This window comes from Anabrus simplex, chromosome 8 (assembly GCF_040414725.1).
Source record: "Anabrus simplex isolate iqAnaSimp1 chromosome 8, ASM4041472v1, whole genome shotgun sequence".
Taxonomy (NCBI): Eukaryota; Metazoa; Arthropoda; class Insecta; order Orthoptera; family Tettigoniidae; genus Anabrus; species Anabrus simplex.
In genome coordinates this window covers 227,537,932-228,047,776 of record NC_090272.1, presented here as the reverse complement: position 1 = coordinate 228,047,776, position 509,845 = coordinate 227,537,932, and the positions used below count along the sequence as shown (strand labels likewise).

The window sequence follows — 509,845 nt, the reverse complement described above, 5'->3', positions numbered from 1 at the left end:
AAATGGGAAACCACGGAAAACCGTCTTCAGGGCTGCCGGCAGTGGGATTCGAAACCACTATCACCCGGGTGCGAGCTCGCAGCTGCGCGGCCCTAACTCCACGGCTAGCTCAGCCGGTACAATTAAATAGAAGTACGGCATGATCATGCAATTAAAAGTTATTTAGTATTTTAATACACACTAAGGAACTAACAGACACTGAAGAGGCTGCCAGACTGACGAATGCGTGCGTCATACGGGTGAATTATAACTCAGTGTCCACGACCTTGGCAAAAACATTATACCCCTACTACCCTTCCCCACAGCATATGCAAAGTCTCCACTACTTGCCGTAGCGCTATACAAATCGGTTAGCCGCGACGAACGGCATTTGGTGCTTATTTCCGCCAAACATTATGTTAATAAAATTAAAGAAAATAAAGGAAAGAATTAGCAGTTAAGACACAAAGGCTTGTACAGATAACGTTTCTTTTAAAATTAATTGGCTGGGAGCTTGCATCCGGGAGATCGTGGGTTCGAATCCCACTGTGGGCAGCCCTGAAGATGGTTTTCCGTGGTTTCCCATTTTCACACCATGCAAATGCTGGTGCTGTACCTTAATTAAGGCCACGGCCGCTTCCTTCCAACTCCTAGGCCTTTCCTATCCCATCGTCGCCATAAGTCCTATCTGTGTCGGTGCGACGTAAAGCAATTAGCAAAAAAAAAAAAAAATTCCTAGTTCCAGGTGGCTAAAGTGAATATGTAATGTTTACTCCACAAAGTGGCGAGGGGCGGGGGCGACGTTCCCTTCTCGCCCCACCCCCTAATCGCCGCAACTGTTTGGTAACACGCCAAAGATGCAGAAAAGGAAATTTAATAACGTGTTAATTTGTACACGTGTAGACATTCCACGCGATAAAAGAGTTGCTTGTATGAAACAAACGCGGTACTGTTCGGTGAAATACTCGTGTAGACGGCATATGTCTGTTTGGAGCTTCGGTTGCATTCCGACCTGGCAGTCCAGTTAAAAGTAATGTATGTGTATTCATCGCTGCTGAACACACTAGCCATTGCCGATATGCAGACAGTAAATATAGTGCGGCTGTACCATACACCAGCCTAGAAGTATGCGGTCGAAAACGATGTTTATTAATGCAAGGGGTTCATTCGACCGGGAACACTGAGTAACATGCTGCGAGTGTGACTCTGTTTCTTATCTCTTCATATTCTGACGTAACCTGTCCGCGGGCAGTAGTTCCCCTGTTAAAATGTGGGACATTTATAGGTAGGAAGTACGGCGTCCGGGAACCACCTGGTATATGTACATTTCTGAATTCGTTTCCTAAGCCAGCCTGGTGGTCACGGTCGTTAAGGCGTGAGGTCTGTCAGGTCTGACACTGAAATTAGCCGGTTCGACTTCCGTTCATTTGAAAATATTTTGACAATTGATAGGGAATGTGCCACCTGGCCGATAGTTCTACAGATTATTGATGATTCATTGATTTGATAAGTGCATTCCCTCGTTTCTCTTTCAACTTAAATCATAACAGTGGCGCCGACTTTGTGGGGGCAGGGCATTTTTTGCCTCCCCCCAAAATGATCTTAGGGGGACAGAGTGCTATTTCCCCCCCCCCCAAAAAAAAACCTCCTCCTAGATGTTAAGACCCCTCAAAACATAGACTTTCGTAGTCTTCGGAGGCTGCTGAGGCGTTAAATCTGGAGAACGTGGTAGACGGTTGTATATCATGAAATGAAACCAGAAAGCGGGCATTCCTTCAGAAAACTATATTTGCTAATGGAGACTGTTCAGGCGCTTCATCTGGTGGTAGAGCTTTTCACATTCCATATCATGAAATGCATAATATACAGTAAGATAATACATTTATTAAGAAAATATATTTATGAAGCAAGTTCTAATTCTAACGTTTTCACGTGTGATTATTTTTATAGCTTCGTACATAAAACATTCCTTCCAAATTATGAATCAAGTTGAATTTTTCTGCTCGCTTGTGAATAGTATTAAACCTCCGTAACTAAGGCTCGTTCAAAAATGTGTCTCAGAACAAGCTCTATTATTGTTCTACTTTTTGTTTGTTTGCAATAATTGTTCCTCATTTCACATGTCTGTGCTCATGTTAATCATGCCCCCTCCTCCCTCTTCCCCAATAATTACCCACAGTCGCCGCGCCTGAATCACGATATAGAATTTTCTGTTTACTTCACACAATTCTATAAACAGCAAATCGGTCCCTAATTCCAGTCCAAGCACTATGGCGGCTACGCGTGTCCGATAGCTTCAACGAGGACACTGGTGTCAACTCTGGTAGCACGATGGCAACTCCAACTTCAAATCAAGCAGTAGGACATGTCAATAGATTATCTTAATGTAGCCACATGAAATAACATGAAAATTTCACCTCGCTGATTGAGAGGCATTTTACCCAAAATGAACCAAACATGTGATATTTCTACCTCACCTAGAGTAGAATAATTTAAACTTGACAAGACAACAACTGCTCGGTGACCGTGAGGAATTACTGCCAGGCAGCGTCAGAAGTCTCCTCTAAGTACGATCACTTTTCTAGCCGAAAAATTATTATTGTCGTTCATTATACAGGGTCTTCCATTCAGACCGTCCAAGAGGAGCTTTTACTCTCTGTTACGTAAGCTCCAGTATTGGAGGCGCGCGCATAGTTCTTGACCTTGCAATCAGTGTGCGCGTGTTCGACCTGGCAAGTATCAGTAGCCAGTCTGAATCTGAGCTGTTAACATGGTGAGACAGTTATCATTGCAACACCGTATTTTCGTATGTAAAAGTTATTCTAAGCACGGGTCGGATCAACGAGGACGGGACGCATTTCTTCAGCAATTTCCTGGTGAAGTTCCACCTCCACGATCATGGATGCACGTAATTGTGAAACTACTAGCTCGGTGCTCAATAAAGAAACATGACCGCACACGGACAGTTTTAACAGAGGAAAAGCTAGATGGCATTTGTGCGAATCTTGAATGGTCATCGAATAAATCTCTCACAAAATCAGCATAAATAGAGGTTTCTTCTGCAAACAGAGCTACAGTACAAAGCTGTTGCGCATCAAAGCACACAGGTTTACACGGGCCCATTGTTTAAAACTTGCTGATCCAGCCACAAGAGTGAGATACTGCGAGTTGTATCTTGCATTATTGAATGATCGTTTATTCGACCTACAGCTAATGTTCTTTTCGGACGAGTCCTGGTTTCATCTTAATGGTCGTGTGAACAGTCATAACTCTCGCTATTGGAGTGCAGCAAATCCTAATAGTGTCTATGAAATCCCTCATTATGATAGGAAGATTGGTGTTTGGAGTGCTGTTAGTGCAAGACGAATAATTGGGCCTATTTTTCGAGACGACAGTAAATGCAGAAAGGTACCAAGATGGCATTTTGACGCCGTTATCAGAAGAAGAAATATGCCGTGGGTGGTTTCAAGAAGATTCAGCTCCTGCTCATACAGCAGAAGATTACCTTTCTACCATCGAAGTGTTCGCAGACAGAGCGATCAGTGCTGATCTACTTCCCCCTCGTTCTCCACATCTAAGAGTGTGTGATTTTTTACTTGTGGGGTAAACTGAAAGAAAAAGTATATCGTACAAATCCTCAATGGTTTTGACACCTCCTCTAATTCTCTGTATGTATAGAGGTATTGTCCGTTGAATTAATTCCAGAGCTCCAGTAAAAAGGAAAATACATTTTACAGCACAAAATTTGTTTCTCTGGTCACAATATTGTGAAACAAATTAACATGATCTACCAACAAATAATCACCAGATTCTAATTCACTCATTAAATCTGTAATTTTAGTACGAATGAATATACACATTGTAATCACCTCGCAAATCAAAAATATAATGTAAGTTAAGTAAATACTTAATTTCGACAACACCTACCACACGGCATGTATTTCATGTCAAAACTTGCGGACGTGATCCCGGCACAGTCCTGTTTTTTTAGTTTTTTTTAAATTTTTGAGATCTTCAGAATGTTTTTTAAATATCTTCCTGTCTGAGGGGCGCCCGCATTCTTTACACAATTATTTCAGTAATACATCTCAAAATGTCACAAATAATTGTAAACATAGCGAGTCATTTATTATAAAGATCCTGTGAAATGAATACCCTTTCTAATTCTAAATCTCTAGTATTTAGACATTTATGTGTTCAGCACTGTTCAATCATCTGCATTTACAGCTGTCGCCCAAGTGGTTCAGTCCCTATCAATTGCTTCCCTAGTCTTTTCTTAAACGTTTTCAAAGAACGCGGACATTTATCGAACATTTCCCTTGATAAATTATTCCAATCCTTAACTCGTCGTTCTATAAACGAATATTTGCCCCAATTTCTCCTCTTGAATTCCAACTTTATCTTCATATTAAGATCTTTCCTACTTTTAAAAGCCCAATTGAAGCTTATTCCTCAACTAATGTAATTCCACACCACCTCTCCACTCAAAGCTCAAAACATACCACTTAGTCAAGCAGCTCCTCTCCTTACTCCCAAGTCTTCCTAGTCCAAAGTTTGCAACATTATCGTAACGTAACTCTTTTGTCTGATATCACCCAGAACAAATCATGCTGCTTTCCTTTGGATCTTTCCCAGTTCTCATATCAAGTATTTCTGGTGAGGGTATCCTACAGTGGAACCATACTCTAACTAGGGTATTACCAGAGACTTATACGTCCTCTCCTTTACATCCTTACTACAACTCCTAAATACCCTCTGGTTAGTGAACGACGTCATGTCCGGTGTATGATGGAGTATGACGATATTGCCTTGCTTGATACCAACCAAGACAGACTTGAGCATTGGTTGGAAGAATGGCGGAAACCACTGAAAGAGAGAGGATTGAAAATCAGTAGAACTAAGACCGAATACCTAAGACTTCAAGGGATAACGTTGCAAACAGCAATGGCCAAGAAAAATGGAGGATTGGATGTTGAGGTTTCCTATAGAAACCACTGTGGAAGGAGAAATTGGAGGAAAACGATAACAAATCGCAATTAAGTCAAGTTGCTTATCGAAACTACTTATGACGCACAATATATTTCTATGTCGTAAAGTAACATATAAATCTTAATTATTGGATTTTATTGCTTAAGAAGATTACTGACTGAAATAATTGTTAATAAGTGAATAATGTCCTCTACTGTTATCAGATGTTTCCATCTGCAGCGCATGCGTATCAGCACAGCATACCGGTGCATGATTGCCTTTTTGTTAATTTAAATGCTCCACCTGCAGTGCTCACATCGGCTTTCTTACTTGCAACGGAAGTTCACCAACCGCATCAACGACACAGCACTAGAGCTGGGAACAGTAGGAGCGGAGCGGAGCAGAGCAGTTGTTTTCGCTCGTCCTCCGGAGACCTCCGGTAGCCCTCCGATTGAATTCACTGACGGAAAATTCAAATGCTTTAATGTGGGCAATGTTGTAACTGTGATCTTAGGAGGAATTACAATTTAGATTTCAGTACTAATTCCACGGATGCATGTGTTCCCCTACGTTTGTCATTCAAATGCTGTAGTCGTTTCAAGATCGCCGCATTATTTGTTACGCTATGAATAACAGATTTTGATATACTGACATTCAGTTCGCAATAGGTACAGGTGGATAGAATTCTGTAGACTGAATAATGGCATATATTATACCACCGCAAATGCATTTACAATATTATTAATTGTAAAAAATGTTTCATTACATGTTAACATGTATTATATATGATATTATTACAATAATTATACTCGTAGCTCATTTATTACTGAAGAGTACGTCCAGCTCCATGGCTAAATGGTCAGCGTGCTGGCCTTTGGTCATAGGAGTCCCGGGTTCGATTCCCGGCAGGGTCGGGAATTTTAACCTTAATTGGTTAATTTCGCTGGCACTGGAGCCGGGTGTATGTGTCGTCTTCATCATCATTTCATCCTCATCACGACGCGCAGGTTGCCTACGAGAGTCAAATCAAAAGACCTGCATCTGGCGAGCCGAACATGTCCTCGGACACTCCCGGCACTAAAAGCTATACGCCATTTCATTTTTTACTGAAGAGTACGAACTGATTGGAATTGGTTATATGCTGTTCCGGGCTGAGTAGTTCAGACGATAGAGCGCTGGCCTTCTGAGCTCAAGTTTGCGGTTTCAGTTCCGACTTTGCTCGGCGGTACTTGAAGGTGCTCACATACGAGAGTCTCATGTCGGCGGGTGTACCGGCACATTAAAGAACTCCAGTGGGACAAAATGTTGACACTTAACGTCGCAGAAAACCACAGAATTGGTAATGGGAGTACAACAACAACAACAATAATAAGAAGAAGAAGAAGAAGAAGAAGAAGAAGAAGAAGAAGAAGAAGAAGAAGAAGCAGAAGAAGACACTCTCTATCACTTTACCCTCCAGGGTTGGATGTTCCCTCGGGCTCAGAGAGGGATCCTACCTATACCGCCTCAAAGACAGTGTTCTGGAGCGTGAGACTCTGGGTCGGGGATACTTTTTTTTTTTTTACGTCGCACCGGCACAGACATGTCTTATGGCGACGATGAAATAGGAAAGGCCTGGGAGTGGGAAGGAAGCGGCCGTGGCCTTAATTAAGGTACAACCCCAACATGTGCCTCGTGTGAAAATGGGAAACTACGGAAAACCATCTTCAGGGCTGCCGACAGTGGGATTCGAACCCACTATCTCCTGGATGCAACGACTGGAGCAGTGACCCGTTGCGAGTCCAGTGACAACCGGTACAAGCACAAATGGAGCTGAGGAACATAGCATAGTAGGCTTACGTAGTCAGCGGACGCACGGTTTGCTCTGTACTTCGATTATGTCATGATCACTCCTGTCTTATCTGATTCGCTAATGGCACACTGGTGGTAGGTTGAAAGTATCGAAAAAAAATATTTTGAAACGTTTAAGCCCCGATCATATTAACATTACTCGAAGGCGTTGAAGTTTAAATTGAGCACCAGGAAACGAAATAAGTAGATGTCTTTCGATACATTATGGTAGGGCGGCAGGGCAAATAGTGCAAACTCACATAACTTTATCACTCTTCTCCGCGGGTGGTATTGAAGTGTATGACAAGATTTATCTTCAAAGCATCAGGCGCGGAAGACCTCCGATTATCCCTTAACACATTCAATCAATCAATCAATCAATCAATCAATCAATCAATCAATCAATCAATCAATCAATCAATCAATCAATACTAATCTGCATTTAGGGCAGTCGCCCAGGTGGCAGATTCCCTATCTGTTGTTTTCCTAACCTTTTCTTAAATGTTTCCAAAGAAATTGGAAATTTATTGAACATCTACCTTGGTAAGTTATTTCAATCTCTAACTCCCCTTCCTTTAAATGAATATTTGCCCCAATTTGTCCTCTTGAATTCCAACTTTATCTTCATATTGTGATCTTTCCTACTTTTAAAGACGCCACTCAAATTTATTCGTCTACTAATGTCATTCCACGCCGTCTCTCCGCTGACAGCTCGGAACATACCACTTAGTCGAGCAGCTCGTCTTCTTTTCCCAAGTCTTTCCAGCCCAAACTTTGCAACATTTTTGAACCGTTACTCTTTTGTCGGAAATCACCCAGAACTAATCGAGCTGCTTTTCTTTGGATTTTTTCCAGTTCTTGAATCAGGTAATCCTGGTGAGGTTCCCATACACTGAAACCATACTCTAGTTGGGGTCTTACCAGAGACTTATATGCCCTCTCCTTTACATCCTTACTACAACCCCTGAACACCCTCATAACCATGTGCAGAGATCTGTATCCTTTATTTACAATCCCATTTATGTGATTACTCCAATGAAGATCTTTCCTTATATTAACACCTTGATACTTACAATGATCCCCAAAAGAAACTTTCACCCCATCAACGCAGTAATTAAAACTGAGAGGACTTTTCCTATTTGTGAAACTCACAACCTGACTTTTAACCCCGTTTATCCACATACCATTGCCTGCTGTCCATCTCACAATATTATCGAGGACACGTTGCAGTTGTTCACAATATTGTAATTTATTTATTACTCTATAGAGAATAACATCATCTGCAAAAAGCCTTACCTCCGATTCCACTCCTTTACTCATATCATTTATAGGTCCAATGATGCTGCCTTGAGGAATTCCCCTCTTAATTATTACAGGGTCAGATAAAGCTTCGCCTACTGTAATTCTCTGAGATCTATTTTCCAGAAATATAGCAACCCATTCAGTCACCCTTTTGTCTAGTCCAATTGCACTCATTTTTGCCAGTAGTCTCCCATGATCCACCCTATCAAATGCTTTAGACAGGTCAATCGCAATACAGTCCATTTGACCTCCTGAATCCAAAATATCTGCTTATCTTGCTGGAATCCTACAAGTTGAGCTTCAGTGGAATAACCTTTCCTAAAACCGAACTGCCTTCTATCGAACCAGTTATTAATTTCACAAACATGTCTAATATAATCAGAAAGAATGCTTTCCCAAAGCTTACATGCAACGCATGTCAAACTTACTGGCCTGTAATTTTCAGCTTTATGTCTGTCACCCTTTCCTTTATACACAGGGGCTGCTATAGCAATTCGCCATTCATTTGGTATAGCTCCTTCAGGCAAACAATAATCAAATAAGTACTTCAGATATGGTACTATATCCCAACCCATTGTCTTCAGTATATCCCAAGAAATCTTATCAATTCCAGCCGCTTTTCTAGTTTTCAACTTTGGTATCTTTTTGTAAATGTCATTGTTATCATATGTAAATTTTAATACTTCTTTAGCATTAGTCACCTCTTCTGTCCGGACATTATCCTTGTAACCAACAATCTTTGCATACTGCTGACTGAATACTTCTGCCTTTTGAAGATCCTCACATACACACTCCTTGTTCATTAATTATTCGTGGAATGTCCTTCTTGGAACCTGTTTCTGCCTTAAAATACCTATACATACCTTCCGTTTATCACTAAAGTTTGTATGACCACCAATTATGCTTGCCATCATGTTATTCTTAGCTGCCTTCTTTGCTAGATTAAATTTCCTAGTAAGTTCCTTCAATTTCTCCTTACTTCCACAGCCATTTCTTATAAGAGAAGCTCCTTTCTACGTCACAAGACGTTATTGGTGCATATTTAAGTAATATTACATCAGTGTTGTCGAGTATGCACTCATCTTGAAATGTACTGGTACCTTCTCCTCTAAGAACATCATTTATCTTGCCACACACAGCTAAAACCGTCACTTCGATTAAGGACGTTTTGAAGTTTCCGTTTTACACTGACGCCAACTATTCCATATGATTGTTGTGCTGAAAGTTCACCATTTCTCACAATTTCGATACTTACATAAATTTCTAAGCTAGCAGCTTCTAAACGAGTAATTGATTCATTCTTAATCTGCTTACCCTCCAGGGTTGGTTTTTCCCTCGGACTCAGAGAGGGATCACACCTCTACTGCTTCAAGGGCAGTGTCCTGGAGCTTCATACTCTGGGTTGGGGAATAAAACTGGGGAGGAAGACCAGTACCAGCCCAGGTGGCCTCACCTGCTATGCTGAACAGGGGCCTTGCGGGGGGGAGGGGGGGGGGATGGGACGATTGGAAGGGATAGACAAGGAAGAGGAAACGAAGCGGGCGTGGCCTTATGTGTGGTACCATCCCGGCATTTGCCTGGAGGTGAAGTGGGAAACCACAGAAAACCATTTAGAGAATGGCTGAGGAGGGAATCGAACCCCCCTCTACTCAGTAGACCTCACGAGGCTGAGTGGACCCCGTTCCGGCCCTCATACCACTTTTCAAATTTCGTGGCAGAGCCGGGAATCGAACCCGGACCTCTGGGGGTGGCAGCTAATCACACTAACCACTACACCACAGAGGCGGACACGAGTAATTGCGCTCGATATAATTCCAAAGTTCGACTTAATATATGCCAGACTTTCTGACAAACTGCTGGTAAACAATTCCTGCGCAATCTTGATAGAAGAGGCAGAGCATTCCACCTGTATTAACTACAGATGGGATACGGAAAAGCAGTTTTGTGAATACTAGTTCTCATTCGGGAAGTTGGCGATGATTTTTCACAGGTAGGCTACATCTGTCGCCAAACCGCCGAAATATGACGTTTCTGCGAAAATATCTCAAACTTATGACAAAAAATAGCCAAAATATAAAATAAAAATCACTTAATTGTGACGATAATCACCTGATTTGCACCAAAATCCAATGGGGCAAGAAAATAGAGACAAAGAAAAAATATGACTCTTCTTAAACATCCGAGCTTGAATAATCACTTTGGTGTAGATTCGAAGTGAAGGTAAACAAATAATTCAAAGAAGTGCTGCTAAGGAGAATCATACCAGGACCCATGAAGGGTACTGCCGCACTCTTAAGTTCGTTCCATTTGCTTTAAAGAAGGTAGGCTATGGTCTTGTCCAGAGATGAAGTTGACCTTATCCAGCGCCGGAGTAGTAGTAGCGTGTGACGTTACGATATATAGGAAAGGAGCTGGTGTGGGGAGATGAGTCTAGCGACTGCTGTGGTGAAGTGTGGAGAAAGCTATATCGTCAGCGGTGAGTAACTAACTACAAGCTTGTTTATTAAGTTTACGTAAATTGTCGCTGTAGATACACGTGATAATGAGGTGCTCTAATTACTGGGCACTTCACTGATAAGGGCGTTATGTTATGTACACAATTAGGTCGAGTTTTGAGCTGGGGAGAAATAGCCATTATACAGTCAAGAAAATATGAAAATCTTGCACCATCAGCCAAGTTCATCCCTTGAGACCACCATTAAAGATGGTAGATTTTTAATGTACCCGTGTTTTGTTTTCCAAGACATGCTCAGTCTTGCATTTGACGGAATTAATCACTGTGTCAATCGATCCAGCTCCTGTCCATAATATTTCCTTACGATAGGGGTTGCCAGATTATGCCCGACTCATTGGCAGAATGATCAGCGTTGAAGCCTTCGGTTCAGAGGGTCCTGCGTTCGATTCAAGGCCGGGCCGAGGATTTTAATCGTGTGTGATTAATTCTTGTGGCTCGGGGACTGGGTGTTTGTGTTTCTTCCAATACTTTCCTCTTCATATTCACACAACATACTGCACTACCGATCACCATAGGAACACGCAATAGTGAGTATATCCTTCCATATGAGGTTGGCGTCAGGAAGAGCATCCGGCCGTAAGACAGGGCTAAATCCACATGTGCGACACAGTTCGCACCCGCGACCCCACAAGTGTGGGAAAAGCGGAAGGAGAAGAAGGGGTTACCAGATTCTCAACCTAAAATCTGGGCACACAAATTAGTTCCACAGTACTGTACCGTTCCCGTCTTAAAATAGTCTACGGCGCCGCCGGAGAGCTGCGTGTTCGGTTCACAAAAATAAGATCAGGGCTCAAATAAATCAAAAATATCAGGATAAATATACCATAGGTATGTGAACGGGAAACAGTAACATAATTCCGTAAATAAAATCCAAAAATAGAGGGTAAGATAAATTTATTGTCTAAGTACGTTATTGAAAATTCGCAAAATAAACAAATTAATAAGTAAAACAATTAAAAATGGCTCAAACAACCGCCAGAATTACCAATATGTGCCGTGCACATTGTTAACAAATTATGAATACATGACATGAAAAGACGGGCAATATCCCGTATTAATATAATATGTTTACAAAATAAATATGGGGCAGAATACACATTTCGCTTCGAGTCGACGCAGTTAAATTTATCTTAATAAATCGTGACGGATATCATTCAATTAACGTTCATAGGACATACCGCGATAGAATGGAATTATACCACATCCGATCCATATTAAAGTTATATTTACAACATTTATAAACAATTCACTGTTCCAGGGGTCCCTAACTTAAGTCTACACTGATTTTACAAACAGACCATTCTGTTACAAGTTGGACGGCTAGAAAGCCGACTCCCAGCAAAGTGAGCTTCGGGCTCATATGTAAGAAACAAGTCTTTAACAACGATGACAATGACATAAACATCAATAACATGACACAAATCAATATAAATGACACACTTTAAAGAAACCTTTAAATATTGTACCCGGATGAGATGGACCATAGGTATCATGATTTGATATTATAAAATAAATTCAGGAATATGAGAAACTGAAATACACACTGTCAGTCTTGTGTGGACTGAAAGATTTCAACATTGTCAGGCGTGCTCGCGACAATCTGTCACCAAGATTTAAGCCTGTAATAATGGGTGATGTATTTTCATGTCGAGAGTTAAGAGGATTAAATCGAGCACTCATAACAACAGTGCTGATTGCTACAAGGAAGTGAGGGAGTGTTTATTTCTGAACAAGGCTGCAGCCCATGCGTCACCAATACGGAGAAAATATCGCAATAAAGTTTCGCGTGCCTCCAGGCATATTGTTGTCAAGTTGTCAAGGGCAGATATTTAAACTAACCGCTGCAGTTTCAGCCAATGTTAACATTTCTAAAGGGCTCACAGATGCACCAACATGACAGAATTCAATATGAACTCCAGTTATCTTCCCAGATAATAATAATTAAAACATTCCAACCACCGAATTGAACAGATGGGATTTTTTATATCATCCCCATGTTAATTAATTGTAAGTTTGATGAATTAAAATATTGAATTCTAGGAATAGACTCACGCTGTATCGCTACTGGTCAGAAAGATTACACTAGCATGGACGCCGACTAAGCGCGCGAAAATTGGAAGACAGAAATCGAGTAATATCTTCGTGATCTCCGAACGATATGAGATCAGAATACGACACGTGAATGTTTACCGCCAGTTTATCAAGTGGGATAAATTAAGAGATCCAAATCAACGTGCAAGTGCCGATTTAGGATAACCAACCCCCTCCCTCTGGAGTGACCGCGAATGACCTATGCGGGAAACCATATCGTCCATAAATACTAGGGAGTGGAACCTCACAAGGACAGTTGTTTGAAATAGTTGGATACTCTGACACGTTGACACTGCAAGTCAGTACCTCGGGACGTATTCTAACTCAGTTAGAGCTGAAAGTACGTGAGTCGTTATGAACGTGAAGACGAACAGTGAGATTATTCATTGTACCGAGTGTTAATAATCAGTATAACTGTATGTTGAAGTTAATACATTTATGAAGGTTTCATGTGATTAAAAATAAATGATTAACAGAAAGCCGATAGTACTTTATGAAGGCAGTGTGCGGAGCCTGAATTAATAAGTTCAAGATAGACGGTGAAACAATTATCCGGAGCAGGGAACTGTAGGAGTGCGGCGAGCAGGCCAGGAAGTGCCGGTTGACCATTGCGGATCACGCCGGGTCGAATAAAACGACACATCGTCGTAAAGTGTCACGGCTCGTGGTTCGGGCGCAAGTAAAGAAAATAATCGTGAAAGTGTAATGGGTCTTTAGGGACCTATTAGTGTTTTGTTGTATAAATCATTGTAAATTCATAATTAAGGTGTTGTGATAGTACATATATCACACCCTCACACTACATGTAGATGTGAGAGATATTATTGTCAGTATTCGATTTATTATTATTATTATTATTATTATTATTATCGTCAGTATTTCATTTGTATATTTTGTCATTAATATTTGTAAGCTGTGAGGTCTTCACATATGTAGGTATGAGTAATTTGTTTTGTACATACGAGTGGGAAAACATTGCTATATTGGACTCTGGTAATTTGCATGACTCATGCGGGCATCCCAGTGTTTGATGAGATGAGCTTGTTGTTGTACTAGGAAAGTTCTATGACTCATGTGAAACACCCCAGCGTTTGTTTATGTCTTGGGACCAAGAATGAGTTCACGGCGTAGTCTTGACAAGAGGATCACTGATGATTGGCTGGCAAGGACCAATCCAGACGTATCATGTGAGAGGGAGGGGAATGCTGAGGTCTTTATATAGTTTGACATCACAGCGGAAAATCACAACTGACACACTGTACGAGAAGGAAGTAGTGCGCACAGACTGTACGGGAAGGAAGTAGTGTTAACACATGGGAGTGAAACTGGATATACGGTATTCGAGTGACACGGCTACAATGGACAGGACTTCAAACGTTCGTGGAACGTAGTCTTTTATGTTTGTGAAAAGTGGCTGATCGACAAATTGTGGAGTGCTTACGCATTAGGTATTGTAGCATTTGTGGCGGCCTGGCATTATATGTTGGTGAAAGCTATCTCAGACTTTCCATAATTTATGTTCAGGATCGACAAGCGTGTGTTGCTCAAATGTATATATCTTTACAACAAGTGTTTAAGTCTGTGAACACAGTATTACGAGGTACAGTATATGTGTGATGTTATAACTGCCGATTATGCGAATCGGCAAGTCGTGTTGATACAGAGACAGTGAAGGGTTCTTATATACATATGTGTACATTGTTCAACGAACTAACTACAAATGGTGGCTTAGTTCTCGCTTTCGTTTTCCCACTGTTTTCATTGTTGTTGTTGTAAATATGGAGTCTTCCAGCAATCTTTCGTTTGTGTATTATAAGTGTATTTTGGTGTGTTGATGAGGTGCTCATGCACGGATTTTATTAAGAATATAGTTAGATATTTTAGAATCACTGGAGTTGTTGATGAACCTAGGTGCAATTCTTACCTATTTAGTCGTTTTCAGAAGGTTAGGTAAGGCCTGAGGCAGATGTACCAGTACGCAGCTTTTATATACACGCCCTGGGATATAAAGAATTATCATGCTCTATCTAAATTCGAGGGATCCATTCTGGTGAACTCTGGCGCCGATACTACGGACATTACGGTTAACTATTTTTATTAATTTAATTTATTACAAGTACCGTATTTTATGAAATTTTTGAGTAATGTTATTTATTTATATATTTTATTCGTGATTATTATTTATCAGTATTCACAAATTGTTTCAGTGTTAATAATGGGTAATCGCCCAGGAGTGTTTTTTTGTTATGTTAATATTATAAAGTGCGGCAAGATGCATGATTAAACAAAATGGGGTCATGAGGCTTCTCAACCGCCACGAGACAATGGAATTCTACACAGGAATGAGTACACAAAATTAATATATTTGGGGATGTTATGGCGATAAGACGGGCATAACTGTAAATTAATCATGGTTTCTTAACGTAATGCATGGATCGCTTCCCGAATCCATGATTTTATTTAAGATAGACGGATGAACTAATTTACATTAATTTAATTATGGGTTAAACTAATTAATTGATTACTTGTTTGTTGTATTTAATGTAAATATGGGTTATATCTTTCAGTTAATGCATGCTGTTTGTGAATACTTTGGTTGAAGTTCATTTCAAGTGTCAGGTTTTTCTTTTATGCTAAGCCAGTTTATTTGATTTCACAATCACTGCGGTGATTATTTGTACCTTAGTTAGGCATATTTGTTACCAGACATCCAGATATATGAAAGTGCCAGGGTGTGTAATTATGTGTTTGCGTACGGAAAGTCGTGAGAAATATTAATAATAATGCTGTGTGAGTATGCAAGTTAAAGTGAGAGCCTCTGTGCTCTACGTCTCAGAGTGCATCTTGATGAATCGAAAGAGCCCACTCTGGACCTTAAAGGGAGGAAGGTCTTGAGGAGGATACTAGGACCCATAAGAGAGGAGAATGGCACCTGCAGGATGCGGCACAGCAACGAGCTCTACGAACATCGGGAAGACGTAGTTACGTATATGAGGAAAAGGCGACTGACGTTCTACGGGCACATGACGCACCTGAAACCCTGCAGGCTCGCCAACAGAATCCTCACAATGACACGTAGGGGAAAGGCTTCCAAAACCCAGTGGATCACCTCAGTAAAATATCAGACTTAGAGGAACTAGAGATCCTGTTAGAGACCACAGAGAATTGAGCTCAGTATCGACAGGCCATCCTATAGGGAGTCTTTCCACTATCCCTCACAAACAAAAAGAGTACAGGGACCGCCTAACCTCAGTCGACGAATGGAAGGAAGGGAACACACAGCCAGAAAATGGAAGCGTACTGGGTCAAGAGAAAGCAGAAGACCGTAGCTAAGAGTTAAGACGACCCTCATGGTCGCTAGTAGGCCAAAACGAAACGAATAATAATAATAATAATAATAATAATAATAATAATAATAATAATAATAATAATAATAACAATAATAATAATAGGACCAAGACACGCGGAAGAAGGGTACCGCTTCCAATCCCGGAAATCCACAGAAACATTATCCAATATTGCGGTAGACCTCCGGAAAAGGACGCTAAAATGTTATGGACATGATAAGAGGCTTCCAGAAACTAGACTAACCCACCAAATTCTTGAAAGAGTTAAACTGAAGATTTTCCTTGGACACAACAAACAAGAGCGCACAAATTCAACCTGAAGAAGTTTTGAATCGAAATATATATAGAAATAAAATTGACACGTGGGAAGTTACTCCACAGAATAAAGTACCAAAAAGAGCAGGTACCAAGTGGACGGAAGAAAGGGCGAGGATCTTTAGTGAATAAACAAAAGCATCCTGGATCCTCCGGAAACGAAATCATAAATAAAACATCGTGTGTTCCGAAAGGGGCCATTCACGCATAATAATAATAATAATAATAATAATAATAATAATAATAATAATAATAATAATAATAATAATAATAATAATAATAATAATTTCGTGTGGCTATTTCTAGCCGGGTGCAGCCCTTGTAAGGCAGACCCTCCGATGAGGGTGGGCGGCATCTGCCATGTGTAGGTAACTGCGTGTTATTGTTGTGGAGGATTGTGTTATGTGTGGTGTGTGAGTTGCAGGGATGCTGCGAACAGCACAAACACCCAGCCCCCGGGCCATTGGAATTAACCAATGAAGGTTAAAATCCCCGACCCTGCCGGGAATCGAACTCGGGGCCCTCTGAACCGAAGGCCAGTACGCTGACCATTCAGCCAACGAGTCAGAAATAATAATAATAATAATAATAATAATAATAATAATAATAATAATAATAATAATAATAATCCGGCTGAATGGTCAGTGAACTGGATTTCGGTTCAGAGGGTCCCGGGTTCAATTCCGAGGCGGACCGGAGATTTAAACTATGTATGGTAAATTCATACGGCTAGGGGATTGGGTGTTTGTTTGTCCCATCACATTCCTCTTCATATTCGGACAGCACACCCCACTATAAATTACCGCAGGAACTCGCAACAGCGAGTAGATCCCTACATATAGTGTTGATGTCAGGAGCGGCATCGGGCCATAAAACTAGAGCAAATCCATAAAAAGTGCCGAGCACGTGTAACTGGTGAAAGGCCAGCAAGAAGAAGAAAAAGCAGAAGAATGAAGAACGTAACTCCACCATTTGACTGAGGCTATCCTGACTAGGTCACGGGACTTCCAGCATTGTCTGGAATCTGAGCCATTGGAACATAACATTTTAATTTTTTTTAAATACCACATGTATTTCCCAGGGTTTGAACCGCAGCCGTCATGATTGGAAAATCAACAACAGTGTCATTCAGCTATAAGAAGATGTACAATATTATAGAGAAGGATCCACCTTTCAATACTCCGTAGTAAAAAGTAGTTACAACCTGTTTATTGGGACCGGTTTCAACACATTTCAAGTGTAATCATCAGCCAATTAGCGAAGATCTTAAAACAACTAATATATTGAACACAGGCAAAATATTAACATTGTATCATATTGTAGCAATTCAGTTAATGTTCAAAACACAATAATCACAGTCAAGAGAGTAAACAGAACATCACTATCTTGCGCCGAAAACAAATATATTTGAAGTTCATAAGCAGATCAAGTATGCACTTATGTAAAGTCGTTGCTAGGCAGGTCTTGTAGGCATTTGTTTCTCTGGCCGAAGAGTAAAAGGTGACGTGAATGGAGTCTTAGGAAAACAGTGTAGGATTTAATTTCGTCAAAATCAAAGTGGATATATAGGTTTTAAAATAATTTAAAACGTTAAAAAAGAATAAAGCCAAATAAAAATATATTAAAAAATGGATAGAAATAATGAAAGAAATACGAGGTTCAACTCGAAACAACTTGCCGTAGTAATTGATAAAGAAATGATAAATAGAGAAAGGGGGGGAACGTTTATTAGAGGGTGGTGATGGTGGTTATTGTTATTAGAGGAAATAAAATTGGGCAACAATCCTTTATATAACACTAATTCGAGGAAAAAAGAGGAAGAGAACCGACACTTCGAAAAATGAAGATATCGGTTAAAGGAAGACAAGGGCCACGAAGGGCGTGAAAATGAAAGACTCCCTAGCCCTCGCAAACCTAATAGCATCGGGGTCGGAAAAGAACAAGAGTTGACCAAGGGAGGTCGGACAGGATAGATGAAAGTGAGGAGCCTGGCACAAGTAAGTGGAAGCAATGCCAGGACTCAGCTAAGGGCCCCGTGGTCGCCAACCCACGCTCAGAGCTGAGTCCTGGCATTGCTCCCACTTACTTGTGCCAGGCTCCTCACTTTCATCTATCCTGTCCGACCTCCCTTGGTCAACTCTTGTTCTTTTCCGACCCCGATGCTATTAGGTTTGCGAGGGCTAGGGAGTCTTTCATTTTCACGCCCTTCGTGGCCCTTGTCTTCCTTTAACCGATATCTTCATTTTTCGAAGTGTCGGTTCTCTTCCTCTTTTTTCCTCGAATTAGTGTTATATAAAGGATTGTTGCCCAATTTTATTTCCTCTAATAACAATAACCACCATCACCACCCTCTAATAAACGTTCCCCCCCTTTCTCTATTTATCATTTCTTTATCAATTACTACGGCAAGTTGTTTCGAGTTGAACCTCGTATTTCTTTCATTATTTCTTCCCATTTTTTAATATATTTTTATTTGGCTTTATTCTTTTTTAACGTTTTAAATTATTTTAAAACCTATATATCCACTTTGATTTTGACGAAATTAAATCCTACACTGTTTTCCTAAGACTCCATTCACGTCACCTTTTACTCTTCGGCCAGAGAAACAAATGCCTACAAGACCTGCCTAGCAACGACTTTACATAAGTGCATACTTGATCTGCTTATGAACTTCAAATATATTTGTTTTCGGCGCAAGATAGTGATGTTCTGTTTACTCTCTTGACTGTGATTATTGTGTTTTGAACATTAACTGAATTGCTACAATATGATACAATGTTAATATTTTGCCTGTGTTCAATATATTAGTTGTTTTAAGATCTTCGCTAATTGGCTGATGATGACACTTGAAATGTGTTGAAACCGGTCCCAATAAACAGGTTGTAACTACTTTTTACTACGGAGTATTGAAAGGTGGATCCTTCCCTATAATATTGTACATCTTCTTATTTCTCTATTCAATACGGAACAATCATGAAGTTTTTAACTTTAAATCATTCAGCTATCACATCCCTGTACAGTGACGTAACAATTACCAGGTGAAGTTGGCTTCATTACCTTGTCAAATGAACTCTGCTGAACATGTGCATTCCTCATAACACGGTGGGAAATACAAATTATCTGTGAACAATCTTAGAGAGAAACCATCCGTGTTTTACGACGCAATAGAATTGCCAAGTACCATAACCTTGAATTGTGGCATGTACAACGTATTGATTGGACAATTAAGGAGTAGTCCGCCTCTGTGGTGTAGTGGTTAGTGTGATTAGCTGCCACCCTCCGGAGGCCCGGGTTCGATTCCCGGCTCTGCCACAAAATTTGAAAAGTGGTACGAGGGCTGGAACGGAGTCCACTCAGCCTCGGGAGGTCAACTGAGAAGAGGTGGGTTCGATTCCCACCTGAGCCATCCTGGAAGTGGTTTTCCTTGGTTTCCCACTTCTCCTCCAAGAAAATGCCGGGATGGTGCCTAACTTAAGGCCACGGCCGCTTCCTTCCCTCTTCCTTGTCTATCCCATCCCCCGCAAGGCCCCTGTTCAGCATAGCAGGTGAGGCCGCCTGGGCGAGCTACTGGTCATCCTCCCCAGTTGTATCCCACGACCCAATGCCTGAAGCTCCAGGACACTGCCCTTGGCGGTAGAGGTGGGAAGCCTCACTCAGTCCGAGGGAAAAACCGACCCTGGAGTGTAAGCAGATTAAGAAAGAAAGAATTAAGGAGTAGTTAAAAGGGTAGGAAATGTCAAGAAAGTGTTTCACTGACGGTCAGAGGATGAATTAACAACCAAATATCAAACTGAACTGTGCTGATACAGCGATTGATTACGAAATAACTGCTCTAATTCGCAGTCTTACATTTTATAATGTAGGTGCAATCGAAGCTCATGAAAAAGTTATTGAATGAATGAATGAATACTGATCTGCATTTAGGGCAGTCATCCAGGTGGCAGATTCCCTATCTGTTGCTTTCCCAGCCTTTTCCTAAATGATTTCAAAGAAATTGGAAATCCATTGAATGTCTCCCTTGGTAAGTTATTCCAATCCCTAACTCCCCTTCCTATAAATGAATATTAGCCCCAGTTTGTCCTCTTGAATTCCAACTTTATCTTCATATTGTGATCTTTCCTACTTTTATAAACGCCATTCAAACTTATTCATCTACTAATGTCATTCCACGCCATCTCTCCGCTGAGAGCTCGAAACATACCACTTAGTCGAGCAGATCTTCTTCTTTCTCTCAATTCTTCCCAACCCAAACTTTGCAACATTTTTGTAACGCTACTTTTTTGTGGGAAATCACCCAGAACAAATCGAGCTGCTTTTCTTTGGATTTTTTCCAGTTCTTGAATCAGGTAATCCTGGTGATGGTCCCATACACTGGAACCATACTCTAGTTGGGGTCTTACCAGAGACTTATATGCCCTCTCCTTTATATCCTTATTACAACCCCTAATCACCCTCATAACCATGTGCAGAGATCTGTACCCTTATTTTACAATCCCATTTATGTGATTACCCCAATGAAGATCTTTCCGTATATTAACACCCAGATACCTACAATGATCCCCAAAAGGAACTTTCACCCCATCAACGCAGTAATTAAAACTAAGAGGACTTTTCCTATTTGTGAAACTCACAACATGACTTTCAACCCCGTTTATCAACATACCATTGCCTGCTGTCCACCTCACAACATTTTCGAGGTCATGTTGCAGTTGCTCACAATCTTGTAACTTATTTATCACTCTATAGAGAATAACATCATCCGCAAAAAGCCTTACCTCCGATTCCACTCCTTTACATATATCATTTATATATATTAAGAAAACATAGAGGTCCGATAATACTGCCTTGAGGAATTCCCCTCTTAATTATTACAGGCTCAGATAAAGCTTCGCCTTCTCTAATTCTCTGAGATCTATTTTCTAGAAATATAGCAACCCATTCGGTCACTCTTTTGTCTAGTCCAATTGCACTCATTTTTGCCAGTAGTCTCCCATGATCCACCCTATCAATTGCTTTAGACAGGTCAATCGCGATACAGTCCATTTGACCTCCAGAATCCAAGATATCTGCTATATCTTGCTGGAATCCTACAAGTTGACCTTCAGTGGAATAACCTTTCCTAAAACCGAACTACCTTCTATCGAACCAGTTATTAATTTCGTTTGATGGAAGGCAGTTTGGGTTTAGGAAAGGTTATTCCACTGAAGCTCAGCTTGTAGGATTTCAGCAAGATATAGCAGATATCTTGGATTCTGGAGGCCAAATGGACTGTATTGCGATTCACCTATCTAAGGCATTTGATAGGGTAGATCATGGTAGACTACTGCCAAAAATGAATGCTATTGGACTAGAAAAAAGAGTGACTGAATGGGTGGCTATATTTCTAGAAAATAGAACTCAGAGAATTAGAGTAGGCAAGCTTTATCTGACGCTGTAATAATTAAGAGGGGAATTCCTCAAGGCACTATTATTGGACATTTATGTTTTCTTATATATATCAATGATATGTGTAAAGAAGTGGAATCAGAGATAAGGCTGTTGCAGATGATGTTATTCTGTACAGAATAATAAATAAGTTACAAGGTTGTGAGCGGCTGCAGGGTGATCTCAATAGTGTTGTGAGATGGACGGTGGGCAATGGTATGATGATAAACAGGGTTAAAAGTCAGGTTGTGAGTTTCACAAATAGGAAAAGTCCTCTCAGTTTTAATTACTGCGTTGATGGGGTGAAAGTTCCTTTTTTTTTTTTTTGCTACCTGCTTTACGTCGCACCGACACAGATAGGTCTTATGGCGACGATGGGATAGGAAAGGGCTAGGAATGGGAAGGAAGCAGCCATGGCCTTAATTAAGGTACAGCCCCAGCATTTGCCTGATGTGAAAATGGGAAACCACGGAAAACCATCTTCAGGGCTGCCGACAGTGGGGTTCGAACCCTCTATCTCCCCAATACTGGATACTGGCCACACTTAAGCAACTGCAGCTATCGAGCTCGGTGAAAGTTCCTTTTGGGGATCATTGTAAGTACCTAGGTGTTAATATAAGAAAAGACCTTCATTGGGGTAATCACATAAATATGATTGTGAATAAAGGGTACAGATCTCTGCACATGGTTATGAAGGTATTTAGGGGTTGTAGTAAGTATGTAAAGGAGAGGGCATATAAGTCTCTGATAAGACCCCAACTAGAGTATGGTTCCTGTGTATGGGACCCTCACCAGGATTACTTGATTCAAGAACTGGGAAAAATCCAAAGAAAAGCAGCTCGATTTGTTCTGGGTGATTTCTGACAAAAGAATAGCGTTACAAAAATGTTGCAAAATTTGGGCTGGGAAGACTTGGGAGAAAGGAGGCGAGCTGCTCGATTAAGTGGTATGTTCCGAGCTGTCAGTGGAGAAATGGCGTGGGAGGACATCAGTAGACGAATAAGTTTGAGTGGTGTCTTTAAAAGTAGAAAGATCACAAATGAAGATAAAGTTGGATTTCAAGAGGACAAATTGGGGCAAATATTCGTTTATAGGAAGGGGAGTTAGGGATTGGAATAACTTACCAAGGGAGATGTTCAATAAATTTCCAATTTCTTTGCGATCATTTAAGAAAAGGCTAGGAAAACAACAGACAGGGAATCTACCACCTTGGCCACTGCCCTAAATGCAGATTAGTATTGATTGATTGATTGATCCTTTGCTGGTAGAAACATGTTGTGAACACGCTCCATCGAACATGTGAGACATGGTTTCAACAATTTAAACGTGGTGATTTCAGTGTGAAAGTCTGTGCACTTGGTGGCGAAGTGACAAGGTACGGTAACACGAGCTCCGACCATTATCCCTTTTTCTTCGATTTCGTAACTAACTGAGCCCAAGTACTTTTATTTTGTACTTTTCCCATCATGCATTATAGACTATCATCAACACAGTATCTTTGAAGCGTGTTACAATGCGTTTTGAACTGAAGTCGATCGGGAACACTTTGTGCTTCAAGTAAAACTCAGTACTTTTTTGACATTTCCTAACATAAAAGCTATTAATTCTTAGAATGCCATGTATTATATGAATGGTTTCCTTACCACTGCACTCGTGTTACAAATGGGAGAATGTCGTAATGGTATCTTGGCCAGTTAGGTGATTCAAGCCGCCACCTTTCCTTGACTGCAATATATAGATTGTGTGTAGAGCATGGAACTAGACAATGAATAACCTCCAAAACACTGTATATTACGAATGTCAACAAGAAATTGCGTCCGCTGGTCATGTCTAGTGATGACCTTTGCTTGTAAAGAACCCGCCATGAACATTAAAACATGAATTCAAGTGAACTTGTTTATTTTTTTAATTGCCTTAATCATAATCGCAAACTAGCTGTGTTTAATAACACTTTTCCGTAATACAAGCGATAATTACTGTAAGTTACACAACTGAACTTCTTATACGGAATAACAGTAGCGGCGATTAGGGGGACGGTCCCCCTTCCCCCACACATACTTTGTGGAAAAATGAAAGGTTTATTCTATTTTAGCCACCTGAAACTAAGAACTATATAACAAAGCCATTTGTACAAACCCTGTTGTCTTTGCAGCTAATTCCTTCGTGTGATTTCTAGAATTATTAAGCAAACTACTTAGCGGAAATATGCACAAAATGTTATTCGTCGTGAACTGTACAGCGGCCCTGCGGTGTAGGGGTAGCGTGTCTGCCTCTTACCCGGAGGCCCAGGGTTCAATTCCCAGTCAGGTCAGGGATTTTTACCTGGATCTGTGGGCTGGTTCGACGTCCACTCAGCCTACATGATTATAATTCAGGAGGTATCTGACGGTGAGATGGCGGCCCTGGTCTAGCAAGCCAAGAATAATGGCCTAGAGGATTCGTCGTGCTGACCACATGATGCCTCGTTATCTGAAGGCGTTGGAACTGAGCAGCGGTCACTTGGTAGGCCATTGCCCTTCGGGGCCGTAGCGCCATGGGGTTTGGTTCATAGTAAGTAACGGAGACCCGCAGTGCAATGTGTATAGCTGGGACGGTGAAGGTATACGCAAACGGCAGCTTCTGATCTAAAAACTTGGCCCGCCCTAGTAATAATGAGGGTTGTCACTCAGTTTCTTTCCTGTGGACATAAGGGACACGTGTTGTTTAAAAGGCTAGTGAGTGCTGTCAAAAGCATGGTTGTCATATTTTGCGTCCATTATTTAAACATGTTAGCATTTAAAACCAGATCATGAAGCACAGCACAAACCAATATCGCAGAATATTTTGTTTCGTGCATAACTCTGCAGTGGTCGCAGATGTTAGAAGGAAAGAAAGAATGAAAGAAAGAGAAAAACAGAAGGAATTGGCAAATAAACTCGACAAAGAACTGTCAAATAGCCATAAAACTTCACCATGAGCTATTTTATATACAAACTAGCAAGATACCCGTGCTTCGCTACGGTATTATACTGAAATTTATAATTGAATGCTTATTGTTTTAGATATATAATCCGCCGAAATTCGCGGTCTGACTCGTTTTCTGCGAGAACCCACCAAAATTCCTGATCTGACTCGTTTTCTATTAGATAACGGCATGTTTCCTCCCATTTTTCAATCTTCTTTTCCAGCAATCGATTTCATTCTTCCCGGGCTAGTCTCAGGTATTCCTCCCGGTCAGTTGGGTCCGTAAATCTTTGCCATCTTTTCCTATAATCATTTTTAATATGGATAAAATCCTTCAGGAGATCCGGCGTGGTGTCATATTGGGTGCCTGGAAGGCACTGAACCCGCGGCCGGACTGCATTCTTAGTCATTACCCGTCCAGGAGCCGTTTCCAGCGCAGTCCGCACATTTGACGACGGTCCGGAACATTATTATTATTATTATTATTATTATTATTATTATTATTATTATTATTATTATTATTATTATTATCATCATCATCATTATTATTATTATTATTATTATTATTATCATCATCATCATCATCATCATCATTATTATTATTATTATTATTATTATTATTATTATTATTATTATTATGTGTTGCTGGAATGGATGATGACAGGAAAACCGGAGTATCCGGAGAAAAAACTGTCCCGCCTCCGTTTTGTCCAGCACGAATGTCACATGGAGTGAACGGGATTTGAACCACGGAACCCAGCTGTGAGAGGCCGGCGCGCTGCCGAGGATCCTTATAAGTACATTAAGAACAGTAAAATCAATTGGTCTCACCTCCTTCTACACCCCACCACCGTTAAGTTTATTTACCGGCACCCCCCCCCCCCCAAAAAAAAAAATTAAAAGAAGGCTTGTTTCTTATGTTTAAAGAAGATTTCAAACACCAATGTTCACGTCTATTACCTTCAGTTTTGAGATATAATTATCCCCATAAAAATAATTTACTTTTTTCACTTCATTTCACACTACTCCCCTCCCCCCTAAGTGAATTTTCCCGCAAAAAATACTTGTTTCTTTAATAGTAAAGGATCTTCTAAATACCAATTATCACAACTATAACTTCTTCAGTTTTTGATTTATGTGTCCTCATGAAAGGAATTCAACTCCTTTACACTCCCGCCCTCCAAGATGGTTTCCCCCCAAAACGCGTTTTTCTTTGTTTTTAAAGGAGATCCAAATACGAATTTTCACGTCTGTAACAACTTCAGTTTTTATTAGATGTATGTATTCTCATTCAATTAATTTAATTAATTTTTCAATTCTTTCACCCCCCCCCCTTCATTGGATTTTCCGAGAATACGTGTTTCTTTATTTTTAAAGCAGATTGCAAATATCAAATTTCACGTCTGTAACATCTTCATTTTTGAGATATCAGTAGCCTAATTAAAAGAATTCAACACCATTTTCAGTCACTTTTACCCCTCCCCCCCCTCCACCCAAGTGGTATTTCCGAAAGCTAAAAATACACGTTTCTTTATGTTTAATAGAGATAAAAAAATACCATTTTTCACTTCTGTAACATGTTAAGTGTTTTGAGATAAACTGTAAAAATTCTCATTTTAAAATTTCACCCCTTTTGAGTTCCCCTTAAGTGGAGTTTCCAAACACAAATCACCTATGTTTCTTTAGATTTACAGGAGATACAAACACCCACTTTTTACGTCTGTAATATTTTACGTTTCCAAGATATTCTGTAGATATAGTCTTTCAAAAATTCACCCAATTTGTCACTCTTGTTTAACCGCCATTAATTGGATTTTCCAAAACTAAAAAATACGTGTTTCTTTATTTTTAAAGGAGATCCCATATACAAATTTTCAGTTCTGTAACATCTTTCGTTTCTGAGATATATGTATCCTCATTCAAGGCACTGAACCCATTTTTCACCCTTTTACACCCCTCCTATTGGGATGTACAGGAAACAAAAATACGTTTTCCTTTATTTTTAGAGGAGATTCTCACTACCAATTTTTACATCTGTAAATTTTAAAGTTTTAAGATGTATACACACTCATTTTAAAAAATTTACCCTCCCCCTTTTTACCCCCCAATATTTGGATTTTCCAAAAACGAAAAAATACGTGTGTTTATTTATTTTTAAAGGAGATTCTATATACCAATTTTCACATATATAACCTTTAAAAATTTTGAGATAGATACACTCATTTTAAAATATTACTCTCACACCCCCCCCCCCTAATTGGATTTTCCAGAAACAAAAAAATACGTGTTTCTTTATTTTTAACGGAGATCCCAAACCTCAATTTTCAGGTCTGTAATATCTTCAGTTTCTGATATATAAGTAACCTCATTAAAGGCATTCAACCACTTTTTAGCCCCTTTTCACTCCCCCTATTGCGATTTTCCGAAAACAAAAAAATACATGTTCCTTTATTTTTAATGAAGGTTCTAAATACCAATTTTTACATCTGCAAACTTTAAAAGTTTGGAGATATAGATTCCTTCATTTTAAAAATTCACCCCCTTTTCACCCTCCCATTAATTGGATTTTCCAAAAACAAAAAATTACATGTTTCTTTATTTTTAAAAGAGATCAAAAGTACCAATTTTCAGGTCTGTAATATCTTCAGTTTCTGAGATATAGGTACCGGTATCCTGATTAAAGGCATTCAACCCATTTTTCCCCATTTTCACCCTTTTTCACCCCTCCTATTGGGATTTTCTGAAAACAAAAAAATACGTGTTTCCTTATTTTTAAAGAAGATTCTAAATACCAATTTTTACATCTGTAAACTTTTAAAGTTTTGAGATATAGAGCAACTCATTTTAAAATTTCACCCCCGTTTTCACCCCCTTAGCGAAGGCATATCGAAAAATCCTCTCTTAGCGAGCACCTACGTCTTAATATGAATATATCCCCAAAATTTCATCTCTTTATGTCCAGTAGTTTTGGCTCGGCGATGATGAATCAGTCAGTCAGTCAGTCAGTCAGTCAGGACAAGTTATTTTATATATATAGATTGGTCTCCCTAAATACTATGCTTGAATTCATATCAATGTAAACTATTAATATAGTACTTTTATGCAGCTAATATCAGCGACTCGCTTTCAGGAAAGGAAAAGAACAAGTAAAATAACAAACTAAGGACTGGGATAATAATAATAATAATAATAATAATAATAATAATAATAATAATAATAATAATAATAATAATAATAATAATAATAATAATAATAATAATAACCCTTATTTATGTTGTTCTTCCTAAGGTACTCGCATGCGTTACATACCAGCCGTTGATTTTGCTTACTTAAAGTTGTAGTCTTCTTTCTTTTCTTTGCAGAACTACTACTTGGTTGAGTATCACTCGTGGGCACCGAACCAGTGCTACTCGGTCGTGTATAACTGCTACTGGCGCTCAGTTGAGGATCCTTTTTGTGCACTGGCAGATTTGATTCAGGATCTTCTGGCGCGTTAATTTCCAGGTTTGATTTCCATGGCCTTCGCATTATTGCATGAAGCTAGTAAAAAGCAATGCATTTCACAAATTAATGTAGCAAATATTACAAGACTTTCAAACAGCGAACAAAGCACGTGCAAATTGTCTGAGCTGAAAAAAAAAATCTGACGTCTATTTAATATGACGTGCATTGCTACAGAGCTATAATGATTTCTGTTGGGGAGTGAGAACTTCCGTTTTGGCCGAGAGATCAAACGTTTGCCGAACTGTTTGAATGCCGGTGGGTATGCGTTGCCCGTTTCAGCTATAGCATGTTCTGCGACGAAGGGCAGCAGAGGTATTATTTTGCCAAGGTGACCCCCGTTTGTCGTGCGCATTCGTCAGTCTGGCAGTCTTATTCAGTCAATGCGTTTGTTCAGTTCTCTCTAGCGTCTGTTACTGTGTAGTCAATTACTAAATATTTTAATTGTATATTCTCGCCATACCTCTATTTAATTGTAAAACATGCATAATTATTGTTCCTTTGGTAAAAGTTTTATTTTATAGAACCAGTCTTAGTACTAAAGTACTTGAGTTGGTAGATTCTCAACCTTTTCTGCTTTATCGAAATTCACTCAGAGATCATAAAAAACTTAACCATTTTATACCTAATTATTTCAATTTTGATGTCTAACCCCCTCTCCCCCAATGCTATATCCCTCACCTGGGTACTATTTGTTGTATACATTTTTGTGCCCCTCCAGTTCTAATCCCCAATCACCGCTACTGCGGAATAACATGCGCCGAACAAGTGAAACTTTGGATCTGGGATTTTACCTTGATTGGTTAATTCCTCTGGCTCGGGGACTGGGTATTTGTTCGTCTTAAGTATGAGATTTTATCCTAGGTATGCCTCATCCTCACAAATACTCAAGTCGCCCATGGATGTCAACTCCAAATACCTGTAGCATGCCTCTCCGCCATTAATTTTGTTCCACTAAGTTTGCAGAAGAAAGAGAAGTAGTCGGTAAAAAGGAATGAAAATTACTGACTTAGAGTTGTACAATCCAAATTCAGTTATTCGTAAACGGTAGTCTGTTTAACCCTAACAGGAAAATGAAAATCCACAGTCTGTTTCCAGTCATTCGACCGGGTCAGGAGTGCAATGAATGAAGCCCCTATCTAGAGGCGCGGATAGGAATTGTGCCGGCTGCCGAAGCCTGTCGCACTCCTCTGAGGCAACGATTAATGAATTACAGATGAAATGAAGTGAAATTGGAGAGTGTTGCTGGAATGACAGATGACAGAAAAAACCGGAGTACCCAGAGAAAAACCTGTCCCACCCCCGCTTTGTCCTGCACAAATCTCACATGGAGTGACCAGGATTTGAACCACGGAGCCGCCTGAGCCATGGAGGCTCCAAATCTAATAGGACCAGTTGATTATATACGAGGGCTGTTACTAAAGTAGTGGCGATATTGATAGAACGCAATATTTAATGAACTAACAAGTACAGTACATTTCTTCAATGTAGTCACCGGCAAAGTCTATTACCTTTTGCCAAATGTCGGGAAGCCGTTGGGGACCGTTGGCAAGACGTTCTCTGTTGATGACAGCGACGGAGTACAGATGCCACGTCAGGATATCGGCGGCCTCGGAGGGGTTCCTTCAACTTCGGAAACTGTAGAAGTCACAAGGATACATGTCTGGCGAGTACGGAGGATGTTTCAAGACCTCCCGATGCCATTGTTGCAATCTGATCTTGAGGAATGGACGGCGAACCTGTGCGGTGTAAATCCATCGTGCAACCGTCCTATAAGGTACTGCATTCTCACCACAGGCTTCATGTAACCCTCGATAACATTCTCATTCATTTCTGCCACGGGACACCTCGGTTTTAGTCCACAAACGTTGATCACATTTTGAAAACATGCTTCAACGCCACCCAGCAACAGCACTCCCAACTGGAGCCGGTCAAATGCACATTACACATCGACAACAGCGCCACCTCATCGGTCTCATGCCCGATGTCCTGCGAGTGTCTGGACCACATTGCCACTACTTTATACAGCGCTCGTATCATCAGTATCCGTCCTGGTGAAAAAGACTGACTAATGGTGCATCACCAATGCCTAGATAAATAAGATCAGCTGGCCACATTTTGTCGATTGAATAAATATGAAACGTGTTTTAAAATCTTATTGTTGTTGACCTATCCAAGGCTTTTGATAGGGCAGGACAGTGGAGACTATCGACAAAAATGAGAGCAATTTGAGAGTGACTGAATGGGTGGCTACATTTCAAGAAAATAGAACTCAGTGAAGTAAGAGTAGGCTATAAGTAGGTGTTATCTGATTACAAGATATTAGAATCATTCCGTATTGACGGTTTTCACTTTACAATGGCGAAAAATGAAAGTATCCTCCTATTCAATACATCATATATTCCGTCATTAGACGGAGTAAACAAGTTCAGACATGTTTCGGCTCGTTTGAGCCATCTTCAGTGAAAAAATTAGGGGGGTTGGAATAATTATTTACATAATATGAGTTGAAAAAATGCTAAAAAACATAATGAAAGCGTAAATGAAAAAACAAACAAAAGAGAGCTTAGACGGAAACAAAATAGCACAAATATACAATATTTACATCAATATGCAGAGCAAAACAACTTATTGCGATAAAATTCAGTGAAACAGGTGTTAATTTGAAATAATAATTGATACTAAAAACTGCGTTAACCTAAGAAACAAGGGAATGAGAAAACAAATGATGCAGATGGAAATGAATAATAGTAGCACATGGTGGGGTTGTGGACCTCATAGTTTACAAATTATTAGTTTATAAAAACGACAAAACAGTTTGAAATCGCTGTCAAAATCTTAGTGGAAACCCATCACATCAAAATGGTCAGGAGGAGAGCGGGAGCAAACATTTTGAGAGAAACCAAGCCTGAATTAACCTGCAGGCGAAAAGCCTGTGATAAGGAGAAAAAACACCTTAAATTTAAGGCTTCAGAAATAGCAGCATTCTTAATATCTTCTCAATCTAGCGGTCTCGTTCGCGTTACTTTGAGAAAGCCAGGCCACTAGAGAGGACAACCACCTACTGCACACCATTAGAACTTCATTGACGGTTTCCACTAGATTACTGCAATTTACTATGCATCTGTCTTCTACCTAACACAGCTTCTCATATTTTTATATGCGGCCCTTCCGACCCCTCTATAATAAGGCAAAACACCAGCCAACATTATGAAACAATAATGAAGAAAGGGACCGCTAGATTGAGAAGATATTAAGAATGCTGCTATTTCTGAAGCCTTAAATTTAAGGTGTTTTTTCTCCTTATCACAGGCTTTTCGCCTGCAGGTTAATTCAGGCTTGGTTTCTCTCAAAATGTTTGCTCCCGCTCTCCTCCTGACCATTTTGATGTGATGGGTTTTCACTAGGATTTTGACAGCGATTTCAAACTGTTTTGTCGTTTTTATAAACTAATAATTTGTAAACTATGAGGTCCACAACCCCACCATGTGCTACTATTATTCATTTCCATCTGCACATTTGTTTTCTCATTCCCTTGTTTCTTAGGTTAACGCAGTTTTTAGTATCAATTATTATTTCAAATTAACACCTGTTTCACTGAATTTTATTGCAATAAGTTGTTTTGCTCTGCATATTGATGTAAATATTGTATATTTGTGCTATTTTGTTTCCGTCTAGGCTCTCTTTTGTTTGTTTTTTCATTTACGCTTTCATTATTTTTTTAGCATTTTTTCAACTCATATTATGTAAATAATTATTCCAACCCCCCCTAATTTTTTCACTGAAGATGGCTCAAACGAGCCGAAACATGTCTGAACTTGTTTACTCCGTCTAATGACGGAATATATGATGTATTGAATAGGAGGATACTTTCATTTTTCGCCATTGTAAAGGTGTTATCTGATACGGTAATAATTAAAAGGGGAGTTCCTCAAGGCACTATTATTGGACCTATGTTTTCTTACATATATGATACGAATTAGGAACTGGAATCAAAGATAAGACTTTCTGCTGTGATGTTATACTGTATAGAGGACAGGACTGTGAGCGACAGCAAAGAGACCTCGACCATGTTGTGAGATACACAGCAGACAGTTATGTGATGGAAAACCGGGTGAAAAGTCAGGTTGTGAGTTTTACCAAGAGGAAGAGTTCTGTCAATTTTAATTACTGCGTTGATAGTGTTGAAAGTACCTCATGGGGATCACTACAAGTATCTAGGTAATATTACGAGAATAAAGCATAAGGAAAGAACTTCATCGGGCTAATAACTTAAACGGGATTGTAAATCAAAGTTACAGATCTCTTCATATGGTTATGAGGATGTTTAAGGATTGTAAACATTGCATCCGGTGGTGTTTGAAGGTGCTCAAATACGTCAGCCTCGTATTGGTAGATTTATTGGCACCGTAAAATGGGGTGAATGGGAACAGTTTTATAGTATTTTCTGTCGCTGTTTTCTTCATTTAGATAATTTAATACATTTGTGCATGTGGCAGTGTTGACAAGGTCAGATAGCTAGTTATGGTACATGAAATAAACAGTTTGGTACAAAGAGTTATGTGATATTGACTGAAAAATTAGTGTTCCCATTCACCCCAAATATAGGAACAGATAGTTAAGTGTCCCGTCTAAACCTATTTACCCCATACTGGGAACACTGAAAACCTTTAAAAAATGTTATTTAAGGTCTGAAAAATGTATAAACATTAAAAAATAATACAATAAGGTAATTGTCATCCTAAAAACATGTTACAAAATGTTACCATTTATGGATATTTACATAGAATTTCATGAGCCCTTTCTCAAAAGCTTATTGTGGTTTACCACAACAACAACAACACTTGACTTATCAGTCTCACAGACATCTTCATGTTCAGGCCACAAAATTTTGTCCGTTATCAACTTTAGTTGGCACATACTTCAGAAACTTTACTGTGAAGCATTCATTGTCAACACTGATGACTGTTTTAATTAAATAGGATTGCTTTGAAGAAATTGGGTGATTTGATTATGATGTGGATGGAGAAGAAAAATCCACCATAATCCAGTCACCTTCTTCAATTCGTGCTTTCTTCACATACACACCTCTCATTATTTCTTCATCCGGATATGGTTCACAGTTGCAGTCCTGCCTTAGGTGCGATTTAAAGTTCTGATTCTGGCATTCATTGGTTGGGATGGGCAACTTTCTTTTACTGGCATGTTTATCAGCAGGAACTTCTTTTTCCTTTGTGATCTCCTTCTGCTGCTGCTAATCATCTGACAGATGTCCTTCTTGGCTATCATTTTCCAAGTCGACAGCTTACACGCTATGAACAGGAGGAATGTTTTGCTTTCTCTTTCTAATTCTTACTGTCCCAGGACTGAACCTCACAGCATTGAGTACAGAAAAAACGCAGTCGTCAGTGATACCAATGCTTCCTTCAACATCGTCCACTGTTTCTTCTGCTGATGAATGGGACAAGTTTTCATTTCACGCCTGCAGTCCTTTAGTCCACACAATGAAGGCGGCGCTGATGGCTTATCAGACTAATTCTCGCATAAAACATGCGGCTACACATGTTGCATCCGATGAAAGAATATGGTTTCTGTTCTGTTCTGACACATTCGCTGAGAAAAAACATTTCGGTGACGGTTAAGGAAACTGAGAGCAAAGTCATAACCTGGCATATTGTTTCTGAACCTCTTCACAGTGACCCCCCTTCTATCAAGGTAAGCCTTAACAATACATCGGAAGTCGTATGCATCAAATAGATAACCAGAGGAAGAACACGTCACCAGCTGATAAACCAAATGCTTTTCAGTATCAACACCAATACCACCTTTTGGCTTCATTTCTATTCTTTCTTCACCTTTATTACATTTCATATGTCTGTATAACACTGTTGTGGGAATGTCATATTTCTCTAAACATTTTCTGTATGATAATCCTCTTTTAATATCCTCTAATACAGCAGAAATTGTTTCTGGCTGGTTTTTCCTGTGGATTTTGCCCCTCTGATCTTGCATGTATTGCCTTGGCATTTTTCTTGTTCAACTGGAATACAGATAAAATAAGGGATAGAATTACCAAACAGCATTTTTATGAAGACTGTATTCACATTTAACCTTCATTTTACATATCATCTATGTGTTCCCATTCACCCCATTTTTCAATGATTTTGTTAACTAATTCTGCATAGGCTAGTGTTTACGTAGAAAAGTGTGGTTATACCTCATGGTAAAATTATATTTAACTGTATCACAAAATGGCATAGTTACTTATTCTAGACATTAAAAGCACTTACCTCCATGTGGTTTTCTAATCCGGAAGAAGATTTTATCGTCTTTAATAGCTATAAAAAATACAAGGGCTCTTATTGTGCACTAATTGTTGCTACAAGTTATTGTTATCCTTTCAGAGCACATTGAAATGGCGGGAAATAAGGATAGGAAAAATATGGGTGAACAAAGTTCCACTGAACTGCTTTACATACAATCCAAACCTTCCATAAAATAAATTCCCTACTATGTGTTCACTTTCACCCCCACGTTCCTATTCACCCCATTTTACGGCACGCAAAAGAACTCCTCCTCGACATAATTCCGGCACCTCGGCGTCTCAGAAAATCTTCAAAAGTAGTTATTGGGATGTAAAAACAATAAAATTACTATAAATGTCATTCGATAACATTACCCATTTGCATAGAACTATTAATGAAATAAAAATGAATTAAATATAGCGAAATGCAATTGTACATATGTTTTAAATAGATATAAGTTAGGCTAAAGCATAAAATCAAAGCAAATTATATTAATGAATAATTCTTCTTCTTCTTTTCTTCATGGGGCCTCTAAATATTAGTTCCTAATTAGGGTCGACCTCTAAGATCTTTTGCTGCCATGTTTTGCCTTCATTCCCATCTACAGTAGATTTACCTGCTCCCTTCACAAAGCTGCAGGTTGTTCTTATTGGGTCTTCTTCAATGTTTTCTTTCTCCTCACCTGGTAGTACTAGAGTGGAGAGTCTGATTCTACCCAGCGCCTCACATTCGAAAAGTATGTGGTCAGCTGATTCCTCTGCTTCATTGCATTTCCTACGTATATTGTCTCTTATTACTCCAATTCTATGTAGCTGTTTTTTAAGATGGCAGTGTCCTGTCAACAGTCCTACTACCCATCTTATATTTTCTCTGTTGAGTTTCGACAGTTCTTTAGTACCTATGCTTCTTGTTTGGTCCTTTTATCAGTTCCTTTGCAAGCCTGCATCCTGGAGTATTTTTCCAATTTTTCATTTGATTAATCAATGATAATAATAATATTAAAAGAAAGGACCGATATACAAAATTAACTTGTCACGTTTATGAATCAGTGGCACTGTTCAAGAAAATCATAGAACATAGCTGATCAATTTGTTCTGTCATTTGTGTTCTCTTGTCATTTGTAATTAAACTATATTTACTGAAATATCTACAATCTCAGTACATTGCAGAGCTGCTTAGGCACAAACTCTGAATATTTGAGCTTAACAACCAACAGCACGAACCCCGCTAGGTTACTTAAGTTTATAGAAAAATAAAAACATAAATAAAGTCTTACTTGAAAGAAAATAGTTTCACATTTATACTTTATGATAAACTTCGCATTTTGTCATGTTATCAAAACCCATTAACACATATTTTACAGGTCATGAAAAATGAAAATACGAAAGTACAAACGTTATATTCGTAGCCCCAAGAACCAAACTTCTAATATTATCAATGTTTGTCTGTGTCTCCAAATTCTCCATACCAAACATAATTCCTGGGTTTGACTACACGAGGCCAGTCACAAGCGTAGAGTTCGGAATCAGTAGTGGGGGAACACCAGTTGTCAGTCAATTCAGACATGTTTGATTTCACTGGCCTGGCCAGCTGCTGACATACTGCCTTGTCCAGTGGCTGACTGGGACCTACTTGCACGCCCGCCTTGGCAGATGAAGTACAACAGTTACAGGTACTGTAAAATATTTTCCCTCTGGATATACCTCTACCCCCTCCCTTCCCCAAAGGTCCATGTGAAACCTTGTATAAATTGATAAACATTACTGATTGTGACAATCACAACACCAATACTGCCATTTCCCGCCTTTTGACAATAACAAACACAAACATCTGTCTTATTGCTGTGAATTCTCGTGCCGCTTATTTTTGAACATCACGGCTTGTCTACAACAATTAGTCTCACTTCCAAGTATACGTTATGTATCAGAAGTTACAAGCTCTTCTTGTTCTAACCAGGAGGCCCGGTTGTGGTTGGAGGAGAAGAATTATTGAGCACGATGATTCCTTTCTCGTAATGCAAGTTCTTTGTGATCAATACACAACAGCTGTGGAGGCCAGAAATCGTTTACAGGAAGTACGGGCCACGAACATCAGCGAAAGCACAGTAAAGAGGAGGTTGTATGAAGAAGATTTAAAGTTCAAGAGGCCCGCTACAGGATCTCTGCTTTCACCGTGCCCCCCCACCACCGAGTGCAATTCGCCAACGCCCATCGAAACTGGACTGTGAAGCTCAGTGCTGTTCACAGATCAATCCAGATTCTGTTTGAGGGCACCGCGTGGAGTGGAGAAGATCCGGGGAACGTTATTCACCCTGTACTTTCTCTCCAAGGACACCGTTCATGGAGGCTCTCCGATGGTCTGGGCTGAGATTACCACTGATCCATGCACGGAGTTTGTGTCCATTGAGAATGGAATTTTGACAGCCCATCGAAACATCGAGGAGATTTTAGTGGATCACGTGGTGCCTTTTGCACTTGTCATCGGCGAGAACTTCATCCTGATACAAGACAATGCTCGCCCACATGTTGCCGTTTGTGCACGTGAGTACCTGGATGAAGTTGGAATTGAACGTATGGTGTGGTTTGCTCGTAATCCCGACTTAAACCCGATAGAGCATGTCTGGGATATGCTTGGGAGACGTGCTAGTAATCGATCGACTGACACACTGGCTCAACTTCGGGCTGCGCTCAAGGAAGAATGGGAGCTTATACAACAAGAAAACATTCAAGATTTCATCCTGAGCATACCTTATTGAATCGAAGCTGTAACTGCTGCCAGAGGTGGTAATACCAGTTACTGAGGCAATGAAAATGTGTTGAAAACATATGGACAAATGGACTGCATACGAAACTGTAAAGTGCTCCAGGCTTCGACATTTCCAAATTCGTGTAGATGCATTATTGTGATCGTCACGATCAACAATCTTTATCAATTACTGCGCTGAAACTTCTGAAATGGGCTAATTAACTTCTGATGTTTGTTTGTTTGTTTGTCCAGCCCTTGTCCCGTTTCGCTACGGTGTCGGCTATGAGGTGAGACGAATCTGTCGTGGCGGGTTTTTATGACCCTGTGCCCTTCCTGACGTCAACTTCATCAGAGGAGTTAATGAGATGAAATGAATGACGTGATATATGATAGTAGAAAGGGAGAGAAAGGGCGCCGGCACATAGCCTAGTCCTGACGAATGGCATCAAGGTTCTGCTCAAAGCTTAACATTCCCATCCGACAGACGAAACACCATCAACAGTGTCATGTGCCCTCACTCCATACGAGTACTGCGGAGAGATTTGGAATTTAATCTAGTCTTCTGGCACGCAAGAAATTGTATATCACCACCTCACCTATCCTGCCGACCAACATTCTGATGGTATTTTTTTTTTTCGATCAAGGGACTCAAACAGCTAACTACAGTGTCAGACCGTTTAGACTTCGGCGCCTTAAACGATCACGGCCGCTAGGCGGGCTAAATTAGCTTGATACATTGCCATATTGTTATGTAATGTAATTGGACTAACATTAAATTTTGCCTGAGATACGTAGTGTTTCGCCTTTTTTGCCAGTGAGTGTATGACCTCCGACTTCAGTAGTGGAACTGGGTAATCATTCTGGCCTTCAAGGTAGTGGGTTCGATACTGGCTTAGGTCGGTGTCATCTGAAGGTGTTTAAGTACGATAACTCCGGGGCAGGTTAAAGAAAAACTCCTGCGGAACAAAATTCCGACAGCCCGGTGTCTCTTAAATATGTAGCAATTGAAGGGACTATGTAAGTGTGGTGGTGGTGATTATTGTTTTAAGAGGAAGTACAACTAGGCAACCATCCTCTAGCTTTCTAAACAAAGGAGCTACTAAATACTGTGTAGAGTTCATAAATACGTTCTTGGTGTTGAATTTTACTTGTCCAGCCTTCGGTTTAAAGGGTCGTGGTTTAGATCGTGGCCCTTAATTGAGGGTGAAACATGTCCCATGTAACTAAGAATTTAATTATGTAACAACTATACGTGAAAATATAAGTATTGAATAGGTGGAATAAATTAAAACACCTTTATCATTGTTGAACTAAGTGGTATGTTTCGAGCTCTCAGCGGAGAGATGGCGTGGAATGACATTAGTAGACGAATAAGTTTGAGTGGAGTTTATAAAAGTAGGAATGATCACAATATGAAGATAAAGTTGGAATTCAAGAGGACAAACTGGGGCAAATATTAATTTATAGGAAGGGGAGTTAGGGATTGGAATAACTTACCAAGGGAGACGTTCAATAAATTTCCAATTTCTTTGAAATCATTTAGGAAAAGGCTAGGAAAGCAACAGATAGGGAATCTGCCACCTGGGTGACTGCCCTAAATGCAGATCAATATTGATTGATTGATTGGTTGATTTATTGATTGATTGATTGATTGATTGATTGATTGATTGATTGATTGATTGATCGACCTACCTTCCTCCATGAGTTCTCTTATGTGCCAGTAAATCTACCGACACGAGACTTTAAATACCACCAGACTGAATCAAGATCAAAGCTGCCAAGTTGGGCTCAGAAGGCCAGCGCTCTACCATCTGAGCTATACAGCCTGACCAGATGTCTTTCCTAACCCCATCGTTATGTAAAGGGATGTATTGAACTATAACATGCTTCTATGTTAAGCCAGTTCAGTGATGTAGGTGTAGCGTGCCTGTCTCTTGTCCGGATGTCCCAGGTTTGTATCCCGGGCAGTCCAAGGATTTAAATTCTGGTCTTGGAACTAGAACAGGGTTCCCTTAGCCTTGTAAGATCAGCTGAGGAGGTCTGTGATATGAGAGGCAGGCAATCTGGTCAATATGGCCTTGTATATTGTCACACTGACCACATGGCACTCCAATACCTGCAGGCAGCAGTTGTCTTGACAGGTCAAGGCCCTCAACAGACTTTATGTGTTTCAGTGGAGGTCGGTAGAGTGATGTGGTGAGTAAAACAAAAAACACTCAGTCCTAGAGCCTGAGGTGTTAACCAGAAGAGACTAAAATCTTCAGTCTAGCCACGATCTAAACCACGACCCTTTGAACCGAAGGCTGGACAAGTAAAATTCAACACCAAGAACGTATTTATGAACTCTACACAGTATTTAGTAGCTCCTTTGTTTAGAAAGCTAGAGGATGGTTGCCTAGTTGTACTTCCTCTTAAAACAATAATCACCACCACCACACTTACAAAGTCCCTTCAAATGCTACATATTTAAGAGACACCGGGCTGTCGGAATTTTGTTCCGCAGGAGTTTTTCTTTAACCTGCCCCGGAGTTATCGTACTTAAACACCTTCAGATGACACCGACCTAAGCCAGTATCGAACCCACTACCTTGAAGGCCAGAATGATTACCCAGTTCCACTACTGAAGTCGGAGGTCATACACTCACTGGCAAAAAAGGCGAAACACTACGTATCTCAGGCAAAATTTAATGTTAGTCCAATTACATTACATAACAATATGGCAATGTATCAAGCTAATTTATTTATATATATATATATATATATATATATATATATATATACAGTTATAACACCAGACTTAGAGCCAACAGACGGGCAGCAACCAACTCAACAGTAGTTAACAAATAACAACTTCCACTTACATAAAACTTATTTCTACATCTGTTGACATTTTCTGGCAAGGATTCAGCCATTTTATTACCTACCGGTGCTAACGGCCTCTTACAATTTTTCAATAGACGCTTCTGCCTTACTTACTACGAATTTCATCAGCGGCTTTGAAAAGATTGTATTCATGACAATCAAGTTTATGCTTATGTACACGCCCTCATGTCGTTGGCTTTTTATTACTACCACTTTGATTTTCCAATATTTTATACGAACTGTTTTAATTAGAATTTTAATAGAAGTTTTAGTCTCCGACAAGATTATCGTTTAATCATAGACAGTTTTCCATTAGCATCTTTTTATTTTATCATTTTTCACAATTTTATTGTTCCTACTTTTAATAACAGACTAAACTTTTAACTTCCACTTTTTATTTTAGTTGTATTTTTGATGATTGTATTTAACTTCCACTTTTAATTTAGTTGTATTTTTGATTATTGTATTTAGGCTGAAGATGCCCTTAATTGAGGGTGAAACATGTCCCATGTAACTAAGAATTTAATTATGTAACAACTATACGTGAAAATATAAGTATTGAATAGGTGGAATAAATTAAAACACCTTTATCATTGTTGAACTGTTAAATTTTCAATACGGACCTAAAATGAGGTTTATAACATGTAACATACCACTTAGTCGAGCAGCTTTTCTTCTTTCTCTCAATTCTTCCCAACCCAAACTTTGCAACATCTTTGTAATGCTACTCTTTTGTGGAAAATCACCCAGAACAAATTGAGCTGCTTTTCTTTTGGATTTTTTCCAGTTCTTGAATCGGGTAATCCTGGTAAGGGTCCCATACACTGGAACCATACTCTAGTTGGGGACTTACCAGAGACTTATATGCACTCTCCTTTATATCCTTATTACAACCCCTAAACACCCTCATAACCATGTGCAGAGATCTGTACCCTTTATTTACAATCCCATTTATGTGATTACCCCAATGAAGATCTTTCCTTATATTAACACATAGATACCTACAATGATCCCCAAAAGCAACTTTCACCCTATCAATGCAGTAATTAAAACTGAGAGGACTTTTCCTATTTGTGAAACTCACAACCTGACTTTTAACCCCGTTTATCAACATACCGTTTGCCACCTGTCCATCTCACAACATTTTCGAGGTCATGTTGCAGTTGTTCACAATCTTGTAACTTATTTATCACTCTATAGAGAATAACATCATCCGCAAAAAGCCTTACCTCCGAATCCACTCCTTTACTCATATCATTTATATATATAAGGAAACATAAAGGTCCAACAATACTGCCTTGCGGAATTCCCCTCTTAATTATTACAGGTTCCGATAAAGCTTCACCTACTCTAATTCTCTGAGATCTATTTTCTAGAAATATAGCAACCCATTCAGTCACTCTTTTGTCTAGTCCAATTGCACTCATTTTTGCCAGTAGTCTCCCATGATCCACCCTATCAAATGCTTTAGACAGGTCAATCGCGATACAGTCCATTTGACCTTCTGAATCCAAGATATCTGCTATATCTTGCTGGAATCCTACAAGTTGAGCTTCAGTGGAATAACCTTTCCTAAAATCAAATTGCCTTCTATCGAACCAGTTATTAATTTCACAAACATGTCTAATATAATCAGAAAGAATGCCTTCCCAAAGCTTACATACAATGCATGTCAAACTTACTGGCCTGTAATTGTCAGCTTTATGTGTATCACCCTTTCCTTTATACACAGGGGCTACATTATTATTAGATTATTAGATTATTGAAGACTACTGACAAAAATGAGGGCTATTGGACTAGACAGAGGAGTGGTCAGCGTCTTGTCGGTGATTGAATGGAGGGATTGAATAGACCGCTGAGAATTGGAGTAGGTGAAGCATAATATGATTCTGTAATTTCTAAGAGGAAGGTTCTGCAAGGCACTATTATTGGACCTTTGTTTTTTATATATATATATGTACAAAAGCAAAGTCATCTCCATACAGGCCACGAAGGCCCTTGGAGAGGTGGAAGGTAAAGGCTTCCACTATCCGTAACCTCGGCACTCGAAAGGGTAGTGTGGTTAGCTCTACGCCCGGCCGCCTTTGCCCCCAGGAATTAAACTGGTACTCATTTTTGGTGCAGGCTGAGTGAACCTCCGGGCCATGTGCACTTCAGGAAGTGGAAATCTCCTTTCTTAAATTTTTTCGACTTCCTGCCGGGGACTCGAACCCATGTCCTTCCAGGCGAACCGAGCACGCCTTTACTGCCTCGGCCAGGCAGCCCCTTATATATATGTACACTGTATATAAATGAGATTAATAAAGAACTGGAATCATATATAAGGCTTTTTGCAGATGATGTTTTACTGTTTTATTCATAATATGAATATGAAGTTGAAATTAAGAGAGAAAATAAGGGCAAATATATTCATTTATAGGAAGATGAGTTACGGTTTGGAATAATTTATTGAGGGAGATGTTTTATAAACTTCCAAATTCTTTGAAAATAAGAAAAGGATAGGTCAACAACCAGTAGGGAATTTGCCACTTGGACGACTGCCCTTAATGCAAATGAATGGTGACTGATTGAAGGACAAAATTCTGGCATCTAGGCATCTGCAAAACTATAAAAATAGATATTGAGACATAAAACCAATACCGTACTGTAATTATTAGGAAGAACATCCAGCTATAAAACTGGGCATATGTGATGGCCCATCAGAGTTTGGATTATTGACAGAAAAAGAAGAAGATTGCTAAAACTGCTGAAGAGAAGCATAGCAAGTGCCTGAGTTTCACAAAGCCGGTATAATACACCATTGCATTCCCACTGGTACGGTCTTGGCATATCCAACTGTATAATATCTACTTTAGTACTGATTTCATTTTTGGTCTGATTTCTGAAAGCTGATTAGCATAATGTCTTAGCTGCTAGTTATACATCCAATTGCTGAATTCTGGTGTATTCTGGGGTGGAATTTCCTCCTGAAAAATCGTGTCTTTTGGCCTTAACCCTTTGAGTGCCAGCTGATCTTTCAAATTTCCTTAAATAAATTGCCAAGCTATTTTATCTATATTTTTTTGGTGTATGATTTATCTGCCTGTTCTTTACCCATTTTGAATTTGAAGGTTCATTTTTATAAACTGGTGATCCTTTTTAGTAATACAAGTATGCACCATGTATTTTATCTTCATATTCCTCCTCAGTTTGCTTATCCGTGGATGTCGCTGTTTGTTCACTTTTGTCGTGGACCGTGCTTCAGATAAGTTAATCTTCATTTATCTGATTCCGTAGTTCACAAAACGCTGGGCTGAATGACTCAGACAGTTTAGGCGCTGGTCTTCTGCAGGTTCGATCCTGACTCAGTCCGGTGGTATTTGTAGGTGCTCAACTACATCAGCCACGTGTTGGTAGATTTACTGGCATGTAAAAGAACTCCTGCAGGACTAGGGACTACATTCTGGCACCTTGGAGTCTCTGAAAACCGAAAAGTAGTTAGTGGGACGTGATGACACTTTTGCATGATTGTAGCCATTTGCTGTCCAGTTTAATGTAAAACCTGTACCATAGGGACACTATGTACTTTACACTGGCCGGGATTCAAGACTGCGGTACACCCACAATATTGGGATATGAAGGCCAATGCTTCATTATCATACCCCTTGGTTTAATGTTATGTATCTAGCTATCAGTCTGAAGGTTGTCATTTGTTGCACGGATTTCTTTCTCATCATCTTGAACAAGCCCATACTTTATTTCTAAACCTTTAGATCTAGAAAAACTATTTTATTCAGCTAAATATCTGTTTGGACTGCTTTCATTTTGATATGTATGATATTCTTTGCATTTAAGTCCTGTTTTGCCATACAATATTCCCTAGTACAGTGAACTCCTACTTATTTGGGCTAGTGAAGGAGAGAACATGTACAAAAAAACAAAGAACACTGGTAATCCAATTGGGCCGATGACCTTAGATGTTAGGCCCCTTTAAACAACAAACATCAACAAAAATAATGCTGCCTCTGTGGATCCGTGGTAGAGTGTCGGCCTCCGGATCCCAAGATAGCGGTTTCAAACCCGGCAGAGGTAGTCGGATTTTTGAAGGGCGGAAAAAAGTCCAATCGACACTCCATGTCGTACGATGTCGGCATGTAAAAGATCTCTGGTGATACATTTGGTATTTACCCGACAAAATTAATTAAATCTCAGCCATAGACGCCCAAGAGAGATCCGGTTTACTCTAGGTCCGCTAGATGGCAGACAGAGTAAACCGGAACGTCGAAATTGACGAGCAGACAGCCAGATGGCGTCAAATTGAAATGTCTGCAAACGGTAGCTGAGGCCATACGATTATTATTATTATTATTAACAAAAATAATCCAATCGAATGAAAAATATATTGGTAACATAGTACCGTAGGTTAAATTGCATGAACTCTTGAATGCTGCAAATTGTCACCCAGTCACCTGTATGATAAGTTCACAGATCCCATGGCACACCTGATTTTCTTTGCAACATTAATGATAACGCCTTCCGTTCTTTTTGGCTGAACCGCTGTAGAAGTGTACAATATTTTAAACTCTTACATTTTGAATGTCCACCAATATTATCACTGTTCTGCACAGAATCATTCAGTTTGTTTTCCTTAAAATCATAGACAGTTTGTACTTCTGTTCATAATATACTGCCAACTGAGTAGCTGACTCTCCCTTCCTTTCTTTTATAATTTCTAACGTTCATTAAGTCTAGTTCAGAACTGGGAAAAAATATTATACACTAGTTAATTGTTTTTAACATTACACAAATCTCTTGCACATAAATAATCTAGAGTTTACTATAGGTACCATATTTGAATTCCATCTCTTGTTTCACTGGTTTTCTTTTCCTATTTTTGTTACAAATATCATCAAGTACGATCACTGATTGCTGAAACCATGTGGAAGAAAAATTATTTTGTGTTTGAGGAGAAAATCTATGAGATATCAGAAGACTGCATCATTCAAAGGATCAATGATTGCCTTCCAGGACAACAAAGGATGGCTAATCTATCCAATGGTGAGAATAGAAACCCACGTGGAACAACCACCTGAAGTCCGTGATGAGAAGCGCCGCAAATACAGTGCTAAGGAGAAGTACCAGTCGGGAAATATTTCAGTCACTGGTCTCATGGTCGGAGCTAGAGGGACAATTCCTAATCTTTTAATCCAGTTCTGCCAACAGATTGATCTGGGCAGAGAACTAATCAAAGAGGACTTGATCACCTCATTGAAAGGTTCCATTGCCACACTACGGGAGCAGTTATACAGCTCAGTTGCTTATTTTTCGCCGAATTGAAAAGAGCTAATTTATTATATTAATCAACGTTTTATCGTTATTAATAATAATAGACCAGGCGGGTTGGCCATGCGGTTAGGGCCGTGCAGCTGTGGGCTTGCATCCGAGATTGGGTACGAACCCTACTGTCGGCAGCCCTGAAGATGGTTTTCCATGGTTTCCCATTTTCACACCAGGCAAATGCTGGGGCTGTACCTTTATTAAGGCCATAGCCACTTTCTTCCCACTCCTAGGCCTTTCCTATCCCATCATCGCCATAATACCTGTCTGTATCGGTGTGACGTAAAGCAAATTGTAAATAATAATAATAATAATAAGCTAGTAGCTTCCTTAAAGATATCTGATTTTCCTCGAAATTAATTCAATTCAGTATTTAGCTGTAGTTTGTGGATTTGAACATAAACCAATGGTGAACTTGGCCAGCGAGAACAGTTTAAATTACATTTAAAATTTACCTTCTTAATTCAATGACTTTTAATGCTTTATTATGTTACTTCCTATGCTATTGTGTTTGTAGTATGATAATATAAATTATTATTTAACCCTCCCATTTTTAATTCTTCATTTGCCGATTTATGCTTTTGGTCCATGAGGGCAACAGCTTCAGTAGTTACTGACATTTAATTAAACATCATGTAATTCTGGTAATTTTTTCTGTTACAGTTTGGTTACAGAAGACATGGTCATGGGGTTTGGAGGAACCCTGGCTATGGTGCTGATAGCCCTTGCTAGCTGTGAAGCAAAGGGCAAAGGCAAAACAGTTCCATATGTGTACTGCAGCTATGATCCCGATGACACAGACTGTATTTACAATTATTCAGCGGAAGACATTTATCGAAAGAGGAACATCAGTCTTTCTGAATATAAAGGGAAGGTAAGTGAAACTGTAATGTACACTGAAGAAAATGGAAATTGCAACACCCAGAAGGAGTTGTGCTACATTGCTGCAATTGAACATGCAGGACGGGTGTTCAGTTGTGATTCGATTATTACACTTTCAGGTCCCTCTGACCGCAAGTTTGGACAACAATCAATACAGGATGTGCCCACCATGAGCTGCAATACATTGATGGATTCATCGAGGCATGGAGTCAATAAGGCCCTGGATCGATTCCTGAGGAATTGTGGTCCATGCTTGTTGCACTGCACGGGTCAGTTGTTCCAGAGTTGTGGGTGGCTGAGGACGGTTGGCCAGTTGTCGACCCATCATGTCCCACACATGCTCAATAAGACTGAGGTCCAGGGATCTGGCGGGCCACTGTAAGGTTGTGATGTCGTGGAGAGCTTCTCTGGAGATGCGTGCAGTTTGAAACCGGGCATTGTCCTGCTGAAATATCCCATTAGCAATGTTCGCCACCATAGGGACAAGCAATGGATTGAGTACCCTATCAACGTACTGTTGAGCAGTCATAGTGCCCTCAACAAGCACTAATTTTGATTTCACATTAAAGCCAATAGCTCCCCAGACCATAATGCTTGGTGTTGGCCCTGTGTGCCTCTCGACAATAAGATTTGGGCGGCCCCTCTCCCCGGTACTTTGGCGCAGACGATTCCGGCTATCACTGCGGGCAAGACAAAAGCGCGATTCATCACTAAAGACAACCCTATGCCATTCGTCAACCCACGTTGATCTTTCTCGACACCAGCCAGCCTTACGCGTCGCTGTTGTGGGGTCAATGGAACACCTTCTGCAGGGACACGGGCTTGTAAGCCAGCTGCACGCAGGCAATTACCAACTATTTGTTGCGTAACGTGGGGTGGTACAGCTGCTCGAATTTGTGCTGCTGTTGCATGGGGTTCCATCCGGGCCATCCGAATGATGCGGCGATCCTCTCTCACAGTTGTTTGTCGCGCTGGGCCTGTGCCAGGTCTACGAGTGTGGGTACCTTCATTTGACCACTGCTGCCACGTTGTATACCGTAGACGCTTGTCGGCCAACACGTGCAGCGACAGTTCTTAGCGATAATCCAGCCTCACACAGCCCAATTATCCAAGCCCTCTCAAACGGTGACAGTTGTTGATAGCGTGCTCTTCTCTGTCATCGAGGCATGTTTGACGGGGAACACTTCACTGCACAGACTGCAAGCCAACTACGCTACACCAGAGTTCGTATGCTGGAGTTGATTCCTCCACGACCAATCACGTGGGGAGACCTGTAGCAACAATCCAATGGGTCTGAAACTTTGATCGTTTACATATCTACATGGCATCGTTCCATATCTTGAAAATAAACACAAATGACCAATGCCTTCATGGTGTTGCAATTCCCATTTTCTTAAGTGTAACATAAAATACACCACAATTTTGGTACCAGTTGATCACTGCAACAACAGATAATTCTACTAGGTAAATGATTCTCTTCTTATGTTAGTTTTAGCTAACACACAATTACATTTTCAAAATCCAGCTTCATAGGAAGTTTATTTTCTACTGATAGAATATCCAAATGATTCAAGTGTTCCTGAGTTGTAAATAAAACACCAGATGTCACAGAATCTTGGCAAAGATTACAGCTGCTCTTTTCCAGCAAGGCCTGGAAGTGTAGGGAGAAGTTCCATTGATCGCCACAGGAGGGAGCAACAGACAAATCGACGTAAATGCCAGTGACTGCAGAAAGGCTAGCTCTGTGATCCTGGATCCAGCTATCAGATCTGAAGCCAGGTCCAGCCAGCCTGAGGAGATAGATCATGAAAAGAGAGCCATCTATGAGGCAACAATAGAGAATTTCAAACATTCCTACAGAATTTCTAGTGTTAAAGTTGGTGGACTGTTAACTGGCACCAGAGGAACAATGACAACATTCCTAATGGCATCCTCCTAGATGTATCAATTTGTAATTATTCGTAATCACCTTTACAACCCACTTTAACAAGCACTGTTCACTGTTATAATTTAATACTGTTGAATGGTAGGCCTATATTTTGTCATGTTCGGCAACCCATAAATTGGGAAGTAGAAACTGATTCTTGATCCCAAAATAGAGTAAGATCGTTCAGCAGAGCAAGCTGGCCTACTGAAGTATGTCCTGAGTGCAATGTTGATTTGGATAAGGTTACAAAGCATTGAAAGCTTGGAATGTTTTCCACAGCTAATCAGATCGACCTGCCCAAATCTATCTGCGGTGAAATACACTACACACAGTACACTGTGGCTTCTAATATGAGCTAGAATGATGATGGCGATTGTTTCAGGAGGAAGTACAACTGGATAACCATCCTTTATTATTAGAAGAGTGGGCACAGGATTTAATATTAACAGTCTCACATTTCTTAACAGTATTAATCATTTTATAAAATAAAAAGTAACAATAACATTTTTGAAAATTGTGATCTGATAGAATGTGTTGATGTTCTGTCAAGAATGAACCATGTCATTCTAACACATTGTTTTCTTTATCAGGCATTTCCTAAAGATTTCTGTATCAAATGCTTAATAATATGTTTAAAAAAAATAATTTGCTTTACATTGCATTGATACAGATAGGTGGGGGATAGGAAAGGGCAAGGAGTGGGAAGGAAGTGGGCCCAGTAATAATAATAATAATAATAATAATAATAATAATAATAATAATAATAATAATAATAATAATAATAATAATAATAATAATAATAATACATTTTTTTTGCGAGGGATTGTGGAAAATCTTACATAAGACACTCGTCAAGGGTCTGCACTCCACAAGTGTGTGGGATTCTTACCCACTAAAAACCACACGCCCATTTTCTCATGATGTTTGTTTCTACCCCGGAACCGCTCTCGCATTACTTCAGGGTAGTGTCGTGCTTTTAGTCATTCAGACTTCTTCTTCCTTCATTCATCCTTCACTAATGTTCAAAAGCATCCAGATTCCTCTTCTTCTGGCGCAGGATACTTTCCACATATTCTGTCACCCTATCCCAAGATTCCTGATTTCTCAGCATCACAAGTACTATATTATCTGGTGTCAGTACTTCGAGTTCAGCTTCCACAATACTTATTTATGGAAGTATCCATGCCCTGTTAAAAGTTGAGTAATATAGTAATTTACCTCACCATGAGTCCGTTCAATCCAATAATTGAAACATGGTATTATTCGCTTTGTCCATTTCGCCCAAGGATCACTTTCTCATCTCTGTTTCCAGCGCTCCATTCAGCGGCTACGGGCTAACTTCTTTGCGCGTTTCTGTCCGAGTTTTCCTTGAGTACGCCAGATTTCCTGTCGTTCAAAAGCAAGTAAGTCAATAGGTGCTACTCCAGCTATGGTGAGGTTTGCAGGTTTGGATACCTTACGATATGCACACGCTGCTCTTCGTTGTACCCCAGCCATCATTCTCCTATACTTTCCTATCTTCAGGGATTCAGCCCATACCTCGGAGTCATACAGAAGTACTGATTGGACTTTTGACATCAGAAGTCATTACTTGTTGGATCTCGGGCCTTTGATATTGCCCATCAGTTGACTAAGTTCGCTTCCCTTTCTGTCACCCGCTGGATGTGATGCCAGAATGTGAGTTTGGTATCAAGTGTAATGCCTAAATATTCCACACTCTTAGTTGTTTCAATGGCTATCTCTCCAACTTGAAATGACACAATGGTCTCAATTCTTTTTCTTGTCAAAAGAACAATTTCCGTTTTATGATCAGCAAGTGTTAGTCTGTGGTTATTCATCCATCCCTTTACTTGTCGCATCATTTGATTCAGTTTAAGTTGCACTAATTCCAGATCACGGGTCACTATCAGGACAGCCACACTGTCAGCATAACCTATAAGTGTTGTATCTTCAGGCATCACTAGTCGCAGTAAGCCATCATAAGTAATATCATCCCTGCTCTGGCAAACTAACGAATCTGAAAATTGTCAAAAGGTTAGGAGAGCTGAAAGAAGTTGTGATTACTCATGTCAAATCAATTTTTATATTTAATTATTGGTTTTATGTGTTAGGCATACATAATGAGCTGCAGATGTGAGACTTTGTCAGAGGGTAGACAATATATAAATAACAAAATCTAGACCAGAACTTCAGAACTACAGATTCCTTAGTTTGTCAGTTTCGCTAGTTTGCCAGAGCAGGGACGATATTACAAAGGTCTGGACCGACAATGGATCCTTGTGCTGCACCAGCTGTAGTCCGTTTAGTCTTTTGTCCACCCTCTGTATTATACAGCAGTAAGTGATCCTTCAAATAGTCTTTCAATATTTTCATGAGATACTCTAGAACCTTGAATGTTTCTTGATGTGCTTCCAACACGTCCATCCATTTTGCTGAGTTAAAAGCATTCTTCACATCCAAGGTCACAAGAAGCGCCACTTTACAGGAATAATGATTGCCCATTTATGCTCTTTTGGCAGTGTTCACTACTTCTAATACTGCATCAACTGTCGAATGTCCTCTCCGAAAGCCATGCTGACGAGGTGACAGGTCCCCAGTTTGTTGAACTGCTGAAAGTATTCTGGGCTGTAGGAGTTTCTCTAAACCTTTTCCTGCAGTATCAAGCATACAAAGAGGTCTATACCCCACAGACCTCCCTTTGCTGATCAAAACTAACTGTGCCTTTTTCCATCGATTGCTAAAAATACCTGCCATGAGGCAATTGTATATTTCCAGCAGCAACTGTGGACAGAATTCTGTCGTTATCCTCAGTACTTTGGCTGGTATACCATCTGGCCCTGGGGCTTTCTTATTTCTGAGAGAACTAATGGCTCTTTGTAGTTCATCTGTGGTGAAAAGCGGTATCTTCTAATTCTGCAAAAGTTTGAGGACGCTACGCAAAACACAGATATGACCTATAGGGCGGGGAAATGCCTTCAACAATCGTCTGCACGATTTGATCTTCAGGGAAATGAAGAGCGAATACCCTGGTGTAAAACTCAATATCTTGGATGAAATCTGCCAGATTTTCATCCAGTCGCTGTAGTCTGAAATAGTACTTTTGGATTAAGGAAGACATGGCTCGAGCCAGAATAAAGTTAGTCTGCAGATGGGCGTGGAAGTCTTTTATGGAAGATTGTTCAGCTATTGCTTTGACAATTTTGCCCGAGGAGACACCTATGGAGTAAGGGTAAATAATTTGAAGAATTTGAGAGTGAGAGAGGGAAAACACTAGTGCGTGATCTTGAAATTCAACTAAAAACCTTAAAAATGAAATGACCTCGTTAGTAGAATTTACAGAAAACTTAGCAATTCCCCTAAGCAACATAGCCAAAGGATGAGGCAAACTACTGAACCAAGGTGACATAATAGGTAACAGCTTAGAGGGTTGAGAAGCTTCAGACACAGCATTGTAAAAAAAGTAAGGTGGAATTGATGTACGGTGATCAGACTCATTTTTTATAATGAAAAAATATAACCTTTGTTAGAGTTTGTTGAGTTGCCAAAGATTTTCTACCATCTACATCTTTGGAAGAATCTTCCTCGCTTACTATGTTAATCACAGGGGCTTGGTCAGTTTTGGGAGCAGCTGCCCCAGACAACAATTGATTGACTCTACTAGACATTTTTGAAAGATGATCAACAAGATTACTCGCTTCCTTAGCATGATCTTCTTTTAACTTGAGAGAGAATAGGTCCCTAACTCTATTGAAAAGTGGAACAATCTTGTCTGTATTCTTTTAAGCTGATTGCCAGATGGATCGCTTACTTCAAAAAAACTAACTACAGATGCTAGTTCAGTGGTATTGTCAGTGATAGTGGATAGAGCCTCATCAATTCCTTTCTCCCCCAAAGTTGGGATACAGGTTAGTAATTCTAATGATTCTTTAAGCTTGGTGGTATCTGTCACAACCATGCCTCCAGATTGAACATTCCTAATAAGTAATTCATAAATTAATTCCTCCTTGCGCAGGTAGCCGGGATAGAGGACTTCGCGAGGGCCAGACATGATGAAAGAAAATTTACAATTTAGAAAATTTACAATTTAGAAAATTTCCAGCGACCGAGAAAATTCTTAGAGTTTGGTGCAGATTCTATGTTTAGCCGTCAAAAGGGCTTAATTGAGACCCATTCAACCACGCTATGCTACCACTTGTTCCGGGATTTCCGTGGAACGCAAAGGTATAAAGAAGGTGCCGGGGTGAATGGGTCTAACTACAGTGTCAAGAATTGAATTAAAACTTTAACAAAGGTTATATTTTTTTCATTATAAAAAAACAAACTTAACAAATTTCCACAAGGGAAAAATAACAATCAGGTACAATGCCAAACTAGAAATCAGATTAGGAAAATCCAACATTCAAAACCTTAACACTCTGGGCTTTAAGCCCCTAGTTTTGCAATATTACAAATGGAAGAAGAATTATTTGGTTAAGGGCAGAAAGCCCCTAATTAATGGAGCACTTGTTCCCAAAATCGAATATCCAGTCTTCCAGAGGCACTCTTTACAATTACAAAATTTTGGTAAAGAGCTCACAGGCTCTCAGTCTCTCAAGCCTACTCAAGGCAACATCAACTCCCAGTCTCTGGCCTTTAAAGGCAATACTTACAATTTGAAACAGGGGTATCTCATACCTGACCTATAGGGCCTTTGCGGAAAAGGACAGGTTAATTAACTGGCCCAAAACACAAAATGAATCGAGGCATATACTTGCACTCGTAGATATGAACACCAAAAAACCTAAGGGGCTCTAGGCCAATGAAACAAGGGCTATTCCCAAGCTACTGAGGTGACTTGTATAGAAATTACATTACAGTAGGAAAACAGAAAACGTAGTCACTTCAAACCCAGATGAAGTGGAGCTCGAGAGGGTAATTCACTCTCTATCCCCGGTTCACAGTTAAAGACTTTGTGAAGGTTTTACATTCGCCGGAAGAAAGTTATATTTTAGAAAAGCTTGTTACATAACTAAAGAGTCAGACCTTTCCCTCAGGTTAAACTGCGGAGGTGGTAAGAAAGAAGTTATGTGGCCATTACCTTGTAGATGTTCTGCTGACCGATGAAAGAGGCCGCCCGCCTCCTGCTTTTACACACACACTCAGTAAGATGACGATCAGCTGGCCAAGAAACATGAAAATCCGCAGTTTATAAACCCTCAGCGAAGGTTCGAGATTATTCAAGATGAAACCAGCCACACCCTCTCATTTTAATTGGTCCATTTCAAAGTTACACTCAGAGTCGAACAAGAAACCTGTGATAGGTTGAAAATTAATTACAGAAATTTGGGATTACCTAGATTCAAAACTGGCGGAAATAAAAAGGAAATATTGCCAACCCGAAAATAAATAAACATCATTCAGTTACAAAAACCTACAAATACAAAACTTCTTTAAATTATAACTTCTTACAACTCGCACCAGGGTGCGTGATCACAGGTTTTTTGTAGTGTCATCTATGGCAGAAAGTCTAAACTTCTTGATGAATGGCAAACAAAACCAGGAGAAATTCAGTCAGTTTAAGAAACTTCACAATAACAAAATTAAATCATATTTGTGTGGTGACATCTTCTGAGTAAAGTTCTAAGTTGGTGTAGTTTCAGTTTCACTGTTTTACCAATAGAGGAGTTCATTTAGGTGCTGAATTTAAATGCGTGGCAATGGGGTGTACCTCCTGATATAATGATGATGATGATGATGATAATAATAATAATAATAATAATAATAATAATAATAATAATAATAATAATAATAATAATAATAATAATAATAATAATAATTGTACCGTGAATTATCACTGGCGAAACCTAAAGAAGGTGCGGCCTCCATAGGGTCTGGACTTCCCGAGAATATAGCACAACCCAGAGGGCAAGAACACAGATAGCCGAGGAAATCAGATTAACAAATTTATTTAACAAATAGGTAAACACCAAGAAAAGTCAAAAAAGATTAAAGTATTTAAACACGAACATCACCCAGGCTCCTCCAACACGTGTTCAATTGTAATTTACAGGGATCCAGCCCCTGTTCACAGTTCATCACCCAAAAACAGTGTAAAAGGCAATTCTGGATAAAACTTATTGATAAACCGCCACCTCAGGTGGCTCAAGGAGGAGCGCAATTTTCCCTTAACATGACATACCACGATACCATATACATATATATACTTTCAACCACTAAGGGCACATGCGCCCAATAAATTAAATCGCAGTAAGACTGCAATAAACGGTCCCAAGAGGTTCACACATACTTTACAATTTAGAAGTAACTGTGCCTTTATAACAACTTGAAACAACTCTAGCGCCTATTCAGTGGTTGTAATCAAATAATGTCCTCCCGTAGTCTTGTACTTGTTAACCAAATTCAGGGGGCTTACCTCCCATACCCCTTAGCGGTCCGGGGTTCGAAGGCGGTGCGTGAGATGCTCAAGTCCGAGAGCGAGGCAAGAATGACACTTGCTCCCAGCCAGGCTGCACGGGCTGACCAAGAGTAGCAGTGATGCGAGACCACGTGACGCGAAGCGACACGGTGAGTCTGCGTAAAGATCTCGGCGCAACCGCAGGGGTACGGGAGGGAAGGCAGAGGGGAGGCAGCACAGGCCGGGCCGTTCCCAGGGCGGAAATAGTTCCTTTACCCTGGGAGCATCTTTTAGGAATAATTTATTATTATTATTATTTGCCCAAAGGGACAACAACGGGCGAAAAAACCACAATAATGTACCACAATTGAAAAGCATTAAAAAACAGGCACAATAAATAGTATAAGAGGGGAGAGGATATCAAATACATGGCTCAATAATAATAATAATAATAATAGTAATGTCATGACTGCTGCAATTACAAAAACTAATGCATTAATGACAGGTGCATAGCAGGTTTTTAATTTTTAAATAGTTTCATATAAAGTAGGAGATTCTGATATGACATCCCTGTTATGAAATGTTTTTATAACATTGTTATAAATTTCATGTATGTCATCTTTTTTATATTTGGTAACTAAATGGTTTATAATGATTTGATCCTTGTAATAGATAACAGACTATTTTTCTTCTCTTTGTAGGTAGTTCTTATCATAAATGTAGCGACTTACTGACGTTATACCCACCATTACCGTGGAGCGAATGCACTACAATCCAGAATGGGGAAAGATTTTGTAATTTTGGGCTTCCCTTGCAATCAGTTTGCACTGGTAAGTAACCTCAGCAAAAGTCATTTATATTACTATTACTACCACTACAAACATAATTATATAATTCTTTATTACAGAAACATGACCCTCGATGTGCTTGCGATAAACACAGTATAGCTAAACAAATGCTCACAAACAAGGGAACAATCAATTAGCTCATTTCAAAATCTATCTTAAAGTTTTGCTAAAATTATCTACATTCTACAGGAAGGATCACTTACCAAAAATTAGCAATGAGTTTTAATTGGAAGGTTCTGAAGTTAAACCCAGAATATGTTGTATGAAAGCATAGAGTTAGCAGCAGCTGAATATCCCCAAACAGTTTCAGATATTTGAGCAAGTGGTGGAGACCGCATTTGACTGCAGCATGTGTTCATGAGTTCTGTCATTACTCAGAGCTGTTGAAACGTAACTCCCATACAATTATACTACTATGTTTCTGAGGATCCAGTTTAGATTTCAGAATCTTCCAGTAAAATCATACAGTTAATTTTTGGTAAGTTAGCTTCCTATATAGGTTGTAGGTAATTTTAGCAAAATTTCAAGGTAGGTTTCAATACAAGCTCCTTGTGAGAATAAAGATGCTTTCTCACCGGCAGGACTGACACTCTTATTGCTACCTCAACAATTGTTGATTGGAAGCTCTCTTTTAACTGAAATTCTCCTATACATCAGTGTTAGTAGAGTTCCTCTTTGACCCATAACATTGTAACAGATTTCACATAATATTTTCTCATGATGTATGAAGATACCTCAAAATGGGAACAAACAGAAGCAGGCATAATTCAGGGCAGTGTCCTGGCACTACTCCTCTCCTCCATGTATCTAAATGACTTACCAGAAAATCTAAAAAACTGTAAATACCAATTATATGCAGATGAGATACGATTATACATACACGCAGAACCAAACGACATTCAGCTGGCCATAAATAATGTGAACAAAGACCTAAACAGAATTCGAGACTGGACTGTTAACAATTCCCTTAAAGTTAACCCCAAAAAATCACAAACTATCATAGTAGGATCCAAAAATAACAACTATAAATTGGAGAGAAAAAACATTCCTCTGATCATTTTCCAGGGAACAGAAATTGGTCTGAAAGATTACGTGAAGAATATTGGCCTAATCATTGACAAAAATCCATTGAACATGCAACAAAAATCTGCCAGCGAACTTTCTACACACTACACTTGTTTAAAAGGCTAAGAGAACCTCTCCCACTTAAAACAAATTATTTTTCGTGTCAGTAACCATTGAATAGAATGGTACCTGGGGTAATGAGGGCCTCAATTTTCTCAAAAACGTTGGCCAACGGATTGCTCGGATCTCTAGCGATACACGATCAGCTACTTTTCTTATTCAGCGCATCAGCAGAGCTCTAATGTGTTGTCACATCCATTTTCGGGACACTACTACCTGGCGAAGTTTTTCTTCTTTAATGCATGATTTTGTATTTGATGGATATTCAGGATATATTAGGTTACTACTTTAATAATTCTTTGCACAACGAGGGCATAAAAGAAATATAATATCATTCTGTATTTTGTTTTGATTGCAGCAAGAACCAGGGGACAATGCCAATGAGATACTCAATGGTGTCAAGTATGTTAGACCTGGGCAAGGTTTTGAACCAAACTTCCAGATGTTTGCCAAGATAGATGTGAATGGTGAGAACGAGATCCCACTTTATACATACCTCAAGGTAAGAGCAACTTCTAAAGCTTTCATAATCCTTATTCCATATTCCACACCTTTAGGCATAGAGTACCCTTAGAAACTTCAGGACATTCTTGAAGAAAAGTGAATGGTAGGGAAGAGGAGCTCTATTGGGGAGCAAGGTTGATTTTCTACAAGCTGAAATGGTAGAGAATCACTGTTAGATTTGTGACTGGAAGAAGAAGCAGGGGCGTAATGTTAGGGCCTACATGTCAGGCGGGCCCAAGCCTTTAAAGGGCCCCGCAGACTCCTCGAAAGAACATAAATGTAATGTACTGTATATCTAGTCTAGTGTCACTGCGCACAGAAATGGTGAGTACATCAGATCACAATGAAATAGTTTGTTTTTACAGTTTGTATGTAGAGGAATTGACATTCGGTTACATCTAGAATTAGTTAACTTCACTATGTTGTGTGTAACGCACAGCTGTACGCAATACTGGCCTTTGCTGTCTCTCATAATATCAAGACATGTTCTTCACAAAAGAGCTGCACCAAATTATTTAAAAAATAATTACAGCAATGAAAATTGATAACAAAATATAATATTTTAGTTAGAAAATGATATTTTCTTGATGTGTAATGTACCCAAGATCGTATTATGTACAAAATTTGCTTATCATTTAACTTTTTTCACACATTTATTTGAGAAAAATTTATAATTCCCACAATAACTTGATGTATGCATGTATTTTCGGTCCTCAGCCCTAAGGCTAGTTGGATCCTCGACAGCTCCGCCATCAGCTGTCATAGATGGCCTAGGCATCACTGAAGAGGCGTACTAGGGAAATGAGGAGTGACATAGTTTCTCGTTGCTTTCCTCACTGAGCCAGAAGTTGCTATTACATATCAGTCTGCCAAGCCCACTGAAATGCATGCATCAACTGAGCCTATGAGCAACATTTTCACACCAATCATAGCTACAAAGTAACAAGCAGTCAACTCGGTTTCAAACAAGCTCTATTTGCACAAAGGTGCTACATGAACTTCTATTATTAATTCTTCAAGAAAAGTGTCATAAGTGTTACAATTACTTTTTATGTTTTTTTTTGTGTTGACTTCTTGCCATTTTTGTATCGGCTGATGATGATATGGATATATGTCGAACCCGTCCCATAACATATTAAACATGTTGGTACATTCATTTGTGCAACAATATTATTGTAATGAATAGATGGAACATCTTTCTCCCTTTTTATCTTTGTAATTATTAGTTCAATGCGGATCAGTGATGAAGTTTTAATTTTAAATGATGATGCTTACCAGGCAAAATCTAAGGCTTATCATTACATGAGCCTAAAAATTAAGACTGCAAAAATAGGCAAAGATATTAACCTTCTTAAACAATGTATCGCACACAAATTAACTCCTAATTTCCTTAAAACTTGTAACAGAAAACACATTTCTGCTGACCATTCTAGAACCCAAGCCCAAGTTAACAAGATTTGGTTAAATAACAAAATTAAGTTCCTTTATAAGAAAAAACCTTTTCTAAACAGTCGACTCTATGAGTCTCACCTTGAAGCAGCTCAACGACTCTCAAGCGCTCAATGGAACATATTTCAAACCCAAGTTGACAACAGATTGTTCAACATACCATCTAAAAAACAGAGTACCCTAGATAGAAAGCTCAACACACTCAAAAAAACTCAGTGCTAAGCAGAAATGTTACTAAAGTAACCCAAAAAAGGAACAATCCTGACAACATAATAAAGAAGTTCCATCCACCTGTAGTCAACTTATCAAAAACAACTCTAGATGATGATGATAACTCAAACCTCTCTTATGGCCCTACACATAACTGACCCAACACAAATAAAGTTAATACATTTTTAAAATTTAGTTACAGAATCTGAAATAGCCATCAGTAAGATGAAGTAAGATTAGATGTAAAGAAAAAATTAAATAAGATTCACACCACTATTACAAATACAAAACCTACTAATAGAGACACTTTCCCTGAAAGAGAACTTATTTTCAAGCTTAATTTTTTTTTTTTTGCTAGGGGCTTTACGTCGCACCGACACAGATAGGTCTTATGGCGACGATGGGATAGGAAAGGCCTAGGAGTTGGAAGGAAGCGGCCGTGGCCTTAATTAAGGTACAGCCCCAGCATTTGCCTGGTGTGAAAATGGGAAACCACGGAAAACCATCTTCAGGGCTGCCGATAGTGGGATTCGAACCTACTATCTCCCGGATGCAAGCTCACAGCCGCGCGCCTCTACGCGCATGGCCAACTCGCCCGGTTTTTCAAGCTTAAAAAGAAAATTGAGAATAATAATCTCATCATTACAAAAGCTGTTGTTATGGATGAAATTGAATACATTAAAAAAACTAAAAACTTTTTCAGCAATAATTCTTTCTTGATAATTAAAAAAGACCCAACTCAATAGATTCAGCGTCTTCTTAAGCAAACATTAAAGAACACCTCTTTCCTATTTACAGATTATGAGAAAACAAAGTATTGAACATGAATCCGGGTCTGCCAACTGCAAAAGCTTTTCCTAAGATCCACACGGTTGATGTCCCCATTTGCCTGATCATTAATTACAGACCCAGCCCACTATACAAATTAGCTCAATTCATTCCGAAATTTCTAAAGAATAATTATAAGTTTTTATCAAAAAAGTCTATTAAAAGTACTATTGAGCTAATTGAAAAACTGAACAACTTTGAAATTCAGCCACACCATTCTTTACATTCTTTTGATATTGTCAATATGTACCCTAGCATTAATACCAAAAAATTATTTCCCATTATTGAAAGAAACCTGAATACATACAGTCACCTGAGTAAATTTGAAATTCTTGATTTCATGACTGTCTTAAAATTGGTAGTCAATAACAATTTTTTCACATTTTACAATATAATATACCAACAAGATGGCTTGGCAATGGGATCACCATCATCGGGGATCTTGGCAGAGATATACTTAGATTTTCTGGAACACACTTTTATTGATAACAACGATAATTTCAAGAATATGCTTTTTTGGGCAAGATATGTGGTAATTATTAATGCATCCTCTACTCTTAATAATCTCAACAAGATTGATCCTTGTATTAAATTTACACTTGAAACTGAATCCAAGAGTTCAATCAATTTTCTAGATATAACAATTAGCGGATTACCTTATTCTTTATCTTATACGATTTACAGGAAATCCACACAAACAGCTACTACAATAAGACAAGGTTCCTCACACCCACAATCACATAAATGTGCCACTTACAACAGTATGGTTATAACACCAATATAAATGGTCCGTTATTGGACATTATAAATTTTCCAACTAATTCATAGTTGCCGGTGTTTCGACCCCGTGTGCTAGGCTGGGCTCATCAGTTGGTACCTAGCACACCTACCAAGACGCATGGCTAGTGCATACCATGGAGGCCACTGCATAGGTTATTTGAAGCTACCAGCAGTGCCAATGCACTAAGAGAGACTTTGTCTCACTACCAAAAATTGATGCCTGCTTGGCCATCAGATGATATAGATGCTGATTCCCATAGGGAAACTGAAATATTTGTCCCGAATGAGTAAATTTATAACACCAATATAAATGGTCTGTTATTGGACATTATAAATTTTCCAGCTAACTCATTCATAGTTGCCAGCGTTTCGCCCCCGTGTGCTAGGCTGGGCTCATCAGTTGGTACCTAGCACACCTACCAAGACGCATGGCTAGTGCATTCCGTGGAGGCCACTGCATAGGCTATTTGAAGCTACCAGCAGTGCCAATGCACTAAGAGAGACTTTGTCTCACTACCAAAAATTGATGCCTGCTTGGCCATCAGATGAAATGCCCTTCGCTTGTCGATTTTATATTACTTTCTTTACCACACAAAAATGTATAAATACTTCTTCGGTATCTTGACCGTCCTTTTTATACAATTACTTCTGCTCAAAAACTATCTCCACATGGAGTCAAGACCACAGCCACATCGGCTAAAATCTGTTGGTTGGACTTAGTCTACTTCTTGTCGATCGATTTTAGAACAGTTCAACCTCTGTCTCCAGCCTCAATGATACAAATGCAGGGGTTTCAACATGGCGTCCCTTTTTATTTATAGACAGTACCCCCTCTCTCCAGGCATATTCCCTTTGCCGCCAAGAACATTTGCGTAACTTTTTCGACTTAAATGAGCTGTATTTAAAAGAGTTTTGATGTAACCGCATACTTGCTACGTTGCTAGCGGTAGTATTCCTGAACCTTTAAAATTTATTCTTATTAAATTAACTGGTTAAATGACCTCATTTGATAGGCACTATTTTTGTCGACTTAGCGTGGGTAAGCTATACACGCACGTCCATCTGAAATAATTCCTAGAAATGGCTTAGCAGTCTCAAATCCATCTTACTAAAGACCAATTGTCTTATAGATAAATACAGGACCCTCATTATATTGCGTTCACCACTAATTCTTTCACTTAATTATATTTATTCAACATAAACTTCCTTCTGTATCCTTCCACTGCCGACACGTGCGGATGATGTCACGTATCATCGCGTGGGAATGAAGGTAGGCACCTCCTTGCCACGTGTCACTCCCGTGATATCAAGAAATGTTCAAGCTCCTCATCCCAATTGACACGGGGCCTCATGTAATGACTTTCATACTTAAAATTCTTAGGGCACAAAGGTCATGGGTTCAATACCACTATCCACCTTTTGAAGGACTAAAACAAAATCATATCATTTGTTACCTAGCAACAAATTTATTCCTATAACAACAACAATTGTGAATTATACTGCATCCTTTTTTTAACCTCAAGATCTACAGCAAGATTGCTCAAGAACCAAAGATATCTACAAAATTATTTTCACTTAAAAGTGCCATGAACTTCAATTATTAATTCTTCAAAAAAGTGTCATAAGTGTTACAACTACCTTTTATGTTTTTTTGTTTTTTGTGTGTGTGTTGATTTCTGCCAGTTTGTATCGGCTGATGATGACATGCATCTATGTCAAAACCAGCCCATAACATATTAAACATGTTGCTACATTAATTTGTGCAACAATATTGTTGTATTGAATATCTGGAATATCTTTCTTTTTTTTAGCAATGTACTGAGACATAAAGCAAATAACATTAGAATATATATTGTTAGTTCTACTAGCTGTAATTACGTTTGATACTTATTCATAGGTTTTGCCATTTATTACAGGGGGCCCGAATTGTTATTTTGACAGGTGGGCTTGTGCCACATTCGTTACGCTGCTGAGCAGAAGTCTTGAAGAAATGTTTAAATAAGTGATGTCTAAATTTTTTTACATACATACATCATCATAGACAATTATGCCTTTCAGCGTTCAGTCTGCAAGCCTCTGTGAATTAGTAAATGTTGCCACAATCCTCTATTTGCAGTATTAGAGTATGAAGAATTAAATATATTAGGTATCCTAAATTTATTCGAACTAACTGACTTTAATAATTTCTGCATTAATTCAAGTAACATACTTTTACTGTCCGTGGTTTCATTAAGATTCTGTTGCTTATTGTATGTCTGATCTAAATAGATATATAAACTTCCTAATTCGTTCAACATTCTCCCTTTTTCTATGTTTCTAATTATCGCTAGGCCTTTCTCTGTGGATTCAAATCTGTGACCAGTCTCCCTCATATGCAAACTCATCGCTGAGTATTTCCTACGTTTTTCCGCATTAACATGCTCCATGTATCTTGTCATAAAATTTCTCCCAGTCTGTCCAACATATGAAAAATTACACTGAGTACATTTGAGTCTGTATACTCCTGATCCCAAATAACGATTTTTATCATAATTAACTTTTTTATGATTAAAGAATATGGACTGGTTAGTATTAGTAGTTCTAAAAGCTATATTAAAATTATGTTTCTTGAATACGTTAGTAATCTGGTGTATAGCTGGATTATTAAAAGTGAATGTAGCATACTCAGTTTTTTTTTTTTTCTGGTACGTATCAGATTTGTGGATAAATTGTTCTTAATTTTATTGATTAATTTGTTGATCATTTCTATTTTAAAACCATTTTGTTTAGCGAGGTACCTAATATAATTTAATTCTTTCTTCAAATTTTTGGGAGATAGAGGGATTCTAAGTGCTCTATAAATCAGACTGTGAAAAGATGCTTGTTTATGTGAATTCAGGTGTAAAGAAATATTGTTTACAGTTGTAGATGATTGTATCGGTTTTCTAAATATTTGGAAATCAAAAGTGTTAACCTTACGCATAACTGTTACATCTAGAAAATTCAATGAGTTATCGACTTCGTCCTCTTTCCTGAATTTCAAATTAGGTTCGATTGCATTTAACTTATTTAAGATTTCTTGACTATTAGTGACATCTTTGTTTATGATTACAAACGTATCATCTACATATCTCAACCATAAATAAATTCCTTTAATTTTTGCTATTATTTCATTGTGTTCGATTGAATCCATAAATATGTCGGCAAGGATGCCCGATATTGGGTCACCCATTGCTAATCCATTCTGTTTATAAATATTATTGTTAAATGAGAAGTAATTATTGTCTAACACGAAATTTAACAATCTAGTGAATTCTTCTACTTCCATTTTACTAAGATTACTGTGTTTACAAATATTATCATGAATGATATTAACAGTTTTATCTGTCGGAATATTCGGGAACATATTCACTACGTCATACGAACAGATCATCTGGTTTGGACGCATGCCAAATTTAAACAAAATGTCACACAAGTCAAAGGAATTTCTTAATGGTTGTTTATTATTAAAAGTGTAATGTCTTCAAAAAATTATGAATGTATTTGGAGACCTTATACGTGGGAGAATTTCGGCAATTGATAATCGGACAAATCAGAATATCATTTTTATGTATTTTGGGCAAAGCTCTAGTTTCTGGGAGCCTAGGATTCATATTGATAAGTTTTAATTGTTCTTGTTCGGTAAAGAGAGATATGGATCTTTTAAGTAAGGCCTTTAAGTTGCATTGAATTTTAGCTAGCGGATCTTTAGTCACTAATGTGTATTTGTTATTATCAAAAAATCTTCAATTTTCTTGATATATGTATCTTTATCTATCAAAACGATCGCACCCCCCTTGTCAGCCTTGGTTACTATAATATTGTTATCTTCAATTTTCAATTTCATGTTTTTTATTGTTTTCTGTTGTTTACGATCAAAACTGGTATAAATCTCTTTAGCTAATCTGGGTAATCTCTTCTTTAACTCCAATCTTACTTCGTCTTGTACATCGCGTGGGAGTTTTGATATGTTCGCCTCCGCTTCTGCAACTGTGTTAATGATGTCCATTTCTCTATCTTTATTACGCCAATTGTATTTTGGACCCCTTTTAAATAGTTCATTCTCTCCTTCCGTAAATTGTGCCTTGGTCAAGTTAACTACCGTGGGAGTAACAGTGTCCGATGGACCACCAGCTGTGCCGAAAGGAAGAGGGACTTGTAAATAGACAGAAGTTAGTAAGTGTGGACATTCATAGCTGAATAGACTTGTGTGTGTGTGTGTGTGTGTGCACATTTATTGAGTCATCTATATATATAAAATAAGAGTTTTGTCTGTACATTGCTCAGAATTTAAAAAGGATGGTATTTCTATATCAGTCGTGCCCACAGTAACAAGGAAATGCACTTTTTGCTTTTCTGTAATTTCTGTCTATCTATCTGTCTGTCTATATGTATGTATGTATGTATGTATGTATGTATGTATGTATGTATGTATGTATGTATGTATGTATGTATGTATGTACATGCATCACGAGAATATGGCTGAAGAGAATTTAATGAAAATCTGTATGCAAAGTTGGGGAAAAAGTCGCTGTAATTTAGGCTATAAATAATTGTACTCGTGCTGAGAAAAATGGTAGTTTAGGGGAAGGACTAAAATTTAATTCTCAAATATTTATGTTATTAGTGGTCGTATCGATAAATACTACATAACTAAAGTTATATAGTATTAAATTTACGATCATTTATGTCTTATACATTGTTACAGTACCAGTTATGACCACAGAGATATTCATGAATTTGGATTTTTGTTATTAAGTTCATATCAGTGCCGAGTCTTGAAAAAATAGGTAAACAGATTTTAATAGAAATCGGTATGTAAAGTCGGAGAATAAGGAACTACAGTCTAGGCTATAAATAATTTTATAAGATGCCCTAATATCGCAGAGTGGAAAGAAAATTAAATGTGAAGGGCTACAATATAGAAAGCTCATGAAATTGATCACCAATATCATTACACTGACCACTGTTTGTTGTGATATGCTTTGTGTCTTCTGTTGCCACTCATCTTCGATAGATAGGATTACTGCTGCATACGGTGACCAGTGCTTAGTAGGATGTGTTTCAGTCTCCAGGTTTATCAGTGATCTGAAGGTGTAAGATCAGCATTTACGTGTGGAACTTTCAAATAAGTGATAAGTAAAACCACCTTGCTACAAACAGCCAGTTCAAAGTGTGTCACAAGTAATTAACAACATAATATTTTTTGTAAAGAGCCATGCCAGTGAAAGAAAAGGTAAAAACAACAAACAGCCCAGTGAAGTGTGCCCTACAGGAAGCTCTGAGAGACAAGGAAACACTCGCCACACTAGACAACATCATACAAGACCAGGAAGCCAGGGCCGTCATAGAGCAGCTTAAAGAGATGATACACTTTAATACCAAAGTAATCGAGGAGACGAGGGAAGCGCTCGAGGCTAGAGATAAGAAGATATCAGACCTCAGGGAACAGCTTGAAACTAAGACCGATGCTCTCTAGAGCAATATCAGTGGTGGCAATCAATGCGTGTGTTTGGGGTGTGGGAATTGAGTGGCGAGGACACGGACAAAATTGTCATCGAGCTAGCTGACAATATTGGAGTACATTTAACGCACGTGGATAAAGACAGAAGTCACAGGGTAGACAAGATGAACATAGATAAGCCCCGTCCGATAATAGCAAAGTTCGTGTCATACCGCAAACGGAGTGAACTGTTCAAATCTAAAAAAGAAACTGAAAGGAATGGGCAAAACAATCGGAGAAGACCTTATGTCAATCAGGAGGAAACTGTTGCAAGAAGGGATCACTAGATTTTCTGTGTCCAATTGTTGGACAATAGATGGTACAATTATTGTGAAACACAATGGTGTGAAATGGTGTGTCAAGCCGAGCAGAATTGTACAGGATTACATAAACCGTCAGACCAAAACTAACATAGCATTACACATTTTACAGTTTTAACTTAGATACTAGACTTTAGAGTATTACTATAATTACTACAGTATTCCAACTATTACTTTCAGATTATATGTTCTTTAGATTTACATATAATAACTAGGCAAGATATCGTACAGGTTGGCAATTCAAAGTGAGAGTGCTGCACATGCTTCTGTTTTCGGCAAGGTTACTGGTGGTCAGCTGAGTGGAATCTTCGCTCCCATACCTACCCAGCCCCCTAACACTAATCCCCTTACAAATGCTTTTAACAACTTCCCAAATTCCTTACAGGTAGTACATGCTAACGTTCATAGTCTAATTCCTCACTTCCACGAACTCTGTAACATAATTGCTGATGTTAACCCTCACATCGTCATCAACGGGGAAACCTGGATGAAACCTTGGTTGTCATATTCTCTCGTCCACCTCAGAAATTATATTTAGATCCAAAATGATTGCACAGGTAAAGCCGGCGATATATTAGGAACGACCTAAAATATAAAATAATCTAAAAACAATTAGTGAATACTGCGCAAAGCCTGAGTTCATGTTCATAGAAATTGAGGCTCTAGGTGAAAAGTGCTTACTGAGTGTAGTGTATCGCCCACCAATGATTGGATACATCACCGACCTTGAGGACATCCTCCTAGACCACTTACCAAGGTATGAGCATGTTTTATGACTAGGTGACCTCAATACTGACATTCTAAACGACAAAATGACTGACACTAAACAACTAATCAAAATATTTAAATCTTGTAACATGACGATTTTGCCACTTAATGCAACACATCACACAGCCACGTCACATACATTACTGGACTTAATTGTGACAAATAACCCTGACAGGGTACTGACCCACAGGCAAATGTCTGCTTGCGGACTATCCAATCATGACTTAATTTATTTAGCTTATTCACTTAAATGCCCCAAGTACAGACCTAAATTAATTACATTCCGAGACCTAAAAGGTATAAATAACAAAACCCTATTAGAAGATGCTGCAAGCATACCTTGGCATTATGTCCATATTTTAGATAATATAGATGATAAAGTGGAGTTCTTAAACAAACAACTGCTAGCTCTTCTCAATAAACACGTGCCAAAATGCACTGCTTGCGTAACATGCCCCGCGGCTCCATGGATGACTCAAGGAAATACGAGACTTAATGACAGAGAGAGACAAAGCTTTCAGAAAATCTAAAAATAGCCAAGTACCAAACAATTTTGACCTGTTCAAGACCCTTTGTAACAGGACCACACAGGCTGTAAGGAATGCTAAAATAAGACACTCACAGAACATTTTGCTAACCCGGAATATGACAGCAATCTGGAAAACCATTTAAAAATGGGCATAGGTGGAAATAAAATACATACTGCTGACGTTAAACTACCACTGTATGATTTAAACCAATACTTTACTACAAGACCCGTCAACATTGACAAGACAACAAAAGAACAGATAATTAATAAAATTCTACACAATGACAATACTAACAATGGAGGAGAACAGTTATATTTTTCACTAGTTACTCCTGCAGAAGTGAGACAAATTGCACGATCAATAAAGACAACTGCGACAGGATGTGACGAGATTGTTCCACAGTTACTCTTAAAACTCTAGACATAATCCTACCAACTCTAACCCACATCATTAATAACTCACTGATAACGGGCCCTTTGGAAATGTGCAATTGTTCACCCACTCCCAAAGACCAACAATCCCATGGAACCCAAAGATTTTTGATCCATTTGCATTTTACCATTTCAGTCCAAAATTTTGGAGAAAATAGTTCACAGACAAATAACTGGATAATTAAATAACAATATACTTCTTGAGAAATACCAGTCTGGTTTTAGAAGCAATCATAGCACAACTACTGCACTACTTAAAGTTACAAACGACATAGGAGTAGCTATGGATAAGGGAGAAGTTACTGTTTTAACTCTTTTAGACCTTAGTAAGTAAGACCTTCGACTGCGTTGACACAGACATACTAATGGCAAAATTATGTGCTCTTAATTTCTCACAAAGCACACTATCCTGGATGTATTCCTATCTCTCTGATCGGCGGCAGTGTGTATCAGCAGGTGAAAATTTCTCTTCATGACAATCTGTAGAGACTGGAATACAACTGGGGTCAGTGCTAGCACCACTCCTATTTTCAATCTTCATTTCAGGACTAACACAAGTAATTAAACATTGTCAGTATCATGTGCACGCAGATGACTTACAAATATATATATACATGCACATCGTCGTGACTTACCGACTGCAATAAATCATATGAATGACGACCTACAAAGAATTTGTAAGTAGACCGATGACCATGCACTAAAAATCAATGCCCAAAAATTGCAGTGTATTCTTTTAGCTACCCAAAAAACCCATGCCTCACAGACGTGCATACCCACTCACTAAGAGGCACTCAGTTACAATTCAAAGACACAGTTAAAAACTTATGGATGATACTGGATAGAAACCTTAGTTGGAACGATTATGTAATAGGTGTATGTCAGCGAGTGTTTACTTCCTTACATTCCCTTAAGAAACTCAGTGATTTACTCCTCCAAAATGTAAGAAAACTGCTTATCCAAAGTATGATGATGCCAATATTCGACTACTGTGAGGTTAGTATACAGTAACCTGAATGCCTCACTTTATATCAAGCTTCAGAAGGCACATAACGCATGTGTTCAATTTATTTCAGATACATACAATTTACACAGTTTATTCCACCTACTCAATACTGTACAATAATTGCAATGTCTATAAATACATTACAATATGTTATCAAGGTACTAGTTTCGATCCCATGTGAGTCATCATGAGCCTAACTAAGATACACTTATGGATTTGCCAAAGTCCTAAGACGAAATTATGTTGTGGAAATAAAATTTAAAAGAATGAACTGTGTATGCGATGCGAATATGTACATATAACTTGGTGGAGTGATGAAATGTTATAGATAACATAATGTAAAATAATGTAATTTAAAAAGATCCTATGCAAAAGGTCCAAAGACTCCTCAAACAAGCCTTAAAAATATCTCCTTTCTGCTTACCGAACAAGAGAAAAGTCAACTTATAAGTATGAACCCAGGTCTTCCTACTGCCAGAGCTCTCCCGAAGATACATAAGGCCGGTGTTCCCATTCGACCAATCATTAATTATAGACCGAGACCATTGTACAAAACATCGCAATTTATCCAAAGGTTCTTAAGGAATAACTACCAATTCTTATCTAAGAAGTCCATTAAAAACACATATGTAGTATGAATTAATAGATAAACTAAATAAGTTCAGCATGCAACCCGATTATTCTCTCCATTCTTTTGACATTATAAACATGTACCCCAGCATCCAAATTTTCAAGTTATTTCCCATCATTGAAAAGAACCTGAACAAAAATAGTCATTTGAGTAAATTAGAGATTCAAGGCTTTATTACGTTACTTAAATTGGTCGTAAACAACAACTTTTTCACGTTCAATGGCATCATCTACCAACAGAACGGTCTGGCAATGGGTTCACCGGCTTCAGGTATTCTTGCAGAAATTTACCTTGATTTCCTTGAGAACACTAAAATTAACAACATATTCGATAATATCCTCTTCTGGGCTAGGTATGTTGATGATGTTCTAGTAATTATAAATGAAAAATCAACAGACGATCCTACCACCCTTCAAGGGCTAAATAGCATCGACTCCCATATCAATTTTACTCTGGAATCAGAAATAGATCAAAAGATCAACTTTCTAGATCTAACCATCATACGACATCCAGATTCTTTAACCTATAAAATTTATAGAAAAACCACCCAATCCGCAGTTATTATTCGTCGAGATTCAACCCCCCCCCCACCACCATCTCACAAAAGAGCAACATATAACAGCCTAGTTTACCGAGCATTCAACATACCCATGACCAAGAAAGATCTTTCCATTGAATTGAATACTATTCGCGGTATAGCAAAATTCAATGGCTTCGGTAGCGACTTTATTGCAAGTATTATCAATAAACATAAATTTCGTCCCAAAACAACACTGAAAGAATTACCTAAATACAAATCCTTTTCCACTTTTACTTTCAATAACGAAATTCATAAGATCACTAATATTCTCAAGAAAAAAGGCATAAAAATAGCATTCAAAACCAATAATAATAATAATAACAGTACACACATCCTGCATAACAGGTCACACATCAACAAGATCAACAGGTATGCAAAATCAGGTGTTTACAGGCTCAAGTGTAACTCCTGCACTAATATTTCTTATGTAGGGCAAACTGGAAGAAGTTTTAACATAAGATATTTGGAACACATCAACACAATCAAATATAATAAATTTTCAGCTATTGTCCAACATATGGCCGATTACAATCATAAATTCATGAATATTGAACTAGACATGGACATTCTTGAAATAGCTAATAAGGGCCTTCTGCTTAATAAAACTGAGAATCTTTATATATATTTGGATCAGTACTTTAATGCTAACTATAACCTTAATGAAATTACGGAAAAGTCTAATATTCTATTTGATTTATTCCTTACCTATTTCAGAAAAAACAATTTAGCGGATCAAAAAGCTTTCTTTAAGTTAATTAAAGGTCCTCCGCTGATACAATCACCATCATTTCCCCACCCGTCGGCCCCGCCTTAAACCACTTCCCACTTCCCCGCCCCTCCCTTCGCACGTCACCCGCTCCACTCATTTGCTCCTTCCTTCAGCAGCTTTCTTCCCCTCCTATTCCATGCCATTTTCATTCCCTTAGTTGCACACTGCTGGTCAGGTCATTCACATTGCACTCATTGTTTTCTTTCTTCATTTTTCACCATTCCCTTCCTAAAAATATCTTGCATTAATTCCAACATTTTCATCATCAGGTTCTATTGGTTCCAACTTGGATTGGAAATTTTCGTCACACCACAGCAAGAATCCATTATATTATAAGAATGTCCTATTGTTTTATCTACATTTAATTTCCGTATCAGAAATATTGGACCTCAAACAAGACAGACACCCTCTGCGCCAATGTTCAACTTTCAATTCTCTACCTGAGGAAGCACTTGAAATTTAGAACTCAATAGAAGTATCTGGACTTTGAATTCAACCAGCATATCACACTTTTAAAGTGCAATTTTAGAGTATTTACTAACAAGAGCATATTTTAATCATCATTACTAGAGGTCTCATCAAATTTCCTTTTAGGCCTATTTCTTTTTCTTTGTTGCAGCATTGGTGTATCATCTTCTGGTATTTCTGGAGCATTAGGGCTCACTGAAAGATATTCTACCAGTATTCCTCTTCCTGGTGGAACATTTAACTTTTTCCTTTTCAACTTCTTCAAAGGCTCAGTTTCTCTTTTCCTGGATTCTTCCAAATACGTTTGAAATGTAAGGGCCCATTCACTGCTAGAATTATCAGCAGATGTAGATGTCGATAGCCCTTAATCAACAGATTGTGTCATTTTGTGGGGAAGCCTTTTCAGCACTTGGTTTCTGTCAACAGGGGCAATTCCTGATGCTTTAAATCCACTCTGGATGTCTTTGGATATTGCATCAGTTCCCATTTCCTCTGTCGTTTGCTTCAAGAGACGTGTAAATTGGCCTTTGGGAACAGTTCCTTGGTTCTTGTTTTTCCACTGTGTTAGCACTTGACGCCATTTGATTTTTAATGGTCGGAAAAAAAGCGACATCCAAAGGTTGAGTGAGTTCAGTGCTGTTGGGGGGCAGAAGAACAAACTTAATGTTGTTGCTCTTACACTCATTTATAATCCAAGGTGATATGTGACTTGCCAGGTTATCACCAATCATCACTTTGGCATCATTTTTGTCAAATCTTCAAAAATATGGCAAGGCAATTGTTCTGAACCAATCTTCAAATATTTTGACAGTAAACCATCCACTTTTTGATCGATTGTACACTGTTCCCATAAGACCTCCCTCTTGTTGTACAGGTGCTCAACCTTATACATAATATAGGGAGGCAGTAAAGTGCCATCAGCGGCAGCAGTAAACATGACGGAGGTACTTGATTTGGTTGAATCAATAATTCTCTCAGGATGACGGCTACCTCTTCTAACAACAATTCTGTGTTTTCCAGGGTCATCTGTCATGTTAGTTTCATAGTTGATTATTTGTTTGGGCGGTACACCATCTAACGTCACACTCATTTCATCAAAGTACTGATTAATAATGATATCATCTACACTGGCTCGGCTCCTCTTTATATTTTGGCACATTTTGTTTGAGAGTTCCTTTTTGTATCTTCCTAGGAAAGACCGCACAAAATCCACACCAGGTAAATTGTCTTTAAACCTTTTCTCACTTTTACCCAACCTATCAAGGTATGATTTGACAGTAAGTCGAATATCATACACTGTTAGTGGAAATCCCCAGTCACCGGCCAAGATCAAACATTGCACCAGCTCTTCTTGGTCTTCCACTGAAAGTACATATGGCCTCCCAACTTTTCCCATTAATTTCCTATTCAATGTGGACTTTGATACCCCAAATTCTTCAGCTGCTTTACGGAGAGATATCCCTTTCTTCACAGCATCAACTGCTTTTTCTAGCTAGTTGGCAGAATAGTCCTTATATGTACGTGCGCCACACACTCGTTTATAATCACGTACCATATTTGAAGCTGAAAGAAGAAGAAACAAATATTAAACATTCTGACACTTACATAATGTGAAGTTTAAATAATGTGAAGCTTAGATAATGCGCAGTTTAGATCGTATGCTTCTGTCCCAAGTTACCCCAACTTCTACACTGTTGGGAAATTTCGTTCGCTACTAAATTACAATTGGCAATATGATCTCGTCACTGTTACAGGTTGTTTAGAACAGTATGAGGTTATGCATGAAGGCGCGAAAACTTATTCAGCCTTAATAGATTCTTGTGTGGAGACAAAGTTATTTCATACAGATATTTTTAGATAAATATGTAAAAAATTAAAACATGTATTGCAAACTTACCTTCAAGTCGCAGAAGATATGAATTTTCTCACAGTAACAGTCACTTATGGTACACACATCCGTGTACTGATAAGAAAGCGAACTAAAACAGTGTTGCCAATAAGGAGAACTAAAATATGAGATGCTGTAATGTCCCAAGTTACCCCGACGTCCCAAGTAGCCCCATGTTATGGTACTAAATAACAGACAAGATTAAATTTAAAATAAGGAATATTTAGTTAATAAATTAAATTTGAAAATTGAAAATAGTATAAGAACAGTTAAATATATATATATATTCTTTTTAAAAATCAAAACGCAATTAAAGCTGATATCAACATAGGCTTCCCCAAAAAATCAAAGTTGGAAAACTCACAACTGATACCATTACATAAAATTGTCAATTACGTCACCTTAATGTACAGAAAGATTAAATAAAAAAAAAAATAAAAAAAATTGGTTGCAACCAGAATTTTTGGAACGATAAACACTAGGTAATTACTACATGGAAATTCATTTTAAAATATAAAATAATCAGAGGATAATCAGTATGCCGGCCCGCGACTATAAATACTGCTTAAAATTGAAATTTGCCACACTACCAATGAATAATAAGTCACACGCAAAGGCACACACAAGAACACACGTACAAGAAATCAGTGGCTCCAACTGCGAATAAAATTTACATAAATAAACCAAACAAGATTAAGTTATAACAAAACAAAGGTGGAAAACAATCCCAATTAAATGTAAAATATCAAAGGAAAAATACTATAAACGTTCCCACTTAATAACAGAACACGGTAGCACACAACAGGAGTAACCATTTACCGACACCAAGCCACCATCCCATAATAGTCATCAAAGCCCCAAAATTAATAACGTGTCCATCAGATAAGATAAGAAGGTGATGACACATTACGTAATAATAACAAAGGCAAGGAACCCCCAAACAATGAGTAGAATGTGACAAGAAAACGTAAAGAGAATGGCATAAATTAAGTTAAATATCGACCAGCAAATTTCAATTTTTCACAGACTTGACGTTATTAATTATTATTATTATTATTTATGCAAGAGGTGATAGTTAGAAATTACATTTTCTTTTGTTAAACAGTTCGCCTACAGCTTAGATAATTTAGAATGAAGGGGGCTTTGGATTACGCTAGGATACGAACATGAGGTGCCATTAATTAAAGACCGAACAATGCAAATAACGATCACATCCAAATAATTAGCCAGCCAACGCAATAGCAACAGTTAGAAGGAAAATACAAACGACGAAGAAAAATTAGGGAGGAAAATCAACACCAAAATAAAATAACATAATAATAATAATAATAATAATAATAATAATAATAATAATAATAATAATAATAATAGACATCTCAAAGAATGAGTAGGCAAACAAGGTACGAACCACAACACAGTAAGTTTAAACAACTCAAACAAAATACAACCTCATAGACGCATAATTAGCGATTCCAAATTCCCACATAATTTAGTTACATACTTTCACGAATTGAATCCATAACCGATACAATAAATTTTGTCACCGGACGTTTACAGTTTTTAATTAACGAACCAAAGTTTTGAAGGATTTGCTCCTTGGCAGTACGAGATCACTTGAATAATATAGACTTTCCAGTACTTACTTGAGTAGGGTTATCCAATACTAAGACTTACGACACATTTAGAACTTCCCATGTCGGTAACAGGTCACAAACACAAGGTTTTCTTCTTACACTAGTACAATAAATATGGGTTGGAGCACACTGATAAATATTCAAAAGATCAAGGGCCAAGCCCTAACATCCTCACACTTATCCTGGCGAGTAATTAGCCATTACTAGCACTCTCCAACTGCACCAAGATGTCTTTTTACGAGCGCAGCTAAAACCAGTCATGTTGAATGCTCCAACACAACAGACAGATTACTCCTCTCTCACACTGAGCAGGCGGAAGAAGGAAACTCCCAGCATTCAAAGTCCCCACTGCGCAAGCCCGCAGAAATCGAACAATAATTGAGCGAATCAGATTAATCCAGCAAATACATAACAATAGGAGATATAGTTTTGAATTAAATGTGCATGGTAAATTCCACAACTAGACGACAGTTCCAAACAATGAGCGATAATGTTAGATGACGTCTCAATTCACAAGTAGACATGCCAAATAAATAAAATAAATAAATAAATAAATAAATAAATAAATAAATAAATAAATAAATAAATAAATAAATAAATAAATAAATAAATAAATAAACAAACAAACACTCGTAGATGTTTTCATGTTATAATTCCGTTATGCCAGATAAATATTAGTTGCCATTTTCACATCGCAAACATGATCACATGAACACTGGTCAAAACACTGCTAAAATTGTCATTTAAAAGTGTGGGAGGAAATCAAACTAAGATAATTAACATTTTGTTTCTCCTCTTTGCAGTCTCGATGTTCATCAACTAACACCGACTTCGCAGACAAGTATAGTCTCCAATATAACAAATTCCTGGTGAATGATGTTCGCTGGAATTGGGAGAAGATTTTGATTTCTAGGAGTGGAAAACCTATAAGGCGATATGATTCCAGTACAGACCCATTGAAAATAAGATCTGATATTGCAGACCAGCTGAAAATACATGATTAACAGATTTGAGGTTAAAAGTTTGCAATATACAGTACCATACAACTCTCGGTCGCACACACAAAACAAATTAATTCTGGAATTCGATATAGTATTTTTGTGTATTATATGAGAAGTGAAAATTATTTCTCCAAGATAATAATATGGATTCTTCTCAACCAGATAAAATTATCTTATTAGTTTTATATAGCAAGGGGTCTCCAAAGTATTCATACAGAGTAAAAAGCAACCTGTAGTCAAATTTAAATGTGACACACAAAGAAATGTAAATAGACAAATTTGGTTGTCTTATACCTTTAATTATAACTTACGTGAAAGCCTTTTAGTATGGTCAAATTGAATTATTTTTGTCCCAGAACATGGAGAGAATATTGCTTTAGAAGGGCTTATAGAAATTTTATGGAATGGTTTGACGACTGGCAATTTTATTTTTCCAAGAATAAGTTAATAGATCATTCTCATTTTTACTCGTACAGATTTCCAAATTTGAAATTCCTTTAATTTCAGTCAAATATTCAGAGTTAGTGGACTATGAAGTTTATTCTTTAATTTTTGCAATTTTCTGCAAAGATCTTTTCAGATTTCCTGATGGATGTTTGAACTCTTTAATCTTCACCCTGTGATCTTACTTTCATTATAAATTTTAAGTATCATTAGCTTAACAAAACGGCCTGTATTAGCTACCATGGAGAAATCGCTGACCCAACAGTTACTTCAAGATATCAGGCATTGAACCAGAGGATGTTTACAAACAAAAGATGATGATATTGGCTAGAGGGGAATAATTATCACTTTTTTTGTTTTCTGAAGAACATCCCATGAATTAGAAAACATGTTCAAGTGACAGCAAAAACTGTTATTCTAACCAGAGGCTGTCCAGTAGACAAAGCATTCCAAATGTGTGTTTCTTATGATCAAGGAAGAGAGAGATGCATTCTAGAAGAGAAAGGTCAGTTGTTCTGCATTTCAGATATAACTGCTATGCAAAAGATTCTCACAACAGCAATTGAATCCTTTACATCCACTGTTCTGAACAGCTTAAAAAACCGTTACTGTGCTCTAGTTGCTACCATAAGACTCACTACTTCTGTGGAACTGTGGATTCAAAGGAGTCACTTTTCTTTATAAATATCTGCTGGGTGGATTATTCAGAAACTTTAGTTCTAAAAATATTATGACTGCAATTATGAAATATTCTGTAGCCAAACTCAAAAATCCTTTATATGAACTGCATGGCAAAAATTAACTAGGAAATTCTAGGATTATTTTGTAAAACAAATCTTAGTTATTCTGTTAACACTTTGGGTCAGTAATAATATGATTTCTCTATACACCTTAATGATTAAAGCTGAACATAAATAAAATACAACTTATATAACCCACATACAAAATAAATAAATAAATAAATACATTGAACAGGAAATATCGAGTGAAATACAATTAGATCCAGAATAATTTGGGAGTCCAAATGATAAACCATTCAGTATTTAATAATAATAATAATAATAATAATAATAATAATAATAATAATAATAATAATAATAATAATAATAATAATAATCGTATGGCCTCAGCTACCATGTGGAGTCATTTTAATTTGATGCCATCTGGCTGTCTGCTTATCAATTTCGATGTTTACTCTAGGCCTACTAGATGGCAGAGAGTAAACCGAAACTCTCTTGGGTGTTTGTGGCTGAGATTTCATTAATTTTGTCGGGTAAACACCAAATGTGTCACCAGAGATCCTTTACATGCCAACATCATACGACATGGAGTGTCGAATGGACATTTTTCTGCCCTTCAAAAGTCCGACTACCTCTGCCGGGTTTGAACCCACTATCTTGGGATCTGGAGGCTGACACTCCATCACTGATCCACAGAGGCAGCTTATTTAAGAATACAATATATATACAATCAAAATTAATCTAAATAATCAGTTAATGCTAGGTAGTGTTGGCTTAGTTAAACAGAATATTTGGATTCCCCATGAAAAAATGTGACCTTGGAGAATAGTTTTCTTCATTGTTTGTATGTCTTTTAAAATTAAAAAGTATACCATTACATCACAGTTACCTTTGATATATAAATATGAGAGGAGATAAATGTTTCTTTTAACAATCCAATACCTTTAGAGTGAAACCTCATGAAGTTTAGCACTACCATATGTTTACTTGTTCTAATGTAATTTGTCATACTATTGTAAATGTTGGTCTCCATTCAAACACTGAATTTTGTGTATAAGACACTTAATTGGCAATTACTCTGTGTATAAGCTCAATTTCATTTAATGTATAAAAGCATAGTGAATACTTTATTTGGCATTAACATCAGATGCAATAGCCTTCATCAGCATTATACACTCTCGTGTATCAATACCCTTGTTGCATTCTGGAGGGAAACAGTTGCATATGATTATCTGTCCCCCACACCTGAGATGTCTGTTGTAAATTCTTGTACATTATCTCCTCTCTTAAGCTGTTCATAAGTTATATTTATGGAATTGTATATAATATCACTATGTAGATCGATATTATCAGTGAAGGAAATAATATTGTAAATATCTTTGTTACTTCTGTGAAAATACCTGTGCTGTGGGTAGTGTTGTGTTTGAATGTGAATGACTAACTACTACTCGCATTGTTAAATGTTACTACCAGTAGCAGCCATGAGCGAGGATTAAAGTGATTTTGAGAACACAGAGCTTCAAACCAATAAACGTGGATGTCTTCACTTTATGATGGACTGGCTAAAAACCACGGCTGTGGGGAGCTAATCCGGATGACAGGATTTCACAACTTGGGCTCTTGTGCATTCAGCCTGACGAGTGGAGTCTAAAGAAGAGAGACGTTTATGGGCTCTGAAGCTACGAGGCTGCATGGATAATACAACAAAGGTATTCAGCTTATGATAGCTTCATAGCTTTTGGTTCATAAATTATTTTAGTCTAATAAAATGTTGATTAGTTCTACGAAGGGCATTCAATATATATAATGCAACACTTTTTTCTAAAAGCAGGTTGGTTTTATTGAGGATTCAAATGCACCATGTTATTCCCCAATCCTTTTGCTACAATACCATATCCTATTTTTTAACATAATCTTCATTCAATGCAACGGCCTTACACCACTGTAATGTGAGGGCCTGCATGGCACCACTTGACTGGTCGATGTCGGAGCCAACGTTGCACTGCGTCGATAACTTCCCCATCATCCATCCAGTGCTTCCCGCAGTGTGCATTCTTCGTTGGGCCAAACTGATGGAAATCAGAAGGCGCGAGGGTGGATGAGGAAGAACACGCTTCGCCCAATGACTCACCGTGCTTTTGTCCACTGCCCGGTCTCTGTAGACATTCTATGGATATCTGTGATGCCCTGGTTTTCTGCCAAAAGAAACTCTCTCACTGCTCTCTGGTAGGTACGTACCTTCATTACAGATGCCATTTTGAAGGCTAGTTATAGCGCTCCCTCCTATCGGAAATTAATGAAACTGTACGAGACGAAGTGGGATTATTTAAAGATGTCCCAAACAAAATTCCAATTTTTAAAAACTGAAATTGGTCGAGAAAAAAAAGTGCGTTGAATTATATATTGAACACCCCCTGTAATTTGTAGATTATATTGAAGGGACCTGATTTCAAGAAAAGTGAAGACTTTTTAACAAATTTTGGATTAATGCTTTCATTAAAAAGGTTTTGATTGATGCTGTTGTGTCCAGTTCTTTGACTTAATGGTCATAATCATAGCCTTCAGTTCAGAGGGGTCTGAGTTTGATTCCTGGCTGGGTTAGGGAATTTAGATGCGTATGATTGAATCTACTGGCTTGGGAAACTGGATGGCGTTTTTCTCCATACATATCTCTTTATATACACGTAAGACACGAGACAACCAGCCACCACAGATACACTCAATATTAAATACATTACTCTGCACTGGATTTTCATTAGGAAGGGCATCCATTCTTAACCCTGGGCTTCAGCAACTCCAGAAATACCTGAAATAAACTGAGAAAATTATAGTAGTGAAATTAATAAGCTATTTGCACCTTGGCACTTGGTCTCAGAATAATTAAAAGGAGATACCTAATGCTTTATTTAGTAGACAGTAGACTAGCTGTAAGCCTATGACAGGGAATAAGTGCTTCCAGTATAAATGCCTTCCTACCTCTCTTTCATTTGACATAATGGTTATGTGACAAACTTTCTTGGATAGGAATCATAGTGAATTAGTGCCTACATTACAGTAGTTTGAAGTAGGCTTTATCACTTAAGTTGTGAAAGCCTGAAGCATATTGTACTAACCGTAGTGGATCAATGTTTTCCTGTATCATTTCTTTGTACGCTATATGCTTGATGAATGCCTTTTCACTTCCACCAAGCAAACCATCTTTATTTAATTCATTAGCCTTTGAGAGTGACCACAGGGCAGTGATAGCAAAGTTGAAAGTAGGCAAGGTCATAAAACTACAAGAAAAAAAACAAAGAAAAATTATGGTCTAGAGATTGAAGGAAAAGGAGGTTCAGCAAGAATTTAAGGAAAAACTGATACAAAGGAGAGATATTAGTCATGTTTAACAGGAATGGAATCATTTTAAGAGTGCATTTGTAATGTGTACAGAGAAAACATGTGGCAAGAAAACCAGGAAAGGTAAGAGAGAAAGAGACAACATGGTGGAATAATAAAGTGAAAGATAGAGTAAAGGGAAAGAAGAAAACTTGGAAGGAATGGAAAACACAAAAGTCTGAAGAGAGTAAATCAAGATACACAGAAAAAAAAGAAGGAAAAAAAAAGTTTGGGAAAAATGTAATAGCCGAAGGAAAGTGGAAATGCAGGGTATTAATTGTGAGAAAAAATTATTATTTGAAATTATAAGAAACTGTAGGAATGAAACAGTGAACACAGGGTTTAAGGAGTAATACTGACAAAACCAGAAGAGATAATGAACAGATAGAAATAATATTTCAGTGAACTGCTAAATGTGAGAAATCAGAGATGAGGGGAAGGTATCCAGGCAACAGGAATAGAAGTAACAAAGAAGAAATTGGACATTAGAGAAATAGAAGTGGAATGGACAGTTAAAACGATCAAGATGGGAAAAGCTGTGAGAACAGATGCAGAGGCCACAGAAATGATCACGGTTGCTCGATCAGCGGGACTCCAACGGACTACTGAAGTGTGTATGGAGAAAGAGAGGAAAAGGTGCCCGCGGATTGAGAAAAGGGAGTTACAATACCAATATTCAAGAAAGGAGATAAGATGTGTGCAGTAACTAAAGAGGAATCGCCATCACCTCCCATGTTGCCAAGATAATGGAAAGAAGAGTTAGAGAAAAGTTGGAAAGTCAGTTACAAGAGGAACAATTTGATTCAGAAGTGGAAGGACAGCAGTGGAACCCATTTTCATTCTGAGGCAGATCATGAACTGGGGTTATGGGAAAGATATAGCAATGATGTAATAACTTTTATAGACTTAGAAAGCATATATAACGGCATACCCACTAACTTTTAGATATCAAAAATAGGAAGAATTTTAATTTTTGGATTTTACTGCATATATTGCATCATGACCTTGATGAAAAAAGGCCTACAGTTACAAGGCGAACTGACCATTAAATTTAAAATCTTGAACTAGCAAAACATAAAAATGGTTACAAGAAAATGTAACAAAAACGGAACAAAATGCATAATAGTTTCCTTCATTAGGCTAACATGAAAGGAAATTCAATTTTATAGGTATCTCTCAACACTTGGAGATAACGTTCGTTATGTTTTGTGGCCATAATGTGAAGAGAAAACTGTCACCGACACAGCCCTCTAAATACATTCAACTCATTAAATTATGAACTAAGAATGATTGCTTTACGTCGCACCGACACAGATAGGTCTTATGGCGATGATGGGAGAGGAAAGGCCTAGGAATGCAAAGGAAGCAGCCTTGGCCTTAATTAAGGTTCACCCCAGCATTTACCTTGTGTGAAAATGGGAAACCATGGAAAACCATCTTCAGGGCTGCCGACAGTGGGATTCGAGCCCACTATCTCCTGGATGCAAGCTCACAGCCACATGTGGATTTGGCCCTGTTTTATGACCTGATGGCCTTCCTAATGCCAACCCTAGATGGAGGGAAGATTGATGATGAAACATCTAACAGTTCTCCGTCAGCTAGTGTTTATTTACAGCGGTGTCCAATGACTTGCACATGGCTAACACAACTCGAATAGATTTGGTGATGAACTACGGGATCATTTACAATTGAATTATTAAAGATTAGCAGTATTAGAACTAACAGTTCTGTGTATATTAATACATGAAAGAGTCTTGATGATGAGCATGCTCAAGATGTTAGAACCTAGTTATTTTCAAATTTACTCGTAATTTCATCCCAGTTTTTAATGTCAATTTGTATATATTTGTTTCATTTGTTTTATGTCAATTGTGTGTATGTACATTTGTTTAGTTATTAGATGTTTTACATTAAGGCTGAAGATGGCCAGCCCTGGCCGAAACTAGTCCCTAATTAATGTAATTTAGATTATTGCATATTATAGTATTGAAAGGTGGACTATTATTATTATTATTATTTATTATTATTATTATTTATTTTACGCCCACATTGGAGCACTGACATCAATCTATATACAGTCAAGTCTTATGAATATTGATTACAAATTTGGTTGATGTTTCTTCTTTTGTTCCCAGAAATGTTTCATTCTTTCTGACCTGGCTGCCCGTTCTTGGTCAGTTATGTTGTACTGTTTGAGTGTATAGGTCTTCAGTTTAAGTCTCACGTCGTTATTTCTCAGGATCCTCTTCTCTTCTCTGTTTTCAATTTGTTGAATTGTCAAGCCTAATTCATTTAAATTTTCTTGGACTTCTTTGAACCAGTGATTTTTAGTTTTACTTTTCCAAAAGTAGTTGAATAAATGTTTGATTATCCTAGTCTCTGGTAGTCATGATATGTGACAGAAAAAAGCAACTCTTCTTTTCCGCATTGTATCTATTATAGACTCAGTCTCCTGGTATACAACTTCATTAGGTAGTAATCGCCATTGTCCATCTACTTGGTGTTTTTGGTTTAGAATTGTTCTAATGATTTGTCTATCTATTTTCTGTAATTTATCTGTAGTTGATTTTGTATTCAAATTGAATAAGGTTTCACTTGCACAGGTTGCTTCAGGCTTAATAACGGAGTTGTAGTGTTTAAATTTTGCGTTTATCGAGAGATATTTTGTTCTTGTAGGTTGGCCAAGTAATGTGTTGTGCTTGTTTTAATTTGGTAATTCTATTTTCAACTGATATTTTCTCTTTTAAGTTCCAAGGTGGACTACAACTACATTAATTTAATAATTATATTGTAAACATGAGATCATGATACCTCAGACATGAGTTATGCGACTGAGAAGAAGATTATAACATAACAAACAAGAGAATGCATAACTGAAAGGAATAACAAAATTCACATTGTATTTAATTACAGATAATATTTTGTCTGTTTTTGAGGAGTTTCTACACTGCATTTTTCACTTAATTTCTTTTTTTCAGATAAACAGTTATGTTTATATTAACACTAAAGGAAATATATGGTACTATGAAGGCACTCAATTCTAAAAAGATGTTCTGCATGTGTTATGACAGATTAACCGAAGATATGATCCTTTAAAACAGCTCTGACTCGAGAGGGGGTTATGAGATTATGGCTACTGGAATTGAGACTCTCGAGCAAGAAGAATTCCATTTCTTTTTTTGCTATTTTGCTTTACGTCGCACCAACACAGATAGGTCTTATGGTGACGATGGGACGGGAAAGGCCTAGGAATGGGAAGGAAGCGGCTGTGGCCTTAATTAAGGTACAGCCCCAGCGTTTGCCTGGTGTGAAAATGGGAAACCACGAAAAATCATCTTCAGGGCTGCCGACAGTGGGGTTCGAACCCACTATCTCCCGGATGCGAGCTCACAGCTGCACGTGCGTAACCGCATGGCCAACTCGCCCGGTAGAAGAATTCCCATCCTTATCTAGGTCCATTATGTACTACCTCCTAAGTACACTTCATTCATGTGTTTGTCTCACTAGCTTAGTCATAAACTGAATAAGTATAATAAACCAATTTCCAATATCTTATTGGGCTTACTATTGTTACGCAAAGGATCTTTCGATTACCACACTTATTTTTGAGGTTGCTGGAGCGACCCTAGCTCATGGTGAATTTAATCTTCCTCAGTGTAATGATTAATTGAATTTATCTTTTTATTTTCAGCTACTGGTGTAGCACTGTGCCTGCACTCTTGCAGCCGTACCACAGCAGATCATCTCTCACATGAAGAATGCTGTTGGAGATTATGTAAACTGTGGCTTTATATAACTACTGGGAACCCAATAAAAGTATTAAATTTTATGAACATGTGTTCTTCCTTAATCCATAAAGGTCCTCTTTGAACACTTAATACTGTAGTCTGCTGAGGAAGTGTGGAAGAGAAAATATGAGAAAAAAACATAGCACATAGCATGAAATAGACTTGCTAAAATCAAATTCAGCATTTTGTTGTGTTGCCCTGGCTTCCTCCACAGCAGGAGAATTTACACCGATGAGCAGCTAAGAGACAACTGCCGTTTTGGTGGTGTGGCTGGCCTGGCGAATGTAATATTTTAGTGTGGTACATGACTGCAATGTTGTCAGACCTCGTACTGGCCGTGCAACAGGCGAGCACAGGATGGGTAAAACACAAGATCTTGGCGTGTCTCATTACGGTCAGATTGTCTGTTTACAAGTTTACAGAGTTTACAGATTGTCTGTGCCATACGTAAGGGCTATTACATTTCCAAAGTCATGTAGGTGATGGGGTGTCCAGGGGCCACCATGTCCAGAGTGTAATGTGAGAGTGTGCATTCGGGCAAAACCACCATCGTCAGGATTGGCATTCAGAACGCATTGTTGACAGGGGTCTCCCTGACTCATCACAGTGCAAGAGATTACTCGGGCTTTACAGTCTTCGAGGAGGTTCACCAGTCTCTATATTACAGGCAGCACCCGTTGAATTGACATGATAGCCTTCAAGGACCACCGAAAGGACTTTATAATAGATCCAACAATCAGATTTGAGACATTTGAAACACACCCTAATGAGATACATGGAAAAAAAAAAGAACATATGAACCAACCATCCCATTCTATCAGCAAGAATACCAACTAGATGATATCAAAGTCATAGGATTAATGGTTGGCGCTAGAGGAACCATTCCTCTCTTTTTTGTGCAGTTCTCCAAATCATTTAAGCTCAATCAGGCATTAATACAAGAAATTGCAGTGACTGCCTTGAAATATTCTGTCCAAATCCTGAAGAACCATATCTCCCAAACTTTTTAATGCAACAACATGCAGTATGTCAAATGTACTAACCAACTGACCATTACTTTTAATACCCATATTGTCTTTTTGTAGGCATCTCCGAAAAGTCTAAGAGTAGTTAGCGGGACATAAAGCCAATAACATTATTATTATAGTCATGTCTTTTAATATACTTTGTCCTCAGGGGCAATCTCCAGCTGGTAAATAAATAAATAAATAAATAAATAAATAAATAAATAAATAAATAAACAAACAAACAAACAATGCTAGATAACAACGAAGAAGGAACAGCCACACCATCCAGTACCACTGCCTCACAACGAGGTACAGAAGTTACTATCTCATTGTACCACTGCTCACTACACATCACAGGGCACAAAGAATGACACCGATACAGGAACACAATCACTGAACTCTCACAGCATAGAGAAAGATCTGGACAAATGAGCCATGGTACCAGTTGGCACGCGCTGATGGCTCGGCACTAATGCGTCACCAAGCAAGGATTCTCGTCAGCAGGGTACAGTTCAGGCTGGAGATGGCTGTTATCTTTGTATGAGGACTGTTCACATGGGATGAAATGGGACCCCTGATACATCTGACAATGTCCCTCACTGAAGCATGATACAGGAACCTGCCGTCAGATCATGTCCACCTCCAGCACACTGTAGGAGACCTGTACATACAGGAAAATAATGCACCAGCCAGTCGCTCCTGAACTGTGGTCGACAGGATCAATGAACACTCCATGCCATGAGGATGCTTGCCTGGCCCCTAAAATCACCTGACCTCAGTCTATTAAGCACGTCTAGAATGCTGTCAAGAGAGATGGGTGTGCTGTTGATTCTGCTCCGAACAATCTCTGGGATTACACGAGGCTGCGCAGTGGAACATTATGAATTCCCAGGCTTCTGGTATCTTGTGGAGTACCTTGTGAAATTTATCACATGTATGTGCCTGTCACAGTGCATTGCAAAGGGAATACCAACCTCACAAATCTCAAGAGAAACAGTGATAGAAGGAAAGAGTTTAAAATCTTCTTTGCAACATAAAGGAAAGATTTAATCACTTTGCAGATCAACAACAGCCCAAAGAAACTGAACACCATGCTTGAGCAACTCTGTGAAGAGTCAGCGAGTGGGTCTGAACATGAACCTAAAGAAAATGAAGATCCTAAGTCTGGGCGTTGTTTGAATAGAAGTGGACAACCAAGCCCTTGGAAGTAGTCGACCACTATTTTTTTTCTTGGTCACATCATCAGACTTGTTAAAAATGAACCAGACAGTGGAGATGAGGCAAATCGACCTGACAGGGGTGGTTTTCGAGAAGCTTGGGTTCCTTCTCAAGAACCCAACCATGCTGGAACCAAAAAAACCAAACCCAATGGCGCAACCAACCCTGGAGAGCCATGGCCTACAAAGTGATCGCTGCTCACCCCAAAGGCCTGCAGATTATGAGGTGTCGCGTTGTCAGCACAACAAATCCTCTTGGCGTTATTCTTGGCTCTCTAGACCGGGGCCGCCATTTCACTGTTGGAATGCTCCTCTATTGTAATCACATTGGCTGAGTGGACCCTGTACCAGCCTTCAGATCCAGATAAAAATCCCTGACCTGTCTGGGAATTGAGCCCGGGGCCTCCGGGTAAGAGGCAGGCATGCTACCTCAACACCGCAGGGCTGATCAACCTCAAATGGAAAACATATCAGTTGTGTGTGTTGCCGGTCGCCACATGTGGTCTTCAGACAGCAACACTAGCATAGTGCACTGCAGTGATCTCCACCATAAGGGAAAGGGGTCAGAGGTTTGTGGATAACAGAATAACTTCCACATATGCATCCAACCACAGTGTTACAACTTATAAAACGTGCATGGTAAATGCAGAGTCCTAGCTAAGGTACACTGTTTTCAATTCTTAGAGCCTTATCCTTTCCACCTAGGAACTAGTTTGTATTAGCGGTATATATATTACAAAGGTAATAAATAAGCAACAAGTTTGTGGAATGGTCCTATTATCTAGGTGGTGAAGATAGCATTTAGTCCTTATTTCCTGTGCAAGTCTGCCTGGGTTTTCATTGTTGACATATTGGTAACATGTAAAGCAATATCGACCTTACAGACTATCCTTGTTAAATTTCTTATAATCTTCCTGAATTATAAGGGGCTGGTGGACCATCTGGTATATAGATACAGGACAGCAGCAACTTGATGTATTGATGTACTCACAAAGATGCGCACAAAATGATGTCAATTGTGTACACTATTTATTTACAAATTGTATTTACGTCTTCCACATGCACGCACTAATGAACTAATCATCTTGATAAACAAAACACTACTACGAAGAATAAGGAGAGACTACAACAGTTGCATGTCAACTACCAACCCAACAAAACCAATTCACATACTTGACTATAAACACTTGGCTAACACGACTTCCACACAAGTCTTATCAAAAGAACTCCGCTGCTCTACCATCAAGACTGCCCCTTTATATATGTTACCTGGCCAGGCTTCTAGTAGAATATGACACAACATATTTTCTTGTAAATTCGAGAGTATCCAATAGCCTAGTTACAATGTAAAGAATTTTCTATAACTATCTAGTGCCAAAGATATGTTATTCTGGATATTACAGTGTGTTGTACAATGTTACATTGGATTATACAACCATATATACAGGTAATAGTAAGTTATATACTATTAATTACATGTTCTTACGTTAAATAAACTCATATCTATATATATAAAATAAGAGTTTTGTCTGTACATTGCTCAGAATTTAAAAAGGATGGTATTTCTGTATCAGTTGTGCCCACAGTAACAAGAAAATGCCCTTTTTACTTTTCCGTAATTTCTGTCTGTCCGTCTGTCTGTATGTACGTACACGCATCATGAGAAAATGGCGGAAGAGAATTTAATGATAATTGGTATACGGAGTCGGGTAATAAGTCGCTACAATCTAGGCCATAAATAATTTTATTCACGCTAACTGAAATGGTAGTTTAGGGGCAGCCCTAAAATTTAATTCTCAAAATTTTTTGTTATTAGTGGTCGTATTTTAATGAAAATCGGTATACAAAGTCGGGGAATAAGTCGCTATAATCTAGGCTATAAATAATTTTACTCACGCTGAGTGAAATGGTAGTTCAGGGGAAGGCCTAAAATGTAATTCTCAAACAATTGTTATAAATGGTCGTATCTTAACGAAAATCGGTAGGGGAAGTTGAGGAATAAGTCGCTACAATCGAGGCCATAAATAATTGTATTCACGCTGAGTAAAATGGTAGTTTAGGGGAAGGCCTACAATGGAATTCTCAAATATTTGTCATTAGTGGTCTAATCTTAATGAAAATCAGTGTGCAAAGTCGGGGAATGAGTCACTGTAATCTAGGCCATAAATAATTTTATTCACGCTGAACGAAATGGTAGTTTAGGGGTAGGCCTAAAATTTAATTCCCAAATAATTATGTTATTAGTGGTCGTATCGACAAATACCACATAAGTTATATAGTATTATATTTCCGATCATTTATGTCTTATACATTGTTACTATACCGGCTGTGATCAGAGATATTCATGAATTTGGATTTTTGTTACTAAGTCCTTATCAGCGCCGAGTCATGAGAAATGGGTAGACAGGATTTAATGAAAATCGGTATGTAAAGTCGGAAAATAAGGAACTACAGTCTATGCCATAAATAATTTTATAATACGCCCTAAGATCACAGAGTCGAAAGAAAACTAAATGTGAAGGCCTACAATATAGAGCTCATAAACATGATCAACAATAACATTACATTGACCATTGTTTGTTGTGATGTGCTTTGTCTTCTGTTGCCACTCATCTCCGACAGATAGTATTACTGCTGCGTACTGAGTACTTTTTTAAAATTTACCTTACGTCGCACTGGCACAGTTAGGTCTTATGGCGATGACAAGATAGGAAAGGGCTATGAGCGTGAAGGAAGCGGCCTTGGCCTTAATCAAGGTATATCCCCAGCATTTGCCTGGTGTGAAAACGCGAATACACGGAATAACATCTTCAAGGCTGCCGACAGTGGGATTCGAATCCACCACCTCCCGGATGCAAGCTCACAGCTGCGCGCCCCTAACCACACGGCCAACTCGCCCAGTTGTACGAGTGTAACAGCCTGCCTAAATATTGGCGGGAAGTAGATGAGGAGTTAGGTAACTTTCTTCTTTAGCATGCCATTCCTCTGTTTCATAAATTTTCCGATACTACCGGTACGTAACACACTGGTTCATCATAGCATATGAGCTATTCAATCCCTACTGTCAGGCACTGATTGGAATGAGAAGTGTGCATATTTAATGGAATAATGGCAGAGAAGTGTCCACGGCTGTCTGCTGCCTGGTCATTCCAGCTTTGGAACTTTGGACTGTTAGATCGGCACCGTAGTACTGTTCGTTAAAAGTGAGAAAATGTGCAGTTTTCCATTTTTATGAATATTTCATATGATAACATTGCTTTAAATCGCTACATTACTATTGACGTTTTTGTAATGACGTATGCTGACTTTAGTTAGGGAATCCACAAAGTCAGTCTTTCTGAGAATCCCGTAGCGAAGCACGGGTACATCAGCTAGTTAATGTATATACAGCAGATGTTTCATGACATAACCTCACAAATAATACGATGATTATACCAAATACGGTTCGTACACAACTACGTAAAATATTAATAATACTAATCGATGTAAACACTTCATAGCCATACCTCACAAGTCATAATAATAACAATAATAATTGTAAATCAAGCTCGATATTTGCATTATCTACCCATGGGTTAGAGAATATTGTTTCCAAGTTATATTAGTCTATTACATTGCGCCACTGTGTAAGCACACATGGAAGGATTACACACAAAAGAAAAACAAGCATCCAAACTTTTTAACTGCAGTGGAGGATAGTATAACAATACTAGTGGTCATTGTTGACAAATAGATGCTGTTTGAGGCAAAGGGAGGGGGGAAGATAGACAAGACAAGAAAATGAAAAAAAAGAAAAGGAGCAGTTATCTTTTGTTAAGACCGGGTGATTCCCGAGATCTGAGCACCAACTTCAGAATCTTTCAGAGCAAGAGGTTGGAAAGATAGTGGTAAATGTTTGAGGACTTGAACCGTGAAACAATTATCGAATGTGGTTTGAAGGTATCACTATGAATGGGGACATGAAGATCCATGTTATGGAAATGCAGTGCTACTTATTCATTTGGCTAGTTTTAGTAGCTAACACAATGTAGAAAGCTGGGCTGAGTTTGCATTGAAGCTGGTAGATGAACGGGGAAGAGAAGACAATGTCCACATCTTCATACAACAGACGGGTGGTCTGCAGACCTCGACAAGCTCTTTTCTGCTTCCCAACTTCATCAGGAGGGTTTGCATCAACAAGCATTGAGTGTTCCTAGTCTCTTACAACTATACATCTTTTCATCTCTTCCGTGTCCTTTTCCACCTTTCTTCCTATCCTACATTTCCTTTATCAAGACTGAAGATCTGTCAGGTTGTTTCCATGGCTTGCTTAACACATTGACGACGGGCGCTTTACGTAAGCTACTACCCCATGCAGACCGGATAGTTCAAGCCTCCAGAAAAGAAATTACACTGCTGCACTCAAACTCCTGTAACTCGAAATGTATTCAAGATATCGACCTCAAACTAGGTCGCTTCGTAGTCTGTATGTTGTGATACTTTTCAAAGCAATACTGTTTGTGGCTCCATTCAATAGTCTTTCTAAGCACAGAGTAGCATGAATGCTGTATTTGTGCCATTCGTATACTCATTGTTTTCAAGTATTCAAGGATTTCTCTTTAAGGCTACTCCCTGATTAGTGTTAGCCGTTAATCATTAGAAATATCCAATTCACTGTCACTCAGTACCTATTATAATTGGTCTGTACATAATTAATCACAATTATCGGTAGCCATCGGCAAATGAATATGCCGCGCCATGTTGACATCTGCACGGGTGCTCCAAGAAATAGCTCTACATATCTGGTATTATTTTGTTAAATTCATGAAATTGAAATTTGATCAATAATTTAAAAAATACAAGGTCCATATAAGCGAGAATTCTTGTAGCCCGTAACCTACCGTTGGCTGAGAAATGACGAGAATTTCCAGGGCACATCAGATAATGAATCTGCATATAAATGTTGAAATACTCTAAGGCACGATGCCACGGGCAATCTTATACAATGATTCTCGGCACGTAAGAACACCTGCGTGTATACAAAGTTTCTTTCTTTGCTAGTGGTTTTACGTTGCGCCAACACAGATAGGTCTTATGGCGACGATGGGGTAGGAAAGGCCTACGAGTTGGAAGCGGCCGTGGCCTTAATTAAGGTACAGCCCCAGCATTTGCCTGGTGTGAAAATGGGAAACCACAGAAAAACATCTTCAGGGCTGCCGACAGTGGAATTTGAACCCACTATCTCCCGGATGCAAGCTCACAGCCACGCACTTCTAACCGCATGGCCAACTGGTCTGATATATATTTATATGAAGTTTCCATGGCTACAACGATCATATAATAAAAAAATACATCGACACTAAAATCTATGACCCCTGTACTCCATGATGTGATTAAATGTAGTTAAAATTATAGCCAACAGATAGCACAACAAGCTACAAACGACACCCGTGTATAAAAACGGAGATCTCCAGACGTTTGATTGAGTATCTGAAAGCACGACCTCCGATCAGGTCGTGCCGAGCAGTCTGACGTTTGGTTGAGTCTCTGAAAACACGACCTTCGATTGGTTCGTGCCGTGCAGTATGTCACCAGGTTGAATATATGAATGCATGAATTCTGAGTTTCAGTCCTTCCTCCTTCTATTAAAATTATCCGGATGTTTGTGTATCTTGATTGCTTCCCTGTAGAGACGGGCGTGAAAGTGGGATGTTGTGGCCAGTATGTCAGTATCCTCGTAACGGATCTCTCGCTTTCTGTCAAGCAGTGCATGCTCCGCTACTGCTGATTTGTCGTATTGCCCTAAGCGACTGTTCCTTTTGTGTTCTGTCAGGCGAGTATTGACACTTCTGCCAGTCGTGCCAATATAAACCGCTGCACAAGGCCTGATACACCCCTTTATATAAGGTACGGCCGAAGCTAACTAAGATCAGGGACATCACAGTCAACCAACCAGAGGATCCATTGCTCGGCACGATCCAATCGGAGGTTGTGCACTCCGAGATCCAATCAGACGACAGACTGCTCGGCGCGACCCAATCAGAATTCATGCCCTCATATATTCAATTATTTACATTTAAAAGATACTTCAAATATAATATACACACAATTGGTTCAACTCATTTGCAATTATTGTCACTTGGTGTAAAATTACGGCGTGCGTTTCTTTCTGAACTCAGGTAGGGTATATCAGGTAAATTGGACACACAGGTTTGAAGTAACGAGAGGGGAAAATTCTCTTCCCATTATGAGCTGACGATATGACCTGAAGTGAAATAAATATGAACTAATAAAAGAACAATTCATGTAAGTACATAATAATGACATTCTGGCCAAAAAAAGGAAAGTCTTACCTTTTATAGGCTACCTTTCTAGAGTTCGCTACCAGCACTGCAGGAAGAATTGCTGCTACTGCTATTACTTCTCACATCTCTCCATAAGCAGCCATCTTTACTTCTGTCTAACGAATTAGAGATTCCTGTTTTCTTGAAGCTCTTTCCAATCACCTTAGAAGAAATCATGTCCCAAGAGCGCAATATCCACTCACAAACGAGTTCCACAGGTGGTTTCCGAATCTTGCCTATTGCAGTAGGTTTGTGCACACTTTCTGCCATTCAGCACTAATAGTTTCTGATCATTGTCCTTGAATGACTTATTTATTGAAATGTCCAAGGGTTTAAGTACCAATGTCAGTCCACCAGGAATCACTGCCAAATCGGTTTTCATGGTTTCCAATAATTTCTTAGTGTATTCTGTTAGGTGGCCATGAAAACTGTCCAATACGAGAAGAGCCAGACATCAAAGGAGGGACCCTGCTCAGTTTCCCCAAATTGTTCATATACCATCTTGTACGAGTAGCATGTTCATCCACCCTTTTTTTTCTTGGATATGAATGTGGATCCCTCACGAAAATTTTACCGGAAATTTTACTTTCAGCATTGTTTTTTGTTTTAGAGCAACGTAAGTTGCAAGCTTTCTGCCATCAGCTGTTACAACAAGCATTACAGTACAGGGCTGTTTTTCGCTTCCCGTAGTACGTTCGATAACACTCAATGTCCCTTTCTTATCGATTGTTCGACTTTGTTTTTTTTTTTTTTTTGCTAGTCGCTTTACGTCGCACTGACACAGATACGTCTTATGGTGACGATGGGACAGGAAAGGGCTAGGAGTGGGAAGGAAGCGGCCGTGGCCTTAATTAAGGTACAGCCCCAGCATTTGCCTGGTGTGAAAATGGGAAACCACAGAAAACCATTTTCAGGGCTGCCACAGTGGAGTTCGAACCTACTATCTCCCGAATACTGGATACTGGCTGCACTTAAGCGACTGTAGCTATCGAGCTCGGTGTTCGACTTTGTGGCATGTCGAAATATATTGACATCTGATCTGCATTTCCTATTTGGGAGACCAAATATTCCTTCACTTTATGCTTCTCAATCACAAAGCAGTGAAAATCAATTACTTTTTAGTTGAAATCATTTGGCATTCCTTGGCATAATGTTGTTCTTTGTCGAAGAGAGAGTCCATTTCTCTTCACAAAATTAATCATCCAGCCTCAGCTAACCTTAAAATCCGAGAAATTGATTCCATGTGCTGCAGTTATTTCTTGTCCTATAAAATACAGCACTTTGTGGCAAAAGGCATATCCATCATTGAAGAATGAAATAACATACTTAAGTAGATCCTCCTCTAGCTGTGGAAACTTGCCACTTTTTGGTCTGCGAAATCTTTGGGAGACCTGTTGGACATTTGAAGTGCACTTTTCTGTTTCCGCCAGTAGCCACATTGCATTCAGACACTGAATACTTGCAGCCTGCTGTCCTATTCTCGTATGTTTTGGCGTAACTGATCACTGCGAGTTTATGCGATGGAGTATTACTTGAATACTTGGTCAATGTGGATTGACAAACAATTTTTTTAATTACATGTACCACATCTGAAACACTTGTAAAATATGTTTGTATAAGACTAGAACAGAGTGTAACTAGTCACTTCTGTGTTGATTCACTCACTGAACTAGTGCAGCGGCACTTCCTACTGGCAGACAACAGCACGTTGTGTAGTATTTGGAATGCCCAGTTTTGCAATAGGAAGGCTGCTAATTGACATCTTTACTTCAAAACACATCCAGAACTACATGAAGGATGATTGAAGAAGTGGAAATATTCTTTTTCTCCACCTTGGACCCAAAAATATTAGGATGCGTAAATTATACAAGGGTGTTAATTATACACAAAAATAGTTAATTAGCAAGGTAAAAAAAAAAAAAAAACAACCAGGTTAAAATCTGAAAATCTGGGCCCTAATGTTAACTCACACGACTGCTCCACATACTGAACTACTCCACATACAGCATTTACCTGGTGTGAAAATGGGAAATCACGGAAAACCATCTTCAGGGCTGCCGACACTGGGGTTTGAATCCACTATCTCCCGAATACTTGATACTGGCCGCACTTAAGCGACTGCAGCTATCGAGCTCGGTAATTGAAAGATTACAGAGAAACTGAACCTGTTTCGCCTCCACTTTGTCCAGCACACATCTCAGATGGAGTGACCAGGATTTGAACCATGGAACCCAGGAGTGAGAGGCCGCTTGAGACACGGTGGCTTCCTGAAGTGTACTTGCATATGGATGTGAAAGTTGGACATTGGGAAAATACAAAAGGCTTAAGTTGGAAGCAACAGCGATGTGGATGTAAAGAACAAGCTGGACACAAAGGAAGAGTAGCGACCAAATTCTCAAGGAAGTTGATGAAAAAAGACATCTGATCCACGAGATTGAAACATGGAAGGCAATGTTGTTGGAAAGAACGGAACAGGACGACCACGAGACACTTATTTTAAAAATGTTGTTACCAGAATAACCTGCAGTTCTCATATAGAGCTAAAAAAAGAACTGCTGAAGACAGAACTCGATGGTTGCAGCAACAACCTTTAAAACTTGAAATGAATGAATTCTTGGATGATCCAGGTAGAAAAATTATGTGAATTATTTTCTTCTCCCCAAGCTGTTTTCAAATTGAGAGATAGAAAATCAGGCAAGTAAATATAGAAATTAAACACACGACACATCAGCGTTACTCATCAACGCAAGGATATAGGAGGTCATATCTTCATCTCTGAAGATTAGGAGAATATACAGTACACCTGAAGTCACACTTTTAATTTTATTTCTGAGATGTTATACACAATCTTGTTCATTTCCACTTTCTGAGCATTAATTATACTTCCCTTTTCTGATGTAGAGCAAACTCCACAGCTTAGCACAGAGAACAAACTCAATATCTGACAACAGACAGGACCAGTGACCACTGTTTTTTAATCTATAATGCCTAATGCTCCATATCCACACCGAGTGTGCCAACATTCAATAGCTCAAACTTTCACTGTCATTCAAGACTAAGGTCTATGAACCACCATCAGTAAAAACACTTGGAGTCTTATGTACATCAAACCTCATAACAAAATATACAATATAAAACAGTTCGCTTTCCTCAGGATTCATTTCTTGGATTTTGTCTTCCGCAGCGAATGGCCTTCTCCAGTGAATGCTTTAAACTCCTCTTGTGGTTCCTTGTTCTGGAACACAAGCATAAGACACCCCATTACCAACAATTTTGTAAGCAGAGCAAATAATTTGTGTAATGTTGCAGCTCTGATGGTTCTTAAAGAACATGCATAATACCAGGTTAAATCTATATTGTTTTATTATGTAAGTTTACCAAATTCTCTTTTGTGTTCACTCAATCATTCACTCACACAGTAGCGTAACCAGGATCAGCCATTTGGGGGGGGGGGGGGGGGGGGGGGGTTAGTAATGAAATGATGATAGAACGCAGTGCAAGACTTGTCATTGTAACGACTCTAATACAAGTGAATTATGTTGATAATCAGACTGCAGAACACTAAAAGATCTCATATTAAAATACAGATCAAGAACAATAAGGTCAAGGTCAACAGTTGTACAATATGTTCAGTTCACGATCTAAAATTCAACTTTCGAGGCTTCCTACAAACTAGATTCAACAGATCTGTCGGTCCTACGATTATGTCTCTGAATGTTTATTGTCAGTTTCTATTTATTTTCTTTCCGTAAAATTTCCAAGGGCGGGGGTTCCAAGCCCCAGTATCCCCCCCCCGGCTACGCTCCTGCACTCATATATGTTCATCCTTTTTACTCAGTTATTCATACATTAGTTTACTATGGTTGCAGAATATCAGATCTGATCAGCTTGTTTTTTGATGTGACCTAACTTTATCTGTTAAGACCAGTCACAAGTTATGTAGCCCCTTCTCAGAAGTACAAATTCAAAACAGCATGTATTCAGTTAAAAAGATACCTTTTTATGCATTGTAACTAATACTAAATACCAATTAATATCTACAAATAACAACATATTTGAAGATATTAATTACATTGTGCTAGCAACAAGATTATGTATGGTTTCAAGACATCTACCAGGCTATTACAGGGCCAGCCTCCAGAAACTTTACAAATGTAGAACTGTTAAACTGGAGCAATGGTTTGTCTTCATTAGTTTCAACTATGAAAATGCAGATTCACATACATACGATGGCCATCCGATAAATAAGTTTCACTACTTTATAAAAAATGCAAGCGGGTTATTTACACTTGTAAAATATTTTATCAACATTCTACAACTCGTTCACTACTTATCCGCATAGTAATCATTTCTGTCTAAACACTCTTGGTATCTTGGCAGCAGTTTTTTGATACCTTCGTCATACCAGGCTGGGTGCCGTCTTCATAGCGAGCGGTTCACCACCGCTCCTACCTCTTCATCAGTCACAAACCGCTTGCCTCCAAGGTGGAACTTCTGTTTTGGAAAGAGATGAAATCACTCAGGGCAAGATCTGGAAAATAAGGTGGATGGGGTAAAAGATCCCATTTGAGGTTCCACAGGAAATCTTGGGTCCTTTCAGCTGAATGGGGGCATGCATTGTCATGAAAGAGCAACACTTTCCGAGACAGAAGCCCAGGCCGTTTTTGTTTAATTGCAGCTCTGAGCTTCGTAGGGACCGTGCAGTACCTCTCAGCTGTGACCGTAGTGCGTCGGTGCAGGTAGTCAAACAGTATAACGCCATTACAGTCCCAAAATACAGTAACCATAACTTTGCTCGCAGAGGCTGAAGTCTTGACTTTTTTGGTGCACATTCACCAGGTTTCTTCCATACCATGCTTTGTTGTTTTGTTTCTGGGCTTGAATGATGCGCCCCGCTCTTATCTCCAGTGACAATGCAGGAAAACAGATCTCCCTCTCTTTGAAGAATCTGCAGGAAAACTCGGGCCGCCTCAATCCGCTGTTGCTGGTGAGCATCAGTAAGCAAACGTGGAACTCATCTTGCACAGACCGTTCAATATTGCAAGACATCTGACAAAATCGTCGCAATACAGGAGTGTCCAATTTCTATACCAGGAGGCAGCAGATTCATTATCTCATCCATGCTGACGCATCGATCTTCGTCCACTACATTCTGAACTGTAACATTGACTGCATTGCCTGTAGCAGTAACAGGTCTGCCACCTATTTGGATGTTCATGAATCCTTCACCATAAACACACACTAAATGGTGATGAATATTGATAGCCATTTCACTTTTTGCCGTGAAATAAACAAATAACAGAACGGAGTTCACAAGCGGACTCGCTTCCAAGGGGTAGGTCCATGGCAACTGGTGCTGTACTGACGAACGTGGAGCAAACATGTGCTGTTGAAGGTCAAGAGCAACCACCATATCCCAATGAAAGTTCCTACAGTACCAACTTAATTTTTAAACATGTGGTTTGTAGAGAAACAATAGGGAAACTTATTTATTGGATGGCCTTCATATGCTGATCCAAAGCAAGATTGCAGCATCCAGCATTTTCTAATATTGTTATATTTCACACAAGAAATACATTTCCAAAATTCCTTTTCTGATGATCAGGTTTTTAAGAACAGATCACTGAAGACTTACCGTATTTCACGGCATAATCGTCGCACTTTTTATACCAAAATTTTCGAAAAAAATTGTAGGGTGCGACCATTATACGATGAATATTTAATACCAGTATTTGTATTACTCAAAAAATGTATTTATAACTAAATTGTATTTGATACAAATTTAAGATGCACATAATACTCGCGTTTATACATCAAAATAATTAAAATAGTCTAAAACAAAATTCATAATTTTTCGCAACAATTCGGCGAACGTTTTTCCAACCTGAAAATAAAAATTAACGTATTAAGTTAATTTGTCATTAATTTGAGTATTAAAGTTAAAATATTACACTTGCAAAAAATTATCGCTTTGTTGTGAAATGCGGACTTACCGGTACGCAATTTATTCCAAATCTTCGGTGTCGCTATCGCAGGTTTCGTTATCTGATGCACCGTCCTCGCCTCTGTTAATACCAGTATCAGATTCTTCGTCTCCCTGCCACACTGCGTCATCTTCGGAACCGTCTAGTGCATTCGAAATCCCAGTCCTTTTGAAGCTCTTGGAGACTAGTTCAGGTGGTATAAGATCCCACGAGCATAACAAGTCCAAGGGTGGACGCCTGATATTTCCGGCGGGCGTCAATTGCTGATCGCCGCTCATCATCCACTCGTTGTAAAATCGACGTAAACGGTCTTTAAAGGGTTTATTAACACATACGTCTAGTGGCTGCAACGCAGATGTTAGGCCACCAGGAATGACTATCTGTCGTGTCTTATTTGTAGCGAGAATTTGCTTCACTTCGTTCACGAGGTGACCTCGGAAACTATCTAAAACAAGCAGAGCTGGTTGTTTTAGTAGTGCATCAGGTCTTCTATTCCACACAGTTTCAACCCAATCCAGCATGAGTTCTACGTCCATCCAACCCTTTGGTTGCACTCGTACATGAATTCCACGGGGAAACTGTATATTCTTAGGCATCGTTTTCCTCTTGAAAATGATGTAAGGCGGCAACTTTCTCCCGTCAGCTGTAATGGCTAGCATTGCCGTGCATCGCAACTTCTCACTACCGCTGGTTTTCATTAATACACTCCGTGATCCTTTTAGCGCAATAGTGCTGTTGCGAGGCATATCAAAAAAGATTGAAGTCTGATCGGCATTACCGATTTGAGAAAGAAAGTACGAAGTTTCCTTGCGCAAACGTATGACAAATCGGTGAAAATTTACAATCTTGTCCGTGTAATCAGCAGGCAACTTTTGGCTTAGTGTTGTTCTCCTTCGCACTGACAGATTGTGTCGTCGCATGAACCCCTTAATCCACCCACGAGTCGCCTAAAACTGAGTTACCGGTATGTTGTGTTTGCGCGCTACCTCCTGTCCCTTAATTTGTAACATTTCATATGATACACTGCAGCCATTGTTACGTATTTCACTGACGTACCTAAACACTTCTTCGTCAATTATAGGAAACTTCCCTGTTTTAGGACCTCTAAACGCGCGTCTAGAAGGGTTTGTGCTTTTTAGCTTGTTTTTTACTTTCCGCCAGTCACGCACCAACTTGTCACTCACAGAAAATTTTCTTTCTGCAGCTCTGTTCCCGTGCTGTTCAGCGAAGGCAATTACGCTTAGCTTGAAGCCCGCAGAATAGTTTCTATATTTATCCATAATCGCTTATAAATGCTTCACACGTTAATGTTTTGCGATATAAATGACTTTCCGTAATTGTTCACTATTAAAACAAATTATTTCTGCAAACACCCAAAACACAAATTAAAAACTTAAATTCTCACGCACACATGTCTACAGTAATCACGTAAATCTGAAACAAATAAATGCATCTGTGATCTGTCCATTCCAGAGCAGCCAATACTGTTAGGCAGCAAGGAAGCATGCAACAATTTATCAGTTTAGCTCGTTGGTTGCGACACACTACTGCGCTTGCGCAAACCTCGCAAACCGGAGCTCTAGCTAGCGCGGTGTAGATCTACTGTATAGTTGACTGTATTCCGAGACGTCAGTAACAAACATTCATTTTTTTCAATTTCTTTTAAACATACGGTAATTAGGTTAATATTTCTTCCCAGTTATTGATGATTTTACATTACATTACTACGAGTTTATAAAATAAAACTTTAATAGCATTGGATAATAATTATCTTGACTGCTTGGATAAAAGTTTTCATCCCATGCCCGGACACTTATGACGTAGTAGTAAGATAAGAGTCTAGCGATGACAACCGAGACATCGTAAATAATTCGGCTGAATAATTCCGTGGAAATCTGCGTTATCGTCTTGGATTTCACTTCGTGCGCAATAACACAGGAGCCGGCCCCATGGTGTAGGGATAGCGTGCTTGCCTCTTACACGGAGGCCTCGGGTTCAATTCACGGCCGGGTCAGGGAATTTTACCTGTATCTGAGGGCTGGTTCGAGGTCCATTCAACCTACCTAGCCGGTATTTCCTGGCGACGTTGCCGATAAGCGATATCTTACAGCCTTACGTATTTCAAATGGGAACTCATAATATGTAGGTGGTTAATAAATAGTACACTGTCTCGCGACCACGTTGTCAAACTGCCGATAGTCTACCGGTAAGCCATGCGTCGTACATACAGTATACCGGTATTATTTATTTATACGTTGTGCAACATGTCGCAAATGTGACTGTGTTGCCAAATTGCCCATAAACCATACACGTATTTAAATTGCGCATTCATGTGCAACTTACGTTGCAGTTCCATTTACCTTTTAACCAGATTAGTGAACAAAATTTGGACGTGCGACGATTATGTAATTAAAGGTTTAAAGTCCGATTTTTGTATTGAAAATAAAGGATGCGACGATTACGCGGTGGCGACGATTATGCCGTGAAATACGGTATTATCTTGAATGAGTGTAAGGTGCTACCTTCAAGACAGGAGCAGTCTTATTAGGACACAGCAAACGGAGGAACGAAGCTGAAACAACCAGGAACACACAGCATATTTACGACACAAGTGACTGCTACAGCTGCAACAACCTGTGTCTGTCTCTCCCAAAGACAAAACCCGTGTTTGATCCTGTGGTGCTCTGCCAACTATAATTTGTGTGATGCAGTAACTCAGTTTAATATCGATGTGACTAGCAAAGGCTTGTTGGAATATAGGTCAATTATTTCAAAAAGAAGAGGATTTATCAGAGCTGATGGATTGGCACAGTCAGTGCTTTGGAATTAACCACGAATGCAATAACATTGAATACACTATACAGAAGCGCAGTATTGTATATACACAAATAATCCCTGCATATTTTTGTCAAAATATGGTGGCAGAAATTTGTAGTGCAGGTACTATTTACACCTGACTTATAGAAATCTGGAAGTTGGTATTTTCCCGCCCATTCAGTCGGCGAATTTGTTCCCGTCAAAACCACAAGAAATATGCTGCGTACATGTCATGTCATTTACATGGCATTAGTTGAGGTAATATCACATGTTTAAAATGGCCACTGTGAGTTCTCGTTATAGGTCGTTCACAGCTAAAGAAAAGCTCCACATTAACTGCACAGTGAGAAGAAAGTATGATGTGGACGAGAGTTCCATATGCGATTGGAGGAAGAATAACGCTCATCTTGAACGAACAGGCGGTAACTGCCACACACTTCGTGGACAAAAAGCAAAGTTTCCAGAAATTGAAAACAGGACATGCAAATATGCAAGAAAAAAATACAGTTTGGACATGCGGTCTTCAGTGAAACGTGTCGGATGAAAACTATAACAAAAGCAAGAGAATTAAAAATTATGGGTTGTGAGGCTTACATGTGTTTCTGAACGAAATAACAGGAAAACTAGCACTGCACAATGACTCCCAGCCAATTAAGAAAAAAATATTGTGAATGTATTTATGGTTTAAAATAACAAGTCTCCTAGAGCGAGTATGGCACATAGTGAGAACCCTGTGGTAGGGACAGTATCTTACATGCCACTCGAAAATTTCTATATTAAACTGTGGAATATGCTTTGTTTACAACAAGAATCGTTTCACTGTTTCATCCGTTATTACAAATTATTTAGTGTAAGAGGCGCTCCGAACTTCGGAGCATGGGTTGGCAACCACGGAGCCAATAGCTGAGTTCTGGTATTGCTTCCATTTACTTATGCCAGGCTCCTCACTTTCATCTATCCTATCCACCCTCTCTTGGTCAACTCTTGTTCTATTTTGAGTCTTTCATTTTCACGCCCTTCGTAACCATTGTCTTTCTTTGGCCGATACCTTCATTTTTCTAAGTGTCGGATCCCTTCCATTTTTTCTCCCTGATTAGTGTTGTATAGAGGATGGTTGCATAGTTGTGATGGTTGCATAGTTGTACTTCCTCATAAACAATAATCATCACCACCACCACATGTATTAATATTTAACAAAGCTATATATACAGTGCCAGCCCTGTGGTGTAGGGGTAGCGTGCCTGTCTCTTACCCGGAGGCCCCGGGTTCGATTTCCGGCGAGGTCAGGGATTTTTACCTGGACCGGAGGGCTGGTTCGAAGTCCACTCAGCCTGCGTGATTAGAATTGAGGAGCTATCTGACGGTGAGATAGCGACCCTGGTCTAGGAAGCCAAGAATAACGGCCGAGAGGTTTCGTCGTGCTGACCACACGACACCTTGTAATCTGCAGGCCTTCGGGCTGAGCAGCGGTCGCTTGGTAGGCCAAGGCCCTTCAAGGGCTGTAGTGCCGTGGGGTTTGTTTGTTGTTATATATACAGTAAATACAACAAAAGAAAAAAAGAAACCTTTTTACCACTATTTTCCTTCCTAAAATTAGGGTGGGGGGATTATTTGAATATATATAGCATTTAGAAACATATGGTAAACTTCAAACCTCTATGAGGTAAACCATTTAGTCTCTAGATTAAATTTGCTTAAAACAGAATTACTTTACTCCTACACAGCTAAGGGCTCCTCCCTAGCGGCACCTGTTTTCCACAAAGCGCAAAATTGCAAAATTTTTGCAAAATTCTACGAATTAGGCTCAAAAACGCAAACCTATTTATGTTTAAGCAAAATCACGAAATAATTTGGAATTGTATCATTTGAAGTTAACGACTGAGATTTGAGGCAAGTTGTGGCAATAAAATCCGACAATCGATGCCACAATCAACTTTATACCCGTTCGATATATATTGAAAACTAAGGTATAGTATATCGATTATCGCTAAATTAGCTTCCTGTGAAGCGAAAAATTTATTGTATTCATAATTACCTGATGGAGTGACGGTATCCTCTTGCGTGTTGAAAATCGCTGCTGATCGGTGCGTTTAATTTCCTGTTTTTTGCTCAGTTTACTAAAATGGTTGTGACAGTTTTTGATCGAGAAAAAGAATTTGCATCGGAAAGATTTTACGTGTTTGACAAAACTAGAAAGATACTGATATGCAAATACTGTAATGAGTGAAAGCAGTGGTAGAGAAAGGGTACGTGCCTGAAACACATTAATAACAGAATTTCACATAAGAAGAACAAGGAAAAGGCACTAACGACGACAGGCATCAGAAGACAAGCTAGTCTCACAGACACTAGTTCAGCGGCAAAACGAGCGAAATACGATAAAGACACATTCATTTTATCTACAACTCAAGTTTTTATGGAGGCAAATATTCCATTGGAAAAAGTTGATCATCCAAAGAGGAAGAAATCTGAGGTTATGTTTTTCTAATAACTTTGTGCATTTATGCTAGTTTTCTCGTTTAATGACATTTAAGCCTAGATAATTGATGCTGGATCCCTCATTTACATAAAATTATAAATCATTTAATGCATTCAAGTGATGTTAAAGAGCCCTCTAATATTAGGCCTACTGATTTTTTTAAGGTGCTGGAGACTTGCCCACAGCTGGAAGACTGCGGGAAGGTTCTGTATTACAAGTAACAACTCTCATTATTGTTCCGTATTGAAGATAACGTTAGGCATAGATATCAAGGATAATTTAATAAAAAACCACCTATTCAATACTTTCCACGTTTAACCCCTCAGCGCCGACCTCTATACGTGGTATAGACCCCCTTTTCTTCCATAGCCGCCGACCTCTATACGTGGTATAGACCCATACATGGTTTCGCATTTACGGCTATAGCGCGAAGAGTTTTGGTGTTATGGATATGCAAATTGTTTTGTTTCCAAGAAGACATTTTCGGGTTTATCAGTGTTCTAAATAAGTATTGAAAATCGTTAAAGTGTAGCTGCTTTTGCAAGGATAAGTATTTGTCAATTATGTCTGAGCACCAATCCCTGCTTTTTTAATAGTCCGTTTGCTTCATTCTTTCTCACAGAATAAAATAAAGAAATTATGATCTGAGAAGTTTGTCTTTTCGTGTGATGTTCTTTGCTCTAATTTTGTATTAAGAGTGCGGTTTATTTATTATATTTGTCTTTATTTCTCAGCTTGTAGTCTTTTCGTAACTCTCTACGAGTACTCTGTATAGGCATCAGTTAGTGCTGCTTTCTGTCATACGACACGAGAAGCAGTTGTGCATGGTATATATCTCGTTTGAAAGACGATGTATCGACCTTTTAATCTGAAATATGTATCGAGTTGTTTTGATTCGTCATAAATATTATTCCCCTCATTCAGTTTCGTCCTGCCGCTTTCGGTCCCGCTGCAGCTTCATCAGCTTGTGTGACGCACCGCGCTCAATGGCTAGCTCCTGCTGAGTGTAGCGTGCTTGAAATATTGTATAATTCAAATGAAAGTTTAGTCGGAAGTAGTAGTGGCAGTATTAGCAGTAGTGATAATGAAATAGATGATGTAGCAGTGGTAAATGATGAGAGTGACGATGAGGAGGAACCAGTACTTGGAAATTTCGTGTAGGAGGCTATAGATACGCATACAGGTCAAAGGGAAGCTTTCAACAGTGAATTATGATTCCTAGATTCTCCAATAATATTTAGACAAGTCACAGGGACAAACATTGAGCAGTTATCTTATCAGTTTCAGCTGATGGAAGGTTTGTTTACGTAGTACAAAATACGCTTCTCGGGCGGGAAACGAAATATTCAAGGCCGGCGCGCATCAGATAATACAGTTCCAAGGTTGCAGGAAAGACGTTTTATCAGGAAATTAGCACCCAAGAGTGAGAAATCCAAACCTCAGAGACGTTGTATCACGTGTTCAAAACACGGTGAAAAGAAGACATCGGTGTACTGCTGCCAGGAGTGTGCCTTGGGTCTCTGTCTCGAAGAGTGCTTCGAACTCTATCACACGGAACTAAATTACTAAGAAATGTGAAACAATTATGTAATTATCTTTATGTACATAGTTCTACCATAAGGAATTCCAAATTTCGTGAATATCGGGCCACTCTTATACTAGTAGTAACGCTTTAAGTGAATCAATGTATTTCAGTCGCGCGTAGTTGAAATCTCATCCGGCCGCGGGATAGGAAGCTCTTTAAACGGTTGCGACGCTGAGGGGTTAATGTGGTTATTATCTACATGATTTTATGTAGACTTATTTGGTCAGGTACATGTTTCACCCATTATTTTGGGCATCTTCAGCCTGCAAACAACCTTTAGGTCAAGGTTTGGGACCTTTTTAACCAATATAAACATACCAATATATACAATATATACATTATATACAATATATACAAACATAAGTTAATACAGTTAAGTATTTTGGTCCTAATCTATCTAATATGAAAAATGTCCAAAACTAAAATGGATCTTCTTTTCGGTAAAGAGGATTGCATATCGGGGTTTATGTGACCCCTATATCATATTAAGTTTTTGACGTACCGTGTCTGGTGACAGGATGTGTCGTCAACAATAAGTGGAGATTTGAACTGATTGTTGCTTGTAGGTTGGTCAAGATTGAAAATATAAATTTAAATTAAATGTGTTTTAAGTTGGCAGTTCTATTCTGGTTAACTTAAAATGTTCAAAAATAAAAATAAAATGAAACGGATCTTCTTTTTTTAAAATCATGTCTTGAGAAAGGGTGATATTAAAACCCTTGAGAAAGTCTTGAGAAAGGGTGATATTAAAACCCTTTCTCAAGACTTATGATTTTAAAAAAAGAAGATCCGTTTCATTTTATACTTATTTTTGAACATTTTAAGTTAACCAGAATAGAACTGCCAACTTAAAACACATTTAATTTAAATTTATATTTTCAATCTTGACCAACCTACAATCAGTTCAAATCTCCACTTATTGTTGACGACACATCCTGTCACCAGACACGGTACGTCAAGAACTTACTATGATATAGGGGTCACATAAACCCCGATATGCAATCCTCTTTACCGAAAAGAAGATCCATTTTAGTTTTGGACATTTTTCATATTAGATAGATTAGGACCAAAAAACTTAACTGTATTAACTTATGTTTGTATATATTGTATATAATGTATATATTGTATATATTGGTATGTTTATATTGGTTAAAAAGGTCCCAAACCTTGACCTAAAGGTTGTTTACAGGCTGAAGATGCTCAAAATAATGGGTGAAACATGTACCTGACCAAATAAGTCTACATAAAATCATGTAGATAATAACCACATTAAACGTGGAAAGTATTGAATAGGTGGTTTTTTATTAAATTATCCTTGATATCTATGCCTAAGGTTCTGTATCTCGAATCATCAAAGAGGAGGAGGAAAGATTAAAAGAAGCTGTGAAAAATGAGAGTTTCAATTCCGTGTGATGAAACGACTAGTAAAAAAAAGGGGAACACAGGCAATTATGAATGTAATTCATAAAATTGAAATTCAGTACCAGAATGTAGTTTCTATAACTTCAGATTCAGTACGTTACATAGGCAAGCGCATAAACGCAGTTACGATTTTAGTTTCAGAAGAGTTAGTACACACGCAATGCTGGGCTGATAAACTGAATTTTGTGGGCAGTGTGCGGGCTGTGGAACTTAGTGCTTTGAACCAATGTGTTGTACAGGCAAAACACATCTTCCTTAATACACGGGAGAGGAAGCATGTATACACTCAATTCTTGAAACAGAAATATTAAAAAGAACCCACCAATGCTAAACTCTTCCCTATTCCTGTTAACACCAGGTGGAACTCATGGTTTAAAAGTGTTGAGTACCTTGGAGAATATAATCGTGATCAGTCAGTAATGTTGATAGTGAGAGGGCATTCTCAATGTATTGTAATGTAATGTCTGACAGGAGAACAGCTCTGACTCCCAGTAATATGGAACTCATGGTACCTCTGTCTTTTTCAGACTGATGTGTAAATTATATATTAGGCTAGGCCCTACTTGTTACAGTGACAGCTGATATATCTTTTTCAAATTTCCGTGCTTTGATATAATGTGTAATACTGTATGTGTTCTAAGCAGAAGCATAACTCATGTATTTATGTACTTATGCAAAAATACAACGTTGTTATACTGCAAATGAATGTAACTAAGTTACTGTTGAAAAGTGGAAATAAAATTTAGCTAAATTATTGACGAAATAAAATAAAAATACCTAAAAATATATCAAAATAACTGTTAAAAATGACAAAATTAGGCAAACATTTTCAAGACAAACAGGTGCCTCTACTCATCCCAAATCTTTAGCACACATTTAGTGGGGTAACGAGTTCTCATGTTATGCCACTTTCCAGCCCTCAGCAACAGTTCGTTCGCGAACTAGGCTTACCTCCTTCGATGGTGGTCGGGAGTTCCTCAAAAAACGCAATGTTCCGATTTTGTAGTTATAGTCAGGAATACCCCGTTGGTAAGTCATTTTCTGCAAAGGCACTGGGGCAGTAGAAGTGTCCTTCCTCTTCTTACCGTCCAACCTGTAAAAAAAAGTGGCATGTAATTGTTCTGCTCACTCACAATACAGCATGTATTCAAACATCTGTAATAAACATTGGGGGAGTAGGGGGAGGGGGCGGGTGATTCCTGGGGATCAAAACAAGAAAAAATGCCCTATAAACATAGGCCTTACAATGCATAGGCATTGCCCATGTCTTGACGATTTTGACATATGTTGTCTATTTTGTTCATCAACAAGGCCACATTTGAAAGAGATGCATAACTCACACATGTGAGCGGTTGAAAATCCCCAAGGTAGAGTTGTCACCACTCATCAACGGCACTTTAGATGCAATGTGTGGTGTGGTATTATACATGATCAAATGATTGGCCCATACATGCCACCCCAATGACTGACTGGACCAGGGTACCTGACCCTTTTGAGGAACATGCTGCCCGTACAACTGGAACATGTGTCCCTAGCAGTTCCTTGCACCATGTGGTTAATGCACGATGGGGCTCCAGTGCACTTCAATTTGTATGTGCACTGGTTTTTGGGCATGGGCAAGACCTTCCCACAACAGTAGGTTGGGCTGATATAGATGTTGATTCCCATAAGGAACCTGAAATATTAGTCCCAAATGAGTAAATTTAATACCAATATAGTTGGTCTGTTATTGGATATTAAAAATTTTCCAGCTAACTCATTCCTGCTTGCCAGCATTTTGCACCTTGAAAACGAGACAAAGTCTCTCATAGTGCACTGGCACTGCCAGTGACCCCAAGTAGCCTATGCAGTGGCCTCCACGGTATGCACTAGCCATGTGTCTGGGTAGGTGTGCTATTTACCAACTCAAGAGACCAACTTAGCACACTGGGGCAAAACGCTGATAACCAGGAACTAGTTAGCTGGAAAATTTACAATGTTCAATAACGGACCAACGACATTTGTATTAGTAGGCTGGGCGTCGAGGTCCACTGGACTTTTATCAGTGGGGACACATGAAAAGTGTGGTGTACACTACTTCAGTTAATGACAGCAATGACTTGGAACAGTGTATCAATAATGCCTGTTCAGCTGTTTGACAGGACCCAAGTATCTTCGAGCGGCTGCTCATGGTGGACAGTTTGAGCATCTGCTGTCGTATGCACACATTGCTTACATCACAAAATACGCAGTTACCGCTTACTTTGTTCTGTTATATGACTTTTACCAAGATCTGTTCACAAGTTATTTATAATCCTATGTGTATAATTCATCATCATCATCATCATCATCATCATCAGTTTTCCACTCCAGTTGCCCGGGTGTGGTTTACGAGCACTCTCCACTTCTGTCTGTCCATGTACCACTCTTCTCTCAAGACGACATCCCAGCTGATTCCTCTTGTTCCTATGTCCTCTTTCACTTGGTCCAGCCACCTCTTCCTAGGTCTTCCTACCGGTCGTTTTCCGGCCACGACTGTGTGTAGCCATTGTTTTGCTGTCTTCCATCGTCCATTCGTTTGACATGGCCAAACCATTTCAAACGGGCCCTTGTCACTTTTTCATTCAGGGATGGGTACACACCAGCTTGCTCCCTTATTCTTTCATTCCTTGCCCTGTCCCTTTTTGTCTTCTGTACCATAGTTCGTAGGAACTTCATTTCTGCGGCTTGTAGTTTGCTGTCCACATTAACAATAACACCAAAATTATTCAAAATTAAAACAAACAAAAAACAAACCATTTTCAAAGATCTCTAGCAATAAGCCTTGTCTGAAACTGTGGCGCTAGTTGGTATAGATTGGTATACTCAGAGAGCATGGCATGATATCTGGAAAAAAAAAAAAAAAAATTGCAAGTTCCAAAAGGCTTGAGTCAACTATGGATGGTATGTTCAATCGGAGTTGCAATATTTACCATCTCACTTCCTATTCCAAGACTTATTCCAAATATTTATGCAAAATTACCTATTTCCTTCCCCTTTAAAGGCTACGAAACCTTGTGGCTCAGGTATCAGGTCTGTGGGATCAACGTTCATGGCTTCTTCGGCCTTGGGTGTTCGCTCTGGCTCTTTGTAGCCAACAGGAGGTGCAAACTCCACCTAGACACACAACAAGAATATAAGTCAGGTGGTTGTGGTGGTGATTTTTGTTTTAAGAGGAAGTACAACTCGGGAATCATCCTCTCTGAACAAATTAAATGGAATTGAAATTTTAAAAAATAATTACTTATTCAATGAAGGAATTTTGAAACAAAGTACACAATAAAACAAAAAAGTACTGAATTAAACTCAAAAATCTGTAACAAATCAAAAGAGAATGTGCGTTCCCCAAGTAACAGAACACTTGCAATTTACATACCCTTGATTAATCCACTGTCGCATATAAAGCGGATAACGAGATCAGCAGTAGTCGCGTCGTAGGCTAATATGCGTTCAAGTGTTTCCTGCAGGCTGAGGCTTCGTCTTAGGCCAGAGAGAAAGTCGCACTATGCGAGGATGTGGACCACGGTGAAGTCGGCACCACAAGAACATACTGGGGGGTCTTCCCTCTTTAGTAGATATGGGGACGATGGGACAGGAAAGACCTAGGAAATGGGAAGGAAGCGGCCAAGGCCTGAATTAAGGTACAGCCCCAGCATTTGCCTGGCGTGAAAATGGGAAACCACCAAGCATCTTCAGAGCTGCCGACAGAGGGGTTCGAACCCACTATCTCCCGGATGCGAGCTCACAGCTGCGCACCCCTAACCGTACGGCCAACTTGCCTGGTTTACTAGATAAGAATGCATAGATCGTCCGTGACCTGTCCTCAGCATACACAATAATATGGCCTCTCTCCGTGAAGGCTGGAAAGAGGACCACAACACGGAGAATTTAAGTCATAGGACGTTCCACCATTTGTTGCATGGCTCGCCATATCTCCAGGCCACATTTTAATAAGTCACTTCTAAATTAGGCAACAGTGATGGGACACACAATCCAACGGCTCAGTCCTTGCAGCAGCAGTATTGAGACTCATAACCTAGCTCTCAATCACTATGTCACATATACAGACAGTTCTGTACAAAATGAAACAGAATAAGGTTTCCTTTTTATAATTTTCCCAATGGTGGTGCTACAAATGACTTTTTGCCAAATGCAAGACTTCACAAGTTTATTTGTCAAATCGCTTGCAAAACTTGAGAAGCCTTGAGAAGTCTTCATCAGTCTTAAAAGTTAATTGGCACATGTTTTAATTGGTCAAGTCTTCGAAAGCATCGACAAATGGAATCTGAGTATTAATGGTGCAAGCTAGGCCACTGCAGGGATAGCTGGGAATAAAAACAAAAAAGATTGCTTTGTCTTCATGACCGAGGGGTGTCATGTATATATTAATTGCTTAGTATGAAGCATGTTCCTGCCTATATTCCATAGAATACCACAATACAATGAAGAAAATGGCAGTGTATGAGGATACTGCAAAAGAAATACCTATCTCAAGGAAGTGGACAGCTTTTATGTTTATTATCATACGGTAACCAATAAGTAAACACTATCAGCAATGTTCAATTTATGGTGATCTTCACAAATGATTCTTCTTTTCATTTATGACAAGAATCTTACAGTTCTAAGCCAAACTCAATACTTTCAAAGTTCTAACTTGAGTGAAAAGAATTGTTGTGTTAAGTGTCGTTCTAATCGTGACTTCAAGATTTTCAAATCGTGATTATTTGAAGTTTCATTCTCCAGATACTTTTAGGGGCATCGTAAGTCCCATATTAAGAGTGTTTATATGTGCACTGTTTTAATGATATGTATATTTACGATTGCCTGTTCTCATATTTGACTGAAGATGATGCTCACCAGTATCGAAAGTAGTTCAAAGTAAATGTTATAACTTATTTAGTATTGAAAAGGTGGATTTTTAATTTTACTTATCTATTATTCTCAGTTCAATATGGACTTAAAAATGAAATTCTTAAATTGAAATGAAACTGGTCAAGATGTCCCTCTCGAGCATGTTTCCCTGCTTATTACGTCATTATTTCAAAGTCCCAGTCCATGTCCTATTAAATACATGTTAAAGAAACCTGGATAGCACATTTACGTCACTCTTTAGTACATTTGTAATATTCCCACCATAAGAAATTTAAATTAGTGTTCCTGGCCACGTTGCACGCATGATGCACCAGCGACGACTGGCCTGGGTGAGGATTTGGTAGAGAACTTAATTTCACAGCCCTAGCATGTTGGCCTACAGCTGCAGGGAGCGTCAGTCTCAAGCCAGTCTTTGATGTGGGGGTGTGTTTGTCTGGATTACACAATAGTAGCTCATGTGACGTGTTGGTGCTTCATTTTATGATCGTAAGTGCATTGTGTAACAATGTACGTATATTAGGCATACTGTATGTACGTATACAGCTGATGTGTAGGTGCTTAATTTATGTCGTATTAAATACACACGAAAGAAACCTGGATAGCACATTTATGACGCTCTTTAGTACGTTCGTAATATTCCTACTATAAGAAATTTAAATTAGCGTTCCTGGCCACATTGCGCGCATGATGCACCAGCGACGACTGGCCTGGGTGAGGATTTGGTAGAGAACTTAATTTCATGGTGCTAGCGTGTCGGCCTACAGCTGCAGTGAGCGTCAGTCACGAATGAAGAGGTGTTTTATGACACAAATAAAAAGACGGAGGGATCATCTAATAGGTCATATACTTAGACATTATAGCTTATTGAAGAAAATAATATACCGAGCTCGATAGCTGCAGTCGCTTCAGTGCGGCCAGTATCCGGTAAGTAAACTCTTTCAAGATTAAAATTATTGTGTCCACCTTTTCAATACAAATATATATTTTTAGTGGTTAAATTCTACATGAATGTAACACACCAGTTAGGGACATGTTTTGCCCTAGTTATGGGCATCTTCAGCCTATATTAATCCTAAATACAATTGTCTTATGCTATTTACACAGTTTACAATATGTACAGTATGTACAATAAGTGCATTAACCTTGCCAGAATTTATGAACAATGAATTACATTTTTTACAATGACCAGACCTCCAATTGCAGATTGGATTGATCACAACTTGAACTGGGGCTTCTCAATAGTATTGACTAGAATTTATCACTGCGTGAGTTGGGGTTTCTTCAGCTGTTATAGTCGCCTGAGTCATAAGAATTTTTACAACACCGGAATCTTGGATAAAATCGTTAATATTCAATTTATAGTCCACATGTAGTTGGAAATGAAATCCATTCAAACGAAGACAACATTTGGACCAAAAATAAATGAAATTTATATAATTGTAAATTTAAGTGGGCTTTCTTTTGTAATTAAAGCAACGTACCCTGGCCTTCTCAATGTGGCACTTTATTTCTTGGGAATGGTCCCAGAGCTCGTTGATGATGTTGCCTAGGTACATGATTTTCTCGACCGTCTGTATCGGAGCTCCGTTGACCGACTGACCGGGATCTACGTCAGGGCCCTTGCTCACAATCATGTATTTGGTCTTCTTTAAGTTCAAGTTTTGACCAAGGTTTTTGCATGTCTCCGCCGCTTTTGACAAGATCTGCTGCAGGTTCTCCGTGCTGTTGGCCGTAAGGACAGTGTTGTCAATATATCTGATGTTGTTAATTGTCAGACCATTCACTTTGATGCCACAGACTACATCATATAGAGCCTCTCTGAACCATATCTCTGAGTACAGGTTGAACAGTAGCAGGGCAGAACACAGCGTTGCCCCATACCTCGTTAGATTAGGACTTCATTCGTGAGTCAATGTTCCACTCAGACACAGATCTTTTGTTCCCAATATAGGATTTTAATTATGTGCCTATCTTTGTCATCTCATACAACATTTATTTTCAAAATTCCAACATGTGTTTTCATCAACATAGTTGATGACCCTAAGATGCACTCCACGATAGGACTGAGCACGATTGAGTAATTTGATCTTTAACAATTGTGACTTCCAGCACAGTTGCCAATATGGTTTGTTCCTAATTCTGAGATAATACCTAGTCATGGTGTAAGTTCTGTCCCTCATACAAAAAAGGCTAGAAATGACAACTACAAGTGTGCATTGATTATTACAAACTATTTGCAGTTTACCATGTACGAACTACTCATCAAAATGTCCACTCCTTGCTTGACACACTTCTTCAAATGATCTGGCCACTCATCTATTACCACATGCACTACTGAGACTGCTGCCTTCACCAAATTTGTTTTTAAGGACTCAACACTTCAATGACTATCTGAGATGTTCCCCTGTAAAATATTCTACATGTGATTGTCCAGTGGATTAAGGTAGGGGTTTTCTGAGAACCCAATGACATTAGCAATGAACTCGAGCACACTGTGCTCCAACCCATGTTGTGTCAACATCATCCTGTTGGAGAATCCAGGTAGTATTTAAGAGTTTTACAATCTATTCTTGTATGTCCGCTTGGTAGTTGCTGGCAAAGGTTTTCACCCCACTTTTGGAGAAATGCTGTAATGTGATACTCTCATTGAACCCCCTCCCCCCCATGGTGCAACAGCCCAAAAGGGCCATGGCCTACCAAGCGATTACGAGGTGTCATGTGGTCAGCACGACAGATCCTCTCGGCCATTATTCTGGGCTTTCTAGACCGGGGTTGTTATCTCACCGTCAGATAGCTCCCCAATTGTAATCACGTAGGCTGAGTGGACCTCGAACCAGCCCTCAGATGCAGGTAAAAATTCCTGACCTGGCGGGGAATCGAACCTGGGGCCTCCGGGTAAGACGCAGGCATGCTGCCCCTACACTGCGGGGCCAGCAGCTCTTATTGACACTCCCCACGAAACTATCACTAACACCGGATGGTTACCTCTTTCCACTTTTGGAAAGTTGACAGTGGCTTCCCAAAAGCTGGGAGCATTCATTTGATTATTCTGGCAACTCAGTTTCTCTTCCACGGTGAAAGTTTCCACGTCCATTTGTGTGTTTCTGCCATGGCCTCTTGTAATTCTTACCTGATGTAAAGCTATTACCAGTTGCTTTCCCGTGCTTTTTTGGTATGTTGCGAAAGCTGATATTCTTTAATGACGCATGGTGCTGTTCAATGCGGATGTTTAATTTCCTATGCCCTAATTCTTTGTTTGCGGAGCAGATTTCTTTAAACTCTCCAACACAGTTTATGTGGCATTTGGTATCATTCTCTCACACAGCTAAGTATTTCTAATCCTATCATCAAAAGAGGAAGTATTGCTGTATTGTTAAAAGGCTCATTTTAAAAATTTACAATGCTTTTGCTAAGTCAATTGTCTCCAGCGAATTCTCGCTTTACTTGTGTTATGTGATCACAGCGATAAGGTTCTTTCATTCCCCAATCCATGCTGACCGTGCGCTGACTGGCTATCAACTTCTTTTTTCTTCATGACTTTGGACTACAATGCTGCTTTGTGTATGCATGGAATGCGAACATATTTTAGACCTTTGTAAACTAGGGACCGAATTTATTGCACTACTGGGTATGTTATTTCAAATCCCAAGAGACCAACTAAATCACAGACCTAAATATTAACACTTTTCCACTCTGAAGATGTCTCTTGAAACACTACACCAACTTAACAAGGCACACATCACACCTACAATAAGGTATCTTACTTTTAGCATCACTTACATTCATATCACATTCGATGATACTGACAGCTGAACCTGGTTTAGTCTCGAGGACACACAGCTCGTAGATGCGGGCATTGTACTTGATTGCTATGACATCGCCTGTGGTGAGGCATGCAAAACTACGTAGACCGTTCTCCAAGACCGCCTTGGGATTGGTAATATCGAGGAAGTCCTCAGACTGCGGTTGGAAGCGTGAGAAGGTGGCCACAGGCAGCGAAACACTCTCTATCTGTAAGAGGTCTCCTTCTTCCAGCAGCAGATTATGCATCATCTGTAAGAACATGATTTGAGGTGAAGATTTCATAAAAGAAGAGTAACTGTTAAGATACAAGTACCTTATTAGAGAAAGAATCAAAGCCATGAGGAGTGTTAAAACTCCTTGAAACAGACTTTAAACTTTACCAGAGAAAGGATATTAAAGTTATTTGGATAAGTCTTTTGCCTCCCATAAAACCAACCCCTCATCCATGTCGTGGGAGGTGGGCAACAACATGAAGTATGGGATGGCCTGAAGGGAAATGCAGACTCTTGGGTGCCCTGGTACCGGTATGGTAACTGTGAAGGCTATACAGGAACCCTGAAAGGTGATGACTAATGGGGCTCTGTTGAAAATGTAAACAGAATTTTGGGTGAAGGAGGAACCCTTTGGTACAGCAAAATTGGCAGATGATGCAACCTTTCATTTTGGGGTTAATAAAGAGGAAACCATTGCCTTGTGGCAAAAAGAGATCTTCGAAGACTAAGGCAGAAAACCACTACAGAAAACAACTGCCTGGAAGGCTATAGTTGGCAGCCCTACCATTAGGCTAGGGCACTGTGGGGACAAATCCCCTATACTCCTGAATTTTATGAAGAGTAGACAGCTGGACAAATCATTTTTTTGACAGCCTGTGGCATGAAAATGATAATAGACTTCTGAAATGTTAGAACCTTGAGATAAAGTAGTAGGTTGAAGCAAGTAACAAGAGAGATGACAAACTACAAGTTGGACATTCTTGGGTTTAGCGAGATAAAAATGAAATGGTGTATGGCTTTTAGTGCCGGGAGTGTCCGACGACATGTTCGGCTCGCCAGGTGCAAGTCTTTTGATTTGACGCTCGTAAGTGACCTGCACGTCGTGATGAGGATGAAATGATGATGAAGACGACACATACACCCACCCCGCCGTGCCAGAGAAATTAACCAATGATGGTTAAAATTCCCGACCCTGTCAGAAATTGAACCCAGGATTCCTGTGACCAAGGGCCAGCACGCTAACCATTAAGCCATGGAACCGGACTTTAGCGAGATAAGATGGCCAGACTTTGAAGAGCTGCAAATGCAAGAGGGGATACTTTTCAATACTCAGGTTCTCCTGCACGGGACAGAGATCATAGCGGTGGAAGTGGGCTGGAATTGGGCTCTTGTTGACGAAAGATGCAAAAAGAAGCCTCACTGATTGTGATTGGCGACCTGTTTCAGAGAGATTAACGAGAGCACGTTTTAAGACCAAAATTCGTAATATCACAGTATATAACTCCAGTGTTACGCTACTCTGGAGAATTCATATACTGAATAGAAAGGGCTTTTCTACCTCTCGATGAACAAAGGTGTGAGGAAAGACAGCAGAAAATACATCCTGATTGTTAAGGGTGATGCAAATGCAAAGGTATGGCCAAAAAATGAAGGTATGGAGCAGATCATGGGATTTCATGGTACTGGTCAAAGGAATGAAAATGGGAATATGTTCTCTAACCTCTGTGTCAGTCACATAGAGTGACTGGTGGTACACTGTTTCCTCATACGAACTGTTGCCAGGTAACATACGTGTCACTAGATCACATTACAAAAACAAAAAAAAACTGATCATATATCAATGAGCTGGAAGTTTCAAAGGTCATTATTGGACATAAGGAACAAGAGGGGCATCAGTAATGACAATCACCTAGTTGTTGAAGAATTTTGATTAAACATCATGACTCCAGCAGAAGAATTAAACAACAGAACAAACTTCTGTAATCGACGTGCAGAATCTGAAAACATTGTCAAAGCAAGAAAGATTTATGTTCACAACTGTAAAACTTGGATGATGCTACTTAGGCTAAATGGTCTCACTACACCTCTTAACATATTGACTGTCTATACAATTGTGATCCTTCTTTTTACCTAACTTTTTATTGTTAAAATGGACTCGTGAAATAGTCAAATGGGAAATGTAGTTGTAGATAGTGAGCTGACGGGGAGGACAGGCTGCATTTCATCAGAACCCTACCAGTCCTTCTCGTTGAAGACAGCTGTTGTTCACTTCAACAAGAAGGAATTACAAAACGGCCTCTTTGTCATAAAAAGCACAAAAGAAATGAAAACCAAGCACTAATTTTCCTTTCCTTACCTTAATGTCATAAAAGTTGCTGAAAACTATTTCCATTTTTGTTTATGCAGACCTGACATCTTTGAAGGAATTTCTGTGAAGTGTCGTAATCTGTCTTCTGTTATTTCACTTAATATTCTCCTAATTTTAGAATTTTAAGCCCTCTCAGCACTGAGGTGGGTGAGATACCACACTCCGGTACTAAACAATTTATGAGGGCTAACATGAAGTGTGGCTCACATACCGTATAATCCCGAATACCACCCACACTTTTTCTCCCGAAAATATTGTTTCTAAAAATTGGGTGCGGGTCTTATTGAAGCCCATCATTATGCGGCATGGTACTTCACACACATTTTAGGGAATGTTACATTTTTTATTGTATTTTAGTTTTAAGGGTTGGCACTGGATTCAACCACATCTTCCAACAGCGTTGGTTTGAAAATAACAAGTGTACATGTGTGTACCGTATTGTTCTCTCTTATGTATTTCATGTGATAATGGATATTTGTTCTATAATATAAATGTATGTAAAACTTTCCTAAAAGTCGGCTGTAGTTTATACGCTCAGTAAAATTATTTCTAAGTATGGAACAATCCTAAAATCAAACATCGGCGTACTCATGGTCGCCGTGCCTTGGCAGCCGAAGTTCTCAGCGCGCACTCCCTGTAATCCCAAATACACTTTCACTTTTCTTTTACTGTAAGCGCTCGGTGGCAGTCAGTCTACAGTCTCATGTTCTTAGAGTGCCACATGTAAAATATGAATTCAACATAGCATTTGCGGTCTTTTACTATAAGTGAAAAGCTGAAAGTTATAAGGGAAGCTGAAATTATCGGAAATCGTGCCGCCAGTAGGAAATACAATATAGACAGATCTTGTATTTGAGATTGGTGAAAGAAGAAAGATTTTCTTTTAAACAGTAGTGGTGATCGTAGAGATTTCCACGGGAGAGTGCACAGTTTCCTGAAATTGAAAGGATTCTGTACAAACACGTAACAGAAAGGCGAGAATCGGGAGGTGGCGTGTCTACCAAAACGTGCCATTAAAAGCATTAGAAATTGCAAAAGAACTTTGTACGCCAGAGTTTAAAGCAAGCCAAGTGTGGACCAGAAATTTCTATAAGAAGAATGGACTGAGCATTAGAAGACGTACCACAATGTAACAGCATTTTCCTACTGCCTATGAAGAAAAACTATTTTCCTTCCAGCGCCATATAATTCGGTTTAAAATTAAGAAACAATGTTAGGTTTATGGTCCACCCAATCAATACACATCATTTTACAAGTGATAACTATTTAATTTAATTTATTTAAGATTTTGATTAGTATGTGGTTAAGTGGAAGAGAGGGCCTCGAGCTGTAATTTCGCCACTGAAAATAAATAAATAAATAAATAAATAAATAAATAAACAAACAAACAAACAAACAAACAAATATTAAATAAATAAATAAGTAAATAAATAAATAATGTTGAATAATTCAGTTGCAAAAGAAACACTCATACCTGCTTTCCCAAATTGGAAATGCAGATCAGATGCCCGTCTACTTTGAAATGTCATTGGACAGTACTGTGAGTGTCAAGGGGTCAAAATGTGTTACCATCAGAAGGGTGGTAATGAAAAACAGAGGTGTACAGTAATGTTACGTATATTTGTTGATGGAACTAAACTTTCACCGTACGCTGTCTTGAAAAGAAAGACGCTTCCGAATGAACATCTACCTGCTGGTGTTATCGTAAGAACTCAGGACTCCGGTTGGATGGACAGTCTGCTAGTGGAAGACTGGCTGAAATGTGTTTGGCAACGTCACCTTGGTGCAATGCTTGGATGGAAATTCAAACACCATCCTAAAACCATGCTAACAAAAGAAAAAACCAAGGCCACTGCATTTTCCACTTTTACTTTCACTCAAGATGCTTATAAAATAACCAACGTTCTTAAAAACACAACATGGACAGCTACCACACTCGCACAACAGAAGATGTAAAGAAGCAAACCAAGGACGTAAAAACCGATCTAACAATCATTCCGGGCAGATTGATGTCTATGTTACAGTCGTTGGATGTCTGTGTAAACCGTCCGTTCAAAGCAGCCCTGAAACAGCTGTATACCGAGTGGGTGGCAGCTGACAATAATTCACGGACGCCAACTGGGCGTATTAAGAGCCTGGAAGTTCAACTGCTTTGTTCGTGGGTAAAGATGGAGTGGGACTGTATCTCTGGTGACCTCGTCCGGAAAAGTTTCCAGAAGTGCAGTATTTCTAATGCTATGGATGGCTGTGAAGATGACGTTGTGTGGGAAAGTGAAGAGCATAGTGATAAGCGAAAGCTCCGAAGTTGGTACTTGTGATGATGAATGAAGTGTTGACTATCGTTCTGTAATTGATAACTTTCTGTATGCGCATCTTAAATAATTTATTGGGTATTATTTCAAGGACACTTAAAAACTCTCTGAAACTATTTTAAATTCATGAAATATACATAGTGGAATGACATTCTTGTTCCGTAGCAAATACTGTAAAAAAATTTGAGTGATTTTTTTTTAAAATTGTCCTCTAAAATATAGAGTGGGGGTCTTATTCAGGGGTGGGTGGTACTTGGTTTTATATGGTATCTTCAAGTTTTTCATCAGTTAAAACCTGCTTTTTATAATGCCTTTTTGTGTTTAAGACGGATCCAGAAGTGTGCCACTTTTCAAACAAAGAATTGACATATGGTTTTGATTTAAAGATAAAAAATTCATAATGTTCCGCATTGAACTGAATCACAATTAAATTGAAACAAGAAATAAAGTGGTTCAACCTATTCAATACAAGGAAAATAAGAAATGTAAACTTTACATTCTTATTTGATTAAAAGCGGGACCAGTTTCGTGCCTTCAACACCCCTATGTCTAAAAAAAAGATTTAAATAACGAATTGAACACAATTCGTACTATCACTAAATTTAATGGCTTTAACAACTCTTTCATAAACCGTATCATCAACAAATTCAAACACCATCCTAAAACCACGTTAACAAAAGAAAAACCAAGGCCACTGCATTTTCCACTTTTACTTTCACTCAAGATGCTTATAAAATAACCAACATTCTTAAAAAACACAACATGAAAATTTCTTTTAGAACCAATATCAGAAATCTTGATACACAACTCTAACTCATTAAATAAATCTAATACTTTTTCTAAATCTGGAGTATACAGATTCAAATGAAACAACTGCAGTGCCTCATACATTGGACAGACTGGACGCAACTTTAATATCAGATATTCCGAACATATCAACGCCATTAAATATAACAAATTTTCTGTAATAGGACAACACATACAAGACTCTAAACATAATTTCACCAATATTGAAGCCCCCTTTTAAACACTACTGAAAATTGTTTTATTCACCTTGACCAATATTTCAACCCTAATTTCAATTTAAACGACATTTCTGGAAAACCCAATACAGTAGAACCTCGATAATTCAAAATCGGTTAATTCAAAATCTCGCCTAATTCAAAGCAGCTCTCGTTCCCGGAAACATGAGGCATGGTTTTGCATGTTATTTAAATCGTTTAATTCGAAATACACATAATTCATAATTCGAAGAACAATGTCAGTCCAGTTACCGAAATTCAGACATTTAATTCGAAACTGCCTTTACATTTTGAAAAAAATATAGTATTTTACAGAGTAATTTAAATTAAAAATTTCTCCGCGTCATGAAAGAACACGTCTTCCGGAACGTGAAGGGGTAACTTTGCGCACTTTCACCTACTTGGGCGTGTCTACAGTGTGCTTCATATCTGCTATGTTCGAGCGGAATCGTAATTATTTTGTATTTGGAGTTTTTAGGAACGCCATAATTCACAATATCACGTAACAAGCAGTGTGCGGAGAGGTAGAATCCGCAAACTCTGGCGATGCAGACAGGTGGCGAAAAAGCGTGGCTTATAGCCTATAATCTATTCGTACACACCAATATTATCAATGCCAATGAAACTACATTGTTCGTTTGTTTTATTTTTTTAAATGCTGAAGCCAAATGGACTTATGGTTCTAAAGGAGAGAATTGCCAGCCGGCAAATGTACTTTGTTGCTATGCAGTGCACAGTGCACACGGAAGCGAGAGACTTCCTTTCCCTGTCATAGGAAAGTTCTAAAAGCCACGATGTTGAAGGGCGTCGGGCACTTTCCATGCCAGTACAAGGCATCTAAAAATGCAGACAGTACAGTAGGCCTAATCCAAAAAATAAAGCATTTGCACAGGGGAGCCAGCATAAGTTTTCCTCGTCTTTGAATCGTGTTTTCTTCCTTTCGTTGCGTGAGATTATGTTTGTCATTGTTTTATACAAGAGCATTATCTGAATAATGTAAATGCACCTTGTTGGATAAATTTCTGACATAGTGTTTGCCATGGCATTTGAAAAGTTTAAACTGAGAATCAAGGTGATTGCATACATTAATGGGTCTTAGAAATGCCATGGCGGGAAATCGTACAAGGGTAGTCACTTTACTGTTGTTGTAATGTGGACGGAAGCTGTATTTGAGGGAAGCGAGAGACTTTCTCCCCTCATCATAGGAAAGTTCAATAAGCTGCGATGTTTTAAGGACATCGGATACATTCCGTGCAAACACAAGGCATCGAAAATGCATACAGTACAGTAATCCAATTAATAAAGCACTTGCACAGGGGAGCCAGTATAGATTTCTCCTCGTCTTTGAATTATGTTTTCTTTCTTTTGATTTGATTGCGTGAGGTTATGTTTGCTGGCGAGTTATCCAAGTGCATTATTTGAATACTGTAAATGCACCTTGTTGTATACATTTGGAAATAGTTTTTTCCATTATATTTGAGAGCTTTAAACTGTGAATCAAGGTTAAATGCATGCAGTAACGGGTCTTAGAATATATTGTTAGGCCACAAGGGTTGGCATTTCCGAAGAACGTGTTGGCGGGTTAATTTGAAATCACGTAATTCGAAGTCCGACTTTTGCGTCCCAACGACTTCGAATTAACAAGGTTTTACTGTATTCTATTCTATTCTTCTTCTCAAAAATGCTAAATTTCTAAACCTGAATTCAATTTTCGATGCCTTACACAGTTCCTACCCATGTTTTCTACCTCCAGTAACCCATCCACCTAACCTACCCTAAACTATTCCTCCTTTATCTCCCTTTCCTATCTTTTAACTTCCAGTTCTATTAATCTTCTACTAATCCTCCTCATTTATTACCATATCCTGTCTTTTCTTTTCATCTTTCCTCTAGGAAAAAAAATCAAATTGAACTGAATACTATAATATCACCTCCAGTTCAGATCATTACAACATTAAAAATTAAATTCATACCTTAAGCTACCTCAAATACGACCCAAACTCTTATCTTCAGGAAATAACACGCTATGCACATGCGTTTTTCATTTGGTTCCAATATTGCGCTTTTTAACATTTTTCTCCTCAAAACTGTTTTTTTATGTCAACTGTTCTGCATCTCTAAAGAATCTATCATACAAGATCCGATAACATTAATATATACTCCAATTATATTAAATAGTATTATACGTTTTTGCGGCTAGAAGCATTTGCAGGCTTGATCATTGAACTATTCACCGAGTTTCATTAGCATTTAGAAGCACAGTGCCGGACATTATGTTGTGCTGCTCTTCAAGAACTTGCATCTTACTTAATTTAAGTGACTTGTCTTCGACTTCTATATAATTTTAGAACTTCAAATCTATTAAATTGTATTATAACTTCACGCCTAGCAGTATTTGCAGCCTTGTTCACTGAACTATTCACCAATTCTCATAAACATTTTGAAGCACAGTGCCGGACATTACGTATGTTATGCTGCTCGTCAAGAACTTGCATCTTGCTTCATTTAAATGATTGATCTTCAACTTCTTCTGGATTTTAGGATCTTACATCACGCAGTGCTAATCCCTATAGTGCTATAATGCTTCTTGAACTGCTTTTAGTGAAAGACTTATCCTTTACTTCTTGTTTTCCTATGTATTGTTTTATATTTTTATTTAATCGGCTGATGATGACCCAGAATAGTAGTCAAAACCAGTCCCGCTTTTAATCAAAAAAGAATGTAAAGTTTATATTTTTTATTTTCCTTGTATTAAATAGGCTGAACCACTTTATTTCTTGTTTCAATTTAAATATGGTTTTGATGGTAGAGAACTTCCCAGCAATCGTTTGAAATACTTTTGCACACACCCACCATTCAATTTCGTTTTTAAAACATTTTTCAAGAATAAACACTCGTTGCTCAATGGTGTTCTTAACCATGGTTGACAATTGTTTCTGTGCACTTTGTAATCACAATAACTGAGTGCTTCAAGTAAATCTAGTGTGTCGTTAGCACAAGTAAAGAGTTCAACTAATGACCAAGCCTTACAGTATAGAGTATGGTCCAAAGGATCCGCCGTCTCCCACCAGGTAGCTCCTTGCTCATCCTTTGAGTGGGGGAATACAGCTTTACCTTCCTGTCAGATCACTATTCGAGCCTCGCTTAAGTCTGCTGTAAAGTCTTGTTGAGTGGACACTGTATTAACTGATCAACATTAGTCTGTGATGGTCATCCTGGTGAGAGCTAGCTGCACTGATGTGTTATCTAAACAGGTCCCTGTGTAGGGAAGTTTTACCTAATCTTCCTTAGTCTGAAACATGTGCAATCCAAAGGTGGGACTAATGATGACTCCTTAACATTATGACCCATTTTTCAATGTTTACAGGCATGTCAGCATTTCTAGTGTAGACCAAAAGTTAACTCTTCAGAAGCAATGGAGGGTACTTCCTAAGCAAAAATAACATTAAAATATTTAATGATACACAGCCTCAAACTGTCTGCACTATCAACATGTAGGCAAGTTATTTTGAAAATCGTAAACAGCCTAAATATTTTGTATTGGTTTACTTTTAATTAAGGTCTGGCATTTCCATACGGGATGTCCTGTATTTGAAGATGACAATCCTGTTCTGAGGTGGTGAATATCATGAGAAATACAATTCTATAAGTGACAACCAGTTTTGTTTTGATGAGTTAGGAAAAAGAAATGTCCACATACAAATGAAATCAACAATAGATGTAGCACTGAAGGATGGGAAAGAGTTAGGATTGGGAAGGTAGCGGCTGTGGCTTTAATTAAGGTACAGCACCAGCATTTGCCTGGTGTGAATATGGAAAACCCTTTTCAAGGCTGTCGACGATGAGATCCACACCCACAGCTGGGAGACCCTACCCACACAGCTAACTCACTTGGTGATCTAAAATACAATATAAACACAAGCAGAATCTTACAAGTAATACTCTACTTGAAGACAAATTGAGTAACAGTGTGCACAGTATGAATGACACAAGCATGGGAAGAGTCACATATGGAAAGCAATGAGTGTGTTGTACTTACCCAGTAAGGCAAGTAGACCTTGCCTTCATCAGCAACAAATTCTAGCACACCGCAATGGGTGATCCGGTTTGTCTTCTTGTTGGTGAGTTTGAACAACATTGGGTATACAATGTTGAGACGAGTCAGCTGATCCAGAGCTGATGGTGGCATGATGACTGTAACAAATAACAAGAGCCTACTGTAAAAAATGACAGAATCAGTTTCAGACAAATAAGAGTGAAACAGAACTTCTTAGGCATGAGAACACTGTGCAAGCAAATGACACACAGACAGATGTATCATTTATGTATTTTTGAACCCATAACTTTGGACATAATATTCAGGAATATACTTTATATCTGTTGGAAAAATAACGTACCCAAACTATATCATGCATGAACAGCTGAACAAATAAGAAATTTACCACCAGGAACTTTGCCATTTTCAAATGTACCTTCAGTTGATTAAATTATGTAAAATGTCCTGAGGTGATGTAGCACTTTTCAGGCACGCCCCTGATGGAGGTGAGCTGAATGTACCTATTGAATCACAAACAAGCCCTCCTGCCAATCTTAAATTTCTGGTTAGTATCAGCATTCGAATATGGGCCCTGAAGATGGCAGTTAATAGCACTGTTACGTACAGATGTATGATTGCAATAAAAAGGATGAATTGTTTATGAAGATATATATAATATGATGAAATATCCTGTCAATAACACTGGGAAATACCACAGACATCCCACTGCCAGTCCCAAGCCCGGAAAAAGGAGGAGGATAGACGTCACACCCTGCAACAAGTCGGCCAAAATTTTAACACTACATTTTGGATCTGTACTGTCACAATGAACAAGTAGCAGCTAGGGTGTCCTTCGTAGGCGAATCGCCCTGACATTGCCTGATTGGGGTGTGAAATGGACAAGGGCCACCTGTCCAAGACCAAGGCAGGCAAAAGAAATGACCTTTCTTCATATGACTTGATTTGACACTTGTTTGTTCCTTTCCAATACTTAAATTATTTGTGACTAACGTGAAGAAGCCTGAGTTGGCCAAATCACTGAAGAGACAACGGATTGATGTCTGATATTAAAGACAGGAAGTGGAAAAATGTGACAGCCTGGGACATCGGATAAGGTTACAAACTATTACATCATGGAACACCATGCAACTGAAATGGTGAGACAGTTGCCATTTGTGAGCAGCTGTGAGACAGTACTACCAAAGTAAACTGCATCTTTGATTGTCCAAAGAGTACCTAGATTGTCACCAAGCCAACAAGAGTGCATACTGTTTCACACTACGCACCACAGTGAGGATGCCTAGTGGAAGAACATGATGTATTTTTGTCCTAGATAAAGATGCGTATCCACTCCATAGACAAGAGCAAGAGAGCTGTTGTTCACTTGTGGTGACCTCAACTGCCGTGTCGGCAAGTCACGCGATGATTTCCATCAACAGGGATGACATGGAATTGGCACACCAATGAACCTGGAGAATGGCTCTAGCCAAGAAACATCCATCACATCTTGGCAATGGTGACCCTGACACCTAAACTGTTTATTGGCGATGTGAAAAAAGCACGCACCTAGGGAAAGACTCCATGTTATCCCTTCAGAAATAAGCTCTTGGTCCTAGATTTACATCTTCAACTTCATCCACATAAAAAGGGAAGCGAAAAGAGAATACAGGTGTTAAAAAGACTAGGAAGGAGGAAAGGAGCACAATGGGTCATACAGTACAAATAAAGTGATGGTCATAAATGAGCTTCTCAGAGGCTGGGAAGAAACTTGTACAAAAGTGATGAAGACGTCCAGCTCTGTAAAGATGGCATTGTATGATGATATGGAGATTGTCCTTATCCTTTTGTGTTTACATGTTTGCCCTTGTATCTTCTCTCTGTTGTCTCTCTTTCCACACAAACATGGCATTTTTATTCTAATGTATGTTTCTAACAGCATTCCTACATTTTTCATATAGGATGGTCAAAAACAACGTGACATGGGTATATGAGCACTAGAGGGTTGATCATACTGATAAATAATTTTTAAAAAATAATTTGGTATCTCATACCATTGTCTTATTCTCAGCTGCTGAAGCTAGCAAATCAGATCAGTTCGCAGGTGAATTAAAATGGACTTTGCAAGGTGGTGCTGCTAAGTCTTGCACATGGCTTACCACCGGACTGAGTGCACCAATCGAAGAAAGCTTACTTTGCAATGAGTGTCCTAGTCTACTGTGTGCGTGCCACTTGGCTGCTTAATGAACATTTCTGTAAATGACCGATAGCCTAGCAGTTACCGATGCCGAGAAATCAACACGAAACACAAACACACCGTGAGTTTCAGCCAGTGTCACTGCAGCGTCCTTGCTATGGTGCGATCTTGTCAGCTCGGAAGTCCATGTTTAAAACCCATCCCTGCAAATTTTTTCTTTGATTGGTGCTCTCAAGCCGGTCTTAAACCATGAGCAGATTTAGCAACACCGCCTTGCAAAGCCCATTTGAATTCGCTTGCGAAACAATCTGATTGGCAGGTGATAAAATGACAACGGCGCAAGATATCGAATTAGTTTTTCAAATTATTTCTCAGTATGGCCAACCCACTAATATTCATATACCTAGTTCACGTTATTTCCAAGCACCCTGTATATGGCCTTATTCAGCACTTGTTTTTTCCTTTGATCTGTAAACCATAAAACCAATAATATTATTTTAAATTCCTTTGTTTTACTTAATTTTTTATTTGGGGAGTATAGAATGAGGAGAAATCAGTTAACATAAGCGAAGGGAAAGTAAAAAAAAAAATACGCTCTTACAGGTGGTGTACAGTATAACAACGAATGTGAGCCATCTTTGCCATGCCTGTGATTGATCTTATCCTTTGTGTCCATCTCCATTCTCCATTCCAGCTTCCTCACATTCACATACGCTAGTTTATTTTCTTTCCAGGAAGTATATTTACTGCGAAGTACCACAACAAGAATGCTGATTTTTAACAAATTGTAGATTCTATAAGATGTTGAAGACTTACTCTTTCCTCCACGCTCCACATCGTGACGTTCATTCCCTGGTAACATGGACACCGAATAACATTTGAACTGCGTGTTGAACTGCCGCGGAATTTCAGGAAACATGTTAAACCCAAACTGAAACAAAATAATAATCGTTTAATGTCTTAATCCAAACACATTCAAATTTCATAAGACTTGTTTAGTGTCTCTTAAGTAAAAGAGTAATTTGAAGGACATTAAACACAAAACATTATTACATTTGTGTAATAATTTTTTTTCAAAAATATTGTTCAAGATGTCAAATAATGCAATCCTCTTATCTATAACTAGCAATAACTGCAGTTTCACCCACACTTTAGTAAGAACACAGGTGGTAACAACAGTGAAGAGTCCAATAACATCTGAGCCTCTATATCAGTTCCTGTAGCTGAGGAACATTACTTGTACTTCTTAGTACTATATCATTTGCTTTACGTCACACTGACAGACGGATCTTATGGCGATAATGGGATAGGAAAGCGTTAGGAGTGGGAAGGAAGCAACTGTGGCTTTAACTGAAGTACAACCCTAGCATTTGCCTTGTGTGAAAATGGAAAACAACAGAAAACCATCTTCAGGGCTGCCGACAGTGGGGTTTTGAACCTACTATCTCCTGAAGGCAAGCGGACAGCTACATGACTCAAACTGTACAGCCACTAGCCCGGTGTTTTTACTTCTAACAGATTAGATAGCGTATTCTCTTCTTTAAATGTCCCAGATGTACATTTTCTTTGGCTTCCTTTATATTTTCTTTCACTATTCCCTCACCTTTTCACTTTAATGAAGTTTCTCTCACAGAGCAAAATTATCTGGCCAATTGTTAAAGTTACAAAGAAAATGTATATGGACATTTTTGCACAAAATTTCATTTTAAATGTTGGTTGTCATCTACTTTTTTGATATGACTTACAGGTGTTCTTTAACAGACGAGATGTCCACAAGACAGAATCATTATTCCTAAAAAACTGCTAGAGTAGGATATCTAGTGCAAAGACCTAGTCCAAGGTAAAGACTTTTTTTGTGATATCTGAAGCTCATTATTATTATATAAGATTATAGAACAGAGACTGGGAGAAATAATGGAAGATCAATTTGAAGAGGAACAACATGGATTTAGAAATAGAGGAAATAGAAATAGGAACAGAGAATCCACAGACCTAATTTTTTCACTCAGGCAGGCTATGGAAAAAGTTTGGGGAAAAGGGAAAGACTTAATATTTCTTTTTTTTTTTTTTTTTGATTTGGAAAATTCATATGACAGGGTGGAGAGAGGAAAAATATGGGAATGCTCAGAAAAACATAACATCCCCGAAGCACTAATTAAAAAAGTTCAAATATTGTATGATGGTTGTAAAAGTAGTGTGCAAGTACGAGATGGAAGACTCAGTGGTTTAAAACAAGAAGAGGTGTCCAACAAGGGAGTTCTCTTTCCGCATTGCTCTTCATTTCACTCATGGATACTATTTAAAAAGGAACTCAAAGAAATAGATAAGAAAGATCTTAATGTGTTTGTTTTTGCTGATGATGTATTTGGGGAGAAACTGTGGGAGATGTTCAGAGGAGAACTGGATCTTTGGAAAACCAAGTTTAAAGAATATAAATTAACTGTGAGCAAGAACAAAACCGTGGTAATGAAAGTTAGCAGGACAAATACACCTTGTAACCTCATCCTCGAGGGAGAGAAGAATGAATGTGTGAATACGTTTAAATACCTGGGGAGTACAATATCAAATGACGGAAGTGCCAAGAACAAAGTGTTGAACAGAGTGCAAAACAGATCCAACTTCTTCCAGCAAGTACGGAACATAGTATGTGACAAGGGAGTTCCTCAGACGGCTAAACAGATCCTGTTTAAGAGTTATCTCCTGCCCATCATAACGTATAATCTGGAAAGTTACGTCATACATAAAAGAGAAGCAAGTCAACTGCAAGCTGTTGAAATGAAGTTCCTTAGATCAGCTGCACAGAAAACAAGGATGGACAGAATTAGAAATGATCAGATACAAAGAGACTTGAAGGTCAGCCTGACCATGGAAGAAAGGCTGAAGTAGCTAGGACACGTTAAGCAGATGCAGGGGACTCACACACCAAGGAAGTATCTTGAAAAGCTGGTTCTGGGACGAAGACCAATTGGACGCCCTAGAAAAAAGTGGTTATATCTGATAAGAGAAGGCCTAGAGAAGAGAGGAGGAAACATAGGATGCCCTAGAGAGAAAAGAAGCAACCAGGACCGTAATAAATGGAGGCACATTGTTCTTAAACATCCAACGCGGCTCGCTGGAAGGAATTCGTGATGATGATCAATTAATCACTACTGATCTGCATTTAGGGCAGTCGCCCAGGTGGCAGATTCCCTATCTGTTGTTTTCCTAGCCTTTTCTTAAATGATCGCTAAGAAATTGGAAAATTATTGAACATTTCCCTTGGTAAGTTATTCCAATCCCTAACTCCCCTTCCTATAAACGAATATTTGCCCGAATTTGTCCTCTTGAATTCCAACTTTATCTTCATATTGTGATCTTTCCTACTTTTAAAGACACCACTCAAACTTATTCGTCTACTGATGTCCTCCCACGCCATCTCTCCACTGACACCTCGGAACACATCACTTAAAAAAACCTCAGATGTAAGGCTTCTCAGCAGCTCGTCTCCTTTCTCCCAAGTCTTCCCAGCCCAAACTTTGCAACATTTTTGTAACGCTACTCTTTTGTCGGAAATCACCCAGAACAAATCGAGCTGCCTTTCTTTGGATATTTTCCAGTTCCTGAATCAAGTAATCGTGGTGAGTGTTCCATACACTGCAACTACACTCTAGTTTGGGTCTTACCAGAGACTTATATGCCCTCTCCTTTACATCCTTACTTCAACCCCTAAATACCCTCATAACCATGTGCAGAGATCTGTACCCTTTATTAACAATCATATTTATGTGATTACCCCAATGAAGGTCTTTTCTTATATTAACATCTAGGTACTTACAATGATCCCCAAAAGGAAATTTCACCCCATCAACACAGTAATTAAAACTGAGAGGACTTTTACTATTTGTGAAACTTACAACCTGACTTTTAACCCCGTTTATGATCATACCATTGCCCACCGTCCATCTCACAACATTATCGAGGTCACCCTGCAGCCGCTCACAATCTTGTAACTTATTTATTACTCTGTACAAAATAACATCATCTGCAAACAGCCTTATCTCTGATTCCACTTTTTTACACATATCATTGAAGCTCATCTCCTCAGTTTCAATTCAGTCAATTTATAACTGATAGGTTCTTCAGTCTGTCAAAACTAATTTTGAATATATAAACCAACTGAAATAGAAACAACTTACATAACTTTTTCAGGTATAGTTCTGTTACCATGCGTTTTCTTTTTCAAACAGTTCATAAATTTATTTATTCAAAATTAGTTTCAGCAGGCTGAAGAATCTAACAGTTATAAACCAAGGTAAAGAAAGACAGAAGACGGTAAAGAAGGAACATTATCACAACAAAATTGAAGGCAATTCTCCATGTGAAACACATGGCAAGTCTGCAGTAAAATTTTGTAATACTCTAGGGTGAGGAAATAATTGAGCGCAGTGTTCTTCAGCAGAAAGCCTAGGGTTTAAGAGCTTTCAAGCTAATTTTTATAGAGCTTTACTTTTGCAGTAATAAATCTTCCAGGCTGGTTCTGATTATAGCCCAGAAAATAATGTTTAGCAAAAAAAAAAAAAAAAAAAAACCAGTTAATCACTTAACACATGTTTACGCCAATTAAAAAGAAAGGAACGAGCTGTCTTGTGTTCAAATAATTATTCCTGTAACTTTCTAATATGACAGCACCATGTGAGATCAAGGTCTCTAGGTGCTCCAAACAGATTAAATGTGCTGATGTGTTCGAAGCATCAGCTTGAAGTTGATTAATCTGTCACTTTCAAGAAGAAATGAATAAAATAATTTTCTAAAGGATCTGAGAAAATTTACAGTAGGCCAACTGCATAAGTAGCCAAAAATGACTAACATAGTGTTATTAGGCATTTTGGTGTATATTACTTTGTATTTACAGTTGTATAATTATTTTCGCGAGAGTTTAATACTCATGTAAATATGGTATGTCTACGCCTCCGCCAAAGAAAGAGTTGCGATTTGCTGAGCGTGTAGTATCGACCTCCGCCCCGTCGACGTCTTGTGGTTCGAACTACAGTACTACGCATCGCATACGACAACAGTGCGAAAATCTGAACTTCTGAATAAACAACTAAACCTGGATTGTGTTCACTTAGTTTATTGAACACATTCACAATGCACAGCCTATGGTCACTTCTGACTGGTTTTCCTCTCTTGTGCTTCACTACACGCGATGGTCCTACCTCTTGCTCCATTTCTCTCACGATAAATAATGACTCACTGACTGCTGGAAGATGCAACACCTTATCTCCACGCTGTACAGCTTGGGACTTTCCTGCACGACGAGAAGACTTCCTGTATTACACCACGCTTGTGCCTTCATTTCTTGTTATTTAATAACTATTGTATAAACAAGTATATATAAATATATATACATACACACCAGTATATATGATGGCCATATTTTAATTTGATAACGGGCTCTTCCGAACACTCTAAATGAAATTAATGCGACGTACTACTTTTCTTCGAACTCGCATACAGTCGAGTGAGTGCGACGGTTGCTTCTCCAATGAACTATGTCTACGTCCACGTGCAAAGGCAAGATGCTCCGCCTATTTGTTTACATCAGGATTAATCTCTTGTGAAAAGATCATCTTCTTTCATATCATTGTGTTTTCTCTGAAGAGCCTGTTGGAATTCTCTTCTGCTTCCAGGTTTTTAAGGTCATTCCTGTCCTTTACAAATTAATGCCTCTCCTCCGTTGTGTTTAGAACAGTTCTTGCTGCTGGTCACTGCCAGTGTTGAACTTATTCAGTGCTGAAAAATCTTTCATGATATGAGGAGTGTTTGAGAGAATGAATTAGCATTAGCAACTTCAAAATTTGGGCTCCTCCATGTCCACTTCCAAGTGGGATGTTTCTTGAACTAGGTGTTCATGATGGGCATCTTCACACACTCCGCAAACCAGACCAGTCATCCACCTCTTTCATTCCTGACCTCAATACCTTACCTTCCCACAAGAGTATCCTCTTATTTTGTATGTACCAACCTCAGCATTACAATCACCCAATACCAATTTGAAGTGACAGTCAGCTGCCTCATTGAGGTCTTTGTATAAGGATTCAATCTCATCATCCGAGTGGCTTGAAGTACAGTAGAAGTCCGATAGTCCGGCACGATCGGGACCAGCCCGGTGCCGGATTACCGAAAATACCAGACTATCGGGCGGTACCTCTTACTACGATATAGGTTAAGGCGTACAGTGAAAACAGCTCTAACACCGCGTTTTGCAGTAAAATGTTGATCAGCAGCATCATTAGTTTAATAACACACTCCTCTTTTCAATCGTGTTGTTTCTTATTGTCATTCCATAATAATGCCGAAGTTCATCGATATTTTTATCTGTAAGTCTTCCTTTACCATTTAGAGACTTTCCATCTACAAATTCTCTTTTCCTTCTGTCCGCTTCAATTTTTGAAGGCATGTTCCCATCCGTTTTTGAACGTGGCCCATACATTCAATTTTTTAATCTGTTTTTTTTAATCATATGGTTGGCTTTCCAGTACTCAGTATAGCACACAACCTTATAGACTGAATATTTCCAGAGATAGAGATATTTAAGTAAGTCAATGCATAATAACTGGACTGTATCAGATACATTTGTACTATTTAGTTTGAAATAATAACAAATACACTTCCAATGGTTTCGACAAATAATGCATCAAATTGTTCAGGAGAGATCATTATTAAGAGATAATAACATTAAAAATCCTGGAATGGTGCCAGACCATCGGGCGTTCCGGACTATTGGATGCCGGACTAATGGAATTCTACTGTAGGTGCATTAAATTGAATAATGTGGATTTTGTACCTTTTTGACAGACTTAGAATTAAACGAGCTATTTTACTGAAGTTCCTTTAAGTAATTACACTTTGTCAATGATGCTTTTGTTAATCAAAAACCCAACTCCATTAAGTTTGCCATCTGGCTCTCTAAAGTAATAAAACAAGTTACGAGACTTCCATTGCAAGCAGTTTTCACCTTGTGACAAGCTTCGCTTAAACCAACGATAGATACCCCAATTGATATTTTTTAAATTCCTCCTCGATTTCTTCAAGTTCCGGGAATTGAACCTGGGACCCCTGTGACCAAAGGCCAGCACGCTAACCCTTTAGCCATAGAGCTGGATATGAAGATATAATAAGAAACAGCATTGAGAACAGAGCGAGTTTAAGGTCAGTTAAATGAATGCCAACTATAGCAGTGTTCTCCCTAGGACCTTTTTAATGGGTACACCACCCTGCCATTTTTACAGACTGCCCAGCTAACATAACCTAGACATAATGCTAGTTACATAATATTAATACAAATTTGAGTCGTTAGGTACTCCAAATTAAAATGTAAAAACTGTAGAATTGTTTAATTAATAATATTCATTATTGTCGGCAAAACTGTATCAATTACAGTGGAGTTTAAATGTTTAGCTTGACTATTGCGTAGTGCTGTGCGCGAGCAGTGTATGGATTAGCGTATAATCGCAAACGAGCACTCGATTCCGCATGATGTTACAAACCCTCTGTTTGCTTCCATGTCTTTAAGGTCACTCCTGTCCTTCACTAATTTATGCCTCTCCTCCCTGTGTTTAGAACAGTTCTTGCTCTTACCAGATGCTGGTCACTGCCAGTATTGTCTGATTCATTGGCTGAAAGGTCAGCGTACTGGCCTTCGGTTCAGAGGGCCCCGCGTTCGATTCTTGGCCGGGTCGGGTATTTTAACCTTCATTGGTTAATTCCAATGACTAGGGGGCTGGGTGTTTGTGCTGTCCCCAACATCCCTGCAACTCACACACCACAGATAACACTATTCTCCACCACAATAACACGCAGTTACCTACACATGGCAGATGCCGCCCACCTTCATTGCAGCGTCTGCCTTACAAGGACTGCACCCGGCTAGAAATAGCTACACGAAATTATTATACTGCCAGTGTTGAACTTATTCAGATCATCTTCTTTGATATCATTCAGTTTTCTCTGAAGAACTTGTTGAAATTTCCCTCTGTTTGCTGCCATTTCTTTAACAGCTCTCCACAGCAACCAAGTGATAAGCCCCAGAGTTACATGATTATGAATGGTATGAGCAGTAGAACACTCGTTCAAAATACTCTTATGTCTTGTTCGGGATAACACTAAAAATAGTTCAATTTTGTAGTTAATGTTTACCTGTCTGATATTATTGTTAATGCCCTGAAGGGGATAAATTGAGATTTTATCATATTCATTTCTAAGTAGAATTCCCTACCCGGCTGATGAAAATTTCTGGGGATATCACTGTATAGGCAGGGAACAAATATTAACAGATGGAGAAAATGGTAGAATAACTGACAAAGATGATCTGCTTGAATTTATTAGAAACATCAATAATTGCTCCCTCGAGACAAGACTTTCACATGCGCGGAATGACTGTTGCTTGTTTCCTTCTTGCAGCCTTCTTGGGAAGGATGTTGTCATGCGGTGCACAATGCTGCCAACCTCTCTACTTATGAACTAATAGGGGGTGCTTGAGGAACTAATAGGCAGTGGTGGTGATTATTGTTACACCATTGGTCTGGACTGATTCTTGGCGGGCAGACGATTAGGACAGGACCTGGACAAGACCAGTGATATAAGGGACAAGCAAAGGAGGTGTGGAGGTGATAGCCCCCCAGTTACAGTCACGAAGAGGCCTTACACCTCTACTTTCCTATGGAAACACCATTGGTCTGGACTGGTTCTTGCCGTGTGGACGGTTAGGATAGGACCGGGACAAGACCAGTGATATAGGGACAAGCAAAGGGGGTCTGGAGGCGTAAGGCCCCAGGTTAGAGTTGCGAAGCAGCCTTAGGACTACTTTCCTGTAGGAACACCATTGGTTGTTTAACACGTTACATTTACTAGCGCTTTTATTGTGCCGGGGCTGGTAAAGGAATGCGACTGTCATAATTGATGGGAATGAGATCACGTGCCACTTTACGTTGGCCAATAGGAATGCAGGTAGCTACTTCAGCAATGAAAATAACATGTAATGCTCTTCATTATGTTATAAAAGTAAATGTACTCCTGGGAGCAGGATGGTGGGTTCCTAGACATCGCAATGAACATATCTCTCCTCTGAGACGCATTCCACGTAAGATTTCATTAGTTTCCATTTATTTATAATGTTAGAAAAATCTTCTCTTGAAGGGTCAATTTTTATTTTAGAAACTTCTAGAGTAAAACTGAAGAAAATCTTGTAATACTAAACCCTGATACAACTTTAACATCCCAGATGTGATACCTTCTGAAGTCCAAAAGGCTATACATAATATAAGAAAGAAAACAGTCGCTGGAAGCGATGGGCTATCAGCTGATATTCTGAATTTTTTTTTTTTTTTGCAAGTTGCTTTACGTTGCACCAACACAGATAGGTCTTATGGCGACGATAGGACAGGAAAGGGCTAGGAATGGGAAGGAAGTATCTGTGGCCTTAATTAATAAGGTACAGCCCCAGCATTTGCTTGGTGTGAAAATGGGAAACCACGGAAAATCATCTTCAGGGCTGCCGACAGTGGGGTTCGAACCCACTAACTCCTGAATACTGGATACTGGTCGCACTTAAGCGACTCCAGCTATCGGCTCAGTGATATTCTGAAACTTGCGGGTGAAGGAACTACTTGGTTCAAGTCTTCAGTTCTTTTCTGCAATGAGCATCGATCCCTAAATCTTGGAACAAAGCAAAGATCATCCTGTTACATAAAAAGGAAGAATCCACGATATTAAGAATTACCATCCTATTAGCCTATTGGCTGTTCTGTACAAAGTCTTTACCAGGGTCATAACAAATAGAATCAGCTGAATGTTCGACTCGGGCTCAACCTATTTTATAAGTAGGATTCTGCAGCAGTTTTAACACCACTGACCTAATACTTAATCTGCAAGAAATAATTAGTCATACGAATGAATACCAGATGCCCCTCTGTTTAGCATTTGTTTACTTTGAAAAGGCATTCGATTCTATCAGTCACACATCTGTCCTACAGGCATTAGCTGAACATGGAGTAGAATCAGCCTACATGAAAGTGCATAAGAATATATACGAAACATCTTCAGCCTTTGTCCGTGTCGGAGATAAAACCAAAGATTTTTCCATTGTGTGAGGTGTAAAACAAGGTGATCCTATCTCACCAAAGCTCTTCTCTGCAGTTTCAGAACTGGCAACGTCTAAAATTCAATGGAAAGATCGAGGAATCAGAATTAATGGAAAAGGGCCGACTCTCTTGAAGTTTGCAGACGACACTGTATTGCTGGCTAATGATAAAGACGAACTCCAATCACAAGTAAGAGACCTTGTCCTAGTCTGTCAACAAGTAGGCCTAAAAATGAATCTGTCCAAGACAAAAACCATGGAAAACAAATGGGTTGCTACAATAAATGTGATCATAGAAAGTAACATTCTTGAACATATCAGTGAAAACATTTTCCTTGGTCAATTGATTAATATGACAGGAGACGTAAGACCCGAAATCTTCTGAAGAATTAAAATTAGGATGGCAGGCCTTTGGGAGATATTCCACCATCTTCACGTCCAAAATGGCAGTAAATCTGAAGAAACATGAGGCATGGAAAGGTCTATGTTCAGATTTATAAGAAAGGACCAGTGGCATATATTGAGGGCTACCAAGGCTATCAGGTTATGAGAATGATGGAAATCTAAAGCACATTATAATGTAAGCACCTGACACAATGTTCCATTTACAAAAATTGAAAGCAACGAGGAAAAAACGTTGCAGGTATTTCTGAGAACAAGGCATCGGAGACTGATCTTGCAGCCCAGCCTCAGCGTCTCTCTCTCCTTGACCCACCTCGCGTGGCTTGCTGCTGTATATACAATAAGTGTGGGGACTGGGCGATAGGTGTGCTAGGCTTCGCTCCATCAGATCAGCACTGCTAACGAACAACTATGCGTTCCTCAGTGTATGTACTTCCTCGCCTCATACTCATAGATAACAGAGTGCTGGTATTTTGCTCCCATTTACTTTTACATCCTTGTAGGAAATACACTGCAGGGCTGCTGTTATAGGAGTAATAGAGTTTTCTTTTTATAGGTAGATATGCTAATATGAAATGCAATCTTTCAAGTTTAGTGTTCACTTTTGTTGGTTGGAATCAAGCCCATGATCATGAGTCGGACACCACCACTGATCTCTCGAGGAAGCTAAGAAACCAGTGAACAATGGGTACGACCGCTGGTAATGCTGTAAAATTCAAAATTTTAATTTAAAAGTAATAATAGTGCATGGCATCTGTATAGGCTTGGTGGTGTCCTAATGAAGATGAAATGAAATGTGAAGACACCATAAATACCCAGTCCCCAAGCCAGAGAAATTAAGAGTATGAGGGATTAATTCTGATAATTGAACTGGGCCATCGGACCAAAAGCAAACATTCTATCCTTTAGCCACGAAGCTGGACTTTAATTTGTTAAACCTTAGGCTACTATGTCCACTGATCAGGTGTTGAATAATGACAGTAGCAGAAGCCAGGGCAGTAGCTTATGAAGCGGCCTTGACAACACAGCAGGCTTCTCCGTTGGCTATTGGCTGCAGCTCAAAACGCTGAAGGCTTGACATTCACTAAACCAACGATCGAAAAGGGGTAACCTAAGTCTAGTGGTAGCCCACATCTTGATCCCAGCATACACCACTAGAAAGGACAGAAAGAGGGCTGATGAAATATGAGCAGTCACAAAGGTTATTGACATCGTCAATATTGACAATCTTGACATAGCAGTGGACAGGGCATGTAACCCGAAGAAAGGACAATAGATGGACCAAGATTGCTCTTGGAGCCCAAGAGACAGACAGAGACTAAGAGGAAGCCCACCAGATCGTTGGGATATGGGCATCTTGAAGATCGCTAGAGTAAACTGGAATAACACTGCTTAAGATCGCAGTGAGTGGAAAAGGCTACTAAACACTTATCTGAGCTGCAGACTTCAAGAGACCACATCATTCACTGACAGAACTGGCTAATGTGACTTCCTCTAAATGTTGGAAGGTTTGGTGTGTACAATACTGTGCCATTTAGCTCCTTGTAGTTAGTGCAAGATTATACAACCCTCCGTACAGGCCTACAAAAGTATAATTTTTATGGTGAATAATTTGTTTTGTTTAGACTGAGATCTTGAGATCATAAATGTTACACAGTCAGTTTGAATTAATCTAAAATGAGGCGGGATGACAAGTGGAATGAACAGAAGGAAAGAACGTTGTACAGGTATAAATATATAATAGGAAGACCTGCAGCCCCTCTACACCTATTTCAAGAAACACAAAATTGACGTCAGGGTAAATGAAAAACGGCGCATTTCTGCTCTAAAATTAGCAGACGCATAAAATAACACGAAAAAAATATTTTAGAATGTTTTAATGATGAATGAGCCAATGTTACAGTCATTCAGTGTAATATTAATCATTCCAACACAAAAGACTGTATGCATCATAACCTATATCAACATGACTCCAGATTTAAATCTTATTTCTTTATATTACCATCTTGAGGCACAGTAATTCTCTTCTTCCAAAATGACCAAAATACAGCAAATCAACAAACAAATTTAATTCGTTATTTCGAAAGTAACTTCACGATGAAACGGTGAAATATTATAATGACAACTTCCCATGAACAAATACAAAATGACAAATAGTTCGGATCAAGGAGAATAAATTCACAGGTTAGTAACAGAGAATTTTAATTATAAAATATTGGTTGAACTGTTGAGTTACCAGGGTTGCCATAATGTAGATATACAGAGAAGGCTTCTTGACAAGATAAAAATACGGAAGATAATTTTTTAAGCTAAACAGCGCTGAACGTCAGACTTGAACTACCGTGGGCATTACTGTAGATGGAGGAAGGGAACGATGAAATGAAACTATTTACATGACGAAAACACCAAATGACAAATAGTTCGGTTACTATTGAATGGCAGGGGTTGGCATAATACAGATCTTCAGAGAAGACTTCCTGATCCTGGCAAGATAAAAATACGGAATATAATTTGTAATTTTTAAACTATTTGCAATTTAATACACAGCGCTAAACGTCAGACTCCAACTACCGTGGACCTTACTGTAGACGAAAGAAGAATTTATAATAATAATGAAATATCTCATACCGGCATCTAAAATATTTGTTTAACTTTTTGCATATCTATGCGCTTCATATGTATATATATTTTAAATGTATTTGGTTATACAATGATCTATATTATACTACATAAATACTGGCTGGACGGATTCATACAGCGCTCCTTGCTGAGAAAAGTTCCAACACGCAACCAACACGTCGTCTGCCATGTTTTCTTAGGGCACACGTCAGCTGGTAGTTGTCAACAAATTTATATTCCTTTATGCCTAATTTTGTCCCCTATGGTTTAAAGTCTTTTCCATGGTTCGGTGGTTAGTAGGGCCAGTGGCTGGGTAAACCGCTATTAGCGAAGCCCATTAAATTATTTAGAAGAACTTGTCAACAAAGATGCCTAATACGTGTTCTGCAATTAATTGCAAGAATAGAGCGAATTCAGCGTTAGATATATCATTTTATAGGTGAGTATTTGTTGCTTACTCCAGAAAGAATTAACTTCTATTATATATCTGTTTAAAATGGTAACTGTATAAATTAATGCAGCCTGTACCCATGTCCTAACCGTAACTCATCGTACATATATTTCCAGGTTTCCTTTACGGGATAAAGAATTAACAAAAAAGTGGGTTTTTAATATGAAGAGGAAGGACTGGTATCCAACTAAAAGTAGCTGTCTGTGTTCGGTGCACTTTGAAAACAAGTTTGTGTATTATACAAATGATCAAAGGCGCCTGTTGAATAGTGCGGTACCCACTCTTTTTTCATTTCCTCAACATTTACAAAAGGAAGTGACCAAGAGGGCACCACCCAAGAAACGTCACCTCTCGGAGACTGACCCTGCTGAAATTCCTGATCCAGCTGTTCAGCCAGGTAAGTTCAGGGGTGTAGCCAAGGTGCGGGGGTTAACCCTCCCTCCCCTTGCAATTTTTACAAAATAAAATAAAATAAACAGAGACTGACATTAAACAAGTGAGAGTTGACTGAGTGGGTTGGCTCTTTTGAACCTTCACAGAGAAAAAATTGTAAAACCAATATATCTCTTGAATCTATTTTCTAAGAAGCCTTGAAAGTTGAATTGTAGATTGTAATAGGAACATACCATTTTCCGTAAAACTATTCACTTTGATCATTGTCTTGCTTTGTAGGTATTTTAATGTAAGATTTTGTAGAGTACGATACTGCAATCTGAATATCAACATAACTCATTTCTATCAGTGTTCTTATAATGGCACTCATGCATACATGCATAACGCACACACAAGCACCTTCATTATGTTCTATCATCATTTTTTAACTAGCTGCCTCTGCGGATCAGTGGTAGGGTGTCGGCTTCCGGATCCCAAGATAGCGGGTTCATACCTGGCAGAGGTAGTCGGATTTTGAAGGGCGGAAAAAAGGCCATTCAACACTCCATGTTGTACGATGTTAATATGTAAAAGATCTCTGGTGACACATTTGGTGTTTACCCTACAAAATTCATTAAATCTCAGCCATAAACGCCCAAGAGAGATTTGGTTTACTCTGTCTCCCATCTAGTAGGCCTAGAGTAAAACGAACATTGAAATTGATGAGCAGACAGCCAGATGGCATCGAGTTAAAATGCCTGCACATGGTAGCCGAGGCCATAGATTATTATTATTATTATTATTATTATTATTATTATTATTATTATTATTATTTAACTATAACCCTCCACCCCATTGATTGATCCTGGCTACACTACTGGGTAAGTTGCATTTCATAATATCAATAATAATAATAATAATAATAATAATAATAATAATAATAATAATAATAATAATAATCTTATTGCAGCTGAATAGCCATGCAACAAGATATGTTTAAAAATTATTAAGGTTCTTTACTTCATTCATTCAAAGACTTTGTATGATTTTTGCACGTCGGGATGATATCTTTCACATTTTCTTTGGCATAATTTGCACAGACATCTTTTGTTTGGTTGATGGAAGTATGGATTTTCACAGAATTTATGGTGGAATCTGTGTACAGCTATATAGTTGTGTGATGGTGCTTCGTGATTTCTGGTTGGGACCCATTTAATTTCTGTGTATCATGGCATCCGATGCGTAGAATTCTTCAAACATTTTGACTCTTTTCTCCTCCCTCTGTCGGATGTGTTCTGCCGTCTGTGGTGTAGATGGTAGTAACATTTTATTTTTTATGCTCGACGATGCTGAAATGTAAATATTATATGCCAGAAAACTGAATCTTAATGAGGCTCATTTTAGTTCAAGTTTCATTATGATACAGGTTCTCCACCAATCAGAGTTCAGATTTTCATTATGATACAACTGTTTGACCAATTAGGTAAGGATAGCATCGCACCTGCGCTCAACACACTAGCTTCGCACTTGTTTCCGAAATCAAACATATTAACATCAATGCACCTTCTACTTCCAATATTCCACAACCACACGGCACATTTCCGCAAACTGTACCAACTGTACAGTAAACAATTAATATTTGAAATAAAGCTAGGTTATAATAACCTTCTATCGAAGCTTTGAAAACATATTATGTTGTCATGGTCTCTGATCCACTCACGGAAAATAACCCGAGTGCATGCGCTCTGCGCTCTGTTCAGTAAACTCAACTGTCAAGCGACATCTTGACAGGAATTTATGAATATTTAAAAAATAGAGTTATAATTATCATTGAGCATAAACAGTCATATGGTATGTAACTCGCCTATAATGATAATTAAGACACTCGTATGGAAATTATAAAACGAGCGAAGCCATTATAGGCTTGTTGCATAACATACTATTATGTGCCATTAGAAACCTACTACGAAATCGAAGTTTCTTCGTTGAGTTCCAGGAAAAAAGAAGCAGGTGGAGGAAACAGAAAAACGGACTATCTCAGGTAAGCGTGTTGGCACCAATGCTTTTCAATATTTACACAAATGATCAGCCTCTTCCTGCCGGGACGAATAGTTTCATCTATGCTGATGATTGTGTCATCACTTCTCAGGGAGATAACTTCGAGGCGATTGAACAAACATTGTCCAAAGTTCTAGACACTCTTGCTGGCTATTACAAGAAGAATCAACTAACACCAAACCCAACTAAGACGCAAACCTGTGTTTTCCATTTAAACAACAGAGAAGCTTCCCGAACTCTGAAGGTCACTTGGCAAGGCATAGCATTACAACACAATCTTACCCCAAAGTACCTCGGAGTCACTCTGGATTGTGCCTTAACCTACAGAGAACATTGTTTCAACATCAAGCAGAAAGTGGCTGCTACAAACAATATTGTGCGGAAGCTAACTGGAACATCTTGGGGAGCACAACCAGACACAGTGAGGACATCTGCCCTTTCGCTCTGCTATTCCGCAGCTGAATACGCATGCCCGGTGTGGTATAAATCTTGCCATGCCAAAGCAGTTGATGTAGCGCTCAACGAAACCTGCCGCATTATTAGTGGATGTTTGAGACCTACACCTTTGGAAAAAGTGTATTGCCTTGCAGGGATAGCACCTCCCGATATCCGCTGTGAAGTGGCAGCCAAGAAAGAAAAGAGAAAGGTGTTGACATCGGAAGCTCACCTTTTGTTTGGATACGAGCCAACACGCCAGAGGCTTAAGTCTAGGAAAAGGTTCTTGAGGGTAACCGAAACACTTGCAGGAACAGCGTAGCAAGCAAGAATTCAAGAATGGCGCGTCAGGAGTCAACATACGAGGATCAGTCAATGGATGACCCCAAAAGAGAAACTCCCTCCTGGCCATGTCACAGATTGGGTGAATTGGAGAGCACTGAATAGACTGCGCTCTGGTGTTACATGGTGCAGGGCAAACCAGAAGAAATGGGGTTTCGAAGTGGACAGTACCTTGTGTGTATGTGGAGAAGAGCAGACCACAGCCCATTTGCTGCAATGCAGTTCATGCCCATTCAGCTGCACAACAGAAGACCTGGTTAAAGCGAAGCCAAATGCACTTGATGTTGCAAGATTTTGGACTCACATAGTGTAACGTGGCTCTTCATCATTGAAGTATTTATGTTGTTTTATGTTTTTTCCTTATATTTAATTTTAAACTTATGTATGCTTCTGACACGATATAAATAAATGTCCTCTATAAAGAAGGTGCCCTTTGCTAGCTCGTTGGCTAATCGTGAAGGTGGTGACTTTGATATGCCCAAGGTTAGCTTTAGATATCTTGCTTTGACTGAGTCTGTTGTTGCGAGTTCTGACATTTTAAGGTGTTCCTATATTAGCCCAATGCCGTATGTAACTATTGGCATTATTTTTGCCCTGAATACTGAAGTTCCATTGCAGTTGTTAGTGAGAGATTTTGTAGTTGCATTATACTATATATTCCTTGTATAGTAGCAGCTGTTCTCTCGTGAAGGATAGTCCGGTCATCTGTAAGGTGATTCCTAGGTACCAAATGTATTTTCTCTTTCTAATTCTTCTCCATGTAGGGTTATCACGCTTTTCACTGCCATTCGTCCTCCCTTTCTGCAGATCATCAAGACAGTTTTGTCTCTGTTGATTTTGAAGTTGTTATATTTGCCCAGTCCTCTAGCCGTTCGACTGCTCTTTGTAGATCTTCTCTCTTATTTGATCCTAGGACCATGTCATCAGCGTATAATATTAGCGTAACATCCAATCCTTCTGTTATGTTGATTACATCAACTGTTGTAATGTTGAATAGCGGTGGCCTCGTTGGGTCACCCTGTAGTACTCCATTTGTTTGTATTATTGGGCTTGACATGCATATTCTATTGTTTATTACTAGGATTTTCTTGATGATTTTTGTTCTATTCCATTTTCTTGTTCTTGTCTGGTTATTTTCCTTAGCTTTTGCAGTATCTTCTCTCTTTTCACTGAGTCGAAAGGTTTAGATGGCCATGCATGTCCCTCTTTTTCATACTTAAGGCATTTTCAGTTTGTTCCATTAGGTATTTTGCTGATTGTAGTGTCCCTTTTCCTTTCCTGAATTCGTATTGCTCCTCGGGGATGTATTGATCTGTTTCTTCTATCAGTCTTTGATTTATTGAAAATGAAAATCCACAGCCTGTTTCGAGTCATTCGATCGGGTCAGGAATTAAATGAATGAAGCCCCATCTAGCGGCGTGGATAGGAATTGTGCCGGCTACCAAAGCCTGTCACACTCCTCCGGGGCATGATTAATGATTGACAGATGAAATGAAATGATATTGGAGAATGTTGCTGGAATGAAAGATGACAGGGAAAACTGAAGTACCCGGAGAAAAACCTGTCCCGCCTCCGCCTTGTCCAGTACAAATCTCGCATGGAGTGATTGGGATTTGAACCACGGACCCAGCGGTGAGAGGCTGGTGTGCTGCCGCCTGAGCCACGGAGGTTTTTCCTTGATTTATTATGGTAGCAGATATCCAGTGCTGGTTCGTGACATTTTACTCTGGCAGGGCTGTGCGCCATCTCTTCTCCCTCCCCGATTGGTCCAGTTTTCACTGACCAGCACCACTATACTTTCAACTAACTACACTGTGGTATTTATGCACACACATTAACAGGCTAACAGCTAGTGCAATCTCGACTTCTATGCCACTGCACTGTTTCACTAATCACAAGTGGCAATAATGACATTCATGAAAACAAATAAACAGTGCACTCCCAAATTTCTCTCTCCTTGCTCAAATTTCAAAGCATGAAAATGTATTTAACAATTTGACCACCCTACAAATAGAGCCGCCACGTTAGGGTTACATTTTGAATTTTTTATTTTACCTTTTTTTAGAACTGAATTGTTTAAATAGTCAGTATAATGGGATTCATTTCTTTTTTTAAATGTTTTGGAATTAATCTCTAACAACAATTAATATAAGACGTGCGGGGAAAAGGCTAGGTACATTGTAAAGTGGTTGGCAATATTCCTGAGGGCTCTGCCGTTCAGCGCTTACACCCTCCTGCACTCTTCCTTCCCCTAACGAGCCGATTTTGTCCTTCCAGGTTCCTCCAGCACCTACACACTTGTCAAGTCTTGGGACACCTACTGAGGGCTCTGCCGGATAGACCATGCACCCGCCTGCACTCTTCTTTCCCCTGACGAGCCAACATTGTCCTTCCAGGCTCCTCCAGCACCCACACACTTGTTAAGTCTTGGGACATCTACTGAGGGCTCTGCCGGACAGACCATGCACCCGCCTGCACTCTTCTTTCCCCTGACGAGCCAACATTGTCCTTCCAGGGTCCTCTCGCACCCCGCACACTTGCTAAATCTAGGGACCTACTGAGGGCTATGCCGGACAGACCATGCACCCGCCTGCATTCTTCTTTCCCCTGACGAGCCAACATTGTCCTTCCAGGCTCCTCCAGCACCTCACACACTTTGCTAAATCTAGGGACCTACTGAGGGCTATGCCGGACAGACCATACACCCGCCTACACTCTTCCTTCCCCTGACAAGCCTGTATAGTCCTTCCAGGCTCCTCCCGCACCCCGCACACTTGCTAAATCTAGGGACCTACTGAGGGCTATGCCGGACAGACCATACACCCGCCTACACTCTTCCTTCCCCTGACAAGCCTGTATAGTCCTTCCAGGCTCCTCCCGCACCCCGCACACTTGCTAAATCTAGGAACCTACTGAGGGCTATGCCGGACAGACCATACACCCGTCTACACTCTTCCTTCCCCTGACAAGCCAACATTGTCCTTCCAGGCTCCTCTCGCACCTCACATACTTGCTAAATCTAGGGACCTACTGAGGGCTATGCCGGACAGACCATGCACCCGCCTGCACTCTTCTTTCCCCTGACGAGCCAACATTGTCCTTCCAGTCTCCTCCAGCACCCACACACTTGTTAAGTCTTGGGACACCTACTGAGGGCTCTGCCGGACAGACCATGCACCCGCCTGCACTCTTCCTTCCCCTGACGAGCCAACATTGTCCTTCCAGGCTCCTCTCGCACCTCACATACTTGCTAAATCTAGGAACCTACTGAGGGCTGTGCCGGACAGGCCATACACCCGACAGCACTCTTCTTTCCCCTGACGAGCCAACATTGTCCTTCCAGGCTCCTCTCGCACCTCACATACTTGCTAAATCTAGGGACCTACTGAGGGCTATGCCGGACAGACCATACACCCGCCTACACTCTTCTTTCCCCTGACGAGCCAACATTGTCCTTCCAGGCTCCTCTCGCACCTCACATACTTGCTAAATCTAGGGACCTACTGAGGGCTATGCCGGACAGACCATACACCCGCCTACACTCTTCCTTTCCCTGACAAGCCTGTATAGTCCTTCCAGGCTCCTCTCACACCCTGCACACTTGCTAAATCTAGGGACCTACTAAGGGCTATGCCGGACAGACCATACACCCGCCTGCACTCTTCTTTCCCCTGACGAGCCAACATTGTCCTTCCAGGCTCCTCTCGCACCTCACATACTTGCTAAATCTAGGGACCTACTGAGGGCTATGCCGGATAGACCATGCACCCGCCTGCACTCTTCTTTCCCCTGACGAGCCAACATTGTCCTTCCAGGCTCCTCCAGCACCCACACACTTGTTAAGTCTTGGGACACCTACTGAGGGCTCTGCCGGACAGACCATGCACCCGCCTGCACTCTTCCTTCCCCTGACGAGCCAACATTGTCCTTCCAGGCTCCTCTCGCACCTCACATACTTGCTAAATCTAGGAACCTACTGAGGGCTGTGCCGGACAGGCCATACACCCGACAGCACTCTTCTTTCCCCTGACGAGCCAACATTGTCCTTCCAGGCTCCTCTCGCACCTCACATACTTGCTAAATCTAGGGACCTACTGAGGGCTATGCCGGACAGACCATACACCCGCCTACACTCTTCTTTCCCCTGACGAGCCAACATTGTCCTTCCAGGCTCCTCTCGCACCTCACATACTTGCTAAATCTAGGAACCTACTGAGGGCTATGCCGGACAGACCATACACCCGCCTACACTCTTCCTTCCCCTGACAAGCCTGTATAGTCCTTCCAGGCTCCTCTCACACCCTGCACACTTGCTAAATCTAGGGACCTACTAAGGGCTATGCCGGACAGACCATACACCCGCCTGCACTCTTCTTTCCCCTGACGAGCCAACATTGTCCTTCCAGGCTCCTCTCGCACCTCACATACTTGCTAAATCTAGGGACCTACTGAGGGCTATGCCGGATAGACCATGCACCCGCCTGCACTCTTCTTTCCCCTGACGAGCCAACATTGTCCTTCCAGGCTCCTCCAGCACCCACACACTTGTTAAGTCTTGGGACACCTACTGAGGGCTATGCCGGACAGACCATACACCCGCCTGCACTCTTCCTTCCCCTGACGAGCCAACATTGTCCTTCCAGGCTCCTCTCGCACCTCACACACTTGCTAAATCTAGGGACCTACTGAGGGCTATGCCGGACAGACCATGCACCCGCCTGCACTCTTCCTTCCCCTGACGAGCCAACATTGTCCTTCCAGGCTCCTCTCGCACCTCACATACTTGCTAAATCTAGGGACCTACTGAGGGCTATGCCGGACAGACCATGCACCCGCGTGCACTCTTCCTTCCCCTGACGAGCCAACATTGTCCTTCCAGGCTCCTCTCGCACCTCACACACTTGCTAAATCTAGGGACCTACTGAGGGCTATGCCGGACAGACCATACACCCGCCTGCACTCTTCCTTCCCCTGACGAGCCAACATTGTCCTTCCAGGCTCCTCTCGCACCCCACACACTTGCTAAATCTAGGGACCTACTGAGTGCTATGCCAGACAGACCATACACCCGCCTGCACTCTTCCTTCCCCTGACAAGCCAACATTGACCTTCCAGGTTCCTCCCGCATCCCGCACACTTCGTAAGTCTAGAGACCTACTGAGGGCTATGCCGGACAGACCATACATCCGCCTGCACTCTTCCTTCCCCTGAGAAGCCTATATCATCCTTCCAGGCTCCTCCAGCACTCCACACACTTGGTAAGTCCTTTGACCTGCTGAGGGCTCTACTGCCAGAGCCTGACCACCTCAAGGCTAAAGAGAAAAAAATGTGATTGCTGGACAGCACCACTGTTTGAAAGCCTTTGCTATTCCCTTGAATATAGAAAAGCAAAATGTTTACACTCAAAATAAAAATAACATTGTATAACTGAATATCACACCACGTAAGTTTGACTTCGCTACATTAGTCCATTTCTTTATGTAATCAATTACAGAGTGAAATAATGTTAAATATTTTTGAAAAGGCAATGAGGCAGTGCCCAAAAGCGCCTCATGCACGAACCGCCACTGAAATATCCTGTATAATTTGCTCTCTGGTGTTATTCCCCTGTATGAGTTGGGGTCTGCCATATTTGCTTTGCCTTTATATAATACTTTCAATGTCGATGTCTTCTAGCTTTCTGGTATGTACCCCTTTTCAAGACATTTTATTGAATAGTTTCAACACTAGTGTTTCTGTTGTTTCCTTTATGTGTTTTTGAAAATGCAATCTGGTTCCATTGCTTTCTTCTTCAATGCATTTCAGAGACTAACAAGGTAAACTATGATCAAACAGCATTTGTAATACAATCCGGATATGATAGGTGTAAGGTCTTGATCACCACATGTGTCAGTGATAAGAACACTTCAGTTAAATAGGGAACCTATTGTTATCATCTAAGAAGTTAGATTATGGTAGCTTGTCAGTGTAAGAGAATATGTAGAAGAAATTAAAGCAGCAGCCAAGTTTTCAGATTAAAAACCATGGAATACCATGATAATTATTCATCATAATTCAGAGACAATCTTCAGTTTATTCTTAATACTTATGACAGCTCCTGGACGAAACAATCTTTACATTGGTCTGTTTTTAGACAAACTTTGCTTTACAGGAGTGAAAGGTGGTTGGACTCAGGATATCTTATTTATAAGTTAGAAGTACCAGACATGAAAGAACCGAGAATGATTGCTGGTACAAAAAAATGGCGTATGGCTTTTAGTGCCGGGAGTGTCCAAGGACAAGTTCGGCTCGCCAGATGCAGGTCTTTTGATTTGACACCCGTAGGTGACCTGCGATTGCTGGTTCAAATATGTGGGAACAATGGCAGGAGGTTCCTTGGAATAAGGATATAAGGACTAAGTTAGGAATTAACTCAATGGATGAAGCTGTACGCATAAATAGGCTCCGGTGGTGGGGTCATGCTAGGCGAATGGAGGAGGGTAGGTTACCTAGAAGAATAATAGACTCTGTTATGTAGGATAAGAGAAGTAGAGGGAGACCAAACTGATGATGGTTAGATTCAGTTTCTAACAATTTAAAGATAAGGGGTTTAGAACTAAATGAGGCCACAGCACTAGTTTCAAATAGAGGATTGTGGCGATGTTCAGTAAATTCACAGAGGCTTGCAGACTGAACGCTGGAAGGCATATCGGTCTATAATGATGATTTATGTATGTACCGGTATGTTATGACAATAAGGCTATATCGTGTTGAAGTTGGTACGTAAGTGAAATGTAAATAAATTAGGGTGACAGTTAATTTATTGTTCTAGATCTGAGTGGAGGTAACATTGCCCATGACCACTGCTACAGTCTTCCTAGTCCAAAAAAGAGATTTGAAGATTGGCATATGACAGGATTATGGAAGAAAATTTCTTACTAAAGAAAGAAAAAAAAGTGAATCTTGTGAAACAAACTGTTGTGCAGGAGGAAAAAATATGGTTCTAGTTATGAAAAGGTGATAGCCAGATGGTTCAACACGTGACCTTTTATTGAGGAACAAATTCTCAGACACACTGAAAGAACTTCGAAACCTTCAGGCTAAAAGGGACTGTTCATCAGTATCCTGACTATGTAAAGAAGTTTTCACTCACCATGTATTTTTATTCACTACGAGCCTATTGGTAAGTTTTTCATTTCTCATATTTCTTCTTCATTATGTTGCTTCACTGGAAATATGATTACATTATTACCAGAATGTTGTTCCATATTAAATTTCTAAAATTAAATGTTCCAGGTATGTGAGGAAATTTGCAATGCTTCCACATCCAAGGACTTTACATCACTGGGCTACTGCAGTAGATGCATGTGGTAAGGTTCACAAATTCTGTCATACAGCTCACAGACACAAATCAAGTTTGGATTGTGGTATAATTTTGTCTTGCACATTTTACAGTATGATAGAAGCTGTGCACAGCCAAAGAGGTCACAAAGTGACACAAGTCCAGCTTCATGTCCGTCCATGCCCTGCTCATTATGGACTCGTTTGAGTAGAACTCTATCCAAATTCTTTTAAAATAATATTTTAACTGCACAGTGGAGAATGAGGAAAACATATCAGGCAAAAGTTCACCAAACTGATATTCTTATAAACTTTTATAAAACTTTTTCTATTTCATGGAATTCAGAGTAATTCTCCTTAAATAGTCTGTAGATCTCCGTCCATCTTAACCAGTCTAAAGTTCATGTGTCTGTTTAAGAATGGAAATATTTTGTTTGAAATCAAATGAATATTTCAGATATGGTACTATATCTCAATCCATTGCCTTTAGTATATCCCCAGAAATCTTATCAGTCCTAGCTGCTTTTGTAGCTTTCAACCTTTGTATGTTTTCCAAAAACCTTTATTTTCATAAGTAAATTTCAGTACTTTGCCATTCTTAGTCACTACCTCAACTTGGACATTTTCCTTATATCCAGCTATCTTTACATACTGCTGACTGGTCACTTGAATCTGTAAGTCCTCACATATACAGTCGCCTTGTTTATTAACTATTGCTGGAATGTCTCTCCTGTAACCTGTTTCTGCCCTAAAGTACCTTTACATATCCTTCCATTTTTCACTAAAATTCATATGAATGTCGATTATGGTTGCCATCATGTTATTCTTAGCTGACTTTTTTGGTAAGTTCAGTTTCCAAGTATGTAAGTTTGTTCAGTTTCTCCTTGATCAGCACAATCAAAATAATTTGATATATCACACACCAATGCATCTGAAGAGTCAACCCTCTGTGCCTGCGGAGAAGAACAAACCATGGCCCACCTACTTAATTGCCTCCTGCCCTCTCATTTGCACCATGCAAGATTTGGTGAAGGTCACACCAAATGTCAGATCTCGCCAAATTCTGGTCCGATATGATATAATTGTTATTTGAATGCACCTCTAGTACGTTTTCACCAGTTAGGCCTGTCTCTCATTCTTAATTAATAATTTATATGATGTATTGCTTCTGATATGAATAAATACATCTGTGATTTGATTTGATTTGTTTATTTATCATCAACAGAGTTATTAATTCTCCAATTACAGATGATATAATACATTCAAATAATACCAGTATTAACAGCACTTACTACTACTACTACTACTACTAATTATATCCAAGCAATGTTATAATATACACATATTTACAAAAAAACATAAGGAAGAAAAAAAGACATGAAAACATAAAAGTGTTTATACATTTGAAATGACCGAAGGAAGGAAGTATAACTTTCAGTTACCAAATGCGCAGAACAAGTTACAAGGAACACTCTGTCTATGAAGCGTCTTAATGTCTTTATTTCTCTATTAATTTATAATATAGTATGTCTTTGCCATTCCTTACCACCTTTAATGGCACTTACCTGTTTTTGCACTCCTCAGCAATTGCTTTAAACCCATCCCATATGCTGTCTGCACTTGTACTTACCATTTTCCACTGACCATGTTATTCTTAATAAACTTCCTCATGCATTTCTTATGAACTATATGGTATTGCCTAATAGTCCTACTTTTACAACCTTCCTTTCTATTGCATTTATATTTAACTACAACAAAGACATTCGTGATCACTTATGCCATCTATCACTTCAGTTTCTCTGTAAAGCTTGTCTGGTTAATATCACCGCCATATCTAGAATATTTTCCCCTCCAGTTGGTTCCACCACTTTCGGATTCAGCTGCACTTTCCAAATTAATGAAAATATTGTGACAATAGACAAAAGAAAGAGTGAGGCAGATGTATCGTGGGAGTGTCAGTTGTGTGAAAGTAGGAGGAGAGAGAACAGACTAGTTTGAGCAAAAAAGTGGATTAAGACAAGGAAGTGCTCTGTCACTTTTGCTCTTCATTGTAGTAATGGACGAGCTAATGACAAAAGTGGCAAGGAAAATTGGGGAAGGAAAAATGAAAGTGATGATGTTTGCAGATGACTTGTTAGTCTGGTGAGAAAAGGAAGAGGATATCCAGATAGAGTTAGATGGATGGGAAGAGGAGGTGAAACAATATGGAATGAAATTTAATGCCCAAAAGAGCGAGATAGTGATCACAACTAGGAATGAGAGACGTACAAGAGGGATAATGCTCGGAGGGGAACGGCTTAGGAAGGTAGAGAGTTCCAAGTAGCTGGGAAGTATTATAGAGGAAAGTGGGAGAAATGATAAGGAAATAGTCGAGCATGGAAGACAAGCAGGAGCATTCCTGAAAAGTGTCAGAAGCCTGGTTTAGAGCAAAGATGTCTCTCAGAGAAGCAAAAGAGTGATATACAGGACGTACTATGTACCTGTTCTTGTGTGTGCAGCTGAAACTTGGTTAATGAGGCAAAGAGCTGTGACTAGGATACTGCCACATGAAATGAAATCTCTGAGAAGCTGGATAGGAGTGACAAGAATGGATAAGATGAGAAACGAGAAGGTTAGAGATATAGTAAAAGAAGAGCCACTACAGAGCAGGATAGAGGCATCTAGACTTCGATGGTATGGACACATGAAGAGAATGACAGAGGAAAGGATACCGAGGAGGACGCACAAAATGGAGATAACAGGAAAACGACCGAGAGACAGGTGGATAAAAGGAGTGGAAGAGTGTGAACAGAGAAGAAGAGATGGAGAGGCTTATGTACCAAGCAGACCTGGCCAACATCTGGAAACTGCATATGATGATGATGATTGTGAATATATTGCTTATATTATACATTCTGTGTAGCAGAGTGACCTTTGGTATGCATCATGTTATGGTTTCTCCATTGAGAATGTACTGCTTGATTTATAGTATTTAATTTGATCCTCCTTGCATCCTTGTAAGTAAAGATTGAATCACCTCAAGTTTTCCCCACTTATTCCATATTTTTACAATTTCCCAATTAGAACTTGAGGATCAGCACAACACACCAGTGCAACTTTCAGCTGTGCTGAATCTACAGGTAGCAAACTTCATTTGAAAGTTTGATCAGTGCACTCATCATCATCATCCTAAACCATCTCCAGTTTCCCGGGTGTGGTATATGAGCCTCCTCCATCTCATCCTGTCCTTGTACCATTCTTCCTCCACCAACTTGTCCCAATCATGACCTCTCAGCAGTACATCGCTCTTAACTAAATCTATCCATTTCCTTCGTGGCCTTCCCACGGGTCGTCTTCCTTCTACCTTTCTGTCAAATTCCTTCCTTGCAGTTCTGTTTACTGGCATCCTCTTCATGTGACCAAACCACTTCAGTCTTGATATCTGAATCTTATTGAGGAGAGAATCATCTATTCCTACTTCTTCTCTAATTTTCTCATTCCTAATCTTGTCTTTCCTGGTTTTCTGGATCATAGTGCGTAGGAATTTCATTTCAGCTGCCTGAAGTTTGGAATTATCTCTATTGGTCAGTGTTGTGGTTTCGAGACTGTATGTAAGAATTGGTGTATAATAGGACTTGTACAATGTCATTTTTGTTTTCATGGGTATTTGCTCATCCCACAGCAGGTGTCTTACCTGGTGGTAAAATTGTGTTGCCTTATTGATTCGATTGTTCACCTCATGTTTTGCTAGGTTGTCATTTGATATAACGCTACCCAAGTATTTGAAAACTGGAACACTGTCCAGTTGAGCTTCATTTAACCTGACTATTGGTTCTGCTCCTTCCCCATACACTTTCATCACCACTGTCTTGGTCTTGCTGATGTTTAAACCATATTTCTTAAACTCCTCATTCCAGCTTTGTATTCTCTCTCCCAATTCCTCTTCTGAGTCACTCCAGATCGCAACATCATCTGCAAATGTGAAGGCTTTGATATCTCCATGTTCTTTCCTTTTAATAGATTTCATTACTACATCCATTACAATAATAAATAGAAGTGGTGACAATGAGCTGCCCTGCTACACTCCTCTCTTTGTATCAAACCAGTCCGACAAACCACATCCTACTTGAATACAGCTTCTGTTCCCACTATACATTTTCACTTTGTCTATGAGGCTGTCTCGCACTTGAAGTTCTTTCATGCATTGCCAAATTCTTTCCCTTGGTACACTATCGTATGCTTTCTCAATGTCCAAAAATATTAGAAATAAAGGCTTGTTCTTCTCCCAGTATTTTTCCATTAGCATCCTAATTGCAAATATAAGGTCTGTAGTTGACCTTTCTGGTCTGAAACCATACTGCTCTTCTTCCAAAATTGGTTCAACAATATCTCTGATTCTGGTCTCTATTATTTTTTCCAATATTTTCAGGACATGAGACAGTAGTGTGATACCACGGTAATTAGTACATTTTCGTCGGCTTCCTTTCTTGAACAGAGGTACAATGATGCCCATCTTCCAGTCCTCAGGAATAGTATTTTCCTCCCATATCTTGTTGAGCAGTCTATAGAGCCATTGGATTCCTGGAACTCCCGCTGCTTTCAGCATATCTGCACTTAGTTCATCTACGCCCACTGCCTTTCCTTTCTTCATGCTCTTGAGCGCATTTTCAACCTCAAGCCATGTAATTGGTGGTTCAGTTGTGGTTCCTCGACTTGGCTCTCCTCTATCCGTTGTTATGTTTTCTGTATCTCCATTCAGCAGCTTTTCGAAATAGATCTTGAGTTCTTGTTTAATTTCTCCCTCTTCTTGTGCCAGAGTTCCATCATCACGTTCTATTGCTTTTATGGTCTCTTGATCCCTTCGCTTGTTTTTCACTACTCTGTATAGCAATTTCATATTTCCTCTACTGTCCTCTTCCAGTTTGTCTGCAAACTCATTCCATTTCTTCTCTTTTTCTTCCCTTACAATGTTCTTTACAGCAAGTTTCTTGTTCCTGTATACTCCTTGGAGTCTTTGTATTTCTTGTTCATTTCGTTCTTGTCCCTGTTTTTGTTTTTCCTTGTCCAGTGCCTTCTTTATTTGGTTTCTTTCTTTCACCGCTGTTTTCACTCTATCATTCCACCATGGTGTCTCCTTTTTTCTTTTGATAGAACTTGTAACTCCACATAGGTTTTTGGCTTCTCCCACAAAGGTGTCTTTGAAGGCCTTCCATTCTTCATTAACGCTGGTTACTTCACACTTCGGCAAACTCTGTTGAATCCTTAGTTTGTATTCTTCCTTTATTTGGACTTCTTGCAACTTCCAGGTTTTTAACCCTTGGTTTTTTCGTAGTAAGTTTCTGCACTGTTAGTTGAATATTTCTTCCTGAAACCATGTTGATTATTTGTTAGCAAATGATTGCTTTCTTAATATCTGGTTAAGCAGTAACCCACAGTTTATTTAAAAACATAATTGAAAAGTTATTTCATATGGATACGGTAATGGACTGTGATTGCCTAATTCACATGTCCCTCTCTTACGACTAGGCCCTAATCATTGCACATTTCAGTCTTCCTGGAAAACACATACTCTGAATGATTGATTTATCAGTTGAGCCAATGATTCACAGACTTTTTTATTAACTTTTTAAGTGATAAATGCAGGTACTCCATCCCATCCACTACATTTTTTAATTTTTAAGTCTCCTATAGTAGTAGCCTATGTATTTCTTAAGCTGTAACAGGTTCTTAATTTACTGGCAGTCCCTGCTCCTTGACTCCCGAGCAATGTAAGTTCTGTGCTTTAGTCGTATACACCTGCTCTTTATTTTCTGCTGTGGCTTCAGACTTCATGATTGGTGTAGGAGGGGCCAAAATCTGTAGTAGTGGGAACAGAATTCAAATTTTTCACCCTGTGACGCTTCATCTCTTCTCTTACAAGATCCTTGCTTCATCTGGATAAAGTGCTCTACGAAGAAAGACCTAGTTTTTATTTGTGGTAAAATTCAGTGAATGTGTGGTTGTGAGTAAATAGTTTTACACCTCGTGCTCTGACCATCCCTGCTTTCATTTTTATGTTTTGGGGTGAAATTCATATTAACAAGTGTTTTCATTCTGTGGAAGTAGCATTTCACAACTCTCGGCATGTTCTGAGCAAGGCTGTTTTAACAAATGTTTGTATTTTACAGTAAAATTCAGAGATTGAAATGCATCTGTGTATTAGCTGCCAATTATGTAATTTAATGTGTAGTGATGCTATGTTTTGTTGCAGGTACTCCACATGTTCTAATTTTGAACATCACTGTTAATTTTGTTTCCTTTTGTGTTTTGTCGGAAAATGCAGTGAAAGTGTTTTTATTTTGTGTTTTGTACGTGCTGTGTTTTTATTTTTTGGTTCGTATAATGACACTGGGTTGCTAAGTAGCATTTCTTACAGCATTACATGGTGTCTGTGCATGGCTATTTTTGTACTTAGAAGTAAAATTCCATGAACGAAATGCTTCCTTTCGTTAGCTGCTGAATTTGTGGCAAAACGTTTTGCAGAATATACAAATGAAAACGACACATTTCTAAAATTCATCCTGGAATGAAATATAATCCATTATAAACTGTATTATGGTTGTTTTAAGTGTGCAATTTGCTGCCAAGATTTTATGACCATGACAGTTTCAAGGACCATGTGTGTGAGACCTATGGTAATACAATCAAGACAGAAACTCACAAATTTCTGTTGGAATTTTCCTTTGTGATACAGAGACAGGGCAAATTTGTATGCGATAATTCTTTTGCTGTAACATTTTATTGCCATCGATTTGGGAAGTATAGGACAAATGTTTTGCCAGAAAGTAGACAAAGAGAATTAAAAATACAGGGTACATCAAAAACAGGTGCAGGACAAACTTCCAGTATCTCTGGAAATCTTGAGAGCCATTAGTGCGACGTAAATCTTCTATTATGTGTGGGTTACTTTTATATATCTTATCTCTTAAACTACATCACAAATGAAATTTGCAGTGCGTTATTCAGGACTGTGGGCTTGTTCCCCGAAAACGTTATACACTGCAGTCATCAGGTTGTAGCCTCATCTTGTTGAAAGTACCCATCCAAGAGTACTCTTCTCTTTAGTCAGTTGTGGAAAAAAAGGAAATTGAGGATCAACTCAATATAACGGTCAGAGTCTCTTGAAAATGAACGGCCCTATTAATGACACACCGTACACCGATATTGGTGAAGTGAAGTGTCGTGAATTAATCATAGTTTTCCCTGGACCAATACTGGTTATATTGTGCATTAAACCACTCGTTCAAATGAAACCACGCCACATCAGAAAACATTATCAATGCTGGATTTAAATCACCACTGGCAACTGACTAAGGGACCAATTGTAGTTGTGCATTCTCGTGCAGGATCTCTCTGGCTTCATTTTTGCACTTCTGATACTCAAACTAAAGAGACTCCATTGAGAAAGTCTACTTTCTTGGCTAACAGGAGGAGATGGGTAATGGTGGGAATTAGACCATCCTCTGTCCCCTGGGAGAGGGTATATAATTGCCAATGCTTGTTACTATCAAGAGCATAGGGTGGTGGCTAATGCAAGGATGGGATTCAGATATAGACATTGAGAGCAGCATTAACACTGCGAGAAGAGCGTTCCTTTACCTCCGGTTTGAAACTTGTTGGAGAGGTGTGAAGTGTTGATTTACCTGTGCTGCTTTACAGTCTAGAAGGGTGAACCGACTCAAGGGTAGGTGTACCGCAAAATGTTGGAGATCCTTTGCCATGTGCATTCTCCACGCTCTCAAAACTCAAGAAATATGGCAATGTAGAAAGGACGCATGCGAATGGGCAGGGAAGATCGTCCTGGGTGCGAAACTTCTGAGAGTAGTTTGACGTCTGTGAGGTAATCGCTGTCAGAATACATTTGTTATACTGTGACGTTCAAAGGAACCACTTCTTTGATACATGGCCTCTGGCAAGGGATTAACTTCCTCGTAAACCACTCCTCCACATCATCTTTATAATGCAAATGGTTTTTATTTGTGACAGCATAAATTTATATTTGTTACTTATTAAGAAGTGTGTGTGTGCTTTTCGTTTTGTTTTTTCATGTGAAGCAGCAAATGCAGGCTAACAGGCAGTGAATTCATCCTGTTGCACCAATTACCTTGAAGTCCAACTACATAAAGAAATCAATAATCATAATTGTTACCAGGGTCTTGTGCATCACAGATAGAGGTGAAAGAAGGTGTGGCTTGAATGGGTCTAATTACGATATCAAAAATTAATTTAAAACTTTAAAATAAAGGTTATGTTTCTTTTCAGAAAATCAAACTTAACAACAGCGTATCAGGTACAATGACAAATGACAATTTTGATATAAAAATAGAAAACCCCAGAATAGGGAATTGTAACAGTTTTAGGCTTCAAGCTCCAAACTTACCAGTTTACAATGACGCCGATGTAGCGTTCCATTGGACACAAATTTCCAGAGCACTTTGCTCCAACCGTTACAAATTTACGGCCTTCCAAAGGCACCACTCAATATTACAGTAATATTAGAATCTCAAAAAAAAAAAAAGCTTACATGCTCTCCAACTTCAACCAAGGAGGCTGTGGTTCCTATTTCTTACAGCCTACTCAAGACAACATTACACCAAAAATCTTACTATTTCTAGCCTCTCTAGGCACAACCTACAATTCACAATTTTTGTACACAGGAGTATCTAGTACCCATACTACTGGGCCTTCGTGAAAAAGAAGAACAGGTTAATTTACTGGCCCAAACTCAAAATAGATTGAGGCATACACTATCGCTCCTTGAAAACTCGGTTTTAAAACCCTACTTGGGCTTGTGGCCCAATGATGCAGAGGCTAATCTCACACTACTGAGCTGACTAGAAGAACAAGTTACTTGGTAATTTGCATTAGAAAAATGATTACAAAATCGTAGTCACCTCAGGATAAATTGAAGGGGAACTCAAGAGGGTGACGCACTTTCTATCCCTGATTTTCAGTTTAAGACTTTATGAAGTTTTACATTAGCAAGAAGTAATTTACATTTTAGAAATCACACGGTTACATAGTTAAAGCTTAGAACCTTCCCCTTGGATAGGTTGGCGGAGATAGCTACAGAGATAGAAAACTGGTGGCCATTACCTGGGCTGATGTACTGCCTGCCGAAGAATGAGGCACGCTGCCTCCTGTCTTAACACACACTCTCTCAGAAATTCGGCGATCTAAAAGACAAGGTAGCTTGAAAAAGCCGCAGCTTATATACCCGAAGGGATGATTCAAGAAGGCTTTGGACTAAATCCGGACACACCCTCTCATTTTTATTGGATAGTTTAAAAGTAACAAGAAGCCTATTATTGGCTGAAAAATAATTACACAAGATTTCTCATTGGCCAGAGTCAAAGCTGGCAAGATAAGGAGGAAGTGTTACAAACCTTGAAATATCAAAATAAATGAAAGTTAATTTAGTTGAGAAAACATAAGAACACAAGACTTCTTTAAATCACTAGTTCTTCCACCATGCACCAGAGTGCATGACCACAGTTTTTGTAAGGGCATCTATGAAGAAAATTTCAAACTTCTTGCTGTACACCAAAACAAAATAAATAAATCCAGTCAGTTTAGGAAAAACTCTGTTATTTATGAGTGACATCTTTCGATTAATGTCCCAACTTCATGCACTAGCTGTTTCAAGATTTGTGTGAGAAATAGTGTTCCTTAATGTGTTCTTTTGAATGTGCAGAGTTGAGGTGTACCTCTCGGTACAATAATAATTATCTTCTTTCAGCTTTCTTGTTTTCCCTGATAGGGACCAATAAATTGTTATGAACCCTTGTTGAAAATTTAATTCCTCAAAATACAGGATGTCTCTAACCTTTTGGGTCAAATTGAAACAGGTAATAATGGGTCCAGATATTGAGATAGGGAACTAATGGTCAGAAATGCATATTTATTGTGTTATGGACATACACTGCACAACAACAACAACAACAACAACGTAGCTCATAGTAATTGTTCAAAGACAACTGCCAGTCTCAGTTCATGTATTGCAATGGCCCAGGCCGTTCTGCCACACTCTCGCAAAGATCCCGGGTGTCTGTTGTACACTGGAACAGGCAGCAGGTGATAAACAGTGTACAACCCTGACCACCAAACAGATGCACTGTACACAGCTTAGCTCATAGAACGTATGTCATGTGACGACTGCACGCATCGCACCAGCGCGTTAACCTGTGTCGCGTGCACACCACTATACATGGTGTTAGTTGTCCATTGCATCAGACATCTTGCGATGTGTCCATGGTGAGGTGTGTTACTGTGTACAGTGCATGCCGCGTAGTCAAAGATGGAATGTTACTCGTTACGAGAGTTGGCATACGGTGCGGCAGGATGTAGTACCCGTAACGCAGCACGAATGTACAGAGAACGCTTTCCCAACAGGCGTCATCCTAGTTGGAAGAAGTTTATATCAATGGATACCAACTTACGAGAGACAAGGTCGTTCAAGCCACAGAAACCCGGTCAAGGTTCCCATCAAAGACACGTCCGAACTTCAGACCTTGAGGAGATCATGTTGGATCGTGTGGCCGACCATCTAGCAATAAACACTCGTCAACTTGCCTGTGAAACGCACACTTCGAAGGATACAGTGTTGAGAGTACAGGTATTACACCCCTATCATAAAGAACGTGTGCAGGCACTGAGAACAACGGATATTGAACCCCGCGTTCTCTTCTGTCAATGGATTATCCACCGCAGTGCTGTAGGGACGAAGTTTGTACAGTTCGTATTGTTCACAGATGAGACCTCATTCACCCATGATGGTGTTTTCAACAGCCGTAACAGCGATGTCTGGAGTGAGGACAATCCCCGTGCCACCCACATCGGTGGCCGTCAGCAACGATTCTCTGTCAACGTATAGGCATGCATTGTCCAAGATCACCTAATAGGACCTTATTTGCTGCCACAGTTCCTGGAGCCTGTACTCCTTGTTATCTGCGAAAGGATGTGGTTTCAACAAGACAGTGCACCAACCCACTTTGATGTTAATGTCCGCAAGCACCTGAACAACCCGTACCCTCATCATGGGACCCCCCTTGTGGGTTGGGGCGGTAGAATAACACCCACAGTATCCCGTGCCTGTCATAATAGGCGACTAAAAGGGGCCCCAAAGGCTCTGAACTTTGGAGCATGGGTTGGCGACCATGGGGATCTTAGCTGAGTCCTGGCATTCCTTCCACTTACTTGTGCCAGGCTCCTCACTTGCATCTATCCTATCCGACCTCGCTTTGTCAATTCTTGTTCTTTTCCAACCCCGATGGTATTAGAACACTCGAGGCCTAGGGAGTCTTTCATTTTCACACCCTTCGTGGCTCTTGTCTTTCTTTGGCCGAAACCTTCATTTTTCGAAATTCTCTGGTTCCTTTCATACTTTTTCCTCTTTTAGTGTTATATAAAGGATGGTTGCCTAGTTGTACTTCCTCTTAAAACAATTATATTATTTCGTGTAGCTATTTCTAGCTGAGTGCAGCCCTTGTAAGGCAGACCCTCCGATGAGGGTGGGCGGCATCTGCCATGTGTAGGTAACCGTTATTGTGGTGGAGGATAGTGTTATGTGTGGAGTGTGAGTTGCAAGGATGTTGGGGACAGAACAAACACCCAGCCCCCAGGCCACTGGAATTAACCAATGAAAGTTAAAATCCCCGATCCGGCCGGGAATCAAACCTGGGACCCTCTGAACCGAAGGCCAGTACGCTGACCATTCAGCCAACGAGTCAGACTCTTAAAACAATAATCACCACTCACAGCATCCCCTGGCTGTCGTAAGAGGCGACTAAAAGGAGCCCCAAGGGCTCTGAACTTTGGAGCGTGGGTTGGTGACCACGGGGCCCTTAGCTGAGTCCTGGCATTGCTTCCACTTGTGCCAGGCTCCTCACTTTCATCTATTCTATCCGACGTCCCTTGGTCAACTCTTGTTCTTTTCCAACCCCGACGGTATTAGAATACCCGAGGCCTGGGGAATCTTTCATTTTCACACCCTTCATGGCCCTTGCCTTCCTTTGGCCGATACCTTCATTTTTCGAAATGTCTGATCCCTTCCATTTTTTCTCTCTGATTAGTGTTATATTGAGGATGGTTGCCTAGTTGTACTTCCTCTTAAACAATAATCACCAACACCACCACCCAGAAGGTTTCAGACACGCTGTATATGTGACTAGTTGAATTTGTATTGCTTCGGTGGTAATTGTCAGAATGATCTTCTTACATTTTCTATTGGAACTCCCACCTGTGATGACCCGTTCTTCATGGGTTTTAACCCCTTCATTCCTGAATTTCTTCTCTTTATTGATCTTTCATTGCACCTAAGGATTGTATCAGCTCTTCATACATTAAGGTTTACATTTAAAACTTTGCATATGGTTAGTATTGCCAGAGCATGGGAAATAATTTTGCCGTATTAATGTACATTTCCTTTCAGATGCTGGTGATTTGCCAATCGTCTCACTCGACAAGTGAAGATCTGCTGCTGGGTGAAAACGATGTTTTGGTATTTAGCAACTCGATTGATTACAGGCGCGAAACTATTTCAATCTGTACACTGATACATTTGTAACTTTCCTGTGTACACTTCAGTTTTGAATAAATGTGTGGGTAATCAAAAAATATAAACAGTGTACTTTGTTTTGTGTTTAACTTTTTCCTGTTCTATTACCATTAGTGTCATGGAGAGGGATTGAACCAGGAAGTGTGGGGGGCGGGGGGGTAAACATCAAAACTGAAAAGAACAAAAAGCTACAAAATGGTAAGATTTTTGATGCTCTGTGAGCTAATTTCGACAAAGAGGTAAATCTAATGATTTTGTAAGAAAATATTTTCCACCTAATTGATACCTTTGTATTTTGCCTTTGGCAGTTTATAATATCGTTAAAAATAACAGTACATGTTTCGATCGCTTTGCGATTATCATCAGCTGTATACATAAAAGCTTAGATAAAAAAGCATCAAAAGTAAGCCCATAATAAAATCCTTGTTGACTTTAAAACTATTGTTAGTAAAGGATGTATGGGTTGGAGGGGGGGGTGTTTGCGGCAGGAAGTGTGCAGGTGTTACAAGGAAAATAATTTAAAATAACTTAAAAACTTCTATCTTATTGAGATAAAATGTCTTTAGTATCTATCTAAGTCCTGAAGGCGTAATTAAAATCACTTATTGTGTTACCTAAGCTTTTGTGTATACAGCTGATGATGATCGCAAAGCAATCGAAACATGTACTGTTATTTTTAATGATGTACATTGCCAAAGGCAAAATAAAAAGGTATCGATTAGGTGGAAAATACATATTTTCTTACAAAACCATTAGATTATATCATCGATATGACTGAAGTGGATAGTTTGTAAAAGAGGTAAAGGTTGACAGTTTACCGACTTAAGTGCGGTAATAATAGTTATTTGAGATTTTAATTTGATAATATACCATAAAAATTTCACCAAAGGAACAATACTACACATGTATAACAGTACGGCATAATTATACAATTAAAAATAATTTAGTATTTGACTACACGCTAAGAAACTAACAGACACTAAAGAGAATGCCAAACTGACGTATACGCGCGGCAAGCGGGTAAATCATACCTGTGTCCGTGACCTTGGCAAAATATATACTCTGCTACCCTTCCTCACAGCACGTGAAAAGTCTCCACTACTACTTGTTGTGGCGTAATACAAATTGGTTAGCCGCAATGAACGACATTTTGTGCGAATTTCTGCTAATAATTTTGTTAACAATTAAAGAAAATAAAGGAAAGAATTACCTGTAGTTGATAAGATAACAGGGCTTGTACAAATTGCTAAAATGGAATAAAAATGTAATGTAAGATACAGGTTTGCTTCAGAATTGCTGCAATCTCGTTTTAAAATATCACTTCTCCAACGATGCCTGTCAAACATATCAGTTATTTCTTGTTCTTCAGCAGTTCAGTCGCATGATTGCCCATTCTGTTCTGCATACAGTCGGTCTGAGGTAGGTAGTAATTTATCAAGCAAGTTGGCCGTGCGGTTAATGTCGCGCAGCTGAGAGCGATAGTGGGCTCGAACCCCACTGTCGGCAGTCCTGAGGCTGGTTTTCTATGGTTTCCCATTTTTACACCAGGCAAATGTTGGGGCTAAACCTTAACTAAGGCCACGACTATTCTTCCCACTCGTAGCCCTTTCCTATCCCATCATCACCATGAGCAACACATTAAACACATTAAAATACACTTTTGAGAATCTTCCTCGTCACTCAAACTTAGATAAAAGTGAAGGACAAAAACAAAACTTTTTACAGTGTAAAAAGTGGACATTTAAATGGTGTTCCCAATCAGTCAGTCAGTCAATACTGATCTGCATTTAGGGCAGTCGCCCAGGTGGCAGATTCCCTATCTGTTGTTTCCTAGCCTTTTCTTAAATGATTTCAAAGAAATTGGAAATTTATTGAACATCACCCTTAGTAAGTTATTCCAATCCCTAACTCCCCTTCCTATAAATGAATATTTTCCCCAGTTTGTTATCTTGAATTCCAACTTTATCTTCATATTGTGATCTTTCCTACTTTTAAAAACGCCACTCAAAGTTATTCGTCTACTAATGTCATTCCATGCCATCTCTCCGCTGACAGCTCAGAACATACCACTTATGATATAGATATTGATTCCCGCAGGGAACCTGAAATATTTGTCCTGAATGAGTAAATTTACAATACCAATATAAATGGACCACTTATATTGGTATTATTAACATACCACTTAGTCAAGCAGCTCGTCTTCTTTCTCCCAAGTCTTCCCAGCCCAAACTTTGCAACACTTCTGTAACTCTACTCTTTTTCTGAAATCGGCCAGAACAAATCGAGCTGCTTTTCTTTTGGATTTTTTCCAGTACTCTAGTTGGGGTCTTACCAGAGACTTATATACCCTCTCCTTTACATCCTTACTACAACTCCTAAACACCCTCATAACCATGTGCAGAGATCTGTAGACTACGCTTGATTTAAATCATATTTATGTGATTACCCCAATGAAGATCTTTCCTTATATTAACACCTACATACGTACAATGATTCCCAAAAGGAACTTTCACCCCATCAACGCAGTAATTAAAACAGAGAGGAATTTTCCTATTTGTGAAACTCACAACCTGACTTTCAACCCCATTTATCATCATACCATTGCCTACTGTACATCTCACAACATTATTGAGGTCACGTTGCAGTTGCTCACAATCTTGTAACTTATTTATTACTCTATACAGAATAACATCATCCACAAAATGCCTTAGTAAGAGACTGAAACTGTTATTACTGTAAAAATGAGATAGAATAAAATTCTACATAAATTTTTAAAAGTGTTGATTAGGTGGAAAGTGTCCTAATTTAAAATTAAAGCTACTGAAACTGGGAAATCTGCATGGAAGTATGAAAATCATAATTTTTTTTACAACTTGTTTTACGTCGCACCGACACAGGTCTTATGGCGACGATGGGACAGGAAAGGGCTAGGAGTGGGAAGGAAGCGGCCATGGCCTTAATTAAGGTACAGCCCCAGCATTTGCTTGGTGTGAAAATGGGAAACCACGGAAAACCATCTTAAGGGCTGCCGACAGTGGGGTTCGAACCCACTATCTCCCGAATACTGGATACTGGCCGCACTTAAATGACTGCAGCTATCGAGCTCGGTGAAAATCATAAATTATGAGCCCAATTAGTACTCTGTTCTCTGGCTTGTTGTGTTCGGGCCATGGCCTGACGTGCTCTTTTCAAGTCACCACTAATTTGCATGTAGGTCTGTCGCCCAGGTGGCAGATTACCTATCAGCTGTTTACCTCGCCTTTTCTTAAATTATTTCTAAGAACTTGGAAATTCATCGATTATTTCCCTTGATAAATTATTCCGATCCCAAATTCCTTTTCATATAAATGAGCATTTCTCCAATTTGTCCTCTTGAATTCCAATGTAAGGTTCATATTATGATCTTCCTTATGTTTAAAAGCTAAACTCAAGCTTGTTTGTCTGCCAATGTAATTCTAAATCATCTCATCTCTTGACTTTCAGCTTGGAACACTTGTCTCTTTACTCCCAAGTCAGTTCAGTCCAGAGTTTGCAACGTATTTATAACGGGTTCAATTCCCTGCCAGGTCAGGGATTTTTACCTGGATCTGAGGGCTGTTCGAGGTCCATTCAGCCTACGTGATTAGAGTTGAGGAGCTGTCTGACGGTGAGATAGCGGCCCCGGTCTAGAAAGCCAAGATAACGGCCGTGCTGACCACACGACACCTCGTAATCTGCAGGCCTTCGGGTTGAGCAGTGGTCGCTTGGTAGGCCAAGGCCCTTCAGAGCTGTAGTGCCATGGGGTTAGGTTAGTAAGGATGTAAAGGAGAGGGTGTATAATTCTCTGGTAAGACCCCCAATTAGGCCCCTTTCACACGATCCACTGCTTTCCACGTGCTCCACGCCACTCTGTTTTTCCTTGCTTCCGCTACCTTCTAGTCCCCACCACATCTTTTGCACCCCAGTTTGACTTTGGACCATGGAAGTGAACATTATCCTTGGGATTTATATTCTTATGAAAAGAAGATGGAGGAGAAAGAAGAGTACTAGAGTTCATTGGGTACAGTTCGGCAAAACTGGGAATCACTTCTTGTGAAAGTTCAGTCCACATTGGAAGTTTTAAAAATTTTTATTTGAGTAGTCTGTCATTTGAACATCCTACAGACAAGGATAATTTTGAATTTCAGTTATTAATTTTTCAGCATCTATGAATGGAACCGACATTTTGAGACAAAAACTTAACTTGTGGCGCACATAATGTTGCTCATGTGAACGAACTAATCTGATTTAGTGAGCTACCTGTCGCTAAGATTGGAAGAGACTTCAAGCCGATTAACAGCGGCGAGCTGTTGATGAGAGCGGAGGAAGGTGACGCCACCTGAAGTGTCTCGTATCAATGCTCCAGGCCCCTTTCTACGTCTCTAGTGGAGTGGAATGGAGTGGTGTGGCGTGAAAAGCAGTGGATTATGTGAAAGGGGGCTTAGAGTATGGTTCCAGTGTATGGGCCCATCACCAGGATTACTGCAAACGATCCACAGGAAGGCACTATGATTTGTTCTGGGTGATTTCTAAAAAATGTTCAGCTCACAGAGCTGCATTTAGGAATGTCAGTGAGCAGTGGTACAAACTACTACATGTAATACAGCCTTCAGAAAAGAATTAAATGTGAGGTTAAGAACTGTCATTATTGTCAATATACAGGGTGTATCCATGTTGATGTTACAAACTTTCAGGGATGATGGAGGATGGCAAATGGAGTGATTTGAGTTAAGGAACCGTATTCTGGAAGCGTTTGAGTCAAGAGTTATAAATAATTAATTGTTTTAATAATTTTTTCTTTCTTTCTTTCTTTTCTTTGCTAGTTGCTTTACGTCACACCGACACAGATAGGTCTTACGGCGACGATGGGACAGGAGAGGGCTAGGAGTGGGGAGGAAGCGACTGTGGCCTTAATTAAGGTACAGCCCCAGCATTAGCCTGGTGTGAAAATGAGAAACCACGGAAAACCATCTTCAGGACTGCCGATAGTGGGGTTCGAACCCACTATCTCCCGAATACTGGATACTGGCCACACTTAAGCGACTGCAGCTATCGAGCTCGGTAAATAATTTTTTTTCTTCCACATGCCTAAATGCAACAGTGTACTACCCACTTTCCTGGAACACATCCCACTTGCCCTTCGTCAACGTATGTGGTTCCAACATGATGGATACCCACCTCACACTGGACTGAGGGTTCGTGAATACTTGAATCAGATATTCCCTGCAAAGTAGATAGGAAGAGATGGCCTGCTCGCTTATCTGATCTCACCCCACTTGATTTCTTGTGTACGAGACACCTGTCGAGACTGAAGAGGATTTCTTGGCAAGAACTCTCGCTGCCTACGATGCCGTGCAGGCGACACCGGGGATATTCGAACGGGTACGACAGAACTTTGTGCGACGATGTCATACCTGCATGGACGCAGGAGGACGCCATTTCGAACATTTGTTGTCAATGGAGCAGCTTGTGAAACTTGCGCAGGTAAACGGACTTAGAATGTTGTTTAACTTTTGACTCGACTGTTTCAAGAATACGGTTCCTTATCTCAAATTGATCCATTTGCCATCCTCCATCAACCTGAAAGTTTGTAACATTATTACAGATACGCCCTGTAGATACCACGTATTGAAATTAAGGGATTCCAGGAATGTTTAGATTTCAGCAAGAATGGGATAGGAAGGAAGCTGCTGTGGTCTTGATTAAGATACAGCCAGGGGCGAAGCGTGTGGGGAGAGAGCGTGTACCCTTAACATTTTGTGTACAAAATGTTGTATATTTAATTCAATTATTTTTTAGAACATTAATTATTTCCGCATACATGACATTATTGTATTCCCCACTTTACTTATTTTTGTCTCACTTCGCCAATACTCGGGCTTGCGTTACACGAAGTACGTAATCAAACATAGACGCTGTCCATTCTGTGTATGTTCCCTTTGATTTTCAAAGCTTTCAGATAGAGCAGCACTAACGCTATCTGTAGGTGCTGAGTGTGGAACTATGACTTTCCGATAGCAAGATGTCTCCGCCCAGACTTACCAGCGTCTCTTCTTGCTTTCATTGGCTAGTATTTGGATCTCAGTTATAGAGGTGCTCTTATTGGCTACCGTCAGGCATACTTTTAATGTAATTAATTTGAATTTACTTTATTATAAGACACGTCTGAAAATAAAATATTACCGGGCGAGTTGGCCGTGCGGTTAGGGTCACACAGCTGTGAGCTTCCATTCGGAAAATAATGGGTTCGAACCCTACTGTCAGCAGCCCTGAAGATGGTTTTCTGTGCTTTCCCATTTTCATACCAGGCAAATGCTGGCGTTATACCTTAATTGAAGCCATGGATATTTCCTTCCCACTCCTAGCCCTTTCCTCTCCCATAAGACCTATCTGTGTTTGTGTGATGTAAAATAAATTGTAATTAAAAAAAAAAAGAAATGAAATAGTGCTTCTCTAAGTGTTTATCCTCCTTGCGTGGCCGAACTAGAGACAAAAGAATGATGCTAGCCACAATTCGTTTACACTATGGCTTCCGCATTGCACGATGTTTCATGTTCTTTGTAAAATTACGGTATTGAAAGAGGATTGTCATGATAATAATTTATTTAGTGAGAGTTCAAGTGAGCCTAGTGGTGATGAAAATATCAGTCATGATAAAGGCGACAGTGGTATCGTTGATAGTGTTTTACTGGCAACAGTTGGGGGTGACAGGACTTCACATTGCTGTAAATTGCCCCAAATTTGTGTATTCTCTTCATACCCCCAATAAACTACAATTTACTGGGCAAGCAGGTTTGAAAATATATATTCTTGACTTCTTCAAATAATTTTTTTCAAATGACTTTGATGGTTCTTAAGAAAATACATTTTCTATCTATTCCTGGTTTATGAGCATGAACTTTTAGAACACTGTGGACAAAGCAAGGCAATCTGACTTCTTCTTCCTGAAAAGTTTCTGCTTATGAAGGTTGTTCACAGAGCCTCTTCCAATCTTCTTTTTTTCCTCCACAGTCTATCATTTATCACTGTCTCCCATTGTAGTCCTCCACCTGATCCCTCCATGTTGTTTATGATCTTCCAAATGGTCTTCCTCCAGATTCTGTCCATTCCAGAGCTCTTCTTGGTAATAATTTTTGTCCCATTCTTTTGATGTGGCTGAACCATTTCAGCCTCTTTCTCCCCATACTTTCTTTTAAGAGGTTGATCTGTAGCGTGTTTCGTATTGTTTAATTTCTCATCTTGTCCCCCCTCATTTTACCCAAGATCCCTCACAGAAAGCACATCCCTGCTGCTTGTAATCTATGCAGATCTTTTTTTTTTTTGTGTCCAAATCCAGCATTGTGATCCATAGGTCAATATTGGCAAATAATATGATTTCTGCTTTGGGAGGTAATTTCCAATTTCTAATTATGTCTGGTACACAGCAATAAAATTTTGAGCAATTTCCTATCCTCTCCAAAATTTCTTCCTTGATGTTTCCTTTCCCAGTTAGCTTACTTCCTAGCTATTTAAAACCATCTACTTCTTTAAGAACTTTTCCATTACACCTCACATCCTTCATTTTTCTGTTTTCTCTACTGATTTTCATTACTTCACATTTCGTTAAACTAAGTTCTATGCCTGCTTCTTCAATTGCTCTCTGCCAGGTATGTAGTTGTTCTTCCAGTTTTTGATCATTTTCTTCCCATACCATCATATCATCTGCAAATGCTATGACTTTCATATTATTTGCTGTTGACCTTTGGTGAACATTCCTCACAATGTTGTCCATCACTATATTAAAGAGCACTGGTGAAAGTACACTTCCTTGTCGAAATCCTCTGTCTGTTCTAAAACATTCTGAATTATTGCCATCTGTTACAACACAAAGCAGACATTTGTTATAAATGTTTCTAATTCTGAATTGCATTTCTCTTGACTATTCCATTCTATACAGACCTTTCCCTATCTCTTCTCTTCTAACCGTGTCATAAGCTTTTGTACATCTATGAATGCAACTGCGATGTCTTTCCCGAATTCCCATTTCTTTTCTAGTACTTGTCTAGCTGTAAATAAGGCATCAATAGTCGATATTCCAGGTCTAAATCCTTGTTGTTCTTCTCTTAATTGTAAATCTATCTTGTTCTTGATTTTTTGTAAAAGTATCTTTTCATAAACCTTCATGCAATGACACAGTAATGCTATTCCTCCATAGTTCTCACAAAGTGCCTTATTACCTTTTTTTAAAAATGGGTATAATAATTTCCCTTGTCCAATCATCAGGAATGAGGAAAGCAACAGGAAACTACCTCACTCCTCATTTTCCTAGTACACCTCTTCAGTGATGCCTAGGCCATCTATGACAGCTGATGGCAGAGCTGTTGAGGATCCCACCAGTGGCATCGCTGACAGATTGAACATACAGAGATACAATCATCAGGAATCTCTCTGTCAGTCCATACCATCTTCATTCTTCTATACAGCCACTGCATTCCAATAGGTCCTGCAGCTTTAATCATTTCCACTGTAATGCTATCTATTCCAGGAGCTTTGTCTATTTTCATTTCTAATACAGCTTTTACTATATCCGGTATTTGTAGACTTTCTCTTCCTATTTCATCTGATCGTTTATATGCTCCTTCCACTGTAGTGGTGTCTGACTAAGACAGTGAAAGAGTTAAACAGACCCCTTGGTGTTATTCGACAGGAGTAGGCTATGTGCCAACACTGGATTTCACCCTCCCCTCACCTCATTATCATAATAATCTCATGCCAGATGTGCAGGTCGCTAATGGGAGTCAAATAGAGAGACCTGAACCAGGCAAGCTGAACATGTCTTAGGACATTCTCGGCACTTGAAATCATCTACTAAATGAAACCACAGAATTATGCTGTAGTGAATACATCCTTCCACATAGGGTCAGCATCAAAGAGGGCATTCGGCTGTAAAACTGGGTTTAATCAGCATTAATGCCAACCCCAGATAATTGGGAAAAAGGCCAGGGGAGAAGAAGAAACATGTTAATGACAGTGTGGGTATAGTTCTTGCATTTTTCTCAGTCATGACCAGCATGCTTTTGAAGTCCACACTGGACTCCATGTGGCGTCTGTCACTGACATGACAATCATACTGTTGGCCAAGAGGCAAGCTGATCCCGGTAATAGTCCAGAACAATTTATCTTTGGAACTAGAGAGTTACAGAAAATTCCATTCATTATAAATAGGTTAGTGGAGACTCTTGAAATTACAAGAAAACATGTTGTATCATATTCTTTTAGAAGCCTGGCTAGGCAATGTATATAAAGAGGCAGTCTTGGGAGTTGGAGTTAGTGAGAGTTATTTTAACAAGAGTTGTGAGTGCAAGTCGTTAATCGAGTACGTGAATACATGTTGTGATTGGTAGTCTGTTGACATGCTATTGTGGCAGTCTTCTTCTTCTACTTCTTTGTAGTAGTGTTTTGTTTCAAGATGGCAGATTATTAACCCTCAAATGGTCTATGTAAACGACTGTTACGGTCACACGATTTTCAGGATTTTTGTATACTTTCCCTCAAAATTCTTAAAAATAGGTTTTAAAAGGAAATCACGCAATGTAATACATTTTATTAAATCATAATATCATAGGCTATTGAAATAAATATATTTTTGTTTTGTACCTTTCATTATAGTCCGCCTCTGTGGTGTAGTGGTTAGCATGATTAGCTGCCACCCCCGGAGGTCCGGGTTCGATTCCCGGATCTGCCACGAAAATTTGAAAAGTGGTACGAGGGCTGGAACGGGGTCAACTCAGCCTCGGGAGGTCAACTGAGTAGAGGTGGGTTCGATTCCCACCTCAGCCATCCTCGAAGTGGTTTTCCGTGGTTTCCCATTTCTCCTCCAGGCGAATGCCGGGATGGTACCTGAGTTAAGGCCACGGCCGCTTCCTTCCCTCTTCCTTGTCTATCCCTTCCAATCTTCCCATCCCTCCACAAGGCCCCTGTTCAGCATAGCAGGTGAGGCCGCCTGGGCGAGGTACTGGTCATTCTCCCCAGTTGTATCCCCGACCAAGAGTCTGAAGCTCCAGGACACTGCCCTTGAGGCGGTAGAGGTGGGATCCCTCGCTGAGTCCGAGGGAAAAACCAAACCTGGAGCGTAAACAGATGATGATGATGACCTTTCATTATATCTTTACAGCCATCCTGAGTTTCCAAAAAAGTGTTCCAAAATAATATTATAAAAATGTTTGCGCCCATACCAGACACTAAAATACTCGACTTAACCAAAGTCAAATCACAATGTTGTTCACAATTTTATGCACTTCAAAAAAATATAAACACTTTTGATGTTATATACACAAATAAAGATATGTATACGTATATACACAAGCACTAGAACGCCCCCGCAAAGTCACTCAGAGGAGCTACCAGAATTAGACTGCGCCCTCCTTTTTCTTCCTCTCCTTTCAGGCCTCCTAAAGTGCTGTAAATTGTGGTAACACCCCCTGTGAACTGCATAGTTACAACCAGGGCACAAATACTGGGTCCTTCCCCTTTTTTGTTGGTCCACAGATTACGCATAAACGTTCCAGCTTTCCAGGAAGTCTGTCATTGTCACTGTCATTATCACTCATATCACTCGCGTCACTCATTATTTCATCCAACATTGTCCGAATGGGACTTGAACCTAAATTACTTGGGACTTGAAACTAAATTACTCGCCATTTCCGCAAATAACTGATAAAAACAGAACGACACTGTGACGCGGCAAGGCGCCATATTGTACTGCGCAGTTAAGGTAGCGAGCGGCTGAATTTTGAGACTGTGCAGTTCATTTAAACGGCAGTCTACAGCCTAGCAACTAGAGTAAAAAGAGAGACTGGAATCTGCTGTTTAAAATGATACTGCATAGAGCACATTTGTGCGTTACTACGCATAACGAGAGCGTGTCTAACGAACGGCTGCAAAACAGTCGATGTATCGTCGTTGACCACAACAACGTGTACAAAAAGGGCGATGCATCGTCATTTAACCATTTGAGGGTTAATGCATGTGTGTAATATGTAGTGTACACAACTGTGTGTGTCTTGTGGTAACAACAAGCCTTGAGGGGGTGCTCATATAAGGGAACTGAAACAGTCATCTATTTAGTGATATTTATTGATTTATATACATTTATGTAACAAAAATAATATCTTACACACATACACACAGCACTCACACACATAAATTCCTTATTTTTGTAATATGGAACTTTGCGTACCATGATATGTCTCACAACCAAAAGGCACGTAACAAGTGTCACCGGGAAACAAAAATATTCCACTGCATAGTCCTACACCATTGGGTGTAATTTACGTCAACTGAAGTCGTTTCTTTCTCCAAGTGATGTAGCAAGTGGGAATCACAATAACAACGTTGAGCAATGGCGTGGCCCCAACACTTCACTAACAAACTGTGGTATCGTGAGGTTCAACGCCGCTGTCCATGAAGTCCTTCATGATCTGCGTTGCTTTGACAGGGAATAGCCTGCAACGAATAGAAACATATTATCTGAACTGTGAAGTAAGATGCAACCATATATAGAACAATTAATTAGTAAATGGATAGAAAACAATCAAGAGTATTCATGAAAGATGGAGTTTTGAGTAGGATATTGGCTCGCACTCCTACATATTAAAAGGTTTACTAAAAACAGCTTTACAAGTAGTATATGAGCTTTTGGGTTTATGCCGTATCAAGGAAACATAGTGAAACTCTTTACGTTTCACAGAGAACTTCACTTCGTGTTTTCATAAAAAAATCTCAACTGTTCACGAGGAAGTCTTCTACAATAATGAGGGTTTGAATTTAACAAGATTTTACCGTTGGAGAATTGTAGCGGTATGCCTGTTCGTCACCAGTTGGCTCGCTGTATGCTGGCACAGCGCTTCAAGTGGCAGCTGACGACAACATTAAGCTATAATATGACATAACACATACCACAAGCTTGGAATGAACCAACTGGTGACGGCGAACGTACTAATTTGGAAAACACTGAAATGAAATAACAATAAATCCTTAACGACTGGCAACAACGTAGATAACCAGTGTGTCTGTTGAAATTGTTATTAGGAATTTTACATATTTCTACAGCTTGCTGTATAATCCTAGACCCGTAATGTTTAGTGTATGTAAGAGCTGGAGCATCTTGGAACACAACATCACGACCCGTCGATATGGCGTGCTTGGCTACTGCTGACTTGTCTGGCTGGTTGAGATGGATATTTCTTCACTGTTCCTTGATGCGAGTCCCAATGGAATGGCATATTTGGCCAATGTGTACCTTGCCGCAAGTACTCCACGGTGTACAAAATTCACTGCACTTCCATTTATAATTCTTTTTTCTACTGGCTTTACGTCGCACCAACACAGATAGGTCTTATGGCGACGATGGGACAGGAAAGGGTTAGGACTGGGAAGGAAGCGAACGTGGCCTTAATTAAGGTACAGCCCCAGCATTCACCTGGTGTGAAAATGGGAAATCACGGAAAACCATCTTTAGGGCTGCCGACAGTGGGGTTCGAACCCACTATCTCCCGAATACTGGATACTGGCCGCACTTAAGCGACTGCAGCTATCAACCTCAGTTTACTTCCATTAATGGAACACATTTTATGAAAAGCAGCATAGAATGTGGGTAAACCTTTATGTCAGTCAGTTAGCCAACGGGCTTTATTTATATAAGATATAGCCAGGCAATGTGCACGCTAAATAGTCCAGACTTTCATTTGGAAATTTATTGCGGCCAAACGCTACGTCGTATCGAAGTACGGATTGCGCCATCAGGCGACTGTTTTAGGCATTTTCTCGTATCTCGCCTATAGGCTAGGGATACCAGATCCATAATAGACTATATCTTAACTGACTTCAAATTCAGGAAATCTGTTAAGAATGTATGAGTTTTCCAGGGATTTTTTGATTATTATTATTATTACTATTATTATTGAATATTCAAAGCAGTCTGGAACCCCATTTTACGTAGTATACTAGGGTTATAGTTAACATACATATTCAGTTTTACAATGAAAATTAATTTATGTATCTAATCGACGGAAAATGATGTGGATGAAGTTAATAAAATATTTGTAACAGCACGGCTTCTTAAACAAATGATACAGGGGTTTTGATAATGCAATGTTGCAATAATTCAAATGAGAGTTCAAGTCATGCCTTCTTCTTTCAAATGCAGCACATTCAAACAGTAGGTGCTCCACTGTTTGTGAGGATCCCCAAACACACACAGACCACTATCTGGTCTGTAGTGAACTAAGTATCTCTAGGCCTAGGGTAGAGAAAGTGAAATCTGTCTGCAAAAGAATAAGGGTAGAAAATCTCCAGGATGAGGAAATTAGAAAGAAGTACATGATTTTTCTCTCTTAACCTTGTGTCAGCAAACATAAGATTCTTTTATACTCAAACAACGATCAGATGTTTCACATGGATTTCACATCACCACTTTGTTGTCAAATGGCACACTAAGACCATATAAATCTGAGTTGCTGTAACACTTTATTTTTAAATGCTCGTTTTACTAACTTTCGTTCCTTACTAGGCTGAGGATGTCCCCAAGAAGAAAGAAATATGTACCTATAACTTTGCTTTAAGAATAAAAACTTCTGTAAGTATTGTAAAGGTGGAACTTTTTATGTTAATATCTTAAAAAACAGTCCGTTCGTTCTGTTGGACCGTGCGCAAGCTTTTTAATTTGAAGCTATCTGGCTGCTTGGTTGTCAGTTGTGACGTTCCGTTTTACTCTAGGCCTACTAGATGGCAGAGTAAACCAAATCTCTCTTGGGCATCTATGGCTCAGTTTCAGTTAATTTTGTCAGGTGAACACCAGCTGTGTTACCAAAGATCTTTTACATGCTGACATCTCACAACATGGAGTATCCAACAACCTCTGCATGGGATCTGGTGGCTGACACTCTACCACCAATCTACAGAAGGAGCTATGAAAGAAGAATTATCATCTCCATGGAATTACATCAAGAGATTATGAAGAAACTTCACGGCGGTCATTTTGGAATCAACTGTACTTGTCTGAGATTTTAAAAAAAATCTGTTTTCTGGTCAGGAATCCTGAAAGAACTTACAACAACAGTTGAAAACCTGTGTCAAATATTAAAATCAAATCACAGACAAGATTATATGTTCAACAACCGAACCTACCCTTGGTGGAGGATTGAAGTAGGAATTTCAAAATCCATGACCGCTAACTTTCCAATCTTACTACTTTCCCGCCCTTGCGTTGCCGAAAACTAGGGATGGGAATTTCTGTCGCTCGAGAGTCTTGAGACAAATAGCCAAAATCTCAAGAATCTCGTAAAGAATTTTGAGAGAAAGTGAATAGTGCTACACTCTCTTGAGCATGTTTGTGAATTACAATGAAATGTTAGTGTCAGAACCTCTTGCTCAAAGAGCGGCATTTAGGTTATTTTAAACGACTTTTTGGTTGATCTACCATGGAACATTATTATAAGATGTAAATTTAATTTTTATTCCGTATTGAAGTGCAATATATCAAGTAAATGATATTACATGAGTCTTGGGACTAGTTTCAGCCGCTTAGAAGCCCCTGTGTATAAAGGAAAGGGTGTTAGACAAAAAGCTGAAAATTGCAGGCCAGTCAGTTTGTCATGCGTTGCTTGTAAGCTTTGGGAAGGCATTCTATCTGATTAAATTAATAACTGGTTCGATAGAAGTCAATTCACTTTTAGGAAAGGTTATTCCACTGAAGCTCAACTTGTAGGATTCCAGCAAGATATAGCAGATATTTTGGATTCTGGAGGTCGAATGGACTGTATCGTGGTTGACCTGTCTAAAGCATTTGATAGGGTGGATCATGGGAGACTACTTTTGAAAAATGGATTAACAAATCCTTTCCTCCATTCCACTGGAAAAACGCCTTGGTTTAATGATAAGTTGAACAGATAAAAAGAGTGCTTCACATAAAATAAATGAGCAGTACTTGAGCATGTACATTGAAACACCATCAGGTCCGACAGTTTTCTTTAATTCCAGAGATATCAGTTTATTGTAAATTTCTGCCTTACTAATGTTTATAACTGATAGATTGACAGAGAAAGGATAATCATATGACATACTACTACTATTGTGATAAGAAGAATAAACAGATGAAAAATGGTTAGCAAAAAGATTGACAATATTTTCTCCAGTATCTGCTGTAACTTCATTAAGATGCATTGTTGAAGGAATATTATTGCATGACATTTTAGAACTTAGATATTGCCAGAATTTCTGTGGATTGGAAGTAATACTTTGTTCACAGTTGGAGACATACATTGTATAGCAAGATTTAGATTCAGACTTGCATTCATTTCTTAATTTCGAGAAATGCTGATAATCACTATATTTTGTATCGCTTGTGTGCTTTCTTCTTTTCAATAATCAGTGACTTCAATTTATGATTAAACCACTTTTGTCTGTTATACATATTATGTTTTAGTTATCACATGATCTGTTTAATTTTATTTGGCTGAAGATGGCCACTAAGTGGCTGAAACTAGTCCCAAGACATATGTAATATCATTTACTTGATATATTGTATTGAAAAGTGTACCTTCTTATCAATTTATTCTTATACCATGGAACGGGTGGAATGTTTGCTTTGACCATATATTTAAGTAAATCTGAACACAAATGCTTATTTACAGAGAGGAATGACATAGAATAAAACTTACTTCAGATGGTCTTAAAAAATAAATACAATAAAAATTGAATCAAACAGTTATTTAATTCCTAACTCTCGTAGAGGAATAGGCGGGCTATCAGCTAAAGAAATTAGTTCTTCGCAGTAGTGGCGACTGGGAATTAGAAGTGGGGAGGGGGAATTCTTTTTACAGACAACAAAATGTGCCCGGGTTTGTTAATGATTAAAGGAAATAAATGAACAAATTACCTGATAAAATGACAGGGCTTGTACAAATTGCTTTTTTTAAAATAATTCCTAGTTTCAGGTGGCTAAAATGGAATAAAAATGTAATGTTCTCTCCATAAAGTGTCGCCACTAGTTCTTCGGCAGTGGAATGGCGAAACATTATTTTTAAGGACGTGTGAGGTATTTATTATGAAGTATGTCCAGTACATATGTAATGGGAATTGCTTAGTATGTATATCTGGTGCTGAAGTCACTGAATCAAATATTCACTCCACACTTGCTCGAACAGACTCCCACTATCCGCTATTTATTGAAAGTAATACAATTTACAGACTTATACACATCTAAACAGTGGGTTGAATCGTACAATTATGTTGCCTTGAAGAATCAGGCCACGTGATCTTGCTCTTGCTGAATTTTCAGGTATTATGTAAGTGACTACTAGCCCTCCTGGTGGCCATGATCGTTAAGGCTTTGAAGTCTAAATGGTCTGACACCGTGGTTATCTGGTTCGAGACCCGTTGATAAAAAAAAATTCACCATCAGAATACTGGCCGACAGGATAGGAGAGGTGGTGGTATACAATTTCTAATCACTAGATTGCGTGCCAAAAGCCTGGATTAAATTCCAAACCTTTTCCCAGTGCTCATATGGAGTGAGGGCATATGATGCTATTCATGGTGATTCATTCGTCGGATGGGGGCATTAAGCCTTGAGCAGACCCCTTGGTGCTATTCGACAGGAGTAGGCTATGTGCCGGCAGCAGGTTTCACCATCTCCCTTCCTACCATCATATATCACATCATTCATTTCATCTCATTTACTCCTCTAATGAGGTTGATGTCAGGAAGGGCATCCTGTCAAAAAACCCGCCACGACCGATTTGTCTCACCTCATAGCCAACCCCGCAGAGAAACGGGACAAGGGTTGGACAAAGATATAGGTGACTACTGGAGTCAAGTCTTTGTTGTCTTCCATAAACTTATTAGATTGTTAATAACATAATTCTAAATACATGATATAATAAAAGTGTCATAAACTTTTCTGGAGGTCTTCTATCCTCTTGTAAAATCCACACCATGGATTGATCAGAGAAATGATTTCCCTGTCGCTCACATCAGATGGGAAATTATTCTAAGCTGTCTTGGTAAAAAATGCCTTCCTATTTTAATGTATTCAATAGACCTGTGTAGATTGTCTGCATACCTGATGAAGTAGTTGAGATTAAGTAGACCACTTGGAATAGACATCTCAGGGTAATCTCTCCTCATGGCCTTGATGATCTCGCTGGCAGCCTTCTTGGGGGGAACGATACCCAAGAGACTTGGAAACCTGAAACACATTAGAATTATCAGTACGTGTAAGCCTATGCTTCTTTATTTTTATGACTATTATTCAGTTTGTAAATGTATTATTTATTATTATTATAATTGTGAATTGACCACTTAGGATCACACTACAATTCATTTGATTCTTTGTCTGAAGTTTCCTCTTCCTCCAGTTCTCCTTCATATGGGTGCTACACTGTTTCTTCTGTTCATCTGTCCAGGCTATTCCCGTCTTTGCAGGTCTTTCAACTTGAAACCTTTCCAAATTTTGAATCGTGGTCCAAAATGTTCAACATCTGTCTGGCATCTGAACTTCATAGATGTTGGACTTCTCTAGATCTTTACGAACTTCCTTAATCCATGCCGTAGTTGTCTCCATATCCTACAGGTAGTCGAATAACTTTTTGGTTAATCTGGTTTTATCCATTCTGTACAGATGTTTGAGAAGTGATAACCTTCTCTTTTTCACAGTTTCTGAAATTTTCTCCACATTTTTGTAGATCTCATTGTTGTTTTGAATTTTCCAGGTGGTTCCAGTCTGGATTGGGCCCAAGATTTTCCTTAATATTCCTCTTTCTAGCATCTGCAGCTTCTCCAACTTGTAATTCATTGAGAGGCATTCGCTGGCATACATGCATTCAGTTTTTACTACAGTGTTGTAATGCCTTATTTTGGCATTTCTTCTTCTTCTTTATCTGTTTACCCTCCAGGGTTGGTTTTTCCTTCAGACTCAGCGAGGGATCCCACCTCTACAGCCTCAAGGGCAGTGTCGTGGAGCTTCAGATTCTGGGTTGGGAGATAAAACTGGGGAGGATGACCAGTACCTCTCCCAGGTGGCCTCACCTGCTATGCTCAACAGGGGCTTTGCGGGGAATGGGAAGATTGGAAGGGATAGACAAGGAAGATGGAAGGAAGTGGTCGTGGCCTTAAGTTAGGTACCATCCTGGCATTTGCCTGGAGGGGAAGTGGAAAACCACAGAAAACCACTTCCAGGGTGGCTGAGGTAGGAATCGAACCCGCCACTACCCAGTTAACCTCCAGGGGCTGAGTGGACCCAGTTCCAGCCCTCGTACCACTTTTCAAATTTTGTGGCAGAGGCGAGAATCGAACCCGGGCCTCTGGTTGTGGCAACTAATCACACTAACCACTACACCACAGAGGCGGACATTTTGGCATTCCATAAGATGCATTTCTTGTTGTAGATGTTTTTAGTTAGTCTATAACCTCTCTCTATGTTTGAGATACGATTATCTTGTATGGTTTCACCAAGGTATTTCAACTTTCTAACCCTCTGAATTCATCCAGTCTCTGTTTCAAGGAATTGTGGTCCATGTTTGTCATTCATCATAAACTTGAACTTCTCTTTCGAGATCCTAAGTCCTGTCCTGCTAGCCATCTTTTCTAGGAAGTTGATCTGTATGGCTGCTTCCTCTAGGTTTTCTGAAAGTTTCGCAAAATCATCAGCGAAAGCCAAGCAGTTGACTTTCATGCCTCCCGATTTTCTTTCTAAGCAGATTGGGGTATCACTTGATTTTCAAGTTCAGAATTCCAAATTCTCCCAATCTTCTCCAGGACACAGTTAAATAGTAGTGGTGATTTATTTATTTATTTATTTATTTATTTATTTATTTATTTATTTATTTATTTATTTATTTATGTCATGAACACAGCAACTTATTACGCTCCCTTTCCTGTTCGTCTCTCTCTACCTATCTTATTTTTCTACAAGTCCAAGGATGGTCACTTATCAAGATGTACAAGAATTTAATTTTCTTCTCCTTTCTCTTTAAAAATCAAATCATAATCACTAGGGTTCAGAAGTTTATGACTTAAAGAAGTATGCTCTAGAATTTAGCTAAATATGACCTAAAAGAAGGTAAAATTTGACATAAACATTTTAGAAGTTTAGGGATGAGCCTCCATGGCTCAGGCGGCAGCACACCAGCTTCTCACCGCTGGGTTCCGTGGTTCAAATCCCGGTCACTCCATGTGAGATTTATGCTGGACAAAGCAGAGATGGAACAGTTTTTTCTCCAGGTACTCCAGTTTTCCCTGTCATCTTTCATTCCAGCAATACTCTCCAATATCATTTCATTTCATCTGTCAGTCATTAATCATTGCCCCAGAGGAGTGCTACATGCTTTGGCAGCCGGCACAATTTGTATCGTCTCGCCACTAGATGGGGGCTTCACCGTATTACTAACATTGAACATGTGAAAAAGTGATAAGTGATAATCCAGCAGACACATTTAATCCTGCAAAATGACAGAGCTACATTCAGTATTATAGCCCTAAGGCGCAGCTCTCTCTCTGTTTTCTAAAAAATAACCAAAAATAAAGTATTAGCATTCTTTTTGGTGTCTGTCGGCGTACGTTCGTACAGCATCTCTTTCTCGGAATCAGTTTTCTAAACCTACTACCTTCCACTTTCAGGAAAATAAAAGAAAATACATCTACTACAGTATTTTGAAATGCTGTGTCTGAAAATCATCGCAGATAGCATGTAGCGTGTTAAAAACAACACCTCATTTTAAAGAAAAATTCCCAAAATAAAACCAAATATGACCTTAAATCACTAAAATGATCAAAAAATGATTAAAGCAATAAAAATGGCTCAAATATGCAACATAAAAATGTTTTAAATGGAGTTAGGGATCTGTCATTATCAGTTATTTCTCAGATTTTGGGTAAAATGGTCTCACGAATGAAATATCACTTCGCCTTAACTTCTGAACCTTAATAATCACCTTCTTTTTCCAGGGACCATCTAGACCTGCTTTAATATCAACAATACCCCTATAGTTTATGGAGTAACAAAACAAAGTATCGACATCCTTAGAGACACGGTAATTAGTAAGTTTTTAATCCTTTTGTGAACAAGAAGTCTCAATTACTGAGAGATCAGGAATTCCAAAAATGGTGTCAGCTTCCTCAAAAGGGAAAAGGTGTTATCTTATTTAAAGAAAACCTTTCAGCGAACAGTTGGATAATATACCGTGATGACCTGTCTTGCACTGACTTGCGTTTTGCTCTAAAGATGACCGCTAATGTCGCAGCTGTTTGAGCCATGCCAGGCAGGTCCCAGGACAATAACTGTTGTTGACATTGCCACAATGAGATAGAAATGCTTTCTCATGTCCTGGGACGCTGTCCTTATGGCGAAACCCTGCGACTTATTAAACACCATGCCATACGAAGCTCCATTGCTCAGTCTTTGTGAGATGCTGGTTACACAGTTCACGAAGAGGTCCATGGATTATCGGAGAACGGCAGTACCCACAGGAATGTGATATGATAGCCTTCAAAAATAACACCAATGGATATATTATTGATCACATGGTTCAGTTCAAATTGCACGCTAATCAGCCCAGTGAAATACGCGAGGAAAAGAAAAGCATCCAGAAACCAACTATCCCCTTCTACCAACGTGAATACGGACTGGATAACATTGAGGTTATAGGCCTCATGATCAGTGCGAGAGGAACAATTCCTATGTTCTTTGAATTCTGATCAAGGTTCAATCTATCAGAGTCGTGAACAAAAAATGGTCATCAAATCCTTGAAAGGGTCATTATTGCTATTGAGAAATCATTTATACAGTCATAAATGTACTGTATATAGTATACTTTGTCCTCATGGGCAATCTCATTATGGGAGAAGTGTTTATACTTTCTGAACACGAATCAACATTCTACTTTACCTTCCCATTCCACACCCTCCCCTATGCCCACTCCTGCTTTCCCAGCCAACACACTCCCCGCCTCGCTATCAGCTCCTCCATCACACCTGCAACACACTCAGTTTGGCACAGCCGACCCACTACAGCAAGACGTAGATAAACCAACTTAACACGTTCCTTGTGGTTTGGGTCACCATGTGTCCTGAAGCACGTTACTCATATCTGTCAGTGCAAACTTCCCAAAATTGCGGAGTAAGTAACTACGTCCTAGTTACAAATTTCATATTGAAGTACAAGATCAAGGCATACTGCTAGTTTCGATTGGCTGACCGGTGACCCAAAGGAATTTTTTTGCATCTTCCATTCATATCGCTTCGGTTCACCCTGTGTTCGGATTGTTATCTAACCTATATTTATTACGCGAGAATCGCTTGCACTGTTACGATGAATGAAGCCTACAATGTTGCTGTCTTCAGATGGCAGATTGTTGTTTAATATGAGGAGTACAACCCATGTGACATCTCGTGTAACCTATTCTTTTCTACATTGCTCTCAGGGAAGCGAAGTAATTATTGATATATTTATTAAGTTCACATCCTTTTTTTTTTTTTTTTTTTTTTAGGCAGGAGCCTTCACATTCAGACACACTGATGGCGCGGAAAAGAAAGAGGTTTAGGATGGCACTGGATCCTTGACAAATTGCTCATTATTTGGAATAAAGTTATGACAGTGACTTCTCTTCAGTATCTGTTGATGATCCTACATACAGCCTTGTCTTTTGTGATATTATTTTGTTACTAAGCATAATATGAAAAATAATAAACATAGGCCGGGGCCATTTCTGGGTCACGCATTTGTTGAATTGGAAAACTGTCGCAGAGGAAAATACAACGGAATGACTCCTCAACAATAAGGCACACACCAAGTGCTCCAGCATTGTTTTGGACTTCATAGTAGGGACTAACCAAAGTCAAATTCTTCAGGTCACAGGTGACCCGAACCGATAATAACTAAAGGCAGCATCTGATCACTGGTGGGCCGATACGACGTAAAATAAGTCATCAAAATTCACTGCGGCATGGAACGTGTTAAGCCAGCGAGGATGTAAGTTGATTTTCTGTTATTTTCTGTCCCATGTTTTCTTACCCCCCCCCCATTTTTTGACTCTCACAGCTTACAGCTTTTTCTTGTTCTTTCAATACCTTAACAAGAAGCTGGCTTGAGCATGATTTCACACCACATCCCACACAGCACATGTGAAGATTTTCTCCAAATTCAAAAAATGGTATCATAATGTCTAAATCAACATGACCTGTTTTAAGACGAGCCCAAATTTATGTCTTATTTTACAGACACTGATAGACTTTTAAACAACAAGGACTCGATATTTTATACTTTATATAATTTTACCCATTTCTTGTTATGTGATACCTTTATCTTTTAACCTGTAGCTGATGATGTTCACGATACAAGGACGAAACATGTGATATTTGTATTGTAAGGTGGGACTTCTGTGAACTCTTTTACAAGCAAAACCAAGTATGTAATAGGGGCTTTGGGAGTTGTACAAAAGAAATATCTCTGAGGTTTTAGAAACAGTACCTGGTTTTTGGCTTGTGACAGAGGCCTGTGTCAACGATGAATGGCAAGATGGTGGTGAATTTCACCTTGATGTCACGAGCATCTTCTCTCAGTTCTTCACTCAAGGCCTCCATCATACCTCGCACGGCGAACTTGGAGGCGCAGTAAGGAACTAGGTTAGTGATGCCCATGATGCCTGCCATGGACGAGATACCTACGACGTGTCCGTGGTTCTTGGCGATCATTTTGGGTAGAAATGCCTCCAGGATCTGCAACGTCACCATGTCATTAAAACATGTACAGTGTAGGTAACATTACTGAGAACCAGCGGTAATTTCTAACATAAGACTTCTCTCGTAGTGAATCAGAGGTAAGCAATTGAATCCTGTCGTCAAAGAAAGTTGTATATTACATTTGGCAACTTACAGGAATTAAAAATAAACCCAGGTAGTTTTTTATATAATGGAAGTGCAGGTTTAATTCTTTCTGTAATGAAAACTTACTCTTTCTCCTTCTTAGTTTTACCGAGCTCCATAGCTGCATTTAAAGATAAAAATTTTATAATGTTCCCTATGTCTAAAAAACATTTAAATAACAAATTGAACACCATCCATAATGTCGCTAAATTTAATGGCTTCAACAACTCTTTCATAAACGGTATCATCAACAAATTCAAACACCGTCCTAAAACTATGTTATCAAAAGAGAAAACCAAACCCACTGCATTTTCAACTTTCACTTTCACTCAAGATGCTTATAGAATAACCACTGTTCTTAAAAAACACAACATGAAAATTTCTTTTAGAACCAATAACAGAAATCTTGATATATTACACAACTCTAAATCACTAAATAAATCTAATGCTTTTCTAAATCTGGAGTATACAGATTCAAATGTAACAACTGCAGCTCCTCGTACATCGGACAAACTGGCCGCAACTTCAACATCAGATACTCCGAACATATCAACGCTATTAAATACAACAGATTCTCTGCTATAGGACAACACATACAAGACTCCAAACATAATTTCACCAACATTGAAAAAGACATAAAAATACTTAAAATCATTAACAAAGGCCCCCTCCTAAACACTACTGAAAATTGTTTTATTCACCATGACCAATACTTCAACCCTAATTTCAATTTAATTGACATTTCTGAAAAACTCAAAATCCTATTTGACTTCCTAATTCTTCTTCTCAAAAATTCTAAATTTCTAAACCCAAATTCAATTTTCCATGCCTTACAAAGTTTCTACCCACGTTTTCTACCTCCAATAACCCACCCTCCTAACCCACCCTAAACTACCCCTCCTTTATTTCCCCATCTTATCCTTTCCTATCATCTTTTAACTTCAAATCCTTTTAATCTTCTCTTATCTACTAATCCTCTTCCTTTACTAACTTATCCTATCTTTTCTTTTCACCTCTCCTCAAAAAAAAAAAAAAAGAAACAAACAAACAAACAAACCTACTTTCCGAATTGAACTATATACTAATATACTATATTGCCACCTGCATTTTGGGTCTTCACATTAAAATTTAAACTCATGCCTTGCGCTGTCTTTGACTACTTCAATTACGACCTGAATTTTTATCTTCAAGAAATAGTGCACTGTGCACATACGTTTTTCATTTGTTTCCGGTATTGCGCTTTTTACCATTTTTCTCTTCACAATTGTTTCATACGTCAACTGTTCTAAAAAATCTACAAGATCCTAGTTACATATTTCAGTTATACTGAATTGTATTATATGTATATATATATATATGTACATTTTCGCGACCGAAGCAAATACTGGATCATTAAGCTATTCATCGAGTTCTGTCGGCGTTTGAAAGCACAGTGCCTGACGTTGAATATGTCGCGCTGATCTTCGGGAGCTGGCAATTTACTTCAATTGAGCTACTCGTCTTCGGCTTCTGCACGATTTTGGATCTTCGTATTTGTTGCGTGTGCTATGCTGCTGTTCAGAACATTGCGCCTTGGTTCTTTTAAGTGGCTTACCTTCTACTTCTTCTGAATTTTACAGTGCGTATCCCCGTTTTTATGTGGACTTGATCTTTAATTTCTTTCTTACCTATGCATTGTTTTTTGCATTTTATTCGGCTGATGATGACCCGGATTGGGGTCAAAACCGGTACCTCTTCCACTTATAATTAAATAGGACTGTAACTCTACATTTCATATTATTTGTATTGAATAGGTTGAAATACCTTATTTATTATTTCAATTTAACTCGATAGCTGCAGTCGCTTAAGTGCGGCCAGTATCCAGTATGATAGAAATTCTTATATTCTTATATTCTTAATCTTATAACCCGCAACAGTATCCAGTAATCGGGAGATAGTGGGTTCAAGCCCCACTGTCGGCAGCCCTGAAGATGGTTTTCTGTGGTTTCCCATTTTCACACCAGGCAAATGCTGGGGCTGTACCTTAATTACGGCCACGGCCGCTTCCTTCCAATTCCTAGGCCTTTCCTTTCCCATCGTCGCCATGAGACCTATCTGTGTCAATGCGACGTAAAGCAAACAGCCTTCTTAGTTAAATACCTGTAAAAGGTATTATAGAAAGATCACAGTGAGTAAACAGCGAACTGCCTAGAAGAAAGTTGTATACTGCCAGATAGTTAGAATGTTGTATATCTCATCATGAGTTCTGTAGTACTTTTGTGTTTTAAAGACATGACAACTTGAAATATAAATTGTTTTGTAAAAGCTAGGGTGTTAAGAAAGGAGCATGCATAATCTTGTAACTCACATGGCCTCAAAATACAGACATAACACTCCTTTTAAAAACAACCTTTGGGATTGCACACTCGGGCCTAAAGGGAAACAAATATTTCAGTAATAAACTAGTTTGTTAAATAGTAAATGTATTATCTGACATATTGTTATGAAAAGAACGTTATGTCAATGCAGTCGTTAAACAACTGGCTACGTGATAAACAACGTTCTTCCCTTACCTGTGTTGGACTTTGTTTTCTTCCACTACACACCCTGATGTTGATGTATAGCATCTTCCGCTATCCCTCAATCATTTGCGTACATTGTCCTTCCAGTTCAGTTATAATCTTTCTCTCCCTGCTCTTATTGAGTATTAACATTGATCCAGGTGACACGCTCAGATTACTGACATTAGCCATGTTTGTTGATGTACAACATTCTTGCAGGGAAGCCAATTTTAAAGCAAGAATTTCTCTCATTTCTTTGAATATAGAGTAACCTTCTGGTGTCAAGATATTCCTTAGATCAGGGATGGCAAACCTATACTGACTAGTGTGTCAATTAGGGTCTTGTTTAACAGTTTTACTTGTCTAGTGTGCTATTGGTAATTTTCCTTTAAAATCATCATGAAACCCCTCATATGACTTCACTTAGGTATTAGATTGCATTACATGTAAATTAGACTTAATGTGTCATTATTTTATTTTGCAAACATCACTGAATATTGCATTTTCAAAAATGGTAAAATTTAAGAATAAGCTGTACTTTTGTTTTAACATAATAAAATTTATCAAAATTGTGGTGATAGGATTAATTGTGACATACTTCTTTATTAAGGTGTAATGTTAAAATATGCTATGTTGGTAGATTTTTGATCTACTTATTACATGTTAAAAAAATTCAAATATGAAGGTAATCCCAAAAGTAATGTCTTCTATTTTTTTATAAATACGTAGACCTGTTTATTTCTATAATGGTTTACATCGTTTTACAGCTTGAACATTTAGCTATTTTTTTACATAATCATCATTTCGGTCGATGCATTTTTGTAGACGCTGTGACAGTTTTTGTATGCCCATATCATACCAGCTCGCCACCATGCTGATCAGGAAGTTGTGAACCTCATCTTTCATCTCGTCGTTGGTGCTGAATCGCTTTCCAGCCAAATGTGTTTGCTTGAATTTCCCCGGCTTTGGCAAAGAGGGATGCCGCCACTGGTGTGATTGTTGCTTGGTCTCAGGTGTAAAGTGGAATGCCCAGGTTTCTTCACCCATATCAATTGAGTCCAAAAAGTCCAAAACATTGTCCTGTTCGGCTGCGAAGCGTTGAAAAATGAGCGGGAAGAATCAACTCGTTGCTGCATGTGGTCTTCAGTCAGCATGTGTGGCACCCATCTTGCGCCCACCTTCCGGTATTTCAACTTTTCCGTTAAAATTCTGTGAGCGGTGCTTCGGTAAACCTCAGGAGCAAAAGTGCAGAGATAATCCAGGGTGATCCGTCGATCTTCACGCACGGTTTGCTCAACCTTCACTACTGTCTTGACAGAAATTAACGGTCTCCTGCTTCTTTGTTCGTCGGGAATTTCATTCCAACCGGCTGCAAACTCTCTACACCACTTACGAACATTTTTGACATCCATGCACGACTCACCATACACTTCTGTCAATTGGCGATGGATTTCAATTGATTCAGTACCTGTTGCATTATAAAACCGAATAACTGCGCACGCCTCACACTTGGCGGTAACATCCAGTGGGAGCTCCATTCTCAACGGCTGCCAAGCCAAGACTGAGTGCCTCAGAGCGGCGAGCGCGGGAAACACTCTTCACAATATTGTGACCAACAGCCACACGAACAGAGTTCTTATTTTTGGGATTACCCTCGTATGTTAGCCTGATGTGCCACAGACATCGTGTTCGCCATCACTGCCTTAGATGATACACAACATTATTCCATGAAAATCTCAACTTGTGCAAATACTGACATACAATGTTCCTTGAGAGCAGGCTTCAATTACTTTCACGTGGAAGGAAGCTTGCCATGAGAAAGATATATGAATGAGCTCAGAGGAATGGTGTAATTTTTCCTTCTTGTAGAAGAACTAATGGAGGGGAAGTGAGCTCAGGTCAGTGCTGTGTCCTTTCATGCTAGGAAAGTAAAACTTACTGAGAAGAAGTGGAAGATATGTGTGGACTGTTGAGAATACTCTGGTGATACCTTTGGCACTTACCCAATAAAATTAACTAAAACTCAAGCACAGGTGCAATGTTCAGAGGTTCAGTGAACCCCTTACAAATAGGTAAGTCTTAGTAAAATGATTTTTCAAGAGCCTATTCTTTAATTATCTCTGTATATTTGTGCATGTGGCGATAATTTTGACATCAACACTTGGCTGCTCTTTGGAATCAGGAAAAAGGTTCAGTTTCTGAAGTGATGACTCGGGGCTGTGAGATGTAAACAGGGTGTCCCTGGCGAGGGGCTATGAGGAGCAAGGAAAACATGGCGCAGGTATCCTGGCTAGATGACCAGCAATAGACCTTGAGCAGCCCGAAAATTAGCCAAAGACTGTTCCAGTACCAAAATTATGGTCCGTTATTGGACATTATGAATTTTCCAGCTAACTCATTCTTGGTTGCCAGCGTTTCACCTGAGAATGCAAATTTGGGCTCATCAGTTGTAACTACCACACCTACCAAGACGCATGGCTAATGCATACCATGGAGACCACTGCGTAGGCTACTTAGAACCACTGACAGTGCCAATGCACTATGAGAGACTTTGTCTCTTTTTCAAAAATTGATGCTTGCTTAGCCATCAGATGCTACAGAAGTTTAGTAATTTTTGTAGGGGTGTGAGTGTTTTGTTCTAAGCGTAAACATTTGTTATCTATATTATTAAACTTGGAGTTTATTGTGTTGAGTTTATTTGGGTTGCTTTCCATGTATTTAATTTTTTTTATTATGAGCTTTATTTTAGCATGTGTTTCTTAATGTTTTCTGTGTGCGAGGGAGCTGTCTGTTTGGTGTCTATGATTCGTACACATGGTAATGATTTTTTTCAAAACATTTAGAATTTTACAACATTAAATTTATATTTATGATTACACTTTTAATCCCATTATGTTTTTTTATAGATTATTGATGGGTGATTCCATTTTTGATGTACTTTATAACTCTTGTATTTGTTTTGGATGAGTTCTCTCCTGAGATTATGGTAATTTGAGATATTATTTTTGTTGTGATATTCTGCTCATGGGCTTATTTTATTAAGTTTTTGAATTTGTGCTTTAATGGTTATGGCTAGAGAATCGGTTTATTGTGTTAAATTTTATGATCAACTGTTCCAGGCTGTATTTTAGTTTTATTACTTGTATTGTACTTTTAGAAGAATGAGAATGTTTTCTTTTTATTTGTGTTTTGCAAGTAGTTTGATCCTTACTTTATTTTTAATTTTGGGCTGGACCTACAAACCTGAGCGTCTACAAGTGGGAGTATATTTGCTGTTTCATACTTTGTTGGCTTCGTTACCTTTGTTAGTGGGATTTTAAAATATTTATAGTGTATATGTATTATCTGTAACATCTGATGGCTTAGCAAGCATTAATTTTGCTCCCTGTTAGGTGGCCTGTAGTTGTCTTTTAATTAATTTTGTTGGGTAAGCGCCAAAGGTATCACCAGAGGGGAAACAGGGAAACAGTAAGCATCAATTTTTAAGAGACAAAGTTTCTCATAGTGCATTGTCACTGCCAGAGGCTCTAAGTAGCCTACGCAGTGGCCTCCACGGCATGCACTAGCCATGTGTCTTGGTAGGTGTGCTAGTTACCAACTGATGAGCCCAAATTGGCACACTGGGCTGGAACGGTGGAAAAAGGAATGAGATAGCTGGAAAATTTATAATGTCTAATAACGGACCAATAATATTGATATTATAAATTTACTTATCCAGGACAAATATTTCAGGTTCCTATCGGAATTGATTTCTGCAGCACTGTCTCAAAGCACACCATTAAAATTTGCCATATGTGGTAGGTTTTGAAGGGATTTAATTTTCACGATTTTGCGGTTCTGATGTAATTAACCGCAATGTTTGAGTAACTACTGTTTGTATATCATTGATAGGCATATGTAGCCTAAGTTTATGTAAATAATGAAACTTTTAATTAGTAATACGCATTTTATGAAGCGTAAACAGCAAAATACATCTAGACATAATAGTAGTAGTCTGCCTAACACATTCTTGAAGCAATTGTGTGCAAGGTCTTCAAAATCAGACAAAACTGGATCAGATTAGGTTAATTACACTTCGTATTCTCTTTTGCCGGCCCCCGTGGTGTAGAGGTAGCGTGCCTGCCTCTTACCCAGAGGCCCCGGGTTCGATTCCTGGCCAGGTCAGGGATTTTTACCTGGACCTGAGGGCTGGTTCGAGGTCCACTCAGGCTACGTGATTAGAATTGAGGAGCTATCTGACGGTGAGATAGCGGCCCCGGTCTAGAAAGCCAAGAATAACGGCCGAGAGGATTCGTCGTGCTCACCACATGACACCTCGTAATCTGCAGGCCTCGGGCTGAGCAGCGGTCGCTTGATAGGCCAAGGCTCTTCAAGGGCTGTAGTGCCATGGGGTTTGGTTTGGTTTTGGTATTCTCTTTTCCTTTCATTCCTCACTGTTTCTCTTCAAGCTGCAGCTGTGTGCATTGTTAATCAGTGATGCCACTATTTTACATCCTTGTGAACATCAAGTAACAATAAATGTGAACATGTTCTTTTCCAAAGCAGCGAACCAGCAGACGTTTTATCGACGTGCCACCACTGCTCTGCTATGTGACAAAATAAAATGGCCTGCCAGCTGTCCTGGATGCAAAACTTGAGGTTTTCTCCAACATGCAATTTCACTGTACACGAACATGTTGACACACATTGCTCTATCCTCGTTCATGCACCGATTTGGTATCGCTCATGGGAGTTTCGAGATGTGGGTTTACAGACACATTCTCAAAACTTCTTAATAATAATGTTATTGCTTTTATGTTCCGCTAACTACTTTCACAGTTTTTGGAGATGCCGAAGTGCCGGAATTTAGTCCCTCAGGAGTTCTTTTACGTGCCAGTATATCTACCTACATGGGCTGGCATATTTGAGCACTTACAAATACCACCAGACTGAGCTAGGATCGAACCTGCCAAGTTGGAGTCAGAAAGCGAGCTCCTCAACCATCTGAGCCATTCAGCCCGGCCTGAAGTTCTTGGACCGAACACCGAACTAGGCGTCCTGAGCGGATCAGGCAGGCTTATCTCCGGTGCTTCGGACATATAGAACAGGCACTATGGAGAAGCTTCTGGTGGAGGGAAAGTGTAACGGTAAGAGATCACGAGGAAGACATCCAATCAGATGTGTGGACAAGGTGCAGCCTCTGGTGGGGAAACGCTTATAGTGACAAATCACCAGACCTGGAGAAAGAAAATCTGGACAGGAAAATCATCAATGCTGCCGTGCCCTGTCAAGGGTAGGGTATGAGGGGAGGATGTGTGGTTAAAAGTGATTTGATGGAATTTGAGGATGAAACATCCTGGTCTGCTTACAGGTATGTTACACTGTTCATCATCATCATCATCATCATCATCATCATCATCCCCCTCCAGTCACCAAGGTGTGCTTAACAAGCCTCCTCCACTCCTTTCTGTCCTTCCACTTTTCCTGCCCATTACTTCCACCACATCCAATCCAGCTTCTCTAATGTCCTACTAAATCTGATCCACCCACCTTTTTCTCAGTCTTCCAACTGGTCTCTTTCCTTTAACTTCTCTTTCCAATTCCCTTCTTACTACCCATTTCTTTACCATTCTTTCTACATGTCCGAACCATCACAGTCTTGCTTTCTGTATGTTCTGTACTAACGGTTCTGTATTTAGCTCTTCTCTGATTTTAATATTTTCAATTCTATCTCTTCTTGTCTTTTTAGCCAATTTTCTTAAAAATGTCATATCTACTACTTGGATCTTACTATCTTGCCTCTTATTAGTTACCAGCATTTCTAGTCCATACGTTACAATTGGTATGAAATACTGTTTATTATAATGTTAATTTTGTTCTCTTGGGTACTTTGTCATCCCATAAAAGCTCTCTGACTTGATGATAAAATGTTGTACCTTTACTTAGTCTGTTATTAATTTCTGGGTTGATTTCATTACTTCCATTAATAAAGCTACCCAGATATATAAACTGTTCTACATTCTCTAACCGTTCTCCGTCTATGTTCACTTGACTTTTCTTTTTCTCTTTTCCACAGTGCATGGCTACAGTTTTCTTTTTACTTTTTTTTTTTGCTAGGGGCTTTACGTCGCACCGACACAGATAGGTCTTATGGCGACGATGGGATAGGAAAGGCCTAGGTATTGGAAGGAAGCGGCCGTGGCCTTAATTAAGGTACAGCCCCAGCATTTGCCTGGTGTGAAAATGGGAAACCACGGAAAACCATCTTCAGGGCTGCCGATAGTGGGATTCGAACCTACTATCTCCGGGATGCAAGCTCACAGCCGCGCACCTATACGCGCACGGCCAACTCGCCCGGTTTTCTTTTTACTAATTACCATTCCAAACTCCTTCAGATTTTCATTCCAAATGTCCAGTCTCCTTTGTACTTCCTTTTCTTTCTTTCCCCAAATCATTACATTGTTCCAAGTGTTATATTTCATGTTTTGACAGACTAAAAAATTGTTAGGTACGAGGGGTGATCCAAAAGTAAGGTTACAAAGCGTGCAGTGAAACATGAACAACTGATAGTACATACATTAAGTTATTGTTTTGATGTAGTCTTCATATCAGTTTAGGTATTTATTGCTCAATGGGATGAGTTTGAATATTCCCACCTGGGAAAGATCCTGTCCTTGTGTGTTCAGCCATGTTGTCCCAATTCTACCATCATAGGCCGTAACATAATCCTCCTGTTGTTCTGAATCAGCTCTTCCATGTGATCTGTGTTCAAATCTGTTGATACTGTGCTGGGTTGGCCACTGCGATCCTTGTCGGTGACCTTTTCTCTAATATAATACCAATATAAATGGTCCGTTATTGGACCTTTTCTCTACCAGCCACAAACTTTCAACACCATTCTGCGACATGCTGATGAGACATTACAGTCTCTCCATAAACCTCTATCAGCTGCTGGTGAATTTCAGCCGTGGTTACATCTTTCGCCCACAGAAATTGAGTAACTGAGCGTATTTCTTTGCAAGACCAGTTTTCCAAATGAGTCGCCATTTTTGTTTACCTACGACTAGCGCTGTAGGTGGTGTGTGGCTTAAACTCTGCATAGTTGCCAACCGCATGTATTAGAAGTACGGCACACTAGTAATTTCTCTATAAGAGAGGAATATCGGCCTTATAACCTTAGTTTTTCATTATCCTACGTATATTCACTGAGTCAAGACTGAAAACGAATGAGTTCCTTCTTAACAAATGCTAATCGTGTTGTATAAACACCACAGATGATGATTAAGGATAACTTTTCCTCACATCAGTGCTCGAGAACTAAACCACAATCTACATTCACTATCAGTGTATTGGTTGTCTACTGCAAGATAACAGTTTCCTTACCCAGAAGTGGGCCAACACGTTGACTTCGAAGGTCTTGCGTATTTCTTGTGGGTTGTGTGCTGTCAGTGGGTGGCAAGGCATGATACCTGCATTGTTGACCACCACGGTGACATCTCCTACATCCCGAGTTACTTGCTGGGCCACCTGCAGGACCTCGTCTCTGTTAGTCACATCACACCTGAAACACACAGTTCAACCTCATGTTGCATTCTAGACAAAGACTAATTGGGTTCCTCACTGATATTCTTAAAGAAAGTTATATGATGTATGGCTGTCAATAAACAGGACTGGTATCATAAATATGATTTATTACAAGAATCTTGTAGCTTCACGTAATCACCTCAAAATACTCCTCTTCTCTGTCAATACACTGCTGTGTACAGATCTTCCACTGTTCATAACAAATGCTGAAAGTCATTAACTATCAATCCTTGCAGTACCTTCACTGTTTCCTGCTTTTAACTCTTTGATGGACTGAAAACGAGTTCTCTTCAACATACTTTTCACTTGAGGAAGAGAAAAACATCATACGGGGACAGATCTGATGAATATGGCACATGTTCAATAACTGGTGTGTGATTAGCAGCCAATAACATCTTCACAGAAAGGGCATTATGAGCTGGTGCGTTGTCCTCAAGTAGGGATCAGCTTCAAATACACTTTTCTCTCACCGAGCAAGTTGGCCATGTGGTTAGGGGTGCACAGCTGTGAGCTTGCATTAGTGAGATAGTGGGTTTGAACGCCACTGTTGGCAGCCCTGAAGATGGTTTCCTGTGGTTTCCCATTACCAGTGAAATGCCAGGGCTATGCATTAATGAAGGTCAAAGTCGCTTCCTTCCCACTCCTAGCCCTTTCCTACCCCATCATCGCCATAAGACCTATCTATGTCGGTGCGAAACATAAAGCAACTTGTAAAAAGAAAAGAAAAAACATTTTTCTCTTTTTCAGATTTCTCAACCAAAATTTCTCTTACAGTCTCTTGATCAATGTTCACCATATCTCTTATCATCCTGATACTCAGTTAGTTTGCACGCACAATGTCACTAATTTTCTGAATATTTTCATTAGTTTTCAATGTACCCTGGATACTTGTCATCTTCCATCTCCTCCTGATCCTAACTAAAGTGTCTGTAACAGACTTCTACATGAATATATATTTTTTTAAATTCATAATACGGTATCACCTGTTTATATTCACTGACAGGTTTACATAATCTAGCTGATGATTGATTGATTGATTTATTGATTTATTTATTTATTTATTTATTTATTTTTATTTATTTATTTATTTTGTATGGCAACAGTACAAATATGTACAGATTAGTAATAGATTTAAATATTTTTCTCGTATTGGAGTATCCTCTGATTGCTGGGATATCCATAAAGTGAAGCTTTAGGTCCAGCAGCCAATGTAGTTGCTATCTTGGCACCACCCAGAGGTCACGTGTGGGGCAATTTAAAGTTCTATGGACGTGTAGCAATGGCAACCCTGATAGGGCACGAGATAGAGATTGCCTGTTCAACAAATGGCTTCCATTAGTTGGGCAGAACGAAATATTAGTGGAGCGCAAATCTATGTAGTGGTTCCCAGGGTATCAATCGAGAAAATTCAATATGGTAACAGTTAGGCCAAAAAATAACACTCTTAGCAGATTAATCAGTGGACCCATTATATAGTATCCAATATGGAGAACTTAGGGCAATATACACCTTAAAAGCAACAAAAGAAAAGATCTAGATTATGGAGATAACATTTGAAAACATTAACACCATATAAAGGAAAAACACAGATATTCTCTGGAAACCACAAACACAAATGATATCACAAGTAAAAATGTTAAAATGCATTCTTCTCCACTTCACATTATCTTCATGGCCTACTGAGCCATCACAAAGAATATTTCGATGATGTTTATTGCTTGAAGGGGCTTAACAGCTAGGTCATCGGCCCTACAGAATCTAAACAATATTATACATATGTATACATGGTTAAAAGTGATTTGGTAGAATCTGAGGATTTTGTGTATATGACACAAAGGAATCCCCATACACCTCCTTGATTAAGTTAAAGCACTCTGGGGGCATTCTTTTTTCCAATTTCACAAAGAACTTCAAATTCAGATTCATACCAGTTATTGAAAATCCCCCATATTCACCAGATCTATCCCTTTATGACCTACTCCTCTTGCCCAAGTGAAAGTGTGTTGAACAGAACTCATTCTCAGTCCATGGAACAGTTAAAAGCTGAAAACAGTGAAGGTACCGCAGTGGTTGACAGTTCCCCAACATGGTAGGTTCGATCCTGACTGAGTCCGGTGGTATTTGAAGGTGCTCAAATACGTCAGCCTCTTGCCGGTATATTTATTGGCACATAAAATAGCTTCTGCGGGACTAAATCCCGGCACCTCGGCGTCTGCGAAAACCGAACTAGTAGCTGGTGAGTCGTAAAGCAAATAACATTATTAAAATTCTTGTAATAAATCATATTTATGATAACAGTCCGGCAACCAGATGAGACAATGTTCACTTTAAATTGAACTCAAGAGCAGACTAACAAAGACATCAAGATGAAAGTACTTACACTGATTTCCTGTTCGGTAGTTTCAAGGTCAATAACTTACTCTGTAATCCCTTCTCCCACTGTACCTGTATAAGGCAGAAGAGCAGTCCTCTTTATTAATAGTCACACGTTAAATTTTGACTATTGTACATATGCTTTTGAATGTCAAAAAAGAAAGAGAAGCTGTGAAATATTTTATCATCATCATCATCATCATCATCATCATCATCATCAGCAGCAGCAGCAGCAGCAGCAAGTCCTTAGCATTGTTGCACAGGTGGACGGTCTGCTCGGTGGATCTTCGATCGCTATTTCACTCTATTCTGGGTGGCCGACAAAGATTTTTAGGCCTGCATTGATGGAGTCCTTTCTTCTTCTTTCGTTTTGGCCGACTGTGTACCACGTTAATTCGAATTTAGCTTCATCTGTTTCTGGTCTTTAATCCTCGTCCAATATTCATTCATCCTTTCACTCTGCAATCTTCTCCTTTCTTCTGTCCATGGCGCTTGGGTACGGGATCTAATTTTTCTTGAAACCTCTTCGTGGCCTTGATGGAATCCTTTCAGTGGTGAAGTGGCCTCTCATCGTTGTTCGGGTCTGCCCTCAAGACATGTTTATACTAGTGATGGGATAATCGAATACTTTTAATAATTGAACCAGCTGTAGTACCCGGCGCTGCCCGGATAGTTTCTGAATGTTTACCTTTAAGATTTGTATTACCAGTTAGTTATGTGGGAAGTGATTTTTTATAGAATTCCTTTTTGACTTGCAGACTGATATGTTACGATCTATTATGTAGTTTTAGAATTATTTAGATGTGTTTGATTTCGAGTTTTAGATTATTTAACTTTCGAGTAAAACTTTATCCGTATGGAAGCTCGAATTGACTGGGAAGTATCTTATCCTGACAAAAATGAATCAGTGATAACTATATGTATTTATCCGTCGCACTATAGATACGATGTACAGGATTTCAACTGTCAATGAGACTGTTCCCCTCTCGCCCCCCACATCTAAGAGATAACAAATCTGGATTGTCACCATTCATCTCAGTGACCCCGAAAACTGTAGATTCGACACTATTTTCGATTATTTTTATATCTTACTCACCCCTACCCCAAAGGGGGCTGAACATGAACTTTAAAAAATTTGGAGTGTTACTATTCATTTCAGGGACCACGAAAATTATATATTCGATACTATTCTAGATTATTTTTATAACTTACCCCCTCTCCCCCTGTCCGTAAAGGTGCTAGGGGTATCTTACCCCCACGCGGTTTGTCTCCTGATACTAAGTCATAAGTGTACCAAATTTGGTTGAAATCGCTCCAGTGGTTTAGGAGATGTAATACATATATACATACGTACATACAAACAATTACATATACATATTATTTTTATACTTCACCCCATTTCCATCCCCGCCCAAAGGAGTTCTACGAGTGTCTTACACAACAGTTTATTTTTTTCAGCTATGCCGCTATGCCCAAACTACTGTACATGCATAATCTCGCTGCTGTAGAATCCTGGAGCTGACGTTGCCATGGTTACGGCCGTTCGTTTCTTTATCCGATTCCTACAACAGGGGTAGTGTGGTTCCAATATCTCCACAACGGTTGGTTTTAGGGCCTTAAAACATTGTTTTCGGGCCCGTGGGGCTTACCGAGTTTCGTTCGTTGCGTCAAGGGGCTTAAAATGATCTTTGTCTCGTCCCTGTACGACAAATTCGATTTCGCCTATATTAGTCTAATATTTTTATATTTTATATCTCCCCCCGTCGCCCCTCCCCTCGAATTGTTTTGAAAATAAAATACATCCCATGTTACTCAATGGCAATATAGCTTTCTATAGGTGAAGTAAATTTTTAAATCTGTTCAGTAGTTTTTGAGTCTATCCGTTACAAACAAATATACAAATGTTTCTTCTTTATAATATTAGTATAGAACCTCCATCCGATTATTTAAATAATCGAATAAAATAATCGAATGAGTTTCAAATATCATTCAGTTGTATCGCATAGAACAGTCCGGCTCCATGGCTAAATTGGTTAGCGCGCTGGCCTTTGGTCACAGGGGTCCCGGGTTCGATTCCCGGCAGGGTCGGGAATTTTAACCATAATTGGTTAATTTCACTGGCACGGGGGCTGGGTGTATGTGTCGTCATCATCATCATCATCATTTTATCCTCATCACGACGCGCAGGTTGCCTACGGTGTCAAATCAAAAGAGACCTGTACCTGGCGAGCCGAACTTGTCCTCGGACACTTCCGGCACTAAAAACCATACGCCATTTCATTTCGGATGCGTCATTAATCAATTTTTCATGGATAGTAGTGATGCCAAACTATCTTCTTAGAGTAGGGTGACCAGATGCAAACAGATAAAAAAGTGGACAAATCTATTTAAAAAGGAGGACAATGCAGAAAGAAAGCACACAAAAATCCTTCATTGAGAGTCTGAATTTAGACTTAAATATTCCAGTTATCACATACATAAACGAAATGTATCAATTTCCATATTATACAGTAAATTCTTACAAAATTTAAACAAGGAAGGAATCGAATCCGTCTGGACGAAAGGCTAGCACGCTAACCATTTAGCCACAGAGCCGGACAAGATCAGAGTTAAGCTGATATTGGTCTCAGGTTACGATATTTATATTTCAGTAATGGTAGGTGTACTTACTTGTATGCATGCACCTTGAAGCCCTGTTTGTTGAGGTCCCTAGCGACTTTTTCGTTGGTTTCTTTGTTCACATCCCAACACACGATGGTGGCTCCAAGTTCTGCGAACTGCTGAACCAGCTCTCGACCAATGCCACCTCCAGCACCCGTGATCTGAAGTAGACCAATTTCATGTTAATAAGATAGAGTTAATGAATAGTAGCTTATCTCACCAGCTTTCCTATGGCACTTAATAGATAATATGGCATGGGTTTTGACAAGGAGATAAATAGGAGGAACTCGTATAGCAGTAATCACATTGCGGTTCTCCAATATTAGTGGGTTGGCGACCACGGGGCTCTTAGCTGAGTCCTGGCATTGCTTCCGCTTACTTGTGCCAGGCTCCACACTAGTATCTATCACATCCGACCTCCTTTGGTCAACTGCTGTTCTCTTCCAACCCTGACGGGATTAAGAGCATTCGAGGCTTAGGGAATCTGTCATTCTCACGCCCTTCGTGGCCCTTCGTCATTCTTTGGCCGACACCTTCATTTATCGAATTGTGGGGTCTCTTCCAGTTTTCCCTTCTGATTAGTGTTGCCCAGTTGTACTTCCTTTTAAAACAATAATCACCACCACCACCTCTGTTCCGCAGGGATGGGAAATATGACCATAAAGCATGTCCCGAGAACTTCTCGTCTCGGCACCTTGCTTAGAAGACACGTCTCATGAGCCTCTCGAGAAATTTAAGCACGCTTGGTGGTGGGATAATCGAAAACTTTTAAGAATCGACCCGATTATTTAGATAATCGAATAAAATAATCTAAGGAGTTATAAATATCATTCAGTTGTATCGCATAGAATATTCGCAAGCGTCGTGCAATGAGTTTTTCGGTTTAACTGTGTCGGATGGATTATCGATTGAAATAATCCGAATAGATGAATTCTTATAAAAAATAGAATTACGCCTTTTTCCAAACGTATCTCTAAATGTTGAAACTAAATCAGTCTTAATAACATCACTTTTCATTCAATTATTTCGAAAGCATTCACTATTCAATTGCCTCATTCATTCGAATGAATAATCGAAAAATAATACAATTGGGAATATAATCAAATGAGTGATTATTTTGTATTCGATTATCCCATCACTATACTCGCTTCTTACGTAACCGAGAGCGATAGATTACGCACTGTGACGACTCGATGAATCGGACGAGGCAGAAGACAGTCTTACAGCAAATAGCAAGCACGTAGGCCTATATGCGACGGCAGGAAGAAAGTTGGTCAAATGATGAGTTGGACACCAGAATCTGTCGTTTCATTTGAACCAGAATCTTCGATTTATGGTCGATAAGAAAGATCTGCGCCCTTATGCTTATAATTTAATGAGGCTTAATTTTTTAGCGCACATTAATGGCTACCAGGAGAAAGTCTTAGGCCTGGGAGTATTTCACAGAAGGCCGAGAAAGTAAAGTGCAATGTAAAACTTGTTCCCTGTGTATTAGCTTCGAAAGCGAAATTACATCGTGCATGGTTCTAACCATTAAGCCATGTTACCAGGACTAAAATATGGGTGAATCCATGGATGTAAACATTTAATTTGTCTTTCAGTGCTATTAAACTCAACCGTATAAACAGTGTGTCCATCTCTGTGGTGTAGTGGTTCGATTCCCGGCTCTGCCACGAAATTTGAAAAGTGGTACGAGGACCTGAACGGGGTCCACTCAGCTTCGGGAGGTCAAATGAGTAGAGGGGGTTCGCGTCCCAGCTCAGCCATCCTCGAAGTGGTTCCTCACTTCTTCTCCAGGCAAATGCTGCCTCACTTAAGGCCACAGCCACTTCCTTCCCTCTTTCTTGCCCCTCCCTTCCTATCTTCTCATCACCTTTGAGGCCCCACTTCAGCATAGCAGGTGAGACCGCCTGGTCATCGTCCCCATGTCTCACACTCCGGGACACTGTCCTGGAGGCGGTAGAGGTGAGATCCATCACTAAGATCGACGGAAAAGCCTCGGACGGTAAAATGATTAAATCCATAAATAATGTTTGTTGAAATGAAAGACACTGCAATTTCGTCCGCAGAACGAATGCGAGCTCTGGCTTTCTAAGCTCAAGTAGGCGGGTTCGAACCCGGCTCAATCCAGTGGTACGTCAGCCTCGTGTTGGTAGATTTGCCGGAACATAAAAAATGTCCTATGGGACAACATTTCGGCCTTCGGTTCAGAGGGTCTCGAGTTCGATTTCCGATCGGGTCGGAGATTTTAAACGCGTCTGATTAATTCTTCTGGCTCGGGGATTGGGGTAATGTCCTAACTCTTTCCTCTTCATATTCACACAACACTCCACACGAGGGCAATCACCACAGAAAGACGCAATAGTGATTACATCCCTCCAGATAGGGTTGGCGTCAGTGAGGTCATCCGGCCGTAAAACATGGCCAAATCCACATGTGAGGGACTGTTCGCACTCGTGTCCACACAGGTATCGGAAAAGCGGTAGATGATGATGATTATTATTATTATTATTATTATTATTATTATTATTATTATTATTATTATTATTATTACAAAGCTCTCTCTGAATTTTTCTTAAGATGGGTGTCGTGCGTTTTAGTGTCCTTATAATTAAAATAACCTTCAAGTTTTTCACTGTCGAATGCTTGATACAGATTTATAGACACATACTAGTGTGAGCCTGAGAAGAACAAATTATTGATAATGGAATAACACGTTTCGTTCTATAAGAATATTCATGTACTACGTGCTCTAGACTTTTTATACATTTTCATCCTGTGGTTAACAGACTAAAAGAATAAAGGTTATAGTAAGCAAATGTAAACTGAACTACTACGATCCAGATTCAGCAATATTAAATAAAACAATTCAATGTTTCCATTTCCAAAACCATCACATTCTATAACTTTGCTGGAAAATTTATCTGTTTAACTACCAATTAAGAAAAGATATAGTCAACAGAATTTCTCATGGATATTTAATTACTAAGTATAGACTCACCAGTACCACCTCTCCAACGACAGATTTCTCGGTCTGTGGGACGATCTTGTAATAGACCGCCTCCAAAATGGCAAACAGTATTTTGAACAGCATTGCCACGAAGTCCAGGATTAGGATCAGTACCGAATAGACCTTCACCATCATGTTGCGGTCCTCCTGCTTCCTGAAACACGGATAATATACCGTCAACACCATGTTACAGTCCTCTACGTTCCAACAACAAAGATAATTAATATACCTTCCGTACTACTTTATATTCGTCTTGTACTCCAGCTTTACATAACACCACGGATTTGTGGTCTAACAAGGGACTAAAGTAGCGTTGTTTTAGACGACTCCATGGACTGTGATGTACGAAGGGTAGCCTAACAATGAACAGAAGTAGTTTTGTTTTTGACGACACGACGGACTGTGATGTTCGAAGGGTGGCCTAACAAGATACTAAAGTAGCCTTGTTTTACACGACACCACGAACTGTGATGTACGAAGGGTGGTCTAGCAAGGAACTGAAGTAGCCTTGTTTTAGACGACCCGACGGACTGCGATGTACGAAGGGTGGCCTAACAAGGTACTAAAGTAGCCTTGTTTTAGACGACACGACGGACTGTGATGTACGAAGGGTGGCCTGACAAGGTACTAAAGTAGCCTTGTTTTAGACGACACCGCGGACTGGGGCTGTACGAAGGGGAAGTCTACACTTAAAGAGCCACAACTCTTGTCTAAATGTGTCTTCTACCACCCCCACCTCCTATAACATGCAACCAATATTACCGGAGAGCCATGCACTCCTACGAGATATAACTTCAAGAAGTGGACGGCGATTCGGGGACATCCTGTACAAATTTACTCAATCTACTAGAAGCCTTTCACATTCTCACTCCTCTTCTCCACTAAATGTTAGAGACTGCCTATTCACTGGCTGCATTCAGGAGTTTACCTGATGTTCTTGACTCAAGATACCTCCCTTCACGCTGAACTCCCTATCCTCTATAGTCTGTCTCCAGGTGTTGTTGTTTGGTAATTCTCATTCTAATCCTTTCACACACAACACTCACATCACTTCGTGGAGTTTTATTACTGTGAACATGACCATCTACAGAAGTAATTTACTTATTCTACAAACGGAGTTTGGAGGTTTTTATCCACATGTGTTTTCCTTAGGTACGTGCCGTTTCTGGTACACTTTCCACTAACATTGACAAAGTAACTCAGAGTACTGAGAATTATGCTCAGAGAGAGTTGAAATACACTGTTAATTTTCTTCATAAACAGATTCTCGGTCTGTCCCTGTATCTGTATGTAGAGCAGATTCGGAATTCAGCCGTTTAGAGCAATTACCATCCTAACATAACTCTAGTAATGAATGTCAGTTTTCTTAACTTGTAGGACTAAAAGAGTCCTAAAATAGGCTGTGTAACCTACTAGGACATGGTCACTACTCTATCGTCAGCCAGTAATAATAAAGAAAATAGCAAAGCAAAGTCACCTCCGTACAGGCCTGAAGGCCCTTGTAGGAGTGGAAGGTAAAGGCCATATGCACCAATAATAAAGAAATAATAATAATAATAATAATAATAATAATAATAATAATAATAATAATAATAATAATACCGAGATCGATAGCTGCAGTCATTTAATTGCAGACATTATTCAGTATTCGGGAGATAGTGGGTTCAGAGCCCACTGTCGTTAGCAGTGAAGATGGTTTTCCGTCGTTTCCCATTTTCACACCAGGAAAATGCTAACGGTGTACCTTATTAAGGCCACGGTCGCTTCCTTCCCACTCATAGCCCTTTCCTGACCCATTGTAGCTATAAAACCTATCTGTTTCAGTGCGACGTAAAACAACTTGTAAGTAAATAATAATAATAATAATAATAATAATAATAATAATAATAATAATAATAATAATAATAATAATAATAATAAGAAGAAGAAGAAGAAGAAGAAGAAGAAGAAGAAGGCGGCATAGCCCTAGTGTAGGCACTCCACTCACTCCGCTTGCTGTACACGGAAGCTCCGCGGCCGGTGATGCTCTTTTATTTTTAGTTCACGGTATTGCCGATAGAAGCGTCCTTTACGATCTGCCAGCGATCTCCGAATTGTTGCCAACTGTTAAGAAAATGTCCAGCAGACTGTTGCGAAATTTGTTTTAGGTTACAACCACTAAATTACTTTTTTTCTTGCCGTGCGGGCAGTATGCGCCGCGGCGATAGTTAAGAGCCTCTCGAAGGGAGTGTGGCCCCCTATAGAAAGCATATCGAATCACTTGGAACACATATAACAAGAGATCATTATCTCGGAAAACAAAACTAAGACATTATAACACACTATAAAATCCTGAAGCAATATACGCATCGGAAACCTTAATCACTGGCGGTAAATCACTCATAAAAGATATAGAAAAGCAAGAAAGAAAACTTTTACGGAAAAGTTTCGGCCCAGTCTCCTCAGAGGGAGTATGGATGAAAAGAAAATCTCACGAAATTTATTGCCATACTGAAAAAATCTCAGACACTATCAGGAAAAGGAGGTTGAAATTCTATGGTCACACCTGAGAATGAACAATGATAGACTGACCAAAAGAATTCTAAATCTTGCCTTCACACTGAAAGTCAAGAAGAACCGATCTGCTATCAGAACCCTTATTAATAATCATTGTTTCGCGGAGCCAAAAGCTAGAACTAATGAAACCTGGACAGAAGAACGCAAGAAGAATTTCAGTAAGAGGATGAAGGGATTTGGGGAAGAGAAGAAGGAAAAACCATCAGCTGAATAAGTTCAAGCGTGCTCCTCAGTTGGGCATAACGATGTGAATAATAATAATAATAATAATAATAATAATAATAATAATAATAATAATAATAATAGTAATAATAATAATAATGACTTGGGGCGTTCGGACAGGTCTGACGGAGGTCTTTTAAGTTGACGGCCAGTAGACAACTTGTGTGTCTGTAAGAACGGGGCCGTACCTGAGATTAATTCTAATGTTGAAGACGGTGAAAGGAATTAACCAATGAAAATTAAAATCCCCAACCCGGCCGGGAATCAAACCCGGAACCCCTTGGACCAAAGGTCAGCATGCTAACCAGTTATCCATGGAGCCTGATGTCAGCCCAGTCAAAAGGTCACAGAGTGGTTACAGAATGTCGGTAGTCAATGAGATGACAACTGACAACATACTCGAAATAAATTGTTGAACATTCGAATTACACTGATAGAGAAGAAATCTTGGGACACGACTATGTTGTGGTCGCGGCCTGAAGTTAAACGTACTGTAGAAAACGTACCACGTAATAAGAGCTGTGAAATGAAGTGTCGGTATGGGCTTGAAATGTTATTACCGGGGAAAGGATTTTAGCCAATGATAGGTTAGAATACAAACGTATTAGAACAAGGCGTAAGTGTCTTCTACCCGCACAACGGCTCTGTAGTGCGACTTGCATAACTATTAGCTATCTGAACTATTAGATCCCCTGATATGTATGCAACTCACTTACATGACTGGAAGGCGGGTAGTGGACACTTGCGCCTTGTTCAAATACGTTTGTATTCTAACCTATCATTGGCTAAAATCCTTTCCCTAACAATTACTGATATTCTGTCCGACTCCATGGCTAAATGGTTAGCGTGCAGACCTTTGGTCACAGGGGTCCCGGGTTCGATTTCTGGCAGAGTCGGGAATTTTAACCAATATTGGTTAATTCCACTGGCACGGGGCTGGGTATATGTGTCGTCTTCATCATAATTTCATCCTCATCTCGACGCGCAAGTCACCTATGGGTGTCAAATCAAAAGATCTACACCTGGCGAGCCGAAGTCCTCGAATACCTCGCGGCAGTAGGAGTCATACGCCATTTCACTGATATTCTATTTCTTAATTCTGAATAAATATACACCCTGTCAGATCACGAGCTTCTACCACTGGGGCAGCAGACGTGCTCGGCTGGGGAACTCACCTCAGACTCTTGGCATGTTCCCGCCATGTTGCAAGATCCTACGAATTTCGGAACCTCTTCCGAATATATATATATATATATATATATATATATATATATATATATATATATATATATATATATATATATATATATATATATATATTCCAGAAATTAGATGTACATCTCCCGAACTTCATTGAAACAAGCTATCTGGCAGAAGTATTGTACACGGTTGCATATTAAAACAATGTTATAATGACATATTTTCGTTTAGAACTGCCCGGTAATGTTCTGTCATCTAAAGTGTGTGAGTAAGTTCACAGAATTACCGCTCTTATGACATACCTCGTACGCACTGCGGGTCAGTATTTCTCCCACAATATTATCACATAGCGATTTTCGCAGGCGCAACGACAATATATTTCACTTCCTCAGTTTTAAGAGAACGATGCTGACATATAACCTCCAGAATGAATTCTTGAATGTGCGAATGGTATGAGCACACTTAAATGACAGGTGACTGAGCTGGAATATCAATAAATGATCTACCATTAAATTGCTAGAAGCAGTCGAACAATAAAATCCTGCTAAGATTTCGAAGTTGGTACTTGGACGATATTTCTAGGTCTTACGAAGAACCACATCTTTGAGGGCAAGGGGAAAGAGGAAGAGAGGGGAGGCGATGACCTACATGTTAGGCCCCATTAAACAACATTCACGATCGTCATCAAAAGTTCTTCAGATGAATCACTGAATGTTATTCAGTTCTGTCACTCAAAGTTAATTGTACGATATTCTAATATTCTAAATTGGCATATATATAAACATTTTCCAAAATTTTGTCTAAATTTTCCGAAATGTTCGAGCACTATCTTCCAAAGTGTTGTTTTCTAGATCTGGCAACACTGCGCTCCCGATAATCCTCTGAAGCTCAACATTAGTGAGTTTTACTTTTTGAAATTCTCTCGAGTGCGTTTTCGATGATTTATTATTGCCCATATGTCGCGACATTGTTCGAAAGAAATACATTTTTCGCTCTTTTCGCAGCACATTTTCTCACATTTATTTAGTTGGAAAGGATCTCCCAAAGAATAAGAATAAGAAGAGAGCCTAGGCGTCATTGAAGCTTTATCCTCTCCTTCCCACGACGGAATAAGAAGAAGAAGAGAGGGGTGAACCCAGAGAAAAGAAAAAATAATTTTTATACAGACCTTAGCATCAAATTAACATTCAGTATCATGACGCATTCTGATTCTTCTACCGCTTTTCCCTCAGCTGTCGAATCGCGGGTGTGAACTTTATCGAACATGTGGATCTTCCCCTGTTTTACGGCCGGATGCCCTTTGATGCCAATTCTATATGGAGAGATTTGATCACTATTGCACGTTTCTATACTGTTTACTACTGTGGTGTGTTGTATGAATATGAAGGGGAGAATGTTCGGACAAACACAAACACCCAGTCCCCGAGCCAGACAAATTAATCAGACACGATTAAAATCCCCGAGCATCCGGGAATCGAATCCAGGACCCTCTGAACTGATGTCTCAACGCTGGCCATTATTTATCGATTCTCTGGAAGGTTCATGGTAAGGGGAGATTAATGAAATAATGCTTTTTGTTCTTTTCAGGGAGATAGACGGGCAGGGAAACGGAAATTCTTCTTCTTCTTCTTCTTCTTCTTCTTCTTCTTCTTAGTAGGAAAGAAAGAAACAGAAAGAAAGAAAGAAAGAAAGAAAGAAAGAAAGAAAGAAAGAAAGATCGTTTCTAACAGAATAAATATCAGCCATGTGGCCATAGATTAACTGGTAACAACATCCGACATGAAATCGGAGGTTTGTGGGTTCGAATGACACTGGCTTCTGAGTGACCATTTTTGTCTTGCTAATATATTCTGAACACGACCTAATACAAATTAAAGTTTATTTCAAGTACAAGGTGGTAGTGAAAATTAGAAATTCGTCGCGATATTACATGTGGAGTCTGAAATGTTTTATATTTTTAAAGTGTAATGTTTCTGTGAGGCTCGTGTTCTCCGTCAGAATGTCGTTATCCTCGCAAATGGTCTGAAGATATGACTTTTGTTGTGTTTATCAATTGCCTTTGCTTTCGAGAAGTGAGCGAACGCTGACCGGCGAGCAGCATTCTCACTTTCTACAAGTTAACCCAGTTCGGGGACCGCGGGAAATCATAAAGCAGAACACAACACGCTTTCTTCAGCAGACAGAGAAACTGCGAATACATTCTCTGACTAACATTGCTTCGTAAAAAAAAATAGGAGGAGGTTCCCTTTGAGTTATACTGTCATTTCTCCAGGTGATACGAGGAAAGGAAGTGAGCCCTTAGATGGGGCACCGATACTGCTTTCAGCACTTGTCGGGAGCGTATCAAAGTTAATATGGCGAGTTCCGCGCGGATGAAGCGCACATGTTCCACCCCAGTGCTGCAGAATTGTTAAGAACTCATTGTCTTTTGAAGATGTATCAACGTGTTTAGAATCAATGAATGAATAAAATATCATCAATAAAAGTTCAAACCAACACTGATTAGTATTTTATTTCGACAACAGCTGTCACGCGGTGTGTATTTAACATCAAAACTTACACTGTGACTACGACCCAAACCCCTTTCAATATTATCTCTCTCTCTCTCTCTCTCTCTCTCTCTTTCTCTCGTGCCTTTATCTACCCTTCACGGGGTGTAGTGACATGTCAAGAACAGTTGGAGAGTAATCTGTAGTCCGCTTTCTAACGAGTGTCCTTATCCGATGAACTCGTCTGGTAGGTGTTGCCCGTTGAGGTCTCCCTTCTACCACCATCTTCTTCATGACTTCCATCCTTCTTGAATATGGCCATAGTATATTAAGGATGCTCGGCTGATTTTATCCATGAGCCTGTCTTAGACTCTGAACTCCTCAAGAACCGAAGTGTAGGTCTGGAGTTCCGTCCAAGATAGGCACAGGCAGGGGCGCAGCCAAGCGGAGGTTACTGGAGGTTAGACCCCCCCTCCATTGGAATTTCACAAAAAAGACAATAAACAGAAACAGGCAATAAACTAAATAAACATTGAGAGAAAGTGAGATTGAATCAAGGTGTAGTAAAGCTAATGCAGTGAGCTCGCAGTTGTGATCAACAGTATTCTATAAGAAGAAAGACAGCTCCCAGACGAAACTACCTTTACATCGCGGTCTGTTTTCAGATAACTTTGCTTTACGGGAGCGAAAGCTGGGTGGACTCAGGATATCTTATTCATAAGTTGGAAGTAACAGACGTGAAATTTGTGAGAATGATTGCTGGTACAAGCAGGTGGGAACAATGGCAGGAGGGTACTCGGAATGAAGAGATAAATACTAAATTAGGAATGAAGTCGATGGATGAAGCTGTGCGCATAAACCGGCTTCGGTGGTGGGGTCATGTGAGGCGAATGGAGGAGGATAGGTTACCTAGGAGAATAATGGACTCTGTCATGGAGGGTAAGAGAAGTAGAGGGATACCAAGATGACGATGGTTAGACTCCGTTTCTAACGATTTAAAGATAAGAGGTATAGAAGTAAATGAGGTCACGACACTAGTTGCAAATCGAGTATTGTGGCGACGTTTAGTAAATTCACAGAGGCTTTCTGTATGTATGTATGTATGTATGTATGTATGTATGTATGTATGTATGTATGTATGTATGTATGTATGTATGTATGCATGTATGTATGTATGTATGTATGTATGTATGTATGTATGTATGTATGTATGTATGTATGTATGTATGTAACATTCAGAGACATCACTGTAGACCCAAGAGATTGAATCTATTTTCTAAGAAGCCTCGAAGGTTGGATTTTAGATTGTAATCTGAACTTATCATTCGCTGTACAGCTGTTCACCCTGATCGAATTGTTCTTATTCTGTATTTTAATGTCGTGTACTACATATCAACATAATACATCTGTATCAGTGTCCTTATAATGTCAAGTCTTACATGCGCGCACAAGGCCCTCCATCGGCCGATCCTGGCTGCGCACAGGACTCGACGGTAGACCCACCTTCTTCAGCAGTGCGGTGCGTGGTGATCGGAAATACCAGATTCAGTTTTGTATTCTTGATAAACAACTAGAAATGCGACTTAAAATCAAAACTGCGGATGTTTAACATATTCACTCATCACTGTTCATGAACTAATGTTGATATTAAAAGTATAAATGTGCATATTCATCTTTGGAATTAAATGGGGTCAGCACTATAAATACCACAATTCACAAACAACATATTCTTTAGGAACATGCTTTTTACTGTTTCCTTTAAAATGAGTTGTTTCAATTTCTGAGATGATAATTATTTCTTAATGTTAAATTATCCTCGAAAGGGTTTTCCGTGGTTTCCTCACTTCTCCTCCAGGCAAATGCTGAGGCTGTACCTTAATTAAGTCCACGGTCAGTTCCTTTACACTCCTAGCCCTTTACTCTCCCATTGTCGCCATAAGACCTATCTGTGTCCTATAAACGTATATTTGCCCACATTTTTCCTCTTGAATTCCAGCTTCATATTACGATGTTTCTTATCTTTAAGAACTCCAATCAAGCTTATTCGTCCTCTATTGTCATTCCACGCCATGTCCCCCTAACAGCTCAGAGCATACCGCTTAGTCAAACAGTTCATCTCTCAGAACAAATTGAGCTGCTTTCCTTTGGATTTTTCCCGGCTCTCGAATGACTTCATCCTGGTGAGTGTCCCATACACTGGGTTCTTACCAATTAATTATACGCCCCCCCCCCCCCTTTAGATCGTCATTACAATCCCCAAATACCCTCAAAACCATATGAAGAGATCTCTAACCTTTATTTAACATCTCGTATATCTGATCACCCCAATAAAAATTATTTCCTTATATTAACACCTAGGTACTTACAGTGATCACCATGACGAACTTTCACTCCATCAACACAGTAATTCAAATTGAGGGAACTTTCCCTTTTGGTGAAACTTGCAACATGAATTTTGCCCCCCTGTTTATCAGCATACCATTTTCTGCTGTCTATTTTACTACATCTTGGAGGTCTGTTTGCAGCTGTTTACAATCCTGTAACTTATTCACTACTCTATACAGTATAATATTATCTGAAAAAATACTTATCTGTGATTCAAGTTCTTTACTCATATCGTTTGTATATATGAGAAAACAAAGGTCCAATAATAGTGCCTTGAGGAACCCCCGTTTAATCATTAGTCTCAAACCCTGATTCTCTGAGTGCTATTTTCTAGAAATGTAGCCCAACGTTCAGTTACTCTTTTGTCCAATGTAATAGCTCTGATTTTCGTCGGTAGTTTAGTGTGATCTAATATAGATAGCCTTGGATATCTCAATAGTGAAGCAGTCCATTTGACCTCCTGATTCTAATAATAATGTTATTTTCTTTACGTCCCAGTAACTACTTTTGCGGTTTTCGGAGACGCCGAGGTGCCGGAATTTAGTCCCGCAGGAGTTCTTTCAGGTGCCATTAAATCTACCAACATGAAGCTGGTGTATTTGAGCACCATCAAATACCATCGGACTGAGCCAGGATCGAACCTGCCAAGTTGGGGTCAGAAAACTAACGCCTCAACCGTCTGAGCCACTCAGCCCGGCCTTCCTGAATCTAAAATACTTGCTATATTTTGAAAGGGGCTGGAACCAATGTACCAGTTATTGTAGAATGAACGATGGGGATATCAACAAGGATTTCATCACATGAAAGTTTAGTTGCGCGGAAGAAGGTGCTCTGGAGTCTGAATCATTATTCATAGAGAAACTGTCGTGATGGCGAAGATTGGGAGATATGAGAAAGGACTTATCGTTGTGGTAAGAGAAAGTGAGATGTCTTACCAGGTTTGAAGATAATATTGGAGATTGGGTTCTGTGTAGGTTAAACTTGCGAGGCGCTAACGTCTGGGTGATCGTATGATCAAGGATCGAGAAGTGCACCGCTAAATGTGTGGGTGCATCAAAAATACGTACAGAAGTGAATGTAAGAAGCGGTGGTGGTCATTACCGTTTTAAGAGGAAGTAAAACTAGGCAACCATCCTCTAGATAACACTAATCAGAGAGAAAAATGGAAGGGATCGGACATTTCGAAAAATGAAGATATCGGTCAAAGAAAGACAAGGACGACGAAGAGCGTGAAAATGAAGGACTCCCTAGATCGGTGAATGCTCTAACAGCGTGGGGTCAGAAAAGAATAACAGTTGACTAAGGGAGGTCGGATAGGACAGATGAAATTAAGGAGTCTGGGACAAGTAATGGAAGGAATGCCAGGACTCACAAAGGGACCCGTGGCCCCCAACGCATGCTCCAAAGTTCAGAGTCCCCTTTCCGTCGCCTTTTACGACAGGCAGGGGATACCGTGTATGTTATTCTACCGCCCCTATTCACAGGGGTTAGTGATTGTAAGATCGGAAGGTGGTGATATTACAGACGGATCATAAAATATGTTGTGTGATTGTGAATTAACGGTGAGAATTTGGCTTTTTAGAGTGGTAAAAACGGATTATTTTTCAAATTTCAAATTTGCTTGACGTCACACCGACACAGATATGTCTTATGGCGACAATGGGATAGGGAAGGGCTAGGAGTGGGAAGGAATCGGCCGTGGCTTTAGTTAAGACAAAGCCCCAGCATTTGGCTGGTGTGACAATGGGAAGACATGGGGAAGCCATCTACAGGGTTGCCACCAGTGGTGTTCGAACCCACTCTCTCCCAAATGGAAGCTCACAGCTACGTGACCCATGCCAATCGCTGGGTATGGGGGAAAGTAGTCCGAAAAGTGTTACAAGGTAACCACAGTGGAGGAAGAACTTAGCGTGTTTACAGAGAGCAGATGTTTGCTTTATCTAAGCCATTATATAAAAACTGGTGTTAAAGCCAAGATTCATAGACATGGTATTTTTTGATTTACCGGGGTAAAAGAGAGACACCCGCGGGAAATTTGACCTTTTGCGAAGATTTCACACAGCGAAAAACCAAAAAGATATAATGTTGACTTGTTATGTATTTTAGGATACAGATCATTCATTCAATCTGATGCGCTTGAAGTAAATCTGAGTTCCAGAAAAAAAGATAAAATTTTTGGGGACGAGCTTTTCATAAAAGTGTTTTTCAAAGAATCACCAACTGAGTTCAGTTTTGCTTCAGATAAAAGGTACACGTTATATTCATAAAGAATTTCCTCGGAGTTAAATTTACCTTTGTTTCATATCACAAGGCTTAATTCACGTCAAAGTCGCCGTGATAATTTGCGAAGTTTGCACACATTATCAATAAAAGTATTGTCTATACTTTGATATTCATTGATTTTGTGGAGATTATTATGCTTTTAGTCACTTTGTAACGTGAAAACTTGGAAAAATAGAAATTGTATGGATAATACTATTCTGTAGCTAAGTAATCGCATATGGCATGCAATCTACTTATAAATCAGATTATGAAAGCATTTTGGTATCCAGTGGCACGAGCCTCAAACTTGAAAAATGCTGCAACGCAAAATAATCTACCATTGAATTTACCTTTCTTTTCTTTTATTGCAGTGTTGTCTCAGTATTGTATAGTATTAATTTGTCGTTACATTATTATCTGCTATGTTGTCTAGAATGTAGGCGCGGACGCGCCAAAGTGTACTGAGCTGGCAACGAGACACAGACCCACAGCCACCTCTGGTCTTACACACGTATTACATATTGAACTTCTGAGCTGCTATTTTACTTACCATTCAACTCGTTGCAATGAGTGAGAAAATAGAACCAACAAATTTATACCATTACGTAGCAAAATGGAAAGATGCATCAGATATAGAACACGAACCCCGCCCCCCCCCCGTTCTTCTTGCACTCATACTATAAGAATGCTGGGATCGCATATTTACTAAATCTAAAATATAACCTTTGCCTCAAATAAAAGTTACACATTGTATTCTTAAACAATTTTCTTCAAGTTAAATACACCTTTGTTTCATAGCATAAGGCTTAATTCTCGTCCAAGTGGCGAAGATAATTTGCCAAGTTCTGTGGAGAGTTTTAAACGCTTGTGGCTGGAGTAAGACTGTCTTATTATCTTATCAGTAATTAGCTTTCACTTTCTTCCACACTTTGTTACAAGACAAGCTAGCGTGAAACAGCTACAGCTGCAATTACAACTGTTTGTACACTGTCGGCGATAGGCCATGCCACGTCTTAATGAGTGTTAGTCTTCTGAGTACCTGTGTATCTGCACCTGAATCTCCTCCTCTGGACTACTGACTCTAAGCTAGTAATGTGAAGTACGTCAAAAGAACTGAGTGAATTGGTTACACGCTTGGAGTCACGTAGGCGTCAGCTTGCATTCGGGAGATGATTGGTTCGATAAACCGCTGTCAGCAATCCTGAACATGGTTGTGCATGATTTTCCATTTTCACAACAGGAAAATTCTAAGGCTGCGTCTTAAGGCCACGGCCGCTACCTTTTCAGTTCTAATCTTTTCCATCCTTTCATCGCCAAACTTGAACCAGTAGCAAAAAACACGCTCTTTAAAAGAACAGAGCTCCTACGGCTTCTGTGACCCGGTTTACTTGAAGGGATGGGGTGTCACGCCTCCTACCCCTTGATATAACCTCAACTTCTAAGGGTTCTGTGACCCAGTTTACTGCAAGGGAAAGTGTGTCACTTCTCTTTACCCTTGATTAGGACTGAGCTCCTGATGATTCTGTAACCCGCTCTCTTATCCATTGGTAAGAACATAGCTCCTTAGGGTTCTGTGACTCGGACTACTTTAGTAGTATATCTTATTTTATTTTGATCCCTGCATTCGAAAGTGAATTTCGAACTCGAGTAATCAGAGAAATGAGAATTTCGTAGAGACATAGAAGTACGATGTCGAGAAATATTCCTCTGTTAGAGAAGAGAGGCGGTCGATCATAATGTCACGATGCAATTTGTTTACAACTTTCGTACTTTCCCGACGAGTAAAATTGAGAACCGGTTCTGATTCTAATCACTTCGTGGACTTGGTTCATTGGCTCCGGATGAGAAGGTCATTTGCCGTGTACTCGAAGTCATGCCAAGCAGTGTTCGTGGCAGACAAACATGTTAGGGATAAACTTACGTTTGAGAATAGCGATTTTAGACATTTTAATTCCTCTAGTTCAGGAGACTGAGACCTGTACAACACACTGCCACATCCACAGAAACACACAATTGTTGGCTACATAGCAACTCCTTTTTCTTTCTATGTCGCACCGTCTTATGGCGACGATGGGATAGGAAAGGCCTAGGAGTGGGATGGAAGCGGCCATGGCCTTAATTAAGGTACAGCCTCAGCATTTGCCTCGTATGGAAATGGGAAACCAGGGGAAACCATATTCAGGGCTGCTGATGATGGGATTCGAACCCATTATCTCTTCAATACAAGTTGACAGCTACACGACTCAACCCGCGTAGCTACTTGATAGTTCATCCTTTCACTTACGATTGCGGTCAGGAAAAGCATCCCACCGTACTGGGTGAAATCCAAATGGGTTACACAAATCACAAAAAGCGAGCCACCAGAGAGAGAGAGAGAGAGAGAGAGAGAGAGAGAGTGAATGAAGTATGGAATATTTTGATAGATATATAATCCATTAGTGCTGCCTGGCCGAGGCGGTAAATGCGTGCTCGTTTCGCCCGGAAGGACGTGGGTTCAAATCTCCGTCAGGAAGTCGTAAAATTTAAGAAACGAAATTTCCACTTCCGTAAGTGCACATTGCCCTGAGGTTCGCTCAGCCTACACCAAAGATGAGTACCAGATTAATTCCTGGGGCCAAAGGTGGTGGGGCGTAGAGCTAACCACTCTACCCCATCAAGTGCCGAGGTTACTGATAGTGGGAGCCTTTACCTTCCACCCCTGCCTGTACGGAAATGACTGACTATAATTCATTAATAAGATATAGTTCACAATTGTGGGAAGAGAATACAAACCGTTAATCAGTAAATTAAATGTTTATTATTTACTGTAGCCCCTCAGGTTCTCGGTAACGTGATATCTGGCGCATTGTTTCTCACACAGTTTGGATTTGGGTCATGCGGTCGTTTGTTCCTGCATATTTTATGATGAAAATCATGGATGGCCAATCTAGTAAATATGTGTCTTAATTCTTGATTTTTATTTTTCCCAATTCTTGTCCATCATGGCACCCGTGGTGTAAAAATTTGTCCATATTTTGTTCGTCTTATCTCCCCTGATCTCAAGAAGTTTCCATTCGGCTGGGGTTGATGGAAGATAGAATCTTATTCGAACCTCTTCAATAAGAGATTAGAATAGACCTAAATGATGTAACTGCACCACATCCGTTCGTTCAATCATTCCTTCAACAATTATCCAGAAAGCCAGTGGGATCTAGTCAATACATGCTCACGGAAAGGCACCTTAAATTTGCGACGAGAAGGAATGTTTCAGTGTTTGCAGGTAGGAAACTGGATTACTTGTACGCCGAGATTATGAAAGAGCATCGGTACCGAGTAGAGCGGTTCACGGGTATGATAATAATAGAGCTCGATGTTGTTCTGTGCTGATGGTAAACATTTATAAACTTTATTACGTGACCTCATTAACCGGTCATTTCAAAGGATAATAGTAATAATATTCCTATTGGCTTTACGTCCCACTAACTACTTTTTTACGGTTTTGGAGACGCCGAGGAGCCGGAATTTAGTTCTGCAGGAGTTCTTTTACGTGCTAGTAAATCTACCAACACGAGACTGACGTATTTGAGCACCTTCAAATACCACTAGACTGAGCCAGGATGGAACCTGGCAAGTTGGGGTCAGAAGGCCAGCGCTCTACCGTCTGAACACCCGTGGGTGGGGGCGGTAGAACAACACCCTGCCAATAGTAAGGGGGTGACTAAAAGGCGCTCCAAGGGCTCTCAAATTTGGAGCGTGGTTGGCGACCACGGGGCCGTTATCTGAGTCCCGGCATTGCTTCCACTTCCTCACTTTCATCTCACTTTCATATACCCTATCCGACCTCCCTTGGATAACTCTTGTTGTTTTCCGATCCTGATGGTATTAGAGTACTTGAGGTCTGGGGAGTGTTTCATTTTCACGCCCTTCGCGACCCTTGTCTTTTTTTGCCGATCCCTTCCCTGTTTCTGTCTGATTAGTGTTATACGGGGGATGGTCTTCCAGGTGTACTTTCTCTTAAAACAATAACTACCACCACCACCCCAGCACTTGCCTTGTGTGGAAATTGGAAGCCACGGAAGGCAATCTTCAGGATTGCCGATAGTGGGGTTCGAACCTACTATCTCCCGAATGCAAGCCGTGCAGTCACTTCCTCGGTGATTGTCAATATTAAAGCAGTCCATCTCTTGAGGCCTTTTTAAATCGTGAAATTAACAGGATTTCGTTCCAGTGTGCCAGTGGACTCATCAGTAGGATCGCTACCCCTTTCCGAGACGTTGGCGGCTAGAGCGTCGTTTACACAGCAATGATATTCTGCTGAAAGTTTTAATTTCCCACCATGATGGGGTGGAGCAGGCGCCTACACTGGAACAGCCTCTCTCTCAAGCCTCCTTTCTAAGACAGTGCAGTGATAATGCACTAGTGGAGATCAGAAGTTAAACTCTCTAATGAGAAACATAATTATCTAAATCCGTCGATTACGAGTATTAAAGCACACAATGTTTCAAAATTATAGCTGATGGGGTTTTAGAAATATAAGTTTGGCATATCTGAGGAAGTGCATTCCAACTCCTTTTGAGCGTTCAGTCTGCAAGTGTCTGTAAATGAACAAGGAGCCTTCACAATGCTCTGTGGGGTCGGTTAGTTGTACACCCCTGACCTTCAATAATAAGCGTAACCATCGACACCTTTATGTCCTTATACGTCTGCTCTCCATGGCTTAACCTCCAAGACGCAACTTGAATAATGCTAGCGCGAAATGGTGACCGCCAGACCGCACTTGTCATCCTCCGAGTAGTTTCCGACTCCACCTCTAGACAAATGCTGTGATGGTACTCTTCACTTCCCATCCGATCCTACTCCGAGTTAGTGACAGGGATCAGTCCACTTCGTATAAAGTGAAGATGATCTACAGAATAACCTATTAGTTAGAAAATTTATCACGTTGCCCGAAACTCCATGACTGTACTCTTTCTTTTGCATCGTACACTTTCTGGGACTTGGCTAAGATCACATGAAACACATAAATCGCAGCATTTGCAAAAGTAATTATTGTGCGAGCTGCTATGGCTTGAAACTGAGCTCTGCATTCGGGAGGCGGTTGGCTGTCCTGAGAATGGTTTTCTGTGGTTTCCCATTCCCCTCTCTAAGGCGACTGCTGGGACAGTGTGACGTGTTATATCATCACTTTTATTTTCGTTTTCATTTCTCCGTCCACTCCGTTGTCACACCTCAGATCACCAAAACAAATCTCCTGGCCTGAGAGAGGGAGTCACCTTCTAGAGGCCGACCACACCCCTTCAGGGTAGGGAATGAGAATATTTTAGTAGTAGTAAGAGTTAATACAAGATTTAAAAATGACTTGTACACAATATTATTAAAACAAGCGTAAAAAAATGAAATGTCGGGTGGCTTTTAGTGCCGGGATATCCCAGAACGGGTTCGGCTCGCCAGGTGCAGGTCTTTCTATTTGACTCCTGTAGGTGACCTGCGCATCATGATGAGGATGAAATGATGATGAAGACAACACAAAAACTCAGCCCCCGTGCCATTTGAATTAACTAATTAAGGTTAAAATCCCCGACTCGGCCGGAAATCGAACCCAGGACCCTCGGAACCGAAGGCCAGTACACTGACCGTTCAGCCAACGAGTCGGACAAAACAAGTGTAACCCCTCAACGACTTACGCGCAAGTGTGAGGGTTACTGGCAAGGACGAATAAAAAATGGTCAGGTTAATTATTCTTCTAAGTAACCTACCCTTCTTCATTCCCTTTGGAGGTTCTGGTTCCTATAGTCACGTCATATTTGTGTGATAGGCAACGGTTGAGTGGCCTAGTAAGTGGTTCTGGGAGTTGAGATGTCAGTTGCTGTGGACTAAGAGTAGGAATCTCGGACTTAGGCGTTTAGACAGCTAGCCTTACCTAATAACTTACATCCACGGTCCCTCTTAACTCATTGGTCGGTATATGCAGAGTGGGTCTCGGCCCGCAATTGGTCACGGCTGCTCCGTGGTCCGACAGTTCTGCACTCTGACCGGCCAACTGAGCAGAGGAGGGGTGGCCAAGGCTCTACCGTAGCTCTACGCCTCTGAGATTGGTTTTCCGTGGTTTTCCATTCCCCTGCACTAAGGCCAATGCCGGGACAGTTCCTAGTACAGGCCACGGACACCAACCCCCTCGCCTTCTCCGAGCATCTCCTTCACCGTCACAAATCTCTCCATCTGAGAGACGGCGTCACCGTCTGAGAAGTCCGCCTCCCCCTTCAGGGGAGGAATGAAAACACTGTAGTAGTAGTAGTTAGCGCATTAGTCCGTAGGCTGGTTGGATCCTCAAGCAGAATCACCAAAAGTCACGCGGTTATATAGAAATCGCGTAAGCTAATGACAGCACTGTAATGGGGCGTATTAGACAAGTTCAGGAGTAAGGTTGTTTTCCATTGCTTTCCTCACCGGGCTAGAAAGTACTATTGCAACCAGAAGCGTATTCAGGCCTAGGAAGAACAAGCAGCTGCCTATTTGAAGGGGCGGTTTTCAAGCTGTTACTGAAATGAAAAAATGAAAATCCATAGCCTGTTTCCAGCCATTGACCGGGTCGGGAATGGAATGAATGAAGCCCCCATCTAGCGGCGAGGATAGAAATTGTGCCGCCTGCCGAGCCTGTCGCACTCCTCTGGGGCAATGATTAATAAATGACAGTGAAATGAAATGATATTGGAGAGTGGTGCTGGAATGAAATAGGACAGGGAAAACCGGAGTACCCGGATAAAAACCTGTCCCGCATCCGCTTTTTCCAGCACAAATCTCACATGGAGTAACCGGGATTTGAACCACGGATGCCAGCGGTGAGAGGCCGGTGCGCTGCCGCCTGAGCCACGGAGGCTCACAAGCTGTTACTGTTTGTTTAAATTTTAACTTTAAACATTTTGTCCACAAGTCTCGGAAAGAGAACACGAACTCAAAACACAATGAAATAGATATGATTATCTAATGGACGGGCTGGCAGCCGAAAGAGGACAGGTTTTATGTTGGTAATAACGTCGCGTCGTCACAATGTGATCATTAGCGCTCTCTTCAATGTCATGCCTTATCATGAGATAACGCTAAGGAACTCATTAAAATGTGCTAGAAGACTGCCAGAGTATTACAAAGATGACTTGGAAGAATTTGTGAATAATGAGTAGAGCGCGAATGTGTAGGCAAAGTTAGTGAAGCGAGTAACACGTATTTACTAGCCCGGAATACAGGCCTGCCATGGGATTTGCATAAGCTATAGGGGCCCGGCCTCTTGGAACCGCTAAAATGTGTGTTACTCTCGTTAGGGCCCGGATGTTTATGCAGTAATAGGTTAGAATGCAAACTTACTGAAGCGAGTAATAAGTAGAAGCTACCCGCACGACGGTAATGCTATGAGGTTTGCATAAACATTAGGGGTTTGGCCCATTAGAACCCCGAGGATTTATGTTACTCCCACTTCAACAAGTGCAGAATAATTACGACGAAATTTATATTGCCGGTGACTTCAATCTGGAAATTAATTGGTCTAGAAACGCCGCCCCAGTACCAAAGAATCCTTTTGCAAATATATTTCTCTCCACCTTCTACGACATTTTTCTCAAATCAGTTAGTGTTTGAAGCGACTCGTATTACTCAAAATTCCCGTTCCACACTAGACCTGTTCCTTACTAACTCTCCTTCATCAGTCCAGTCCCTGGACGTAAGACCAGAATTTTGTGATCACCAAGCTATAATTTCAACTTTGACCTACAGAAAACCCTCCCCAAAACTCCACTCGAGAACAATATATAATTTTTCCCGCACTAACTGGAACGATCTTTCCTTTCTTCTATCATTCCTATTCCCCTCACGACCTTCACCAGCGATATAAATATCAACGAGATCTGGGAAAAGTGGAAAAAGTATTTTTTGAATGTGTCGATCAAGCTGTGCCGAAATTTTCCATCTCTAATAAGCGAAAAACGCCATGGTTCACTAAAGAGATAACATCAGAGAAATTGTTTATACAGAAAATGGAAGGAATACCCAATTGACAGTAGGTGGGAGAAGTACAGACTGGCTAGGAACAAACTCAAATCATTAATCCGTGATACCTACAGTTCATATATCCACAGCCTTAGTTCCAATAGTAAAGAGCTACGGGCTTTCATCAGAAACAAAAGTGGCAACAGTGCTCCATCCGTTTTCAAGTACAACGGACTATCAGTTTCCTCCCCCCAAGAAATAGCAGACACATTTAACAGTAAATTTAAAAATAACTTCACCACTGCTGACAAGGATGAAGACATGTTCACTACAAGGACAACCCCTACGTTTCCACCCCTAACTAGCTTGTACTTCACTGCTAACGAGGTCGCAACAAGTCTTCGGAGAACCAGACCTCATGCTGCGAACGGCCCAGATAACGTGCCGGCTAGAATTCTCCATCGCTGTGCAGAAGCATTAGCACCTTCTCTTTGTGCAATATTTAACATTTTAATGAACAGTGGGACTGTGCCAGAAGAAAGGAAGAAAGAAAACGTCGTTCCAGTATTCAAAGATGGTGACAGGGAAAATGTAGACAACTATCGCCCAGTCTTTATTACACCTGGTTTATGTAAATGCATGCAACGCCTAATTGTTAAACATGTGCTGGAGTTTATGAATGAGAGAAACCTGTTGAATAACAACCAACATGGATTTATCCCTGGGAAATCCTGTACTACACTTTTAACAACAGTAATTGATGAGTGGCAACATTCCCTGGACCAGTCTAATATATCCCAAGTGGATTGCGTAACTGTCGACTGGAGGAAGGCCTTTGATCAGGAACCTCATCAACGACTGTTGTTAAAACTTAACAATTATGGCATTCAAGTAGGTCGGACGCAGAGCGTTGTGTTCAGTGGGGCCAGGTCAGAACAAACCTTAGTCACCTCGGGCGTGATTCAAGGTAGTGTGATAGGACCGCTTCTGTACACGATATTTGCGCTGGATCTGCCAGGTTGTGTATCGCCTTCTATGGCACAGTATGCTGATGACACCATCATTTACAGAGCCATTCGCAATGAGAAGAACGTAAATAAGTTACAGTCAGATCTGGATAGTGTGGCTCTGTGGTGCAAAATAAATAGAATGTCTATATATGTACAGAAATGTAAATATATACGCTTAACTAGAGCAAGATCACAGTTACAACACCAAATTTCACTATGTGGTAAAAACCTGATGCCCTGCACCTCAATAAAATTGCTTGGCATTGACATTTAAAATGGAACAAGCATGTAGAGGAAATAAGATACAAAGCATACAGAGTCCTGGGATTCATCCGCAAATCTCTACTGGGAGCCAGGAAGAAAGCAGTTCAGACAGCCTTTTTGTCATTAGTACGGCCAATACTGTTATACGGGCTTCCTTCCCGGCACCCTACTACAGGGGAGAACATGACGAAACTAGAGAGAGTTCAACGCCGAGCAGAACGACTAATTACTCAACACGGTCATTTAAATACAGCCAGGTCACTGCCCCCCATAACAACCCTCTGCAAACAAATATATATTGCTTTCCTGAGAAAATCCCTCGCAGGTAACATTTATATAAAACCTTTCAACCGCTTACAGCTGAACTATCGTTCCGCTCAAAGAGGTCGAGGTGTGTCCCTTTTCCCTCCATTTGCAAAAACAGTATCATATCAAAGTGGCTTCTTTAATCGTTCTGCTCGGCTGTGGAATGAACTCCCACCACAGATAAAAGAACTACTTCCAGAGAAATTTTGTAAAGAGGTAAAAAGGATGTATATATAATGAAACCTTCTGTACATAATATAATTTTTTCTACTGTGTGTATTTTCAGTATGAGTGAGAGGACGAATGAAAGTTTATGGGATTCCGAGTGAGTGAGACTGTATGTGGATATGTGTAGCCGGCCTAGCTGTGTGTGTGTGTGTGTGTGAACAGGTCTTGTGAGTATTATGTAAATATGCCTTGTAAATACGGTTGTTGGGGGGGGGGGGGTTGTTCTGCCCGAAGGCAGGTCCGAACCTCCGCAGAGGTGTTCCTGAGCCGGAGTTTACGTACGGTAGGGTGGCCAGTTCCTTTCCGCTCCTCCATTCCCTTACCCCCAACAGCGCGTGGCAACCCATCCAACTCCTGACCACGCCCAATGTTGCTTAACTTCGGAGATCTCACGGGATCCGGTGTTTCAACACGGCTACGGCCGTTGGCGTAAATACGGTAGCTATATATAAGCACACTATGTAGAATATAATTGTACCCATATATTTGAATACTGTAATTTTAAGTGGTGATGGAGGCACTTTCGTGTATGTGGGGCTATGTCCTTTCTCCATTCACCATCCATAAATTGTACCAACAGTTAGTGGAAAATAAATAATAATAATAATAATAATAATAATAATAATAATAATAATAATAATAATAATAATAAATAATAATTAATAATAATTAATAATTCTGACATAATCTAAATGCAGTTTCCATCTTTCTTGAACGTTCTTGAATTATTATTATTATTATTATTATTATTATTATTATTATTATTATTATTATTATTATTATTATTATTATTATTATTATTATTCAGCCACGTACATCTGTAAGCTAGTTGGTGGCAGATTCATATCAAGATGAAGGGTGGAAATGTCTATCTACCTAGAGGCACTAAAAAGCTAAATTCGCCCCTGACTGCAGCAGGACTGACGCTATGAGTACTAGGTTTCAATAAATACAGAAGCACTACTCGTGCTCCGATTGTCATTAGCTACGTAAAGGATGTATTTGAACAAGGCGCAAGTATCATCTAGCCATCCTACAGTCATGCAGGTGGGTTGCATACATTTTTGGGGTTCTGCTAGATCAGATCGCTAATATATTGTATACAAACCTCACTGCAGAACCGATGTGCGAGTAGGAGACGCTTGAGCCTTGTTAAATACATTTGTATTCCAACATTCATAAATGAGACGGACAACTCAGTGGAAGCTACCAGAGCCAGCTGCAAAACTACTCCTCTATCAAGAAATTAGCATCAGGAGACCTAAATCGTTAGAGTGAAATAAATTGCACTGGAACTATGAAGCAAGGTTAACACGAGGTTTCGCAAATTTTACGGTTCACGCTTAACAAGCTATGGCAGAGACGGAGCCCAATTACATTACACGGGACAAGAATTTCTTGGAAACGAATTGACGGAGAAATAAACACGAAAATAAAAGTGAAGATACAGCACTCACGTCACACGATGTTCTTCACAGTGTACCGTAACACGTCACACAGGTCACTTAACATCAGAACACAGAGAACTTATAAAAGACAACTGGTGGACACTAGAGAGCGGTACTCACATGGTGGCTGCTTGCCTGCCCACTTTCTCGACGTGCACACTGTTCAAGTTGAGAGCCAACTGAACTCGAAGTAGGCCTATCTCACACCACTTTCTACTATCTCTCCAGCAACTTATCTCGAGCACTGTCGTGACTCGGCATGTGCCATGCGCACGGCAGGCCGCCGATCGATAACCGCTCACTAGCACCCCGCTGTGCACACAGCCGCACCAACAGGACTGTCAGCACAGTGAAACCCCTTCAAGAAGAACGCAAGAAAAATCTAAATAAATCAGTATTTTACAGGGGTGTTCTTCTTAAGGAAAGTATCATTTTACAGAACTGCCTTTCAACGAAGGTAGCCGCATAGCACTCAGTATACTCACTAGCAAAAATGTTATTAAGAGCTCAAGTATTTGGACTGAGATGGTGATTTAAGCTTTGGCAGGATTTAATCAGCACTGTCGCAACAATATCATCTCTAAGACAGGATGGTAAGCCAAATTTCTTCCGAAAATACTAAAACAAAAGACCTTGGAACGGCACCTCGAGCTTCCGGTAAAAGACCATACACTTCGACGACATTATACAGCGCAATATTCCGCAAACCACTCGTAAGACGAAATCTATCCAGCCATGACTTCATTAGTAGCGGAAGATGTACACTGCCCCCTCTCTCCCCGCACTACCCTCGGAGCTTAACAATTGAAGTGGAGCGCAGAGTGCGGGTCATCACGACCCAAAGTGACCATTTGGTTTGACGTAAATATAAAAAAGTTTATTTCTGGCTTATTTTTATGGATGAGAAAGAAGCAGATCGCATTCATGCTGTCCTATATGAATAATTTTCTGCGGAACCTCCCGGTGAACCGGGTGGTAGTGAAAGTGATACAGGCGCTGATGTCAATCCACAACAAGACATGCTGTATAAGGCAATCAATCACGACCGAAACACAGATACTAAACAAAGCGATGACACGGATGATGATGATGATGATGTGGATGTACGTAACTTGCGTGAACAGCTCCAATAAGATCCCTCTGTACTCTAGAGATCATTTAGTGGGGGTAAAGATTGTACTAATGATTTAAACTGACTTTTCACACTTTCTTGGGACTTGAAGTTCATACATAGAACATTATTATTCTACCCATTCGAAAGTGATATGAAATGTATTGTGTATGTTTTTACGATCATTAGTATAAGTATTAGTATTTTTTACTTTTTCCATTAGTCCACGAAAAATTGCCAACTTTTATGACTAATATAATAAGGTGTCATTTTTGCATCAACATTTCAAAATTAAATTTGTAATCCACAATAGTCCGCCTCTGTAGGCCCGGATTCGATTCCCGGCTCTTCCACGAAATTTGAAAAGTGGTACGATGGATGGAATGGGGTCCACTCAGCCTCGGGTGGTCATCTGAGTAGAGGTGGGTTCGATTCCCACCTCAGGCATCCTGGAAGTCGTTTTCCGTGGTTTCCCACTTCTCCTCCAGGCAAATGCGAAGATGATACCTAACCTAAGGCCACGGCCACTTCCTTCCCACTTCCTTCTCTCTCCCTTCCGATCTTCCCACCCCTCACAAGATCCCTGTTCAACATAGCAGGTGAGGTCGCCTGGGCGATGTACTGGTCCTACGGCACATTTGTATCCCCGACCCAATATATCACGCTCCAAAGCACTGCCCTTGATGTGGTGGAGGTGGTATCCCTCGCAGAGTCCGAGGGCAAAACCATGCTTTATTCTATGCAAGAAACACTACTGCTTTGCGATGTTTCCACATGAATTAAAATACCATAAACCATAACAAATTAAATAAAATAACAAAATACTGGTCACGGTTACACACAAAACCTTTTTTAAATGCATCATGTGCGAGACCGTTGCCGGGTTAAGGTCACTGTTCGCACTTTCTTTCCCATTATTAAAAGTGAGGGTCGCAATTTTCAGTGTATTTAGGATTCCACTTTTTCTGCACTCAGCAATAAAGTGAACTCGTGTCCTCATCCCGAGGTGGTGCAGCTCTTTTGAGGCACACCCCCACTGGAGTTGAGCTGCATGTACCATTTCTGATCACGTGCCAGCCCTCCTGACACTCTCAAATTTCTAGCTGTACCAGGGATCGAATCCACTCACCATCGGGAAGGCAGCTACGGAGGTGGACTCTAGAAACAATAGGAATCAGACATGCTAATAATAGTGCTTGTAGTGGTGTGCAATACTACAGTGTGAACACTTTTCACAGATTTCTGCTCATTTGAAGGGGGATTTAAGACAAAAATCATGGTCGTTGGTCGAGGAAAGAGAGCGAAAATATGTTTGTGTTATGAGAATAGAGTGACCATCTGTACTACATACTGTATTATACACAAACTATTTCCAGTCAACCCACCGGTCAGGAATGGAATAAATATACTTCCATGTAACGCCTAGAATAGAAAATTATGGCGCCCTCCTCTGGGGCAATGTATAGCAAATTAATTGACCGGGCGAGTTGGCCGTGAGGTTAGGGTCACGCAGCTGTGAGCTAGCATTCCAGAGATAGTGGTTCGAACCCTAAAGTCGGCAGTCCTGAGAATGGTTTTCCATGGTTTCCCATTTTCACACCAGGCAAATGCTAGGCCTGTACCTTAATTAACGCCACGCGGCCGCTCCCTTCCCACTTCTAGCCCTTTTCTGTCCCATCGTCGGCAAAAGATCTGTGTCGATGCGACGTAAAGTAAACTGTAAAAAAAATGAAAGGACTATGGGATTGTGGAGAGTGTTGGTGGAATTAAATATGGCAGGAGAACCGAAATGCCCGGAGGAAACCTGTCCTGACTCCACTTCGTCCAGCGCAAATCTGCCGTGGACTAATTATGTTTGAACGACAGGCCCTGGCTGTGAAAACCACGGAGGGGCTTCCTGCTTCGAATGACATTAGTATGCGAATACGTTTGAGTGGAGCTTTTAAACTAGGAAATATCACAATATGAAGATAAAGTTCGAATTCAAGAGGACGGATTGGGGGGCAAATATTAGATTATAACAAGAGCATTGAGGGACATGAGTAAAATACGAACCCAGTAGTTGAGTGTGGGAAAGGTGGAGAAAGAAAAAGAAGAGGAATAAATTTCCAATTCCTTTGAAATCATTTAAGAAAATAGTAGGTAGAAAATAAAGCAGAATAATTCACATAATACTGGTAAACGTAACATAATACACAGTAATACTTCAGTTAGGGTTTTATATGTTTTCTTGAAAATACGAGCTTTATGCTAAGTCATTCATTTCATTAGATTGTGTCAGTATATGAACATGCACGAAATACTGCGTCTATGCATAATTTTTTGCCGGTTTTTGTGGTAAATAAAACGCGTAATTTTCAAGCCAGCGCTGTCAGTTCAGAGGGTCGCGGTTTCGATTCCCAGCCGGGTCGGGGATTTAATCGCGTCTGATTATTCTGATTAATTCCCCTGACTCTGGGACTGGGTCTTTGTGTTTGTACAAACACTTCCCTCTCCACATTCACACAACACTACCAACCACCACAGAAGCTCGCAATAGTGATTACATCCTTCCTTCAGCAAGGGCATCCATATGTAAAACAGCGTCAAGATGTGGACCATAGTTCGCACCCACGAACCTAGTAGTACGGTGTGGGCAAGGTGGAGGAAGATAAAGAAGAAGAAGACGACATTAGGTTGCTTCTTTACCAAAATCTCTTGACCTCACCGAAATTGTTTTTGCGTTCTTGTCTCCTTGTTTTTTACTTCTACTTTTAGCTTGTGTCCAAGGTCGAGCAGTGTTTCGCCTGTGATGCTCGATTCCTCGAAGCCTCAAATAGCCAATTCTTACCTTCAGTGAAAGGGCAAGGTTGAGAATTCTTTTGATCAGTCTATCGTTATTCATTCTGAGAATGCGACAATAGAATTTTAATCATCTTATTGTGAAAGTGTCCGTGATTAGGAATGCCGATATTGCTCATATGATTTCCTTTTCATTCAGATTACCCCTGCGCAGACTGGACCGGGGTTTTCTTTCTTACTTTTCTGTGTCTTGAAATAGTGGTCTGCCTCCAATGATCAAAGTGTTCGACGCATATAATTCCTCAGGTACAAGATGAAGATAAGTAAATCCAAAACAAAAGTAATAGAGTGAAGTCGAACGAAATGAGGTGATACAATAAATGCAATAAATGAAGTCTTAACGGAAGTAGATGAATATTGTTATTTGGGAAGTAAAATAACCAAAGATGGCAGAAGTAAAGAGGACATAAAATGCGGATTAGCACAAGCAAAGAAGGCCTTTATTAAGAAAAGACATTTGGTCACTTCGAACATTGATATAGGAACTAGAAAGATGTTTCTGAAGCCTTTCGTCTGGAGCTCAGCACGGTATGCAAGTGAAACATAGATGATAACTTGCTAAGGAAGAAAGAGAATAGAAGCTTTCGAAATGTGGTGTTACAGGAGAATGCTGAAGGTGAAATGGATAGATCGAATCACGAATGAAGAGATACAGAATCGAATTTGTGAGAGGAGATCGATTTGGCTAAATTTGACGAGAAGAAAAGATAGAATGATAGGACACATCTTAAGACACTCAGGACTTGGACAGTTGGTTTTTGAAGGAAGTGTAGGTGGTAAGAACGGTAGGGGTAGACCAAGGTATGAATATGACAAACAGATTAGAGCAGATGTAGGATGTACCAGTTACGTAGAAATGAAAAGGTTATCACAGGGTAGGGTGGCATGGAGAGCTGCATCAACCCACTCTATGGACTGATGACTCAAACAAAAACAATGCCTCAGGTTTGATTACTGACTTGTAGTGTCTTTATTATTATTATTATTATTATTATTATTATTATTAGGCATATCTATAGTGCAGAGGTAGCGTGCCTGTCTCTTATTCAAAGGCCCTGGGTTCGTTTTCCGGGCAATTCAAGGAGTTTAATTCTGGACTGATGAGGAGAAGGTGGTTCACTTGATTTTCTCGTAGTTACAAGAAGAAAGCCGACAGTAAGTTATTGGCTTTACGTTGCACTAACTACTTTTATGGTTTTCACAGACGTCAAGGTGCCGGAATTTAGTCTCGCAGGAACTTATTCGTAGCCGGCCCCGTGGCGTAGGGTTAGTGTGCTTCCCTCTTATCCGGAGGCCCCGGGTTTGATTCTCGGCCAGATCAGGCATTTTTACTTGGATCTGAGGGTTGGTTCGAGGTCCACTCAGCCTACGTGATTAGAAGTGAGGTTAGATAGCGGCCCCGGTCTAGAAAGCCAAGAATAACGGCCGAGAGGAATCGTCTTGCTGACCACACGATACCTCGTAATCTGCAGGCCTTCTGGCTGAGCAGCGGTCACTTGGTAGGCCAAGGCCCTTTAAGGGCTGTAGTGCCGTGGGGTTAGTTAGTTAGTTTAGGAGCTTTTTCGTGCCAGTAAACCTACCGACTCGAGGCTGGCGTTTTTGAGCACCGGAGTGAGCCAGGATCGGAGCTACCAAGCTGGGGTCAGAGGGCGAGCGCCTCAACCGTCTGAGCCACTCAGCCCGGCAGCGCACAGTGAGAGCATGGCGCTACTGGCCAAGTATACCGGTTGCCATGGTTACAATAGTGTCGGGAAACTGAAGACCTTCAGCCCAACAACAATACGAGGAACGTTCTACAGTTACTGTTACCACAGCCACCTCCACCATAGTCGCGGTATCTCCAATTATAGGGACTGCTGACGCTCTTATTATGGCCACGGTTTTAAATGGCTTAGGCATCCAGGTTTTTATGACTTTGAATTCACAAAATCTCACGTATATTGGTCTGGATTCAATCACGGCCACCTAGGACATCGCTCAGTGACGGAATCACTCCTAATTTTAAATGACAATATGTATTTCTATTTTTCACAAGAGATCTGTATTTACAGTCGATTAACATTACTTACAATGTCCTGTAAAGTATGAGCTTGTGCCAGTTGATTTGCTCACTACCGTATATTTAGGATGTGTATTAGTACGAATACATGAATGAAAACATAACTCACAACAAGCTTAATATGATTACACTTCAACATCATTACACAGGAATACATGTTACACATTATTGAATTTTGCTGTAATTTCTCGAAACAATTTACATGTTTGCAAACAGACTACTGCAGGTAATGTGCTTCAACTGTCACAACAATCGAGTATTTGTCGTGTATTGACATAAATATGTCTTATGACCGGGCGTCACCTGAAAATTTGCGTCACGAAATGTGTCATGCAATGTTACCTAAGAACCGTGAAGGCTGTGATGTGAAGTATTGATGGATGTCCATGACTGAGAGACATAGGCCTCATCTCATCACACTCTAGAGGACTGTTTGATATCAGTTTCCCACTTTCCTCAACTTGTCGACTCCAAACTCCATAAGAACTCTCTCGAAAACGATTCATTAGATGAAAATAAATGAAGTCGCATCAATTTGGGTTTCATTCATTGAAAGACGTATTTATTATCATGTCACTTTCCCAAAGAGAAATTTCACACCATTTTTTCAGTTTTGACTTAGTTACCTTATAACCTTTTAGTTTTTCAGTACTTCGAAACTAAGGCAAGGTTAAGAAATACCTGAAAAGGAAAATATATTTAATAACAAAATTACATATTTCGTTCCTGAGAGAATATCATTTGATTTTACCACAAATCACTTTTAATAGGGAAATGTTCATATTTACAAATACCTATACCGAAAGTTAGATGCTGTTGATGGTCATTCAGGAACGGAATATGTGATTCTCTTATTAATATAATTGTTTTTCTTTCCAGGTATTTTCTAGTTTCTTAATCTCGCACTGGTTCCTACACACCGGAAAACTTAAAGGCTATGTGTTAAAATAATGTTTTCTGCCATCTGTTCAGTGTCTCGCTTTTACATCTGATGGGACAAGATCCAACAAATTACACACTGTCGGAAGGGATCTCATGGACTTGTACATGTCGGAACAACGCTGTGGGATCTATAATAATAATAATAATAATAATAATAATAATAATAATAATAATAATAATAATAATAATAATAATAATGATAATAATAATAATAATTGTATTTGCTTTACGTCCTACGAACTACTTTTTGCGGTTCTTGGAGACGCCGAGGTGTCAGAATTTAGTCCTACAGGAGTTCTTTTACGTGTCAGTAAATCTACCGACACGAGGCTGACGTATTTAAGCACCTTCAAATACCACCGGACTGAGCCAGGATAGAACCTACCAAGTTTGGGTCAGAAGGTCAACGCCTCAATTGTCTAAGCCACTCAGCAAGGCCTGTGGGATCTCACACAGTTTTAGATGTTGAGGCACCTCCGTGGGATCTTACAGAATTTTAGATGTCGGAGCACCTCTATGGGATCTTACAGAATTTTAGATGTTGGAGCACCTCTATGGGATCGTGCAGAATTTTAGATGTTGGAGCACCTCTATGGGATCGTACAGAATTTTAGATGTCGCAGCACCTCTATGGGATCTTACAGAATTTTAGATGTCGCAGCACCTCTATGAGATCTTACAGAATTTTAGATGTTGGAGCACCACTATGGGATCGTACAGAATTTTAGATGTTGGAGCACATCTATGGGATATTACAGAATTTTAGATGTCGGAGCACCTCAATGGGATCTTAGAGAATATTTGATGTAGGATCATCTCTATGGGATCGTGCAGAATTTTAGGTGTAGGGGCATCTCTATGGGATCTTACAGAATTTTAGATGTCCGAGCACCTCTCTGGGATCTTCAGGAATGTTATATATCGGAGCACCTCTGTGGGGTCTTCAGGAATTTCGTATGTCGGAGCACCGCTTTAGTGTCTCATAGCACTTAAAATGTTGTAGTATTCTAGTGAGATCTCAGGGTACTTTGAATGTCATGGTATTCCAATGGGATCTCAGGGTCCTTTAAAAGTCATGGTATTCCAGTGGGATCTCAGAGTACTTTAAATGTCATTGTATTCCAATGGGATGTCAGGGTACATTAAATGTCACTGTATTCCAGTGGGATCTCAGAGTACTTTAAATGTCATTGTATTCCAATGGGATGTCAGGGTACATTAAATGTCATTGTATTCCAGTGGGATCTCAGGGTACATTAAATGTCCTTGTATTCCAGTGGGATCTCAGGGTACATTAAATGTCATTGTATTCCAGTGGGATCTCAGGGTACTTTAAATGTCATTGTATTCCAGTGGGATCTCAGGGTACTTTAAATGTCATTGTATTCCAGTGGGATCTCAGGGTACATTAAATGTCATTGTATTCCAGTGGGATCTCAGGGTACATTAAATGTCATTGTATTCCAGTGGGATCTCAGGGTACATTAAATGTCATTGTATTCCAGTGGGATCTCAGGGTACTTTAAATGTCATTGTATTCCAGTGGGATCTCAGGGTACTTTAAATGTCATTGTATTCCAATGGGATGTCAGGGTAGTTTAAATCTCACAGCGTCGCTGACATTGCACCTCGGTTAGAAATCTGTGCCCTAGAGCACAGGTGATTGAGCCAAGAGAGTTTAGTTCTACTTATCGTAAATTATTTCGCATCCAGCCTTTGACAAATTCCATGCTGACGGATAGTTAGATATCAATTCGCTGAATAAAGACCATATCAAGTGATTGAGATAACATGTTATCAGGAGCCACTCAAGGTCGTGACGATGTAGTTGAGCATCGTCCCTCCACAGAACCAGGGCTGACCAGTTCTCGCTCGAACACACGATTTTTCTGAATAGACCGAGAACTTCTCTAAGACTATACTTTTGCTCAACACACGATAAAATATTAATGGCAACAACTCCTTTCGGAGCAAGTTCTGCGAGGACACGGGACTACTGTACATTAAAAGAACAGGAACTATTTCATTTCGAACGATGTCCGAGCACCTCTCTGGGATCTTCAGGAATGTTATATATCGGAGCACCTTTGTGGGGTCTTCAGGAATTTCGTATGTCGGAGCACCGCTGTAGTGTCTCATAGCACTTGTTGCAGTATTCTAGTGAGATCTCAGGGTACTTTAAATGTCATGGTTTTATAATGGGATCTCAGGGTTCTTTAAATGTCATTGTATTCCAGTGGGATCTCAGGGTACTTCAATTGCCATTGTATTCCAGTGAAATATCAGGGTACTTTAATTGTCACTGTATTCCAGTGAGATCTCAGGGTATTCTAAAAGTCATGGTATTCCAGTGGGATCTCAGGATACTTTAAATGTCTCTTTAAAAGTCTCTTTTATCTGCGAAAGATGTTCTGATGTGAAAGGGTGAACGATGCCAAAAAGATGGAATTTTCTGATGAAGGAAGAAGTTCCTTTAATTAGCTACTGTATTGTAGTTTTACATGGATAGTGGAAGAATTTACCTTTACCTTCCTCTGTCTAGAGGACTTCATTGCCTGTACGAAGAAGATGGTGGCTTATAATGTTCTGTGGATTTTTTAACCTCAGAACAGTTTTACGTTTGCGTAGGCTGTTTGGACTGTACTCTACCTGACGAATACGGTGGCAGGTAATGCAAGCCAGCCTGCTGGTTAAGCCTCAACGACTCTTGGCCACTGTCCACAACAGCCACTGGCTTAGGAAGATGTAGATTGAACTGTTCACTGCTCGTTGACAACCAATTAGGATGGCGGTGTGAAACAATAACAATAATCACCAGTGTTATTTGTTTAACTTTCCTTCTAGCTGCCCACGATCGTATGAGAGGGCACGAGTTTATTAACGTGCTAGGAGCTAAGAGCACGGTATTATCACATTCAAACACCTTAAAATGACATGCATGCTTTCGCTGGCGAGACCTAGCGTTTACTAAGTTATGTCTTCTATTTTGTGATGTTTGAAACTATTTGTTTTGAGTTTAGACTCAGTTAATTTATAACTGTTTGGTTCTCTGTCTGAAGAAAATAATTCTAATTCAAAATAAATAATTTTATGAACTACCTGAAAAGGAAAACACATTCTAACAGAATTATCCTGAAAAATAAAGACTAGAATGACATGTTTCGCTCCTGAAATAACATCATCAGGTTCTATCAAATCACACTCGGATGTTTAGAAATGTATAAACATTAGTTTTTAAATCTTTATAAACTTGAATTTTGGATCTTGTCTTAATGACCTCCTCACTTCTTCCCACTCTAGATACTTCGGAGTGTGATTTGATAGAATCTGATGATGTTCCGTCAACAACAAAACATACTTAAGTTGTTCCTTTTCCATATAATTCTGTTATCATATGTTTTCTTTTTTACAGCTAGTATATTCTCTTATTAATTCATAAATTTGTTTCGACAGCCTGAAGAACCTTACAGTTATAAATAAACAAGAACAAATTTGTTACTTTCATTGATCTGTCTCATTCTTATCGCTGGCTTTGACAACATGAAAGCGAGCGATGCTGGTAATGCCAATTATGCAGCCACTCCTGGTATGTTAATATTACTGATAGGGTCGGTTAGTGCGTGCATTTCAATGGGCTTGAGAGACGGCAATTTCTACGATAGCAACTTCTGGCTCGGCAAGGAAAACACTGAAAAACTACTACACTCCTCATTTCTGTCGTATTCCTATTCTATGTTACCTGATGACAGAGTTCTTGAGAGCCATGTCTCTCCGCAAACATATACCCTCACACTATATCAGGCCCATAAATAGCGTTACGATTCAAAGTGGACGCAGGCCCTGGACAACCTATTTTCAGAACGGGTGTCAACATTAAAGCAGAGCTGTAGCCACCTAAGCAACGAACAAGAAGTAGATTCTTAAAGAAAAAATAAAAGGAATTATTACTAGTCTATCAAGAAAACGTCTTTTGGAATGACGAGTTCCTAGTGATTAAATTTAAAATAAATAAATAAATAAATAAATAAATAAATAAATAAATAAATAAATAAATAAATAAATAAATAAATAAATAAATCACTCATTAATGATTTGCATTTAGGGCTGTCACCCAGGTGGCAGATTACCTATCAATTGTTTACCAAACTTTTTCTTAAACATTTTAAAACCATTTGGTAATTTACCGAACATCTCTTTTGTCCCTCACTCCTCGTTCTAAAAAATGAATATTTTCCCCAATTTGTCCTCTTGAATTCCAACTTTATCTTCATATTGTGATCTTTCCTACTTTTGAAAGCTCCGCTCAAGGTTATTCGTCTATTAATGTCATTCCTCACCATCTCTGCACTGACAGCTCGGAACATGCCGCGTACTGGAGCATATCGTCTCCTTACTCCCAAGTCTTCCCCACCCAAAGTTTGTAACATTTTAGTAACACTACTTCTTTGTCGGAAATCATCCAGAACAAATCGTGCTGCTTTCTTTTCGATGTTTTCCAGGTCTCGTATCAAGTAGTCCTGCAGTGGACGTCATACTCTAACTGTGGTCTTACCAGAGACTTATACGCCCTCTCCTTTACATCCTTACTACAACTCCTTAATACTGTCATAACGATCTGAAGAGATCTGTAACCTTTCTTAACAACCTCATTAATGTGATTGCCTCAATGAAGATGATTCCAACACCTAGGTACTTACATTGCTCCCAGTGAAGTACTAACACTGCCTCTGCCTCTGTGGATCAGTGGTAGAGTGTCGGCCTCCGGATCCCAAGATGGCCGGTTCAAACCCGGCAGAGGTAGTCGGATTTTTAAAGGGCGGAAGAAAATCCATTCTCTTGTAGTAAAACTTGGTTAATAGGCTCACCATTTCTGGACAAGTATAAAATATCCAGGCTTGCTGTACACCTTTAGAATAATGGCTGTGCATTTTTACTCCTCTTTGTCGTTCAGTGCTATGAATACCGCAAATACAAGGACACCACATATTCTAACATGGACGTTAATATTGTTTAATACCAAGCAACTTGCATTTAACTTAGGTCGAGCGAAAATGACGCGAGTGTGAGCAATGCTTTCAAATTCTTTAGTTGCATTATTATTTTGCAGCACTAGTTTCGTGGTATCATAGATGTGCATATTATTGTTATCCTCGACACCTGTTCCCACCACCTGTTCTTAGTCAGTTAATTCATGCCAGCTGTGTTCACCTCGAACTAATGCAATGGCAGAGCCTCGGAGAGGAAATGGAACTTGCCATTATGAGGTCACATGTTTCCTAACCTAATTAACTTTCTTCAGTTATTTCTGAGGTGCCTGTAGCTTCACCGCTCATTTCTGATTTAGGACATTACTTTTAAGCGAGATCCCATCCTGGATGGTTGAAAACTGCACTCTCTACTCCACCAGTCATCAAACCTCACCATCCAGACTTGAATGCCAGCAGCTAACTGTTCTAAACACATGCCCTTTTCTCCCTACCTGACCAAAAGGCAAACGATGTTTTAAGCACGTATAGGTTAGAATGCAATATTTAACAAAGGCGCAAGTGTCTGCTACCCGCACAACGATTCTGTAGTGAGGTTTGTATGACTATTAGCGACCTGAACTATCAGAACCCCTAAAATGTATGCAACTCATAACTCCAGAGCGGATAGCTGATACTTGCGCCTTGTTCAAATACTTTTGTATTCTAACCTGTTCGTGCATAAAAATCCCTTCCGTAATGATCATATACAGAAGAATACATCGTGCTCTCACTTCACTACGATGCGCTGCCCATTTTTTCTGTTCGCATCAAGATTTTTAAAAAACATTCTCATTCCGGTTTGTTCTTGGATTGACTCTTATACTTGAGCAAAGGCTTACAAAAGGCAGGCATACTGAACATTTGTAATACTTGCACACAAAACGTGAAGTTCTATTCGATGTTTTGCTGCACTATTCAGTTTAAAACTCGATTTCTATTTTGTTAACAATTCGTGTTCCTTTTTGCATTAGTAATTTAAAGAGGCCTGTACCAGGTGTATGCAAAAGTTTTTTTCTATTTCAGTAAGAGAAGGTGCCAGCGTATGAATTTTACACATACGTCAGTTTGTTCGTCTGACATTAACCTACCATCACACAAAAGTTGAGTTCACCAAACTCTAGCGTCTGTGTTGTATCGTTCAGTGTTCATGTCGACGTTTGTGCTTGAAAACGAACATTTGTGGCAGCATTGCTTTTCTTATTTAATCAAAAGAAAAAGGCCGTGGAAAGTCATAGTTTGCTAGTAGGAACATATGGTGAATATGCTCCATCGTTTAGAACATGTGACACAATTTAAACGTGCCGATTTCTGGTAGACCAGAAAAGTGCGAAGACGAGCAACTCCTGGCGTTACTGGATGGTGACCCAACTCAAATTCAACGCTATCTCCAACAGATGATTCATTTAAATCACGCATTGATCGAAAGACGATTGGAATGGGCCAGAAGACATGGCAAACTGATTTTCTTACATGACAATGCGCCGTCTCACATGGAGAAACCACTGAAAGACACCTTGAAATCGCTTCCTTCCACACGCGCCGTATTGTCTCAACCTGGTGCCATCTATCACCGAGGTACGCGCTCGCAGAGCAGCACTTCAGCAATTTCGAGGAAGTTGGAAAATGGCTCGACGAATGGTTTGCCGCAACAGACAAGCAGATTTTCTGGCATGGTATTCATAAATTACCTGAAAGATGGGCGAAGTGTATAGAACCCGATGACCAATAAACAAACAATGAATTCTTCTTGAAAATTAAGTGTACTCTTTACGACAAAAACCGGCAAAAACTTATGCATACACCTGGTATATCGAATAGGAATGAACAGAATACATTACTCCCATCGCCCAATTACGGATCTTGTAAAACTGGGGAGAGATAACATTCTTTTATTGCATTCCAAAATGTTAGGATCATCCTTGTTACGATCAGTTTATCTGTTACCACATAAACAGTACAACTAGTCCTCGTCCAGCTGAAGAAACGGACGCAAGGGAAGACGAGCAGAGAAGTGGTGTGTCTGCTGTGTACGGCAAACTCCAGACGAGTGTGGAGGAGTGTCACTGGAAGACAGGCCGATCGAGCCGTGATAGAGTGGATTGGCAGTTTTACCCGGGAAAACCAACGAATCACGGGGGAAGAAAGACATTCATCGACGTCGCAAAAGCGGCTGTGGTTGTGGATCCGTCAGCGACCTGCCTCCTTCTACAAAAGTGGAATATTGATCGTATCGTCTCCCAATGGGATAAATGTAATGACGCTTTTAGTAATCAATTTTGAATAAAACTATTCCATTGTCACGTTGTACCGTGTGTTCGATTTCCATTTGACTGCCCCTTATACAGGGTCTTTTTTTAGCTTGTTCCGTATGTCAGGGGAAGACGCACGGAAGGCGTTAGCGCGACCGGGTGACTCATTTGCCGAGAGATATATTGCTTCATGACTGGCTAAGACGATCTAATGCAGTACGGTAGCGATAACCATTGCTTTACAGCAATAGTTTAGTTCAACATCTGTGGTATAGTAGCGTGTTCAATGTGTTGGCTTTACTGTAGGAATACAGAAGTTATCGGGTGTTTAACGAGTGATGTATATAGTAGAATAGCGCGTATTCATTGTGTTGTCCTATGCTAAGCATTCTTCTTATACAGAATGCCGCTTTCGATTCATTCGCAAATTTCCTGGCATCCTCCCTCCCCGCAGGAGTACGGTACGTAAATTAATAAATAATTTCCGCACCACCGGGTCCATTCTTAACAAGAAATCACGCAAGAAACGAACCGTTTTAACGGAGGAAAAGCTTGACGAAATAGGAGCTATTTTGGAAAGAACTCCAACAAAATCCCTGTCGCGTCTCACCGTACAAGCTAATGTGTCATAATATTCTGCCCACAAAGCAACAAAACTGTTCAAAGCAAAACCGTACGAACCTGCCCAATATTTAAGAGTACCTGAGAGTTTCGCTAGGGTTCGGTATTGTAACTGGTTGCTTCAGTCACTTCACGATGGATACGTTGAGCCAGAACTTTTATAGTAATGAAGCATGGCTACACTTAAGTAGTTATATAAATAGTCAAAACAATCGCTACTGGTATGCAGAAAATCCCCATGAGCTGCATGTCCATCCACTTCATGACGTAAGCATAGGAGTTTGGTGCGCAATAAGTACTCGCAGGATTATAGGGCCTATATTTTTTGTGAAACAATAAATGCTGATCGATACATAGTAGACCTCAGTCTCAGACCATTCTTTCAAGAGCTTATGGAAGAAGAAAGAAGTAATGGTTACTTCATGCAAGATAATGCGAGGGCACACACGGCTAATCGGTCTATGGAGGTAATATGGGAAGTTTTCGAAGATCGTGTGATTAATTATCCCCCTAGATCTTCTGATTTAAACCCCTGTGATTATTACCTGTGGGGGATGATGAAGGGAAAGGTGTATATGAACAACCCTCTCACAAGAGAAGAACTACAAGAGAACATTACACAAGTTATTTCGGACATCACACGGGCTGAGATTCGCCCAATATCTGCAAACCTATTTAGGATATATCTAATTAATGTAATTGAAAATGAAAACCTACAACCTGTTTTCCAGTCATTGACCGGGTCAGGGATGTAATGAATGAAGCATATATAAGCTGTTATTACAATGGGGTCGCCACTCCCAAGGTGATTTATTAATGAGTGATAAATAATATGAAATGATAATGGAGAGTGTTGCTGGAATGAAAGATGACAGGGAAAACCGGAGTACCCGGAGAGAAACCTGTCCCGCCTCCGCTTTGTCCTGCACAAATCTCACTTGGAGTGACCGGGATTTGAACCACGGTATCCAGCGGTGAGAGGCCGACGCGCTGCCGTGTGAGCCACAGAGGCTCAATTAATCTAATTAATATTTTCAAATTACTTATCAGTATGACCAACCCTCTAAAGCACACATACCCTGTTCCCCCTGCGTACTGTAGTCTAAGACATCTCACTCTTCATAAGTTGAATTAGTTCTTACATTCTTCTTTTACTATATATTTTTTACTCTACCAAAAATTATGCTGCCTTTCCCAGCGCGATCCATTCTTTGTTTAATAATTTCATAATTGTATAAAATTCTGCCTCCGTTTCCATTTTTTTGCTTTGCAATCACTGCTCAGGTATTTGATCCTGAGTGATCTGTTTCGCTATATACTTTCAACAGATGCGGCTCTTCCATTAGTTCTCCCAATAACAAACAAGAGTTTTCGTCATTTTTTCTCTTAGACATTTATTCTTATAGATACCCATCAGCTACCACACCATACATCTTACTTCTCTATTCGTCAGTCTTTCCTTCTTTCTTCCTTGAAAACTTTTTGTTAATTTCACAGAATTCCTGTAATGTTCTTTCATTCCTATGTCCTGATATAATCATTTGTTTCTCAATATTTTTTTTTTTTTTTTTTGCTAGGGGCTTTACGTCGCGCCGACACAGATGGGTCTTATGGCGACGATGGGATAGGATAGGTCTAGGAGTTGGAAGGAAGCGGCCGTGGCCTTAATTAAGGTACAGCCCCAGCATTTGCCTGGTGTGAAAATGGGAAACCACGGAAAACCATCTTCAGGGCTGCCGACAGTGGGATTCGAACCCACCTGTCTCCCGGATGCAAGCTTACAGCCGCGCGCCTCTACGCGCACGGCCAACTCGCCCGGTTTCTCAATATTTTTCACTCTACTAATTACTTTCCGAATCTCTTTATCCCAGTAATCTCCCATTCCTATTCTAATTATCACGCTTCTTCGTGAAACCTATGACCGCTTTGCTCGTCTCTCTTGAGCTTTGGCAGAGCACTGACGTCATCGCACCCCCCCCCCTCCACCGGTCAATACGCAGACAGCGCATAATAATCATTTACCAAGAGAGATGTTCAATAAAATTCCAAATTCTTTCAAATTATTTGAGAAAAGGCCAGGTAAACATCCGATATGAAATCTGTCATCGGAGCAACTGCCTTAAATGCAGATCAGTAGTATTCATTGATTGATTGACTGATTGATTCATTGATTGATTGACTGACTGACTGATTCATTGACATCAAAAGTCATACAAAGAGGAAAGATGAAAGAGCCGACTCTCAAGTACACGGGAAGGTTTTAAAACATAGACTGGGCCCTACACTAAATATTTCAAGAAAGAGCAAACACATTGGACTACACGCAACAAAGCTGAGATTGACATAAAACAAACACATCGCTACTATAACATGCTTTTATACTAAATTCAAGAGTATAATTAAAAATAAATCAGGCCACTTTAAGTAATTGTCAGATATTTTATAATTAAACACACTATCCCTCTGGAACACATTGCGCGAGAACTGAAAATAAATCAAGTATTTTTAATCCACCATTTTAAGAATGAAGTAACGGTGAGAAGAATACGTAATTGTGCTACAGGAAACATGACGTCCACAGATACAGCAGGGGCGTGGCAGGCCGTCCTCGACTGAAGTGCGCAGTACAACAAGTGACTGAGATAAAACACCTGTTATCGGCCGAGGCCGCCGGCGATACGGACAATTAGGGACGCAGTGAGCAATTGTTGGTCGATGTACTCACCAGCGAGAACACCTTACAGTAGGATGTCGTGTACGTAGGTTCCTTTCAAAATGACATAAACACATAAATTCATTAATAATAATAATAATAATAATAATAATAATAATAATAATAATAATAATAATAATAATAATATACCGAGCTCGATAGCTGCAGTCGCTTAAGTGCGGCCAGTATCCAGTATTCGGGAGACAGTAGGTTCGAACCCCGCTGTCGGCAGCCCTGAAGATGGTTTTCCGTGGTTTCCCATTTTCACACCAGGCAAATGCTGGGGCTGTACCTTAATTAAGGCCACGGCCGCTTCCTTCCCACTCCTAGACCTTTCCTCTCCCATCGTCGCCATAAGACCTATCTGTGTCGGTGCGACGTAAAACAAATAGCAAAATAATAATAATAATAATAATAATAATAATAATAATAATAATAATAATAATAATAATAATAATAATAATAATAATAATAATAATTCCGTTAATTTCGTGTGGCAATTGGCAGCCTCGTGCAGTTCTTGTAAGGCAGACCCTTTGATGGTGCTGGGCAGCATCTGCCGTGTATGGGAAACTGTATGTTATTGTGGTGAGGGTAAGGAAAGGTCCTCACTGGGGTCATCAATCCATACGGACGCGTGCTGGGTGAACGGGGAATCAAAATGGGGTTGTAAATAAAGGTTTCAGGTCTTTTTACATGTATATGAGTTGATCAACTCAATTGTCCAAAGGAATTTATTATACAGTTCAACCTATTCAATACTTAATCACAATGATTAAAAATATAATCTTGAACATCTAGGATATGTTTCCGTCCGTTTGTGGCCATCCAAATTATTTGATCACTTAGAAAAGTGTTGCGTTATGAATAAAAATACACATTAAAAATACAGATTAAAAACACACATGTTCGCCTTTGTGGTGTAGTGGTTAGTGTAATTAGCTGCCCCTCACCCCCACTCGTTAAGCCCGGGTTCGATTGCCTGACACGAAATTTGAAAGGCGGTACGACGGCTGGAACGGGGTTCACTCAGCCTCGGGAGGTAAACTGAGTGGAGGGGGTTCAATTCCCACCTCAGCCATCTTCGAAGGTGTTTTCCGTGGTTTCCTCACTTCTCCTCCAGACAAATGCCGGGATGCTACCAAGCCTAAGGCCACGGTCGCTTCCTTCCCTCCTCCTTGTCTATCCCTTCCAATCTTCCCAACTCCCCATAAGGTCCCTGTTCAGCATAGCACGTGAGGCCACCTGGGCAAGATACTGGTCCTTCTTCCCAGTTGTATCCCCCGACCCAAAGTCGCACGCCCCAGAACACTGCCCTTGAGGCAGTAGACGTGGGATCCTTTGCTGAGTTCGAGAAAAATAAACCGTCGAGGGTAAACGGATTAAGAAAGAAAGGAATCAAGACAGAGAGAAAGAAAGAAACAAACAAAGAAAGAAAGAAAAGAAGAAAGAAAAACGCATATAGCCTAATTACAAACTAAAATAATGTTTTTTGGCTTAAAATCTTCTGATATAGTCTTTAGTGAAATAATGTTGATGAGAAAACGCCACTGTTTACTTGCGATGTATGTTATGGTGGATGCCGTTCAAAAGGGGCTTGGTTGAAATGCCCTCACTCTTGTGAATAACAATGTATATCACTTTGGTTGTCAATACTGAACCTTTTATTTTATACTAGTTGAAGTCGTAAAAAAATTCGTAAAGAAGTTGCCACGATCTACAAAGAAAGAGATATAATATGGAAGATGATAATACGAATTACTGCGATAATTAATGTGGTGATAAAATACCGCGAAGTACTTATATCCTGTCTTCCAGCACCTGTCAGGTGAGGTGGTCGTCTCTTGCTTGCCTTGAACTGCTACTGTCAAGGGGATTCAGGGATTGCAGTAAGTATGTAAAGCAGAGGGCGTGTAAATCTCTGGTAGGACATCGATTACAGTATGGTTCCAGTCAGTGTACGGGACCCTCGCCATGATTGTTTGATAGGAAAACTGAAAAAGATCCAAAGGAATGCAACGCGATTGTTCTGAGTGATTTCCAACAAAAGAGTAGCGTTACGAAAATGTTTCAAACTTTGGGCAGGGAAGACATGGGAGCAAGGAGACGAGCTGCTCGACTAAGCGGTATGTTCCGATGAGTCAGTGGAGAGATGGCGTGAAATTACATCAGTAGACGAATGTCCGGCTCCATGGCTAAATGGTTAGTGTGCTGGACTTTGGCCACAGGAGTCCCAGGTTCGATTCTCGACGGGGTCGGGAATTTTAACCATAATTGGTTAATTTCGCTGACACGGGGGCTGGGTGTATGTGTCGTATTCATCATAATTTCATCATCATTTCATCATCACGACGCGCAGGTCACCTACGGGTGTCAAATCAAAAGACCTGCACCTGGCGAACCGAACATGTCCACCCCCTGTGGGTGGGGGCGGTAGAATAACACCCACGGTATCCCCTGCCTGTCGTAAGAGGCGACTAAAAGGGGCCTCAGGGGCTCTGAATTTTGGAGCATGGGTTGGTGACCACGGGGCCCTCAGCTGAGTCCTGGCATTGCTTCCACTTACTTGTGCCAGGATCCTCACTATAATCTATCCTGTCCGACCTCTCTTGGTCAACTCTTGTTTTTTTTTCCGACCCCGACGCTATTAGGTTTGCGAGGGCTAGGGAGTCTTTCATTTTCACGCCCTTCGTGGCCCTTGTCTTTCTTTGACCGATACCTTCATTTTCCGAAGTGTCGGATCCCTTCCATTTTTCTCTCTGATTAGTGTTACGTAGAGGATGGTTGCCTAGTCGTACTTCCTCTTAAAACAATAATCATCACCACCACCACGAACATGTCCTCGGACACTCCCGGCACTAAAAGCCATACGCCATTTCATTTCAGTAGACGAATAAGCTTGAGTGGTGTTTTAAAAAGATCGCAATATGAAGATAGAGTTAGAATTCAAGAGGACAAATTGGGGCAAGTATTAATTTCTAGGAAGAGGAGTTAGAGATAGCAATAATTTACCAAGGGACATGTTCGATAAATTTCCAAATTATTTGAAATGATTTAAGAAAAGTCTATGTAAACAACTGTTAAGTAATCTGTACGAAACGCAGAGCAGTGGTCATTGGTTGATTGTTGTATGTCGTGTATGAGTTGCAGGGATGTTGGGGACAGCACAAAGAACCAGTCTCCGGGCCAAGGAAATTAACCTTTTAAGATTAAAATACCCGAACCGGCCGGGAATCGAAGCCTGCTATGCTGAGCATTCAGCCGAGCAATCCGACATTCTTTGTGATGAAGACACTGATGGTTGCTGTTTAAAAGAGCGTAGCATCTAGGGCATCGCCCCGCTCCCCTTCCTTTTTCTGCTTCCCCTCATAGATTTAGTTCTTGGTTGGACGTAAGAAGATCGTACAAAGTTCGAAATCTTAGCAGAATGTTACTCCTGGATTGCCCCTAGGAATTATGTGCTAGGTCATGTACTGACATCCCAGCTCAGTCAGCTGTCACTGAACAGTATTTATATGTGGGAGATCCATAACAATGGCACATTCAGTCATTCATTTTCAAGATAATATAGAGTGAGCAATGTAAAGCGGAACCGGTCACGCAGCCCGGCAGCGCGGCCTGCACACGGGAGGTGCCTGCGTGACAGGAAGTCCGCAGTAAATACATTGTTGCGTAAGTTATTTCTAACAAACGAAAGAACAAACAACACAAAAATAACAGTACCCACATACATCACGCCAGGAGATGTTGAAACTGCCTCCCTTCGTTGTTCAAATATTTCTGGCACCTGCTTAGCAAATTGTTCGTTACACTCTGCAGTTCTCTCTGAGAAATGGCAGCAATTTCTTGAAGAATGTTATTTCGATGTTTATCTAAAGTGTGTGGATTTGTTTTGTACACTTTCTTTCAGTGCCCCATAGAGATAAAAAATCGCAGGGATTTTCCTGTAAGGAGAAGTGGTCTGTATGTGCCGTCGCAGAGTCTTGCTGAAAAAACGCGACACTTCTTTCCATCTCAGTTAATTCTCCATAAAACGGCCGCAAAATGGTTTGCACATGCTTCTGACCTTTGATAGTACCCGAACATAAAATGAGCCTATTATTCTCTCGCTGCTAATTGCGCATCACACTCCTATTTTTGCATCATGCAGGGGCACTTTGTGAAGCTGATTAGGCCTTTCAGTACTCCAATAACCATAATTTTGTGTATTAATATACACACTTAGGTGAAACCACGATTCGCCCGAAAAAACCACATTAGATCAGGGTCAATTTCTTCGTCATGTATAGCGTTCAAAACCCATTCACAAAATCGCATTCGTAATGCAAGGTCACCCGTTTAAGTTCTTGCATTGTTCTTCACACAGCTGCAGAGTTATCACATATTGTTTTTATCACTGTTATTAGTTGTTATGGATCAAGCATCGATGATTTGGTTCGCTTCTTTTGTAGCTTCATCCGCAAGTTCATCTTCCGCAATCCCAATGTGACTTGGGAGCCATCATCATCATACAGACTGACCAGAAAGTCATGAATCCGCTGCACCAGTGGGTGTTGCGAGAAGCTGATTCTTGCAGACTGCAGAGAACTTAACGAGTCGCTACATATGACAAAGTGCTCTCTTTCGTCATCCAGTGCAAACTGCAGAGCTTATAAGATGGCGAAATTTTGTGTCTCTCAAATCAGAACGTCAAATATTGGAAGATTTCCATCCAATTTTGTATTCTCTGGAGTTTTCTGGAAGTTCACGCCGGGTGCGAAAATATATGTTTCTCGGTTCTTGACTTGACTTGCACCACGGATGAAACTGCTGCACATCCGTTATGTCGGTGGGGCATTTTCTCTTTTTTAGAGTGAATCAATAATATTTATTATTTCTTCCAGTCGGTTATGAAGAGTCGTGGTCTACAGGGAAGAGTCTGAACTGGCTGCGGTCTGGGGTCGGTCGATCTAAGATCAGTATGAAGAAGTGGGGTCTATGTGATGAGTCAACCCTCCGTGCCTGCGGAGAAGAACAAACCATGGCGCACCTCCTTCATTGCAACTCCTGCCCTCTCGTTTGCACTATGCAAGATTTCGTGAAGGCCACACCAAATGGTCGAGATCTCGCCAAATTCTGGTCCGATATGAAATGACACCATTGTTACTTTGAATGTACCTCTAGTGTGTTTTTACCAGTTATCTAATCATTGTTTCTCATTCTTAACTAATAATTTATACATAATGTATTGCTTCTGATACGAATAAATAAATATATTTTAATTCACTATTTACGAATGTTTTGTCTGCCTCGAATATTGTATATGTGCTCTGTTTAAATGAACTTGAATTCCCGACTTTCAGCCCCGGGATTGCAGCAAGTTCAGTTCGTGTTTTGGTTTGATGACTGGAAACGTTGCTGCAAGGCAAATATCTGATTGTACAAAATATCTCTTGGAGTTATGCTTAAGTAGATCGCAGAAATACTCCCTGTTGTTGTTCACAACTTTGCCACAGCAGAAAGCCTGTAAGTAACGAAATGTCGAATTATCCACGTACTTAATTTCCTTCTTATCTCATTTTTCTTGTCATCTGACTTTTCCCCTTTACCTTTAAATAAAACTGGAGAGCCCGTGAGAGAAATCTCGCATGTTCATAAAGCTCACTTTCCCGAATGCAATTAACTCACCGGATATACGATTTAAGTACTCAAACCATTTATTTACAGGTCTCAAATCCATGCGAAATGAGAGAAGAAAAACCTGTAAAGGAATTAATCTTTAATAGTTTAAAGGGATAGACGACAACTGATAACTAAAGCATGTATAAAACAGGCGTCCCAGCGCCCAAAATGGGAAGTGGGCAGCAATGATGGCACGTATTTTCCTACAGCAGGAGTATTTGCAAATCACACACTTCGTTCAATTTTTGAAGTCTTTTTTTAAAGAAACTATCGATATTTATGAAATGAGAGTGCGATTCGTGACCAGTAATGCCTATTCTCTTTCTTTTGAATGCTCATTTGTCACGATCGGTTACTTGTGAGCGCCGCAAAAGGATCTAAACCACTGAAATAATATATATGATTGATTTGGATTACGTCCTCTTTCATTTAGTAGATTATGCCTATGCAGTTAGATCTTTGGTCTTATACCGATGAGGACAGTCGTATCCAAATTCAGTCAGTTTACCATGCTGCCCTAGTCGAACGTTCTACGGTCTATATTACCAGCGTTCCCTATGCGCTTTGAGACTGTTCGCATCTTTATTCTAGTGTTGCCTTTTATCTTTGCTGTGTCTGGGTGTTTCACCGGACACGGGATACTCAGGAATCCCCCGCAAGATCTACGCTGCTGTAGATATCCATAGATCTTCTGTATATGTAGTGTCGGCTGATTTTAAACAACTCATGAAGAATAAGCCCGTATCGGACACCCCGGTCAACGCTGAATACATATAATCTTATCACACCAGAAGGTCACTTACCCTGGGGAAGTCATCTGGTGGTGAACGCCTTTGGTTATCGTCTGCACTGACCCGTTCTTGCAACTGACGTCGTTCATCCTGAGGCTTGGGCCTGTAACATACGACAGTAAAGTTCCTGAATCAGTACCCTAGTGGTTATGAATGTACACAGAAAATGATAGGACTCTTCTGTGGGAGAAAAATATCAGCGTTAAACTTTGTAAACCTCGTTTTGCACTGAGGTCTTTCATAAAGAGACACCTTTTGTCTTACTTTTCAATATACACTCATTTGCACAAAAAAAAACCCGCATCATGAAGAAGCCATCGCAGGGCATGTGGATGCAGGAGCAGGTCATGTTGGTGTAAGAAAACATCAAAATACTGACGTAATTGCCTTCTTCCGGTACTCAGAAGAGTACGGAAAATGACACTTTACTGCACTGGTTTATAAGAAATCGTCTCTGATTGGTTGAACTCCGCATCACTGTAATGTTAACACGGATAGTCAGAGAGATCATGAATAAAGGAACACCAAACTCAACCTTATTGATTGTTTCTCTGCAGAGGACCATGTTTACAACTCTGGCAGCTTAGTGGACTGCTCGCTTCTTCAAATAACGTTTTTAAAATGTTTTATCACAACCTAACCCCTTGTACACACCTCTCATTTCTTTCATAGCGAGATACAAACAGCAAAACAAGAAAACGTCAATGCATGAATGAAAAATGGACGATATGCTTCGAGACGAATCAAAATTACGTATAATAAAATTCATTTAAGTTAAAATAAGTAAATTCACCACAGTATGAAATAAAATATTGTATACAACAGCCACTAAGGTGATAACTTTACGTCACTCGTAACGTAAAAGATCACGTCCCGTGGATGTTGGGTAAATACAACCTGTGACAATAAAGTTCGGTGAATGAAGTCAGAACGGTCGACCCGGCAACACTGGCGACACACAACGCTGCACCTGCGTAGCAGCAGGTTTTCACCACCTGCTCCCAACGTTGTTCAGTTGAGTGCCGTGTAAGACCTGTTTGACACAGTGCGTGTTTAGTGCATTGGTTCTGAACAGCGAACAGGAACATGAACGACCAAAAGATCAATGTACAGTTTTGTTTTAAGCTTGGCAAGACGCCTAAAGAAACGCATGCGATGCTGGTACGCGTTTATGAAGATCAAGCACTGTCCTTGAAGTGTGTGTACTAGTGGTTCGCCCGTTTTCGAGGAGGCCGGGAAAGTGTTTCTAAAAACCCCATAGCGGAAGACCGGCGACCGCCGTCAGTGACGAAAACATTGAGAAGGTGAGGACATTAATCATGAACGATCGGTGATTAAATGTGCACATGATAGCGGATGAACTGCAGATTAACCGTGAATCCGTGCGACAAATCGTTATCAAGAAGTTAGACGTGTTCTCGTCTTGTTCCACATCACTTGACTGACCATCAGAAGCAGGCACGTTTAGAGGCTTCACAGGATTTTGCGAAACGGCGGATGCGACACCAAATTTCTTGAACTGTATTGTCACTGAGGATGAAACCTGGTGTCTCAGGTACGACCCTGAAACGAGACAGCTAAGTATGGAATGGCGTTCTTCGGGATCTCCTCGACGGAAAAATGTCTGAGCCGAAAAGTCACGCACCAAACTCGCTTTGAAAGGAAATAGATTTGACGATACTCCGGACATCCAACAAAACGTGACGAGGCTTTGGAACACCTTTCCAAAGGAAGCCTTCTTACAAAGTTTCCAGGACATGTATCGCCGATCTCAGCAGTGCATAATTATGGGGGGAGGCTATTTCGAAGGACAGTAAGATCACTGTCGTGCATTGTTCATCTATGTTGATAGTACAGGACAATTCACCGAACTTTATTTTCACAGGTTGTAACTAGTAACACAGCAGGGTAACAAACAAATGAAGGATGTACTCAAAATAATACGGAAAATGACAGTTTACTGCACTGTAATTATTTTCCGTACTGCGTATCATTATTTATCGTTGAACTACGCGCAGCACGGAGACAGGCGGCGATACAGTAGGGCATGTTGTCTGCGACGCAAATGATCCTCCAAAGTACCAGCTGCAGCTAGCCGACAATTTGCTGCCAAACGCTCTCTATGTGTGAGAGGTGTGGAGGCCTTGCTCGCCAAGGAGGCATGTTGACTTTATGAAAACAGGCCAGTGATACGCGTTCTAAGTCAGGCTGGAAAATGGCGTTATCAAGCTCATCATGAATGGAAGCACACAGGTTTCTGAATTTTCTGGACGTAAGGCCTTGCCAAGAGGATGCCCTCAATCACCACCAGTAGGGAGCTGGAATCGTAGGAAATGACACCCCACACCTGACACCTCTCGTTGGAGCGGTGTTCTGCTCTACAAGGAAGAGTGGATCACGGCGCTGGCCAGGACGTCTCCAGACTCAGATTCGGCGGTCGTTTGTATCCAGAGAGAACAGTCAATAAAAATATTATTGAACGGAATAACGCACTAGATTAACTGGAGGTTGTTCTGTCGATTAGACACAAAATATTACACTTTAAACAACATTTTGTTTGCAGTGAGAATCTGAACGACGTTTTTCGTTGACAGTGGACGCCATATGACACGTGATGAGCAGTCGTTGTTTGGACTGAGGGGTACGACATATCAAAACTCCTAGAATTAATGCTACTCGTGCTACATAAAGGAGTAGACGACATTCTAACCTGTTACTACCTAAAAATCCCGAGTCTAGTCATGACTTAACAGATGGCAGGTTTCCTCACCAGGGGAGCGACAGTTAATACTGTCAGTCAAAGCGACACACTGGAGCGTTTGCGGGCAGAAAGTCGTAGGAAACGACCAGGACTTATCCCAACACGACATCGCCAGGCCACACGCAACCAACAGCACGCTTGAACTGTTCCGGTGGGACCATCCTCCCTACGGCCCCGACCTGGCACCCAGTAATGTTCATCTTTAAGGACTTTTGAAGAAGCACCTGTGTGGTGAGCGGTTCAGCGACGATACGACCGTTCAGAACGGCGTTATTAATTGGCTACAGGGAGTGGGCGCAGATTTCTTAACATATTTAAACATATTCCACCAACAGAGATATTATCCATTTATAAAATATAATACACATTATAAAGAACACAACTTGTATTCAAAATATGACAAAATAAGAGAAAGAGGAAAAACATGAGAATACAATAAATTCAGTACTCGATGGGCTTGTTTGCACCATCACATTTAGCATTCATATTATTATACAGAAATACAATTTGTCTAACATAATATTTTAACAAAAACCTGATATTGGCCTACCCGGTTTTTATTTACACTAACTAAAGATGATACAATGTTCGATTTTTTTAATCATAAGATGTTATCTGTTTAAAACTGCAGTTTCCACATGATGCATGAAGTCTCGAAAAGTCATTGTGAAATCAATTCTCGGATTACATGCAGCAATTTTACTTTAAAAATTACACATTCTAACTATTGGAAAATTTTTGCGGCTCACTGTTTTAGATTCTGCACAACGAACCGTAGGCCTTGTTCGTAAATTCCAAATTCAAATTCTCTCTAGCAAATAACTCACTGTCATCATTCATATTATTGACGAGTTTGTACAAAAATATTCGTTGCAGAGTATCCCTTCTATTGCATCATGAAGAAAGTTTAAATTTATTTACCAAGTTATTGTATGAAACATTTTCTTTTAGTGCTGAAGTATGATGCGTTTTGTAATACAAAATGCGAAGAAACTTTTTCTGAACTTTTTCGTATTTTTATGGGACCGATAATAAGGTGTCCAAACAACACATGCATATTCAAGTTTACTACGCACAAATACATTAGAGAGAGTAATTAATGTATCAACATTTTTTAGTTTCCTCAAGTTCCGAACCACAAAACCTAAGGATCTATAGGCTTCATTTGTAAAGTTTTCAATGTCTCCTTTGAAGGACAATGTAGTGTCCATTAAAATTCCCAATTCTTTTACTGAATTATACCTTCCTAAAACAATGATTTCCACTTTAAATTCAAATAGTTCAAGGATGGAAAGGTTACTGTGATACTATTATTTATATTAAAATGCATTTGGTTGTTCCTACTCCACATATACATATTATAGATATCATTCTGCAATGATAAAGCATCCTCATGAGTGGCGACAGTTCTGTACAATTTAACATCATCGACACACATTAGACATTTTGAGTATGTGATGACCTTTGGTAAGTCGTTAATAAATATTGTGAAAAAGGTGGCCTTAAATTTAAGCCTTGAGGCGCACCAGATGTAACACTGAATACAAATGATTTTCTTTGGAGATACATCACAAATTCTTTTCTACCAGAGAGATAAGATGATATTAATTTTAAAAACCCAGGGGACAGGCCAAAATTAGAAAGGTTTTTTCAATAGTATATCGTGATCAAGTTGATAAAGGCTTTTTAAAAATATTGAACTCTACTCGCCTATACTCACACTCGCTGATACCATATATTGGCAAGGAGTGGTCTGAATAAACACTTTTGAAAAACTCAGCGAAGTTGTCTTCAATCTCCTTACTATTATTTGGTGATGTTCCAGTAAATGTCATTGAATCTGGAAGCATATTGGTCTTCCTTCTGCATTTAATGAAATTCTAAAAAGCTTCAGGACTAGTTCTGATGTTTTTCTAAGATTCGGCAATATATGCTCTATATGCACACTGAATATATTCTGATGTCCTTGTATTTCTTAAAATGATGCTCCCAAAACGTAGATCGATTTCTGTGATATTCTTTCATCTTTAACAAAGGAAATAATATCATTGGTATAAAAACATGGATAAGTTCTTCTTCTTTTCTTTGGTACAGCATCCTCCATTTCACAAGTAATTATTCTATAGAAACAAGTAAGTGCCTCATTTGGATCCCTGAGGTTGTCCAATTCCTTCCACGATTCCTCTCGTAGTTGAACATACAGTTTGTAACAATTAGCCTTATGAAAATTGTAACTTCCAACCACTTCAAGTTTAATGGAAGAATTGGTTCGTTTAATAGATAATTCAACCAACAGAGTGGGATGCTAAGATTCTTCGGGTATTAAAAGAAGATATTCTCTGGTTACATTTGTGATACTGGCCAAACTTGTTAAAATTAAGTATAGAGTTTTATTGTATGAATCCTGCACGGAATTCACAGATTATATTTTATATAATTGTAAGAATTTTGAAAGGAGTTTGTAACTTGCCCCCCATCCTCTAGCAACAGATAACCATTTGCACCTATTATTAGAAAAAGATTAAAATCACATAAAATCAATGTGTTTCCGTACAAGAGTTTGTTTATGCTATGCAATCTGTAATAACATTTTTATATAGTTTCATACTGGAATCAGGCAGAAAGTATACTGACAGTATATTGTACATCTTTTGCATTAATGCAATTCCTATGCAGAGAGCTTCTACATGCCCTAATTCCAAATCATTATTGACTGCGACAATACAACAATTAGAACACCACCTCCTGCAGGAAAACATTGTATCTATTGCAAATTACTTCATTATTAAAAACACCACCGTGAAACCAAGTCTCTGTTAATTCCAGAATATCAAATTCACTTGCACGAGAACTCGTGTATATTTCGGTACTTTTGTGTTTAACCCTCTAACGTTCTGATGATATACGAATAAACTGCCCTTAATTTCGATCATTAGAGCATCTGAACCGTCAGACACTTTACATGCCCTACCGTCCTCAAGGTGCACAGTATACGTATCTTTCGTTACCAAAGTCTTCCCTATCGTAACCAGCAATATTTATACCTCTCATATTCTGATAATATAATGAAATTTTGTTCTCAGAAAACATTTTTTACATTAAAGAGTTCACATCATCCAATGTTCTTAATGGATGGATGGATGGATGGATGGATGGATGGATGGATGGATGGATGGATGGATGGATGGATGGATGGATGGATAATCAGACAATGTTACCTAGCAACCGTGCAGGCAGTGATGTAAGGTTGGATGGATCGTCAGACATTGTTACCTAGCAACGGTGCCGGTTATGTCTTTCGGCTGGCGGTCATCTGTAATCAGCCACCATAGGTGGATGGCAATGACCGGGAGACATAAAACAAATTTATGATCATTTCATTTTCCTACTGGGAAATTTGACACCATTTTTTATGCTATGGTACCTTGTAATAATCCTTGTGCCAATGAATCTTAAGAAGAAACAATAATATGTGTATTATTACAAATAACGTTATTATTTCCTTAATAACTAACTCTTCTTCTTAGATGGCATCAATACGCTTTTCTATCACCGATTGTAACAAAGTGTCAAGTTATATACAGGTGGTAACCCTATCCCAAGTGACTCTCTGAAGATTGTATTCCAAATAAGATGGTCGTGCAACATCACTTATATAAACTGGATCATACGTGACATCTACGAAGGTAATCTGCTCTCCATCCTTGGCTTGAGGTTCACCACAGCGACGTCAGCAGCGATCACCAGAACGAGAACTGAACCGGAGGGTAAACCCCGAGGGAGAAATCTTTCTACATGGTGACAAGCGTACCCTAGTTCCAGAGAAGAAATAAGAGTACAGTAGCTACTAGTGTGGTAATATCCGAGTTTTGCCGCTAAAGACCATCCACAGGCCGGAATATTTACTGGTGTTCTTCGACTAAGTGCTGGTAAGTTGAGAATTTGACGGCCAAAATAGGAGGAAAATATTTTAGATTTTAAGCAGAGCTCTCCGTATCGGCCAGATCCAAAGCGTAAATAACTGCTATAGGCGGGCCGACATAACTTTGCACTTAACAGTTGTATTTCATGTTGGCCCCACCACAAAAGAAATGAGGCACCTCACCCATCAAACACGATGACCAAGCCATGCTTTTTATTTCGGATATAGTTATACATTGTATAAATAGTTCGTATTCAATTTCGTATCGTATAATAGTTACAACCTTTAATCACTTACACAAATATATTAATTCATTGTTAATGTAAAGTTTAAGCTATTCACAAAATAAAAATGAATCATTTTCATGTGATTGTTGTTGGCTATATTGCTAGTATAGTGGTGCCATCTATAAGTAGCATGACTACCATATTGCTGTGTTGTCACTTTTCCTGTTGTTGCTCAGGTTTGGTTGGTGTGTTTATGAAAGTTTGTGAAATAATAAGTAGTGCAATGCGATATCACGGAAACGACGTCGACATAGTGATGAAGTGCGAAGCAATAATCATTTGCGCAGATGAGTGCCCGTTAATAGTCAGGCATGTTAATTACTGCGAAAAATTCTTGAGTTTTACAAGAAGGAAAGGAAATTCGTACACATTTATGGACTTCCCCCTCTTCGTGCAGATCAACTTGTGGTAGGCACATTATGAATCAGGTAGGTGCACTATTCACGGTATAAATATCAGGCGTTACGAAACCGTGGCATTGTCATTAATAGAGTCCGGATTATTAGGTTCTGATAGGTTAGAATGCAAACATACTTTAGCCAGTAACGAGTATACCCTACACCTACACTGTACAACGGTTATGCTATGCGATTTGCATAGATATTAGGAGTACAGCCTATAGAACTCCTTGAATTGATGCAACTCTTCCTACATTATGGTTCAACGGGTTGCATGACACTTCCTACAAACCAAGTTACTTTGCATTACCACCTGCACCATTGCTAATCCTTGGTTTCGAAACTGCGGTTACTTGACGCTCGTTTTTCTCGCCATTATTCCCCTCGGAAGTAATTCAAAGAAGTATTCAGAAGGGTGAGTTGAGTTCGACAGTCGCTTGTCTTTATTAATCCAGAAAGCAGTGATATTTTCGACACTAATGCGTCTCTAATTTATATAGTTAAGTAATATTGAAGTAAAGCCTCCGTGCCTCAGGCAGCTGGGTTCCGTGGTTCAAATCCCGGTCACTCCATGTGAGATTTGTGCTGGACAAAGCGGAGGCGGGACAGGCTATTCTTCGGGTACTCCGTTTTTCCCTGTCATCTTTCATTCCAGCAACACTCTCCGGTACCATTTAATTTCATCTGTCAGTCATTAATCATTGCTCCAGGGGAATGCGACAGGCTTCACCAGCCGGCACAATTCCTATCCTCGCCGCTAGACGGGGCTTCATTCATTCCATTTCCTGACCCAGTCGAATGACTGGAAACAGGCGGTATATTTTTATATGTATTATTAAAATCTTTGATCTAGTTCCCATTTGTTTACGTTTTGTCTGGGAGCTCATTTAAATTATTTTACATTTGCATAAAAATATTTTTAGTCATTTTTCTCCTTGTCAGAATCATTGTAGTCATTTTTATCGTATCTTCTATTAGAGATCCTTAATTCTAAAATTAATTTTATTTCGTTATGTTAGTTTAGGTTAGGTTATCAGTCTTTCTTTCTTTCTTCTCTTTCTTAATCCGTTCACCCTCCAGGGTTGGTTTTTCCCTTCGACTCAGCGAGGGATCCCACCTCTGCCGCCTCAAGGGCAGTGTCCTGGAGCGTGAGACTTTGAGTCGGGTAATACGACTGGGAAGGATGACCAGTACCTCGCGCAGGCGGCCTCATTTGCTAAGCTGAACAGGGGCCTTGTAGGCGGATAGGTGCAATTATGCTTTTGTCCAATCTGAAGGTACCTTACCAACATTCCATGCTAATCTTACTACTCTATGAAGCCATTTCATCCCTGCCTTCCCACTATACTTCACCATTTCAGGTCTAATTTCGTCTATTCAGGCTGCTTTATGACAATGGAGTTTATTTACCATCCTTTTCACTTCCTCAAGCATAATTTCACCAACATCATTTTCCTGCTCCCCATGAGCTTCGCTGTTCGCAACACCACCAGGATGATTTCCTTTTACATTGAGAAGATGTTCAAAATATTCCCTCCACCTCTCCAGTGATTCCGTGGGATCTATTATGAGTTCATCTGAATTACTCAAAACACTGTTCATTTCCTTTTTCCCTCCCTTCCTAAGATTCTTTATTACTGTCCAGAAAGATTTCCCTGCTGCTTGACTTAGCCTTTCCAGGTTGTTACCAATAGTAGTAGTAGTAGTAGTAATTTATTGAACATTACAGGCTGTTCGCCCAAGATACATGTTCACATTGCCAGATTACAAGAAACAGAAAAAAAAAGAACCATTAGAATAAACTAAACTAAACAATTATAGACAGATCCATAAACTCACCAACTAAATCTACTGAGCGGTCTCTTACATGGGCGGATGTCCAGTCCACATGTAAGGGCCAACCCTGCAACCCTATAATAATTCTATTAAGTTGCCACTACATGAGACAGAATGAACCATTAAAACAAACGAAACTAAACAATTATAAACAGATCTATAAACACTCCAAATAAATCAACTAAGCGGTCTCTTACATGGGCGGATGACCAGTCCACATGTAAGGGCCAACCCTGTAACACTATAATCTAATCCTAAAGTAAAGACAAGAACTAAACTTAAGAACATCTACCGCTGTTGCTCGGCCGTGTCATCACCCCTGGTGAGAAGAAGCCGCCCTCCCGATGATGACACGACCGGCCCTATCCGTGGGGCCCTACGAAGGACCCCCACAACTTACCAGATGATCGTGTGTTTTTCTCACCATTCCATTGCGGCCGGCCACGTAAAGCCGGAGCCGCTCTCTTCCCTACCACTAATCTACTGAACGGTCCCCTACATGGGCGGATGACCAGTCCACATGTAAGGGCCAACCCTGCAAAACAGAATAATCATTGAAGCAAACGAAACTGAACAATTATACACAGATCTATAAACACATCCCACTTCTCACATTTCTCCCTTTTACATTTTTCGGGTGGGCCCGTCCCACCCATTCTTTTACGGTTATATCCTGTTCTCCCTTGCCCCTCATTCCTTACCATCCCCTTTACGGTTGTATCCTGGTCTCTCTTGCTCCTCATTCCTTACCATTCCCTGCTATGCGTGAATAGTGAGAGAAACGCACTTGCCTAAATGTACACCTACATCTGCATCCTACCCTGTCAGCATGTCTAATGAAATCATTACTACAAGCTGACGTTTCTAACATTTAAAATGCTAAGTGCCAATCTCCTACTGACCTATTTATGCTATCTACCTCACTATTTACATTCCAAGATCTTGCATCATATACAACCTCGTATTTCTTTCATACATTGCTTTTTCACTGCACATAAGAACTTATTCAGGCCGTTGCCGTTTCTCCACTGATTCGCTACCCATATAATAATTTTCTGTTCATCTTTTTGTCTACACATTTCCAGTTGCTTGGTATTTAGGAGTTTTTCTCTTAGTTCCTCTGTTCCTATACAGCCACAAAGTAAATGTAAATCATCATTCTTAGCTTTACATAGTATACACTGAGAGCTCTCTTTACTTCTGATCCATCCTTTGTTTCTATGCAGCCCCAACAACCACCATAATAACCCACTCTTAACTCTTCCATCTCCAAATCTTATGCTTAAGTTGGAGATCTGGTAGACCTTATAGAATAAGCTGAGCGACGGCCTTTCTCTACATTCTTCCAAGCATTTCTGCATCTGAATGTCTTTAATTCTCAATGTCAGGGCCCTCTGCATTCTGCTATTATTCCCCTTCCATCCCTCTCGCCAGATATATCCCATACCCAATCCCTCAACATAACTTTTGATTTTTGCTAACCAACTCTCATCATACATTCCTTCCAGTTCATATCTATATATTTCCTGCATCAGAAAACCGCCACCTCCCCGTCTTAGTCTGGACCAATAATTTAATACTCTTTTGACGCAGTTTAACTCGATAAACTCTCCGCATAAGATTAATGCCCCCACATTAGCTGTGCATTGCGGTAGCCTCATAACAGCCTTACTGAAATTATATGTTATTTGATTCAGGCTTACCCTTTTCTTTTCTAATCCCCACAGTTCGACCCCATATAAAGCTCTGCTCAGGACTAGAGATTTCAGTATTAGCCTGAGTATTTTATAGCTTACTCCTGGATACTTAGCTACTAGAATTTTTATTGCTGCTAGGGCTGCTATCCCTCTAAGTTTGCATCTCTTGATGTGGTCTTCCCACCCTCCTTTCTTATTCAGTATCATCCCTAGATATTCTAATCTGTCTACTTCCTCTATTCTTGCTGCCTGTACCAACCATTCCTTTCCTTTTCTTGCCCTCCTTCTCTTACTTACAATCATCACCTTCGTTTTAGTATAGTTAATTTTTAGTGACCATTTATTTGCATAATCTGCTAGTTTATCCAGGCTTTTCTTCAATCCTCCCCTAGTCAGCGTCATTAGCAAGATATCGTCCGCGAAAATCAGGCCTGGGATCTCCATATTACCTACCGTTGGTACAGCCCACTTTGCCTCACCGTGTTCGTCTAGTATGTCATTAATAAACAAAAGGAATAATATGGGTGATAGTTTGCATCCTTGTTTGAGCCCCAGCTTACACTCTATCGGATTACTTATTACATTGTGTTCTAGTTTAACGCTATTATATACTCTATGGTATAGCGCCTCTATCGCACGTATCATTTTCCTGGAAACACCCAGCTTCCCTAATTTTTCTATTAACGCCTTTCTGCTTACTGTATCAAACGCTTTCTCAAAATCGACCGCTGCCAAAAATATGCTGCTACTTCCCCGCACCGTGTATTTCTCGGTTAACATTTTCACAATCATGATATTATCTATTGTTTGTCTTCCCCTTCTAAATCCTCCCTGGTATTTTGAGATTATACCGTTATTTTCGGCCCAGCCCCTTAATCTATTAGCTAAGACTCCTGTGTAAATTTTGCTCAATGTATCTAAAAGAGTTATACCTCGGTAGTTATTAGGTAAATTTCTATTCCCTTTCTTTTTATATATTGGGCATATTATCCCATACTCCCATTCCTTCGGTACCTTCGCCCCGTTGAAAATCTTATTGAATAGCTTAACAATTCCTTCTACCATCGGACCGTATTTACTTATTTGTTTCCAGCATTCATTACTAATACCATTCCTCCCACCCGCTGATTTCAACTTCAGTTTCCCAATCACCCCCTGTACTTCTTCTATCGTAAAATCCCTATCTAGTTCGTGTATACTTACTTCCACATTAGACCACAAGGTCCGTTTTCTTTCCTTATACTCCCAGACGTCCCTTCCTCCTAATAGCTCACCGAAATATGTCACCCATTTTACATAGTCGATATTTCTTTTCTTCAATCCCTTCCCTCCTTTATTGATCATATTTATTCTCTCCCATATTTTTTCCGTTTGATTATTTCTGCATTCCTTGTTTATTTGCTCTGATTGCTCCTTCAACCATTGTTTCTTCTTATCTGCAATTTTGCTTTTATACTCTTTCCTCAACCTGCAGAATGCTTCACGTTCTTCTCTCCCTCCTTTTGCTCTATACTCTTTTAGCGCTCCCAACGTTGCTTTTCTGAGAGCCTCACATTCCCTGTCATACCAACCCTCCCCTTCCGTTTTTTTCCTTTTGCTGTGCCCGACTGTACGGGTCACTCTCTTCACAGGATACTGCAATAATTCGAGCGCTCTATCTGTGTTGTTTTCCATCAGCGCCCTTTCCCAGCCAATTCTAATTAGATGTATCTCTTTATCCATGAATGTAACTAGTCTTCTCTTTGAGTTCTCTGCCCATATATATTTAGTGTAGCCACTACCCCACTCTGTCATTCTTTTTCTCTCTTCCTCTTTATTTTCCTCTCGCCTCACCAAATTGACCCATACCGGAGCGTGGTGCGATTCAATCCAGTCCTCCACTATTATGTTTTTAATGTGACCTAGCAAGTCCTGTGAGCTCATTACTAAATCAATAACGCTCCCTCCTTGTTCAGTGACATAGGTCATTTTACCTTCTTTATCCCCCTCCCAAAAGCCATTCAAGATGCAGAAACTCCCGACTTCACATAATTCTAAGAGTTTTCTACCATAGTTATTGATTACCTTATCATTACTACTTCTCCCTGCTCCAACTATTAATTCTTCTTCTTTACTATACCTTGGACTTCGCTCGCCTATTCTGGCATTCCAGTCTCCAAGTAATAATATACCGTCCTCCTCATACCTCCCTCTGATGATACCGATTTCTAATAATAATTCTTCAAAGAACTTATCATTTGCATATGGAGATTCCCTGGGGTGACAGTAGGCAAAAGCCAGGCACACATGTTTCTCTCTCCCTGCTTCTCTCCCCATATTAAATCTTATCCACATGACCCCTTCAATTTCACTCTCGATATGCTCTATACATTCGTTCAGCTCTTCTTTGACTAATACTACTATTCCTCCTGGCACGCGGCCCATTTTGCTTAATCTCTTCCTTGACTTGTGCCTTACCGTGAATCCTCCCCAAGTTATCTCCCTGCCTACTTCTAGCCATGTTTCTAAAAGCGCTACAATATCGAAGCTTTCTATTAATGCTTTTACTTTTACATTGTCTATCTTTCCCAGTACACCTTCAATATTAACAAATCCTATTTTCCAGCCTAGTTACAGCTTTTTCTCCCTACTTTCCAGACCACCATCTTTAATCTTGCTTCTCGTCACCCTCTCACTCTCAGCTTCTACCTCCCTTCCATCATTCCTCGACGGTTTGTTGTCATCCTTCTTCTCTTTATCTTCTACACCTTTATTTCTTTTCCCCCATAGGTCTTTCAGGCTCCTGCTTCTTCCCCTGGTCGTAAGGTCTCCCTCTTTCTTATTCCCCCCCATATCGGTAATCAGAGCACCCTCTTTTCCTTTCGGTACCCTGTCTGCTAACACTTCTTGAACCTGCACAATTGATCTTTCACTCACACTATCTTGCACTGTACTGATTTCTTGCCTCGTTGCTTCGGCCATGTTTACCACATTTCCTCCCTCCTCTTGAGCGCACTCCCGGCTCTCTCTTGGCCGTTTCGAACGCTCCTCTTCCTGTTTCAGCCCTTCCTCCATCTTTTTTAGTTTTGCTACAGACCAAACACGCCACCATACACCATTTGTTACCACTAACCTTTGATCCTTGATAAATGCTTTAAGGCCCTGATGTTTAGCTCTGCCTAAATGTTTCCGTAGGATTTTTATATTCTCACTCCCTTCTTTTCCCAGGTCTTTGCTTATCCATATCCTTTCGCCTTGTAGGTTCTTCGCGTTTCTTAACACTATGTCCGCCATTATGGTTGACATCATCTTCAGTTTTACTGGTCTCCTACCTTTCACTTTTCCTACTCTTTCAATATCGTCCATATCCACTTCACTGAAGTTAAGTTTCAGCTTATTTTGTACAAGGTCCACCACTTTATATATAAGCTGAACTCTATCTTCCTTTCGTTCTTCCTGTAGCCCATAGATATGTATGCATTTTTTCATCCTTTGTTGATTAACGATGCCGAGCTCGTTCTTCAGAAACGTCACTTCCTTTTCCAGATCTTTTACCTGCTCTTTTAGCACTCTCGTTACTCTCTCATTCTCTTCTAATCTTTTTTCTGTGGCTCCCCATTGATCCTTGAACCATGACTTCATATCTTCGAAGCCCTTGGCCTGCTCCTTTTTGAGTTCATTTACCAATATCTCTCCGGTGCTTGATTTTATCGCTTCACCTATCATTCCCTTAATTCTCTCCCAAGTTGTTACCAATATCTTCCCATGACTTCTTTTTGGATTCAACAACTATTTGTTTTGCTCTTTTTCTTTCATCTACGTACAAATCCCTGTCTGCCTCGGCCCTTGTTTGGAGCCATTTCTGATAAGCCTTCTTTTTACGTTTACAAGCTGCTCTCACTTCATCATTCCACCAAGATGTTCGCCTTTTCCCATCTTTACACACAGTTGTACCTAGGCATTCCCTTGTTGTTTCTACTACAGCATCCCTGTATGCCATCCATTCACTTTCTATATCCTGAACCTGATTACTGTCCACTGTTTGAAATGTCTCACTAATCATATCCATGTACTTCTGTCTAATTTCCTCGTCCTGGAGATTTTTCACCCTTATTCGTTTGCAGACAGATTTCACTTTCTCTACCCTAGACCTAGAGATACTTAGTTCACTACAGGTCAGATAGTGGTCTGTATCATCGAAAAATCCCTGGATATCTCGTACATTCCTAACAGATTTCCTGAATTCGAAGTCTGTTAAGATATAGTCTATTATGGATCTGGTACCCCTAGCCTCCCATGTGTAGCGGTGAATAGCCTTATGCTTGAAGAATGTATTTGTAACTGCTAAACCCATACTAGCACAGAAGTCCAGCAAACGCTTCCCATTCCCATTAGCTTCCATAACTTCCCCACATTTACCAATCACCCTTTCGTATCCTTCAGTTCTATTCCCAACTCTCGCATTGAAATCGCCCATTAGCACTATTCTATCCTTGCTGTTGACCCTGACCACGATGTCACTCAATGCTTCATAAAACTTGTCAACTTCATCCTCATCTGCACCCTCACATGGTGAATACACGGACACAATTCTCGTCCTAATTCCTCCAACTGACAAATCTACCCACATCATTCGCTCATTTACGTGCCTAACAGAAACTATGTTACATGCAATGGTATTCCTGATAAAGAGCCCTACCCCAGACTCTGCCCTTATCTTTCTAACACCCATCAAATACACTTTATAATCTCCTATCTCTTCCTCGTTATCTCCCCTTACCCGAATATCACTTACTCCTAGCACATCCAGATGCATCATCTTTGCTGACTCAGCCAGTTCTACCTTCTTTCTTCCATAAGCCCCATTAATATTGATAGCTCCCCATCGAATTCCATTGCGTTCGCCAAGTTGTTTCCAAGGAGTCCCTCGCCTGTCAAATGGGAGTGGGACTCCGCTACACCCATAGGTCCGAGGCTTGGTTATTATTATTATTATTGATTGACGCTGTGGTCTGCCCAATCCAGGCGATAATCCCGGTGATTCGGACCGGGTGATTCACTAAGCCCAGGCAGTGACTGTATGTATGTATCAAGTAACTTTACCGACATTTTGTATAAGCGGAAGTACGTAGCAGTCATTTCTCTCTAGCACGTTATTGCACATCAACTTAAACAATGGTGAAACAAGAGGAATTTCTTATAGCTTTTTTTTTTTTTTTGTAGACACGTAAATCTATTTGTTTTGCTTCTGTTCATATGTTTTTGACGTGTATCAAGTTTCTTTTCCATGACGTTTGTTATTTGAAAGGCTGCGTAGTTAAGTTATGACGTCAGTAGAACGTATATAAAACACAACAGAAACGTGCGCCGCATGAGTGACAGGGTAGCCACAAGTACTCATAAAATATAATATACTGTATGTCATTTATTTCGCTACACGGAAAAGTATAGAATCATGCAAATGTTTTTGGCTTAGAAGACGAAAGACCGAGCGAGTTGGCCGTGCGGTTAGGGGCGCGCGGCTGTGAGCTTGGATCCGGGAAGTCCTGCATTCGAGCCGCACTGTCGGCAGCCCTGAAGATGGTTTTGCGTGGTGTCCCATTTTCACACCAGGCAAATGCTGCGGTTGTACCCTAATTATGGCCGCTTCCTTTCCACTCCTAAGTCCTTCCTAGCCCATCGTCGCCATAAGACCTATCTGTGTCGGAGCGACGTAAAACAAATTGTAAAGGAAAAAAAGAAAGAAAACAAGACGAAAGGGTGAGTACAGGGGAGATGAAGTATATCCACTAAGGCTCATGAATTATTAGGAAAATTAAATACATTCCTCAAATAAATATTTTTATGTCCGGCTCCATGGCAAGGCTGCAGTTTGTCCCCCCTTCTTTTCAGTGTTTATGTAGAACAGGTGATAAATGAAATCAAAGAGGAATTTGGAAAGAGAATCATAAACCAAGGAGAGGAAATCGAAACCATGAGATTTGCCGACGATATTGTTATTTTATCTGAGTCTGCCGAAGATCTGCAGAAATTGCTGAATGGTGTGGACGGAGTCTTGGGTAAGGAGCATAAAATGAAAATAAATAAGTCCAAAACAAAAGTAATGGAGTGCAGTCGAACGAAGTCGCTGATGCAGGAAATATTAGTCCTAAAGGAAGTATATGGATATTGTTACTTGGGTAGTAAAATAACTAACGATAACAGAAGAAAGGAGGACATAAAATACAGACTAGCACGAGCAAGGAAGAGCTTTCTTAGGAAAAGAAATTTGCTCAGCTCAAACATTGATATAGGAGTAAGAAAGATGTTTTTGAAGACTTTCATATGGAGAGTGACATTCTACGGAACAGAAACATGGCGATAAATAGCTCACAAAGAAAGAGAATAGAAGCTTTTGAAATGTGGTGTTACAGAAGAATGCTGAAGGTGAGATGCGTGGATCAAATCACGAATGAAAAGATAATGAATGTAATTTGTGAGTGGAGATCATTTTGGCAACATTTTCCAAAAAGAACAGATACATATCTTAAGACATCCAAGACTTGTTGAGATGGTTTTGAGGGAAGTGTAGGCGATAAGAACGGTAGCGGGAGACCAAGGTGTGAGTATGACAAGTAGATATAGGATGTAGTAGGCACGGAGAAAGGAGAATATTAGCAAGGGATAGGGCGGCATGGAGGGCTGCATCAAACCACATTCAAACAAAACAACAACCAAAACATCATATAACTTACATGTTGATACAACCTACGCAGGTGTAAAGATTGTTTCATCGTGCCTCGTAAAACTGAGAACACAGGAAGTTGCTCGTCGCTATCGGTGATCCATAGCACGGTTACTAAAGAGAGGTTCAAATCTTCATATCATTTACATCATGAGCCTCACAATTGGTGCAATTATTTACGGTTGGATTCGGTTACTTCCTTGACATTATTATTTCGACTAAAAAATACTCAAAACATGGTACTCATGCAATCCCCAATGTTAACAATGAGATTTAACATAACCCTGTAGTATTACCTGAAATCCAAACCTCTAGCACATGAGACTTCATTTCGAAAATCTCACTTACCTTGAATTTATTTACTCTGAGCAGCAGGGTCCATCCCGTATCCTCGAGAGGTTGAGATAAGATGCATTGAGAAAAAGAGTTGTTGGAATATGGGTAGAGTGTTGTCGCTGAAACTCAGTCACCATGGTCCTTCCATCCTCAGCCGACATTAAAATAAGAAAGAAAAAACGGGAAGTTTTATTACGCACCGTCCAGCCTCTAAGTGACACAAGAAGGTTTCCTCGAATAAGATTTGCTGTCGAATATCTTTCCTCCTCCTCAACGACTTCACTCTATACTTCTGTTACTATTCGAATGCCGGTCAGTATCGTTTGCTGTAGAGGAGCATTGCTGGCAAGTCCCCCCCCACCCTCCCTCTGTTTATAGAAGGGTGCGGCAAATGATGCCCTCTATGATCTCAAGCTTAAAATTCTTTAACCTTCCACGTTCAACTTATATTATTGTTATTTTCCAAACGTAACCATGTGGGTGCGTTTTTTTTTTTTATGTTCCTTGCCTCGTGTCGCACCAGTGACAGCGTCAGTAGTCTACGGGACTTTGACTCAAGCCGCACCAGTGAGAGGTCTGCCGTATCCAATGAAAACCTGAGAATGCTGGATGACAGCTTCAGTAGACTAGGGAACTTTGACTCAATCCGCACCAGTGACAGCTTCAGTAGACCAGGGGACTTTGACTCAAGCCGCACCAGTGATAGCTTCAGTAGACTAGGGGACTTTGACTCGAGCTGCACCAGTGACAGCTTCAGTAGACTAGGTGACTTTGACTCAAGCCGCACCAGTGACAGCTTCAGTAGACTAGGGGACTTTGACTCAAGCCGCACCAGTGAGAGCTCTGCCGTATCCAATGAAAACCTGAGAATGTTGGATGACAACTTCAGTAGACTAGGGGACTTTGACTCAAGCCGCACCAGTGACAGCTTCAGTAGACCAGGGGACTTTGACTCAAGCCGCACCAGTGAGAACCGTGCCGTATCCAATGAAAACCTGAGAATGTTGGATGACAGCTTCATGTCAAGTCCACGTGGAGTTACGCGCTGGGTTGCCGTACCTTGTATCGTTATTATATATTTCACAGATTTGATATAAGTGACTGGGTACTAAGGAACTCGCATCGTGAAATTCAAGTGATCAAATTATAAAATAAATATGAAGTGAGCAACAGACTTGAAATAAATAAACACTGTACTGCAGAAAGAAAACTGTCAACGCCGCTCCCCATCCCAGCTCTCTGAGCTGCCGCTTGTTAACTTATAGAGAAACATGAAAAGAAGTGTTAAGAAATTAATTGTTATTTATAACTAATTTCAGAATTATTGACGAGCAGAGCCATCATCCTCCCCTATGCGAATCACAAATCTCTCCTGTGTATTGTTCACGTCATGCTTTACGTATTCATCTGTTTTTACTGTGTGCTGAACAACTGACGAAACCTCGCGGTCGACTGCTGTAGCTTCATCAGGCAAAGTTAGTATAGAGAAGAATTTAAAGCTGGGGTAACATTGTTTCTCCTAACTTGTGATTTCAACTGGGACCATATCAATTCACTGGGGTTCAGTGTGCAGAGATGAGAAGGGCTACGTAGTCTTTACGAGGCTGCCAGCTCCTCTACCGCATACCTCTTACTGATAGAGGCAGATTTTATTGCTTCGGGCATCACTGACTTAACGACTGTGGGGCTAGGCACTGTGTCTTTAATGGTGCCGTTCATCGAACAATTTACAATATTCCATCACAACTACGCACTTCCTACCTCTTGGTGGGTTTTCTAGTAGATAGCTTTTAAACCAATTTGTGAAAACTATGCCCAGCAATTTTGACACGGCTGTCAGCTTTGCACCCACCGAAAATTTTAGCCGACAAATAAAGACAATTTTTACCCGCCCCTCACTTCCTACGGCGTGCAATGCCATGGTCCTGTTTTCTCTAGATGTTGGTATCTTCAGTATAAAATTGCAGATTCTATCATCCCAAACTTTCTTCGCGACCCGATGGGTATAGAACCAGGTCTCATTTAACTAAACAATTCTGCACCCGTCAGAACGCGATTTAGGTCCGCCGTCTGTAAATTCGTATCGCTAAGCCAATATTGTCGCAGATTCCATTACAGTCTGTTGATCCCTAGATACTTATATCTTCATTATAGCCTTTCTTTTACAATTGGCTTTACGCCGCACCGACGCAGATACGTCTTATGGCGACGATGGGACAGGAAAGGGCTAGGAGTGGGAAGGAAGCGGCCGTGGCCTTAATTAAGGTACAGCCCCAGCATTCGCCTGGTGTGAAAATGGGAAACCACAGAAAACCATCTTCAGGGCTGCCGATAGTGGGGTTCGAACCCACTATCCCTCGAATACTGGATACTGGCCGCACTTAAGCGACTGCAGCTATCGAGCTCGGTCCACAATACTCTATTTGTTACAAGTTCTGTGGCCACGTTGAGTCCTATACCTGAGTTTAAACCCCGTCGTCTTGGTCTCCCTCTACTTCTCTTACCCTCCATGACCAACTCCATTATTCTCCTACGTAAACTATCCTTCTCCATTCGCCTCACATGACCCAACCACCGAAACTGGTTAATCGAGTTCATTCCTCACTTCGTCTTTATCTCTTAATTTCGAGTACCCTCCTACCATTGTTGCCATCTGTTTGTACCAATGATCATTCTCGCTACTTTCATGTCTTTTTACTTCTAACTTACGAATAATATATCCTGAGTCAACCCAGCTTTCACTCCCGTAAAGCAATGTTGATCTTGAAACAGACCGGTGTTGTTTCTCTTTTGCTTGTTTAATTTGTTTGTTTCTTCGTTTGTTAAAATTCCAGTCTGTCGAAGCACGAACTATAACACTTAGAACACCATAGCAATCCTAAAAAACTGACATTTTGTCAAAGTTCAGAAACAAAACACTAGTTTTTAAAGAAGCTGCCTTAATGTGCTTTTAAAACGGTTTTACAGTTCCTCAACAGTTGGCGACCGGTCTTTCATTTAAAAACTTGGACACGTCACGTCTAATTAGATGGCAAGCGAACCCATCCAGTTTGTGACTGTAGCTACTCCAATTAGTTTTTGACTGAGATACTCATCGCTAAGAGAATGCAGAGGCTGACCTGTTTATTCCAGTGTAGCCATGCAAGCAGAACGGTCGCGACCCACTTTCTGGCGGAAGCTGCTCAGAGAAGGTCACAGCTGCCGTTCACAGACCACCAGCTATTGAATGAAACCGGTTATGACGAGACTTTCCCATTTTCCTGAAAGCAGACTGTACTTTTTAAATGCCCACAAGGCTTTAAAGGGACCGCCCCCCAACCCCTTCTGTCCTTGACCAGCGCAATGCTTCTTAATGGCCTCTTCGTTGGAATGTGTGGTCTTCTCAGGATGGTATGCGAGGTCTCCACGCGTTATTGTATTGTCTCCTCTACTATGTTGGTAATAATCGTCTGGCCTCAGCTACCGTCACCCACAATATACCCCGCCTGTCGTAAGGGGCGACTAAAAAGGACCCCAGCGGTTCTTAACTTGGGAGCTTGGCGCCCACGAGGCCGTTACCAGAGTCCTGGCATTGCTTCCACTTACTTGTGCCAGGCTCCTCGCTTTCATCTATTCTATCCGACCTCCCTTGGCCAACACTTGTTCTTTTCGGACCCCGCCGGTATTGCACCTAGGGTATCTTTCATTTTCACGCTTTTGGTGCTTCTTATCTTTCTTCGGCCAACACCTTCAGTTTTCGAAATGTTGGTTCCCTTCCATATTTTCTCTCTGATTAGTTTTGATAGAGTATGGTGGTCCAGTTGTACTTCCTCTTAAAACAATACAATGGCATTAGTAGACGAATAAGTCTGAGTGGTGTTTTTAAAAGTAGAAAAGATCATAATATGAAGATAAAATTGGAATTCAAGATGACAAATTGGGGTAAATACTCCTTTATAAGTAGGGGTGTTAGGCATTGGAATAATTTGCTAAGGGAGATGTTCAATACATTTCCAAATTCTTTCCAATCATTTAAGAAAAGGCTAGGGAAAACAACAGATAGGGAATCTGCCACCTGGATGACTGCCCTAAATGCAGATAAGTGGTGATTGATTGATTGATTGATTGATTGATTGATTGATTGATTGATTGATTGACTGACTGATTGATTGATTGATTGATTGATTGATTGATTGATTGATTGATTGATTGATTGATTGATTGATTGATTGAATAATCAAAACCACCACTGCTCAGCTACAGTTTGCGAGCATTTTAACTTGACGCCATCTGGCTGTCTGCTCGTCAATTTCGACGTTCCGTTTTACTCTAGGCCCACTAGATGGCACAGTACAACGAATCCATCTTGGGCGTCCATGGCTGAGTTTTAATGAATGTTGTCAGGTAAACACCAAACGTGTCACCAGCGATCTTTTACATGCCGACATCGTACGACATGGAGTGTCGAATGGACATTTTTCCGCCCTTCAATAACCCGACTACCTCTGCCGGGTTTGAACCCGCTATCTCGCCATCCGGACACGACACTCTACGACTGAGCTACACTAAGTTGGTATCTACCTCACATCCACGTGTTAGCTACTCCCCTCACCTTTTCATTGTTTATTATAGAACAAGCTATAAAGCAGTAAAGGAAATGAAAAAGTTTGAGGAAAAGAATTACAATTCAAAGAGAGAAAATCAAAACTCTGAGATCTGCTGATGATAATGTTATTTTGTCTGAGTTTGCAGATCTGGAGAAATTGCTAAACGATATGCAAACAGTCTTGGGAAAGGAATTTATTGAGTCTTCATTTCGAAGATCAGTTAGATTCTCAACACCTTCAACGTCAGATATCATAAACAGTCTAGGTGTCACTGAGGAGAAGTACTGGGGAAATGAGAAGATAGTTCCTCGGTGATCCAGAATCTGCCAAGCCCACTGAAGTGCACACCTTCAGCCCGTTTATGCAGGGGCTGGTTGCATAAATACTAGCATCGCTCACACCTCGGTCACTGTCATATTGTCCCAGCCAGGGACAAGACTGAGAGAGGTGAAGTAACAAATTTGTTCCAGCCCTGACCAGAAGACATAAAACACCGCAAACACTATGTCTCGCCAGAAATAGACCAACGCTTGAAAAACGAATACAAGATCAAAAATACATGAAAATCAGTAGGCTATATACACGATTTGTGGAATTACATGGACAAAACTGATACAATTCTGCGCCTAAATCTTCCGCAATTAATATTAGAACCTATTATTACCTAGTTTATGTATTTTGAACAAAAAATAATATATCATAAAAAATTACGCATTTTATTGACAAGAGTAATTATTCAAATTCGACAGTAATGTTCTCAACTCAAAGATACAGTAAACCATTGAGATGGCCATTGACAAAACAGTCACTATCAGAAAGGTGAGGGTTGAAATCAAGGCACGTATTCATTATCGGTAATATAATCAAGTGTTCATCGTTAAGCCTCAGCTAATCGCATAGCCACTATAGCAGGGCAGGGTAGAAGCAAGTTCTAAAATCAACACGTCAACGATTCGGTGAAGAGAGTGCTTGAGTGATTTTCTGTGGGTATGAACAGTCAAGGCCAAATCCCAGAACCAACAGGACAATGAATCATGAGATGTCAGAAACTGAGCGATGATCTCCTGTAGGGCCAACCGAATAGTAAATCGTGTGATGATTGAGTGAGTGATATTGTCAGGGTAGAAAGAGATAGGACTACATCCTAGGATCATGATTAGTGAGATAACGGGAACTGAGTGGTATTGTCCAGATAGGACTACGTCATAGGGCCATGATTAGTGAGATAACGGGAACTGAGTGGTATTGTCCAGATAGGACTACATCATAGGGCCATGATTAGTGAGATAACGGGAACTGAGTGGTATTGTCGAGATAGGACTACGTCATAGGGCCATGATTAGTGAGATAACGGGAACTGAGTGGTATTGTCCAGATAGGACTACATCATAGGGCCATGATTAGTGAGATAACGGGAACTGAGTGGTATTGTCCAGATAGGACTACATCATAGGGCCATGATTAGTGAGATAACGGGAACTGAGTGATATTGTCCAGATAGGACTACATCATAGGGCCATGATTAGTGAGATAACGGGAACTGAGTGGTATTGTCCAGATAGGACTACATCATAGGGCCATGATTAGTGAGATAACGGGAACTGAGTGGTATTGTCCAGATAGGACTACATCATAGGGCCATGATTAGTGAGATAACGGGAACTGAGTGATATTGTCCAGATAGGACTACGTTATAGGGCCATGATTAGTGAGATAACGGGAACTGAGTGGTATTGATAGGGTAGGAACAGATAGGACTACATCATAGAGCCATGATTAGTGAGATAACGGGAACTGAGTGGTATTGTTAGGGTAGGAACAGAGAGGACTAAATCCCAGGTCCAGATGGTCAATGAATCGTGAAATGACAGAGAGGGTTAGAGTTTCGCACACTGTCCGAGGTTGGTTCTCGGCATCGAAAACTGTCAGCAGACAATCTAAGCGAGGTGTTCTCCTTCATTCTCTCCAGGGTGGCTCCTGAATTACTACTATATCCATTTCTTACACAGAAGAGACGCTCGTGCCTACAGTACATACAATTACTCATACGTCGTACGAGATACTTCAATGTCAGCCTGATTATGACTGAAACAGAAGTAGGTGTTCTTGGATGTCAGACGTCATCGCCGGGCTTCCCACAAATATAACGTGACCGGACAAGGACACCCAGTACCCAGTAATCGTATTATATCACGCTTATTTTCGTAACCATGATATTGTTATTCACTATACGCACAATAAAATAAAAAGAAGACATAACAGAGCGAGTTGAACGCGCAGTTAGGATCGCGTAGTTATGACCCTGCATTAAGGAGATGGTGGGTTCGAATCGGTAGCCCTGAAGATGGTTTGTTGTTTTCCCATTTTCACGCCACGAAAATGCTTGGGCTCTATCTTAACTAATAATAATGTTATCGGCTTTACGTCCGACTAACTACATTTTTACGGTATCTGGAGACGGCAATGTGCTGGAATTTTGTCCCGCAGGAGTTCTTTTAAGTGCCAGTAAATCTACCGACACGAGGCTGACGTATTTGAGCACCTTCAAATACCACCGGCCTGAGCCAAGATCGAGCCTGCCAAGTTGGGGGTCAGAAGGACAGTGCCTCAACCGTCTGAGCCATTCAGCCCGGCAGTACCTTAACTAAGGCCATGGCTGCTACCTTACCGAACCTAGTCCATTCCCCTCTCATCGTCGCCATAAGACCTACCTGCGTCGGTGCGATATAAAGCAACTTGTAGTCTAATTATTAATTTTTATTCAGTTTAGTATTCAGATTTTTCTTTCTTCCCCGGACCAAGCAAGAGATAGCGCCTCTACCTTCTCGAGGGACTAATCGAATTAGTAATAATAATAATAATAATAATAATAATAATAATAATAATAATAATAATAATAATAATAATAATAATAATAATACCGAGCTCGATAGCTGCAGTCGCTTAAGTGCGGCCAGTATCCAGTATTCGGGAGATAGTAGGTTCGAACCCCACTGTCGGCAGCCCTGAAAATGGTTTTCCGTGGTTTCCCATTTTCACACCAGGCAAATGCTGGGGCTGTACCTTAATTAAGGCCACGGCCACTTCCTTCCCACTCCTAGCCCTTCCCTGTCCCATCGTCGCCATAAGACCTATCTGTGTCGGTGCGACGTAAAGCAACTAGCAAATAATAATAATAATAATAATAATAATAATAATAATAATAATAATAATAATAATAATAATAATAATAATAATAATGTTCCGCACGGCCAACTTGCTTGGTAAAAACGGTACGCTTTGAATCTTCAGCCTCTTAGCCGACTGACGTAGACAATCAGAAAAAGGATATATATAATCCAACCATCCCTTTCTTTCTTGAGTCATATAATTTTAAAAAAGTTACTATGACTGAACTTTTCTTTGGTGCAAGGGGAACAATTCCCAAATCTTTCGTCACATGGCGACAAAAATATAAACTAGCGAGAAGTCTACAAGATGAGATAGTCGTCTCACTCATCAAATACTCCGTTTCGATTCTTCGACACCATTTATATGGAGTTCATGCCACTTAATATGGTTAATTGGAACCTATCATTGTTTTTTAACATTAATCTTTATCTTCCTTCAAAATTATTATTGTGTATTATTCTGTGGCTTATGGCAAATCTAGGGTGTCCTGGGTCAGATTAAACAATATTTAAAAAAATGCATTTATATAATCATATACAATATGTCCTTTTAGTCTTAGATTAATAGAAACATTTTCACCTTAAGAATACATAGAAAAACCCCCATACTTACCCAGATAATTGAATACAACAAGAGCCACTGTACGTAACCGGTCAAAGCTGTTGGACTGTTTCCTACACCTCGTCTGCTTTCAAGCGACATACACCAACGCGGCTGTCATACCTGGAAATCCTGACCGTGAAACTATAAATCAAAACAAGTGTAAAGAGCACATAAACAGGATGACGAGCTCGTGATAGCAGAAGTCCTTTATCAACGGAAAGGAAAGGAGAAAACCAATATCACACTTGCAATTGGTACAGATCCCACGAGTCTAGGAGAGAAGAAGATGTTGACAATCATTTCGTGTGTCGTTATTGCCAACCTGATGCAGTTCTTGTAAGGCAGACCCTCCGATGAGGATGGTTGGCGTGGGCCGTGTGAAAGAAACGGCGTATTGCTCTGGTGAAAGAGTGCCGCGTTTGATGTGCGGCTGTCTGGAACGCCGGGGACAGAACAAACACCCAGCCCCTGAGTGGAGAGAATTAATCGCTTAAAATTAAAATCCTTCGACCCTGCTAAAAATCGAAGCCGTAGCTCCGAGAACTCAAGGCCAAGACAGGGACAAGTTATCTATGGAGCCGGACAAAACGATGATGATCTCGATAACGACGACGATAAGTGAATGGGAACTTCCCGTTTGGAGGGCAAGATTTTCAAGATTTATTTCCTAGTTCATATTGTTCATATTGAATATTTATTTATTTATTTATTTATTTATTTATTTATTTATTTATTTATTTATTTATTTATTTATTTATTTATTATAAGAAAAATCCACAGTTCTAGCCCTTCAGATAAGCAACTCAATGTTGAAAACATCTTAGGGATATGAGCTACGAACTTTTAGCAAATAAAATATGATGAAGTATGAGAATATATTCTTTATTTATTCCTAAAAATTACAATTCTTTCCTTAATCATATTTATCCGGTCGGTTAGATTAGCAGTTTGCCTTTTTCCACCGCTACGAACGCTAATGTGAGTCAATGCATTGTTCCACTTAAGCGCCACTACGAACGCTAATGTGAGTCAATGCATTGTTCCACTTCAGCACCACTACGAGCGCTAATGTGAGTCAATGCATTGTTTCACTTAAGCGCCACTACGAACGCTAATGTGAGTCAATGCAGAGTTTCACTTAAGCGCCACTACGAACGCTAATGTGAGTCAATGCAGAGTTTCACTTAAGCAGCACTACGAACGCTAATGTGAGTCAATGCAGAGTTTCACTTAAGCAGCACTACGAGCGCTAATGTGAGTCAATGCATTGTTTCACTTTAGCACCACTACGAGCGCCAATGTGAGTCAATGCATTGTTTCACTTAAGCAGCAGTACGAACGCTAATGTGAGTCAATGCAGAGTTTCACTTAAGCGCCACTACGAACGCTAATGTGAGTCAATGCAGAGTTTCATTTAAGCATCACTATGAGCGCTAATGTGAGTCAATGCATTGTTTCACTTAAGCGCCACTACGAACGCTAATGTGAGTCAATGCATTGTTTCACTTAAGCACCACTACGAGCGCTAATATGAGTCAATGCATTGTTTCACTTAAGCACCACTACGAGCGCTAATGTGAGTCAATGCATTGTTTCACTTAAGCACCACTACGAACGCTAATGTGAGTCAATGCAGAGTTTCACTTAAGCCCGTATAACTACATTTGGTGTAGACATTTTTCAAAAAGTGAAAAAAAAACACCTGAGGGTATTGAACCAAGGAACACATTACAGAAATAATTATGTAAATAAGTTAATTTGACTAAGATTTGAATAAAAAAGAAGACGAGTAAAGAAACAAGCGATTTTAGGCTGTTTTTCCGATACTGCATTTAGGCCGGAAGAGATTTTCGATTTTTTTATTTTGATGGAGCTATCCAAGACTCAAAATCTGAAACTTATTCGCGCGCTTTATTCCTTCTACTTTCATCACAATTGAGGAAATTGCTTAATTTTAGGTTTTTCGCAGTATGGAGACCCCTAATTTGTCTGGTAAGAAATATTTTCAACATTGAAACCCTGCTAAGACCCATGTGTTTGCATTTCGGTTTAGGAATCGGGAAGCTAATAGCCAATTGATTGTCGAGTGGGAGGAGCATTGCTTTCTACCAAAGTACCTTCGAGTCACCCCGGACCAGGACACACTGCACGAACACTGGATAAAAGGTCTCAGTCCGGGACAATATCCTTCGTAAACTTTGCTCGACCTAGTACTGCACCTGCAGAGTAGTTACAGGATGTCTGAAAGCAACCCCTACGGAGAAACTTTACTGCCTCGCTAGGATTGCTCCTCCTGATATGCAGAGGTAAGATATGCGAGGACAAAGGCGGAGAACAACAGGAGTCACCTGCTATCTGGTCTTTGACCGACAAATCAAGAAAGAGCTCCTCAATGTGTGTGCCACATTAAACAAATCGCCAGCAACAGCGCGCCGAGACCTGTGGCGAAGTAGGGCATACCACCTGTCGGAGTGGGTGGTACCTCAGGGACATCATCTCACAGTTGGGCTAGTTGGAGGTCACTTAATCGTTTGAGGAGTGGTGCTGGAAGATCTAGGGACAACCTCAAGAGGTGAAGGTATTAAGAAAAACAGATATAACTTTGTGCTTGCGGGGAAATACAAACTAGCCAAATATGCCCTGTTCATTGTACACTTCAAGACCTCGTTCAAGCGACCAAAGAGGGAATTGCTGTCGCTGTTTATTGAATGGACTCAGTGTGACAGCACGGATTATATCTGTAAGGTGCCGTGTATTTTGTAACGTGTGTGTATATTTGTATAGTATCAACGCTCTGGCACGAAACGTTTATTTATTTATATATTTATTTATTTATTTATTTACTTATTTATTTATTTATTTATTTATTTATTTATGTATCCCTTTATGTATTTATTTATTTATTCCTTTATTTATTTATTTATTTATTTATTTATTTATTTATTTATTTATTTATTCCTTTATTTATTTATTTATTTATTTATTTATTTATTTATTTATTTATTTATTTATTTATTTATTTATTTATTCCTTTATTCCTTTATTAATTAATTAATTAATTTATTTATTTATTTATTTATTTATTTATTTATTTATTTACTTATTTATTTATTTATGTATTTATTTATTCCTTTATTTATTTATTTATTCCTTTATTTATTTATTCCTTTATTTATTTATTTATTTATTTATTTATTTATTTATTTATTTATTTATTTATTTATTTATTTATTTATTTATTTTGCTTCTCCTAGTCGAGGCTATGAAATGTCCTCTCTGGCACTAAACCAAGGTTGAAGTTTTTGCAAATTCCTCGTTGACGACCGGAACGCTTTAAGCCACGTGGAGTCTGTCATTGACGATGCAAGCATGCCGTCGGTCAAGAGAAACCCGCTATTTGTCAAGAGCGGGGCCGACTCCAGACAATCATGAATCTGTTTGTTGTCGACGGGTGATGTTGCTTAACGTTTGAGTCGCTTGTCGTTAGTGCGAGAACTAAAACAATTACATGAAATAAAACAGATAGTATGGAACACAGGGCTGCTTATCAAACTTCCGAGGAGAGGGGACGTGTCGGTTGGAGACAACTGGCGTGGTATTACAATGCTCTCTGTGACTAGCAACATTCTTTCACGAGGACAGTAAGCTGAGAAAAGAGCACGCTGGCTTCTGAGAACCTCACTCCTGTGCCTTAGCGATAATTGCACAACAATCAGCAAAATGGTAAGTCATCTTTGTATATGCTCTTCATTGACTTACAATTTTTAGGGCTAAGATCTGGAGAGCAATGAAGATCATTCGCGTTCTGACGAAGATCATCAGTCTGATTAAGTGCATGTATGATAAGTAGGTATAGTAGCGGCGACTGGAATTAGAGGGGGAGTGTACAGACAAGAGAAAGTACCCGGCTTTGAGGGATATAGCGGGGGCGAGGTTATATACATCAAAATTGAAGAAGAAAAACAAGGCGAATTTCAACAGAGAGTTAAAGTTGACACTTTACCAACTTAAGTACGGCAATAATAGTTTTCTGAGAATCTGATTCAATAATATACAATAACACTATCACCAAAGGAACAATATTACAATTAATTAGAAGTACGGTGTGATTGAAAACCTACAACCTGTTTTCCAGTCAATGGCCGGGTGAGGGATGGGAAGAATGAAGCCCGCATCTAGCGGCAAGGATAGGAATTGTGCCGGCTGCCGAGACCTGTCGCACTCCTCTGGGGCAATGATTAATGACTGACAAATGAAATGAAATGATATTGGGGAGTGTTGCTGGAATGAAAGATGACAGAGAAAACCGGAGTACCCGAAGAAAAACCTGTCTCGCCTCCGCTTTGTCCAGCACAAATCTCACATGGAGTGACCGGGATTTGAACCACGGTATCCAGCGGTGAGAGGCCGGTGCGCTGCCGCCTGAGGCTCGGAGGCTCACGGTGTGATTATACAATTAAAATTATTTGGTATTTGCCTACACACCTAAGAAACTAATCTATATACTAATATAAAGAGGTAAAGTGTGTTTGTATGTAATGGCTAATCTCAGGAACTACTGGACCGATTCCAAAAATTATTTTACTAATGTGAATATACGTTATCCCTGAGGGACATGGGCTGTATTTTATTTTCAAAACAATTAGAGGGGGGGGGCACGGGGAAAGATATAAAAGTAATAGGCTAATATAGGCGAAATATCGAATTTGTCGTACAAGGACGAGACAAAGCTCAATTTAAGCCCCTTGACGTAAAGAACAAACCTTGGTAAACCCTACGGGCCCTAAAACCAACCGTTATGGAGATATTGGCACTACACTACCCCTGCTCTAGGAATCGGATAAAGAAATGAGCTGCCGTAACCATGGCAACGTCAGCTCCAGGATTCTACATCAGCGAGATTATCCACAAGATATCACAAAAACCTAACATGTTACAGACATGAAATTTGGTATTTGGAATCTCCTTTAAAATAAAAGAACAAAATGTTTGTTTTCAGAAAATCCACTTAAAGGGTTAGGGGGGGGGGGTGTTGAATAGAAGTGAAGAAGGAGTTGAATCGTTTATATGATGATACATATATCTCAGAAACTGAAGATGTTACAGACATAATAAATAATAATAATGTTATTTGTTTTACGTCCCACTAACTACTTTTTGGTCTTCGGAGACGCCGAGGTGCCGGAATTTAGTCCCGCGGGAGTTCTTTTACGTGCCAGTAAATCTACCGACACGAGGCTGACGTATTTGAGCACCTTCAAGTACCACCGGACTGAGCCAGGATCGAACCTGCCACGTTGGGGTCAGAAGGCCAGCGCCTTAACCGTCTGAGCCACTCAGCCCGGCGTTACAGACATTAAAATTGGTAATTTATTTGTAATCTCCTTTAAAAATAAACACGTACTTTTTGTTTTCAGAAAATCAACTTAAGCTGGACATCGAAAATATGTGAAGAAGGAGTGTAATTCTTTTTATGAGCATACTTATATCCCAAGAACTAAAATGTTACAGACGTGAAAATTTCTAAAACTCAGCGATAGGACGTCCAATCATATTCCAGTTTTTGTGCCATCTGGCAGATTAACATGGGACATCTAAACTGACAGAGGGAGAGAGAGAGAGAGGCTAAATTACGGCAAATCAAATCAAAATGTCTGCCCATGGCGGCTGAGGACATCCTCAACACCCTCTTACTGATCAGCTACGATTGTCTTGTACAATGCTTTTGTGTTACTCATGGATTTCAATGGCAAACAATCCCCCTACAGGTCAAGCAAACTTTTGAAGGAGTGAAAGTTAAAGGATTTCACTATTTATTTTTACAATTTGCTTTGCGTCGCACCGACACTGATATGCCTTATGGCGACGTGGCCTTAATTAAGGTAGAGCCCCAGCATTTCCCTGGTGTGAAAATGGGAAACTACGGAAAACCATATTCAGGGCTGCTGACGGTGGGGTTCTAACCCACTACTCGTAACCTCGGCTCTTAAGTGGTTAACTCTATGGCCAACAACTCGACCCAGCCCATTTCTTGTGTGAACTGAATGAACCTGAGGGCCATGTGCCTACCCTCAAGTGGAAATAATTTTTCTAAATTTTTTGACATCCTGATGAGGAGTCGAATCCATGACCTTCCAGATCAGCTGAGCATGTCGTATGCTATGGACGTAAATGTTGTAATTTGAATCTAATAAATAGCCCAAATGTCGATCATGGTTCAGTCGAAAGACATTCTTTACCGTAACTGGCCTCTACGTGCAGTCTTACAATATCTGCCTTATTGAAAACGAACGGTTAACATACGGGCTTCACGGTCAATTGCTAAAGCTTTATAACTTACAACTCTCAGTTTGGCTTCTTCTTGCGTGAGACAGTAGCACAGTTGTATCCATCCGCAATAATAATAATAATAATAATAATAATAATAATAATAATAATAATAATAATAATAATAATAATAATAATAATAATAGATAGGAGAGCTATGATGACTAAATTTGGACAAATGAACGGATGAAAACCATAACGGTATAAGTGACATTAAAAAAATGAGTTAAGTGCAGGATGTAACTACGGGAGGATGTATCCTTTCACCAGCAAAGAGATACAAGTGATAGCGGTAATATTCTGCACTCTAGTGATGGGTGGTATAACTACAAATAGCATGCTTTATATGAGTGTTATGATGTTGAAATGTCTTTTTCTCTGAATGAACAAAATGCTACTTATACCGTTTTCATCCATTCAAATTTCCCAAAGAAATGAATTTAAATACCTTGCCTACAATAAGAGGAATCTCTCAAGGATAGCTAAAATCAAACACTACAACAGAGTAATAAAACCACAGAATGCATGTTCTCTGTGAAAACCGGTGAAATAGAAGAGATACAGAGAATAAGAAAAGGCAAATACTGAGGAAAATATGGAGACCATTGGAAACGGAGGAAGGAGAGTTTAAAGGACAAAGAAAATGAAAGGATTTTAGACACGATTAGAAAGGAGAAAGTCATTTTTTGATGGGAGAGTGCCCATGTATCTGAATTCCGAAATCATTAGAACAATCATTAGACCAGTGGTATTGTATGGAACCGAGTGTTGGCCAGTTACAAGGAGACACGAACAACAGCTGCATGTCAGGGAGCTGAAGATGCTTCGCTGGTCAATGGGAATCACTAGACTGGAACTCATCAGAAATGAGGATGTTCGGATGACATTTGGTGTGGCGAGATAATCGTTTGGGATGGTATGGCCACGTGCTACTCAGAAACGGTTCTTCAGTTGCAGAAGGGCATTGCACCTAAGTCCTGAGGGCGACCAAAGAAGCGCTGGCTCAACACTGCGGGAGGACATGCATGTGCCGAAAGTCTCTCCTGAAGATGCACAAGACCGCATCAAGTGGAATAGAAAGTGCAGAACAGAAGACCCTGCAATTAAGCCAAGAAAAAGAATAAAGGATAACAGCAGATTGACAAAAGGAGTGTTTAACCATAGCAAACAGTAGATCCAAGGAGAAAAAAAAGATATGACAGAGATTGGAATAACAGATGATATAATACAATACAGTGCAACTTTCAGAAGATTGATACAGAATGTTGAGGTTTTCCGGGAGAAGGAGAAGAGAAACAAAAGAAAGGAAGAAACGGGAAAGTGAAAGGATGAGAACTATTAGAAGTCAAGAAAATAAAGGTTACGATTAATGCACAGGGTTACTTTACGTGGCCCTGAGATGGCCAAAATCGATGATAATAATAATAATAATAATAATAATAATAATAATAATAATAATAATAATAATAATAATAATAATAATAATGTTGCCATTGATGCTTACGGCCCGTACTTATAGACATGATACTGTATAGGCTTTTGGGCTTATGCCGTGTCAAGAAAATAAGGTGAAATTCTTTACGTTTCGCAGAGAACTGTGCTCTGCGTCATCAGAAGAAATCTCGACTGTCCACGGGAAAGGCTTCTTAAATAATGACTTTTTGAAATTTAGACGTTATAATAGAAGTAGAAATGGTACGTTCATTCTTCACCAGATGGCTCTCCGGACGCGGCACAGCGCTAGCGTTCGAAGCGGAAGCTGACCGAACCATCAGAATCAGTCTAAGAGGGTCACATAACATGTGTACGTAACATGTGACATAGACACAAGCCTGGAATGAAATATATGAAGACGAGGAACGTACGAATTTGGAAAAAAACCGAGACGAAATAACAATAGTGAAGGGACAGGGAAAAAAATAATAATAAAATCAGCGCCAAGGGAATTGGAGGTCGGACTGGGGAAAATGAAGCAGGCAGAAAAGTTTAAATACCTCGGTGAATGCATAGAGCCTAGCCTATCGGAGAAAGAAGCCTCCGTGTCACGCATTAACAAAATGGAAATGGCCTACCAACTAACAAAAGATCTACAATAAGAGATCGATATCCTTACACGCCAACATTAGACGTTACCGCACTGTTATTTGATTAGAGACTCTTACAGTGAACAAGAACGGTCTAATAGAGAAACTAGAGGCTAATGAAAGGAAGATTTTGAGAAAAATCCTGGGTCCCATCAAAGAAAACAGCGAGTACAGAAGGCGTCACAATCACGAATTATACAAGCACGTGGAGAAGATAGCGACATGATTCGAAAAAGGAGGATTGCCTTTACCTTCAAGGTAAGAAAACCAAAGGAGCATGGTTCACGGAAATTGAGAAAGTTCTACGAGAAATGAAAATTTCTCCTAAAGATATCCAGGAGCGTGTTCCGCTTAAGGAAAATCTACGTACGCACACAGGTTTCCTGGGAAAGCCGAAGCTGAAGACGGGAAGGAGCGGACCCAAGAGAGAAAAGAACAACACCGGAAACGAATGCAGGAGCATTGGGTGGCAGTTAAAGCTCGAAAAAGGAGACACTTAAACTGACGTGGCCCCTAGTTGGGCGAAATGAAGAAAGAAGAAGAAGATGAATAGTAATAATCGCGTGTGACCTCTGTAGAGCCTGCTACAGCTCTTTATCGAGTTGACGGCCTGTAGGTGACATGCGTATCGGTGAGAATGCGAGCCTACCTAAGATGAATTCTAATTAATGAAGACGATAGAAACAGCCACTCCCCGAGCCGGAAGAATTCACCAATTAATGTTGAAATTCCCGACCAGGCCGCGAATCGAACGCGGGATTCCTTGTATGTACCAAAGGCCAGTATGCCATTTACTGTTCCACTCAGCTAGCAACAGGTTCTGAATTTCGTACATATTTTATTTACACAGGAAGCGTGGGAGGCCAGCAGCTATACTGTAAGTGGTCATTGAGATCCGTCAGCTTGCAGTATTGCTCATAAAATCCCGTGATTGAGTGAGGTAGCCATAAACAATTTGCCGCAAGCTTGGTTGCAAGTGTAAAAACTAATTTGATTACATCCATTCACCGCCAATGGCGTGTTTTCTCACAATTAAGGATAATAATATTCTAAATGAGTAAATTGATTAGTATAAAACCATGGTAATAATTAGCATCTTGATTGTGAGCTCACTAATAGCGGTGTTTCCGAGTTGCGTCCCTTGCGGATAAGTTATATCCGCCTTTCATGTCATATAACCATCAGTATTACTAATATTGTAAAAATCTTTCTTTCTTTCTTTCTTTCTTTTTTTCTTTCTTTCTTTCTGTCTTTCTTAGTCCATTTATCGCCCAGGCTTGGTTTTTCACTCGGACTCAGCGAAGGATCCCACTTCTGCCGCCTTGATCGGGGGATACAACTGGGAAGGATAGATAAGGAAGAGGGAAGGAAGCGGCCCTGGGCTTAAGTTAGGTACCATCCCGGCAATTGCCTTGAGTAGAAGTGGGAAACCATGGAAAACCACTTGGGGGATGGCTGAGGTGGGAATCGAAACCCCCTTCTCCTCACTTGACCTCACGAGGCTGAGTGGACCCCGTACGAGTCCTCACAGGCGATCTTTCTAAACCATTGTTTAAGAACTTCATGGTTACTATCAGAGACACAATCGGGCAAGTCGCGTAAGAATTCTTTAAATTTTTTCCCTGTAACTGTTTTCTTCGAACAGGGAAAGTTCCATGCTGACTGTTCGAATTCTGTTCCACATAGCACCAGCCTTGCACAGAAAGATTTAAATCACTCAAATGGTCTGTAAAGTCAGCAACCAAGCGGATGCGAACTTACATCGTCACAGCCCTGGACAAACATGGGACTGCGTCACGGCTCCCTAGCTCTGAGACGGAGAGTTGGAATGCTCTGGGTACGAGGTTCGCATGTAAAACATCTCTGAGGACACACTTGGTGTTCACCAGGCAAATTAATTAAAACTCAGCTACAAATTCCTCAAGGGATTTTACGTACGATGTTATTTTGTAGAGAGTAATAAATAAGTTACAAGATTGTGAGTAGCTACAAAAAAGACTTCGACAATGTTGAACATGGACAGCAAACAATGTTATGGCAATAAACGTGGTGAAATGTCAGGTTTTGAGTTTCATGAAGAGGGACAATTCTCTCGGTTTAACAACTATGTTGATGAGGTGAAATTACCTCACGTGGGTCACTGTTAAGCAGATTGTAAATAAAGGTTACATATCTCTTCATATAGTTATGAGGGTATTTGGGGTTATAGTAAACATGTGATGGAGAAGGCATATAAGTCTCTGGTAAGACCCCAACTAGAGTATAATTCCAGTGTGTGGGACCCTCGCCAGGATTACTTGATTCGAGAACTAGAAAAAATCCAAAGAAAAGCAGCTCGATTTGTTGTGGGTGTTCCCAAAACATTGCAAACTTTGGGCTGGGAAGACCTGGGAGAAAGTGCTCGAAGAAGGGGTATGTTTCGAGCTGCCAGTGGAGAGAGAGTGTTGTTGTTGAGTGGTGTTTTTTAAAGTAGCAAACATCACAATATGATGATAAGAAGAGAAATCGGGGCAAATATTCGTTTATAGGAAGAGGAATAATTTACTAAGGGAGATGTTCAATAAATTTCCAAATTCTCTGAAATTATTTAAGAGCAGACTAGGTAAACAACTGACAGGATATTTGCCAACTGGGTTACTGCCCCAAATGCAGATTAGTGGCCACTGATTGATTGTTGAAGAATCAGTTTACTCCGCCGTCCGGTAGATAGCCTGTATTGCCGCAAATTAAAATTATACTGGCGTGCGACATCGGAAAGGGCCCAGTGCAGGTCTTTCGCGGCGACGCCGTAAAGCCGACCTGCGCGGCTATGAGGATGAGGCCCTTCCTATGATGAATTTTAGCGATGAAGCCGGCACACACACACAGATAGAGAGACCCGAGCCATTGGGATTAACCAACGAAGGTTAAAATTCCTAACCCAGCCGGGAATCGAATTTGGGACCGTCTAGACAAAAGACCAGCACGCTAACGATTTATCAGTAGAGCCGGTTGATCATAATCATCATCATCTGTTGATCCCTCGCCGATAAAGTATAATCCGTGATTTTCTACCTTAAAAATGTAACAAAGAACATTTTGAATGTATTTTGATCATTCTAGAGCCAACATATTGCACTGATAATGGCATTTCCCGCAGAACAAGAAAATGTAGTTAAAAGAATGAGAGACTGTTTTCATATTTTCTAATAATGTTATTGTTTTCTTCGTCCCACTAACTACTTTTTTACTGTTTTCGGAGACGCCGAGGTGCCGAAAATTTGTCGCGCGGAGGTCTTTTACGTGCCAGTAAATCTACCGTCACGGGGCTGACGTATTTGAGCACTTTCAAATACCACCGGACTGAGCCAGGATCGAGCCAGCCAAGTGGGGGTCAGAACGCCAGCGCCTTAACCGTCTGAGCCACTGAGCTCGGCTCACATTTTCCGACTCCAAGTTAGCGAGTTGGGCCCAACTCAGTCCGATGATATTTGAAGGTTCCCAGACACTCCTGCCTCTTGTCGATAGGTTTTAGCCACGAAGAAAACCCTTAAAGAGGTTAGTCGGACATAAAACCAAGAGTATTATCATCTTATGCTTGGTCACCGATCAGTTTCGACTTCGCCACTGCTTGTCCTTCAGATCAGTTGGATAATAATCAGTTGCTGTTGAGAATTCAGCCCCAAGGCTGGTTGGATCCTCAACAGCTCCACTATGAGCTGTCATAGATCGCCTAGGTATTAATGAAGAGGCAGTGATGTAGTTTTCCGTTGCTTTCCTCACGAAGTCAGAACTTGCTATTACATATCAGTCTGCCAGGCCCACTGAAATGCACGCACCAACCGACCAGATGAGCCACATTTCCACACCATAACTGGGACTTTCTGCATAAGGAATGGTATTACGGTACTAGCATCGCTCCTACCTCTGTCACTTTCATATTGTCAAACACAATAACACGCAGTTACCTACACATGGCAGATGCCGCCCACCCTCATCGGAGGGTCTGCCTTACAAGGGCTGCACTCGGCTAGAAATAGCCACACGAAATTATTATTATTATTATTATTATTATTATTATTATTATTATTATTATTATTATTATTAGTCTAGTAGTAGTAGTAGTAGTAGTAGTAGTAGTAGTAGTATTGTTATTATATTGTTATTATATTGTCAAAGCCAAGGATGAGACTGAGACAGGGCAGAATCTAAGGTAAAGAGTATGTTTATTTCAAGTGTTTCTTTTTCTTCTTCTTTGCTCTGTTCTACGTAATTTCTGTCATCTTATATGTATTTTAACTCGTCATTTTTTTCTCTTTTCTGTAACCTTTTAACCATTGTACATTGTGACATTTAAAGCAAAAAAGTCAAAGGCATAATAATAAGTTAAAACCTAAAAAAACTTTATAAGAAAGTTATCCCTTAGAACATACAGTGATAATTTCATCCAACTAATCCACCTGCCTTTTTTTCAGGAACATACCGTTTAGTAAACGCCACAGGAAACTTTCATAACCAATTAAACAAGAGTAGCGGAAATAACGCTTCCTATGTACAGTGTTTCAAGCACGTGACGACTAAAAACACAATATCCATGTGTTACTCAATCCTCGCTTCCTGCTGCATGAAGTAAACACCACAGAAGAAAGTTAACGTACTGGAAGTTCGAATCAGCGATAATGAATATCGATCGATCGATATCACTTAAGAGAATTGGTAAAAACTCTTCAGGCCCAGTTTCGTCAGGAGAGTTAAATATACTCTGACCCTGGGTTAATATGTTAACTCGTGTTACGCGTTTCACCAAGCTATTTCGGCAGAACGTTATCTAACACCGTATTAATGCTCCCTGGAAACAGCTACTGTACCGATAAAGAAGGCTGTGACTGTAGAGGTTATGAACACACTTCTTGCGCGATTCTACTGTTTCTTTTTTTGCGCGGGATCGAACAAATGGAAGAGCTTTAGAAGAGAAACAGAGACACAAATTTGTGTGCTTTAGAAAAATCATGACGCCATTGAGTTAGTTCGTTAGTGTCAAAGCATTGTAGAATATAAGACGACTGCTGATGTGAGATTAAAAGAAAAAGAGAAGAAATTCCAGGAGAATTTAATAGCATTAGCCACGTGAAAGTGCGAGCTAGCAAGCAAGTTCTACCAAAAAAATATTAATGCTACAGCTGCAGATACTTCAGAGAATGAAGGCTATAGTGTGGTACAGTTATTTTTAAAACTGAGAGTCATTCATGATATATAACGGTCATTCTTAGTTAAATGCTACTTGTCCTAGGAGCAGAAGGCGCTCTCAGCCCCGTGGAATACGGGTAGCGTGCTTGCCTTTTATCCGGGGGCCCCGGGTTTGACTCGTGGCCTGTCCTGGAACAGGATTCACTAAGTCTCGTCCGGCTAACTGAAGAACTTTCTAATACGAAAGGTAGGATAAGAAAAAGAAAGCCAAGAAATACGACCGGAGGTGTTTTCACGCTGACCACGTCGCACTCCAGCATCTGCTGGTCTTCTGGTTAGGCAGCAGTCGTCTTGGCAGGCCAGGGCGCTAAAGAGCTGCTGCGCCTCTGGTTGGTTGTTTTGAAATGAAGATAACGGGAAAAAGAGAAACAACGGCCTCCTATCTGCTGACCGTATCTTGTTTTAGTGTCCAAACATCCATTCCGCAGAATAGTACCGAAAAGACACAGCATCGTAGCAGTCTGACTCTTAAAGCCCAATTTAGGTCTTTGCTGCATAATACATTTCTTATTTTATTAAATGTACTTATAGCTTGCCCAATTGTTACTTTAATTTCTTCAGAGCCGCCATTGCTTTCATTGGCAGTGGTTCCTAAATATCCTCTGGACTCTTTGTACAACTTCACTATTCATCATCAGACTTGAGAATTAGCTTAAGAAATAATTGTGAAGCAAGTTTTCTTAATATTCAGGGCTAAACCACTTTACTCGCTGGCTGCAGTCAGCCGTTCTAGTCTTCAAGACACCCTGCGAGTGTCGTCAGCAAAGCCTGCCCTTCACCGTTATTCCCCCTGCTTCCTCACACACGACTTCAATCAGAATAAATATTGAACAGTAATGGGGATAATACACATCCTTGTCTCACAGCTCATTTTATTTCTCCTGAAATCGCATCGACTTCTTCCATTACAGCAGTTTGGTTGTAATACCGTTGGACTGTTATTTTCAGATGTTTTTGTCTAGATACTTGTTTCTGAGCAATTGGATCGTACGGTGAAGGTGGACTGTATCAAAGGCTTTGTTGAAGTCCAGGAAACAAACATACAGAGGCTACTTCCCCTCAGGGAGACCGAATTCGCTAGAAGCCCCACGAGATCGTCAGTAGGGGGACTTTTCTGACCAGGCTTTATAAATAACAGAGTGAATGTGAATTCCATGCACGAGCCGATGTTCGACCTCCAGTGTGCGGGAGTTGTTTCTAAAATAGCAGAGGTCAATGCCAGTCGGAGACCTTCCTTCACCCAGAACGTGCGCGTCCTCACTTGCAAACAGCAGCATAACATCGAGGTCATCAGCGTTATTTATATGCCCCTGTTTGTTTAGCTCAAGCTCTTGTGCCAAACCTGAGATAATGACGACCATTATTCTTTCTAGTGTTGCCCATTCAGACCTGATTTTAAAGTTTATGGAAGGAGAAAAGTTAATGTTTATTGTTATTATTGTTATTATTGTAATAATAATAATACTGTCTTGTGGCTATTTCTAGCCGGGTGCAGCCCTTGTAAGGCAGACCCTCCGATGAGGGAGGGCGGCATCTGCCAGGTGTAGGTAACTGCGTGTTATTGTGGTAGACGATAGTGTTATGTGTGATGTGTGAGTTGCAGGGATGTTGGGGACAGCATGAACACCCAGCCCCCGGGCCACTGGAATTAACCACTTAAGGTTAAAATCTACCACCCGGCAGGAATCGAACCTGGGACCCCTGTGACCAAAGGCCAGCGCGCTAACCATTTAGCCACAGAGCCGGAGGACTTGAGGTGGTGCAGCTCTTTTCAGGCACACCGCCAATGGAGCTGAGCTGCACGTACCATTTCAATCACACACCAGCCCACCTGCCATTCTTAAATTTCTGGCTTTGCGACGTAAAGCCCCTACCAAAAAATTCTGGCAGTACCGGGAATCAAAGCCGGGCCCCCGAGGACGGCAGCTAATAACACTAACCGGGCGCTACGGAGGTGGACATTATTATAATAATCGAGCTCAATAGATGCAGTCGCTTAAGCGCGGTCAGGATCCAGTAATCGGGAGATAGTGGGTTCGAACCCCACTGTCGGCAGCCCTGAAGATGGTTTACCGTGGTTTACCATTTTCACACCAGGAAAATGCTGGTTCTGTACCTTAAATAATGCCACGGCAGCTTCCTTACAACCCTTAGAGCTTTCCTGTTCCATCGTCACCATAAGACCTCTCTGTGTCCGTACAACGTAAAACAGCTTGAAAATAAAATTAACGAGTGGAATAGCCACGAGACTTAGGGCGTTACGTTATGAAGCGAAGCTCTGCATTAGTGGGTTCGAACTCCACATCACCGGCTGTCCTGAGAATGGTTTTCTGTGGGTCTCTATTTCACTTCCAGGCAAATGTCGCTACAGTTTCCACCTACTTAAGCTCCTCAACTGACGTTTGTGACAGAAAACCATCAACGGAGTTGGAAACTTATCGAACATATCCCTTGATAAATTATTCCAATCCCTAATTTCTATTCCTCTAAATGAATATTGGACCCAATTTTTCCTCTTCAATTCCAACTTTATCTTCATATTGTAATTTTTTTCTACTTTTAAAGACACCACTCCAATTTATTCGTCTACTGATGTCATTCCACGCCATCTCTCAGATCGGAACATTCCACTTAGTCGAGCAGGTCGTCTCCTCTCTCCCAAGTCTTTCCAGCCCAAAGTTTACAATATTTTCGTAACGCTACTCTTTTGTCGGAAATCACCCAATACAAATCATGCTGCTTTCTTTGAAAATTTTCCAATTATCGAATAAAGTAATCCTTGCGAGGGATGCATAGATGTATGCTAGTACCATACTACATGTCTGCCCTTTCCATCCTTACTATAACCCTCAAATACCCTTGTAACCTGTAACCTTTATTTACAATCCCGTTTGTGTGATTATCTCAGTGAAGATCTTGCCTTATTATTAACACGTAGATACTTACAGTGATCCCCAGGACGTACGGTACTTTCGACCGAGCGAGTTGGCCGCGTGGTTAGAGTCACACAGATGTGAGCTCTTCGGTTCGAATCTCAACATCGACAGCCCTGAAGATTTTTCCGTGGTTTCCCATTTTCACACCAGATAACGCTGGGAATGTACCTTAATTAAGGGCACGGCCATGACCTTCTCAGTCCTATCCCTTTCCCATCCTTCCACCACGGAAAACCTTCAATGTGTTAAAGCGAGATTAAACAAGAAGGAAAATAAATCCGCTGTTCCACCCTTGAGGCAAGCAACTCAATGTTGAAAACATCCCAGGAATAAGAGCTACGAATTCGAGGTAAATAAAATATAATACAGTATTACAGTCCTTTTCTTAATCATCGTTATCCGGTCGATAAGATTAGCAGTTTGCCTTTTTCTACCACTACGAGCGCTAATGTGAGTCAATGCAGAGTTTCACTTAAGCCCTTATAACTACACTCGGTGTGGACATTAAAAAAAAAAAAACGCCTGAGGGTATCGCACCAAGGAACACGTTACAGAAGGAAGGAAGGAAGGAAGGAAGGAAGGAAGGAAGGAAGGGTGAGTGAGTGAGTGAGTGAGTAAATTTTACTACGACGTAAATAAAAGAGAGGGAATAAAGAAACAGGTGATTTTAGGCTGTGTTTTCCGGAACTGCATTTAGGCCGGAAGAGATTTTCAAAATTTGTTTTTTTTTTAGTTTGATAGATCTCCCCAAGACTCACAATCTGAAACCTTTCCGGCCCCATTGGCCCTTCAACGTCCGGCACAAACTGATTAATTTTACGTTTTTCGTAGTGTGGGAACCCATACTTTGTTTGGTAAGAAAAGTTCGCCCCTTCGATACCAATTAAAACTGAGAGGACAACCTCACTTTTCGCCCCTCTGACCAATATATACATGGAATTTCGAATGCTGCTTTTGAGTTTGACGAAAATGAGCATGTAAACAACTTTAAGTTTCAAACTAACGTGGAAATCTTAAAAATAGGACGACTCAACATCAAATTACAATTGGCCCACCCAAAATATATACCCTAGAATCACCACTGTGTATCTACTTTGAATATTCACAGTGTATTGTATAATATTAAATTTTCTCATTAAATTGAAGCTGTTCAGGCTGACTTACTTGGAATATGTTCAGTCAGCCTTGTAAATCGTTCATCATTTAATCGTCCTCGTCTTCTACCAGGACTATGTCACTATATTACAAAGAGAAGAAACGGAGAAATCCATTAAACCACAAGAAACTAGTTCTGGATGTGTTAGAAAATATCACGGTTAACTGACTGTTTCAATCGTATTTGTATTCTTTTTATCCAGTTACATCATCAAACACTCTCTTCCCCAAACACACACTGATATAACATGACATTTAGTATCTGTAGAGCTGGAAGATACCTCATCAATTCTCCTTACTACAGGTTACCTAACGTATACATTTCGAATTGCCAAACAGTTAAGAGTGAATAACTTGATAATTTACGCAAGGCCTTAACGAAATACTATCTCTATTTACTCAGACTCATTACATCTTGAACGTCTTGCACAACCAGTTTATATTGTAATGGCTATTGAGTGTTCTGTGTAGACATATGCTTGACATAGTTCCTAACACTTTCATAGTGTAAACTGATCTTAGGTCAGCCATCATATGAAATTCTTCCACGTGCGACATTTCTTTCTTCTCACATCAAGAGTTTTTACATAAATAGCCTGTATTACCTAGCAACCGTGCAGGCTGTGATGTAAGGTATGTTACCTGGCAACCGTGCAGGCTGTGATGTAAGGTTCTGTTACCTAGCAACCGTGCAGGCTGTGATGTAAGGTATGTTACCTAGCAACCGTGCAGGCTGTGATGTAAGGTATGTTACCTAGCAACCGTGCAGGCTGTGATGTAAGGTATGTTACCTAGCAACCGTGCAGGCTGTGATATAAGGTATGTTACCTAGCAACCGTGCAGGCTGTGATGTAAGGTATTGTTACCTGGCAACAGTGCAGGCCATGTCTTGTGGCTGGTTGTCATCTGAAATAAGCAGCCGTTGATGGACGGCCATGACTGAGAGATATATTTATGAACATTTGATTTTCGCAAAGGGAAAAGTGGTTTATTTTTCTTTTGTTATTGATTTTGCCTCCTACCGACACAGACAGATGTTATGGCGACGATGGGACAGACAAGACAAAGTCTACGAATAAAGCTATGCGGCCTTTTAGAAGAAGCAGTTTTCCACATTTTGACGTCCTATGGGTTACTAATATTTTCGTGATTACAGATGCACTGTTTTTGAAACAAATTATTCAAGTTAAGAAAAACCGCAGCATTTGCGCAGTGTGAAAATGCAGGTGGTCGGAAACAACGTGAATCGGGTATATGAGTGTTAGAAGGTTGGTCATACTGATAAATCTTTTTTTCTTAATCTGTTTACCCCTCCAGGGTTGGCTTTTCCCTCAGACTCAACGAGGGATCCCACCTCTACCGCCTCAAGTGCAGTGTCCTGGAGCTGGTGGTTTTTGGTCAGAGGATATAACTGGTGAAGAGGACCAGTACTTCGCCAAGGCGGCCTCACCTGCTATGCTGAACAGGGGTCTTGTGAGAGATGGGAAGGTTGGAAGGGACAGGCAAGGAAGAGGGAAGGGAGCGGCCGCGACCTTAAGTTAGGTACCATCCCGGCACTTGCATGGAAGAGAAGTGGGAAAGCACGGAAAACCACTTCGAGGATGGCTAAGGTGGGAATCGAACCCACCTCTACTCAGTTGATCTCCCGAGGCTGAGAGGACCCCGTTCCATTTTTAAAATGTCATGGCTAACACAGGCGGACCATACTGATAAGAAATTGGAAAAATATAATTAGATATTTCAAGCCGTTTTGATTTTATCAGCTGCTGATGTTAGCCAATCAGATTGTCTCGTGGGCGACTTCATATGGGCTTTGCGAGGCGATGTTGCTAAATCCGCAAGTGGCTTACGACTGGCTTGAGAGCGCCAATAGAAGAAATAAACTCTGCCAGAGTTGTGTAGTGTTTTGTATTGTGTTTTGTTTTGTTTTGTGTTTTGTTTGTTCTCCCCCTCTTCTTCCGGAAGAGAGATTAAGTGTCGTGTTCTCTACTTGAAGACTATGACAATCTGATTTTCATTTTTGAGGATGACCAAATGTTGTACCAACAAAGGTCATTTAAATAAATTTAAAAAAAAAAACTCCTCCAGGGGAGAGACTTGAACAAGGAGCTCCTTACTGATAGGCTAGCCGCATAGCATTGGCTGTAACCCACGGTGTGTTAGTGTTTGATGCTCAATTCTCGGCATGGGTCCCTCAGGGCTTACCAAGCCACGTGAAGATTTAGCAACATCGCCTCATAAAGCCTATTTAAATTCGCCTGCGAAGCAATCTGATCGGCAGCTGATGAAATGAAAACGGCGCGAGATATCGACGTAATTTTTTCAAATTACTTATCAGTATGACCAACGCTCTAACGCTCACACCATCCTATATATCTTGATTATCTTCAAAATTATTAAAATGATCTTCATACGATCACATCCAACTAAAAGAATGAATAATAATAATAATAATAATAATAATAATAATAATAATAATAATAATAATAATAAAGAAATCAACTACCACCTGGATTCAAGAAGTCAAGAAAGACCTGGAAAGGAACAACATACGAGAAGAAGAATTATTGGAAAGAAATATTTTTAGGAAGAAAGTCTTACAAATGTAAGGATTCCAAGGGAGGAAGGAAAAGAAAACAGGCACACAGTGGACTGAAGACAGGAAAAAGAAACACAGTGAAACAATGAAAGAATACTGGAAGAAAAGGAAAGAACAACTAAGGAGGAACAATTGAAACGCAAGAAGAAGAAGAATTGTGATAGTACATATATCACACCCTCGTACTGTATGTAGAAGTTAGAGATATTATTGTCAGTATTCGATTTATTATTATTATTATTATTATTATTATTATTATTATTATTATTATTATTATTATTATTATTATTATCAGTATTTCATTTGTATATTTTGTCATTAACCTTTGTAAGCTGGAAGGTAACCATATATGTAGTATGAGTAATTTGTTTTGCATGAGTGGAAAAACATTGCTATCTTGGACTCTAGTAATTCGTATGACTCATGCGGACATCCCAGTGTCTGATGAGATGTGTTTGTTGATGTTGTTGTACTAGGAAAGTTCTATGACTCATGTGATATACCCCAGCGTTTGTTTATGTCTTGGGAGCATGAAGAAGTTCAGGGCATGGTCTTGACTATAGGATCACTCATGATTGGCTGGCAAGGACCAATCCAGACGTATTATGTGAGAGGAAGGGGAATGCTGATGCCTATAAAGGTTGATCAAACGGCAAGAACCTGACTCGGTACAGACAAGAAGGAGTACTGACGCACTGTACGAGAAGGAAGTAGTGCTGATATACGGTATTCGAGTGACACGGCTACAATGGACTGGACTTCAAACGTTCGCGGAACGTAGTCTTGTTATGTTTGTGGAAAGTGGCTGATCAACAAATTGCGGAGAGCGTACGCATTAAGTGTTGTAGTACTTGTGGAGGTCTGGCATTATATGTTGGTGAAAGCTATCTCAGACTTACCATAATTTATGTTGAGGATCGACAGGCGTGTGTTGCTCAAATGTATATATCTTTACAACAAGTGTTAAAATATGTGAACACAGTATTACAAGGTACAGTATCTGTGTGATGTGATAACTGCCGATTATGAGAATCGGCAAGTAGTATTGATACAGAGACAGTGAAGGGTATTTATCTACATATATGTACATTGTTCATCGAACTATCTACAAATGGTAGTTTAGTTCTCTCTTTCGTTTTCCCACTGTTTTCATTGTTGTTGTTGTAAATATGGAGTCTTCCAGCAATATTTTATGTGTGTATTATATGTATAATGTTGTGTGTTGATGAGGTGCTCATGCACGGATTTTGTTAAGAATATCGTTAGCTATTTTAGAATCAGTGGAGTTATTGATGAACCTATGTGCAGTTCCTACCTATTTAGTCGTTTTCAGGAGGTTAGGTAAGGCCTGCAGCAGATGTATTAGTACGCAGCATTATGTACACGCCCTGGGATATAAAGTTTATCATGCTCTATCAAAATTCGAGGGGTCCATTCTGGTGAACTCTGGCGCCCATACTACGGACATTTCGATCAATTTTTATTAAGTTTTTATATATTTTTATTTATGATATATTTTATGATATTCAAGAAATTATTTATTAGTATTCATCAAATTGTTACATAATAAAGCAGATATGAAAAAAGAAATGCTCGACTCTTTAGCTGAGTCGTCAGTGCAGCTGCCTTCGTTTCAGAGTGCTCTAGGTTCGATTCCCAGCCAGGCCAGCAATTTTAGCCGCGTCTGATTATTTCCTCTGGTACGAAGGTTGGTTGTTTGTGTTTGTCTTCATTCAGTCATTTCCACACGCACAAAACATTTCACATGACCAACCACCGCAGAAACACAAAACGCTGAATAATTCCCTCAGCACAGGGTTGGCGTCAGGTAGGGCACCCAGCCATAAAACTAAGCTTAATTCTCATTTAATGTGAAATTCAACAGGAAGAAAGGTCAGGAAGAAGCAGAAGAAGGTAAAAAAGAAATAACAGATGTCTAGATTAGATAAACTTGAGGTACTAGAAAGGAGAATCATGAGAAAAATCTTAGGGCCTGTGAAAACAACAGAAGTATAGAAGTTAAAATCTAATGATGAAATATACAGGAACATAGAAAACATAACAGAAACCATAAGAAAAAGGAGATTGCAATTTTTTGGACATATTTACGAAATTGATGACTCCAGATTAATAAAAAGGATTTTCAAGTATTTTTGGGACAAACAGACAACAACTATCTGGATTCAAGAAGTAAAGAAAGATTTAGAATGAATTAATATAAGAGAAGAAGAAATTATGGACAGAGAGATTTTTAGAAAGAGGGTAGTAAGCATGGAAGTATTCCAAGGAAGATTGAACAACAAACCTGGTACGAAGTGGTCCAAGGACAGAAAGATCAGCATAGTGAAAGGATGAAAGAGTATTGGAAGGAAGAGAAGAGAAAACAACAAAGTATGAAGAACTGAAATTGGCACGTGGTCCTTAGCAGGCCTCATCGGAAAGAAGAAAGTACAGGTTGCTTTACGTCGCACTGACACAGATAGGTCTTATGGGATAGGAAATGGCTAGGAGTGGGAAGGAAGCGACCGTGCCCTTCATTAGGGTACAGCCCCAGCATTTGCCTGTTGGAAAGATGAGAAACCACGGAGGAAAAATCTTCAGTCATTGCTGTTAAGGGGGGAAAATGTTCATACAAGTATGTTAAGTCCCCTCTGTGTGTTACCACAGTACACATTAAAAATACATGAAGGAATGAATAAGGAAAGAAATAGAAAGTAGAAAAATGGGAATGACAAGAAAAAAGACAAGAGGACGCGTCCTCAACTTTCCGTCAAACGTTCACCCCCTCCACTTTCCCCATCCCTTTGCATTATCGCCTCTGTCAAGAATCCCCAACCCAAGAGATTATTCCGCCCCACCTCCAGACACAACATTCTCATCTTACCCAAATCCTTCTTACGTCATACCTCAAAGTCCAGCTCATCTCTAGGCCGGGGAGTGGACGTGACCACTACAAGGTTACAGAGGTTCGAAGGTGAAGGAAAGTGACCTTGACCTTCGCAAATGTCGCCTTCTAAATATGATATAACTTTAGAACAGATTTAGTGAGTAAGGCTTCATGGGTTGGTTTTCTGCAATACAGGCAGTTCGCGCAAATACTTATAAAGGTCTGTACTTTTGAATGTTTTCATTTTTTTAGCGAGAAATACGCGAAATTGCAACATTTGTATTAAAAATGAGATATAAATGCGAAAACAACAGTTTTTTTCAAACAATTATTCATTTTTGCCTCTAGAAAATTAACCCGAGGAGTTTTTTTTGCAACCTCGGACTACCTGCAAATGCTGTTGGTTGGTAAGCTGAAATAACCATTGTTTGCCCGGGTCCTACCAAGACTGCAGTTGCTGTGCGATATTTCAGGCAATACGATTTAATTGTGTCCCCCTCTGTGGTGTAGTGTTTAGTGTGATTAGCTGCCCCCCCCCCCGGAGGCCCGGGTTCGGTTCCCGGTTCTGCCATGACATTTGAAAAGTGGTGCTAGGGCTGGAACGGGGTCCAGTCAATCTCGAGAGGTCAACTGAGTAGAAGGGCGGAAGAGGTTCAATTTCCTCCTCAGCCACCCTCGAAGTGATTTTTCGCGGTTCCCCACTTCACCTTCAGGCTAATGCCGGGATGGTACCTAGCTTAAGGCCATTGATTCTTTCTTCCCTCTTCCTTGTCTAATTTCCTTCCGATCTTCCCATCCCCGCACAAGGCCCCTGTTCAGCACAGCAGGTGAGGCCACCTGGGTGACCTCCCCCCAACTGACCAAAATCCTCTCACTCAATGGGATTAACGGGAGATTGTTAAGAGCAATCAAAGGCATTTATGTTGAAAATTGGGCTGCGGTGAGAATTGTTGGTAGAATGAATTTTTGGTTCAAGGTACTTAAAATTGTTAGACAAGGCTGTAATCTTTCGCTGTTTTGGTTCATAGCTTACATGGATCATCTACTAAAAGTTATAAACTGACAGGGAGGGATTCAGTTAGGTGGAAATCTAGTGAACAGTTTGGCCTATGCTGACGACTTGGTCTTAATGGTAGATTATGCTGAAAGTCTGCAATGGAACAATTTGGACTTGAATATTGGTCAAGATTAAAGAGGGGAGACGGTAGGGAAATATTACATTTAGCGTACCAACGTCAGAAGAAACATCTACACGATGATTATCGGGTGAGCAAGATGAAAAGGATGCTAGGTAGAATAGGAACGGGAGATTACTGGAATAAAGAGATTCAAAACGAAGAAAAGAAATTGAATAAGAAAGTAACTGTTAGAGTAAAATATATTCAGTAAGTGATGATTATGTCGGAATGTAGGACGATAAGAAAATTACGGGAATTCTGTGAAGTTAGCAAAATGGTGTCAGTAAAGAAAGACTTACGAGATATGGCGTTGTGGCTAACGGGTATCTATAAGAATCAGAGTCTAAGAGGGAAACATGAAGATAATTGTTGTTTGTTATGTGGATAAATATTAGAAGAGGAACATTTGTTGAGAGTGTGTAGGGAAACAGACTCACTCAGGACCAAATACCTCGGTAGTGATTTCAAAGCAAAAATAGAAAGGGAGAAATAATTTTAAATAATTATAAAGTTATTTAAAAAGAGAATGGATCGCACTGAATAGGGTAGCAAAATTTATTGGTATAGTAAAAAAAAAGTGGGGCAAAATAGAATAAAATAATATAAGAACTACTTCAGCTTAGGAAGCCTAAAATACACGTCGTTCTAGACCAGCGGTTCTCAGCTGTGGTACGCATGCCCCCAGGGGTACGCGAGCAACCTTCAGGGGAAAGTTAATACAAAATTGAAATATGGAAGTAAATAACTAGAAAGTTAAATACCGTATTTATGCGAATAACCCCCGCCGCCGAATAATCCCCGCACCCTAACTTAAGGAAGGACCATTCTGAAAAAAGAAATGGAATGAACTAAAATTCCTTCCATCAAAAGAGTAACGTAGGCATAAATAAACATTTCATACCACTCTTCGAGCTCCGCGTGGTATTTACGCAAATATGAACATGACGGATATAGCTACTTTGCTTGAACATACCTGAGATGATAAAAAAATTAGCAAGTAGGCCTTCTTAAGTGACAGATATTTCATTAATCTGAACTTGCAATAGGATCGATTCGCTGTAGATCGGAAAATTCTTTCCCTCTTGCATCACTAGAATCCTCTCTTAAATTACTTACAAATTCGTCGCACTCCACGTCTAAGACACTTCTCACACGCGGTCTCTTTTTACTCGGATAGTAACACGACCAGTGGTGGATAATTCTTTACGAGCAACGTAAACACTTTCAACAGACACACCTGCGAACTCTTTTGTTACTTTTGCGATACAATAAAACCTCGTTAATTCGAAGTCGTAGGGACGCAACAATGTGATTTCGAATTAATTGCCAACTTGTAATTCAGAAATGCCAACACTTGCCACGTCAGGAAATATTCTAAGAGCCGTTAATGCTAGCAATTAACATTGATTCACAGTTTAAACCTTTCAAATGCCATGGAAAGACTATTTCCGAAATGTATCCAACAAGGTGAATTTACGTTATTCAAATAAAGCACTTGGATAAATCACTGGCAAACGTAACCTCATGCAACAAAAGAACAAAAACAATATTCAAAGACGAGGGCAAATTATATTGGCTCCCCTGTGCAAGTGCCTTATTTATTGGATTACTGTAATGTTTGCATTTTTAGATGCCTTGTACTTGCACCGTAACTTCGTGGCTTATTGAACTTTCCTATGACGAGGGGAGGATGTCTTTCGCTTCCGTTTGCAATGCAACACAGTACATTGACCCCATCTCCTTTAAAACCATAAGTCCGTTGATCTCGGCATTTTAAAAAAATGTAGTTTCATCGGCATTGACAATATTGTTCGGTGCGTACGAACTGATTATAATTATCAGCCACGCTTTTTTGCCAAATGTCGGCATCGCCAGTGTTCGTGGATTCTGCTTCTCCGCATACTGCCCGTTACGTGATGTTGTGGCGCTCTTTAAAACGCTGAATGCAAACGAATTACGATTTAACTCAAATTTAGCAACTATGAAACACACTGTAGTCACACCGAAGCGAGTGAAAGTGGGGAAAGCTACCCCTGCACGTTCCGGAAGACGCGTTCTATCGTGACGCCGAGAAAATTCGAATTTAAATTACTCTGTAAAATAGTAATTTTAAAATGTAAAGGTAGTTTTGAATTAAAAGTTCGAATTGTTTGCCGCTTAAATATGACATATAAGGCCAGTTTTCTTCCACCTGCGGTTACACAAAGCATAACTGAACACCCAACATCGAAAACTACATGGCAACCTTGACGGAAATAAAACCCGCACCCCAATTTCGGGCCTCAAATTTTTTAAAAAATATGCGGGGATTATTCGCGTAAATACGGCAGGTACAGTATATAGCGAGACACTCTTCACTTTAAAGTTTCACCTGGACTACGACACATCAGAAAACGTTGTCACGCCATATAGGCACACACATCGCATTAAAATGTTGATGGTGTCTGAATTTTAGAATTATGATCGAACATTTTTCGTCCTTACTTATTAATTTGATATTTAGGCTAAAATTTACCTTTTTGTGAAACTTTCATATAAACAGAGTATACTGTGTTAGTTTATTGTCATCGGTACCGACATATACTCTTAAATTTCTTGTGATGTTTTATAAAAAGGTATTTAATTTCACAATCCCTCCTTCGATTAAAATCCAATAAAGATGTATACAGCAAGATGGAACCGATAACAACAACAATTAGAAAAAGAAGATTGCTCTTTTATGACCACATCTTCCGTATAAATAATGGCCAGCTCACAAAGAAAATCTGGAATTTTCTAAAACCGAAGGCATCTAAGTTGAGATGGTTGAGATGAGAGGATAAAATGAAAGGCAGGGTTAGTTTCAGAAGGATGGTGAAAAAGCTATCAGAGTTTTATGACCGGGCGAGTTGGCCGTACGGTTAGGAGCACGCAGCTGTGAGCTCGCATCCGGGAGATAAGTGAGTTCGAACCCCACTGTCGGCAGCCTTGAAAATGGTTTTCCGTTGTTCCCCATTTTCAAACCAGGCAAATGCTGGGGCTGTACCTTAATTAAGGCCACGGCCGATTCCTTCCCATTCTTAGGACTTTCCTGTCCCATCGTCGCCATAAGACCTCTCTGTGTCGGTGCGACGTAAAGCAATTAGAAAAAAAAAGAGTTTTATGGTGGAGACAGAACCCAGAAGACGGAGGAGCGGAAGAAAGCGCTGATCAATGGGCTCAAGAGACACTGGCAGGATGTCAAAGCCGGCAGACGAACAAGACACAGACACTGAAAATGAGATTGGTTGTTAACACGCAGTCCGTAGAGGCTCAATTAAAAAAAAAAGTTCAAATGCCTTATTAATTAGCCAGGTAGCCTATTTCGTGGGGGTATATTCAACTTCTAGCCATAAGTGAGGGGTACAATCTCATAATAGATGAGAAGCTCTGCTCTAGACTATATAACATTGTTAACATCTGGACCAAAAATAAATAAATAAATAAATAAATAAATAAATAAATAAATAAATAAATAAATAAATTAAAAAAAACTACAATGTAGAGATTGGGTGTAAATAGTTATCAGGCTAAATTTTCATGTTTAACGGATAAACTAATTGTAATAAAGAAAACCATCCATGTATCAAAAACAATTTGGTTTACAATAATGGTTACTCGCTGCCCAGTTTGACGTTATTCAGAACTGGGGGTAGAAGTATTCTATTCAATAATTCGTTACTCCGTCAAGGACAGCGAGTTGCCATTTCCTCTTCGTCCGCTGTTCTGGATTTCGTCGTCTAATGGGCGACATTCTTTCTTGTTCTGCTAGAGGGGAGTGTAGAGTAACACTGTTAGCCGAGGCCCACTGCAAAGCACTTGTCAAAGTGGCTGAGTTCCGTTTCTGATATTGTGACGGCCGTGAGAATGTTCAATTGTTTCCCCAATGACAAATTGTGGCTCGTTTCTTCCATGGCCGAGTGGCCTTGCGTGACCGAAATTGGAGGGATGGGCGAGAATGGCAGCTCATCATGTCCTACCTCATAGTGGGTGATGGAACTCCACATTCACCCGCTGAAGGGGGAACATCCTTCACGCTTGAGGTCATGACACTAAAGTCTGGCACCGAAGCTCTTCGAAAACCCTAAAATTAGTTAGAGGTACGTACAACTGTTATTATTATGATGCATTTGCGCATAAGACCATCAGCAGTACGCTGAGTACTTGCAGGCGTGTATTTGCTTTCCTTGGTGTCCATATTGCTTTTATTCTTTTATCGTGGACTTCCTTTCTGTCTTCAGACCAGGTTGTTCCAGTCGTCTTCTTTGGTCTTTCTTCTTCGTCAACGTGCCACTTGAGAATTTTGGATCTGAAGATTACTCAGTTTCTTCTGGTCTAATTCCTGCCTGTTTCAGATCGGTTTTTATTTCGCCAATCCACTTCATTATGTCTGTTTTCGCTTTACTACTGTTTTCATAGAAATCGACTGGAATCTTTTACAGTCTTTCTGGATGTATTATTTTAATATGTCCATAGAATCTTAACCACCGGGCGAGTTGGCCGTGCGATTAGGGGCACGCGGCTGTGAGCTTGTATCCGGGAGATAGTGGGTTCGAATCCCACTGTCGGCAACCCTGAAGATGGTTTTCTGTCGTTTCGCATTTTCACACGAGGTTGTAGCTGAACTAAGGCCACGGCCGCTTGCTTCCCAGTTCTATCGCCGTGCTTTCACATCGTCGTGATGGTGCAACGTAAGAAAATAATAAATATTATTTATATTAAACATTGAGGAACTTCCGTGGTTCAGGCGGCACCATGGTTCAAATTCCGGTCACTCCATGTGAGATTTGTGCTGAACAAAGCGGCGGTGGGACAGGTTTTTCTCCGGGTACTCCGGTTTTCCCTGTCATCCTTCATTCATTCCAGCGACACTCTCCAACATCATTTCATTTCATATGTCTGTCATTAATCATTGCCCCAGAGAAGTGCGACAGGCCTCCGCAGCCGGTGCAGTTCCTATCCTCGCCGCTAGATAGGGGGTTTCATTCATTCCATTTCTGACCCGGTCAAATGACTAGAAACAGCCTGCGGATTTTCATTTTCCGTTAAACGTTGACATTAGATTAAGGGATACTATTTTTCACATTCATACTCTGTACATGGAAGGGCACGCACGAGAACATTACTGTACAACAGTGGTTCTTAACCGTTTGAACACTACCACTTGTTTTCTGCTGGCCTTCAAAACACCCCTTCACCTTTATCAAAGAAGCTTTTTAAAAAATAAAGTTTAAAAATCGGTTGTGAATAGCAATTAGGCTCAATTGTAATGTTTGATTTAGTAATAGATAAATTAATAATTAGACTTGCAGTAAATTATTATTTTATCCCCAGTTCCAGGCGACCAGAAGTGTAACAAACGGTTATTTTTGCGTAACTGCCACATCTGTCACTGCTACAAGAAAGTAATTGTGAAAAGTAACAGTTAAAAATAACGTCCAACGTTACCTTTTATTCGTCACGGCTTCAAGCTTGTCTCCTTACAGCTGTGTTGCGAAGTCCCATTCATTCACTCGCACATGCGCGCACGCATCACTGCACTGTTCAAATTCGGTGCAACAAAACACGCATTCCTGTTTGGTTTGAAGTTAACGAGAGGCAGACATCGGATGAAATGAGAAGACAACATAGTGTCTTGACAATATCCCGATCAAAGATAGAAGACAAGAAAATATGATGATCTGTCTACCAAACCTCGACACAAACCGGTACAAGGGGATCGATTAACTAAAATGAAGTAATGTTATGTTATCTATAATATCAATATGGAAAGTTAGCACACTAATTTATTTATACAAGAAAAATTATACGGGTGAAACTAATAATATTATAATGTAGGTAACCCAAGCGATGTCGGAGTCAACGATTACCCCTGAGCAGTTGAATATGTCTTAACAGTTTGCACTTTACTTACCAGATGACAGCAGCAACTTAAACAAATACACGATAGAGTATATTATACACTATAGTGTATTTCACTTAAAGCGATCTCCTACGAAAGTGCTCTCACTTGGAAGACATGCGTACTATCTGAATCTCTGAAGGTCACATTCTGTGTCTGTAAGCTGCTACTAGTGACAGTTGCCACTTTCCAGTTACCGGTACTGTTTTCACTAGTACGTTATTCTGTTGTCGTTACTCGGTAACCTGTTATTTTTTGTCCGCGTTACATCTGTAACAGTGACAGTCATGTAACTTTGACAAAGTAACTACTACGTTATTTTTCAGCCATCTCTACAGGCGACTCAGAACTAGGAGACGGAAGTATTCTAATCTATTCTCTTCTAAAAGTTTCAGCTCAGTTCAAGCTTGTGCTTGAAAATATATTACATAAACAAATTTTAAAATTAATAGATATCTTAATAGCTATTACCACTAAATGTTTTCATTCCTCCCCTGAGGGGGGTGGCGGGCCGCCTAGAAGGTGACGCCGTCTCTCTGGCCAGGAGAATTGTATCGGAGAAGGTGAGAGGTTGGGCGGCCGTGGCCTATACTAGGAACTGTCCTAGTGCAGGAGAATGGGAAACCACGGAAAATCAATCTCAAGACAACCGACGGTGAGGACCAGCCCCTCTTTGTCTCCCGAATACAGAGGCGTAGAGCCACCCCTTCTCTGTACGGTTGGTCGGTCGTAGTGCAGAGCTGTCGGACCACGGACCAGCCGTGTCCACTTCTGGGCCGAGACCCACTCTGCTCCGCCAAGCAATAACAATTATTATTATTCTTATTCTTCTTCTTCTTCTTCTTCTTCTTCTTCTTATTATTATTATTATTATTATTATTATTATTATTATTATTATTATTATTAAGAAGCAAGTTTTCATCCCCCCCCCCTGAAGGGGGTGGCGGGCCGCCTAGAACGTAACGCCTTCTCTCTGGCCAGGAGACTCAGGCGCGTTAAAGCTCGAGGGAGGGATTTAGTAGTTGGGTAAGTGATGTGTAGAAATTTGGAGATAGAAGGAGTTTGGCCAACTGGCTAATCAAATTTGTTCTTTTTTTTTTTTTTATAGCGCATAGCTTGGGATATTTACAATTTAAGTTTTATCAAGATGTTCTACATACATATTTAGTTATAAGTGTCCATTTACATTATTTATATACAAGGTTTTCCATAACAATTGTTATTGTGGATCAAATTGTCCAATTTCTTTTTTTTCTTTAATTGTGTGTGAGATGGGAGGATAATTGCGTCATCACAGACTCACCACGCGTCTCGACGGATATGTGGGCGGAACCCAGATCCATTGAGCAATTTCAGACTGCACTGGAATTTTGGCTCACTACTATGAGAAAAATAATCTCAAGCCAAACCCATCAAAAGCTCAAGTATTTGCTATTCATTTGAAGAACAAACAAGCCTCAAGGAAGTGAAGTGGAAGGACAAAGTTCTAGAACATACTGTAATTACACATCGAAATACTTGGGTGTTACTTTGGATCGTTCTTTAACTTACAGGGAGCACTGTTTAAACATCAAGGCAAAGGTCTCCTCTCGGAACTCCCTGCTCCGAAAGTGACAGGTTCAAAGAGGGGCGCCCACCCTCATACGGTAAAGACCATAGTCTTAGCACTTTGTTACTCAGCAGGGGAGTATGCTAGTCCCGTTTGGTATAAATCTACACATGCCAAAATTGTCAATGTCGCCCTGAATGAAACATGCAGACATACAACGTATTACAGGATGTTTGAAACCAACACCAACACCAACAGACAAACTGTACTCCCTTGCAGGAATAGCCCCTCCTGAGATCAGACGCGAAGTAGCTGCAAATGTGGAGAGGTTAAGGGCTTCTACCAGCTCAGCCCACCCCCTACATGGACACGAACTACCACCAACTCGATTGAAATCCAGGAACAGTTTTATGCACTCCTCATCCCCCAATAGTGCTGATGTAAAGAAGACCAGACTTCTAGTCTGGAATCAGAAGATCCCTTTTCATCCAGAACGGTTAAAATTGAAGGAAAAGCTTCCTCCTAGTCATGAAGAAACCTGGACTACATGGAAGGCACTGAGGAGACAACGAGCAGCCGTTGTAAGATCCAAGAACAATATGAAGAAATGGGGCCTCCTGAAGGGGGATCAGACCCTATGTGAATGTGGCGTGGTACAAACGACAAGGCACCTTATTAATTGCCCTCTATGCCCTGTTAGATGCACAAAAGCTGATCTAGCACAGGACAGTATCAATAATGTTAACGTGGCCAAATTCTGGGCCGATATTTTGTAAATAACTGTATAAATTTTTGTAAATATTGTAAATCTATATATTAATTTTTTTATGAAAACTAAAGTCAGTCAGTCCGGCCATTCTACCCGGTCGATTTCCTTCATTTTTTTAAACTGAAAGGAGTTTATGCACAGATTTGTCATCAGGTACTATAAATCACTTAACTTCCGCCTTCCTCAAATTATTTGATTTTTCAATATTTTGTATCTTTGAAGCAGTCATATATTTGTTTCTAATTGAGGTACGGAGTTCGTTTTGGCCTAAGAACACTCAGTGGATCAAGCTCTTTCATTTCAGGTCTTAACTATTCAAATTGGTTGATTCCGAGGAAAGTTATGAGTGCACATTCAATTTGACGTCTCATTTCTTCAACATTTTTTTCTCATTGAAGCAATCATATCTTTCGTTCTAATTGAGGTACACAGTTCGTTTTAGTCTAAAAACACTCAGTAGATCAAACGCTTTCTTTTGAACTAATAACTACTTAAATTGGTGGATTCTGAGAAAAGTTATGAGTACATTTGTCTCCATGACGAAGATATTTGAAGGACTTTTTAACAGTTCGGCGCGTAGTGTTGTTCCAAGGAACGTTTAATTCAATTTCTTTTTGTGATGTATTTTCAAGTGTTTTGTTGACATAATATTACATTCTGTTACCACAGCAGATCATGTGCTTTTTTCATTAACTCGAAACTTTGCAAATACACCCGTGAGGATAGTAACGAACAACACCATACTTTGTACATTGCGGGCGGAGCCAGCGGGAAACTGCTAGTTTCATGTGAAAATGAAAACCTACAACCTGTTTTTCAGTCAATGACCGGGTCAGGAATGTAATGAATGAAGCAGATATAGGCTATTAGTACGATGGGGTCGCCACTTCCAAAGTGATTTATTAATGACTGATGGTTGATATGATGAAATGATAATGGAGAGTGCTGCTGAAATTAAAGATGACAGGGAAAACCGGAGTACCCGGAGAAAAACCTGTCCCGTCTCCGCTTTGTCCAGCACAAATCTCACATGGAGTAACCGGGATTTGTTGTTGTTGCTGCTAGGGGCTTTACGTCGCCCCGACACAGATAGGTCTTATGGCGACGATGGGATAGGAAAGGCCTAGGAGTTGGAAGGAAGCGGCCGTGGCCTTAATTAAGGTACAGCCCCAGCATTTGCCTGGTGTGAAAATGGGAAACCACGGAAAACCATTTTCAGGGCTGCCGACAGTGGGATTCGAACCCCCCTATTTCCCGGATGCAAGCTCACAGCCGCCCGCCTCTACGCGCACGGCTAACCGGGATTTGACCACGGTATCCAGCGGTGAGAGGCCGACGCGCTGCCGTCTGAGCCACGGAGGCTCGTTGTAATTTCATATATTTAATTTAATTTTGTAGTAAGTTATGTATCTGTAATCTACATTGTTCTACTGACAGGAATAAATAAATAAATAAATAAATAAATAAATAAATAAATAAATAAATAAATAAATAAATAAATATACTACTTAGATGCTGGAGTGGTGGTACTTTTGAACGGAATCCAGCTGGCCAGGCTATGATCTGCACCCCGGAGGGTGATTAATTTAGGAGAGACTTGGGTCTTTTATAGCGAAGACCTTCAGTATCATATCTGCCCAAGTTCGAGATGAGGGGGTTAGGGTTGGAGTCTACACCAGAGTAGAATTTCCTGGTGGATCTCAGTATTCTGGTATAGATTTCGTCGATATGAAGGTCGTCATGATTTCTCGATCCCGTTTGTACCATTGCGCACCTGTAATCAAGCGGAGGGCACGATTTTGAAGACACTGGACTTGATTCAGGTGCGTTTTGGCTGCAATAACAACAGTTATTTTATTTATTTATTTATTTTTTTTTTTTTATCGTTTGGCTTTCATTGTCGGGAGTGTCCCAGGACATGTGTCGGCACAGTCTACTCCAGTCCAGTAACAACAAGGGGTCTGCTCGACGGTTGATGTCTCCATCGAACGGGCGAACCTCCATCAACAGCGTCATATGACCTCATTGCATAATATATGGAGAGGTTTGGAGTTCAATCCAGGCTAATGGCACGTAATCTAGTGACTAAAAATTGCATGCCATTACCTCTCCCACCCTGCCGGGCAACATTCTGATGGTGACGTTTTTTTCTTCACTCACGAGACTCGAACCGGCTACCCAGGGTGTCAGACCGTAGATACTTCGCGCCTTGACGAACATGGCTACCAGTAATAAAATATATTTAAAAAATTACTTTGACGGCGATAGACCGGTTAAGAACCACTGCTGTACAAAAATAAATATTAAGAGACTTCTCTTTCTTCTTTAAGTTCACAAGGCGAATGAACCTCAGTGGGACTACTTCTTCAGCATCTTCAGATATTTGTCAGGGTATCATCGGACATGGTACGCTGGTAAGTCGATCTTGTCCCACTGCATTTCTACAGCAAACCTCAGGCAGTGAAACTGAGCTATTTGAAGGATTTACCATATGAGTTTGCAAACTACCCCCAAGCGAACTTCGACCTAGAAAGCATCTCCAAGGATTCGACCAACTTTGAGGTTATTGACCTCTAAATGCTGAATGTACCGCTCTCCACGCCCGTGTCTCTCTCTGCAGAGTTGGTCAACTCTTATTGGCTACAGAATACACTCGCGAACCTCGCTAATTGTAACCCATGTTAAAACTGTTTATACCAGTGAAATATAACAGGGAAATTAATCCTTTATCATACAAAACACCAAATAATAATAACAGAACATAGACAACATAACAGAAACAATGCGGAAGAGGTGACATACTTTTTGGGCATTTATCCTGAATGTATGGCAACAGGTTAACAAAACAGATGGTTAGCGTGCTGGCCTTTGGTCACAGGAGTCTCGGGTTCGATTCCCGGCAAGGTCAGGAATTTTAACCATCATTGGTTAATTTCGCTCGCATGGGGGCTGGGTGTATGTGTCGTCTTCGTCATCATTTCATCCTCATCACCACGCAGAGGTCGCATACGGGCGTCAAATCAAAAGACCTGTACCTAGCGAGCCGAAGTTGTCCTCGGACACGCCCGACACTAAAAGCCATACGTAATTTCATTTCAACCAAACAGATCTTCAAATCAGCTAGCCTTTTCTTAAATGATTGCAAAGAAGTTGGAAATTTATTGAACATCTCCCTTCGTAAGGTATTCCAATCCCTAACTCATCTTCCTATAAACGAATATTTGCCCCAGTTTGTCCTCTTGACACTCAACTTTATCTTCATATTGTGATCTTTCCTACTTTTAAAGACACTACTCAAACTTATTCGTCTACGAATGTCGTCCCACGCCATCTCTCCACTGACAGCTTGGAACATACCACTTAATTTAGCAGCTCGTCTCCTTTCTCCCAAGTCTTCCCAGCCCAAACTTTACAACATTTGTTGTTACGCTACGCTTAGTTCCCACTCCTAGGCCTTTCCTATCCCATCGTCGCCATAAGACCTATCTGTGTCAGTGCGATGTAAAACGAATTGTAAAAAAAATACACAGAAGAAGATATCCAAAAAAGGGGACATCCGAAATTCATAAATAATATTATTCCACGTCCACTTAACTACGTTTTTATCGGCTCCATGGCTAAATGGTTAGCGTGCTGGCCTTTGGTCACAGGGCTCCTGGGTTCGATTCCCGGCAGGGTCGGGAATTTTAACCATCATTGGTTATTTTCGCTGGCACTGGGGCTGGATGTATGTGTCATCTTCATCATAATTTCATTCTCATCACGACGCGCAGGTCGCCTAAGGGAGTCAAATCAAAAGACGTGCACCTGGCGAGCTGAACGTGTCCTCGGACACTCCTGGCACTAAAAGCCATACGCAATTTCGTTTCATAGTTTCTTACAGTTTTTTTTTAATATCTTTGGAACAAGAAGTCAACAACAACTTGGATTAGTAAAGTCAAGAAAGATTTGGAAAGAAACAATTTTGCTAGGGGTTTTACGTCGCACCGACACAGATAGGTCTTATGGCGACGATGGGATAGGAAAGGCCTAGGAGTTGGAAGGAAGCGGCCGTGGCCTTAATTAAGGTACAGTCCCAGCATTTGCCTGGTGTGAAAATGGGAAACCACGGAAAACCATTTTCAGGGCTGCCGATAGTGGGATTCGAACCTACTATCTCCCGGATGCAAGCTCACAGCCGCGCGCCTCTACGCGCACGGCCAACTCGCCCGGTAAGAAACAATTTAAGAGAATAAGAAGCAACAGGGAGAGAGAGAGATTTTTAGAAAGAAAGTGTTAAAAATGCCAGGATCCCACTGTCGAGAGGAAAAAAAAAAACAGGCTCAAAATGGTCCGAGGGGAGAAAAATGAGATACAGTATATTGAGCAGACGAAGGAGCATTGGAGGAAGAAGAGGAAACACAAAGGATGAAGCAGTGAAATTGTCACGTGGTCCCTAGAAGACCCTAACGCAGAAATAATAATAATAATAATAATAATAATAATAATAATAATAATAATAATAATAATAATAATAAATCAAGCCATTAAAAAAATGCAATTTAGACTTATCTTCTACGGAAACACCGAAAGAGGAACCCTGACTCACTCACAAAACGATTAGTCGAATTCTATGAAAACGGGAGCAAAGTCAAAGCATACACTATGAAATGCGTCAGTGATATCGAAAATTGCCAAACGTCGTTAGGAACCGTAGAAGACCGGGCGAGTTAGCCGTGTGGTTAGGGGCGCGCAGCTGTGAGGTTCCATCCGGGAGATAGTAGGTTCGAACCCCACTGTCGGCAGCCCTGAAGATGGTTTTCCGTGGTTTCCCATCTTCACACCAGGCAAATGCTGGGGGCTGTACCTTAAGGCCACAGCCACTTACTTCCCAGTCCTAGGCCTTTCCTCTCCCTCGTCGCCATAAGACCTGTCGGTGCGAGGTAAAACAAACTGAAAAAACACAGAAGACATCCAAAAAGGGGAGATCCGAAAGTTACAAATAATGGTATTTATTTTGTCTTATTAACTACATTTTTAATAGTTTTTCGGAGACGCCGGAATTGTATCCCGCAGGAGTTCTCTTACGTGCGAGTAAATCCACCAGGCTGACGTATTTGAGCACCTTCAAATACCTCCGGACTAAGCCAGGATCGAACCTGCCAAGTTGGTGTCAGAAGGTCAGCGCCTCAACTATCTGAGCCACTCAGCCTGGCTACTACTACTACTACCACTACTGAAAATGAAAACCTACAACCTGTTTTCCAGTCTTTGACCGGGTCAGGGATGTAATGAATGAACCATATAGGCTATTAGTACGATGGGGTCGCCACTCCCAAAGTGATGTATTAATGACTGATAGATGATATGAAATGAGAATGGAGAGTGTTGCTGGAATGAGAGATGACAGGGAAAACCGGAGTACCCGGAGAAAAACCTGTCCTACCTCCGGTTTGTCCAGCACAAATGTCACATGGAGTGACCGGGATTTGAACCACGGTATCCAGAGGTGAGAGGCCGACGCGCTGCAATCTGAGCCACGGAAGCTCACTACTACTACTACTACTACTACTACTACTACTACTACCACTACTACTACTACTACTACTACTACTACTACTACTACTACTACTATGGTTGTACGTCCGAATAATTATGGAAAGGTTTTCGAAGACATAGATTCCGAAATGCTGTCTCGTAGGAGTTCTTTTATGAGCCGATCAATTACCGACAACAGGCTGACGTATTTGAGCACCTTCTAATTCCACCGGCTTGAGCCGGTATCGAACCCGTATATTATCCATGATCATTTTGCAATATCAATGATATCCAAAAGGTCATTTAAAAAGTTTGATATCCGCTTGACAACTTTGCCATAGCTTGTAGCTTGATATCGTAATCATAGCCACGTGACCTTCAGTTTAAGGGAAAACCTAACCCCAAGGAAGACTTGTAGTTTCAAAAATCCCACGTGCATATGCCGGGAATCAGGCCCCGGCGTCCTTGATGTCACTCGACCACCAAGCTCCTAAAACGTTACCAAAGATAAATTTTCTGAGACGATAATTGCAGGCCACCAATATCTCTTGATGATACAAGTCGTTATGAATTAACCTGTTACTCAGGGTCCATGCAGCTCTCCAGAAATAATATAATCTTATTGTTTTTACGTCCCACTAACTACTTTTACGGTTTTCGGAGACGCCGAGGTGCCGGCATTTAGTGCCGAGCCGGTAAATCTTCCCACACGAGGTTGACTCTCCTAAAATAAAAATCTCATGGCAACATTTCTCGACTTTCTGACAATGTTTCAATGTTTAAAGTGTACTGCATATTTATATGTAGTGTCCGACTCGTTGGGTGAATGGGCAGCGTTGAGGCCTTCGGTTGAGTGGATCCCGGATTCAATTCCCGGCTGTATCGGGGATTTTAATCGCGTCTGATTACTTCTTCTGGCTCGGGGATTGGTTGTTTGTGTTTGTCTCAATATTCAGACAAAGCACCACACTAACAAACACCACAGAAACACGCTATAGTGATTGCATCCCTCCATATAGGGTTGGCGTCAGGAAGGGCACCCAGCCGTAAAACAGGGTCAAATCCACACATGCTACACAGTTTGCACCCGAGACCCCACAAGGTTTGTGAAAAGAAGTAAAATAATAATAATAATAATAATAATAATAATAATAATAATAATAATAATAATAATAATAATAATTCGTGTTTTGTAGTGGAGGATAGTGTTGTGCGTGGTGTTTCATTTGCAGGGTTGTTGTGGATAGCACGAATATCCAGTCCCCGAGCCAGGGGAATTAACCGTTTAGGTTAAAATATCACACCCAACCGGGAATCGAACCAAGGGCTTTCTGACTCAAAGAGCACTACGCTGACCATTTATCCAAGGAGGCAGACACTTGATCAATAAAATTCTCTGACTTGCTTCGAGCTTATTATTAACACACAAAAAACAAATTTCCTTTATCGAAGCCTACGGCCGTAGCCGTGTTGAAACACCGGATCCCGTGAGATCTCCGAAGTTAAGCAACATTGGGCGTGGTCAGGAGTTGGATGGGTTGCCACGCGCTGTTGGTGGGGGGTAAGGGAATGGAGGAGCGGAAAGGAACTGGCCACCCTACCGCACGTAAACTCCGGCTCAGGAACACCTCTGCGGAGGTTCGGACCTGCCTTCGGGCAGAATAACCCTTACCTTACCTTTATCGAAAATCAAATGATCATTAATATGTCTCCCGGTCATGTCCATCCATCAACGGCTGCTAATTTCACATGAACGCTAGCCGTAAAGACATGGACTGGAGGTTGCTAGGTAACAATACCTTACATCACGGCCTGCACGGTTGCTATGGTTACACTTCCGTCACACATTTTGTCGCGTTACGTTACACAAATTTTCGGATGACCACCTGCCATGACATATTTATGTCAGAATACGCGAGGAGGATGTCAAAGATAGCAATAAAATACGAGGGAAATAATACCAAAAGTTATCGCTGTATTCCGAGGCGGAAGAAGCAGTGCAGCTGTACCATCGCTCTATGGATACGCGCCTGCAATGCCTAATGAATCTACGGATCATACACCATACACAGGTAAATTCAGCTGCTGCTACACTGGTATAAAAGTTCAACTGTAAACTCTTTCCCGTACGCCAATACACTGAACTCTCGGTAACGTAGTGTATGCTGTCAAGGTACAGGCGGAACTAAGAGAGAATATCAATGAAAACGTGAACTTACTCACCAGTCTAGTCCAGTCAGGCAACCAACCACACTCACTGCGCTACAACACTGGCGAGAGTGGCTTGTCTTGCGAAGCGCTGCGGTCCCTCGCCTTACGCAACACAAACAAGACAGCGGGCCTCACCGTTCCCTTGGAAACTGAACCGCCTGCGGCTGAACCCCATTTTTTGTACTGTCCAGAGCGGGACTGATGCATTCGCACTGTTTGCGCGCTCCAGTGCGTAATGCTGTTGTGGAGATCCTCTCAGGCAGGGTCGCCAATTTAGCAAATATATGGCTAGATATAAAAACCAGTTTGCAGTGATGCGAATCGAGGGATTTGAAAAAGAAGCAGCAATCCAGAAAGGAGGGAAGCAAAGCTGTAGTTTGTCCCCCTTCTTTTCAGTGTTTATATAGAACAGGAAGTAAAGGAAATCAAAGAGGAATTTGGATAGGGAATTAGAACCCAAACAGAGGAAATCAAAACTCTGAGATTTGCCGATGATATTGTTATATTATCAGAGTCTGCAGAAGATCTCGAGAAATTGTTGAATGGTATGGACAGAGTCTTGGAGAATGAGTACAAGATAAAAATAAATAAGTCCAAAACACAAGTAATGTAGTGCAGTCGAATGAAGTCAGGTCATGCGGGAAATATTTGATTAGGAAATGAAGTCTTAAAGGAAGTAGATGAATAGTATTCAAAGGTACTAAAATAACTAGCGATGGCAGAAGTAAGGAGGACATAAGTCGCAGACTAGCACCAGCAATAAAGACCTTTCTTAAGCAAAGACATTGGTATAGGAATTAGAAAGACGTTTTTGAATACTTTCGTCTGGAGCGTGGCATGTTTGAAAGTGAAACATGGACGATAACGAGCACAGAAAGAAAGAAAATACAAGCTTTTGAAATGTGGTGTTACAGAAAAATGCTGAAAGTAAGATGGGTAGATCGAATCACGAATGAAGGATAGAATTGGTGAGAGGAGATCGATTTGGCCAAATTTGACGAGAAGAATGATAGGACATATCTTAAGACACCCAGGACTTGTGCAGTTGGTTTTTGAGTGAAGTATGTGTGGTAAGAACTACGGTAAACTTGGGTATGAATATGACAAGCAATAGAGCAGATGTAGGCTGTAGTACATACTTAGAAGTGAAAAGGTTAGCACGGGATAAGGTGACATGGAGGGCTGCATCAAACAAGTCTACGGACTGATGATTCAGACAACAAGCTCGTATGTCGGAAAGGTTCCGAGATAATCATTGTTACTCTAAGAAAAAACGTGTTTTAACGAAATAATTAAGTAGCTAGCTATTTTCGGGAAATACCTTGACGTTAGAGAATCCATGCCCTTCTGAATACAATTCTTATCGTGATTTCGACAGGCAATCCGTGGAACGCATACTGAGCGCTGTGTTAACAGTTGGAAGGCGCAAAATAGCCTCAAGCATATCAAGTGGGCTGGGCGGTGATGTACAGGCCATTCTATAGAAAACGCACCAGGCGCGTCAGCTGATCGACTAGGGCGGCCTAAACGAATGTTATGAGTTGTGAACGTAATACATACACTGAGAGAATTCTTTGGATAATTGTGGCTGTTGATATACAGATCTTTATTTTAAAGTATATTTCATTACTGTTCTCTAAACTTTTCACATCAGTATTTACATGGACAGCTCCTACCTCATTGTTTAGGTTAGGTATGTTATTGTCATGTGAGTAATGTAAATTCAAGCAACATAATGCTTCTCGTGCAATTTATTCGTTGAATTGTTACCGTATAGCACATGTTTGTGGAAGTATAATGTGTTGTGAATTTTAAATATTGCCCCAGTGCCAAGAGGTTGTGCACACCACGACGAAAATCCAACTATACAGTGGCACTGCAACAATATTCTCATTCCCTTCGAATGAGGGCAGGAGATATTTATGGAAGACGAAGTGACTATTGCGAAGAGCACAGGAGTACCGGTACGTTCCACTCATTTTCCTGAGCTAACAGTGAGTTCTGCTTTTTTACTTTCTTCTTGTTATATAGATTTATAGCACTGCGTTTTATTGTTGATTCAGAACAAGCCTAAAACAGCATTGATGATCACTAACCAAGTGAACCTACATGTGTGTTATTTCTTGGGTTAGGTAATATTAATAACGTGCGAAGCAAAAGCAAAAACCAGTTTAAAATGTAGAACTTAATGCAGTTTATAAAATCCAGCCTTATTACACTGACTGACAGAGCAAATGCAACATCAAGAAGGAGTGGTCAGAACTTTATGCCAATTGCAGGGTAGACTGACGTCACTGAGGTATGCTCATGATGTGAAATGCGCCGCTGTACTGCGCACGTAGCGAACGATAAATGGGACACGGCGTTGGCGAATGGCCCACTTCGTACCGTGATTTCTCAGCCGACAGTCATTGTAGAACGTGTTGTCATGTGCCACAGGACACGTGTATAGCTAAGAATGCCAGGCCGCCGTCAACGGAGGCATTTCCAGCAGACAGACGACTTTACGAGGGGTATGGTGATCGGGCTGAGAAGGGCAGGTTGGTCGCTTCGTCAAATCGCAGCCGATACCCATAGGGATGTGTCCACGGTGCAGCGCCTGTGGCGAAGATGGTTGGCGCAGGGACATGTGGCACGTGCGAGGGGTCCAGGCGCAGCCCGAGTGACGTCAGCACGCGAGGATCGGCGCATCCGCCGCCAAGCGGTGGCAGCCCCGCACGCCACGTCAACCGCCATTCTTCAGCATGTGCAAGACACCCTGGCTGTTCCAATATCGACCAGAACAATTTCCCGTCGATTGGTTGAAGGAGGCCTGCACTCCCGGCGTCCGCTCAGAAGACTACCATTGACTCCACAGCATAGACGTGCACGCCTGGCATGGTGCCGGGCTAGAGCGACTTGGATGAGGGAATGGCGGAACGTCGTGTTCTCCGATGAGTCACGCTTCTGTTCTGTCAGTGATAGTCACCGCAGACGAGTGTGGCGTCGGCGTGGAGAAAGGTCAAATCCGGCAGTAACTGTGGAGCGCCCTACCGCTAGACAACGCGGCATCATGGTTTGGGGCGCTATTGCGTATGATTCCACGTCACCTCTAGTGCGTATTCAAGGCACGTTAAATGCCCACCGCTACGTGCAGCATGTGCTGCGGCCGGTGGCACTCCCGTACCTTCAGGGGCTGCCCAATGCTCTGTTTCAGCAGGATAATGCCCGCCCACACACTGCTCGCATCTCCCAACAGGCTCTACGAGGTGTACAGATGCTTCCGTGGCCAGCGTACTCTCCGGATCTCTCACCAATCGAACAGTGTGGGATCTCATTGGACGCCGTTTGCAAACTCTGCCCCAGCCTCGTACGGACGACCAACTGTGGCAAATGGTTGACAGAGAATGGAGAACCAATCCTCAGGACACCATCCGCACTCTTACTGACTCTGTACCTCGACGTGTTTCTGCGTGCATCGCCGCTCGCGGTGGTCCTACATCCTACTGAGTCGATGCCGTGCGGATTGTGTAACCTGCATATCGGTTTGAAATAAACATCAATTATTCGTCCGTGCCGTCTCTGTTTTTTCCCCAACTTTCATCCCTTTCGAACCACTCCTCCTTGGTGTTGCATTTGCTCTGTCAGTCAGTGTATAATAATTTTGGCAATACACTCAACTCTCGATTTACCGTGATCGGATCAACCGCGTTGCGGATTAACCGCGATATCAAAAACACTAAAAATGCAGGAGGGCTAGGAGTTACAGTAATACAGAATTACAAAGGGTCGGCATAATATTGCCGAGTCGTAATATTAGCAGGGGTGGCGCGACCTTGACGTTTTGAGAAACTTGAGAAGCAAAATAAAGAAAAAGTGTTTCTCGGCGCAAGAGCAGGAAACCATGATTGATTATTTTCACAAACAGTAAAGTTAAGTAGTCTGAATATTTTTTACCTTATTAGATTTTTTAAAAAGTGCTGTTTTTTTCATACATTAACTGTGCGAAGTGCTGCATTTTAGTGCAACGTATTTCGTAAGTTAATAAAAAACAATAGGCCCTACAGCAGTACCTTTATTATCGTTTTAACTGTACTTTCAGTGCGCCTGTTCTATTTTTAACTTTTTGCGGGTTAAGCCTTAACCCTACATTATCCCGGTTAATCGAGAGTTGAATATATTATACATAGGCCTACACTTTAAAGAATTTAAATTAAACTACTGCTAGCAGGCAATAATTAGGTGTTACAAGCAATGAAACTTAATTCCTTGAATAATAGTGCTATAAGTTCCGAGAAAAGAAACCCACAAAAGGTGAGCTGTATTTTTGATCATCTAGAAGTATGGTGGAAAGCATTTTTCTTTTCTTCTTTTTCTTACTTTTTTACGTTCGGTGTAATTTCTATTAATGCAGAATAAGTATGAATATTTGGGAACATGAGCGAGTACCACATTTACATAGACGTAACTTATGAGACATGTTAATGATCTCCCTCGTTATATTAATACAGCATTTGGGAATATTTCCTAACTACAAGGCGCAGACGGATCATGTGCTTGCATTGCTCGGGTCGGACAGAGGAAACTGTTCGGAGCTACAGTATGGTCTGTACACCACGAAGGCAGTGGCACCAAGTGAAAATGGGAAACTAAGGAAAGACACATTCAGGACAACCGACGGTAGGTTTCGACCAGACGCGTCCCCCGAATGCTTGGCTCCATTGCCATAGTGAGTAACGTGCCACCACTCTTGAGGTTCTAATATTTTACAAAATTTAAATGATTTATAAACAGCAAGTGGGTGAATCTGGTACTATCTCTGCATTGGAATATATATTTAGCTTAATTTTCAATAAAATAAGAAGCAATTTATGCCGTCAATTCTAACCCAGAGAAATTAAAATAAGTTTGTGTGTAATTTCCCCTCTAGGTGGGGGCGGAAGAATAACATCAACGGTATCCCCTGCCTGTCGCAAGTGACAACTAGGAGGGTCCCAAGGGGTTCATAACTTGGCAGAGTGGGATGGCGACCATGGGTCCCTTAGCTGAATCCTTCCAGTTACACGTGCTAGGTTCCTCACTTTGACCTATCCTATCAGACCTCCCTGGTCAACTCCTTTTTCGACCCAGACGGTATTAGGTATACGAGGCCTAGGGAGCCATTTTCACGTCCTTCATGGCCCTTATCTTCCTTTCGCCGAATAATTCATTTTCCTAAATGTCGGATCCCTTCCATTTTTTCCTCTGATTAGCGTTAATAGCAGATGGTTGCCCAATTGCACTTCTTCTTAGAACAGTAAATACCACCATCAGCGGTCCGGCTCCATGGCTAAATGTTAAGCGTGCTGGCCTTTGGTCACAGGGATACCAGGTTCGATTCCAGGCAGGGTCGGGAATGTTAACCTTAATTGGTTAATTTCCCTGGCACGGGGGCTGAGTGTATGTGTCGTCCTCATGATCATTTCATCCCATCCTCATCAAGCCACATAAGATACATGCTTGAAGCACACAACACACAATGAACCGACTTTAGGAACTGGAAGCAAAGAAAATTCCACTTATTCAAAAACAAAGACGACACCTCCGTACAGGCCATGAAGGCCCTTGGAGGAGTGCAAGGTAAAGGCTTCTACCATTGTTAACCGCGGCACATGATGGGGTAGAGTGGTTAGTTCTACGCCCGGCCGCCTTTGCCCCCAGGAATTAACCTGGTACTCATTTTTGGTGTAGGCTGAGTGAACCTCAGGGCCATATGCACCTCCGGAAGTGAAAATCTTGTTTCTTAAATTTTACGACTTCCTGACGGGGATTCGAACTCACGCCCTTCCGAGCGAACCGAACACGCCTTTACCGCCTCAGCCAGGCAGCCCCTATTCCACTTATTCACTGAAGTAAAAAATGAAGTGGCGTATGGATTTGAACTGGAGTGAAAATGATTGTCTTTGGGAACTTATTCGGGAAGTGAGTATCGGGGTGCTTCAGAAATACTCAGTGAATATGTAAACTTCATAATCCCTCTGTCCTACTCCGCTACCATATGCCATTTTTCGAGTTCACTCCCTCACCTCTCGTCCCATTTTCCATCACGTATCTTACACGACGCTTTCTCATGCCAAATGTATGTTTTCCTTCTCGTGTCTTATTCACTGCTCCCTGATATTAAATTTTCAAGATTTCATCGTGTTCTTCTTAAATGTCTTAGCTGACTTACTTTGTCAAAATACAGGAAATGCTGGACTGGCACTGTTCCCAAGGCTACGAGTACTAGGCGGAGTCAGATCACTTGCTCCTAACGCAAGAGAAAAACGAGAGAGTATGGAAATTTCCCAAGCGCCCAGAGAAATCAAAGACAAATTTTGTGAATAAAGCGTCATACCTAGCGATAGAAACAGTAAAAATCGACAGTGGCACTGTGATGAGGCGTTCAGGGTACGATGAAAAGTGAGGTAGTTTGTCGTTGCTTTCCTCACTGGGTTAGAAAGTACTGTTGCAGCACGACTAGCTCAACACCACTCCTCTTGCCTATACCGAAAGATCGATGCAAAAAAAATACTACAGCCTTCAAGAAATAGCATCAGGCGCTGATATTCTAATTAGGGTGCATATTTTCTCTTTTGGTTTTATTTTCTTATTTATTGTTGCTGTAGGGATGATCGTTGTCCGGACGGGAAAGGGAGAGAACAGTGAGCGCAAGAAGAAGAAATCAACCGAAGGAGCAGAAGGTCTAAATGCTACCGTCATGATATTATTTTCTTCGTATCTCTCTTATACTACCACTCACACGCAGCTCAAATCGTTAGATGAAGAATGTTCCAGTTCATTGGAAGGTCATTGCTCTGATTGGGTAACCTAAAAGCCTACCCACGCTGAACTTATGAAGTTCCCGCATAATTTGACAAGTGAATACACACAGGGACATTGTAAAATAAAGTGGCGTATGGCTTTTAGTGCCGGGAGTGTCCGAGGACAAGTTCGGCTCGCCAGGTGCAGGTCTTTTGAATTGACTCCCGTAGGCGACCTGCGCATCGTGATGAGGATGAAATGATGATGATACATTCAGCCCCCGTGTCAGCGAAATTAACCAATTATGGTTAAAATCCCTGACCCTGCCGTGAATCGAATCCGGGACCCCTGTGACCAAAGACCAGCACGCTGACCATGTAGCCATGGAGCCGGACAGGGACATTGTAAACTCTGTATATTCAGTGTCTGCGTTAGCATATATAGTCATTTATTCCAGCTTAAAATTTACAAACTAAATTGTTTTAGTATTAATAACACAAAACAGTATAGGCATACATTTCCAGAAAAACAGTTCGAGGTCCACCTCTGTGGTGTAATGTTTAGTGTAATTAGCTGCCGCCCCCGGAGGCCCGGGTTCGATTCCTGGCTCTGCTACGCAGTATGAAAAATGTTCGAGGGTTGGAACGTGGTTCACTCGGCCTCGGGAGGTCAACTGAGTAGAGGGAGGTTCGATTCCCACCTCAGCCATCCTCCAAGTAGTTTTCCCGCGGTTTCCCCACTTCTCCAGGCAAATGCTGGAATGGTACCTAACTTAAGGCCATGGCCGCTTTGTTCTCTCTTCGTTATCTGTCCCTTCCAATCTTCCCACCCCTCTCAAGCCCCTGTTCTGCATATCGGGTGAGGCCTCCTGAGTGAGGTACTGGTCCTCATGCCCAGTTGTATTCCCATTACCCAAATTCTCGCTCTCCAGGACACTGCCCTTGAGGCGGTAGAGGTGGGATCCCTCGCTGAGTCCGAGGGAAAAACCAACCCTGGAGGGTAAACGGATTAAGAAGAAGAAGAGGAAGAAAAATACGAGTAGAGGTACGTGACCAGTTAAACGAATTCAAGTTCTAAAGGTTAGAACTATTAGTTTGAGTATTTTGTAAAATATTCATTATAATTTTGTTATATTGTCAGAAAACCTAACAAGTGCAACAACACAAATCAATCTCTTGGAAGACCGAGCTCGATAGCTGCAGTCGCTTAAGTGCGGCCGGTATCCAGTATTCGGGAGATAGTAGGTTCGAACCCCACTGTCGGCAGCCCTGAAGATGGTTTTCCGTGGTTTCCCATTTTCACACGAGGCAAATGCTCGGGCTGTACCTTAATTAAGGCCACGGCCGCTTCCTTCCCACTCCTAGCCCTTCCCTGTCCCATCGTCGCCATAAGACCTATCTGTGTCGGTGCGACGTAAAGCAAAATAGCAAAAAAAATCTCTTGGAAGAAATAGCCAACAAGACACGTTTGAGAATCTGCGTAGAAAAAACAAAATTTATTACAGACGTCAAGAACGCTCCAAAATTTTTGGCAACAGATATTGGTCCAGTGGAAAGAGTAACGAAATTCAAATATCTGGGAGAAATATTTCAAGAAAATGGTTTAGAGAAATCTGCAGTAGAAGAAAGGGTACATAACATGGAAAGAGCATATCGTATCACAAAGAAAAAATGAAATGGCGTATGGCTTTTAGTGCCGGGAGTGTCCGAGGACATGTTCGGTTCGCCAGGTGCAGGTCTTCTGATTTGACACCCGTGGGTGACCTGCGCGTCGTGATGGGGATGAAATGATGATGAAGACGTCACATACACCCAGCCCCAGTGTCAGCGAAATTAACCATTGATGGTTAAAATTCCCAACCCTGCCTGGAATCGAACCCGGGACCCCTGTGACCAAAGGCCAGCACGCTAACCATTTAGCCATGGAGCCGGACGGTATCACAAAGAATTTTTATAACAAAAAGTGTCTATCTATAAATCTTAAAATAAGGCACTACACTACCGTGGTGAAACCGCAATGCCTGGTACTAAACTATAGATTAAATGATTAGATAAACTTGACCGGGCGAGTTGTCCGTGGTTTTTTTTTTTAAATGCTATTTGTTCGTGGCGTCGACCTCTAAAGATATTTTGCCACTACTTGCACCATATGTTACGAACCTGCGTGTAATTGTAGTTGCGGAAGTGTAAAATGTTGAATGTGAAGAAAGGAACGTTAAGGACGACACAAACACCCCTGACCCGGCCGGGAATCGAATCCGGGGCCGCCGGGTGTGGTCGTGCTGTTTAGAGCACGCAGCTTAGAGCTTGCATCCGGGAGATAGTGGATTCGGCACCCTGATGATGATTTCCGTGGTTTCCCATTTTCACACCAGGCAAATGTGGGGGCTGTACTTTAATTAAGGCCACGGCCGCTTCCTTCCGACTCCTATCCCTTTCCTATCCCATCGTCGCCATAAGACCTATCTCTGTCGGTGCGACGTAAAGCCACTAGCAAAAAGAAAAGATGAACTTGAGGTACTAGAAAGGAGAATCATGAGAAAAATCTTAGGCCTTATGAAAACAACAGAAGTATGGAAATTAAGATCTAATGATGAAATATACAGGAACATAGAAAACATAACAGAAACCATAAGAAAAAGGGGAATGCAATTTTTTCGACATATTTACAAAATAGATGATTCCAGATTAACAAAAGGGAATTTCAAATCCTTTGGGACAAAAAGGCAACAACTACCTGGATTCAAGAAGTAAAGAAAGATTTAGAAAGAAATAATATAAGAGAAGAAAAAACTATGGGTAGGAAGATTTTTAGAAAAGGGGTGGTAAGTATGGAAGGATTCCAATTAAGACTGAACAAGAAACCTGGTGCGAAGTGGTCCGAGGACAGAAAGAAATAGCATAGTGAAAGGATGAAAGAATATTGGAAGAAAGGGAAGAGAAAACAACAAAGTATGAAGAATTGAACTGAAATTGAAACGTGGTCCTCAGCAGGCCTCATCGGACAGAAGAAGAAGAAGGGAAGTAATTAAACGCCCCTCCAATATCCCGATTCAGCTTTTCTTACATGTTCGTCTTCCTTGACTGCAATGATATGTCACATGACATCAAAGAAAAATTCAAGAGATAAGTGTATACATTTTACAAAGAAAGTTAGTTTAAAAAAATTCAAAATCAGCTGCCTGACGACATCGAAATTCTGCGATAAATGTCAAAATGGATGAAATCTTGAAAACAGTTCAAGAGCCTATCACTTAGTCTTAGGATTTGAAAGGAGAACTAACAATTGATTGTGTTGTCTGGAATAAACTCTGGCAGGTTCTTGGTGAATTTGGCATTCCGCAACATCTAATATCATTACTGAAAAGTCTGCATGGAAACAACATTGCAACTGTAAAGGTAGATGGCGACATTTCAGTATTTTTCAGTATTTCGCAGGGTTTCCGACAAGTTTGCATATTATCACCTGTTCTGTATAATATCTATGCTGAATATGTGATGAAGAAAGCCCTCGATGACTGGACTGGAGGCATATCAATTGGTGGACGAAAAATCAGTAACCTGCGCTTTCCTGATGTCAGCACTCTGCTTGCCAGCAGTGAAGATGAACTTGCAGAATTACTAGCAAGGGTAAAAGATGCAAGTTTAGAATATGGGCTAGAGTTTAAACTAAGCAAGTCCAAACGGATGGTAATTGACAGAGCGGCACAGATCCAGCTGACAGGTCGATTAAGGGAACTGGAAATAGCAAATGACATTATACACCTTGGGTCTACCATCTGTGATACTGGAAGTTCTGACAAAGAGATTAGGAGACGTATAACGTTAGGACGTGTTGCCATGAGCAAACTCGCAAAAATATGGCAGAGCAGAGCAATCGCAAACAGTACAAAGATCAGACTAGTTGATTCTCTTGTGTTCTCTGTCTTCCTTTATGGTTCCGAGACCTGGACCCTCAGATAAGTACCGTATCGACGCCTTTCAGATGTGGTGTTGGAGAAGGATGCTCCGTGTACCTTGGACGGAAAGAAGAACTAATGCGTCTTTTATTCAAGAACTGAATATTTCCGAACGTCTCTCTTGTCGCGTCATAAGGAGAATCGTACAATTCTTCGGACATATTGTAAGACGGGATAGTGAAAATCTGGAGAAGTGTATCATGGAAGGCAGAAGACCACGAGGAAGGACATCGAGCAGGTGGATTGTACCACCGGTCTGATTCTTCAGCAGGCTTTAAGAGAAGCTGAACATTGGCGCCGCTTAATCAAGAATATTGTGTGAAGTCAAATGGCCACGACGCTCAACAATGAGTTACGGGACTCATGATGATGACTAACAATTCTGAAAATCAGTGGGTGAATCTAATTTTTCATGAGTGGTTAAATAGGTTCTCCAGGACTGAACTCTGGCTGGAATTTATTTAGTATAACATTGATCCAGTAGACAATCCCTATTTACAATTGGCCTCATTGCTCTTACAGGGGCTGCCTGGCCGAGGCGCTAAAGGCGTGCTCGGTTCGCCCGGAAGGACGTGGGTTCTAATCCAAGAAATTTAAGAAACGAGATTTCCAGTTCCGAAGGTGCATATGGCCCTGAGGTTCATTCAGCCTACACCAAAAATGAGTACCAGGTTAATTCCTGGTGGCAAAGGTGGCCGGGCGTAGAGCTAACCACTCTACCCCATCACGTGCCACGGTTAATAATGGTGGAAACCTTTACCTTCCACTCCTCCAAGGGCCTTCGTGGCCTGCACGGAGGTGACTTTGTCATTGTCTTTGTCTCATTGCTCTTTCGGCCATAACTTCGGCTTATTCAAATATAGAACTGATAGAACTTGGGCGTGTGTTCGGTCAGGTCACTGTATCATCGTTAAAAACACACGCGGAAACAAACTGAAAACCGAAACCTTGTCAGTCACTTTTAGCGTAAAATTTGAATTAAGCCGTATGGAAAAATATTTTGCATTTGAGATCCCGTCGGAAGTACTTGAATTTGTTGGAACAATTGCAGCTCACCAGTTATCAGAGAAATGAACGGACACTCCAAGTTGAAGGGGTGCTGTCCAATTATTTTAAAAGAACTTGCTTTGCGTCGCACTTGAGGGCTGCCGACAATGAAATGGGGTTCGAACCCAAGTTGATTGACCGCGCGGCCACTTCCTCGGTGAGTAGTTGAGGAGGAGGATGTATATTTTTGTTTCGAGACTTAAGTATCATTTAAAACAAATTGTACGTTTATTTTTCTTCTCCCTCATCTGTTACAGTACAGTAGCGCTCAAAAGTTTAGGACCACATAAAAACATTAAATATCATCTACAACCTAAAATTGTGCTACTGTACCTCTGTATTTTTTATTTCTCTGAGCTCTCGCATCTAATATGTTATACCTCACCTGATTTCATTGAGTTACGCCCAGTATTGTAGAAGTTGGAAGGTCACGTCAGAAAGTCAAAATATTCCGAAATATTATGTACTATAATATACTCTAATTGGTTGCAAGTATCACCACCAAGATTCTTTTGTAGACTTAGCTGTAGGTGGGGATCATTTTAGTATAAATATGAAAATGCGGCACCAGTTCTTGTGTGTTTGTTTTTTCTTTCAAACCATCGCTAAGATGGTCAGTTTTTCCTTGGTCTTGTCACAGGTCTCAGTGTGAGCTATTGGCATCAGAAATATGTTTCTGGATGCGATCTGGAGAGTACAAATGAAACTAACAAGGCAGATAAGTCTGACGCCGTTAGCTCGCCCCGAGACCTTGGGCCATACATGACAAAGAAAAATCAAGCATCTTTGCGCTGCTTTGAAAAAATAAAGTAGACAAAAAAACGTGCCGCATATTTTTGGAATTTTTATATTTATACTAAAATGGCCCCCACCTATTGCTAAGTCTACAAAAAAATAATTGTGGTCAGAATCTGTCTCAGTCTTATCCTTGAAAGTGACTGAGGTATGAGCGATGCTAGTAATGCCCTTCCTAATGCAACCAGTCCCTGCTACGAATGGTATGAAAATGTTTCTCATAGGGTCGGTTGGTGCATGCGTTTTAGTGGACTTGGCAGAATGATATGTAATAGCAACTTCTGGCTCAGTGAGGAAAGCAACAGTAAACTGCCTCACTCCTCATTTCCCTCATACGCCTCTTCAGTGATGCCTAGGCCATCTATGACAGCTGATGGCGGAGCAGTTGAGGATCCAACCGGCCTTAGGGCCGAGGACCGAACATGCAACAACTTCTACAGTCCTAGGAGTAACTGAATTAAATCAGGCGACATGTGTCCTATTAGATGCGAGAGCTCAGACAGAAAATTACTGACGTCTAGTGGCACAATTTTAGGTAGTCTAATAGATGACATTTTGTGATTTCTTCACGTGGTTCTAAATTTTGACTGGTACTGTACACTTAATAAAAACGTTTCTCTCTCTCTCTGTCTGTGTGTGTGTGATCTTACACTACCTTGTAAGTCACACCCTGTAATATAGCGACTAATTGGATTGTTGGGAACACTGCTCTCAGGTAGTTTATAGTCTGACCTCTCTTGTTCACCGTTCGAGGAGTGTAATATGCTCTCATGTCTACAGTTAAAACACTGCCCCGCCCCCGCCTTCCTAGGCACCACAGTTCTGATCGGCGTTGGCATGCAAAGCGACCGCTGTTCATCTCTAATGTCTGCTGATTAAGAGGATGCGCATGGTCAGCGCAACGAATCCTCTCGACCGCTACTATTGACTTTCTAGACCTAGGCTGCTACCTCACCATCAGGTTGTTCGTCAATTTTTCCCATGTAGGCTGAGCAGCCCTCAGATCCAGATAAACAGAAATGCCTGGCGTGGCCGCCAGTCGAACCCGGGGTGTCCGGGAAACAATCAGGCTTGCTACCCAACAGTTAGCTAGTAGAAAACTTTAATACTGACTCTAAGGTTGGCTAAGTCCGGCCGCGCGGTGTAGGGGGCAACGCGTCCGCCTGTCACTCGGCGGCACCGGGTTCGATTCCCGGCCGGGTCAGGGGTTTGTAGTTGTAAATGATTAATATCCCTGGCCTGGAGACTGGGTGTTTGTGTCGTCCTTAATGTTCCTGTCCTCACATTTAACATTCTACACTTCCGCAATTCCAATTGCACGCAGGTTCATATCATATGGTGCAAAAGGTCCACAGGGGTCGACGCCACGAACAAATAGCATTTAAAACAAAAACTAAAGGTTGGGTAAGAACGTAACATTGAACCGGAATGCCCGTATTATTTTACGATTTTCTTTACGTCGCACCGACAAAAAAATAGGCCTTATGACGACGATGGAATAGGAATGGGCTAGGGGAGGAAAGGAAACGGACGTGGCCCTAATTAAGGTACAGCCCTAGCATTTGCCTGGTATAAAAACGGGAAACCACGGCAAACGATCTTCAGGGCTGCCGATGTTGGGGTTGTAATCCGCCACCTGCTATAAGCTACCTGACGCATACTCTACAGCCAACTTGTTCGGGCCTGGAAGTGTGGATATTCTTCTTATGAAAATACTTCCCTAGTTGTAGTTCTGTCTATCTCATCAAGTTTTCATTTCGTCCCTGAAGGAGGGGAGGGGCTCCTAGACGGTGACGCCATCTCTCAGGCCAGGAGATTTGTTACGGTGAAGGAGATGAGCGGAGAAGGTGAGGGGGTTGGCGGCCGTGGCCTATACTAGGAATAATAATAATAATAATAATAATAATAATAATAATAATAATAATAATAATAATAATAATAATAATAATAATGACCGCCTCTGTGGTGTAGTGGTTAGCGTGATTAGCTGCCACCCCCGGAGGCCCGGGTTCGATTCCTGGCTCTGCCACGAAATTTGAAAAGTGGTACGAGGGCTGGAACGGGGTCCTCTCAGCCTCGGGAGGTCAACTGAGTAGAGGTGGGTTCGGTTCCCACCTCAGCCATCCTGGAAGTAGTTTTCCGTGGTTTCCCACTACTCCTCCAGGCAAATGCCGGGATGGTACCTAACTTAAGGCCACGGCCGCTTCCTTCCCTCTTCTTTGCCTATCCATTCAAATCTCCCCATCCCTCCACAAGGCCCCTGTTCAGCATAGAAGGTGAGGCCGCCTGGGCGAGGTACTGGTCATACTCCCCAGTTGTATCCCCGACCAAGAGTCTGAAGCTCCAGGACACTGCCCTTGAGGCGGTAGAGGTGGGATCCCTCGCTGTGTCCGAGGGAAAAACCGAACATGGAGGGTAAACAGATGATGATGATGATGATGATAATATGGCCTCAGCTACCGTGAGCAGGCATTTCAATTTGACGCCATCTGGCTGTCTGCTTGTCAATTTCGAGGTTCCGTTTTACTCTAGACCCACTAGATGGCAGACCGAGTAAACCGAAACTCTCTTGGGCGTCTATGGCTGAGATTTAATGAATTTTGTCGGTAAGCACGAAATGTGTAACCAGAGATCTTTTACATGCCGACATCGTACGACATGGAGTGTCGAATGGACTTTTTCCGCCCTTCAAAAATCTGACTCCCTCTGCCGGGTTTGAACCCGCTATCTTGGAATCCGGAGGCCGACACTCTACCAGTGATCCACAGAGGCAGCTATACTAGGAACTGTCTCAGCATTCGCCTTAGTGCAGGACAGCCGATGGTGGGGACCAGCCCCTGCCTCCTCTGCTCGGGTGACCACGGGCCAGCCGTGGCCACTTGTGGGCCGAACCTACTCTGCACCCACCGACCTTGTAGTTCCATTCAAGTCGCCAAGGTTTTGGATACAGTGCAGTATTAAGTGTCGCGTCCACTGAAATATCGCCCCTCGATGTGAGATAGATTAGCCAGTCTCCCTTGGCATTTGGCATATCGCTACCAGAACTAGGAAGCAAACGGCCGTGGCCTTAATTAAGGTATAGTCCCAGCATTTGCCGGATATGAACATCGTAAACCATGGAATACCATGTTTAGGGCTACCGACGGTATGTTCGTACAAAAAATCCGCAGCCTGTTTCCATTTATTCGACCGGGTCAGGAATGGAATAAATGAAATCCCCATCTGGTGGGAAGAGAGGAATTGTGCCGGCTGTTGCACTCCTATAATAATAATAATAATAATAATATTATTTATTTTACGTACCACTATCCACTTTTACGGTGACGTCAAGGTGCCGGAATTTTGTCCCTCATGAGTTCTTTTATGTGCCACCAAATCCACCGACACGACGCTGACGTATTTGAGCACCTTCAAATACCACCGCACTGTGCCGGGATCGAACCTGCCAAGCTGGGTTCAGAAGACCAACGCCTCAACCGTCTAGGCCACTCGGCCCGGCTGTCGCACTCCTTTGCGGCAATGATTAATGACTGAAAGATGAAATGATATTAGACAGTACTGTTGGAATGAAAGATGACAGGAAAACCGGAGAGAAAACCTGTCCCAGCTCCGTTTTGTCCAACACAAAACTCACATGGAGTGACCGGAATTTGAACCACGGAACCCAGCGGTGAGAGGCCGGCGTGAGCCACCTGAGCCACGGATGCCCTGGTAGGTTCGTAAAACCTTCCCAAATTAAAGTACATCCCCACCATTTACTTGGTTGGGATATGGCCTACCAATAGTCGGGCTCGAACCTAATTCCTCCCGATTGCAAGCTTGCAGATACATCATGATCCATATCATGCATTCAACTCATCGTAGTGTCAAGAGAAGTCCAGGTTGAATTAGAGTCAAGATAGCATAGCAAATTGTCAATAAAGGTTAATGCTGCGTCGATGACCTTCACATCACACATTACTTAACTCGCCATCAATAATTAACAGCACAACTTGAGTTAATGTCCTTAGTGGAATTCCAGAGACAGATTATGCCTTGAAGGATGGCAACTTCCAGCTATTATTAGCACTGCTTGACAACACAGACATCTTCAGCCACAAGCGCGGACCTTCAGTTAATTAACACGAGAAGAATTTCGAAATTAACCGCGTGGATAGTCATTTTAAAAAATGATAGCACATGTGGTTGCCAGATCTCCAGATGGCAGGTAAGGAACACTTCAATTTCTTTGCCAAATAGCGCTAAAATCAATGACCATTTAATGAATGAAAGAAGATACCAGGGATGTATTAACTCATAAATGTCGGTAATAATTTATTAGCGTGAAGTATTCATTATATTGTACCTTATTTCTTAATCTGTTTACCCTCCAAGGTTGTTTTTCGCTCGGACACGGCGAGATAACCCAACTCTAACGTGTGAAGGGCTGTGTCGTGGAGCATGAGACGTTGGGTTGGGGATACAACTGGGGAGGATGCCTCACCTGCTATGCTGAACAGGGGCCTTGTGGAGGACGAGAAGATTGGAAGGGATAGACTAGGAAAATGGAAGGAAGTGGCTGTGGCCTTAAGTTAGGTACCATCCCGGCATTTACCTGAAGGTAAACCAGTTCGAGGATGGTTGTGGTAAGAATCGAACCCACCTTCTACTCAATTTACCTTCTGAGGCTGAGTGGACCTCGTTCCAGCCCTCGTAACATTTTTCAAATTTTGTGGCAGAGCCTGGAATCGAACCCGGGTCTGCAGGGGTGGCAGCTAATCATGCTAACCACTACACCACAGAGGCGGACAATACATTTTATTACTGATTATTTTCGAGTGTCTGTGCGTCGTATGTGGTTTGAAGTTATCGACTGAGGCTCCGAAGCCAACCAAACTATAGCGACACCAGAAAAATGTTCATCCTATTCATGGATACTTTGAAAGAAAATGAAAGTCCTTAAATGATCAGGAAATGCATAAGGAATGTTATGTGTTTACTGGTACTGCTTTTATAACGTCCTCATTCACATTTGACCAATAAATCGCTAAAACGTTGTATGAATCAGTTGTGAAGCAATGTTTAGAACAAGATGTGAGTTGTTTGGGGGAGTCACAGACAAAGAAAGTTAAAGATCATCCACTTTCTAATAACACCATCACCAGATGATACAAAGTCTCAATTAATTGAATGTATTGAATAATCTCCGCGGTTTGTTATACAGACATATGAATTCATTGATATTGTTGGTCATGCCATGTTGAAGGTCATTCTTAGAATTACATACCCCACAACTCCATTGATAAAAGAAGAAACTTCAACTTGCTGAAAATACTGAAGAGGGAATGTTTTAATGTTTTAAACACCTACTTTAACTCTGAAGGTTTAGAATGCAGGGCCGTAGCCAGGGATGGGGAGTGGTTACTGGGGATCATCCCCCACCCCCTCATGGAATTTTCACAAAAGAAAGCAAAGAGAAACTGACAATAAACAAGTGATCCAGTGAATCTGTTGGCTCTTTTGAACATTCTAATTGTCATGATTGAAAGGTTTCAGTACACTCACCAGTAGGACTAACTCGTCGATATAGACCAAACTTGGTTCAGCCCTTGAGAATATTAAATAAAGTAGAATAGAGAAAATGGGAGAATGATTCAGTTGTACGTTAAAAATATACAGGGACTCTTTTTGATCTATTCAGGGCATTTTAGCTCGCCTGGACGCCTTGCCGTGTGAGCCTTTCTCCCGCCAAACACTTTGTGGTCATCAAATACACTCTAGAGAATACGTGCCACTTTGCGAGGTATTGCAAGACATTGATTACCAGCACACCTAGCGGGACGGCCTTGAAACTTAGTGTAGTAGTGCTTTATACACTATGAATTATTTCGAAAGCGTCAGGTTCCAAGTCATCTTTAATTAAAAAGTGGTTACAGGATTTTCCCTATTTCATATAGGATGGTGAATGAAACTTGCTTTATCTTCTTCTTCTTCTTCTTCTGCTTTCTTTCTTTCTTTCTTTCTTTCTTTCTTTCTTTCTTTCTTTCTTTCTTTCTTTCGTTTTGGCCAACTGTGGACCACGTTAATTCGATTTCAGCTGCTTCTGGGCTTTGATCTGCGCCCAACAATCCTTCATTCTTTCGCTCTTCAACCTTCTTCTCTCATCCGTCCATGATGTTTGGGTCCGCAGACTAACTTTTTCTTGGAAACTCTTTGTGTTTTTTATTTTCAACTTGTAAGTTTCCCTGTTGCTTATTTCCGATCCTTATATTCCCATTTCTGTCAGGTCTTTCTTCACTTCCTGATGCCAGCGTACCACAGTTTTCCTGGTCTCAAAAAACCTTACTATCTGGTTCGTCAGTCTTCCCGGGTTCATTCTGTAGATGTGTCCAAAGAACATGGCTCTCCTCTTCCGGATGGTGTCTGAGATCTTTTCTATCTTGCAGTACAGTTCTTGGTTTGCTTTCTAGGCATCGGCCCCAAGCCAAAATCATTCAACTCAGCATGATGGAAAAATCTAGCATAGGCACTACCCCAGGTAGTTATTATCAATTTAGCAAAATAAACATGGTTTTAATTGATGCTAATTAAAATACGTAAACTTCAAGCTTCCTAAAAATATTTTAGAACCTATTTGAGAGTCAACTTTAGGCAGCTAAAATAACATTTAAGCACCTAAAAATCCGACGTCTAGTAATCACTATTGCATGTTTCTGTGCTGGCTCGAAGTGTAGCGTGTTGTCTGAATATGAAGAGAAGCATGTTGGAACAAACCCAAACACCCAGTCTTCGAAGCAGAATAATTAATTAGACACGATTAAAATCCCCGATCCAGCCGGGAATTGAATCCTAGACCTTCTGAACCGAAAGCCTCAACGCTGACCATTCATCCAAGGACTCGGACAAAACGAAATCATTATTCAGTTTCATTATTTCTTGTCAGTTTTAACAACCAACTTTTGTACTTTCAATCTTCCCGCCTGAGCTTTAAAGTCGGGTTGCCAGGTACGGCACTATCAACATGTCTCTCAGTTTAGTACGAGACAATACGAAAGTGTCCAGCATTGTCTATAATGTAATGCGGACAGCGCTCGCTGGCACTGAGTCATAGAGTGTTTTCGTACATTATTTCCAGTAGTACTTTATGAACGTATTATGTGGATACACACGCTCACGAAATGAAAGGGACATTGGAACAACACACTGAGCACTAAACACGTGAAAACGTGACTAAACTGAACCTTACGCCGATAAAGCTCTCAGCTGACTGCAAAGGAGGAGAGCTTGTGGCGCCGAGAAGCGCATCACGCAAAGTGGTTGGCGGGAGACAGGCCCGCCGCGCGGGCGCCCGAACGAGCGACAATCCCCTGAATAGATAAAAAAAATGTCCCTGTATATAGAGTCGAAACCGCTTATTGCCACATTGTTTTTAACGATGTGTTGGATATAACGATGAAGTCTAACGGTCCCGTCTAAATCCTATATGAACACTGTATTTAAAAAATCGCTTAATACGACATATCGTATAAAACGGCGAATTTATATAACATTTTCGGTTGAATATATCGGCTATAACGTCCCATGCTGATTTTTGTTTGTTACGTATTTGGGGATTGTTGACAACAATGTACATTTTATTTTCAAACTCTTTGTTTTCAGTAGACTTCAAGTCAAACTGTCTGTTACATAGCCAAGGCAAGCATCGCTGTGAAGATGACGCAAAAGAGAGGGAACGTATTTAATATTGTTACGTGCCAACACCCCTGTAGGCCCTTTCGGTACTTCCAGGGAGGGGATGGTGACTCACACGATCTGAGATCTCCCAGCCGGCTTGTAGGGCGGGGCCGACCTTTCCGTGGATTGCTCTCGTCAGCCGGTTACCTGTGAGTTTCTTGGAGATTCAACGGGAATGTTCCGCCTCTGGTGATATTGCGAAATTTCTTGCTCAGATCACCCAAGCTATAAAAAGGGAGGCTAGCCGCGGACAGGGAGTGACAATTGGACTCCGAGGTGGAGTCAGTGTGAAACTCGGTGGTTGGGTTGAGGACAGAGGTGTTGGCTGTCGCTAGTGTCCCGCCGAGGACTGAACCAGGAGCTGTTGTTGTGGTGCCGGAGAGACCAGTGAGTAGGTGGAGACGAAAGAACGGAAGACTGTACTGTGTGCTCGTGTATTTCTATGAACAGAGGCTGAGCGAGGCAAGCCGCCATCGCGAGTGTGGAGGTAAATGAACCTATGTTAATGTTCACTGTTGTGAGTATCGTCCTGCTGTTGAATACTGCTGAGCTGTTTGGTTGTTCACTTCATGAGACTCTGTGAATTACTGAACTATCAGAGGAGTCGAAACAACGAACAGTCATCCTGTGTTGTGTAGCCAGTGGCCCTGTGTTCAGATCCAGCTGTCTACACACAACTGCTGTATGAGATGGCTGGACTTGGGGAAAGTGAAAGTAAGGGATAAGTGTCCACAGGTATAGCAACGGGCTGGACCTCCTGCAGTGCCGCAAGGAAGAGGGACTTGTAAATTGACTTGTAATTAGTAATTGTGGCCATTCATAACTGATTAGAATTTTGTGTATTTAAATATGTGTATGTGCATTTATTAGGCCATACTAAAATAAATTAGAGTATTGAAACAAACGGAGTTTTATTCATAACAATATTGAAGAAAAGTCACAAATAATATGGAGGTTATAAAATGGAGATACAAACGTCAATGTCACCAAGGAATTAGGTGTATTGAACTCAACGATTTCTATAATTTGGAAGGACAGAGAGAACATTTCATTTATTAGCCAAGACCGTGTGCGATATTATTGATCATTTTATGTTGTTGCTACTTCTTTCCCCACTTATTATTTCATATTTTGGCATAAATTATTTATGTATGTACTGCGTAAGCATTACAAGCAAACTTCCCCTCAGTCCCACACCACAGTACTTATTCCACTCATATTTTATCCTATTAATTGACCATGTAGCGTAAGTGTGCTCCCTAAACCTTACAGATATGACACTTTTGCAGCAACATAAAAAACCCGTGCCACTATTGCCTAAAACGACCGTTACTTGGCGATCCCTCCGAAGCTGTTATAACTGTATATCTGAAGAAGTACTGTATATAACATTTGTAAGTCGTTTTTGATTCAAATGCTATTTTTTAATTTGCCCTTTGTCTTTGCACTGGATAATGTGTGCGGATGATGTTTATGTAGATGGTAATCAAGTGTGTCCTCGACAAAGGTCGTGGCAATGAAAGTAGCTGATATCATGACTGTTCCATTAACACTTGGTTCGAGACTCTTTCGAACGTAAACAAAGAAATGCTGAGGCGCGCAAGGTCCCGCTGCAGCCTTGGAAATAACTGCACACACAATTTCACGGGTGCTGACAAGTATTACTCAAGGAAGGAGATTGTACAAGTCAGCCTCAGTAATGTTCCCGAAGAGCCGTCTACTTTCTTCGAACAGGCAACTCACATGACACCATAAGGTATGGGCAAAGCTGTGTGCTGTGTTACCTGCATTTAGTAGAACTTCCTACTTCCGTTTAAAACGGGCTCTCTGGTATTGCTAACAATTATACTGCGTACTAGGCCCAGTGTACAAGAAAACTTCCCCTCAGTCCTACACCACAGTACTTATTTCACTCATATGTTTATCCTATTAATTGACCATGTAGCCTAAGTGTGCTCCCTAAACCTTACAGAAGTGGGATCCCTCGCCGAGTCCGAGGGGGAAAACCAACCCTGGACGGCAAACGGATTTAATAATAATAATAATAATAATAATAATAATAATAATAATAATAATAATAATAATAATAGTAATAATAATAATAATAATAAATGACCAGAAGCCAGAAAACATCTTGAGGCAACCTCTAGGGCTAACAACCCTAGTTGTAAAAGGATGGGTACCCGTCCAAAGCAAAGTCAAGTCAAAAAGCATGATGACACAACATTTCAAGAAACATACCCCAGGGGGTAAATCTTAGGAAAAATCCCTCGTCGTGAACGCCACGGCGCACGAGTCTCGTTCGGATTCTGGGGGAGACTCGACATCATGCAAGAGACGAGTCGGAGCGTCTCGGTGTACCCCGAAGAGTCAAAAACTCAAGCCAAAATCTAAAACCTTTCTAGCAACTTTCAACATAAATTCACTTACACAAACTGGCAAGCTGAAAACCCTCACCAAAGCTCTTCACGAAAATCAGATATCCATAGTGGCCCTACAGGAAGCAAGGTACCCAGATGAAGAGATTTTTGAATCTGAAGGCTACCGATTTTTCAAGAGCAAAGCGCAAAGAGGAATCCTCAATGGAGCTGTGATGCTTGGAACCGCGTATGCTGTTAGAACCAAGATCCTTAAATCGGTTGCAAATTTCGAACCTGTGAATGACAGATTGTCTATACTCACAATTAAATGCGCGAACAAAACCTACGCCCTAGTTAACGCACATGCTCCTACAAACGATAAGAACAAGTCTGATCCAGACGAAGTTGATAATTTCTGGGACCTACTGGATGAAAAATTGAACAAAATCCCCAAACACCATGTCAAGCTTCTTTTGGGTGACTTCAATGCCCAACTAGGTCGTGAGCAGAAGTACAAGAAAGTTATAGGAAATTACCCTGCTCACAAAAGAACCAATCCCAACGGCAAAAGACTGGTGACCATTTGCGAAAATCACAACCTGCAGGTCATGTCGACCCACTTTCGCCATCTACCCAGAAAGCAAATGACTTGGCGTTGTCCCGTCCAAGCTCTCGGAGAGTTCCAAATTGATCATGTTGCGATCTCCAGGAGAAACAGCCCTGAGATTATGAATGTCAAGGTAAAGAAAGGCATCAATGTGGCCTCAGATCATTATATGTCTCTTATCAAATTCAAACAAATTCCCGCAAACACAAGGAAGACAACCAAACAGATCACACGCTTCGACAATGATAAACTTCGGCAAAGGGTCGAGGAGTTCCAGGAGAAGGCTAGACCAAATGACTGTGACTTTAACAACGCCAAACGTCTCCTTGTTGAGGCCGCCAAAGACGTTGCAGAAATCAAGAGAAGCAAAAAGCATGCCTGGTGGAATAGTACCTGCGAATCAGTCCTCCAAGAAAGACTCAATGCGTGGAAACAGTACAACTCTACGAAATCAGAAAATGATTGGGAAACCTACAAAACCCAACGTGCCCAAGCAGCTAGGGTGTTCAGAACTGAGAAACGTAAATACTAAAAATCTCTCATTGAAAAGTTAGAACAAAACTTTAGGAAGAATGAAAGCAGAGAGTACTACAGAGCCTTCAAACGCAAACTCACTGGCTATAAACCACCATCTCTATACTTTGAGCGAACGGACGGCACACTGGCGACGTCAAATGAAGAAAATTGCAGCATTCTGGCAGATTACTTCAAGAATTTACTTAATTGCTCTAAACCGCAAAGCGCCATTGAGACCAAGGAACCCTTACTCAGGTACCCAGATTCCAGACCACCCGACAGAGATGAAATCAAGCGCCACATTGCCCGTCTGAAAAATAACAAAGCGCCGGGGGAAGACTCAGTAGTAGCAGAACTATGGAAATATGCCCCAGAAGAATCACTTGATATCTTGCAAAAGCAAATGGAAGAAATTTGGAACAAGGAGACCCTACCCGAAGATTGGAAAATAGCTTTGATCCATCCATTACACAAAAAAGGCAGCATGAAGAACATCAACAACTACAGAGGAATATCTTTGCTACCCGTGACTTACAAAATTCTATCACTTGCCATCCTGGAGCGTTTGGAAGCACAAGTCGAACATCAAATAGGTGAATACCAAGGAGGGTTCAGAAAAGGTCGCTCAACAGCTGAACAGATCCAAAATCTCAAAACGATCATCAGATATTGTACGCTAAGGTCCAAGCAGTATGTGTCTGTCTTTGTGGACTTTAAGAATGCGTACGACTCCATTGACCGGGAAGTCCTGCTAAACATCTTAAATGAATTTGGAGTTGATTTGAAACTGCTGGCATTAATTAGAGCCACCCTGACCGATACAAAATCCAAGGTGAAGTTCCACGGATGTCTCTCGCATTCCTTTGACATCAAAACAGGAGTCCGACAAGGTGATGGGCTATCCCCAATACTCTTCAACTGTATTCTTGAAAAGATCATCAGAACCTGGCGGGTGAGATTACAGGAAACCAACTACAGTCCATTGAGAATAGGAACCAAATCCAAGGGAATCGCAACAGACTGCTTAGCATTTGCCGATGATATTACTGTTCTCTCAACCGACATAGAAACCGCTAGAGCTCAAGTTGAAATTTTAAAGGAAATTGCCGAACAAACTGGTTTGCAGATATCGTTTGAGAAAACAGAAGTAATGACTAACATCAAAGAGGCTCCACCAAAACTCCATACAAAATACGGGGACATCACCCGAGTAGACAAATTCAAATACCTGGGTGAGATCATCATGAAAAATGGACTGGACAAAGAAGCACTTCAGGAGCGAGTACGCAAACTGGAAATAGCCTACCAAACATCCCGCACAATCTACAACAAAAAATGCCTTACCCAAAACACCACGATACGTCACTATGAGACAGTTCTGAAGCCAGTAGTTCTATATGCAGCCGAAACCCTGTCTCTAAATGCCAACAAAGGACTCCTTGAAGAACTGGAGAAAAGAGAACGCAAAATTGTGAGAGGAATCTTGGGATCAAAGTACAGAAATGGAATCCATCAAAAGAGATTCAACAAGGAAGTCTACAGAAAAATAGAGAAAATTACCGACACAATCAGAAAAAGACGGGCACGATTTTACGGTCATCTGAAAAGAATGGACGGAAGAAAGTTAACTAAAGAAATCTTTCACTTTTTTGATTCAAACCCCAAAACCACAATTCCCAAGTATAGAAATACCAAAGAAGACCTGCAAATGCTACATATCTCAGCTGAAGACGCCTTTAACAGAGATCTCTTCCGCAAGAAAATATTGACGAACAGGCTAAACCGAGACGAGCAACCGAAGAGAAGACACGGTGCCCCTTGGACAGAGGAGCGTAAGCAGGCCCACTCACAAAGAATGAGGGAAATTTGGGCTCTAAAGAAGGCCAAGTTCAGTGTCAACTGCAACAAGACTTAACTTGGTCCTTGATGGCCCCAGCGAATTATATATATATATATATATATATATATATATATATATATATATATGTAATAATAATAATAATAATAATAATAATAATAATAATAATAATAATAATAATAACTCCCACCTCAGCCATCCTCGAACTGGTTTTACCTGGCTTCCCACTTCTTCTGCATGCAAATGTCAGGATGGTACCTAACTTAAGGCCACGGCCGCTTCCTTCCCTCTTCTTTGCCTACCATTTCCAATCTTACACCCCCGCCCCCCAACCCAAGGCCCCTGTTCAACATAGCAGCTGATGATGTGGCCTGGACGAGGTACTCGTCCTTTTTCCCAGTTGTATCTCCAACCAAATATCTCACGCTCCACAACACTGTCCTTGAGGCGGTAGAGGTGGGATCCCTCGCTGAGTCCGAGGGGGAAAACCAACCCTGGAGGGTAAACAGATTAAATAATAATAATAATAATAATAATAATAATAATAATAATAATAATAATAATAATAATAATAATACGTTTCCTCCGTTATGAATTAGAATCCTCAAACCGAGCGACTTGGCCGTGCGGTTAAGGGTGCGCAGCTGTGTTCTTGCATGCGGGAGATAGTGGGTTCGAGCCCCACTGTTGGCAGCTCTGAAAATCGTTTTCCGTGGTTTCCCATTTTCACACCAGGCAAAAGCTGGGGCTGTACCTTATTTTAGCCACGGCCGCTTCTTTTCCACTCCTAGCCCTTTCCTATCCCATCGTCGGGGCTACGTAAAAACAAATTGTAAAAAATAAAATAAAACATCTCAAGATTATCTGTTACCGACTTCACGAACATAATCGTAGATGTCGTTTGTGTACCAGCGGTTAGAGATGGCGGGTTTGTAACAGAGGTTAACATTTCGAATGCCACTGCTGCCCACCGATTTTTTAACCTGTAATTCATACGTATATCTACGTCATTATGACCTATTTCTAGGCTTTTGAGAAACAGAATAATAAGTTTATAGAATATTCCTAATGGGTATAAAAGCGGCGCATAGGAGGGCATCTTATACAACTAATACGTACCGATGGTGCGTCTTGAGGAAATATTTCTGCTGCACTGGAAATGGGCATGGGACTAAGCCAACGGCGGAAATAAGGACAGAAAATTTAGAGAGCGACCAAGGAAAACGATACTTCCAGTGTATCCGGCTCATTTCTTGAGAAACCAGTTTTGAAGAAGTTCACGTTTTCAAGCCAATCAACATTTCCCGAACCAAGGCTCTTCCACCTGTTTGAACTCGTCAGCTTATCGGGAACACTACGTTACGTGGCACGTGGTCTATTGCAGTCGATACTTTCAATTTCGTAGGAGCCCGTCTCCATGTGTAAATTGTTAGCATGCTGGTCTTTGGCCCAGGGGGTTCCCGCTTGGATTGCGAGCTGAGTCAGTGACTTTGACATTCATTGGTTAATTTCAGTGGCTTAAGTACTGGGTGTGTTTGTGTGTGCCGTCTTTGTAATTAGAATTCATCATAGGTAAGAGCTCCATCCTCTCAGACGTGGAGGTCGCCTCTACGGCGTCGACCAGAAAGACTTCGGAGGTCTCACTCCATTAAAAAATAATCGTGAGAAATTTTCGTCTTTCTTTCAAAGAAGTAAAAAATATTTGTTTGAAAGGTATATCACTGGTTACTGGAAATGACTCGTTATACACAATTTCTCAAACCAAACTCGTGAATATATCGGCTGCTCGCTTACGTACTTCAGTACCCACTCACAAAGATTCCTGGCAGGAAAATGATGTAATGTACCTGGTTGCACATGCGTATAAGAATATTCACGAATTCTCTCGGTCCCTGCTCAGCGGGGCTGGCACTGAAATATGAGGGACCCGCGGAAATAATTTTGACGCCCGGGCCGTGTAGGTATGCACTTATTTTCATCCCTGAGTTAAGCAACATTGGCGACCATCTTGGTGGAGTACACGGAAGTTGTGTGAGAATTCCTACTCATATGAATATTAGAGGACGGCAGTCGATACTTCACAACACGACTAAAGTGAGCGGCAATCACACACACGAGCGCAGTCAGAGCAATGACACATACATTTAAATTATAAGTTTGTTTGTTTGTCGAACCCCTGTCCTGTTTCCCTACGGGGTCGAGTATGAGGTGAGATGAATCTGTCATGGCGGGTTTTTATGGCCGGATGCCCTTCCTGACGTCAACCTCATCAGAGGAGTTAATGAGATGAAATGAATGACGTGATGTCTGGTAGTAGGAAGCGAGAGGATGAAACCCGGTGCCGGCACATAGCCTACTCCTCTCGAATAGCACCAAGGGGTCTGCTCAAGTTTTAACGTCCCCATCCGACGGACAGCGCCATATGCCCTCACTCCATATGAGCACTGCGGAGAGGTTTCGAATTTAATCCAGGCTCTTGGCACGCAATCCAGTGATTAGAAATTGTATACCACCACCTCCTCTACCCTGCCGGCCAACATTCTCATGGTGAAAATGTTTTCGACCAACGGGACTCGAACCGGTTAACCTCGGTGACAGACCGTTTAGACTTCAGCGCCTTAACGATCATGGCCACCAGGCGAGCTATTTAAATTATAAGTCCGATACTGAAATATTTTAAACCTTGCAAGTTATCTATATACCGGTATATAAGATAAGAGTTTTGTCTGTATATTGCTCAGAATTTGAAAAAAAATGGTATTTCTGTATCAGCCATGTCCACAGTAACAAGGAAATGCATTTTTTACTTTTCCGTAATTTCTGTCTGTCTGTATGTATGTATGTATGTACACACATCACGAGAAAACGGCTGAAGAGAACTTCATGAAAATCGGTATGTAAAGTCAGGGGATGAGGCACTACAATCTAGACTATAAATTATTTTATTCACGCTGAATGAAATGGTAGTTTAGGGGAAGGCCTAAAATTCAGTTCTCAAATATTTATATTATTAGTGGTCCTATCGATAAATATTACATAACTAAGTTACATAGAATTAAATTTCCGATCATTTATGTCTTATACATTTTTACCGTACGGGCTACGATAACCGAGATATTCATGAATTTCGATTTTTGTTGCTAAGTCCACATCAACGCCGAGCCACGAGAAAATGGATGAACAGAATTCAATCAAAATCGGCATATAGAGTCGAGGAAGAAGAAACTATAGCCTAAGCTACAAACAATTTTACTGACCCTGGATTAAATTATAGTTTAGGGGTAGCACCTCAAATTTAATTTTTAAATACCCTACCTCTGTTATTGGTCCTATAGAAAAGTACTACATAACAAAAGTTATAGAGAATACAACTTCCGATCATTTATGTTTTATTCAGTTGTACCGTTCTGACTGTGATAAGAGTACCGTAGTATATCCGAGTCGGAAGAAAACTAAATGTGAAGGCCTACAATATCGAAAGCGCATAACATTGATCAACAATAACATTACATTGACCATTGTTTGTTGTGATGTTCTTTGTTTGTTACGCTGCCACTCAACTCAGATTGATGGGATTATTGTTGCGTACCGAGTATAACAGCCTGACTGAATATTGGCGGGAAATAGCTGGGGAGTTAAGAAACATTTTTCTTTAGCATGCCATTCCTCTGATTCATACATTGTCTGATACCACACTGGTTCATCATAGTATTCCAGTTATTCTATCCCTACTCTGACGCGCTGTTTTGAATGAGCAGTGTGAACATTTGGCAGAGGCTCACTTAGTAATAGTAATATGACCTGGTCTAGAATTGCAATTTAGGCCTATTCTAAATTCACTAAATAATTCAAAATTCAGCCCTGAAAAGAACCGTTTCTTAAGAAAAGCGACTTCCTCTCCACTTTTATTAAATTCTGCATTCATTTTATTCCAAATTAGCAGTAAAAAGGGGTTTTCTCTTCTGGCTTGGAGGAAAAATTTGCCTCCAAGTCAGATTTTTCCGCCGCCAGTGTAGAGAAATGAGATTTTTCCGACTCATCGGGTACTCCTAGGTAACAGATTAGTGAATGGACATAGATTTCCACTGGGATTCTCCACTATTCGACCCCCAACCCCTGCCGAAAAAAAGACGAAGAGTGTTCACGGATCACAGCTGTCTGCGGCTTGGTCATTCCAGCTCTGGAACTTTGAACTGTTAGATCGGCAGCGTAGTACTGTTCGAAGTGAGAAAATGCGTGTTTTTTCATTTGATCGAGTATTTCATATTGCTTTAAATCGTGCCATGTCTACCGACGTCAATGTAATGACCTTTGTTCATTTCACTTGGGAAAACCACTATGACAGTCTTTCTGAGGATGTAAAAAAGTGGAGAGTGAGTGTCTGGCATTATAATGAAAACTTCCCTACCTAATTGTGACTGATGGTAGGCAAGCGGGCCTACCATTACAATTTAAATTCCCTAACCCAGTCTTCAAATGAGAAAAGTTTGGTGACTTCCCCGCCGCGTTTCTAGGGTAACGTTAAGAGCTATGCAATTTAATACAATCTTGCTCACAACGTGTACACTACCTAACGTAGAATTCTGTATACAACGTAGAATTCCGTAGTGAAGCACGGGTACATCAGCTAGTTTACAATAAAAAGCTGTAATTAGAATGTACGCTATATGACCACTCTCTGTGACACTATTCCTAAACTTAAAACATTACACCAACTCAGATCTACAGCGCAGACTCTGAAATGGTTGGCTATAGGAAACCAAAAATTCTTACACTCAGACATCCGAGAAGCACAGTACACCATAGAGGGGAAGACTGAACAGGTACAGGGATTACGGGGCAGAAGGTAAAGGACGAAGATAGTTGCAATAACATGGACCTTGGTTGACCAAAGCGAAAGAAGAAGAATGGTGTTGTTTTATGTCCAACAAACTCTCGGAGACTCCGAGATGCCGGAGCCCGTGGGTGTTCTATTACTTGCAGGTAAATCTACCAGCAGGAGGATATGGTATGTGAGCCGCGCACTGACCTGGATCGAACAAGATCTCTGTACCGCCTGAGCCGCTGAAGCTGGCCTTCTTACTTACCATTATTGCATAATTACGAGGTATATAGCAATAGCCCACAGAGAGTTAAATGTCACTGTGTATGTCTTCTCTTTTCATTATTGTCTATTGTTTCCTTTTATGCTCTGACTTACGTTTTAATATTCTGTTTTACTTTTGTTGTCATTGCAATGCATTGTTCTATTGTGTACTCTTAAGCTTTTATCGTTGTGCATTGCGTTTGTATTTTTAATATTTGTAATATGTTTTCTTCCATTTATCATGAAGTGATGTCATTTTGTTTCTTTAATTTAGTATCTTTATCCACACTTTGTGCATTACGTGGGTAAATGCAACTGCGTTTTGTGTGTGTCCTCATTCTCTACGGGGTCGGGTATGACGTCATCCTCATCAGAGGAGTTAAGGAGATGAAATGAATGACGTGATGTCTGATAGTATTAAGGCGTGCAATCACATTAGTAGACGAATACGCTTAATCGGAGCTTTTAAAAGTAGCAATGTTATGAAGTTGGAATTCAAGAGGACAAATTGGGGCAAATATTCATTCATGTGAAGAGGAGTAGGGGACTGAACAAATGATCGATAAAAGTCCAAGTTCTTTGAAAACGTTTAAGAAAAATCGAGGAAAACAATTGCTAGGGAATCTGCGACCTGAGCGATAGCCCTAAATGCAGGTCATTGATTGATTCATTGATTGATACATTAATTAATTAATTAATTGATGGATACATTGATTGATTGATTGATTGATACATTGATTGATTAATTAATTGATTGATTGATTGATTGATTGATACATTGATTGATTAATTATTGATTGATTGGTACATTGATTGATTGATTAATTGATTGATTGATTGATTAATACATTGATTGATTGATTATTGATTAATTGATTGATACGTTGATTGATTATTGATTAATTAATTAATAATTAATTAATTAATTAATTGATCGATACATTGATTATTAATTAATTGATTGATACATTGATTGATTGATTAATTATTGATTGATTGATACATTGATTGATTATTGATTAATTAATTAATTAATTGATTGATTGATTGATACATTGATTGATCGATTGATTGATTGATACATTGATTGATTATCGATTAATTAATTGATTGATTGATTGATACATTGATTGATTGATTGGTACATTGATTGATTGATTGATTGATTGATTGATTAATACATTGATTGATTGATTATTGATTAATTAATTGATTGATTGATACATTGATTGATTATTTATTGATTGATTGATACATTGATTGATTAATTGATTGATACATTGATTGATTCATTGATTGATTGATACATTTATTGATGCATTGATTGATATATTGATTGATTGATTATTCATTAATTAATTGATTGAAGCATTGATTGATACATTGATTGTTTGATTTATTTATTTATTTATTTATTTATTTATTTATTTATTTATTTATTTATTTATTTATTAATTGATTGATTGATTGATTGGTTGGTTGATTGCTTGCTTGCTTGCTTGCTTGCTTGATTGATTGATTGATTGATTGATTGATTGATTGATTGATTGATTGATTGATTGATTGATTGATTGATTGATTGATTGATTGATTGATTGAAGCGGTTGAAACCCGGTGCCGTAATAGCCTCCTTCTGACGAATAGTACAAAGGGGTCTGTTAAAGGCTTAACGTCCCCATCCGACGGACGAATCACCATCAACAACCCACTCCATATGAACACCGCGGAAAGGTGTGGAATTGAATCTAGACTTTTGGCACTATAAATTGTATACCACCATCTTTCCTACACTGCTGCCAACATTCAGATGGTGAACATGTTTTCAACCAATGGGCTCGAACCTGCTAACGTCGGTCTCAGACGTGAAGCGTTAACGGTTATGGCCACAAGTCGGGGATACGTGGTTACATGCAGCCAATAGTCCACCTCTGTGGTGTAGTGGTTAGTGTGATTAGCTGCCATCCCCGGCTCTGCCACGAAATTTAAAAAGTGCCATTAGTCGTTTTCCGTGGTTTCCCACTTCCCCTCCAGGGGAATGCCGGGATGGTACCTAACTTAAGGCCACGGCCACTTCCTTCCTAGTATATCGCTTCCAGTATCCCCCCCCCCCGACAAAGCCTCCGTTCAGCACTGGTCCTCCTCCCTATTTGTATGCCCTGACCCAAAGTCTCTGCCCTTGAGGCGGTAAAGGTGGAATCCCTCGCTGAGTCCGAGGGAAAACCAACCGTACAGCGTAAACGGTTTAAGGAAGAAAGGAAAGAAGATCTACTTTTGCATTATACTGTATGTTACATTGTTTGACACACATTTTATACATTCTTATGTACATACTAAAATTTCACTCTACTTACATTCTTAATTATTGACATCATGTTACGACTCAAAGCACTTTCATGTTTTTCTGTCCGAACAGATCGCAATTCCTTGTCTGGCGTAAGGAAAGGAACGGCAGCAGATTCATATACACCTCAAAGGAGAAAATGAAACTCACTTGACATAGAATCATTTTCTCAACACTTCCGTCTTTTAAGGTTTTTATAAACTATATAAAACTATTGAAGAACATTCACCACCATGAGCTACTTCCTGACATTTACTTGCGTCTGACAAGTTTCGTATGTCATCAATGTTGCCATCGGAATTATTGTCAGTAGACAGATGATTCTGTTAAACAGTACATTACGTCCTTCATGGAAGTTCGTGATGTTTCCCTCACGTTCTGTTGCTTTCAGGAGTGAATGTAGTAGGCGGAGCCGATACTTTTTTTATATATAAACATTCCAAAACGCCCTGATCTATAGGATGTATGAAACGTGTTCTGTTAGGGGGCGAAAATAACCACGAGTTCCATCACATACTAGTTCTTGTTCATCTGCATGTGACCCTACGTTTTCCAGCAAAAAACTGCTTTTAATACGCAGACCCTTCTTTCTCAAAAACGTTTTATCTTGAGGCACTGCAACAAACACGCGAGGATCTCAGTCACAATGCGATGACGTGGGGGGAATAAGCAGGGAATGAAATGCTGTTAAAGTCAATTTAAATTTGCGAAAAGAAAAATTGAAATAACGCTCGAATTTAACGCAGCCTACTCTGCGATACTCTACTGTAGACGGTGACCTCATTAAGAAGGGCCGCCTAAACGGCACGGTAAATGCGTCCTCGGTTCACTCCGAAATATATGGGTTCGATTCCCCGTGAGGAAGTGGGAAAATTTAAGAAACAAGATTTCCACTTCTGGAGCGATACACTCAGTGTACATAGAAAATGAGTGCCAGGTTAATTCCTGGGAGCAAAGGCGACCGGGCGTAGAGCTAACCACTCTACTCCAACAAGTGCCGAGGTTCCACCCTCCCAGGGCATTCATGGCCTGTACGAAGATGACTTCGCTTTGCTTTGCTCTTGTCACGACAATCAAAGGGTCAGTGTGGGTGTCGAGTTGTAGCTGTGTCGACATTGTTACTGACAAGACCGACTCCAATCCTCAGACCGTAATATGAAAAAACATGGCGGCCGAAGTAGCCGGATTGCTGGTATTGGCTAACAGGAAAATATCACGTACATAAGATATAAACGGCGGTAATTTAACATGATAAATGTAACATCATAGGGAAAATCACTTTTACACGTATGAAAACGCTTCGCCAACAAGTATGCACCACATGTAATCACCTAGGATCACATATATTCTACTAAAAAAAGAGACCAACAAGGTGATTATTTAGACATTTCAATTCGTCAAATAACGTTTTCTCTTAGATTTCACTTCGCAGGATAGATGAAAATACTTCATAAAACTGTTAAAATGATATTTATAACATCATTTTGAATGTTTCAAAATAAATTACGGTGCGAAATTCCTCGATTTATTCGCTCTCATGAGAACTGTGAAACATAACTTCTTGCCTTAGTTTTGACGTGGTGGACAATTTCTTAAATTCACCACCCAATCAATGGGAAGTACACCCGAAATAATAATGTTATTGGCTTTACGTCCCACTAACGACATTTTTACAGTTTTTGGAGACGTCGAAATGCCGAAATTTAGTCCTGCAGTAGTTCTTTTACGTGCCAGTAAATCAACCGACGCAAGGCTGACGTATTCGAGCACTTTCAAATACCACCGGACTGAGCAAAGATCGAATCTGCCAACTTGGGGTCAGAAGGCCAGCGACTTAACCGTCTGAGTCTCTCAGCCCAAGTACACCCGAAATGATTAAGCTAACCCAATGAACGGCACTGGTATTGTTGACAGCACTTCACGCAATGACAGTAACCTTAGTAATGAAACGTTTTTACCCATTAAAGAACGTGAGTGCAAAAACTCTATTGACTAAACTGATATTTAACCACATGGACTAGCTTCAGTTCGGCGCTGTCTGCTTGATAACATGAATCTGAAGGTGTTGGTAGTGTAAAACCCTACGTTACAAACCCAGCTAATCCCTCAAGTCACTAGGTCTATATCTTCTGTATAACAGTATACAAATTGCTCCATCTGTCACACTTATAAGTTTTGTTATTCTCCAAGATCCAGGCAAATATTTCCGCAGGAAACGCACAGATACACTTGCATCTAAATCACTCGACGTTTTGAAGCACATAGGCACTGACGAAATAACACAATATCAGTGATATTATATCTAAATTAATATTTTTCGAGGAACACGAATAGTTTGGAAGTAGAGAAATGGCTTCCCTAACCTCAGACTTATTCTCAAAATGATGTATGCACCGTACAGTTTTCTCATGGAATTCAAAATAATCACGATGTATATTCCTAATCCATTTCTCTCTTAATGTTCTATTCTATTCTATTCTAACTTAAGAATAGTTGTATGAGAGGCATTGCCATAGTTAGACTAAAATCTGGTCCACCTAGTGCACTCATGTTCTTTAATAGGTAAAAACACGATCAAAACAAGCACATTCTCACATTACTGTGTATAAAATTACAGATCGTATGTGTCCACTGACTCATATAAATACACTCGCACACTTATATTCTACAAAGAAACTAACAGTTATCGTCAACTTTCATAAAATTACACAGATACATACCATAATAACAAACCGAAACAAACCCAGATTTCCAACAATTCCGGCTACTCGATTCGCCATCTTTGAACGATCGAGAGTAGCATTAAGGTCTGAGGATTGGAGTCGGTCTTGTTACTGATACGCTTAGTGATGGGATAATCGAATACAAAATAGTCGCTTGTTCGATTATTTCATTTTATTCGATTATTCGATTATATTTCTCATTCGATTATTTTTCGATTATTCATTCGAATGAATGAGGCAATCAAATAATGAATATTTTTTCATTCGCGTACTTCAATCGATTATCCACCTGACACACTTAAATCGAAAAATTGATTCATGACGCATCCGAATATTCTATGCGATACAACTGAATGATATTTGAAACTCATTCGATTATCTTAATCGATTATTTATTCCATTATTTAAAAACATGGATGGAGGTTATTCAGTTATTAAACGTAATCATTACCCCATCACTAAGTTTGCTTGCTTATTGTCCCGTTCTATGGCTAAATGGTTAGCGTGCTGGCATTTGGTCAGTGGTTGATGTGTTCGAGTCCAGGCCAGGACGGGATTTAACCTTCAATGATTAATTTCATTGGCTCGGCGGCTGGGTGTATGTGTTGTCATCAGGAATAGAATTCATCGTAGGTAGGTAGGTGGTGGTGGTAGTGATTATTGTTTTAAGAAAAACAACTATGGTCGTAATATTGAAAGATGCGTTCTGACAGTTATTAGATGGAGGTCCGTTTACTGCCTGCCTGGGTGGGAAGAAGGGAGTAGGGGGTATGGTTGTCATGGAAATGTGCGCGTGCCCACTGCGGTTGCCATGGAGACAAGCCTTCTGGCGGGGTCGAGTTGCTTGGAGTTGCCAGACCTCTCACTTCTGAGTGATCTGAACGAGCGAACCAGTGAACCGGAAACGAGGGGAAGGAGAACGGAATGCAGAAATGTGGCAACACCGTGCAATGCTCCTGCCTCCAGCAATATCTGTCAGAATGCTTCTTTAAAGATTATTGGTATAGGCAACCAGCTCCTTCTTCTTCTTCTTCTTCTTCTTGTTTTTTGATCGCATAAGATCACTTTAGTCAGTCCATCGTTCAGGTCTCTTTGAAGGGATTGTTCGGGCTTTGCGGTCCTCCCAGTACTTCTTCACACGCTCCGATCTTCGTGCCCTCTCCTGGGTTGAAAATGTCCGTGTTGTGGGTTTGTTTCGCGTAAGGGTAAAGCGCAGGTTTGTATTCTTGAGTTTTGTATTCAATTTTATCTTATTAGTGGTGTCTTTTGCTGTAAGGCTTATTTCCTTCAGATCCTCTCTTACTTATCTGATCCATTTACATCCTGTTGTGGTATTTTTTGAGACGAGATTATGTTGTACTAGTTGTTTCAGAAGTCTCGAATCCTGCATCCTCATGATATGTCCAAAGAATCCCAGTCTCCTCTTACGCATAGTATCTGTAATGGGTTCTAGCTCTTTGTACACGACTTTGTTAGGTATTAACCGCCACTGTCCATCTTTCTGGTATTTTTTGTTGATGCAGGTTCTTCCAATCCTCCTTTCAATTTTCTGAACTCTCAGTCTTTGATTGTTTATTCAGGTGAAAAAGTGTTTCTGCTGCATATGTAGCTTCTGGTTTTATAACTGTGTTGTAGTGTTTTATTTTTGCATTTATTGATAGACATTTCTTTTTGTAGATATCCCATGTTAATTTTTGTGCTTTAGTTCATCTATTTGTTCTTGTTTGGATTCAGATTTTTTTATTTAGGTTATGTATTATTATTTCTCCAAGACATTTAAATTGAGTTACTCTTTTTATTTTATTACCATTTATGCTAACTTCTTTTAGTTGTGTTGGGTTTTGGGGCATAATTTCTGTTTTTTCAAATGATTTTTGAGACCAATTTTATTTGCACTGTTCTGAAGTTCTGATATCTGGGTTTGTGCTTCTTTTATGCCAACTGCTAGTAATGCTGAATCGTCGGCAAAACTCAGGCAAATTGTTTTGACTTTTTGGCCAATCTTTATTTTTGGGGGACATTTCCTGAACAATTCCTTCATTACCATTTCTAGAGCACAATTAAATAATAGTGTAATCGAGTTTCAATTTCAAAAAATGTCTCTGATGTTTCACCCCTAAACTTCACTTTTGAATTGGTGTTGGTGAGAGTCAGTTTTATCATGTTTATTAATTTGGGGTGTAGTCCAAGGTGTCTTAAAATTTTAAACAGAGATTCTCTATGGATGCAATCGTAAGCTTTCTTGATATCTACAAATGTTATCACAATATCTCTGTTTCTTCTCTTGTTATAGTCCACTATCAAATTAAGACTCATGATCTGATCAGGACAGCTCCTCCAGGGTCTGAAACCTCATTGATATTCTCCTACTTCCTTCTCAAGTTGTAAACTTGTCCTATTAAGGATGATTATTGAAAATATTTTGTATGTTATGTCTAGGAGCGAGATTGCCCTGTAGTTATTAGGGTCGGTTTTGTCTCTTTTTTGTGTAGTGGGTGAATGAGTGCTCTTGTCCAGTGTTCCTCTATATAACACTAATAAAACAGGAAAAAACCGGACTTCGAAAAATGAAGGTATCGGCCAAAGGAAGGAAAGGGCCACGAAGGGCGTGAAAACGAAAGATTCCCTAAGCCTCGAGTGCCCTAATACCGTCGGGGTCGGAAAAGAACAAGAGTTGACCAAGGGAGGTCGGATAGGATAGATGAAAGTGAGGAGCCCGGCACGAGTAAGTGGAAGCAATGCTAGGACTCAGCTTAGGGCCCCTTGGTCGCTAACCCACGCTCCCAAATTGAGAGCCCCTGGGGCCCCTTTTAGTCGCCTCTTACGACTGACAGGGGATACCGTGGGTTACTTTCTATCTCCCCCACCCATAAGAGTTGTAGGTAGGGCCCCATCTTCACAAACATGCAGGCTGCCAATATAATCGGTTATTTTTGAAGTAACAAATTTCAACTGTTCTGAAATGGAAAAATAAGTTAATGTAATTTTCCAAGTACCATTGATGAAAGCTTGAAGTCTGCCAAATTTCCCCGCCATATATTTGGCAAGGTTTCACGAAGAATGTTTGCTCCTTGTTAGTGCAGATCAGTAACAGAAGCATTTGAACTTTTTTAAATACATGACTTACGATTTTTCATAAATAGGAAACCTGTATATTCTTCTTTAAAGTAATTGAAATAATATGTAATTTTTTACTGTTCACTTGTTTTCAAGTTTTTGGTGAGTTTTAACGACGCAACTTTATACATCAACAATGCAATTTATAATAAGAGAAGAATACAAAAATTTGAAGAATACTTGACTTACTCCTTTCATAAATAAATTTGTAAGTTTAACATAATCATATTTCTACAGTCAGTAAACTTAACGATGTTTCTTTCCACATGGCGACAGATGTAGAAGTTCCTCCAGTTGCAAAACTGAAAAACAAAACAACTAATCTTCCCAACAATGAGAAGTTTGTTCAATTAAGTCGTTAGATCATTTTTTCCCACTTTATTTGAACAGTTTTTGATTTCATTTTGTTCGTAAGCTGTATTTTTTTTGTGTTTTAATCGATTAAATTATTATTACCGACACTTCAGTGAAGGTTACAGAGTATGGTTCCGTAGTTTCTGAAAAATGAAACCAATCCAACTTAACTACGAACAACTAAGTGGTTCATGGTTGGCATTTTGAGCATCTTAGCCGTTAAACCACGGAGGTAGTGGATCGAAACCTATTAAATATTATTTAATAACAATCTTATAATAACTTGACAATAGGCTTATATTGCATTATTTCTACCAGCTGTAAGTAAACTGGATTAAGTTATTCATAGGTTGTACATTTTATTTGAGGAGGCCCGATTTTTTATGCGGGCTCTTATCGAATTCGTTACGGCCCTGGTAACATGCTGCATATTAGAAGAAGGAATCGTCCCTCGCAACGGACTGCTCGCCCCATCATCACATATGCCTGCCTTGCATGGGGAGCAGTATTGCACTGTCCTACAGACCAGCCACAAGAAAGTAATTACCAGCGCTCTCTGCTTTGTACTGCACACAGAATTAGGTCTTTCACCAGTTCATCATTACATTCGATTAAAAGTGAAGACATTCTTTAAGCGGCTAGACAAGGTTCCTGAAGAGAAGATTACCTCAAGACCTGTTACTTGGCGACTCAAGCGATGAAGATCCTGACTAATGCCAGTGAGAGAGGCTTTCATCAGTCTGGAGAGTCCTCAGGCGCATTTTCTCTCATGTTTTGAAGAATATTTTCACTTTCGGTTTTGTAATGTGTAGCAGTGTGTTCTGTAGCAGAGAACTTACTTTACAACTAAAAATTAGACTTCTGAGATGTTACATCTTCTCCACCTTGTTCTATGGAATTGAGACCTGGACCATAAAGGAAAGAGAAATGGACAGACCAGAGGCATTTGAGCCATGGAGATGCAGAAGGATGCTGCTGTTGAGTTGTACAGATAAGGTCACAAACGATGAAGTAATGAGGTGAATGGGAAAGAGAAAGGAAATATTAAATACTGTGAAAATCAGAAAGCTGCTGTATCGCGGTCATGCGACGAGAGAAGAGACGAGGCAAAAGAAGACCAAGAAGAAGACGCATTTCTTGGATTGATAATATGGAAACTTGGTACAACTGTTCCACTATTGAGCTGCATCACTTAAAGCAAGAATCTCTTATGATGGTAGCCGACCTTCTGAGAGGAGATAGCACATGAAGGAGAAGAAGAAAGCTAAAACCAGCCCAAGCAAAGAACGTCATGAAACATCCAGTGACAACACAAAACATCGTTTAGGTTTTCATTGCAAACTGAAAATGTTGTTTAAATTGTAATTTTATGTGCCCTGTCGAGAGAGCGGTCTCAAATTAGACATAAAGATAAAAATTACAGGCCAGTCAGTTTGACATGCATTGTATGTAAGCTTTGAGAGAGCATTCTTTCTGATTATTTTAGACATGTATGTGAAATTAATCACTGGTTCGATAGAAAACAGTTCGGGTTTAGGAAAGGTTATTCCACTGAAGCTCAATTTGTAGGATTCCAGCAAGATATTAGCAGATATCTTGGATTCAGGAGGTCAAATGGACTGTATCGCGATTGACCTATTTAAGACATTTGATAGGGTAGATCATGGAAGACTACTGGCAAAAATAAGTGCGACTGGACTAGACAAAGGAGTGAATGCCTGGCTAGATTTCTAGGCAATGGAACTCAGAGAATTAAAGTAGGCGAAGCTTTATCTCTCCCTGTAATAATTAAGAGGGGTATTACTCAAGGCAGTATTATTGGACCTTTATGTATACAGTATATATGTATAAAAATGATATATCGTGATATTGGAAGAACAGTCAAGTAAACATACTAGTCTCGTTTCTTTTCTTGTAATTATTGTTATCAAAAAATCTAAAAATCTAAGATATAACACTTATGACACAATGATATTAAATAAAGATATAAAACACACCACAGTCCAAAGAATGATCTCGAGTAGTGTCTATCAATTCCCAACATTCTCCCCATTGTGTATAGAAATGGCATCAGACATAAGGCTTTTTGCGGATGATGTTATTCTGTATAGAGTAATAAATAAGTTACAAGATTGTGAGCAACTGCAAAATGATTCGATAATGTTGTGAGATGGACAGTAGGCAATTGTATGGTGCTAAACTGGGTTCAAAGTCAGGTTGTGAGTTTCACAAATAGAAAAAGTTGTCTCAGTATTAATTATTGCGTTGATGGGGTCTTTCTTTATTCGAATCAGAAGTACAATAGAATAATACTACATTTAAAAGAAACAAACTATATACTCAGATATATACAAGTAGAAGGTCTTCAACAATATATGCATACAGTTGTCACACCGATTCGGCCTAAAATTTGGCCACTTCAAGGGCATTTGGATTGGCCAGCACCAAGTCTTCCATTGTGCAGTTTGATGGACACAGGGGGCAGCATAGCAGGTGTTCGGTTGTCTGAAGTTCACCACAGTCACAAAAGGCCGTATCGATGGGGAAGTTCCATTTTTGTAGATTTGTTCTTGTTCTACCCACTCCAGATCTAAGTCTGTTTAAGGACCTCCATGTCAACCAGTCCTCAGTGTGACCGGGAGGCAACACTTCCCGTGGTTCCATCCATTTCAAGAGGCCAGGGGTCTTTTGTTTCCATTTGGTAATCCTGACTTTGTCCGATGATCCTTCCAGGTGTTCTGAAGATGTTAAAAAGGCTTTCCTGGACTTCAGTCTTCGTTGGGGAGGTTGGTATCCAAAGAGTGGATGTGAAGGCATTAGATTTGTTTTAAGCCTTTCGTTATTAACAGCAACCTCTCTCCTGACATCACAAGGAGCAATACAGGCAAGGTAATTGATTTTCTCGAGAGGAATTGGCTTCAGGACACCAGTAATTATTCTACAGCTTCCATTGAGTGCCACAACAATCTGCTTTGCGTGGGCAGATTTGTACCACGCTGGACAGGCATATTCACCGGCAGAGTAACATAAGGCTAGTGCAGTAGTTCTAACAATTTGTGGGTGTGTGCCCCAAGTAGATCAAACAAGTTTTCTAAGTAGTGTGTTCCTGGAAGAGACCTTTTGTTTTACATTCATACAGTGCACCTTGAAGGTGAGACTGCGATCGAGAGTGACGCCCAAGTATTTGGAATGGAAGCAGTGGTCTAACGTAGCTCCATTCCATGTCACAACGAGTTTCCTGTTAGCTTATCGATGTCGTAAATGGAATGCACAAACTTGGATTTGGCTCGGGTTTGGCACAAGTTGGTTTTGATCATAGTAGTTGCCGAGTTCTTCTAGGGCAGCTTTCAGGGTGCATTCTATCGCTTCAAAACTATCTGATTGGACAGCGAGAGCAAAGTCATCAGCATAGATGAAACTCTTGGTGTCTTGAGGCTGTGGCTGATCATTTGTGTATATATTAAATAACAAAGGCGCCAGTACACTTCCTTGAGGCAAGCCTTTCTTTTGAGTTCGCCAACGACTTTGCCGATCCTGAAATTCAACAAAGAATCGGCGGTTATGAAGAAGTGTAGCTACCAGTCGTGTTAACTCAGGATCTTTAGTAAGACTGTGAAATTTTTTAACATGAGTCTATGGTTTACCGTGTCATACGCAGCTGTGAGATCAACAAATGCTACGCCTGTGAATTTTTATAACTCAAAGCCATCTTCAATGTGCTGAGTTAGATGCAAAATCTGGGAGGTGCAATTTCTTCCAGGTCTAAATCCTGACTGCTGTGGGATAAGAAGTGGGTCAATAACTTCAGTAAGGCGATTCAAAATCATTCGTTCCATGATTTTGTACAAGTGGCATAGAAGAGATATTGGTCTATAACTTTCTGGATCTTCAGGGTTTTTTCCTGGTTTTAGGATTGCAATCACCCGAGCCTTCTGCCAAATCTTTGGGATGTTGGATGATGCTAGACATTTGTTGAATAATTCCACGAGCTATAACTTTGTTTCACAACCGAAGCGCTTTATTTGCTCAGTGCAGATATCGTCCAAACCTGCAGCTTTAGTGTAAGTACCTAGGTGTTAATATAACGAAAGATCTTCACTGGGGTAATCACGTAAATATGATTGTAAATAAAAGGTACGGATCACTGCACATGGATATGTGGGTGTTTAGCGGTTGTAGAAAGGATGTAAAGGAGAGGGCATACAAGTCTCTGGTAAGACCTCAAATAGAGTATGGTTTCAGTGTATGGGACCCTCACCCTCACCAGGATTGCTCGGATTTCCGGCGGTCAGCGATCAACTGCTTTTCTTCTTCAGCGCATCAGCATAGCTCTAATGCGTGGGAATGTCACATCTATTCTCGGGACATTGCCACCTGGTAAAGAGCTCGATGAAGTTTTTCTTCTTTAAGACATGACTTTATAGTTTATGCAAATAGAGATACATTTATTTTTAAACTGAGAATAAAAGGGATACTATGACATTATGTAAGTGATGAATACACAGCTTTCGCGATTGTTTTCAATTCAAAAGCAACCATTGATACACAGTGTATTCTCCCTCAGAAGACATGTTGACAACTGTCTCACAGTGTCTATTGTATGTGGTTTGCTGTTGTTCAAAACCACTGCAAACATTCTAACATGGTATGTTTTCGGGCTGGTGGGGGGGGGGGGGTCTATCTGGAATTAGATGATCAATTTTGCGTGTGCAGAAAATCGACAGTGTAGTAAACCATGATCCTTCTATATTCAGTAGGTACGAATGGCGCCGTATTTTAAACGAGTTTCCACTGTCTTCGCCGTTCAGTGTAGATCATAGCAAAGCCTCTTACACACCGTAACGTCACCAAAATTTGTGTAACCTGATACGCCAAATTGTGCGACGGAAGTGTAACCATAGCAACCGGGCAAGCTGTTTGTTCTGGCTGGCGGTGATCTGAAATTAGCAGGCGTTGATGTATGGCCAAAACCAGGGGACATTTTTAGATTCATTTGATTTTCGCAAAGGGAAAAGTGGTTTCTTGTTTGTTTGTTTTTTCATAATACATATCTTACGAATATTTATGGCCATACAATTGTGTGCTAAATCACCGACAATTTTGTTGGACGTAGATCTTCATAGTTGGAGTTATCTTGTGACATGGCATTGGAATGTTGTGTGCTGGATCAGTTGACATATTGTTGGACGTAGGTCTCGATAGGTGGAGCTATCTTGTGACATGGCATGGAAATGTTGTGTGCTGTATAGCTAACATATTGTTGGACGTAGATCTTGATAGGTGGAGCTATCTTGTGACATGGCATTGGAATGTTGTGTGCTGGATCAGTTGACATATTGTTGGACGTAGATCTCGAGCTATCTTGTGACATGGCATGGGAATGTTATGTGCTAGATCAGCTTCCATGTTTTTGGACGTAGATCTTGATAGGTGGAGCTATCTTGTGACATGGCATTGGAATGTTATATGCTAGATCAGCTTCCATGTTTTTGGACGTAGATCTTGATAGGTGGAGCTATCTTGTGACATGGCATTGGAATTTGTGCTGGATCAGTTGACATATTGTTGGACGTAGGTCTCGATAGGTGGAGCTATCTTGTGACATGGCATTGGAATGTTGTGTGCTGGATCAGTTGACGTATTGTTGGACGTAGATCCTGATAGGTGGAGCTATCTTATGACATGGCATTGGAATGTTGTGTGCTGGATCAGTTGACATATTGTTGGAGGTAGATCTCGATAGGTGGAGCTATCTTGTGACATGACATGGGAATGTTATGTGCTAGATCAGCTTCCATGTTTTTGGACGTAGATCTTGATAGGTGGAGCTATCTTGTGACATGGCATTGGAATGTGTGCTGGATCAGCTGCCATATTGTTGGACGTAGATCTTGATAGGTGCAGCTATCTTGTGACATGGCATGGGAATGTTATGTGCTGGATCAGCTGCCATATTGTTGGGCATAGATTTTGATAGGTGGAGCTATCTTGTGACATGGCATGGGAATGTTGTGTGCTAAATCAGCTGCCATATTGTTGTACGTAGATCTTGATAGTTGGATTTATCTTGTGACATGGCATGGCAATTTTGTGGGCTGGATCAGCTGCCATATTGTTGGATGTAGATTATGATGCTACATATTTATCTCCCCTGTGGGTGCAGTTAAAGGATGCATTATCTGTACCTCCTGCATGCCGTAAGGGACTAAAGTTGGGACGGGGAACGTATCACCAGGCGGCAGCTTCTGATCCCAAAACGTGACCCGCGCTATTGATAATGAGGTTTGTCAGTCTGGACACAAGGGGCGCGTGTCGTTTAAAAGGCAAGAGAGCGCTGTCAAGAGCATGGTTGTTGGTATTGTGTCGATTATTTAAACATGTTTGCATTTAATTTATTCTTAACACAAAATTAAATATAAAATTGTGACCATGAACCACAGCACAAACCAATATTGCAGCACAATTTTCCTTCGTGCATAACGCGTGCGATGGTCGCAGGTGTTAGAAGGAAGGAAGGAAGGAAGGAAGGAAGGAAGGAAGGAAGGAAGGAAGGAAGGAAGGAAGGAATTGGCAAATAAACTGGACAAATAACTTTTAAATAGGCATAAATGATCGTCATCAGCTATTTATACATACAAACATCATGTCTTTCAAAATACTGAACATAAATTCGTATCAAAGTAGGCCTATTAAAATATTACTTTTATGTTGTTAAAATCAGTGTTTCGCTTTCAGTAAAGAAAGTAAAGGTAAAATCACAAACTAGAGACTGGATAGCAGCGAGGATAACAATAATAATAATAATAATAATAATAATAATAATAATAATAATAATAATAATAATAATAATAATAATAAACGTCGGAATAAACGATCAGACATTGAATAGGCAACAAACTTAGCTATTTAGGCTCTCTCGTCTTGCAAGTCCAAAACACGGCGTGTAGCATGTACATGAGGCAGTGATCTTGACCTTCCTCGAGCAGTGAAAGTGGACTGGCTGTTCGCTTGTTGTGCGCCGCACGCAGTCTCCTTGGAAAGTAAACAGAGTTAAGGGGTCGCGGCCCATCACACCTCACTAAGAATGTCCATTGTCCGTGCATTGCCCTTAGTACTGGCAGTTCTTTATCACCAGATGTGAGTGAAATTCTCTCATTGCCGGGCTGAGTGGATCAGACGGCCTTTCTGAGCCCAAGTTGGCAGGTCCGATCCTGGCTCAGTCCGGTGGAATTTGAAGGTGCTCAAATACGTCAGCCCCGTGTCGGTAGATATACTTGGCACGTAACATAACTCCAGCGGGACCAAATTCCAGCACTTTGGCGCCTCCGAAAACCGTAAAAGTAATTAGTGGGACGTATAATCAATAAGATTATTATTTATTATAAAGGAGTGTTCCGTTCCAAAATGCAAAGTGTTTTTTTTAAATTTACAATTTGCTTTACGTCGCACTGGCACAGATAGGTCTTACGGCGACGATGGGACAGGAACGGGCTTGCAGCGGGAAGGAAGCGGCCGTGGCCTTTGCCTGGTGTGAAAATGGGAAACCACGGAAAACAATCTTCAGGGCTGCCGACAGTGGGGTTCGAACACACTAGCTCCCAAATACTGGATACTGGCCGCACTTAAGCGACTGCACCTATCGAGCTCGGTAAAATGTAAGTTTTAGCAATGGCTTCCATGCTTAACTAATAATAATAATAATAATAATAATAATAATAATAATAATAATAATAATAATTCGCAATATTTACTGTGGTTTGGACACACATAAATTGTAACTTGTTGCGATTGCCTGAATCGGGACTTTCATAAGTTTTACACCGTGGCCTATCTGCTTATTGTTATTATTATCATCATCATCATCATCATCTGTTTACCCTCCAGGTTCGGCTTTTCCCTCGGACTCAGCGAGGGATCCCACCTCTACCGCCGCAGGGGCAGTGTCCTGGAGCTTCAGACTCTTGGTCGGGGGATACAACTGGGGAGAATGACCAGTACCTCGCCCAGGCGGCCTCACCTGCTATGCTGAGCAGGGGCCTTGTGGAGGGATGGGAAGATTGGAAGGGATAGACAAGGAAGAGGGAAGGAAGCGGCCGTGGCCTTCAGTTAGGTACCATCCCGGCATTCGCCTGGAGGAGAAGTGGGAAACCACGGAAAACCACTTCCAGGATGGCTGAGGTGGGAATCGAACCCACCTCTACTCAGTTGACCTCCCGAGGCTGAGTGGACCCCGTTCCAGCCCTCGTACCACTTTTCAAATTTTCGTGGCAGAGCCGGGAATCGAACCCGGACCTCCGGGGGTGGCAGCTAATCACGCTAACCACTACACCACAGAGGCGGACTTATTGTTATTATTATTATTATTATTATTATTATTGCTATTTGCTTTACGTCGCACCGACACAGATAGGTCTTATGGCGACGATGGGACAGGAAAAAGCCTAGGAATGGGAAAGAAGCGGCCGTGGCCTTAGTCAAGTACAGCCCCAGCATTTGCCTGGTGCGAAAATGGGAAAACATAGAAAAGCATCTTTAGGGCTGCCGACATTGGGATTCGAACCCACTATCTCCCGGATGCGAACTCACAGCTGCGCGCCCCTATCCGCACGGCCAACTCGCCCGGTGACCTAGCTGCACCCAGTTCCTGTAGCTACAGAGCCCACTCACTTAAGCGGTACTGATACATTTCAGAAGCACGTTACTTACTAGTAATGTCTTCATAATTTCCTGGCATTGTAAACCAATTATTCCTCGCGTTAAAATTGAGACGATCGCTACACGACCCTAACCGCGCGGCCAACTCGCTCGATTATTATTATTATTATTATTATTATTATTATTATTATTATTATTATTATTATTATTATTATTATTACATACACTTCTCCACAGAAAATATGGGTAGTAACGGGGCACGGGATGCACCAAGTGCCTTGCAATACATAAAGTATTTTACACATTATAATAACAGCCTCCGTGGCTCAGGCGGCAGCACGTCAGCCTCTCACCGCTGGGTTCCGTGGTTCACCTCCCGGTCACTCCATGTGAGATTTGTGCTGGACAAAGCGGAGGCGGGACAGGTTTTTCTCCGGGTACTCCGGTTTACCCTGTCATCTTTCATTCCAGCAACACTCTCCTATATCATTTCATTTCATCTATCAGTCATTAGTCATTGCCCCAGAAGAGTGTGACAGGCTTCGGCAGCCGGCACAATTCCTATCCTCGCCGCTAGATGAGGGTTTCATTAATTTCATTCCTGATCCGGTCGAATGACTGGAAACAGGCTGTGGATTTTCATTTTTCATCTTCATACATTATAATGCAAATATTGATGTAGCCTACAGGCACATACAGGTACAGGTATATACAAAACTGTAGATCACGGGATTTCTAGCGAGAGGAACGATCGCGCAATGTTGCATGTTGACAGGAGGACAGAATATTGCATAATTGTGTAGATGCTTGGTGGAAGACTCAGTTCTTGCAGACTCTTGTGAAGTGTGTGTGGAATGAGGCCGTTGGCTGACAGAATCACAGGAACTATCCGTAGCAGTTTCATCTTCCAGATCCTCTTGATCTCTTCTGCAAGTTCTTTGTACTTGCAGATTTTCCTGTCAATGTTGGTGTCATTGGAGATTGCGATGTCAATAATGAAAGTTGTCCCAGTTTTCTTGTTTACCAGTATGATGTCTGGTCTGTTACGGTTGACTGTTTTGTCTGTCACTACAGCAGTGTCCCAATAAAGCTTAATCGACTCGTTCTCCAGGAGTGGTGTTGGATGGTACTTGTAATAAGGGATACGCTCCTGAATTAATTGGTTTTCCTGAGCAAGTGCCTGGTGTATAATTCCCGAGACATGATTGTGTCGTCTCGTGTGTTCTACGGAGGCAAGTACTGGGCAGCCTGCAGTGATATGTCTCGAGATGATCGGAGCATCGTCTGCTTTTTTCGGAGAGTACGCTGCTGTCTTTGATGATGTACTTTTTGTAATTGTTTGTAGCTATTACTTGGTCTTGTATAGCAACTGCAAATCCTTCTGTCTCCCCAAATAAGCGCCCACTTTGCAACCACATGCACGACGCATTCTTGTCTATGCTCTGTTGGTTCAGATTGCTGTAGTATTTTCCGTGGAGGGTCTTCTCTCCCCAGTTCCTTTCTTTCTCCTGCAGGGATACTTGGCGATTTGTGTGAGGGTCAGAGGCATTATATGGAATCAGTGCAGTGTACTTGTTAGCAAATATTATTATTATTATTATTATTATCATCATCATCATCATCAAAACAGACTTTCAACGTATTAGGTCGTGTTACGTACATGTAGTACGTGTTGAAGAGATGTTAAGTACAGAACAAAAATCGCCAGCCGGACACCAGTGGGATCCGAACCCACAACCTCCCGATTTCGCGTCGGTTGCTCTACCAATTGAGCTATGGTGGCCTAGGCCATCTTTGTTCTGTTGGAAAGGATCTGAGCTACAGGTCTGGTACTACTACCATCACACTGTAGAGTGCGTTTAAGTCGCCCGTTGTGGGGCATGTCAATGAATATTGAATTTTCACGACCGCATTGTAATCGAAACAGACTTTCAACGTATTAGGTCGTGTTACGTACATGTAGTACGTGTTGAAGAGATGTTAAGTACAGAACAAAAATGGTTGTGGGTTCGGATCCCACTGGTGTTCGGCTGGCCATTTTTGTTCTGTACTTAACATCTCTTCAACACGTACTACATGTACGTAACACGACCTAATACGTTGAAAGTCTGTTTCGATTACAATGCGGTCGTGAAAATTCCATATTCATTATTATTATTATTATTATTATTATTATTATTATTATTATTATTATTATTATTATTATTATTATTATTATTATTATTATTATTATTATTTCCCATTGCTTCATTGATGTGTTTCACTATTGAACTTCACACACCGAAGTCCAGGAAATGTCGGATAGAGCTTTTTTTCCTGCTACTTGTTTAAGGTTGCACTAAGACATCAGATATTTTCGGCGACGGGGGGATGGGATAGGTCTAGGATTGGGAAGGTGACGGACTTGGCCTTAGTTAAGATACAGTCCCTGCATTTGCGTGCTGAAAATGGGAACGACGGAAAACCATCTTTAGGTTACGGACAGTGGAGTTCGAACTCACTATCTCTCGAATGCAACCCCACAGCTGCGCACCCCTAACAGTACGGCCAACTTGTTCGGGAAGGCAGGGATTAAATGGCTTCATAGAGTAATAAGATTAGCATTTAATATTTGTAAGGTACCTTCTGATAAACAGAAAACAGTAATTGCACCTTTCTATAAGCAAATGAATTGTCGTAAAGCCTGAAGTGGAATAATATAACAATGTTTGTATAGATAAGCTGTTGACGTCAATGTAGGTAGCTTAGAAAGTACTTTTAATGCTCTCTTGTGTACAATTTCAACATTCTGAAATAGTTCTTTACTACAACATGTCAAAATACTGTATGTATCATATATTATTATTATTATTATTATTATTATTATTATTATTATTATTATTATTATTATTATTATTATTATTATCATTTTATGCCCTTCATTGGACCACTCTAGCCAACTTTATGCAAATAATTTATCAGTTTTATTTCAGCCCAGTACTTCTTCATTCTCCCGGATCTTAATCTTTCTTTCTTCATCGGAAAACACCCTTCCTATTGTCTGTTTGTTCTTTCTGATTTGTTTCTCTGTGAGATCCCTGACTTTCTCGGTTTTGTTTCTTAGGTCTTCCACTGTAATTTGTAGTCCATCCACATCTTGCTTGATTTCTGTAATCCTCTTAATGTTGCAGTTACTATTCCATAATTTTTCTATTGTTCTCCTGATGATCCTGTTCTCTGGTATCCTGATTAGATGTCCAAAAATGAATTGCTTTTCTTACTGATTGTGCTCATTACTGGTTCTATTTTCAAGTAGACTTCCATAGTCTCCAGTACCGGTATCCATCTTCCTGGTATCATTTGTTGATGCACGTTATAATACTTCTTCTCTCTATGTTGACTATTTTGTCTATTTGTGCAGTGTTAGTTGTTATTTCTGGTTGAGGACTGTTTTGTAGTGTTTTAATTTTTACGTCCTTACGCATAATGTACCATATGTATTGTATGACTTGGAATAAGAGCGTGATAAATATCCTTTAATAAAATGTTAGTCAGTTTGTAATTCAATATATTAAGAACGCCAATAGCTGGTGTAATTCTATTACTGTACATATTGCCTGAACCTGATCACCCCATGAGCGGAATTCGTCAAGAATTTATTCTAAAAAAGTTGTTGCCCCAAGTGTCGGTAGTTTACAGGGAAACATTTTGATTGTTTAACTCAAATGAAATATTAATATGTTTCAGTAGGATAAATAGTTTACGTTAATTCAATGTCATGGCGCCAGCAGGTAGGAAAGTAATCCTAAAGAGCAGGGGCCTCAGACAAGGATATGAGGTGGCGCTTTAACAGAAATTTGGTATTAACTTGCTGAAAGTCAATAGAAGTCAACACATTATTTCTCTCTTAATTAAATATATTTTACCGTTGTAAAACAACATAGCGCTGAGTGATCTGGGTTGAACAGCCAGGAATTTTACGTACCTGAGGCTGGTATGCCTTTCTTACAGGTGCCAACTCTTGGCCTGCGGACTATTGCGGTGTTTTATTGCCCTGCGGAAGAGGGATCCTCTCTTCAACACAATGCTTTCTAGGTCACGGTCTGCTGCAAGTGCACGAGGTTCGTTGTTATGGGAACGGGGCAGCACTCCACAACAGCCGTTTGAGACTTCTTTGGACTGGGGCTACTAATTTCGTTATTTTGGCCTTGAAAACAACAAGCGGCATTACCATTGCATTGGTGAATCAGTGTTACGATGTCGGACTCACGAGTTCGATTCTGGCTGAGGTAGTTTATTTTTTGAGCGACAGTCAAAAACCCTAGCACTTAATGCCTCGTCGTTGGCATGTTAAATATCTCTGGTGATGCGTTCATTGCCACCCAACAAAATTAAATTAAATCAGCCATAGTATGCGTTCTGGTAGGAATCAGCTTTCGTTGCTAGAATGTCGAAATTGGTAGGCAGGCCGCCTAGACGGCGCCACGGTAGCTGAGACCATGCGACTATTATTATTGTTATTGTTCTTTCACTAAAATGCGTTATGTATTGGTATTATTGATATGCATTTCAATCATTTTTTCTGCTACAAGGGACAGTATTTGTTAAATAAAATGACCTGAATCCATATATCTGTTCATATTTCTTGAATCACGTGAGGTAGTTTTGTGATTTTGAAAAGTAAATCGATCTCCCCCCCATCAAAATTAGCGAAGTTCTTTATTAAACAAATACATAATGTAATAAGCCAATACACCTTATATGACTACTTCGATATTGAGGAGTTTAGAATCCAAGTCAGTATTCAGACTTTTTCTATCGTGCCCCGTTTTATTCAATTTTTAGAAAGAGGAATGGAAAACTTCAAACTTTGGTAAAGAATTTCAATAACGTCAAACTAGATACATCATTTTTTAAATGTGTTAAAACTGCAATATAAAATTATAGTTGATAAAATTAACTACGAAATATTGAATTGTATTGATACAAAGTACTTACAGCCATTCAGATGTTCAATTTGTCGGTCGAAATGTTGTGCCGTTTTGATGTCCTGCTGTGACATTGAGATACCGTACACTCCTCTTTAAGCACCAGCAGTAATCCGCTAATATTGCTTCATTCCACTTGCCCGGTAACTTATATCCATTATTTTAATATCTTGATGAAATCTTCTACACCGCTCCTCACTCATTACACCAAGTAGTCAGTATGGCTGTGTGGAAAACCAAGTTCCACACTCATGTTACAACCTAAGTTGACTAACATTTCCGCGGCAATTTTGTTGTCATTTTCAGATTTCCTATTACCTAGAAAGTTTTCTGTCAGGTTTTAAAATGAACGCCATGCAGATTTTGCTGCTTCTCTGCCGGTGGTGCCACGACTTTACCTGCTTTGGCGGTGTAGTTCAACAGGAAGTAATTTTTATTACACCACTTAACCTCCTCAGATCCACTAAAAGAACAACATATTTTCTGAACACTATCCATTTACTGCGCTGGGTATATGCCACACTAAATGAATACACAATTAAGACTTATACCTTCCAGTTTTAAGGAATAGCACTCATATCAATGTAGAAATGAATTGAGCTTTTTTTTTAGTGACCCCGCAATATTAAGCAATAAAACTAATTATAGGACACTTTGTTCGTAATTGTTAATTCAGTTAAACCATACTAAATAATCCTAAGTTGTTAATATTTTGAAAAATACCCCTAAATAATCGCTAACCTGTAAATAAATATATGTTCATTAATTAAAGCACTCCTCTAAAAGCATACTTCATCAAACTAAATCCCAAACTCTTGTTAACGTTTAAGGAACCAGAAATTGTTATCAGTGGAATACTGTTGTAGGAGGGGTACTGACTGGAAGGTGATTGGGGATTTAAACGAGACTATGGAGTGGGTATGTGGGAAACTGGGAGTGAGATTTCTATATCCTAATGGATGGGTAGGAGATAGGGATCTGCGCCCAGATGGCCTTCACTTAAACGGCAATGGTACATATAAGTTAGGAAATTTGTTTGGTTATAGGGAGGTACATTCAGGGAAACGGGGTTGTCTAGGGAGCGGTGATAGGGGTACAGGGATCTGTAAGTCAAGTAGGGATGATATAAAGTGTTAGTGCTGAACTGTAGATGTATTGTAAAGAAAGGAATACAAATAAGTAATTTAATAGATATATACTCACCGGATGTTGTAATAGGAGTTGAATCATGGCTGAGAAATGATATCATGGATGGAGAAAAATCCTCACGGAACTGGAATGTGTATCGTAAAGATAGGATAGGATTGGTGGGAGGGGTAGTATTCATTCTGATGAAAGAAGAATGTGTAAGATACAAAAAAAGTTAAATGTGACAAACATGAAATTCTAGGTGTAAGGCTCATCTCTAAAGATAATATGGTACTTGATGTCTTTGGAGTATACAGACCCGGAAAGGGTAGTGCTGACGCTGATTCAGAATTATTTGATAATATAATCAGCTATGTGGGAAACAATATGGAAAGGAACGTGATTGTAGCGGGTCATCTCAATTTACCAAAAGTCAATTGGGAAGGTTATGCGAACGACAGGAAGCATGACCAACAAATGGCAAATAAGTTAATATGGGAAGGGCAGCTGATTCAGAAAGTTATGGAACCAACTAGAGAGAAGAATATTCTGGATGTGGTGCTGGTAAAACCAGATGAGCTCTATAGAGAAACCGAAGTACAGTAATAGATGGTATTAGTGATCACGAAGCTGTTTGTGTCGTAGTTAAAAATAAATACGATAGAAAGGAAGGTATTAAAATTACGACTATTAGGCAGTACCATGTGGCTGATAAAACAGCCATGAGGGTTTTAAAAAACAGCAACTATGACCGATGGAAAACGGTAAATAAAAATGTAAAGACTCTGGGATGGGTTTAAAGCAATTCTTGAGGAGTGGGAAAACAGGTTTGTACCTTTAAAGGTGGTAAGGAATGGTAAAGATCCACTATATTATAAGAGAGAAGTAAGGAAACTAAGAAGGAGGTGCAGGTTGGAAAGAAATAGGCTTAGAAATGGCTATGGAAGTAAGGAGAAATTGAAGAAACTTATTAGGAAATTGAATCTAGCAAAAAACTCAGCTAAGGATAACATGATGGCGACCATAATTGGCGGTCATACAAATTTTAGTGAAAAATGGAAGGGTATGTATAGGTACTTTAAGGAGTAAACCGGTTCCAAGAAGGACATTCCAGGAATCATTAATGAACAAAGGGAATGTGTATGGGAAGATCTACAAAAGACAGAAGTATTTAGTCAGCAGTATGTAAAGATTGTTAGATACAAGGATAATGTTCAGATAGAGGATGTGACTAATCCTAAAAAAGTATTAAAATATACCTATGATTACAATGACATTTACAGTAAGATACAAAAGTTGAAAACAATAAAAAAAAGCAGCTGGAATTGGTAAGGTTTCTGGGGATATACTAAAGGCAATGGGTTGGGATATTGTACCATATCTGAAGTACTTATTTGATTATTGTTTGGATGAAGGAACTGTACCAAATGAATGGAGAATTGTTATAGTAGCCCCTGTGTGTACAGTAAAGAAAAGGGTGATAGATATAAAGCTGAAAATTACAGGCCAGTCCGTTTGACATTCATTGCGTTAACTTTTGGGAAAGACATATTTGCGAATTTAATAACTGGTTCGATAGATGGAAGTTCGGTTTTATGAGAGGTTATTCCACTGAAGCTCAACTTGTAGGATTCCAGCAAGATATAGCAGATATCTTGGATTCTGGAGGTCAAATGGACTGTATCGGGATTGACCTATCTAAGGCATTTGATAGGGTGGATCATGGGAGACTACGGGCAAGTGTTATTGGACTGCGCAAAAGAGTGACTGAATGGGTTGCTATATTTCTAGAAAATAGATCTCAGAGAGTTAGAGTAGGCGAAGCTTTGTCTGACTGTAATAATTAAGAGGGGAAATCCTCAGGGCAGTATTATTGGACCTTTATGTTTTCTTATATATATAAATGATATGAGTAAATAAGTGGAATCAGTGATAAAGCTTTTTGTTGATGATGTTATTCTGTATAGAGTGATAAATAAGTTACAAGATTGTGAGCAACTGCAACGTGACCTCGATAATGTTGTGAGATGGACAGCAGGCAATGGTATGTTGATAAACGGGGTTAAAAGTCAGGTTGTGAGTTTCACAAATAGGAAAAGTCTTCTCAGTTTTAATTATTGCACTGATGGCGTGAAAGTTCCTTTTGGGGATCATTGTAAGTATCTAGGTGTTAAATAAGGAAAGATCTTCATTGTGGTACTCACACAAATGGGATTGTAAATAAAAGGTACAGATCTCTGCACATGGTTATGAGGGTATTTAGGGGTTTAGTAAGAATGTAAGGGTGAGGGCATATACGTCTCTGGTAAGACCCCAAGTAGAGTATGGTTCCAGTGTATGGGACCCTCGCCAGGATTACCTGATTCAAGAACTGGAAAAAATCCAAAGAAAAGCAGCTCGATTTGTTCTGGGTGATTTCCGACAAAAGAGTAGCATTACAAAAATGGTACACAGTTTGGGGCTGGGAAGATTTGGGAGAAAGGAGACGAGCTGCTCGACTAAGTAGTATGTTCCGAGCTGTCAGTGGAGAGACGGCGTGGAATGACATTAGTAGACGAATGAGTTTGAGGAGCGTCATTAAAAGTGATGCTTGTTGTGATGCTGGAATTCAAGAGGACAAATTGGGGCAAATATTCGTTTATAGGAAGGGGATTTAGGGATTGAAATAACTGACGAAGGGAGATATGCAGTAAATTTGCAATTTTTTTGTAATAATTTAAGAGAAGGCTGGGAAAACAGCAGTCAGGGAATCTGCCACCTGGGCGACTGCCCTAAATGCAGATTAGTAGTGATTGATCTATAAATTAATTAAATATTCCATTAAATAGTTTCCGATGACCAACTGACTGAATGAGGGGTGTTAGTTTCTATTTTTCTATAAGTTGTTTTACGTCGTACCGACACAGATAGGTCTTATGGCGACGACAGGACTGGAAAGGACTAAGAGTGTGAAGGAAGCGGCCGACTTTACCTGCTTTGGCGGTGCAGTTCAACAGGAAGTAATTTTAATACACCACTTAAATTCCTTGGTGTGAAAATGGGAAAACCACCTTCAGGTCTGCCGACAGTGGGGTTCGAACCCACTATATCTCGAATACTGGATGCTGGCCGTACTTAAGCGACTCGACCTCGGTAGGGGCGCTGGTAGTCCCCCTCGTCCTCCGAGTTCTGCGTATGTTCACTACTGGCCTGTAGAGGAAGCACATCCTTCAACATCCCGTACAAAGTTTGCAAATTGGTCTACGGTCTACAAACACGGGAAATTTCCTGTATGCTCACAAATTAACATTAAATTTAGATTAACTAAGGCACTAAACTTGGAATGGAGGGGTAAAACGATTATAGGAGATTCGAATTAAAACTCTAATCATAAACTCCGTACAAAAAAACGAATTGTACTGGTAGCGAGCCAGTTGGGCTATGGAATAATTCCCCTGTGAGAATAACATCCACGGCATCTCCTACTTGTCGTAAGAGGCGACTAAAAGAGGCCCCAGGGACTCTGAACTTGAGAGCGTGGGTTGGCAACCACGGGGCTCTTAGCTGTGTCCTGGCATTGCTTCCACTTACTTGTGACAGACTCCCCACTTTCAACCATACCTTACCGACATCCCTTGGTCAACTCTTGTTCCTTTCCGACCCGGACCCTATTAGAAGATTTGAGGGTTAGGGAGCTTTTCATATTCGCGCTCTTCATGGCCCTATCTTTCTTTGATCGATACCTTCAATTTTCGAAATGTCGGACCCATTCCACTTTTTTCTCTGATTAATGTCATACAGTGGATTGTTGTGTAGTTGTACTTCCTCTTAAACCAATAATTACCACCACCACATTACGAAATGAATGCAAGAGCTATCTCAAAACAACAGTTTTGTAGTATGCTGAATCCTGCAGAGCAAATCTGAAGCTCTGCTCGTTGATAAGTGAGTCATTTCAAGGTGTTCTAGTGTCATGTGATCGACAATTAAACTGTTGGATCTTATGTGATCAGTTCTTGAAAGCGATAATGTTAATTCGTGGAGTTCCTCCTTCAGATCATAAATCAGGAATTTCTTTGAAACCAGCTTACGTGAGCAACTGAAAAAACTCAGAAATGGATGCGGAGCGAATACTGATGTGTCTGATGTTTCTGAGGATTTCGCCTGCAAGATAGAGGCCAAGGATATCAGGTCAAGTTCATATGCAATTAGGAGATCTGTTTATTGAGAAAACAGGTTTAGCCCACAGTTGTGAAGGACATTTAGATTTAATGTTACATATATCTTCATTGCGTAAGGTGAATCTACATTTCGTTCAAAATAGGGCGTGGGTAGTACTATGACGTAGCTGCTGGTTTTCTACCCGGAGGGCTGGGATTACATCCCAGGTTAGAATTTGCACTTGAAATATCAAATGGCATCTTGAAAAGGTTTTCGGCCGTGGCCTTAGTTAAGGTACAGCTCCATTACTTGCCTCGTATGAAAATAGGAAACCACAGAAAACCACGTTCAAGGCTGCCTATATTGAGGTTCGAACCCAGTTTCTCCCGAATGCAAGCTCACAGCTACGCGCCCCTCACGGCATGGCCAACTCGCTCGTTAATAATAATAATCTGACTACTTATTCAGTTTAAACTTAGGCTATAGTTACACGGTTATTCGATTATTTTATGGGATGTTGTGTGGTAACCACTAAATCGTCAACTTATATGAGCTTTCGAGATGTATAGACATTAAAGAGCAGAGGAGCCAAGACAGATCCTTGTGGTGGACCAGTATTCAGTTTTCTGCGTGGAATGATTCTGCCGCCCATAAGCATGTGAAAACTTTTGGTGGCATGATATTACAGAAGATTGGAAGTCAAAGGGCAGATGTGAGTGTAGTGATTGATCTCATGATGTAATTAGGGTGGGTGTTAATCAGCTTCATATGATGATTGTTTAACAGTAGGAGGCGAGTATGGATTCACCCTTTAATTCAGGATCGTCAAGCAGGATGCCTTACACTAAAGGTTTAGAAATTTCTTGGACACCCAGAAAAGTTTTATAATTATCTTGGACAGCATCAGTTAGCACCTCAGCATATAAAATAAGCCATTGTACCGAGGGTCCAAGTGGCTGATGTGAATATTCACCATCAGAGTCCGTGACTAGTCATGAAGAAGCGAGAAGGCACATGTTGCCTCCAGGCCAGGTAGCTCGAGAGTCACAGGAAGCCTAATCTAAAGGGGTCGAGGATGTTCGCGTTTGAGAACCCAGACCTGCCTTTCCCAACATCCGCCGCGTCACATGTGTCATCTGATCTACGGACGTCATCTTCAACATACCTCAGTGTTGGTCGTGATTCTTAAGAAAAAGTACAAACAAATGTACAATCATCCTCTTTTCAGACAAATGGAGGGAAAATCTGGAAGAGTTACGACCCTTCCTAGAGTGACGATACCAAGAAAAGTAAAAGATGGGCCATCAAGGGCACGAAAATGAAAGAGAACAAGTGTTGGCCGAGGCAGGTCGGACAGGAAAGTTTAACGTGGGGAGGCTGCCTCTTGAGGGTGTAAGCAATCCAAGATGCAGGTTGAGCGCTCGTGACCACCGAACCATGCTCCACAGCCAAACCTCTTTTAGAGATTAATCACTATCGGGACATTAAGGGTTCGAATACCAGGAGTGATTTTAGAATCTGAGATGGAATAGACGAAGTGGGCGGTTAGCGAACGGATCCACACTCGGCCGTATCTTGCAGAATATGGTTCATTGCCTCGCCTCATCTTCTCAGTGAGATGGTATGAATGAGCGCCGCATCTGTTTACCGAGCCAGGCTATCAGTTGATAAGTCGAGCCCTTGGAGCCATAGGCCAACACTAGATAACCTCCAGCCCAGATATCAGAGCATTGCGTGCGTACGATGGCGCCACTTTTATATACAGATGATGTCTGTTAAATTGTCCATTGAGAATGTAGAAAACGAATAAGGAATTCAAGTATCATCAGACAGAAATATTTATCCTCTTTTTTAAGTCTCAAATTAAATCAACTCCAAGATTTGAGGTTACACAAAATGAAGGAGGGGGTCATGAAAAACGCAAAAATCAAAGACTCCGTAGAGATAGTAACATATACGTCTTCGCTATACACTGTTATGCCTTTCAGCGTTCAGTCTGCAACCCTCTGTGAATTTACTAATCGGTGCCACAATCCTCTTTTGTAATTAGTTCTGTTGCCTCATTTAATTCTATATCTCTTATCAATAAAGTGTTAGAAAATGAGTCTAACTATCGTCGTCTTGTTCTTCCTCTACTCATCTTACCCTCCATAACGGTGTCCATTTTTCTCCTAGGTAACCTATCCTCCTCCATTCGCCTCACATGGCCCCATTACCAAAGCCAGTTTATGCGTACAGCATCATCCATCGAGAACATTGCTAACTCAGACATGATCTCTTCATTCCGAAAACCCTTCTGCCATTGTTCCCAGCTTTTGTACCAGGGATTATTCTGGCTACTTTCATGTCTATTACTTTTAACTTATGAATAAGATATCCTGCGTCCACCCAGCTTTCACTCCCATATAAGAAAAGTTGGTCTGAAAACAGACCGAAATAAAGATAAGTTCATCCGGGAGCTGACTTCCTTCTTACAGAATACTGTTGATCGCAACTGCGAGCTCACTGCATTAGCTTTACTGCACCTCGATTACTGCCACTGGGAGAAGACACATCGTAAGTTACTTGAAATTATCTACGTGTTCCAGCTTTGTATTCCAAATCTGAAATTCATTTCTTTTGGATTTCTTACCTAGTGACGTCCGACTCGTTGGCTGAATTGTCAGCGTACTGGCCTTCGGTTCAAAGGGTACCGGGTTCGATTCCCAGCCGCGTCGGGGATTTTAACCTTAATTGGTTAATTGTAATGGCCCGGGGGCTGGGTGTTTGTGCTGTCCCCAACATTCCTGCAACTCACACACCACACATAACACTATCCTCCACCACAATAATACGGAGTTACCTACACATGGCAGATGCCGCCCACCCTCATCGGAGGGTCTGCCTTACAAGGTTAGAAATAGCCACACGAAACTATTATTACCTAGTGACATCAATTTAGTCTTGGAAAGGCTGATTTTTATACCATACTCACTGCACCTATTTTCAAGGAAAATCTGCCATTAAGACCAAGTCGTCAGTGAAGGACAGACTGCTCACTACATTTCCACATAAATGAATTCTTCCCTGCCACGTTATACCTTTCAGTATAAGTTCCACGTAAACTATGAACAACAAAGGTGAAATATTACAGCCTTATCTAACCCCTGTAAATACCTTGTAATAATAAAACTAATAATCACAGTAACAAGAAGAGGCAAGGCTTCTAAGAACAAATGGACCACGTCAATTAAGTCGGATATGGAGCAACTAGATATCCCACTGGGACAAACTCATGACCGACTACTGTTCCGTCAAGCCATCCGACACGGAGTTTTCCCAACGTCCCTTACAAGTAAGAAGACTACAGGAACTAAGTGGACCGAGGAGAGAAAGCTGGCTCATAGTCAGCAAATGCAGCAAATGAAGGAGTATTGGAAGAAGAAGAAGAAGAAGGAGGAGGGTAGAAGAAGAAGAAGAAGAAGAAGAAGAAGAAGAAGAAGAAGAAGAAGAAGAAGAAGAAGAAAGCAACAACTTTACCGAAGAATAGATGCGAGCCCCGTGGTCCTCAGTAGCCCTAAACGACAAAGAAGAAGAACGAATAATAATAATAATAATAATAATAATAATAATAATAATAATAATAATAATAATAATAATAATAATAATAATAATATGGGTCATCTACTGAAAGGTATAAAGTGGCAGGGAGAGATTCTGTTAGGTGGGATTGCAGTAAGCAGTCTGGCCGATGCTGACAACTTGGTCATGTGAAAGCCTGCAGTCTAATATCTTGGAGCTTGGCGAGTATGATATGAACATTAGCATTTCCGAGAGTATAGCGAATACTTCGGGGAAGAAAGCTATGAGAACTGAATGCCACGTAGGGAATACGAAACTGGAAGAGGTGGCTTATTTCAACTACAGTGGAACCTCGATATCTCGAACCACCTCGGGAGCTAAATTTTATTTCGAGTTATGTAAATTTCAACCGTTTGTGAGCATATATGGCGCATAACTGATTCACATATATCTACGGACTTATAATGAATACAGTATTTAAAAATATACTAACGTACTTGTAGTCCGGCCTCGCGGTGTAGGGGCAACGCGTCCGCCTCTCACCCGGCGGCCCCGGGTTCGATTCCCGGCCGGGTCATGAGTTTTTAATTGTAAATGATTAATATCCCTGGCCTGGGGACTGGGTGTTTGTGTCGTCCTTAACGTTCCTTTCCTCACATTCAACACTCTACACCAGGGCCTCTCAAACGCACAAAATCTCACGCGTGCAAACAGCGGCGCAGAGTTCCTGTGCACAGTGCATCGGTCCCGCTTGACTCGGCTCGGAGAAACGCTTCGTTTCTGGGCTACTCGTCTAAGATTAGCTCAACTCGGCTCGGATTTGGAGCGCTACGGAGCAAGTGAGGAAGAGGGAGACAGGGGCAGGGAAAGAGAGATACAGCGCTATTGCTCCAAATCGAGGAGTGGTTGTCCGCACTCTGGTCAACCAAGCGAAGTCGTCTTCTGCACCGTATACAGTGCATGCACTCTGAGAGGCCCTGCTCTACACCTCCGAAATTCCAATTACACGCAGGTTCATATCATACGGTGCAAGTAGTGGCAAGAGATCTCTAGAGGTCGACGCCACGAACAAATATCATTTAAAAAACAATAAAAACAAAACAACATACTCGTATTTTACGACAATGCTCTAATTATGACCCTTATTAAAGTAACTTTTTAGAAGGTAGAATACAATACATACAGTAGTGAAACAACAGACATACCTCGGTTAACACCTTTGGAAAAAAATCCGCTAGTCTCTTCTGGCTTTTTTTTACTGTTAACCTTCTCTTCTTCCACGTACTTTTCAGCAACATTTATTGCTGTGAGAAACATTGTCATTTATATTCGACTGACTGTAGGTTCGAAACCACGCAGCCGAGATTCGTAAATGGAGCTTGTCATCCTCGACTTCGGGGGTTGCTTTCGTACGTGACCGGTAATAATTCAACACCTGAAAAACAGCGAGGCTTCGCCGATTTTCCGATCATTAGAAGTTTGATTTTCGGTTCCCGTCATATTAGCTCCCATCATCACTGTAACCCTTTCTTTACTTGTTAACTGTTCCTCACAAACAGTGGTTCAAATTGCACAGTCAATGTTGTACAAAATTCGAATTGCAGAGTATTTTTTGCTTCAAGGGAGAAAACGTTTCATTCGAGAATTCGAGGAATTCGTGAACCGAATTTCGAGTGATATAGAAATAAATACACGTGAAGAATAGGACAAACGACGGGGAAATGAAGTTTGCGACCTCCCTTGGTCAACTCTTGTTGTTTTCCGAGCCCGACAGTATTAGGTTGCGAATCCTAGGGAGTCTTTCATTTTCACGCCCTTCGTGGCCCTTTCTTTCTTAGGCAGGTGTCTTCATTTTTCGAAGTGTAGGATCCCTTCTATTTTTTCCCTCTGATTATTATTGTTAATAGATGATGGTTGCCCAGTTGTACCTCCTCTTGAAACAACAATCACCACCACCACATCCTCGACACTGAACACGGGAAGGAATACGCCTAACACTAGCTGTTGTACCTCTGCTTCGCCACGGAATTCTCAGAGAGATTGTCTTTGTGGTTTTCCCAACTGAAGTCAACATAGATCATTACAATGACGTCAGTAGGAAAGTAGCGATTAAAGTCGATGTTGTACTCGATCAAATGGAAAACCGCATATTTTCTCACTTTTTACGAACTGTACTACGCTGCCGATCTAACAGTCCAGAGCTCCAGTGCTGGAATGACCAGGAAGCAGACAGCCGCGAACACTCCTCTGTCATTATTCCGTTAAATGTGCACACTGGTCATTGTAAGTACCTAGATGTTAATATAATGAAAGATCTTCATTGCGGTAATCACATAAAAGGGATTGTAAATAAAGGGTACGGATATCAGCACGTGGTTATGAGGGTACTTTTGGGTTGTAGTAAAGATGTAAAGGACAGATCATATAATTCTCTGGTAAGACCCTCACCAGGATTACTTGATGTATGAACTGGAAAAATCCAAAGAAAAGCAGCTCGATTTCTTCTGGGTGATTTCCGACAAAAGAGTAGCGTTACAAAAATGTTGCAAAGTCTGGGCTGGGAAAACTTGGGAGAAAGGAGACGAGCTGTTCGACTAAGTGGTATGTTCTGAGCTGTCAGTGGAGAGATGGTATTGAATAACGTTAGTAGACGAACAAGTTTGAATGATATTTTTAAAGTAGAAAGATCACAATATGAAGATAAAATTCGAAGTGACGAGGACAAATTGGGGAAAATATTTGTCTATAGGATGAGAAGTTAGGGATTAGAATAACTTACCAGGGGAGATTTTCAATAAGTTTCCAAATGGTTTGGAATTATTTAAGTAAAAACTAGGTAAACAACACATATCTGCCCTAACTGCAGATCATTGCTGTACTGAGTCTTAGTGTGAATAGTTTCAACGTAGGAACTTACAGAACGATCCATCCTTCAGGTAAATAACATGTTATGAGTTAACGATATGTCACAAATTGTATATTAAATATCAAAATAACACACAGATGCGATTGAGTTAGAGACCTTCAGAAGTATGTTAGGAGGCTGGCCGTTCCTCCTGATATCCTACAACCATTCTACAGAGATTCTTACGAGGCGTTACGTAACCTATAAATTGCCCATTGTTCCCGCTATGTGCTTGTGCTGGGTCAAGTTGATTGGCGGTTGTTATATAATCCTATTCATTTTTATGTTTTGTGGTCATGAGGATCTTACAACATTCTAAATTTAATCCAATTGCCCTTGGCGGCTGTCTGCACACCTCGCAACATAACAGTAGCTCCATCAATGGTCCTGTTATCTCCTATAAGCTATGCCCAAAATATCGTGTCATATATACTTGACCAAACAAGTTAAACATTTCCCAATTCATCAGTCACTAACCGATATCACTTTAATCACTCCACCGTCTTCTAGTTCCATAATGGACATAACAAAGGGCCGCACGTATCAATTGCTATCCTTGCACACCTCAAACTCACCATCGGACTTCCATAGGACGTGTTTGCGATGAAGTAATGAACAAACGACGGGCAGTATATCAAGCGAGTTGGCTGCAAGCCTGCATACTGGGTTCCAAACCCACTGTCAGAAGACTTGGCGGCTTCCCGTCTACAGTGCCACTTTGTTATAGCACACCAGCATTGCTGAATTGGTGTTAAATGAGTTGGTTAACTTTGTTACGAACTGACAAAACTTATCTACCACTAAACCGTTGTAGTGGTTCAGTCAGTTAAACAATCATGCAGTCAAGAGAGAGTGTAATGAGTTGTTACGGGAAGCTAGTTAACTGTCACTCAGTGCATCTGATGTGCATAGAGTTTGGTGGAGGATGATTGTTATTTACCTATCCAAGGCTTTTGATAGGGTAGATCTTGAGAGATTGTTGACGAAAATGAGGGCTATTGGACTGAATGGGTGGCTACATTTCTAGAAAATAGATCTCAGTTAATTAGAATAGGTGAAGCATTATCTGATCCTGTATTGATAGAGAGAGGAGGGTTCCTCAGGGCACGGTTATTGGACCTTTATATTTTCTTATATATAAATGATATGAGTAAAGATGAGGATATTTGCGGCTGATGTTATACTGTGTAGAGTAATAAATGAGTTGCACGACTGTGAGCGACTGCAGGGGGACTTAAACAATGCAGTGAGATGGACAGCAGACAATAGTATGAATGTAAATGAGATGAAAAGTCAAGATGTAAGTTTCGTGAAAAGGAAAAGTAATCTCAGTTTTAATTACTGTGGATGGGGTGATAGTACCTCATGGGCAGCCATGTACAATGTACCTAGGCGTTAATATAAGGGATGATATTCAAGGGGATAATCATGCGAAATCATTCAGATGGTTATGAGACTACGAGGGCAGATCAAACATAAACGGGAATTATTTTGTTAAATTTATTGTATCAACGAAAAGGAAATACACATGTAGAGATCGCTTTTCTACATAGTGTCCCGCCTTCGATACACATTTACTCCATCGGATTGGTAAGTGTTTGATGCCGTCCTGATAGAAAGAAGAGGGGTTGCAGTAAGGACGTAAAGGAGAGGGTATATATATCTCTGGGTATGGTTCCAATGTATTGAACCCACACCAGGACTACTTGATACGAGAACTGGGAACTATAATAAGTAAAGCAGTACGATTTGTTCCCGGCGATTTCCGACGGAGTAGTGTTACGAAAATGTTGAAAAACGTTGGGCTGGGAAGACTTTGGAGTAAGAAGACGAGCTGCTCGACTAAGTGGTATGTTCCGAGCTGTCAGTGGAGAGATGACATGGAATGACATCAGTAGACGAATAAGTTTCAGCGGAGTTTTTACAAGCAGGAAAGATCATAATATACAAAATTGGATTTCAAAAGGGAAAACTGGGGCAAATATTAATTTATATGACGAGAAGGGATCGGAATACATTATCAAGAGAAATGTTCAATAAATCTCCAAATTCGTTGAAAAGCTTTAAGAAAAAACCAACAATTTGTAGGGAATCTGCCACCTGGGTGATAACCCTAAACGCAGATCATTGATTGATTGATTGATTGATTGATTGATTGATTGATTGATTGATTGATTGATACCACAGAACAAACCCTCAGGACGTTCGACACTGTTAAATAAGAGTGAGAATCTTCCCCTTAATAGGACGTCTGCGAATGGTGCTCCTGCTCCATGGGTTCCTTAGTGTCGTATTTGGTGAACAGTAACATGTAATCCAAATGCCTTCTGCTGCAGTCAGTCACAGCTTCGTTTTGTTCTCGTATCCGTCTCACCAAGCTGCATTTGTATACTTGAGAGCGTGACTGGACGGAGGAATAGCAGAATGTCGTGCTTTGCGTTCAATCACGCTTCCATTCATGTAAACGTGATGGGAACATCCTCGTGAGAATACAGCTGTAGGTGGGGTTGGTAGGACTGTATTTGCAGAAGAAATACCGTAACAGTAACGGGCATTAAGCTCCATTCACAATGCAAACGTAACGTAACGTAACGTAAACTTAAAATGAACGTTACTTAGAAGTTAGCGGCCATGTTATCTGATGGAACCATTCACAATGCGCCGACGTAAACTTAACAGCGAGTCCGTAAAATTAAGAGACTGCGAACTCCAAGCTCTTGCGGTTAATTTTACGTTAAGTTTAAGAACCAGCCAATCAGAGCAGACGTAAACATTGTATTTTGTGCGCGATGTAATGACTTCTTTCGACGAAACACTTGGAATTGTCTTTCAAAATAATCTTTGTGTGTATGTATGATAAAAGGAGAACGAATTACAAAGACGCTGTACCGTAAAAGAATACGTAAAAATAAATATTCTGTAGTAATTAAATCTGACGGTAAATGGCGGGAGAGGAGCTCGCAGCGCTGGCGGCTGAACGAGAGACAATCCCTGTCATAGATAAAACAGCGTCCCTGTATATTTCTTAACATTATGACAGACTACTAGTTTACAAAAACGATATCATCCAAACATCTCATCGGAGTGTGATAGCTAGGCGCATAGATGTTGGTAAAGGAGACCTTACATCTAGGGCTATATATTAAATTTCTTTTATGAAAACTAAACTCAGTCAGTCCGGCCATTGTATCCGGTCGATGTCCTTCATTTTTTTAACTGAAAGGTATTCATGCACAGATTTGTCATCAGGTACTGTAAATCACTTAACTTCCCCCTTCCTCAAAAAAATTGATTTTTTCAATCTTTTGTCTCATTGAAGCAATCATACCTTTAGTTCTAATTGAGGTACGGAGTTCGTTTTGACCTAAGAACACTCAGTGGATCAAGCTCTTTCATTTCAGCTCTTAACTATTCAAATTGGTTGATTCTGAGGAAAGTTATGAGTGCACATTCAATTTGACGTCTCATTTCTTCAACATTGAAGCAATCGTATCTTTCGTTCTAATTGAGGTACGCGGTTCATTTTGGTCTAAAAACACTCAGTGGATCAAGCGCTTTTTTTGGAGGTAATAACTACTTAAATTGATAGATTTTCAGAAAAGTTACGAGTACATTTGTCTCCATGACGTTGATCTTTGAAGGACTTTTTAACATTTCGGCGCGTAGTGCTGTTCCAAGGAACGTTTTCTTTGTGTGATGTATTTTCAAGTGTTTTGTTGACATAATATTACATTCTATTACTACAGCAGATCATGTGCTTTATTTCATTAACTCGAAATTTTGCAAATACATCCATGAGGATAGTAACGAACAACACCATACTTTGTAAATTGCGGGCGGAGCCAGCGGGAAATTGCTCGTTTCTTTTAATTAGAAAAGGGGAATCAAATCGTAAGATAGTGTCAAACAGTTCAGGTTTCATCCGCATGTACAAAACGAACTGATGAGGGTCATTTCTTACAGTATATTACCGAAATCGCCCTGAAATAACCTTCATTGATTCAAGGGATGAACCCATTTTCTGTACCGTTGTTTAGTTCGCCTTTTAATGTAGACAGCTCCCAGGAGCAAAGCAAGATGTGTTTGAATTCCGCTGCCACGCTGATCGAGATATTACAATATAAAAGTGCGAGATAGCCTAAACCTCGATGACCGTGCTAAATACCATGACGGTGTTTTGATTGGCTGCTGTGTACTCAAATTTTACGTTAATTTTACGGTTACGTTCCGTCGTTAAGTTTACGGTTAAGTTTGAAATGGCCTGAAGTTATAGTGGATGTGACTGCAGCTTATTATGTCCAAATTGGGAACATTAATTTGTATGTGGTCATGTCTAGTATATGAATACTACTCTGGTATCGTTGGCACTAACTTTCTCTAGATTGACGTATATCCTGAAATCTGAACACTTGTTCCTAAAATCATCGTTAGTATCGTCCGACTCGTTGGCTAAATGGTCAGCGTATTGTTCTTCGGTTCAGAGTGTCACGGGTTCGATTCCCGGCCGTGTTGGGGAACTTAACCTTCATTGGCTGGGTGTTTGTGCTGTCCCCAACATTCCTGCAACTCACACACTACACATAACACTATCCTCCACCACAATAACACGCAGTTACCTACACATGGCAGATGCCGCCCAGCCTCAACGGAGGGTCTACCTTACAAGGGCTGCACCCGGCTAGAAATAGCCACACAAAATTATTATTATTATTATTATTATTATTATTATTATTATTATCGTTAGTATCTTCTGGCTAGGGACTATGGTTATTTCAACGCAACTTGCGTAATATCCTGGTTTGCCACATTACGTTACAGAAGAAAGGATTTATCAGTACCTCATACAGTCTTCTTCTTCTTCTTCTTCTTCTTCTTCTTCTTCTTCTTCTTCTTCTTCTTCTTGACAAGAGACAAAGAGATTGTTATGATTTTAAGGAGGACGGTAACGACTGTAATCTTTATAATCGCCTGGCAGTTACAAGTACAGTACCGGCCAAAAGTTTTAGATATACTCGAATCCTACGAAATGTGATCTTCAGGGTTGCCGACAATAGCGTGCTAAGCCATTACCTCCCGAATACAATGTGACCTAAACTGTGCAAAAATTACTCGGTTTCCTAAATATGAAAAAGAAAATATCAAAATATCAACACTTTTAGAGAACTAATGTATTTTGTGCTCCAGTTTGTTGCAAGTATTACCACAAAGATGTTTTTAGTCAGATGTCAGATGTATGTTTGTTATGTTATGTTATGTGTTTTAAAGTTTAGACGGACTGACGTGAGAGACTGCAAACTGACCTCGATAATGTTGTGAGATGGACAGTAGGCAATGGTATGATAAAAAGTCAGGTTGTGAGTTTCACAAATAGGAAAAGTCCTCTCAGTTTTAATTGCTGCGTTGATGGGCTGAAGGTTCCTTTCGTGGATCATTGTAAGTACCTAGGTGTTAATATAAGGAAATATCTATATTGGGCTAATCACATAAATGGGATTGTAAATAAAGGGTACAGATCTCTGCACATGATTATCAGAGTCTTTAAGAGTTGTAGTAAGGATGTAAAGGAGAGGGCATGTAAGTCTCTGGTAAGACCCCAACTAGAGTATGGTTCCAGTGTATGGGACCCACACCAGGATGACTCGAATCAAGAACTGGACAAAAATCCAAAGAAAAGTAGCTCGATTTGTTCTGGGTGATTTCCGACAAAAGAGTAGCGTTACAAAAATGTTACAAAATTTGGGCTGGTAAGACTTGGGAGTAAGGAGACCAGCTGCTCGACTGAGTGGTATGTTCCGGGCTGTCAGTGGAGAGATGGCATGGAATGACATTAGTAGACGAATAAGTATGAGTGGTGTCTTTAAAAGTAGGAAAGATCACAGTATGAATATAAAGTTGCAATTCAAGAGGACAAATTGGGGCAAATATTCGTTTATAGGGAGGGGAGTTAGGGATTGCAATATCTTGCCAAGGAAGATGTTCAATAAATTTCCAATTTCTTTGCAATCATTTAAGAAAATGCTAGGTAAAGAAGAGATAGGGAGTCTGCCGTTTGGGCGATTGATTGATTGATTGATTGATTGATTGATTCATTGATTGATTGATTGATTGATTGATTGATTGATTGATTGATTGATTGATTGATTGATTGATTGATTGATTGATTGATTGATTGATTGATTGATTAAGCAGCAATATTTTGGCACTTAATGCGAGACTCAAACTCATACAATAAGTAGCGCTTCCCATCCTTGACTACTGTGACGTTATTCTTGTAGACGCAACAATGGAGCAGACTTGGACACTTCAGCGGCTGCTTAATTGTGCCGTAGATTTATCTACAATCTGAGTTATGATACACATGTCACCCTATATCAGGGATGGTAAACCTTACCGAGTAGTGTCGGTTAAAATCTTGTTTATTACATTTCACTGCCTAGTGTGCCCTTTAACCCTGGAACCGTACACCAGTATCGCAGAGAGATGTTCGTAACCCCTAGAGTTTCCCACCTCCGTGACTTTTCTCTGACCCTCGTACTCTCTCAGTTCTAACGACTGGCGACTGCTTGTATGTCAAGACATATGTTTGGGCCATACAGTTCCCCGGTGTATGGTTAATGAATATTTATTTATAGCCAGTTTGGTTTTTCATACTTTTTTTAACATGTACCTTTGTACTTTGTGTTAAGGATGTTTGTAATCGCTTGTCTTCAAAGCGAAGAATAGATTTTACTAGAATCATACAGGTCTGAACTTCAGCGCTGCTCTAGACGACAGTGGACGATGTGATAGAATATATATTTTCCCTTCGTGCTTCGGGTGAACTTATTTTCACATTTGCAGAAGAATTAACGAGATAGTGGATATGACGAGGGTTGGAAATTCCATCAACACGCAGAGGAACCCACATTTCTCTTGGGTAAAAAATGGTATTTACAATACCCAATCAGCCAACACCAGTCAGCCTCAGGTCTGGAATATGTAACGGCTGTCCAAACAGTCTAAAAGCGCTATTATTTGCAGTGAACAGAAGATACTCGTATGCAAAAACTATATGCTGGAGTTCTGTCCAAATTTTGCAAAGTAGTAGTACCAAAAATCAAAAGGTAGATTTTTCAAATGTGACCTTTTATTTTATTTCATTGCCAGCGATTACAGAACTGTTGTAATTTGCAAATAATCCGTTTGAAAATAATCCATTTCACTGATTTCATTACATTTTAAAATAAATCATATAATAATAATGGCATATGGCTTTTAGTGCCGGGAGTGTCCACGGACAAGTTCACCTCGCCAAGTGCAGGTCTTTCGATTTGACTCCCGTAGGCGACCTGCGCGTCGTGATGAGGATGAAATGATGATGAAAACGACACGTACACCCAGCCCCCGTGCCAGCGAAATTAACCAACGATAGTTAAAATTCCCGACCCTGTCGGGAATCGAACCCGGGACCCCTGGGACCAAAGGCCAGCACGCTAACCATTTAGCCACAGAGCCGGACAATAAACCATATGCATGTGTAAAATACATATATCTTTAGTGGCAGTGCCCCAGTGTACGGTTCCAGGGTTAAAATCATCTTGACACCCCTCATCTGATTTAATTCAGGTATTGTACTGCAGTATATGTAAATCCATTCCTCCCTTTCTATTCCTGTTCACCGACCCCCTAAACATAACAATTCTTTTGTTGTGACGGTTTCCAGACTTCAGAATTCCTTGCCTGTCATTGTCAGAGATCCGATTCAGTAGAGAGAGGCAGGCACGCTACCCCTAGACCGCGGAGCGGGCTTGATAATAGTAATAGCAAGAACAACAAACTGTCATTGTGTTTGACCTATTCTCTTACACTATCACACGAGCCTTGTATTTCATTCCTCGTTACAAAGTGTGGTGCACGGACATCTCGCCGTAGAAATGCTAGATGAGGACTTTCGCGGACTGCCGGAGCGAGAGAAAGCCTTCAAGTAACTACAGAGTTCGACACGGACTTTCACAGACCGCGTGACCTCTCACATCTCTCCCACACACACACCTACCGCCCGCACCAGCAGCAAGGAGAGCCGTCATCTCCTTCACCAGTGAGAGAGATGCTCTGGCCACGCGAGACCTTCGGCCAAGTCAATTACGGCAGTCTCTCCAGGGATGCATTTAATTAATAAGAAAATATGTCTATTTCTTTGCCTAGTAGCAGAGTTAAATAATAATAATAATAATAATAATAATAATAATAATAATAATAATAATAATAATAATAATAATAATAATAATAATAATAATTAATAATCAATCTTGTTCTACAAAAATTAATCAGAACCTGGGAAAAAGAAGTTAAAGGAATAACTTTTGGTAAGCAACTGAAAAACAGAATTCACGTGCTTTTGCAGACGACCTGGCCATTCTTTCTAATAATAGGCACGAGGCAACCTACTCCCTCGAAAACCTACATGAAATTGCAGCCAAAACAGGACTTCAGGTATCATATAAAAACCAGTACATGGAAGGAGTCTTTCGGTTTCAAGATGGCGAAGCACTGATTACTAAATTTCGATACATTTCTCAAGTAAGTAATTCAATTACCTTGGAGAAATCATTCAACCTTCTGGATTAAATCGTGAAGCAAATAAGGAGAGAACTACTAAATTACAGAAAGTATATCGAATCACTTGGAAAACATATAACAAAAAATCGTTATGTCGTAAAACAAAACTAAGACATTATAATACAGTAGTCAAACCTGAATTGGTATGCGCATCAGAGACCTTAATCATTGGCGGTACATCACTGATTAAAAAAAATTACGGAACATGTTCGGCCCAGAGTGCACAGAGGGAGTGTGGATGAAAAGGAAATCTCATGAAATTTATTGCCATACTGAAAAATCTCAGACACTACCAGGAAAAGGAGGTTGAAATTCTATGTTCACATTCTCAAAATGAACAATGATGGACAGAGCAAGATAATTCTAAATCCTGCCCTCTTGTCAAGAACAACCGGCTAAATGAAATAGAATCAGATCTTCAGGAAATTAACATCAACCAGGAAACTGTGAAGAATCGATCTGCTTTCAGAACCCTGATTAATATTCATTGCTTCGCGGAGCCAAAAGCTAGAACTAATAAAGCCTGGGCAGATTGTAATTTCAGTGAGAGGATGAAGAGATCACCTCTTCCGGCATAATTCTTTACTTCGAGTCACTTACAATAGTTTTTCTTTTCCTCCCCTTTACTATGGACCTGTGGAAATGTAGCAAGTAGGATGAATGCCACAGTTACACTTAGGGCACCAGAATTTGCTTCGCTTTCTTTTTATCATCCTCGTTTCCTGACGAGTCACCACTCAAAGAAACTGCTTTTGGTATTTCGTCACCTGGCAAATCACTGTCATCACTGAAAACATAATTTTCATAATCTTCTTCTAACATATCCAATCAAGTAGAACAGCAATAGAACACTGCCTCTAAGATTTGTTTTAATAAACAAAGTAAACGAAAACATCTTGGTGTGGACCTCTCCAAGTGATACGTAAAAACCTCTTAAGTGATACGCGATTGTAACGTCTTAGTACAAGTTTTATTTAAAAAAATCATAAAAAATACAAAATGACAGTAAAATATATCATATTACACATCTTTCTGTTCAGTATAAACTAGAGAATGTGGTTATGTAATAATATTGGGTACACACATTGATTCCATTTTATTGGGTGGTGCATTACAATTACACTTACAATTTTTCTCTTTTGAAAAAACAATTTTAACTTTCACTGTACGTAGCTTCAAAACTATAAAAGACAGAAACAAAAGGTAAATGTATAAAATGTTCACCAAAAGACATAGAGTACATACACTGACTGACAGAGCAAATGCACCACCAAGGAGGAGTGGTTCGAAAGGGATGAAAGTTGGGGAAAAAACAGAGACGGCACGGACGAATAATTGATGTTTATTTCAAACCGATATGCAGGTTACACAATGCGCACGGCATCGACTCAGTAGGATGTAGGACCACCGCGAGCGGCGATGCACCCAGAAACACGTCGAGGTACAGAGTCAATAAGAGTGCGGATGGTGTCCTGAGGGATGGTTCTCCATTCTCTGTCAACCATTTGCCACAGTTGGTCGTCCGTACGAGGCTGGGGCAGAGTTTGCAAACGGCGTCCAATGAGATCCCACACGTGTTCGATTGGTGAGAGATCCGGAGAGTACGCTGGCCACGGAAGCATCTGTACACCTCGTAGAGCCTGTTGGGAGATGCGAGCAGTGTGTGGGCGGGCATTATCCTGCTGAAACAGAGCATTGGGCAGCCCCTGAAGGTACGGGAGTGCCACCGGCCGCAGCACATGCTGCACGTAGCGGTGGGCATTTAACGTGCCTTGAATACGCACTAGAGGTGGCGTGGAATCATACGCAATAGCGCCCCAAACCATGAAGCCGCGTTGTCTAGCGGTAGGGCGCTCCACAGTTACTGCCGGATTTGACCTTTCTCCACGCCGACGCCACACTCGTCTGCGGTGACTATCACTGACAGAACAGAAGCGTGACTCATCGGAGAACACGACGTTCCGCCATTCCCTCATCCAAGTCGCTCTAGCCCGGCACCATACCAGGCGTGCACGTCTATGCTGTGGAGTCAATGGTAGTCTTCTGAGCGGACGCCGGGAGTGCAGGCCTCCTTCAACCAATCGACGGGAAATTGTTCTGGTCGATATTGGAACAGCCAGGGTGTCTTGCACATGCTGAAGAATGGCGGTTGACGTGGCGTGCGGGGCTGCCACCGCTTGGCGGCGGATGCGCCGATCCTCGCGTGCTGACGTCACTCGGGCTGCGCCTGGACCCCTCGCACGTGCCACATGTCCCTGCGCCAACCATCTTCGCCACAGGCGCTGCACCGTGGACACATCCCTATGGGTATCGGCTGCGATTTGACGAAGCGACCAACCTGCCCTTCTCAGCCCGATCACCATACCCCTCGTAAAGTCGTCTGTCTGCTGGAAATGCCTCCGTTGACGGCGGCCTGGCATTCTTAGCTATACACGTGTCCTGTGGCACACGACAACACGTTCTACAATGACTGTCGGCTGAGAAATCACGGTACGAAGTGGGCCATTCGCCAACGCCGTGTCCCATTTATCGTTCGCTACGTGCGCAGCACAGCGGCGCATTTCACATCATGAGCATACCTCAGTGACGTCAGTCTACCCTGCAATTGGCATAAAGTTCTGACCACTCCATCTTGGTGTTGCATTTGCTCTGTCAGTCAGTGTATTTACCGTAAGACTAAAGAACAGAAAGTTATGTACAAAAATCCATCAGCTAAATTACTTCAAGTGTGTTCCTCAGTCGACTTTTTGGAAATTTCATATTGTTAACCAAGAATATACCAGTTAGTTTCCTGAGAAGCAAGCTGCTGCGTAATTGAGCTATTGCATCTATAAAGAGACTTATTGCGGATATTTTAATGGTTGTTTTAAGTTGTACGATGCTCTCTTGAAAAAATATCATCTTTTTGGCGTTATTGTGCGATCCTGACCATCTCAGAGACTGGCAACGCTGCCTGGTGAAGATCTTTCGAGTTGACGCCGTATGGGCGTCCTGCACCAATGTGAGGGGGGGGCACTACCTGTGCCGAATTCTAATGATGAAGACGGCACACACACCCAGCCGCCGAGCCATCGGAATTAACCAATGAAAGTTAAAATCCGCGACCCGGCCGAGAATCGTACCCGGCGCCCTCTGGACCGAAGGCCAGCACGCAGCCTTGCAGCCAGGAATGATGACAAGTGAAAATGACTTATAATTGACTGTTTAATTGACAATAAGTAAAGTCATCACAGTATGAGACAAGAACACTAAACTACTGGTTTCGAAATTCCGCTCCCTCGTAACGTAGAAGGTCACCTTCCGTGGCAGCCGTGTAAATAATTATTTGTGCACGCAATTTTGTGTTTCTGGACAACAATTTTGAACTTAATATGTGTTAAACATTAAAGTTACACATGCGGACATTCGATATTGTAATTTAATTTCTTCTTCTTCCCAGTTGCATTCCGACGTCTTCACATCAAGTGATGTGAACTTGAATGCTGTCAAATGACAGGTTCGACATCACAGGTCCCTGTTCTACCCATCCTAGTGATATGCATAACCTTTGTTTTTGCTTCGTTATGTCCTATGCAGCTGGTTTCATTAATCAATTTATCCACCAGACGTCTGAGATGGTTTTCTTCTTTTTTCTTTCTTGGCTGTCAGCTAGTAATGATTTATCATCAGCACAACGCAATGATACTGCATTTTGCGCCTCTAATATGACACCACAGTCAAGGCTATGACCTTCCTATAACGCACATTTAAGCGCAATATTAAATAGTATTGAGGGTAGAGCAACCGTACGCCGTGTGTTGCAGCACGGCCAGTTATGTGTTCGATAGGCAAGTAGGTTCGAACTTTCTGTTATATTTATGATTTGTTTTACATCTCACCAACACAGATAGGTCTTATAACGACGATGGCCTTAATTAAGGTACAGTCCCAGCATTTGTCTGGTGTGGAAATTGGAAAACATTGAAAACTATCTTCAGGGCTGCCGACTGTGGGTCTCGAAGACTATCTGCCGAATGGGTTCGCATCCTCCTTCGGCTATCCTCGAAATAAATTTCCGTGCTTTCCTGTTTCAACCCCTAGCGAACTCTGGGATGGTAGTTTTATCAAAGCCACGACAGATTCGTTCCCATTCTTAGCTCGTACAATTACACCTACACCCACATACAAGACGCTCGTGCACTGGTACACGCAGCTCACCCGAATGGCGTGTACCAGAGAAAGCAGCTACAGAACTGGTGAGCAGAACAATACCCGTATTAAGAGAGGTGCACTTAAAAACGCCAGGTGCAGATCTTTTGATTTGACACCCGTAGGCGACCTGCGCGTCGTGATTAGCATGAAATGATGATGAAGACGACACATAAGCCCAACCCCCGTGCCAGCGGAATTAACCGAGGATGGTTAAAATTCCCGACGCTGCCGGGAATCGAACCCGAGACCCCTATGACCAAACGGCAGCATGCTAATCATTTAGCCATGAAGCCGGACGGAAGAAGCGATGAGACTGTGCCATTCAGCTGTGAGTGTTAGTGTTGTCGAGCCAGCGTTACTCTGTTGTTCGTAACTTGTAGTCTTTCAACATCAGAAAGCCCCAAAAGTTGTTGTTGTTGTTGTTGTTGTTGTTTGATGTCCCCTTATCTGTTGTTACTCCTCACCGAACACCGGGTACAGTAGCTGAAGGTCAAGGCCTCTTTACGCTACATGACTTTCGTCCTCATTCAGAAACGTGTTAGTCTCTCGCGCTAAATCTTCCCCACGATAAGTCTCTAAGTCTCCATCTTCATAATAATATAATTAATAATTTTATTTGCTTTAGGTCTCACTAACTACTTTCGCGGTTTTAGGAGACGCCGGGGTACCGGAATTTTGTCCCGCAGGAGTTCTTTTACGTGCCAATAGACTAAATCTACCGACACGAGGCTGACGCATTTGAGCACCTTCAAATACCACCGGACTGAGCCAGAATCGAACCTGCCAAGTTGGGGTCAGAAGGTCAGCGCCTCAACCGTCTGAACCACTCAGCCTGGCTCTCCATCTTCATGTCGGAGGCATTTGTTTAGTGCGTGCCCGAGGACGTGTTCGTCTCGCCTGGTGCAAGTCTTTCTATTTTATGTTCATGGGTGACCTGAGCCTTTGTGATTATGATAACGAGGTACAGACAAGGTGATGAGACGGCCCTTCAATAATAATAATAATAATAATAATAATAATAATAATAATAATAATAATAATAATAATAATAACAATAATAAACAGGAAAATAATAGGAGCTATTTGGGAGAATGGCTCATTCAAATTGAGGGCAAAACACTGTTTATACAAAGCTTCAGAAAAATATGTCATACTTTCCGGAAAAGAAGAGATAGATTGTTTCGTCACCTACACAGAATGGATAACAAAACAAAACAAATTTTCGAGCGCTATTCAAATAAAAATAGCATTTTTTTAAAGAAGCCGAAGAAGGTTTGTAACTATTCAACATTGAAAAGAAAATATTGTAAATAGAAAATAACTTAGGAAAGCAATACTTGATGGGTACATTTCCAGAGAAAGCCAAGGAGAAATCAGGCTGTAAATGGGAACAACAACAACAACACTGACAAAGGATGAAGAAGATTTGGGAATACAAGCAGAAGAAAACTGTTCTATGTAGTCCTAAGATAGCCTAATGGAATGGATCAATGAATTAATGTTCATTATTGTTAAGGTATATTGAAACACTCTGCAGAGTCCCTTTTTTTACAGTAGTTGAAGGTTGTAGAGAATCATACGGGAAAGGAGTAGGACTGAGAAGGTACTAATATGTTTTCATTCTATACCCTGAAGGGGAAGGACGGGCCTCCTAGAGGGTGACGCCCTCTCTTAGGTCAAGATATGTGTTGCGGTGAATTGAGGTGCAGAGCTAGCTTATTAAAGAAACTGTCCCGGCATTCCCCTCAGTGAGCAGAATGGAAAACAACGGAAAATCATTCTCAGGATAGCCGACCGTGTGACCAGTCCCTCTCGGTCCGCCGAATGCACAGCTGTCAGCCGAAGCTACTCTGTTCGGTAACAGTCTAGTCCTCCGTTAGGCCCACCGCGCACTATTCGAGTGAGCAATACACAACACAGTGAAACGAATGGTAGCGGGCACACTGGCAACTTTTTAAACTCTGCAAATGAAAAAAGCCGCATGCTCTATTTTCTTGCACATTTTCAGTGATGGTATACAGCGAGCTCTAGCGCTGTCAGTGCAGCTTATGTTGGCCAGCGTTTTGCGATGAAAGAAACCTGTAAAGTTCTTACTTTTATGTAACATGGAGTGAATTATTATTATTATTATTATTATTATTATTATTATTATTATTATTATTATTATTATTATTATTATTATTATTTCGTTATGGCCATTCAAAGAGCGCATTTGAACTTGTTCGATGCCCTGATGGTTTTCGCCTTGTTATCCTTCCAAAAACTCTTCATGAATGTTCTGTGTTGCATCTTGCGTTCTGTGCACCACTTCCTATACCAGTTTTCTTTTCAGGTTTCTCCACGAATTTCTGCTTGGCTACTATTGCGCTAGATGTCGCCCATGATGCTCATTTCACGGCTGGTTCATGGTCCGACAGCTCTGCGCTACGACCGGCGAACCGAGCAGAGGAGGGGTGGCCACAGCTCTACGCCACTGTGTTCAGGAGACGGAGAGGGGCTGGCCCCACCGTCAGCTGTCCTGAGAATGGTTTTCCGTGGTTTTCCATTCTCCTGCTCTAAGGCGAATGCCGGGACAGTTCCTAGCATAGGCCACGGCCGCCAACACTCACACCTCCCGATACAAATCTTCCGGCCTGAGAGACGGCGTCACCGTCTAGGAGGCCCGCCTCCCGCTTCAGGGGAGGAATTAAAATATTTAGAAGTACGCAGTTTCTCACCATAGCTTCGGATATGCTGTTCACACCATTGTCCCTCGACTACAGGTATGACGGCTTGTGATAAAGAACATCGTCTTTGCTAAACCTCGATTGTTATGCTAAGCATTGTTTGTGTATCGTATGAAGCGCCATCTGGGTCATGTTGTGTACTTTAATTTGGTGTCAATAAAATCCCATGCATTCCAATCATGTGTGTCAGTTATTACCTCTCTACCTCCGATATTCCGTGAAGTGTTGCCTCGTCAAATGATAACGGACTTCTGGGTCACCGTGTACTTTGGACAAATTATTTTTATTACTTCACTTGTTCGTTGTACTCGTCTGACTGCATAGCTACCGATGACCGAGATTGAACCGTGCACGGTGTAGGCATGTTTATTCAGTTTCCACATCACCAGACAGGTTGTAGACAGCCTCATGTATCAAACACAATGTCAGAGACGTCGAGAAAGTTGACTACGACTTTCTCTCAAACGTGGAGCTGCTCTTCGTTCTTTTCAAGTAACAATCTCCTCGGTAAATACATGACTGTTTTTGAAGTCTGGCTCTGTGGTGTAGTGGTTAGTGTGATTAGCTGTCACACACGGACGCCCGGATTCGATTCACGACTCTGCCATAATATTTCAAAAGTTGTACTAGGAGTGGAACGGGGTCCACTCAGCCCCGGAAGGTCAACTAAGAAGAGGACAGTTCGATTCTAACCTCAGCCATCTTCGAAGTGGTTTTCCGTGGTTTTCCATTAACTTAAGTCAACGGCCGCTTCCTTCCCTCTTCCTTGTCTATCCCTTCCAATCTTCCCATCGCACCCCCCCCCCCCCCCCACAAGACCTCTGTTCAGCATAGCAAGTGAGGCCACTTGGTCGAGGTACTAGTCGTCCTCTCCAGTTGTATCCCATACCCAATATCACACGCTCCACGACTCTGGCCTTGAGGCAGTAGAGGTGAGATCTGCTGAGTCCGGGATAGAGTCTGAACCTGAACTGTAAACAGATTAAGAAAGAAGAAAAGAAAGAAAGAACCAATCCCACGTAAAGACAAAATTCTCATTTTATAGCAGAAAAAAGAACTTAGCAAATTGTAAAACTGGTCCAGAAGTCTTAGGATATATTTTTGGGCTGGAGCTGTATCTGTAATTCGCATTACAAGTTTCCCGACAGTATTATTATTATTATTATTATTATTATTATTATTATTATTAATAATTAATAATTAATAATTAATAATTAATAATAATAATAATAATAATAATAATAATAATAATAATAATAATAATAATAATAATAATAATATGTTTTATTTATTCTGGCAAAGTTAGGGATGTACTCCCTTTCTTACACTTAACCAGTCTTAACCTAGAACACTTAATGATAACTACTGATGATCATAATATGATAATATTAACAATAGTAACAGTAATAGTATTAATAAAAGTAAACACACTTAAAAAAATCATATCTATAAAATACACATCGTACGTAGAGTAGGGTTTACATTAAAAAGTTATGAATAATGAGTACTATAACTACTACTTAAAAGGAAGATTAGAAAATGTATACATTTCTACAGTACACCGAAATATCGCCTTCAATGAGAAGTGAAGAGAAGGATTAGTAAGAAGAAGAAGAAGAAGAAGAGGAAGAAGAAGAAGAAGAAGAATATATGTGTGAAAGGAAGAGGAAAATAATGATGAAGAGGCGGTAGGAGGAGGTGTTTTCAGGTCATAATTTGATGATTCATGCATGTTTACCTAGTATTTCTGCACAGGCATGTTTAAAACCTGAGCTGCTGGACATGCTTCTGACGTCCACTGGTAAGAGATTCCATTGTAACCTTGACAACCAGCGTTCGTTCATTAGCGCCATCTTCTCACTCTATGCTTTCTTGATGTAACTAAAACATCTTGTATCAAGTGAACTCCGTTCTATTCCCCAGCCAAGAACTAAAAGCCATGAACTGGCTTTAAAACGAACCAGGGCCTTGGAATAAGAGACAGGTACACCACAGACCTGGCTAATAATAATTGCCGCATATTTATGAGGTCTGGAAGTCCTTCATTTTCTCGCTATTCATGAACTTGACCGTTCTCTTGTGGATAAATACAGGCCAGTCATCTTCCTATGTGTTGCATGTAACCTGTGGGAAAGGATTCTTTGTGATAATATTAAAAATGTATGCCAAATTAATAACTGGTTCGAAAGAAGGCACTTCGGGTTTAGGAAAAGTTTTCCCAGTGAAGCTCAGTTTGTAGTAATCCAGCAGATATTTCACATTCAGGAGGTCAAATGGACTGTGTCTCTATTGACCTATGCTAGGAGCCTGCTAACAAAAATTACTGTAATTAAACTAGGCAAAAGAGTTAATGAATGGGTATCTACATTTTTAGGAAACAGAGAATTAGAGTAGGTGAAGAATTACCTGACCCTGTAATCACAGTGGAATCTCGAATCACCCCGGGAGTTAAATTTTATTTCCAGTTATGGAAAATTCTAGATATAGAGAATATTGTTTTGAGTATGTATAGCACATCATTGAATCATACCTATGGACTTATACTGAATTCATTATTTTTAACAGTACTTAAAAATATAAAAACTATTTTACGGCATCACTTTAATTATACTCCTTCTTATAGCAGGTAACTCTTTTAGAAGACAGGATACACCAGTGAAACAAGAAACATAACTCCGTTAACACTTTTGGAAAAAAGACGTCAGTCTCTTCTGCTTGTTATGGTTAACCTTTCCTCCCTTCACGTTGAAACTTCTCGTCACTACCGCGCATCCCAAATTCGTAAATGGAGCTTGTATTCCGCGACTTCGAGGGTTACTTTCGTACGTGACCGGTAATTAATTCACGCCCGAGGAACAGCGAGGCTTCGTCGATTTTTCGATCATTAGAAGTTTTAGTTTTTCGATTCCCGTTATATTAGCTTCCAGCATCACTGTAACCTTTTCTTTACTTGTTAGCTGTTCCTTACAAACCACAAATGCTGTATTACACAGTTAATATTGCACAAAATTCGAGTTACAAAGTAATTTTTACTTTAAGGGAGGAAATGTTTGCTTCGAGTAATCGAGAAATTCATGTCACCGAATTTCGAGTATTAGAGAAATAAATACACGTGAAGAATAGGACAAACGGCCGAGAAATGTCAGTTATTTCGAGATACTGACAGTTCGAGATATCGAGGTTCGACTGTATTAAGAGGAGAGTTCCTCAAGGCAGTGTTATTGGACCTTCATGTTTTCCTATGTATGGTTACTAGAAATCGAGTCACAGAAAACGCCTTTTGCTGATGATGTTATACCGCATACCATAGATCAGGACCTCTCAAACGCCCAAAATCTCATGCGTGCAAACAGCGGCGCAGAGTTCCTGTGCACAGTGCATCGGTCCCGCTCGGCTCGGCTCGGACCAACGCTTCTTCTCTGAGCTATTCGGCTAAGCTCGGCTCAACTCAGCTCGGATTTGGAGCCCTACGGAGCAAGTGAGGAAGAGGAAGACAGCGCTATTGCACTCTGGTCAACCAAGCGAAGTCGTCTTTTGCACCGTGCACAGTGCATGCACCCTGGGAGGCCCTGCCGTAGAGGATTGTAAGCGACTGGAAGAAGACCTCGTCAATGTTGTGAGATGGACAGCAAACAGACATGATCTGCGCTTAGTGATGGCTGTGAAATGTTAACAATATGACGGTAAATCGGATGAAGAGTCATATTCTGATCTTCCCCAGTTTCAATTACTGTGTTGATAGGGTGTGGGGGGATGACCGTAAGGGAAAGGAAAGATATTCACTGGGGTAATGACGTAAAGGATTGAAAATCTAGATCTTTTAATGTGATTGTGAGGGTATTTAGGGGTTGTAGTAAGGATGTAAAGGAGAGCGCGTGTAAGTCTCTGGTAAGACCACGATTAGAGTATGGTTCCAGTGTATGGAGCCCTCACAACGATTACTTGATTCGAGAGCTGAAAAAAATCCCAAGAAAACCAGCTCGATTTGTTCTGGGTGTAACGAAAATGTTTCAAACTTCGGGTTGGGAAGACTTGGGAATAAGGAGACGAGCTACTTGACTAAGCGGTGTGTCCCGTGCTGTTAGTGGAGAGATGGCGTGGAATAACATTAGCAGACGAATGGCGTTTTAAAAAGATCACAAAATAAAGACGAAGTTGGAAATAAAGAGGACAGATTGGAGAAAATATTCATTTATAGGAAGATGAATTAGGGAATGAAATAATTTATCAAGGGACATGTTCGATAAATGTCCGATTTCTTTGAAATTAAGAACAGGCTAAGTAAACAACTGGTAGAGAATCCGTCACCTGGGTAACGGCCCTAAATGCAGGTGAGTGGTGATTTATTAATTAATTATGTTATTGGCTTTACATCCCACTAACTACTTCGGAGACGAGAAGGCGCCGGAATTTAGTCCCACAGGACTTCTTTTACGTGCCAATAAATCTACCAATACGAGGCTGACGTATTTGAGCACATTCAACTACCACCGGGCTGGGCCAGGATCGAATCTGTCAAGTTGGGGTCAGACGGCCAGCGCCTCAATCATCTGAGCCGCTCAGCCCGGCTATTTATCTATTTATTTAAACCAAGTCAAACCAAACCCCATAGCACGACAGCCCCGCAGGGCCTTGGCGTACCAAGCGACCGCTGCTCAGCTCGAAGGCCTGTAGATCACGACGTGTCATGTGGTCAGCACGACGAATCCCTTCGGCCATTACTCTTGGATCTCTAGACCGGGGCCGCTATCTCACCGTCAGATAGCTCCTCAATTCTAATCACGTAGGCTGAGTGGAAATTGAACCAGCCTTCAGATCCAGATAAAATCCCTGACCTGGCCGGGAATCGAGCCCGGGACATCCGGGTAAGAGGCAGGCAGGCTACCCCCTACACCGCGGGGACGGCACATTTATATTTATTATTTTATTTATTTATTTATTTATTTATTTATTTATTGATGGAAACGTTATGAACTTCAAAAATGAAGAAAATAACAGCTTCAGTTCACTTCGCCCATACTTTTGTTCACTTCTGTACAGTTTTCACGCTGTTTTACTCTTCGATACGTATCGGATCAGATAGGCTACTTATGGCAAGTGCGATGGAACACAATTCTGAAAGACCGGGCGAGTTGGCCGTGCGCGCAGAGGCGCGCGGCTGTGAGCTTGCATCCGGGAGATAGTAGGTTCGAATCCTACTATCGGCAGCCCTGAAGATGGTTTTCCGTGGTTTCCCATTTTCACACCAGGCAAATGCTGGGGCTGTACCTTAATTAAGGCCACGGCCGCTTCCTTTCAACTCCTAGGCCTTTCCTATCCCATCGTCGCCATAAGACCTATCTGTGTCGGTGCGACGTAAAGCCCCTAGCAAAAAAAAAAAATCTGAAAGAAACGACTCGCGGTAGACGCGGTGTCCTGACGGGGTGTAATTCAAACCTGCTCGACCACCTGATGAGTAACCACACCAACATTCGCTGTTGGGAAGACATAGTAAATTGCTCGCGGAGTGGGAATCAGGCAGTAGGTCATGTTGTGACAAGTGAACGTCGCGCAGCGCACGTGCTTGTGTTGGCACAACAGCGCAGCTCGCCGAGCATACCAATGAATGGGATGGACACATTACTGCGAGCGTACACTGAGTTGAATGCCTTGAATGCAACAGTCAAATACCGTCTGGCGGTACCAGAATGTGAACTTAACCTTCCCTCTTGTCAACCTTCGAAGTCAGGATCTAATATTGCTGGAAGGGAGTTGCAACGAAGGTAAGGCGTATGCACTTTACTGCTCTGTTTTTGGCTATTTGCTTTACGTCGCACCGACACAGATATGTCTTATGGTGACGATGGGATATAAAAGGCCTAGGAATGGGAAGGAAGCGGCCGTGGCCTTAATTAAGGCAAAGTCCCAGCATTTGCCTGGTGTGAAAATGGGAAACCACGGAAAACCATCTTCAGGGCTGCCGACAGTGGGGTTCGAACCCACTATCTCCCGATTACTGGATGCTGGCTGCATTTAAACGACTGCAGCTATCGAGCTCGGTACTGCTCTGTTAACTGTCTAATCCTTCGTGTGGCATTGTAAGCCCCTTAAATTATGTTGGCTCCTTCAACTATAGAATTTCCCAGTCACGGCTGACCAGAAACTGGGGAGTGAGTATTAATTTTTGGTAATCATTAGACTCCGGATTTTATTTGTAGTAACAGGTTAGAGTGCAAACTAATTTCGTTGGTAGGATGTGGCATGCAGCCCGCTCTCCCATAATGTAGCGATAGTAACATAAACGCTAGGGGTTCTCATAGTCAGCACCCCTAATATTTATGCAAATTTCATAGCATAACACTTCAATAAGTTTGCATTCTGACCTATTACTGCTAAAAAATCCGGACTATACCAGTCATAATTAGTAGATATTAAATATGAGTCGCCGATTTGCAAATTGGACCAGGTCTATTTTAACAGAATGTTGGTCAATGAAGAGAAACTGATTTCTACTATCACAGCTAACCTAGAATCGTATTAATTTTTAAAATATAGCTAAGAAATAAGGGGTTTAAATTGTTGAAGCTCTGAAATCGGTGGTCAAATGTTAGCTTAATATTTTTATTTTAAAATTGCATTTAGCCCGATTTGCAAACGCCTGGATGGCCATAATGGGAGCGAAATTGTCTGAAAAAGCGACCAATGTCAGGAACGTTCCAGGCTGCTTCTAGTAGGTCGGATATTATTTGGGGAAAATGTAATAACCAAATATTTTTGTGGCGGTATTGGTATTGGTAAAAAAAATATATATTTTCAGTTTTTAACGGAAAAGTATTATTTTGAGTTTCCTCCTCAATTTTATGCATGTTTCATTTATTTTGGATGACTGCAACTATTTATAAATCTAAAAATACTTGTTACTGCAGAAGCCTTTCCTCCAGATTTCGTGAGTACTTGTTCAGTGAAAACAAAATATTTCGGGAACTATTTACTGTAGAAGGTGATAATTTACAGTAAACATAAGTTGGCTACATTGGTTGCTATGGTATTACTTCATATATCGTGTTTATGTGGTAAGAAACATGATAGCATCCAAGTCTTGTAAGTGGCATTACACTTTCAAGTGTGATATTATTTTGATTAAATACATTTTTTTGCGAATGTTTCCCATTTTCTCAGAAACTACTTAAGAAATAGATTTGAAATTTTTCTCCCTCATTAAAGGTATTTTTATTATTTTTATATGGATCTACAATAGCAGCGGTATCACACATAGTTTGATCATAAATGATTTTTAAAAATAAACGCATTAAAAATGTATGAACTTTATTTAAAAATCCATACCTTGAATTGTAATAAAGCTAGAACCAAGAAAGCAGATCAATAAATGTACTTGATATGTATCTACGTCCAAAAAATAGTTTTTTTACCTTGGACAGTTCCAAAGAAATCGGGATGTAAATCTGTTAAATTTAACATTATCAGGATAGGCCTCTGATATTCCCCTTAAAAATAAAATGTTATTAACCGCGACTTTTTATTTTTATTTTATTCTGACACGGTCGAATGCACATAGATTGGTCAAATTCCTATGTTAAAATAAGAATCAGTTTAGGATTGCACAATAATTTCACAAAAAATCAGTAATGAATATTGTTCGCAGGAATAGTTATTTTAATTAAAGGTTGAAAAACCTATCCACGAGGTCAATGCAGGAGAATCAACAAAAGGAATAATGAGAGTGTTCACAAACAGAAGTAGCCTCATCCAATATTTTCTGCATCGTTATCATGCATAAGTTCAAACTCAAGATCTTCAGCGTCATTCTCCTAATTTGGTGCTACGTCCCACTGCAAGCTTTCATGCTGCAGAAATATTTCATTGAAGAATTCCAACTTCTCCACTTGAGGCCATGTTTTCCCAAAGTGCTACGTTAGGAGCTTATTGATGTCGTTTATTTTAGCTGGCTTCAGTTTGATCTCTTCCTGAATCAGATCACGAATGACATCTTTCTGGGAACGTTTGCCTCTTTTGATAAGAGATTTGGCCTCTCCACATTCAGAATTCTAGAATGGCTCTCCCTGCTCAAGGCAAGCCTTCATGTTTGACAACTTACATTTCACAGCGTTCACACTTGCATTTTATTTCCTCAAAGGAGGACCTCGACTAGATGATGGAAATTGCACCCCGCACATCTTTCCTGTGGCCATGTTTTGACGCGAACATAACACGTTTTGCAACCTGAGCCAGCAGTCACTTGTCGCACTTCGCAGGTGCATGTGTTTTATAAACGCATTTTGAAGGGCTTTTAGACGAATTTGCTGCTTGACAAAGAAACTGTGCATCGTGGTGCCAACAGCCCTTTTTAATTTTGGCCATTTGGCCCGCTTTGCGAACGGGTGACTCATATAATCTAATTAAGAAAAATGTTACAGAATTATTTGAATATGCTTACATATACAGCATATCCCATAAATAGTATCTGGACGTACCTTTAATTAATGATTATATAAATTTACGTTTGAGATACTTCTTAGATTTTAACTAGAGTCTAGGATACCCTCACACGCATATCCTTACTACTAAGTACGTGCATATTCTCTCTTTTCATTTCTTTTTCCACATTCCTCTTATAATATTACTCACTTTTCCTGTTCTCCCAGGACCGAGCGAGTTGGCCGAGCGGTTAGGGGCGCGCAGCTGTGGGTTGTAAACCCGCTCTCAACTGCGAAACCCTGGTAATTTCACGATTGAAAAAGCCTAAAGACTTAAAGAGTTAAATTTCTTTAAACATTTGCAGTCGATGAAATTATAGTTTCCTTCTAGGAACCTTATGTATAAATTTCAGATTCATTTTCGATTTTACATATCTCCTTCTTATTTACATTTTTCTCTCTGATCTTTCTTTCTTCGTTACAGTCCATTAGTAGGTGAGCCTCTCCCATATCGTCATTGCATAAAATGCATCGATTTTCTTCATTTAAAAAAATATTATAGCCCTATTTCTATAAATTCTCATCAGCCTCCAAACTGTCTCTCTCGTTTTGTGAACGTACTGCCATATTTTGACTTACTTTGTACAATTCAACAAGTGTTCTCTTGCTTATTGTTCGTCTTTCACTCTTTGTACCACCTTCTCACACAGTTCCATATCATAGTTTACAGCGACTGTTGGGACACATCTCGGATCAAAATTCTCTTCAAAGGAAAAAGAAACATAGACGATCCAAATTCATACAGGGGAATAGTTCTCGATAATAGTACATTCAAAATGTTCATGAATCTTCTGAAATATATCTTATAACAAGAAGTAGAACCAGTGATACTTGAATGTCAGTTTGCGTTTAGACGTGGCAGCAACACGCTACAGGCTATGGCATACCTACTTGGGATATAGAGGAGACTTTGAAGAGAGCGAAAGAAAAATATTATGCAGTCTTCATAGACTACGATGAGGTTTTCGATACAATACACAGATAAATATTAGCTCATACAATTAAGAACTACATTGGCGAATCTTGTTTAAATTATTAAAAAAAACATCCTGATGTATAATGGAAATTGACGATGGAGTCATAGTGTCAAATGAGATTAAACTGAGCCCCGTAAGTCCACTGATATTTAACATAGTTACTTCTGACATTATGGATATTCTAAGAAACTCTCCACAAGTTAACCTCGGTACGTACGCAGATGACATAGTGGTAGGATCAAGAAATATGGGGAACTAGAGGAACCCCTTCAAGGACTTGATAAATACGTGGAGGAAACGATTTACACATATTGTAACTTTTTTTGTAAATACTAATAAATAAATCAATAAAATCATGAATAAAAATATATAAATAAAATTACTCAAAAACTTAATAAAATTAATAAGCATGATTAACCGAAATGTCCGTAGTATGGGCGCCAGAGTTCACCAGAATGGATCCCTCGAATTTAGATAAGAGCATGATAGACTTTATATCCCAGGGCGTGTACATAATGCTGCGTACTGGTACATCTGCTGCAGGCCTTACCTAACCTCCTGAAAACGACTAATTAGGTAGGAACTGCACCTAGGTTTATCAATAACACTGATTCTAAAATAGCTACCTATATTCTTAACAAATTCCGTGCATGAGCACCTCATCAACATACAACATTATACATATAATACACACATAAAATATTGCTGGAAGACTCCATATTCCATATTTACAACAACAACAATAATGAAAACCGTGGGAAAACGAAAGCGAGAACTAAGCTACCATTTGTAGATAGTCCGATGAACAATGTACATGTATGAAGATAAATACCCTTCACTGTCTCTATATCAATTCGACTTACCGATTCTCATAATCGGCAGTTATCACATCACACAGACACTGTACCTTGTACTACTGTGTTCACATATTTTAACACTTGTTGTAAAGATATATACACACGTCGGTCGATCCTCAACATAAATTTATGGAAAGTCTGAGATAGCTTTCACCAACATATAATGCTAGGCCGCCACAAGTGCTACCATACTTAATGCGCAAGCACTCTCCACAATCAGTCACTTTCCACGAACATAAGAAGACTACGCTCCACGAACTTTTGAAGTCCAGTCCATTGCAGCCGTGTCACTCCAGTACCGTATACCAGCACCACTTCCTCCCCGTACAGTGCCTCAGTTGTAGTTGTAGTTGTAGTTGTAGTTATCTTCCTTCTCGTTCCTTTACAATCACCCTTACAATGTCTCTTACAATGTCCTATACAGTCTCCTTGGTTGCTGCCGTATGATCAACCTTTATAGACATCAACATCCCCCTCCTCTCAGATGATACTTCTGGATTGGTGCTTGCCAGCCAATCATGAGTGAACCTCTTGTCAAGACCAAGCCCTGAACTACTTCTTCCTCCCAAGACAATAACAAACTCTCGGGAGTTTTACATGAATCATCAAATTTCCCTGGTACAACAACAAGCTCATCTCATCAGGCTGGGATATATACATGACTCATGAATTTCCCGACACAAGTACATCACAACAGACACTGGGGTAGCCATATGACTGATTCAAATTACCAGAGTTATTAAAGCAATGTTTTTCCACTCATGCAAAACAAATTACTCATACCTACATATGTGGATATCTTCCAGCTTACCAATATAAATGGCAAAATATACAAATGAAATTATTAATAATAATAATAATAATAATAATAATAATAATAATAATAATAATAATAATAATAATAATAAATCGAATACTGACAATAATATCTATAACTTCTACATATAATTCGGGGGTGTGATATATGTACTATCACAATATATTAAAAAAACAGTACAATAAAAACGCCCAGGAAGGAGGGAAAGGTTTCGGTCAATGGCATACTCTCGCCGCAACATTCCAAATTGTCAACAAATTTAAATATCTTGGAGTTATATTGTAGACCTCAGCATCTCCATTCAGTTATCATGTACAGGAGAAAACTACAAGATACCAAGGCAATGTACAGTATACAGAACGATCCGCAGTGATCTGTACGTACAGCAAAGATCACCTTAGTTACAAACAATATGGGAAAAATTAACAAGTGATCTTGAGAGAACAGAAAAAGTAAAACCGCATTTCCTAAGATATGTACTCAGAGTAGTGAAAACAGCTCCCTGAAGAACAGTCCACGAAATACCAAAAGAAACATTTTATATTGAAGACCTCTCCATCAGATTAGAACTACCCTCACCTGGTCCATATTATGATCTACTAAAAAGAAGAAGGCTCAAGAGAATGCATATAGACCTGGAAAATTTGTAGCTCGAGTGCTATGTTAGAAAGAAAGTAGACTGCGGAAATTCATGTTCAAAGGCAAGTCGTTACTAGAAATCCTATTCATGGTTTTTACCACAAAATTTCTCAGGTAAAGAGATATCATTTACCTTGACGAGAAACGTGTGTGTGCATTTTGTGAACAAAGATGACTGATGGCCCAAGGAGAGTAAAATCGCTAAATGACTACAGTAAATAATGAGTCTGTTTACTTCTATGCCCTTTCGGCTGAACCTTATTTATTTATTTATTTATATCATCCCTTGAAGAATGTATTTCCCAATTGTACTCTATTCCTTTGCCCGGCTGAGTGGCTCAGACGGTTAAGGAGCTGGCCTTCTGACCCCAACTTGGCAGGTTCGATCCTGGCTCAGTCCGGTGGTATTTCAAGGTGCTCAAATACGTCAGCCTCGTGTCGGTAGATTTACTGGCACATAAAAGAACTCCTGTGGGACTAAATTCCGGCACCTCGGCGTCTACGGAAACCGTAAAAGAGTAGTTCGTGGGACGTAAAACAAATAACATTATTATTATTATTACTCCATTCCTATGTTATCATGCAGTTTCTTCACCCCATACACCAAGTAACTCTCACTTTGATTTTCATTTGGTGCTGGTATCCTAACCTTAGGATTTCACCTCTTGCCCCTATATTTAGCTTCAACCAATAGTTACATATTTGTTTAACAATATCTGCCTATATACTCATCCCTTCACACATCACCCTCACTCCACTGTTCGTAGTACATCTAATGCTAAAATTCCATCATCTACTCTCCAGATTTGTGGTACATACAATAACTTAGTTTTAACTACTGAAACATATTTTTCTGAACTTTATATTCAATGTTCGGCATACAGTATTTCTATCCAATATTTTTATGCTAGCCCTGCTTAAACTACACGTGAGAAGGTTTAGAACAAGTATAGTTGTAATTTTAAAAGAAGATTTCTGTCAAATATTTAAGAAACGAGATTTCCACTTCCGAAGGTGCATATGGCCCTGAGGTTCACTCAGCCTACACCAAAAATGAGTACCAGGTTGATTCCTGGGGGCAAAGGTGTCCGGGCGTAAAGCTAACCACTCTACCCCATCACGTGCCGAGGTTAACAATGGTGGAAGTCTTTACCTTCCACTCCTCCAAGGGCCTTCATGGCCTGTACGGAGGCGACTTTGCTTTGCTTTGCTTTCTGTCAAATAGCGCAGGGATGCCTGGCTGGACAGAAGGGACTAGGAGTATGGTTACCATAGAAACGTGGGAGCACTCACCGCGGTCGCCATGGAAACGTCCCTTCTGTCTACCTCGATTTACCAAACCTTTCACTTCTCAGCAGTGGTGGTTCATGCATGAAGGAATTTTGGGGGCCGCCCCGCCGCCTTTTCAAAAGTTAACATTATTTCACTCTGTAATTGATTGCATAAAGAGATGGACAAATGTAGCGAAGTCGAGCTTGTATGGTGTGGTACTCAGTTATACACTGACTGACAGTGACAATGCAACACCAAGGAGGAGTGGTTCGAAAGGGATGAAAGTTGGGGAAAAAACAGAGACGGCACGGATGAATAATTGATGTTTATTTCAAACCGATATGCAGGTTACACAATGCGCACGGCATCGACTCAGTAGGATGTAGGACCACAGCGAGCGGCGATGCACGCAGAAACACGTCGAAGTACAGAGTCAGTAACAGTGCGGATGGTGTCCTGAGGGATGGTTCTCCATTCTCTGTCAACCATTTGCCACAGTTGGTCGTCCGTACGAGGCTGGGGCAGAGTTTGCAAACGGCGTCCAATGAGATCCCACACGTGTTCGATTGGTGAGAGATTCGGAGAGTACGCTGGCCACGGAAGCATCTGTACACCTCGTAGAGCCTGTTGGGAGATGCGAGCAATATGTGGGCGGGCATTATCCTGCTGAAACAGAGCATTGGGCAGGCCCTGAAGGTACGGGAGTGCCACCGGCCGCAGCACATGCTGCACGTAGCGGTGGGCATTTAACGTGCCTTGAATACGCACTAGAGGTGACGTGGAATCATACGCAATAGCGCCCCAAACCATGATGCCGCGTTGTCTAGCGGTAGGGCGCTCCACAGTTACTGCCGGATTTGACCTTTCTCCACGCCGACGCCACACTCGTCTGCGGTGACTATCACTGACAGAACAGAAGCGTGACTCATCGGAGAACACGACGTTCCGCCATTCCCTCATCCAAGTCGCTCTAGCCCGGCACCATGCCAGGCGTGCACGTCTATGCTGTGCAGTCAATGGTAGTCTTCTGAGCGGACGCCGGGATTGCAGGCCTCCTTCAACCAATCGACGGGAAATTGTTCTGGTCGATATTGGAACAGCCAAGGTGTACATGCTGAAGAATGGCGGTTGACGTGGCGTGCGGGGCTGCCACCGCTTGGCGGCGGATGCGCCGATCCTCGCGTGCTGACGTCACTCGGGCTGCGCCTGGACCCCTCGCACGTGCCACATGTCCCTGCGCCAACCATCTTCGCCACAGGCGCTGCACCGTGGACACATCCCTATGGGTATCGGCTGCGATTTGACGAAGCGACCAACCTGCCCTTCTCAGCCCGATCACCATACCCCTCGTAAAGTCGTCTGTCTGCTGGAAATGCCTCCGTTGACGGCGGCCTGGCATTCTTAGCTATACACGTGTCCTGTGGCACACGACAACACGTTCTACAATGACTGTCGGCTGAGAAATCACGGTACGAAGTGGGCCATTCGCCAACGCCGTGTCCCATTTATCGTTCGATACGTGCGCAGCACAGCGGCGCATTTCACATCATGAGCACATTCAGTGACGTCAGTCTACCCTGCAATTGGCATAAAGTTCTGACCACTCCTTCTTGGTGTTGCATTTGCTCTGTCAGTCAGTGTACAATGTTGTCTTTATTATTTCGGCTGTAAAACATTTTGCTCTTCTATTTTCAAGAAAATGGCAAAGGCTTTCAGCCCGTGGCTGCTGTCCAGCAACCACGATGTTTTCTCTTAAGTCGTGAGGCGCTCGGACTGTGGAAGGAGAGCCCTCAGTAGGTCCCTGGAGTTAGCCTGTGTTCAGGGTGCGGGAGGAGCTTGGAAGGACAATATTGACTTGTCAGGGGAAGCAGTGCAGAGCAACATCGCCAACCACTTTATAACACACCTAGGCTTTTTTCCCCCACGTCTTACATTAATTGTTGTGAGAGATTAATTCCAAAACATTTTACAAAACAATGCATTCCATTATACTGCACATTTTAACAATTCAGTTCTATAAAAAGCTAAAATAAAGATTGAAAATGTAACCATAACGTGACGGCGCAATATGTAGGGTGGTGAAATTGTTAAATATATTTTCATGCTTTGAAATTCGAGCAATGAAAGAGAAATTTGGGAGTGCACTGTTTATATGTTTTCATGAATGTTGTAATTATCACTTGTGATTGTGATCAGTGAAAGAGTGCAGTGCCACAATAGTCGGGATTGCATTAACAGTTAGCCTGTTAATGTGTGTGCATAAATACCATTGTAGTGTAGTTAATTATTTAATGTTGTACTGCAAGCAGTGTCAGCGGATTATTATTATTATTATTATTATTATTATTATTATTATTATTATTATTATTATTATTATTATTATTATTATTATTATTATATAATTCGCTGGGGCCATCAAGGACCACGTTAAGTCTTGTTGCATTTGACACTGAACTTGGCCTTCTTTAGAGCCCAAATTTCCCTCATTCTTTGTGAGTGGGCCTGCTTACGCTCCTCTGTCCAAGGGGCACCGTGTCTTCTCTTCGGTTGCTCGTCTCGGTTTAGCCCGTTCGTCAATATTTTCTTGCGGAAGAGATCTCTGTTAAGGGCGTCTTCAGCTGAGATACGTAGCATTTGCAGGTCTTCTTTGGTATTTCTAAACCAGGGAATTGTGGTTTTGGGGTTTGAATCAAAAAAGTGAAAGATTTCTTTAGTCAACTTTCTTCCGTCCATTCTTTTCAGATGACCGTAAAATCGTGCCCGTCTTTTTCTGATTGTGTCGGTAATTTTCTCTATTTTGCTGTAGACTTCCTTGTTAGATCTCTTTTGATGGATTCCATTTCTGTACTTTGATCCCAAGATTCCTCTCACAATTTTGCGTTCTCTTTTCTCCAGTTCTTCAAGGAGTCCTTTGTTGGCATTTAGGGACAGAGTTTCGGCTGCATATAGAACTACTGGCTTCAGAACTGTTTCATAGTGACGTATCTTGGTGTTTTGGGAAAGGCATTTTTTGTTGTACTGTAGATTGTGCGGGATGTTTGGTAGGCTATTTCCAGTTTGCGTACTCGCTCCTGAAGTGCTTCTTTGTCCAGTCCATTTTTCATGATGATCTCACCCAGGTATTTGAATTTGTCTACTCGGGTGATGTCCCCGTATTTTGTATGGAGTTTTGGTGGAGCCTCTTTGATGTTAGTCATTACTTCTGTTTTCTCAAACGATATCTGCAAACCAATTTGTTCGGCAATTTCCTTTAAAGTTTCAACTTGAGCTCTAGCGGTTTCTATGTCGTTTGAGAAAACAGCAATATCATCGGCAAATGCTAAGCAGTCTGTTGCGATCCCCTTGGATTTGGTTCCTATTCTCAATGGACTGTAGTTGGTTTCCTGTAATCTCACCCGCCAGGTTCTGATGATCTTTTCAAGAACACAGTTGAAGAGTATCGGGGATAGCCCATCACCTTGTCGGACTCCTGTTTTGATGTCAAAGGAGTGCGAGAGACATCCGTGGAACTTCACCTTGGATTTTGTATCGGTCAGGGTGGCTCTTTTAATGCCAGCTGTTACAAATCAACTCCAAATTCATTTAAGATGTTTAGCAGGACTTCCCGGTCAATGGAGTCGTACGCTTTCTTAAAGTCCACAAAGACAGACACATACTGCTTGGACCTTAGCGTACAATATCTGATGATCGTTTTGAGATTTTGGATCTGTTCAGCTGTTGAGCGACCTTTTCTGAACCCTCCTTGGTATTCACCTATTTGATGTTCGACTTGTGCTTCCAAACGCTCCAGGATGGCAAGTGATAGAATTTTGTAAGTCACGGGTAGCAAAGATATTCCTCTGTAGTTGTTGATGTTCTTCATGCCGCCTTTTTTGTGTAATGGATGGATCAAAGCTATTTTCCAATCTTCGGGTAGGGTCACCTTGTTCCAAATTTCTTCTATTTGCTTTTGCTAGATATCAAGTGATTCCTCTGGGGCATATTTCCATAGTTCTGCTACTACTGAGTCTTCCCCCGGCACTTTGTTATTTTTCAGACGGGCAATGTGGCGCTTGATTTCATCTCTGTCGGGTGGTCTGGAATCTGGGTACCTGAGTAAGGGTTCCTTGGTCTCAATGGCGCTTTGCGGTTTAGAGCAATTAAGTAAATTCTTGAAGTAATCTGCCAGAATGCTGCAATTTTCTTCATTTGACGTCGCCAGTGTACCGTCCTTTCGCTCAAAGCATAGAGATGGTGGTTTATAGCCAGTGAGTTTGCGTTTGAAGGCTCTGTAGTACTCTCCGCTTTCATTCTTCCTAAAGTTTTGTTCTATCTTTTCAGTGAGAGATTTTTCGTATTTACGTTTCTCAGTTCTGAACACCCTAGCTGCTTGGGCAAGTTGGGTTTTGTAGGTTTCCCAATCATTTTCTGATTTCGTAGAGTAGTACTGTTTCCACGCATTGAGTCTTTCTTGGAGGACTGATTCGCATGTACTATTCCACCAGGCATGCTTTTTGCTTCTCTTGATTTCTGCAACGTCTTTGGCGGCCTCAACAAGGAGACTATTGGCGTTGTTAAAGTCACAGTCATTTGGTCTAGCCTTCTCCTGGAACTCCTCGACCCTTTGCCGAAGTTTATCATTGTCGAACCGTGTGATCTGTTTGGTTGTCTTCCTTGTGTTTGCGGGAATTGGTTTGAATTTGATAAGAGACATATAATGATCTGAGGCCACATTGATGCCTTTCTTTACCTTGACATTCATAATCTCAGGGCTGTTTCTCCTGGAGATTGCAACATGATCAATTTGGAACTCTCCGAGAGTTTGGACGGGAGAACGCCAAGTCATTTGCTTTCTGGGTAGATGGCGAAAGTGGGTCGACATGACCTGCAGGTTGTGATTTTCGCAAATGGACACCAGTCTTTTGCCGTTGGGATTGGTTCTTCTGTGAGCAGGGTAATTTCCTAAAACTTTCATGTACTTCTGTTCACGACCTAGTTGGGCATTGAAGTCACCCAAAAGAAGCTTGACATGGTGTTTGGGGATTTTGTTTAATTTTTCATCCAGTAGGTCCCAGAAATTATCAACTTCGTCTGGATCAGACTTGTTCTTATCGTTTGTAGGAGCATGTGCGTTAACTAGGGCGTAGGTTTTGTTCGCGCCTTTAATTGTGAGTATAGACAATCTGTCATTCACAGGTTCGAAATTTGCAACCGATTTAAGGATCTTGGTTCTAACAGCAAACGCGCTTCCATGCATCACAGCTCCATTGAGGATTCCTCTTTGCGCTTTGCTCTTGAAAAATCGGTAGCCTTCGGATTCAAAAATCTCTTCATCTGGGTACCTTGTTTCCTGTAAGGCCATTATGGATATCTGATTTTCGTGAAGAGCTTTGGTGAGGGGTTTCAGCTTGCCAGTTTGTGTAAGTGAATTTATGTTGAAAGTTGCTAGAAAGGTTTTAGATTTTGGCCTGAGTTTTTGACTCTTCGGGGTACACCGAGACGCTCCGACTCGTCTCTTGCATGATGTCGAGTCTCCCCCAGAATCGGAAAGAGACTCGTGCGCCGTGGCGTTCACGACGAGGGATTTATTCGAAGATGTTTCTTGAAATGTTGTGCCAGCATGCTTTTTGACTTGACTTTGCTTTGGACGGGTACCCATCCTTTTACAACTAGGGTTGTTAGCCCTAGAGGTTGCCTCAAGATGTTTTCTGGCTTCTGGTCATTTACCAGTCTTCGCCGTAACCCTGGCAAGGGACCAGTTTTTTTTTCACGGTGGTATTTTATTTCCCTACTACCCTCTGACTCTGCTGGCGGCAGAGCCAGCGAGCTTCCCCAATTCCAATGGGACGCGCCCGATGGAGGTAACCGGTAAATCCCCACACGGGTATTATTATTATTATTATTATTATTATTATTATTATTATTATTATTATTATTATTATTCATCTAAAAGTATCGTGGTGCTGGTCAGCGAAAAATTGGACCAACTGGGGAGAGGAAAGAGATGGCGGCAGAGTGAAATGTCACGAGCCTCCACTGCTTCTCAGCTAGATCACATGGTTCAGTGTGAGTGCTATTCTATTTATGTTGTGTGGCCGTTATTAAACATCAAACAAAAGTATTGCATCGAACATGGAACCAAGGCACAGTACAACAGCGGACTGGTCGAACAAACACGAAAGAGAGGAGTGCAGACCAATTAAGGTACAGACTTAGCATTTGCCTGGTGTGAAAATGGAAAACCTTGGATAGTGTGGGTTCGAACGAACTAGCTCTCGAGTATAAGCTAACATTTGCACGGCGCGAACCAAGCAGTCAGCTCGCTCAGTACGATTGTTGGTATTATTCCATCACTTGTTGATCAGTTTGTTTGCAGAGATCTGGTGTCCAGCGCGAAGCAGTCTAATTACACGAGCAAGCCAAAGCCGTTTGTAGTGACATCACGTAGTGGACCCATGAGCACTCCGGACAGGATTACGTCAACTCCTGCCGCGAGCGTACTTCACATTTTATACACCATGAAGTTACCGCACAACTGTGAACAGAAAGCAGTGATCGGCCCCCAGTATCTTCAGAGCGATAATAAGTTGTGCTCGGTACGCTTAATTTTGAGACGTTTCTGATAAGCCTTTCGACATTCCGCGTTGGTGGCTTTGGACACTTTGGAATTCTAACCAGCCGCTCTATCCTCCATCCTGCGTTTCGGATAGTTTAGAAGTTATTTGTTGACCATACATTTCCGACATTTTGAGAGAGAAAAACGTTTTTAGAATCCCATCGCACCATTATCTTCAAATTATCTAGGAAACGTGGTTGCAAGTTACCTGGGAACGGTGATCATAAGAGTTAGGATTTTTCTGTAATAACAAACTGCTAAATATGTACATAAATATATATAAACATTCTCAAAATATGGGATAAATACATGCCACTCAATAATTTAAAAGAAAATCACAAAATGATAGTTATAATCTTCCTATATACTGTATATAAAATTCGGATTATATTTTGAGCCGTTGGTACATTTTGATTTATTTATTTTTTGCTGGGGGCACACCTTAATCTTTTAATGAGAATTGTCTATTTGCAAAGCACTGTTTAATATTTTCAAAAATGAAACTGTGTCTTTTGTCTGATAGAGACCGTTCTAAACCTTGCAACACCTTCAGGAGATAAATCCAGGTCTAGTTCCACACTTGATTCACCACTTAAGTTTGCACTGATTTTCCACATATCGCTTTATCCTGAATTCTTGGCTGGAAGGTATTACAAAAAAATAATTTTCGATCTATCGATAGCCCTCCGTTCAGAATATCACTTTCACACAATCATCATTTTACAGTTGAGAATTTACAATGTGGGTGGCATTTTAACTAATTCACCGAATGAGCAGATATGTAAACCACACTGAAGATGCACTCAAAGCTCATACGCGACTGTTGATGGTTCGTGAAGTACTGAATAGAAATACCGAGCTCGATAGCTGCAGTCGCTTAAGTGCGGCCAGTATCCAGTATTCGGGAGATAGTAGGTTCGAACACCACTATCGGCAGCCCTGAAGATGGTTTTCCGTGGTTTCGCATTTTCACACCAGGCAAATGCTGGGGCTGTACCTTAATTAAGGCCACGGCCGCTTCCTTCCCATTCCTAGCCGTTCCCTGTCCCATCGTCGCCATAAGACCTATCTGTGTCGGTGCGACGTAAAGCAACTAGCAAAAAAAAAAAAAAAAAACTGAATAGAACAGGTTAACCTAACTGGCTTTTTGCTTGGGCCAGACCTGCTGTGGTCAGCTATAAGGCATTCTATTGTCAGCGGGGTTGACTGATAAGGCCAAAGCTGAGGTCCAGCAACAAACCATGGAATGTGTGTACCTCCCAACTCGTGTTCAACATTCTATTGGAATTCAAGATCCCAGCTTTGAAATACGGATGATAGTAAAATAAATTTTAAATCATTATCTGACAAGAATAAGATTCAAACCATAAAATATGGCACATGTTTAAAATAAAATGGTTATTTATGTAAAGATGCGCAGGTTTTTCGAAAATACGTAAAAATATGTAGGCCAATTACTCCCCGAAATTTGGACAAATATAGACAATCAAATGTATCTTAAACCACTCCAGATATCCTAATTCGTAAACGTGTATTATTATTATTATTATTATTATTATTATTATTATTATTATTATTATTATTATTATTATTATTATTATTATTATTATTATTATTATTATTGGAGCGTCCGGCCTCTAACGGCTAGGTTTCATGGTTCAAATCCCGGTCACTCCATGTGAGATTTGTGCTGAGTGGCTTGAATAAAAAGAAAATATTATAAATTGCACGCTTACTTTTATGTGAAATGGAAACACAAAATGTTGCAGTAGGACGATTAAGACAATATCTCTTCTCTAAATCACCAGTAAACTTATATTTTCTGTTCTGCATCTTAGCACACGTGTTACAATTGTGTTGTGTATGTTGAGTATTCAGCCCGAAGGCTGGTTTGATCCTGTACAGCTCCGCCAACAGCTGTCATAAATAGCCTAGGCGTCACTGAAGAGGCGTACTAAGGGAATGAGGAGTGAGTTTGTTTCCCGTTGCTTTCCTCACGGAGCCAGAAGTTGCTATTACATATCAGTCTGCCAAGTCCACTGAAATGTATGCACCAACCGATCCTATGAGCGATATTTTCATACCATTCATAACAGGGTCTGCCTGTACAAGAAACGGTATTACAAGCATCGCTCACACCTTAGTCACTATCATATTATCAACTGAGACAAGTCAGAGAAAGTGACAAATTTATTGTAGTCCATTTATTATTATTATTATTATTATTATTATTATTATTATTATTGTTATTGTTGTTGTTGTTGTTGTTGTTGTTGTTGTTCCTGGCTATTCTGTGGAACGCAGAGGTGAGAGAAGGTGCGGGCCTGAGTGGCTCTGTCTACGAAAGTCAAAGATTAATTTCAAACTTTAAATTAAAGATTACATTTCTTTTCAGATGTTAAATTTTAACAAACAAAAAGAGAAGAAACAACAGATTTCAGGTACAGAGTAGAAAAAGAGAAAACCTAGAGAAGGTTCGTTACAATTTGAGCTCTCTATTTACAGAACTCGCTACATCACTAGTCTAGCTTTCAGACAAATGGACCAGGAGACGAATCTCCCAATTTATTTTACAACATATTCAAAACACAATTTCCAAGAGCACTTTGCTCCAACGTTTACAAGTTATTGCCTTCCAAAGGCTCCACTCAGTATTACACAAATATCTATTACATTACAAGAAAAGAGCCTACAGTTCTACCCAGGAGACTACGCTCCCGAGCCCTTTCAGCCTACTCAAGGCTACATTGGTGATTGGAGCGTCATTGCTCACCTTCAGGCCTCTCTAGGCACAACCTACAATTTACACAACCGTATTGGCAGTCTTTTAAGTTTACATGAAGGAAATATTACAGGGGCATTGAGTCCCCATTCTACCGGGCCTTTGTGGAAAAGTACAGGTTAAAGTTACTGGCCCAAAAATCAAAATGTATGGAGGCTGAAACTTGCGCTCCTTGAAATCAAATGTTAAAACCCTACTTGGGCTAGTGGCCCGCCGATGCAGAGGCTAATCCCACACTACTGAGGTGACTAGATGGACAAGTTAAGTTACATTTACATTTACAAATGAAAACGGTTACAAAATCATAGTCACCTCAAGATTAATTGAAGGGGAACTCGAGAGGGTAACGCACTCTCTATCCCTGGTTTTCAGTTAAGTACTTTTGATTTACTTGAGTTTTTATATGAGAAGAAAGAAAGTTTACATTTTAGAAGATTGACGGTACATAGTTAAAGATAGGAACCTTCCCATCCAGTCGGCTTGCTGAGCTAACTACGGAGTTAGAAGCTGATGGCCATTACCTTATCTGCTGTTCTAACTGCTGAAGAATGAGGTCTCCGCCTCCTTTCTTAACACACCCACACTCAGTAATACGACGATCAATAAGACAAGTTAGCTCGAAAGGGCGTCACCTTTTATACCCGAAAGGAAGGTTCGAGAAGCGCTGGACTAAATCTGGACACACCCTCTCATTTTTACTGGGCGTTAAAATAGGTACAAGAAACGTTTGATTGGCTGGAAAATTAACACACAAAATTTACGATTGGCCAGACTCCAAAGCTGGCGGGATGAGTAAGAAGTGTTGAAACCCTTGAAGTATCAACAATAAGGAAAGTCAATTCAGTTCAGAAAACCTATAAACACAAAATTTCTTTAAATTTCTAGTTATTTCACCTTGCACCAGAATGCATGACGTCAGTTCTTTAATGGAGACAAACTTCTTGAAATAGCTGTTGCAACCTGTGATACAGCAAAAAAAATCCAGTCAGTCTAGGAAACCATAAAATAACACATGACTCTATCACTTTAGTAGTGACATCTTTTGATCTTTTGATCAACGTCCCAACGTTCTTCAAGGCGCTTCATTCAAATGCACGGGGATGAGGTGTACCTGCCGGTACAATTATTATTATTATTATTATTATTATTATTATTATTATTATTATTATTATTATTATTATTATTATTATTATTATTATTATTATTATTATTATTACAAGCCTCCGTGGATCAGACGGCAGCGCGCCGGCCACTCACCGCTGAGTTCCGTCGTTCAAATCCCGATCAATCCATGTGAGATTTGTGCTAGACAAAGTGGAGGCGGGTACTCTGGTTTTTCCTGTCATCATTCATTCCATCAACACTCTTCAATATCCTTTCATTTCATCCGTCAGTCATTAATCATTGCCCCAGGCTTGCAGCAGGCTTTCGCAGTCGGCACAATTCCAATTCTCGCCGCTGGATGGGGCTTCATTCATTCCATCCCTGACCTGGTAGAATGACTGGAAACAGGCTGTGATTTTTATTTTCATTATTGTTACCATTTAATCTGTTTACTCTCCAGGGTTGGTTTCTCTCCCGGACTCAGCGAGTGATCCCACCTCTACCGTCTCCAGGGCAGTGTCCTGGAGCGTGAGACTTTGGGTCGGAACGATATAACTGGGGAGGAGTGGAGCACTAGTAACTCGCCCAGGCGGCCTCCGAACAGGGGCCTTGTGGGGGATGGAAAGATTGAAAGGGATAGACAAGGAAGAGGGAAGGAAGCGGCCGTGACATTAAGGTAGGTACCATCCCGGCATTAGCCTTGAGAAGAAATGGGAAACCACGGAAAACCACTTCGAGGATGGTTGAGTGGGAACCGAGCCCTCCTCTACTTAGTTGACATCCCGCGGCTGAGTCGACCCCGTTCCAGGCCTCGTACGACTTTTAAAATTTTGTGGCAGAGCTGCGGATCCAAGCCGAGCCTCCAAGGGTGGCAGCTAATCACACCACAGAAGTGGATGGGAGTGGTTTTAAGGGACAATATAGATAGATTGTATCCGTAGCATTTTTTCAATAATGCTCTATTATTAGTGGTACGGCGGGCAATGGACGCATGTTGACGCCAAGCCCTGCATTCGGGAGGTGAGTGGGTTCGAAATTCACCGTCGTCTGTCCTCAGAATGTTTTCTGTGGTTTCGAGTTTTCACTTTGAGGCAAATGTCGGGAGAGTTCATATTCACAGGCCACAGTCGATTCGTTCTAACTCCTGCTGCAATTTCCTTCATCATCGTTAGCGCCTCAAACGAGGTTGGCATCAGGAAGGGCATCCGGCCGTAAAACATGCCGTATACATTCATCTCACCTCATCATCGACCCCGTATCAAGAAACAGAACTAAGGGGCAGATATACAACACTCTGAGATATATGAAAAAACGGCTTGGAGGGGATGGGGAGGTTGTATTGTTGTTAAAGTACTTAAATAATGCTCGTATTGTATTCTCATTGTGTGAAAAACGAATTATATTCATTAATGACTAGTGTATAATTGAAAGAACATTACTTTCTCACTCATTATATGAATTATAAAAGGGGAAACGCGATATTGTACGACTGTGTTGTTGTTGTTGTTGCTGTTGTTGTTGTTGTTGTTGTTGTTGTTGGTGGTGGTGGTGGTGGTGGTGGTGGTGGTGGTGGTGGTGGTGGTGGTGGTGGTGGTGGTGGTGGTGGTGGTGGTGGCTGCGGCGATTCTACGGCAAACAAAGGAATTACCTTAAGGGGCAGGGTTGATACACACAGTAATGATCATAATGGGGCGCATCTGGCTGTACTGTAGTATGCTATACTTCACAAAAACGTTTGGTGGTTTGCCTACACAGCCGGGCGTCAGATTATTTCATATACCCTATGGTCTTCATATCGGTCACGGTGGGCTCTGATAGTTTGGCACCCTGACTTGAATGAAGAGCCGGTCTGAGTAGCTCAGACGGTAGAGCCTTCTGAGCTCAAATTATCCGGTTCATACCGGCTCAGTCCAGCCAGGACTTTTGCGATACAAAATTTCCGGGTCTCGGCATCTCCCAAAACCGAAAAATGTGTTAGCGGGGCAAAAAATCAATAATATTAATTACGGAATCGATATATTATTCCCTTTCTTTACCCGATAACTTCATTGTTCATAGTGTCAGGCCTGTTCCTTTTGCTCGTCTGTTTGTTGAGAGATAGTTACCTAGACCCGCTCCTTGGCTGAATGGTCAGCGCAGTAGCCTTTGATTTACAGGGACCGGGTTGGATTCCGAGCCGAGTCGAGAATTTTAACTTTGTCTGGCTCGGAAGTTGGGTTTTGTGTTTAATTTAATACTCATCTTCAAATACCTAGACTACAACATATATCTTTACAATCTTTCTTTTTGCTATTTGTTTTACGTCGCGCCGACACAGATATGTCTTATGGCGACGATGGGATAGGAAAGGCTTAGGAAGTGGAAGGAAGCAGCAGTGGCCTTAATTAAGGTACAGCCCCGGTATTTGCCTGGCGTGAAAATGGGAAACCACGGAAAACCATCTTCAAGGCTGCCGACAGTGAGGCTCGAACCCACTATCTCCCGATTACTGGATACTGGTCTCACTTAAGCGACTGCAGCTAGCGAGCTCGGTTCTCTACAATTTACCACAGAAACAATAATGAAAGCATCCCTGCAAATAGGGTTGGCGTCAGGATGGGCATCTGGCCGTGTAACTGGGCTGAATCTACCGGGCGAGTAGGGCGCGCGGTTAGGAGCGCGCGGCTGTGAGCTTGCATCTAGGAGATAGTGGGTTTGAACCTATACGAAGTCCCCACCACGGGTAAATAGGAAAAGAAGACTTCACACTGGTACATTTTCTCCACTACATGGAAGAGTATAGAATCACGGATATGTTTTGGATTTAGAAGACAAGAAGGCGAGTACATATCGTTTATGTGTTCCCTCTTAGTGGCCTTCCCCGACATGCGGGGGAACAGAAAATGCACCCCTTGATTTCACCCACAGGGCAGATAAAGTGTTCCGATAAATCGAAAGAAGGAATAGCAAAGCTCATCAGTTGTGAGGAAATGAAATACATTCTACATGTCGGAAAATATTCTTATTATCCAGTATTGTGGTGTAGAGGTGGCGTGCCTGTCTCTTATTCCAAGGCCCTGAGTTCGTTTTACGGCCGGTTCAAGGATTTTAATTCCACACTGGTAGCAGAACGTGGTTCACTTGATACAAGCTCTCAGTTACATGAAGAAAGCGCACAGTGAGAAGAAGACGCTAATTTCTGACAAAATCTCCAGTCCAAAGACATATCTATGTTAATACAAAGGTATAGTAATCGCCAAAGCACGACCTCATTTTACGCGTGCTGTTGCAAAGATGCATAATCGACATTTGCTTTTCTTTTTAAATGGGTGCTACGTTCATAAAATTGATGAAAATGATTTGAAGTCATTTCAAATGCATAGAAAATGTTCATTGCACTTAGAGGTGACGTAATGACACATTTACAAATGGCTAAACGACGAAATAAAATCAACAAGTTGTGCCGACGACGTCATCTCCCGTCTGCCAAGATGACTGGTGATTTCTTTTGTTTCAGTGCGCGAAGGTCACTGTCTGGCGGGGTTTTTATAAAGGATCAACAAATAAACATTATTAAGCATCGTGAATATATCATACTGGATAATAAAAAATCAGACAAGAGTAGGGAAAATTGCGTAGTTTTGGTGTGTTGATGGCAACACGTCCAAGCAAATGCAAAATTAGCAGGAAAAAGAACGCACAGAAAGTAGCAAACTACGAAGAGAAACGAGAGAGTTATCCAGCAGACCACCGAGAGAGTACATCTGTGTATAGAGCACCGCAAAGCTGAGGCTGTGCGGTAGCGAGTACGTCTAGCGACACATCGAGGACATTGCACTTCACACTTCTCTTGTATATCCCTGTACTTTTTCATTTTGTCTTGCGCTTCCTTCTTATTTTCTTCTTGTTAAGGTTTTTAACATCGCTCTCACACTTTCAGGTTGACGGCGACGTTGGGATAGGCCTGGGAGAGGAGAGGTCAATGCCCTAAATTAAGTTACAACCTCAACATTTGCCTGTGTGAAAATAGTAAAACAGGGCTGTGGACGGTGGTATTCGAACCCGCATCTTCAACATTCAAGCTCACGGTTTTACATCCCGTATCATGCAGCCAACTTGCTCCGTAACGCTTGCTTTCATTCTAAACATGTAAGCAATTATGTTGTGGTTCTCTTTCTCCGCTTTTCATCAGTATTGTGTGTCAATGTCCAGCTCAAAATGCCTCACATACAGTAGTTGATGTGTCATTTTAATTTGTGACTTTTCATATCTGGTACTTCCTATGACATGGATTCGATACTTTTTCTTTCTTCGCAGTTATGCCTGGGGTCACAGAAACTACCTGGCTCATTTTGGGTTTAGACTTGAAGTTTGAAATCGAATGCCCTTCCTGAAAAATTTCAAATTAAGATTCCAAGGATCTACTGAACTCAGCCAACAGAAAGAAGAGGCAGTAACAAGACCACTGCACTAGTAACTAGTAAACTCAAACCCACGACCTGACGGTTCCTCCTCCAGTGAAGACTGGAACGTGGGTGTTCTCGTTCTGAATGCCACTGGAAGCACGACACCCACAGCTCAGTACATCTTCGAGATGTTTGTTCGCTGTTTAACAACTGACTTAGGTAATCACAAATACTAACGACATACACCTGAAGAGACCAACAGCGCTGAAATGCGGAAATACGGACCTATGAGTATGACCTTGAAAATTATTACCAGCCAGATTAATTTCATTACGGGCACCATGAAGCTTCTTATTTATTCTTATGTCATTTATTGCTACGGTCCGGCTGTTTATGATCTCAGAATCGACTAAATAAGTAAGCGAATATAACCTTTAAGGATGACATTTGACTAAAAAGTTCTATATTATTATTTTGTTTCATCCGTTTACACTCCAGGGTTGTTTTTTCCCTCGGACCCAGCGAGAGATCCGACCTCGTCTCCCTTAAGGGCAGTGCCCTGGAGCATGAGACATTTCGGTCGGGGATAAAACTGGGACGGACGACCAGTACCTCGTGCAGGCGGCCTCACCTGCTATGCTGAACAGGGTCCTTGTGGGGGATGGGAAGAGTGCAAGGCATAGACAAGGAAGAGGGAAGGAAGTGGCCGTGGCCTTAAGTTAGGTACCATTTCGGCATTTGCCTGGAGGAGAAGTGGGAAACCACGGAAAACCACTTCCAGGATGGCTGAGGTGGAAATCGGACGCCCCTATACTAATTTCACTTCTCGAGGCTGAGTGGACCCCGTTCCAGCTTTCGTATCACTTTTAAAATTTCGTGGCAGAGCCGTGAACCAAACCCGGGCCTCCGGGGTTGGCAGCTAATCACACTAACCACTACACCACACAGGCGGATACTCAACCATTAAAGAAGTAAAATTGCCTAATACGATCACTGTTTAAAATAAAAATTATAAATCCAAGAGTTTTGAAACCGAATTCTTCATCTACATTAAAGTTCTTATTTTCGTTACGGTTTATGAATATTCACATATACTGTAAATAACCATAGGGGACGGTCGCCTACATCCACTGAACTGTTAATTCCATAGTAACTGAAGTGTAACTTGATTGCGGCTTTACTCCAGTATGAGAAAACGGTCTTATCCGCACATTACGCCCTCTAAATATCTTGCTGGATCCCTTTTGTGATAGTATCAAGAAGATTACTATGTTTGGAAGAGAGGTACTTCTAAAGAAGTGAGTAATTCTACAATATTTAACGTGATGGCGGGACGCACAACTGGTATCTTTTACTGTAACATTTATTTACTAACAAATACACAGACTCACAATTACACCAGTTCATACTCTCTTCTTCGTCTCACTGGTCAGTCACACTAGTTATTCACTCTAACACTTATAAACCAGAACAATCACACTATACACTCTTCCACAACTACAACAGTCTAAATCAGTTCCATAATCATTCTCGCTGTTACAAGAAATACTACTAGTTAACATTCTAAATACAGCGTCATCATATACAAATTTACAAAGTATTTCCAGTGCTTAACATTACAACACCGTCATATACAAATTTACACGTACCTTGAATAATACAGATGCCTTAATGCTACAATTTTACAGTGCATTAAAATATGACACCATCACATAGAAATTCCCACACAATTTACAGAAATGAATGCATGATAATGCTATTTAGAAGACCTTAATGTGCAGAAACGAATTAAAGAGTTCTTTGTAAAACTTTATCTTCAATGATAAAATAGGAGCATACAATACGGCCAAAGACTCTAGTACAGATACGTACAACCTAACCTACATTCAAGGCGTACTTTGCGTCAGAGTAATCTATAGTGGCATTAATTAAGACCTAAAGAAATCTGTTTGAAATGCTATTTTACGGAAATTTGAATTAACGTAGTAGCACATATTTCAGGTGTGTGCAATGTTTGAAGTTCATTTCGGTTTTTTTACGTATCTGTTTCTTTTGCCTCCTTTATTTTTAGTGATTTCCTTACAGGTTATACTATCTAAATCGCCGCTGAAATAGTTTGGCTTCCTTCTTAACAATAAAAAGGTAAAAATGCTGTGTTATTGGAAATGAATCCACGGACAGCTACGGCATTATCCGTACTGCAGGTTTAGCCTCCCCTATACACAGGGCCGGATTAAGAGGGGGCTAAAGGGGCCGAACCTAAAATTGTATTAAAAGGTCTGCTGCTCCCCCTCCGTGCATGTATATGAATATTTACGCTCGCAAAATATCGAACACGCACTCTTCCTTCCTCCTTATCAGCTGTCCGCGTTAGTATTTCATCACTGCTAGAATCAATTACCGTCCGGAGACACGAATCCTCGCTACTTACGCACTGTAATTATTGTAAAGGTAATTGTTGACGAAAATTTAAATGTGGCAGCTTGCGAGTACGGGCAGAGGGGGAACGGTTGAAGAGGTCTATGAAGTGAGCGGGACGGGACAGGGGAAGCACGGTGGAATGTGCATGCTATACTATATCTTTGCATCAGGAAGAGAACTTCCAGTTCACATCTGATTATTGAACCATTCGTAAGTTAAAACTGTAATGTTTTTGTAAAATGGATAGAAAATATCCTAGTGGTGCCAAAAAACGGAAGTTCTGTTTTGTATGTCGATTTGATAGTGATGATGAGACAAATGTAAAATATGTTTTGGCATTATGAAATATTAACATGAAAAATAGAGAAAAATTGTAGTCTATTTCAATACTTCCCTATTCATCAATTTAAGTGCAAGTAGTTCTATAATGACTTCAGTATGCTAGTCTTACGTGCTATTACGAAGAATGGGCCCCACATTTTTAAATAGCCCAGGGCCCCCAAACACCGTAATCCAGCACTGCCTATACATGGGCACAGTTAAGATAATACGACTTGTCATAAACATTACCCATTGTTACAAGTGCGTGAAGTAACACGTTGTTACAAGTGCGTGAAGTAACACATTGTTACAAGTGCGTGAAGTAACACATTGTTACAAGTGCATGAAGTAACACATTGTTACAAGTGCATGAAGTAACACTGTGTTTTGCAACAGTTAAACATAAAACAGGAAGCTGAAATAATAAGGAAGTAGTTCTGATGAAAATCAGGTTTTATATTTAGCACAATGAATGGAAGAGAGAGGCCAAAACTTAAAAATGAAAAATAGATTAGAATAGATATGAGATGGAACAGTTATATTGAAACGAATAGGTTGACACAAGGATGTCAGGGAGGGCTGCATCAACACTTGATCTAACAACATAGTGTTACACGCAGGTGTTATGGTGCTGAGATGGGAGTTATTTGTAGAGACGATCACCTGTATCTCTCTGAGAGAAATTTAAAATTATTAGCGTGTTAGTAGAGATAGTGGGTTTCCCTGCCGTACGATATGTGTCACCATAGGCGGCGTTTATCTAACAAAATTCATTCTCCAGATTTTTCTTTGAATGATCAGCATAGTGGCCTTCGGAACGAGGGGACCCGCGTTTGATTCCGGCTTCGTTGGGGATTTTAACTTCGCCTGGATATTTCTCTAGCTCTGGGGCTCGATGTTTGCGTTCATCTGAGTGCATATGTCTTTAATTACACATAGCACACCACGCTATTAATCAACACCGAAATCTCCGTAGCGTGACGGATGCACTGATGAATCCCTTGATGTTAACGGAGGGCATTTTGAACATTTCATGTTGATACACTCCGTTTCTGTGTGTTTGCCAGGATTAATGTAACTCATTGGGAGATAAGTCCGTTCACCTTGTAATTCATACAGCAGGAATAAACGTCCTGGGGAGCCACAACCCGCTCTAGAGCAGCGATAACACAGGTGTCCTTGCACAGGAATGGCCGGGAGGTAAGCCGGCAACTTGTCCGTCCACCCCGTTAGGCGGCTATGCATACCTTCCAGGCGTTCTAAATGACGATACGAGCGGACTTCTCTCCCCACCAGATACTATGCGATACTATGCAGATTGTAGAAAATGAGTTCTAAAATGTAAATAAATCGTTTCCGGACCCGTGTCCATATAACATACTTTCTTCTAAACCATGTCAGCGTTTTCCGGGCTTGTAGGTCGTGGTCCAGTAGCGAGTGAATGTCCCGACGTTTCACCGAAGACTGCGTTCGGTATTGTCAAGGATTCCGACTGACTGACTTCGATAGTAGCTGACATGATTTGTAACGCGGGCCGTGAAAGCCTCAATTGCTACATACTTTCTTCTCCTACGCGTAAGGAATGTGTCATGAACGTTCGGCTGGACCTTACTGCTACACGCTATATAATTCACATAATCATCTGCATATTGTGGTTACTATTTAGCAAATTCTTTCTTTCTTTCTTTCCTTCTTTCTTTCTTAATCCGTTTACCCTCCAGGGTTGGTTTATCGCTTGGACTCAGCGAGGGATACCAGCTCTACCGCCTCAAGGGCAGTGTCCTGGAGCACGAGACTTTGGGTCAGGCGATACAACTTGGGAGGAGGACCAGTACCTCACCCACTTGGCCTCAGCTGCTATGCTGAACAGGGCCGCGTGGGAGGGATGGGAAGATCGGAAGTATAGAGAGAAGGAAGCGGCCGTGGTAGTAATTTAAGTACCATCCCGGGATTTGCTGGAGAAGAAGTGGTAAACGACGGTAAAGCACTTCGAGGATGGTTGAGGTGGGAATCGAAGCAGGTCCTTCGGGGGTCGCAGCTAATTACTACAACCACTACACTACAGAGGCGAATATTCAGCAAATTCCGTGTCTAAATTGTCTGTATGTAGGTTTGTAGCGTAAGTTTTAAAAATAACCGCCATGCAACTGCACCAGCAATTTTTTGAACTTTTCAAACTTCCGTGGATGATTTTCACACACACATATAATCGAGAGTCTACTCTATACCAACATATAAAGATTACAGGCATAGCCTACATGCATTAAAATCCATTACAGCGTCTTACGGTTAAGTGCAAACCCAGTCCTTTGGTAATATGGTATTTCCAGTGACGTGGTCTACACGTTACACTGCCAGCGGTATAATATCCTCCTCTGAAGAGGACTTTCTGTAATGTTTAGTTCAGGTACGAATGAAGCTTTCTGCTGAAGAGCGTGTATCATGACGGCTGTGAGCTGTTTGACTTAGTAACCTACAGATAGGTGCCTTGAGAGATGGCGTTATCCTCTAAGTGGCCCGCTCCACCCCTTCAGGGAGGGAATGAAAACTTTTGTTGTAATGATCGGGTAGGTGTTTGGCAGCGGGCTCTGTCATGCAGATGGTGCATCAGCTGAGGTAGAGAACAAATGAATGCAACTTATATATTACAGATAAATGTGCGGCCCCCACCTCCATTGGGGGTGCACCTGGAAAGAGCTGCAACTCGTGGGCACGCGTTTACTTTTGCCAACCCCCGTCGGAACGTCTAGATTACAAGGAATACACCAGCCTAACAACAGCCACACGAAATACTACTACTGCTACTACATAATAATAATAATAATAATAATAATAATAATAATAATAATAATAATCATAATAATAATAATAATAATAATAATAATAATAATAATAATAATAATATGAAAGGAGCGAGAATGATTGCAGGTACAAACAGATGGGAACAATGGTTGGAAGGTACTTCAATGCGAAAATAAAGGCTATGTTAGGAGGAATGAAGTCGATGGATGAAAAAAGTGTACGCATAAGCCAGCTTCGGTGGTGGGGTCATGCAAGGCAAATAGTGGAGGATAGGTTACCTAGGAGAATAATAGACTCTGTTATGGATGGTAAGAGAAGTAGAGGGAGACCAAGACGTTGATTATTAGACTGTTTCTAATGATTTAAAGATGAGAGGGATAGAACTAAATGAGACCAGAGAAGTAGTAACAAGTATAGGATTGTGGCGGCGATTATAAATTCACGGAGGCTTGCAGACTGAACGGTGAAAGGCATACAAGTCTATAATGAAGATATGTGTATGGATGTATTATAATAATAATAATAATAATAATAATAATAATAATAATAATAATAATAATTTCTTCTACAATACATCGAGATTTTCAGCGACGGAAGGATGGGAAAAGGGCTAGGATTGGGAAGGTAGCGGCTGTGGCCTTCATTAAGGTACAGCCCCCAAGATTTGTCAAGTTTGAAAATGGGAAACCGCGGAAAACAATCTTCAAGGCTACCCACGGTGGAATTCGAACCCATCACCTCCCAAATGTAAGCTCACAATTGCGCGATCCTAAGTGTGCGACCCAATCGCTCGGTATAACAATAATAATAATAATAATAATAATAATAATAATAATAATAATAATAATAATAATAATAATAATAATAATAATATATTCCTCCATGTAGGAGTGGTGTCAGGAGAGGTATTCAGCCACGCATGTGGGAAAGTTCACGAATGAGGCAGATATCATCCCCGAAATCTCACCAGAGCTTTGGAACTGGTGGAACAAGAAGAATAAGAAGAAGTTTTGAAGATCATAAAATTGCACTGTCAAGGAAAACAAGTAGCTAGATATAAGAATGAAGTAACATTGTCCTCCCGTGATAAGACCACCATTTCAGCTGACAGGATGTTGTGATATGTCAAAGATCAGCTAAACATGGCTCTTTACTGCAGATGAATGCTGAGTTATCATTTTGAAGAACAGTTTGTCATCCTCAGTTCGTAGTTGTTGGTGGTTTCTGCTTTAAGAGGTTATCAGCTTCGTATACTCACAGGTCGTTTAGTGGGGGATTGTAGGTGGTTAATCACTTGATCAGTGATTCGGGGAAACTAAGAGTGCAATCAGAACTGCAGGGGTGGACGAACAGATTACAGTTGGATGCATGATGTTGTAGTTACGAGATAGGATAGCATGGAAGGTGCATCAAATCCAACTGCTGACAGCCCTCAAGATGGTACTCCGTGGTTCCCCATTTTAACATCAAATTAATTAAGGCCACGGTCACTTCCTTCCAATTCCTACCCTTTCCTATCCCACCGTCACCATAAGGTTTATCTGTGTAGGTGCGACATAAAGCAAATTCAAGGGAAAAGAACAAGAACGCATTCGTGGCAACTCGTTCCAGGATATTATTATTTCTTTGATTTTGGTCTACTTTGAACCACGGTTAACAATTGCCTTGTTGGTTAGTCCTTTTTTCTTATCCTAGAAGTTCTTCATCATTTCATAGTGGTTCCTCTTCCTCTTCCCTGACCACATTTACTCGGACATTTCCTTTTGTTTTTCCTGGAACCTCTTGAGTTTATCTACTTCAGCTCGAAACATATCTCTATAAAAGATTTCTTTTCCACTGATGCCAACTTTCTCCATGTCTTTTCTTGTTTCTTCTACCAATTTAACAGTTGCTTTTAATGTGATGGTGTAGTTAAAGATTTTCTTTTATTATTATTTCTTTTGTTAAGAAAGACGTTCTTTGCTTGTGTTAGCCTGCGTTCATGACCCGTTATGAGAAGGAAATCTCGAGACATGCTCGAAATAACAAATATTGAGGAAACGTGAACGCCTAGAACTACGTGAAGGAGGAAGATAAGAAGCGATCTAGAGCAAATAAACAAACCTCTGGTATGACGCAGAAGAGAATAGCCTGGAAAAATAGAATAAGGAAGCCTGACGCAGTATGGGGATAAACGGAGGAGGACTTGGAGAAGAATATTGTCTTTGTTCGTGTACACTAGCTATAAGCTTGTCCTCACAGGCTTGTGGCGTGAGTACTTTTCCTCTACTTCGTGTTCCATATCATTGTTGCCGTATCGTGGATACTGAACCACTGCCGGAATAATGATAATAATAATAATAATAATAATAATAATAATAATAATAATAATCGTCTGGCCTCAGCTAACATATGCAAGCATTTTAATTTGACGCCATCTGGCTGTCTGCTAGTCACTTTCGACATTCGGTTTTAATCTAGGCCTACTAGATGGCAGGGTAAATAGAATCTTTCTAGGGCATCTATGGCTGAGTTTTAATGAATTTTTCAGGTAAACACAAAATGTGTCACCAGAGATCTTTTGCATGCCGACATCGTACGATACGGACTATGAAATGGACATTTTTCCGCCCTTCACAAATCCGACTACCGACTAAGTTGTCCGTGCTGTTACGGGTGCGCAGCTGTGAGCTTGCATTCGAGAGATAGTGGGTTCGAACCCCACTGTCGGCAGCCGTCAGGAAGGTTTTCCGTGGTTTCCAATTTTCACACCAGACAAATGCTGGTGCTGTATCTTAATTAGGGCCATGGCCGCTTCCCTCACACTCCTAGGGGCTTCGTATCCTACCGTTATCATACGACCTATCTGTGTCCGTAGATTTACCAGCACGGGTGAGTACTTCTGCCGAATAAGCTTTTGGCACCTCGATCTCTCCGAAAACTGTAAAAGACTAATTAGTGGGACATAAACGTTTTGCTGCTTCAGTATTATTATTATTATTATTATTATTATTATTATTATTATTATTATTATTATTATTATTATTATTATTATTATTATTTCTTAATCTGCTTACCCTCCAGGTTTGGTTTTCCTCTCAGACTCAGCGAGGGATCCCACCTCTAACACATCAAGGGCAGTGTCCTGGAGCGTGAGACTTTAGGTCGGGGATACAACTGTGAAGGCGGACCAGTTCCTCACCCAGGCGGCCTCACCTGTTATACTGAACAGGGGCCTGGTGGGCGGATGGGAACATCGGAAGGGATAGACAAAGAAGAGCGAAGGAAGCGGCCGTGGCCTTAAGTTAGGTACCATCCGGACATTTGCCTGTAGGAGAAGTGGGAAACCACAGAAAACCACTTCGAGGATGGCTGAGGTGGGAATCGAACCCACCTCTACTCAGTTGCCCTCCCGAAGCTGAGTCGGCCCCGTTCCAGCCCTCGTACCACTTTTCAAATTTCGTGGCAGAGTAGAAAATCGAACCCGGTCCTTCGAGGCTGGCAGGTAATCAGACTAACCACTACACCACAGAGGCGGAACTTATTATTATTATTATTATTATTATTATTATTATTATTATTATTATTATTATTATTATTATTATTATTATTATTATTATTATATCGAATTAGCGTCACGAGTTTTTCGACCCCATTATAACCGTGCCACGGCTGTTTTCAAGATCAGTGGAAATCAAATGCCGAATAGAACAGCACAAAATGCCTTTATCAAGATTACAATCATTTGTTCTCAAAAGTCACCATTTGAACATTCAGACTAAACTTCGATGGGTGAAATTCTACGTCTACACATTCTTGTTATACGGTGTAGAAACATGGATACTTAAAGCAACCATTGCCAGAAAATTAAATACTTTTGAGATGTGGGTCTAGAAACGCACATTAAGAAATTTCCGGCCAGATTACATAACAAATCAAACAATATTACGGAGACTCAGGTAAGATGTAGACATTATTAAAACGATTTTAAAAACGAATGATCGAGTGTGGGACACATAATGAGACATCCTGGCAGGTTTGGACGCCGTCCGTTATTACTTTAAAGCCGGGTTGAGTGGCCCAGACGGATGAGGAGCTGGTCTTCTGAACCCAACTTGGCAGGTTCGATCCTGCAGTCCAGTGGTATTTGAAAGTGTTCAAATACGTCAGTCCCGTGGCAGTAGATTTACTGGCACGTAAAGAATTTCTTCGGAACTAAATTCCGGCACCTCGGCGTCTCCGAAACCCGTGAAAGTAGTTAGTCGGACCTAAAAACCAATAATAATATTATTATGATGATGATTACTATTATTAATAATTACAATAATACTTAAAAAGAAGTAGACCGGGCGAGTTGGCCGTGCGTTTAGGGGCGCGCAGCTGTGAGCTCGCATCCGGGAGGTAGTGGGTTCGAACCGCACTGTCGGAAGCCCTGAAGATGGTTTTCCGTGGTTTCCCATTTTCATACCAGGCAAATGCTGGGGCTGTACCTTAATTAATGCCACGACCGCTTCCTTCCCATTCCTAGGCCTTTCCTGTCCCATAGTCGCCATAAGACCTATCTGTGTCGGTACGACGTAAACCAAAAAGCAAAAAAAGAGAAAAAAAGAAGTAGCTGACAGTGGCGGGTGCGAAAGACCTGGGATGACCTGGATAAAGAATCTGGAGACTCGGTTTTTGTTGAAGGGGATGATCGTCTAGTTTGACTATCCCTTAAAACAATAATCACCACCACCAGGAGCAACCTTGGCATCTACTCCATAATATTACTCATTGACGGTCACAGCTCGACCTCGTTCACATGCTCGCTCGCAGAACACAGCACAGCCGTGAAGTGACACAACTCTTAAACGGTATCCTCTTCCTCAAGTGTTTACCTAACGGAGGCAATGTTAAAGGTTCCGTCTCCATGACAAGACTCCCTTGTAACTCCTTAGCATACAACTCTACCTTCAATCACAATCAACCACAAAGTTTTTTTTAAAAAAGAATGAAAGGCAAGCGTGCACTTTTACCACACTGTTGATATTTTGATCACCGAGCTCAGCACCTGCCGTCGCTTAAAGGGGGTATGGCTGAAATTTGAAGAATTTTGGCGAGAAATATATATTGTATATTGCAAAATAAAATAGCCGAGTCCATGCTGTACCAGAAAATAATAAATTAGTTAGTATCCATCCGACATCGACAATGCTATTAACAGTCATATCAGAACAGTTCTGAGGTGAGGACATGGTTGTCTCAGTTTCACACTTTAGTAGTTGTTGCTGTGTACAAAATGCTCCTTGTGACAGAGTTCACCTTATAACCTGTATACAATTTATTTGCAAGCTGTGTTATATATCGGGATTAACACTTGCTTTTGATTTTTTATATCCAGTATGTATAACAGCCTTATTGTTCACATTTAATTAAGGCCACGCCCTTCAAAATTATAACATTCAAATCTTAAGAATTAAAAATCTGTTGACTGCAATAATCTTTACAGAATTATAAAACGTATAGCAACTTTATTTGTACATCCATAAAGTACATTTTTACTAAATTTGGTTTCATTTCTCACAAAATTGTGTCGCTGGGAGGGTTTTTTATTCTGCGTCAAAAAATTGTATAGAAAGAAGAAGAATTTCAAAACCAAATGACTTAAATGAATGAAATTTAGTTAATAGCTTAGTAGTAAGGGTCTATCTATGTGACAAATTTATTTACAATAGGTTGAAAACTGTAGAAACTTGAAATTCCAGCCATACCTTCCCTTAAGTGTGGTCAGTATCCGGTATTCGGGAGATAGTGGGTTCGAGCCCTGTCCAACCCCATCGTCGCCGTAAGACCTGTCTGTGTCGGTGTAACATAAAGTAGATAGTAAAAAAAAAGATATTTTGATCACAGCTGCGAGTTATCTTTAAAATTACGTGGAACCAAAACTATGACGTCATGAAATTGCATTTGAAAAATCGCACAACCATTGGCCAGAGTTAAAACAGGAGTCAGCTTAGCGAGATGCTAGTGACACTCACAAGCGAAGCTTCAGTCAGATCGCATCGCAACTTTCTGAAATTTCATTGATGTACTGTACGGATTTTCTTTTCGCTACCTGTTTAACGTCGCACTAGCCTAACACATCGACTGTTTTTGGTGACAGATGGGTGGGAAAGGGCTAGGACTGAGAAGGAAGCGGCCATGGTCCTACATTAAGGTGTGAAAATAGGGAACCATGGAAAACCTTCTTCAGGGCTGCCGACGGTGGGATTCGAGCCCACTATCTCCGGAATTCAAGCTCACAGCTGCGCGACCCTAACCGCGCGGCTAACTCGCTCGGTGATATTACTTACGTTTTCTGAAATGATCATAAACTGAAAATTAGCTGTGAGTTTAAGCTTGAAGTTCCCCAAGCCGACGTCGAAATATGTGTAAACACGCGGAGCATGAATTATAAGTTGGTCTGGGAAGCCTCTGTAACGGCCAGATGGTGTGCAATAGATCATGCGTACGCGACAGTGAACTGCCGTATTCGTTGTACTCCCACATGCAAAGAGCCACCGGCAGTCCTCGGATGACCTGGCTAAAATTTTGGAGACTTGATTCAATACTTCAAACTGCAGTCAACAAAAGTAAAAGTGCCATATGGACACCCAACATCCGATGACGTATCGACACTCGAAGAAGAAGTGATCCACTGTTCGGTTCCGTGACTAACTTGCTAGCATGCTATCCCCTGTGATCCAAGGGATCCTGGCTTCAATTTCCGCCCGGAACGGGGATTTCAACTTCATTGGTTAATTTATCCGACTAGGATGCTGCAACCCACGAATGAAAGACGCCCTAGAAGACCTCCAGCTACCTGTATGATGACTGCACAGGGGTACATGAAGAATCTTGGGCTAAAGGAAAATAGTTGTATGACGTTGAGCAGTCATAAATGCTGCCTCCTGATTAGACGTATGCACAGTGAACATATAACAATAGTTCAGTTTTAAAGATTTTAACAATGCTGTGTGTCTAGAATGAAGATGAGTGTATGAAATAACAATGTTATTAGTTTGACATTCACTAAATACTTTTATGGTCTTCAGCATCGCCGAGGTGCCGGAAATTTTGCTCTTAGGAAGAGTAGAAGGTACAAGTTTCGACATTAAGTGGTACGAAGGGGTTAGCTCCACGCTCGGCTGCCTTCACTCCCACAAATCCAACCGATTCTCATTTTATATGTAGGGTGAGTGAACCTCGGGACCTCTCGAGAAACAGAAATTCTTTTCCCGCCTCCACTATGCAACCATGTCCCGTATTTGAACACCGTCAAATGCGATCCCCCTTATGTAGGATCGAACCCGTTATCTTGGATTCAGGTAGACGGCGCTCTTCCACCTGAGCCACTCAGCCTGATTTCAAGCAATTCAAAGTATTTTTAACGATGAAATTAAAGTATTATTATAATTATTATTTATTATTATTGTTATTACCATCATTTATAATTTGCTTTACGTCGCACCGACACAGATAGGTCTTATGGCGTCGATGGGACAGAAAATGCCTAGGAATGAGAAGGAAGCGGCCGTGGCCTTAAGTAAGGTACGGCCCCAGCATTTGCCTTGTGTGAAAATGGGAAACGACGGAAAACCATCTTCAGAGCTGCCGACAGTGGGGTACGAACCCACTATCTCCCGGATGCGAGCTCACAGCTGCGCGCTCCTAACCACACGGCCAACTAGCCCGGTAGGTATTATTATTATTATTTATTATTATTATTATTATTATTATTATTATTATTATTATTATTATTATTATTATTATTAATCAGATAAGGCTTCAAAGTCCTTTGCATCGTCTGTAATACTGTCTTGACTTTCGACGTTATGACACGAACAGTTATCAACCGCGAAAGGAGAAAGTTAACCACGAGAGTCTTGTTCATACATATCATTGAAGGAGCAAATAGGCGGTGGGCCTTCCGTGAGTGCATATGGCGACAAGTGTTTGGGCACATTCATTTGACATGTCTGAAGGTTACTGATTGATTCTTGTAGCGTAACAAGGTCAACTTCGCGGTAATGGAGTAATCATCAGCGATCAAGTGGTGCAGTGTTTTAGAGGTTATGACATGTATATTATTAACAAATGCATTACAGTTGGGAGATAACCTGGTGACAAGGTCTGATTACAGTGGTGTAGTCACGAAATGAAACTGAAGCATCAATTATTATTATTCAAATGCCATATCCAGTCGCATAGACGGTAGCGTGCCAGATGCGACCGTGCCGCATGCGACCCGTGCCACTAGCGACCGCATAATCTGTAACCGTGCCGGATGCGACCGGCGTTGACAAACAAATTGTCATTTGATAAGTTGTGTCATCACCCAAGATAAAGTAAGCTAAACGAAGTGCAATGCCATTTCAATAAGTCCTATAAGCAACTACTGCCCATACTTTACATAACACTTCTGAGGAAAACTCGTTTTACAATACGAAACATGGTGATGCGTTTACGTCTTTACCGGGCGAGTTGGCCATGCGGTTAGAGGCGCGCGGCCCTGAGCTTGCATCCGGGAGATAGTGGGTTCGAATCCCACTGTCGGCAGCCGTGAAGATGGTTTTCCGTAGATTCCCATTTTCACACCAGGCAAATGCTGGGGCTGTACTTTAATTAAGACCAGGGCCGCTTCCTTCCCATTCCTAGCCCTGTCAATTCCCATCGTCGCCTTAAGACCTGTCTTTGTCGGTGTGACGTAATGCCACTAGCAATAAAAAAGATCCTAATTCTCTGAAATTATTTACGACTTAGGCCTACTTATTTATCGTGTCCTATTAATACCAGAAGTGTCCGAGGACGTGTTCGGCTTGCCTGGTGCAGGTCTTTCTACCTGACTCCCTTGGGCGGCCTGCGCGTCTGGATGTGGGATTATGATAATGAAGTAGGGAGAGATGAAACCCGGTTTCGGCACGTAGCCTACTCCTCTCGAATAATACCAAGGGGTCTGCTCAATGCTTTACGTCTTCATCAGACGGCCGAATCACCATCAACAGCATCATATCCCCTCACTCCATTTGAACACTAAAAAAAGGTTTGGATTTGAATCCCAACTTTTAGCATGCAATTTAGTGATTAGAAACTGTCTACCACCAACTTTCCTACCCTGCCGGCCAACATTCTGATGGTGAATTTTTTTTTTTCATCCGTGATAAGTGGCTCAGACGGTTCAGACGGTTGAGATGCTGGTCTTCCGAATCCAACTTGGCAGGTTCGATCCTGGCTCAGTCCGGTAGTATTTGAACATGCTCAAATACGTCAGCTTTGTGTCGGTGGATTTACTGGCACGTAAAATAAGTCCTGCGGGACTAAATTCCGCAACCTCGGCGTGTCCTGAAACCAGAAAAGTAGTTACTGGGACGTAAAGCCAGCAACATTATTACATTTTTCTCTCTACCAATAGCACTCGAACCTGCTAACAACGGTGTCAGGCCTTTATTTTAGAAAAGACCAAGTTAGCTAGTTATAAGCAATCTGCCACTTGGTGACAGCCCTTAATGCAGTTCAATTGTAAGTGATTGATGGGTCGCATGCGGCGCGGTGCTTATCCGCTCGGTCGCTATTGGCACGATAATTGCCGGGTCGCATCCGGCACGGTCGCATCTGGCGCGTAACCGCATAGACGTTGAGGATCACGCTGAAGGAAGTACCCTTTCCTTTGGCCAATCTGAAGAGTAGTTCGCTGTTGTTGATGCCGGTCCAGTGTTTGAGCCGTGACGTCGGTGGTCTATTAGCTCCTCGCTTGCCTTGTAATATCACGTGTAGTAGCATGATAGAATATGACCTAAATAAGCTGTTTTCCTGGCTTTGATTATGTTTCCCAGCTCCCCATTTGTTCCACCTCTCCTTAACACTATTGTTTTTTGCTTTACGTCGCACCGACACATACAGGTGTTATGGCGACGATGGGACAGGAAAGGCATAGGAATGGGAAGGAAGCGGCCGTGGCCTTAATTAAGGTACAGCCCCAGCATTTTCCTGGTGTGAAAATGGGAAACCACGGAAAACCATCTTCAGGGGTGCCGACAGTGGGGTTCGAACCCACTATCTCCCGATTACTGGATACTGGCCGCACTTAAGCGACTGCAGCTATCCAGCACGGTAGGTCATTATTTGTTACGAGATATTTTCCTATGTAACCACATTTCAAAGGCCTATAATCTGTCCATAGACTAAGCTTTGACAGTCCAGGTCTCTACTCCATAAAGCAGTGTTGAGCAGATATTCCGTTGCAACAATTGAAATATGAATTACATAGCAATTAAAAATACCTGAATTAATATCAAAACTAGAAATGTTATGATAATGAAAGGAGAATATAAATATTGGGGCAGACTGTGTTGCGTTCACGGCAGCCGATGTTTGGGGCACGCCAAGGTCTGCCGGCGATGAAAAAATTAAACTGGATTAACAAGGTAATGGGAAAGATAACAATAGAACAGGCTTTCGATGATTACTACCATTTAACATATACAGTCGGATACATAAAATTAACTTTCATGAATCTTCTGTGTTAGATACTCTTTCTTGTGCCAGTAACTCTCTGGATGCGATGATGACAAAACGGCGTCCTGTCATCGACTTTGACTACTAACTTCGTCGTGGCATAAGTTTTGATGGGATGGAGATATCGTCTCCATTCTTTCACCATTGTCTTTGTGTCAACGATCTGTCTTCATAGTGTATAATTTGATTGACAAGTGTTAACATATCAACTATTCGGTGGAAATGAATGAAAGTCCGCTAACATGTTGCCAGAGGTCACCCACATGTGCATAGAAACCTGGCGTGAGGCAAGGCCAACTAGATATACAGGCCATAAGGCTCCCCCTCCACTTCGGGCGCTACGTCACACTAGTCGCCAGCCGCTTCACTTCTCGCCAGTGACTTATAAGCTGATCTGAACTTCGCAGCAGTGAGGCTATCGATGGTGTTGAATGATTTAAACGTGTGTGAACATTGTGAATTATGGCCACGTCGTGTTGTATACCTGGTTGTAGAATAAACTACAGTTCAAAACAGCCTAATATTTCAGTGTTTAAATTTCCTACTGGCTTGTTTCGGAAACAAAAGTGGATCATAGCTATCCATCGAGCCGAATTCATCCCTTCAGCAAGCTCAGTTGTGTGCATAATACACTTCGACGAAGTTTCGTAATTAGGGACGATTCCGTTAAAAGACCTGATGAGTCTCTTTTAACTGTAAAACCTAACCATTTAAAACTCTCAAACGATGCTATTCCTAAGTTTTAAAATGTGCCTGCCTATCTGTATAAAAAATCTTCCAACAACGAGCAAAAATCCTATTCAAAGACAAGAAGAAATTGAAAAACGGGAAGAGGAAGGAAAGAAAGAAAGCTGAGGAAGAATATGACAGGATCAAGGACTTCGACGACGTTCAGGGTAATTTCAGTATTAAACGCAAATTAGATTTGGACAAAGTTTCCGTCAACTTTAACAGCCAAAGTCTGTATTTTCAAAATGTATGTGACTGAGGAAAATATTCCGAAAATTGGTACTTCCTTAACATTAACCGAGGCTCTTGATTTTAAATCCATTAAACATGATATTTTCATGAGTTATAACCCTGATATACGTGCATTAGGTGATGGGGGCAAGAAATTAAAATGGTCAAATTAGAAAAGTATTTATAACTTCCTGTTTAGACCTGCTCGTAACTCAAAAGTGACTGTCCACGACAAAATAGAATCTGTACACAAAATAATCGATGAAATTGAAAGTGAAGTTAATGAGTGTATCATTACTGATAAATTATATTTTTTTAAGGAACAGTTAAATATAGCCTTTGCAAAGAAAGTATCTTACCCCTGTATTCTAATAACATGGTTCACTTCAATATTTTTCGCATTTCCTGGGGCGTAAAAGAAGATAAGACAGTCAACGTTTCTTACAATGCCCCACTTGGTTATTCACAGTCTTTTACTGCAAAACTAGGCACGGGAAATTCGGGTATTGATGATTCACATTGGAATTACTTGAAAAAAGAAACTAAAATTGTTAAAGGAGCATGAAATATTTTGTAACTTGTTGAATGGAGTCTACATAAAACGTGAGCTGAACTATAAAGGAGGAAAGGTTTTATTTTTGTTTTTGCCAGTGGCTTTACGTCGTACCGACACAGATAGGTCTTATGGCGACGATGATATAGGAGAGGCATAACAGCTGGAGGGAAGCGGCCGTGGCCTTAATTAAGGTACAGCCCCAGCATTTGCCTGGTGTGAAAATGGGGAAACTACGGAAAACCTTCTTCAGGGCTGCCGACAGTGGGATTCGAACCCACTATCTCCCGATGCAGGTTCACAGCCGCACGCCCCTAACCGCACGGCCAGATCGCCCGCTAGGAGGAAAGGTAGAGGGAGTTGCTTTTAGTAGTAAAAGCGGAGAAAATAACACTACATTAGCTACAACTGCACAAACTTTTATGTTGTCATCCAGTCTTGAAAAAAATAAAGACGTTGTTGATTTGTTTCCATGTAAGAACCTAATATGACATTTCTTAGAAGAACTAACTTTGCAAGTCTTTAAAGTATTAACAGATAGTCCTATAGCTTATAAGGTAGAATGCATAATTTCTAATAATAGCAGGAAAATGTTTGAAAAGCTGTGCAAAAGCAATTTACAAACCACTTTTCAAAATCCATTTGACGAAACACACACACACACAAAATTGTTTGATACTGGTCATTTATTTAAAATCTTAATAAATAACTGGCTTAATCAAGCTGACAACTTATCCTGACTTTGACAACTCTGAGTCAGACAAAAAAATGTCTGAGTCTATCTAGTGCGGCCTTGGCTTGCTCCTGCCCTGTACCAAAAGGTGTTGTACCAGACTCTTTTAGAGCTACAAAATGTAAACCTGTATACTAATGTTTTTACATGAGGATTCTCAGAGAAAAATTCTGACTTCGCTTGTCAACAATGTTCTGGAAAACGAAAATGTTTAAACATGCTGTGATTAAATAGTTTTAAACATTTCGTTGGCAGATGTATATACATCTTTTGTAATATATTATTGAATAACAATAGAAAAGTTACCGTAGATAAACTCATCGCTGAGAAGAAGAAATCCTCAGGAAAATAAAAATGTATAAACTGAGACCTTAGGAATTCTTAGGTAAGTTTTAAGTTGCAGCTTAATTTCTAAGAAAGGTTTCAGACTTTTGTTGTGAATTGCCATCATGCATTTTCCTAGTAACATTAAAACTTTTTGTATACGTATTATGCGTTCTAATCTTTTAAAGATACCGTGTTGAGTTACAAGTGACAGATGTCATCATAATTTTACGTAAAGAAATGTACATGTACTGCCCTTCCAGTTTTCTCCCCGCATAAAACTCCTGTAGTATACAAGCCTAAGTAAAGCCACAATTGAAGGAGTGTTCAATTTTATCGTTAAGGTTGAATAAATGAACAATATCATGGTGAAAGTGAGAGCGGGCCCTACACTGCCATGCTGAACGCCAGCCACTAGCGTGACGTCACGGTCCGAGCCTTGTGGCCTGTCTATCTAGTGCGGCCTTGCGTGAGGTCAGCGCGACTATAACGCTAAATGGGTCTGGCCCCACAAAACGAGACAGTTGAAGGAACGGGACAAGAGAGTGTGAGTCCTTCAGCGAACTGTTACGGTGGACTACATTCACTACAACATGGCATTTGGATGACCACGCGGGGAAGAATCAGCGGGAAACTATAAGACGAAGTGTGATAAGTGTAGCCCAGGAGTTTGGTATCACAGCATTGTTTCACGTGCATGGAGAGCATTCCGAACCACAGACTACAGCAGCAGATGACCGCTACAATGTGCAACAGGCAAGAAGATACTCGCGTCAAACAGCGGCTGCAATTGCAACAGGACTTTATTGCACCTAATGTCACGCTCTACGGTGACGCGGCGACTGCATGGGGGTAGTGTGTTTGCCCGACGACTATTACACCCGCACATCGGCGGCATCGTGTGGGGTCGCGTGTTCTTCTCAGGTGAGAGCAGATTCAGTCTGAGTAGTGATTCTAGACGTACCCTCATCTGGCGAGAGGTGGGAACATGTAATGCACCCAGGAACTTTAACGAATATGATCCTTTTGTTGGTCCGAGTGTTATGGTGTGGGGAGGCATAATGTTGCATGGGCGTACCGACCTCCAGATCTTTGAACGGAGTCAACGTTATTATGGCATTGTACTCCATCCCCAGGTACGTCTTTTCAGGGGTGCATTCGGCCCTGACTTCATTTTTATGGATGGCAGTGCACGACCGCATCGAACAGCGCAGGTGGAGTAGCTCTTGGAACGAGAGGATATTTGGCGAATGGAGTGGCCTGCCCGTTCCCCAGACTTAAATCCCATCGAGCACGTGTGGGATATGCTGGGCAGATGTACTGCAGCACGTCCACAGGCACCAATGACCACCCAGCAGTTATCAACCATGCTGGTGGAAGAATGGAACACCCTACCACAAAGACTCCTTGCCAATCTTGTGCCAAGCATTGGAATACGTTGCAGGGCATGCATCGCTGTCCGTAGTGATCATGCACCCTTTTAAGAATCATGTCTCTTCTTCTGTGATGTCTAGGGGACCATCATGAGTCGCAGTGTCATTTCTGTTCATCTCATCGCCTATCGTACCAAACTGTAGCGGTTTTTCCTGTGTATGGTTCACGTTTCATCGAGCTGTGTTACTTGGTAGTGACACAACATGCGAAAAATACTTGCATCCTTAACATTTGCACAGCAGTGTATATACTGCTATTTTCTAATGTTCACACTGACTCACAGACTCTACTTGAATTCACTATAATTGCACTAACATTTGCTAGTTTGGCTTTTTGCGAACAAACAAAAAATTTTTAGGTCGGTCTATGCGTTCACTCCTTATATTGTCACGTCGAAAAGAAATTCATGAAAACAAAAAAGAAAAAACATGACAATTAGAATTTTATTACGAGTAGGAGGGTGTTCCGAATGAGGAAATAAAGGCTAAGTTAGGAATGAACGCGATGGATGAAGCTGTACGTAAAATCCGGCTTCGGTGGTGGGGTCATGTGAGGCGAATGGAGGAGGATAGGTTACCTAGGAAATAATGGACTCTGTTATGGAGGGTAAGAGGGAGACCAAGTCGACGATGCTTAGACTCAGTTGCCGACGATTTGAAGATAAGAGGTATAAAACTAAACAAGGCTACAGAACCAGTTAAAATAGAAGATTATGGCGACGATCAGTAAATTCACAGAGGCTTGCAGACTGAACACTGAAAGGTAAAATGTATGTATGCATGTATGCATGTATGCATGTATGTAGTATAACATAATTAAATGTCACTCACTCAGAAATACACTCTAAACTCACAACATATAATTTATATCTAATTACAATTACTCTCTCTCTCTTTCTCGTCGTTATGCTCGTGGATGAATATCGTGGCCCAAGGATTTTGTTACTTTCCCATAAGTTGATGCCATTCTGTGCGATCTTGCATCTTACGGACAGTAGTTCTCTATGGGGAAATTAGTGATTAACCCATCTTTTTGTGACTCGTTCTATTGACCTTTTGCCATAAAGATTTCCTTGGACAATTGGTCTTTCCAAGCTGTCATCCTTTTTCCTCATAATGTGGCTAAAGAAATGCAGCATTCTCTGGTACACATATTGGTATACACTGTGTTGTATTCGAATTTCCTGGATAACATAATCATTTGTTCCCCTAACAGTCCAACAACCTTCTCCGGCTCCACATTTCGAAGGAGGTTTCTATCTTTAACTTTTGTGGTCCAAGTCTCGCATCCATACAGAGAGATTGAGAATAGTATTTTCTTCGTATTCAGTTCAATTGCTCTATCTTTTCAGAGCTTCTTTAAATTTGCCATAGCTTTATGTCCCAGCAATATGCGACGCTTGGTTTCTCTTCCACAGTTACGTGTATCCTCGATTATTGAACACAAGTACAATAAATAAACTAATAAGCGCTTTGGAGATCGCTTAGATGCTGTGGTAGGTAAATCGCTGCACCTTTCTTGGTGATCATTAATTTTGTTTTGCTGCAGTTAATCTCCATACCAAGACTGTAACCACAATTACTATAGCGCAGTAATTACAAGACAATCGCGTAGAAATTCACAGATATATATAGACACTGTATTATTAAGTTAGCGTTGGAAATGCAGCATTACGATGATTAATTCGTCGATTTACGAATATACATTTACAATATTATTATTATTATTATTATTATTATTATTATTATTTTTATTATTATTATTATTATTATTATTATTATTATTATTATTATTATTATTATTATTATTATTATTATTATTATTAAAAGTCCGCCTCTGTGGTGCTGTGGTGTAGTGGTTAGCGTGATTAGCTGCCACCCCCGGAGGTCCGGGTTCGATTCCCGGCTCTGCCACGAAATTTGAAAAGTGGTACGAGGGCTGGAACGGGGTCCACTCAGCCTCGGGAGGTCAACTGAGTAGAGGTGGGTTCGATTCCCACCTCAGCCATCTTCGAAGTGGCTTTCCGTGGTTTTCCACTTCTCCTCCAGGCGAATGCCGGGATGGTACCTAACTTAAGGCCACGGCCGCTTCCTTACCTGTTCCTTGCCTATCCCATCCGATCTTCCCATCCCTCCACAAGCCCCCTGTTCAGCATAGCAGGTGAGGCCGCCTGGGCGAGGTACTTGTCATTCTCCCCAGTTGTATCCCCCGACCAAGAGTCTGAAGCTCGAGGACACTGCCCTTGAGGCGGTAGAGGTGAGATCCCTCGCTGAGTCCGAGGGAAAAACCGAACCTGGAGGGTAAACAGATGATTATTATTATTATTATTATTAAATATTAATAATATTGTTATTTTATCTGAGACTGCAGAAGATCTCGAGAAGTTACTGAATGATATGGATGAAGTCTTGGGTAAGGAGTACAAGATGAAAATAAAGAAGTCCAAAACAAAAGTAATGGAGTGCAGTCGAACGAAGGCAGGTAATGTAGGAAATATTAGATTAGGAAACGAAGTCTTAAAGGAAGTAGATGAATATTGTTACTTGGGTAGTAAAATAACTAACGATGGCAGAAGTAAGGTGGACATAAAATTCAGACTAGCACAAGCAAGGAAGAGCTTTCTTAAAAAAAAAGAAATTTGCTCACTTCAAACATTGATATCGGAATTAGAAAGATGTTTTTGAAGACTTTCGTGTGGAGCGTGGCATTGTATGGAAGTGAAACATGGACGATAAGTAGCTCAGAAAGAAAGAGAATAGAAGGTTTTGAAATGTGGTGTTACAGAGGAATGCTGAAGGTGATATGGATAGATCGAATCACGAATGAAGAGATACTGAATCGAATTGGTGAGAGGAGATCGATTTGGCTAAATTTGACGAGAAGAAGAGATAGAATGATAGGACACATCTTAAGACACCCAGGACTTGTTCAGTTGGTTTTTGAAGGAAGTGTAGGTGGTAAGAACGGTAGGGGTAGACCAAGGTATGAATATGACAAACAGATTAGAGCAGATGTAGGATGCAATAGTTACGTAGAAATGAAAAGGTTAGCACAGGATAGGGTGGCATGGAGAGCTGCATCAAACCAGTCTATGGACTGATGACTCAAACAACAACAATTTACTCTAGATTGTCACAGATATACATTTATCGGACTTGATGCATTTCATAAACTACAATTTAGAACATGATATAATTGCATAACGAGTATTCCAAGTAAAAAAGGAAAACAAAAATTAGAGGTATCTTTTAATTTTGAAGTACGTCTTAGAAAGAAATAAAGTTGTTGCAGATATTAATTTATGTACAATATCAGATTCCTATGACCATACACTAATTACGAAGCGGTCAATCACAGAGTCCGTAATCCCGCCTGCCCAGCTGTCTCGTGAACACGTCCTTCGGTAACTACAGCACATCTGTGCTCGGTAACGCTACTTGTTGACACTCTCGTAAACTGTGCCTTAACGAATCAATTTGCTTGATCGCTAATGAAGAATACTTGTAACAAAATGTGTGGAACACGTTTAAAACCAGTTGTTTTCCACTACTTTTCACAGGATTGCCAGACCGACGTTTCACCAACTCCTAGCACAACGACCCTATTCTTAACTAAACATGACTGTACACTCAGTTAGTCTTGGTGCAATATTTGCCACACGAAACAATTTCTCCCCACGCATGACACAGATCCAGATGAAGTAAATGCCCACTTTACTAGAGAAATAGTTAATACCGACCCTCATATTATACAAAAAAGAATAAATTCTCTTCAATCTACTTCGTTACCACAACGGCCTTTGTTCAAATTTCGTAAAGTAAATTAAAATTATGTAAGAAGAAAACTAACATCTATCAAATCACAAGCAATCGGAGTGGACGACATACCGATATCCTTCGTCGTTACCTTGATAGATGTAGTATAGCCAATTTTAACCCACATATGTAACTCATGTCTTTCGGAAGGCTGCTTCCCAACTGTTTGGAAGGATGCTTTAATTTTCCCAGTACCAAAAATTCTCTAGCAAATTCTCTATCTGACTATCGACCTGTCTGTATACTGTCTTCACGTTCGAAAGTCATGGAAAAACTCATGCATGAACAACTGCTCCAATATTTGACGCACCATTCGTTACTTGATCACTTGCAATCTGGATTTAAAAAAGGACATAGTACATCTACTGCTCTTCTAAAAATTACGGATGACGTAAGAAAAGCGATGGACGAACGTAAAGTGACCGTGCTCATTCTCCTAGACTTCAGCAGTGCTTTTGACACTATCAGTACGGACATATTAATAGCGAAATTGCATTCCTTTCATCTTAGCCACGCTGCTCTCAATTTGTTCTTTTCCTACCTCCATAACCGACGACAGTGTGTTATCATGAATGATAAGAGAACGGAGTGGAAGTACCAAGTTAATGGTGAGCCACAAGGTTCTATACTCGGCCCCCTGTTATTTATTTTATATTTGAATGACATCTCTTCTAAGTAGAAAAACTGCAACTACCGTCTCTATGCCGAAGACCTTCAAATTTACTGCCACTCACAAGTGAATGTCATAAATGCAGCTATTGAAAATATGAACCGAAACTTAGAGCAGATAAGCTGTTATGCAGCTGAGAATTCTCTCTCCATCAACCCGACGAAAACACAAGCTATCATACTAGGGCAGAGAAAACTGCTTGCCCATTTACACAGTCTACAAATTCTAGTCATTCAACTAAATGGCGTTGCTATCCCATTCTGTAAATCAGTAAAAAGCCTTGGAGTCACTTTAAATGAAACTTTAAACTGGAATGAGCATGTCACTAACGTATGCAGGAAAGTTCATTCATCACTTCATCCCCTTAAGATTCACTAGACCGTATTACCTCTCAACTTAAAAATAAAACTGGTTCAAACATTGTTACTTCCAATTTTTAACTATTGTGATGTTGTGTTGCTGGATGCTACCAGTGAAGAAAATAGGAAATTGCAGAGAGATTTATACTCCTGCATTAGATGTATTTTTTCATTGAATTTTGCCTCGCATGGATCCTCTTTTTTTGCACAACTTTCTTGGTTAAAAGTAGAGCAGCAGAGAAATCACCATGTATCAACCCTTATCTATCGACTCTTGACTGAAAATATACCTGAATATCTCTCCAGTAATTTCCGTTTTCTATCTTCCTTTCATGACCGTGACACGCGATCTGGGTCAACAATTGCAATACCTCCACTGCCTTCAGTAATTCTTTCCTTGTGTCGGGCGCTAGAATATGGAATGCTTTACCCCCTGAAATTAGAAATTGTTCCTCATTAATTACTTTCAAAAGACAGTCTAAAGATTTCCTCTTGAATACGTAGGCTATATCATGTAGTTATGTGTGAATGTGTGAGTGAATGTCTGGAGCAAATAGTTCTCAAAAGTTTACATAAATTACTGTTATATTATATGAATTTCACCTAGAGTAGTTATTGAATTTATTTTTCTAATTTTAGACTTAGGATGTAATCTTTTAGTTTTAGTCTATATTATTATATTACATACAGTGTGTTAAGTTTGAATATTAAGTTTGTGTTCAGCATTAAGCCGCATAATGTGGTTAAGTGTAAGAGAGGGCCAAGGACCCTAACTTCGCCACAAATAAATAAATAAATAAATAAATAAATAAATAAATAAATAAATACATAAATAAATAAATAAATAAATAAATAAATAAATAAATAAATAAATCTATATATATAAAAGCAAGTCGGGCTGGAGCGATGTATATATAAATATTTAAAAATGAAAAAAGACGTGAATTAATGAGGCACTTCCAGAAATCTCAGAAATTTGAAACTTGGTACGAGGGAAACTGATGACCCCAAGATCCCTAAAAAAATCCGAAATTCTCAAAATTCCCTGAAGGGGGCACGCTGGGGGGGCTCAAATTTTGGGCTCAGCATAAGAACACAGTCGTATAGTATATCCAAAACGATAACCTATAGGTTTCGTGGGCTTAAACATTTTCGGGAAATTCCTCATTTTTATCCCGCATCCCCCCAAATCAAGATGGCGGCACAACCTGCGAGACGAGGTAGACAATTGAAATTTGGTGAAATTATAGCTTTTGGTCCCTAACCGACGGGAAAATTCCAAGATGTTCAAATTTTTCACCTTTTACCCCCAAAGATATCGAAATATTGAGGCAATTTTAATGACTGTGCAGACATTCCTTTTGAGCTATTTTTTGGCTAAACGGTAAGTCGTATCACAAAACGGATGGCACAATGTCTCTTCAATTCGGAGTGATCTACAACTTTGGTCCTGTGACATTTTGTCGTATCTCTCTCCCTTATACGTTAAATTTGGCCGTATTTCTGGATTGTTCGTAAATTTGGTGATTTTTACAAGTATATTTTATTGTTTGACACACTTATAACAATGATAGGATCATCACGTTGTGTGCGCACATTGGCACGATTAAGGGACATATGTGTACCAAATTTCATGATTCTAGCTTATACATAAGTAGGCAAAATGTAATGTCAAATGTTAAAAATGCACCCAAATTTCACCCTATTCAAAATGTGAACTCAATTTACCCCCTTAATATGGGAGATACGAGGAAATGGTTTAGAAATAAACATGTAGAGCGATAAATGAGGCGTCTGATGGCGCAAACCGTTTCTGAATATCATAAACCGTTTAGGAGATATGAATCTCGAAGTGGAAGTCTGCACTTTTCAACGTGCTCATGCTTATCCGTCATCTATATGAATAAAATCGTAACGACCGTGTGTCTGTACATTGATTATTTTGGCGAAATTTCCGTACAGTTATCCGTTTCAGGTGTAATAATGACCATCTGCATTATTTTTAGCTTCGGTGTCTGTTTGTCTGTCCTTCTATAACTTGAAAACTACTGGATATATTTCCACCAAACTTCATATTTAGAATCCACCTGTCCTTGGGTAGGTTTTAGCGCAAAAAATAAAATCGTAACGACTGTGTGTCTGTACATTGATTATTTTGGCGAAATTTCCGTACAGTTATCCGTTTCAGGTGTAAGAATGACCATCTGCATCATTTTTAGCTTTGGTGTCTGTTTGTCTGTTAGTCTCTTTGTCTGTTTGTCTGTTTGTCTGTCCTTCTATAACTTGAAAACTACTAAATATATATTTCCACCAAACTTCATATTTAGAATCCACCTCTCCTTGGGTAGGTTTTAGCGCAAATGTCGTTTCTAAATCCGTGAACCGAGTGGGGATTTTTACGAAACCGAAACGGTGATTTTGCACTCCCTCAAAGTATACACAACCGAACTTAATGGAAATCAACCTGCCTTAATGAAAATTAATTTCTAAACCTTTTTTTCTCATGTGCATCATTTCGATAACAGGATTTAGTAAGGGAGATATCATTAACGGACCGTTTTTCGGTACAAATCCCAGCGGACTTAACGCAAGAGCGGGTGCGTGTAAAGCGTACTTCTTACAAACTTGAAAACTAACAAGATATTTGAACCAAATTTTATATATAGCATCCATCTGTTCAATGGTAGGTTTCCTTGGTGTCTGTTAGTTAGTTAGTTAGTTAGTTTGTTTGTTTGTTTGTTTCTTTGTTTGTTTGTTTGGTCTGTTTGTCTTTCTCTAACTTGAAAACTACTGGATATATTTCCACCAAACTTCATATTTAGAATCCACCTATCCTTTGGGGAGGTTTTAGGGCAAATATTGTTTCTAAATCCCTGAACTAATTGGGGGTTTATACGAAACCGAAACCGTGATTTTGCACTCCCTCAAAATACACACAACCAAACTTAATGGAATTCTACCTGCCTTAATGGAAATTAATTTCTAAACCTTTTCTTCTCATGTGCATCATTTCAATCACTTACAGGAAAGATAGTATGATCAAACTCTACACGAACATTGGCCCACCCAGTACCCATATGTGAGCCAAATGCTATGTCACATAATTATCCGAAAAGTAATGCAATGTAAGATATTCTTACACAAATTTCAACCTATTCAACGTTTCTGATTCAATCTGACCCATGAATAGATAAGATGCGAGAAAATATCATAGGACCAGTCATTAGGTCGCTAAATACTACGCCTTACGGTACAATCCTTTGTTGATATGACGTACCGTTTAGCAGCAGTTAATCTGTAAATAAAGGTCTGCAATATTGTAAACATTCATATACTTTCGTATGTCCATCTGTATATATTCATTGATGTCGATTTGTAGCGATCGAGAAAGGATGTGTCTGCTATTGTAATCAGTACTCCCTACACCGACTTTGACTGCTGGCAGTAGGAATGGGGTCCTTCTCCAACTCCTGTGTAACTGGCATTAGCAAGGAGGGCCTACCATTTTAATGAATAATTCACTTTTCGATTTGTCTTGCAGAAGGCAAGGGATCATGCAGTTTTGTTCGAAAGTCCCCTACTCTATTGTGTTTGGCTCTAGGCCAGGGTGCCCGCCATTATAAACAAATGTTCCAATCTAAAATTTGACTAGCATTAGGCATAGTGGCCTGCTATTTTCATGGAAACTCACTAATTCTGTGTGACTGGCAGTAAGCTGGCTAGCAGCAGTAAAAAGGGACTGTCATTATAATGATAACTGCACAACTCAATTTTGACTGGTGGTAGGGAAGTTGCCTGGTATTATAATAAAAACTCCTCAACTGTAACCTGTCTGAAAGTAGGAAATGGGTCTGCCATTGTAACTAAAACTCCCCAAATCGATTGTGACCGCGCAGTAGGCATTGGGGCCTGCAATTATGATGTAAACTTGCCAACTCGATTGTGAATGGCAGTAGGCAAGTGAACCTGGCGTTATCATCACAACTCCGCAACCCTCACTTTACATTGGAAACAACGTATGTGGACCTCCCCATGCTATTTCTCGGATAAGGCTAAGAGACATGCAATTTTAAAACAATCTCATTTGCTGCACGCACAGTATTTACGTCGATATCCGTATACAATGTAGAATACCGTAGCGAAGCACGGGTACATTTGCTAGTAAATAAATAAAATGTACTAATTAAGGTTACAATACAAATATAATACTGTATTTTGGAATTCATTTAGTTAAGTTAAAAGATGCCGTAAATTTTATTTAATAAAGGAAAGAGAGTTGAACAACGCTGCAGAGCCGACAACCAAACAGAATATGACCTTTCAACGTGTAGGGTAAAGGGAGGTAAGTTCGTGAGTAAATATCATGTGTCCGGTAGAGCGCGTTGAAGACCAGTGCAAGTAGCTAGAGACATCTGTTGAGAACTCGAGAAACTAGTAGTAATGTTGAAATTCTTAGTCTGCAATGGTGAAGCTCATGATGATGCTTTCAGGGCTCGTACTTGTAGAGATGATATAGGCTTTTGGGCTTATGTCGTGTCGAGAAAATAAGATGAAACTCTTCGCGTTTCGCACGGAACTTTGCTCTGCGTCTTCAGAAGAAAATCTCGACTATTCACGAGGAAGTCTTCTACAATAAAACTGTTTGATTTCATGTTTGTTCACACTTATTGGTTTCGGTGGATTCTGTTGAACAGAATATCAATTTGTTTGTCCCACTCTTGATTCCAGGTTGTTATTGTCAATTAATTTTCTGAAACAATTTATTGGAACATCGGGTATTTGAGGTCCAAGTGGTAGCTGCTCTTTCTATGCCAATACAGAAGTTACCATGCGTACGCTAAACTTCTTCCAAACAGTATTCTTCCCTCCACTCGACCTCTGTAGTGCCAATGCATTGACATAAATTGGTTCGGCTTTTAAAAACTCAATATTACTTGCTGCATTCTTAGTTTCTGCTCCGAGATTTGTCTCTGCTGATACGTTGTTATTGTCTCCATCTTCGTCCTCTCTTTCGGTAATAATTATATTTACTGTTAGTGTTGAAAAATCTAATTCACCATCGAAGTCAGATAAGAGAATCTTAGGAATTATATCCATTTTGTTTCCCTCAAAATGACGGCATTGTCGGCGCCTTTGCCGTGGAAACAATTGGGATCCATCAGTCAGCAGGAAAATAAATAAAAGTGAGGTTATAGTTCACCATTGCCTAATTTGACTTTCAGGTTACAAAGTAAACAAAAAACTAACTTTCACGTTATTATAAAATGCATAAATAGTACATTATGCCGATAATGGCAATAATTAAGACACGAATATGTTTATAAAACAACCGAATCGAGTTTTATAATTTCCATTATTACCATTATAGGCGACTTACATATGACTGTTTATGCTCGACGATGATTATAAGTCAATTTTTTAAATATTCATAAATTTCTGTTCAGATGTCGCTTGACAGTTGAGTTTACTGAACAGAGCGCAGAGCGCATGCGCTGGGTTATTGATTTTCCGTGAGTGGATCAGAGACCTTGACAATGTCATATGTTTCCAAAGCTTTGATAGAAGGTTATCATAACATAGCTTTATTTCAAATACAAAGTGTTTATTGTACAGTTGGTGAAGTGAATTTGCGCGAATGTGCCATGTGGTTGTGGAATATTGGAAGTACAAGGTGCATTGATGTTAATATGTGTGTCCGACATGTTTGATTTTGGAAACAAGTGCGAAGCTGGTGCGTCGAGTGCATGTGCGATGCTATCCTTACCTAATTGGTCAAACAGTTGTATCATAATGAAACTCTGAACTCTGATTGGTGGAGAACCTGTATCATAATGGGCGAAGCTATAGTAAGGAACACTCACGGTTTAGTAACACGAGCGACCGCTAGCTGGCGCGCGCCAGTTCACTGTCGCACTAGTAGCGCTGAGAGGGAGCGCCGAGAGGAACGACAATGCTGCCAACTGTTGGTTTCATATGGCTATACTTTTTTTCTTGCCGTGCCGAGAGTATGCGCCGCGGCGATAGAAAAGAGCCTCTTGAAGGGAGTGGCAGAGATTGGCCTCGAGGTGCAAAACATACCTTAAAGCTAATAAATGATTTTTATTTCTCGCGCCGAGGCCATTTCAAACTTCCCGGGCCGCTTCATATTTTTTTCTGCAATGTTTGGTAACAAATTCTCGGCCTCATCCTAGGTGTAAGTGACGTCATCCTCTTGCTTACGTGAACCAGTCACCGTTATAAGCAATGGAGTATGGCGTCTAAAACAGTATTTCTTTTTATAAAAGTAAATGTACTTCTAGGGGCGGGCGGGTTGGTCCCTGGCAAGCGTATTGAACACATCTCTCTCCCTCGATCATTATAAGGTAAAATAGGAGGCATTTCAAGTAACATTCTATGTAATATTCCTTGAGTTCCCCTTTCTATATTTTTACCTCATAATGAAATTTTAACTGTAATGAGCCTCATTTACATTCAGTTTTCTGGCATCATCGAGCATAAAATATTTTATAAGGTTTATCATCATCATCATCATTATCTAAAGGCTTCGCTGCAACCATTGATCTCTTCTCTCTGCGATCCTTTTCATCTTTGCTTTATGAAATTTTATTTGTCACAGTAGTGACAAAATTATCGAACAGTCAAACATCAAACTAGGAGACAATAAACACATGTGCGGACTTAGATTAGCGCTACTGTGATCTCAAACTCATGTTGGTCTAAGATGGAATAACCGCGTGCATAATAAGATAATAAGAAAAACATGCTATGTGACTTCAGTGTTGCACTGGACAGTAGAGGATTAAAAAGTAATTACCAGGCGAGTTGGCCGTGCGGTTAGGGTCGCGCAGCTGTGAGGTTGCATTCGGGAGATAGCGGATTCGAATCCCAGTGTCGGCAGCCCAGAATATGGTTTTCCGTGGTTTCCCATTTTCACACCAGGCAAATTCTGGGGGTGTATATTAATTAAGGCCACGACCGCTTCCTTCCCACTCCTAGGTCATTCCCATCCCATCGTCGCCATAAGACCTATCTGTGTCCGTGCGACCTAAAGCAAACTGTAAAAAAAAAAAGTAATTTGTAACTAAGTAATATATACCTCAGTTAACTATAATTCAACCTAATTAGTTTTATTTTGTACTCTTCACGTCACTGAGTACATATTACAATACTCCGCAATCATTTGACGAACTATATTTCCTCGTTTATTTCTCGACCTTGTGCTCTTTTCTATCTGACACATTCTAATAAATTCATCGGTGACATACAATACTTCGTATTGGATACACTTTTCTCTTGGGGCAACCTCCTCGCAGGGAAGTTGTATTAGTTAATTAATTAAAATAAAGGCACATTAAATGAAAAATACCTTTTATTAATTGAGCAACAATAATATTTATTGTTACCGTGTTTGCGTAGAACAGAGAAGGTGCTGGTTTATCTACGACAGTCAAAATATTAACTTAAAACTTTTAAAATTAAGGTGTTATTTCTTTCCAGATATTAAATTTTAACAAAACAATACGCTAGGAGACAAATCAAGATTTCAGGTACATAGTTGGTTTGTTACAAAATAGAAAAAAACAGAAAATCCTAGAAAAGGTTAGTTACAATTTGAGCTCCAGGCTCCCTATTTATAAAAGTCCCTACATCACTACTGTTGCCTTTACATAGATAGTCAAGGAGACAGATCTCCCAATTTCTTTTACAGGATTTTTAAAATACACAATTTTCAAGAGCACTTTCCTCCAAAAGTTACAAATTACGGCCTTTCAGAGACACCGTTTAATATCCTTTACCTTACAAGAAAAGAGCCCCTATGCTCTGTAACTCTACCCAGGAGACTGCGCTCCCAAACCCTTTGAGCCTACTCAAGGCAACCTTTAAGTTTACATTAGAGATTAGAACGTCTTTGCTCAATAAAAATTTTCACTTTCTGGCCTCTCTAGGCACAACCTACATTTACAAGACTGCATCAGTTGTATTTTAAGAAATATTTCAGTGGTGTCGATTACCCATTCTACCGGGCCTTCGTGAGAAAGTACAGGTTAACGTTACTGGCCCAAAAATCAAAATGCAGCGGAGGCAAACATTTGCCCTCCTTGAAATTTGCACACAAGATAAAATCCTATTTGGGCTAATGGCCCGAAGTTACAGGGGCTAATCCCATTCTACTGAGGTGACTAGATGGACAAGTTGAGTTACAATTTACAATAGAGAAAACGGTTACAAACTCGTAGTCACCTCCAGATTAAATTGAAGGGGAATTCGAGAGGGTGTCACACTCTCTATTCCCGAATTTCAGTTAAGTACACTCGATTTACTCGAACTTTTACATGAGAAGAAAGAAAAGTTCACATTTTAGAAAGTTTACGGTTACATTATTAAAGATAGAAAACCTTCCCCACGAGTCGGCTTGCGGAGAAAACTACTGAATTAGAAAGATAGTAGCCATTACCTCAGCTGATATTCTGCCTGCCGATGGATGAGGCCCCCGCCTTCTCTCTTAGCATACACACACAATAACATGACGATCAATAACATAAGTTAGCTTGAAAAGCTTTCATACCCGAAAGGAAGGTTCGAGAAGGCTCTGGACTAAGTCCAGACATACCCTCTCATTTTTATTGGACAGTAGAAAAGTTACAAGAAGTCTGTGATTAGCAGAAAAGTAAATACATGAATTTTGCTATTGGTTGAAATCTGAAGCGGCGGGAAAAGCTAGAACAGTTGGAACCTTTGAAATATCAAAACAAAGAAAATACCAATTCAGTTTAGAAAACCTATAAATACCAAATTTCTTTAAATTTTTAGTAGTTCCACTTAACACCTGAGTGCATGACGACCGTTTTTAATAGAGACATCTATGGAGAAAAGCCCGAATTTCTTGAAATAGTTGTTGCACACTTTATGTGTTAGAAGCGTTCTTCAAGGCGCTTGAGGTTGAGGTGTTCCTCCCAGTACTTTTATAAACATGATCAATTTCTTGAATGTGATTTCGTTATTGACTTTTTTTGTTTTGCTTAGAGAGGTTTCTAGAACACTCTCTAACAATCAAAATGGCTCGTGAACGGGGCTCGTTGTCTCGGACTAGAGAGCAAGTTCTTTGGTCACAATTGTGAGGATTAATAATGCCAGACTCACCAAACATGTCTAAAAGAGCAAGAATGACAGTCAGTAGATGTAAAGTATAGAGAGAGAAGAGAATAGCAACAGATGTAACACCGGAGAAAACAACTTTTAGGAGACTGTTACAAATGTCAATGGTTGACAGGAAAAATAAAAGAAGGCAGGCAATAGCATCTGAACAGAAGGCATGCTGCTTGGTGTTTAAAGGGGCCTAACATCTAGGTCATTGGCCTCGAACAGAAGAGATAAAACACATTGAAATGATGCAGAATATGAGAAAGCAAGAAGGGAAGCAGGAAAAAACCGAAATAAATGTAGTGGGTAATTTTACGAGGGCCTAAGGTGGCCAAAATCAATAAAAAGGAATAATAATACGATGACGATGGAAGAGAGGAGCCTGGAAACAGTGCCAGACTCAGGTATGGTCACCACTCCACGCACCCAGATTGAGAGCTGCTGGCAGAGTCAGAATACCGCCGCGGTTCTAGTAACAGTAAAGTAAAGTAACCGGTCTGCTCTTTCGAAAGTAAGCCAGTAGCTCTTGACGGATTACTGCGGAACTAAAGCGATTTCTCCTCATCTGAGCATATTGAGTCAGCTTGACTTTAAACAGCAACGCTAGCAAAAATGAGGCTAATTTCATGTCATGGGCGAAATCCTCCGAGACGTCCTCGACGAACGAGCTAGTGACTTAATATCCTGGGGACAGCCTTTAGACCTCCAGTTTAATACAGAATCTTAACATCAGGGATAAGGCTTCCCATTTTAAATATCGCACATGCATTGGTCGCAACTCTTCAGCCTGTCGGTGTTGGTGGTATCTCTACCTGTCGTAAGAGATAAGGGGCCACTTACGAGCCTGTGTCAGCGACAACGGGGCTTCTGGATAAGTTCGCCATTATTTCCACTTACTTGTGCCGGGATCCTGACTTTTGTTTTCCCAATCCCACCTCCCTTGGTCAACTGCATTTCTCTTCAAACCTCGACGGTATGTTTGCTGGGCCCAGGCAGTCTTTAATTTTTACACTTTCTTTAACCGATATCTTCATTCTTCCCCTTCCATTTTCCCTTTAATTGGTATTTAGAGAAGATGTTTGCCTTCCTCTTAAAACACCTCACGCCCCTTCTTGACGAATGCTCATGTTTCCACATAAAGGCTCGCCTAAACAAGCACAGTCGATTATTCGTTCTTTGAAATAGCGTCTGGCTTTTAGCGCCGGCAGTGTCCGAGAACAAGTTCGGCTCGCCAGGTGCAGGTTTTTGATTTGACACCCATAGGCGACCTGCGCGTCGTGATGAGGATGAAATGATGATGAAGACAACACACACACACCCAGCCCCCGCGCCAGCAAAATCAACGAATTATGGTTAAAATTCCCGACCCTGCCGGGAATTGAACCCAGGACCCCTGTGACCAAAGGCCAGCCGTACATTCGTTCATTATGTTCTGCCTATGTATATTAGGTTCGAACCAGATTGAGGTTGATGGCATTTGGCAGTTAAATATGACAACTCCACATCTTTAAATTCCAAGCATATTCAAAACTCTTATGGGACAAAATTTAGACACCATCGGTAGTAAGGATGGAACCGTGGATGTGTCTGTGCGGTTTGGGTCACGGATTCCTGAGAAAGTGGGTTCTAACCCCAACCCTGAAGATGGTTTACCGAGATTTCCCATTTTTACACCAGGCAAAAGCTGGGGCTGTACCTTATTTAAGGTCACGGCCGCTTCCTTCTCACTCCTAGCCTTTTCATTTCCATAAGACCTATCTGTGTCGGTGCGGCGCAAAGTAAATTGAAAGGAGAAGGAATGAGCATTAAAGAACGAACCAGCACTCTGTTAGTCTAGTCGATAAAGCTATGTAAAACACCAAGAAAATTTCAAACACTTTCGAAAAAGGAAGATTAAACTATCTGGTACTGGCTGACAAACTAACAGTATATGGAAAATCTGCAAGATTCGGATCTTCTTCTTCTTTCTCGATGATATGACTCGGATACCGTGAAATTACGAACTAATTTGTAATGACAGCCGTTATGTTGTGGTGCAGATGTCTTCAGCAGTTCCCATGAATTCTAGAGAGGAGCATCACATGTTTGTGCAATGCACCTCCGTAGCATAACGGTTACCACTATTAGCTACCGAGTTCGATTCCAGGTACTGATAGATATTTAAGAATGGCAGGAGGGCTGGTTCACCTCCATGGAGGGTGTCCCTGAAAGGAACTGCACAACCTCGGGACGAGAACACAAATTTACTTTTTACCTGTTTTTCTAATTAGATCCACTCATTGCTCCTCGAGAACATGAAACATCATTTGTTCTTACATCTATGCATTCGGAAATGACAGAAATATAATGTTAGATAACTACAATTAATCATATAGGAAACAATGTTATGTGTCTTATGAAAAAATATGGAGGACGGATATATCCATTTTTGATCCCATGTTGCTCATGTATATATTTAACAATCAACATCAGGGCAAATATACATCTCTGATAAATGCACAATAGTCTTAAGATAGAAATAGTCTCGCGATTGAAAATCTGTAATGAATAGTGCATGTGCAGCGCAACTTAAACACCGCAGCTGCGTTCAATTAAAGATAACTGAAACACTGAAATGGTTTGTATTTTGTGACCAGCAGGCAGTTAATGTAGTCATCTCACTTTGTGAACACGAATGTTGTGTATTTTGTGACCAGCAGGCAGTTAATGTAGTCATCTCAGTTTGTGAACACGAATGTTGTGTATTTTGTGACCAGCAGGCAGTTAATGTAGTCATCTCACTTTGTGAACACGAATGTTGTGTATTTTGTGACCAGCAGGCAGTTAATGTAGTCATCTCACTTTGTGAACACAAATGTTGTGTATTTTGTGACCAGCAGGCAGTTAATGTAGTCATCTCAGTTTGTGAACACAAATGTTGTGTATTTTGTGACCAGCAGGCAGTTAATGTAGTCATCTCAGTTTGTGAACACAAATGTTGTGTATTTTGTGACCAGCAGGCAGTTAATGTAGTCATCTCAGTTTGTGAACACAAATGTTGTGTATTTTGTGACCAGCAGGCAGTTAATGTAGTCATCTCAGTTTGTGAACACAAAAGTTGTGTATTTTGTGACCAGCAGGCAGTTAATGTAGTCATCTCAGTTTGTGAACACAAATGTTGTGTATTTTGTGACCAGCAGGCAGTTAATGTAGTCATCTCAGTTTGTGAACACAAATGTTGTGTATTTTGTGACCAGCAGGCAGTTAATGTAGTCATCTCACTTTGTGAACACAAATGTTGTGTATTTTGTGACCAGCAGGCAGTTAATGTAGTCATCTCAGTTTGTGAACACAAATGTTGTGTATTTTGTGACCAGCAGGCAGTTAATGTAGTCATCTCAGTTTGTGAACACAAATGTTGTGTATTTTGTGACCAGCAGGCAGTTAATGTAGTCATCTCAGTTTGTGAACACAAATGTTGTGTATTTTGTGACCAGCAGGCAGTTAATGTAGTCATCTCAGTTTGTGAACACGAATGTTGTGTATTTTGTGACCAGCAGGCAGTTAATGTAGTCATCTCAGTTTGTGAACACAAATGTTGTGTATTTTGTGACCAACAGGCAGTTAATGTAGTCATCTCAGCTTGTGAACACAAATGTTGTGTAATTTGGGACCAACAGGCAGTTAATGTAGTTATCTCAGCTTGTGAACACAAATGTTGTGTATTTTGTGACCAGCAGGCAGTTAATGTACTTATCTCAGGCTGTGAACACAAATGTTGTGTATTTTGGGACCAACAGGCAGTTAATGTATGTGAACAATGAAATGTATCTGAATATCAAGAGTGTCTCCTATCTTGACGATACAGAATTTTGGCTGGACACTGATGACTTTGTCAGTGAAGCGAATCCATGCCTTTGAAATGTGGGTGTACGACCGAATGCTGAAGACCTCATGACTAGGTATCTTCACCAACGAGAAGGTAATCCGTCGAGCCGGCCAATCATGTGAAGTCTTACTTCTAACAGACCATTTCGATCACATTTCATGAAATACCGAACATAGCCTGGAGAAGATCATCCTGAAAGCGGATCTTCCACAGCGTTACGGCAGCTCTGATACGGGGAACACGATACGTATGGGATGGTCTGCAATCTTCCGTGAGACGAGACCAGAAGAAGAAATTGACTATCGACCAGACCGTGGCCGTGAAACAATGTGGTCCTATTTCAATCCAAGGTTTTTAGTGTTACATAAATGTTCCTTCTCCTCCCAGTTCCAAATTCAAACAAGAGAAGCATGGACCTGTCGTCCTTGTGGTACTAAATTTGAACAGCTCTTCCACAAACCGGATCAAGTTGAGAATGTCAGAGTTCTTCCCCCATGAACAGCACTCTTAGCCCACAGCATGTTTGTTGTATTTAAAAGAAAATTCATTCCATACTGTGAAGGGGTGAGGCGGGCCACCTAGATAGTGACGCCCTCGCTCAGGTCGGGAGATCTGTGGTGGTGTTTTGAGGTGAGGTGAAGGGTGAGGAGGGAACGGCTGTGGCCTATAAATAAGAACTCCCGCGGCATTTGCTTGATAGTGGCAATGCGAAACCCGAGAAAGCCATTCTCAGGACGGATGACGAAGGTTTTCAACTACTCACTCGCCTCCTGAATGCTCTTTCTCGTTTTAATCCCTGTGGTGGGTAGGGCATGAGGTGAGATAAATCTGTCATGGCGGATTTTTATGGCCGGATGCCCCTCCTGACGTCAACCTCATTTGAGAGTGAGATGAAATGAATGACGTGATATATGATAGTAGGAAAGGAGAGAGTGAAACCCGGTGCCGGCACATAGCCTACTAATAGCACCAAGTGTTATTCTCCAGGCTTTACGTGGCCATCCGACGGACGAATCACCATCAACAGCGTCATATGCCCTCACTGCGGAGAGGTTTGGAATATAATCCAGGGTTTTAGCACGCAGTCTGGTGATTAGGAATTGTATACCACCACCTCCCCTACTTTTCGACCATCGGAACTCGAACCGGCTAACTGCAGTGTCAGACCATTTTCGACTAAACGCCTTAACGATCATGATCACCAGGCAGGCTGTAGACCATAGCGTGGTGTATTATTTGTTTTACATAAATATGTCTTGTGCCTGGGCGTCATCCGAAAATGTGTGTAACGTGGCGAGTCAAAATGTATGGTAGAAGTGTAACCATAGCAACCGTACAGGCTGTGATGTAAGGTATGGATGATGCCCAGACAATGTTACCTAGCAACCGTACAAGCTGTGATGTAAGGTATGGATGATGCCCAAACAATGTTACCTAGCAACCGTACAAGCTGTGATGTAAGGTATGGATGGTGCCCAGACAATGTTACCTAGCAACCGTACAAGCTGTGATGTAAGGTATGGATGGTGCCCAGACAATGTTACCTAGCAACCGTACAAGCTGTGATGTAAGGTATGGATGGTGCCCAGACAATGTTACCTAGTAACCGTACAAGCTGTGATGTAAGGTATGGATGGTGCCCAGACAATGTTACCTAGCAACCGTACAAGCTGTGATGTAAGGTATGGATGATGGCCAGACAATGTTACCTAGCAACCGTACAAGCTGTGATGTAAGGTATGGATGATGCCCAAACAATGTTACCTAGCAACCGTACAAGCTGTGATGTAAGGTATGGATGATGCCCAGACAATGTTGCCTAGCAACCGTGCAGGCTGTGATGTAAGGTATGGATGATGCCCAGACAATGTTACCTAGCAACCGTACAAGCTGTGATGTAAGGTATGGATGATGCCCAAACAATGTTACCTAGCAACCGTACAAGCTGTGATGTAAGGTATGGATGGTGCCCAGACAATGTTACCTAGTAACCGTACAAGCTGTGATGTAAGGTATGGATGGTGCCCAGACAATGTTACCTAGCAACCGTACAAGCTGTGATGTAAGGTATGGATGATGGCCAGACAATGTTACCTAGCAACCGTACAAGCTGTGATGTAAGGTATGGATGATGCCCAGACAATGTTACCTAGCAACCGTACAAGCTGTGATGTAAGGTATGGATGATGCCCAGACAATGTTGCCTAGCAACCGTGCAGGCTGTGATGTAAGGTATGGATGATGCCCAGACAATGTTACCTAGCAACCGTACAAGCTGTGATGTAAGGTATGGATGATGCCCAGACAATGTTACCTAGCAACCGTACAAGCTGTGATGTAAGGTATGGATGATGCCCAGACAATGTTGCCTAGCAACCGTGCAGGCTGTGATGTAAGGTATGTACGATGCCCAGACAATGTTGCCTAGCAACCGTGCAGGCTGTGATGTAAGGTATGGATGATGCCCAGACAATGTTACCTAGCAACCGTGCAGGCTGTGATGTAAGGTATGGATGATGCCCAGACAATGTTACCTAGCAACCGTGCAGGCTGTGACGTAAGGTATGGATGATGCCCAGACAATGTCACCTAGCAACCGTACAAGCTGTGATGTAAGGTATGGACGATGCCCAGACAATGTTGCCTAGCAACCGTGCAGGCTGTGATGTAAGGTATGGATGATGCCCAGACAATGTTGCCTAGCAACCGTGCAGGCTGTGACGTAAGGTATGTACGATGCCCAGACAATGTTGCCTAGCAACCGTGCAGGCTGTGAAGTAAGGTATGTACGATGCCCAGACAATGTTACCTAGCAACCGTGCAGGCTGTGTTGTAAGGTATGGATGATGCCCAGACAATGTCACCTAGCAACCGTACAAGCTGTGATGTAAGGTATGGATGATGCCCAGACAATGTTACCTAGCAACCGTGCAGGCTGTGATGTAAGGTATGGATGATGCCCAGACAATGTTACCTAGCAACCGTACAAGCTGTGATGTAAGGTATGGATGATGCCCAGACAATGTCACCTAGCAACCGTACAAGCTGTGATGTAAGGTATGGATGATGCCCAGACAATGTTACCTAGCAACCGTGCAGGCTGTGATGTAAGGTATGGATGATGCCCAGACAATGTTACCTAGCAACCGTGCAGGCTGTGATGTAAGGTATGGATGATGCCCAGACAATGTTGCCTAGCAACCGTACAAGCTGTGATGTAAGGTATGGATGGATGGTCAGACAATGTTACCTAGCAACCGTGCAAGCTGTGATGTAAGGTATGGATGATGCCCAGACAATGTTACCTAAAACCGTGCAGGCTGTGACGTAAGGTATGGATGGATGGTCAGACAATGTTACCTAGCAACCGTACAAGCTGTGATGTGAGGTATGGATGGATGGTCAGACATTGTTACCTAGCAACCGTGAAGACAGTGATGTAAGGTATGGATTGATGTGATCAGATAATGTTACTTAACAACCGTGTCTTACGGCTGGTTGTCATCTCAAATTAGAAGCCGTTGATGGGTGGCTATGACCGGGAGACATGTTTATGATAATACGATTTTCGCAAAGGGAAAAGTGGTGTGTTTTTTTTTCAATAAATTAAAAGCTTTTATTAAAAAACTGTTTTTTTCATTGACCATCCAGTAATCCATAATCGGATGAGGTCTAGTGCGCGTGTGTAGGACTGGAAGGCTTCACGTGTTCGCGAGGGCTGTGTTACCACTTCATGGAGGCCTCTGAATTAGACACTCGATTTGTAAACAATAAAATGCTGATTAATGTTGTGGTTTAAAGTGTAGTCTGAGTCATCATAATTGAGTTCTCCTCTTCCTGTCTCTCAGTACTTTCCCTTCCTCTCAACTTTCTCAAGTTCGTTCAGGAAGCCATTCCAAACTACTTGTTTAACCTGCCCACTGTTACATTTCAGATCCCGAACATCAACATCTCAAGATGCTCGCTATTACGTAAAGGTAAAAGAAGCCCAAGAGGACAGACGCTTCTTAAGAATGCTATATACTTTCAAACCTGGTTTACAGGGATGCAGAGAGCAACTGCGAGCACGCATTCCGGAGATAGTGAGTTCGAATGCCACCATCGGCAGCCTGAAGGTTTTTCCGTGGTTTCCCATTTTCACATCACGCAACTGAAGGGTCTGTACCTGAATTAAGGCCGCTTCCTTCCCAATCCTGGCCTTCGATGTGTTAGAGCGACGTTAAACCAGATAGGAAATATATATATATATATATAATAACAGAGAGCAGTATGTCTGTCTGTTAGGTCATCAGCCCAGAGGCTGGTATGATCCTCAAATAGCACCACCAAAGGTTATGCGGTTATAAGGAAACCGCAAAAAACCAATGGCAGCACCAAAATGAGGCGTACTAGGCAAGACGAGGAGTGAGGTAGTTTGCCATTGCTTTCCTCACTGGGTCAGAAAGTGCTATTGCAGCACGACTGACCCTATGAGCAACACCTTTCATAACACTCAGATGCACTAGTTGTGCTCTGAATGTCAATACTCAGCACCACTCATACCCCAGCAGCTTCCATATTGTCACAGCCATGGATGAGACTGGGACTTCGGTGAAAGCTACACTTTACTCTGGCCTGTGCCAAGAGATGGATACAAAAGTACTGTATCCATCAAGAAATGGCAGCAGGCAAAGAGAACAGTATATATCCCAGAAATTTGGCTGTGAAATATGTATAATAATAATAATAATAATAATAATAATAATAATAATAATAATAATAATAATAATAATAATAATAATAATAATAATAATGTCCGCCTCTGTGGTGTAGTGGTTAGTGTGATTAGCTGCCACCCCCGAAGTCCCGAGTTCGATTCCCGGCTCTGCCACGAAATTTGAAAAGTGGTATGAGGGTTGGAACGGAGTCCACTCAGCCTCGGGAGGTCAACTGAATAGAGGTGGGTTCGATTCCCACCTCAGCCATCCTGGAGGTGGTTTTCCGTGGATTCCCAATTCTCCTCCAGGCAAATGCCGGGATGGTACCTACAGTAACTTAAGGCCACGGCCGCTTACCTTCCCTCTTCCTTGTCTATCGCTTCCAATCTTCCCATCCTCCCGCATAGCAGATAAGGCCGCCTGGACGAGATACTGGTCATCCTCCCCAGTTGTATACCCAGACCCAGAGTCTGAAGCTCCAGGACACTGCCCTTGAGGCGGTAGAGGTGGGATCCCTCGCTGAGTCCGAGGGAAAAACCGACCCTGGAGGGTAAGCAGAGAAATAATAATAATAATAATAATAATAATAATAATAATAATAATAATAATAATAATAATAATAATAATAATAATAATAATAATAATAATAATAATAATAATAATTACATTACACATTATCATTATATACTGTTATGCCTTTCAGCGTTCAGTCTGCCAGCCTCTGTGAATTTACTAAACGTCGCCACAATCCTCGATCTGCAACTACTGTTGTGGCCTCATTTATTTCTATACCTCTTATCTTTAAATTGTTAGAAACCGAGTCTAACCATCGTCGTCTTGGTCTCTCTCTACTTCTCTTAGCCTTCATAGCAGAGTCCATTATTCTCCTAGGTAACCTAACCTCTTCCATTCGCCTCACATGACCCCACCACCGAAGCCGGTTTATGCGTACAGCTTCATCCATCGAGTTCATTCCTAAATTAGCCTTTATCTCCTCATTCCGAGTGCCATACTGCCATTGTTCCCACCTGTTTGTATCAGCAATCATTCTTGCTACTTTCATGTCTGTTACTTCTAACTTATGGATAAGATATCCTGAGTCCACCCAGCTTTCGCTACCGTAAAGCAAAGTTGGTCTGAAAACAGACCGATGTAAAGATAGTTCGTCTGGGAGCAACCGTGCAGGCTGTGATGTAAGGTATGGATGGATGTGGTCAGACAATGTTACCTAGCAACCGTGAAGACAGTGATGTAAGGTATGGATGGATGGTCAAACAATGTTACCTAGCAACCGTGCAGGCTGTGATGTAAGGTATGGATGGATGGCCAGACAATGTTACCTAGCAACCGTGCAGGTTGTGTTGTAAGGTATGGATGTATGGCCAGACAATGTTACCTAGCAACCGTGCAGGCTGTGACGTAAGGTATGGATGTATGGCCAGACAATGTTACCTAGCAACCGTGCAGACAGTGAGGTAAGGTATGGATGGATGGTCAGACCATGTTTACCTAGCAACCGTGCAGGCTGTGTTGTAAGGTATGGATGTATGGCCAGACAATGTTTACCTAGCAACCATGCAGGCTGTGTTGTAAGGTATGGATGTATGGCCAGACAATGTTACCTAGCAACCGTGAAGACAGTGATGTAAGGTATGGATGGATGGTCAGACAATGTTACCTAGCAACCGTGCAGGCTGTGATGTAAGGTATGGATGTATGGCCTGACAATGTTACCTAGCAACCGTGCAGGCTGTGTTGTAAGGTATGGATGGATGACCAGACAATGTTTCCTAGCAACCGTGCAGGCTGTGTTGTAAGGTATGGATGGATGGCCAGACAATGTTACCTAGCAACCGTGCAGGCTGTGATGTAAGGTATTGATGGATGACCAGACAATGTTACCTAGCAACCGTGCAGGCTGTGTCTTATGGTTGGTGGTCATCTAGCAGCCGTTGATAGATGGCCACGGCCGAGCGGCATATTTATGACTATCATTTTTCATTTTTCGCAAAGGGAAAAGTGGTTTCCTTTTTATGCAGATTGTAGATAATTTTCACTTCCCGCCATCTGATACCGATCTCCTTGGTCCAATCAACAATATCGAATGCCTTTTCTAGATTTACGAACGCCATGTGCGTGGGGTTGTCCTTCTTAACTCGATCCTCTGAAATCAGACGTAAAGACACAATTGCGTTTGGTATAGAACAGGGATGGCGAACCTATGCCACGCGTGTCACTAGGTGACACGCGGACACGATTTCGGTGGCACGTCACATGAACATAATATTATTTTTATATACAGTATACGCCTCGTACTACAGACAGTGCATATCTTACAGTGTTTCACGTGTAAGAAATAAATATCGAAAATCTAAATACTAGTTCCATTCGGACGTGCAATATGGCAACACTGCTACACTGATAGGTCCGAAAGTCAAGTGAGATAGTGTCGTTTTCTGGTGGTTTTGTATACGGATATCGCAAATATATTTTCGGTGCCGAAAAAAAACAGAAACTTAACAAAGCTGGTGACTGTATTTTTCAAGAACTCTGGCCAAGGGAATACGGACTGTTAAAAAGATGTGTTGCCTGTGTTCGAAAACAGTTGTATCCCCCACATTTAATGTAAAGCGCAATTTTGAGACTAGTCATTCAAATGTTTGTTCCATTTCAAATGAAGAAAGAAGAGAGTTCGTGTCACAAAATATCGAACATTACACAAAACAAACTAGTTCTTTTGTATCATCTTTTCGACCAAGGAATAATATCAGTGCGGCTGTTTCTATCTGTCTCACTGCATAGTACAGCATGCATGGGAAACAGATTTCTGACGGTGAGTTGTTGAAAGAAAGTTTCTTATTGACATCCGACACATCATTTGAAAACTTCCCTAACAAACAACTAATAATTAACAAGATTAAAGGAATCCCAGCCAGCTGAACTGCTGTCAAGGATAGAATAATAAAAATGAGTGAAGAAGTTTCGGAGCAGTTGAAAGCTAATTTGGATAACTCCCACATGTATGTTTTGATGAAAGCATGAATGTGACCTTACAAACAGGGATAGCTTTTTTTTTTTTTTTTTTTTTTTTTTTTAGATTTCCTTATGGAAATGTGATGAGGGAGAAATTAGTTTAATTGTTGAGCGTACAAACTACAACATGGGAAGATAATGAAGCTAATGGAGGAAGTATTTACAATATATATTGCACCCGTTATGCAAATATTTATAATAAATAAATAAATGACTCAATGAATGAATAAATAAATAACATATTATGAAACATAATCGGGAAATTGAAAGGAAGTTGCGAAGGGGGGGGGGGTGTTGTAACCGTACAACATTGTTACAGACTCCATTCTGTATTTATTATTATTATTATTATTATTATTATTATTATTATTATTATTAACCTGATTCATTAGATTTTATATATTCTGTTTCTCATCAATTAGACTGTAATAATTAGGTATCACGTATATTATTGTATTTCATCATAGGTTAAGTGAATATGTTTGTAATTATTCTGTATTGTAGTAAGTGAGATTTGTTGGTTTCATATTGTCATGCTGTGGCTTGTAACTTTGGCTAGATGAGCTGGCATAGTATTTTGCAATCGAGGCTATGTTTAACTGGGAATGTTGTGTACAAGGAGATTTCCCGGTGACGCATTCGGTATAGTCATTCTTGGACCGCTTGGGTACGCTTAGACAGCGCGTGACTGATGACATCAGTGCGTGGACACGTGATTGCGACCATGTGTCAGTATTCGCCAGCTACTGTATGTGGAAGTGGAAGGGATGAACAGGAGTAGGGAGAGGAGTCGTCATCGCGAGGCTATATAAAGTCAAGGCGACGGTGGGGAGAGGTATTCTATTCGTACTCAGTTCATAAGCAGTTCATATCGTGCAGATCATATGTAACAGTCAGATGTATCAAATGGAAGAAGTGGTCTTAGTGTGATGGTCAGAGCTAAGAGTTGTGTTTGAAGAGGTAATCATCGAGGAAGTCTACAAGTGGTGCTTGTATCCGAGCAGAGACGGGTACTATGCTGATAAAGAAACATCATCTTTTTGTGAGGATGGACTTCACAAGATGTTTCAATAATATTTTCCAATTATTTAAAATATATTGAGTGGACGTAATTACATCGGAGCTCCCTACACGCGTACATGGTATGTAGGCCAACTCCCTGTTATATAAGAAGATTACAACAGACGGCTCCCGACTTCAGCTCACAGGTTTTCCCAAGAATTTCAAGTTCAACAGCGGTGTATGCAGACAACAGGTAATTAAAGCATCAGACATGTTATGCATTCATAACATGAAGAAGAGTGTAATCAGCGGCGATATCACATCTCACTTCAAGTTCATGCCAATAGTTTTTTTTGTTTAGCTTAAATTTTTCCTTTTATTTAATACCGCAAATCTCACGATATATTTCTTTTGTTAAATTAAAAGACGTCAATGATTGTTCATTGTGACGTAAATTTAGTCATAAACTCAGTTTTATTTTTAATTATAATAAGTGATTCCAGTTCCATGTACAATCCTCAATTGTGGAAATGCAACAATAATTTAATATTTTCCTGATCCATATCCCTGTATATTGCCAGATATGTGAGTTTATCACCTCACGCCTTGAGATAATTGATTTAAGAGGTATGCTCTACCGAATTTTGTTGTTTTTCTTAAAAAAAGCAACTGGCGCTCAAACAAATGTTATGTATATTGTGTGAAGGAGATGTAAGTATAAGAGTAGTGGTTGGAGGAGCCACAACGTGTCGCCAGCAACGTGGGACTCGAAAGGTTCAGAAAAAGTGTTTCTGAATGGCAATATATATGGATCAGTTCTTTTAATGAGTACGCATATGTTAAATTCACCGAGTAATGTTAGGAAGGTCATTTTGTTGAAGTTTGTATTTAAGGGGTAATGTCAGAGGAAGTGCAAGGGGAAATAGCTTTGAGATCGCGAAAAATTAGTAGGAAACCGAAGATGGACAAGGATAGCAATATGCAGTCAGGTGATGAGGCTGAGGTTATTGTGTCCAAGGAAATCCAAGGTGGTAACATAAATAGGAAGTTGGTGACTAAGGTGGAACCTGCTGAAAGTCAGAAAATAGTAGAAAGTGAGGAAAACGCTGTCACGCAAGATCAAAGTAAAGGGGTGATTGACCTGGGTTTATTTAATTTGCTGATGTCCAAAATGACTGAGCAGAATAATGCCATTAGTGAGAAAATTGAATCTCAGAATATTATTATGAGTGAGAAAATTGAAACGGTTATTAGTGAGAAAATTGAATCTCAGAATAATATTATGAGTGAGAAAATTGAATCTCAGAATAATATCATTAGTGAGAAAATTGAAGCTCAGGGTATTAGTATTAATAAGAAGATCGATGATGTTAGTAATAAGATAGATCATAAGGTGTTAGAAATAAGTAAGCAAATTAATAATTTAGAAAGTAAGGTAAATAGGGAGTGTAGTGACATCAGAGCTGAGATGGAATTGGGTCGGAGCAATCTCCATGCGGAAATAGAGCAAATTAGTGAGACATGCATCAAACAGATTGATGAATTAGGCGCCAAGATTGAGTCTAATAAAGCAGAAATCAATGAGTTAGTAGAAGAAAGGTTTGAAAAGATAACCAATACAGTGGGGCAAGAAACTAGAAAATGTATTAGTAGGGTAGAACAGGTGGAAAGAAAACTTGGAGAAGTAGGTGATCTAGAGAGTGAACAAAAATCATTATCACAGAAGGTGAAAGAATCGGAAGAAAAGTTGCAGGAGGAATTAAGAAAAATTCAAGAAAGGGCTGAGGAAACAGTGGAAGAAAAATTTCTGAGTTGCCAGAGAGTACTCCAGAAAGAAGTGCGTGATAGTAAGAATGTACGTGAGATAATTGTAAATAATGGTTTAATCACTAGAGATCATGATTTACCTAAGTTTTCTGGGAAAGAATTTAACCCGATGGAATTTATGAGAGTAGTAGAGAAGAAATTTGCTGTTCAATTAAGAGACAATATTATTAGCTGGGAAACTGTATTGGAGATCTTATCTAATGCTTTCGTAGGAGAGACTAAGTCTTGGTTTCAAGTATATAAAAGCTCGATGTCTAGTCTAACTGAATTTAAGGAGAAATTCATGGCTAAATTTTGGAGTGAAGGTGTTCAGAGTAGAGAGAGAGAGAGAGTAATGTTTGGCAGGTATAATTCTAACGAGGGTGTTAGAATGACTGAATACTTTTTGGCTCATGTTTTGGTGTGGAGAAATTTAGAATGTATTGGACCTGAGGCTGATATAGTTAGACTTATGGCTAAGCACTATCCCGATAGAATAAGAGAAGCTCTTTGTATGCAAAGAGTGGAGACTATTAAGGAAATGGAGATTTTGTTGGAAAGTTTTGATGCTTTAGGTAGTAGCTTGAATAATAGTAGGACACTAAATAGGAATGTAGAAGGAAGGGGTAACCAATCTAATAATCAGGACAGGACTATGAATAATCGTAACTACAGAAGAGAATATCAGGAGAGACCTAATAATAATTTCCACAGGGAGAGAAATTATCAGAATAGTTCGGAAAATTTCAGGACTGGGAGGCGTGATTATGGTAATCAACCAGAAGCTGGGAGGCGGGAGAATACAGGCCATAATAATAATAATAATAATGACGCTAGAGGAAATAGGCAACAGGGGAGGCCGACTGAGGTGTGTAACCAACAAGTCGTAACCGAACCAGGTACTTTAAACGCGCAACGGACTGTATAAACAGGTCACTGAGACAGTCCGTAAATGGTGAGTTCACGTATAAGGTAGATAAGTATGTTAATGTCGACCAGCCTATAGTTGTAAGTGAACATGATTGTGACCTAAGTAGCAATAATTCAAATGTTTTAAGTGACGACTTAATCGTAGACAATAAATTTTATAAGTGTAATTTAAATTTAGATATAAGGCAAGATTTGTTAAGTGATCTTATATTAAGTAATGAGGATAATTTCAGTAGTGTTACGGTTACACCGACGATTGAACTGCTGATATGGGGCAGAAAAGTTAAGATTTTGTTGGACTCTGGTAGTGAGAAGTCATGTGTAAATTCCAAGCTGTATGAGGAAGTTTTGAGAGAGAAGTATGAGGTAGCGGAAATTCCAGTGAGGAATACGTTCATCGTAACAGCTGTTGGAAACAAGTCTCAAAGAGTGAATAAACAAATAGCTGTCCCCATTAACATAAGTGGAGAATGTATTTTCCAACCATGCTTAGTTGTGCCTAATTTAGTTTATGCCGTTATTTTAGGTACCGACTGGTTAACGTGTCACAAGGCTAAATTAAATTTTGATCTGTGTAATGTCAATCTTATTTGGGGAAAGAGTAGCAGGGAAGTCAGTTTACCATATGATGTTTTGTCAGAAATTAGTGCGAATAAAGTGTGTTCTAATACGGAAGGATCTTGTGAAATTCCTAATATTAGGAAAAATATTGATGTCTGCCATGTGTCCATACAGAGAGATTCTAGAGATGAATTGTATGAGACAGTGGAGAAATGTAATTTAGCGGAAAGTCAGAAGGACGAATTGTGTGAATTATTGATATCACATAGTGATGTTTTTAGCGATCGGCCTGGTAGAACACATCTTTACGAACACAAATTTTTGTGCATGATAATTTTTGTAGGAATATATTGGATGAATTTGAACTTGGTGACAAGGTTTTACTCAGAGTGCCACTTCCGTCATCAGCAGAAGCTGGTCAATTTTCGAAGTTTTTCTTGTTATATCAGGGATACTTCACCGTAGTGAAACGGATTGGGAAATGTGCTTATTCATTAGAAGACAAGGAAGGAAATATCGTAGGAACATACAATATAAGAAATCTTAAGAAATATATCATGTGAGTTTGTTGATTAATTTTCATTATTATGTTAATTCACCATATTTTATGAAGCTGGCATTGCGAACAGGACTTCAGTGAGATTAGCGTGTGTTGTGATAATAAGTGAAGCACGGCAGTGCAATAAACTCCAGTGCTTGGATACAGTGTATATAACGAAATGTCTTCGAGAATTACTTTTGAACACTCAATGAACGTTTGAAACGACAGAAGTGAGAAAGAAATGTAATCTGTATATAAATAATACTGTATAATCAAAGTGAAAATGATAATTGATAAATGTTTTATATGTGTAACAACGAACATCCAGATGGATGATACTATGTACCAAATTTGTAAAGGGCATTTTTATACATGTATCTATGGTGTACTCGATTTCAGGTGATTGTGTAGGTATTTCATGAATCAATCGATTCATTTAATCGATTATTTCATGAGGGAGGCGTTCTGTAACCGTACAACAGGGTTACAGACTCCATTCTGTATTTATTATTATTATTATTATTATTATTATTATTATTATTATTATTATTATTATTAACCTGATTCATTAGATTTTATATATTCTGTTTCTCATCAATTAGACTGTAATAATTAGGTATCACGTATATTATTGTATTTCATCATAGGTTAAGTGAATATGTTTGTAATTATTCTGTATTGTAGTAAGTGAGATTTGTTGGTTTCATATTGTCATGCTGTGGCTTGTAACTTTGGCTAGATGAGCTGGCATAGTATTTTGCAATCGAGGCTATGTTTAACTGGGAATGTTGTGTACAAGGAGATTTCCCGGTGACGCATTCGGTATAGTCATTCTTGGACCGCTTGGGTACGCTTAGACAGCGCGTGACTGATGACATCAGTGCGTGGACACGTGATTGCGACCATGTGTCAGTATTCGCCAGCTACTGTATGTGGAAGTGGAAGGGATGAACAGGAGTAGGGAGAGGAGTCGTCATCGCGAGGTTATATAAAGTCAAGGCGACGGTGGGGAGAGGTATTCTATTCGTACTCAGTTCATAAGCAGTTCATATCGTGCAGATCATATGTAACAGTCAGATGTATCAAATGGAAGAAGTGGTCTTAGTGTGATGGTCAGAGCTAAGAGTTGTGTTTGAAGAGGTAATCATCGAGGAAGTCTACAAGTGGTGCTTGTATCCGAGCAGAGACGGGTACTATGCTGATAAAGAAACATCATCTTTTTGTGAGGATGGACTTCACAAGATGTTTCAATAATATTTTCCAATTATTTAAAATATATTGAGTGGACGTAATTACATCGGAGCTCCCTACACGCGTACATGGTATGTAGGCCAACTCCCTGTTATATAAGAAGATTACAACAGACGGCTCCCGACTTCAGCTCACAGGTTTTCCCAAGAATTTCAAGTTCAACAGCGGTGTATGCAGACAACAGGTAATTAAAGCATCAGACATGTTATGCATTCATAACATGAAGAAGAGTGTAATCAGCGGCGATATCACATCTCACTTCAAGTTCATGCCAATAGTTTTTTTTGTTTAGCTTAAATTTTTCCTTTTATTTAATACCGCAAATCTCACGATATATTTCTTTTGTTAAATTAAAAGACGTCAATGATTGTTCATTGTGACGTAAATTTAGTCATAAACTCAGTTTTATTTTTAATTATAATAAGTGATTCCAGTTCCATGTACAATCCTCAATTGTGGAAATGCAACAATAATTTAATATTTTCCTGATCCATATCCCTGTATATTGCCAGATATGTGAGTTTATCACCTCACGCCTTGAGATAATTGATTTAAGAGGTATGCTCTACCGAATTTTGTTGTTTTTCTTAAAAAAAGCAACTGGCGCTCAAACAAATGTTATGTATATTGTGTGAAGGAGATGTAAGTATAAGAGTAGTGGTTGGAGGAGCCACAGTGTAGGTTGTAGACATCCCGTAATGGAAATGGAAAACAAGAAGTGGCACAGTCAACAGATTAGAATAATAAACCAGAGTTAAAATGGCACACTAGTTGGAAAAGGTTCGCCATCCCTGGTATAGAATGTAACATAACATCTTCATATTTACTGCAATAAAGAGAATGCCGCAGATTCCTAAAAAAAATGTACGAAATTGACAATGAAATAATAAAGACAACATGAAATTAGAAGCGGTACCTCCCCTCTCCCTCGAAAGAGAATCGAGTCAACCGAGCAGAGAAAGACAGCAAAACAGAAGAGAAACGGGATCCACGCTAGAAGCAGAATGAAGATGAATATAAGACTTCACAAAGACGCTCGTAATTATTTGCAAACACTGAACTTCTTTGTGCTCGCTGTCAGACAATTGCTTTGACAGTAACTGATAAGAGTCAGGGTCGGCTGACTAACTTGCTAATCTTAACGACGTCATCCTGTGTCAACTGGACGAGCGTGGTGGGAGTTATCGTTTTAATGATTGGCGGATGTTATTCACTAAAATCTGAAAAGATATAGATAGGCAAGGAGGCAGTAAAAGTGTTGAAATTAAACACTAGTATATACATTAAAGTTCTTTTAACTGAACATAAAATATGATTAATATAATATAAGGTGATGACAAATGTGAAATCTACCGCACAATTAGTTTAGTATCTCACGCCTGCAAAATTTGATTGCATTGTTGGATGCGCTTGAGAACGGTTGGCTGTTGAGAGAGCTCTTGCATTATTGTAGTGATAAAGTAGTGAAAACCTATTGAAATAGCTAAATTTTGTGTATATCTGATTCATTTAGTGCTGTTTATATAGTGGTGTTTAGTGCTTGTTGGTAGAAATTGGGAGTAGTGATATTTATTTAAATTTTGTAACAAGTAATTCAGTTGGTCTTCAGTAAATTACGTTTTCTAGGTTAAGTAGGCTAGCTAGGTGTACCTTGTTTCGAATTTAGGTTTAGGAAATACTTTAGGTAATAATATTAACTTTAAAAATATTTGTAAATATCTGTAGGTTCGTTGGTTATACTTACAAAGGCAGATTATCGTAAGGAATAGTACCGTAACTTCTGCAGCAACTTCTCCGGTATTTCGTATAGTATCCGTTCAAACTATCGCGAAGGTAATAATTTACTACATTAAAAAAACACGATAGGCCTGTAAACTTCCATTTAAAAAGAAGTTAAAGAGATTACACGGTAATAGTTAACAGTCGTATTGTTATTGTTTATTGTCGCTCCTCATATTCAAATATTGCATTGTTGGCTACAGTCGTGAACAAAGGGTGTAGTGTAGTCAAGTAAATAAAAATCAGCTGACCTTGTATTCCATTCATTTGTACTTCTGAGTAGGTAGTTAAAGTATCCGTAATCTATATTTCGCTCCCTCGATCTTTCAGTATTTATGAGCGGTTAGCTAATAATAAATAAAGTTCATACATCCCAGAAATTGCAGTTCAAGTCCCTGGAGTAGTAGTAGTAGTTTTGATAGAAATATTTGAGAAATTACTGTAGACAACTTCGTATTTTTCAGTAGGCCTAATTAAGGACACATTTATTCTCCGTCCCGTGGAGTAGGGAAAATAATAGTAATCTACCAGCTGTAATAATCACATAACCACATTTCAGTAGAATTGTAGTGAAGATAAGGTATAATATATTAGATAGTATCTTGCCAGTTATATTCGTGTTCTTCTTCGTGTACGGCGATCCTTTCGATACTTAAGCATTTAACCAAACGCAGTGTAGTGTAGTGTAGATACATTGTAGTATAGACACAGTACATTTAGATAGTGCCGTATCTTGCCTGCTATATTCGTGTGTTATTTTTCGTGTGTATCTATTAGACCGTAATACTAATAATAATTTGTCTAAGCATTTAGCTTCGTTGGTAATCTTTGAGTACAGTAGTTCTTGCAAATTTCATTTCTGTTGTGCTTAGTTTAGTGACATACGGTACGGTACCGGTATCGTAATTAGGATACGTCTGAAAGTAGTTTAAAATTACTGTAGTGTACTGTACAGTAGTATACGAGTAATATCCTATTAGAATTTAGTGTGATTATTTTATAATGTAAAATATTTGTGTAGTACTGGTGTAGTAGAGGTATCCGTAGAAACTCTTACTAAAATACTGTTGTTGAAATTAGAATAGGCTTAATTGCAGTTTGGAATTGTGTAGTTCTTGTGTAGGCTATTACGTTCGATATTCAGTGATTAACAGCAGTTTTTATCCTGTCAGGGGTTGTAGGATAAAAAAATAGAGCACGACTAAGTAGTATTGTACGGTAGTGTAGTCGTATATTAATTACCTTATTGTTGTGTACTATCCCAGACAATATATCCCTCCGTTCATTTATTTTTTGCAAATAAGTTATTTTATTTTTAAATTCATTTTTTCCCCGTAAAGAATGACTAAGGAGCGCGAGTGTACTTACTGTGGATGTGGCGAGGCATTGAGGGGTATGAGGGAGGAGTTGGAAGGTTTGAGGGAGATAATTAGGATTCTCACAGAAGACAGGAAGGAAGATAGGACTCCCTCAAACAATGTACAGGTTACAGTAGGTGTACAAGAGGGAGGGGAAGGAAAGGGAGGAGTTGTAGAAGACAGGTGGTCTAATGTTCTAAGGGGAAGGAGATTGCAGGCTAAGTGCTCTATTCAGGATCAGAATTCAGGACAGGTGTCTGTGCGAAATCGGTACGAGTCACTCCAGGTAGAACAACAGAAGGAAGATGACGGACAGGGAACTGTTGCTGAGATGTGTGGAAGTAAGAGGAAGGGAAAAGGTAGGAAAGGAAAATGTAGAGTAGAGGATAGGAAAAGACAGGTGGAACAGGGTCATGGGAAGGAAAAAAGGGAGGAGGAAGTAGCTTCTGCAGCTATCAGGAAAGATAGGGCTGACCAGGAGGGGAGGGGATCAAATGAGGTGGGTAGGGTTGAGGCTCTGGTCATGGGGGATTCCATCGTTAGACACGTGGGGAAAATGTGGGGAGGAAAGGGTACCAGGGTAGAGTGTTATCCAGGAATTAGGTTGAGGCAGATGTTGAGGAAAGTAGAAGAGAGGTAGGAGGGGAAGGAGAAGGTGGTAGTGTTTCACGTTGGTACCAACAATGTAAGGCAAGCTGATATAAGTACCAACATAGTTGGAGATGTGTGGGATCTGGTATATGCAGCACGGGTGAAGTTTAAGAAAGCGAAGATTGTTATTAGTGGAATACTGTGTAGAAGGGATACTGACTGGAGGGTGATTAGGGATTTAAATGAGACTATGGAGTGGGTATGTGGGAAACTGGGAGTGAAATTTCTAGATCCTAATGGGTGGGTAGGAGATAGGGATCTGCGCTCAGATGGCCTTCATTTAAACCGCAGTGGTACGTATAAGTTAGGAAATTTGTTTGGAAGGGTAATAGGGAGGTACATTCAGGGAAACGGGATGGCCTAGGGAGCGGTGATAAGGGAACAGGGAACTGGAAATCAAGTAGGGATGACATAAAATTGTTAGTGTTGAACTGTAGAAGTATTGTAAGGAAAGGAATAGAATTAAGTAATTTAATAGATATATATTTACCAGATATTGTAATAGGAGTTGAATCATGGCTGAGAAATGATATAATGGATGCAAAAATTTTCTCACGGCACTGGAGTGTGTATCGTAGAGATAGGATAGGACGGGTGGGAGGGGGAGTGTTCATTCTGGTGAAAGAAGAATTTGTAAGCTACGAAAAAGTTAAAGATGAGACACATGAAATTCTAGGTGTAAGGCTCATTTCTAAAGATAATAGGCAACTTGATATATTTGGAGTGTACAGATCGGGAAAGGGTAGCACTGACGCGGATTCGGAATTGTTTGATAGGATAGTCAGCTATGTGGGAAACGACATGGAAAGAAATGTGATTGTAGCGGGAGATCTGAATTTGCCAGATGTCAATTGGGAAGGAAATTCGAACGACAGGAAGCATGACCAACAAATGGCAAATAAGTTAATATGGGAAGAACAGCTGATTCAGAAAGTGATGGAACCAACCAGAGGGAAAAATATCCTGGATGTGGTGCTGATAAAACCAGATGAGCTCTACAGGAAAACTGAAGTAATAGATGGTATTAGTGATCATGAAGCTGTTTTTGTGGTAGTTAAAAATAAATGTGATAGAAAGGAAGGTCTTAAAAGGAGGACTGTTAGGCAGTACCATATGGCTGATAAAGCAAGCATGAGGCAGTTTCTAAAAAGTAGCTATGATCGGTGGAAAACGGTAAATAAAAATGTAAACAGACTCTGGGATGGGTTTAAAGAAATTGTTGAGGAATGCGAAAACAGGTTTGTACCATTAAGGGTGGTAAGGAATGGTAAAGACCCACCTTATTATAATAGAGAAATAAAGAGACTAAGAAGGAGGTGCAGACTGGAAAGAAATAGAGTTAGAAATGGCTGTGGAAGTAAGGAGAAATTGAAGGAACTTACTAGAAAATTGAATCAAGCAAAGAAGGCAGCTAAGTATAACATGATGGCAAGCATAATTGACAGTCATACGAATTTTAGTGAAAAATGGAAGGGTATGTATAGGTATTTTAAGGCAGAAACAGGTTCCAAGAAGGACATTCCAGGAATAATTAATGAACAAGGGGAGTGTGTATGTGATGATCTTCAAAAGGCAGAAGTATTCAGTCAGCAGTATGTAAAGATTGTTGGTTACAAGGATGATGTCGAGATAGAGGAGGAGACTAAGGCCAAAGAAGTAATACAATTTACGTATGATAACAATGACATTTACACAATAAGATACAAAAGTTGAAAACTAGAAAAGCGGCTGGAATTGATCAGATTTCTGGGGATATACTAAAGACAATGGGTTGGGATATAGTACCATATCTGAAGTACTTATTTGATTATTGTTTGGTCGGAGGAGCTATACCAGATGAATGGAGAGTTGCTATAGTAGCCCCTGTGTATAAAGGAAAGGGTGATAGACATAAAGCTGAAAATTACAGGCCAGTAAGTTTGACATGCATTGTATGTAAGCTTTGGGAAGGCATCCTTTCTTATTATATTAGACATGTTTGTGAAATTAATAACTGGTTCGATAGAAGGCAATTCGGTTTTAGGAAGGGTTATTCCACTGAAGCTCAACTTGTAGGATTCCAGCAAGATATAGCAGGTATCTTGGATTCTGGAGGTCAAATGGACTGTATCGCGATTGACCTGTCTAAAGCAATTGATAGGGTGGATCATGGGAGACTACTGGCAAAAATGAGTGCAATTGGACTAGACAAAAGAGTGACTGAATGGGTTGCTATATTTCTAGAAAATAGATCTCAGAGAATTAGAGTAGGCAAAGCTTTATCTGACCCTGTAATAATTAAGAGGGGAATTCCTCAAGGCAGAATTATTGGACCTTTATGTTTTCTTATATATATATAAATGATATGAATAAAGGAGTGGAGTCGGAGGTAAGGCTTTTTGCGGATGATGTTATTCTCTATAGAGCAACTGCAACGTGACCTCGAAAATGTTGTGAGATGGACAGCAGGCAATGGTATGTTGATAAACGGGGTTAAAAGTCAGGTTGTGAGTTTCACAAATAGGAAAAGTCCTCTCAGTTTTAATTACTGCGTTGATAGGGTGAAAGTTCCTTTTGGGGATCATTGTATCTAGGTGTTAATATAAGGAAAGATCTTCATTGGGGTAATCATATAAATGGGATTGTAAATAAAGGTTACAGATCTCTGCACATGGTTATGAGGGTGTTTAGGGGTTGTAGTAAGGATGTAAAGGAGAGGGCATATAAGTCTCTGGTAAGACCCCAACTAGAGTATGGTTCCAGTGTATGGGACCCTCACCAGGATTACCTGATTCAAGAACTGGAAAAAATCCAAAGAAAAGCAGCTCGATTTGTTCTGGGTGATTTCCGACTAAAGAGTAGCGTTACAAAAATGTTGCAATGTTTGGGTTGGGAAGAATTGAGAGAAAGAAGAAGAGCTGCTCGACTAAGTGGTATGTTCCGAGCTGTCAGCGGAGAGATATGGTGAGGAATGACATTAGTAGACGAATAAGTTTGAACGGCGTTTATAAAAGTAGGAAAGATCACAATATGAAGATAAAGTTGGAATTCAAGAGGACAAACTGGGGCAAATATTCATTTATAGGAAGGGGAGTTAGGGATTGGAATAACTTACCAAGGGAGATGTTCAATAAATTTCCAATTTCTTTGAAATCATTTAGGAAAAGGCTAGGAAAGCAACAGATAGGGAATCTGCCACCTGGGCGGCTGCCCTAAATGCAGATCAGTATTGATTGATTGATTGATTGATTGATTGATTGATTGAATTTAACATGTATTTTTACAAAAGAATGGAATGACAAGTTGAAACTGAGTTTGGAGAAGATCAATTTAGCTTCAGAAGAAATGTAGGAACACGTGAAACAATCCGGAATTTACTCTGATGTTAGAGGATCGAATTAAGACGAACAAACACATGGTGCTCGTAGATCTAGAAGAGGCATTCGATAATGTTGATTGGACCAAGATAATTGAGATTCTAAAGGTGATTGGGATCAGATACCGAGAAGAATTATGTACAAGCGGTATGAAAATCACTCTGCAGTGATAAATATCGAGGGCTTTGAAAATGAAGCAGCAGTTCATAATGGAATGAGGCAAGCCTGCAGTTTGCCCCCCCCCCCCCCTTTTCAGTGTTTATAAACAAGACGGGATAAAGGAAACCAAAGAGGTATTTGGAAAGAAAATCACAATTCAAGGATAATAAATCAAAACTCTGAGATCTGCCGATGATATTGCTATTTTATCTGAATCTGCAGAATGTCTGGAGAAAATGCTTGGTACGACCAGATTCTTGGAGAGGGAGTGCAAGTTGAAAATAAATTACTCCAAAACAAAAGCAAGGGAATGTCGAAAAATTCAGGTGATGCAGAAATTATTACGTTAGAAACTGGACTTAAAGTAAGTAGATGAATATTGCTACAATGGTAGAAGGAGGGCATAAAATGCAGACTAGCGCAAGCAAGGAAAGTCTTTCTTAAGAAAAGAAATTTGCTCACTTCGGACATTGATATTGAAATTAGAAAGATGTTTTTCTCAAGACTTTTGTCTGGCGCGTTGTATTGTATGGAAGTGAAACATGAACGATAACTAGCTCAGAGAGAAGGAGAATGGAAGTTTTTGAAATGTGGTGTTACAGAAAAATGCTGTAGGTGAGATGGGTAGATCTAATCACGAATGAACAGATACTGAACGAATTGGTGAGGGAAGAACGATTTGGCTAAATGTGACGAGAAGAAGAGATTGAATGATAGGACACAGGATTTGTTCAGTTGGTTTTGAGGGAAGTGTAGGGTGTAAGAACGGTAGGGGTAGACCAAGGTATGAATGGATGTAGTAGTCACCTAGAAATGAACATTTTAGCACTGGTTAGGGTGGCATGGAGGGCTGCATGAAACCAGTCCATGGACTGATGGCTCAAACAACAGCAGTATACTTGATTCAGCATTTTAATGTTAGTTCTTTCTTCCACACAGAGCAGATTTACATTTCATGCTTTCTACATGCTAGGAAATGCGGCACCTTGTACATCGTACAGAGCTGGATTGACCCGTCAGTCGAGAGAAAAATTTGCTACTGAATTCTTGAACGAATTTATTTAACTTGGCTTTCAGTGTTGCTGCCCGCCCCGCGGACTGTGGATACCGTGCCTGCCTCTCACCTCGATGTCGCTGGTTCGATTATCTGCCAAATTAGGGATTTGTGCCTGGATGTGAGGACTGGCTCGTGGGCCAATCGGCCAACATGATTAGTTCATTAGTAGCGCCCGGATTTTACGTAATATCTAAGTGCTCCGACATGTGTACACAAAAATGTACGAGAAGTAAATATCCGTGAAATATGTAATTGCCGCGTCTGTTGCCATCCCCGGAGGCCCGGGTTCGATTCCAGGCTCTGCCACGAAATTTGGAACGTGGTACGAGGGCCGGAATGGTATCCACTCAGCCTCGTGATACCAGCTGAGTAGAATGAGGGGGGGGGGTTCGATTCTCACCTCAGCCATCCTCGAAGTGGTTTTCCGTGGTTTCACACTTCTCCTCCTGGCAAATACCAGGATGGTGCCTAATTTACGGACTCGGCCGCTTCCTTCCCTCTTCCTTCTCTATCCAGTCCAATCTCCCCATCATCCCACAAGACCCCTGTTCAGCATAGCTGGTGAGGCCATCTGGGTGATGTACTGGTCCTCCTCCCCAGTTGTATCCACGACCAAACTTCTCACGCTCCAGGACACTGCCCTTGAGGTGATAGAGGTGGGAGATTCCTCGCTGAGTCTGAGTGAAAAACCAACCGTGAAGTGTAAAGTTAAAAATAATAATAATAATAATAATAATAATAATAATAATAATAATAATAATAATAATAATAATAATAATAATAATAATAATTTCACCAGTTGTTCGATGACTTGTTTTCTCGGATATTCTGACGCACTTTCGCGATCATTTTCAGCGTTCAAACGAAGACTCTTTCCGTCTTAAAGTGGGAAAACAACTCAATTGTTTCGGAACCTTCCATAGCCTGCTCCTCGAAAGCCGTCTTCAGCATTCCACATCAATGTGAAGATACTTTCCCTTGCCTCAAGCAGAATTTGATGTAAACACGCTGTTCACGTAAATCCTCCATTTCACTGTTTGCAGGGAGCACGTACCACGTAGCGCCACAGAACAAGCTGGTGTCTCACCATACCACGACGGTGCTAGAGCCCTGATTTCTAAACACTAGTAAGTTACAATGCAAAACGTATTTAAGCTATTAGCAAGTCTTGTCTAGCCCGCACAGCGGATCTGCAGTGACTTTTGCATAAGTATTAGGGATACAGCCTGTTAGAACCCCCTACACTGCAGGCAACTGTGGAGCAGGGTGGATGCCTCTTGCTACTCGCTTGCGTTCTACATTATCATTGCTTACAAGCCGGAGATCTCATAATAACAATGTTCCACACGGGCGTGGGAAGTAGACTCCGGGAATTACCGGTACATGACTAGCAAGTGTTGTAACCACTGAAAGACAGAGTGGACTGTCATGACGGCACTGTACAAGCCGTGTGTTTTCAGTCATTGTGCGGGAAACAAAGCGCCATACATTAGAGACGTAACCTCGGTTTCAGAGTAAAAACAGCGAGCATTTAAACACGAAGCAAAAGGAATGAATACGAAATACCAAGTATGATAAATAATTGGAGGTCGTTTGGTTCATTAGTCTGCCACCCCATTTTACCTAACTACTACATCCTACATCTGCTCTGATCTGTTTGTCGTATTCATACCTTGATCTACCCTCTAAACTTCCCTCTAAAACCAACTGAACAAGTCCTGTGTTCTATCATTCTATCTCTTGTTCTCGTCAAATTACGTCAAATCATTGTCCTTTCACCGAATCGCTTCAGTATCTCTTCATTCGTGATTAGACCTACCCTTCACACCTTCAGCATTCTTCTGTAAAGCCTTGTATTTTTTTCGTCTAGTGACTTGGAATGCATATCTCTTGAAGAAAAAATTCAGTTCGATGAAATTTTAGAACTGGCACAGTCACTTTCTATTGTTGATCATTTCAATGTGAAGTATATGAATTCAGAGATAAAATGTAGATGAATTTACCAACCTCCGGGTAGTCATATCGTGAAGAAAAAATCATAAGAAACAGAGAAACTGTGCAGATTAAATTCAGAGAAGCCTGCATCCTTGTAAGAAGCTTATGGGATCCAAACTGTTGTCTCACCACACCAAAATCTGCAGATACAAAACAACATTAGGTCTAGTACTAACATATGGAGCAGAGAACTGGATTTTAACTATTGGAAGAAAGAAAAATCATTTGCGCATTGCGAAGGATTTTTGGACTAACCTACGAGAAGGGAGAAAGAAGAATCAAACATAACTGGGAGCTCCGAGAACTACTTGAAGACCTTGATATTGGAGCAGTGGTTAAGAGCATGGGATTGTCATGGGAAGGGCCTGTCGTGAGAAGGTAAGACAGTGTGGTGTGCTATACAGGAGGGAAACTCTAAAAGAGGATGATAGAATCAGGTCAGGAGAGATAGGAGGGTGGACCAATCGGAATGTGATGCATTAAGCAGAAATAAATAAGGGCAGTGTATTGGTGAGGCCAAAAACCAACTGGGATACCAGTGGCCACAGTGAGTGAGGGAGTGAAATGTGTATTTGGGATCTAATTTATTTTGTAAGAAAATATCATTACTACAGAGATGGCTGTACAAGAGTGAAGTGATAAGTGCACTAAACCTGTGCAATATTTTCGCTTGAGTTTTCGTTCAATTTGATTTAAGTACATTTCGTTCAATAGTATTCACAGAAAGAATAGTAATAAACAGCTGTTGATTGGTTGAAGTGCCTGGCATTCTTATACTGGATTAGTTATTGGAGGCACGAGCTAAAATAAACTTTCCTTGGCTTATCCTAGTTATTTCTGTGCTCGTTTGAGTTTGGCCGGGATTTTAAGAACGTATGCACATCCTGACGCCACGCGATTCTTGAGATAAAAATCTGAACTCAGGATCGACCGGGATCCGAACCTCAGCCTTACAGGTGGGAACCAAGTAGCTAAATGACTCAGCTAATCACGATAGAACAAGGACGATATTCACTGACTAATGACTCTTAATCAGTAATGGAACCCTAGACCGCGTCTAGCCACACATTATATAAAACTCGGACATGACGTACTGTACCCCGCTTGGGCTGTGGCTATCCAGTCACAGGGGGCGGCGGGGAGGGGGGGAAGGGCCTGTCATGAGAATGTAAGAGAGTATCATGACCAATAAAGTGTGGTGAGGGAAACTCTAAAGCTCTCTTAATATGCTTACCCTCCAGGGTTGGCTTTTCCCTAGGACTCAGAGAGGGATCCCACCTCTACCGCCTCAAGGGCAGTGTCCTGGAGCTTCAGACTCTGGATCGGGGGATGAAACTGGAGGATGACCAGTACCTCACCCAGGCGACCTCACTTGCTATGCTGAACAGGGGCCTTGGTGGGGGATGGGATGATTGGAAGGGATGGACAAGGAAGAGGCCGTGGCCATAAGTTAGGTACCATCCCGGCATTTGCCTGGAGAAGTGGGAAACCACGGAAAACCACTTCCAGGATGGCTGAGGTGGGAATCGAACCCACCTCTACTCAGTTGACCTCCCGAGGCTGAGTGGACCCCGTTCCAGCCGTCGTACCACTTTTTAAATTGTGGGAGAGCCGGGAATCGAACCCAAGCCTTCGGGGGTGGCAGCTAATCACACTAACCACCACACCACACAGGCGGACGGGGGAAATTTACTCCGCTTAATCTTCAATGTTGTCGTCCCGCGAGGCCACACCTTGCAATCGGACTTCTGGATCCGTAGCTACCATACTGACATCCTCAACACACAAGTACCGGATCCACAAACAAGGAGTTTATCCACAACGTGGAGCAACAGATGGGGTTGAAGTATACACAAGTTTTACGACACATTAGCTGACGAAGTGGTCAGGGTCAACAGCTATGATAGTATTGTGATAACAACGCAAGTTCTGATAAATGGAACACAGAAGATAACATGTAAATGTGAGGAAGGTAGAAAAGCTAATAGGAATGTAAATTACAGTATTACTTGTCTGCTAGAATGAAAATCCACAGCATGTTTTTGCTAGTTGCTTTACGTCGCACCGACACAGATAGGTCTTATGGCGACGATGGGGTAGGAAAGGCCTAGGAGTTGGAAGGAAGCGACCGTGGCCTTAATTAAGGTACAGCCCCAGCATTTGCCTGGTGTGAAAATGGGAAACCATGGAAAACCATCTTCAGGGCTGCCGACAGTGGGATTGGAACCCACTATCTCCCGGATGCCCACAGCATGTTTCCAGTCATTCAACCGGGTCACAAATGGAATGAATGAAGTCCCATCTAGCGGCGAGGATAGGAATTGTGCCGACTGTCGAAATCTTGCACTCCCCTGGGGCAATGATTAATGAATAATGTATGAAATGAAATGATACTGTGGAGTGTTCCTGGAATAAAATATGACAGGGAAAACCCGAGTACTCGCAGAAAAACCTGTCCTGCCTCCGCTTTGTTCAGCACAAATCTCACATGGCGTGACCGGGATTTGAACCACGCAACCCAGCCGTGAGAGGCCGGCGCGGTGCCGCCTGAGCCACGAAAGCTCTCTGTGCTTTCATGAGCTAAGCAATTGTAAATTCATTCTGCAAACGTACAGCTAAAGATAAGGATGACATAATAATAATAATAATAATAATAATAATAATAATAATAATAATAATAACTGACAGCTAAACATCTTACCAAAGCAGTCAATATGTACGCCGTACCACTGCTCACATACTCCTTTGGTATCATAAAATGGACCCAAACAGAACTCCAGCAGTTACAAACGAAAACAGCAGTTTCACTCACCCGGTACCATATGCACCATCCTAAATCTGCAACCGAACGTCTTACACTCCCGAGATCAGAAGGTGGTAGGGGTTTCTTATCCATTGTCAATTTACATAGCAATCTGATATCAAGTCTAAGAGAATATTTCCACTCGAGAGCTGATACATCGTGTCTTCATCATGCTGTTTGCAGAGCTGATATAAACTATACACCTCTCAATCTGTCGTCACCAGAAATGCCTGTTTCTACCCCACCTACAAAAGAAATGAATATGGCCATGTGGAAGCAAAAACCTCTTCACGGGAAATACCCCCATGAATTGGATCAGCCTCATATCGACAAACCTGCGTCGCACGCTTGGCTGACCTACTCCAGTCTTTTCCCAGAAACAGAAGGATTTGTTCTGGCCATCCAAGATCAAGTAATTGCTACACGGAACTACCGTAGATTTATCATGAAGGATCCAACAGTTGTCTCAGACAACTGCCGCCGCTGTTCCAGAACTACAGAGAGCATACAGCATATCATCTCTGGTTGCCCACACTTGGCCAACACCGATTATAAGCACCGACATGATCAGGTAGCAAAAATCATTCACCTGAAACTTTCTGTAAAATGTGGATTTCTTCAGTCATCAACTGCATATTGGAAATATACACCTCCACCCATTCTCGAAAACTCTTCATATAAACTACTATGGGACCGAGAAGTCATAACTGATGTCACGCTCAGCAACAATAGGCCAGATATTATTCTAATCGATAAATCAAAAAGATCCGCATCCCTTATAGAAATTGCTTGTCCAAATACCTCCAATCTGCAAACAACAATAGCCACAAAGATATCAAAATACACAGAACTGGCAATAGAAATACAACGCCTGTGGAAACTAGAATCAGTCACCACAGTTCCAATAGTAATATCATGTACCGGTGTTATTCCAAAATGCTTGCACAGCTCTCTGGCCGCATTAAACCTGCATCATCACACATACGTAGAACTACAGAAAGCCACCCTCCTGAGCACTTGCCACATTGTGAGGAAGTTCCTAGGAACGACTTTTCTTCTGACTCACACCAAACAGCATGAAGATCCAGGCCGCAGTTCCAGTAATACTGAAGAACAGATTCCCGAAACGGGGACATAAGAAGTCTGAAGTTGTTTGTATTTATTGTATAAATGTATATGTTGTAATTATTTCTATTGTAAATATTTGTACATATATGTACCTGTAGTTTCATAATCAAGAGGGTGACTCCTTGCATAGGCCGAGTCAGCCCATTATGTTACCGGCACAAGCCGAGCCTTCCTAAATTGATACAAATAATAATAATAATAATAATAATAATGTCCGCCTCTATGGTGTAGTGGTTAGTGTGATTAGCTGCCACCCCCGGAGGCCCGGGTTCGATTCCCGGCTCTGCCACGAAATTTGAAAAGTGGCATGAGGGCTGGAACGGGGTCCACTCAGCCTCGGGAGGTCAACTGAGTAGAGGTGGGTTCGATTCCCACCTCAGCCATCCTAGAAGTGGTTTTCCGTGGTTTCCCACTTCTCCTCCAGGCGAATGCCGGGATGGTACCTAACATAAGGCCACGGCCGCTTCCTTCCCTCTTCCTTGCCTATCCCTTCCAATCATCCCATCCCTCCACAAGGCCCCTGTTCAGCATAGCAGGTGAGGCCGCCTGGGCGAGGTACTGGTCATTCTCCCCAGTTGTATCCCCGACCAAGAGTCTGAAGCTCCAGGACACTGCCCTTGAGGCTGTAGAGGTGGGATCCCTCGCTAAGTCCGAGGGAAAAACCGAACCTGGAGGGTAAACAGATGAATAATAATAATAATAATAATAATAATAATAATAATAATAATAATAATAATAATGGTCTTATATTTCACAATTTCAACGCCGGCGTTGCGGTCTAGGAGGCAGAATATGTGGATCTTACCCTCAGGCCTCGAGTTCGATTCCCGTCCAAATCGGCTTTTAGCGTGAATCTGAGAACTTGTCAGGTTCGAAGTTATGTTAATTATGTTAATACTTGTAAACTCATTATTTGTCAATATTTGTTCATATTATCACTTAACTCTCTATCATAGACAAGTTGACGCTACATAAACAACACTGTACATGTGTACACTTGTTTTAAGGGACTTGATTGAATCTGAGGATGTCCTTGTAGAATGAAACATATCATTCTTTGTATAATAGTGTGTATTTTTACAGGTGTGTCTATAGTGTTTTAATTTATTTGGGAATTGTAGTGTGTTTGACAGACTGGACATTTTTGTCTCATTTTCACACCATACATAACAGGGGCTGGTTGCATAAGGATTGGCATTACTAGCATCGCTCATACCTCAGTGACTTTCATATTGTCAAAGCCAAAGATAAGACAGACACAGACCTATGAAAGTAACAAAATTGCTCTAGCCTATGCCAGAAGACATAGTGCACTGGAAACACTAGGTCCCGCCAGCATAGGCATACTATTATTATTATTAATATTATTATTATTATTATTATTATTATTATTATTATTATTATTATTATTATTATTATTATTATTAGACTGTTTGCTTTATATCGCAGTGACACAGATAAGTTTAATGACGTCGATGGGATAGGAAAGGGCTAGCAGTAGGAAGGAAGCGGTCGTGGCCTTTACTAGGGCACAGCCCCAGCACTTGCCTGGTGTGAAAATAGGAAACCACTGGAGGAAACGATCTTCAGGGTTGCTGACAGTGGGAATCGAACCCACTATTTCCCGAATGCAGGCTTACAGCTGAACGGCCAACTCGCTCGGTGTTCTATGATCAAGACCGGCGAACTCTGGCCAGAAACACATGGGCGCGATTTGTGAAAGCTTCCAAACAGTAGACCTCCTCCATCACCCGGTACGGGTCGTTTACCTGTGAGCATTATTTCGGAGACGTGAGTTCGAACCTCTCCGTCGGCAGCCTTAAAGCAGTGAGAGCTAGTTGATGGAGCCCTTGCCTGTTGGAAGTCAAGGTCTAAGCTGACCTGCGGAAGGAGTGCGTTTTCTCCGCCCGCAGCGGTGAAGGCTGCGAACTGCAGGCGCAGTCTCTCTCTCTCTCTCTCCTGCAGCTACGGAAATGAGGCGAGAGTTCAGCTGGGTGTAACGACCAGCTGGTCCCGCCTTTACAAGAAATGGCAAGATTTTATTTCCAGATGCTGTGGCGATTATTGTTTTAAAGCGAAGTACAACTACTTAACCATCCAATCATAATTAACTCTCTGGTAAAAGAATTACTGCGGGACAAAATTACGGCACCTTAGATTCTCTCAAAACCATAAAAGAAATGAGTGGGTAAAATTATTACAGGATTATTATTATTATTATTGTTACGGAGTATCGTGGATTTGCAGAGGTGAAAGAAGGTGCGGGGGTGAACAGGTCTCAAAATACGAAATTAAAGTTAAGATAAAATTTAGCAAGGTTATATTTTCTTTCCAAGATTAAGAAATAACAAGAATGGCAGGTACAGAGTAGCGAAGCAACCAATCGTGAATGTACAATTACAGAGTTACAGGATTTGGGCTCAGAGAGCCAGACACATAATTCTTGAGCAATAAGCCCAACCTTACGCTATACAAGATTCAACAAAGGGGCAGAAGACCCCAATCATGCCCAGGAGCTCTTGCTCCCAATTACACAGTAAAGCCTCCTCGAGGCACGCATAAATAATTTTTAAGAAAGAGCGACCCGCTCTTAAGTTCAAGCCTATCAAAGACCACACCAAATTCCACCTTCAAGCTGTCCCCCAAGGACACATACACAGGGGTAAAAATACCCAACCTACTGAGGCCTATTCAGAGAAGAAACAGAAATATTACATGGCCTCTAAAATACCAACTTGAGCGGAGGCGTTCTTGCACTCCTAATATACTTTATTTAAAACCTACTTGGCACTAGGCCTCAAATGCAAGGGCTAATCCCATACTAAAGAGGTGACTTATAGAAGGAGACAATTTACATTACGTTAAGGAAGAAACGGTTGAGAAAATAAGTTCACCTCAATGCAATATGAGTGGGAGCTCGAGAGGGTTAAGCACTCTCTATCCCAATATGTAGTTTAACAAGATAGAATTGATACCAAGTGTCTTTACATTTTAGGGAAAAGTTACATGGTAAAACGCTTCGGACCTGCCCCGAGAGTTAAACTGCTGAGCTAGCAAGAAAAGAAGTTATTAAACGGCCATTACCTGGTGGTTGAACTGCTGCCCGACGAAAGAGGCGCTTCCCGCCCCCTGCTACGTACTTTACACACTGAAAGATGTTACTGAAGTGGCGCGGAGACCCGAAAATCAGCAGTTTATATACTCTCGCGGAAAGTTCGAGGCGTTTCAAGAATGAGAACACCCTCCCACAAGAATTTTATTGGCTAACCAAGAAAACCCCTACACAAGATGAAGAAGAAACACATTATTGGTGGAAAATTAATTCGAGAAATTCGGGATTGGTAAATTCAAAACAAGGGGAAAGAAAGGGTTAATATTGCCAACTTAAACAATGACTGAAAGAAATTTAACAAAGAACAAACTTTTGAACACCAAATTTCTCCAAAAAACAGTTCTTTCACTTCGCACTGGGGTGCACCATTGTAACCCTTCAGTAGTGCCATCCAGAAGAGAATGTTCGCACTTCTTACTACAGGCAAAACAAAAATACATCGAAAACGACCCAGTTCAGAAACTTCGAAATTTACAAGTAGGGACATCTTCTGAGAAACTTGAAAATTAACACAGTAGATAAGTTCAGGCTTCCTCCAGTAGGGGAGTTTCAACCGGCGCAAAGTTTGAATTAGCGACGTGGAGATGTACCACCCGGTACAATTATTATTATTATTATTATTATTATTATTATTATTATTATTACTATTATGGATTTCTTAATCCGTTTACCCTCCACGGTTAGTTTTTCCCTGGGACTCAGCGAGGGATCCCACTCTACCGCTTCGAGGGCAGTGTCCTGGAGCGTGAGACTTTGCGTCGGGGGATAAAACTGGGAAGGAGGACCAGTACATCGCCCACGCAGTCTTACCTCCTATGCTGAACACTGGTCTTGTGAGGGGATAGGAGGATTGGAACGGTTAGAGGAGGAAGTGAGGAAGCGTCCGTACTTTGGTACCATCCCGGCATTTGCCTGGAGGAGAAGTAGGAAACCACGGTAAACCGCATCGAGGATGGCTGAGGTGGGAATCGAACCCCATCTACTCAGTTGACCTCCCGAGGCTGAGTAGACCCATTCCAGCCCTCGCACCACTGTTAAAATTTTGTGGCAGAGCCGGGAATCGAATCCGGGTCTCCGGGGTGGGAACTCATCACACCACAGAGGTGGACATTATTATTCTCCGTTTCACCCACTTTGGGGTACGATAGATCTATCAATGGTTAGTGAGTCGTGTTTTCCTGTCCTCCCAGTTCTTTTTCATCCTTTCAGATCTTGCCTTCCTCTCTTCTTCACCCTGTCCTGAAACCTCTTTATTTTATCTTTGCTTATTTTGTTCGCAGATCCATCTACAAGCATCTCTTCTGTGATTTGGAACTCTCGTAGGTCCTTCTCAGTTTCCTTGAACCAGTTCGGCTTGATTTTCTTATTACGGAAATAGTCGAAGATTCTTTTAGTTATCCTTTTCGGGTCTATTGTTAGGATATCGCCATAGAGGTCAGTTCTCCTTTTCCTTAATGTGTCGGCAATCCTTTCTGTTTTCCTGCACAGGGTTTCATTGCTGAAGTGTGAAAAAGTTCGTTATTATGAAATTTGGGGCCTAACATTCTTCGTAGTATTTTCCTTCCCATGATCTCCAACTTTTCCATTGGACCATATTATTATTATTATTATGATTATTATTATTATTATTATTATTATTATTATTATTATTATTGAAAATGAATACCAACAACCTGTTTTCCAGTCATTGGCCGGGTCAGGGATGTAATGAATGAAGCACATATAGGCTATTAGTACAATGGGGTCGCCACTCCCTAAGTGATTTATTAATGACTGATAGATGCTATGAAATGAGAATGGAGAGTGTTGCTGGAATGAAAGATGACAGGGAAAACCGGAGTACCCGGAGAAAAACCTGTCCCGCCTCCGCTGTGTCCAGCACAAATCTCACATGGAGTGACCGGGATTTGAACCACGGTATACAGCGGTGAGAGGCCGACGTGCTGCCGCCTGAGCCACGGAGGCTACATTATTATTATTATTATTATTATTATTATTATTATTATTATTATTATTATTATTATTATCATTATTATTATTACGACAGTGTGTCTGTGCATTGACTATTTTGGCGAAACTTCCGTACAGTTATCCGTTTCAGGTGTAATAATGACAATCTGCATATTTTTTAGCTTTGGTGTCTGTTTGTTTGTCTGTTTGTCTATAACTTGAAAACTACTGGATATAGTTCCATCAAACTTCATATTTAGAATCCACCTGTCCTTGGGTAGATTTTAGGGCCAATATTGTTTCTAAATCCTTGGACTGACTGGGGGTTTATACGAAAACGAAACCGTGATTTTGCACTCCCACAAAATATACACAGCCAAATTTAATGGAAATCTACCTGCCGTAATCGAAATAAATTACTAAACCTTTCTTCTCATGCGCATCATTTCGATACGAGGATTAATATGGGATATATCATTAACGGGCCTTTTTTCGGTACAAGTCCCACCGGAGCGTTCTACGGAGCGGGTACTTGTAAAGCTTATTTCTTAAAACTTGAAATCTACTGAAGATATTTCAACCAGACTTTATATTTAGCATCTGCCTGTCCAAAGGTACGTTTTAAGTTCCATACCATTTCAAATTCCCGGAATGGGTTGAGGGTTTATAGGGAACCGAAACAGTGATTTTACTCTCCCGCAATATATATAGGCTGTAACCAACCTGACAGGAAATCGACCAAACTTGATAGAAATTCATTTCTAAAACTTTTTTTCTCATGGTCATTTGTTCGACAGGAGGATTAATAAGGGTGATATCATGAACGGTCGGTTTTGCAGGCTAAGTCCAGCGGACATAGCCCAAAAGGAGTTGTACGTGGAGCAGATTCCTTATCTATCTATGCAAATAAAATCGTACAGTTATCCGTTTAAGGAGTAATAATGACACTTTGTGCATTTTAGCTATAGTTTTCTGAATGTCCTAATTTTATCCCCCTCGCCCAAAATCAGTATTGCGGCACAATCTGCCAGGCGAGCTAGAAAATTGAAATTAGGGAAAATTGTACGTTTTAGCCGGCAAACGACGGAAATCTTCCAAGACCTTTAAATGTTTCACTTTTTATCCCCGAAGAATATCGAATATCGAATACCTTCGTTTCGAGGTATTTCGGGGCTAAACAGTAAGTCCTATCACAAAACGGGTGGCACAAGCTCCGTTCAGTTTGGAGTGATTTACACCGTTGGTTCGTTGACGTTACGTCGTGTCTCTATTCCTTATATGTTAGATTTGGCTCCATTTCTCGATTATACCTACATATTGCTCTTTGTACACGTATAATTCGTAGTTCGAATCACTTATACGAACGGTAGAATCATTTAATTCTACACGAGCATTGGCCCAACAAGTATTCATACGTGAGCCAAATTCTATGTTTGTAGCTGTCTTATTAGTACCCAAAACTAATTCCCTGTGAGAAGGCCTTAGCCAAATTTCATCCTATTCAACATTTCTAACTCAATTTTACACATAAATAGATGAGACAGGAGAAAATATCTTAAGACCAGCCATTTATACAGCTAAATGAGGCGTCTTATGGTACAATCCGTTTGTCGATATGATGTATCGTTTAGCAGCAGTTAATCCGTAAATGAAGGTTTGCAATATTGTAAACATGCATACACTTCGTATGTCGATCTATATACTGTATATTCATTGAAGTCGATTTGTAGCGATGTATAAAGGGTGTGTTTACCATTATAATTAATATTTTACATCGATAGTGACTCTCAGTAGGAGGGCATCTGCTATTGTAATCATTACTCTCCACATCGACTTTGACTGGCAGTAGGAATGGGATCCTTCTCCAACTCCTTTGTAACTAGCATTATTGAGGAGGGACTACCATTGTAATTAATAATTCCCTTCTTGATTTGACTGGCGGAAGTCAAGGGAGCATGCAATTTTGTTCAAAACTCCCCTAATAGATTGTGTTTGGGAGTAGGCAAGTGTGCCCGCAATTATAAACAAATTTACCCATCTAAAATATGACTGGCATTAGGCATAGTGGCCTTGCTGTTATAATGGAAACTCGCCAACTCGGTGTTATTATTATTATTATTATTATTTTTTAATTCGTTAGGGCCATCTATGGACCACGGTGCTTGTGTTTTAGCTGTTTCTTGAAGTCATCGTCGTTGTTTGCCACAATTGGTGTTCTTAGCGGCTGGTTTGGCAGCTGTTTTCTTGTTGGTACCTCGAGCTTTCCTGATGGCCCAGTAGTCCTTCATTTTCCGGCTAAATTCAATCTTACGTTCCTCAGACCATTTCCTGGTCTCGTCTTTTGGTCTGTGGGTAACTTCTGTGAGGGATGTTACAAAGGATTTAGTTTTAAGAGTTGTATGATAGTTACTCCGATCAGCTATGTCGTTTTGATTTATGTGGAGTTCCGAAAGGTCCTTCTCCACTTGCTTCATCCACACGAACCCAGTAGCTTTGCCCTTGTTAGCAGCCTTGAAGATCCTATGAGATAATCTATTTGAGTCCATTCTGGATAGGTGTCCGTAAAAAGCCAGTCGCCTTCTTCTGATGGCATCTATGAGATTTTCTTGGTGTTTATATAGCTCACGATTTGGTTGATACCATCGGCTTCCATCTGGTAAAATTCTTGGTCCCACTATCCGTCTCAGGAACTTTCTTTCTTGTACCTCGAGGGCTCTTAGTGGGGTCTTCTTAGTTAAATATAGACACTCTGCTGCATAGAGGACTGACGGTCTGATTACTGCATTGTAGTGTCTTAGTTTGACATTCATCGACAGATTTTTTGAAGCATACAGCTTTCTACAGGCATGGTAAGCCTTATCTAGTTTGAGTCTCCTGTGTTCAAGAGCCATTGTTTCGCTGAGGTCCTCTGAGAACCATTCCCCAAGGTACTTTACACTTTTGACTCTCTTGATGTAGATATTATCACTGACTCTCATCTTTCCAGGGGCATCTTTGATGTTAGTAACAAACTCGGTCTTTCCTATGTTGATCAAAAGACCCGTTTTAGCCGCTATTGAGTGCAGTGTTTGGAGCTGAGTAGTAGCCTCCTGTATGTCATTTGCCAATAAAGTCAGATCGTCTGCAAAGGCTAGGCATGGTATCCTCAGGTTGTCTGCTTTAATCCCCATCCGTAATCCAGTGTTCTCTGGAAGGAATCTCATCCACTCTCTAATTATCTTTTCCAGAACGCAGTTAAATAATATACATGAGATGCCATCTCCTTGTCTCACCCCTGTTTTAATGGCGAAACTCTCCGAGAGTTGTCCTCTAAACTTTACTCTGGCTGTGGTATTGTGCAAGGTTGCTTGCACCAGCCTGTTGATCTGCTACTGTGTTAACGTTGCGCTCAGTCAGACTTTGTCCGACTCCGATGTGTCGAGCGGATAGTTCATCCAACCACTCTAAACCAGGTGTCCACTTCGCATCCCGGAAAGTTCCAGAAGTCACAATGCTTATTCTGAAAACGTCTCGTTTGTACACGTCATCTGGCGTTCGCTCATTTCTTCGAGGTCTCTCTTGACGTTAACGTAGCAGGGAATTGTTGATTTTAATTCTGGGAAAAAATTGTTAAAAATGCGTTTTGTCCATCGACAGTCGTTCATCCATCGTAGATGACCGTAAGAAGTGAGCCTTGTGTTTGATCACTGTGTGCGTGATCTTTTCTACCTTACGAGTAGATTTTCTTATATAGATCCCGTGTTTTGTAGTTTGGGCCAAGTATGTTGTGGGGAATCTTTCCCTTTGAACATTTCTGTTTTCGGAGCCAACCACCATTTAAAACCCTTAAAGGTGGAGTGTTTTAAATATATTTCTTAAATATGAATATTAGTTGTCCGCATCCGTGTGCAGTGTTTAGTGTGATTAGCTGCCAACCCCAGGTTCGATTCCTGACTCTGACACGAAATCTGAAAAGTGGTACGATCACTGGAACGGGGTCCGCTCAGCCTTGGTGGGTCGAATGAGAGGAAGGGGTTCGATTCCCACTTCAACCATCCTCGACTAATACATAACTTGTCATTCCGACACTGGTTAGTGTTTTCTTAAGCTGCTTTACGTCGCAGCGAGACAGATTGATTTTATGGCAACGGTGGAATAGCGAAAGACTAGGAATGGAAAGGAAGTGGCCGTCGCGTTAATTAAGGTACAGCCCCAGCATTTTCCTGGTGTGAAAAAGAGAAACAACGGAATACCATATCTAGGGCTGCAGACAGTGGGGGGTTCGAACCCACAAGCTCACAGCTGCGGGCCCCTAACCGTATGGCCAACTCGCTCGGGACTAAATTTTTGTATGACACCATAAATGGGTACAAGTCATGTACGGTATATGGTGATGCAGGAATCTAACACTGAACTCTTTCGATTAACTTAAAACGAGCCTTGGTTTCCATACGACGCTAGCATATTCCAATTTTGTTCATGCATTATGGAGGGCTATGATGAAAACGTCTTCCTGAACAGGTTAGTGTTCCGTATGATAATCCAAATGCCCGTTGGGCTTCTCCTGTCACCTTGTTTACATGAGCAGTGAAAGTAAGACCCTCGTCAAGCCGGACGCCAAGGTCACTGACTGGTCAACTTCCTGCAGGACGTTTGGACCCAGCTTGTGTGGAATGTTAGTTTAATTATTTTTTCTGGTGAATGACATCGTTCCGGGAAAAAGGAGAAGGTGAGATGGTTGGCGGCTGTCGCCTATACTAAGAACTGTCGCGGCACTCGCCTTAGAGCTCGAGAAACCATCCCCCCTCTCCGTCTCCCGAACACAGAGCATTAGAACAACGGTTGAGCCGTGGCCACACTTCGCACCCGCCGACCCTGTCCATAACGTAACATGTAACTTGTTTTGGATGGCATGCAGGTGACGTGACCTGCCCATCCAAGTTGCTTGATTCTCACAGTCTCGTTTTATACTGTATTCACTGCCGTAAAATAATATTTAGTGTCTTGGTAACCATTTTCTTTCTTCTGAAGATCATCCATCTCCGAGGAAAAGAGCTCATATTTCGACACCAACAATTATTATTTATTTATTTAGCGTATGGAAACACATTGGAATATACAACAATATATAAATCATATACTAATAATCTATGGCCCTATTACTATTAGACATGAAACAGAGTATACAATGACAGTGTATGCACTTATATTGTGAGAGTCAATTTGTCTATCCAGTTAACAGCATCTGGAGTCAACGATAGAAAGTCCTTCAGATCTCCCGAGTATGACGTAATACTACACTGCTGTACAATTTGTTGGATGGTCTGGGGAGTCGCTCCCCAAACACAAGATGGATCAGGAATTTTGTTCCATTTGTAGAGGAAGTCGTTACATACTCCATGGTTTGTACGAATCCTGTTGGCAGTTTTCCACGTACGTCGAGGCGGATCAAAACCAGCTGGTTTAGTATGGGTATTGAAAACAGTTATAATGTCTGGTGGTGCATGTTGAATCCAATTTTTTTCCCAATGATCATTTATATTGAAGCCTGTATTGAAAAGTTCAACAGCAGATTTAATTTCTGGATGTCTGGATTTTAACCTGCCAGATATTGCACTTAGAATGTAGTCATGAATTGGAAGGTCTGGGTGATCCAATATTTTCTTAAATTCACGTAACAAAGCATCCTGTCTTCTCAGTGCAGGTGGATGAATGTGACTTAAAGTTGGGAGCCAAAATGTTGGTGTTGTTTTTAGACAACCTGTAATTGTACGCATTGTAGTATTGAGCTGGATGTCGAGTTTACTGGTATGGTTGCTGTTCACCCAGACTGGAGCACAATATTCTGCTGTACTATAGACTAGTCCCAGTGCAGAGCAACGAAGTGTTGCAGCTGTTGATCCCCATGTAGTACCACACAGCTTTTGAAGGATGTTGTTCCTGGAAACACCAACAATGACGACATAGAAATAAGAGAAGGTAGAACCCACTATCTCCCGAAGCACGCTAACCACACGACCAGCTCGATTGGTGATTAGTTTTACTTATACAGTCGAACCTCCTTTCTGCCGTAGGTTCCGAGGAATTTTTTTTTTTTTTTTTTTTTTTGCTAGTTGCTTTACGTCGCACTGACACAGATAGGTCTTATGGCGACGATGGGACAGGAAAGGTCTAGGAGTGGGAAGGAAGCGGCCGTGGCCTTAATTAAGGTACAGCCCCAGGATTTGCCTGGTGTGAAAATGGGAAACCACGGAAAACCATTTTCAGGGCTGCCGATAGTGGGGTTCGAACTTACTATCTCCCGAATACTGGATACTGGCCGCACTTAAACGACTGCAGCTATCGAGCTCGGTCCGAGGAAAAATTGTCCGTTACGAGAGGTGTCCGCTAAAACAAGTTTGTAAAAATAATCGAACCTGAAATATAAGCATACATATCTTTATTTTTCTTATTCTAAGTAATTTCTGTGTTAGTATTTCATAGAGAGTTATTGTAAGTGATTTTACATAATTTACAAACATTACAGCTTCGTGAAGTAAGCCATTGTTACTCATGTTTAACAGACAACTGAAATGATACGGTACATTTCTGTCTCACTAATTAGCGCCTGTACTGTACCGTCTTTTCCCTCTCAAGTTGACAACCTGAGCTCGACCTTATCAGCGACAATCCAAGTTATGAATAGAATGATGCAAGAAGGGAAGAAAATCCCCAGGTAACTTGTGAGTCAAGAGTCTCTGGCAGCATTTCTGGGCAATTAGAATTCTCGGAATAGGCCCATACACCACTAGGTAGAACTGCATTCCGATGAACCTTCTCTCCCCTTGCACTCGAAATAGTACAAACATTCAAAAGGGATTTCCTTATGTCTGAAGAATGGTTTTAAAAGAAAGGACGATATGTCGTCCAGCGTAATAAGTTGTCCTGCAACGTGTAAAGTGTCCGCTTAAGTCAAGTGGACGGGACAAATGGCGATGTCCACTGTCCGGGGTTCGAGGTGTCCGTTAGGACAGATTCGACTGTACTCGCATGATAGTACCTTATAATAAGTCAGTTAATGTTATTTTTCAGTGCAATCACAATATTATAAATCGTGTAATTTCTTAGTATTTGTAGAGACTGGGTTTACTGCTTATTTTGTGCATTATGTAATTTTCAAGAAGGTACAGAATTTCATTACTACAATAAGAATTATTTTATCCGTTGGTTTTCCTCTCGACCCAGTGAGGGATCCTGGAGCAGCCGTGAAGATGATTTTCCGGGGATTTCCCATTTACAACAAGCAAATGCTGGGTTACACCTTAATTAAGGCCATTCCCGCCTCCTTCCCACTCCCATCCCTTTCCTGTGATATGTAATGTCATCGTCGCCCTAAGACATACCTGTGTTGGTGTGACGTAAAGCAAATTGTAAAACTGACCCCAGATTCAAAAGTCGCCGGAGAATTATATTTCTTTCTTTTTTTTTTTGATATGAAAATAAAGGCTATTTTTTCCTTAGGTGTTGATGACGTTCCTGACTACTTCTAGACGTCACTGAACGTCAAAATAACTTGTTATCACTTTGTTGTTATCTGTCAGTTCGAGTCGCATTAGTTTAATACTTTTTTACCTTCTAAATGTTAGTCGGGAGGGTACTTCAGGTGGTGGTATACAGTAGAGAGCGTACCAAAAGCTTGGGTTCCATTCCAAACTTCTCCGCAACACTCGATAGTGATTCGTCTGTCGGATGAGGATGTTACGGTGGTTGTATTCCTTTGACTTGGTCGGTAGATGCAGAGTGGGTTTCATCCCTCAAGTCGCCACGACTGGTCCGTGGTCCAACAGCTCTGCACTCTGGTCGGCCAATCGAGCAAAGGATGGGTGGCTCTACGCCTCTTCACTCGGGAGACGGGACAGGGCTAGAGCCAACCGTTGCCTGTCCTCAGAATGATTTTACGTGGTTTTCCATTCTCCTGGACTAAGGCGAATGCCGGGACACTTCCCAGTATAGGCCACGGCCGCCAACCCCCGAACACCTTCACCGTAACAGAGGAGTGGAAACATTTTAATAGTACTTTGACTTGATAACAACTTACCCCCAAGTATTTGCACGAAAATGGGATAAATACTTGTCAGTACTGATCTAACATAGTCTGAAAAAAATAAAGTACAGTATAGTAATACCATTCCTTATGCAGCCAGTCCCTGTTATGAATGGTGTAAAAATATCGCTCATACGGCCGGTTGGTGCATGCATTTCAGTGGGCTTGGCAGACTGATATGTAATAGCAGCGGCTGGCTCGGTGAGGAAAGCAACGGGAAACTACCTCACTCCTCATTTCCCTAGTACGCCTCTTCAGTGACGCCTAGGCTATTTATGACACCTGTTGGCGGAGTTGCAGAGGATCAAACCAGCCTTCGGCTGAATACCCAGCATACATACATACAACAGCAACAACAACAACTACTTATTAAGTCCGCCTCTGTGGTGTAGTGGTTAGTCTGATTAGATGTCACCCCCGTAGGTCCAGGTTCGATTCCGGCTCTGCCACGAAATTTGAAAAGTGGTACGAGGGCTGGAACGGGGTCCACTCAGCCTCGGATGGTCAACTGAGTAGAGGTGGGTTCGATTCCCACCTCAGCCATCCGGGAAGTGGTTTACCGTGGTTTCCCACTTCTCCTCCAGGCACATGTCTACCTACCTTAAGGCCACGCCGCTTCCTTCCCTCTTGTCTATCCTTTCCAATCTTCCCATCCCTACGCAAGGCCCCTGTTCAGCATAGCAGGTTAGGCCACCTGGGCGAGGTACTGGTTATTCTCCCCAGTTGTATCCCCAGACCCAACGTCTCACGCTCCAGGACACTGCCCTTGAGGCGGTAGAGGTGGGAACCCTCGCTGAGTCCGAGGAAAAAACCAACCCTGGAGGGTAAACAGATTAAGAAAGAAACTATTTATTAAATTACTAACAATACACTGTGTAATCTATAACAGGTATAAAATAAAAGTTGCGTCTGTACATTGCTCTGAATTTAAAAAGAATGGTATTTCTGTATCGGTCGTGTCCAGAGCGACAAGGAAATGCACTTTTAAGTTTCAGTCATCTGTCTGCCTGTATGGGCATCACGAGAAAATGGATGAAGAGAATTTAAATGAAAATCGGTATGTAAAGTCAGCTAATGAGTCACTACAATCTAGGCTATAAATAATTTTATTCACGCTAAGTGAAATAGTAGTTTAGGGGAAGGCTTCTGATATTTAATTTTTAAATACCTATCAAAAAGTGCCCCCCTGTGGCCATGATCGTTTAGGTGTTGAAGTCTAAACGGTCTGACACCGAGGTTAGCCGGTTCGAGTCCCGTTGGTCGAAGAAATTTTCACCATCAGAATGTTGGCCGGCAGGGTCGGGGAGCTGGTGGTATGCAATTTCTAATCACTAGATTGCGTGCCAAAATCCATCAGTCAGTACTAATCTGCATTTAGGACAGTCGCCCGGGTGGCAGATTCCGTATCTGCTGTTTTCATAGCCTTTTCTTAAATGATTGCAAAGAAATTAGAAATGTATTGAACATCTCCCTAACTCCCCTACCTATAAACGAAGATCGTCCTCGTTTGATACTTTATCAATCCATTTAGCTTAGCACCGCATCTCCAATGATTTTAGCCTTCTTTCCTTCCTCAGTTCCCCCAGTCCACGTTTCACAGCCATATGAAGCTACTCTCCAAACATGTGCTTTTAGAAGCATTTTCCTGATCTCCGTACTGATAATGTGAGAAGTTGAAAGTGTTTTCGTTTTGTTGAAGGCACTTTTTGCGTGATAGAATCTACTCTCTACTTCTGCTTTTCTGCGTCCATCCCTGGTGATCCTGTTTCCTAGGTAAAGAAATGAGTCAATTTCTTCAAGCATTTCGTTACCAATCGGGATTCGTGACCCAGCGTGCCCATCTTTGTCACAAACCAAAACAATTACAAACAACTGTATCCTGGATTAAATTCCAAACCTCTCCGCAGTGGAGTGAGGGCATATGACGCTGTGATGGTGATTCGTCCGTCGGTCGGCGACGTTAAGCCTTGAACAGACCCCTCAGTGCTATTCGAGAGGAGTAGGCTATGCGCCGGCAGCGGGTTTCACCCTCTCCCTTCCTACTATCATATTTCACGTCATGAATTTCATCTCATTATCTCCTCTGATGAGGTTGACGTCAGGAAGGACATCCGGTTATAAAAACCCGCCACGACAGATTCAGCTCACCTTATACCCGACCCCGTAGAGAAACGGGACAAGGGTTGGACGAACAAACATTAAAATATCAAAAAGTACTACATAACAAAAGTTATAGGGAATACAATTTCCGATTATTTATATCATATTCAGTTTTACCGTACCGACAATGATTCGAGTGGTGGTGATTATTGTTTTAAGAGAAAGTACAACTAGGCAATCATCATCACCAATGTCCCACTCCAGATGTGGTTAACAAGCCTCCTCCACTCCTTTCTGTCCTTCCACTTTTCCTGCTCCATTACTTCTGGCTCATGCAATCCAGCTTCTCTAATGTCGTTCCGCATCTGATCCATCCACCTTCTTCTCGGTCTTCCAACTGGTTTCTTTCCCTTAACTTCTCTTTCCGATACCCTTCTTGCTACCCGTTCCTTTCCCATCCTTTATATCAGGGCCTCTCAAACGCCCAAAATCTCACGCATGCAAACAACGGCGCAGAGTTCCTGTGTACAGTGCATCGGTCCCGCTCGGCTCGGCTGGGACAACGCTTCGTCTCTGGGCTACTTGGCTAAGCTCGGCTAAGCTCAGCTCAACTCAGCTCGGATTTTGAGTGCTACGGAGTAAGTGAGGAAGAGCGAGAGAGGCGTGGGGAAAGAAAGATACAGGGCTATTGCTCCAAATCGAGGAGTGGGGGTCTGCACTCTGGTCAGCCAAGCGAAGTCATCTTTTGCACCGTGCACAGTGTATGCACAAGGCACATGCACCCTGAGATGCTCTGCTCTACATAATAGCTACTGATCGGAGAGAAAAAATGGAAGTGGTGCGACATTTCGAAAATTGAAGGTATCGGCCTAAGAAAGGCAAAGGGTACGAAGGACGTGAAAATGAAAGATTCCATACGTAACTGTCGAGTTCAGAAAAGAACAAGAGTAGACCAAGAGAGGTCGTAAAAGAATAACACACGAGAGAGTAATGAAAGAAAGGAAGATGCCCTAATATCATAGAGTCGGGAGAAAGAGTGTCAAAAGCTCATAAAACTGATCAACAGTAACATTATATTGACCATTGTTTTTTGTGATATGCTTTGTCTTTGTCTCTTCTGTTGCCACTCATCTCAGATAGATGGGATTACTGCTGCGTACGGAGTAAAACAGTCTCTCTGAATATTGGCGGGAAGTAGCTGGGGAGTTAGTTAACTTTCTTATTTAGCATGCTGTTCCTCTGGTTCATAAATTTTCTGGTACTACTGGTACGCAACACACTTGTTCGGCATAGCATTCCAGCCATTGGATTCCTACTTTGAGGCGCTGATTGGAATGAGCAGTTTGCACATTTAAATGAATAATGGCAGAGGAGTGTTCATGGCTGTCTGCGGTCTGGTCATTCCAACTCGGGAAACTTGGACTGTTAGGGCGGCAACATTAAAAATGAAAAAATGTGCGTTTTTTACTTGATTGAGTATTTCATATGATAGCATTGCTTTTAATCGCGAAATTCCTACTGACTTCATTGTAATGACCTATGTTGATTTCAGTTGGGAAAACCACGAAGACAAATTTCTGCGGATGTAAAAAGACAGGTGGATAATGAGTGTTTGCCATTATCATGAAAACTGCCCAACTCGATTGACTGTCAGTAGGCAAATGGGCCTGCCATCATAATGAAAACTCCCCAAATTGATTGTGATTGATAGTAGATAAGAGGGCCTGCCATTACAACGAAAATTCCTTAACCCAGTCTTCACAGGAGAAAAGACGTATAGTGACTTTCCCGTCGCGTTTCTGTGGCAACGTTAAAAACTATGCAATTTAATACAATCTTACAACGTGTACACTACTTAACCTAGAATTCTGTACTATTGATATCCAGGTTTCCCAATTTATTTCACATCTTAAAAAAATTGGTGGCATTGATTACGAATAAAAACTTTACTTTCGTCGCAATGCCCATCCTCGTAAATTAGTATTAGAAGAAAACAAAATGATATGGTATGGTACGAATTATTTGATAAGATACATGA

The 509,845-nt window shown here is 40.5% G+C and overlaps 3 protein-coding genes, 1 non-coding gene and 1 pseudogene across 5 annotated transcripts; 2 read left to right on the top strand and 3 right to left on the bottom strand.

Moving 5' to 3' along the window:
• The first annotated feature begins 46,110 nt into the window (after positions 1 to 46,110).
• LOC136879029 (glutathione peroxidase-like) lies at positions 46,111 to 76,000 on the top strand (annotated as a pseudogene).
• A 19,968-nt stretch (positions 76,001 to 95,968) lies between these two features.
• On the bottom strand, positions 95,969 to 140,473 carry Ufd1 (ubiquitin fusion-degradation 1-like). The gene is made up of 7 exons (XM_067152751.2): positions 140,322 to 140,473; positions 128,614 to 128,728; positions 125,607 to 125,761; positions 115,849 to 116,121; positions 110,180 to 110,313; positions 108,130 to 108,271; positions 95,969 to 96,126 (listed from the first exon to the last, which is right to left on the bottom strand). Exons 1-7 carry the CDS (start codon positions 140,322 to 140,324, stop codon positions 96,049 to 96,051), a joined length of 900 nt encoding a protein of 299 aa, XP_067008852.2. The 5' UTR covers positions 140,325 to 140,473; the 3' UTR covers positions 95,969 to 96,048.
• A 639-nt stretch (positions 140,474 to 141,112) lies between these two features.
• Positions 141,113 to 164,532, top strand: LOC136879026 (THAP domain-containing protein 5). Of its 2 annotated transcripts, XR_011018676.1 has the most exons (5): positions 141,113 to 141,377; positions 141,506 to 141,786; positions 151,408 to 151,758; positions 151,872 to 151,945; positions 164,365 to 164,532. XR_011018676.1 is itself a non-coding variant. In XM_067152750.2 (3 exons), exons 1-3 carry the CDS (start codon positions 141,307 to 141,309, stop codon positions 164,400 to 164,402), a joined length of 390 nt encoding a protein of 129 aa, XP_067008851.2. In that variant the 5' UTR covers positions 141,113 to 141,306; the 3' UTR covers positions 164,403 to 164,532. The 2 variants fall into 2 exon arrangements, 1 of the variants encoding a protein (XP_067008851.2); XM_067152750.2 differs by lacking the exons at positions 151,408 to 151,758; positions 151,872 to 151,945.
• An 11,073-nt stretch (positions 164,533 to 175,605) lies between these two features.
• Ldsdh1 (Lipid droplet subset dehydrogenase 1) lies at positions 175,606 to 308,543 on the bottom strand. The gene is made up of 8 exons (XM_067152747.2): positions 308,520 to 308,543; positions 251,908 to 251,998; positions 205,546 to 205,708; positions 202,554 to 202,705; positions 197,310 to 197,487; positions 187,013 to 187,260; positions 181,610 to 181,735; positions 175,606 to 175,992 (listed from the first exon to the last, which is right to left on the bottom strand). The coding sequence occupies exons 2-8, from the start codon at positions 251,982 to 251,984 to the stop codon at positions 175,911 to 175,913; spliced, it is 1,026 nt and encodes a 341-aa protein (XP_067008848.2). The 5' UTR covers positions 251,985 to 251,998; positions 308,520 to 308,543; the 3' UTR covers positions 175,606 to 175,910.
• A 59,608-nt stretch (positions 308,544 to 368,151) lies between these two features.
• Positions 368,152 to 368,228, bottom strand: TRNAS-CGA (transfer RNA serine (anticodon CGA)). The gene has a single exon. It is a non-coding gene; the product is annotated as a tRNA-Ser (tRNA).
• Between the last annotated feature and the right edge of the window lie 141,617 nt (positions 368,229 to 509,845).

Coding starts and splice junctions, on each gene's coding strand:
- Ufd1 (XM_067152751.2), bottom strand. Junction 125,762..128,613: donor TGTGGAGCGTGGAGGAAAGA/GTAAGTCTTCAA, acceptor TATTTGTTACAG/TCATCATGCCACCATCAGCT. Junction 110,314..115,848: donor TCATCGAATGTGATATGAAT/GTAAGTGATGCT, acceptor TTGTGTGTCTAG/GTGGAGTTTGCACCTCCTGT.
- LOC136879026 (XM_067152750.2), top strand. CDS start 141,307: ATGCCTAATACGTGTTCTGCAATTAATTGCAAGAATAGAGCGAATTCA. Junction 141,378..141,505: donor TTAGATATATCATTTTATAG/GTGAGTATTTGT, acceptor ATATATTTCCAG/GTTTCCTTTACGGGATAAAG. Junction 141,787..164,364: donor TGATCCAGCTGTTCAGCCAG/GTAAGTTCAGGG, acceptor ATTTCCTTTCAG/ATGCTGGTGATTTGCCAATC.
- Ldsdh1 (XM_067152747.2), bottom strand. CDS start 251,984: ATGAACGACGTCAGTTGCAAGAACGGGTCAGTGCAGACGATAACCAAA. Junction 197,488..202,553: donor TTCAAGGTGCATGCATACAA/GTAAGTACACCT, acceptor TGTGTGTTTCAG/GTGTGATGTGACTAACAGAG. Junction 175,993..181,609: donor AATCTCAACTACTTCATCAG/GTATGCAGACAA, acceptor TATTCGTTGCAG/GCTATTCCCTGTCAAAGCAA.